Source organism: Doryrhamphus excisus, chromosome 4 (genome assembly GCF_030265055.1).
Source record: "Doryrhamphus excisus isolate RoL2022-K1 chromosome 4, RoL_Dexc_1.0, whole genome shotgun sequence".
NCBI classification, from domain to species: domain Eukaryota; kingdom Metazoa; phylum Chordata; class Actinopteri; order Syngnathiformes; family Syngnathidae; genus Doryrhamphus; species Doryrhamphus excisus.
The window spans coordinates 1,557,145-2,113,497 of NC_080469.1; the positions used below are offsets into that span (position 1 = coordinate 1,557,145).

Below are 556,353 nucleotides of genomic sequence, written 5' to 3' on the forward strand. Positions count from 1 at the left end.
AATTGGACTAAAAACAGTTGGAAAACATGTTTTTTCTTGATTAACCGATTAATGTTTAACCTGCACTAACACAAAAAAACAGCCAAAAACCGCATAGGTCATCACTGTTACTCATGATAATGGGCTTGGCGAGCTACTACAGGCTGTATGTTCAGGATTTCTCCCACACAATTGAAGGCACCAATCTGACACGGAACCCAAGACAAGCCATTGGAAAAAGAAGAAGTGGACCATCACATAAACCAATTGTGTGGACAGGGACGCATCAACGCGTGTGGTTGAACCACCCATCCTTGTGTCCCCAGGCTTATCACAACCATTTTTTTTCTCCAGACAGATGCTTCAAATCAAGACCTCTGGGCCGTCCTTTATCAATGACAAAGATAGCGAGCCGGCGTATGATGGCTCTCAAACACTGACTGTTGCTGAACACCATTACCTTTTTCCATCCAGGAAGGTTGTCACATAAGAAAATCTGATATTAATTACTGTGCCCCCACGTCTTGATATGAAAGTTTAATGTTAGTGCGGCCCGCGCAAGTTTGATATGGATGCTGTATGGTATCATGTACCCAGAAAAAATTATTACGTTTGATTCATGTTCATGTTAAAGGTTAAATAACTGTTAATAGTTATCCTCCCTATCCGTGTGGAAGTGGTAAGTTTTTGGCTATTTAAGTTTCAAGGAAATAATTTGAAGGCTACCGTTTAAGTCGCTAGCTCTCTAGTTTGCGAGTTAGCATGTGTCTCAAAACCCTGCAGTTGCGCAATATGTTGTAAATAAAAAAAAGTATAAATGTGACTATAGTCGTGTTTTGTCATGTCTACAGGGCTCTAATAATGCTTTGTTCATTTTAATCTGAAAAAAAAACATGTAATGTTCCTCTGGTACTCGTTCCTGATCCTATCCATCATGGTCACTCCCAATGAGAACCTCAGAATCCGCATCTCTGCTACCTCCAGTTCTGCTTCCTGTCTTTTCCTCAGTGGCACTGTCTGTGGACCAAACAACATGGCTGGTCTCACCACAGTTTTATAGCCTCAAAGGATTGCAGAAGAATAATTTGATAAAGTGCAAACCTTTCCTGACACAAACACATCTAGCCTTAAAAAAACACACACACTCTAATCCTGCAAGTTGTGACTCAAGAAGTGTGTACATGGGTACAATGCCGCTGGTAAAGAAGATGACATTTTAGATCCGTTGTCAACTAATCCATCAGGGTAAGGACACTACATGATCGGTGAACTTGGAACTTTGAGGGAGTTTGAGGGAGGCTTTAGAAATGCCACAAGTAATGAAAGATTCCACATAAAGCGACATATAGTATCGCGTCTTGTACTTGGACAATCACATCGCCGGGGATCAAATGCAGTGCCTGGCAACCCCGAAAGATATGCTGATCTTACAACTGTGAACACTACAAACATCATAGAGGCAGGAGGTGTTCAGGGCATGGTAAAATGGCAGGAGACCTCAGGGAAGACCCAGGACACTTTGGAAAAACTGTCTCTCAACTGGCCTGGGAACGCCTCAGCATCAACCAGTAGTGGGCTTCCCTGCTTAGGCAGAAGAAAATGGATGGATGGAACCTTCTAGTTTTAATACTTGACACCTGAGAACATCTACATTGGTAGAAATGTATCGTACTTTAGTTCTATATACACAGTCAAAGGGATGTGTGGTTGTGTGTGTGCTTTATTTGCAGATAACGAATTAACAAAATTAAAAAAAAAAATCAATCTCAATAATTAAAGACAGTCATTATTGCTCTTCAAATATACTGCGCCTTTTGTTGAAGCAGATTGAATTAAACTAAATTAGCTGCTTGAAAACGGGGATTTAATCAACCGGATCTTCTTATTCAAATTTATACGCAAACATCTTAATTAAAATAACCTTATCTTGAGAAACGATGACCACTTCTCCCACTAATGCTCTGCTTGCGGAAATTCAATATTGCAATTGGGGGGTGTGTGTAAAATGCTGCGTAAATTGATTCATTTATGAGTAGCATGATCAAAATCCTGTTATTGCAAACAATACAAATTCAATGTATAAACAAACAGTTTCCCGTATAATCCCATATAATATAAATACCGTATGATTGAGTCCAAGTTCACTTTTGGTTTGTTTTGAAGGAACCTGATCTCGATAATAGACGCTCGTGAAGTAAACACTGATGTAAATCTCAGCGACAGTGAAGATGAACTGCTGCTCTCTTAAAGTAAGACGGCTGTAGTTTTAGAGAACGATAGCATGTGCGTGGGAGATGATTCATACAATTTAATCAGTTTGCAGCATGACGCAAAAGTGCTCGACAGAATTAAACGGGCGATACTCAACACATAACACATAACGCTCTTTTCTACTGGCGTGGCTTAGATGAGCTGAACCTTAAAATGCGATGATGAAACACTGATTCAAGTCGGTAAGGAACGATTTAAGGTGATGACAGTGAACTGTACAATCACATAAGTTATATTCAATGCTGCCTCGTCTGCTTGGACTGGTGAGATTTAGCTCAGGAATAAAATTGCAAAGTTCATTGGGTGTTTTTTTTTCTCATTTTAGTGCCATCCATCCACTTTCTATGCTGCTTACCCTGACGGGGGTCGCGGTTATGCTGGAGCCTATCCTAGCTGCCGCCCATCTTGGACAATAAGGTGAATTAATGTCAGATACGCTGTGTCGAGCTGTCATGGAGAACCAGAGTGGACAACTGGAAGACATTGTACAAAATGGGCTTTAATTTTGTAGACCGCAGTCTGGCGCAGCATTGCGCACCCACGCCTCTGTCCCTCCCACTGGCGCAAGGTCTGTGGGGTCAGGATTCTTGTTTGGTAAGAGAATCAAATATTTATTTCATTCAAAGACAAATTGATTTCTAACCTTAAGTAGTTTAAAAACTCTGTCTGTTAAAATAAACTTAACCAAAATGGACTGATTGATGCTTTTTTGAAAAATTAGAAATTAAAAAAAAACGTCTTTGGGGCTCATATAGTTTTTGTGTACCATGTGTGTACCATTTGTGTACTCGCAAGACAAGGTCTGAAAGTACAGTAAACCTCGGATATATCGGATTCAATTGTTCCCACTGGTTTTGTCCGATATAAGCGAAATCCGGTATATGCGTATACCGGAAAATGTCCGTTTTACGCATATATGGGATTTATATCCGGTATATGCGTAAATGGGATTTTATCCATTATAAAAAGGCACTTCCTTGACTATGTTTCCAATGTACCTGGACGCGCAGGCAACGCTGCAAACGCTGCAAATGACGTCGTATAGCGGCCTGTCACGATTTGGCGAATCGGAGCGCCACGATGCGGCCATCCGATATATGCGAGGGAAATTTCATGGAAATGCATTGGAACGGGACTGGAGATTTTGTCCGAAATAGGCGAAATCCGTTATAAAAAATCCGATATATGCAATGAATTTTTATTGGAAATGCATTACAGAAAAATCGGTTTATTTTTTATCTGTCCGTTGTGAGCGAATTTCCGATATATCCGAGGTTTACTGTAGTGACTGTACATTACTTTTTATGGCATCATTGAGATATATGAAAAAAAAACATTTCAGGCAAATGATCATACACAAAATCAGCTGGCGAGCCAGTTATTATTTCCTTCACTGTAAATGAGGCGACCATGGTAATGTTCCCCTCCCCACAGGAGATGTGAAAGCTGGATGGTGACTCAGACCAGCAAGAGAATAATAAAAAAAATATATTTTTTTTTTATGAAAATACAACACTAACGATGCAAACATTGCAGAAAATACTGTATAATATTTTTTTATGACTTGCTGTTTATCCAGTTTCCTTTAGTTCATTTCATGTTCAACCGCTACTGTACTCCCAGAACGCAATAAGGCACCCCCCGTAAATGTATTCCTTTCCCCAGTGGGCCAGACACCGAGAGCCCAATATAAAGGATCTGCAGCCAGTTCTTATCAATTGTAGATCAAGGTTTGCCTTATCAGTGAGCTTTGCCGTCCAACTTAGATTCACGACTATTCAATACTATCAGTCTATTTCTTTTTACAGCGTAGACCTCATAGTGGCAAACCTTAGAAAATATCGTCGGCCTAGACTTTAGACTTACTATACGTTGAATTGAAGGGAACGAACAAAGCTATGAACTGTTACAAAATGTTGAAAAGGTCGAAAGCATATTTCCAGAGAGGAGAGATTGCCAATCAGGATCCGCGTCTGTGACATCAGAAGGTCTGCCACGTTTTTCAGAAGTCTAATTAAAACTACGGATAGGTTTAATGAAACCTGCTAAATTAGAAGAAGTGATCAGTGAAAGCTGTACTTCTGTCCATGTTTCCGCTGAAGCACCATTAATTGCAGCAGGCTTTGATTATTCACAAGGGTTAATAATTAGGATGGAGTCATGGGTGTTTTATGCCGGGTAATTACATACATCTCTACCCAGCACCATTTAGCTGGGGAGCAGCAATCTTTAGTACCTTTAGTTACTGTACATCACGTCGACGCTCTTTTAAACCATGCTCATTTAAAATTGATTTAGAAACAGTCACCGCACAGATTGCTTTTGGTTGACATCAATCTTCCATAATTTCATAGATTCTTGTGTTGTTTGTGCCGCACGGCTATTGTAATGTTCTGTTGACAGAACATTGGGCGTAGCGGTCCACAGTGAAGACTACAAAACAGGCCATTTCTCTATGAAGACATTAGTGTCTCCCCTAGGTTTACAGCATTTTCATTAAAGATAAATGAATAAATAAATAAGTCTAATAATGCAATAATGCATGCTATCATGGCGTCACTTCAGGTTGGATGCTTTTCACCTCCAGGTTTTGCCTCTTTGGCTTACTTAGTGGATACTTAGCTCTCCATTTCATTACAAAGAGTCAACAAGACAAAGTGGACATCGTTAAGTGTTGTTGACGCTATTGTTGTTGACAGAACTAGCATAAGTATGCGTATGAATGCGGCGATAAAAGAGGTTTCGGTAGTGTTTTAAATCATCAAAATAGGGCAGGATACTGCAACTATTACATGTTATCATTAGTGTACGTCTTAATGCACGATCACAGCATGTATATCAAACCAGGCAAAGTTTTTTTTTTTGAGAGATTCATAGTCGAAATAGGTTGACAACCCGTTTTTTTTTGTGTTGCAGTAAATATATCGCAAATTCGATCACAACGGACAGATAAAAAAGAACCGATTTTTCTGTAATGCATTTCCAATAAAAATTCATTGCATATATCGGATTTTTTATAACGGATTTCGCCTATTTCGGACAAAATCTCCAGTCCCGTTCCAATGCATTTCCATGAAATTTCCCTCGCATATATCGGATGGCCGCATCGTGGCGCTCCGATTCGCCGAATCGTGACAGGCCGCTATACGACGTCATTTGCAGCGTTTGCAGCGTTGCCTGCGCGTCCAGGTACATTGGAAACATAGTCAAGGAAGTGCCTTTTTATAACGGATAAAATCCCATTTACGCATATACCGGATATAAAGCCGATATATGCGTAAAATGGACATTTTCCGGTATACGCATATAACGGATTTTGCTTATATCGGACAAAACCAGTGGGAACAATTGAATCCGATATATCCGAGGTTTACTGTATAATGCACAGAAAAGGGAAAGAAATCCATGTTCATGTTATGTTTCACATAAGGATTGGGAATGATGGGCAAAATAAATAAAAAATGTGCCTCATAAACCCATTAAATTAACAGTTTTGCAATGTTCTCCGTTCATTGTCTACTGGTGGTTGAAAACTGATAAATAAATGAGTCATTAAAAAAAATTGTAGACATAGCAACGGCACGTCGCAGTGGCACCACCACCACCCACTTCAGAAAATCCTAGAGGAAACCTTGATTTAACACCATGAAAATATTAGCTATATTGTAATTATTTCATGAGGAACTAATGTATCTCATTTTAAAGCGCAATGGCCCTGACACTATCCACACAAATGGCCTCGCATGGTAAATAAACGTTGCTATCGATCACATAGGCAATGAACAAATCTCATTTTTTATATTATTTAAGAACAATTTAAGTTATTTTTTTTAATTAATATTAATGGAAGTGAAAAGCATATATTTGACGAGCACCTTTGTTTTGTTTTTGCCCGGATCACCAGGTCAAATGTCATAGTGAGTTTGACGAAAGCCATGTGGAAGTGTTGACACTTTACTTGCAGTTGGTGGATGAAGAAGCTCATGACAATGGTTAATCGGCCAAAGCGGAAGCGGAACCTCACAAGGCCTTGGAGAACACACTATTGGCCAGCTCTTGGAAGTTCTGGGAATTTCAAAGACTTTGCTCACTCCACTGAGCAGCGAAAGCCCGCAATAATTGTTGCAGGCCATGCAGACTTTGTTGTTTTTTTGTAAAGAGCGATGATCTTTACATCAAGTATGGTTTTCAGTACTTGTCCTTCTCTCTAGCACTTGATAAGGAGGTCACGGAAGGGGTGTCATTAGTGTTGTTTTGCAGCGGTCGAGGACTTTGGGAGGGAATCCGTGTTCAACAGGGGCCTTGTTGCACTTCAGGGCATCAATGGCCTTCTCCAGCCAGCTCTTCAAGGGAGGGCTCTGTGTCAAGACGGGAGGATCAGGGCAGCTGGTGAGCGCTCTGGCTGAGACAGTGTTGCAACCAGAGTAGACCCACGGGTCAAGTTTCTTGCTCTTTTCATTGATGGTGTTGTCCCTCCGCAGCCTGGAGAGGGGTAGGAATTGAAATCCTGTGGTACAGAATAAGGAAGACAATCCATGGTGACTTTACGTGTATTCACCATCGGGATTTATTCTTCCTCTGAGAACAATAACAACACTTCAGATCTCATAAGATGACTACATCAACAGTCGGCCATTTGTTTCCAGCATTATTGGTTAAACAAACATATGAACAGCTAAACATTTGTGATGACATTGTCTTTAAATGTCAATCTAGTAACAATTTCCACAGCTAATGTACACTTTTCACATATCTTTAGTTCAATACTATCAGTAACACATTTCACATATTGCAATTAGCCTGCTTAATGCTATTCACCATACACTGAGGCCTGCTAGCATTAGCCGTTAGCTATTATACATGTGTTCAAATGCTCTACAAAACATTTCATTGCTACTTATAGCTACTTTCTACACTCTTTACAGCCGTTTGTATAAATTATTTCTACTTTGTACTAACCTGTGGTACAGAATGAGGAAGACAATCCACGATGACTTGATGTGTATTTACCATCAGGATTTATTCTTCCTCTGTTGTTTTAGTACCTACTCTATACCACCATTGCTGCTTAGCAGCCCCTAGTGGACGTTGCGGTATTACACCCAAACGCCAACAATGAAGATTTGATTATTTTAGACGCAAACATATTAAAAAATAGTAGGGTGTCTGTTTTTACAACTGAATTTTATACATCAGACATGAATTATTACTTTTACTTGCTTTGAACATATTTATGCATTTTTAACCATGTTAACTTATTGTATCTTTTTATGTACCTTTTTATGCTTCACAACAATGCGTCTTTACAGGTTCAGGTCTTGTATTTGACATAAATGCTCAGCATTCACCAAATCCTCGATGATGGTCGCTCTCTACAGGTTTGATACCAAACGTGATCAAACGTGATCACACAATGTGATGTGGATGTTTTGGAAAAGGGGGCGGGTGCCGCTGGGGCTCAGCCTTCAGGTTAATTATAAGGTAAAATATGGACCTTTGACATTTAATTATAAATATTATACATTTTCTGTACCGTTTATCCTCACTGGGGTTTGCGGGCATTCTGGAGCCAATCACAGGGCACATATAGACAAACAACCATTCACACTCATATTCATACCTATGGACAATTTGGAGTGGCTAATTAACCTAGCATGTTTTTGGAATGTGGGAGGAAACCGGAGTATGCATGCAAACTGGGGTGGGATCAGGGTGGAATCGAACATGCAAATGGAAATTTGAGTCAATATGAGTTTAGCCTTGGTTGCTAATTGAGTAACAGTAATAGATAATAATAATAACGCTGTTAATATGTGTCAACAAAACATGGAAAAGACTCCATGAATGCCATGAGGTGCACAACTTAAGGTGAGAAAACGTCAAAAATATACAATAGCGTCGATCCCGCCCAGGACGACATTCAAGCCAGAACCACCACTGACTAGTTGTCGGCACAATCCTTGCCATGTCTCTGCGCTGTGTCTGCAAGTTGGTGGCCATCTTGTGTTTAGTAAAAAAGTAAACACAGTGATATCAGATATGAGACACTTTAAATGTACTGTACTTGTAAATAGCCTGCCAAAAAAAAAAAAAAAAAAAAATGATATATGTGCGACATCGGAATTGGGCACTTAGACTCGAAGTATAAATCCAGCCTGTGTGCCCATATTGATTGGGAATCAATCCTTTTGCATACAGTCAGTATAAGAGTATATGGATGGAAGGAATCATGACATGTATTTAAGTCAACTTGTGTAAGCAGTATAAGATATAAAATATTATTATATAAATAATCCATGTAGTCATTGCTTTGCTTATGTAAAATGGTCGACCTTTTCAGTATTTCACCGCCAACAACAAAAAAGGAAACAGTAGGGATATTAATAAAAGATATGAATAAAGTAATCAGTTCATATCTTTTGTGAAGTAGAATAAGTTTGATTACTCGTTATGAGATGTGGTATACATGTATATTAAAGATTTTTGTATTTCAGCAATGTGTTTTCATGCGGAAAATGTTGATTTTTTTTTAGGCTTACTTTATTTTTTCTGTGTACTTACTCTTAAGCGGCACAGCTCTATGTTCTCTCTAAATATTGTAGACCCAAGTCAGGAATGGATCATCAGTACCATCAATTATTGTCAAGATCCTGTATAATGCAGTATACTGAAAATAATGGGTGCAGAGAAAGGATACACTGATTTTTTTCTGCATTTCTTGTTCTAAATATAACTTTTTTTTAATACATTTTGATAATTCTGGTCTATTTTTAAGAGGTCTACTGCAGTGATTCTTAACCATAGGCCAGCGGGCCAAATTTGGGCCTCAAGCGCCACCTATAGGGCCGCAAAAAACGTTGAGTTTTGCACTGCGGACTGTCGGACTGCGTAGTACAGGGGTGGGCAAACTTTTTGACTCGCGGGCCGCATTGATATAACAAAATTTCCGTGGGGGGGGCAGACTATATATTTGACACGTAACAGTCCACCTGGTTTTATTGTATCTGTAAAATTGTCATGCAATCTGCTATTATTATTTATTATTTTATATTTATATTTAAATATTTTAAAAATAATAAAATATTATAATTAAAATAAAATTAAAATAATAATTATTATATTATTATTATGTAAAATATGCAAATATAACAATATTATTATATATGTTGAGTTTAAATGAAATACTTTGGAAAGATTGGGCGGGCCGTATTCAAACACTTGGCGGGCCGGATGTGGCCCCCGGGCCGTAGTTTGCCCACCCCTGGCGTAGTAGGTTATGAACTGAAGACATCATAAATATAGGCTAGCCGCTATGCTACTGTATGTTATCCGTGAGACGCTCAGTTACAGTGCAGCTTCCGACCAGATGGTGGCGGTAATGTCTCATTCAGTTGTTTAACAAGCTCACGGAAGATCAATAGAAGACATTCAACTACAACTAGCAATGGAGTTTTTAAAATGAAAAAATCAAAACAAAAGTGGTGCCAAAACACAAAATTTTTACGTGAATACGATCCTGACTTCATCAAGAACGGATTTTTATCACTAACTTTTTAGCGCGTGGTTAGCGTGCAGGCCTCACAGCTTGGAGACCCGAGTTCGATTCCACCCTCGGCTGACTGTGTGTGGAGTTTGCATGTACTCCGGTTTCCTCCCACATTCCAAAAACATGCTAGGTTAATTAGCCACTCCAAATTGTCCATAGGTATGAATGTGAGTGTGAATGGTTGTTTGTCCATATGTGCCCTGTGATTGGCTCCAGAATGCCCGCAACCCCAGTGAGGATAAGCGGTACAGAAAATGTATAATATTTATAATGAAATGTATAAGGTCCATATTTTACCTTATAATTAACCTGAAGGCTAGAATGTGAGTGTGAATGGTTGTTTGTCTATATGTGCCCTGTGATTGGCTGGCCACCAGTCCTTGCCCGAAGACAGTTGTGATTGGCTCCAGCACCAACACAACCCTCGTGAGGATAAGCAATACAAAATGAATGATTTTTATTAATATTAATAATTATTTAATTAATTCATATTCTACCGCTTATCCTCACGAGTGTTGTATTAATTTATTATTAATAAACCTGACTTTACATTTTTTTCTCGCTTGATTTGTTCCATGAATTATTCGCAAAAGTTAAGATAAAATTGATAAAAATCTTTGTGATGATCACTTTTGATCATGTCATTATTCATTAAACTTTATTCAGGTTTTAGCTCGTTAGCTTGTTAAACTGTGAGTGGATTTGATTTATTATTGAAAACAAATTAATGAGAGAAATTAAATCCATACAGTGTTAATATTTAATGGATCCCGGGATACTCTGCACTGAAAAAACTGGACCTGAACGTCAAAAAGGTTAAGAACCCTGAACGACCGTATGTACCGTAAGTTGGACGTTAGACTTAAGTCAACATCTAAGTCACTCAAGAGGCATTGCATGGGGGGGGGGGGGGGGGGGGGGGGGATTATTGGGAGGAGGAGAGCACTTTTAGTTATCACTGTCGGAGCAATTCCTTTCACATGTTCGAAGATACCATCTTGGTCCTTTAGAACCCTCGTGAAGTTTGAAGTTTGAGTCCAAAGCTGCAAAGTCTGAGCATTTGTCAATGCGTTATTTCACTTCAATTTTCTTATTCTTGGGAGATATAAGGGAAAAAAGGGATATCCTTCATCAGTGTAGCAATTAGGAAATACATTTTTTCATTTTTTACAATATTTAAAACTTGATGGGACGGCATCGTAAACCTTGTAACACGAGGACTGCCTGTAGCGTTGAAAGAATTCAATGACATTATGCATAAAATCAACCACTTGGACACTACTTTATCAAACTATACAATAATATTATTGGCAAACCAGCACATATGTTCACATAAATAGACCAGTCTGCTAGGAACGGTATTGATTATGCAGTATTCCAGACAACTGCCAAGTCATAAATCTGACTTCCAACTAGGAAAAGTGCATGGAGTAGGACTTGGAAAAAATAAGTTTGGCTAGTCGTCACCTCATCTACCGATTTCATTGCAAACTCTTTTTACATTATTGCATTAATAATTTTACATTAATAATGTAAAAAAAAAGTCCTATTGATACATATTTGTATCTTTGTATATACGTATATGCCTTTTGAGTATTAAGTTGATGTGTGATGAATTTACTGCCGTTAGTAAAGTGTTAGAAAAATGACACAGTGAATCAGACTGTGATGTTGCTATATTGGGGTATATCAGGGGTCTCAAACACGCGGCCCGCAGGACACTACTTTGAGGCCCCCGCCTTGATATGAAAGTTTAACGTTAGTGCGGCCCGCGCAAGTTTGATATGGATGCTGTATGGTATCATGTACCCAGAAAAAATGATTACGTTTGATTCATGTTCATGTTAAAGGTTAAATAACTGTTAATAGTTATCCTCCCTATCCGTGTGGAAGTGGTAAGTTTTTGGCTATTTAAGTTGAAAGGAAATAACTTGAAGGCTACCGTTTAGGTCGCTAGCTCTCTAGTTTGCGAGTTAGCATGCGTCTCAAGACCCTGCAGTTGCGCAATATGTTGTAAATAAAAAGAGTATAAATGTGACTATAGTCGTGTTTTGTCATGTCTACAGGGCTCTAATAATGCTTTGTTCATTTTAATCTGAAAAAAATCATTTGTCTACCCACCAACTATATGTGCTTTCTTAACTTTTTATTATTTGCCGTTTTATTATTATTATTATTATATTTATTTATTACTGATTGATTGATTTTCTTTATTCTTGATTTGTTTATTTATTTTTCATCTTATTTTGTGTAGAAAAATAAAAATTAAGATATTTGAGAACAGTGGAATGTTTTATCAGAGCTTTTATTGTAGAAAATCGGAACCAAAGCACTGAAAAAGTTTGTATATTTTTCTGTTTTTAATAAATGCGTTTTTTTTTTGTGTTTTTTTTGGAAAACCTGATGCAACCCAGCCTTGCCCAGACCCTAGCTCCAGTGGCCCCCAGGTAAATTGAGTTTGAGACCCCTGCTTTAAGGTGATGCAATGATGCTTTCATTTTATGCACATGGTGTTGACTAATAGAAGACTAAGTCAAAAATCTCCTCATACGATATTTTGAGTTTCTCCCCGATAACAATGCTTCTCGCTCGATCTCTAAGGGTAATCCCAGACACCCAACGGTGAAAACTCGTTTTTGTAGCTTGCACCGTTTTCGGTCACTCCCCGATGCTCATGACCATAGGTGAGAATCACATCATATATTGTGTTGCACTCTTAACATGTTAGGGCATTTATGACTTATACACAACATTTCTGTTAAATAGATTGAGAAAAAAGGACATTTTAAATGTGAGTTACAGCGAATTTAAATGATCTGATCTCACATTAAAGGCAGTTGGTACACTGCGGCACATCACCAATCCTACTCTCTGGTATATATATTTAACAGGGCATGGAGAAGTACCTAATTAGGAGTGAATAGTATCAAAAGAAGGAATGAATACACTTTAGCTAATGATTATCATTCAAGTATGCACACTGAATAATCCCACTGCAAAAGGTTTCCTGTCTGGGGGGGGTATTTTATTTAGGAGGTTACTAATTAAAATCCATACAAAATCCATACCCTTAATGAGTTTTTGGTTAACATGATTACTAAAGATAAGATTAGTAAATTGAAGTCCATTTAATGAAGTGTAAAATTTACAACTGTTTTTTTTTTGTAGCTTTAAATTAACTTTTTTTTTTTTCCTTCTGCCGAGTGGCCTTCAGGGACGCTGCAGTCATAAGAAAACCAGAAAACTAACAGACATTTGCCAAACCATGACATGTTTGTGTTTGGTTTATATTGATTTGGTCTGTTTGGAGCGGATTACTCAGTTAATCCAAACAACAAGCTTCAGATTAATCGACTGAGAAAATATTTTTTAGTTAAAGACCTAGTTCACAATATAAACTATTTCCTCTCCTGTCGCTGCAGTGAAGAACATTCAACTGGGATTTCTACTTATTGGGTCATTCATTGCAAGGGCTGCATGGTGGAATAGTGGTTAGCATGTCAGCCACACGTGTCAGGAAATTGGAAAAATGTAGGTTTGATTCCAAAATGGAACGTTTTTTCCAAAAACATGCATGTTTGTTTTCTTCCAGGTTTGGTCCAGTACATGCACAGATCCAGAGGTGTGGACTCTGGATGTGACTTGAGTCAAAAAGAGGAGAGCTGACGTCATCGCAGCACCACAATGAATGGGTTGGACAGATGCAATGCCTTATGGGAAACCTTAATAATGTAAAAAAAAAAATCCTATTGATACATATTTGTATCTTTGTATATATATGCCTTTTGAGTATTAAGTTGAAGTGTGATGAATTTACTGCCGTTTAATAAAGTGTTCTTTGAAAAATGACACCGTGAATCAGACTGTGATGTTGCTATATTGGTGTATCTCAGTGGTCTCAAACACAGAGGCCTCAATTTGAGGCCCCCGCCTTGATATGAAAGTTTAATGTTAGTGCGGCCCGCTCAAGTTTGATATGGATGCTGTATGGTATCATGTACCCAGAAAAAATTATTACGTTTGATTCATGTTCATGTTAAAGGTTAAATAACTGTTAATAGTTATCCTCCCTATCCGTGTGGAAGTGGTAAGTTTTTGGATATTTAAGTTGAAAGGAAATAACTTGAAAGCTACCGTTTAGGTCGCTAGCGCTCTCGTCTAGTCATGTCTACAGGGCTCTAATAATGCTTTGTTCATTTTAATTTGAAAAAAATCATTTGTCTACACACCAACTATATGTGCTTTCTTAAGTTTTTATTATTTGCCGTGGTTACTGCCAAAGAAAGCTATTGTTTCCTCAGTGACGCACAAGCGGAACAGTTTTACACAATTCTGAAGTAGTTGATCAGATCAAGATCAGAATCTACATAAATTATCCATGCCACTTTATAAGCCATAAGGCTTAAAGTTTTAAGAACAATTTAGCGGCTTATACACTGAAGTTTGCAGACTTGATACTAGCAAAACACTGACTTTGTCACATCTCAACACAGAGTGTCAACTTTTGGTACAGAGCTCAGATGGATTCAAGTCTGGAAACTTGAAATGTAGTGAAATAAAGTGCCAGAAATTTGTAAAAAAAACAAACAAAATTAACAGTAACAAAGTGGAAATAAAATATAAATTATTGGCAATGTCAAATCCTTCACTTTAAGATGACATTAACTTTCTAACTTAATTCCACGATGTTGTGGCTGGACTGTTAAATTTAATTAAACAAGCAGTGAAAACACGTTTTATAAAGACATGTTTACACGTATCTAAAGTCATTTTGTCCTTCAAAAAAAATTGACTTCTGCTTTAGACAACACCTCCTCAATTCACTTTGTATTGGAGATGAATGCTGAAGAGGAAAGCCAATTAAACCAAGAGTCAATAACCTTGGATTATGAATGTATTACTGTATTATTGTATAATTAATGTTTTAAGCAGACAATCGACAGCATCGTATAGCTGAATTGCTCATGAGCTTGCTCTCCCATTGTGATAAGAGACAAACAACGACAAAGTGAGTAAATATCCTAATATTTTGATACATCATCAATATATAGTATTATTACACAATGGAAGACAAACTTGTAAAAATCGCACTTTTTTATCGAGGTGGCGAAACAACAACGCAAATAGGGAGGTGGCGGGCGAACCAGATACAAAAATACAAAAAAAAAAATACAAATAGAAAATACAAATTTGTCTCCAATGTGGCAGTTTAATTACACCAAATTATTTTTTTGAATATAAATTATATAAAAAAAATATATATATATAAAATATATATAAAAATATATTTATAAAATTATATTTATAAAACTCAGCTATATAAATATATAAATAAAATATAAAATTACACAGGTGGCGGGCAAACCAGATACAAAAATACAAAAAAAAAATACAAATAGAAAATACAAATTTGTCTCCAATGTGGCAGTTTAAATACACCAAATTATTTTTTTTAAATATAAATTATATAAAAAAAAAATATATATATAAAATATAAAATATATATAAAAATATATTTATAAAATTATATTTATAAAACTCAGCTATATAAATATATAAATAAAATATAAAATTACACAGGTGGCGGGCGAACCAGATACAAAAATACAAAAAAAAAAATACAAATAGAAAATACAAATTTGTCTCCAATGTGGCAGTTTAATTACACCAAATTATTTTTTATGAATATAAATTATATATATTTAAAAAAAATATATATATATAAAATATAAAATATATAAAATTATATATAAAAAAAATATATATAAAACTATATTCATGAAACTCAGCTACGTATATATATGAATGTGGTACCAGCCCAGAAACCTATACAGACTTTGCTGGATCCACTTCCACCGCTTTCCCAGAAACCAGGTATCCCAGCAAGGTGAGCGGACGTTGAATTCGGCAGCACTTTTTCCACATTGAGTGTCAGTTTTGCTTGACGGTTTTCCAAAAACATGCATGCTAGGTTAATTGGTGACTCCAAAATATGTTTTTTTTGCAACCCTTCCTCTCGCCAGAAATCTGCTTGTGTAGGCTCCAGAATGACCTCGACGCTCGTGAGGAGAAGCAACACTAAAGATGGATGAATGGCATCGTTCCAAACCACAAGTGACAACGCATTTTTTTTTTCTTCCAGGTTTGGTCCAGTACATGCACAGATCCAGAGGTGTGAACTCTGGACGTGACTTGAGTCAAAAAGAGGAGAGCTGACGTCATCGCAGCACCTCAATGAATGGGTTGGTCAGATGCAATGCCTTATGGGAAACCTTAATAATGTAAAAAAAAAAAGTCCTATTGATACATATATGTATCTTTGTATATATATGCCTTTTGAGTATTAAGTTGATGTGTGATGAATTTACTGCCGTTAGTAAAGTGTTCTTTGAAAAATGACACCGTGAATCAGACTGTGATGTTGCTATATTGGTGTATATCAGGGGTCTCAACATAAAATATAAAAAATTATATATAAAATTACATGTCATTTATGTCATCAAACGCTGGAAGGTAGCCTCAGCATTATGCGGTCCCAAAGGTATATTCTTAAATTAAAACAGGCCCAGCTGGGTGGTCATGGCAGTCTTTGGCTCGCCTCATGCATGGACACTTGCCAGTATCCACACTGCAAGTCCAGAGACCTAAAATTGGTAGCACCCTGCAAGGAGTCCGGTATCTTGTGGACAAGGTGCTTGGGATACGCATCATGCGGTGTCTTGGCATTAAAGCCCCTGTAATCCGTCCTTAATGTGTCCTTAATGTGTTCCGTCCTTTTTGAGGAATCAGCACCATAGAGGAGGCCCACAGTGATGTTGATGGTTCAATCACCCATTCGCTCTTGATCTGTTCTTCAATTATTTGTTGTTTTTGGCAGGGCGGCCCTCCGTTTTGCTGGCACCTCATCAGTTGTCCTGATTTTATGGGTAATGACCTTGGTGGTGCCAGTGGTCCAAACGGCCTCTTCTGCAGCAGCGGTTGCACAAATTCTTTTTTCCAGGAGGACTAAGGAGCAATGACATGATAATATATGCACATATGTACATATCTATATATTAAATCAAATCAACTTTATTTGTATAGCACTTTTCCTGCAAAGACATGTAACACAAAGTGCTTTACAGCCCCCAGTGTGGAGGACCCCCTTATGGAAAAAAAAATATTGCAGTATATTGGCAAATATAATGCTATGTATTAGGAAATATATTTCCATATATGGGATCTTATGTTTATATTTTCCAATATATTGCAATATATGCATAGATCATATATGTGTATATATTGATACATATACAAAATATCTTGCGATCAAGACCAAAAAAGGACTATATTTTTACATATATAAAATTGCATATCATTTGGGATATATAAACGCATATATTATATATTTGGATTTAATATATTTCAATATATTGAAAGCGGCAATCATTTGTATATTCTGCAATATTTTGACATATATTACATGAATATATAATATATTGTATAATATATGTACAAAAATATATGATTCCATGTATTTAGAATATATAATGTATTGGAAAGTATAATGGAAAAATAATATATTATAATATAATACAATATATTTGAAGTAATATATTGATAAATACATTTTCTTTTCGGGGGTTGATATGGTAAAAGCAGATCAGATAAATAAGAAGGTGCAGACAGACAGAAGACATTTAAAAACCAGTAAGAAAATCTTAAAATCTGTAAATATGTATATGTATATGTAAATAAAACCTGAAAACAGAATGTTTTCTTCCAGCTGAGTTTTATAAATAGTGACATGCTTACGGACGCCACTAAACCCTACAAATGGACTTACAGGTGTATGGCCATTACAAACTGTGCCCTACCTCAAGAAGTATTGTTAAATATCCAGCACTCTAACCAAATATATTGCTCTTATTTTTTAATCCAATTTGCCAACCTTTTAAACTGCTAAAAAAAATAAAAAAAACTACATAAAAGAGCTTTTACAGTATCAATGTTCCACCATTTGAGCAGATGGTAAATCAGTTCAGAGAAATACTGTTCACAGTTGCAGTAAAGATGGACGACATTAGACGATAAACAAACAGAAGGAAAAAAAAAAGCCTACTTTACAATTTGGAAAAGCAAAATGAGACCACTGTGGGAAGCCACGACAAACAAAATGAAAGGGGAAGTAAGAGTCTGCACAATGTGCCGTGATTAATGACCAAATGACTACATGAAGTGAAATAATTTACCTCCAGCCCAACAACATGGACGCTGTAAACAAGCCTGTCATTATTATTCTTTCCAGCACCATGCAGCCGTGCTCATGTTCTATTCAGGAGCTTTTGCTAAACATACAAAGCTGGGAAAAAATAACATTCATCCATTTTCAATGCCGCTTATCCTCACTAGGGTCATTGGGGGTATGTATGCTGGAGCCTATCCCAGCTGAATTAATTGGTTAATTGGTGACTCCAAATTGTCCATAGGTATGAATGTGAGTGTGAATGGTTGTTTGTCTAAAGTATGTGCCCTGTGATTGGCTGGCCACCAGTCCAGGGTGTACCCCGTCTCTCGCCCAAAGACAGCTGGGATAGGCTCCAGCACCTCCCCGCGACCCTCATGAGGATGGGGAAGTGGTAGAAAATGAATGAATGAAAAAATATACCTATTTATATATATGTATATATACGTATATATGTATATACATATATACGTATATTTACATTTATTTATATTTAAATATAAATAAATATTTTATTTAAATTTTAAATAAATAAAATTTTTAAAATATTTTATTTAAATTTATTTATATTTTTTATATGTATATATACGTATATATGTATATACATATATACGTATATTTACATATGTATATGTGGTATCCACAACTCATATTTTATATTTCATAACGCATTTATTTCTAGTCTTCTCACATTATTATCTGAAAACTAAAGAAAATAAAAATAAAAAATTAAATAAATAAAAAATTAAAAATAAAAATATATATTTTCAGAAAGACAGGAAGTGAACAAATGTAACAGTTACTGATTGTAAAAGTACCAGATGGAGGGGGTAGGATTTAATAAGCTTTGCTTCTTCCTACTCCTTTTGGACATGTGGAACTGGGAACTGATTATGGGATGCACTCAATTGTAATCTGATGCATGTTCAAATGAAATAAAACCATTACCATTACCAAAACCTGAATAAAAAAGCAGGTTTGCCCAACTTTGCTGGGCCCCTCCAGCCACATCCACTGCATCGACACCCTCTTCTGTGCTCTCTGCGTCCCAATGAGGAGACAGAATTCCGGTACTAATTTGTCAGCTTGACACACGGAGGAGGGGGCTCTGGTATTTAAAGCAAGCATCGGTCGATATCGATGAGATGCTTTTTCACTGATCTCGGTTTATACCGATTGGTGGCCGAATACACCAATCTACATGAAGGTCCAGCCTACCACAGGAGGGACAAGCTTGTCCCAGAACAGGTTGCCTAGCCTGCTCCCTAAAATGTTCCAACACGGGAGGAATATTTGTTTTGACGAGCAACTGTTATCTGTCACTGCTACCTGCCAACTGCTTACTAGTTCATATACCTGGAAATTACAAATATATACGTCGCTGATGGCTGACGACTGACGACTAATCATTATTTTTACATTTTTCCCTCTGGCTGCAGAGTTGCATAAGAGGATGATGGAGCTGGCGGGAACAGTTAAAAAAGAACAAAATAGCGCTTGAACCACGGATGCCGAAAATCACAGACAGAAAGGTGTTGTCCTCCTTGTTTGCCTTTACTTCCAACAATATTTCTTTTATGTCGTAAAAAAAAAAATCACGAGCCACACGCCCAGTACGCTTCAAGATAAATAACTCAAATAAAACAATTATACGTATATAATTGCGGCTGTTAATAATAAACAGCTGCAAAGGGATTGTTGACCTATGAACCGTGTAAGCATAGTTTTGCATCAATTACTGTGGAAAATGGACCTGTGTTCAGTCACGCATGCAATTATGCAATACTTTTTGGTATGGACCAAAGTTGATACCGTCCATACCGACGTATCCCAATAAAGACATTTCATTTTAGTATTGACAGTTCCATTATTTACTGTCAATGTGTGCGTTGGTCTATACATGAATACACTCACATATCTTTCACATATGCATGTTGCATTCAGGTGGTGCGTTCAAAGGATGCATCAAGCAATCACAGCCTACGACAGATCCCAGCCTATGCTCCAATCTCTTGTAGATTGTTCATTTTTACGTTAGCTTCTGTGCCAGCTGCGCATCAACAAGATGCCAAAAATGTCCCATGGACAGGTCGAGTCCATGTCCGTCTCCCATTTCCTTTATAATAAACGGCCATTAGAGTTTACCACCTTGTCTCTGCCGCTACGATTTGACACATTTGACGGCCACATCCGTCAGACAGATTACAATATCATTCGCCGCTTTGTATTGCACAGCAGCAAGAGTATAGAGTCAGTTAAGCAGTACAAAATACACTATATAGAAAAATAAACAATATAAACAACCCAAGTATTAACAAAATCAACACTTTTTCCAGAGTTATATACAATACAGTATGTAGATAATATGAAACGAGATGAGATATATGACCAGTCTATACACTGACATCATGTTAGTGAGTTAATATGAGGCATTATGGAAATACTTTACATAGAACTTATTAGCATATTGCATTTAAAGCCCTTAATATTGCACATCATTAAACATTGATAACCTCTCTCTCTCGACGTTGCGGCAAGTGTAAAAATGTCCTCTTCTGTTCTGATTTAATAACAAATAGATTATGAGAATGTCATTTTAAATGTGGCTAGCACCGGCAAATACAAAATAAATAACAAAATAGCACCCTCACCTCAAAAATGTACTTTTTTGTACAGTAACCTCTTTTTTGATAGATGTGAAAATCACCACCTCCAAGTCCGAGTCCTTGGTTTTCCCCTGGAAGAGAGTGGAAGTGCCATTCAATATAAAAAGAACTTTTCACTCAAAGTATTAAAAAGGCTTAATCGTACCTCATTAGAGTCCAGTTTCAGTCTGAAAAAAACAAAATCATATTCTGCAGATTAGTAGAGAATTACACAGCTGAAAACGGTCATCAAGCAGTAGAAACAAAGTTTGGGGTGAACGAGAAACTTGCGAGGGACTGGCAAAAAAATGGCGGGTGCTCAAACTGCAATGAGGAAAATAAAAAAAAAGCTAATAGTGGTCTAAAAGCTAGATGGCCGCAGCTTGAGGAACAAGTTCATAAATGGGTGCTTGAACAACGTGCTGCCAGGAGAGGCTTGTCAACAGTGCAGTTACTTCTCCATGCCCTGGTAGTTTCCAAGGCAATGAATATAAATGACTTAGCGCGGGGAGTGTGGGGGGGGGGGGTTCTTGGTGTTACCACTTTTCAATCAGAAAGGCCGGAATAAGAACTGAAAGTGATGCTGAGCCTGACGATAACAACGTAGGAGAGGAAGCACGGCGCCATCTACTTCCGGGGTTGGCAGAGATGCTCAGAAGTGACACCAAAGATGAAGAATTCAGTTGATTCGGAGTGAGATTGAGAGTTTGGTGAATCGGTTATGTTATGTTTAGGCTATAGTTATGTGAAAAAACATGTTATTTACCTTTTTAGTCTTTTGTTCCTGGTATTCCTCTACTTTTTCTTCTGCAACTCTTGTCTTATTTTATTTTTATTGTTTGTCTGCTAACTCCTCCTACACTCCTACATTTCTCAACCTATTAAAACCAATCCAACAGCAAAATGTTCAGCTCATCCAGGACACATAAGCTATCTATCAGCACAAAAAAATCGCATATTTGCTGTTTGATATTTTGTGTGACAACTTTCCCGATGAAAATGAATTTATTGGACACCCCTACTGGTGGAAACTCATTTCCATTTTCCATTAATGTATCAAATTCTATACAGGGTGACAGGAGGTATCGTGATTGTTTCCCAACACAGTGGTTGCTGGTTCAATCCTTCACCTCAATTCAGCAATAGGAATTCTGGAAGCAAGGAATCACGAGGAAAATGGCATGGAGACGTTCCGATAAAAGAAGACCGGCCAGTGGTGGTTCTGGCTTGACTGATGGTCAAAATGTATTTGATCTTATGTAATGTGGTATACATAAAGTGATGCTAAAGCTACATATCTTAAGAGAATCACGATATGATATAAAATTTTAATTCATAAGAAAAAAAAAACCCAAACAACAAAAAAACAAAAACAAACGAAAAAAAAAAATTCATAAGAGCTACAAACCTTAACACTTGTCTCAAATTGTAAAGCATATTTATTAAATTATTATTAAATTAGGGTGATTACCTGGTGATAGCTGGGTCGATTCTCATTTTAACTTTTTTTTTGTCCGCTAACTATTCCGACATTTCCTAACTACTACAAACCATTGCAACATCGAAATCTTAAGACTACCTTAAAAAAAATCCCAAATGTTCCATAATTGAATATTTTCTGTGACATTTTCCAATTTAAAATGAATGGACTATTTCAGGCTGCACGGCGGTCGAGTGGTTAGCACGCAGACCTCACAGCTAGGAGACCAGGGTTCAATCCCACCCTCGGCCATCTCTGTGTGGAGTTTGCATGTTCTCCCCGTGCATGCGTGGGTTTTCTCCGGGTACTCCGGTTTCCTCCCACATTCCGAAAACACGCTAGGTTAATTGCCCCTCGGTGGAAATTCATTTCACATTGAACACATTTTGCTTTTTAATAATTAATTTCAATGTGTATGTCTATTCTGTGCGAGGCGGCATGGTTCAGGTCGGAGAGTGGTCTTATGCCACGATGATGGTTGTTGGTTCGATCCTCAGTCGGTGAATAGATTTCATTCTACATTTCCGTTCAGCTTCAAAATTCACACACAATTTCAACTAAATGGCTAAAAAGTCACATCATAAGAAGCCTTTCTCAATTCATACTGTATGTTAAACTGTATGTTGCCTCTCCTGATGTCTAAGGTTAACATGGACTCTTATAGATAAGCTTGTACACTTTGACAAAATATCCCTTATTTTCCTGTATTATGGATGTGTGAATTTCACGGCAAATGACAGGCCGTTATTGATTGGACTTCAGTTACAAGAAAATATTCTGAATATATTTCCCAGCACGTCCATCAACATTTGACTTGTATTGTATTTTTGACATCTAATTCATTAACTCTCGGTAACAACTGTCAAAGCCAACCACTCGTTTCATCCACCAAGATACGTGCAGGCTTTGAGATGATTATTTGTCATGTGCGGTTTCATATGTCTCCGGGAGCCTTGCGATGTGATTGTTTGTTCCTTTGTGTACGCCGGCAGGAAAGGTAAAAGCCATCTAATAAATGCTGAGCCTAATCATGTGTGAAGGATTCACAAATAAGATGATTGTAGAAATGAAAAGATTTACTTGTGACGTGTGGTGTTTGCATCGACGATAAGCAGAAGACACAAGCATGCATAGTAGGATATGAAACCAAGTACGGCCATGGATTAACACTTGAAAATACATATTTGTATATGTTTTAAATTACAGTTTGGAAAGTATTATTATTGGACAGGGGACTTTGATCAAATGCAATACTGGGGATCCAGTATCCCAGCTGACTTGGCTATATACTATGTCAGTAGACTGTATACTGCTTCTAGTACAACCCCTGGCAAAAATGATGGAATCACCAGTCTTGGAGGATGTTCAAAAGCAGATTACAGAAATGCCACAAAACTAAAGAAATCAAGAAAAAAAAGTTGTGATAGTCAAAAACAAATTCTTTTTTAGATCAAGCAGTAGGAAAAAATGATGGAATCATGAAAAACAAACAAACAAAAAATGGAAATTTACAGGGTGATTCCATATTTTTTTCCTCTGAATTGAGTGATTCCATATTTTTTCCTACTGCTTGATCTAAAAAAAGAATTTGTTTTTGGCTATCCCAACTTTTTTCTTGATTTCTTTAGTTTTGTGGCATTTCTGTAATCTGCTTTTTTCCTACAAAATTAGTGATTCCATCATTTTTGCCAGGGGTTGTACATCTAATAATAAGAAATGGAATAATAAGAAATGGAATAATAAGAAATGGATCACAATAGAAGAAGCTGTAAGATTACAGAAATGCCACAAAACTAAAGAAATCAAGAAAAAAAGTTGTGATAGTCAAAAACAAATTCTTTTTTAGATCAAGCAGTAGGAAAAAATTATGGAATCATGAAAAACAAACAAACAAAAAATGGAAATGGAAATTTACAGGGTGATTCCATATTTTTTTCCTCTGAATTGAGTGATTCCATATTTTTTCCTACTGCTTGATCTAAAAAAAGAATTTGTTTTTGGCTATCCCAACTTTTTTCTTGATTTCTTTAGTTTTGTGGCATTTCTGTAATCTGCTTTTTCCCTACAAAATTAGTGATTCCATCATTTTTGCCAGGGGTTGTACTTCTAATAATAAGAAATGGAATAATAAGAAATGGATCACAATAGAAGAAGCTGTAAGATTACAGAAATGCCACAAAACTAAAGAAATCAAGAAAAAAAGTTGTGATAGTCAAAAACAAATTCTTTTTTAGATCAAGCAGTAGGAAAAAAAATATGGAATCATGAAAAACAAACAAACAAAAAACGGAAATGGAAATTTACAGGATGATTCCTTGATTTTTTCCTCTGAATTGAGTGATTCCATATTTTTTCCTACTATTTGATCTAAAAAAAGAATTTGTTTTTGACTATCACAACTTTTTTTCTTTATTTTTTTTAGTGTTTCTTCTAAGACTTTAGTTTTGTGGCATTTCTGTAATCTGCTTTTTTTTCTACAAAATTAAACAACTGAATTAACATCCTCCAAAACTGATGATTCCATCATTTTTGCCAGGGGTTGTACATCTAAGTGTATGTTAGATGTTTTTGTCTAATCAAATTTCAGCTTCTTCCATTGTAATTGATTGACAGCCCTAATTTTTCCATTTCTTATTATTGCACCTTCATTGAGTCTACTCGCTCAGTGCATTCTCAGTCGAATATTCTCATAGAAGGCCTTCTTGACACTCACACACACAGACTCAATCAGAGTTGTGCAACACTTAGACACGACTCATGGAAAAATATTAGGAGACAATAGAGGCATTGTTCTCACTTACACAATATTAGCTCTCACTTCTACACAGACTTTTCATTTTCGAGAGCATCGCGCACTCACACGCGTGCTTTAATTTGGCCACAATAAAAGGCCACTCCACAACATGTTTAAATGTTTGTTGGCCCTAATATGTTTGTCTGCCCGTTCCATAATCCCACTTCCATCTACTGAATTGATGGAATTTTGAATGCACAGAGATACTGTGACGAGAACCTTAGGCACATTGTTGTGTCCTTCATTTGCTAGCATCACCTTATAATAATGCATGGCGCCATGTTGCAATGATCTGTACACAAGATGCTGAAAACATCCCAGCACTTGCATTGCCATTGTTTTTACCTCAGAATCCATCCCCAATACCTTTCAACTGCACATTGTGGAGTGACCTTTTATTGTGGCCAAGTGGATAGTCCAGCTTTACGCATGTTCACAAAACAGTTCTATAGTTTTGTCTTACTGGTCAGGAATCCGCAACTGAAGAAATATCTCCTGGAAACCATTGCCCCGTGCTAACACGGTGAAATCTTCGACAAATAGCAGCGTGGGAATTGAGCAGGCCTATAGCTCTATAAGCCTATAGCATACCAAAATAAGGAAGTCTCTGAAAACCGAGCGTTCAGAGCCATCCCAAACTTTTTTCAGGGCTCCCCTCCAAATCGGCAAACCTCATTATCTGAAACTTTGGCATCGTTTGGCACTTTTTTGGCATCGTAATAATACAACAATAATACAATGTGTGGCCAACATGCTAACCACTCGGCCACTCTGCGGCCTAAATTAAACTAAACCACATGAAATTAAATGAAGCTGCTTGAGATGGGCCAATACACATTTTAATAGCTCAATATTTAATTTTTAATTCAATAACCGAGGTATCACTATCCTGAAACGGTCAATAGCCAGTTTCCTGATTGTCTTGTTAATAGTCTCATAAGCTTAACAACACACAGCATTTTTTTTAATTATGACTAGAGAAGAAAATTAACATTCTTGGGAGCTCACCTGTTTTATGATGACCTCATGGAATAAGACCAAAATACATTTCAAGGAAAATAGCAAGCCTGCGTACAAGCCCACGTACGTTATGAGACAAGTTTACCAAGTAACTTTAAATACAAAACGAAATAGAGGCCAGAAAATCTAATAAATTGGAGGCAGTGTGACCAACGCAACACAAGCTGTTATACAAGCTGTACTTCCCCAAAGAAAGGCAAGGGAATTGCTACAATTAAAGTGTAATCGTAACTATAAAATAATCATTATGATTAAAATGTTGGAATCATTAAGGGATCTCAGACGAATTAACATGTGACATTAGTGTATTTGAACAAGAATTATTAGTATTTCTTGTGTTGCCCCTCCACCACCTTGGAGGGGTTGTATGCCTTGAAAATCCTGTGGTACAGAATGAGGAAGACAATCCACGATGACTTGACGTATATTCTCCCTCTGAGAACAATAATAAGAAATGGAAAAATTAGGGCTGTCAATCGATTACAATGGAAGAAGCTGAAATCTGATTAAACAAAAACATCTAACATACACTTAGATGTACAACCCCTGGCAAAAATGATGGAATCACCAGTCTTGGAGGATGTTCATTCAATTTTGTAGAAAAAAAGCAGATTACAAAAATACCACAAAACTAAAGAAATCAAGAAAAAAAGTTGTGATAGTCAAAAACAAATTCTTTTTTAGATCAAGCAGCAGGAAAAAATTATGGAATCATGAAAAACAAACAAACAAAAAACGGAAATGGAAATTTACAGGGTGATTCCATAATTTTTTCCTCTGAATTGAGTGATTCCATATTTTTTTTCCTACTACTTGATCTAAAAATAGAATTTGTTTTGGACTATCACAACTTTTTTTCTTGATTTCTTTTAGTGTTTCCTAAACCAGAAAGTTGCTGTTTTAAATGACTTCATGACTGTTTGTTTTTCATGATTCCATATTTTTTTTCCTACTGCTTGATCTAAAAAAGAATTTGTTTTTGACTATCACAAAATTAAACAACTGAATGAACATCCTCCAAGACTGGTGATTCCATCATTTCATCATCAGACTTGACGTATATTCTCCCTCTGAGAACAATAACAACACTTCAGATCTCATAAGATGACTACATCAACAGTCGGCCATTTGTTTCCAGCATTATTGGTTAAACAAACATTTGAACAGCTAAACATTTGTGATGATAAGACATTGTCTTTACATGTCAATCTAGTAACAATTTCCACGGCCGATGTATACTTTTCACATATCTTTAGTACAATACTATCAGTAACACATTTCACATATTTCAATTAGCCTGCTTAATGCTATTCACCATACATTAAGGCCTGCTAGCATTAGCCGTTAGCCATTTCACATGTGCTCAAATGCTCTACAAAACATTTATAACAAACCACTTTGCAGTCAGCTGTTTACTTTAGCAACTTTCTACACTCTTTACAGTCGTTTGTGTAAATTATTTCTACTTTAAACTAACCTGTGGTACAGAATAAGGAAGACAATCCACGATGACTTGACGTATATTCACCATCAGGATTTATTCTTCCTCTGTCGTTTTGTCACCTACTCTATACCACTATTGCTGCTAGCACCGCCTAGTGGACGTTGCGGTATTACACCCAAACGCCAACAATGGAGATTTGGTTATTTTAGACACAAACATATAAAAAAATAGTAGGGTGTCTTTTTTTCTTTAACTTAATTAAAGAAAAAAATTAAATTAAATAAAAAAAAACTTAATTTAATTTTATATATCAGACATGAATTATTACTACTCTTACATGCTCTAACCATATTTATACATTTTAAACTGTTATACAACTTGCATTGTATTTTAATAATTAATATTAGTACTTAATTTTCTACTTTATTTTGTTGGTTCCATCCATGAAAACAATAATGCCTCGTCTCTTTATTACATTGGAGCAAATTAAATGATCTGCTGCATCACATTTGGTGAACCTTTTTCAAATCCAGGTTCACTAGTAAAAATAACATATGCGTTTAATATTCTTGCGATAAAAACAAAAGGCATACTTTCATCATGCAGAGTATTTACAACAAACAAACAAACCGGGTAGTTATTATGATGAAAGTAATATGCAACAAAAAGCTGTTCATCCACCCGCTTACGAGACAAACTTTTCCCGTGTTCTGACCCAGCTTAGTTTCTGTCCCTCAGCCTCTGAAAATGACAAAAGGTATGGAAGAGACTTCCGCATAGAAATCTCCAGTGATGAATTTTCCATGAAAGAGAGGGATATATTGTGATAGATGAGCGGGCCCCTTGAACCATTTCTCAGATGTCTCCGGCGCCAGGGCTGTGCTGCGCTAAGCACGATGCTTTTTACAAAACACATACAGTTGGTAGACTTGTACCAAAGTCAACATTTAGGTCACCTTTGTCAGGCATCAAGGGTGTGAAGAAATTTCATAAAAGCTGATTATGGGTTATGGCAGTTAATTGGCTCCAGATTTGATTACAAAAAGTGAATTTAAGTTCTATATTTTCATAGTTACGGTATAGAAACGCTGATACGACGACAAATACAACTATTTGTGATGCAAATGTGTTGTGCTTTTGAGCGCATATTTTATCGCTTTTTACTTAATTCACCCCAGAAAGTAGCTGGAACTACTTTCCTCAGCACCGAAATCTGACCAGAACTCGGCTCAGGATATTTAGTGGGCAGTGAGTCGCAGTTGACGGACTTCGCTGCTTATGGGGGTGTCATACAACTTCCTGTCAAAAAATCAGAACTATCCCTTTAACATACAGCCATATGTGTTGGATCCTCAATCCGATCCGGAAGTGGAGACTATATAGTCTGAAGTTATTTATTATTATTTTTTTATTAATTAATTAATTAATTTATTTTTTAAATCAATTAAAATTAATTTATTTATTTTTTAAATTAATTAATTAATTTATTTTTTTATTTTATTTATTTTTTCATTATTATTATTTTTTTCTGAAGTCTGAAGTTTTTTACGAAAAGAGGTTACTTCCAAACGTCTCGCAATGGTAAGTAGCTTTAGCATTTTAGCGCTACATTTTCTAAAGCATCGGTAACGTGTTTTGTGGAACTAGCATTGTGTAAAAAACTCGGGTAGCTTTTAGCTATTAGCTATTAGAAACCCTGTCTCTATGCTATAATGCTATAATGCTACACAGACAAAACACTTTTGCTCCATGACTTACACAAAATAAACACAGTTTGGACACCGATAAACTGTTACTTACTGCTTGCTCATATGACTCTTCCACACGACCGAACGTTGGAAAAGTGTGGGGTTTGTCGGCTAGTCCAGTTGCATACTGGCCCATGTTAACAAAACAGTCCAGTATGAAATACTGGTAGGGAATCAGGAACTCAAACCACTTGTGCCTGACAGTGGCGTCTTTAGGAATTGTAAACAAATGTGGCGTTCACTTTCGAGGCATTGCTAAAAAAGTAAACAAGCAAAGCAAAGAGTTTATACATGAGGAAGTCCACCCCTCTGTGATGTCACAAAGGAACAGTTTTACCACGCCTTTTGAAACGGAGCGTTTTGAGCCATCCCAAACTTTTTTCAGGGCTCACTTCCAAATGCGCAAACCTCATTATGTGAAACTTTGGCATCGTTTAACACGGGAATACAACATTCTAACCACATTTATAGGTCAGAAAAGTGGAAAAAGCATAATAGGTCCTCTTTTAGAGTATTGTTACTTTACAGTGCTTCCCAAATATTGGGGCAGGCATCCTACTCTTTGATTCGTGATTTACTAAAAGCCTTGTCCTATCGTTGTAGACCTCCTTACCGATGGATTTCTTCAGCTTCTCCTGCTCCTCTACTAGAAGAGAAAATACTTGATACTTGGAAGATCATGTATCAGACTTAAAAGGTAAAAATGCACTTAACACAATTGTCGATTATTGTTTCGGAGTAGTGTGTGGAGTTCCCTAAGCATATAATGAAACCCGATATCACCAGAGGTACCCAGATGGAGGTGATGAAGGAAGATATTCACTTAAGGAAAATGACACGTTTGAACTGACATCCTTACCTGAGGGTAAAAACACAGCAAGTAGAAAATGGATTTATGCATTCAAAGAAAATGAAAGAGAAAGGATGAAAGACAGAAAAGGCCAGATATGGCACCAGGACATCCTAGGCCGCAGGTCTATGATCGACTTTGTCGTCGTATCATCAGACTTTTGTCCACATGTTCTGGACACACGGGTTAAAATGTATATCATATTTGATATTTCTTCCAATAGCAAACATTCATTCATATTACATTCATATCCGGATTTGAAAGTACTTTAGACACAGGCGGTAACCTTCCAGAATCTGCATCGATTCCAGCTGTATTTCCTTCAATTTCCAAAATTCTTCCGAAGCTCCGGAGTACTTCCGGAACACTGCCGAACCCCATTTTCTAATTTTGTCGGTATAGGAGTTGATAAATGAATAAATGAATTAACCCTCTGGGGAGCTACTTAAAAAAGTGGTGGGGGGCTACTGGTAGCTCATGAGCTACTGGTTGGAGACCCCTGACTTACCGTGTATGAGCGGTTTTCCAGAAATACATTACTTAGTAAATCATGCAGTTTTAATTATATTAATAGTCCAAAAATGTGCACATTTAAGCACTTTTTTATTTATTTTGCCCAAGTCCGTGATTCTCAAATAGTGGGGCGACCCCCCTAGGGGTGTGGGTAACTGTCAGGGGGGAGCGAGAGGATTTCATTTCAATGCAGACCTACCAACATGTACACATTTATAGTACTCAACATGCAAATTTTGTTGAAATTTTGTTGAAATAGATTCAGTCTGTACAGTACAAATAAGCATAAAAATGGCTGAATGAACTAAAATATAAATATAAGGCATTCAGAGGACGCATTCAAAGATGTTCCGATATGTAGTACTCTACACTGGTCACCAGGTGTCACTGATGTTACTGTTTGGTGTGACACACAAGCACCAGACTTGATTGCTGGAACAACCATCCTTTATTGCAGGTTTGAATAATCTCACAATAATCATTAACACAATAAAAACTTCATCCATTGTCTTTGAGTTTGAGTCCAGCCACGCTACTGAGGAAACCCATTTCAGCAATCTCGTTCTTTTTGGTCATGACCCAAAGCTCATGACCATAGGTGAAGGTGGCAACATAGATCCATCTGTAAATTGAGAGCTTTGTCGTTCGGCTCGGCTCTCTTTTCACCACAACGGTGCGGTACAGGGACTCCATTACTGCAGACGCTACGCCGATCCATCCGTCGAACCTCACACTCCAACCTTCCCTCGAAATACTCGAACTCCTCCATCTGGGACAAGACCTTGCTCCTTACCCTCAGGATGCAATCCACCCTTTTCCGACAGAGAACCACGGGACCCGGGATTTGGAGGTGCTGTGTCTCATCCCAGAAGCTTCACACTGAGCCGTAATCACCCCAAGTCAACGTTGAAGGTCACAGCCTGATGAGGTCATGAGGACCACATCGTCTGCAAATAGCAGAGAAGACATGAACATAATCGGTGGCAAAGGGCGAACTTGATGGAGGCCAACTCCTCAGTGAGAAAAGTAGCTACTGGCTGCTCGTTGGCTAATTTACATATAATATGCATATGACGGGCGGCACGGCGGTCGAGTGGTTAGCGCGCAGACCTCACAGCTAGGAAACCAGGGTTCAATTCCCACCCTCGGCACATCTCTGTGTGGAGTTTGCATGTTCTCCCCGTGCATGCGTGGGTTTTCTCCGGGTACTCCGGTTTCCTCCCACATTCCAAAAACATGCTAGGTTAATTAGCCACTCCAAATTGTCCATAGGTATGAATGTGAGTGTGAATGGTTGTTTGTCTATGTGTGCCCTGTGATTGGCTGGCGACCAGTCCAGGGTGTACCCCGCCTCTCGCCCGAAGACAGCTGGGATAGGCTCCAGCACCCCCGCGACCCTCGTGAGGAAAAGCGGTAGAAAATGAATGAATGAATGAATGAATGCATATGACGGTGTAACAGATGTAAATAAAATAACACATAAAAGTGAATAAAAACACCTTATGTTTAGAACCACAAACAAACTGGACGTTTGGTTTGTCAATTTAAAACTGACCATCACTTTATCAAAATAAATATTTTTAATATTTTATCTTGGCCAGTGCCTGTCAAAGTCCAGACAGCGTAATAATTACATCCAGCCGCCACCCTTTATCTTGTAGTTGGGACTACTTGTTTAATTTGCCACACAACTTTTTTTTTTTTTTTTCCATCGCACGTTCTGACACACTGACAGGTAAGTCACCGAGTCCGCATGAGACGTGAATGTAATGAATAGCAGTTTAATGATGATGAAGAAACATTTACGCTTTGGATGCCCGTGACATCCGCCCTGGCGGCTTTGCGCCTCAGACATGCATGATTTATGGATACATAGAGCTCCGCTATGATCTCACTGCGCCGTGGAAGCTTCTGACTGCTGTGAGGCGGGGGGGGGGGGGGGGGGGGGGGGGGGGTCCTCTTGGTTGCACGGAAACTGCAGAAAAATACGTGCTTTCACTGTTAAGTCCGGCAGGAAAAAGTCACTACATTTATTGCTAGTTGATTTTGAGAATTTATGTTGTCAAGATTTGGAGTCGCAACATTAATGCTGAGTCTCTAAAAAGTTCACAAATCTGTCTAAATCTGTGTGAGTGAGCAACCAGAAGAAGAAAAAAAAAACAATTTAACAGAGATCCCCAACATTTTTTTTTGGTACATTTTGTGGGCCTCTTGGTAGCAGAGAAACTGCAGAAAAATACATGCTTTCACTGTTAAGTCCCCAAAACTCTAAAAATTTCACAAATCTGTCTAAATGTACCAGAAGAAGAGCAATCAGAAGAAGAAAAAAAAACAATTTAACATTTTTTTTGGTGCATATTGTCAATGGTATATCCTCTTTGCAGTTTGAATGACATCTTTATTGTTTTCATTTAATCTTCCTGTAATTGTTAGTTCCAAGTAAGGCACTTTTACTACTCGATGCAGTTACACAGTTACGCCACAGGGGGCGTTGCGGCTTGGTTGTTTGGGAAGGCAGCACAGCACAGCAGTGGAGAAGAAAAAGTAAACTCCTGCTGTGGAAGTTTCTGACTGCCGTGGGGCGGGCTGGTCCTCTTGGTAGCACAGAAACTGCAGAAAAATACGTGCTTTCACTGTTAAGTCCGGCAGGAAAAAGTCACTACATTTATTGCTAGTTGATTTTGAGAATTTATGTTGTCAAGATTTGGAGTCGCAACATTAATGCTGAGTCTCTAAAAAGTTCACAAATCTGTCTAAATCTGTGTGAGTGAGCAACCAGAAGAAGAAAAAAAAAACAATTTAACAGAGATCCCCAACATTTTTTTTTTGGTACATTTTGTGGGCCTCTTGGTAGCAGAGAAACTGCAGAAAAATACATGCTTTCACTGTTAAGTCCCCAAAACTCGAAAAATTTCACAAATCTGTCTAAATGTACCAGAAGAAGAACAACCAGAAGAAGAAAAAAAAACAATTTAACATTTTTTTTGGTACATATTGTCAATGGTATATCCTCTTAGCAGTTTGAATGACATCTTTATTGTTTTCATTTAATTTTCCTGTAATTGTTAGTTCCAAGTAAGGCACTTTTACTACTCGATGCAGTTACACAGTTACGCCACAGGGGGCGTTGCGGCGTGGTTGGTTGGGAAGGCAGCACAGCACAGCAGTGAAGAAGAAAAAGTAAACTCCTGCTGTGTTGGAAAGACGACCAACTGTTCCCGTTCTTTCCTGTGTTTCAAGTTGGTAAAAAATAAGTTTTTTGAAGTGAACCATGATTTGTAATATAGTATGTAGAGTGACTTTTGATACATAGTAAGTGATGTTTGGAGTTGTTTATGTGAAGAACAGCCTTGATGTAAATTAGCTAATGCTAACAGGCCTATTAACGGTGAGAAACGAAGCCTAGCTTGCTAACGGCCTTGACTAGCACCCATTCAATTGCTTTAAAATGCTTATTTTACACTAATGTTGATTAAAAAATTCAATAAAAAGGTTTAGTCACGGGTAAAATAATAATAATAATAATACATTTTATTTGTATAGCGCTTTTCAGAGTACTCAAAGACGCTTTACAGTCGAGAAAAAAATTAATAAAAATACAGTTGAGTAAAAACAGAGTAAATGATGCATTAAAATACAATATCCAAACATTCATTCAGTCAGGTATAAAAAGTTAGACATTAAAAAAGGATTTAAAGAGGTGGGTTTTTAGTTGTTTTTTGAAACTGGGAAGGTCAGGGCAAGCACGGAGCGAATGGGGCAAATAGTTCCAGAAAGTGGGGGCAGCAATGGAGAAGGCTCTGTCTCCCCAGGTTCGGAGCTTGGTCTTACAGGGGAGTGCCAGGAGTTTGGAGTCTGAGGAGCGAAGGGGACGCGGGGGATTGTGTGGATGAAGGAGGTCTGTGAGGTATGGGGGGGGGGGGGGGGGGGGGCAGATTGTGGAGATCTTTGTAAATGGATACGTTGGGGGGGACGGGAAGCCAATGGAGGTTTTTAAGGACCAAGGTAATGTGTTGACGGGCGCGGGTGGAGGTGAGGAGGCGGGCAGTGGAGTTTTGAATATATTGTAGTTTGTTGAGGGTTTTGGATGTAGTACCGTAGAGAATACTGTTGCAGTAGTCCATTCTGGTTGTGATAAATGCGTGGATCAGGGTTATGATGAGAATGAAAGTGATGGACGGAGTCCGGCTATGTTCTTAAGATGCAAAAATGCTGTCCGGGTTAATTTTTTGACGTGAGGTCATTTCAATTAATTTGGTAGAATATGCTGTAAACCTGGAAAAAGTTGTGAGTCAGATATATATATATATTGTATATTGGTACAGTATGATGCTTGCACTATGTTTTATGTTGTTGTTGATTGTTTGGAATTGGTGAAGGACCAAAATGGAGAATGTACATTATTTATTTTTATATATTATATTATATTTTGATATGACTATTTCCTGGAAAATAACAGAGCACGCCTGAATAAATAATAAATGGTTATGGTTGTATATCTGTGCAGTGAAGAAGAAAAATAAACTCCTGCTGTGTTGGAAAGAAGACCAACTGTTCCTGTTCTTTCCTGTGTTTCAGGTTGAGAACATCTGACAGCTCGGAGTAAACAATAACTGTGTATTTCCCTGAGCTTAGTTTAGGGAGGTAATTAATATCGGTACAGATTAAAAATGCTATGTCTCTTGTAGATATGATGATATATGACGATCACAGAGGGAAACAATGACGCTTTGCCATGAGACGGATGGCTACGGATTTGCCTACCAGACACAACTATTGCCCTCTATTCAGTTTATGACAAGCATCCTGACCTGGATGGATAGCAATTTGCTCAGAAATCATACAGTTTGCTGTAATGTGATGGCTACTTTATTACCTTTCAGAGTCCAACCGCTTCGTCATTAACTAACGGTAGACACTGTTTGTCAGTTGTCCTCCACATTCATGAGCGCTCGCCATCAATTTAGATCAGGGGTCTCAAACACGTGGCCCGCGGGCCAATTGTGGCCCGCAGGACACTACTTTGAGGCCCCCGCCTTGATATGAAAGTTTGATGTCAGTGCGGCCCGCGCAAGTTTGATATGGATGCTGTATGGTATCATGTACCCAGAAAAAATGATTACGTTTCATTAATGTTCATGTTAAAGGTTAAATAACTGTTAATAGTTATCCTCCCTATCCGTGTGGAAGTGGTAAGTTTTTGGCTATTTAAGTTGAAAGGAAATAACTTGAAGGCTACCGTTTAGGTCGCTAGCGCTCTAGTTTGCGAGTTAGCATGTGTCTCAAGACCCTGCAGTTGCGCAATATGTTGTAAATAAAAAGAGTATAAATGTGACTATAGTCGTGTTTTGTCATGTCTACAGGGCTCTAATAATGCTTTGTTCATTTTAATCTGAAAAAAATCATTTGTCTACCCACCAACTATATGTGGTTTCTTAAGTTTTTATTATTTGCGTTTTATTATTATTATTATATTTATTTATTACTGATTGATTTTATTTATTCTTGATTTGTTTATTTATTTTTTCATCTTATTTTGTGTAGAAAAATAAAAATTAAGATATTTGAGAACAGTGGAATGTTTTATCAGAGCTTTTCTTGTACAAAATCGAAACCAAAGCAAAGTTTATTCATTTTTCCGTTTTAAATAAATGCGTTTTTTGGGGGTTTTTTTTGGAAAACCTGATGAGGCCCAGTCTCGCCCAGACCCAAGCTCCAGTGGCCCCCAAGTAAATTGAGTTTGAGACCGCTGATTTTGATCAAAGCAAAAGAAACAATCAATGAACATTGACTCATATTACCTTGAATGGGTACTAGCAATGTGAATACAGAGAACATTTAGCAATTTCTGTCAAATAATGAGCCACTTGGACGCAATTAATTCTGGAATACATTCTGCCGTGGAGACTGGTGAGTGTGCAAAGCACTTTCTCCGCTCCGGTAGAACATGCATGCATGAGAGAACCAGTTTTTAATCGCATCATCTTAGTATGTTAATCACATCTTTAAAAAGCCAAATCTAATTTAGGTGTGAGTTTAAATGCACACAAAATATTTCATCGAAGGATGGGAGCGCTACATCACCAAAACACATTTATAATGTTAAAATAAACCAATATTTCTGAGAAAGATTTCCCTTTGTTGCAAAAAATACATACAGTGTTATATTGCAGCAATATTGCATCTACATTCTAAAGCAATAGAAAAAGATGATTGAGTTAAAGAGGAAAAACAACCTTTTTAAAGGAATATAAAAGTAGAGATGATATTACTAAACATCCTAATAAAATATAACACCACCAACCTTCAGGACCGGAGTTTAATTTATAACAGTTTCAGAAAAAAAAATCAAAAAATGCAAATTGACCCAACATATTTCTGTTCTGTTTTTTATGCTTTATTGCACGGAGCTCAATAAAGGTGCTAGTGTAGCTCCGGTGGTGCGAAGGCGGCCACTGTTTACTGGAATACGAAGGGAACTATTCGCAAATATCATAAGTATGAGCAGCGTTTATGTCATGAATATAGAGCAGGCCTTGAGGCTCCACATTTAATATTTCTGGGAGTAGGTAGGGACCATGAAAAAAAAACATTACTGTGTTTTGTACAACAGTAATCCGGCGAGGACGCTATATGACACAGATTATTATCTTTATAGGTTTACTGCGTTAATATTGGATCTTGATTCGGAAAATACACCTCCCTGGGTAGCGTTTGCATTTTATGGACATTTCTAACAGCTTTTATAACATAAGGAATAAAGGAAATCATTGCATTGAATAAGTGAGGTAATATTTAATAATTGCTGGAAACATTGCTGTTTGGTGTTCCCAAATGTATGTGAGGCTCCGTCATGAATAATGCAAATAAAAACATTTTTGTCCCGTTCATCCTAATTACATTTAAGCATGCAAGACTTACATTATTACATTGTTTGAATATTCCCTTTGGAAAAAAAAAACAACATTTCTAAGAGTAAAAGCAAAAACCATGTGAATCCTAGTGAATCCACGAGACTAAAACCTTACAAAAAAAAAACAAGATTACACAGTTTAGATCACCTAATCCAATTTTGATTTTGAGCCGGATCAAGTTTTCAGTTTGGGATTTTCAGAACTTTTTAGTAGAAATAGAATCACTTTAATCCAAAAAAAATCTGTATTTGTAATCTGTAAATGTGACCATGTCGTAAAGTTTAGTAGAAGCAGAAATACACAAAAATGTGATGAATAATTTTAGTTTATTGGATGAGTACAAGACCATAATTTTGGGAAATATTGGGCCAAATGTGGCCCGCAGGACACTAGTTTGAGGCCCCCGCCTTGATATGAAAGTTTAATGTTAGTGCGGCCCGCGCAAGTTTGATATGGATGCTGTATGGTATCATGTACCCAGAAAAAATTATTACGTTTGATTCATGTTCATGTTAAAGGTTAAATAACTGTTAATAGTTATCCTCCCTATCCGTGTGGAAGTGGTAAGTTTTTGGCTATTTAAGTTGAAAGGAAATTTAATGGAATTTAAATGTGACTATAGTCGTGTTTTGTCATGTCTACAGGGCTCTAATAATGCTTTGTTCATTTTAATCTGAAAAAAATAATTTGTCTACCCAACAAATATATGTGCTTTCTTAAGTTTTTATTATTTGCCCTTTTATTATTATTATTATATTTATTTATTACTGATTGATTTATTTTCTTTATTCTTGATTTGTTTATTTATTTTTCATCTTATTTTGTGCAGAAAAATAAAAAGTAAGATATTTGAGAACAGTGGAATGTTTTATCAGAGCTTTTATTGTAGAAAATCGGAAACAAAACACTGAAAAAGTTTGTATATTTTTCTGTTTTTTTTTTGGGGGGGGGGGGGGACCTGATGCGGCCCAGTCTCACGCAGACCCTTCAGAAAAAAAAACAACATTTCTAAGAGTAAAAGCAAAAACCATGTGAATCCTAGTGAATCCACGAGACTAAAACCTTACAAAAAAAAAAAACCATTTAAGATTTGCTGGCTGCTAACCAAATCATTGCTTTTTCGCTTGTAATGGCGTAGTGTCTCCATCCTCCCGAGATGAGGTGCCAATGATATGCTAATGCTCTCTTCATGTGCCTTTCACTCATGCACCAGTGTACCTTTGCTGAGAAACTAATCTAAGTTTTATTGGCCTGCCGGAGAGAATTTATTCATAACTATTATATTACAGAGGTTGGCAGGTGTACACTGCATATCGGGTGTATTCTGTCACTGATTGTGTGTGTAGACGTTATAAACTCGGGAGAAACATAACCAAGGGAGAGGATCCTTGGTTGTCGTTATGAAGCGGGGACATAGAACATCAAGCAAGTCATTTAAAAACAATACAAGGTTCAAAACATTGACTTGTCACGAGTAAAGGCGTCACCAAATGAAGTGCATGGGGGGGGGGTTCATTCGATATTTCAGTGCTTGTATGCAACTTATTATCTTATTTCCACACGTATTACTGACTTCTATGAGAAGCTATTAGGCTGCATCTACAGGTGTAATAATACTATCCATAACTACAACTATAACTCGCTACATCACGGTTCAAAAATCACACTTCCCCACAAGTTTGTGACTTGTGGAGGTTTCAAATGTCATACTTTAACATTCCGTTCAGACTAAGCCATGAAAGAGATGTACTAGATGTGGAAACCGAATGCTAACTGGCTGCTTAAGTTCTTTACAGTGCATTTAAAGTATGTCATAATAAAACTAAATAAAAGAAAATGTACATTTTCACAATATTATGTGCTTGTACTCATCCAATAAACTAAAATTATTCATCACATTTTTGTGTATTTCTGCTTCTACTAAACTTTATGACTTGGTTCACATTTACAGATTACAAATACAGATTTTTTTGGATTAAAGTGATTCTAATTCTACTAAAAAGTTCTGAAAATCCCAAACTGAAAACTTGATCCGGCTCAAAATCAAGATTGGATTATTATGTCCATAGGTATGAATGTGAGTGTGAATGGTTGTTTGTCTATATGTGTGCCCTGTGATTGGCTGGCCACCAGTCCGGGGTGTACCCCGCCTCTCGCCCCGAGACAGCTGGGATAGGCTCCAGCATACCATGAAACATCGTGAAAATGAATGAATGAATAAAAACTTATTTCTGTCTGCGATTAAATGTGATTAATTCCGAGTTAACTATGGACAATGCACTGTGATTGGCTGGCCACCAGTCAGAGACAGCTGGGATGGGCTCCAGCGGCCCCCTCGACCCTTGTGAGAAAAAGTGGTAGAAAATGATGAATGAATATATATATATATATATAATTAAATAATACAAGTACATATATAAAGTACACATACATATATAGCTGAATAATAAACATAGCTTTATACGGATAATTTAGATGGGTGAACAGATACAGGTAGTGATGTACTCGCTCATCCCTAGAAATGGTATTTATAAAATTAAATGAGATGTGACAGAGGTGAAGGGAGACATTTAATAAAATCAAAAAACGGTCAGATATGCGAATATCAACAACTGTGCATTTAGAAGGGGTGAGCCATGCAGCAGCAGCATATGGAAATTAATGTGAGTCGTGAATCAGCGAAGAAGTATTGAAGAAAACCAAAACCAAAACCAAAAAAAAGATTGGATTAGGTGATCTAAACTGTGTAATCGTTTTCTTTTGAAAAAAACATTTTCAGAATTTGATCCAATCTGTTATCCAAAAAATGATTTAAAAAAAATCAGGCAGATGACACATATTTCCCATTTCCCAAGTCTAATCCTACCTTTGATTTTACCTGAATGGTGGACTGTTCTACTTTCAACACATTTCTGGTCAAAAATTGGAGAAGAAATACGACCCGGCAATAAACCATCCATCATGAGGTCTTCTCAGACCTACAATAGGGGCTGTGCCCCTCTACCGGCAAAGGCTACTTACTCTTTTATATGTTGGACTTCGTACTTGTGTATTCATCACCAAGGCAACTGGACAGCATGTGATTCATGGAGTTCTACTACTACAGGATGCTGTTCTTGGGCAGGTGGGCTTTCATTCTTTGCTGCCGTAACCCTTTTCTTTCATTGCCCTCACAAAAATACTTCATACCTCTTTTTCTGGTGTTGCTATGCTCATAAAAGGGCTTATATCGGGATTTTCTTGCAGGTGGCCTAATAATCATGCCTGGTGATGTCCAACAGATAAAGTGGTGTGAAAAAGTATTTGCCTCGTTCCTGGGTTTGGCACTGTTACGATCCAGGGTCGTTAGATTGTGTTTATTGTTGTGTATAGTGGTGGGTGATGGCCCTAATGGGGTGCAGGTGTGTTTGGTTTGTTTGTTTTTTTGGAGGACCTTGGCTCCCTGGATTGGCTGCAGCATGGGAGGGTAACCACCTCCCATAAGGAACAGGAACCGAATGACTACATTACCACTCTCAGGGGTCTCTAACCAGTAGCTACCAGTAGCCCCCCACCACTTTTCAAGTAGCACTCTAGAGCAAGGGTCTCAAACACGCGGTCCGCGGGCCAAATGAGGCCCGCAGGACACTACTTTGAGGCCCCCGCCTTGATATGAAAGTTTAATGTCAGTGCGGCCCGCGCAAGTTTGATATGGATGCTGTATGGTATCATGTACCCAGAAAAAATTATTACGTTTGATTCATGTTCATGTTAAAGGTTAAATAACTGTTAATAGTTATCCTCCCTATCCGTGTGGAAGTGGTAAGTTTTTGGCTATTTAAGTTGAAAGGAAATAACTTGAAGGCTACCGTTTAGGTGGCTAGCTCTCTAGTTTGCGAGTTAGCATGTGTCTCAAGACCCTGCAGTTGCGCAATGTGTTGTAAATAAAAAGAGTATAAATGTGACTATAGTCGTGTTTTGTCATGTCTACAGGTCTCTAATAATGCTTTGTTCATTTTAATCTGAAAAAAATCATTTGTCTACCCACCAACTATATGTGCTTTCTTAAGTTTTTATTATTATTATTATATTTATTTATTACTGATTGATTGATTTTCTTTATTCTTGATTTGTTTATTTATTTTTCATCTTATTTTGTGCAGAAAAATAAAAATTAAGATATTTGAGAACAGTGGAATGTTTTATCAGAGCTTTTATTGTAGAAAATCGGAACCAAAGCACTGAAAAAGTTTGTATATTTTTTTAAATAAATGCGTTTTTTTTGGGGGGGGGGGAAACCTGATGCGGCCCAATCTCACCCAGACAAAAATTCAATTTTTGAATTGGGACAGTCTTTGGGCATCACAATGACATCATGCATGCTCTAAATGTAAACCTGAAGTACGCAGACCCCAAAATGGCACACAGGCCGCTCCTGAAATAAATCACACAACCAAATATTTTGCTATTGTTTTTTTAAGACAATGTGAAAACCTTTTAAATTGTGTGATCATTTAAAACAATGAACATAAAAAAACATACAGATCTATGAAGAAGGGCGGCACGGCGGACTAGTGGTTAGCGCGCAGACCTCACAGCTAGGAGACCAGGGTTCAATTCCCACCCTCGGCCATCTCTGTGTGGAGTTTGCATGTTCTCCCCGTGCATGCGTGGGTTTTCTCCGGGTACTCCGGTTTCCTCCCACATTCCAAAAACATGCTAGGTTAATTGGTGACTCCAAATTGTCCATAGGTATGAATGTGAGTGTGAATGGTTGTTTGTCTATATGTGCCCTGTGATTGGCTGGCAACCAGTCCAGGGTGTACCCCGCCTCTCGCCCGAAGACAGCTGGGATGGGCTCCAGCACCCTTGTGAGGAAAAGCGGTAGAAAATGAATGAATGAATCTATGAAGAAACAATAAAACACCAATACTGGCCTCTGTGATAGGTACAGGCCTCAGCTCACCCACGACCCTGACCAAGATAAGCGGTCAGGAAAATGAACGATTGACTAAAACGCTCCTCCTTTCAAGCGCCAACCAGAAATGAACGTAATTTTCAGTCCTCATGTAGATCTGCTGATTGTGATGTTAAAGGTGCACTTTGGGACAATGCTTGAAATGATTCACCTCTTGTCGCTTTTTTATTTAGAATCGTAGAGAATAATCAGCACAAGGATCTCCCGCCATGCAAATAAAGTGAAGTGGCCAACCCGTGCATGGTGCGTGCTAAAAAAGCCGTTTAGGACTGGTTCAATTCCACTTGACAGGAGAGGGATTTGAACTGATTAAAGCGCTGATTCATTATTTGAAGCATGGTCACAAACAAAGTAGTCGATATTTTTCCAAAACAATACCAAACGGGATGGTGGGATGGAGGAAGGTCTATTGAGGAAGATGGAGTGAGCAATTGCGTCGAAGGTCGCACTCAGATGGAGGAGGATCAGGACACAAGAGCGTGTATCACCATACATCGAATATTACTCCCCTCTCAATATGTTGCAGTATGGACCTTGCAATCTTAAACATGTTTCATTATATTACATTTTTTTAAGAAAACGGGCACGATTGTGCATCAGTCACTGACTGTGTTTTTTATGTTGGTTTGTTTCGGGTGGTGGCAGGCGATATGAAGTCATTTGGAAAACTTATTGTAGTACTGAACGCGGTACTTTTGAGAAAATACCGTCAGTAAGACAAATTATTGTTGTATTTATGTGTTTATGTTTATTGCCATGTTTGCATGAATATCACACTTCACACAGCTTATATATATGGAATAATGATAAAAAAAATATATATATATATATATATAGGGCTGCACGGCGGCCGTGTGGTTAGCGCGCAGACCTCACAGCTAGTAGGCCAATCACAGGGCACATAGTATAGACAAACAACCATTCACACTCTCATTCATACCAATGGACAATTTGGAGTGACTGAGTTCGATTTGGGGCGGCACAGTGGTCGAGTGGTTAGCGCGCAGACCTCACAGCTAGGAGACCCAGGCTCAATTCCAAACTCGGCCATCTCTGTGTGGAGTTTAATGTTTTCTCCGGGTACTCCGGTTTCCTCCCACATTCCAAAAACATGCTAGGTTAATTAGCCACTCCAAATTGTCCATAGGTATGAATGTGAGTGTGAATGGTTGTTTGTCTATACTATGTGCCCTGTGATTGGCTGGCCACCAGTCCGGGGTGTACCCCGCCTCTCGCCCGGAGACAGCTGGGATAGGCTCCAGCATCGTGAAAATGAATGAATGAATAAATACTTATTTCTGCCTGCGATTAAATGTGATTAATTCTGAGTTAACTATGTACAATGCCCTGTGATTGGCTGCCCACCAGTCCGAGGTGTACCCCGCCTCTCGCCCCGAGACAGCTGGGATAGGCTCCAGCATGCCATCAACCATCGTGAAAATGAATGAATTAATAAAAACTGATTTCTGTCTGCGATTAAATGTGATTAATTCTGAGTTAACTATGGACAATGCGCCTGTGATTGGCTGGCCACCAGTCAGAGACAGCTGGGATGGGCTCCAGCGGCCCCCTCGACCCTTGTGAGGAAAAGTGGTAGAAAATGAATGAATTAATATATATATGTAATTAAATAATAAAGTACATATATAAAGTACACATACATATATAGCTGAATAATAAACATAGCTTTATACGGATAGTTTAGATGGGTGAACAGATACAGGTAGTGATGCACTCGCTCATCCCTAGAAATGGTATTGATGAAATTAAATATTGTGGAGTTTTGACAGAGGTGAAGGGAGACATTTAATAAAATCAAAAAACGGTCAGATATGCGAATATCAACAGCTGTGCATTTAGAAGGGGTGAGCCATGCAGCAGCAGCATATGGAAATTAATGTGAGTCGTGAATCAGTAAAGAAGTATTGAAGAAAACCAAAACTGTCAAATCGTAATAAAAAAATCTGTTGTCAGACTGAGATTACCGTTGTCCAAGTGTATGTTGAAGTCACTTAGTCATCGAACACTCGGCGACTCCATTAGGAGTGGACAGGTGGGTGAGTAAAACTGTGAGGTCGTGAATGAAATTATTGTGTGGCTTAGGAGGGCAGTAAAATGTGGCAATGATGGTGGGAGTGGGGGCCAGACATCTTCCAAGCCACGTATTCAAATGAACTGAAGTCCATGGCAGAAATGGGCTGAACTTTATATACATAAAATATAGGAACATTTGCATAATAGGTCCCCTTTAACACTTCCATTGTTGAAAACATTCTGTTTCAAAACATTTTTTTCATACCTGCCTCATACATTTGCACATTACTGTATTTTTTTATATTATATAACTAGGACTGAACTCTGATTTCATCACTTCTTCGAGCGAGTTTGCTGCAAAAAGTAAGTGTGAAAAACACACGATGTCTGGAAGAAGATCACATGGAAGCTTAATAAACTTAAGGTGATTATTCTCCAAGTGCAATGTAATGGGTAGTCAAATATAACTGTTTAAATCAGGGGTCTAAATCTCAATTTACTTGGGGGCCACTGGAGCTCGGGTCTGGGTAAGACTGGGCCGCATCAGGTTTTCCAAAAAAAACGTATTTATTAAAAAAAAAATGTTTTTTTAAACTTCACTTTGGTTCCAATTTTTTACGAGAAAAGCTCTGATAAAACATTCCACTGTTCTCAAATATCTTACTTTTTATTTTTCTACACAAAATAAGATGAAAAATAAATAAACAAATCAAGAATAAAGAAAATCAATCAATCAGTAATAAATAAATACATATAATAATAATAATAAAAACTTAAGAAAGCACATATAGTTGGTGGGTAGACAAATGATTTTTTTTCATATTAAAATGAACAAAGCATTATTAGAGCCCTGTAGACATGACAAAACACGACTATAGTCACATTTATACTCTTTTTATTTACAACATATTGCGCAACTGCAGGGTCTTGAGACACATGCTAACTCGCAAACTAGAGAGCTAGCGACAGAAACGTTAGCCTTCAAGTTATTTCCTTTCAACTTAAATAGCCAAAAACTTACCACTTCCACACGGATAGGGAGGATAACTATTAACAGTTATTTAACCTTTAACATGAACATGAATCAAACGTAATAATTTTTTCTGGGTACATGATACCATACAGCATCCATATCAAACTTGCGCGGGCCGCACTGACATTAAACTTTCATATCAAGGCGGGGGGCCTCAAACTGGTGTCCTGCGGGCCACATTTGGCCCGCGGTCCGCATGTTTGAGACCACTGTTTTAAATCCTTAAAGCCTTTTTTTTTGTTTAGCCCGTACAGTGTTTTACCTCAGTTTGCTGCTTTTTGGGTGGAGGTCGCATATGGACAAAGGCACACATTTGGCCCGCGGGCCGCGTATTTGAGACCCCTGGTTTAAATCAATATAATTTCATAACAGAGGAAATCGCTTCATAGGGTTATTAAAACGGCCCCAAAGACCTTTGGCCGCCCTGCCCCATCTCTGAAGTGCACAGATCCCACTAAAGAAAACTAAGAACATTGCTAAGCACCGTGTCTGAGCTGCTGCTGCCGGGCATACGAGGCAGGAAAACAAAAACTAACAGCTTAAGAGACATTCCAGATGACTGAATTTCGGTGAAGGCGGATTCAGTATTAATAAATATAATTTTTTTTAGGTTAGACCCTAAAAAAACAGTTTGACTTTCTAAAATCCAATTTTTGCCATTATTAGAGCCGTGTACACGTGAAATAATAACATCTATAGTCATCTTTGCACTCCTATTATTGTTTGTTTACACCATGCGGGATCACTGCAGGGACACATAGCCGCCGCTTTAAACATAGCATGCTACCGAGCTAATTTGTTAGCCTGCAAAGGAAGTTTTTCAAACGGAGTGGGGGGGGGGGGGGGGGGGGGGGGTGGTCAAAGTAAGAAGCCAAAAACAATACTCCCACACAGGAGTCACTATGTCATGTTGGACATACCATGGATTATTACATACCTAAACGGTAGCCTCCAAGTTATTTCCTTTAAACTTAAATAGCCAAAAACTTACCACTTCCACACGGATAGGGAGGATAACTATTAACAGTTATTTAACCTTTAACATGAACATTAATCAAACGTAATATTTTTTTCTGGGTACATGATACCATACAGCATCCATATCAAACTTTGATTAAGTTCCAGAACCAGGTAAACTGATATCATGTAATAATACTAACAAATATAAATAATATCAACCAAAAATGAAACAACTGAATTTGTTTATTTTCTCACTGAAAATGTAGTTCTTTATAATATTTCTGCATTTTGTTTGAATAATTTAACAATTTCAAATACAGATTTAATATATCACTACGCTGGTTTACCATCAGCTTTCTCATCACTTATATGAATATGAAAAATAAGACTGGTGAAGTTTTTCAGCCAGAAGGTCTATCGTGGGCAGCGTCTTTGAAAAGTGAAATTTTGAGGTCACGAGCCAGATTCACATAAATATGGATTGCCAAACTGAATTAATACTTTTCCATCTTTACAAGCCAAGCATGAGAACTCCACCTGGTGGTCGATGAGCACTTCAGAACCTGGGGAACAAATGTTACTTATACTTCCATTGTTGACATGCATCTTATCCATTGGATTCAAATAATGGATGTATTTTAAGGACCCTCTAAGGCAGGGATCTCAAACACGTGGCCCGCGGGCCAAATGTGCCCTGCAGGACACTAGTTTGAGGCCCCCGCCTTGATATGAAAGTTTAATGTTAGTGCGGCCCGCGCAAGTTTGATATGGATGCTGTATGGTATCATGTACCCAGAAAAAATTATTACGTTTGATTCATGTTCATGTTAAAGGTTAAATAACTGTTAATAGTTATCCTCCCTATCCGTGTGGAAGTGGTAAGTTTTTGGCTATTTAAGTTGAAAGGAAATAACTTGAAGGCTACCGTTTAGGTCGCTAGCTCTCTAGTTTGCGAGTTAGCATGTGTCTCAAGACCCTGCAGTTGCGCAATATGTTGTAAATAAAAAGAGTATAAATGTGACTATAGTCGTGTTTTGTCATGTCTACAGGGCTCTAATAATGCTTTGTTCATTTTAATCTGAAAAAAAATCATTTGTCTACCCACCAACTATATGTGGTTTCTTAAGTTTTTATTATTTGCCCTTTTATTATTATTATATTTATTTATTACTGATTGATTGATTTTTTTTTATTCTTGATTTGTTTATTTATTTTTCATCTTATTTTGTGCAGAAAAATAAAAAGTAAGATATTTGAGAACAGTGGAATGTTTTATCAGAGCTTTTATTGTAGAAAATCGGAACCAAAGCACTGAAAAAGTTTGTATATTTTTCTGCTTTTAATAAATGCGTTTTTTTTTTTCCATTGTTGACATGCATCTTACCCATTGGATTAAAATAATGGATTATTATACCGGATATCCAAAGCACTTTACTTTGAAACCCATCATTCATTTCATAGTTCCACACTGGTGGAGTTGAACTACAGTACGTTGTTGGTCGTTGGGTATACTGACAGAAAGATGACCGCTAATTTGCGGCAACAGCCGAACATTCATTCACGTTTATTTATCAGTGGGGGTCGAACTGGAGGCCAGGTGGGTGAAGTGTCTTGCTTCAGTACGCAACAGCAGCGAGTAGAATGTGTTTGAACTGCCAACCCTTTGATTACCGGATGACCCGCTGTACGTCCTGATTCACTGTCCCCAAGATCGATGACTTAAAGATGTTTTCATACTTGTAGTATACTTTTTTCCGGTTCAAACTGCAAAAAGCCTGCTTGACAATGACCAATGACCAATGACCAATGACCAATGACCAATGAATACAACGACCTGGATGAATGACAATATTAGCAGGTATCTTACTGTACCAAAAATTAACTGAACTGTAACCTGAAAACCGAGGCATTGACCCAGTTGTGAGTATAGAACATGGTTCTTTTGACACCTGGAGAGGATCAAACGTAGGCTATTTCAAACCACAATTGACCAAATCAATCAACCTGGTCTTGAACGATTGGGCGGAACCTTGATTGCTGTGTTCACAATTGACCTAAGAACCTGCACCAATGGGACGAACCAACCAGAGTCAATTAAAACAAACTAAATGGTGCTAGAGTGTGAAAGCACCTGAAGACCGTTGGTACTCGCCATGATTCCACTGAGATCACAGAAGTCTAAGCATTTCCAGAACCCAACTAACCAGCTGCTCTGGAAGAAATCACTAAAAATGTTCCATCTTAATGGTTAAGTGTGATGTAATCGTTCTGTGGTTTACCGTACAGAAGCAATCCGCAGCCCCCAGAGCCTAGAACTAAACACTACCGCAAAGTACACATCGGTTCCAAAATCGGATCTCCGGATTCAGTATTATCCGTCATGTCGATCAAATGAATAATTAGCGTGGTCCGCACAACCCAACTGTTCATGACATCAGATGGCTTTCATACAGGCAGCCTGGTGGTCAGCCCAGCTGGAAGGTTCAGATCAACCGAGGAACACACAGCTGGGGGTCCGGCAAAATAAACCATCCATATCACAGCAGGGTTACCATAGTATCGTACTGTTCTCGATCTGAGCACAGGCGCATGTCAACTAACAGACATGTGTGGATTTTGGATCATAGTGAGCAGTTTTGCTGAATTCCATGCCCAGATATGTGATTTAGGTATTAGGTCATTTTCATAAATTTTGATTAGTTTCTCCCAGAGATAACAAAGAAGGGATAAAAATGCCATGCATTGACTACATGCCAATTTTTTTTTTTTTTTGCCAGGTGTACAAAGTCAGCCCTGTGGTCTCAGAGATAAAACCATTGTGGGTTTTTGTCACATCACTCTAAGCCCGTCAAAGGCTCCCTTTGGTTTTTTTGGCTTGGTTTTCCAAATGTGATATCCTCCCCTGTTATAGGCTTAGCTCCCCTCAAGGCTGGCATCGTGTAAAGCGCTCATTTGTATTTGCTTCCAGTCAAACATCTGGGAGTGTAAATACACTTAATCCCCATTATCACTGCAGTCTCTCCACTACGTTTTTTATTCTAGGCATAAATGCCAAATCAAGAAAGGGTACTCGCCAAAGCCACTATTTGAACAAAAACACGAGTCGGTGACATATTCATGAGTCCCGTCTAAAAATGTTTTCTCTGTCTAGAAAAAAAACAGATGAACTTAAAATGGAAAAAAAAAACAAGACATTGTCAGCCGTGCCCAAGCTTTTATTTAAGTTATTCAAAGCCAGATAAGAGAAGGGAATTTATGCTTTGTGGGGCAGAAACACTCTATTATCCTATTATCAAACACACTGCTGTTGGAACGGGATAAACAAAGTGTTGGGTATCCATTAGGAATAGATTTTGGTGCTCAGCCAATGTTTGATTATTCAACTTCGGTGGGAGTTTGTGTTCTACTGAGTCTAATTCTTGTCTTGTTCTTTTGCCAATTATTCTTTTGATTATGTACAGCACTCTAAAAGTGAGTATAATTTAATAAAAAAATGTAGATTCTCATCTTTTACCAGAAAAAAATGTTTGGATCTACCTTTTCCGGTTCTGTAGAAATCAGCGATAGAACATAGGTAAGTTTAAAATATCTCAAAAATATCGAAAATTATCTAAACACAAAAAATGAAAGAAAAGCAGCTTTTTTTGAAAAGATATATTTCAATAATAACTTTCACTTTGACACCAATTTAGCTATATATATTAGCCATACATATTGAGCCAAAATATGTAAACAGCAATGCCACAACATAAACAACACACCAAAATTTTGTTTGAAATTAAATAAATAGGCTGCACGATGACACAGTGGTTAGCGTGCAGGCCTCACAGCTAGGAGACCTGAGTTCGATTCCTTCCTCGACCATCTCTGTGTGGAGTTTGCATCTCCGGGTACTCCGGTTTCCTCCCACATTCCAAAAACATGCTAGGTTAATTAGCCACTCCAAATTGTCCATAGGTATGAATGTGAGTGTGAATGGTTGTTTGTCTATATGTGCCCTGTGATTGGCTGGCCACCAGTCCAGGGTGTACCCCGCCTCTCGCCCAAAGACAGCTGGGATAGGCTCCAGCACCCCCGCGACCCTCGTGAGGAAAAGCGGTAGAAAATGAATGAATGAATGAATGAATGAATGAACGAATGAATGAATTAGCCATACATATTGAACCAAAATATGTAAACAGCAATGCCACAACATAAACAACACACCAAAATTTTGTTTTAAATTAAATAAATAGGCTGCACGATGACACAGTGGTTAGCGCGCAGGCCTCACAGCTAGGAGACCTGAGTTCGATTCCTTCCTCGACCATCTCTGTGTGGAGTTTGCATGTTCTCCCCGTGCATGCGTGGCTTTTCTTCGGGTACTCCGGTTTCCTCCCACATTCCAAAAACATGCTAGGTTAATTAGCCACTCCAAATTGTCCATAGGTATGAATGTGAGTGTGAATGGTTGTTTGTCTATATGTGCCCTGTGATTGGCTGGCCACCAGTCCAGGGTGTACCCCGCCTCTCGTTATTGGTATCGGATCGGAAACTAAAAAAATTTGGATATGAACACCCCAAATGTGAAGCATTGGTACATTCTTAATTGGAATAATTTCATAATAAATCGATTAAAGGATTTTTGGAATATTACATTTATTTCCTCTGCTCACTCGGAAACAATGTATATGACATATTTGCACGCTGTCTCTATATGCATAATCAGAAGTATGAATTATTTGCAAGGTTAAATTGCTACTTGAGGGAACGCTTGCTTGGTTAAGTGTTTTTGTCTATTGTTGATATGGCAACCATGACAGCAAATCAAAGATGGCTCATCGACTGGCCTCCTTACTAGTACTAGTGTACCTTGAGAAACCGTCAGGTGTGCCGTGAGGAATTATCCAATATCACTTTTTATAATTAAAATTCATTAATCATCATTTACAAATATTATGTCAATAGCCATGAATATATGGACCCAAATATTCCAATTGCATTTGGTATATTTGCTCAAACGGAAAGAATTGAACAGGGATGGAATATTCCTTTAACCAATCCGATTGAGGTATCTTGTACCCGCTCAAAACGGAAATTTGTCAGACTGCGTTCTTCTTCTTCTTCTGTTGTTTATTGGCGGTTGGCAAGCAGCTTTGGTGTGCATTAGCGCCATCTGTGGAACAGAATCTAAACCCTTCTATACGCCATTCACAAGTCCAGTTTTACAGTAAACCGCGGATATATCGGATTCAATTGTTCCCACTGGTTTTGTCCGATACAAGCGAAATCCGTTATATGCGTATACCGGAAAATATAAATATATATGGGATTTATATCCGGTATATGCGTAAATGGGATTTTATCCGTTATAAAAAGGCACTTCCTTGACTATGTTTCCAATGTACCTGGACGCGCAGGCAACGCTGCAAACGCTGCAAATGACGTCGTATAGCGGCCATGTCACGATTCGGCGAATCGGAGCGCGACGATGCGGCCATCCGATATACGTATGCGAGGGAAATTTCATGGAAATGCATTGGAACGGGACTGGAGATTTTGTCCGAAATAGGCGAAATCCGTTATAAAAAATCCGATATATGCAATGAATTTTTATTGGAAATGCATTACAGAAAAATCGGTTCTTTTTTTATCTGTCCGTTGTGAGCGAATTTCCGATATATCCGAGTCCCATATCCCATTATATATTCATTGGGATTGACACTTTTATTTGGGAATGAGGTGTATACAAAGGTTACATTCTTTCCGTTTGAGCAAATAACCCGAATGGAATTGGAATATTTGGGTCCATGTAAACGTGGCTACTGTGTCAAGGAGACATTTCCGTTGTCCGTTTAAAAAAGGCCAAGCAAGGCCTCCGGATCCCGTTTCAGTCAGTCTTGCGTATGCAACCATGGTCAAGCATATATTTTGCTGCTTTGAGTGGAAGCTGCAGTGTTGCTAGCATCAATATCACTTTGATACACATCCTCTCAACACGACTCTCCTCTCAAGTAGGAAAGACGATTCAGACTAAATCACTTAAAGGATCATCAATCAAGAGCCGGGGGCCCGAGGCCTGGTTCTCTTCTTGCACATTGCATTGTTGTGCTGGAAAGTTGAGAAAGCATTAGCCTTCTTGTAGCGTATGGCACCACTGCGTACATGCAGTATTCCTCCCAGGCTGGAGACCACAAGTATTTTAAGACACAATGTCTTCCCCGTATCCATTGTCATTTTGGGGGTCCCGGAGACATTAGTTTCATGTTAATTTGAAAGACTAGAGTAGAAAACAATATCCATGTGCGTAAAAACCAAAGCATAATCATCGCCCTGGAGGCCCATTGTCTCCTCAAACCTTGCCAACTGATACTACAGTAAACCTGGGATATATCGGATTCAATTGTTCCCACTGGTTTTGTCCGATATAAGCGAAATCTGTTATATGCGTATACCGGAAAATGTCCGTTTTACGCATATATCGGATTTATATCCGGTATATGCGTAAATAGGGCGGCACGGTGGTCTAGGGGTTAGCGCGCAGACCTCACAGCTAGGAGACCAGGGTTCAATTCCACCCTCGGGCATCTCTGTGTGGAGTTTGCATGTTCTCCCCGTGCATGCGTGGGTTTTCTCCGGGTACTCCGGTTTCCTCCCACATTCCAAAAACATGCTAGGTTAATTGGCGACTCCAAATTGTCCATAGGTATGAATGTGAGTGTGAATGGTTGTTTGTCTATATGTGCCCTGTGATTGGCTGGCGACCAGTCTAGGGTGTACCCCGCCTTACGCCCGAAGACAGCTGGGATAGGCTCCAGCACCCCCCGCGACCCTCGTGAGGAAAAAGCAATGAATATGCGTAAATCGGATTTTACGATAAATCGTCGTATAGCGGCCTGTCACGATTCGACGAATCGGAGCACCACGATGCGGCCATCCGATATTCATTCATTTTCTACCGCTTTTCCTCACGAGGGTCGCGGGGGTGCTGGAGCCTATCCCAGCTGTCTTCGGGCGTAAGGCGGGGTACACCCTGGACTGGTCGCCAATCACAGGGCACACATAGACAAACAACCATTCACACTCACATTCATACCTATGGACAATTTGGAGTCGCCAATTAACCTAGCATGTTTTTGGAATGTGGGAGGAAACCGGAGTACCCGGAGAAAACCCACACATGCACGGGGAGAACATGCAAACTCCACACAGAGATGGCCGAGGGTGGAATTGAACCCTGGTCTCCTAGCTGTGAGGTCTGTGCGCTAACCCCTAGTCCACCGTGCCGCCCGCCATCCGATATATGCGAGGGAAATTTCATGGAAATGCATTGGAACGGGACTGGAGATTTTGTCCGAAATAGGCGAAATCCGTTATAAAAAAATCCGATATATGCAATGAATTTTTATTGGAAATGCATTACAGAAAAATCGGTTCTTTTTTATCTGTCCGTTGTGAGCGAATTTCCGATATATCCGAGTCCGATATATCCGAGGTTTACTGTATAACTATAAGAAGGCAAGAAATGGTTCAGAATAAAATAGCGGAAAGATATATTGCATTGGCATGGGGTAATGTTTTGCATAATAAACACAATTCCCAACCATAAATTGACAAAGAGTAATCCCACCAAGAAAGAAAAAATACAGACTTTTGGGCAGTGGTGTTTTTTTTTTTTTTTTTTTTTCTTTTTCACGAAGCCATGTGAGCCTTGGAATTACTGCACAGCAATGAAAGGGAAATTAGGCTCCTTTCTGCATGAGGACTATATTCAATCACTGACCTTTGCAGCTCAAAATGGTCGGGTTATACAAAGCTCATTCAAATGAAGCTGTAATGGAGAGCTATGCATAAATGATGGATGACATCTCCGAAGGAATCACATTGCCATAGGAAGCTATACTTTTGTTCATGCGGCTTCCAATTCAACTGCTAAGAGTCAAGGAACTCGAGTCCAATCCTTACGGCAGAAAGAAGAAAAATAAAATTTCAATATTTTGGGATATTCTGAAACCCTTTACAATGACTTTTGTTGGGTAACTTCTCTAAAGGGGAAAGAACATTCATAGATCTCAGCTTGCTTACGGCAAAGAAATGTATCACGGTCTGGTGGAAAAAAGACAGATGTTATCTCGCCTTCTGCTTGAAAGCGTAGAAAACATATTTTTGAAAAAATTTGGACACCATTTGTTGTATATGTCAAGGCTGTGAATATAAATCCTGAAGATGAAGAGGATGTGTAGCCATGGAGCTCCATGTAAAACATCTGAGATGTCTAGGCCTAACCTTCCTTTACAAGTACTGTATACACATTTTTACAGTACGTGGGATTTGAACTTTGAAAGAATTTGTATTAAGTGAAGCTTTCTTTTAATATTCTTGCATGAAAAAACTGAAAACGAACTGAAAAGAAATTATCGAAAAAAAAATCTTGAACATTGTCATGCCTCACACTCACCTAGCACAATCAGACTTGCTTGTGCAGAATTACTGTTGCGACGACACATCATCAGAAGGTAAAACAAACCTGTCTCACGACGGTCTAAACCCAGCTCACGTTCCCGATTAGTGGGTGAACAATCCAACGCACATTGTGCACAATCCAAAATGAACATTGTCATGCCTCACACTCACCTAGCACAATCAGACTTGCTTGTGCAGAATTACTGTTGCGACGACACATCATCAGTAGGGTAAAACTAACCTGTCTCACGACGGTCTAAACCCAGCTCACGTTCCCGATTAGTGGGTGAACAATCCAACGCACACTGTGCACAAGCTTGTTTGTGCACAATCCGACATGAACATTGTCATGCCTCACACTTACCTAGCACAATCAGACTTGCTTTACAAATTTTTTTTTGAGTCATAAGACTCAAAAAAAAAAAAACTCAAAAAACTCATGACTCAAAAAAAATTACTACGCATAATTGATGGGTTGTTCTCACTCACATTACCTCTCACACAGCCTTGGCTTTCACTTTTTGGGCACACATGCTTATGTTTCACTTTCTGGAAGGGTAATTTCACAGTCAGTGCTTTGCTATTGTAAGATGTCATTTATTGATTTCGGTGATTTTGATTCTCTGATCGGTGGAGGGGATCGGACGAAATTGATACTGTGCTTTTTCACTGATATCGGTCGAGACTGATCGATCGGAGCACCTCTAGCTAATAGTGTAATACTACATAAGAAAGTTGAAAAAAAAGCAAAATCCCTCAGACTGTCATCCCATGAGCAACGACATAGTGTACAATAGTTCCCTGAATTTATTTTTTTCCCCTTCCTCCTCGTCCACCAGCTCTCACACAGACTTGGCTTTCACTTTTTGGTGCACACAGGCTTATGTTTCACTTTCTGGAAGGGGTACAGCAACTGCTATTTACTCTAGACACTTTCCTCGATCTTTCTCATTAATGATAAAAGCCCAGCACTGTAACCAAATAAATTGCTCTTATTTTTTCATATATTTTGAAAAACATTCTAAATTGTTTGATAATTGATTATTACTCAGATAGCAAATTTTGGTGAAATCACCAAAAAGAATGACAAAAAAAATTAATTTAATAAATAAAATATTTTTTTAAATAAATAAAAGCCCAGGACTGTAACCAAATAAATTGCTCTTATTTTTTCATATGTTTTGAAAAACATTCTAAATTGTTTGATAATTGATTATTACTCAGATAGCAACAAGGGTCAAATCACCCTAATCGGTGGAGGGGATCGGACGAAATTGATACTGTGCTTTTTCACTGATATCGGTCGAGATCTCTAGCTAATAGTGTAATACTACATAAGAAAATCCCTCCGACTGTCATCCCATGAGCAACGACATAGTGTACAATAGTTCCCTGAATTTATTCTTTCCCCTTCCTCCTCGTCCACCAGCTCTCACAGACTTGGCTTTCACTTTTTGTGCACACAGGCTTATGTTTCACTTTCTGGAGTGTCTGCTTTTTCACTGATATCGGTCGAGACCTCTAGCTAATAGTGTAATACTACATAAGAAAATTCCTCCGACTGTCATCCCATGAGCAACGACATAGTGTACAATAGTTCCCTGAATTTAGTTTTTCCCCCTTCTTCCTCGTCCACCAGCTCTCACAGACTTAGCTTTCACTTTTTGGGCACACAGGCTTATGTTTCACTTTCTGGAGTGTCTGCTTTTTCACTGATATCGGTCGAGACCTCTAGCTAATAGTGTAATACTACATAAGAAAATTCCTCCGACTGTCATCCCATGAGCAACGACATAGTGTACAATAGTTCCCTGAATTTATTTTTTCCCCTTCTTCCTCGTCCACCAGCTCTCACAGACTTGGCTTTCACTTTTTGGGCACACAGGCTTATGTTTCACTTTCTGGAGTGTCTGCTTTTTCACTGATATCGGTCGAGATCTCTAACTAATAGTGTAATACTACATAAGAAAATTCCTCCGACTGTCATCCCACGAGCAACGACATGGTGTACAATAGTTCCCTGAATTTATTTTTTCCCCTTCCTGTTTGTCCACCAGCTCTCACAGAAATTTTTCCTCCCAGAAATTCCTCCTCGCCTGCCTCTGTATGTTTTTGTCCATTCACATGTGCCACCTGTGTACTCCATGCAGACCCTTTATCTTGTCCGTCGAGTCTGATCGCATCTTTAGAAATGTGTCTTCAATTGTGAGATGTTCCGTGTAAAAGACGACAGATGTGCTGGAGTTGCATTTGCATTTTTTTTTTCCAGTGTTTACAATTTGTGTATCACAGTGTGAAACGTGTTTAGTGAATAGGGATATGATTCATGTGCAGCCAAAAAAAGCGGATGAGTTTGGAAAAAATGTACCAAAGGTATCTATAAGTACCCCAATAGTGTTCATGGTTTGGCCAAATGTAGCCTCAATGGAGTACAAGCCAGTCCCAGGAAGGGCATCCGATGTAAAATTTTGCCAACACAAATATGCAAATCACCAACACGACTTCCATACAGGATCAGCCACATGTCTAAAAGGACCCTCGTGGTGAGGAAGATGAGGAGGGCAAAGGTGGGAACTGAAGAAGAGTGTTGTGGGATTTTTAGTCAGGAGTTAAGACAGGCTCTGGATGGTCAGGAGGTGCTTCCAGATGACTGGACAACTCCAGCCAATGTGATCAGGGAGACGGGTAGGAGAGTACTTGGTGTGTGTGGGACAGCATCAGGGATCATCTCTGAGCCCCTTCTTGTTTGCTATGGTGACGGACAGGCTGACAGATGAGGTTAGACAAGAATCTCCAAGGACTATGATGTTTGCAGATGACATTGTGATTTGGATTGAGAGTAGGTAGAGATGCTAGAAGAGTGGAGGTTTGCCTTGGAAAGGAGGAGTAGAAGAGCGAGGTTACGGGGAGAAGAGATATAGAAGGTGGAGAATTTGAAGTACTGGGGTCAACAGTTCAGAACAATGGAGGTGAAGAAGCGAGCAGAACAGGAGGTAGCTGTGAGGTCTTTTTCTCAGTGGCACTGTCTCTAGACCAGGGGTCTCAAACACGCGTCCCGTGTTTTGGAAGGTCTTTTTATTTACAACATATTGCGCAACTGCAGGGTCTTGAGACACATACCAACTCGCAAACTAGAGAGCTAGCGACCTAAACGGTAGCCTTCAAGTTATTTCCTTTCAACTTAAATAGCCCAAAACTTACCACTTCCACACGGATAGGGAGGATAACTATTAACAGTTATTTAACCTTTAACATGAACATGAATCAAACGTAATAATTTTTTCTGGGTACATGATACCATACAGCATCCATATCAAACTTGCGCGGGCCGCGCTAACATTAAACTTTCATATCAAGGCGGGGGCCTCAAACTAGTGTCATGCGGGCCACATTTGGCCCGCGGGTCGTGTGTTTGAGACCCCTGGTCTAGAAACAGTGCCACTGAGGAAAAGACGGAGAGGAGGATGCTGAGGTTCTCATTGGGAGTGACCAGGATGGATAGGATCAGGAATGAATCCATCAGAGCGACAAAGTGCTATACAAATAAAGTGTATTATTATTATTAATAATATGCAACCTGGGATCATGATCATAATTCCAGGTGGACTGTTACGTGTAAAATGTATAGTATGCCCCCCCCCCCCCCCCCCCTCGTCAATTTTGTTAAATCAATGCGGCCCGCGAGTCAAAAAGTTTGCCCACCCCTGCCCTAGACTGATTCCCCCGTGGAAACTGCACCCATGCCAACCGACTCTGAGAATACTATGTCCCGCTTGAAGCACCACAGCCAGCATTTTCACAGCTAAACTGCGAACTAACCTGTCATAGTCTACCCCTTACACGTTCCAAATATGATATCTGCCAATTGTAATTCAATGTAGGCTACCACACAGCTATGGAAGGTCATTGAAGATTTGACATGTATTATTGAACATCTTGGGTCGGAGCCCGTCTGCCTTAATGTATCGTCTCTGCAGAATGCCTACCAAATATAGAAAGCAGACTACGATTCTTTACATCTGAGGGGGAATACCAGGATGTACGCTACGCTTTGCAATGTTGGTAGTTTTAATAACAAAAATTAGATTATTGAGACGACTCGCTTTTCATCATCACTCATAATTTTGCAACCACAACAACAATTAATTAACATTCATTCATTTTCTGGAGCCTATCCCAGCTGTCTTTGGGGCGAGAGGCGGGGTACATCCCGAACTGGTGGCCAGCCAATCACAGGGCACATATAGACAAACAACCATTCACACTCACATTCATACCTATGGACAATTTGGAGTCGTTAATTAACCTAGCATGTTTTTGGAATGTGGGAGAGGAGAACATGCAAACTCCACACAGAGATGGCCGAGCGTGGAATTGAACCTCGCTGTGAGGTCTGCGCGCTAACCACTACACCACTACGTTTGATTAATGTTCATGTTAAAGGTTAAATAACTGTTAATAGTTATCCTCCCTATCCGTGTGGAAGTGGTAAGTTTTTGGCTATTTAAGTTGAAAGGAAATAACTTGAAGGCTACCGTTTAGGTCGCTAGCTCTCTAGTTTGCGAGTTAGCATGTGTCTCAAGACCCTGCAGTTGCGCAATATGTTGTAAATAAAAAGAGTATAAATGTGACTATAGTCGTGTTTTGTCATGTCTACAGGGCTCTAATAATGCTTTGTTCATTTTTATCTGAAAAAATATTTTGTGTACCCACCAACTATATGTGGTTTTTATTATTTGCCGTTTTATTATTATTATTATATTTATTTATTACTGATTGATTGATTTTCTTTATTCTTGATTTGTTTATTTATTTTTCATCTTATTTTGTGCAGAAAAATAAAAATTAAGATATTTGAGAACAGTGGAATGTTTTATCAGAGCTTTTATTGTAGAAAATCGGAACCAAAGCACTGAAAAAGTTTGTATATTTTTCTGTTTTTAATAAATGCGTTATCTTTTTTTTTTTTTTTTGGAAAACCTGATGCGGCCCAGCCTTGCCCAGACCCTAGCTCCAGTGGGCCCCAAATTGAGTAAATTGAGTTTGAGACCCCTGCTTTTGACCATTTGGGTTGAAATGGAGAGACAGGATTAGAGGGTAAAGCGAGGGAGAAAACAGAATAGATGGTTTGAGTGGTTGGTGGAAGAATGGCAAAATAACTACATGGTAGTTGTTATGATAGCATCAATAATGTTGATGGAGGTGTGCTTTTAACAGAAAAAGTGTGCTTTTTTTCCCAACAAAAATTGTTATACCGTGGAAGCAGGAGGGTCGACTGCAGTTTAGAGAGTGAGAGATTCCAAAGACTGAAAAGGTCATCCAGATAGACATGTAAGATAAAGATACTGAATGTAAGGGTTCTATAGACATTAAAACATTCCACTGTTCTCAAATATCTTACTTTTTATTTTTCTACACAAAATAAGATGAAAAATAAATAAACAAATCAAGAATAAAGAAAATCAATCAGTAATAAATAAATATAATAATAATAATAAAACGGCAAATAATAAAAACCTAAGAAACCACATATAATTGGTGGGTAGACAAATGATTTTTTTCAGATTAAAATGAACAAAGCATTATTAGAGCCCTGTAGACATGACAAAACACGACTATAGTCACATTTATACTCTTTTTATTTACAACATATTGCGCAACTGCAGGGTCTTGAGACACATGCTAACTCGCAAACTAGAGAGCTAGCGACCTAAACGGTAGCCTCCAAGTTATTTCCTTTCAACTTAAATAGCCAAAAAACTTACCACTTCCACACGGATAGGGAGGATAACTATTAACAGTTATTTAACCTTTAACATGAACATGAATCAAACGTAATAATTTTTTCTGGGTACATGATACCATACAGCATCCATATCAAACTTGCGCGGGCCGCACTAACATTAAATTTTCACATCAAGGCGGGGGCCTCAAACTAGTGTCCTGCGCGCCACATTTGGCCCGCGGGCCGCGTGTTTGAGACCCCTGCTCTAAATAAAATACAGTATATTGGCTTGTATGGTTTGGTAATAAGCAATCTCAGGAAACATCTCTGACACTACAAAGTGAATTAATTTGCATATTTTTCACTAACGTAATGACATAAACACTTAACTATTTACATTCATGAAAAAAAAAAAAGTCAATGAGTTCATAATTCAACTATATTGTGGTTAAAGTGGCTTGGAATATGTAAAAGGTAATGCGCCCAACACTGATATAGATCCTCCTTGATGGCACCTCCTCTCCTCCTCTCCTCCTCCCTCACTCCGCTGTTGGTAAGCATGATGGGTGCTCGGGATGCCGGAGCCGAGGGGAGGAACTCCGAGCGCTTGCCTTCATCGCTTGTGGTCACGGCGATAGAGAAGCGAAGATGCGTCTTCTCTTCCGTCCGGTAACGCAACCCTCAAGCTCCTTTATCTTCTCCCGAAGCCACAAACTCCTCCATTCCCGGCTTTCCGGAGAGGACTTCCAGGGTTCCCGATGGTCCACCGCGGAGGAGCCAGTCAAAGTACAAAGCAAAGCTCCTCCAACCGGGGACCGCTACACCGCGGCGGTATGGGTGCGCTGAGGAAAGGGCGTCACTTTACCACGGCTGGTCTCCTACTTCTTATTTGTTGCGCATCTGTCGCCTCCAAAGGTAAGAAAGATGCGTGGTTATGCGTGATGAATTATTATGTACAAACATGCTTCGGATAATGATGCGTTCACGGCACATTTGATTTGTGCAGTTTGTGTCCATCGCCGCCTTTTACTTGGGTGTCACAGTTTAAGCTTTGGAGTTGAGACACTGCCAAGTTTGTCTCCTCCACATCCCCGCACTCAATTCCACGCTAATTGTCAATTTTAACGGTGTCCTTATACATCATTAATAAGTCCATCATGCTGTGCAACAGGCATGCCCACATTTTTTCAGGGGGAATTCACAGAATCAATGTTTTTTTTTTTTTTTTTTTTAATCCATCCAGTGTTATTCCTTGAGGAAACTAGGATGTATGGTTTGTCCATATGTAGTACCCAAGTTCTTGTTGTTTTACATCTGCAATTTTACTCAAAAACTACATTTGAGTATTGTGGCCATTATTATTATTATTATTATTATTATTATTATTATTATTATTTATCTTTATTTACCCAGGCAAGCAATTTAAGAACAAATTCTTATTTACAAATGCAGTCTGAACAAAGAACAAAAGCACTTTGACCAGGGGGTCTCAAACATGCGGCCCGCGGGCCAATATTCCACTTCCTAGGCACATTTATTAGAGCGCTCTAGACATGAAATAACACCCCTATATTAACCTTAAAACTTGTATTACAGAATATAGTAGACATAATTAGAGAATGATGTTTTAAATCAGGGGTCTCAAAGTCAATTTACTTGGGGGCCACTGGAGCTCGGGTCTGGGTGAGACTGGGCCGCATCAGGTTTTCCAAAAAAAAAAAAAAAAATTAAAAAACTTTGCTTTGGTTCCGATTTTCTACAAGAAAAGCTCTGATGAAACATTCCACTGTTCTCAAATATCTTAATTTTTATTTTTCTACACAAAATAAGATGAAAAATAAATAAACAAATCAAGAATAAAGAAAATCAATCAATCAGTAATAAATAAATAAATATAATAATAATAATAAAAGGGCAAATAATAAAAACTTAAGAAACCACATATAGTTGGTGGGTAGACAAATTATTTTTTTTCATATTAAAATGAACAAAGCATTATTAGAGCCCTGTAGACATGACAAAACACGACTATAGTCACATTTATACTCTTTTTATTTACAACATATTGCGCAACTGCAGGGTCTTGAGACACATGCTAACTCGCAAACTAGAGAGCTAGCGACAGAAACGTTAGCCTTCAAGTTATTTCCTTTCAACTTAAATAGCCAAAAACTTACCACTTCCACACGGATAGGGAGGATAACTATTAACAGTTATTTAACCTTTAACATGAACATGAATCAAACGTAATAATTTTTTCTGGGTACATGATACCATACAGCATCCATATCAAACTTACGCGGGGCCGCGCTAACATTAAACTTTCATATCAAGGCGGGGGGCCTCAAACTGGTGTCCTGCGTGCCACATTTGGCCCGCGGTCCGCATGTTTGAGACCACTGTTTTAAATCCTTAAAGCCTTTTTTTTGTTTAGCCCGTACAGTGTTTTACCTGTAAAAGCACAAAGAGACCAATCATGGTGGTTCACATGTTTCTTTCATGGCAGCAGTCAGATTGAGCTAACATTTTCTGACACACGCTCTTTGTTTGCCTGGTGGGAGTCTGCACATATGTGTTGTATGTTTGTGTGTACACGCTTTGGGGCAGAACTCCACTGTACTCAGAGGGCTTATGTCCCGGGACCACCAGTGGATGGTGGATAATGTTCCATCAAAATGTCTATTTTTGACAGGCTAGCTCACAATAGCCACGTTTATATGAGGAGTTTTTGTCTTTCCGAATGGAATCTTTCTGAATGACCTTTCCGAAAATAATGGTATAAATGGAAAGGAATATTCCAATGGCGTGTCTACATGCGCCGCTATAATCAACCAGAATAGTCAACAGGGCATGCCCAGTAAAGCGTAAACACCAATATCATGTGATACCGACTTCCTGGAGTATTTCTTCCACTTGTTGGAATAACTCCGTATTGCCAGTTTTTCCTTCGTTCCAGTCTTGGAATTTAGTTTGAATCAAAAACAAACTTTCCTTAGCAGTCCAGTGCCGATTCTGTTCCACAGATGGCGCTAATGCACACCAAAGCTGCTTGCCAACCGCCAATAAACAAGAGAAGAAGAAGAAGAACGCAGTGTGACAACTTTCCGTTTTGAGCGGGTACAAGATACCTCAATCGGATTGGGGAAAGGAATATTCCACAATCTGGGAATCCCATTATATATTCATTGGGATTGGCACTTTTCTTTGGGAATGAGGTGTATACAAAGGTTACATTCTTTCCGTTGGAGCAAATAACCTGAATGGAATTGGAATATTTGGGTCCATGTAAACGTGGCTAGTGAGGATCTCCAAGTTGGAACGAACTTGTCAAAGCATTGTTATGTCAGATGCCTTCTTTAAGGAGAATTTGGATGGAAGATCAGCTTGATTGCGGAACCACCAGACAGTCCAACGAAAGCTGTGGTCGCCGGCACGTGGTGGGAGGCGGCGGGTGGCTGTGGCTGGTTGCATGGGTGGGCGACATGTTTGCATCCATTCACACCAGCTTCTTTTCCTCCTCGGAACTACTTTGATATCCCCAAATTCCCTTCACATCTGAAGGAGATTCCTACAATTCCAATGCTCTTTTTCACGGAAATCATCCGATACCGATGGGAGCCCCCCTGGTACAGATATTAGAGACTATGTTTCTGTTTCTGCAGGGGGGTGCTGGAGCCTATCCCAGCTGTCTTCTCCACCCTGGACTGGTGTCCAGCCAATCACAGGGCACATATAGACAAACAACCATTCACACTCACATTCATACCTATGGACAATTTGGAGTGGCTAATTAACCTAACATGTTTTTGGAATGTGGGAGGAAACCGGAGTACCCGGAGAAAACCCACGCATGCACGGGGAGAACATGCAAACTCCAAACAGAAATGGCCGGGGATGGAATTGAAACCGTGGTGTCTTAGCTGTGAGGTCTGTGCGCTAACCACACGACCACCGTGCAGCCTGCGTTTAGGTACTTTTGTACTTTTACTTTTATCGAATACGTGATGACGTGTTGACAAAGAGACAATATGGCGGCACAATCAACCGGAGCACCACGTTCGTGTTTTGTTATTTCTTGAATTCATAAGTGTCATAATAATTTTAATAATTTAATATAATAATTTTTCAGCCAAAATGGAGACAAAAAAGTTATACTAAGTTCCAGCGTTGTGGTCAAGAAGGTTGTTGCCAAATTGTGTTGTTGTCAACACATCATCACAGCTTCAATTAAGGTAAAAGAAACCTTAAATATCTCCTTAATTTGTCCTTTAGATGCATTTAGAAATGTTTTTGTATGTAAAGCTAGAATTGTAAAAGTATAAAAGCATGTTAATTTTTTTTTTTTTAGACTTGTGGCGTAACTGTGTTAGTTAGGAAAGAACTACAGAGGCAAACATTGATGACTTCATCGACTTCAATTTTCCCCACTCAGAACGTTCTGCTGCATGTGTATTATTTTGAACCGGATATTTATTTTGTATCTTTTTCAGGAAAAATATTTTTCATGGGTTAATTCTGCATATACAGTAAACCTCGGATATATCGGATTCAATTGTTCCCACTGGTTTTGTCCGATATAAGCGAAATCCGTTATATGCGTATACCGGAAAATGTCCGTTTGACGCATATATCGGATTTATATCCGGTATATGCGTAAATGGGATTTTATCCGTTATAAAAAGGCACTTCCTTGACTATGTTTCCAATGTACCTGGACGCGCAGGCAACGCTGCAAACGCTGCAAATGACGTCGTATAGCGGCCTGTCACCATTCGGCGAATCGGAGCGCCACAATGCGGCCATCCGATATATGCCAGGGAAATTTCATGGAAATGCATTGGAACAGGACTGGAGATTTTGTCCGAAATAGGCGAAATCCGTTATAAAAAATCCGATATATGCAATGAATTTTTATTGGAAATGCATTACAGAAAAATCGGTTCTTTTTTATCTGTCCGTTGTGAGCGAATTTCCGATATATCCGAGTCCGATATATCCGAGGTTTACTGTAGTACATTTAAACATCAGGATCCGTATTGGCAGCTTAAAACCCAGACATTCCTACGTACTTCCGACACACTGCACATAAAAAAATTCAGGAACTGCTGAACGTTGTCTTTGATGGTAGTCGAGGTACATTAGCCACGTTTACATGGACCCAAATATTTCAATTCCATTCGGTTTATTTGCTCAATCGGAAAGAATGTAACCTTTGTATACACCTCATTCCCAAAGAAAAGTGCCAATCCCAATGAATATATAATGGGATTCCCAGGGGTGGAATATTCCTTTAACCAATCCGATTGAGGTATCTTGTACCCGCTCAAACGGAAAGTTGTCAGATTGCGTTCTTCTTCTTCTTCTGTTGTTTATTGGCGCCAAATGACGTCGTATAGCGGCCTGTCACGATTCGGCGAATCAGAGCGCCACGATGCGGCCATCCGATATATGCCAGGGAAATTTCATGGAAATGCATTGGAACGGGACTGGAGATTTTGTCCGAAATAGGCGAAATCCGTTATAAAAAAATCCGATATATGCAATGAATTTTTATTGGAAATGCATTACAGAAAAATCGGTTCTTTTTTATGAGCGAATTTCCGATATATCCGAGTCCGATATATCCGAGGTTTACTGTACTTTCCACAGACTCTTTCTGTAATTTCACAATGTCTCTTGCTAAGTAGTGGAAGCAGATTTAGTTTTCACTAACAGCACAACACATGTCATTTGTGATTTCTGAAAAAAAAAAGTGTTCTGCCGCTACCCTTCGATGCACTTAAAATCTTCTTATTGAACCTCAAACGTTCATGCAAGAATCATCGTGACATTTTGGGCACCCCTACAAACTCCTTGTTCAAAACCAAACCACCTCTTGTGTTGCTATTTGTCTGCCTGTCACAGCCGTCTGAAAGGCCACGAATCTAACAACAGGTGACAACGCACACATTGACTCGATGAACCGCGCGGCAGCTCGGCTGTTACGGGAGTCACAAAGCTCGCCTGCACTCAGGAGAGATTTAAACTCTCAAGGAATCGATGGTAATGTTTGCACGCCGGCGGGTTGACAATGAGATTGCCGCAATGGGTCATGAATGGGGCTTCTCCTGTGTAACTTAGGGAAGCATTGCAAACGGCAGCACAGGAACGTCTTGTGCAAATTTACAGTCAACCCACTGAAGATATTTGCTATTTTTGTTACGTAGCAACTACAGTAATCCCTCGTTTATCGCTATGAATTGATTATAAGTAGAACTGCAAAGTAGGTTTCCTTAATTCCTTAATTTCCATGGAATATTTTTGTAGTTAGAACATAGAAAACCTGCTTATAACTTTCTGAATACGGTTTCAAACACCCCTATAGTCGCCTTTACTCAAGATAGTAGACATAATAAGCAATACTTCACTGATAATGTTTTTTTATGTTTCCGTTACAAAAGCACTGGCTTCAACAGTCAATACGGCGTCATAACTTGCATCAAAAATAGATATTTCTATGGGGTTAGATGTTTTTTTATACCTAGCATATAGGTTTGCATGTTTTTTGGTTAAAATAAAAAATTTACGCAAATATTTGGCTGCATCTTGTAGTGTTATTGGCTTGTCTTGTTAGTACAACTGTTTATTATTATATGCATAAAACAATTCTAATTGCATTTAAATGATGAATGGACGGGATAAATGGACGCTGGATCTCGGGTCTGGGTGAGACTGGGCCGCATCAGGTTTTACAAAAAAAAAACAAAAAAAAAACGCATTTATTAAAAACAAAAAAAATAAAAAAACTTTTTTTTATTTATTAGAGCGCTCTAGACATGAAATAACACCCCTATAATAACCTTAAAACTTGTATTACAGAATATAGTAGACATAATTAGAATGATGTTTTAAATCAGGGGTCTCAAACTCAATTTACTTGGGGGCCACTGGAGCTAGGGTCTGGGTGAGACTGGGCCGCATCAGGTTTTCAAAAAAAAAAAAAAAAAAAAATTAAAAAACTTCGCTTTGGTTCCAATTTTCTACAATAAAAGCTCTGATAAAACATTCCACTGTTCTCAAATATCTTACTTTTTATTTTTCTACACAAAATAAGATGAAAAATAAATAAACAAATCAAGAATAAAGAAAATCAATCAGTAATAAATAAATATAATAATAATAAAAGGGCAAATAATAAAAACTTAAGAAAGCACATATAGTCGGTGGGTAGACAAATGATTTTTTTCAGATTAAAATGAACAAAGCATTATTAGAGCCCTGTAGACATGACAAAACACGACTATAGTCACATTTATACTCTTTTTATTTACAACATATTGCGCAACTGCAGGGTCTTGAGACACATGCTAACTCGCAAACTAGAGAGCTAGCGACCTAAACGGTAGCCTTCAAGTTATTTCCTTTCAACTTAAATAGCCAAAAACTTACCACTTCCACACGGATAGGGAGGATAACTATTAACAGTTATTTAACCTTTAACATGAACATGAATCAAACGTAATCATTTTTTCTGGGTACATGATACCATACGGCATCCATATCAAACTTGCGCGGGCCGCACTGACATTAAACTTTCATATCAAGGCGGGGGCCTCAAACTGGTGTCCTGCGGGCCACATTTGGCCCGCGGGCCGCGTGTTTGAGACCCCTGATAAATCGACAAATGGATTTGGTTAGCGTACTTTTTGGTTTCGGCTACTCTGGAATGGATTCATGACACACACAAGATGTTCCACTTTAATTGGTTAGTTCATACTTTGTTTGCTTTAGTGGAGGTTTGTATTTGGGTACGGGGAAAGAAAAAGATGGGATTAGCTCATATTTATTTTCAGGATTATTGAAGTTTCTAGTAATTGGCAGTCATGCATTGCAAACGAGAGAAAACATTTGCCTTGTGCAATTAGTGGATTTTTTTTTTTTTTTTTTTTTTTTAGTTTGCATTGACATCACAGCAGAAATGTTCCATTTTAGTACCACAGCAAGTCGATTGTATTCAGAACACACATTCCAAATGTGTACTGTATTATTTTTCTTTCGCTGGAAAAAAAATGATGCTTAAAATTGTTGCATTATTTCTGGGAAAAAATAATTTTTTTTTCAGTTTTGCTGAGTCCAGCTTCTTTGAACACAGACGTCATTTATCGGTTATTCCCCATCACAGGCAGTCAGTAGCGTCGGCGTTGACTGAATCGACGACGTGCAGCTGCCACGGGTGACAATGTGTGCAGTTCAGCGCCCGGATTTACATTTAAATGAAACCAATGGCTATACATACATTCAGAAATGATATACTGTAATAATAATGATGGTAATAATGATAAGTAAAGTCCACTTTCATATTGGAACTAGTTCTCTATGAGTTATGCCTTTTTTCTGGTTTGGGGCTGTACCCTTTACATCTCAATGAGTGGATTAATCATTTTCCTCTCTATAAGTCCTAATGTAGTCTTCACTCACCCCTGGAGCTCATTTGGGTCGTCTGGCTGCGTGGCTCAATGGTACATGCATTATTATTATACAGCTATTCTATTCTCACTCATATCTGTAAATCTTTACAGCAAAAGGACAGTAGATATGGTATTAAAATATGTCATATTCCAGCAGCACGCTGGATACCAATGCTCTTTTTAAGAAATATATATGTAAAACGCTTACATGATTCTTTTGCTGCATGCTCATTACACTGACGACTGCTGTTTCCTAATGGGACTGACGCAGTCTTTAAGATGGCATTTAGTAGAGTTAATTACACGGCCAACTTTCTCTTGGATAGACAATGATGGAGTGGAGCAAGGCACTTTTAATCTGTACCATGTTCTTTTCATTTCTTCACAACTGGAAGCTAGGCATTTGAAATTTGGACGAGGACCAAATTGTTTACATTTACAAATATCCGCTTGATGCATTTTGCTGGCGAGAAAAACTCGGCATGGTAAGTGGAAAATGGGAAATTCTTGCATATATATATATATATATATATATATTTTTTTTTTTTTATTTTATTTTATACCTAGCATATATGTTTGCATGTTTTTTGGTTAAAATTAAAAATTTACGCACATATTTGGCACGTATGTTGTAGTGTTATTGGCTTGTATTGTTAGTACAGTAAACCTCGGATATATCGGACTCGGATATATATCGGAAATTCGCTCACAACGGACAGATAAAAAAGAACCGATTTTTCTGTAATGCATTTCCAATAAAAATTCATTGCATATATCGGAATTTTTATAACGGATTTCGCCTATTTCGGACAAAATCTCCAGTCCCGTTCCAATGCATTTCCATGAAATTTCCCTCGCATATATCGGATGGCCGCATCGTGGCGCTCCCGATTCGCCGAATCGTGACAGGCCGCTATACGACGTCATTTGCAGCGTTTGCAGCGTTGCCTGCGCGTCCAGGTACATTGGAAACATAGTCAAGGAAGTGCCTTTTTATAACGGATAAAATCCCATTTACGCATATACCGGATATAAATCCGATATATGCGTAAAACGGACATTTTCCGGTATACGCATATAACGGATTTTGCGTATATCGGACAAAACCAGTGGGAACAATTGAATCCGATATATCCCAGGTTTACTGTACAACTGTTTATTTTTATATGCATAAAACAATTCGAATTGCATTTAAATGATGAATGGAGGGGATAAATGGACAATTAAGGTTACTTTGACCTTCACCGAAGACATGATGATGTGTTGACAAAGATGTGATGTGGCAGCGAGATCAACACAGACAGCATGTTTGTGTTTTGCCATGAGTTTGTCACGGCTCGTCATGCAGGTGTTGCGATGCGACCCCAGGTTGCAGAGATGAGGAGAATGGTGCAGGAAAAAGCTTAGCCTTATTTTTAAAGTTCAGCGAATGCAGCACTGGCATGCGACACGCAATGAATAACAAACAAACAATGAACCAACAAAAGGCAACGCACACGGCTGAACTAAATAAGAAAATCAAATTAGAAACAGGTGCGCGTAGAAGGGAAAGTAAAAGTAACGGGACACAGGGCAGACCAACACAGGAAGAACAACAAAATAAAAGCATGCAAACAGGAACTAAGGCAAACTACGTGAAACACAAAAACTGTCACACAGGAGGCGAAGCGGATTGTGACAGAGTTGTTTCATGAATTGAGAATTCTTTTTTTTTTTTTTTATCAAACATGTTGGCACTTGCAGCATTCAAAAAAAAAAAACGCATTTATTAAAAACAAAAAAATTTAAAAAACTTCGCTTTGGTTTCAATTTTCTACAATAAAAGCTCTGATAAAACATTCAACTGTTCTCAAATATCTTAATTTTTTATTTTTCTACACAAAATAAGATGAAAAATAAATAAACAAATCAAGAATAAAGAAAAATCAATCAATCAGTAATAAATAAAGAAATATATTAATAATAATAAAACGGCAAATAATTAAAAAAAAACATGGTGGTTCGTTTTTCGGCAAAGTTCACTGCCGAACCACTGCCAGTTTTTAAGCAGGTAACAATTAAAATTAAATTACTTTTACCTTAAATTAAGTTGTGATTATTGCCAAAGGTACGATGTGGCAGAGAGATCAACAAAAGACACCACCTTCTTGTTTTGCCATGAGTTATTTCTTGAATTGTGTTTCTCACGTTCTGGCACTTGTAACTTTCCTTGGCTCCTAATACTTTATTTCTTATGGGAAAAATGTATTTGGTTAGGGTACGTTTCGGTTCCGGTAGGAACTTCCGGAACGGATTAATGACGATAACAAATTTTGAAATGTAAAAAATAAGTTGGCATTTTCACAAATGGTCGAAACATAACGAAAACATAATAGTAGTATAATTATCGTTTAATATTAGTGTTTGTTTCGTATTGAGTTTATCTGCCCAAGACCTAACTGATTACTCAATTAAATCATATAAAATAATTAATACTTGCAGCCATAAAAACCTGATATACAGTTTTTGATATGCCAACCCACATATGGTTCCTGGCGATTGTGTACCTACTCTTATGGCCTTGGGGTAGCTGTTCGAACATGCCGTCCCTTCATCGGTGGTGCACCGGCGCGCCCGCTGAGACACAATGGTGCTTCAGGACAAGTTGTGATGAATGGCGTTCCCGGCGCCCATTCCAGCATGCTGTGTCCTTCCCTATGTGGAGGGACTCATGGCCTTGCCGCTGGGTGGATGTGAATCATTGGCCTGTCCCCGTGACCAAAGGGTGACAAAAAAAGGGCTGCAGCAAATAAACAATAACCTGCAATTTTATGACATACTTTAATACTAACGAGGTCCAATATAAGAGTGACATCAAAGACCCCCAAGACCCCAAAGGTGTTTGACGGGGTCGAGCACCAGGTCAGTTGTTTATATTGGACATCTACAATCACTAGTTATTTTCTTAAGACAAAAAAAATGTTTGCTATGAAGTCAAACCTCGGTTACCACTTTTTTGCCAACATTTTCCAGTGGGAACAATTGAATCCGATATATCCCAGGTTTACTGTAACTGTTTTTTTTATACTTTGATTGCTTTGTTTCTTGTTTTTAATATTTTAATATCTATTTTACTATTTTATTTCTTAAATGATCTTTTAGTTTTGGATTCTTACTTTTTAATTTTACTAGTCTGTGCCGCATTTTGGAAACTCTGTTTATAAAATAAAATACTATATAAATAAAGTGGATTGGATTGGACCACAATTCTCAAAAAAAAAATGTTAACACAACACCTTATACATATAGTTATACAATTTTAATTTACATTCTATGTCCTGTATATACAGGCAAATGATAAATTAACATAATTAATGAACATTAATGAACATTTATTGGTTGGGACCAATAACCGTGCAGTTGACATGCCGGGAGGCAGGCGGGAATAAATTAAAACAGACCGTTTTGGAAATCCATGGAAATACAGATGGAATAGGTGCAGATTCCGGAAGCTCCAGAAAGCTTTCTGTGATAGTTATTGTGTGTAGCTGCTCTATAGGAGTCCACACTTCATTCATTCATTTTCTACCGCTTTTCCTCATGAGGGTGCTGGAGCCTATCCCAGCTGTCTTTGGGCGAGAGGCGGGGTACACCCTGGACTGGTGGCCAGCCAATCACAGGGCACATATAGACAAACAACCATTCACACTCACATTCATACCTATGGACAATTTGGAGTGGCTAATTAACCTAGCATGTTTTTGGAATGTGGGAGGAAACCGGAGTACCCGGAGAAAACCCATATGCAAACTCCACACAGAGATGGTCGAGGGTGGAATTGAACCTTAGTCTCCTAGCTGTGAGGTCTGCGTGCTAACCACTCGACCACCGTGCCGCCCCACTTCAGTACAAACGGCCGAAAATTTGGATAATCGGTCCTCTTGATGTTATTGTTGCCAAAGATGACAGCCGACTACACAAATACTTTTGTTATGTATTTATTTCTTGTATTCAATAGCGTTTCTGTTGATCAAAATGCGTCACTTGCAGCTTTCTTTGGTTCCATTATGCAGCGGCGATGAAAAGAAAAGCATATATTTAAAGGGAGAAACATTCAAGAAAAAAAACGGAATAACACAAAGGTGGTGTCTTTGTCGAGCTCGCTGCCACGTAGCGTCTTTGGCAGCAATCACGTCTTCAGATTCAGCTGCTTGTGTAAGGCATCTCTAATGGCAGCCACTGGGTCTTTGTCTGCCTTTTCAGAGATCCCCGAGGTGACTAAGTTGTTTCTCATTGTGCAAGTTTGTAAATCAATATATGCTTCTCTGAGAGATTTGTTTTCTTTCGTTGAGTCTTTTCCATGCCCCCGGTGAGAGATTTGACCGTGTCGGGGAGTGTTGTGGGATGCTAGCGCGGCATCACACAGCATTTGAAATTCTTTGTGCAGAGTTTCAACGAATGACAGTCTGGCGTGAAAAGCTCAAGAGTTTTTTTTTTCTTTATTGAGCCGAGAATGGGAGAAAAGTTGCTAGTTGCAGAGGTGCTGGGCAATGGTGAGTTCACTGACCAACTTTGCTCGGTGGACGCAGTGGCGGCGGCAGGGTTAAAAAAAAATGGAGTCTTATCAAATGGTCACTTTGTTCACTAAATGATTCATTTTAGCGGTATGTATTTGGTAAGCACGGCTTTTTGACATTTGATTGACAGAAGTTGCTCATCCTTGCATTACATATTCATCAAACAAGTATTCTGCGTGTTTGTTGAACAATTTAGACAGGGGTCTCAAACACGCGGCCCGTGGGCCAAATGTGGCACGCAGGACACTAGTTTGAGGCCCCCGCCTTGATATGAAAGTTTAATGTTAGTTTGATATGGATGCTGTATGGTATCATGTACCCAGAAAAAATGATTACGTTTGATTCATGTTCATGTTAAAGGTTAAATAACTGTTAATAGTTATCCTCCCTATCCGTGTGGAAGTGGTAAGTTTTTGGCTTTTTAAGTTGAAAGGAAATAACTTGGAGGCTACCGTTTAGGTCGCTAGCGATCTAGTTTGCGAGTTAGCATGTGTCTCGAGACCCTGCAGTTGCGCAATATGTTGTAAATAAAAAGAGTATAAATGTGACTATAGTCGTGTTTTGTCATGTCTACAGGGCTCTAATAATGCTTTGTTCATTTTAATATGAAAAAAATCATTTGTCTACCCACCAACTATATGTGGTTTCTTAATTTTTAATTATTTGTTTTATTATTATTATTATATTTATTTATTAGTGATTGATTGATTTTCTTTATTCTTGATTTGTTTATTTATTTTTCATCTTATTTGGTGTAGAAAAATAAAAAGTAAGATATTTGAGAACAGTGGAATGTTTTATCAGAGCTTTTATTGTAGAAAATCAGAACCAAAGCAAAGTTTATTCATTTTTCTGTTTTTAATAAATGCGTTTTTTTTTTTTTTTTTTGGAAAAAACAGATTTTCGTCAAAGGCACCTTCTTGTTCGCCTTTTTTTTTATTTTATGGCCTATTTTGAATCTGTTCTGTCCGTAGAACGGGCCATGCCATGCCTCTTTTATAACACTACTCACTGCTATCATCAACTTGGATTGACAAATGAACAGAACCACCCGTCACCACAACAGAGACATCAGACATGGTTTACCGCATGTGCCTTCGGAGAAGACAGATTGCGGACGGGGAAATGAGGCAACCGTCATGTTTTTGGGTCGAAAATGATGATGAAAACTCATAATGTCCTCAGCATTTAGTATATATTTGAATTTACTTTTTGTTTGGTCTTGGTGGGCAGCTTCTGTAACTCATCAGTTCCTCATCTGCCTGAGGCATACTCCCACTGCTTACTTTTTATGCTCGAGAATTTCACTGCTGAAAGTCCTTTTTGGCTTTTGATACAATCTCATAGTTCTCCAGGGTCAACACCCGAGTGGATTGCGTTTCCTTCTATGGAAACTGATGTTTACTCATCTCAACCTTGTGGGCAAAGCTGCCTCTTTACTGATTTGCTACGGCTTGTGCCTACACAACCTCCAAGGAAAACGCTTCTTTTGTTTTTTTTTTTTAAGTTTCTAAACTAATATGCCTTAGAATTTACAACAATGTGGTGTGCATTTCTACAGTGTTGGCTTAATTCAATGTTTCCGTCATTTATGGCATAAAAAAAACATCCAACATCAATTTTCTATGCCACGTTTTGAAAAAAAATCAAAATCAATGTTTACTTAATAACATACCAAAAATATAAAACCTTTTAAATCAAGCGATGTCAATGGCGGAACACGGCTTGTTCAAAAGTTCAACAAATCAAAAGATGGAATCTCAATTTACGTGGGGGCCACTGGAGCTCGGGTCTGGGTGAGACTGGGCCGCATCAGGTTTTCCAAAAAAAAAAACCCCAAAAAAACGCATTTATTAAAAACAAAAAAATTTAAAAAACTTCGCTTTGGTTCCAATTTTCTACAAGAAAAGCTCTGATAAAACATTCCACTGTTGTCAAATATCTTACTTTTTATTTTTCTACACAAAATAAGATGAAAAATAAATAAACAAATCAATCAATCAGTAATAAATAAATATAATAATAATAATAAAACGGCAAATAATAAAAACTTAAGAAAGCACATATAGTTGGTGGGTAGACAAATGATTTTTTTCATATTAAAATGAACAAAGCATTATTAGAGCCCTGTAGACATGACAAAACACGACTATAGTCACATTTATACTCTTTTTATTTACAACATATTGCGCAACTGCACTGTCTTAAGACACATGCTAACTCGCAAACTAGAGAGCTAGCCACCTGAACAGTAGCCTTCAAGTTATTTCCTTTCAACTTAAATAGCCAAAAACTTACCACTTCCACACGGATAGGGAGGATAACTATTAACAGTTATTTAACCTTTAACATGAACATGAATCAAACGTAATAATTTTTTCTGGGTACATGATACCATACAGCATCCGTATCAAACTTGCGCGGGCCGCACTAACATTAAACTTTCATATCAAGGCGGGGGCCTCAAACTAGTGTCCTGCGGGCCACATTTGGCCCGCGGGCCGCATGTTTGAGACCCCCGCCTTAAGATGAAATATGCATTGTGAGCACCATAAACGACCTCAACAAACGACTGAGTTCGGCTGTACCAATGTCAATAGTCGGGGGAAATTTTGGGGGTTTTGAGACCCCCCCAAAAGAGGGAAATATTGACAAATTAATCTTCCTGCACTCCAACGGCACAAAAGAAGAGGTTAACATAACTTTTTGTTTTCTCCCTCAAACTGCAGATGTGTCTTTGAACAGATTCTCGCTACTCCACAACGATATTTACCTACATGTCGTACATGCATGGCATGAAAATGAAAATACTTCATATCCAAAAATATATTAATATATAATATAACTATTAACAGTTATTTAACCTTTAACATGAACATGAATCAAACGTAATAATTTTTTCTGGGTACATGATACCATACAGCATCCGTATCAAACTTGCGCGGGCCGCACTAATATTAAACTTTCATATCAAGGCGGGGCCTCAAACTAGTGTCCTGCGGGCCTCATTTGGCCTGTGTGCCGCGTGTTTGAGACCCCTGCGATAGAACATCAATATGTTGGGAAAGTCATAAAATGAAAACTTGGTTGAATTATGAGCTGTATGATCTCAGAGGTGTTGGACTTTAGAGGTTGTGCTTCGTGTGATTGAAATCTTATGCCCAGTGACTTGTCTACACGACAAGACCCTTTTTTTTTTTTTTTTGGTCTTTAATATTTGCAGTTTAATATTGTGTCCTGACCAAAAGGGAGACATATTGAGTGAAAGCTTTCCTCACGATACCCCCGTCTACTCAGGGCATGTGAAATCCATATTCAGGCTTCAGGCCAACCATCCCCTGCGAAGTAACAACAAGTCACCTCCCAACACTGAAAAGCTTTTAACATCACTCACTTTTCGGATCAGGGGTACTCGACAAGCAGTCAGCACGGGAAGTTGCTGCAAGGTGGAGCAGGAGAAGCACTTTTACGTGATGTATGTTTCAGTATGGTTGATAGGCATTTGCACTAAACAAGCGGTTTAGATTTAGAATTCAGTACGATCAATGCCGGATAGTATTTTTAGAGCCTTCAACCGATCAAACAGTGTAACTCTGGTGGTTATTCACAAAAAAATGCAACAAATAAAAACTAAAAGAAATAAATAAAAACATCGATGGTGCTCAGTGGATGCCTCCTGTATGTGCAGATTGAGCGGAATAAATTGAAGTCATTCATCAGCACCGTGCGTTCTTGAGTAATGTGTAGCCCTCAGGGTTGTATGGGAAGGAGAATTGTAATTCAAAACTAAAAAAACAAAAAAAAATGTTCAAAAAGCATTTCTGTTGCATTTTATTGATATCTGGAAATATTTGTGTCTAGCTGCAGAAGAAGAGGCCAAAAGAAGTAAAGGAAGACAGACATAATAACTCAAATGGATTACATTAAATTAAAGCATAACACGTTTAATCCATGTCATTCCTTATAATCCTCAGGGACTGCTACTGCTTAAATTACTATGTGAAGCACTGCTTTACTGTTTGCGGTATTTAAAATGTGTCTGTAATCAGTTTATCATATATGACCGTACAAGCAAAATGTACAGCATATACTGCATGTACCACTGTTAAAAAGCCCACCATTTGTACACGCTTATGTTGTTGTTTTTTTTTATCGAGTGTTAAATTTTGCACTTCCTTCGGAGGTTCTTGAAATCACCACAGTGAGATTGCAGAAGCGAAGCTTTTATTTAATTTCAGATTCCATCTGTTCATGGCTCATCTTACATTATTAATCATTAGAGGTGAGCGCCTATACATTTTACATGCATTTGGATTGTGCATTGCGCTTGATAGATTCTGTGTTTATGAACAATTGAAATTAAAGCGAGGGGGCTCTGGAACTTAACACTGTAACTGCAATTTTTGTTCACTTTAATTGCAAATGTTGATCCAAAATCAGGGGAAAAACATGGAAATTTAACTCTTTTTGGGAGTGGCTTAAAGCGAGGTGGTTCTGGAACTTAATCAAATATTATAACACTGTAACTGCAATTTCTGGTCACTTTTATTGCAAAAGTTGATCCAAAATCAGTGGAAAAATATGGAAATGTAACTCTTTTTGGGAGTGGCTTAAAGCGAGGTGGTTCTGGAACTTAATCAAATATAATAACGCTGTAACTGCAATTTTTGTTCACTTTTATTGCAAATGTTGATCCAAAATCAGGGGAAAACATGGAAATGTAACTCTTTTTGGGAGTGGCTTAAAACGAGGTGGTTCTGGAACTTAATCAAATATAATAACGCTGTAACTGCAATTTTTGGTCACTTTAATTGCAAATGTTGATCCAAAATCAGGGGAAAACATGGAAATTTAGCTCTTATTGGGAGTGGCTTAAAGCGAGGTGGTTCTGGAACTTCATCAAATATTATAACACAGTAACTGCAGTTTTTGCTCACTTTAATTGTAAATGTTGATCCAAAATCAGGGGGAAAATATGGAAATTTAACTCTTTTTGGGAGTGGCTTAAAGCGAGGTGGTTCTGGAAGTTAATCAAATATAATAACACTGTAACTGCAATTTCTGGTCACTTTTATTGCAAATGTTGATCCAAAATCAGGGGAAAACATGGAAATTTAACTCTTTTTGGGAGTGGCTTAAAGCGAGGTGGTTCTGGAAGTTAATTAAATATAATAACACTGTAACTGCAGTTTTTTGTCACTTTTATTGCAAATGTTGATCCAAAATCAGGGGAAAACATGGAAATTTAACTCTTTTTGGGGGTGGCTTTAAAGCGAGGTGGTTCTGGAACTTAATCAAATATAATAACACTGTAACTGCAATTTTTGCTCACTTTTATTGCAAATGTTGATCCAAAATCAGGGGGAAAACATGGAAATTTAACTCTTTTTGGGAGTGGCTTAAAGCGAGGTGGTTCTGGAACTTCATCAAATATAATAACACTGTAACTGCAATTTTTGGTCACTTTTATTGCAAATGTTGATCCAAAATCAGGGGAAAACCTGGAAATGTAACTCTTTTTGGGAGTGGCTTAAAGCGAGGTGGTTCTGGAACTTACTCAAATATAATAACGCTGTAACTGCAATTTTTGGTCACTTTAATTGCAAATGTTGATCCAAAATCAAGGGAAAACATGGAAATGTAACGCTTTTAGGGAGTGGCTTAAAGCGAGGTGGTTCTGGAACTTAATCAAATATTATAACACTGTAACTGCAGTTTTTGGTCACTTTAATTGCAAAAGTTGATCCAAAATCAGTGGAAAAATATGGAAATGTAACTCTTTTTGGGAGTGGCTTAAAGCGAGGTGGTTCTGGAACTTAATCAAATATAATAACGCTGTAACTGCAATTTTTACTCACTTTTATTGCAAATGTTGATCCAAAATCAGGGGGAAAACATGGAAATTTAACTCTTTTTGGGAGTGGCTTAAAGCGAGGTGGTTCTGGAAGTTAATTAAATATAATAACACTGTAACTGCAGTTTTTTGTCACTTTTATTGCAAATGTTGATCCAAAATCAGGGGAAAAATATTGAAATTTAACTCTTTTTGTGGTTCTGGAACTGAATCAAATATTATAACACAGTAACTGCAATTTTTGCTCACTTTAATTGTAAATGTTGATCCAAAATCAGGGGGAAAATATGGAAATTTAACTCTTTTTGGGAGTGGCTTAAAGCGAGGTGGTTCTGGAAGTTAATCAAATATAATAACACTGTAACTGCAATTTCTGGTCACTTTTATTGCAAATGTTGATCCAAAATCAGGGGAAAACATGGAAATGTAACTCTTTCTGGGAGTGGCTTAAAGCGAGGTGGTTCTGGAACTTAATCAAATATAATAACGCTGTAACTGCAATTTTTGTTCACTTTAATTGCAAATGTTGATCCAAAATCAGGGGAAAAGATTGAAATGTAACTCTTTTTGGGAGTGGCTTAAAGCGAGGTGGTTCTGGAAGTTAATCAAATATTATAACACTGTAACTTTAATTTTTGCTCACTTTTATTGCAAATGTTGATCCAAAATCAGAAGAAAACATGGAAATTTTACTCTTTTTGGGAGTGGCTTAAAGCGAGGTGGTTCTGGAACTTAATCAAATATAATAACGCTGTAACTGCAATTTCTGGTCACTTTAATTGTAAATGTTGATCCAAAATCAGGGGAAAACATGGAAATGTAACTCTTTTTGGGAGTGGCTTAAAGCGAGGTGGTTGTGGAACTTAATCAAATATAATAACACGGTAACTGCAATTTTTGGTCACTTTAATTGCAAATGTTGATCCAAAATCAGGGGAAAACATGGAAATTTAACTCTTTTTGGGAGTGGCTTAAAGCGAGGTGGTTCTGGAACTTAATCAAATATAATAACGCTGTAACTGCAATTTTTGGGCACTTTAATTGCAAATGTTGATCCAAAATCAGGGGAAAACATGGAAATTTAACTCTTTTTGGGAGTGGCTTAAAGCGAGGTGGTTCTGGAACTTAATCAAATATAATAACGCTGTAACTGCAATTTTTACTCACTTTTATTGCAAATGTTGATCCAAAATCAGGGGAAAAATATGGAAATGTAACTCTTTTTGGGAGTGGCTTAAAGCGAGGTGGTTCTGGAACTTAATCAAATATAATAACGCTGTAACTGCAATTTTTGGTCACTTTAATTGCAAATGTTGATCCAAAATCAAGGGAAAACATGGAAATGTAACTCTTTTTGGGAGTGGCTTAAAGCGAGGTGGTTCTGGAACTTCATCAAATATAATAACACTGTAACTGCAATTTTTGGTCACTTTAATTGCAAATGTTGATCCAAAATCAGGGGAAAACATGGAAATGTAACTCTTTGTGGGAGTGGCTTAAAGCGAGGTGGTTCTGGAACTTAATCAAATATAATAACGCTGTAACTGCAATTTTTGGCCACTTTTATTGCAAATGTTGATCCAAAATCAGGGGAAAAGATGGAAATGTAACTCTTTTTGGGAGTGGCTTAAAGCGAGGTGGTTCTGGAACTTAATCAAATATAATAACGCTGTATCTGCAATTTTTGGTCACTTTTATTGCAAATGTTGATCCAAAATCAGGGGAAAACATGGAAATTTTACTCTTTTTGGGAGTGGCTTAAAGCGAGGTGGTTCTGGAAGTTAATTAAATATAATAACACTGTAACTGCAGTTTTTTGTCACTTTTATTGCAAATGTTGATCCAAAATCAGGGGAAAACATGGAAATTTAACTCTTTTTGGGGGTGGCTTTAAAGCGAGGTGGTTCTGGAACTGAATCAAATATTATAACACTGTAACTGCAATTTTTGCTCACTTTAATTGCAAATGTTGATCCAAAATCAGAGGAAAACATGGAAATTTAACTCTTTTTGTGAGTGGCTTAAAGCGAGTTGGTTCTGGAACTTAATCAAATATAATAACACTGTAACTGCAATTTCTGGTCACTTTTATTGTAAATGTTGATCCAAAATCAGGGGAAAACGTGGAAATTTTACTCTTTTTGGGAGTGGCTTAAAGCGAGGTGGTTCTGGAACTTAATCAAATATAATAACACTGTAACTGCAATGTTTGGTCACTTTTATTGCAAATGTTGATCCAAAATCAGGGGAAAAATATTGAAATTTAACTCTTTTTGGGAGTGGCTTAAAGCGAGGTGGTTCTGGAACTTAATCAAATATAATAACGCTGTAACTGCAATTTTTGGTCACTTTAATTGCAAATGTTGATCCAAAATCAGGGGAAAACATGGAAATTTAACTCTTTTTGGGAGTGGCTTAAAGCGAGGTGGTTCTGGAACTTAATATAATAACACTGTAACTGCAATTTTTGGTCACTTTTATTGCAAATGTTGATCCAAAATCAGGAGAAAACATGGAAATGTAACTTTTTTTTACGAGTGGCTCTTTCAAAAGTCATGTTTGTCATAATCAAGCCTTGGAAATGTACCAAAACATGCTCATAGGGGCCGGGCAAGATCTTATATGTCAGCCACAGCCCAGACAGGAAGCTACTACAGTTTTGCGAGAATGTCTTGTGCGGTTCTCTTTTTGCAGACGGATACTTGAGTAGTAATTGCCTTTTAGCGCCTCTGTAGTTGGAAGCCATAGTGACTGTAAATATGATCAAATGAGATTCTGATGGTGGCCTTGGAGGCGGATGGCGTAAAAAGCAATAAGGAGGAATGATATCACAGGACACAGCAAAATGCAGTGATTACATTTATTTCCACTTGCTTATTACAGGAGGTGAAAATGAGCACTACCCCCCCCCCACCCCCTAGCCCCCTCCCATACATGACATATTAGGAAAACAGTGTCCTTTGATAGAGGTCTTGGATCATTATGACTGAATTAATTTGCATGAAAAAAATCACTTTTTGGCTTATAAATGCAATTTCTAAATCAAACATCTTACTGTATGCCGGCAAAGGACGGGTTTTCAGCTTTTACTGCAAATTGCCCCTTTTTTCTGTCATCACATCTGACAGCCGGATGGATACTTGTCATGTATTCCCTCCTGCAGCTGAAATAGCCTGTTTTCATCTCCGTCTGGACCACGACTTCAAAGACCCAAGGTAAAGCTATACTCAGCATGCTGTGTAGTATAAAATGAATATGGAGTATTTGTGTGTGTGTTCAAGGGGAATTCTATTAAGGCATCATCTTTTGGCTGGAAAATATTTTTTTGGATAAGTATTTTCAATGCCATGCATGTACGACATGTAGGTAAATATCATTGTGGAGTACCGAGAATCTGTTCAAAGGCACATCTGCAGTTTGAGGGAGAAAAAAAAAGTTATGTTAACCTCTTCTTTTGTGCCGTTGGAGTGCAGTAAGATTAATTTCTCAATATTTCCCTCTTTTGGGGGTCTCAAAACCCCCCAAATTTCCCCGACTATTGACATTGGTACAGCTGAACTCAGTCGTTTCTTGAGGTCGTTTATGGTGCTCACAATGCATATTTCATACTAAGGCAGGGGGTCTCAAACATGCGGCCCGCGGGCCAAATGTGGCCCGCAGGACACTACTTTGAGGCCCCCGCCTTGATATGAAAGTTTAATGTTAGTGCGGCCCGCGCAAGTTTGATATGGATGCTGTATGGTATCATGTACCCAGAAAAAATTCATACGTTTGATTCATGTTCATGTTAAAGGTTAAATAACTGTTAATAGTTATCCTCCCTATCCGTGTGGAAGTGGTAAGTTTTTGGCTATTTAAGTTGAAAGGAAATAACTCGAAGGCTACCGTTTAGGTCGCTAGCTCTCTAGTTTGCGAGTTAGCATGTGTCTCAAGACCCTGCAGTTGCGCAATATGTTGTAAATAAAAAGAGTATAAATGTGACTATAGTCGTGTTTTGTCATGTCTACAGGGCTCTAATAATGCTTTGTTCATTTTCATCTGAAAAAAATCATTTGTCTACCCACCAACTATATGTGCTTTCTTAAGTTTTTATTATTTGCCGTTTTATTATTATTATTATATTTATTTATTTATTACTGATTGATTGATTTGTTTATTTATTTTTCATCTATTCTTGTAGAAAATTGGAACCAAGGCAAAGTAAAAAATTTTTATTTTTTTTTAATAAATGCGTTTTTTTTGTTTTTTTTGGAAAACCTGATGCGGCCCAGTCTCACCCAGACCCGAGCTCCAGTGGCCCCCAAGTAAATTGAGTTTGAGACCCCTGTCCTAAGGAAATATTGTGAGCAATGTTGCAGCTTCCATTGTCACAACCCAGAGGATTTTTGAGCCTGTGTGTTGGCAATCATCCCTTACGTAGATCATCTGCTGATGATCAGCATGATATCATCTGGAGGAACTCTTTAGTGATGATGAGGTTCCTTTGTTGAGACAGGTTATCGACTTGGCACGTCACATGATAGGGAAGGGTGCTCATCTCGCCTCTTCCTCGTCGGCAGCTTCCTCGATGGATGCCATCTTCTCTCACACCGGCTCCTTCCTCAAATGCGACTTTATGGATGGTTCGTTTCAGCTGTTAATGGTACTTTGAGGGTAGATACACCCAAGGGACACAATCATACGCATGTCCCTCGCCGCTTTGCGGTTCAAACATTGCATGCTCGTTATTGTGGTCTTTCAAAAATTAATGAATGAGCATAAAAATTACAAAATGAACTAAAATTACTGAGTAAGGGATTGAAGTCTACACTGGTCACTTGGTGTCACTAGTAACCCACACACTTACGATAATAATAATCATCATCATAATCATACTAATAACACAGTTATTACTTTTGTGGCCATGCTCCCAACTAAAACTCGATTCTTAATCACACGTGCAGAAGACTAATCGATTCATCAAAAGACAAAAGTATGCGTCTTATTTATGTTTTAAATGGCTTATTTCTCTGTTTACACTCATGCTACCAAATTAAGTCGATACAAAGGTGACTATAGGGGTGTTATTCTATGTCTAGAGGGCTCTAAAAAGTGTTTGTAGGAAGTTGTCAACACATTTTCTATGCTCCAACAATGGAAATATTTGATTTATTTATAGGAATCCTACTTCACGGAAATTAATTTATTGTGGTCGGGTCTGAAACCAATGAACTGCAATAAACGAGGGACAAGCTAATACCTAATTTTTGCATATTTCAGTGCCACTTAATTATTACTTTATTTTCAAAATTTTAGTTTTTTGTTCTGATTACGGGCGGCACGGTGGTCTAGGGGTTAGCGCACAGACCTCACAGCTAGGAGACCAGGGTTCAATTCCACCCTCGGGCATCTCTGTGTGGAGTTTGCATGTTCTCCCCGTGAATGCGTGGGTTTTCTCCGGGTACTCCGGTTTCCTCCCACATTCCAAAAACATGCTAGGTTAATTGGCCACTCCAAATTGTCCATAGGTATGAATGTGAGTGTGAATGGTTGTTTGTCTATATGTGCCCTGTGATTGGCTGGCAACCAGTCCAGGGTGTACCCCGCCTTACGCCCGAAGACAGCTGGGATAGGCTCCAGCACCCCCGCGACCCTCGTGAGGAAAAAGCGGTAGAAAATGAATGAATGAATGAATGAATGTTCTGATTACAACCCTTTATGTCAGCACCTATGCTATTTCGAAACCAAGTTTCGGAACGCATCTCTTGGCGTAATGGATTGAATGGATTGAATTTCACAGTGGAGCGTGAGAATGATTCATTCATTTCAAGTTCCGGCGTCATGATATGGAAGTTAATCAAGCATCTTCGTTTATCGTAGACCATCATTCCCAGATGTTCCCTGCGTCGTCTCTTTTAGCCACCGTTGACGTTGTCACGCACATCATGAGCTCGAGTGGCGGTGGCGGTGTCCTCACTGGCAGACATGATGGATCCCCTTCCATTATCAGTGTACGCTTCTGTCACCCTGTGGGACTCAGCCAGTATGACATTTATTAATTGACTGCAGGTTAATAAATCAGCTGACATGCCGATGCTGCACAACTGAGCTCTAAACTGGTATACATTTGGACTTTTTTTTTTAAAGTGCATAGTTGTGGACTTGAGCAGCTACACAAAAACCAGCACAGAAAGACTTCTAGCCTCTTTTTGCAATGTTTCCATGGACTTCCTGCTTCGGACCCAAACGGTCTGTTTAATTTACTCCACTCCTGGCCCTCCTCGAGGTACGCCCACTGCGCTGTGATTGGTCACACTCCCGAGTGCTCCCGAGGACTTCTGGATACTGGTAATCTGCAGGCCATATAAGGAAATCCGGATCATAATTGATGTCGGTGTTAGAAAAAACTCTCTAAGAGCCCCCAAAAACGTCTTTCAGGGCTCATCTTTCAAGTGCAAGCATTTTGATCAACAGAAACGCAATTGAATTCAAGAAATACTACATAACAAAACATAAAGTTTTTGTGTTGTCTGCTGTCGTCCTTGGCAACAATAACATCAAGAGGACCTATTATCCAATTTTTTGGCCCTTTTATTGAAGTGTGGACTCCTATAGAGCGGCTACACACAATAACTGTCACAGAAAGCTTTCTAGAGCTTCCAGAATCTGCACCTATTCCAGCTGTAACAAACAATACAACATCGGAACAACATTTATGTCTTTAAGTCGCTGAATTATTATGTCTTAGCCATTTTTGTCATATTTCAATTATATGAGAAAGTATGATGCCTTCAGAGGCCTGACACATGTAATCACTTCTCTACTCTGATTTTTTCAGCTATTGGATTGCCATGATTTCCTGATATAAATAAAATAAAACATTAATGTTTAAAACAACAGTAGTACAATAATACCTCACCACTTTGTGCTTAGATTTTTGCGGCAGTTTTTCAACACTATGCTAATTACTAAATGACGCTGTTTCATGTGCGGAATAGAACAAGGATGGATGAACTGATGCTGTTTTCAGCTTGGATAGGAATGTATAATACATAATTTAAAGAGGAACTGCACTTTTTTGGAATCTGCATTTTAACGAAAGACAACAAGTTAATATGAGCTAGCTAACAAGGCACATCATTGGGCGGTACCTATGTAGACAATGAGGCCCTTTGACCAAAAAACCTCGAACATCGTTTGATGTATATGCTGTCATCATGCATTAACACGTATACTGATAATGTATGATGTATGTATGTATGTATGTTTTACATACACAGTACGATAGATACCCAGGCGACTCCTCTGCAAAAAGTACAGAAAACAGAAAGATAGATATGAGCTGAAAATACAATGACTTGGATGAATGAGATGATTCATAGGCATAATAGATAGATACAGTAAACCTGGGATATATCGGATTCAATTGTTCCCACTGGTTTTGTCCGATATAAGCGAAATCCGTTATATGTGTATACCGGAAAATGTCCGTTTTACGCATATATGGGATTTATATCCGGTATATGCGTAAATGGGATTTTATCCGTTATAAAAAGGCACTTCCTTGACTATGTTTCCAATGTACCTGGACGCGCAGGCAACGCTGCAAACGCTGCAAATGACGTCGTATAGCGGCCTGTCACGATTCGGCGAATCGGAGCGCCACGATGCGGCCATCCGATATATGCGAGGGAAATTTCATGGAAATGCATTGGAACGGGACTGGAGATTTTGTCCGAAATAGGCGAAATCCGTTATAAAAAAATCCGATATATGCAATGAATTTTTATTGGAAATGCATTACAGAAAAATCGGTTCTTTTTTATCTGTCCGTTGTGAGCAAATTTCCGATATATCCGAGGTTTACTGTAGATAGATAATATATATATCTATCTAATAGAAGTAATGACAGCTGTTGAGGCAGCAGTGGTGTTCAAGATTCCGCAGTAAATAATGATGGTGATTGCTGGGTTTGCTTGAGAGATGAGGAAGAGAACCACAAGTGGATCAGACATTTTGATGAGCTGGTACCATGGAGACAGGGAGCTCACAGATTAAATTCTGACCGGGTGATGTCATAATATATAGATTATTTGAGTATATTTGTGCTTATTACATTTGGTCATACTCATACATATTTTTATCATTTACAGTATGTCTTTATCTGTAAATATTTTCAAGGTACAACCTTTTGAAATAGTGATGTCATAACCGGAAAAAAAGTCACAGATAGTCTTGTGGTTGACTCGTTTTATGGGCTCAGTTATTGCTCAGTGTATGTGAGTATGAAATATGGGCATGCCCTATGATTGACTGGCAACCGGTCTATCAAAAAATAGGTTAAAAGAGTGTCTCTAAATTTTTTTCACTACAAGTCACATACACGCTGACTCAAATCTTGGTGATTTTGGAAGAAAAAATAAGTCTTATTTCCCGGGGAGGTGAACCAATTAATCAGTGACAGGATTTAGTGGATCTTGGATTTAATCAGAGCTGATGGCTACACTTCCTTGAGCTATCTGCTATCTGCTTTTGAACACACACCAAGCCGCCGTGGTTGTCCTAGTGAGAGTGAGTGGGATCTACAGTATCTTGTTTTGGCTCACTGTGGTTTCTTGGGTTTGGCCGACTGCCTCAGTCAACAATTGACTTTTCGTATGCTGGAGCTGTGCTTGCAATTTATTGAGCTTGCCTCCATCAAGGCAAATAAGGCAAACGTGATGCTCGACTGGGAGGACATTGTGTCGGAGTTGCTTTGCTCAAGGGCACTTTGGCAGTAGTCATGGAGAAGACCAAGATAAATAAGATCCTTCGTCGTTATTTGGTTCGTTTTTGTCAGACACATTTGTCCTTGAGTAGCGCTCCAATGTCAACTATGTAACCATTTAAATGCGACTGTAGACTGGAGTTCTTTTGTCTTTCCGAATGGAACCTTTTCCGAATGACTTTTCCAAAAACATGGTATCCATGGAAAGGAATATTCCAATCTTTTCTCTACATGCGGCGCTATAATCAAACAGAATAGTCAATGGGGCATGCGCAGTAAAACGTAAACATCAACATCACCTGATACCGACTTCCCCGATTTGTTGGAATAACTCCGTATTACAAGTTTTTTGTTCGTCCAGTCCGAAAAAACAAACTTTCGGGCGGATACAAGATACCTCAATCGGATTGGGGAAAGGAATATTCCACCCATGTGAATCCGATTATATGTTCATTCGGATTGGCACTTATCTTTCGGAATGAGGTGTATACAAAGGTTACATTCTTTCCGTTTGAGCAAATAAACCGAATGGAATTGGAATATTTGGGTCCATGTATACGTGGTTTATGTACTTCAACTACCATCAAAGACAACGTTCAGCAGTTCCTGAATGTTTTTGATCAAAACAGCAATGTGCAGTGTGTCGGAAGTACGTAGGAATGTCAGGATTTTTAGCTGACAATACCGATCCCCATGTCTAAATGTACTTTGGGTCACCAAAGTTTTTTCTTGTGGGAAGTACTTTTGCAAAATGAACATGGCCAAGAAGTACTCTAGAGAGTAGAGACATGTAAAAAAAAAAAAAAAAAAAAACACTGGTTAAGTTGGGACACTCTTATGCCAAGGTAGCTCCTTTTTTGTCTTGCTACAAGAGCCATCTTCCAGGTCTTTGAAGCTAACTTTACCAATCAGAATGCTCTTTTCTTTTTTCCATTTTTGCTCAATATTTGTTCCAGTTTGTGGCTAAAGAGTTACCGTGCTTCAATCACACTACGGTGTGGGCCGAGGGTCAAACAGGAGGAGCGCACGTTAATAGCCCGTCAAAAAAATTAACAGCCGTTAAAGGAAACGTCCGTTAACGCATCATTAACGGATTAACTTTGACAGCCCAATATATCTATATCTATGTATATACAGTAAACCTCAGATATATCGGATTCAATTGTTCCCACTGGTTTTGTCCGATATAAGCGAAATCCGTTATATGCGTATACCGGAAAATGTCCGTTTTACGCATATATGGGATTTATATCCGGTATATGCGTAAATGGGATTTTATCCGTTATAAAAAGGCACTTCCTTGACTATGTTTCCAATGTACCTGGACGCGCAGGCAACGCTGCAAACGCTGCAAATGACGTCGTATAGCGGCCTGTCACGATTCGGCGAATTGGAGCGCCACGATGCGGCCATCCGATATATGCCAGGGAAATTTCATGGAAATGCATTGGAACGGGACTGGAGATTTTGTCCGAAATAGGCGAAATCCGTTATAAAAAATCCGATACATGCAATGAATTTTTATTGGAAATGCATTACAGAAAAATCGGTTCTTTTTTATCTGTCCGTTGTGAGCGAATTTCCGATATATCCGAGTCCGATATATCCGAGGTTTACTGTAGATAGATAATATATATATATCTATCTAATAGAAGTAATGACAGCTGTTGAGGCAGCAGTGGTGTTCAAGATTCTGCTGTAAATAATGATGGTGATTGCTGGGTTTGCTTGAGAGATGAGGAAGAGAACCACAAGTGGATCAGACATTTTGATGAGCTGGTACCATGGAGACAGGGAGCTCACAGATTAAATTCTGACCCGGTGATGTCATAATATGTACATTGGAAATGCATTACAGAAAAATCGATTCTTTTTTATCTGTCCGTTGTGAGCGAATTTCCGATATATCCGAGTCCGATATATCCGAGGTTTACTGTATATATATGAACAGATTTTTCATGCAATGCATTTCACTTTTACTCATTGTTTTCTCCACAAGCTTGCACACATCGGAGAGTCTGCTCTATTTTTTTTTTTTACAAGTGGAATTTCATTTTGCAGCTTTGTGCTGTGAAATAGTAGATACAAGGCAGCACACGAAATTGGACCGCAACCAGGAACGGAAAGAGCTTTTCATTAGTCTAATATTACTCTTGTGTATTGGCTGCTTTATTATTCTTTCAGTTCCAGAGAGAGCGATAGAGGCAACACTGTAGCAAGCTTATTATTAAATAATTTTAAAAGACTCTCTGGTCCAGTGACGGTAAATGCGTGTTCAGTTGTTGGCTGTTTAAAGTGCTTTTATTTAAAAACATTTTTATGCGGTGTATCTGGAATGTATTCACAGCACTTCCCCTTTTCCGTATTTTATGTGATAGCCTTATTCGTTATTATTATTATTATTGTCAAGTTCTGTTTACCTACATGACACACATTATATGATAATAGGAGGTTATATAAAGTAAATGTATGTTGTATAATCATTCCACCATTGAGCACATGCAGACTTCTAAAAGGGACTGTATATTTGTTTTAATGTGTAGTATTTTGCCCAGGGAACTAAAGTGTGGTAATATTCTTTATAGATTGTGCCTACTTTACTATGTCCATTGAGACTTAATTAAAATAGATTCATTCTACTTCCCAGCAGCTTTGGTGCTTGTGAATCTAGAAACGTTAAAACATAGTCCGATATTAAGTGTATTATGAACAAAAATTGCAGCATTTATTTATTAGCTTATGATAAATTAGCCGCAATCTGAACATGTTTTGTAAACAACATTAAAGGATACCGATTATGCTCATTTCCGGCCTTTTGTATTGAGTTGTGGTAAACTAACAAACTTTATAGGTTAGAAAAAACGGAAAAAGTATAATAAAATTTTTTGGCAGAGACTATATATCCAACAATCGTTAATCAAGGTTAACGCAGGTTGTAAATAACACCTCAACCAAAAGTGATTTGACTTTGTCGATAGTTCCAAATGACATCTTCAAATCAGAAGAAATAATTTTTTTTACCATCCTTTGACACAGCAAAGCTTTGTGACCTTTACTTTCAGAGCAACCTTGAGGTAATTTTTTTACACCGCAACTTTACCGTCTAAGCCCTTAAACTGCAGAATTCATCACTTTTTTTTTACAGTTAGGCATATATAGGATGTACAGGAGGTACGGAAGTATTCACCTCTCTTGGATGTGTCAGCGTTTTATTGCTTATGGGGTTGCACTAACGATTATTTTCTTTTTTCGATTCGGCCTTTGACTAGTGGTTCTCAACTGGTTTGGCTGACAGAGCCACAATCGTTCGATGTTCTTCCCCTCAGACAAGAACTTGAGGTGCATTCACGGACATCAAGTTTTTTTTTTTTCTGCAGAGAAAAAGACTCTGCAACCCACTTTTGGGTCATGGACATATATTTGGTCATATTTTTTTTTTTGTGTAAAACAAAAAGGTAATAGGCTTGTGTTTATGCATGAGTAACGAAATTAAAAATTATTCATATTTAAGAGGCTGAAATCAGAGGATATGTAAATGTTTTAATCTGAAAAAAAGATTATTGAAATACCAAAAATTATTGCCATTACCAAGTTGATAGTTGATGAGTGCTATTGTTGCCCTATAAGAGGGTAAATTCCAAAGTCCCCTGACTGCCAGGGGACCCAAAAATAGGTACAGTAAATTGATTGGTGATTATGATTATTTCATTTGATGTCATTTTGTGGCTTGATGAGAGAGATCCTTGGCTGTGGAACTGTAGCAATTTCATTTCAAAGGAGAAGGAAAATAAACTTGAATAAATTGAAATACATTTTTCACATTTGGAAACACTGATTTTGCCAAATAATTCTCAGGAATGGTATTTAGTGATTTAGACAGATCCAAATGGGTTGATATAGCAGAAGAAATTAACCCTTTGGGTTTAATTAACATTTTGTCGATTAGCATAATATTTTCCACAGAGGTGTCACCCCTACTTGGCTCTCTTTTTTAAAAAAGAAAATCTTCAAAGCAATATTGGCTTGAAGATATCCCAAGTCTCCCAGTTTAGCTGTGCAGATGCGGACCCTGCAGACCAACATCACAGAAAATGAAGTCAAGCATAATGAGAAGCAGAGGCTATCAGAAGAATCTGCACTGGGAGATTATTTCTCCAGTGGCACTGCCTCAACACCATGCACTCCACTTTTAATCCTTCGGTCGTACAGTGTTGGGGGGGTAACAGCGTCACTAACGGCGTTGATGTTTTCTAGTAGCGGATAATCTGCCGGACCTCTTTAACGGGGGGCAGCTGTGTTGCATCTGCGTTGCTATGGTAGTTGACACACAACACAATGTCGTTAGAATGTTGTATTTTCGTGTTAAATGATGACAAACTTTCAGATAATGAGGTTTGTGCATTTTGGAAGTGAGCCCTGAAAGAACTTTGGAAACGCTTGGTTTCAGAGAGTTTTTTTCTGGTTAGAGTGCCGGTCTTCCTTATATGGGCGTATGTTGTAGGCCACGTACTGTTTACGGTGTTAGCATTGTCACCCAGGAACTGTTTCTTTGAGTGTAAGGGAAAGCTAAATTTATTTACAATTCACAACGAGGCAAACATCAGGCACGAGTGGTTGGAGTTCCTGATTCCGGACCAGCAAAAGAAAAATATTTTAATCTGTCAACTGCATTTTACACCGGACTGTTTTATGAACATGGGCCAGCATGCAGCTGGATTAGCCGACAAACTGTTGCCAAAGCCAAATACCTTTCCAACGCAGGCCACGTACTGTTTACGGTGTTAGCATTGTCACCCAGGAACTGTTTCTTTGGGTGTAAGGGAAAGCTAAATTTATTTACAATTCATAACGAGGCAAACATCAGGCACGAGTGGTTGGAGTTCCTGATTCCAGACCAGCAAAAGAAAAATATTTTAGTCAAAAATATTTTTACACCGGACTGTTTTATGAACATGGGCCACCATGCAGCTGGATTAGCCGACAAACTGTTGCCAAAGCCAAATACCTTTCCAACGCAGGCCACGTACTGTTTACGGTGTTAGCATTGTCACCCAGGAACTGTTTCTTTGGGTGTAAGGGAAAGCTAAATTTATTTACAATTCATAACGAGGCAAACATCAGGCACGAGTGGTTGGAGTTCCTGATTCCAGACCAGCAAAAGAAAAATATTTTAGTCAAAAATATTTTTACACCGGACTGTTTTATGAACATGGGCCACCATGCAGCTGGATTAGCCGACAAACTGTTGCCAAAGCCAAATACCTTTCCAACGCAGGCCACGTACTGTTTACGGTGTTAGCATTGTCACCCAGGAACTGTTTCTTTGGGTGTAAGGGAAAGCTAAATTTATTTACAATTCATAACGAGGCAAACATCAGGCACGAGTGGTTGGAGTTCCTGATTCCAGACCAGCAAAAGAAAAATATTTTAGTCAAAAATATTTTTACACCGGACTGTTTTATGAACATGGGCCACCATGCAGCTGGATTAGCCGACAAACTGTTGCCAAAGCCAAATACCTTTCCAACGCAGGCCACGTACTGTTTACGGTGTTAGCATTGTCACCCAGGAACTGTTTCTTTGAGTGTAAGGGAAAGCTACATTTATTTACAATTCATAACGAGGCAAACATCAGGCATGAGTGGTTGGAGTTCCTGATTTCTGACCAGCAAAAGAAAAATATTTTAGTCAAAAATATTTTTACACCGTACTGTTTTATGAACATGGGCCAGCATGCAGCTGGATTAGCCGACAAACTGTTGCTAAAGCCCAATACCTTTCCGACGCTACTCGGTTATGTCGAAGAGTCAGAACAGCAAGCAGTAAAGTGCCTTAATTGTATTTATTTTGTGTAAGTAATGGAACAAAAGCGCTTCTCTGTATAGAATGTATACAACTCCGATAAAGTTCGGCAGCTATCCAGAAGTCCTCCTGAGTACTCGGGAGTGTGACCGACCACAGCAGAGTGAGCATTCCTGGAAGCGGGCCATGGGTGGACCTGAGTCGTGGGCGGACAGGGGTTGAAGTTGGGTGTTCAGAGTTGGATTTTAGCTTGGTGTGGGCATGCATGTTGCATGTTCTCCCCGTGCATGCGTTGGTTTTCTCCGGGTACTCCGGTTTCCTCCCACATTCCAAAAACATGCTAGGTTAATTAGCCACTCCAAATTGTCCATAGGTATGAATGTGAGTGTGAATGGTTGTTTGTCTATATGTGACCTGTGATTGGCTGGTGACCAGTCCAGGGTGTACCCCGCCTCTCGGCTGAAGACAGCTGGGATAGGCTCCAGCATGCAGTAATTTGCACTGTTGTGGCTGAAATATATGATTTAATTTCTGGGGGAAGAATGCTTTTGTCCACAGCCAATGTTACTGAATATTATTGATTAATTAATTGCATATTTGTTCTGTATATGGCAACATTTTTTTTTTTGCATATGATGGTTTAGTGTCAGTGAACCTCCACCGTTTAAGTGGACCAATCAGAGCCGCTAATCGAATTCTTCCCCTATATTTATTGGCCAATATGAGCAGTTTCTACTCAAGTTTTTTTTGTATAGCAATTTATTATGTGGGGCGGCACGGCGGTCTAGTGGTTAGCGCACAGACCTCACAGCTAGGAGACCAGGGTTCAATTCCCACCCTCGGGCCATCTCTGTGTGGAGTTTGCATGTTCTCCCCGTGCATGTGTGGGTTTTCTCCGGGTACTCCGGTTTCCTCCCACATTCCAAAAACATGCTAGGTTAATTAGCCACTCCAAATTGTCCATAGGTATGAATGTGAGTGTGAATGGTTGTTTGTCTATATGTGCCCTGTGATTGGCTGGCGACCAGTCCAGGGTGTACCCCGCCTCTCGCCCGAAGACAGCTGGGATAGGCTCCAGCACCCCCGCGACCCTTGTGAGGAAAAAGCGGTAGAAAATGAATGAATGAATGAATTTATTATGTTTCTGCAAGTGAAAATAATAAAAAAAAAACTTCCACCCAATGTTTGCATCTGATAGACTTCCCACTGACAACCAGCAAAGAAATAGAGCTATTATGGTGGTTGAGTAGGATCAATCCATATCCAGCTTTTTTTGATGTCTCTATTTGAAGCAGCCAAGGGTGATTTTTTTTTTTATGCCTGTGGTTTTAGAAGCCTGTTTCAAATTCTGCTGTTCTATCAAATTGACCAGTCAATTTTTTTTTCCCAGCTATACTTTCTCATTACCAGTGCATTTAGGTCAGGGGTGGGCAAACTGCGGCCCGGGGGCCACATGCGGCCCACCAAGCATTTGAATCCGGCCCTCCAGTTACTTTCGGAGTATTTCAACTTTTAACATGATGTCTTATTCAGTAAAAAAAATAATTAATTTCATTGTTTGAGGGAAATGAGAACATATAGGTGATAGTATATCATTTTTACAAATAAAATTAGACTAATATTTCAAGGCGGACTGTTGAATTATAAGCGTAAAATAGTGTGTGTGTTAAATATTTGTTCTGCCCCCCCACCCCCGCACAATTTTGTTAACTCAACGTGGCCCACTAGTCAAAAAGTTTGCCCACCCCTGATTTAGGTGATGGAAAAAGGAAGGAAAGGCAAAGCTGCATGTCATTCACAAGATTGATTAACTTGGTGTTTAAAAAAATCTGGACTGTTGTTGTAAATTTAAGCTTATTTTATGGACGGAATTAATGTGAAATTATAACACATTGCAAGTCAGCATCACAGGATATTTTTTGCAGTTTGGTGCCTGCACTACAAGACTATGAACACATGGGTTCCGTGGGATGCTGTCGCTTGGATGGACGTTGTATTTCTGCTGAGAAAGCATCTTCCTCTAACACAGAGGTAGGGAACCTATGGCTCGGGAGCCAGGTAGGGCTCTTTTGATGACTGTATCTGGCTCTCAAGCATTTCTTACCACAATAAAAATGCATTTTTGCTAACATTTTAAAGTAAACCATCACAGAAATCACTGTTAAAAATAATCAACAACTTTCTTATGCATTTTAATGCGTCCATCTATTTTCTACTGCAATACGGCCAACCATATCCATCTTTCTTGATGATATTTTCCAGGTCAAACACCAAAACTCGATTATTACTGGGTAATGCGGTAGTGTACCTCGGTCATTGAGATGTCATCATGTAAATGCAAACTTTCCTCCTTTAGTCAAATAGTCGCCTAGCTAAAGCTTCAGAACCAAGCCTTCTGACAAAGATGGCCAAAAGAATGAAATATGTGTACGGAGTATGGTGCAAAACTATGCAGCAGCAGAAGTTGTATTAATGGCAACAAGTGTTTGATTTATTATTAGACACTGCGCTGCTCACGAAAGTGTGCTGGCCACACCCCATTGGCGTGGGGTAGTGTGTCTGGTCTACGTAATTAGAGCCCATTATATCTAAAACTGTTGGTCTTACATAAAAATGCACACATTTTATTGCATTCAATGTTTAAAAAAATGTATATGGCTCTCACAGATACACATTTTAAAATATCTGGTCCTCATGGCTCTCTTAGCCAAAAAGGTTCCCGACCCCTGCTCTAACACGTAAAATCATCTTTGTGCCGTGCTCTCAACCAAACCGTGTTGTTCCATTTAGTTTGCAGGATCGGTCAGCCCCAATCTCTGAAGCAATAGCAGTTATTTGTATTCGTTTGTTTGTCACCGTCCCATTTTCTGGCACACTGAACCAGAACCGAAGCAATACAGCCCACTGCCAAATGCCACTGAATGTTTTATTTTACTGTTGTATTAGGCCATACTTTTTTCAGATCAGTGATCTATATCAGGGATTTCTGCTTTACCATATTTCAAATTTCAGAGCAAGACCACATTATGAAAATTATGGTTTTGAAATATTATTATTATAAATTATTTAAAAAAACTCTAAATAGGTAGCAAACTTGTCCTGACTGAGCATTTAGATTCATTCATTCATTTTCTACCGCTTTTCCTCACGAGGGTCGCGGGGGGGTGCTGGAGCCTACCCCGTAAGGCGGGGTACACCCTAGACTGGTGGCCAGCCAATCACAGGGCACATATAGACAAACAACCATTCACACTCACATTCATACCTATGGACAATTTGGAGTGGCTAATTAACCTAGCATGTTTTTGGAATGTGGGAGGAAACCGGAGTACCCGGAGAAAACCCACGCATGCACGGGGAGAACATGCAAACTCCACACAGAGATGCCCGAGGGTGGAATTGAACCCTGGTCTAACCCTAGACCACCGTGCCGCCCCTGAATATTTAGATGTTAATATTAATTGGTTAAAAAAATAGATGAGGAATAAGAAGAGATAGGAAGAATAGGACTCAATAGATGAATAAATATTTTTCAGTGTCGCACTGGGACCTCATTAGTAATCTATTACGGTAAATATTTTGCATCAGGAAGGGCAAAACCTTTGTAAAAACAAAGTTAAAATCACTCATGTAATTGACTTGTTGTGGCGGTCCATGAAAGTGGGGAAAATAAGGTGTTGAACCCGCCTTGCTCGGTCGGATGCATCTCATGGAGCTCAATGGAGCTCTGTGATGAAGGTGAAGTGTATCGTGACGAGCCGGGGTTTGGAGGTTTGGTGAATGTGTGAGCGCTGTCGAATAAATGCTGTCGGTGTACATTAATCCCTCATATAGTAATGTTGGTTATTAGCCACGTTTACATGAGGAGTTTTTCTCTTTCCGAATGAGCTTTCCGGAAGCAATGGTATAAATGGAAAGGAATATTCCAATGGCGTGTCTCCATGCGCCGCTATAATCAACCAGAATAGTCAATTATCTATATTAGGGGTCACCAAAGTTTTTTCTTGTGAGAAGTACTTTTGCAAAATGAACATGACCAAGAAGTACTCTAGAGAGTAGAGACATGTAAAAATGTAAAAAAAAAAAAAAAAAAAACACTGGTTAAGTTGGGACACTCTTATGCCAAGGTAGCTCCTTTTTTGTCTTGCTACAAGAGCCATCTTCCAGGTCTTTGAAGCTAACTTTACCAATCAGAATGCTCTTTTCTTTTTCCGTTTTTGAGCAAATAACCCCAATGGAATTGGAATATTTGGATATTTGGGTCCATGTAAACGTGGCTATTGATTCCAGGGAATTTCTGCAAATTTATAATTACAGTATTTTTGTAGTTTGAGTGTGTTTAAATTGCAGAAAACCTCTTAATTCCCGACTCCTTGATTGTATGAATGCGAGTGTGAATGATTGTCTGTGCACTGCGATTGGTTACTGGGATAGGCTCCAGTATACCCGCGACCCTCGTGAGGATAATTTTGACTAATAATTGTATATTTGAAAATGAAATTTCAATGCAGACAGGATTTGCAAGAGATTCTCATAAGAAATGTGTTATTATACCAGTGAGTTGAGAGATGAATTATTGATAAGAACTCAGTGGTGACCTGCCACTGAGAAAGGTGCAAATGTTCAATGCTGCAAATCCGTGACAGAACTCATTACAAGGCTGAGGCAGCTGCAACAATGTGTCCCTCAGTTGCCGTTGTCGCTCTACTCCAGGAATTGCTCTTCAAATGTTATTGGGTGCCAGATGGTGGAGCCACGGTGTGACAACAGGTGTCAAAAGTAAGAGCAGCTACAAAACCGTCATCTGTAGTGCAAATTGCTTCACAAAAAGCTGAACTCCAATGTCTAATCGCACTTGGAGATGTGATTTCCTCGGGGAGTTAAGGTGCTTGTACAAGTAACTTGGTGTTCATATAACTCAGGGGGAGATCTCCGTCGGAGTATTACCCTGAATGATGCGTTCAAAAGGGTTTTTTTTTGTTAAATTATTTTATTTTATTCATGTTTTTATCCGGTTTTAGAACAGCACATCTTTTTAAAGCTAACAACCCATGTCGTGAACAAAATGCTGATGTGTATGAGTGTACATCAGTGGTCTCAAACACGCGGCCCGCGGGCCAAATGTGGCCCGCAGGACACTAGTTTGAGTCCCCCGCCTTGATATGAAAGTTTAATGTTTGATATGGATGCTGTATGGTGTCATGTACCCAGAAAAAATTATTACGTTTGATTCATGTTCATGGTTAAATAACTGTTAATAGTTATCCTCACTATCCGTGTGGAAGTGGTAAGTTTTTGTTTTTTTTTAAGTTTAAAGGAAATAACTTGGAGGCTACCGTTTAGGTCGCTAGCTCTCTAGTTTGCGAGTTAGCATGTGTCTCAAGACCCTGCAGTTGCGCAATATGTTGTAAATAAAAAGAGTATAAATGTGACTATAGTCGTGTTTTGTCATGTCTACAGGGCTCTAATAATGTTTTGTTCATTTTAATCTGAAAAAAATAATTTGTCTACCCACCAACTATATGTGCTTTCTTAATTTTTAATTATTTGCTGTTTTATTATTATTATTATTACATTTATTTATTACTGATTGATTGATTTTCTTTATTCTTGATCTTATTTTGTGTAGAAAAATAAAAAGTAAGATATTTGAGAACAGTGGAATGTTTTATCAGAGCTTTTCTTGTAGAAAATTGGAACCAAAGCAAAGTTTTTTAAATTTTTTTGTTTTTTTTTTGGAAAACCTGATGCGGCCCAGTCTCACCCAGACCCTAGCTCCAGTGGCCCCCAAGTAAATTGAGTTTGAGACCCCTGATTTAAAACATCATTCTCTAATTATGTCTGCTATATTCTGTAATACAAGTTTTAAGGTTATTATAGGGGTGTTATTTCATGTCTAGAGGGCTCTAATAAATGTGCCTAGGAAGTGGAATGTTGGCCCGCTGGCCGCATGTTTGAGACCCCTGGTCAAAGTGCTTTTGTTCTTTGTTCAGACTGCATTTGTAAATAAGAATTTGTTCTTAAATTGCTTGCCTGGGTAAATAAAGATAAATAATAATAATAATAATAATGGCCACAATACTCAAATGTAGTTTTTGAGTCAATTTTCCAGATGTAAAACTTGGGTACTACATATGGACAAACCATACATCCTGGTTTCCTCAGGGAAAAACACTGGATGGATTAAAAAAAAACAAAAAACATTGATTCTGTGAATTCCCCCAGAAAAAATGTGGGCATGCCTGTTGCACAGCATGATGGACTTATTAATGATGTATAAGGACATTTTTCTGTTCTTAATAAATGCATTTTTTGGGGGGAAAACCCAGTCTCGCCCAGACCCTAGCTCCAGTGGCCCCCAAGTAAATTGAGTTTGAGACCCCTTGGTGTACATATAAAGCCCCCTTAACATTTCTGACATTTTGGCAACATTTTTGTCACCGTAATAATAATAAACTTTCTGACTGTGTCTTGCTAATAACTCAACTTTAAAGACAATTCTTGATTCTTGGACTGTATCGGTTTCTCCTTGTGTTTGTTGTGCTTTTTTTTTTTATACATGCTAGAAGAACATAATAATAAGGAAATCATTTGTGGATATTAATATTTAGGAGGAGTTCCCCAAATCCCAGAAGTGTCTCGACAAGCTATCCATTCCAAGACAGACTTGCTCTGTTGTGGATTTGTTACAAGTAATTGAACTTGATAACAAGTCATCACCGTGTACTTTGACGTGACTTTAGGTGAACTTGACATAAACGGAGTTGCTTTGGGATTTTCCCAGTTGCATTCATCGTCCGTTTGTCCCAGAAGAGATGCTATAATAAAGAATGAGACAGGAACAGTATTTGACGTTCATCTATGTCACCGTAATAAGCTCTGAATCAGAATTTCAGCCTCTGTGCAGACGGTCGGCCTCGGTTGTAACATCATTTTTCATGAAAGCCACGGCCTCCCGGGATCTTTCCCCGCTGAAAAAGATGTCAGCGGAGATGAAAAGGCGCGGCGCACAGACGCAAAGTTGTTAACTATAAACAGGAATCGGGGTCTTGCATTAGCTACTGTGGGTTAACCTTTTTCAAACCGCCGGACGTGTGTCGCTATGGTAACTGCTACGCTGAGCTTGAACTTCAATATATGCATGCCCGTAAAGCCGTACAGGAAGAATGTCAGCCGAAAGTCTCAACGGGAAGCATTTTCGAAACGAAGATTATCAAAGCATAAGCACTTAAAATGAGCGAATGCCAGAAATTATCATTTTATAAAATAATACAGTAATGAGACAAATGCTTTTCAATCACCATGACAACATACACCATTGTTTCTTTTTTTACTCGCACTATGATGACCGTCCAACCCCGTGACCACTTGGCCACCCGGAAACAAAGGAAAGGCCAAGTTGCACAGGCAATTAAACGGCCATGCTTGAATTATTTCCTAAGTGACTCAGGTGATGTATGGAAAAAAAAACCCAACTTTCTCTTTGTCCTCTCGAATAAACTGCAGTCATCACTGAATAATTTAGCGTTTTTTTTTTTTTCCTGGTTCTTAGGACCATATTGATTTTTAAATTCATTCATTCCTTCACTTTCTTATTCGCTTATCCTCACAAAAGTTGTGGGCGGTGCTGGAGCCTATCCCAGCTGTCTTCGGACGAGAGGCGGGGTACACCCTAGACCAGGGGTGGGCAAACTTTTTGACTCGCGGGCCGCATTGATTTAACAAAACGGGGGGGGGGGGGGCAGACTATATATTTTACACGTAACAGTCCACCTGGTATTATTGTATCTGTAAAAGTGTCATGCAATCTGCTATTATTATTTATTATTTTATATTTATATTGAAATATTTTATATTGAAATATTTTTATATTTAAATATTTTATATTTAAATATTTTAAAATTTATTATTATTATTTTTTTTTTTTTTTTTTCATTATTATTATCATCATTATGCTTGTGTCCCTTTTTTCAGGAGCACTTTGTAAACAACAGACCACATCAAATAACAAAATTGATAAAACCATCAAAAGGTTGGCTCAAGCCATGATGCCAGTTCGTATGTTGAGTTTAAATGAAATACTTTGGAAAGAACGGACGGGCCGTATTCAAACACTTGGCGGGCCGGATGTGGCCCCCGGGCCGTAGTTTGCCCACCCCTGCCCTAAACTGATCACCAGCCAATCACAGGGCACATATAGACAAACAACCATTCACACTCACATTCATACCTATGGACAATTTGGAGTCGCTAATTAACCTAGCATGTTTTTGGAATGTCGCAAATTAACCTAGCATGTTTTTGGAATGTCACGCAGGTGCTGGAGCCTATCCCCGCTGTCTTCGGACGAGAGGCGGGGTACACCCTGGACTGGTGGCCAGCCAATCACAGGGCACATATAGACAAACAACCATTCACACTCACATTCATACCTATGGACAATTTGGAGTCGCCAATTAACCTAGCATGTTTTTGGAATGTGGGAGGAAACCGGAGTACCCGGAGCATGCAAACTCCACACAGAGATGGCCGAGGGTGGAATTGAACCCTGGTCTCCTAGCTGTGAGGTCTGCGCGCTAACCACTCGACCGCCGTGCAGCCCCCATTTGAAACAATAATATCAAAAGTGAATTTATAAAAACTAAGGATGTACAATTTTCTTCCTGGAAATTACACTTAAAACACTTAAAATGAAAAAAAAAAGTACCTTAAATGATGTGATGTCTGTGAACACAACAACTCATTATGCTCACAATAAAAGTTGTGATCAAAATAAATATTCTACTATTATTACAGACACTAGTTTTGTCCTTAGATAGATAGAAATATTTTTTTTTTTCAATTGTGCTTGTACTTGTGTGTATCTTTTAGCTTGATTGACATATTCAGTTCATTTGGAGCTGTTAATACATATGAATATATTTATATATATCCTGTACTGTCGTTTATCTTTTGCTTCGTTAAATAGAGTAAAAATGATCATATTTCCGACATAGTTGCTAATGATTAATTTGTTAAAAACTGTGATTAATCAGATTTTTTTTTATCATTTGATAGCCCTAATTTATATGCAATTGCTTTCACTAAGAGTATATTTCAGTTCGGGTTGTAACAGATTAATTTCCATGAGATTTAAACGCCACATCCTGGACATCCTACTGTAGGATCTGAAAAAAAAAATACTTACGTTAGCAAATTTCGCTGTTATCTATGACGAGATTTAAGAAGAGATATCAAAATATAAACGCAAAAGTGCGGCATCAGCTGCCTTTATTGTGGGCCGAGTGAAAAGCAGGCTGCTCACCGCTCAGCCAACACAGATGCTCAGCGTAATTAGATGTGCTTTGTTTCTTGCTTTTTGCATAAAATCTCAACACAAAATGATTTTATCCACTTGTCTTAGGTTCATGCGGGGCTTATAAAAGCAGGAAAAAAAAAAAAAGAGCTGGCGTGTGGGAAAGCTGCGTGATTAAGTCCCATTAAGTCCTCAAGCGAATTAGCTATGTTGTGGCTGCATTGCCTTTGACTCGGTTCACTTTTAATGAGCAATTCTCTATGTAATTTTCACTTGACATGTTCTTATCTAACTTAGTCAAAGGTGCAGAATGAAGTGTTAGGAGGAGCTTGTCTAATTAGCCAGCCACTCACAAAGGTCTGGCAGGCATTAGCGTGAAAGCAAAGCAATGCAATGCAAGGTGCTGATTGTGGTAGTAAACACCTAACACAGCGTTTCCGCATTACCACTCAGCAGGTAGCTGCTGTGTGTGGAGATCCGAGTTGACCTGCGCATCGCTAATACTGATGGATGAAATATTGCACACATGCAAATTTACCTGAGCTATTATTCATTCACTAATATCATAAAACATTTTATTCAGTATTAGGATTAAAAACGTGATGATGTCGCATTTATTCGGTTACATACTCGGGTTTCAAAGTGTCATATCCATCCATTTTCGATGCAGCTTATCCTCAATAGAGTCGCGGATATGCTGGAGCCTATCCCAGCTGTCTTTAGGCGAGAAAAATTGGACCCTGGCACATTTTTAAGCTTAATTAAGGCAAAGAAAATACATATTTGCTTCAATATGATTTTTTTAAAATTAATAATAGGCCATAGTCAAGCACAAAACATTCATTCATTCATTCATTTTCTACCGCTTTTTCCTCACGAGAGTCGCGGATATGCTGGAGCCTATCCCAGCTGTCTTTAGGCGAGAAAAAGTGGACTCTGGCACATTTTTAAGCTTAATTAATGCAAAGAAAATACATATTTGCTTCAATATGATTAAAAAAAACTAATAATAGACATTCATTCATTCATTTTCTACCACTTTTTCCTCACAAGAGTGGCGGATATGCTGGAGCCTATCCCAGCTGTCTTTAGGCGAGAAAAATTGGACCCTGGCACATTTTTATGCTTAATTAAGACAAAGAAAATACATATTTGCTTCAATATGATTTTTAAAAAAAACTAATAATAGGCCATAGTCAAGCACAAAACATTCATTCATTAATTCATTCATTTTCTACCGCTTTTTCCTCACGAGAGTCGCTGATATGCTGGAGCCTATCCCAGCTGTCTTTAGGCGAGAAAAATTGGACCCTGGCACATTTTTATGCTTAATTAAGGCAAAGAAAATACATATTTGCTTCAATATGATTTTTAAAAAACTAATAATAGGCCATAATCAAACACAAAACATTCATTCATTCATTTTCTACCACTTTTTCCTCACAAGAGTCGCGGATATGCTGGAGCCTATCCCAGCTGTCTTTAGGCGAGAAAAAGTGGACTCTGGCACATTTTTAAGCTTAATTAAGACAAAGAAAATACATATTTGCTTCAATATGATTTTTTTAAAACTAATAATAGGCCATAGTCAAACACAAAACAGTGATCTATTAATTCACTGAGAGCTCACTTAGCTCTCATTTTCCAGGCACACAAGCTTAAGTTTCACTTTCTAGAGGGGTGCAGACACTCAGTATATATTTATTCTGGGATCTTTCGTCATTCTTCCTCATTGATACTCAGAGACCAACATTGTTCTTATTTTTTAATACAATTAAAAAAAAACGCGGCTACACGGTGGATGAGTGGGTGGCGCCCAGGTCTCACAGCTAGGAGACCGGAGTTCGATTCCACCCTTGGCCATCTCTGTGTGGAGTTTGCATGTTCTCCCCGTGCATGCGTGGGTTTTCTCCGGGTACTCTGGTTTTCTCCCACATTCCAAAAACATGCTAGGTTAATTAGCCACTCCAAATTGTCCATAGGTATGAATGTGAGTGTGAATGGTTGTTTGTCTATATGTGCCCTGTGATTGGCTGGCCACCATGCAGTCCGAAGTCAGCTTAGATAGGCCTAGTTCAACCCTAGTTAGGATAAGTGGCATAGAAAATGAATGGATGGATAGTTTGTGATGGGAGTAAATTCATTCATCTAATGTACAAATTATGACATTACCAGGCTCAGAAGTAATCTGATCCTTGTGTCCACCATACCCAATAATCTAATCAAAAGGTCTGATCCACTTAGGATTCTCTTCTTCATTTAACAAATTACAAAAAAAAAAAAAAATTACTAAATCAAAGACATGATATGGCAGCAAGATCAACACAGACACCAATTTCACACAAACTGTTCCAATTCCAAGCTCTGTTCGGCAAAACAACCATACACAAAAACTGTTTTTTTCCTCTGATATTAACAGAAAAACACGCTAACCAATGGGGTACACGCAAAACCAACGTTGTACTATATATTATACCTATAACATAAATATAGTATATCTGCTAACAACGACACGGGAGACAGAAAGTACAGTAAACCTGGGATATATCGGATTCAATTGTTCCCACTGGTTTTGTCCGATATAAGCGAAATCCGTTATATGCGTATACCGGAAAATGTCCGTTTTACGCATATATGGGATTTATATCCGGTATATGCGTAAATGGGATTTTATCCGTTATAAAAAGGCACTTCCTTGACTATGTTTCCAATGTACCTGGACGCGCAGGCAACGCTGCAAACGCTGCAAATGACGTCGTATAGCGGCCTGTCACCATTCGGCGAATCGGAGCGCCACGATGCGGCCATCCGATATATGCGAGGGAAATTTCATGGAAATGCATTGGAACGGGACTGGAGATTTTGTCCGAAATAGGCGAAATCCGTTATAAAAAAATCCGATATATGCAATGAATTTTTATTGGAAATGCATTACAGAAAAATCGGTTCTTTTTTATCTGTCCGTTGTGAGCGAATTTCCGATATATCCGAGTCCGATATATCCGAGGTTTACTGTAACAAGAAAGTCAACATCATTGCATTTAACAACGTCTTCTTTAAACACTCCCAGGGACGTTTCAAAGTCAATTGAGTGTCTTCTGCAGAGTTCGGCCATTCTTGCTCCCAGCTCAATCTCCAAGGCTATTTTTATCCATCCGACTGACAGATCAAGTAGCACTGATCAGCACACCTGCTTCTCTGTGCTGAGGGGGAGAGGGAGCAAAAACTGGAGCTCATACATCAATGTGTCACCGGCCAGGACTGTCCAGCGGACACTTGGGACCAAACTCCCCGCACTTGGTCCTGACCGGAGTCCAGCCGAAAATCTTGCCAGCGTAGCGGGCAATTCTGAATGCCACTTCAAAAAAAAAATGTAGTCAATTAGGAGTGCTGGCTGGAGTAAACGTACAGCAGGCTTTGAATAATACATATTATGTTTTTTTATTACCTTTTCAGAAGAGCATGGTGATGGCGGTGGAGGTATTGTCGGGCAAAGCTTGGAATCGACACTTAAAAAAATGCCCTCAATACATATTTAATTTCATGTTAGTTTTTCCAATTGCACTTCCAAAAAATAAGTTTATAATACAGAACAGAATACTGTAAAAAAGTGTAGTAGCTATGGATTTTCCATTGCCTTGTGACCGTTCAGGGTACTGGGTCCTACCCGGCTGACATAGTTGAGTCAAGGCAACTTGCCTTTGACTCGGACAAACATTAAAAGTTGCTTCCCGACAGCCAATAAACAGCAGGAGAGGAAACTGAATTGCTTTCAACTCTACTGTATGTCAGCCAAATATAGAACAATATTAATATTAAGCCAGGAGGATGAAAACACTCTGGGGTGCTAACATAAGATGCTAGTAACTATTGTATTTGTTTTCTCAAGAAAGACGTTGTAATCAAGCCAGATTTTATTGAACGAGCCTTGCACGGTGGTTGAGTGGTTAGACACGAGTTCGATTCCCCGCTCGGGCATCTCTGTGTGGAGTTTGCATGTTCTCCCCGTGCATGCGTGGGTTTTTTTTTCCGGGTACTCCGGTTTCCTCCCACATTCCAAAAACATGCTAGGTTAATTAGCCACTCCAAATTGTCCTTAGGTATGGTATGGTGTGAGTGTGAATGGTTGTTTGTCTATATGTGCCCTGTGATTGGCTGGCCACCAGTCCAGGGTGTACACTGCCTCTCGCCCAAAGACAGCTGGGATAGGCTCCAGCATGAAAATAAATGTCGGATACTCGTTATTAATCAGTATTCATTACAAATAATGCATGAACATGAAAAGAGTACATCACATTATTATCCGTAATTGTGTATTCACTCGTCATGCTCTGTGATTGGTCGGTCATACACAGTGACCGCCCCTTCCAGGATGCAGGCAGCAGCCAAAGAGGAGCTGTGGTGCCTAATTTACATCCACGCCGCAATTGGAACATGTATCTGGAAGAGATACATTGGATTTACATCATTTCTAATGGGAAAACTTGTTAGATTTTGGTAATGGTAATGGTAATGGTAATGGTAATGGTTTCATTTCATTTAAACATGCATCAGATTACAATTGAATACATCCCATAATCAGTTCCCAGTTCCACATGTCCAAAAGGAGTAGGAAGAAGCACAGCTTATTAAATCCTACCCCTCCATCTGGTACTTTTATAATCAGTAACTGTTACATTTGTTCACTTCCTGCTTTCCTAATATAGTTTAATTTTTTTTGGGTGTATTTTTCAATTTTAATTTTAATTAATTAATTCATTCATTCATTTTCTACCGCTTTTTCCTAATTTTAATTTTAATTTTAATTTTAATTTTAATTTTAATTTTAATTTTAATTTTAATTTTAATTTTAATTTTAATTTTAATTTTAATTTTAATTTTAATTTTAATTTTAATTTTAATTTTTTTTTTGTCACGTAGCGAAGTACTCGGTGATATGAGCATCCAATGCCATAATGGGTACCATAGTGCGTGTCAATATAGTGATATATATAGCACATCATGACTGGTTCAAGACTCTTCATCCTTGTATTTAGCAAACATCAACTGCTTGTATTGTTTCTTGAATTGGCTCATCGTTGTGCATTGTTTGACAATCAGTAACTGTTATATTTGCTCACTTCCTGCTTTCATAATACAGTTTAAGATTTTTTGGTTTTTTTTTCATGTTTAGTTGTTTGTCGGCCCTTTTGGAATTGGATTAATGGTGATAACCGAGGTTCCACTGTATAGTAATAGATTGTTTTGGTTTCAATTTTGGTTTTCCACAAATGACAGTGTCAACATTGTCAGTCAGCCAGTCCAATCGAGTCAAAAAGGTTGGGGACCACCGGTTTATACCACGTAGGCTAGCAGTACCAGAAAACACTGTATATAAAATAATATAACACTATGTATATAATATAACACTATATGTAAAATGACCATAAAGGGCATTCCCTTCAGGGCATGCCCTTTATTGTCACTATATGTAAAATGACCATAAAGGGCATTCCCTTCAGGGCACGCCCTTTATTGTCACTATATGTAAAATTACAATAAAGGGCATTCCTGATATTCCCTGATACTGATATGTCTGTAACAAATCTTTAGATAACCTTTTAAGCAAATTGTCCCCATTGAAGGATGGGAACAAATGGACGATCTCTGAGTTTCTGACGTGCTTGGCAGAAAGAAAAAAATTCCCCTAATTGGAAAACAAAGCAGCGAAGCAGCTGAGTTGTCCGACCATCAGCGAAGCTGTCATACCACAACTAAGTACTGAGCGTAGCGACGGACAGAGCAGGGCAAAATATAACAACACGGCTTTTAAACCGTTGATACCAAGGACATAACAGCGCAAGCACAACATATGCTGTCTGGGACGACACTTTCGCCACTCTCCCGTTTATTTACCTCAACCAGTGTTACCAGTCTATTTGAGCAATTCATTGCTGAGAATTTGGGCCAGAGACCTGGTGGGGAACCTGCTTATTAAAATTGTGGCCATCTGTGCCACTAAGTGATCTGCGCCGGAAACACGATTGGGTTTATGCATGTGCGGAACGTGTCAACATCTGGCCGACCCGCTTTTTGGCAGTCGCATATTAGGCAAGCTCATTTGTTATTATTAATGTTATTAAATTACAACAATCTTTTTTTCTTATATCACGTAAGGAGATCAATTCTAAACCCTCTCTTGTTGGTTCAGGAGGAACTTTTGTTGTGTGCGGAGCTGTGTCAGACAATGAAAATAAAGCGTATTCCCTTCAGGGCATGCCCTTTATTGTCACTATATGTGAAATGACAATAAAGGGCATTCCCTTCAGGGCATGCCTTTTGTTGTCACTATATTTAAAATGACAATAAAGGGCATTCCCTTCAGGGCACGCCCTTTATTGTCACTATATGTAAAATTACAATAAAGGGCATTCCCTCCAGGGCACGCCCTTTATTGTCACTATATGTAAAATTACAATAAAGGGCATTCCCTTCAGGGCACGCCCTTTATTGTCACTATATGTAAAATTACAATAAAGGGCATTCCCTCCAGGGCACGCCCTTTATTGTCACTATATGTAAAATGACAATAAAGGGCATTCCCTTCAGGGCACGCCCTTTATTGTAACTATATGTAAAATTACAATAAAGGGCATTCCCTTCAGGGCACGCCCTTTATTGTCACTATATGTGAAATGAAAATAAAGGGCATTCCCTTCAGGGCACGCCCTTTATTGTCACTATATGTGAAATGAAAATAAAGGGCATTCCCTTCAGGGCACGCCCTTTATTGTCACTATATGTAAAATTAAAATAAAGGGCATTCCCTTCAGGGCACGCCCTTTATTGTCACTACATGTAAAATGACAATAAAGGGCATTCCCTTCAGGGCACGCCCTTTATTGTCACTACATGTAAAATGACAATAAAGGGCATTCCCTTCAGGGCACGCCCTTTATTGTCACTACATGTAAAATGACAATAAAGGGCATTCCCTTCAGGGCACGCCCTTTATTGTCACTATATGTAAAATGACAACAAAGGGCATTCCCTTCAGGGCACGCCCTTTATTGTCACTATATGTAAAATTACAATAAAGGGCATTCCCTTCAGGGCACGCCATTTATTGTCACTATATGTAAAATGACGATAAAGGTCATTCCCTTCAGGGCACGCCCTTTATTGTCACTATATGTAAAATGACGATAAAGGGCATTCCCTTCAGGGCACGCCCTTTATTGTCACTACATGTAAAATGACAATAAAGGGCATTCCCTTCAGGGCACGCCCTTTATTGTCACTATATGTGAAATGAAAATAAAGGGCATTCCCTTCAGGGCACGCCCTTTATTGTCACTATATGTAAAATGACAATAAAGGGCATTCCCTTCAGGGCACGCCCTTTATTGTCACTACATGTAAAATGACAGTAAAGGGCATTCCCTTCAGGGCACGCCCTTTATTGTCACTATATGTAAAATTAAAATAAAGGGCATTCCCTTCAGGGCACGCCCTTTATTGTCACTATATGTAAAATTAAAATAAAGGGCATTCCCTTCAGGGCACGCCCTTTATTGTCACTATATGTAAAATTAAAATAAAGGGCATTCCCTTCAGGGCACGCCCTTTATTGTCACTACATGTAAAATGACAATAAAGGGCATTCCCTTCAGGGCACGCCCTTTATTGTCACTATATGTAAAATGACAATAAAGGGCATTCCCATATAGTGACAATAAAGGGCATTGACGCAGCTCTGCACACAACAAAAGTTCCTCCTGCACGAAAAAGTGCTGCATTCCAAAATGTTGCCCTCACTTGCAAGTCCAGCGGGTTGTGACCGGGACTTTATAGTTGCCGGGGCTTCAGTCTATCACGGTGCTGTTTCACAGTGGAGATCACTAAAAGCAATCTTCAGCTTTTCAGTGTGTAAAGCCTTATACATTCTATTCCCATAGTTTATACTTTATTCTCAATGGTTTACTGTTGCAGCAACACACCATCAGCAGAGTAAAACTCACCCGTCTCCAGAAGGGCTTCTTTTAGAAGGCTTTTGTGGCCAATTCAGCCATGAGATAAGGTCAAACACTTTTCATCTGACATGATACTACTCAAACAAAAGCCACAATATAGAGTTCTCCTGGGTCAAGGTTCCACTGTTGTTACTGTTCATGTCTTCTTAGATGTACTGGTATAATAAACCCTGATCACCAAAAAAGGGAGCATAAAGTTGGACACGTAGCAATGACCTCGTAAAATTCATTTTATAGTTGAATAAATCCCATTCAATTGAAATATCAACATGTTCTTCTGAGCTTTATGTTAGGCAATGGATTCGCAAAAACTCCATCAACTGGTCTTTCACTTTTTAGACAATTGCCCATGTAATTTATCAATTTAATATATTGATATTAATGTAATTCGTGGGTCTCATGTTCTCGTGCAACGTTTTGGAACTCTGGTTTAAGTTAGTGTTGAGTCGGCAGATTAACACAGCACAATCACGAAACCAGGAAGTTCAAAACGTTCACAATACTTTGACATACTGTGACAAAATAAAGTGATTTTAGCGCTAAATTAAACAACTACACTCACGATATAATTCTTGACACAATATATTAATATCACAATAAATTAATAAAAATGTAATTTTGATGTAAAACAACCTTTTTTGTGTTGTTTATATATATATATATTTGAGGTGTCACAAAAGCAAAGGATTTGTGAAAGTTATGCCTCAAATGTATCTTCACAAAAAGCAGTTGGAAACTGATAGTTGGAAACTGATATTTCCCTGAAACGTACTCAACATCTACTGCTGGTTACAAAAAAACGGGAGGAAAAAAATTAGAAATAAATGTTTTTTTCTGATGAAAGTTGAGAGTATATATCTTATATCTTATATAGTAATATATCTTTTGATAGGTTCCATGTTTATATAGCAATAGAAAACATTCATTCATTCATTTTCTACCGCTTTTCCTCACAAGGGTCGCGGGGGTGCTGGAGCCTATCCCAGCTGCCTTCGGGCGAGAGGCGGGGTACACCCTGGACTGGTGGCCAGCCAATTACAGGGCACATATAGACAAACAACCATTCACACTCACATTCATACCTATGGACAATTTGGAGTGGCTAATTAACCTAGCATGTTTTTGGAATGTGGGAGGAAACCGGAGTACCCTGAGAAAACCCACGCATGCATGGGGAGAACATGCAAACTCCACACAGAGATGGCCGAGGGTGGGATTGAACCCTGGTCTCCGCAATAGAAAACATTCATTCATTCATTTTCTACCGCTTTTTCCTCACGAGGGTCGCGGGGGGGGGGGGGGGTGCTGGAGCCTATCCCAGCTGCCTTCGGGCAAGAGGCGGGGTACACCCTGGACTGGTCGCCAGCCAATCACAGGGCACATATAGACAAACAACCATTCACACTCACATTCATACCTATGGACAATTTGGAGTGGCTAATTAACCTAGCATGTTTTTGGAATGTGGGAGGAAACCGGAGTACCCGGAGAAACACGGGGAGAACATGCAACTTCCACACAGAGATGGCCGAGGGTGGAATTGAACCCTGGTCTCCGCAATAGAAAACATTAATTCATTCATTCATTCATTTTCTACCGCTTTTTCCTCACGAGGGTCGCGGGGGGGGGGGGGGGGGGTGCTGGAGCCTATCCCAGCTGCCTTTGGGCGAGAGGCGGGGTACACCCTGGACTGGTGGCCAGCCAATCACAGGGCACATATAGACAAACAACCATTCACACTCACATTCATACCTATGGACAATTTGGAGTGGCCAATTAGCCTAGCATGTTTTTTGGAATGTGGGAGGAAACCGGAGTACCCGGAGAAAACCCACGCATGCACGGGGAGAACATACAAACTCCACACAGAGATGCCCGAGCGGGGAATTGAACCATGGTCTCCGCAATAGAAAACAATATTCTTGAAAATCAGTCAAAATTGTCTGGGGTCTAACATAACAAAGTCAACAACCGAATGAACCAGTGAAGAAGAACAAGCCAAGACCCCACAGACTTACAACTCTGAAGTTGGCCACATCTTCAGAAACATGCCACAAATCCCCCGAACTCCCGATGAAAAAAAGAAAAGAGGTTGCCGCAGGAACAGCTGGATCAGAAGCGTCAAGGCAGAAATGTCAGAGCGTGGCCTCATCTGGCCACAGAATGTGTGAAATGGAGGACATTCATCAGCGGCCTATGCACCCAAGACGGCCAAAGGGCTTAAGTCAAGTAAGTCAATGAGTGCTAGAGCGTCCATGGACTCCATGAGCTGGTACCAAGAGATCTGGGAGAAGGAGGGGGGGGGGGGGGGGGGGGGGTTATCCTCCAGACTAACCTTGGACAATATTTTAAGATGGAAAGGCACACAAGGCAACCCCATGGATGAAAGTAAGGAGTTATAACAACATACACCAGGGGTCTCAAACAGGCGGGTCTCAAAACCCCCCAAAATTTCCCCGACTATTGACATTGGTACAGCTGAACTCAGTCGTTTCTTGAGGTCGTTTATGGTGCTCACAATGCATATTTCATACTAAGGCAGGGGTCTCAAACATGCGGCCCGCGGGCCAAATGTGGCCCGCATGACACTAGTTTGAGGCCCCCACCTTGATATGAAATTTTAATGTCAGTGCGGCCTGCGCAAGTTTGATATGGATGCTGTATGGTATCATGTACCCAGAAAAAATTATTACGTTTGATTCATGTTCATGTTAAAGGTTAAATAACTGTTAATAGTTATCCTCCCTATCCGTGTGGAAGTGGTAAGTTTTTGGCTATTTAAGTTGAAAGGAAATAACTTGAAGGCTACCGTTTAGGTCGCTAGCTCTCTAGTTTGCGAGTTAGCATGTGTCTCGAGACCCTGCAGTTGCGCAATATGTTGTAAATAAAAAGAGTATAAATGTGACTATAGTCGTGTTTTGTCATGTCTACAGGGCTCTAATAATGCTTTGTTCATTTTAATGTGAAAAAAATCATTTGTCTACCCACCAACTATATGTGGTTTCTTAAGTTTTTATTATTATTATTATATTTATTTAAGAGAATTTTGTATAAGAGTTAGTGTTTGTTTGAGAGCACCTTGCATTAAGCGTTAAGCGGCCACGACTACAAACACAAGCAAAGATTTCCGATTTTGTTGCCTTTTTACCGCATTGAGGATTTTGGCTCACAGAGACCGTTTGATAAATGCCTTGATCCATCTGTGACCATTTCAGAGCACTCCAGCAAAATCAATAGTGTTTTTCTGCGGCTGCCCGATGCAATGATACCCATGAATGCTTTATTTACCTCTTTGTGCGTGGAAATCCGACACATAATGTATTAACTTGCATGCCAAAAACACTACAACTATTCCTCAAAACAGTATCTAATCACCTCTAAATGTCACATTGACTCTTTCACATTCATTTCCATTTCTCATCAATAATACGGAAGGATTGAGCTCAGTGGAGACGAAAAAAAAAAAGGAAAATGTGCATTCCTGTGCCCCAATGAGGGGCCCACAGAGGCCCGGAGGCAAGGATGGTCTCCATCTTCCTCTGCTTGTTTCTTCAAGTTAATGAGGCAGATGTCAGTCAGGCCAAATGAGCTGCACCTCGGTGCCTCGTGTTCCGAACTAAATCATGGCCCACCTTCGTAATTGGCACCTGATGTGTCGGATGGGCTCGGTGCTGACATTCATTACACTTAATAATGCACTCCAGGCTCCTTGTGCTGCTTTATAACCAACCGTCTAATGCCATTAGACTTCAAAGCTGTTGTGTCGAGGTTTTGACACAAGTCCTTTGTGGTTGTGGCGCACGCAAGCAGAAGCTATCTGTCCTGCCCACTTGCCAAGTGGGTTGAGCCATGTTCGGCTGAAGAGTGATTTTTCTCTCGCTTGTGTAGAAAGGCAGCGTTTTTGAGAAGAATGTCTGAGCTAGTGGGTAGCGTCGAGACAGTCTTATCTGGTGGAACCTTGCTGTCATCAGGTGTGCTGTTAGTGAGCCATGTTGGCTTCTACTGCCAGTCAAAGCCCAGCGGACCGATGCCCCTGCCAGGACGCTGTTGCACGTGGCAAATCCCAAACACTGCTGGCATAAGAGGGCCGGTCTGTCCTCTCCAATCAGGATGGAGGTTGCCAGTATTGCTGCATGTGCGGGAAGCATGTCTATGGAGAGTAAAGCTCCTTCAGCACTTCTCTTCTGAATGAATAATAAAAAAAAAAAAAAAAAAAGAAATCCCAGCCGTCTCAAGATTATGGTACTTGCACACTTTCTGGGTAAAGTATGCAGATGGATTATGTGCTAATCATAACAATTATTGTCAAATGTGTATATTGACAGTTACTATGGTGCCCATTATGTCATCGTATGGTCATATCACCTTGTACTTCGGTGATATGAAAAAAAAAAATTCTAAAAAAAAAAATAAAAAACTTCAACTATATTAGGAAAGCAGGAAGTGAACAAATGTAACAGTCACTGATTGTAAAAGTACCAAATGGAGGGGTAGGATTTAATAAGCTTTGCTTCTTCCTACTCCTTTTGGACATGTACGTGGCAAAAAAAATAAAAAAAAAAAACTCAAAAAACCTTAAACTATATTAAGAAAGCAGGAAGTGAACAAATGTAACAGTTACTGATTGTAAAAGTACCAGATCGAAGGGTAGGATTTAATAAGTTTTGCTTCTTCCTACTCCTTTTGGACATGTACGTGACAAAAAATAAAAAAAAACTCAAAAAACCTTAAACTATATTAAGAAAGCAGGAAGTGAACAAATGTAACAGTTACGTACTGATTGTAAAAGTACCAAATGGAGGGGTAGGATTTAATAAGCTTTACTTCTTCCTACTCCTTTTGGACATGTACGTGACAAAAAAAAAAAAAAAAAAAAAACTTAAACTATATTAAGAAAGCAGGAAGTGAACAAATGTAACAGTTACTGATTGTAAAAGTACCAGATAAAAGGGTAGGATTTAATAAGCTTTGCTTCTTCCTACTCCTTTTGGACATGTACGTGACAAAAAATACAAAAAAAACCCTTCAAAAAACCTTAAACTATATTAAGAAAGCAGGAAGTGAACAAATGTAACAGTTACTGATTGTAAAAGTACCAGATGGAAGGGTAGGATTTAATAAGCTTTGCTTCTTCCTACTCCTTTTGGACATGTACGTGACAAAAAAAAAAAACCCCAAAAAACAAAAAAACCTTAAACTATATTAAGAAAGCAGGAAGTGAACAAATGTAACAGTTACTGATTGTAAAAGTACCAGATGGAGGGGTAGGATTTAATAAGCTTTGCTTCTTCCTACTCCTTTTGGACATGTACGTGACAAAAAAAACCTTAAACTATATTAAGAAAGCAGGAAGTGAACAAATGTAACAGTTACTGATTGTAAAAGTACCAGATGGAGGGGTAGGATTTAATAAGCTCTGCTTCTTCCTACTCTTTTTGGACACTGAATTAGACATTTGCAAAGATTCTTTGGGCAAGAATGATGTGTTTATTGGATGAGTTCAGGGTCAGACTGCAACATCTGCTTTTGGTACGATGAAAAACTAGCCATTGTTTCCATGACAACAAGGCCACTTATTTTCAATGTGTTTAAAATGTTGTTTTTTTTTTTCTCATGAGGATGAAGACAATATTGCTGTTAATGCTAAGCAGAGCCTTACAGGTCATAAAAAAATGGATAGTGAGAATAGATTATTCCTGCTTCTTCCTTCCTTCCTTCCTTCCTTCCTTCCTTCCTTCCTTCCGAGGAATGAAATCTTAAAGCAATAAAACCACCATTTGATTAGCAATTCATCGAATTTATATTCTGTGAAAACTTGTTACCAGGCCGAAAATTGTCTGGCCGATTATTGTGGCTGTTATTTGGAATTTTGACGTAAATTGATATTAGTCACTTATTATTATTATTATTTTGGCTCAGATACTTCCATCTCCAGCATTGCTCCACTCAAGGCGCCATCTGATTGGTTAAGCAAGTGACTTCAGCGTCGTCTTAGAACAAACAAGGTAAACGCAGGAAACTTTCTGGAAATTGTAATTAACATCCCAGTGCTCTCACAACTATCGCTAACGTTACAGTGAGCAGCAGAATAACATAAACATTAGCGCCGGTTCTGCTAGCTCGTAGCACCATCACGACTTGTCAGTGAATTACTTGAAAGAAGCCTGCTGATAATGTCGCCAGTCAGACAGTCCATAATAGGTCTGTTTACTCTGTAAACTTGTCTCGTAACGTACGCGGTGCATTTGACAAGACAGCGCTGTGTATGAGGCACGAGGGGTAAAATGACCGCTTTATTCATTGAAATGTGATTTTAGTCTTATGACATGAAGTCATCATAAAACAGGCTTGGTACTTACAATATAATAATTTTGTTAATTTACAGATGACATTAGAGAGTAACCAATCGACTGCCTCATTGACTGGCCACAACATTAGGCACACCTGCACAGTAGCTGCATCAAACATATTCATATATTCTACGTATATTCAAATATTACAAGAAAGTTTGTTATATTAATTTCCGACTGCTCTATTCTTATTTGGCTGGTGAGATAAAGTTGCTGGGAAAACTTTACTTGAAGTACTGAACGCGTTTTTATTTGACAGATTACTTCCCTGTTTGCCATCATTTTGCCATTGTTGCATGAATCGCCACGATCATAAAAAATAATTACATAATAAAGTCTTACAGATTACTTACACACATATAGAGAATTCATAATAAATATAGTAATTTCTGATCAATCCATGTTAATTTCAGACTTAAAATAATGTTCTGATGTAAGCCCCACACATTTATAGTTAAACCTGTAAAGTAATCGTACTCACTGATCTTTTTTTGCAGTACATTTAGCGAGTGAATGCATATCACCAGAACTTAAAAGATACTAAAGCGCCGAAGAACTGGAGTCTGAGGCGGAGTGTCGAATTTGGGAGAAAAATTTATTTTTCTTGCAAACATTAACGTGCACTCTTTGCTACGTAAAGGCATGAAAGCGCCGTTTCTCAACCACAATAGGAAGCCGAAAACTCCCCATCCCTTGCACCCACCCCTCCGGGTGGCAACCCCTCCAACTATCGATCATTCCGGGGTGAATTATGTAACCTACCGGTAACCTACCACTACCAAAGCCCCCCCAGAATTCACCCATAGTCAAAATCATCCGTGTGCAATTCTTGCGGCAGGGGAGAAGGGGTCGGGAGCCTACCCCGGCAAGGGGGCTCCGCCAGTGTCAAGGGTTGGGTGTCGTCCACCAGCGCAACCTTCAGCCGGTCCCCCGAGACAGTCATCACGTCGGGGTCAAAACTGGAGTCTGAGGCGGAGTGTCGAATTTGGGAGAAAACTTAATTTTTCTTGCAAACGTAAGACATGAAAGCGCCGTCTCTCAACCACAACAGGAAGCCGAAAACCCCCGTCCCTTGCGCCCACCCCTCCGGGCGGCAACCCCTTCCTTATTGATCGTCCCGGGGTGAATTATGTCCCGGTAACCTACCACTACAATATGTTATTTAGGAATAGTGGCCATTAAAAATCATATCAGTCGATCTCTAGTGAAAACATATCTACTAGAGTAGTAAAAATTAATGTATAAATACAGTAAACCTGGGATATATCGGATTCAATTGTTCCCACTGGTTTTGTTCAATATAAGCGAAATCCGTTATATGCGTATACCGGAAAATGTCCGTTTTACGCATATATGGGATTTATATCCGGTATATGCGTAAATGGGATTTTATCCGTTATAAAAAGGCACTTCCTTGACTATGTTTCCAATGTACCTGGACGCGCAGGCAACGCTGCAAACGCTGCAAATGACGTCGTATAGCGGCCTGTCACGATTCGGCGAATCGGGAGCGCCACGATGCGGCCATCCGATATATGCGAGGGAAATTTCACGGAACTGCATTGGAACGGGACTGGAGATTTTGTCCGAAATAGGCGAAATCCGTTATAAAAAAAATCCGATATATGCAATGAATTTTTATTGGAAATGCATTACAGAAAAATCGCTTCTTTTTTATCTGTCCGTTGTGAGCGAATTTCCGATATATCCGAGTCCGATATATCCGAGGTTTACTGTACGTACATTGACCCACAATATTTGATTAAACAGTTAGAAATACTTGACCGAAGTTCACTCACACAGACATACAGAAGCTGATTTTACTGTCCACTGTGGAACGAAACTGATTCTCCAACGATACTGTATATTTTTTTAACCCCCTTGTTAATATTCTGCTTATGATCTTTCAAAATGTACACGTTCTAGATGGGATTGGATGAGATGAGTGCCCTGAATAGGCGCACGCTATACGCCCAGTGTCCAACTTGGCAACATGCATCACTTTCAAGTCCAAAGTGAATGTGGGTCACACAGCGCTCTGCTTGTGGTCTCTGTGGTCATGCTTTGCATAAATAACAGCGCATCAGTAACAACTTCAAACAGGGTCCGTGGTGGGCCTGAGACCAGATTCATTGTGCCAAATGCTGGTGCGGAGTTTCTTCCTTAGTTGTGACCACCAAAGCATGAAGCCGGAGGGAGCGTGGGGGGGGTTTGAAGTCGAAGACAGACCTCTTTCATAGTTGAAATGAAATAAAGAACAGTACAGTTCTTACTATCATGGAGTTAATATTTATAAGATGTTATAATACCATTAAAAGTTTCTACAGCATCAGTAGTTGAAGAGGCTAAAGTGCGGTCCGGGGGGGACATTTGCACCCCACGAATGTCTTTTATTAAAGCAGGATTGGTCTGGCAGTAGACTACAAGAAGGTAGTATTAAGTTAATATTAAGTACTATTAAGTTAATATTTTTTTTTACATATTTTTCCTCGCTATTTTGCACTTTTGTCCACATTTTTGTGCACATTTTTTTTGCACTACCTGGAGAGTACAATGAACACCCTGAAAGTTATCTTTTCAACCTCGCTATTGTTTTCCTGTTTTTCAAACAAGGCAAACAAGACAACGAAAAAAAAACATAACAACAGCAATAATTTTAACAAAAATAAAGTAAAAAAATAAAAGTAAAAATATTGAGAGAAAAACAAACATTTCGGAATAGCGCTATAATACAATGACGAATAAAATCAAGTTGAAATTGACAACGAATATAAAAGTTATAATTTTTTTAAATGTTTTTTTTTGGAAAAACAGCAGAAATGGAAAAGGAATGTCAAAAAGTCAAATTATTAAGAGAAAAAAAAGTCATTCTAATGGGAAAGAAGTTACATTTTTTTAATAAATACATGCTTTTTCACCTAAATTACAAAGGTGAGATGCATTTTTTATATATACATAACTTTTTTTAGATCTATATGAAAACATATATAAATAATATATAAACATAAATATAAACAAATATAAACATAAATAACATAAATAAACATAAATAACATTCATTCATTCATTTTCTACCGCTTTTTCCTAAATAAAATAAAATAAATTAAAATTAAAATTAAAATTAAAATTAAAATTAAAATTAAAATTAAAATTAAAATTAAAATTAAAATTAAAATTAAAATTAAAATTAAAATTAAAATTAAAATTAAAAAAATAATAAAAATAAAAATAAAAATAAATACAAAAATCAAATATAAAAATTATATAATTATATATCATAACATCATTCATTCATTCATTTTCTACCGCTTTTTCCTAAATAAAAATAAAAATAAAAATAAAAATAAAAATAAAAATAAAAATAAAAATAAAAATGAAAATGAAAATGAAAATGAAAATGAAAATGAAAATGAAAATGAAAATGAAAATGAAAATGAAAATGAAAATGAAAATGAAAATGAAAATAAAAATAAAAATAAAAATAAAAAATATATAAATATATAAATTATATATCATCACTTTTTTGCATGTCTATGTGCTTTACAAAATATCAAAGTGACCCTTGCATCCTTTCATCTTTTGTGACCCTGAGTGGAACAAGTTTGGACACTCTTCTCAGCAAAAATGCATTATCCGTAATGGATACTCGTTTATAACGGGTATCCGGCTCATCCCGAGAGAATATACAGAAGAGAAGAGAAACACATTTGGAATGTATTTTTGAACCAGTCCGAAAACATGCACCATTTCAACTCACATAAGAATATCCAATAAGCTCATGCTTCAGTGTGCAATCGCCTTTTAAGAGATGATGAAGCTGCCAGTGATGAGGTTACATCGAGTGAATGGGCGCCAATCTTGGCTCTTTTTCTGCTGATATATAGCAAAACCTTTGACAAAGATGTGCACAATTACTTGAGGGGAAACTATTAAGGCCCATCTTGAGATCTTTGGAGCTGTCATTTCGGAGCGATATTATCCGCCTCCGAAACTAAACTCGACGAAAAGGACATCATACACTTTGGATTATGGTTGGGTATTATATATTATTCAAATCACACAAGATTGGCCCACAAGTCTTTTTGTTTTTTTACAGAATTAGGTACATGCAAGTTGAACGCCATTGTAATTTGAACACTTATGCAATTAAAACTTTGAAATTAAATCACCAATATACAATAAGATCCACATGCAAATTAATCCTACACGCAGTTGCGTATTCATTGAGCCAAGTGAAAATTGACCATGACCGTGATTGGTGGATCATCAGGAAGTGTTGTCTTGGTGTGGAAAATATTACCTTCAAGTACTTGTTGGCTTAATTTAGCACTGAAAAGAAGCAGCACCCAAAACCGGCGTCTTCATCGATAAGAAAGGCTTGTCAACCAGTCTGATGAATTCTATTTGATCTAGATCTATTCTATGCGTTTTAGAATAAGCAGCAATCACTGCTCACTGGTCTTATATTTTACAGTGTGCAAAGAGCTCTGAGTGTCAGTCACTGACATTCAAAAACACACAATATTTGTGTGTGTGTGTGTGTGTTATATCACAGTCATCCCAACACATTATCAGTGAATGTTATGGTGGGCAATATGTCACTTTCTTGGCTGTTAATGGCTGTGTTTGTTTGAATCTGGTTCCCGGAATGTGTTCTCATTCTGACATCCCACCCAATATGGCAGCAACTAATGAAATGAAAAAAAATGTTGACAAACATTTTGTTTTATGGTAATTTAGGGGACAATAAACATTTCAATAAAGTGTGTTTGAGTTTTTGCCTTTTTGGCTCTGTCGCTGGTCGGGTTGCATTTTGGAGGGGTTTATGCAGCTTTCAGACTGGCATTGCACGGTGATACTGCGGTGATGCACAATCAGAGGTGCAGCTCAATTCCTGTTTGCCTAATACCTGATCTTAGGTGACCGCTTGTATTGGGGGTTTTCCGCTTCCTGCTGTGGTTGAGAGACGGCGCTTTCATGTCTTACGTAGCAATGAGTGCAAGTTAATGTTTGCAAGAAAAAAATTTAAAAATAAAAATAAGTTTTCTCCCAAATTTTGAAAAAAAATAATATATTTTTCTTGCAAACATTAACTTTGAAAAAAAAATTTTTTTTCGAATTTGCAAGAAAAATAAAGTTTTCACCCAAATTCGAAAAAAAAAATTTCTTGCAAACATTAACTTTGAAAAAAATTTTTTTTTCGAATTTGCAAGAAAAATAAAGTTTTCTCCCAAATTAAAAAAAAAATAAAAAAATTTCTAGCAAACATTAACTTGCACTCTTTGCTACGTAAGACATGAAAGTGCGTTCAAGGGACAGCGGTTTTCCACTTCCTGTTGTGGTTGAGAGACGGCGCTTTCATGTCTTACGTAGCAAAGAGTGCAAGTTAATGTTTGCAAGAAAAAAAAATTTTTTGACTTTGCAAGAAATATAAAGTTTTCTCCCAAATTCGAAAAAATACATATTTTTCTTGCAAACATTAACTTTGAAAAAAAAATTTTTTTTTGAATTTGCAAGAAAAATAAAGTTTTCTCCCAAATTCGAAAAAAAAATATTTTTCTTGCAAACATTAACTTTTAAAATATTTTTTTTTCGAATTTGGGAGAAAACTTTATTTTTCTTGCAAATTCGAAAAAAACATTTTCGAAAAAAATTTGAAAAAAAAAATATTTTTCTTGCAAACATTAACTTTGAAAATATTTTTTTTCAAATTTGCAAGAAAAATAAAGTTTTTTCCCAAATTCGAAAAAAAAAAATTCTAGCAAACATTAACTTGCACTCTTTGCTACGTAAGACATGAAAGTGCCGTCAAGGGACAGGGGTTTTCCGCTTCCTGTTGTGGGTTGAGAGACGGCGCTTTCATGTCTTACGTAGCAAAGAGTGCAAGTTAATGTTTGCAAGAAAAATTTTTTTTTGAATTTGCAAGAAAAATAAAGTTTTCTCCTGTTTGCCTAATACCTTATCTTAGGTGACCGCTTGTATTTAATAATTGAATAAATGTATGACACAATAAACACTTCCTGTCTTTTACCCATCCATCCATTTTCTTTGCCGCTTATCCTCACTAGGGTTGGGGATATCCCAGCTGTCTTTGTGCGAGAGGCAGGGTACACCCTGGACTAGTCGCCAGCCAATAAAACAGCCAAACGTCATTGATTGACACTGATGCCGGGAATAGCAATATAGTTTGGATTGCAACGTGTGCAAAGTAACCCCAAAATGGAGCGTAGGAAAGTTGCAAGTGCATTTATTTAAATAAGGTGCCTGCAACTGAAGTCAGGCAAGTCAACCACGCGACCATTTGACAGCCACCCATAAATGTCCCTTTCCTAATTAGCATGAATCACTAACCTGTCATACGTGCCAATTATTAGTAATTACATACTATTGGCTGCTCCGGAGGGGACGTAGGTCAGGCCTGGACATTGTTCACGGGAGTCAGCATGGCGACAGCAATGAAATGAAAATTTCTCGACGTTTATGACGAGAAGCACTTAGAATTAACAACCCTAGCAATAACCACCACCAATGGCAGTGCCACTGACAGTAGCATGAACAGTGAGGCATGTAATTAGGGCTCATCTTTGAATAGGAAGTGACAATATGCAATAATATGCTTACAATTGCATTTTATTTGGAAAAGGTGGAATATGTTGGACTTTTGGTCCAAATAATTAGAAAATACAATTGAAATATATATATATTGTAGTGGTAGGTTACCGGGACATAATTCACCCCAGAACGATCGATAGGGGAGGGGTTGCGCAAGGGGCAAGGGACAGGGGTTTTCCGCTTCCTGTTGTGGTTGAGAGACGGCGCTTTCATGTCTTACGTAGCAAAGAGTGCAAGTTAATGTTTGCAAGAAAAAAAAAATCGAATTTGCAAGAAAAATAAAGTTTTCTCCCAAATTCAAAAAAAAATTTTTTTTTCGAATTTGCAAGAAAAATAAAGTTTTCTCCCAAATCCGAAAAAAAATATTTTTCTTGCAAACATTAACTTTTAATTTTTTTTTGAATTTTCAAGAAAAATAAAGTTTTCTCCCAAATTCGAAAAAAAATTATTTTTTAGAAAAAATTTTTTTTTTCGAATTTGCAAGAAAAAAAGTTTTCTCCCAAATTCGAAAAAAAAATATTTTTCTAGCAAACATTAACTTTGAAATGTTTTTTTTCGAATTTGCAAGAAAAATAAAGTTTTCTCCCAAATTTGAAAAAAAAATTCTTGCAAACATTAACTTTGAATTTTTTTTCGAATTTGCAAGAAAAATAAAGTTTTCTCCCAAATTTGAAAAATAAAATTTGAATTTGCAAGAAAAATAAAGTTTTCTCCCAAATTCGAAAAAAATATTTTTCTAGCAAACATTAACTTTGAAATATTTTTTTTCGAATTTGCAAGAAAAATAAAGTTTTCTCCCAAATTCGAAAACAAAAATTCTTGCAAACATTAACTTTGAATTTTTTTTTCGAATTTGCAAGAAAAATAAAGTTTTCTCCCAAATTCGAAAAAAAAATCAAATTTGCAAGAAAAATAAAGTTTTCTCCCAAATTCGAAAAAAAAAATTTTTTTCTTGCAAACATTAACTTGCACTCTTTGCTACGTAAGACATGAAAGCGCCGTCTCTCAACCACAACAGGAAGCGGAAAACCCCCGTCCCTTGCGCCCACCCCTCCGGATGGCAACCCCTCCCCTATGGATCGTTCCGGGGTGAATTATGTCCCGGTAACCTACCAATACAATATATATATATAAAGCACCATGTTAATGTTATCAAAACAGAACAATAACTGAACCAACTCAGGTCCACAGATCTGCCATTATAGCCACAGGATGGTTGTTTTTCAATTATGATTTAAAAAATTATGATTATGATTGTCAGTGTAGTCCTTCAAACAACTTCTGAGTAAGAAGCCATCTTTATCAGTGGTGCTATCCGGCCATTTTTTAAAATGTAAATTTTAGATTAATTGAAGTGACAAGTTTTCCTCTGTTTTTCCCGCTCCTCACCTTGCCCTCCCGACTTCTTTCAGGGCTCTCTTCCAAATCTACAAACATCGTTCAACATGACAATACAATATTTTAATTACATTTATAGGAAAAAAAAGCACAATAGTTCATCTTTAAGCTTTTGTTGTCAGAGTGCTGTCATTCTGTTTTTGGAACAATTTCGGAACTTTTTGTCCGAATCTCCTGGTTTTCGATAATCAAACTATTGTCAACTGACCCATAGAGAAAAAAAGATTACATATGATTGACAGCTGTTATTAGTAAGACATTTCAATCAGTGTTTCTTAAGAGGCTCCAACACCAGACTTGTGTATCACCAAGGCAACCATATGATTGGCATCATAATTCCATCAGAAATCATTAATCTGAGATGGCGTTTTATTGTAAACATTCTTTGTATTGGGTATCGTTTAAATATTGTGTATTATATCTGCCAAATGTAATTCATGACGTGCTTTAAAACACTGCAGAACCTCCGTGACCTTAATGAAGCGTAGCATTAAGGCTTCATGCTCATATCTGAGAAGCTTTTATTTGGCAGCATAAGGCAAAAAAAAAAAATGTCATAAATTCTAAACATGTTTTTCCATTCAATGAAATGTTGCTACTAATGTTTGAGCGAGGAAGAGAACTGTCAGTCATCTCGCTCTCTGTGTAAGGCCTCGCCAACATTATTTTTCTCTTGAGCAATGTGGTCATTCAGCTTGGGCAGAGTACAATAGCAAAGAGAAAATTGTAGGCTGCTGTTGCCAGGTGACAGTATTTTTCATTTTAGTGCTCACTTTTGCCTCAGTCCACCTCCATTTTCTATTGTGAAAAAGTAATAGGAATGGTACGTAGCTTATTTGTACGGGGGGTATGCATGTGTGAAGTCAAAAAATCCACTATATTCTAAATGTACTTATTTCCCTTAAATCAAATTGATGTTATTTTTCTCATTTCTTTTTGCATTCTCTGTAGCAGTCAACCAAAATAAAACTTTTTTCCTGGTTTTTCAGACTGCCTTTCAATCGGAGCAACAGCCTATGAGCACACATTTTAAAAGGTTTTCTTGTATTGAAAAAAGAAAAGTATTATATTTGGTCCCAAAGCTGGAACCTTATCATCCATGTGGAAGATCGAGGAGAGCCGAGAATGAATGCTGCACACCTCTGGAAAGAGAAACTTAAGCTTGTGTGCCTGGAAAGTAAAAGTTAAGCTGGTGTGTCTAATCTTTTTTTTTTTCCATGACTGTATGTTATGTCTCTGGTCCGGAACAACACTCCGATGCATTCATGGACACTCAGAACTATCACAATGATGTCTTATTATGCGGGTATATATGGTCTAAATCAGGGGTCTCAAACTCAATTTACCTGGGGGCCACTGGAGCTAGGGTCTGGGCGAGGCTGGGCCTTAAAAAACGCATATATTAAAAACAAAAAAATATACAAACTTTTTCAGTGCTTTGGTTCCGATTTTCTACAAGAAAAGCTCTGATAAAACATTCCACTGTTCTCAAATATCTTAATTTTTATTTTTCTGCACAAAATAAGATGAAAAATAAATAAACAAATCAAGAAAAAAATCAGTAATAAATGAATATAATAATAATAATAAAACAGCAAATAATAAAAACTTAAGAAAGCACATATAGTTGGTGGGTAGACAAATGATTTTTTTCAGATTAAAATGAACAAAGCATTATTAGAGCCCTGTAGACATGACAAAACACGACTATAGTCACATTTATACTCTTTTTATTTACAACATATTGCGCAACTGCAGGGTCTTGAGACACATGCTAACTCGCAAACTAGAGAGCTAGCGACCTAAACGGTAGCCTTCGAGTTATTTCCTTTCAACTTAAATAGCCAAAAACTTACCACTTCCACACGGATAGGGAGGATAACTATTAACAGTTATTTAACCTTTAACATGAACATTAATCAAACGTAATAATTTTTTCTGGGTACATGATACCATACAGCATCCATATCAAACTTGCGCGGGCCGCACTAACATTAAACTTTCATATCAAGGCGGGGGCCTCAAACTAGTGTCCTGCGGGCCACTTTTGTCCCGCGGACCGCATCTTTGAGACCCCTGGTCTAAATAAACAGAAAGTGGATATTCTTAGCACTCACTTTGCAGCTCTAAATGCAGAAGTAGAAGACAAGAAGACATATGTGCTTTTCTTTTAGTCAGTTAATGCTCATTTTTTTGGGGAGCACTCATTGTCGCACACACTTTGTCAGAAGCACCACCGGTGCCGTGGAGCTCAGGAGAACCGGGACATGATGGCGCTGCGTCCAACTCGCCTGCCACAGGAGGAGCACTCATTGTCGCACACACTTTGTCAGAAGCACCACCGGTGCCGTGGAGCTCAGGAGACTCACAAAGGAACACTTTTGCAACGCCCTCTGAAACCAAACTTTTGAGTCATCCCGGATGTCTTTTCACTTCCAAATGCTCAAACTTCATTATCTGAAACTTTTGGCATTGTTTAACATGAGAATACAACATTCCAACTACATTTATAAGTCAAAAAAATTAAAAAAAAAGCACAATAGGTCCACTTTAATTTGGAGCTGCTACGACATACAAATACAGTATATTATCACCGTGTACTGTCTTTTATCTTTCTTTCAATAAAATACAGTAAAAATGGTGATTAATTATACTTGAAAACTAATCTGACAACAAAAAATATGACATTTCTGTCAAAATTGAGAGTCTTTGTCATGTTTAGTTTCCACACACATTTAGCAGTGAACTTAAAATGTGCTTAACTTCTTATTAAACACACAAATAAAGAAAAATGCCCTCAATTAACGGCTATGTCGAAAAAAGGAAAAAAAACAAAGAAAATCTAAAGACGATTTGAAACTCATTTGCATTTGCACAATTGATTTATTGCTACCTCCGTGTCCAACGTGTCAGTCATTCCCTCTTTTGGGTTTTAATTAAATCCCTGACTGAGCTTAGTTGGAAATGTGTTATTTCAAGGTGCTGTCAATAAGACCAAAGTGTCCAAGGACAGTGACCAATAGGAGGAAAAGGTGTACAGCTAAGCAGATTCTCCCCCACTATGTAAACCTGTAAAACTGTGCACTTTCATTCAAAATACAGACATTGGGTGGAGCAGCCCCGAAATGCGGGCGATCCCCGTCAAATCCGGCTCTGGCTTCCTGAGGCTGCAATAAGTCCAGTATTACTACAGAATTAATAATTAGTATTATTACAGATAATGCACTTTTGAGTACTTCCCATTATCAATAATTGGGTATTCACTCTTCATGTAATGCAGGGGTCGGGAACCTTTTTGGCTAAGAGAGCCATGAAGGCCAGATATTTTAAAATGTGTATCTGTGAGAGCCATATACATTTTGAATGCAATAAAATGTGTGCATTTTTATGTAAGACCAACAGTTTTAGATATAATGGGCTCTAATTACGTAGACCAGGCACACTACCCCACGCCAATGGGGTGTGGCCAGCATACTTTCGTGAGCAGCGCAGTGTCTAATAATAAATCAAATACTTGCTGCCATTAATGCAACTTCTGCTGCTGCATAGTTTTGAACCGTATTCAGTATATTTCATTCTTTTGGCCATCTTCACCAGAAGGCTTGGTTCTGCAGCTTTAGCTATTTGACTAAAGGAGGAAAGTTTACATTTACATGTTTTTTTGACATCTCAATGACCGAGGTAGACTACAGCATTACCCAGTAATAATCAAGTTTTGGTGTTTGACCTGGAAAATATCATCAGGAAAGATAGATATGGTTGGCCGTATTGCAGTAGAAAATAGATGGACGAATTAAAATGCATAAGAAAGTTGTTGATTTTGAATATTATTTTTAACAGTCATTTCTGTGATGGTTTACTTTAAAATGTTGGTTTAAAATGGTAAGAAATGCTTGAGAGCCAGATACAGTCATCAAAAGAGCCCTACCTGGCTCCCGAGCCATAGGTTCCCTACCTCTGATGTAATGTATTAAAATGTATTTTTGTCTTATTCCATGAAATCATCATAACAACGGGCATTAGCAGGTGTGCTACCTGCATTGTAAGAATTTTGTCAATTTTCAGTTGGCAGTACACATCCGCATTGACTGAGCACAACATTAGGTACACCTGCACAGTAGTAAGTACAAAAGCTGCACCAAATATTCTGCCTGTATGGATACCATACTACATTATATACATTTTTTGCACCTCTCTCAATAAACTTCTTATGTAATGTATGCGGTGCATTTCGCAAGTCAGAGCTGTATAGGGCTTGTTATGTCACTGCTTGTTTTTTCACTTGTTTGCTTCTAATTTGGCTGGATTATTGTAGTACTGAATGTGTACTGTGCTTTTGAGAAAAATACAACGAAAAAGGCTGCCATGTTATTTCCCTGTTTGCTATTATTGCATGTTTGTATGATTAGCAACTTTACACAGATCAGTCATAAAAATGGATAGTAAAGTCTTACAGATCACTTATATACAGTTCACATATACGTAAATGAATAATAAACAACAAATATAGCAACTTCTGATCAATCCATGTCAATTTCAGACTTATAATTATGTACCGATGTTAGACCCACATAATTTTGTGTGTGTACGTCCATATCGGACTTTCTGATATGTGCATTACTCTATTCGACCTTTGACGGGTTGAATAGATGATGGGTACCACAGCATTATTAATATATACTACTTTTTAGTTACTTTCTGTTGTCAAATTTGTCACACCGTTATGCTAAAATATAACATAATTAAAAGACATGATTCATCCCTGATCTATATCATTGCTATACAGCCCTGATCAAAATCTTAAGACCAGTTGAAAAATAGCGAGAATTTCCTTTTTTCATATTTGGACGTTACCACACAGACGAAGACTCTCAGATATGACAGATACCTGCTGCAACATCTGCACGTAACCATCCACCGTTTGACGACCCTGCACAACATGAAGCTTCGGCGTTCTACTGAATGAAAAAGCACCACTTCCACACATCTCCGGAGGGTTTTCCTTGTCATGTTAGTAACGTTGGAATCCATTTGGAGCGTCGAGGTTCAATATTTTTCCTCATTAGACAATAAAACTTTTTTCCACCTTTCAATGTCCCATGTTTGATGCTCCCTGGTAAAGACTAAAGGTGCAGTTTTATGGCGTTGAAGGAGTCAAGGTCTTTGGATTTGTTATTTGTTTTTGACCGTCTGATGGGTGTTAATTTGCAGTCAGCACCAGTAAGGGCTTAATTTGGGTTAAGGACCGCCCTGTGTCTTGACGGACAGCCAATGGGATCATCCGGCTCAGCACAGGTGTAATAGTTTTAGGTCTACCAGGTCTTGACTTTTTTGTTCGGTAAAGCTCGGGATAGAATGACTGTCTAACCTCAGCAGTAACGGCACGCTGCGAGAGGCCCGACTTATGCAGCTCGACGATCCGACCACGTTCGGGAAGAAAGGGAGGAGGGCATGACCGTGTGAATGCCTGACAGAAAATGAGAATTTTGAGCAGATGTTGGCTTTTGTAGGCTGTGGTCTGAAACTTTTGATCAGGTGAAAAACAACTTTCAGTTTATTTGTTTATTTTGTAATGTTTTTTGTCTCACTCCCCCCTCTTGCTTTTCCATATTGTAGCTTTTAAAATGGATATTCTAGCAATTTTTTATACTTTTTTTTTTTTATACAACTGGATTTATATTTTGATCAGGCATGTATATTTCATTGTTTCGTCCTTATTTTCTGGATAATATTATAAATGTATGACATTTCTTTAGTCATTCCATTGCACCATTCACTCATCTTAAATGAACAGAAATCCTTCAGTGATGATTAGGAATCAGTCACCTATCTGATGGCTGACAATTTGAACCATTGAGACTGTTTAAATAGAAAATACACGCTGCAGCATCTGTCAGGCTCTGTAAAAAAAAAGAAGGACGAGGTGATTGAGGTCATTGATCAACAATAGCTTTATTGAACAAAACAGCTCGCTGTCGGCCACAACTATCAACAAGAACGTCACCTATCACTGTCCTTGATCTCGCCCACACACGAATGTAAAGCCCCTCGTCACACTTTCACTCAACACAACTCTTACCGTCACATACTGTAATGTCAGGGTTGCTACTCGGGATGAGCCGGAAAATTAATTTTTTCCCCGGATACGGTGTAATATGGTGTAATTGGGAATTTCAAAACGACTCTGCGTTTGTCACTAGGACTTCACATTATTAGGCGTTCTTAGGATTGCCTCTATTTTTTCATTTTTTTTTCTGTTTAGTCTCTATGTTTGCAGTATATTTTCTAGGGATGAAAAAAAAATAAGGCATCAAAGAGACGAATGTTTTTACACACAATTTGTACACTTTTTTGTACACATTCAGTTCATTTGAAGCTGTTAATACATGTTATACCTGTTTATACTGTATATTGTCCTGTCATTGATCCTTCTGCTCATCAAATACAGTATTTCAGACACAGTTGCATGAGGTGACCAATCATGATTAATTAATCTGACTAATTAATCACGATTAATAATGATTAATTAATCTAATTAATTAATCTAGCTGATGAGTCTGGTTAATTAATTAGATTAATTAATCTGATTAATTAATCTAATTAATCAGATTAATTAATCTAATTAAATTTACTATTTTCACATGGTTATGGCTTCAAATCACTATAGTGGCTGGACCAGGCTGCACGGTGGTTGAGTGGTTAGCGCACATGGCTCACAGCAAGGACACCCGAGTTCAATTCCACCATCGGCCATCTCTGTGCAGAGTTTGCATGTTCTCCTCCCACATTCCAAAAACATGCTAGGTTATCATCTGACATCATGTGGCATCATCTGAAACTCAGCAATGCCCACATTCATTCATTTTTCCCTCAGAAGAAAATAAATAACTGAGGTCTATAACATCGCTACTATACAATCATACATAATTATATGTAATAACAAATTCTCGGGCACCATGTCAACTTTGGGCAGATAAATTTGATTTGATACTCACAATGTCTGTCTGTGCCACTGACCCCAATTTAAAAATGGCGTGTACCAGACACCCCTGCCTCACCATGTCCCTCAATATACCTCAGGACCAGCGAGTCCTCAAATCACGAAGCAAGAGTGAGTCATACAGTTAGCACTTGGAAGATGGGGAGACGAGGTATGGTATCCCATGGTTTCATTTAATGTGAAAATATGTAAGCTACGGGTTACATATTATGTTACATATTGGAATACTTCACATTACAAATTCACAGTTCCACATCTCCGAAAAGTAGGCGGAAGGAAAGTTAATTTCATCCTTTCTTATATAGAAAAAAAACAATGTATATGTTATTTTTCTTTTGTTGTTGTCCTCTGATTATTTTCCAATACAATCCTTTGTGGAGTTTCTACTTCCAGGTCTTTCAGTCCTGCAGTTTTTTGTGTTGCATTGGAAATATCATTGGGGGTTGAAAAATTGGGTTCCCAATTCCGAGACTTCTTGTTGAGGAGGCCCTTTCAAGGTGGTATAGTGATATCAAAAGTTATCGTTATTGACATGATCCTACCAACTCATTGTTTGTGGGTTGGACAGATAAGTGTGGGTTTATTATACCTGTGTCAGGCTATCACTGTTTGTAATTTTCAGTAGGCAGGAATCAGACAGGTAGCTCTGATAGTTATTGACTTAGTTGGTCAGCCTGTCTTAGGGATGTTAACTTTCTGGAGGTCATATCAATCAATGTGCAACTTTATCTTTTATGGTTATACAGTCGTACGTTTTGATTTGATGATTTAAAATGCAAACACCAGTCAGCACAGATTTATTGTGTAAAATCCGACATATGCCAAAAGATAAACAATGTAGAATTTAATGATCACTTCTTATTCCTCTTGACTTAATTTTTTTTAGTGTTGAATCTCTGGCTGTTCTTCCTTTATATTATTATTTTCATTAGATGCTGTATTGTGATTAGTGTTTTGAAAGGCAACTGTATTATCATTTTAGTGGTAGTACTTGCAACAGTTAATTGATGATTAATCGATGATTCATCAATTAATTAATGAATTAATCAATTGGATTCCAGGCTATCAAATGTTTTTTAATTTTTTATAAATATGTGTGGGAACGCACGGTGGACAAGTGGTTAGCGAGCACAGCTAGGAGACTCCAAATCGAACTCAGTCACTCCAAATTGTCCATATAGGTATGAATGTGAGTGTGAATGGTTGTTTGTCTATATGTGCCCTGTGATTGGCTGGCCACCAGTCCAGGGTGGACCCCGCCTCTCGCACAAAGACAGCTGGGATGCCAAATGTGGCCCGCAGGACACTAGTTTGAGGCCCCCGCCTTGATATGAAAGTTTAATGTTAAGTTAAGTTTGATATGGATGCTGTATGGTATCATGTACCCAGAAAAAATGATTACGTTTGATTAATGTTCATGTTAAAGGTTAAATAACTGTTAATAGTTATCCTCCCTATCCGTGTGGAAGTGGTAAGTTTTTTGCTATTTAAGTTTAAAGGAAATAACTTGAAGGCTACCGTTTAGGTCGCTAGCTCTCTAGTTTGCGAGTTAGCATGTGTCTCAAGACCCTGCAGTTGCGCAATATGTTGTAAATAAAAAGAGTATAAATGTGACTATAGTCGTGTTTTGTCATGTCTACAGGGCTCTAATAATGCTTTGTTCATTTTAATCTGAAAAAAATCATTTGTCTACCCACCAACTATATGTGCTTTCTTAAGTTTTTATTATTTGCCGTTTTATTATTATTATTATATTTATTTATTTATTACTGATTGATTGATTTTCTTCATTCTTCTTTTGTTTAATTTATTTTTCATCTTATTTTGTGCAGAAAAATAAAAATTAAGATATTTGAGAACAGTGGAATGTTTTATCAGAGCTTTTCTTGTAGAAAATTGGAACCACATTTTTTTGTTTTTAATAAATGCGTTGGTTTTTTTTGGAAAACCTGATGCGGCCCAGCCTTGCCCAGACCCTAGCTCCAGTAGCCCCCAGGTAAATTGAGTTTGAGACCATGGGTTGTTGGTTATCTTGGTGAACCAAGGCGATAAACAACAAAAAAACACAGGATAATGAGTGTGTGCCAACGAGGTACACAGATGTTTTTTTTCAAATGCGACATCGGCCTCTTTTGCGATAAATCCGATGTGTATCCGATGCGACTGCAGCCTGGATGCTTGGGTCTTATATTTGACCTACCGTTATCTAAAGGTGTGTTTTCAACTTATTCACAAATATAATTGTTATTTTCCTCCAAAAATGATTTTAAATATCCGTTTCAGTGAATGTTCCACTACGCCTGGCTCCGACATCCACCCACACGCTCTTCAGAACAGATGTCTCAGCAAGTTCCCCACAAACTGCCATAGTCACAAGTCATACGTTCTTGCTTCTTAATCTCCAAGTTGAATAATTTGGTACAAAAATGTTGATTCTGCTTGCACAAAAGTTGCAAGTTTTTGGGTTTTTTTTTTTTTTTGGTAATGTGAACTATTACAGGCTGCATGACGACCGAGTGGTTAGCACGCATGCCTCACAGTTAGGAAACCCGAGTTCAATTCCACTCTCGGCCATCTCTGTGTGGAGTTTGCATGTTCTCCCCGTGCATGCGTGGGTTTTCTACGGGTACTCCGGTTTCCTCCCACATTCCAAAAACATGCTAGGTTAAATTGTCCATAGGTATGAATGTGAGTGTGAATGGTTGTTTGTCTATATGTGCCTTGTGAGGATAAGCGGTAGAAAATGAATGAATGAATGAATGAAGAATTCCATAAAAAGATCATATTTTTACAAAATGCGTATTTTCCGAGATGAGTCCAGACTCTCTTTGGCTATTTTGGAGCTCAGCACCAGGTGTTGGTGCTCGCTGGGGTTTCCAGATCAAAAGTTAAAAGTTCATGTGTTGAGTTGTTGAGACGATGACAGCAGCTCAACGGAGGCTGAAAGAAGGAGGAAGAAGGAGTAGAGGAGAAAGCAAGAACACTCAGCGGTATGGGTTTGTTCAGGTCGTACTGGGAAAGTGGGGTGCGGGAGGCAGACGCAGGTGGACCCGAATGAACTGAATTCAAGGGTAGCGACAGGTGAAGGTAGGAAACCAAATAATGAGACATGAGATGAGTGACAATACATCAGAGTAACACAGTCAACCTTCAGCATCGGTCAGTGCTTCCCAAAGAGCGGCTGAACTCTAAGGGGAGGCAGGGAGTACTTTCAATGTTACTGCAGACCTGCCAACATGTACACATTTAGTGTACTCATCATGAAATTTTACTCTTGAATATGCTCTCCATTTTGTTTCATTTTCCTGATTTCAGTTTGGATGTCAGTCTGTACATTACAGATAACTAAATAGATGTTAGTAGTTTCTCAAAAGTATTTCAAATCCAAAGTGTATCTTTTGTTATACCAGGCATTAGATTTGATCAATAAACTTAAGAAATATTTTTTTCCCATTACTGTATTTTCTCAAAAGCAACTTTTTGTAATGTCGCTGGGGAGCCTTTATTGTTCTGTTAAAGCCTTTGTTGTTCTGCATTTTGTGACACATTTCAGATTAATCCACTAGGAAAATAATCTTTAGTTGCAGCCCGAAATTAACCCACCCAAAATGTAATTGTGAAGTTAATTTCTTTAACATTTGGCATTTTAAAGCCATTCTTGTTCTGCATTTTGTGACACATTTCAGATTAATTCGCTGAGAAAATAATCTTTAGTTGCAGCCCGAAATTAATCCACCCAAAATGCAATTGTGAAGTTAATTTATTTAACATTTGGCATTTTAAAGCCATTCTTGTTCTGCATTTTGTGACACATTTCAGATTAATCCACTCGGAAAATAATCTTTAGTTGCAGCCTGAAATTAATCCACCCAAAAATGCAATTGTGAAGTTAATTTCTTTAACATTTGGCATTTTAAAGCCTTCATTGTTTTGCATTTTGTGACACATTTCAGATTAATCCACTAAGAAAATAATCTTTAGTTGCAGTCCCAAATTAATCCACCCAAAAAATGCAATTGTGAAGTTAATTTCTTTAACATTTGGCATTTTAAAGCCTTCATTGTTTTGCATTTTGTGACACATTTCAGATTAATCCACTAAGAAAATAATCTTTAATTGCAGCCTGAAATTAATCCACCCAAAAATGTAATTGTGAAGTTAATTTCTTTAATATTTAGCATTTTAAAGCCTTTATTGTTCTGCATTTTGTGACACATTTCAGATTAATCCACTAGGAAAATAATCTTTAGTTGCAGTCCAAAATTAATCCACCCAAAAATGTAATTGTGAAGGTAATTTCTTTAACATTTGACATTTTAAAGCCTTTATTGTTCTGCTTTTTGTGACACATTTCAGATTAATCCACTAAGAAAATAATCTTTAGTTGCAGCCCCAAATTAATCTACCCAAACATGTAATTGTGAAGTTAATTTCTTTAACATTTAGCATTTTAAAGCCTTTATTGTTCTGCATTTTGTGACACATTTCAGATTAATCCACTAAGAAAATAATCTTTAGTTGTAGCCCGAAATTAATCCACCCAAAAATGCAATTGTGAAGTTAATGTCTTTAACATTTGGCATTTTAAAGCCTTTATTGTTCTGCATTTTGTGACACATTTCAGATTAATCCACTATGAAAAATAATCTTTAGTTGCAGCCTGAAATTAATCCACCCAAAAATGCAATTATGAAGTTAATTTCTTTAACATTTACCATTTTAAAGCCTTTATTGTTCTGCTTTTTGTGACACATTTCAGATTAATCCACTGAGAAAATAATCTTTAGTTGCAGCCCGAAATGAACCCACCCAAAAATGTAATTGTGAAGTTAATTTCTTTAACATTCGGCATTTTAAAGCCTTTATTGTTCTGCATTTTGTGACACATTGCAGATTAATCCACTAAGAAAATAATCTTTAATTGCAGCCTGAAATTAATCCACCCAAAAATGTAATTGTGAAGTTAATTTCTTTAATATTTAGCATTTTAAAGCCTTTATTGTTCTGCATTTTGTGACACATTTCAGATTAATCCACTAAGAAAATAATCTTTAGTTGCAGTCCGAAATTAATCCACCCAAAAATGTAATTGTGAAGTTAATTTCTTTAACATTTAGCATTTTAAAGCCTTTATTGTTCTGCTTTTTGTGACACATTTCAGATTAATCCACTGGGAAAATAATCTTTAGTTGCAGCCTGAAATTAATCCACCCAAAAATGTAATTGTGAAGGTAATTTCTTTAACATTTGACATTTTAAAGCCTTTATTGTTCTGCATTTTGTGACACATTTCAGATTAATCCACTAAGAAAATAATCTTTAGTTGCAGCCCAAAATTAACTCACCCAAAAATGTAATTGTGAAGTTAATTTCTTTAACATTTGGCAATTTCAACATTTTGGACACATAGCAGTGAAAGCACATTGAAAGCATTGAGAGCAAAGTCATTATTTCTGGTTACTAGTGACTTTCCCAATAAAGTAATTTAATTAGTAACTAAGTAACTTAGTACACCTTGATATGGGTATTTAGTGACCAGGGAAGTTATCACTGTATTACTTTGCTGAAAAACTTTCAAGTATCTTAGCTTAACAGATAGAAGGATAGAAGGAGCTTGTATTTGATGTTGACATTTGGAGTTCTGATGTCCGTGAATGCACCTCGGTGCATTGGTGGAGAATGAGAAAATGTGGTTCGGGTGTAGCGAGGACACAGCGGGGGTGTGCTAGTTGGAGATATAGTCATCCCTCGTTTATCACGATTAATTGGTTCTTCATTTATAAATGGAACATTTTTGGAACCCTTCAGTCCTTGCAGATAAATCAGCCGATCTCACAAGATTGCATTACATAAATACAATTACAAGTTATTTTTCTACAAATAGAGGGCAGTTAACCGTAAAATCAAATAGATTTAAGAAACTCACACAACAATTTTTTTTTAATAACGTCTGCTAATTAAAAACAAACAAACAAGAAAACGATGTCAGCTATTACTACCAACGCTCACACAAGACAAGGTTCAAATGAATAAAGGTGACGTTAATCGAGATACAATCTATTCCATGATTGAGATGGGTTTTGTTGTAATATGTTAAACAGTATCATCAGTATTTTCTGCAAGAACATTGGCTCACAGACTTAAGTCTAATAAAAGGCAAATTGATTTAGCCGTGCTGTGAGGATTAGGGCAGCTGACGCCTCATGTTTATACATGAGAACAAAATGTAATGCTGATGAGAATGCGGTTACTTGCAAGACCTTCAGAATCCATTATAACAACAGACATTAATTAATAAATCATTTTGCAGTCACCTGCAGTCATGGCATTAATGACCTTTTAAAAAAAAAAAAAGTCATCAGACGAAACTGAAGAGAAGTAGTGTGAAATTGCATTTTCGTTTGGGTTTTCTTTGCAATAATGTGATTTTAATTTGTATTTTATTGTATTGTATCCACAACAAGACATCATGAATGGTTTTGATATGATCAAAATAATAATTACAATAGGTTGTGTTTTTAAAAATGGCTTTTCTATAGTCTTAGCCTATGAGTGATTAATAATACAATATTAAACATATTAATAAATCCTTGAAATGCATATTTTCATGAAACTTCTCATTACTGAAAACATCTGTGTGGCTTTGCGGGTAAAATGTTGTGTATGTTATTTGGCTGGACACACAAGCACCATACTTGACGGCCAGAACAACATGCTTTTATTGCAGTTTTGAATTATCTTACAATAGGAACAATAATAACATGGCGCCGGTTGTTTCTGTAATCCATGCCAAGCTAAAATTAAACTCTGAACCACCGATGTCGCTTCCTACGTCCAACATGATGAGGTAAAAAAAAAAAAAAAATCCCATTATGTGTGGAAGTGGTACATTTAATGTCAATAAATTTGACATTAACTGGTTAGCTCGTTAGCTAGTGGCCATCTCAAATTTCTGCAGTATAAGAATTAAATGATAGGAGTGTGAAGGTTACTTTTAGGGGTGCTATTGTCATGTCTGTAGGGCTCTAATCAGTTAAAAAAAAATGCTTTCATAAACAGGTTTTCTATGCTTTGCCTGTTTGTGTCTTTCGGATTTGTCCTTACGGAGTTGCCAAAGAATCTAAAAAAATCTTAATTGTTTGCAGTCAGGTGTAGAACCAATTAACTACTATAAAGGTCACTTCCTGTAAATGCGCCACTTGCATGTATCAATAAAGAAGTGGAGTCTCGCCACGCAAGTTGAAAAAAAATTGTGTTTAAATAGCGTTAGATGTGTTCCCTTGTAGTTTAGTGGTAATGATGACAGCACTGCAATATAACTTTATTACTTTCTCTCACGGGTTTGATTCCGGCTATTGCAGACACCCCTCCCGAACAGGGCTTGGGGATGTTTTTCCTTCCAAGTTATTGAAGCCTTTCGTTCCTTCATCATTATTGTTGTTTTCAGCATCCTAGTCTACGAAATATTGAGGGTTGTCTGCTTTCCTAGAGCCGTTGTTGATAGCATTGTTTATCATGTACTAATATGTCCATGTCTAATATTTTACTCGCAGGTTCTTTTCTGCATACCGGTAAATTGCTACTTAGCTTGTTTTTTATACCTATTTCCTGCTTCTGTAGTTTTTTTTTGTACATTCTAGTGTTACCCACATATATCGAAGTCCTTTTGACTGGCTTATCGACTTTGACATAAGTTTGGGATCACTTGCAAATTGGCTGCTAATCCAAGTTAACTACTCCCTTCAGAGGGACTAACAAGGACAGAAAAACGATTCAGAAGCAATTAAAATGAATGAGATCATTTTCAAAGAAGGATGTACATTTTTGCATAGAGGCCTACTATCAACAACTGTCAGTCCTCTGCATCAATCTCCTGGTATGGCTGCTAATCCAAGTTCATCATTTCATAAGGCTAATAGATTATTAGAAAACCCATCTAAAAATCGAAACTAAAACTAAAATCTCTTACCATGCAGTTAACTGCTGCCTTCAGAGAGCAGCACAAACTGGGTCTAACAAGGACACAAAAACGATTCACAAGAAATTAAAATGAATGAGATAATTTTCAAAGAAGGATGTACATTTTTGCATAGAGGCCTGCTATCAACAACTGTCAGTCCTCTGCATCAATCTCCTGGTATGGCTGCTAATCCAAGTCCATCATTTCATAAGGCTATTAAATTATTAGAAAACCTGTGTAAAAATCTAAACCTAAAACTAAAATCTCTTACCATGCAGTTAACTACTCCCTTCAGAGAGAAGCACAAACTGGGTCTAACAAGGACACAAAAACGATTCACAAGCAATTAAAATTAATCAGATAATTTTCAAAGAAGGATGTACATTTTTGCACAGAGGCCGACTGTCGACAACTGTCAGTCCTCTGCATCAATCTCCTGGTATGGCTGCTAATCCAAGTTCATCATTTTATACGACTAATCAGGGCTCTACGTTAAAAACCAAAATGACTTGCCCATAGGGAATCCTTAAGGTGAGAACTACTTGCCCGAACTTGCCCCATGTAAAATGAAAAGACTGCCATAATGATATCATATATCAATATATGCTGATAATTCATCAGATAATAGTACTGATGCATTGTATTTGGAGGAATGTCTGAAAAATTGTGGAGATGTATGTTAACATGGCAAGCCATGCTACCTTACACATGATAGTCGTAGTAAGCAGTGATATTTATAAGTTGTGCACCACAATGAAACATTTGACACATTTGTGTACTAGTAAAGTGTTTTTAATCCAGAAAAAAAAATGCTCAATGGTGAAACAATAATTTGTGAAGCAAAGGTGAGAAAAATACACAAAGAAATGGAAGCGCTAGATTTTGTAGCTTGTGCAAAATCAGCACTTGGTATTGGATCTAATGGGTGGTGTTTCATTGTGACCACTTCAAATTGTCACAGCAATGTGATTCACTCACCTGTGCCATCATTTGATTTGCTAACCGCTAATAAAATACTTGTTTAGGAGGCACTGCTTCATCACTTTTTGCTGTTTTCCTTCACAAGTTGTTGAATAATTAGACGATGTTAGCAGGGACGCCATGATGGATGTTTTCGTAGTCAAAGCATCGCTGATTGGTTGATCGCGAACAAGAACGGGTGTGGGTAAAACGCGGATTGTGGATTACGGACCGCGGTCTAAAAAAACGATTCTGATTGGTCCATTTCAAGATTTGCAAGGATTGCTTTGCAAATTACCACCGGAATTACGCAGTCCGTGTTTTACCAACACCCAACAAGAACCGCTTTAAAAAAAACTCTTGGCAGTATGGCATGCCTGACGGGAATATTAATGATTGGATTTACTTGCCCCAATTTTGTTTTAACTTGCCCCGGGCCATCGGTACATCGTTATTGTCGAGCCCTGCTAATAGATTATTAGAAAAGCCGTCTAAAAATCTAAACTAAAACTAAAATCTCTTACCATGCAGTTAACTACCCCCTTCAGAAAGCAACACAAACTGGGTCTAACAAGGACACAAAAACGATGCACAACTGTGCAAGAAGACAAAAATCTGAGACTGTGTAGTTTAAGACAAAAATGCCTCACAGCTGCACTAAATAGTAGCCGTCAAACACCAGTGTCAGTATCAACAGCGAAGCGGCGACTTCAGGATTCTGGACTTCATAGCAGGACTGCCAAGAAAAAGCCATATCTCAGACTGGCCGAAAAAATTTCCAAGTGCTCCCAAATTTTTCAGTGGTAATGTATGCAATTGCCAACATAAACTAAAACGAAGCATTGCTTGCATATTTATTCATGACTTTCACCAGAGATATCACGATGGGCGGTTTGCCGATTTGAGCACAAGGAATTCTGTCATCAGGGAAGAAAAAAAAACACATAGATGGAATAACCTGGTCATTCATTCTACTAGTTTTCAGTTAGTGAGCTAACTTTGCTGAACCTAGCCCGGATCAATTGCAGCAAACCCAACCGATTTGCAGAGTTAAATTCCGGTGATGACTTTCTTTTTCTGTACAAAGGTAGCCATTTTATCTGGAGACTAAGCAGAAACTTGCCTGCACTGACATGAGCATCTGCTTCTCCTCCCGATTCTCACTCTTCTCTTATCCCTTTCTGGGAAGTGCAACAGCTTGTCAATATCTGTCAGAGGCTGTCTCTGTCAATCGGATCCATAAGGCTGCTGGGGCCTTTGCTGTAGCGAGACCGTCTCACAGAAACAACCTATAACTGACAAAGCTCCAGATCTCTGCTCTGTAATCGCTGGGGGATCCCGCCTCTGAAACTGCAGCATCGCCACAACAGAGCGTGTAATTGCTTCCCGTTATTGCTCAACCTGTTAAAATTGATCACACTCCATGTAAGAAGCTTTAACTACAGCGTAGATTCAGGGAGTTAGAACATTGCTTGCCAATATCATGCAACACGGCTCTGTATCTGGAAACATTGTGTCACCCTGCTTGTAAAGCGACGGTCGTCCAGGACTGCAAACGCCTCGTTAACGAGCTTTGAAATGGATTCAGTTGTGACGACTGCCGTTGGTCAAGGATGTTAAACAGTGTACACACGCGCTTCTGGAATATAGATATCTGATTTCATTTTTATATTGGCTTTGTCATTCATGAAAGCAGCTTTGTTCATTCATTTATTCAAGGGTCGCAAGGGTGCTGGAGCCTATCCCAGCTGTCATTGGGCGATCATCAATTTTCTATACCGCTTATCCTCTTTAGGGTTGGGGGGTGCTGGAGCCTATCCCAGCTGTCTTCGGGCGAGCCAGCCAATCACAGGGCACATATAGACAAACAACCATTCACACTCACATTCATACCTATGGACAATTTGGAGTGGCTAATTAACCTAGCATGTTTTTGGAATGTGGGAGGAAACCGGAGTACCCGGAGAAAACCCACGCATGCACGGGGAGAACATGCAAACTCCACACAGAGATGGCCGAGGGTGGAATTGAACCCTGGTCTCCTAGCTGTGAGGTCTGCGCGCTAACCACTCTACCGCCGTGCAGGTATTATTTTTGTGTTTTAGGCTAACTCATTCATTAATTCATTCATTTTCTACCGCTTTTCCTCACGAGGGTCGCGGGGGGTGCTGGAGCCTATCCCAGCTGTCTTTGGGCGAGAGGCGGGGTACACCCTGGTGGCCAGCCAATCACAGGGCACATATAGACAAACAACCATTCACACTCACATTCATACCTATGGACAATTTGGAGTGGCTAATTAACCTAGCATGTTTTTGGAATGTGGGAGGAAACCGGAGTACCCGGAGAAAACCCACGCATGCACGGGGGCGACACAGAGATGGCCGAAGGTGGAATTGAACCCAGGTCCCCTAGCTGTGAGGTCTGCGCACTAACCACTTATCCACCATGCAGGTATTATCTTTGTGTTTTAGGCAAACTGACTTTGGAAAAGAGTGATGGACATTTTTGTGAAAAACTTCCCTATTTTGGACGTCCGGTCTGGTGTGTTGTGTTGTAAACCTTTCTGATTTGCTGTGCATCCCAGTAGCTGCTGGGCTTCACTCAGCTGTCTGTGCTGTGCAAAGCCTTTTGCATGCACTTTTTGCTTTGCCACAAGCTCTACCTCAGTGTCAAGGATTAGTCTGACACCTCCTGACTGGCCGCCTTTCAAATAAGATGGACTCCTGCTGAAACGCTGTGAGGGCGCTCACGATTTAAAGCCAATACTCATACTGCTGATGCTCTTCATCCTTGTACTCTGCCTATTGGTTTACTCCAGCAAAAATCCATGAGCGATCCCTAGTGAATTTGTGAATGTGAGCGGAAGAATGTGTGGTTTGAAAGGATTTTGGCTGTTGAGAAGCTCTATGAAATAATAATGGCCAGCACCATCAAAGATAGTGGCGAGGTGAGGAGGTTGGTGCTGTCAACTCAGATTTTCAGGAAGTTTCCCCACTGTCTGTTTTAGTCTGGTGCTCAAACTCATGGCACTCGTCACCACTCTGGTGTTCTTCTACATTTGTATGAACACATTGGAACCTTGGTTAGCATCGTTAAATCATTCCGGAGGATCTGACTGAACCAAAGAGTACCGTAACCGAAATTCTTAACCAACAAATATGGGTGACATTTGGGTGACTTTGAAGATACTAAGCAGTGTCTTCAAAGATCAAGTGCTCCATATTTAGAGTTTATTTTTCACTTAGCATCCTGATTTTCAAATACAAAATTTTCATGAATCCATCCATCCATTTTCTACCGCTTTTCCTCACGAGGGTCGCGGGGGGTGCTGGAGCCTATCCCAGCTGTCTTCGGACGAGAGACTGGGTCCACCCTGGACTGGTGGCCAGCCAATCACAGGGCACATATAGACAAACAACCATTCACACTCACATTCATACCTATGGACAATTTGGAGTCACCAATTAACCTAGCATGTTTTTGGAATGCCAGAATGCCGGAATGCCGGAACACCCCCCCAAAAAACCACAGAGATGCACAAGCAGAGAATCGAACCCACATCTCCTAGCTGTGTGGCCTGTGTGCTAACCACTCTGCACGGTGCGGCCAGATGTATCGGTATTGGGTTGATATTTTTCAGTTATCTATGTTTTTTTTAAAAAATCTTTTTCTTTCATTCTGTTGTATTCATAATGTATATATTTTGTATCTGGACCAATTAATTGATTAATCAACAATTAATCGACTATCCAACTAATCAACAACAAGTTTGGCAGTCCATTATTTATTTTCATGCACAGGCAGAACATGCAAACTCTACACAGAGATGGCCGAGGGTGGGATTGAACCCCTGGTCCCCTGGCTGTGTGGCCTGTGTGCTAACCACTCTGCACGGTGCGGCCAGATGTATCGGTATTGGGTTGATATTTTTCAGTTATCTATGTTTTTTTTTAATCTTTTTCTTTCATTCTGTTGTATTCATAATGTATATATTTTGTATCTGGACCAATTAATTGATTAATCAACAATTAATCAACTATCCAAGTAATCAACAACAAGTTTGGCAGTCCATTATTTATTTTTATGCACAGGCAGAACATGCAAACTCCACACAGAGATGGCCGAGGGTGGGATTGAACCCCTGGTCTCCTAGCTGTGAGGTCTGTGCGCTAACCACTCAACCACCGTGCAGCCAGTAGCGTTTTAAATGATAATTTTTTTTTTTTTAAAGTGCGGTTCACCTTTACAGAGACTCCTTGCATTTCCGACTAAAATTACTACATTGAATCCAGCTTTTATTCTAAACATAAAACATATATAAACATATTGTGAAACGCTTGAAGCATCCGTTTATTGTTTGTAATCTGTCACAGAGTCCTGCATCATGAACAAAAAGAGCCCCAACATGTCCAAGTCCGCACATGCTGCCCTTTTCTTCACATAGAACAACAACAACAACTGGTGATGTACCGTGTACTGTCACTTTCAAAGGTACTGGATAATTGGAACACGGTAGCAAACTACGCCCCATAAACCCGCATTGTGTCCCATTGGATGGCGGATACTCATAAATATCATTCTTAATGAAGAAAGTGACTGCGCCGTCAATAAGTCACTAATTTCCTCATTAGACTGATTAATTTTAACAGCGGCTCTGATGCTCCTCCAGTTCCAGATTTCCACCTGACTTCACATGCGGCTGATGAATGCGTTGTGTTTAAATCTGCATACGGGGACGCCGGCGACATGTCGACTCGTTGACGACGACTGAGAGTCAGGGGAGCATGTCGAAACAAAACATTCAAATCATCAGTCATTTATCATGTCAGGGCAACATGACCTGAGCTTGTACTTGCTTGGGTAATGAAGTGTAGTACCGCTGGACTTTTATGCGATAACTCGCTGAAGACTATACTCGTCACAGAATGTCGGCGTTGGAAAATGATTGAAAAACTGATCAGATTCGAAAGTTTTTTGTCTTTCCCGGTATTTATGTAGTGTTCACAATAAGTAGGAGATATTGAAAAGAATACAGTAAACCTCGGATATATCGGATTCAATTGTTCCCACTGGTTTTGTCCGATATAAGCGAAATCCGTTATATGCGTATACCGGAAAATGTCCGTTTTACGCATATATCGGATTTATATCCGGTATATGCGTAAATGGGATTTTATCCGTTATAAAAAGGCACTTCCTTGACTATGTTTCCAATGTACCTGGACGCGCAGGCAACGCTGCAAACGCTGCAAATGACGTCGTATAGCGGCCTGTCACGATTCGGCGAATCGGAGCGCCACGATGCGGCCATCCGATATATGCGAGGGAAATTTAATGGAAATGCATTGGAACGGGACTGGAGATTTTGTCCGAAATAGGCGAAATCCGTTATAAAAAAATCCGATATATGCAATGAATTTTTATTGGAAATGCATTACAGAAAAATCGGTTCTTTTTTATCTGTCCGTTGTGAGCGAATTTCCGATATATCCGAGTCCGATATATCCGAGGTTTACTGTATATGCATAAAAAAAAAACTGCTACTGCTAAACTGCTATAAAATTATACAGTAAACTTCGGATATATCGGATTCAATTGTTCCCACTGGTTTTGTCCAATATAAGCGAAATCCGTTATATGCGTATACCGGAAAATGTCCGTTTTACGCATATATCGGATTTATATCCGGTATATGCGTATATATCGGATTTTATCCGTTATAAAAAGGCACTTCCTTGACTATGTTTCCAATGTACCTGGACGCGCAGGCAACGCTGCAAACGCTGCAAATGACGTCGTATAGCGGCCTGTCACGATTCGGCGAATCGGGAGCGCCACGATGCGGCCATCCGATATATGCGAGGGAAATTTCATGGAAATGCATTGGAACGGGACTGGAGATTTTGTCCGAAATAGGCGAAATCCGTTATAAAAAATCCGATATATGCAATGAATTTTTATTGGAAATGCATTACAGAAAAATCGGTTCTTTTTTATCTGTCCGTTGTGAGCGAATTTCCGATATATCCGAGTCCGATATATCCGAGGTTTACTGTACTTGTATTTTTGTATTATTTTTTATGTGGCATTTGCTGGTGATTTAACCCCTGTGAAAAGCTGCTTTTTGTATAAGCCAAAATCAGAACCGTGGGTTAGATACTCTGCATTCAGACTCCACTGCCACAATTTGAGTAATCATACCCCTCTTGATTCCCCCTCCACTTGGTTTGCTGCGATTGTATTCTTCTGCAAATTGCTCTGAGTGGACCGGTTTTGCACTAATGGAATGGATTTGTACTCTGTGTACAATTACCTCTGAAATGGAATTTTTTTTTTTTTTTTTAATGAATGGGGAATTCAAAACAGCAATCATTTTTACATTTGTTGACAGTCACTGTTGACACTGCGCAAGTAAAACAATATGCACATGAGGAGGTTATTGTGAATGATGCTGTTTTCAATCGATGAACTTAATTGTTTGCTTGCAGGTGCAACAGGGGACGCTCACCCGGGAGCCCAACCCCCAGTGCAGGGCACCCTGCCACACTTCATCCAGGAGCCAGAGGACGCCTACATCGTCAAGAGCAATCCCATTAAACTGCGCTGTCGAGCCACACCAGCCTTGCAGATCTTCTTTAAATGCAACGGAGAATGGGTTCACCAGAATGAGCACTTTTCCCACGAGTATAAAGACATCACCACTGGTAAGATGAAGCCGTGTGACCTCATTACTCGCCATATTTCCACAGATTGGCATAACCTGAGTTATATGCGGCGTAGACATGCTCAAATTAATCATGGAAATACTGACATTTTCGGTCGCGACAAATTCAATATCATACCTGATCATAAAAATGAGACACACAGGCAACGAGTTTTGCATACTAACCAGAAAAGAACTGGTTAATGAGTCAAATAAATGTCAATCTTAGCAATTCTTGTACTACTGTAAATTATATTTATGGTTTCCCCAAATGGATTGGGCTTTAAATGGTTTTGCAGACGTACTGTCAGATGTACAGTAGTCTCTCGTTTATTGTGGCTACATGATCCAAACAAGACCGTGATAAGTGAATTTCCAGCATCAATTTAGAGCACCTGTATAGTCACCTTTCACTCATATTACCCAATACAATAGCCATAGTAGGGCTGTCAATCGATTAGAATATTTAATCATGAATTACATTTTGTCCAGAGTTAACTCATAGTTAATCACAGATAGAAATAAGCTATTATATTGTTATAAATAGGTATGTAATCTCTTTGTGGTAAACAATTTGATACAATTGTTACATTTGTTGATGTAGAGATTAATCTTAATTAATCTTAATTATGAACTAAAGAAGCCAATTCTATAAAAGTGGCCAAAATGTGTAATCCCCAAGCATGATGTAAGGCAGGGGTCCCCATCCACCGGGCAAAAAAACACTAAAAAAAAATAATTTGCAAATAACTACATTAAAGTTTATATAAAGATACCAATTTCGGAAATATGGGCCATTATTTATTTCAAAAAGTTTCACCTCATATTTGGTCCCACATGCTGATGCTAGGTGGGAATGCATAAAAGTGAGATTTGATGACGTTATTGAGTGCTAATGTGCATATTTGTGTGGCGCACCAATGTGTGAAAAACACATGCTGGTTCTAGTGGTGGTTCATTTAGTGATTTTAATTTGATGTTGTTGCAGGAAGCACAAATCAAAGGAAATACAGCTGGATTAGGTGCAGATTCTGGAAGATCTAGATTGTTTTTTGTGCGGGTTATTGTGTGTAGCCGCTCTATAGGAGACCACAACTCAATACAAAGGGGTGGGTGGAATGATTTAAAACCAACCGTTTGGCAGGAAGCACAAATCAAAGGAAATACAGCTGGATTAGGTGCAGATTCTGGAAGATCTATATTGTTTTTTTGTGCGGGTTATTGTGTGTAGCCGCTCTATAGGAGACCACAACTCAATACAAAGGGGTGGGTGGAATGATGTAAAACCGGCCGTTTGGCAGGAAGCACAAATCAAAGGAAATACAGCTGGATTAGGTGCAGATTCTGGAATATATCTATTGTTTTTTTGTGCGGGTTATTGTGTGTAGCCGCTCTATAGGAGACCACAACTCAATACAAAGGGGTGGGTGGAATGATTTAAAACCAGTCGTTTGGCAGGGAAGCACAAATCAAAGGAAATAGAACTGGATTAGGTGCAGATTCTGGAAGATCTATATTGTTTTTTGTGCAGGTTATTGTGTGTAGCCGCTTTATAGAAGACCACAACTCAATACAAAGGGGTGGGTGGAATGATTTAAAACCGACCGTTTGGCAGGAAGCACAAATCTAAGGAAATACAGCTGGATTAGGTGCAGATTCTGGAAGATCTATATTTTTTTTTGTGCGCGTTATTGTGTGTAGCCGCTCTATAGGAGACAACAACTCAATACAAAGGGGTGGGTGGAATGATTTAAAACCGACCGTTTGGCAGGAAGCACAAATCAAAGGAAATACAGCTGGATTAGGTGCAGATTCTGGAAGATCTAAATTAAAAATATATAGTATGTTTTTTATTTTAGAGCTAACATAAGATGTCCGGTTCAAAAAAGGTTCACCAAGTCCATTAGAGTGTGTGGTGCAATGGGCATATTATTAAAGTTTGAGTGACTTCGATCCGATTCGCTCTGGAGAAAGACCACCTACACGTCTAAGCTGTGATGCTCCTCAACTCTAAACATTTATAATTTGTCAAGGTTGTTGGATCACCTTCTTGTGATCATCATGCACCGCCCCGGTGGATTAACAATTAGAGCGGCCAGAGGATGTCCTCGCTGTAGCCCATCTGGCAACAATGGCATCGGCGCACCTTATCAGTTGTGAACACAAGACCAGATAAGCACGCTCTTAACTGCAACACTCGGTTCTGACTCAGGTATAGTCAGCAACATTGTGTATTGAATTGCTTCAGCTAATCAGGGGTGGAGATCAGACACGGATTGGAATGTTATTGATGAGAGCATGCGCCCTCAATGCCACGAGGAACACCGGATAGCATCTCTTATTTACCAACCAGACTGATGAATCACCAAGCGCTGAAAAGCTGACAATGTCCCCCAGCCAATTACAGTACGGTCGTGAGTACCAATGCATATTCCTCAATACACAACTCAAATCTAATCATAAACTTTAGCTTTTCCTGTATGGCCTTGCGGTGACAACTTCAACATTGTTGTCAATCCGTCGCACGGAGAAGCCATGTTCTGTTCTTTGTTGACTTCTGGCACAGATTGAACCGGCTAATCTACAGATACCCCAATGTTCTAATTTTGTTATTTTTTTGTCTGGGTTATGTATAGCAATTGATTTATTTCATCTAAAATGAGACCTCTTGAGAAAATGAGATTTATTTCTAATCTTTCACGAGGGTTGTGGGTATGCTGGAGCCTATCACAGCTGTCTTTGGGCGAGAGGCGGGGTACACCCTGGACTGGTCGCCAGCCAATCACAGGGCACATATAGACAAACAACCATTCACACTCACATTCATACCTATGGACAATTTGGAGTCGCTAATTAACCTAGCATGTTTTTTTGGAATGTGGGATGAAACCGGAGTACCCGGAGAAAACCCACGCATGCACGGGGAGAACATTCAAACTCCACACAGAGATGGCCGAGGGTGGAATTGAACCCCGGTCTCCTAGCTGTGAGGTCTGCACGCTAACCACATGACCACCGTGCAGCCCGACTTTTTGACATTCCTTGTAAAATTACAGGTACTTTTTCCATTTCTGCTGTTTTTATCAAATTTTCCAAAAATTATAACTTTATTCTTTGCCAATTTCAACGTTATTTTTCGTCATGATTTTATGACGCTATTCTGAAATGTTTCTCATTTCATTTAGAATACCATTTAGAATCGAACCCAGGCATTTCCGATCTCCTGACTGCGTGTTAATTGGAAAAAAAATACACAGAAACATCAGGAAACGGGAGGCGCATGCAGTACTAACTTCATCCTGAAGGAGTGGGGGGTGCTTGTCACTGCCGTCCTTCCATTGTTTGTGTTTGTTTTTTTGACTCCAATGCTAGCTGGACAGCCTTAAGTCAAATGTAAGATAACCAATCTATTCATTTTTTATTTCCTATTAATGAGTATTGTATTTAATTGTATTTACGTTTAATCAAGTCATGAACCTCATTGCACGTCACTAAAAATACTGCATACCGCGTTGCGGGTGATGTCCTACGTTGGTTAAAGAAGAAGAAGAAGAAGCACAAAGGACATATTCCAGATTCCGTGATGCCTTCCTCAACTTCTTTATATGCACTTCTATATGTGCAATTCAAGGGGGGGAGAATCAGACTCATTCCTCACTGCTCTTCACGTGATTGCTGAACACTGCAATCAGGGTCTCTTGCAGATCACAGATCAGCATGATAGTGTTTGTGGGGGAGTCGGGCTCCACGATAGAAAGCTTCCAGGAGGATGTGTAGCTAAATAGAAATCTGATACAGGATTCTGCAATCAGGCTGACAAGAGTGAAGAAATGAAACGTAAACGGGCCACACTGAAACCTGAATTACGCTGCAGCGTAGCAACAACGCTGTCCCATACAACAAACCGTAACGCTAAACACAGACTTGTGTGGAAGTGGTTTGGGGAGCTCTAATCAAGTCGATGTGCAAGGTACTGTATGTCGGCGATCGGTGCCCTTCAAAAACCAGCATCACAACAAATCTGTTTAACCACCGTACCGCAATTATTGTAGAGCATGAAAATGTAAATCTCCACCCCCCCCCCCCCCCACACACACACACACTGCTGTCTCATTTTTTTTCTGTATGATGCCTTTGTCCTTCCATCCATGATTCATTCATTCATTTTCTACCGCTTATCCTCACGATATTGGGCAATATATTGGGCAATGTGTGTCTAAAGGTGAATATAGGGGTGTTATTTCATGTCTAGAGTGCTCTAATGATGCTAACAACTGTATTTACAAGGTCGTAGACGACAGTTTCTAACACCGAAAATTCATTCATTCATTCAGTCATTTTCTACCGCTTATCCTCACGAGGGTCGCGGGGGTGCTGGAGCCCTGGAGCCCTGGACTGGTGGCCAGCCAATCACAGGGCACATATAGACAAACAACCATTCACACTCACATTCATACCTATGGACAATTTGGAGTGGCTAATTAACCTAGCATGTTTTTGGAATGTGGGAGGAAACCGGAGTGGAACCGAGGGTGGAATTGAACCCTGGTCTTCTCGCTGTGAGGTCTGCATGCTAACCACTTTTCCACCGTGCAGCCCTCCTTCCATGATATGAAGTGTGATATTTTTTTTCTTAATTTACGATGATGTTTGTGTTGTTCTAAATCGGTAAGTGAGTGGATGGTGTAACCTCGAAGACTTGGATACAAAGTGACCCTCCACCAAGCTGTCAGAGCTGAGGCTATGGAGATGTTCTGACAGCAGGTTTGGTCGATGAATGGGAGGTCTGAAAGATTTAGTATATTCCTGCATAGTGCCTCAATATTAATGAAAATCATGAATATGTGCAGTGTGTCTTCTGAACAAGTCATATCCACACAGGAAATAATGCACAGGTCGGCCAATCCCAGTCTTTACGGTTAGCGTCACCACAACGGGAGCTTAAGATTTTTTTTTTGAAAGAGGAGCAAACAGGGGTTGCATATGCCGGCTCCTCAGCGCGGGAGCATAATCCGGGCTTGAGAGACAGTTCAAGGTCAGAAGCTGTTGGCAGCAAATGTGTGGAAAGGCAGTGGCGAGCAAACCTTAACAGAATAAGGCAAAAGACTATTCAGCTTTACAAATGTGGCAGCTACACCATCTCATATCAAGAAAGATTTCCTGTTCAACGGTGCTAAATGTCACCCACGAAGAAAGTGGCTTACCAGAAAATATGCAATGCAGATAACATTTAGCAGGAGGTAGGTGAGGATGACGAGGATGAGGTATTACCATGCATTATTTTACTTAAGGACATCAGCGCAGTTGTGGGAAGTTTAAGTCGAGACACCCGATAGATCAGGGGTCTCAAACTCAATTTACCCGGGGGCCACTGGAGCTAGGGTCTGGGCAAGGCTGGGCCGCATCAGGTTTTCCAAAAAAAAAAAAAAAAAACACATTTATTAAAAACAGAAAAATATACAAACTTTTTCAGTGCTTTGGTTCCGATTTTCTACAATAAAAGCTCTGATAAAACATTCCACTGTTCTCAAATATCTTAATTTTTATTTTTCTGCACAAAATAAGATGAAAAATAAATAAACAAATCAAGAATAAAGAAAATCAATCAATCAGTAATAAATAAATATAATAATAATAAAACGGCAAATAATAAAAACTTAAACCACATATAGTTGGTGGGTAGACAAATGATTTTTTTCATATTAAAATGAACAAAGCATTATTAGAGCCCTGTAGACATGACAAAACACGACTATAGTCACATTTATACTCTTTTTATTTACAACATATTGCGCAACTGCAGGGTCTTGAGACACATGCTAACTCGCAAACTAGAGAGCTAGCCACCTAAACGCTAGCCTTCAAGTTATTTCCTTTCAACTTAAATAGCCAAAAAACTTACCACTTCCACACGGATAGGGAGGATAACTATTAACAGTTATTTAACCTTTAACATGAACATGAATCAAACGTAATAATTTTTTCTGGGTACATGATACCATACAGCATCCATATCAAACAAGACGAGGGCCTCAAACTAGTGTCCTGCGGGCCACACAGTTCCACATGTCCAAAAGGAGCAGGAAGAAGCAAAGCTTATTAAATCCTACCCCTCCATCTGGTACTTTTACAATCAGTAACTGTTACATTTGTTCACTTCCTGCTTTCCTAATATGTTTTTTTTTTTTTTAAACTTATTTGTCCCGTACCGAAGTACTTGGTGATATGAGCATCCAATGCCATAATGGGTACCATAGTAAGTGTCAATATAGTGATATATATAGCACATCATGACTGGTTCAAGACTCTTTAACAAAAATTTTGTAAATTTTGTAATTTATAAATCTTCTGAAATTACAATTACATTTCCAGCGCAGTCACATGTGAAATGATTAGGTCTTTGAAATACTCAACAAGGCATTATTGCTTATTGATTATGGGTTTGGTCTAGTCCTTTCTCTGTATGTGTCTTCAGTTACAGTAAACCTCGGATATATCGGACTCGGATATATCGGAAATTCGCTCACAACGGACAGATAAAAAAGAACCGATTTTTCTGTAATGCATTTCCAATAAAAATTCATTGCATATATCGGATTTTTTATAACGGATTTCGCCTATTTCGGACAAAATCTCCAGTCCCGTTCCAATGCATTTCCATGAAATTTCCCTCGCATATATCGGATGGCCGCATCGTGGCGCTCCGATTCGCCGAATCGTGACAGGCCGCTATACGACGTCATTTGCAGCGTTTGCAGCGTTGCCTGCGCGTCCAGGTACATTGGAAACATAGTCAAGGAAGTGCCTTTTTATAACGGATAAAATCCCATTTACGCATATACCGGATATAAATCCCATATATGCGTAAAACGGACATTTTCCGGTATACGCATATAACGGATTTCGCTTATATCGGACAAAACCAGTGGGAACAATTGAATCCGATATATCCCAGGTTTACTGTATTTCCATGTAAAAAAAAAAAGCATGTTAATTTACATACAAACTGTAAATGCACATATGATTGGTTTGTCCCTATGTGACTAGGAGTACTCCAGCTCTCACTGTTTTTTTTTTTTTTTTGGGATGGAAGGACTTTTAAAAATACGATCAATGTCAATCACGATACACCATCAAAGTATACATTTGTTGCTGCCTGCATACCCTTATGCTTTACCCTAACATATGTACAAGTACAGTGTTAAAACCACACTTTTGCAGAATGACAGGTGTACAAGCATGTGGTATGGCCCGCCGTGCAAACTAGACTTTTTCCACTTGTCTCTGCAGCTCTGTGTGAATAGGGATTTCATTGTCGTTTTAAAATCTTCCATATACAACATGTGTGGGACGTAGGCGGCAGGACACCGACTGCCATTGCTGACTAAGTGTACGGTGGCATATGCCCGGGAAAGCAAGGGAAACAATTTTTCATTGCTTGTCTTTGCACTTTCCCTAATGGTGATGACCACCTTCAACTTGGGAGTTTGAGGATATCTGCATTCCCCGTGCTCTGTCGAGGGAATAATTGTCTTTTGTTAATTGTCCTTGTTTGGTCTAAAAAAACCTAGACTTTTGCCGTGCACATTCTTCTTGTTGTGACTTTAATTAATTGAGTCAGTTCAGCTTTCCTTGGAGGAATGGCGCTATTTAGCACTAGCGCAAACATACTGTATACCAGGGGTGCTCACACTTTTTCAGCATGCGAGCTACTTTTAAAATGACCGAGTCAAAATGATCTACCCACTACAAAAATGCAAAACATATATTATTATTATTTGTACGTACAATGTATGTTGATGTACCTTACATAACCAAATGAGACAATATTGCAAAACACACATAATTAACTATTAACATTTTTTGTAATTACCTGAGTTTACTTTGATGACTTGCACTGAATTGAACCAGCCAGGGATGCATAGTCCGGACAGTAGCTGCTGATAGCCAGCCTCAAGCACACTTCCAAATGTTTATCAGTTATGGATAATTCTGTATCATAATATCCGTATAATATTCCATATCCGTATGGAAGTGATATGTTTTTGCCTTTTTACTTGGTCCAGCTCCTTCACTCATTTTAGTGACCATAAACTTTAGCGAGGGCTTAAAATCTGACGCAATTCGCCGACTAGCTTAGCACTTTGCATCGTTGTTTACGCATGAGCGGTGACCTAAAGGTCAAAATTCAGTTGTCATCTGACTGGTTGTCCTGTATGTCAATCAAGTAACGGGGATGGATGATAGGCTGACATCGTAAGTTCTGCTGCACTTAGAGACGTCGTTTGATTTGATTGGTCGCCCGAAGGGCAACATTCAGTTGTCATCTGAATGGCTGCCCTGTATGTCAATCAAGTGAGGGCATTGATGCTGGGATATTTTTTTAATGTCATGCCACGATCGACCAGCGATCGACCAGCGATTGACCAGTACCACCTCCGCGATCGACCGGTAGCTCGCGATCGACTTAATGAGCACCCCTGCTGTATACAATAGGGATGTTCCTATCAGGGTTTTAACACACACACACACAACAAAAGTTCCTCCTGCACTAAAAGTGCTACATAGTGTCTGCATGCTCCCATTTTTACTACGTCCTCTGAAACCTAGCGTTTCCAGTTTCTACCCCAAACTTCTTTCGAGGCTCACTTCCAAATGTGAGAAACCTCATTATATGAAACGTTAGCATGGTTTAACAACATTGTAACGACCTTTATAGGTCAGAAAAGTGGAAAAAGTTCCCTTTTTAAAATGACGCAGCTGCAAATTTAAGACCGTAGCCTTTAAAAGCCAAAATCTTTTTCTCTGCTATTTGCACCGTCATGATCTCTTGATGGCAAAGACATCGATTGGTTAGCTGAGCTGCACAAGCAAGACGTCTGGCAACGTGCCGTTGCTTCAGAGGTTGGACGCAGTAAGACAAGTCACTTGAAACTTCTTCAAATATCCTGAGGGTTATGGAACACAAAAGTCAAAAGTGACAGACCCCCCCAAAAAAATGTCACCGGTCCTGAGCCGGAAGATCCGATTAGCTGTCCGTCAAGACACGTAATGATCCTTGGCCCAAATTAAAGCTGTTGCTGGGGCAGATTGCAATCCAAATAGCCTGAAGATGGTATCTCCCAACAAGGGTCTCTTTCATCCATCCGGCCATTTTCTATCCCGCTTGGGGGATGCTGCAGCCTATCTCAGCTGACTTTGGGGGAGAGGCGGGGCATATGCCGAACAACACAACACGTCAAAACAAGCGATGCACAATGTAAACTACCTACTACACCATGAGTGTATACAAATATACAGTATATCCCTGCAAAATATCCATGACAATATACACCCATATAGTTCTGCCTCAAGGCATGCTGGGTATCTTGTGGTACTCACTCTCCCAATAGTATCATAGTATATTTTACAGATTTGAAGATTAAAAAAAATCATATTTATAGGCTATGATATATGTCAAAAAAGACAATATTATCAGGAAACATAAATGCATAGTTACATTTTATTGTAAACATTTAATAAAATTACAAAAATAAACAATTAATAAAAAAATTATGGACAGCCTCTTGGCCAGATCTTTTAACCCGGGGGTCTCAAACACACGGCCCGCGGGCCAAATGTGGCCCGCAGGACACTAGTTTGAGGCCCCCGCCTTGATATGAAAGTTTAATGTTAGTGCGGCCCGCGCAAGTTTGATATGGATGCTGTATGGTATCATGTACCCAGAAAAAATTATTACGTTTGATTCATGTTCATGTTAAAGGTTAAATAACTGTTAATAGCTATCCTCCCTATCCGTGTGGAAGTGGTAAGTTTTTGGCTTTTTAAGTTTAAAGGAAATAACTTGGAGGCTACCGTTTAGGTCACTTTTATTGTAGAAAATTGGAACCAAATTTTTTGTTTTTAATAAATGTGTTTTTTTTTTGGGGGGGGGCTCACCCAGACCCGAGCTCCAGTGGCCCCCAAGTAAATTGAGTTTGAGACCCCTGTTTTAACCCAATGTGGCCGTGAGTCAAAAAGTGAAGAAATAGTGGTTTGGTCCGCCGTATATCAGAAAAGAGTCAAACGTTGTTTTCCAAAGTCGAAGCTGATGTGTGCGAATATTTTGTTTTTTTCCAAAAATACAAAAGATAATCATCTGATTTCATGAACGACTCATTTAAAAACTATTCGCACATGAGAGGCTGAAATGAAAGAATATTTTTGATTTAAAATTTAAAAAAATAAATAATGGACTGCCAAACTTGTAGTTGATTAGCTGGATAGTCGATTAATTGTTGATTAATCAATTAATTGGTCCAGATACAAAATATATACATTATGAATACAACAGAATGAAAGAAAAAGATAAAAAAAAAAACATATATAACTGAAAAATATCAACCCAATACCGATACTACCCCTTTTGATAATATTCATATTTAGATTGATACATTTGGCCGCACCGTGCCGAGTGGTTAGCACACAGGCCACACAGCTAGGAGATGTGGGTTCGATTCTCTGCTCGGGCATTTCTGTGGTTTTTGCATGTTCTTGTGAGTGTGTGTGTGTGTGGGGGGGGGGGGATTCCAAAAACATGCTAGGTTAATTAGCCACTCCAAATTGTCCATAGGTATGAATGTGAGTGTGAATGGTTGTTTGTCTTTTATGTGCCCTGTGATTGGCTAGCGACCAGTACAGGGTGTACCCCGCCTCTCGCCCGAAGTCGGCTGGGATAGGCTCCATCATAGTGAGGGTAAGTGGTATAAAAATGGATGGATGGATGGATGGTACACCCACTTCTACTGTATGTGATATTATCACTCAGCAGTAACCCACGGAGCAGAATACCCTGACCTTCCTGTTTATGAATGTTATCACTGAGGAACCGCTTTTGCCTTCGTAGCCCATATCTGCGAGGGAGCTGTTGGTATGGGGGTGTGTATCTATAGTGTGTATATGCTGCCATGTGGGACGCATGTTGATGAAGAATTATTGTGCACTATGCACCCAGCGCTGCCATCTGGCATGATTGTAATGTGTTTGTACAGTACTGTCATTACAGCGCCTGTATGCAAAAGTACATAACGAGTTGTGCATGTAACAGGAAGTGAATATATTGCACATGGAGTATTTTTGGAGCATACATTTTTATGCGGGGAACATGTTGGAATAATGCGTATTTGTGTGGTCATGTTAGGGATTGACGACAGCACAGAAGATTGGATTGGACAAACGAGTGGCATCACCTAAACCGCACTTTTAGCTACTTCTAGCACAGGGGTGGGCAAACTTTTTGACTCGCGGGCCGCATTGATTTAACAAAATTGACGGGGGGGGGGGGGGGGGGGGGGCATACTATACATTTTACACGTAACAGTCCACCTGGAATTATTGTATCTATAAAAATGTCATGCAATCTGATATATGTCCCCTTTTCAAGGAGCTTTTTGTAAACAACAGACCACATCAAATAACAAAATTGATCAAACAGCTACTTCAACCTTCAAAAAGTTGGCTCAAGTCATGATCCCAGGTTGCATATTATTAATAATAATAATACACTTTATTTGTATAGCACTTTTCAAAATACTCAAAGACGCTTTACAGAAAAATGGACTTGAATAAAAGCAAGTAAACAGAGTAAAAGATACATTAAAATACAACATTCATTCGTTTATACGCAGTTAAAACATGGGTAAAAGCGGTGCACAGCAGTCAAGTCGCGGGGGGTGCTGGACTACACCCTGGACTGGTCGCCAGCCAATCACAGGGCACATATAGACAAACAACCATTCACACTCACATTCATACCTATGGACAATTTGGAGTCGCCAATTAACCTAGCATGTTTTTGGAATGTGGGAGGAAACCGGAGTACCCGGAGAAAACCCACGCATGCACGGGGAGAACATGCAAACTCCACACAGAGATGGCCGAGGGTGGAATTGAACCCTGGTCTCCTAGCTGTGAGGTCTGCGCGCTAACCACACGACCCTGTGCCACCAGTATAAAAAGTTAGACATTAAAAACATATTTAAAGAGGTGGGTTTTTAGTTGTTTTTTGAAACTGGGAAGGTCAGGGCAAACACGCAGCGAATGGGGCAAAGAGTTCCAGTAGGGTGGGGGCAGCAATGGAGAAGGCCCTGTCACCCCATTAAGTTTAAATGAAATACTTTGGAAAGAACGGGCGGGCCGTATTCTAACACTTGGCGGGCCGGATGTGGCCCCCGGGCCGTAGTTTGCCCACCCCTGTTCTAGCACCTCCGCTCGCTTTTCCAGGAGTGCGCGTATATAACATAATGACCTCTAAAGCCTCAATTGGTGTTATCATTGCTATAGGGTTGCTTTGCGAGGCAGTTAATGGCGTTGTTAACCTAATAAACACCTCACACCATCATACACTACCTTACCTCCATTATGCACTCCTTGCGGGGAATGGATGGGAAGTAACGTATCTTCAAGCCAGAGATGATTTTATTTAGTTTTGCCACGGCTGAGGATAGGCTAGGGAAGTGTTTTTCAACCTTTTTTGAGCCACGGCATGTTTTTTTTACATTGGAAAACATCACTAAGTCTATAGGAGGAACGAGCTAGAACCGATATTGCATTGTTATATGAATTTTTTTCCTCCCAATTTTCTATGATTTATTTTCGTAAAATTCTCATTTAATTCTTGTAAAAATGCAACTTTTTTCCCCCTTCATATTACAACTTTTTCTCCCAATATTGCTACTTTTTTTTTACTCTTAAAAGTATTTTTTTTTAAGAATTCTGCTAGATTTTTATCTTTAAAAAAATCATAATTTTTCCCCCATTAACATTGCTAAGTTATTCTCCTAATTCAAATACTTTTTTTTTTAAATAATTACATATATTTTTTCTCCCAATATTCTCACATGTTTAGCAAATGATTATTATTAATAAATTATTATTATTAAATTAAAAGTAAATTTCTATTAAAATTAGAAGTATTTTGCCATCATATGACTTCATTATTTTTTTCACATAATATAATGAATATTCTGACAAAAATAACATTATCGGTCAGTACGCAAGAAGTCAATCCAGTAAGGAAACTGTATCTATAAACAGTAAACAAAAGAAGGGTTCATAACAATGAACGAATGAATGAATTAATATTTTTTGTTTTTATTTTTTAAATTGTTTTATAATTTTTTATTTTTATTTTTTTTTATTGTGCTTGTGTCCCTTTTTTCAGGAGCACTTTGTAACAGACCACATCAAATAACAATATTGATAAAACAGCTACTTCAACCATCAAAAGGTTGGCTCAAGCCATGATGCCAGGTTGTACGATAAATTTAAATGAAATACTTTAAAAAAAACAGGCGGGCCATATTCAATCACTTGGCGGGCCGGATGTGGCCCCCGGGCCATAGTTTGCCCACCCCTGGTTTACATTCAAAAGCTGCTTGCCAACCGCCAATAAACAACAGAAGAAGAAGAACGCAGTCTGACAACTTTCCGTTTTGAGCGGCTACAAGATACCGCAATCGGATTAGGGAAAGGAATATTCCGATTAATCCGATTATATATTCATTCGGATTGGCACTATTCTTTCGGAATGAGGCGTATACAAAGGTTACATTCTTTTCCGTTTGAGCAAATAAACCAAATGCAATTGGAATATTTGAGTCCACGTATGCGTGAATGTTAATTATAAAAAGTGATATTGGATAATTCCTCACGGCACACCTGACAATTTCTGGTTGAAAATCACTGGGCTAGGGTACAGAACCGTATCACAGTATCATTTTTATACTTTAACCAGAACCTTAAATGGTAGTATCTTAGTAGATTCATAAGGTGTGCACCATCAGTCACGGTATTGTGCCTTTTTACACAAACCTCCAACCTTGATGCCTCCTACGAAGCAGCAATCGTTCAAAAGATTGTGTCCATGAAAATTTTAAATCGCGGAGGCCTTCAGTTCTTATTTCCTCAAGGTTCTCTCTATATTCAAAACGTTCTGGCAGATTTGAAGAGTTTTGGTTAAAAAAAAAAAAAATTATTTGTATTTTTTTTTTTTGTATTTTTTTTTTTATATAATAAGTTTTTTCTGCAGAAAATTCATCTCATTGGTATTAATTCATAAATACGTGAAAATACAGGTTAAAGTGATCAGATTTGAATGACATTTCATGTACAGATTGATATTAAATTATTTTCATTGGAAGTTTGAAAGGCAAAAGTTGGACTTAACATGGAAAGCACGGAAATGATGCTGGTCTATGCTGCAGTTTGCTGGTCAGTGCTGGTTTAGCTGGTGGACCATGCTGGTGTATGCTGGATTTGCAGGTGGACCACGCTGGTGGTCTATGCTGGTTCATGCTGATGGACCAGCATAGCATAGCATAGCATAATTTCCATGTTGGTGTATGCTGGTGGACCAGCACGAAAACGCAATATTTGCCGCAGGAAAACACAACATATGCTGGTATACTGGTCTATGGCGCTCATGCTGGTAGCTGGTCTCTGCTGTTTTTTTCAGCAGCGTTTCAAGCAGCTATTTGGGCAGTTATTGTTTATTCAATTTTTGAATAAACACTCTACTCTCTCTACTCTTGAACACTCTACTCTCTACTCTCTACTCTCTACACTCTACTCTCTACTCTCTACTCTCTACTCTCTACACTCTACTCTCTACTCTCTACTCTCTACTCTCTACACTCTACTCTCTACTCTCTACACTCTACACTCTACTCTCTACTCTCTACACTCTACACTCTACACTCTACTCTCCACACTCTACACTCTACTCTCTACTCTCTACTCTCTACACTCTACTCTCTACTCTCTACACTCTACACTCTACACTCTACTCTCTACACTCTACTCTCTACTCTCTACTCTCTACACTCTACTCTCTACACTCTACTCTCTACTCTCTACTCTCTACACTCTACACTCTACTCTCTACTCTCTACACTCTACTCTCTACTCTCTACTCTCTACACTCTACTCTCTACTCTCTACTCTCTACACTCTACACTCTACTCTCTACTCTCTACACTCTACACTCTACTCTCTACACTCTACACTCTACTCTCTACTCTCTACTCTCTACACTCTACTCTCTACACTCTACTCTCTACTCTCTACACTCTACACTCTACACTCTACTCTCTACTCTCTACACTCTACTCTCTACTCTGTACAATCTACTCTCTACTCTCTACACTCTACTCTCTACTCTCTACTCTCTACACTCTACACTCTACTCTCTACTCTCTACTCTCTACTCTCTACACTCTACTCTCTACTCTCTACTCTCTACACTCTACTCTCTACACTCTACACTCTACTCTCTACTCTCTACTCTGTACACTCCACACTCCACACTCCACACTCTACTCTCTACTCTCTACACTCTACACTCTACACTCTACACTCTACACTCTACACTCTTATTTTGCTGTTGCTTTTGCCCGCCTCCCCCCACAGCGATAAAGCAACTGTATGACTGAAGGGCGCTGTCAGGAGATGAATGGAAGGGGAAGGAATGATCTGCTCCGTTTTTCAGTGAAGCAAATCCATGATAGTAATCTGCAAGTGAAACTGCTCTTCTGTGGGGAATTGATGCTGTGAATTGGATGATGCTGGTTCTCCGAGATGGAAAGGAGCCTTCTCAGTTTCTTTTACCACAGATATCAGGATATTCAACTCACTGGGTGTCAGTCCAGGCTCCCCGCAGAACAATACGGCGTACTGGTCTGGTAGAAAATCTGTAAATATTCTTACAATGTACATTAACCTAATGGCACAGCATCAGTACGTATACTTGGACCTGATCACGGGTGGACGAAGGATCAACCCCGCATCCTTCATTTCCTGCAAATGTAATAACTACTACAAATTATGTTGTCTTTTTTTAATTTAAAATAAATTATAATTTAATAATTAAAGATTCCTTTAATGTATTCAAATGTACACAGTATATATAAAATAATGAATGTTTTCTTGTTCTTGTTTTCTTGTGTTAGTAATACTATAATATATTAATATTATAATGTAGTACTATTAACCTTAACATGGATGAGTGAAGGTCCAAAATTTATTATGGGATAACTCATATTTTTAAGATTAAAAAAGTCATTATTAGTACCTTTTCCGTGTAGTTATGATTTTTTGTTGTTGTTGTTGTTGTTGTTGTGACAGTACAACTTAGTCTTCCATTATTACTTTCTCCTTGACTAACTTTGATTCTGTATTTTAAAATTCCGACTTCATGCTCTCATTTGTAGAACTTCATTCTAGGAAAATTCCACTTTTTTTTCTTGTTATATTAATTTTTTTCCTCCCAATTTTCTATGATTTATTTTCGTAAAATTCTCATTTAATTCTTGTAAAAATGCAACTTTTTTGCCCTTCATATTAGAACTTTTTCTCCCAATATTGCTACTTTTTTTAAACTCTTAAAAGTATTTTTTTTTCAGAATTCTGCTAGATTTTTATCTTTAAAAAAAATCATAATTTTTTTCCCCATTAACATTGCTAATTTATTCTCCTAATTTCTCATTCATATTAGAACTTTTTCTCCCAATATTGCTACTTTTTTTTTTACTCTTAAAAGTAAAAAAACATTTTTTAGATTTAAAAAAAAACATAATTTTTCCCCATTAACATTGCTAATTTATTCTCCTAATTCGAATACTTTTTTTAAAATAATTACATTTTTTTTCTCCCAATATTCTCACATGTTTAGGAAATGATTATTATAATTATTAAATTATTATTATTAAATGTATTATTTATTATTATTAAATTTAAAGTAAAATTCTAGTAAAATTAGAAGTATTTTGCCATCATAGGACTTCATTAGTTTTTTCACATGATATAATGAATATTCTGATAAAAATACCATTATTAGTCAATATGCAATTACGCAGGAAACTGTATCTATAAACAGTATGACACCATTCCAAGTCATGTGACGTGAGTCCTCACCTCTGGTACAGTAAATACTAAGTAAAAATATTTCCTGATATTTTGACTCTGCTGTATAGTGTTGTGTTTGTCCTTGGGGTTCCCCTGCTTCATGTTTTGAAATCTTAAAATTGGATCTATTCACGTAGACAAAGCCGTGGATTGGACTGCACTGAGCTCCAGTCCATATTAGGCACAAGGCCTAATGAGGTTAAGAGATTAAAGTTGCAGCTTCCTGGAGGGAATAAAAAATGGGAGGTTTTATCAAATATTATATATATATTTGGCATGCGGTCTGGCTGTAGGCAGAATAACTAATTTGCACATTCATTTCAAACAAAAAGCCTCTATAGCGGAACTGCTCCAGCGACTCTGCAACACTGCAACGCGCTAGAAACAATACCTGCATAATGCCTTTGTCAACATGAGCCTTATTGGCGAGCGGCTGCATCCGTAATGAGAGTCGTTTGGAGAGGAAGTTGCTAATGTGCTACGGCTGATTTTCATGTGCATTGTCTTCGGTTTAACTTTCATTTTAACCCTCGGGGCTCCGTTCATGCAGCAGCGATTTTGTTCGTTTGTTATTCGGCTGTTAAGAACGATTTGTGCGTGCAAAAATAACACACAAGCGACATGTGGAATGCAAGGAGCGGGTATCGACATAAAACGTACACACTAATGTACATGCAGTACTTATAGGTTATCACATGGTCGAGGTCGAGGGCTGATACTGGGCCTGATACCAGACTAACCATGTGATGATCTTATTATCACATACTACAGTATTAAACCGCCCATGAATGATACGGGAAAAGGCCCAAATGATACCGTGTCAAAGCCCAGTGCGGTGATACTGATGAAATATAGAGTTTAATCATGTCCAGTATCAGCCCCCGTAGCTGTCCACTCAGAGCCCGTGAAACAACCAATCAGAGAACAGCGCACGAGTGCTTCTCCAGTCACCAAAAAAACCCCAAACTTGATTAATGGAACTTTAATTGTCAGACATTGATAAGATAAGACTGTTGATAAAATATTATTGTTGAAATATTTTTAAAATAATTATTGTGTTTAAACTGTTTAGATATAATACATGTAATAAACGGAACATTTTCTGGAAACAAAATGGTCTTTTGATTAAATAGTACGTGATAATAAGCTCGTGATTAAATAGTATGTGATAATAATCACAAATCAAAAAGACCATTTGGTTTCCAGAAAATTTCCAGTTTATTACATATATTATATCTAAACAATGTAAACACAATAATTGCAAAAATATTTCAACAATAATTAATTAATATTTATATTAATTATATATTATATATATATTATATTATTATATTATATTATTATATTAATTATATTATATATATATATATATATATATATTAATTTATATTTATATTTATATTAATTTATAATAATAATTAAAAAAAAATAAAAAAAATACAAATTTCCCCACTGAGGGACGAATAAAGGCATATCTTAATCTTAATCTTATCAACAGTCTTATCTTATCAATGTCTGACAATTAAAGTTCCATTAATCGAGTTTGGGTTTTTTGGTGACTGGAGAAGCACTCGTGCGCTGTTCTCTGATTGGTTGTTTCACGGGCACGATACCAGAGCAGCGCTCTCTGAGTGGACAGCTACGGGGGGCTGATACTGGACATGGTTAAACTCTATATTTTATCAGTATCACTGCCCTGGGCTTTGACACAGTATCATTTCGGCCTTTTCCCGTATCATTCATGGGCGGTTTCTAGGGTACAGGGACAATTAATACTGCAGTATGTGATCATATGAAGAGCTTGCAACCAAAAGGTGCTAAATCCAATTTTCACTAAGTTGCATGTTTTTTATGAGTTTAATAGACCTCTGTCATGTGTATCCAAATCACATAATTTGGTCTTGAAATCATTTTTTAAAAATATGAAAAAAAGTGATATGAAATGTATGCTTTCAACCAAAAGGCGCTATTTCCATTTCAGATTTCAACCAAAAAGAGCTAAATCCCTTTCTTTATTCTTTATTCTGATTGGCCCAAGTTTCCCATCTATTGATAATCTGACCAATCAGAGAGAAGAATACAATTGGCACTGCACATACAGAAAGTCAGTATCAGTGCGCATCCTGTTTTGTTTGTGTACATGAAGTACACGTATGATAGTTACAGTATGTTATGCAATTCAGGAGAACACAAATTGTGTTTTTACAGTATTCTGTAACATGGAAGTTTTTTTTTACGCCATAAAAGGCATGTCTCTACCTTGACACCTCCAACTTTCATGAGAAACATTATTTTACTTGTACTAAAAAACATACAATGTAAAGAGTTTATAATGAGATGATTTTTGTCACTGTCACCTTCATGGTGCAGTCAAATAAATTTTTATTAATTTAATTAATAATAATTATTTTGTATTGTATGTTGAGAATGGCTTCTGTGTTGTAATTATTTTATTAGCATAGCACATTAAAGCACCTTACATTCTTTTACAACAATGCCATTGAAGAAGTTAAAGGTGACTTCAAATTTATTTCAGCCAAAAGGCGCTAAATCCATCATTTCAGCCAAAAAGCGCTAAATCCATCATTTCAGCCAAAAGGCGCTAAATCCATAATTTCAGCCAAAAGGCGCTAAATCCATAATTTCAGCCAAAAGGCGCTAAATCCATCATTTCAGCCAAAAGGCGCCAAATCCATCATTTCAGCCAAAAGGCGCCAAATCCATCATTTCAGCCAAAAGGCGCCAAATCCATCATTTCAGCCAAAAGGCGTTAAATCCATCATTTCAGCCAAAAGGCGCCAAATCCATCATTTCAGCCAAAAGGCGCTAAATCCATCATTTCAGCCAAAAAGCGCTAAATCCATCATTTCAGCCAAAAGGCGCTAAATCCATCATTTCAGCCAAAAGGCGCTAAATCCATAATTTCAGCCAAAAAGCGCTAAATCCATAATTTCAGCCAAAAGGCGCTAAATCCATCATTTCAGCCAAAAAGCGCTAAATCCATAATTTCAGCCAAAAGGCGCTAAATCCATCATTTCAGCCAAAAGGCGCTAAATCCATCATTTCAGCCAAAAGGCGCTAAATCCATCATTTCAGCCAAAAGGCGCCAAATCCATCATTTCAGCCAAAAGGCGCCAAATCCATAATTTCAGCCAAAAGGCGCCAAATCCATCATTTCAGCCAAAAGGCGCCAAATCCATCATTTCAGCCAAAAGGCGCCAAATCCATAATTTCAGCCAAAAGGCGCCAAATCCATCATTTCAGCCAAAAGGCGCCAAATCCATCATTTCAGCCAAAAGGCGCCAAATCCATCATTTCAGCCAAAAGGCGCCAAATCCATCATTTCAGCCAAAAGGCGCCAAATCCATCATTTCAGCCAAAAGGCGCTAAATCCATCATTTCAGCCAAAAGGCGCTAAATCCATCATTTCAGCCAAAAGGCGCTAAATCCATCATTTCAGCCAAAAGGCGCCAAATCCATCATTTCAGCCAAAAGGCGCCAAATCCATCATTTCAGCCAAAAGGCGCCAAATCCATCATTTCAGCCAAAAGGCGCTAAATCCATCATTTCAGCCAAAAGGCGCTAAATCCATCATTTCAGCCAAAAGGCGCTAAATCCATCATTTCAGCCAAAAGGCGCTAAATCCATCATTTCAGCCAAAAGGCGCTAAATCCGAAAAAAAAAAAAAAAAAAAAATATATATAAAATACATGGTGTGTGCAGGATTTTTATAGCATGCATTTTTATGACCTATATTGATAGCTCTTTCATTTGCAATATAGACTTGATGACCAAATAGATTGATATGTGCGTAGTTAAAAATCATTGATTTTCTCGAAATCACTCAAAATGGATTTAGCGCCTTTTGGTTGCAAGCTCTTCATATATTATATTACACTAATTTATAACCTGCAAGTGGGCAAAATAACCAATGTAGGGCAAATGAGATGGGGTTTCGACCAATAAATGGAGTACTTGTAGAGATCATAAGCACAAAATCGTTTTTCCCACAAATTACTGGGTTAACCTCAGATTAGAGTAAGGTGCGACTAGTATCTCGGCCTCCAGCCAGTCGCTGGGGATCTGAGAAGACAAAAATTAAACAAGAAGAATTGCAGGGAAACAACACAGAAGCGAGTACTTAACAGAAATGCACTTTATTTAATATTTTAGCTTTCTTGCCATGGCGATTTTTACATTTTTTTTTGGTGAAGATTTGAAATTGTGAAGAAGCAGATGAAGAGGTTCACTAATGAGCCCCATTAATAGCGTTCCGACAATAAACAAACAGGTATGACAGCCGACTCAGAGGCAGCGCTCTCCTCTCCGTCTGTCAGGCAACCACCTGTCAACACTCATTTCAACTCAATGAGCGCGTTGCCGCGTCGCGACGCTTGCTGCCTTGCTCGACCGCAAATCCGTCAGTCATATTTTTTTTTTTTTTACTCCAAGTAGAAGCTGAGGCTTTTTTTAAATGCATCATTATGGAAACGGTATTTATTTATTATTACGTTCTCCTCCCACACATGCTATCATTTGCCAAACATGTTTGGAAAAAATTATGAATTATTGTGTCTGACACTCTACTGACTGAAAAGTACCAGCCAGGGCTGCTTTGTTTACAGTAGATAAAAATAAAACACAATGAATATCCACTTTATTTATATAGCACATTTTATAAACAGTTTCCAAAGTGCTGCACAGACTAGTAAAATAAAAAGTAATAATCCAAAACTAAAAGATCATTTAAGAAATAAAATAGTAAAATAGATATTAAAATATTAAAAACAAGAAACAAAGCAATAAAAGTATAAAAAATAAAAACAATTAAAATAACAAGAAAGAACTAAAAGACACAGGACTATACGACTAACTCCGAGTTAAAAGCCAGAGAATAAAAGTGACTTAAAAAAAAAAGTGACTTAGAGCTTAAAGGTTCGGTGTCCCCTGGTCTTCAGTCTCGTCTTGGGCACCACAAGTTGGAGCTGGTCCTCGGACCTCAGTGACCGCGCTGGAGAGTAAATTTGGATGAGATCCGAGATGTATTTGGGGGGCCAGCCCATTCAACGCCTAAAAAAGGAGGAGGAGAAACAAAGGAGGAGGAGAACAAAAAAACCCACAAAACTTTGTGTTTGTTTTCAGGACTGAAGGTACGAGAGGTGATGATCAACGTGTCCCGTCAGCAGGTAGAGGATTTCCACGGCCCAGAGGACTATTGGTGCCTTTGTGTGGCTTGGAGTCACCTGGGTACGTCCAAGAGTCGCAAGGCTACTGTTCGCATCGCATGTGAGTAGCTCAACAATTAAACATCTGGATTAGAAAAAAAAGTTTGTAGTGAAAGGCGAGTTAATTCCATTTTCACAGCGCCGATTCACAACTTGTTATCCCGAGGCACCTTCCATCTGGAACAGGTCTGGAATGTCAATGAAAAACACCTAAATAACCATCTGTGAAGAATAATCATATCAGATGTAATGGGTGTTGTTGTCTCCATAAACACCTACACCTACTAGAGAGAGAAAATACTTCGAGAGTAAAGTAGTAACATACGGCATGGATGGGAATGACAAATGTCAATGCACACAACAGCTGTATAGTTAGCTGCAAATGTTACATATTATCAACAAGACTGTTGCTTATTGTTATTTCTTATTAATAAATATAATAGGATAGATAGCGTCGGTGTTTGTAGCTCTGGAAAGTTAATCTAAAATTGTACATGGGTCATAAATTTTCTCCCTGTGTTGACTGTCCTCCTATTACTCTGATACATATTTAAATTAATTTAAATATAAATAAATAATTTTAATTTACTTAAATATAAATAATTAATTTAAATTAATTTAAATATAAATAAATAATTTAAATTTACTTAAATATAAATAAATAATTTAAATTAATTTAAAATAATTTAAATATAAATAAATAATTTAAATTTACTTAAATATAAATAATTAATTTAAATTAATTTAAATTAATTTAAATATAAATAAATAATTTAAATTTACTTAAATATAAATAATTAATTTAAATTAATTTAAATTAATTTAAATATAAATAAATATTTAAATTTATTTAAATATAAATAAATAATTTAAATTTATTTAAATATAAATGAATAAATAAAGGGACTTATTATGCTCAGTTTTCGACTGTTTGTATTTGTAAAAAAAAAATCATCCAATCCAAGTTAACTCCAACAACGGCCAATGACATTGACTGTGTCGAGGTGCTGAAACCCAAGAAGCCTGTTGAAACATCACGATGCACCTTCTGACCAGACTTCAGGCAGCAGTCGTTCGTGATGTTCGTAGTACTTTTTTAAAGGGGAACGGCACTTTTTTTTTTTTTACTTTGCATTTGAGAATCCTTATGTGAAACATGAACACGTATGTATTTCCATTTTCTGTGCATTATAACTAGGGATCGACCGATGTGTTTTTTTGGGGGGCCGATGCCGATAACGATTTTTTTCCATCACCCTCCTGCTATTGATCCCTCAATTTACATGAAAAAATGACCATGATAAAAGTAAAAAAAAAAGTAAAAAGTAAAAAGTGTTGCCGGAGCAACACAAAGCTGCCCCGGCGGATGCCTGTCTGTAAATCATGCGGTGGAAAAATACATCGGCGAACCCACGCGTGTATCAGCCGACACCGATACAACAAAAAAACGCAAATATCGGCCCGATGTATCGGTCGATCCTTAATTATAACACAAGAAAACTAGTTAATTTCAGTTAGCTTACAATGCTATCATTGGGATACACTTATTTCGACCAGAATCGGAATCGCCTTAATTGTCATTTATTGTCATTGTATTGAATACAACGAAATTTGAGTGCAGCTCCACGGGTGCATTTTGTAGAAAGTAAAAATAAGAATAAGGAAAAGGATAAAAAATAAAACAAGGAATAACAATATAAATTTTTGAGTAGCAGGTGCTGTTCAAAATAAGTTTAAATATATGTACATCAAAAACAATATACAGTAACAAGATGTAGAATTGCAGTAAATTTTAGTAAACAAAATGTAGTATTGCACATATTGTACCTGAGTTTCACTTGAATGAATGAGTCTTATTGCACATAAGTCCAGTATTGCACAATTTGAAGCTTATTGTACATATCAGTGAGGTGTGTGTTTTAGTACTGCAAAAATAAGTAATGTTCATTTATGATTTATGATTCATGAAGCCCTCTTTAAAAAATTATTGATTTTATAAATTATTATTATTATTTGACATACATGCTGTGATCATGCATTAACATGTACATCGAATTCTGCTGATTGGTGCTTTAGCGTTATGGGGGGGGGGGGGGCTCTGGGGTTGGGAACCACTCCTCTAAACCACACATTGTCTGGCACAGGGCAGTGATGGCTTTCAAGGTCACGGTGCGCAAAGGCCTTTTAGAGGCGGACTGGATGGAAGCCAAGATGACCAGAACACTTGACACCTGACAGTTGCCTCTTATCTCCCCACACAGACCTGAGAAAAAACTTTGAGCAGGACCCCCAGGGGAAGGAAGTGCCAATCAATGGGATGATCGTTCTGCATTGTCGCCCTCCAGAGGGAGTGCCTGTGGCGGAGGTATGGCAGACACTCCTCTTTCCCTTTCTCCATGAAAGACGAGAAGGAAACATTCCCTCAGAAGTGTTGCGTTATTCCTCGAGATGAAACTTTAAAACCCGGACAGTCAATAATTGTGTCTTTTCTGCTTTGTGTGACCTTTAAGTGATTGATACTTGGGTTTGATACCGGTAACAAGACGTGTTTCCTCCAAAGAGCCAGAAAGTTCATTTAAATCGTGTATGGCAGGTCTGAGAACCTTGTGAGATTCCATTGTTAAAAATATTTGAAAGTCAGGCTGACACAATGATGATGATATAAGGTGGAAATTGGTCTTTCAAAAACAATATTCATATATTTGTGCTGCAGCTCCATGTGATAAGTTATATTGATAAACCTTATCATTTTTTTTTCTGTACTCAAGAAGACTCGCCACACTCATTAGCAGGAATTGTTTTGTTTTTGTTTGTTTTTTTTCACACATATTAGCGCATTATTTTATTCATAGCACCACTCCTAATTGTTGCTATTTTCAGAGTGAAATCTAAGAATGTCATAGGCTAGTTTTGGTAATTATATTTCATCGTTTCATGCTTAACATGCTGTCATCCCTTTTGTAAAAACTCTCGATTTCCACTGAATTGGTGCCGTTTGCATCACAACATCTTGCAAGATTAAAACATGTCGAGAAATGTCTTGTGTGAAAAGGGCAGACTGAAATCTGTCCGACTGAATCTGGTACATTAAATGCTTTATACACGCTATAAACCTTGCAATCCTACCAGAGTCACTCGGTAAGAAACTACAGTAAACCTCGAATATATCGGATTCAATTGTTCCCACTGGTTTTGTCCGATATAAGCGAAATCCGTTATATGCGTATACCGGAAAATGTCCGTTTTACGCATATATGGGATTTAAATCCGGTATATGCGTAAATGGGATTTTATCCGTTATAAAAAGGCACTTCCTTGACTATGTTTCCAATGTACCTGGACGCGCAGGCAACGCTGCAAACGCTGCAAATGACGTCGTATAGCGGCCTGTCACGATTCGGCGAATCGGAGCGCCACGATGCGGCCATCCGATATATGCGAGGGAAATTTCATGGAAATGCATTGGAACGGGACTGGAGATTTTGTCCGAAATAGGCGAAATTCGTTATAAAAAAATCCGATATATGCAATGAATTTTTATTGGAAATGCATTATGGAATTTCCGTTATATCCGAGTCCGATATATCCGAGGTATCCCTTAAACTTCAACAGTTGCGGCTGTGTTAAAGGAGACCTATTGTGTTCATTTTTTTGGCCCTTTGTAGATCTTCCAGAATCTGCACCTATTCCAGCTGTATTTCTTTGGATTTGTGTTTCACGCGAAACGATCTGTTTTAACGTATTCCACCCAAGCCCCGCCTCCTGGCAAGCCCACCCCGCTGTGGTCGGTCACACTTCCAAGCGCTTCGGAGGACTTCCAGTGTTCGGCAACAGTTTGTCGGCTAGTCCAGCCGCTTCCTGGCCCATGTTTACGAAACAGTGCTAAATGCAGATTAAAATCTGGTCGGGAATCGGGCACTCCAACCACTTGTGCCTGATGCCTTCGTAGGAATTGTAAACAAATATAGCTTCCCCTAGGGCAGAGAGTCTATCTGGCCTACAGCGCACGCCCATATAAGGAAGCCTGACCATGTGTGACATCACACACCTCCAGTTTTACAACGCCCTCCGAAACCAAGCGTTTTGACTCATCCCAAACTTCGTTCAGGGTTCACTTCCAGAGGCCTGCCAGAGGAGGAGCACTCATTGTTGCGCACACTTTGTCAGAAGCACCATCGGTGACGTGGAGCTCAGGGGAATCACAAAGGAACAGTTTTGGAAGGTCCTCTGAAACCAAACTTTTGGGTCATCCCAGATGTCTTTTCACTTCCAAATATGCAAACATCATTATCTGAAATGCGACCCTTGTTTGCTACTTTGAATAACTGTGGAGGTTTGATGGCATGACCATTCTGATCAAAGCCATTGGTAGTCCCACCAAAGGTAACGTACTGTATGTTAATCCCAGTGGATCTGCCCTGACATCCATTCATTCATTCATTTTCTACCGCTATCCCAGCTGTCTTCGGGCATAAGGCGGGGTACACCCTAGACTGGTCGCCAGCCAATCACAGGGCACACATAGACAAACAACCATTCACACTCACATTCATACCTATGGACAATTTGGAGTCGCTAATTAACCTAGCATGTTTTTGGAATGTGGGAGGAAACCGGAGTACCCGGAGAAAACCCACGCATGCACGGGGAGAACATGCAAACTCCACACAGAGATGCCCGAGGGTGGGATTGAACCCTGGTCTCCTAGCTGTGAGGTCTGTGCGCTAACCCCTAGACCACCATGCCGCCCCCCCTGACATCCAAACAATACAAAATTCTCCAAATCCCAGACCTCTTCTGTGTTTTGTAGCAGTCACCTTGCAGCACAAATGTGACCTGACACTACGACACGCGTCACCATATCAATATTTTATAAAACCAGTTGTGCTGACATGGAATGAATATTGCTGAGAATATTGACCTGTACATTATTTATTCCCGTTTCTTGTGGCTGGACTCATTTGTGTTAGCAAAGGACTACTAGATATGAAGCTGTGTGTTGGTATGATTCTACTAATTATATCCTCAAGGTGGATTCGGTATCACTGAGATGGCATCAGTACATTTCAATGTTTAATAATTTCTACTGTGAACGTGTCTGACCTCCACCTAAAAGTGTACCCTGGACACAAAATAGATATTTTTATGGACGTTTCAATTACATGTTGTTACTGTTGGTGCTTAAATGTAACCCCTGCAAAAAAAAAAAAATGGAGCTCGATTGTATTGATTTCTTAGTACCTATTGTTTCTGATTGAGGTATGCAGGGCCTTTCAGAGAGAAAAAAAAATGTTTTCCCGTGAATTTTGATAGCACAAATATTAACCTATAATCATCCCTTGCCGCTTTGTGCTTTGAATTTTGCTGCTTCACTCTATCACGTTTTTTAAAAATATATTAATACATTCAATGATGGTGTTCTGTGGATGAATACAGGCAATAATTAGTTATACATCGTGCACACGCTGAAAGTTGAAAAATGTTTAGCTTTTCATGGCTGTTGCCCAGACGAGGACCAATCAGTAGGAGTTTCATTGATCGACCAATGAGCAGACAGGTTGCTAATCATCCCGCTATCCTCGCCATGTCAAAGAATATAGCGATATAAAGATTTGGCGCAATATGTTGTAAATAAAAAGAGTATAAATGTGACTATAGTCGTGTTTTGTCATGTCTACAGGGCTCTAATAATGCTTTGTTCATTTTAATATGAAAAAAATCATTTGTCTACCCACCAACTATATGTGCTTTCTTAAGTTTTTATTATTTGCCATTTTATTATTATTATTATATTTATTTATTACTGATTGATTGGTTTTCTTTATTCTTTTTCATCTTATTTTGTGTAGAAAAATAAAAAGTAAGATATTTGAGAACAGTGGAATGTTTTATCAGAGCTTTTCTTGTAGAAAATCGGAACCAAAGCACAGAAAAAGTTTGTATATTTTTCTGTTTTTAATAAATACGTTTTTTTTTTTGTATATTTTTCTGTTTTTAATAAATACGTTTCTTTTTTTTGGAAAACCTGATGCGGCCCAGCCTTGCCCAGATCCTAGCTCCAGTGGCCCCCAGGTAAATTGAGTTTGAGATTAAAAGAAACATACTGTATTAGCTGTAGAAGATCCTAAAAAGGTTTTCTATGTTTTATCTACTCAAATATTCAATTTATGGATAAGGAAGTCTTTGCGGAAATTCACGTATCATGGTTGGTTCTGGAACCAATTAACTGTGATAAATGATACATTATATCCCAAAAAAATGGAGCATTTTTCTGTGAAAAGTAAAAAGGATTTTTGAATCTGAAACCAGTGTTTTTACTTTAAGAACATCATTTCATGGTGAACGCATAGAACCCTGAAAAATAAGACTCCTTTGAGATTTTCCGAGTTGAACCTTGAAACGAGGAGCCAACCAGGAAGCCAATTTCAACAATTTCAGTGAAACGCTTTTATCTGAGATGAATCCTTTTTTTTTTCTGTCGCACGCTGATAGAAGGCATTATGCTTCTTTTTGACGATTCACCTTTTAAATACCTCACCTACATGGCCTCACTTTTGTTACTTTCGTTATCCTGGTGCAGTTTGCATGTGTTATTTCGGCATAGACTAGACATCTTATCAAAGAGACGATGAGTATTTGGATTAAACAAAAGCCTTGACCCCCCTTGCCAGAAGCCGGGGATTCTTGTTTTAGTTTGCGTTGATAAGAGAGACTAGCTTGGAATAGTAATGCTCACAAAGGAGGAGAAGTGGTATTTGGGAAGCAAAAAAAAAGGGGGGGGCAGATGAGCAATGCAAATCGGCTTTGTGTTTCCCTCAATATGTTTCTGATGAACCTTCCGAGAATGAAAGCTCGGTGTTTATTTGAGTCCGCCGTGATGATTTGAAAGCATCTGCAAGTGTTTATGAAGTCAGTGACTATCTGTACGTGTCTTTGTCGATTGGTTTCGGAGAATCCGACTAGTGGATTAGCTCCGACTCCTCAGCCTTGCTGCCCAGCAGGTATCGCTGGCATTCAGTGGCCCTGATGCCTGATGGAGAGGTGTGATACATGGAAATGTGTCAGCAATTAACATTCGCCACAGGCGGTTCAGAGTTTCCACCAAAGGAGAAGCAGTCACGCTGAATTGTAACACTTAGTAGTCATGTTTTTTTTTTTTTTTTAACGTTCATTTTAACAGAGATTTATCCTCGGTTTGACATCAAAAAGGTTTAGGTTTGGTGTCTCAGTCTCAGATGGCTGATCTTGATGTGCACACTCATACATATCTCTAATGGCTTCTGTGTCACCTACAGTTAGGTCAATAAATATTTGCACAAACAAAGTTTTTCTAATTTGCTTGCTGGAAAGTGTTACTCATGCAGACTCCGGGTAGACACAGAGGAAAAAACAACCAGACCATAGTCCGATCCGTTTTTTTTGGCTCATCCAATGAGGAGTCAGGATACAAGCAAGGAAGGTCCTCAGTGCTAATGTGACATTTTCTCAAAATGTGACCATAATAAATTTTTTTCTGTGCATGGATTATTAGGGGGCGGCACGGCGGTCTAGTGGTTAGCGCGCAGACCTCACAGCTAGGAGACCAGGGTTCAATTCCCACCCTCGGCCATCTCTGTGTGGAGTTTGCATGTTCTCCCCGTGCATGCGTGGGTTTTCTCCGGGTACTCCGGTTTCCTCCCACATTCCAAAAACATGCTAGGTTAATTAGCGACTCCAAATTGTCCACAGGTATGAATGTGAGTGTGAATGGTTGTTTGTCTATATGTGCCCTGTGATTGGCTGGCCACCAGTCCCAGGGTGTATCACGCATCTCGCCCAAAGACAGCTGGGATAGGCTCCAGCACCCCCTGCGACCCTCGTGAGGAAAAGCGGTAGAAAATGAATGAATGAATGGATTATTAGGTAATGTCCTGTCATGTCCCCAACATCAAATGAGCATCTATGTGAGTGTGTGCCCCCCCCACGGGCATTCATAGCTGTTAGTCTTCAATAATATGTAAAACTCATGTCAAGAGTTGAATCAGTTATTGATTTCATATCCTCATTTATATGCATTTAGTCTCCGCCATCTCTGTGTGGAGTTTGCATGTTCTCCCCGTGCATGCGTGGGTTTTTTCCGGGTACTCCGGTTTCCTCCCACATTCCAAAAACATGCTAGGTTAATTAGCGACTCCAAATTGTCCATAGGTATGAATGTGAGTGTGAATGGTCGTTTGTCTATATGTGTCCTGTGATTGGCTGGCCACCAGTCCAGGGTGTACCCCGCCTACTGAAACAGGGAAAGACGCTGAAAGGTACAAATCAGCAAGAAAGCATGTGATCTGAGAAAGCAGTGCAGTTGGACTGCAAAAAAAACTGCAAAATTTTCATCTAGCTTAAATCGAGGACCGGAGGCCAGAGTACTTGTTCTCAAAAACATCAAGAATCTGGAAAAATACTAAAGATTATTCCAACGTGGCATAAACAGCTCCAACATCATCAGTATGCCACAAGTCTGCAATGCTTTTATGCTCATTTTTCAGCTCTTTGTATTGAGTTGTGGACTCCTATAGAGCAGCTACACACAATAACCAGCACAGAAAGCTTTCTAGTTCTTCAGAATCGGCACCTATTCGGCTGTATTTCTTTGGATTTCGTGGTTCCGGCGAAAACGGTCCGTTTTAATGTATTCCGGCCTCCAGGCACGCCCACTCTCCTGTGGGTGGTCACACTGCCGAGGGTGGTTGGTGCCGCTAACTGTTGATAAACAGTAAGTGTTGATAATAAACGCCAATTTCCGGTTTGTTCAGCCAATTTCATATTGATAATCGGTGATTTATCTTTATAAACTGTCGGCTTTTAACATACAGCCATATGTGTTGGATCCCGAATCCGATTCGAAAGTGGGGACTATACAGTCCGACGTTTCTCAAGAGGTTTGCTTTAAAAAGAAAATATATATCTATATAAAACATATCCTGAGTTTAATTTTAAAATATTAGCAAGACTTTTCCTGTTTAAATTTATCTTGGATGTACAGGCTATTACTTCTCTTTAGCCTTTATTGCCATTTTTGGGTAGGACAACAGCGAGGTGCATTATGGAACACTTCGTAATACTGATTACCCTAGTTATACCGCTTGTAAGTACTGCTTTGGAAGTCCAAAAAAACTAGCAAGCTTCTTTGTTAGCCCTGACCGCACTTGACTGGATGATTCTAGCCTGCTTCCAATCATTTTGACAACACATCTCGTCATTACATCTCATCTCCAGGTGGAATGGCTGAAGAATGAAGAGCTTGTGAGTTCCTCAACTGACGACAACATCGACACCAGGGCAGACCACAACCTCATCATAAATGAGGCTCGTCTCTCCGACTCGGGCAACTACACCTGCCTGGCGAGCAACATCGTGGCCAAGAGACGCAGTGGAAGCGCCACCGTGATGGTCTTCGGTAACTTGTCTTGGACTTGGTCTTTAACTTTAACTAACTCTTTAACTAAAGTCGGTGCCTACTCCATTTGATGCTTCTTTTCCCCACTAGCCACGTTTACATGGACCAAAATATTCCTATTCCATTCGGTTTATTTGCTGAAACAGAAAGAATGTAACCTTTGTATACACCTCATTCCCAAAGAAAAGTGCCAATCCCAATGAATATACAGTAAACCTCGGATATATCGGACTCGGATATATCGGAAATTCGCTCATAAAAAAGAACCGATTTTTCTGTAATGCATTTCCAATAAAAATTCATTGCATATATCTGATTTTTTATAACGGATTTCGCCTATTTCGGACAAAATCTCCAGTCCCGTTCCAATGCATTTCCATGAAATTTCCCTGGCATATATCGGATGGCCGCATCGTGGCGTTCCGATTCGCCGAATCGTGACAGGCCGCTATACGACGTCATTTGCAGCGTTTGCAGCGTTGCCTGCGCGTCCAGGTACATTGGAAACATAGTCAAGGAAGTGCCTTTTTATAACGGATAAAATCCCATTTACGCATATACCGGATATAAATCCCATATATGCGTAAAACGGACATTTTCCGGTATACGCATATAACAGATTTCGCTTATATCGGACAAAACCAGTGGGAACAATTGAATCCGATATATCAGAGGTTTATTGTATATTCGGATTCCCAGGGGTGGAATATTCCTTTCCCCAATCCGATTGAGGTATCTTGTACGCTCAATCGGAAAGTTGTCAGGGTCAATTTTTTTAACGCATGCTCAGCTGTGACGTAACAAGCCTCACAGCTAGGAGACCAGGGTTCAAATCCACCCTCGGCCATCTCTGTGTGGAGTTTGCATGTTCTCCCCGTGCATGCGTGGGTTTTCTCCGGGTACTCCGGTTTCCTCCCACATTCCAAAAACATGCTAGGTTAATTGGCCACTCCAAATTGTCCATAGGTATGAATGTGAGTGTGAATGGTTGTTTGTCTATATGTGCCCTGTGATTGGCTGGCCACCAGTCCAGGGTGTACCCCTGCCTCTCGCCCGAAGACAGCTGGGATAGGCTGATGTTGTTTACGTTTTACTGGGCATGCCCCATTGACTATTCTGCTTGATTATAGCGATGCATGTAGACAGGAAATTGGAATATTCCTTTCCATGTATACACTGTTTTCTGGTACGTCATTCGGAAAGATTCCATTCAGAAAGAGGAAAATCTCATGTAAACGTGGCTACTTTTACCTTTATTTCTCCATTGTTGAACAGTCCTGGAGGTATGGAGAATAATTAGGTGTCTGCATCGTGGCTGTTCTTCTCTCTAACACTGTTTATCTTTCTACAGTTGATGGCGGCTGGTCCCTGTGGACAGAGTGGTCACCCTGCAATGTGCCATGTGGGCGAGGTGTACAGAAGAGATCTCGGACCTGTACTAACCCGGCACCGCTGAACGGTGGCGCTTTCTGCGAGGGCATGTCTGTACAGAAGATATCCTGCAGCTCACCCTGTCCAAGTCAGTGACCTTTATGAATTCATGATGTGCTGTATACTGGAGTAGGAGATTCAAGAGTGTGAAATAGTTCATATTTGTGTGGAAAAAGTGCAATCGAGCATTTGTGACAACTTTCGATAAGTCTATTACAGCATTGTGGAGGAATTTTGGCCTACGCCATCTTTGCACAATTGTTGTAATTTAGCCACATTTGAGGTTTTTCAGTCAAGAACTGCATTTTTAATGTCATACCACAACATCTCAATAGGATTCAGGTCAGGTCTTTAACTCCAAAGTCTTCATTTTGTTTTTCTTATGGTGGAGTCATGAGCACTGACCTTAACTGAGGCTTGTGAGTGAGGCTTGCAGGTCTTTGGATGTTGTTTTTGGGGGTCTTCTGTGACCTCTTGGATGAATTATTGCTGTGATCTTGGGGTAATTGTGGTTAGCCGGGCCATTGCCGGGAAGTTTTCACCACTGCTCCATGTTTATCATCATTTTTGATAATGCCTCTCACTGTGGTTTGCTGGAGTCCCAAAACCCTAAACTAAACCAAACTAAATTAAATTAAATTAAATTAAATTAAATTAAATTAAATTAAATTAAATTAAATTAAATTAAATTAAATTAAATTAAATTAAATTAATAAAATAAAATAAAATAGGAAAGCAGGAAGTGAACAAATGTAACAGTTACTGATTGTAAAAGTACCAGATGGAGGGGTAGGATTTAATAAGCTGTGCTTCTTCCTACTCCTTTCGGACATGTGGAACTGGGAACTGATTATGGGATGCACTCAATTGGAATCTGATGCATGTTCAAATGAAATCAAACCATTACCATTACCATTACCAGTGATTTCAGTTAAGTTATTCAGAGAGGGTCACGTAAGTTTGGATATTTTATCTCCCTTAAAAATGAAAATTTTAATTTCTAAACTTTTGTGTTCAGTTTTATTATCATTAAATGATATTTAAATTAGTCTGATGTCCTGAAACATTTAAGGCAATCAAGAAAGGGACAAACACTTTTTCACACAACTGGATATATATATAGTGTATACAATGTACACCCTGACTCAGAGTCCATCTGTTCATTGATCATCTTAAATTATTATTATTTGTAATGTTATAATTTTAAATTGTTTAAAAGTTAAATGTAAATATCTGTGTGAGGCATATTGAAGTACGTTGGAGAATGTTCTGGAGCTGAATCTAACCTAATCATGCAAATCGGAGGAGAATGTCAACATAAAGCTACCAGGATTGGAGGGGAAGCCGGAGACTGACAAGTCCATCTTATGCATTCTGCTGTGCATGTATTCATTTTCTATTGGATGAGCTGAAGCCTATCCTCATGGTATTGAATCGATCTGGACTGGACGGTTCAGGTCTTCCTCGAAGATTTGTGCCACTCAAAAAACTAGATCGGAGGGCTCTCGTCTGAGGAGATGCAAAACCCCAAAAACCCAAGCGTTTATTCTCTTAGGTAGCGGCATCGTCGAACCAGATGAATATTGAATATTTGTGACACAGAAGACAGATGGTTTGAAAGAGGAGTGAGGGTCATGTCGAAAACCATCTGTTAACTGGGGGGGGGGGGGCTGCGGCACCATCTTTCCTCTGCATACGATATTGTCATTTCATCCTTTCATAAGAGAGTCAAGGAAGCCTCTAATACAGGGGTGGGCAAACTACGGCCCGGGGGCCACATCCGGCCCGCCAAGTGTTTGAATACGGCCCGTCCGTTCTTTTCCAAAGTATTTCATTTAAACTCAACATACGAACTGGCATCATGGCTTGAGCCAACCTTTTGATGGTTTTATCAATTTTGTTATTTGATGTGGTCTGTTGTTTACAAAGTGCTCCTGAAAAAAGGGACACAAGCATAATGATGATAATAATAATAATAATAATAATAAATTTTTAAATATTTAAATATAAAATATTTAAATATAAAATATTTAAATAAAAATATTTAAATATAAAATATTTAAATACAAATATTTAAATACAAAATATTTAAATAAAAATATAAAATAATAAATAATAATAGCAGATTGCATGACACTTTTACAGATACAATAATACCAGGTGGACTGTTACGTGTAAAATATATAGTCTGCCCCCTCCCCCGTTTTGTTAAATCAATGCGGCCCGCGAGTCAAAACGTTTGCCCACCCCTGCTCTAATAAGTAAACATGACATCGACACTTTTGGTTTTAAGGTGCATCCGTAACCATTCTTACATCTTAATAGTTGTTGACCAAACCCCAGCTTCAAAACTTCAACTGTCTTCAGTATACACTATACCAGGGGGCTATACTGTCAATAGACAATACATTAGACAGTATATACGTATATGTGTATTAATAAAGTCTCTCTTAAATGTTTCAGATCATCAAACAAATTGAAATATTAGTCAATTTTTCTCTTGCTGGTCAAGAATCTGAAACTCCAACCACTTGTTCCTGATGTTTGCCTCTTTAGACAAGTTCAAACATGGAACAAATATTTCCTGGAATCTATTAGCATTAACTTCGAGAGCAGGGGGAAAACAAATCTACAGCTTCTACCCGGCAACGCCCATATAAGGAAGCCTGGCTCACTGTGATGTCACTGTGAGATGGTGTTAAAAAAAACTCTCTGAAACCGAGTGTTCAGATCCCAAACGAATGTGCACACCTCATTATCTGCAACTTTGGTATAATTTAACACAAGAATACAACATTGTATAAACATGTAAAGGTCAGAAAATGACACAATTTGATCATTGATTACTTGATCCAAAGAACCAGGAAGAAAAACTAAAGGAAGAAAAATGTTTTTACAAGGCATTTCATCTAAGTGCATACCCCACAATGTTAGACTTCTAAAAACCCCTGGTCAATAATATTGGCAAAGCGCTATTGAGTTCTGTTAGCACCTTTGTTGTTTGTGCTTCCTGTTGTATGTGACGTAACGCTGATGTCTTTTGTTAGTGTTAAGCACGAAGCGATTGACTTACTCTCTGGAGTCTTTAACAAATGCATGCATAGTGCTGTTGATGACAAATGTTATCATACAGTGCATTTTGTTATTTTATGTACTGCGTCAGCATATCTTACCAGTGTACCATCATACTATTGTTATTTCACTGCATTCATGTATTACAAGGTTATCAGGGCTCTACATTAAAAACAAAAATGACTTGCCCATGGGGGATCCTTAAGGTGAGAACTACTTGCCCGAACTTGCCCCATGTAAAATTGTAAAATTGTAAAGTTGTTGAAGAATTATACGATGTTGGCAGGGACGCCATGATAGATGTTTTCGTAGTCAAACCATCGCTGATTGGTTGATCGCGAACAAGAACGGGTGTGGGTAAAACGCGGACTGCGGACTATGGACCACAGTCGAAATAAATGATTCCGATTGGTCCATTTCAACATTTGCAAGGATTGGTTTGCAAATTACCACCGGAATTACGCAGTCCGTGTTTTACCAACACCCAACAAGAACCGCTTTAAAAAAAAACTCTTGGCAGTACGGCATGCTAAAGTGAACTTGCCCGACGGGAATATTAATGATTGGATTTACTTGCCCCAATTTTGTTTTTAACTTCCCCCGGTCCATCGGTACATCGTTATTATCGTAAAAAAAATATTTTCAGCTTTTAATGTCGATGGTGTGCTCTGCCTGATTTCATTCAGCAAGTAATGATGGAAACTTTATACAGTAAACCTCGGATATATCGGATTCAATTGTTCCCACTGGTTTTGTCTTATTATTGAGCGTACAAGATACCTCAATCGGATTGGGGAAAGGAATATTCCACCCCTGGGAATCCGATTATACAGTAAACCTCGGATATATCGGATTCAATTGTTCCCACTGGTTTTGTCCGATATAAGCGAAATCCGTTATATGCGTATACCGGAAAATGTCCGTTTGACGCATATATCGGATTTATATCCGGTATATGCGTAAATGGGATTGTATCCGTTATAAAAAGGCACTTCCTTGACTATGTTTCCAATGTACCTGGACGCGCAGGCAACGCTGCAAACGCTGCAAATGACGTCGTATAGCGGCCTGTCACGATTCGGCGAATCGGAGCGCCACGATGCGGCCATCCGATATATGCGAGGGAAATTTCATGGAAATGCATTGGAACGGGACTGGAGATTTTGTCCGAAATGGGCGAAATCCGTTATAAAAAATCCGATATATGCAATGAATTTTTATTGGAAATGCATTACAGAAAAATCGGTTCTTTTTTATCTGTCCGTTGTGAGCGAATTTCCGATATATCCGAGTCCGATATATCCGAGGTTTACTGTATATATTGTGTCGGCTAAGCTCCAATTGTAGAAAGAAAATTTAAATTTCCGTAGGTCTCATTCTCTTATGTGTCAATGGCCTTGTGTCGCAGTTGATGGAGGCTGGGATGAGTGGAGCCAATGGACTGTATGTGGGACGCAGTGCGAGAGACAGCGTAAACGGGGGTGCAACTCTCCGGCGCCCAAACACAGAGGCAAGATGTGCGAAGGAAGCGCAGAGTCCACTGAGAACTGTTCAGATGGACAGTGTACGCAGGGTAAGTCCTCTTTGACATGATGAGCATGATGATATCTCTCACATCATCTCTTCAGTCATGATCATAATCATCATCGTCTTATATAATCAGGGCAAAATTTCACGTCCGCTTTAGAAACTGTTGGGGACCAGGGTAAATTGGTAAATTTTGAAAGCAGTTTTTATTTTACTTTTCAATTTCAGTAAGTTGATTCCGAACCTTGGTTTCCATAGTTTCCCACTGTAAGATTTGAGTTGTAAAAATGGCCTCTTACTAGCCAGGCTAGTACACCAGGCCTCCCTGACCCTTTTACCCTTTTACCAGTGAAAGGCCAACCATAATTCCCCAATGAGAGGGTGAGGCAATTTATCTAAAAGATACCATATTTACACTTTCAACACCCTTCCTTTCGGTTACAATGGAATGGCCTTTATTGTCATTATACAAGATGTACAACGAGATTGGATTTTTTTTTTTTTTTTTTTTTGGAAAAGCCTTTTAATAGTACCACGCTTAAGTTCCAATTTCTGTATACATTTTAACCACTATATTACATTTAACTACATTTACCCAGAAACTACCCAGTTAACTCCCCCCTCCTCTAGGTGACACTTGGGAGAGTCCAATTAAGGTGATCATATGCCTCTGGCCTGCACTCGCATGACCAATCACCTCAAAGAAAGGAGAAACCGATGAGAAATTAGTAACAAAACCAAAGACTTCTATATGGAAAACTAACTAAAGTTGCAATTAAACAACTTAAATAGCAAACAAATATAATTAAAGTTCTAACCAGAATATATGACATATGACTGTGTGTAGGTGGGGCATACGTACACCTGATCAGTGAGGGAGGATTGGCAGCTCCCTCACACCCACCGTCTGGGTCGCTGTAAGATAGTCAGGAGGCGGGGTACACCCTTGGAGTGGTGGCCAGCCAATCACAGGGCACATATAAACAAACAACCATTCACACTCACATTCATACCTATGGACAATTTGGAGTCGGCAATTAACCTAGCATGTTTTTGGATGAGAGAGCGTAATATAAAAAATATATATAACAAACAACACATTACAAATCACATATGTGTGTTAGTAGTAGAATTTTTTGGGGAATTAAAAAGAAGAGTTTGACATGTAAATTTTCCATCACAAACAATAATACTCTGAAATTACAGCAGTTTCTCACCAAGAAACAAGCTAACAGCTAAAGGCTAAAAATAAGCAATTAGCTAAAAATGTCATCCAATACTTCTCTACAAGAGAGGTGAAATATGATATCAGGGAAGAAGTACATTTGAAACACTTCTATGCTAGGACGACGTTATGCTAGCCATAGCATTTCAGTATGTGGAATCAAACTATGGAATGGATTGAGTAAGGAAATCAAACAATGCACAACGATGAGCCAATTCAAGAAACAATACAAGCAGTTGATGTTTGCTAAATACAAGGATGAAGAGTCTTGAACCAGTCATGATGTGCTATATATATCACTATATTGACACTTACTATGGTACCTACTTCAGTATGTGACATAAATTTAATTTAATTTAATTTAATTTAATTTAATTTAATTTAATTTAATTTAATTTAATTTAATTTAATTTAATTTAATTTAATTTAATTTAATTTAATTTAATTTAATTTAATTTAATTTAATTTAATTTAATTTATAATATATATATATAATATAACAGATATTGTATGCATGGAATAAACATCCGTGAACTTTTGATTACATGAATAACACAGAGAAATTAAAAAGGCACAAAGAAATCAGACATAAAATGTCTGCCAACGGCAAGTAAACAATAAAAATCTTTCACTTATCACAGTTCTTTTAAATTAAATTAAATTAAATTAAATTAAATTAAATTAAATTACATTTAATTTAATTTAATTTAATTTAATTTAATTTAATTTAATTTAATTTAATTTAATTTAATTTAATTTAATTTAATTTAATTTAATTTAATTTAATTTAATTTAATTTAATTTAATTTTTGTAAAAGAGTCTTGAACCAGTCATGATGTGCTATATATATCACTATATTGACACTTACTATGGTACCCATTATGTCATTGGATGCTCATATCACCTCCTACTAAAAGAAAATGTAAAAATTTAAAATAAAAAAAAACACATTAGGAAAGCAGGAAGTGAACAAATGTAACAGTTACTGATTGCAAAAGTACCAGATGGAGGGGTAGGCTTTAATAAGCTTTGCTTCTTCCTACTCCTTTCGGACATGTGGAACTGGGAACTGATTATGGGATGCACTCAATTGTAATCTGATGCATGTTCAAATGAAATAAAACCATAAAAAAATTACAACCATTGAAAAAAATTTTATTAAATAAAATTATTAAAAAACTTAAATTAAAAATAACTTAAATTATATTGGGAAAGCAGGAAGTGAACAAATGTAACAGTTACTGATTGCAAAAGTACCAGATGGAGGGGTAGGATTTAATAAGCTTTGCTTCTTCCTACTCCTTTCGGACATGTGGAACTGGGAACTGATTATGTGATGCATTCAATTGTAATCTGATGCATGTTTAAATGAAATAAAACCATTACCATTACCATTACCAAGATGTTGTGTTTGGGTTGCAAAGTGATGAGCACTGCCATCACAGAGCAAGAAGGTTCAAGTCTGATACGGTGACTGCATCCCATCCCAGAGATACTTGAGGTGGAACTTCCAAGTCGCATGATGCAACCTGTTTTATTCAGAGAATCATGGCCTCAGATTTGGAGATGCTGATTCTCACCCAAGACTCAGCTTCCAATACCCTGGACCCTGTATGACTTGGTGGTGTAAATGTGAAATGGAAATATTTCTGCTGAATTGAGTAGTACACGGCGTTACCATCGATGGAACGTCTGTGTGGATCTGGCGAGAAGGACGCCGCTCGAAGAGACTGCATCACAACAAATAATTGTTAGCAATCTGTTCCACCTCGCCAAAATCAACTGGACGCTCCAGGCTGAACCAGATGGACATTCCACGTCCGTGGAATTAAGCCACCATGATATTGATTCTGATACTCGGAGCTCATCGTGCTTGATATTGATATTGATATCTATATAAATAAACAGTCGATCTAGCTGTGTCACTATGCCAGAAAAGTCGTTCCTACAGTAAAATAGGGATTGTGGATAACGGGCTAATTCCGAAATAAGTGCAATTTTCCTTTATGTACACATAACTAGCATATAATGCAGATTTTATAATTATATGGGATGGTTTTTCCTCCCTCTTCTTCTGCATTTATAATCCTCACCAGTTGAAAAAGACAGAATCACTCATGAAAGTAGTGTCAGAGTAACTTTGCTGCACTTCATACGTATATAGACTTGGAACCTTAATCATCACTTTCCCGCCTCTTCATCTTATTCTATCTCTCTGTCTTTGCAGATCAAAAGCTGCTAGATGACGTTAAACCTCAAAGTGAGTCGCATGTGGATTGTTTTTTTTTTTTTTCCAACTTTCCCGGTAGCATTAATCGAGACACAGGCTAGTGCGAGAACAGTCGTCGGTATTTACTCGATGATTGGGAAAAAGAAGCCATTAATTCACATCATTTATTTCACCTATATCCGAGCATGAATCCATGTCATGTTGGAATGGTGGCTTAATATACGTAAACTGGGATGTGAGCATTCCGGCAGGAAGCTATGCATTAGCTATGGTTACCTTTCCAGTCGGATATTTTGTATATAAAGTAGTTAATGTATACAGTGGGTCCTGGCATATTCACGTATTGCTGCTCGAAATGTAATATTTTTATTGGCCATAATTGGGGCTGTTTTTGGTAAAAAAAAAAAAACAAACAAAAAAAAAAAAAACAGAGAGTAGTCAGTATCAAACTTTAACAAAGTTATTTGCTAATGCTAGTATTGAAACAGATGCTTACACACAAATACACATGCAAAATAATATATAACCCACAAGGCCTGCCGGGAAGCCGAATACATGAAGTTACCCAGCATACCTTGTGGGTTAGTTTGATACCAACATTGTGGTTATATATGTTAAGCTAATTACTGCAAATAGACATAGACTTGATTATAGCGTTAAAAATAAACAGGGTGTCTCAATCTACTGTATGGACAGAGTGGTTCTCAACTGGTTGGCCTGCAGGAAACGCCATCACATCACCCTTAAAATGACAAGCGCAGACCCAAGATTTTTCGACTCAATTAAGCTAGTGCAAAATAACACACAACTATTTCAGGAACAATTGTTTTGTATTTATTCCCAAACTCGAAATTCCTTCTGTAAAGGATTTTGGAATGGCCTTTATTATTATTATACAATATGTACAATGAGCTTCTCCTTTCAGTGCAATAGTTAAGTTAAAAAGGTATACAAAAAGTAAAGTAAAAAAAAAAAGACAAGTTTAACAATATATATACAAGTTAATAACTCTAAATTCCTTCTGTAAAGGATTTTGGATTGGCCTTTATTATTATACAATATATACAACGAGCTTCTCCTTTCAGTGCAATAGTTAAGTTAAAAAGGTATACAAAAAGTAAAGTTAAAAAAAAAGACAGTTTAACAAGATATATACAAGTTATCCAGGATATACACATAATATTGCACAGGAGCAGATATGTATTGCAGACACCAGAATATATATTAATTTTAGTGCAATGATGAATGGGTCTGTATACAGATGAGTAAGAGTCACATATGAGTGTATTGTATTGAGTGTATATTTAAATAAATGTGTAATATTTTAGGAGTCCACTTGCTCTGATTCAACTCTTCAGATAAACAAACACTACAATTCACAAAAATTTCATTGTACAAATTAAACTGTTCCATTGATTAACTCAGTAGTTAATAATAACATGATGGGGGGGGGGGGGGGGGGGGGGTTCCACCTGGGTACAATTGAAGTTAGAACCGCCACATTGATAAACATGGACATCGCCACTGTGGGTCAAGAGTAGCTCAATGTGGGCTTCCAACCATACATAAAGACTACATTCTCTCACAGTATATTGGGGGCGTGGGGGGTCTCAAAAGGCGACATGGTCCATTTTGTTGTCCAGGAAGCAAACATTAGCCATGATGATTGGTTAGCCATTAGCCTCAGCTGGATCCCTTCGCTTCCTCTCGAACCGCCTGCAGTGCTTAGGGTTAGTGCCTGCAGATCGTAGCTGAGTGGACCGCCGGGCGATCTGTAGCCTCTGTAGTTGACCTGGCATCCTCAGTCCATAAAGAGCTGCTGCCAACGTATGTGTTTTGGTGAGAAACAAGCCGATGGGTCCAGTTGGGTCTCCATTTTACCCCGCCAGAATAACAGCACAAGATTATTTTTGGATTAACTTTTTCTCAATATTACCCATGGAAAATTGGTCACACAATTTTGGATGGTTGAGAATCACTGGTATAGACTTTTTTTGCGTTTCCAGGTTTTATCATGGTGCAAAATCAAATTGCTCCATCTTACCACTTGCATATTTCATTTTTCATTCTGTGGCTCCTACATACTGAAATTGTATTTTATTTGTAATTTGTTTTGTGGTATCTTTTAAGTTCTAATCCCTGTGTATGTATTTTAGGTATGGACGACGGTACCAATGACATAGCTTTATACTCAGGTTTGGGAGCCGGCATTGTTACCGTGGCTATCCTGGTAGTGGCTATCATGCTGTACAGGAAAAATCAAAGCGAATACGGCGTGGACGTCATTGATTCCTCTGCACTCGCCGGGGGATTCCAATCTTTCAACTTCAAGGCTGCCAGTCAAGGTAAGAAGACGTTGTAAGATATACGTAGGGGTGCAGTAGTACGCCGTTCCTGTTCCCGGGCTACACAAACATATATTCCTCGGGGCTTATTATCTCACCGCAAAGCCTCTTAGTCACTGCGGCAGCCTCCATTGACTACTCACTAATGGTGTCGCTACTCGATAACGTTCAAGCGAGGTACAGTGAGGTGCTGTTAGTGATACGCTAAATCCTGGTGCCCCGACACGTTAAATCTTCAAAACATTAGAAGGACAAATATGATCATCCAGTGTTTAACGTCAACCATATGGTGTTGGGTGGTCCTGCTTGGAAAACCCAACTGACCACCTCCAGTTGTCCCTGTCTCTCCCAAATCACTGACTACATACGAGCTGAACTGGAGGTATCAGAGATGAGGATGGTGAGGTTCTCATTGGGAGTGACCACGATGGATAGGATCAGGAAGGAGTACATACATGAGACGGACATTACATTGTTAGAGGCCTTGGAGATGAAGTCCGAGAGGCCAGACTGAGATAATTTGGACATGTCCAGATGAGAGATGGTAGAAAGATGCTGCGTTTAGAGCTCCCGTTTAGAGCTGCGTTTACATCCATAAACCTACTTCTCATGTACTCCTTCCTGATCCTATCCATCATGGTCACTCCCAATGAAAACCTCACCGTCCTCATCTCCGAGGCCTCTAACATGTAATGTCCCTTTCATGTACTCCTTCCTGATCCTATCCATCATGGTCACTCCCAATGAAAACCTCACCATCCTCATCTCTGCTAAATCCAGTTCAGCTCGTATGTAATAAGTGATTTTCTACAAAGTAGAAATATTTTTGTGAAGCAGAGAAAACCTGCTTACGATCTTCTAAATACAGTTTTTGGCATTACCATTACCAGAGCCCACTCGACATTAAATAAAACCCATACAGACAACTTTACTCTTGATTTACCGAATATAGTAGTCATAATACGAGCACAACATTGGACATTTAAGAAAGAAACAAGACATGATGGTAATGGTAATGTCAAAAACTGTATTCAGAAGATCGTAAGCAGGTTTTCTCTGCTTCACAAAAATATTTCTACTTTGTAGAAAATCACTTACTACATACGAGCTGAACTGGAAGTAGCAGAGATAAGGATGGTGAGGTTCTCATTGGGAGTGACCATGATGGATAGGATCGGGAAGGAGTACATACATGAGACGGACATTACATGGTTAGAGGCCTTGGAGATGAAGTCCGAGAGGCCAGACTGAGATAATTCGGACATGTCCAGAGGAGAGATGGTAGAAAGATGCTGCGTTTAGAGCTCCCGTTTAGAGCTGCGTTTACATCCATAAACCTACTTCTCATGTACTCCTTCCTGATCCTATCCATCATGGTCACTCCCAATGAAAACCTCACCGTCCTCATCTCCGAGGCCTCTAACATGTAATGTCCCTTTCATGTACTCCTTCCTGATCCTATCCATCATGGTCACTCCCAATGAAAACCTCACCATCCTCATCTCTGCTTCCTCCAGTTCAGCTCGTATGTAATAAGTGATTTTCTACAAAGTAGAAATATTTTTATGAAGCAGAGAAAACCTGCTTACGATCTTCTAAATACAGTTTTTGACATTACCATTACCAGAGCCCACTTGACATTAAATAAAACCCATACAGACAACTTTACTCTTGATTTACCGAATATAGTAGTCATAATACGAGCACAACATTGGACATTTAAGAAAGAAACAAGACATGATGGTAATGGTAATGTCAAAAACTGTATTCAGAAGATCGTAGGCAGGTTTTCTCTGCTTCACAAAAATATTTCTACTTTGTAGAAAATCACTTACTACATACGAGCTGAACTGATCCTATCCATCATGGTCACTCCCAATGAAAATCTCACCATCCTCATCTACATTCGAGCTGAACTGGAGGTAGCAGAGATGAGTATGGTGAGGTTCTCATTGGGAGTGACCATGATGGATAGGATCAGGAAGGAGTACATGAGAAGTAGGTTTATGGATGTAAACGCAGCTCTAAACGGGAGCTCTAAACGCAGCATCTTTCTACCAATATATTCACTATCTGTGCAAATTATCTCAGTCTGGCCTCTCGGACTTCATCTCCAAGGCCTCTAACATGTAATGTCCCTCTCATGTACTCCTTCCTGATCCTATCCATCATGGTCACTCCCATTGAAAACCTCACCATCCTCATCTGTGCTACCTCCAGTTCAGCTCAAATGTAATAAGTGATTTTCTACAAAGTAGAAATATTTTTGTGAAGCAGAGAAAACCTGCTTACGATCTTCTAAATAATGTCCCTCTCATGTACTCCTTCCTGATCCTATCCATCATGGTCACTCCCAATGAAAACCTCACAATCCTCATCTCTGCTACCTCCAGTTCAGCTCGTATGTAATAAGTGATTTTCTACGAAGTAGAAATATTGTTGTGAAGCAGAGAAAACCTGCTTACGATCTTCTAAATAATGTCCCTCTCATGTACTACTTCCTGATCCTATCCATCATGGTCACTCCCAATGAAAACCTAATGAAAATAGTGTGAGAGAGACAGATGCGGAAGACAGGGTTGGTTGGAGGAGATTGATTTGCTGTGGCGACCCCTGAAGGGAAAAGCCCAAAGAGAAAGAACAAAATGCCGAGTTTGATGCCGGAGCTTGTGGGGACGGTACCCTGTAATGTTCACGAGGGCAATTATTACAGGTATTCCAATGTACGGAATTGGCAAGGCAAAGAGAAGAGAACGAATAAATGTGTATCTCGGGGTTCTATTGACAAAACCAACCACCGCCAAACTGAGACCAGTATTTAAATAGACACCAATTCAAGCCAGTCAAGTGTCAATTTTACAAAAGGATCTTGATCATTCCACTGACGAGCAATTATCCCTGAAAAGTACATTGATATATTGTATTTTTCTTGAGCGTGCGCCTCCAGTTCTGCACTGACATGCAGCATCATCAAAGATCTCTGCAACGGACCCAACTTCGTGATTGACGGCATTTATCTGCAGTCTCCTTATCCGGATTTATACTTCCATAATCAGTGAACCGACCCGTCTTTCTTGTTTTGACACATCGGCTCCTGTGTTATTGTGAAATGGGAGGTAATGAATTTCAGAGAATTCATGTACCACGCCAAGCCATCCTCTACAGACCGTGCATTCGGGCACAAGGCAACCAATCTCTTCCATGGGATCGCACCGGGCCAAACCACTGATGGATAAATGTGCGCCGTACGAGGCGGTGAATTTCAGTTGTATTTTTTGTTTTGACTAGCAAAAACGGCCACTTTGACACTATGACACTTTCATTGTATACGTTACATTAACGCTCAGTTTGGACTCTTAGGAAAAACAATCAGACTGCAATTCCGGAATAACAAACAAAAACAGACTGTGTACATATATTTATACTGTTATTCTGTATATTTTGTATTTTCATATTTTGTATTTCATATTTTGTATCCTCATTCTTTTTTAATAGATGTGTATGCACCTACTACACCAAAACGAATTCCTAGTATGTGTTTGATCATACATGGCAATAAACCTTTTCTGATTCTGATTCTGATTCTGATTCTGAAAAACGTTTTGAACGAGCGACAAACATAGCACAGACGCAACGGGCAATCCATTTGTGAAATACCCCACTATATGACCCAGGCTCCCCCAAAGGCCCCGAGGAGTCGGTCTCCCGCCCACCCGGGACTCATGCAATTGCTAAGATGTGAGGGGTAGAAGAAAGGTTGGTGTGGGAGGTGATGTGAGCCAAGTCCACATTCAGCAGGTCATCAATCCTATTTAAATAGGCCAGCTCTCCCCTTAGCCTGCCTGCTGTGCCCTCCACTGGCCACAATCACTCCTTTTCCATTTTCTCCATCAGTCGAGTGGAATGTGGAACGCTTCCCTGCTTTCTCTTATTAAAACCAAGTTTGCTCTGGAGGGAGTTATTAATGCATTTCATAATAGCTTCATTCTGACATCGGTGTTTAACTTCTGTTTGGAAAAACATCCTAAAATGGGGACGCTAAAATACTAATAACGTCCTTAAAAGCTTTCGGATGGAAAACTATTGGAGCCAATATAAGGTAGAGTGCTGAATGAGTCTTTGGGACGTAAACTTGTCTCCCCACATTACTTCTCCCAGTGAGTGATTTTTAATCAGAGGTCCAATTCCAAAACCTATCCCTCAAGGTATTCAACCTCAGGTACATTTCATTTACTTTTCTGATACTCTTCGTCTCAGCGCTGCCATTCCATTTTCAACACCCCGTTCTTAAAGATGCACACTCAAGCGATAATCTGATCGCTCTGCACTTGACCAAGGGGGGGGGGGATTCAGCAGTGATTGAATGTCAGCTGCAGAGGGCGAGCCCTGGCCATAGGCGGTTTATGCAAATGGTGCCGTCGTCCATGGGGGGGGGGGGGACTTTTTTTTGTTTTTTTTCTTTTGTGGGGGTTACATTCCACGCACACCAGAAAAAGGTCCAAATCTGCAAGTCATTGATTCCTACCCTCCTAATAATCCTGTCCTGTCATTTATCTTTCTGTTAATTAAATACATAAAAAATTGCATATTTCAGATATAGTTGTCAATGTGATTAATTGTGATTAATACAATTAAAGATGATTAATCTGATTACAATTTTTTTTTTTTTCATTTTTTTTATTGGTGCTGTTATTGTTGCTGCACGGCGGTCGAGTGGTTAGCGCGCAGATCTCACACCTAGGAGACCCGAGCTCAATCCCACACTCTGTGGAGTTTGCATGCGTGGGTTTTCTCCGGGTACTCCGGTTTCCTCCCACATTCCAAAAACATGCTAGGTTAATTAGCCAAATCCAAATTGTCCATAGGTATGAATGTGAGTGTGAATGGTTGTTTGTCTATATGTGCCCTGTGATTGGCTGGCGACCAGTCCAGGGTGTACGCTGTCTCTCGCTCGAAGACAGCTGGGATAGGCTCCAGCCTAAATGAATGAATGAATGATTACATGACTGATTACATCATGGTGTGTTCAAGCGCCGCCACAAAAAGTGCCAAATCTGAACACTTGACGAAATAACATAAGTGAATATTATCGAATCAGGAAAGCATAAAGTAATAAAGTAATTTCTAACATAACTTGCTCCAGACCTATAGGGAATGATGTGTATTCTGTGGAAAAAGAAAAGAAAAGAACATTTCAAAAATGATTTTTCACCAAAAATTTGCAAATTTGTGGGGCTTTGAATGTTAAATCACAATATAAAAGTACATCAAATGTAAAAATAAGCAGCGATGTCCAGCGATGAAAATGAATGAATGAATGAAATCATAATACAGCGGAACCTTGGTTAGCATCATTAATCCATTCCTGAAGGTCCAACTCTAACCAAAACATACTCTAACCAAAAAATTTTTTTTCAATAAGAAATTATGTAAATCCAATTCATTTATTTCAGAAATCCAAGAATTTTAACACATAGCAGGTTTAATATTAATAAAAGCAATACATTTATAAGACATTTTTGGGGGGCGTGAAACACAAAATAATGGAGTTTTGAAGCACAAGTGAAAGCCCACTCTAAATAGAATTAATCACAAAAGAGTTAGTAATTAATGATCCCCCTAAAAATAAAACAACATTAGCCTCCCACCTTCCACTGCTTGCCAGGCAACAGCTGGGCAGCAAGGACTCCGTGACTGTGCAGTTATTTTGGCAGGGGGGGCAGGGGCGGCACACGTCGGGAGTCTGCCAGATCGATGAGGTGCACTTCTGACTCGGTTTGGCAGCGTTGTCACATTTAATTACTACAGATGAAGGCCCCGCTCGACAGGCTTTCGGGTTCACACTGGGAGCTGCGGGTCTCCCCTCATTTACAAAGCATTCACACGAACCCCTCCTGGACCTCCTGCTGTCTCTCCCCTGTCCTTCAGGAGGGCGGCTGGGAGTCCACAGGATTTGACTCCCAACTTGCAATTTCACTATTTTAAGAATGCATCATGCTGGTTGAATATGGCTTATTATTAGTCACATTTTAGGTTACAGGTTTATAAAATATATCATTACGTCTTTGGTATTGAATGAGTTGAGTATTTTTCAAAACATAAAAATGGCAAAATGAACTAAAATAGAAATATAAGGCATCGCAATGATATGTAGTATTCTACACTGGTCACTCGGTGTCAGTAATGGTACTGTGAAATTTGGTGAGACACACAAGCACCAGACTTGATCGCCAGAACAACAGGCTTTTATTGCAGGTTTGAATTATCTCACAGTAGGCACAATCATCCCAAATAAAAATCGGGCTACTTTTGCCGCTAAAACTCAATAATAATAATAATAATAATAATAATAATAATAATAATACAGTAAACCTCGGATATATCGGATTCAATTGTTCCCACTGGTTTTGTCCGATATAAGCGAAATCCGTTATATGCGTATACCGGAAAATGTCCGTTTTACGCATATATTGGATTTATATTTATATTTATATATGCGTAAATCGGATTTTATCCGTTATAAAAAGGAATCGGAGCGCCACGATGCGGCCATCCGATATATGCGAGGGAAATTTAATGGAAATGCATTGGAACGGGATTGGAGATTTTGTCCGAAATAGGCGAAATCCGTTATAAAAAATCCGATATATGCAATGAATTTTTATTGGAAATGCATTACAGAAAAATCGGTTCTTTTTTATCTGTCCGTTGTGAGCCAATTTCCGATATATCCGAGTCCGATATATCCGAGGTTTACTGACATTTTATTTCAAAGCGCCTTTCAGGACACCCAAGGTCGCTGTACAGAAGATATAAAAACACAAATATAAAATACAAGATAAAAGACAACAAACAATGAATAAGAACATACAATAAATGGGAGTAGAGGGAGTAAGCTAGTTTGAACAGATGAGTTTTGAGTTTGGATTTGAAGACGGGAAGGGTGGCAATGAGTTCCGGAGTTTGGGAGCATCAACTCTGATGTTACTTCCTGTCCGCCTTATTTTATTATGTCTACTCCATTGGGTAATAAGAGTGTAAAGTTGACTATAGGGGTGCTATTTCATGTCTGTACAGCTTTAATTATGTTACAAATTGTGTTTAGAAAGTCTTAAAGAGATTTTTTTTTTTTTTTTTTTAAAGGGTTAACTGTTCATCAAATGCATTCAGGATAAACATACTGGAGTTGTCGCTGAATAGCCCAATTTATAAATTATTTTTGTATAAAAATTAAGCTATGATCATAATTTTCAGTTCACATCCTTCAACTAAAATTCCATTCCTTTCTTAGCATCAACATCGACCAAACACGTGAACACAAAAGATAGCCGACTGCATTGCGAGCACTCCTTCGGTTACATTTGATAGGCAGTTCCTTTCATAAGAGAAATCAAAGCATCCACAATGACCGAATAAAAACATGCTCCTCCGCTATAGAAAATTCCGTTAATATAGATTTTTATGTATAAACGACTGCATCATTTTGTGTATCTTCCATCTCCGCAGGCAACCCCCTGCTGCTCAACTCATCAATACCACCCGATTTAACGATGGGCCGCACCTACAGCACTCCCCTGTGCTTCCAGGATGCTGCAGACAAAGAGCTATTCGACCCCTTGCCAGACATCAAGGTCAAAGTGCAAAGCTCATTTATGGTCTCACTTGGCGTGGCGGAGCGGGCGGAGTTCCATGCCAAAGCCCCCGTTGAGACTCTCCCACACGACCTGAGCCGGGCTTACTGCAGCTCAATGGACAGATGCAAGCCAGGTCTGCTCACCTTCAATGGACCTTTGAGAACCTGTAAAGAGCAACTGAGGACCACTGGTGTTTTTGGTTACCCTGGAGGACGGCTGGTGGTACCCAATACTGGTAAGTCGTGGGAAAGGTGTGTTAATGACAGTAACAAAATTAATTAATTACATTTATATGATATTACATTTGCAGGAGGTGCGTTCACAGACACAATTAATTATTAAACGTGGTTATTCTTATCACTTACTTTGTAACTCTTAATGCGCAAGTACAAGTTGCTGCATTTAAGTGTACTTGGAAATCCCAGAAAATACACTCAAAAGGAATAACTTGATGTATTTGAACACAACCCCCTTTTGCTCAAAAAGAGACTAGTTTTGGCAGTGTGCTATCGTTTAGCTTGATTTACATTTTAAGTTCATTCGGAGCTATTCATACATAAATTACAGTAATCCCTCGTTTATCACGGTGAAATGACTCCAGACACGACCATGATAAGTGAATTCAGGCAAAGTAGGATTTCTTACATGGAAATTGAATATCTTTGTACTTGAGCGGAGAAAGCCTGTTTATGACCTACTAAATTTAGTTTTTAACATTATTAGAGCCATCGAGACAGTAAAAACCCTATCAGCCATTTTTCTTATATTACGCAAAATAGACATAATAAGAGAAAAAATACTTGCTTCTGTGTGTTGCAATAAATCTGTTCCTGTGCTTTGTTTTACTTTTTACAAGGGATGCTGGAACAGTATATACTCGATGTACAGTAAACCTCGGATATATCGGAAATTCGCTCACAACGGACAGATAAAAAGGAACCGATTTTTCTGTAATGCATTTCCAATAAAAATTCATTGCATATATCGGATTTTTTATAACGGATTTCGCCTATTTCGGACAAAATCTCCAGTCCCGTTCCAATGCATTTCCATGAAATTTCCATCGCATATATCGAATGGCCGCATCGTGGCGCTCCGATTCGCCGAATCGTGACAGGCCGCTATACGACGTAATTTGCAGCGTTTGCAGCGTTGCCTGCGCGTCCAGGTACATTGGAAACATAGTCAAGGAAGTGCCTTTTTATAACGGATAAAATCCCATTTACGCATATACCGGATATAAACCCCATATATGCGTAAAACGGACATTTTCCGGTATACGCATATAACGGATTTCGCTTATATCGGACAAAACCAGTGGGAACAATTGAATCCGATATATCCGAGGTTTACTGTATCACTAATGTTTAGGTGTCGGTTCGAACTGTGAAACAATAAATAACACTTGACTGACACATAATGTAAAAAAATCACGCAATTAACCTTTGGATATACAATCAATCTCATCACAAACTGTTGCCAAGGTCCTAATGTGCTCGTTTCCAAGGCGATCTGCATTCTTTCAGGCAGTGCTTGGTTGACGCTGTCATTATCTGCTCTAATGTAGCCATGTAATGACGTTCATGGGGTTTTGTTGCAGCTTCTTCTCCAAAGCTTCTCCATTTTCCCAACAGTGCTTCTTAACACATCGGTAGAGGTGAAATCTACCTTCATCAATGGCCTCTCAAGCTGAGTGCTGGGGGGGTCAACTACTGTCAAGTGCAGCATTCATGCAGCCTGCCTGCGGGGTTCGCTCTTCATTTGAGCAAAGAGCACGCCATATTCACCAGAAATAAAGTACTCCATAAATACAGAACCAATAGAGAAGCACTTTTTCTTCATTTGTGTAGTTTCGGTTGAAGTTTGCGGGTACTTTTTTGTTCCCGGGGAGGTCTTTCAGCAGCTTAGTAACAAAAGAAATGAATAAATTAAAATGTTTTTGACAAAAATGAATGGTTTTGAAACTTTCGAAAGGTTATCCACTCTAGAGAGAGTACTGAGGATGATAAATAATGTTAAGTATTGGGAACACATTGGGAATAAATGCAAACGTAATAACTGCCCACAAACGTAATAAACCACAAATGTAACTCACATCTGCAGCTTTGAATGTAATAATCCCGCAAATGTAATAAATTTCCCACAAACGTAATAAAATTTGCCTATTGCAAACGTAATTCTGAATTTTCTGCAAATGTAATAACTATTACATTTGCAGGAAATTATTACATATATGTGGGAAAGTGAAAATCTGTAAATGTAATAACTTCCCACAAATGTAATATGAGACAAAATAATGATCTTTATGGTTGTTGTTGTTGTTGTTTGTTCTTTCTTCTTTTAATGAGGGAGAAGGTGTAGATGTCATTTTGAGGATTTTTAACAAGCGAATTATTTTTTTCTTCTTTTTTGTGGAAAAAATATTATTCAAAGAGTATCATTTGAATACATTAAAGGAATCTTTAATTATTGAATTGTAATTTATTTTAAATTAAAAAAAGAAACAATTGTGATAATTGCAATTGTTTTAATAAAATAATGATAATTATTATTATTATTAATTCATTCATTTTCGACCGCTTTTTCCTCACGAGGGTCGCGGGGGGTGCTGGAGCCTATCCCAGCTGTCTTTGGGCGAGAGGCGGGGGAAAACACCCTGGACTGGTGGCCAGCCAATCACAGGGCACATATAGACAAACAACCATTCACACTCACATTCATACCTATGGACAATTTGGAGTGGCTAATTAACCTAGCATGTTTTTGGAATGTGGGAGGAAACCGGAGTACCCGGAGAAAACCCACGCATGCATGGGGAGGACATGCAATTATTATTATTATTATTATTATTATTATTATTATTATTATTATTATTATTATTATTATTATTATTATTATTATTATTATTATTATTATTATTATTATTATTATTATTTTGATTATTTCTTCCCCATATACACACAAAATCACACATACAATAATATACTGTAACTAAAACGCACACAAACAGAGCGAATTTTAACAGTACAATGCAATCTATTCTTGATTTAATTCATGAAATTCATTAATGAATTCAGCATTACGTTTGCAGTAGGCTAATTTTATTATGTTTGTGGGAAATGTATTACATTTATTACATCAAAGTTGCAGATTTGTATTACGTTTGCGGGTGTAACACACCAGCTTCGTGTTTTGCTATGAGTTTGTTTGAATTGTTTGAATTTAACAATGTTTCTTGCCTTTCAATGTTTCACCAAAATGCTAACACTCGCAACTTTATCCGTCTTTTGCCACCATGACCAAAAAAAAAAGAATCCAATCAATATATGAATTCAAGTTGAATTGAAAAAATAACTCATGGCAAAACACAAAGGTGGTGTCTGTGTGGCTCTTGCTGCCATATTGTGTCTTTGGTGCCAATCACTGAATCTTCAATGAAGGTAAAAGTGATCTTAAAAATTCATCATCAGTATGTATTTGCATTTTGAATTGTTTTGAAACTATAACATGTTTTGAGTTAACATTTGTGGCTCAATTGGATTTACGTTATTTCTTATGGGGAATCATTGATTTAGTTCGAGTAAGTTCAAGCCAGACCTTCTGGAACGGATTGACGCAAACCAAGGTTCCGCTGGATTTTGTTCTGGATAAAGACGTTTATTTTGTATGATCATTATTGTGTTCAAACTAAAAAGAAAAGAAAAATGTTATTTATTGAGCATTTTCATTCATTTTTACCAGAAGTAGAATAAGTTTTGATGTATTCCTTGGTATGTGTTTTTAAATATTTCACTTTGGCTTATTGCCAAAGTACAATAAGCTATATAGGCTTATGTCGCCTTATACTGCCAGCCTGCAGGGTTGTTGCTGTTGACATAACTACGCATGTTTTCCAGGAGTCAGCCTTCTGGTGCCGCATGGAGCTGTGGCTGAAAATATGTCCTGGGAGATGTACATGGTGATCAGTCCAGGAGAGGCAAGGTGAGGCTAACCAAATATCTTAATCTACCATCTGTTGGTCTGTCACAGTCTATTGGGTCACCCATCTCACATAACTTTTCATTCTTTGTTCGGCACCGGTGGCAGAGCTAGAAATAAGACCGTTGCTCACACAAGGGTGGCACAGAAACTGACATCTTACTGGCAAGTTCTTCTGTGGCTCCTGCTGTGCTCCATGGTCATTTATTTATTTATCCGGGCAGTGACTGTCACGTGGAATTGCATCACCAAGACCCGCATAATAAGATTTTTCATGAAAAAAAACAATATCAGAAGGTTACAGATTTCATTTACGAACTGCATTAAAATATCAAAGACAAAAACCGTCACGGAATCTGAGGCAGTTCACCATATTCTTAGTTTGCTAACGGATCAGAGCCAATCACACAGAGACTGTGCTCTGAATTGACGTTGGTTTTGCTGAGGTTTTAGCCGACATCTGTCACACGATGTAGATAATATTCATTCGTTCAATCCCAGTCATTTTTCCTAAGACAACCAGTACTGACCATTTTAGAGATATTGACTGATCTTTCAAGGCACACAGAATATTGTGTTTTATGGCTGTACAAAAATCATCTTTTATCAGAAAAAAGGTTTTTCCGTTCTTTAGTAACCAGCAGTAGAACATAGGTAAGTTTCAGGAAAATATCAGTTCCTGACTACAAAAGTGACTTTCAAGTCAAACATGACTTTCACATATTTTTCACCATTATTTTTATTTTGAAGCCATAAACTGGAGTGTGTTTAAGATATTGTCACAAAGAAAAAAAAAATCTAATGTTTCAAGAATAATTTCAAAACAAACAAAAATGGCACCTGCCAAACACAAAGTCATAACAGTCAATATCGGGTGGTCGATGCATAGCGGGGATGCTGATCCGGGTGTTGTTCCTGCCGGGTGTTTTTCCGTGCTATACATTGGTCACATGATCGATGTGGACTCATGCCGCTCACTGGACTAGCGACCCTGGCCTTTTTTTTTTTTTTTTTTTTTTTAGGTCTTTAGGCCTCCAAAACCAATCCTAATGAATTGAACTGTGACAACATGACAACTACTGCACCTCAACTACTTGAGTCGAAAATAATAAGTCGAAAATATATCCACAAGTAGAATTTGCATATATTTCTACCTCAAAGTCTCGATTGGCTGTCAGTATATTTTTTGCTTTGTGATGGCTCAAATATTTCAACAACTATACCGACATAAGAAAACACAAAAAATGGGTTGTTTTACATCCAAATAACAACTATAGTAACAATTTTACTATGTGTTTGCATTACCTTCTGCACGCTACGCTCCTCCACACTCCACTTCGTCCCCTCTAAGCTGCTATTAAATGCACTTATGTCACCTAGTGGACGTTTTTATGGCTTAAAACAGCTTAAAAATGGCTTTAAAAATCTAAAATGAAGTGCGTTCATTAGGTTAGAGTTGAGACATCAGCTCTTTTTGCCACTCATGCCAAAAAACAATACAATAAATACATTGTTGGATCAGGTGTTTGTTTTTATAGAAATGTATAAGTACATCCTTGGTATTCAATGAGTTAAGATGAAGATATGCCTTTATTCGTCCCTCAGTGGGGACATTTGTATTGCACAGCAGCAAGAGTACAGAGTCAGTTAAGCAGTACAAAATACACAATATTAAAAAATAAACAATATAAGCAACCCACGTATTAACAAAATCAACAGTTTTTCCCAGAGTTATATACAATACAGTATGTAGATACAGTAAACCTCGGATATATCGGAAATTCGCTCACAACGGACAGATAAAAAAGAACCGATTTTTCTGTAATGCATTTCCAATAAAAATTCATTGCATATATCGGATTTTTTATAACGGATTTCGCCTATTTCGGACAAAATCTCCAGTCCCGTTCCAATGCATTTCCATGAAATTTCCCTCGCGTATATCGAATGGCCGCATCGTGGCGCTCCCGATTCGCCGAATCGTGACAGGCCGCTATACGACGTCATTTGCAGCGTTTGCAGCGTTGCCTGCGCGTCCAGGTACATTGGAAACATAGTCAAGGAAGTGCCTTTTTATAACGGATAAAATCCCATTTACGCATATACCGGATATAAATCCGATATATGCGTAAAACGGACATTTTCCGGTATACGCATATAACGGATTTCGCTTATATCGGACAAAACCAGTGGGAACAATTGAATCCGATATATCCCAGGTTTACTGTAATATGAAACGAGATGAGATATATGACCAGTCTATACACTGAGATCATGTTAGAGAGTTAATATGAGGCATTATGGATATACTTCACATAGAACTTAGTATATTGCATTTAGAGCCCTTAATATTGCACAGTTAACTATCATATACATTATTATTATTATTAACAATATAACCTGAATCCCTTGCTGCCAGTGCCGGAGCTTTTCAGGCTTAAGATGGATAAAGACTACGGGATAAGAACCCAGTCCGAACAACAACAGCTGTATTAATAATGGTGGTAATAAATTCATTATAAAAACAGTGTTGATGTCGTACCTCAGTGGGGACATTACACTCAATGTATCGTAAAAATAAAAATACTATAATACAATAAAAATACTATAATACAATAAAAATACTATAAAAACCTGCTCTGTGTAAAAATTATTGGCTTTCTGAAATGGATGAATTGGATTTACATTATTTCTTATTGAAAAAAATTATTTGGTTAGAGTATGTTTTGGTTAGAGTTGGACCTTTAGGAATGGATTAATGATGCTAACCAAGGTTCCGCTGTATTATGATTTCATTCATTCATTCATTCATTCATTCATTTTCTACCGTTTTTTCCTCACGAGGGTCGCGGGGGGTGCTGGAGCCTATCCCAGCTGTCTTTGGGCGAGAGGCGGGGTACACCCTGGACTGGTGGCCAGCCAATCACAGGGCACATATAGACAAACAACCATTCACACTCACATTCATACCTATGGACAATTTGGAGTGGCCAATTTCTTTTTGTACAGCCGGGGTCTCAAACGTGTGGCCCGCGGGCCAAATGTGGCCCGCAGGACACTAGTTTAGTTTGGAGTGGCCAATTTGGAGTGGCCAATTAACTTAGCATGTTAGCATGCTAACACCCCTATAGTCACCTTTACCCTCATATTACCCAACATAGTCAATATATATATATATATATATATATATATATATATATATATTGCTAACTGCCGACATATCATGAATCGATAAATGAGAAATTGATATAGATGGGGGGGGAAACATTCCAAAGGTAGAAGTGTTTGACCTTCAGGAGCCATCCTCGTATCTCAGTGTGTTCATTGCCAGCCCGCGTTGCTGCATGACAGATGGGGCCCAGCAAGCGGCGCAGCCCCCCCCCCCCCCCCCCGCCCCCCTTCTTATGCGCCCGAAAGGAGCCTGAATATGTGTATTTATTTGCAGAAGCCTTTCACAGGTGGTGCTGTACATATTTGATACCCAAGGCGGCTATGCAGAGAAACTTAAGTTCACGGGCTCGTGACCCCGGAAGAGAACATTACGTCTTCCATTTATCCCACTGAAGCAAAATCAAACCTTCAATCTCCTTCTCATCCCACCCGCTCTGCCCGAGAGTCAATATGTAGTTACAGTGTGTGTACACCACTCCATCGACAATGTGGCGCTCGGGGAAGAGAGAGAGCCACAACCTTGGAAACGTGTTTAAAACGGAATGCCATGATGAATAGATTGTGCTGCTCTGATGGACATACAAGACCAGGGGTGGGCAAACTACGGCCCGGGGGCCACATCCGGCCCGCCAAGTGTTTCAATATGGCCCACCTGTTTTTTTCCAAATATTTCATTTGAACTCAACATAAAACCTGGCATCGTGGCTTGGGCCAATTTTTTGATGGTTGAGGTAGCTGCTTTATCAATTTCGTTATTTGATGTGGTCTGTTACAAAATGCTCCTGTAAAAAGGGACACAAGCACATAATAATAATAATAATAATAATAATAATAATGTTGTCAATAATGATAATAATACTACTATTATATTAATATTGTTGTTAATAATATTAATATAATAATGGTAGTAATATATTATTATAACAAAATAATAATAATAATAATATAATAACATTACTATAACTAATAATAATAATAATTCTAATAAAAAAATAATAATAATAATACATTGAGAAACACACTTTACATCAAATAAATGATTTCAAAGTGCACATGTATCAGATTGCATGACACTTTTACATGTAAAATATGTGTAAAAATATAGGTGTAAAAATGGACTGTTACGTGTAAAATACTACATAATCCCCCCCCCGTCAATTTTGTTAAATTAATGCGGCCCGCGAGTCAAAAAGTTTGCCCACCCCTGTACAAGACGGAATAAAAGGCATCACCGTCCGTCAAGGCCTTTGCTTGGCCGTACACGCGTTATTATTCTGATCACAGCTTGGTAATGACCCTTGAATGGACTGGGTGCTTCTCCGGGTAAGAGAGTTGCGCTCTTTTTTATTTTTGGTTAGTCAGGAGGTGCTCCAGTTTCTCAACAATGTGTTCACGGTCCTCCATTTTAAGCAAAGTCAAAAAGGACACAGACCTATAGTACAGTTCATCTATACGTCAGGGGTGTTCTAACTTAGCTCTAAAGGTTGGCAGCATCCACTTTTAAAATCAGTCACCGGTGCACAGCAATGTCGTTAAAATATACGGGACACGAAGGAATAAAGCTATTCTCGTTTTTCGTCCTTCCTTGTGGCTTTTGAGGCGCCTTGTCGCTTCCTTTTCACCTTTGGAACAACATATTGTAGGGAAAGAATAACAGACCGATACAAACGGACGTCGTGTTGCGATGGTTGTGTTTTTGAACGCAGCTCCATAATTATTAATACTGTACAACAGGGGTCTCAAACTCAATTTACTTGGGGGCAACTGGAGCTAGGGTCTGGGTGAGACTTAGTCGCATCAGATTTTCCAAAAAAAAAAGAAAAAACGCATTTATTAAAAACAAAAAAATTTAAAAAACTTCGCTTTGGTTCCAATTTTCTACAAGAAAAGCTCTGATAAAACATTCCACTGTTCTCAAATATCTTACTTTTTATTTTTCCACACAAAATAAGATGAAAAATAAATAAACAAATCAAGAATAAATAAAATCAATCAATCAGTAATAAATAAATATAATAATAATAATAAAACAGCAAATAATAAAAACTTAAGAAAGCACATATAGTTGGTGGGTAGACAAATGATTTTTTTCAGATTAAAATGAACAAAGCATTATTAGAGCCCTGTAGACATGACAAAACACGACTATAGTCACATTTATACTCTTTTTATTTACAACATATTGCGCAACTGCAGGGTCTTGAGACACATGCTAACTCGCAAACTAGAGAGCTTAGCGACCTAAACGGTAGCCTTCGAGTTATTTCCTTTCAACTTAAATAGCCAAAAACTTACCACTTCCACACGGATAGGGAGGATAACTATTAACAGTTATTTAACCTTTAACATGAACATTAATTAAAAACGTAATAATTTTTTCTGGGTACATGATACCATACAGCATCCATATCAAACTTGCGCGGGCCGCACTAACATTAAACTTTCATATCAAGGCGGGGGCCTCAAACTAGTGTCCTGCGAGCCACATTTGGCCCGCGGGCCGCATGTTTGAGACCCCGGCTGTACAAAAAGAGATTGGCCACTCCAAATTGTCCATAGGTATGAATGTGAGTGTGAATGGTTGTTTGTTTATATATACCCTGTGATTGGCTGGTGCGCCTCTCGCCCAAAGACAGCTGGGATAGACTCCAGCACCCTCCGCGACCCTCATGAGGATAAGCGGTAGAAAATGAATGAAAGTACTTTGAGAATAATGACTAATAATTAATTAATTAACAAATAATAATAATGAATAATAATTTAATAATACTTTTACAGGTAGGTATTAAGTTCAGACTGTCAGTATGTTCCATCACAATTTTTTTATTATTTATTTTTTATTTTCCTTGTCACTTTGTGTGCAGAAAAACATTGATCTGCCGTGATCCGACTAGCTGTGAATTACTGTCTACATTCCAGCACGCCAAACGTACAGAAAATGGCTCCTATCTCCGCCCACCTCACCTATTAAGTCTGATTTTCAAGATGAGAAGGTGCTGTTTTGCTCAGGTCAAACATATTCCTTTGCAGGCAAGGTTTTATGAGTACATTGTATTATAAGATAAATCTTTTAAACCACTGCAGCAGAAACAGTGTTCAGTTCTGGCGAGGAAAGAAACAGGAAAGTGTTGAGTGCAGCATGTATTTTTTGAATTGTGCTTTGCATTATGTATTTATAGTAGAAAAAAAGTAAAAAAATGACTAAAATTGATGTCTAGGACTCATTGGTATGACACAGCTCCTTCTGATTTAAGCCTTCATGGTCCGCATAGTTTCCATCACAATGTCTGCATGGACCCATTTGTCATGGTGGTATTACAGAGCAGCGACCCTTCCAGGTCCCACAATAAATAATGGACAGCTAAAAAATAAATAAATAAAAGTATACTTCCAAAGATAAAAAGCATTTTGCCTTTGCCATCAGAGTCAAGATTTTATGACGGAAACGTTGTTGAACTGCCTGTTTGAGTTTTGATGCACTTGGCTATAAATGACCAACTCTTTTATTTTTGGTCTCTTTTGGTCTCCTGCTTCTTATTGTTGTATTTTGATGCTGTTATATTCTGATACAACTCCGGTTTCCTCCCACATTCCAAAAACATGCTAGGTTAGCCACTCCAAATTGTCCATAGGTATGAATGTGAATATATATATATATATATATATATATATATATATATATATATATATATATATATGTTGACTATGTTGGGTAATATGAGGGTAAAGGTGACTATAGGGGTGTTAGCATGCTAACATGCTAGGTTAATTGACCACTCCAAATTGTCCATAGGTATGAATGTGAGTGTGAATGGTTGTTTGTCTATATGTGCCCTGTGATTGGCTGGCCACCAGTCCAGGGTGGACCCCGCCTCTCGCCCAAAGACAGTTGGGATAGGCTCCAGCACCCCCCGCGACCCTCGTGAGGAAGAAACGGTAGAAAATGAATGAATGAATGAATGAAATCATAATACAGCGGAACCTTGGTTAGCATCATTAATCCATTCCTGAAGGTCCAACTCTAACCAAAACATACTCTAACCAAATAATTTTTTTCAATAAGAAATAATGTAAATCCAATTCATCCATTTCAGAAAGCCAAGAATTTTAACACAGAGCAGGTTTTTATAGTATTTTTATTGTATTATAGTATTTTTATTTTTATAGCGACTCCAAATTGTCCATAGGTATGAATGTGAGTGTGAATGGTCGTTTGTCTATATGTGCCCTGTGATTGGCTGGCCACCAGTCCAGGGTGTACCCCGCCTCTCGCCCGAAGACAGCTGGGATAGGCTCCAGCACTCCCTTGTGAGGAAAAGCGGTAGAAAATGAATGAATGAATGAATATTCTGATACAATGGTTACAGTATGCTTAGTGATTGTAATGGACTTCTATAATAATTTCTCCATATCACCAAAATTATTTCCGCAATTACCAAATAATATGTTGGTTTTATTTAAGTTTGTGTTTTTTATCAAGCCACCTTTTCAATTTCTTCATGATTGCTTTCATTAACTTCTGTATGTATCATTCATTCATGTATCATTCATTCATTTTCTACCGCTTGTCCTCACTTGAAGGTGTCAGCAAATAGCGACAGCAGAGCTCTTGCCGTGAACGTCCTTACTGAGCAAAAAATATAATTAAACACATAACACTTTATTCTATACCAATTTGCAATGCAACGCCAGTTGCCAGCAGGCAACAACAAACAGTAACAACATATAACACAATGCCAAACTCTGTCCAGCTAATGATAAGATCCAATTAGCGCATATTGACTCATATTGATCGCATTACGAAATATATATATATATATACTGCTGTTTTGACGCTACTGGTGCAGCGGCGTTGAGAGAGGTCTCTCGGAGTATCAAAAGCAAACATAAGAACAAGAATGGTATCTAAGAAGCTCTTCTCCTATTCCATGTGGAAGTGGTAAATTTTTGACTCCTTATTTTGTTTTGTTTTTTCCACTCCCTTTGAGATTGTTTGTTAAGTTTTGGATAGATAAATTAGAGGCTAACTAGTTAGCCTTCTAGCATGCTATGCAACCACGGTCATCTCTTGTGTTCCTGCAGTGATCCCATAGCTTGTGCATTAGCAATGCAGTGTAAACAAACAATAATAGTCATGTAAATGTCACTATAGGGGTGCTATTTCATGTGTAAGTGACTCTAATAATGATTTAAAAACATATCTAAGATATTTTAAACATGATTTCTATGCTGCAAAAAATATTCAAAAATGCTTTAAAAACGACAAAAAATATTTTGGTTATTAATATTGAATCCTACTTTGGTTCCACACCAATTTTTGGCTCCTTATTTTCTTTTTCTTTTTCCACTCCCTTTGAAATTGTTTGTTAAGTTTTGGATAGATAAATTAGAGGCTAACTAGTTAGCCTGCTAGCATGCTATGCAACCATGGTCATCTCTTGTGTTCCTGCAGTGATCCCATAGCTTGTGCATTAGCAATGCAGTGTAAACAAACAATAATAGTCATGTAAATGTCACTATAGGGGTGCTATTTCATGTGTAAGTGACTCTAATAATGATTAAAAAAAAACATATCTAAGATATTTTAAACATGATTTCTATGCTGTAAAAAATATTCAAAAATGTTATAAAAACGACAACAAATATTTTGGTTATTAATATTGAATCCTACATTGGTTCCAGACCAATTTTTGGCTCCTGGCGGAGTTGAGAGAGGTCTGTCGGAGTATCAAAAGCAAACATAAGAACAAGAAGGGAATCTGAGTGAGATTTATTTTCTTCTTTCAAATGAAAAATGGCTGCTCAGAAAAAAAAAATATATATATGCTGCAAAAAGCCAAAGTAGCAAGTCAGTTTGTGGTACGGGCATGCTTTTATTTTAATTGGATGAGACTGACAATAAAGAAAAGTACATTATAAAATACGCCTTACCATCCTTTTGAGCAAAATACCGCAGAAAGGAATTTGAGTTACTTCGAGTTCTCAGGTTTTGAAATACTGGGAGACACCCATTAGATATATTGTTCTCACTCACACAAGTGTAACTTTCACAAATACACAAACTTAACTTTCACTTTCACGCTGGTGTATGCTGGTTTATGCTTATGGACCAGCATAGACCAGCATGGAAATTATGGATAGCATCCTTCTGGAAGATCTACAAAACTTTCGTTCGTCTGGAGACTAGCATGGATTTTAGCTATCATTTAATCTATAGGTTATCGTAACAACAGGAAAGACTAGGGGGCGGGAGCAGGGGGTGCTGGAGCCTATCCCAGCTGTCTTCGGGGTCGTGAGAGGCGGGGTACACCCCGGACTGGTGGCCAGCCAATCACAGGGCACATATAGACAAACAACCATTCACACTCACATTCATGCCTATGGACAATTTGGAGTCGCTATAAAAATAAAAATACTATAATACAATAAAAATACTATAATACAATAAAAATACTATAAAAACCTGCTCTGTGTTAAAATTCTTGGCTTTCTGAAATGGATGAATTGGATTTACATTATTTCTTATTGAAAAAAATTATTTGGTTAGAGTATGTTTTGGTTAGAGTTGGACCTTCAGGAATGGATTCATGATGCTAACCAAGGTTCCGCTGTATTATGATTTCATTCATTCATTCATTCATTTTCTACCGTTTTTTCCTCACGAGGGTCGCGGGGGCGCTGGAGCCTATCCCAGCTGTCTTCGGGGTAGTGAGAGGCGGGGTACACCCTGGACTGGTGGCCAGCCAATCACAGGGCACATATAGACAAACAACCATTCACACTCACATTCATACCTATGGACAATTTGGATTCGCTATAAAAATAAAAATATTATAATACAATAAAAATACTATAAAAACCTGCTCAGTGTTAAAATTCTTGGCTTTCTGAAATGGATGAATTGGATTTACATTATTTCTTATTGAAAAAAAATATTTGGTTAGAGTATGTTTTGGTTAGAGTTGGACCTTCAGGAATGGATTAATAATGCTAACCAAGGTTCCGCTGTATTGTGATTTCATTCATTCATTCATTCATTTTCTACCGTTTTTTCCTCACGAGGGTCGCGGGGGTGCTGGAGCCTATCCCAGCTGTCTTCTCCACCCTGGACTCGTGGCCAGCCAATCACAGGGCACATATAGACAAACAACCATTCACACTCACATTCATACCTATGGACAATTTGGTGTCGCTAATTAACCTAGCATGTTTTTGGAATGTGGGAGGAAACCGGAGTACCCGGAGAAAACCCACGCATGCACGGGGAGAACATGCAAACTCCACGCAGAGATGGCCGAGGATGGGATGGAACTCGGGTCTCGGGTTTCCTCTTTCGACCCAGTCTACCTCTTTACATGCCACCCAGGTCCACCGGTCACTTTCAATAATGCAGCTCAACTAAGGGCTTAGAAGGTTCATGTATAAAGCTTTCATGGTGATGACAAATAGACTTGAGAACATGGCCAGCCAACCTCACACACCGGACTGCAGCAGACCTGCTTCTCACAAGGCAGGTGTTGCATTCACTGCCAGACGAGGCTCTGCACTGTCAGCTGATGGATCGCAAACTCTCTTGCTGTTGACATAACCAAGAAAATGACTTTGAGCTAAGAGTTCATAGGGAGGATTATGAAGTGGCGGTGCTCAAAGGCTTGAGAGTAACTCAGGCAATCAGAAATGGCTTTTTTTTTTTTTGCTGAGTAGCTTATATGCTTACATAACATGTTCTTCGTGAAATATGAAATTGTTCTTTTCATTGTACAAGGAAAACTGAAAGTAGGAGGAAAGGTTTGTGGTGCATTTGGAAATAAATATATATTGCATACTGTATATATATTTTAGTTGGGGAAAATATCAAATAATATCGTCTTCTTCTCAGCCGTAGCAATCCTTCATTCTATTACGGTATATCAAAAATTAATAAATTATTGCTGTTTCGTGGATGATTATCGCCCATTATTGGTTAAATATGAAATATTGAAAGACATGACAAAGAAGCTCTTCTCCTATTCCATGTGGAAGTGGTAAATTTTTGACTCCTTATTTTGTTTTGTTTTTTTCCACTCCCTTTGAGATTGTTTGTTAAGTTTTGGATAGATAAATTAGAGGCTAACCAGTTAGCCTGCTAGCATGCTATGCAACCATGGTCATCTCTTGTGTTCCTGCAGTGATCCCATAGCTTTTGCATTAGCAATGCAGTGTAAACAAACAACAATAGTCATGTAAATGTCACTATAGGGGTGCTATTTCATGTGGAAGTGACTCTAATAATGATTAAAAAACATAAATGCTAGAAAAACAAGAAAAAATATTTTGGTTATTAATATTGAATCCTACTTTGGTTCCACACCAATTTTTGGCTCCTTATTTTCTTTTTCTTTTTCCACTCCCTTTGAAATTGTTTGTTAAGTTTTGGATAGATAAATTAAAGGCTAACTAGTTAGCCTGCTAGCATGCTATGCAACCATGCTCATCTCTTGTGTTCCTGCAGTGATCCCATAGCTTGTGCATTAGCAATGCAGTGTAAACAAACAACAATAGTCATGTAAATGTCACTATAGGGGTGCTATTTCATGTGTAAGTGACTCTAATAATGATTAAAAAACATATCTAAGATATTTTAAACATGATTGCTATGCTGTAAAAAAATATTCAAAAATGCTTTAAAAACGACAAAAAATATTTTGGTTATTAATATTGAATCCTACTTTGGTTCCAGACCAATTTTTGGCTCCTTATTTTCTTTTTCTTTTTCCACTCCCTTTGAAATTGTTAAGTTTTGGATAGATAAATTAGAGGCTAACTAGTTAGCCTGCTAGCATGCTATGCAACCATGGTCATCTCTTGTGTTCCTGCAGTGATCCCATAGCTTGTGCATTAGCAATGCAGTGTAAACAAACAATAATAGTCGTGTAAATGTCACTATAGGGGTGCTATTTCGTGTGTGACTCTAATAATGATTAAAAAACATATCTAAGATTTTTTTAAAAAGGTTTCTATTCTGTAAAAAATATTCAAAAATGCTAGAAAAACAAGAAAACATATTTTGGTTATTAATATTGAATCCTACTTTGGTTCCACACCAATTTTTGGCTCCGTATTTTGTTTTTCTTTTTCCACTCCCTTTGAAATTTTTTGTTAAGTTTTGGATAGATAAATTAGAGGCTAACTAGTTAGCCTGCTAGCATGCTATGCAACCATGGTCATCTCTTGTGTTCCTGCAGTGATCCCATAGCTTGTGCATTAGCAATGCAGTGTAAACAAGCAATAATAGTCATGTAAATGTCACTATAGGGGTGCTATTTCATGTGTAAGTGACTCTAATAATGATTAAAAAACATATCTAAGATATTTTAAACATGATTGCTATGCTGTAAAAAATATTCAAAAATGCTATAAAAACAAGAAAAAATATTTTGGTTATTAATATTGAATCCTACTTTGGTTCCACACCAATTTTTGGCTCCGTATTTTGTTTTTCTTTTTCCACTCCCTTTGAAATTTTTTGTTAAGTTTTGGATAGATAAATTAGAGGCTAACTAGTTAGCCTGCTAGCATGCTATGCAACCATGGTCATCTCTTGTGTTCCTGCAGTTATCCCATAGCTTGTGCATTAGCAATGCAGTGTAAACAAACAATAATAGTCATGTAAATGTCACTATAGGGATGCTATTTCATGTGTAAGTGACTCTAATAATGATTAAAAAACATATCTAAGATTTTTAAAAAAGGTTTCTATTCTGTAAAAAATATTCAAAAATACTTTAAAAATGACAAAAAATATTTTGGTTATTAATATTGAATCCTACTCTGGTTCCACACAAATTTTTGGCTCCTTATTTTCTTTTTCTTTTTCCACTCCCTTTGAAATTGTTTGTTAAGTTTTGGATAGATAAATTAGAGGCTAACTAGTTAGCCTGCTAGCATGCTATGCAACCATGGTCATCTCTTGTGTTCCTGCAGTGATCCCATAGCTTGTGCATTAGCAATGCAGTGTAAACAAACAATAATAGTCATGTAAATGTCACTATAGGGGTGCTATTTCATGTGTAAGTGACTCTAATAATGGTTAAAAAACATATCTAAGATATTTTAAACATGATTGCTATGCTGTAAAAAATATTCAAAAATGCTAGAAAAACAAGAAAAAATATTTTGGTTATTAATATTGAATCCTACTTTGGTTCCACACCAATTTTTGGCTCCGTATTTTGTTTTTCTTTTTCCACTCCCTTTGAAATTGTTTGTTAAGTTTTGGATAGATAAATTAAAGGCTAACTAGTTAGCCTGCTAGCATGCTATGCAACCATGGTCATCTCTTGTGTTCCTGCAGTGATCCCATAGCTTGTGCATTAGCAATGCAGTGTAAACAAACAATAATAGTCATGTAAATGTCACTATAGGGGTGCTATTTCATGTGTAAGTGACTCTAATAATGATTAAAAAACATATCTAAGATATTTTAAACATGATTTGTATGCTGTAAAAAATATTCAAAAATGCTTTAAAAACGACAAAAAATATTTTGGTTATTAATATTGAATCCTACTTTGGTTCCAGACCAATTTTTGGCTCCTAATTTTGTTTTTGTTTTTCCACTCCCTTTGAAATTGTTTGTTAATTTTCGGATAGATAAATTAGAGGCTAACTAGTTAGCCTGCTAGCATGCTATGCAACCATGCTCATCTCTTGTGTTCCTGCAGTGATCCCATAGCTTGTGCATTAGCAATGCAGTGTAAACAAACAATAATAGTCATGTAAATGTCACTATAGGGGTGCTATTTCATGTGCAAGTGACTCTAATAATGATTAAAAAACATATCTAAGATATTTTAAACATGATTTCCATGCTGTAAAAAATATTCAAAAATGATATAAAAACGACAAAAAATATTTTGGTTATTAATATTGAATCCTACTTCGGTTCCAGACCAATTAACTGCAATATTTAGTATACTATATACTGTATCCTAAAATATTCAATATTGCCAGCACTTCTATCCAGCACAGCGAGATTCAGCCTGCACAGATCATGTGATCACAACAGCGTCTGCCAGAGTGTTTAACAAGCAGCAGGAGTCATGTCGGCTATGTGGCGGTAATTTTGGTTAAAGTTTAAAAAGACGTCCCTGCTGAGTGCACAACATGTCATGCACAAGTTTACTGTGGTGGCACAGAACCAGGAAAATGTAATATGACCCGTCTCATCACACATTTGAGCAGTGAGGACCACCACCACGAAGACCGCTGCTCCCTCAATCATCCGACGCAGTTTGAAACTCAAGCATGAGAAACTCCCACAGGAGAGTAAAAAGTCAATGCCTATAACAGAAAACAGACAGTAATGTCATGTTTACCTTTAATTGAGCACCATAAACCTTGCCACGTTGTCGATAAAAATGACCCAAGATGCTAATTAAGTTTGACTAATTTCACTTGAAAGCCTTTTCTAATCTTTCACATGATCCATGCTGATCGTGGATCGATATCGGTATTGATCAATATTCAAGGCTGCAATATTGGTACGGTATCCGAGGTGAAAAACATGTCAGGCACACCCTTAGTTGTGATGATATGTAGTATTCCACACTGGTCAGGTGTCAGTAATGTACATTACAAGTACTGTAATGTTCAGTGAGACACACAAGCGCTAGTATTGATCTCCATAACAACAGGCTTTTATTGCGGGCAAACTTTGGACACCCGACGCCACTTCCTGTTTGTGCCGCCGGTACACATTTACAGCAACACACACCAGCATGAGTCACATGTATGTCTTAAATGGCTCATATATGTTGACTATGTTGGGTAATATGAGGGTAAAGGTGACTATAGGGGTGTTACATTTCATGCCTAGAGAGCTCCAATAATGTTAAAAAATGTATTCAGAAGAACGTAAAAATATTTTCTATGCTCCGGCTATGATCATTTTTAGTTTATAATAAAGAATGCAAGGTGAACGAGTGGTTAGCGCGAGGGGACCCGTGTTCGATTCCACCCTCGGGCATCTCTGTGTGGTGTTTGCATGTTCTCCCCGTGCATGTGTGGGTTTTCTCCGGGTACTCCGGTTTCCTCCCACATTCCAAAAACATGCTAGAATAGTCAATGGGGCATGCCCAGTAAAGCGTAAACACCAATATCATGTGATACCGACTTAACAGTAACACAGTAACAGTAACAGGTGGACGTAACAGTCCACCTGGTATTATTGTATCTGTAAAATTGTCATGCAATTTGCTATTATTATTTATTATTTTATATTTAAATATTGTAAAAATAAAAAAATATTATAATAATTAAAATAAAATTAAAATAATAATTATTATATTATTATTATGTAAAATATGCAAATATAACAATATTATTATATATAATTAATATAATAATTAACATTAATATAATAAATATAATAATCATAATAGTTATAATAATAATATAATAATTATTATTTTAATTTTTATTATTATTATGTGCTTGTGTCTCTTTTTTCAGGAGCACTTTGTAAACAACAGACCATGTCAAACAACGAAATTGATACAACCATCAAAAGGTTGGCTCAGGCCATGATGCCAGGTTGTATGTTGAGTTTAAATTAAATACTTTGGAAAGATTGGGCGGGCCGTATTCAAACACTTGGCGGGCCGGATGTGGCCCCCGGGCCGTAGTTTGCCCACCCCTGGTTTAGATTCTGTTCCACAGATGGCGCTAATGCACACCAAAGCTGCTTGCCAACCGCCAATAAACAAGAGAAGAAGAAGAAGAAGTGTGACAACTTTGCGTTTGAGCCTCAATCGGATTGGGGAAAGGAGTATTCCACCCATGGGAATCCCATTATATATTCATTGGGATTGGCACTTTTCTTTGGGAATGAGGTGTATACAAAGGTTACATTCTTTCCGATTGAGGAAGTAACCCGAATGGAATTGGAATATTTGGGTCCATGTAAACGTGGATATTGTCTTTGCACTGCTGAAGCACAAACAACAGCAGCCTAATGAGGAGTTATGCAAACAGGTGGGCTGAAAACAAGACATGCCTTTAGGCAGGACTCCTTGCCCTGCGTGTACGCTCGCGCTCTAGCGTTGAAACTTCTGGATTTGCTTCCCAGCACAGGTCAAAGTCGTAGCGATTTGCTGGCGAGCTGCAGTGTGTTCATTAAAAGAGGCTTAGAACAAACAAGAGTCGACAGTGAACATAGCTTGGAGTGAAGGAAAAGCGGCAAAAGGGAGTCCAAACAGGAGGGAATAGTTCTTTAGCATAACTTTCAAAGATGGAATCAGACACAGATGAGGTAAGAATACAAATTCTGTTGGAATCATCGACGTTCATGACACATAGATGTCAGATTTTTTTTATCAGGGCTTGTATAACTCAATCTACTTTTTACTTAAAAACTAAAAACACCACTCAAAGGGTGTTAAATGAGGTTGGCTGCCATTCGTTCAAATGGCCATCTATTGTGATCCCAAGAAATGTATTTTCCTTCACAATTGTGACACAATTGATTTTATTTTTCCATTATATTTTCCCAATACATTATATATTATAAATACATGGAATAATATATTTTTGTACATATATTATACAATATATTATATATTCATGTAATATATATGGCAATATATTACATAATATATATATATATTGAAATATATTAAATCCAAATATATAATATATGAGTTTATATATCCCAAATGATATGCAATATTTTTTATTACCCAACATAGTCAACATATACAGTAAACCTCGGATATACGTATCGGATTCAATTGTTCCCACTGGTTTTGTCCGATATAAGCGAGATCCGTTATATGCGTATACCGGAAAATGTCCGTTTTACGCATATATCGGATTTATATCCGGTATATGAGTAAATGGGATTTTATCCGTTATAAAAAGGCACTTCCTTGACTATGTTTCCAATGTACCTGGACGCGCAGGCAACGCTGCAAACGCTGCAAATGACGTCGTATAGCGGCCTGTCACGATTCGGCGAATCGGAGCGCCACGATGCGGCCATCCGATATATGCCAGGGAAATTTCATGGAAATGCATTGGAACGGGACTGGAGATTTTGTCCGAAATAGGCGAAATCCGTTATAAAAAATCCGATATATGCAATGAATTTTTATTGGAAATGCATTACAGAAAAATCTGTTCTTTTTTATCTGTCCGTTGTGAGCGAATTTCCGATATATCCGAGTCCGATATATCCGAGGTTTACTGTGTATATATATATATGTTAGCACCTAGCATGTTTTTGGAATGTGGGAGGAAACCGGAAAAAAACCCACGCATGCACGGGGAGAACATGCAAACTCCACACAGAGATGGCCGAGAGTGGAATTGAACCTTGGTCTCCTAGCTGTAAGGTCTGCGCGCTAACCACTATACCACCGTGCGAAGGATTACTACACTCATATTTACTGATGTTTGTTAAATTCTAGTTTGTTTCATGTTTGGGTCAAATGTTCATCTCAAAATTAAAATTGAAAGAATAGTGGTCTTCCACAGAAAACAGGGAAGGAAAAGAAAAAATGTTCTTCAAATAATGATTTCCTGTGATGGTGGGGTGGTGTGTGTACCTTCCAGCTGTGTGTATTGTCATTAGGGCACCAAAGAACTCCAACTGAAACTTTCACTGTAACTTTTTCACTGTCATGCGGTTCTTTTAAATAACAGCAAAACACTCTTTTTAATAGAAGAATAGAAGTTACCACCTATGTAATACACAGTGGCAAAAGTCATGGGATTACTCCGTTATAAAAAACGTAATTAGATACCAGGGAAGGTAATTATTCTGTTTTGACATGTTGTTCAACTGTTTACTAATAGTTGCGAACAATGCAGTTGTAACAATGTTACATAATAATGCGGCATAGGTCACTATTGGTAAAAATAACAACATTGTAAGGTTGGAAATAGTAATTAATTCGATTACCCGTGACTGGAAAACAATAACGGCGTGAGTCATGTGGTTATTTTTAACGCCGTTACTCCCAACACGGATAATAAACAGGTACAAAAACCATAAAGAAGTCTAATGACAATGATTTCTTCCCTTATGAAAAGAACATATATTTATCAATATATTACTTTAAATATATTGTATTATATTATAATATATTAGATTATTTATTTTTCCTGCTTTCCTAATATAGTTTTATTTTATTTTATTTTATTTTATTTTATTTTATTTTATTTTATTTTATTTTATTTTATTTTATTTTATTTTATTTTATTTGTAGAGAAGTCTTGTAGAGAAGTATTGGATGACATTTTTAGCTAATTGGTTATTTTTAGCCTTATGCATTATTTTAGCTGTTTGAAGATGAACTATATCAGCAAGTTGAAGTATTAGTGATTTTAGAAATAAGGAGTTAGTATGTTCTCTGTAGGCGGCATTATGAATTATCCTTACTGGCCTTTTTTGCAGTACATTTAGCGAGTGAAGATTGCTTTTATAGTTATTAGCTCATATTTCCACACAATAAGTAAGATATGGTAGAAGCAGAGAGCAATAAAGAGTGTGGAGTGATTTCTGATTGAGAACAAAGTTTGCTAATATTTAAATATTTGTAATATGAGGTTTCATGCTCATATTTTTATCCATTGTGATCCCTAGAAATGTATTTTCCTTCACAATTGTGACTCAATTGATTTTATTTTCCATTATATTTTCCCAATACATTATATATTAAAATACATGGAATATTATATTTTTGTACATATATTATACAATATATTATATATTCATGTAATATATATGGCAATATATTACAGAATATACAAATGATGCCGCTTTCAATATATTGAAATATATTAAATCCAAATATATAATATATGAGTTTATATATCCCAAATTATATGCAATTTTATATATGTAAAAATATAGTCCTTTTTTTGGTCTTGATCGCAAGATATTTTTTATATGTATCAATATATACACATATATGATCTATGCATATATTGTAATATATTGGAAAATATAAACATAAGATCCCATATATGGAAATATATGTCCTAATACATTGCATTATATTTGCTAATATACTGCAATATTTTTTTTTTCCATAAGGGTTATAGCATTGATGTACTTTCCAATCTGATACTGAGTAAAATTCACACTGGTATCATGAGTACTGATCTGATATCGATATATTGTGCAAATACCGAGTGTGGAAAAAAATGCCACCATTTCAACAGACTGCGTTTAAGTGCATCCACGCGGAAAAAAATAGCAAAGTATCGATATTTTGATTTGAGAATCGATTTATCAGTGTTAATATTTCATGATTTGTACATGCAAATGACTTTTCCTTTTATTTGTAATCCCGTTTAGTGTCAATACACTGCAAGGCTATGAAATCCTCCTGAGCCCAGAGGTGACGTACGGTCCTCCCGGTCGGGACCTATCCTGTCCAGTGGTCATGACCATGGCTCACTGCGCTGAGGTGGACTCTGAGAATTGGAACATCCAGCTCAAGAGGAGGACCCGGGACAGTAAATGGGAGGTGAGAGGCACACGGCTGTGAAGTAAAGTTCAAAAGTTTAGAGCTTTGCTTTGCTCTGACATGATTCTTCTTTAGTGTCTGTTTCTATTCTGTGTTTGGCAGTGAAAACTGTCTCAACACTTTAATGTTGCCATTATTTCTTATGGTGCAAAGCCTGGTGCGCTACAAGAGGTATGCGATAAAGCCATGGATGAAACAGTCAAAATGTCTGATTACAGCAGGAACATCTCTATCTTGATGCAATATTATTGCACATCAATAGATCTGTGACAAATGGTAATGGTAATGGTTTTATTTCATTTGAAATATGCATCAGATTACAATTGAACGCATCGCATAATCAGTTCCCAGCTCCACATGTCCAAAAGGAGTAGGAAGAAGCAAAACAAAAAAATCCTACCCCTCCATCTGGTACTTTTACAATCAGTAACTGTTACATTTGTTCACTTCCTGCTTTCCTAATATAGTTTTTATTTTATTTTATTTTATTTTATTTTATTTTATTTTATTTTATTTTATTTTATTTTATTTTATTTTATTTTATTTTATTTTATTTTATTTTATTTTATTTTATTTTATTTTATTTTATTTTATTTTATTTTATTTTATTTTATTTTAGTTTATTTTAGTTTATTTTAGTTTATTTTATTTGTAGAGAAGTCAGAGAAGTATTGGATGACATTTTCAGCTAATTGGTTATTTTAGCTTCCTGCTTTCCTAATATAGTTTTATTTAATTTTATTTAATTTCATTTCATTTCATTTCATTTCATTTCATTTCATTTTATTTTATTTTATTTTATTTTATTTTATTTTATTTTATTTTATTTTATTTTATTTTATTTTATTTTATTTTATTTTATTTTATTTTATTTTATTTTATTTTATTTGTAGAGACGTCTTGTAGAGAAGTATTGGATGACATTTTTAGCTAATTGGTTATTTTAGCTAATGGTTTTATTTCATTTGAAATATGCATCAGATTACAATTGAATGCATCCCATAATCAGTTCCCAGTTCCACATGTCCAAAAGGAGTAGGAAGAAGCAAAGCTTATTAAATCCTACCCCTCCATCTGGTACTTTTACAATCAGTAACTGTTACATTTGTTCACTTCCTGCTCTCCTAATATAGTTTTATTTCATTTTATTTTATTTTATTTTATTTTATTTGTAGAGAAGTCTTGTAGAGAAGTATTGGATGACATTTTCAGCTAATTGGTTATTTTATTTTATTTTATTTTATTTTATTTTATTTTATTTTATTTTATTTTATTTTATTTTATTTTATTTTATTTTATTTTATTTTATTTGTAGCTAATTGGTTATTTTTAGCCTTATGCATTATTTTAGCTGTTTGAAGATGAACTATATCAGCAAGTTGAAGTATTTGTGATTTTACAAATAAGGATGTATGTTCTCTGTAGGCGGCATGATGAATTATCCTTACTGACCTTTTTTTTGCAGTACATTTAGCGAGTGAAGATTACTTTTATAGTTATTAGCCCATATTTCCACACAATAAGTAAGATATGGTAGAATCAGAGAGCAATAAAGAGTGTGGAGTGATTTCTGATTGAGAACAAAGTTTGCTAATATTTAAATATTTGTAATTTTCATCTATTGTGATCCCCAGAAATTTATTTTCCTCCACAAATTGTGACTCAATTGATTTTTATTTTTTTTATTTTTTTGGTCAGGATCTTTGAATCATCTGCCTCTGGGTTTCCGCTTAAAATATATCTAACTTGGTTTAATAGTTTTTTTTATTAGTTCAATAATATCCTTGTCCCTACATGCTCGCATCAATGTGCAACCAGGCAAACTCTGCTCGAAAAAAAAAACAAAAACCAAATGAAGCAACAGCTGCTGATGTTTTCACACCTCTCGACCATAATGATATCTGTTTGGGTTTATCTCGGACAATGAAGCCCATCTGTTTTTGCAGCCTATGCAACTCTGGTAACTCAATTGGGGACATTGCACGACTTTTTAGAATACGGCAATATTACACAAGACCCACACAGTCTTCTGTCTATGTGGCATATTTGTTCAATTACGCCAATGACATAACTTGCTGTCAAACAATTAAGATCTGTAATCAATTTAATCACAAAGTTGCTGCAGATTAATTTAATCAAAATTAACTATAATACATTTTTGAATTTATATAATCAGGTTTGGGGCTGCGCGGTGGTCGAGTGGTTAGCACGCAGACCTCACAGCTAGGAGACCAGTGTTCAATTCCACCCTCGGGCCATCTCTGTGTGGAGTTTGCATGTTCTCCCCGTGCATGCGTGGGTTTTCTCCGGGTACTCCGGTTTCCTCCCACATTCCGAAAAACATGCTAGGTTAATTAGCGACTCCAAATTGTCCATAGGTAGGACATCCTCGTCTCTCAGACTGGAGCCGTCCTACTTAGTCTTGAACATAAAACTAAACGAGAGCCGTCCTACCTTGTCTCTCAAATTAGAGCTGTCCTACCTAGTTTCGAACATGAGACTAAACAAGGGCCGTTCTACCTTGTCTCTCAGACTGGAGATGTCCTACCTAGTCTCGAACATGAGACTAAACGAGAGTCGTCCTTCCATGTCTCTCAAATTACAACTGTCCTACCTAGTCTCGAACATGAGACTAAACGAGAGCCGTCCTACCTAGTCTCGAACATGAGACTAAATGAGATCCGTCCTACCTCATCTCTCAGACTGGAGTTGTCCTACCTAGTCTCGAACATGACACTAAACGAGAGTCGTCCTTCCTTGTCTCTCAAATTACAACTGTCCTACCTAGTCTCGAACATGAGAATAAACGAGAGCCGTTCTACCTTGTCTCTCAGACTGGAGCTGTCCTAACTAGTCTTGAACATGAGACTAAACAAGGGCCGTTCTACCTTGTCTCTCAGACTGGAGATGTCCTACCTAGTCTCAAACATGAGACTAAATGAGATCCGTCCTACCTCAGCTCTCAGACTGGAGTCGTCCTACCTAGTCTCGCACATGAGACTAAACGAGAGTCGTCCTTCCTTGTCTCTCAAATTACAACTGTCCTACCTAGTCTCGAACATGAGACTAAACGAGAGCCGTCCTACCTAGTCTTGAACATGAGACTAAATGAGATCCGTCCTACCTCATCTCTCAGACTGGAGTCGTCCTACCTAGTCTCGAACATGAGACTAAACGAGAGTCGTCCTTCCTTGTCTCTCAAATTACAACTGTCCTACCTAGTCTCGAACATGAGACTAAACGAGAGCCGTTCTACCTTGTCTCTCAGACTGGAGCTGTCCTAACTAGTCTTGAACATGAGACTAAACAAGGGGCGTTCTACCTTGTCTCTCAGACTGGAGATGTCCTACCTAGTCTCAAACATGAGACTAAATGAGATCCGTCCTACCTCATCTCTCAGACTGGAGTCGTCCTACCTAGTCTCGAACATGAGACTAAACGAGAGTCGGCCTTCCTTGTCTCTCAAATTACAACTGTCCTACCTAGTCTTGAATATGAGACTAAACGAGAGCCGTCCTACCTAGTCTCGAACATGAGACTAAACGAGAGTCGTCCTTCCTTGTCTCTCAAATTACAAATGTCCTAGCTAGTCTCGAACATGAGAATAAACGAGAGCCGTTCTACCTTGTCTCTCAGACTGGAGCTGTCCTACCTAGTCTCGAACATGAGACTAAAGGAGAGCCGTCCTACCTAGTCTCGAACATGAGACTAAACGAGAGTCGTCCTTCCTTGTCTCTGAGACAAATGGCGGCACGGCGGGCTAGTGGTCAGCGCGCAGACCTCACAGCTAGGAGACCAGGGTTCAATTCCACCCTCGGCCATCTCTGTGTGGAGTTTGCATGTTCTCCCCGTGCATGCGTGGGTTTTCTCCGGGTACTCCGGTTTCCTCCCACATTCCAAAAACATGCTAGGTTAATTAGCGACTCCAAATTGTCCATAGGTAGGACATCCTCGTCTCTCAGACTGGAGCCGTCCTACTTAGTCTTGAACATAAAACTAAACGAGAGTCGTTCTACCTTGTCTCTCAAATTAGAGCTGTCGTACCTAGTTTCGAACATGAGAATAAACGAGAGCCGTTCTACCTTGTCTCTCAGACTGGAGATGTCCTACCTAATCTCAAACATGAGACTAAATGAGATCCGTCCTACCTCATCTCTCAGACTGGAGTCGTCCTACCTAGTCTCGAACATGAGACTAAACGAGAGTCGTCCTTCCTTGTCTCTCAAATTACAACTGTCCTACCTAGTCTCGAACATGAGACTAAACGAGAGCCGTTCTACCTTGTCTCTCAGACTGGAGCTGTCCTAACTAGTCTTGAACATGAGACTAAACAAGGGGCGTTCTACCTTGTCTCTCAGACTGGAGATGTCCTACCTAGTCTCAAACATGAGACTAAATGAGATCCGTCCTACCTCATCTCTCAGACTGGAGTCGTCCTACCTAGTCTCGCACATGAGACTAAACGAGAGTCGTCCTTCCTTGTCTCTCAAATTACAACTGTCCTACCTAGTCTCGAACATGAGACTAAACGAGAGCCGTCCTACCTAGTCTCGAACATGAGACTAAATGAGATCCGTCCTACCTCATCTCTCAGACTGGAGTCGTCCTACCTAGTCTCGAACATGAGACAAAACGAGAGTCGTCCTTCCTTGTCTCTCAAATTACAACTGTCCTACCTAGTCTCGAACATGAGAATAAACGAGAGCCGTTCTACCTTGTCTCTCAGACTGGAGCTGTCCTAACTAGTCTTGAACATGAGACTAAACGAGAGCCGTCCTACCTAGTCTCGAACATGAGACTAAACGAGAGTCGTCCTTCCTTGTCTCTCAAATTACAACTGTCCTACCTAGTCTCGAACATGAGAATAAACGAGAGCCGTTCTACCTTGTCTCTCAGACTGGAGCTGTCCTACCTAGTCTCGAACATGAGACTAAACGAGAGCCGTCCTACCTAGTCTCGAACATGAGACTAAACGAGAGTCGTCCTTCCTTGTCTCTCAGACTGGAGCTGTCCTACCTAGTCTCGAACATGAGAATAAACGAGAGCCGTTCTACCTTGTCTCTCAGACTGGAGCTGTCCTACCTAGTCTCGAACATGAGACTAAACGAGAGCCGTCCTACCAAGTCTCGAACATGAGACTAAACGAGAGTCGTCCTTCCTTGTCTCTCAAATTACAACTGTCCTACCTAGTCTCGAACATGAGAATAAACGAGAGCCGTTCTACCTTGTCTCTCAGACTGGAGCTGTCCTACCTAGTCTCGAACATGAGACTAAACGAGAGCCGTCCTACCTAGTCTCGAACATGAGACTAAACGAGAGTCGTCCTTCCTTGTCTCTCAAATTACAACTGTCCTACCTAGTCTCGAACATGAGAATAAACGAGAGCCGTTCTACCTTGTCTCTCAGACTGGAGCTGTCCTACCTAGTCTCGAACATGAGACTAAATGAGAGCCGTCCTACCTAGTCTCGAACATGAGACTAAACGAGAGTCGTCCTTCCTTGTCTCTCAGACTGGAGCTGTCCTACCTAGTCTCGAACATGAGAATAAACGAGAGCCGTTCTACCTTGTCTCTCAGACTGGAGCTGTCCTAACTAGTCTTGAACATGAGACTAAACGAGAACAGTCCTACCTAGTCTCTGAGACAAATGGCGGCACGGCGGGCTAGTGGTTAGCGCGCAGACCTCACAGCTAGGAGACCAGGGTTCAATTCCACCCTCGGCCATCTCTGTGTGGAGTTTGCATGTTCTCCCCGTGCATGCGTGGGTTTTCTCCGGGTATTCCGGTTTCCTCCCACATTCCAAAAAACATGCTAGGTTAATTGGGTATGAATGTGAGTGTGAATGGTTGTTTGTCTATATGTGCCCTGTGATTCGCTGGCGACCAAAGACCGCTGGGATAGGCTCCAGTATACACACGATCCTAAATTAAATGACATACATACAAGCATATAAAGAAGTTAACCTCAGTATAATAAAACTAAAATAAATCAAACTACCCCAGATGTATCAAGGCTTTTTTTAATGTCAGTCGGATTTATGGATTATTCTTTATAACATCATAGCACAGCAAAATTCTTAGCTACTGTTTTTTTTTTTATAGCTACTGCTGGAAACAAGCCACTGTGTATAATCTTTATTCAAAAAAATACAGAGGCTACAAGTCCTTGTAAGCCACGGGAGCTTACTCAAGTGCTCACTATTCAGTGCGGCGTGCATTCAGGTTTACGTTCTGGAGAGTGACGCGCATTCAGATTAGATCCGCAAAGTCTTGCTCTTCTTGCTGTTTCTCTTCATTTTTCCATTATAGTCAGTTTGATTTACTTTGAAAGCACTTTCACTTGACATACTGTATATTGTAATTTATATCATTGTAACTACCAATCATTATTCTTTAGTTATATATATATATTAGTTGTATAGTGTAATAAATGATCATTGATAAATGATCTTTTTGCGTTGACTATGGCCCATTATTGGTAAAAAAAAATATATTGAAATACAAGTCGTATGTAGTATTCTGGTCACTAGGTGTCAGTAATGGCACAAAACATTGATGGGACTAATGGTATTATTCATTCATTCATTTTCTACCGCTTATCCTCACGAGGGTCAAGGGGGTGCTGGAGCCTATCCCAGCTGTCTTGGGGCGAGAGGCGGGGTACACCCTGGACTGGTGGCCAGCCAATCACAGGGCACATATAGACAAACAACCATTCACACTCACATTCATACCTATGGACAATTTGGAGTCGCTAATTAACCTAGCATGTTTTTGGAATGTGGGAGGAAACCGGAGTACCCGGAGAAAACCCACGCATGCACGGGGGAGAACATGCAAACTCCACACAGAGATGGCCGAGGGTGGAATTGAACCCTGGTCTCCTAGCTGTGAGGTCTGTGCGCTAACCACTCGACCACCGTGCAGCCCTAATGGTATTAGATTACCGTAATTTCCGTTGTATAACCCGCTACTGTTTTCTCACACTTTTTTTTTTTTTTTTTTTTTCAAAATTGCTGGTGCTTGAACTTTATTTGGCTCCATTGTGGGTTATTTTTGTAGCTGTGATCAAAAGACAACCAGAGACTTTTGGCGTGTTAGTTTTCAGATCGACAGAGTCAACCAAGGATGACATAATAGTTTAATAGGCTACTAACAAGAATGCTTTGTGATAAAAAAAAATACAAATATGAATATAAACATACTAATTAGAATATGATTTGCATATGAAACTGTCAGAAAAAAGCTTAATCTTGTAGCAGAGAAACAAAATGAGATGTACAGATGTAGTACACTCTTCTGGTGAATATACAGGATGTAACAACAATTCATTGAGCTCCACATCATGGCTGGGCCAGCACCAACAGAACCCACCGCTGTTCAGTAAGAACACAAAATGCTGAAAAATACATATTTTCACCTAATTACAAAACTCCCCAACGACACCAGAAAAAGTTCTTACAAGTTCAAACAATGCACAACGATGAGCCAATTCAAGAAACAATACAAGCAGTTGATGTTTGCTAAATACAAGGATGAAGAGTCTTGAACCAGTCATGATGTGCTATATATATCACTATATTGACACTTACTATGGTACCCATTATGGCATTGGATGCTCATATCACCGAATACTTCGGTATGTGATTAAAAAAAAAACATAAACTATATTATGAAAGCAGGAAGTGAACAAATGTAACAGTTACTGATTGTAAAAGTACCAGATGGAGGGGTAGGATTTATAATAAGCTTTGCTTCTTCCTACTCCTTTCGGACATGTGGAACTGGGAACTGATTATGTGATGCACTCAATTGGAATCTGATGCATGTTCAAATGAAATAAAACCAAAAAAAAAAACATAAAATATGTCATCAAGGGGGGTTGGAATATCACCAGAGCTAGAGAATCGCTAAGTTCCTGGCACAAATTGGCCACCATGTTTTTGTCTATAGATTACCACCGCTAATGTGTGACAGTCAGTGTTGGTTGGGCACGCTACTTTAAAAAAGTAATTTGTTATAGTTACCTTTTACTTCTCAAAAAAAAAGTAACTGAGTTACTGAGTTAATCCACTACAAAAGTAACTAGTTACCAGTAAAAGTAACTACAGTAAACCTCGGATATATCGGACTCGGATATATCGGAAATTCACTCACAACGGACAGATAAAAAAGAACCGATTTTTCTGTAATGCATTTCCAATAAAAATTCATTGCATATATCGGATTTTTTATAATGGATTTCGCCTATTTCGGACAAAATCTCCAGTCCCGTTCCAATGCATTTCCATGAAATTTCCCTCGCATATATCGGATGGCCGCATCGTGGCGCTCCGATTCGCCGAATCGTGACAGGCCGCTATACGACGTCATTTGCAGCGTTTGCAGCGTTGCCTGCGCGTCCAGGTACATTGGAAACATAGTCAAGGAAGTGCCTTTTTATTACGGATAAAATCCGATTTACGCATATACCGGATATAAATCCCATATATGCGTAAAACGGACATTTTCCGGTATACGCATATAACGGATTTCGCTTATATCGGACAAAATCAGTGGGAATCCGATATATCCGAGGTTTACTGTATTGCCCCTGTGGGTTTCAGTTGCTCACACAAGACACAAGTAGTACAGTACAGTACAGTATTTTTGGACTATAAGTCGCTCTGGAATATAAGTCGCACAAAGCCAAAAATGCATAATTAGGTTTAAAAAAACATACATAAGTCACACTGTAGTATAAGTCGCATTTTTTGCGGGTAATTTTTTATTTTATGACCAAAACAGACATTACGTCCTTTTGGAAGGCAAGTTCTAACAATAATAAAATAATATAGAACAGTCTGAATAGGTGTAAGATATGCTAACATAATGCTTATTCAGCTACACAAAAACATAAACATGAACAGAAAAGATGACCAGCGTTTATGGAACATAAACACTTTTTTTCATTTATAAGTCGCTCTGGAGTACAAGTCGCAGGAACAGCCAACCTATAAAAAAAAAAGTGTGACTTTAGTCCGGAAAATACGGTAATTACATTTGAACAATGACGTAGTCTACAATCAACTTCCTAACGACTCCTATTACTAATAAAAGGAATGATAATATATTCGTATGGCCAATCCAGAAGAAGGTAACACAGCTTTTTGAGTAAAATAAAGAATTACAGAGCCTAATGAGCATGGCTGTAATGTCAGTCAATAAGGGTAGTAGTGAGACAATTACAGTAAAGGGCATAGGAAATATGACAACAGAAATATTGATTTGTGCATCAGGAAAGATCCGTCACAATGAATTTTGATGTCAGGCAATCAGTTGGAAAAAGCCGAGGATTGTTTATGGGATGGCGGCAATTCTCCATTTGGCTGCTATGTAGTGCAGCAACATGGAGTCTATGCAAGCAGTGCAACTCCTCTCTGATGTTTTTCTTCTTCTTCTTAGCTTCCGTTCATTAAAAAAAAATAGTCAGTGAATTTTCAGCCAGGTTTCCATCAGACGACTCGAGAACAAGGCGAGAACTGTACTAACCACCAGTGTTTTACTGAATGAATGGATGAATGATAAAATGTAAACCACCATTATTAATATTATTATTACAGACCATTCTCTTTAATTCAACCATTTTCCATTTTCATTGAAAACAGCCCAGCAGGTGCTATTACTGGCGTTATTGTCTATATTCTCTCTTCGTCATCTACTACATCCCCTCTCAAATCAAGTACTGCCAGTGACATAAATAATGTATTATGACACAACTGCAATTGGTGCAGCGGACCGTAGAAAATATGTTCTGGCACAGCAAAGCATATATATATATATATATATATATATATATATATATATATACAGTACATGTACTACACTCCTATACTGTCAAACAGTAAAGGTAAAAAAAAAAACTCAATGGGTTTCGTTGTAATGTTGGTCCACGAAATAATGGACTCAGGTGTCAGGTGGTGGATTTGTGCCTTCAGATGAGTGGACAGCAGACCTCACAGTTAGGAGACCCGAGTTCAATCCCACCCTCCGCCATCTCTGTGTGGAGTTTGCATGTTCTCCCCGTGCATGCGTGGGTTTTCTCCGGGTACTCCGGTTTCCTCCCACATTCCAAAAACATGCTAGGTTAATTAGCGACTCCAAATTGTCCATAGGTATGAATGTATGTATGTGTGTTTGTGTAAAATTAAATCGTAATACAGCGGAACCTTGGTTAGCATCATTAATCCATTCCTGAAGGTCCAACTCTAACCAAAACATACTCTAACCAAAAAAAAATTTTCAATAGTAAATAATGTAAATCCAATTCATCCATTTCAGAAAGCCAAGAATTTTAACACAGAGCAGGTTTTTATAGTATTTTTATTGTATTATAGTATTTTTATTTTTATAGCGACTCCAAATTGTCCATAGGTATGAATGTGAGTGTGAATGGTTGTTTGTCTATATGTGCCCTGTGATTGGCTGGCCACCAGTCCAGGGTGTACCCCGCCTCTCGCCTGAAGATAGCTGGGATAGGTTCCAGCACCCCCCGCGACCCTCGTGAGGAAAAAGCGGTAGAAAATGAATGAATGAATGAATGAATGAAATCATAATACAGCGGAACCTTGGTTAGCATCATTAATCCATTCCTGAAGGTCCAACTCTAACCAAAACATACTCTAACCAAATATTATTTTTTCAATAAGAAATAATGTAAATCCAATTCATCCATTTCAGAAAGCCAAGAATTTTAACACAGAGCAGGTTTTTATAGTATTTTTATTGTATTATAGTATTTTTATTGTATTATAGTATTTTTATTTTTATAGCGACTCCAAATTGTCCATAGGTATGAATGTGAGTGTGAATGGTTGTTTGTCTATATGTGCCCTGTGATTGGCTGGCAACCAGTCCAGGGTGTACCCCGCCTCTCACCCAATGACAGCTGGGGTAGGCTCCAGCACCCCCACAACAGTATCACTCGGATTCTGTGAACATCCAGCAGCAACACAACATTTTGGCATGACTACTATTTTGATGAAAAATATACTGAACCAGGGCTGCACAGCGGCCGGGTGGTTAGCACACAGGCTTCACAGCTTGGAGACTAGGGTTCAATTCCACCCTCGGCCATCTCTGTGTGGAGTTTGCATGTTCTCCCCGTGCATGCGTGGGTTTTCTCCGGGTACTCCGGTTTCCTCCCACATTCCAAAAACATGCTAGGTTAATTAGCCACTCCAAATTGTCCATAGGTATGAATGTGAGTGTGAATGGTTGTTTGTCTATATGTGCCCTGTGATTGGCTGGCAACCAGTCCAGGGTGGAACCCGCCTCTCGCCCGAAGACAGCTGGGATAGGCTCCAGCACCCTCGCGACCCTCGTGAGGATAAGCAGTAGAAAATTAGTGAATGAATGAAAAAATAATACTCCTCAGGCTATGCTTTTATGCACCTATTAAATGGTATAATAATACCCATTATAACATAACATTATCCACGTGGACGAGCCTCTAAATATACAATATGTCCATCCGTCCATCCATCCATCCATCCATCCATCCATACAATATGTAATACAATTTATTTCAGGAATCAAAAGTGTTCTTGTGATATTTTAGTTTGGTATTCATTTTCTTTGTGGACAAGAAAACAAATCTTGTCATGTAAAGAAATGAGGAGGAAATCTCGGTAGAAACAATTCCTTCTGTCCAGTTGAATATAATGAAGTGCTTAGAATGCTGTTGTCTCATAAATAAAACACACCGTGTTGCTCATACTCGACTATTTTGTGTTCTGCTGTGTACTGCGTCTTTTTAGAGAATGCTTTTTTTTGTTCCCAGGAGATCGGGTCACACACTGCGTAGAATTCATTTTATAATTCACACTTATTATTTACCTACACTATTGTTGTACAGTGGTTGGTGGACAAGAATTCAATCCATAATTCATTCACGTTGTCCGTGCAGCTCTTGGCATGAATATTTGATGCTGTATGTGCTTCTTTGAATTTAACACAATCTCAATTTAAGAGGTTTTATAAAAGCAAAGCTCGTGGAAGACAAATTAAATTATGTTCTCTAAGTGCTTGCTTTATTTATGAAACCTGAGTGGAGCAATATTTTTCTGTCCAACTTAGGTTCACATACAGGAATTCCTTTGCAAAATTGCAACTTTTTGTTAAATATTTGGCTGCAAGGCATGGTTAGCGCGTAGGCCCCACAGCAAGAAGACTCGAGTTCGATTCCTGAATTCAAATTTGCATGTTCTTCCCGTTTTCTCCCGGTACTCCGGTTTCCTCCCACATTCCAAAAACATGCTAGGTTAATTAGCGACTCCAAATTGTCCATAGGTATGAATGTGAGTGTGAATGGTTGTTTGTCTATATGTGCCCTGTGATTGGCTGGCCACCAGTCCAGGGTGTACCCCGCCTCTCGCCCGAAGACAGCTGGGATAAGCTCCAGCACCCCCCGCGACCCTCGAGAGGAAAAAGCAGTAGAAAATGAATGAATGAATGAATGAAATCATAATACAGCGGAACCTTGGTTAGCATCCTGAAGGTCCAACTCTAACCAAAACATACTCTAACCAAATAATTTTTTTCAATAAGAAATAATGTAAATCCAATTCATCCATTTCAGAAAGCCAAGAATTTTATCACAGAGCAGGTTTTTATAGTATTTTTATTGTATTATAGTATTTTTATTTTGATAGCGACTCCAAATTGTCCATGGGTATGAATGTGAGTGTGAATGGTTGTTTGTCTATATGTGCCCTGTGATTGGCTGGCCACCAGTCCAGGGTGTACCCCGCCTCTCACCCGAAGACGGCTGGGATAGGCTCCAGCACCCCCGCGACCCTCGAGAGGAAAAAGCAGTAGAAAATGAATGAATGAATGAATGAAATCATAATACAGCAGAACCTTGGTTAGCATCCTGAAGGTCCAACTCTAACCAAAACATACTCTAACCAAATATTTTTTTTCAATAAAAATAATGTAAATCCAATTCATCCATTTCAGAAAGCCAAGAATTTTATCACAGAGCAGGTTTTTATAGTATTTTTATTGTATTATAGTATTTTTATTTTGATAGCGACTCCAAATTGTCCATAGGTATGAATGTGAGTGTGAATGGTTGTTTGTCTATATGTGCCCTGTGATTGGCTGGCCACCAGTCCAGGGTGTACACCGCCTCATGCCCGAAGACAGCTGGGATAGGCTCCAGCACCCCCGCGACCCTCGAGAGGAAAAAGCAGTAGAAAATGAATGAATGAATGAATGAATGAATGAAATCATAATACAGCAGAACCTTGGTTAGCATCATTAATCCATTCCTGAAGGTCCAACTCTAACCAAAACATACTCTAACCAAATAATTTTTTTTCAATAAGAAATAATATAAATCCAATTCATCCATTTCAGAAAGCCAAGAATTTTAACACAGAGCAGGTTTTTATAGTATTTTTATTGTATTATAGTATTTTTATTGTATTATAGTATTTTTATTTTGATAGCGACTCCAAATTGTCCATGGGTATGAATGTGAGTGTGAATGGTTGTTTGTCTATATGTGCCCTGTGATTGGCTGGCCACCAGTCCAGGGTGTACACCGCCTCATGCCCGAAGACAGCTGGGATAGGCTCCAGCACCTCGTGAGAAAAAGTGGTAGAAAATGAATAAATGAATGAAGATCTCATTCACTATAAATCAGTAGTTAATTTAAGCTGTATGATAATACAGTTAAAATGTAAAGCATACCTATACGCTGTTAAAAATCCAACATCTTTTATATGTTTATAAAAGTTAATGTTTACGCTTCACTGATAATGATTTTCCGCCAAGGTTTGTTTGGGTACGGAAACACTAGCTTTTCGCACGTTTTAATAAATGAGGGATTACTGGCTAGCAACTGGAAAGTGAAAGCCAAGTCTTTGTGGAAGTGAGAGTCAAGTCGGTGTTAGTGAGAACAATGTTCATCTATTGTGTGGCTCACAGTATTTTTCCATTAGTCATACTTTAAGTGTTGCACAACTCTGATTATGCAAAATAAGTGTGTGTGTGCATATCAATTACTTGTGTTTTTTGCATTCACTGGGAGCCCCCAAGAAAAGCAAGGATCAGATCGGGGGGGTTTTTACTTGTCAATTGTCCCAAAGTGCTAATAAAGAGATATTCTAGTAGTTTATAGTAGTTTCAAATACCTTACTTTGAATGATATATTGGTGCAGTTTTAAGCCCAAAAAATGGCCACAAGGCGGCAGAATTGTATTTATTAATTTATTAAGCGCACAGCCTGCACAGTTCAGTTGCAAATGTGAAAATTGTAAATAGTTCATGGTGCTATATTTGTAAAAAAAAAAAAATGTTATTTTCATGTAAAACAACCATTTTTATGTTATTTATGTTGTTAAAGTTATGCATTGGCTGGCAACCAGTCCAGGGTGTACCCCGTTTCTCGCCTTAAGTCAGCTGGGATAGGCTCCAGCATATTATTGCCACCCTTGAGTGAGGATCAGCGGCACAGAAAATGAATGGACAGACATTGAAAGTTGAAAGAAAACTGATATTTAGCAACAAATTATAATAATAATAATAACCTATGTATGTTCTACTGCTGATTACTAAAGAAGGGAAAAGGTAGAAACAAACTTTTTCTGAAAGATGAGAGTCTAATCTTTCTTTTGGATATACTATACAGCCCACAAGTACACAATATTCAGTGTGCCTTGAAAAATCAGTCCAAATAATAAAACAATGGCTGCTTTGGAAAAATAGCTGGGATTGAATGAGTTGAGAATTAATGTGTTACACTGTTTGGCACTAGTGCCAGGTGTTGAGGAACCCAGAGCAGATACCAAGGCAAATGTAGTAAAAAAAAAAAGTATTTCGTAATAAACAAAGGGCGCTCACAGAGGAGGAAAAACAAAGTACACCAAAAAATGCCAGTGACGGAAGGTCACTGGGAAGTTAAAAGTACAAACAAAAGAGTACAAAGTAGCAAATAAGAATCTACAAAGTAGCAGTACTACTTACAGACAGTAGGCAATGAAAATACGAGTTACAAGGCTGAGCGACAAAAGGTCAGGACGAGGCATGACAAGGTGCACATGTGCAGACCAGGAGAACAAGGCAGGAGTCTGCTGTAGGACAGTAAAGAGACAACAGGGGGCAGCAGACCAAAACAAGTGCAGATCTTGCCAAAATGATCAATGAGTAGAAATGAGCTGAAAATGCAATACAAAATATGAGTATCGAAATACTCATTTATATATATATATGTATATATATAAATATTACACAGAAGCAGAACTTTTATGTACAGTAGAATATCCTTAACTTTTTCAATATCCTGAACTTTCTGATATTCAGACACGATTATAAGAGGTTAAAACCTACAATTCACTCTCGTGTTGTGTGTTCCAGGAGGTGATGTTGGTGGAGGACGAGTCCACGTCGTGTTACTGCCTAATGGACTCAACCAGCTGCCACCTGCTGCTTGACCAGCCTGGTTCATACACCCTGGTGGGAGAGCCCCTGACACAGGCCGCCATCAAGAGACTGAAGCTGGCTGTGTTTGGGAACATGGAGGCCACTTCCATGAACTACAGCCTGCGGGTGTACTGTGTGGATGATACACCACTTGCTTTTCAGGTGGGGGAACACGACACACAGCAATAAAAATGGACATATTGCTAAAAAGGTATATTCATAATAGATATTTGTCACATTTGTATTTTTTTAAAATGAAGTAATTTCTAACATAATTCCACCCTCGGGCATCTCTGTGTGGAGTTTGCATGTTCTCCCCGTGCATGCGTGGGTTTTCTCCGGGTACTCCAGTTTCCTCCCACATTCCAAAAACATGCTAGGTTAATTGGCGACTACAAATTGTATGAAAGGTATGAATGTAGGTATGAATCTTAAAGAACCAAATCATAGAATGAGAACCAGATCGTTTATTCCTGACAACAATACCTAATACAGACGTCCAGGCTTATCTGCAGTCCCTGTATGCCTACAAGTAAGCGGGTCTTATTACAGCGCAGCTGCAAAAAAAACACCCTTCCTTTCCCTTTATGAAAGTATGAATGTGAGTGTGAATGGTTGTTTGTCTATATGTGCCCTGTGATTGGCTGGCCACCAGTCCAGGGTGTACCCCGCCTCTCGCCCGAAGATAGCTGGGATAGGCTCCAGCACCCCCCGCAACCCTCGAGAGGAAAAAGCAGTAGAAAATGAATGAATGAATGAATGAAATCATAATACAGCGGAACCTTGGTTAGCATCATTAATCCATTCCTGAAGGTCCAACTCTAACCAAAACATACTCTAACCAAATATTTTTTTTCAATAAGAAATAATGTAAATCCAATTCATCCATTTCAGAAAGCCAAGAATTTTAACACAGAGCAGGTTTTTATAGTATTTTTATTGTATTATAGTATTTTTATTTTTATAGCGACTCCAAATTGTCCATAGGTATGAATGTGAGTGTGAATGGTTGTTTGTCTATATGTGCCCTGTGATTGGCTGGCCACCATTCCAGGGTGTACCCCGCCTCTCGGATTGTTATCTTGTATTTGATAAATACAGTAAACCTGGGATATATCGGATTCAATTGTTCCCACTGGTTTTGTCCGATATAAGCGAAATCCGTTATATGCGTATACCGGAAAATGTCCGTTTTACGCATATATGGGATTTATATCCGGTATATGCGTAAATGGGATTTTATCCGTTATAAAAAGGCGCTTCCTTGACTATGTTTCCAATGTACCTGGACGCGCAGGCAACGCTGCAAACGCTGCAAATGACGTCGTATAGCGGCCTGTCACGATTCGGCGAATCGGAGCGCCACGATGCGGCCATCCGATATATGCGAGGGAAATTTCATGGAAATGCATTGGAACGGGACTGGAGATTTTGTCCGAAATAGGCGAAATCCGTTATAAAAAATCCGATATATGCAATGAATTTTTATTGGAAATGCATTACAGAAAAATCGGTTCTTTTTTATCTGTCCGTTGTGAGCGAATTTCCGATATATCCGAGTCCGATATATCCGAGGTTTACTGTAACTGCAACTGGCGAAACCCATCGGCAGGGAGGTGATGAGCAGCTGAATTAGGAGTGTGAATTAGGAGTCCCTCAGGGTTTTGATCGGCTGTCAGATTTGAAGAGAATTTTAGGGGTATCACAGCCACTCAGTGGAGAAAAGGTGTCCAGTTTTGAGTACTTTTACTAGTACCGGATCTTGCTGGTATTGCTAGTACTGCTAGGTTGAGCATGTGTCACATGCGACACATAAAAAATTATGGTAATACAGTAAACCTCGGATATATCGGACTCGGATATATCGGAAATTCACTCACAACGGACAGATAAAAAAGAACCGATTTTTCTGTAATGCATTTCCAATAAAAATTCATTGCATATATCGGATTTTTTTATAACGGATTTCGCCTATTTCAGGCAAAATCTCCAGTTCCGTTCCAATGCATTTCCATGAAATTTCCCTCGCATATATCGGATGGCCGCATCGTGGCGCTCCGATTCGCCGAATCGTGACAGGCCGCTATACGACATCATTTGCAGCGTTTGCAGCGTTGCCTGCGCGTCCAGGTACATTGGAAACATAGTCAAGGAAGTGCCTTTTTATAACGGATAAAATCCCATTTACGCATATACCGGATATAAATCCGATATATGCGTAAAACGGACATTTTCCGGTATACGCATATAACGGATTTCGCTTATATCGGACAAAACCAGTGGGAACAATTGAATCCGATATATCCGAGGTTTACTGTACATTTGAGAATTCAGACCTTTGCAGAGTCTTTGCCAAAATAAATACAAAAATGATGTCTTTCTAACATGGTAGTATTTCAACTCATAAAAGTGTTATTTTTTAATGAGTTCCTCACGCAGCCTGGATGGTGTGTCTTTGAAAACCAAATTTCAAGGTAACAACATTTCTTCAATAGACTGCATCCTAAAAATCAAAATCCCTCAAAATGTCAAGCGTCATGTTTTAGCGGTCTCAGCCCAAGAAAACATATTTCACATATGTATATATATATATATTTTGTGTTGAATCGGGCTTACCGCAGAAGCAGAAAGCAGGGTGTGATTACTGAAGCTTGGAAAACACAACAGAGATGTGGCGCTTGACAGACAAGAACCCCGAGGGATGCGCACACACGTCTGGCATCTCTCTTGGAAGGAATAAACCAGATTCAGAATCCATTTTAAAGCCAGCTGCTGCTGATGGCTGTTACACGACAGGAAGGGGTCGCGAGGAAAAAGCGAGTCCCTTGGCTGAGTTTCCGATTTAGTCAACGCTCTCAAGGGAGCAGAGGGGACTTGATTTCTTAGATGTTCACTTATGGGATCTCGGTGCTTAAAAACCCTCTGGCTTGCTGGAAAAAAAAAAAAAAGATAACAAGACAAACACGATAAAAACGGAACTATTGATTAACATTTGCTTGGCACTGATTTATAATACAGTGACCTTTTCCTCAGTGTATTAAAACAGAAATCGTGTATTATTACTGCAAACAATCACACGTAGAAAGCACATGTGGAGGTCTCTGTTGCTCCAAGTCCACAACCCAGACTTCCTTATATGGGCATGCCCTGTTGAGTAATGGCTATCAAATATTTTTTTTCCAATGTGAGGCAAAGCTAATGTTATTGAGCTGAGGTATGCGACTAGTCGAAGTGTTTGAAGTCGCTGATTCCTTGCCAGCAAGAGAAAAATATGTGCATCTGTCAATGGCACTTCACTGCAGGGAGAAGTGCAGCATCTGGAAGATCTAGAAAGCTTTCTGTTTGGATTATCATGTGTAGCTGCTCTATAGTAGTTCAGAACACGATAAAAAAGGCGCGAAAATTTCGTAGTTAGAGCATAGAAAACCTATTTATTTAAACCAGGGGTCTCAAACTGAATTTACTTGGGGGCCACTGGAGCTAGGGTCTGGGTGAGACTGGGCCACATCAGGTTTTCCCAAAAAAAAAAAAAAAAACGCATTTATTAAAAACAGAAAATTTTTTCAGTGCTTTGGTTCCGATTTTCTACAATAAAAGCTCTGATAAAACATTCCACTGTTCTCAAATATCTTACTTTTTATTTTTCTACACAAAATAAAATGAAAAATAAATAAACAAATCAAGAATAAAGAAAATCAATCAATCAGTAATAAATAAATATAATAATAATAATAAAACGGCAAATAATAAAAACTTAAGAAAGCACATATAGTTGGTGGGTAGACAAATGATTTTTTTCAGATTAAAATGAACAAAGCATTATTAGAGCCCTGTAGACATGACAAAACACGACTATAGTCACATTTATACTCTTTTTATTTACAACATATTGCGCAACTGCAGGGTCTTGAGACGCATGCTAACTCGCAAACTAGAGAGCTAGCGACCTAAACGGTAGCCTTCAAGTTATTTCCTTTCAACTTAAATAGCCAAAAACTTACCACTTCCACACGGATAGGGAGGATAACTATTAACAGTTATTTAACCTTTAACATGAACATTAATCAAAAGTAATAATTTTTTCTGGGTACATATTTCTAGTCTTCGCACATTAACAGAAAACCTAAATGAAAAGCAGGTTTGCCCACCTCTGTTGGGCCCTTCCAGTCACATCTGCTGCCTTCTGAACCGCAGAAGAAGGGAGTCTCTTCTGTATCCAGAGAGGAAATAAAATGCCGGCACTCATGCCCTTAAATCCGTACTGGGCGGTACTCATCCCCAAATTTTGCCCACACTTGCAAGTACAGCGGGTAGGGACTGGGTCTCTATAGCCGCTGCCTGACCACTTCGTGAGCCTCAAACTCACCACAACCGCAAATTCCCCACTCTTCTAAGGCATGTTTTTGGAATGTGGGAGGAAACCGGAGTACCCACGCATGAACGGGGAGAACATGAAAACTCCACACAGAAATGGCCAATGGTGGAATTGAACCCCGGTCTCCTGGCTGTGAGGTCTGCGTGCTAACCACATGTAAATTTACTCCCATGACAAACTTTGGGTCATACAGATGATTATTCTAATTGACACTATTCCGCTACCACTAACCGTTTTCAAGGTACAGTAAACCTCGGATATATCGGAAATTCGCTCACAACGGACAGATAAAAAAGAACCGATTTTTCTGTAATGCATTTCCAATAAAAATTCAACGGATTTCGCCTACTTCGGACAAAATCCCCAGTCCCGTTCCAATGCATTTCCATGAAATTTCCCTCGCATATATCGGATGGCCGCATCGTGGCGCTCCGATTCGCCGAATCGTGACAGGCCGCTATACGACGTCATTTGCAGCGTTTGCAGCGTTGCCTGCGCGTCCAGGTACATTGGAAACATAGTCAAGGAAGTGCCTTTTTATAACGGATAAAATCCCATTTACGCATATACCGGATATAAATCCGATATATGCGTAAAACGGACATTTTCCGGTATACGCATATAACGGATTTCGCTTATATCGGACAAAACCAGTAGGGAACAATTGAATCCGATATATCCGAGGTTTACTGTATATGTTGACTATGTTGGGTAATATGAGGGTAAAGATGACTATAGGGGTGTTAGCATGCTAACATGCTAGGTTTATTTTCCGGTATACGCATATAACGGATTTCGCTTATATCGGACAAAACCAGTGGGAACAATTGAATCCGATATATCCGAGGTTTACTGTATGTGATTTCTCACAAAGCTGATCAGCATCATGCTAAAGTGGCTTAGTTTCCTATACATGTTGAGGTTGTTATCCTACATTGCTCTGGCCAAAAATGACAGAAATGAGTCATGTTCATTCAAAAATCCGGACATATACTGCAGTATGGTACACATGAAATACATCCTACGTTCCAGTTTGCCTGCTGTCACTGTCCCTGAATGTGTTTCATCCGATGTTTGTCAGTGGTTGTATATTTTTCACACCTACCAAAATGACAGCCGGCAATGTGCCCCAAAGCGCACTCTTCAATCCAAACAAATGCGGCCCCTTACACGGTTATCCCCACAATATTCATGTCAATCTGTGCCATCAGTTACGCTTGTGTTTGCATTGACTGAGATGCTGGAGGATATCCAGGCCACTGGGACGCAACCGCAGTGGTGACAAATGATGCCGTGTCATCGTCGCAAATTCAATTTCATCCTTTCAACAACATGAAATACGAGCTTGAATCTGCCATGTCGAGGATTCGTGTGACGCTAATGGAGAGTGCAATCTAGAGGATTTGTTAAGTGATTCAGTGTTAAATGATGTCAGTATTAGAGATGTCAATTTTGGAAGAACAGGTGGTACAGTAAACCTCGGATATATCGGAAATTCGCTCACAACGGACAGATAAAAAATTCTATATACATAATCAGGTTTGGGGCTGCACGGTGGTCGTGTGGTTAGCACGGAGACCTCACAGTGAGGTGACCCGGGTTCAATTCCACCCTGTGTGGAGTTTGCATGTTTTGCATGTTCATGCATGCATGCGTGGGTCCGGGTACTCCGGTTTCCTCCCACATTCCAAAAACATGCTAGGTTAATTAGCGACTCCAAATTGTCCATAGGTATGAATGTGAGTGTGAATGGTTGTTTGTCTATATGTGCCCTGTGATTGGCTGGCAACCAATCCAGGGTGTACCCCGCCTCTCACCCGAAGACAGCTGGGATAGGCTCCAGGTTATTGTGGTATTTCAAGCTGGAAGAGCATCGGTGAGAAGACAACTTCCTTCTGGAGAATGTGTATAATAATATGTCGGTCAACTGTTCCGAGGTCAGATCCCAGAGGCAGCAGAGAAGCCCAGACCTCTCTCCCTGGTTGCTTTGTCCAGCTCCTCCTGGAGGATGCCAAGGTGTTTCCAGGCCAACGTCTTCTGGTTTTTCTTCTTGGCCTCTGCCAGTCCTTGCCTGAATACCTTATCAGGGAGGCGTCCAGGACCTCATCTGGGTTTCTCCCGGATGAGAGTTCTCCTCACTATGCCACCCTATGGAAGAAACTCATTTCAGCCGACTTGTCCTTTCGGTTACTACCAAAAAGAATGTATAGTAGATTGACTGGTCAATTGAGAGCTTTGTTTTTCGTCAGAATCTCCATCACTGTAATCACCGCATCAATTTGCTGGCTGATCTCGGAATCCATCCCTCCCTCACTCAGAAGCAAGAACCCAAGAAGAATCTCAATCCTGACCCAAAGATAGCATAACCGCTTTTTTCCAGGAGATAACCATGAACCCAGACTTGAAGGTGCTGATTACTATCCCTGTTGTTTCCTACTTGGCTGCAAACCAATCCAGTGAGAGACAAAGATCACGGCCCGATGAAGCCAGCAGGACCACATCATCAGCTAAAAGTAGAGACCAAAATCCTGCATCTCCCAAACCGGATGTCCTCAATGTCCAAGCTGTCTACAAAACTAATGGACTGAGTCAGTGACCTTGGTGGAGTCCAGCCCTTACTGGAAACAAGTCCAACTTACTGGCAGCAATGCTGCCCAAACTGTGGCACCAGTCATACAGGGAACAGACCCAATCAGGCAGTCCGATAACCCATCATGCTATTTAGCATCATCCATACTGAGGTGTTTGGTTCTGCAGAAGCCTGTCAATACTCATTGAACTGCCCTTTGTGCATGCATGACATACCACTTCTTGGAAAGACCGTAATCAGATGAATCATGATGATGCATTAATCAATTTTGACAGCCCTAATTAGCTTAGCTTTGTACAAACAAAGAACACAAATGTTTATCACCCATAGCTCAGAAGCAAGACATTCTTAGCGGGTTTAAGAGTTCACCTCTTCAATGGGCGGTCATCCCCAAAGTTATACCTCGTGTACAATTGCTGAGTTATTGACCATCACCGACATCATATTGTTGTCCTCAAGCACCTCAATTTTGAAATCCTTTAATACCTAAAATGCCCCCACAGCATTAATAACGGTTATAAAGAGCCTTCGGTCCATGTCTGAAACTTCTTTTTCAAAATGTGAAAGAACAAGAAACTTTAATACAGCGTCATGATCAGTTCAATGTAAACCTTAGTTGGTCTTCTGGAGCCTCTAAAACTGAACATATTGTGACATTAGTGACCAACCCCTAATTTGTTCACATTTCCAAACATTTTTCTAAGGAGGCAATGATTTCTCATCAAAGGTCTTTAAGCGTAGCATTTTAACATTAAATTACAGAAGTGTTTTAATTATGATTCGATTCATATAACGATTCATGGTTGCTGATACTATTCAAGGACAATTCATCCAAAATGATTCAGTCACTTTAAATCGATTCAGTGGTTATTTAGCCCAAAATTCAACCGGTCTGACTGTGAAATAAATACCTGGATACCGGACAGTGCAGGTGAGGATTCCTAGATTCCCATTTTTTTTTTTTTTTGTAATGGAATCAGGTAGAATTTAATTATGGATATAAAACAAACAAGTAAAAACAAATACATGACATGCATTCACATACACAGTACAGTAAACCTCGGATATATCGGACTCGGATATATCGGAAATTCGCTCACAACGGACAGATAAAAAAGAACCGATTTTTCTGTAATGCATTTCCAATAAAAATTCATTGCATATATCAGATTTTTTATAACGGATTTCGCCTATTTCGGACAAAATCTCCAGTCCCGTTCCAATGCATTTCCATGAAATTTCCCTCGCATATATCGGATGGCCGCATCGTGGCGCTCCGATTCGCCGAATGGTGACAGGCCGCTATACGACGTCATTTGCAGCGTTTGCAGCGTTGCCTGCGCGTCCAGGTACATTGGAAACATAGTCAAGGAAGTGCCTTTTTATAACGGATAAAATCCCATTTACGCATATACCGGATATAAATCCCATATATGCGTAAAACGGACATTTTCCGGTATACGCATATAACGGATTTCGCTTATATTGGACAAAACCAGTGGGAACAATTGAATCCGATATATCCGAGGTTTACTGTAGTATGCAAAAAATAAAAATAAAAATGGTGGCCCAATGTGCTTCGGGATTTTGTTTGTTTTTATTTTATATTTGCAGTTGTTTTTTTCCTACCTTTTAATCATATTTTCTCGTTTTTTGCAGAAAACTACTACTGTATATTTTACCCATCATTACCGACACACTCACATTTTAATAGATAATAAATAATGTTATTATTTATCATACTATTACATGCAAATGTTGTAAAATTACAACTTTTTTTTCGTTAAATTACAACTTTTTTCTGAATATTTGTACTTTTATTCTAGTAAAATTACTTCAGGTTTTGCTGTTCATTTTTCATTCATTCATTCATTCATTTTCTATCACTTTTCCTCACGAGGGTTGCGTGGGGTGCTGGAGCCTATCCCAGCTGTCGAGAGACAGGGTACACCCTGGACTGGTCGCCAGCCAATCACAGGGCACATATAGACAAACAACCATTCACACTCACATTCATACCTATGGACAATTTGTAGTCGCTAATTAACCTAGCATGTTTTTGGAATGTGGGAGGAAACCGGAGTACCCGGAGAAAACCCACGCATGCACGGGGAGAACATGCAAACTCCACACAGAGATGGTTATTTATAAATATTTTTCTTAAAACATATTTATAACAGCCGTGGGACGCAAATATCCCTCGGGCCACACATTGGACACCCCTTGCTCTCACGCATCCCTTTGTCCTCCACAGGGAGTCGTGGCCACAGAGAAGAGCAGAGGGGGTCAGCTCCTCGAAGAGCCAAAGATGTTGCCTTTCCGAGCAAACACCTTCAGCCTCCAGGTGTCCATCCAGGATGTTCCTCAGTTCCTGTGGAGCATCAAACCCTTTACCACTTGTCAGGTAATTGTTTATGCAAGCGAAAACGTGTGATGACAAAATATTGCGAATTTGTGTGTAAATTATTTATTAGGTTTATCTGTGGTGCTTCTACCAGGTTCATTCCTCAGTCAAAAACTGTGAGAATTCACCTTTTTTTTTTTTTACACAATTCATTATTTAATGTTTGTTTTACTCGAGTGCGGGTATGTTATCTAATAACATAAAACAGTACTCTCTAGTGGGTACTTGTGTTCAGTCTTCAATCCAATAGGTACAAGTCTCAGTATGTCTAAATCCGATAAGGCACATTGACATTTTAAGGAGTCTGACTTTAATACACCTGGATCACAACCTGCAACAATCGGTAATGCAATCAGTGTCAATAAAGTTACGGAAAAAAAGTAGCTGTGTGATGACACAGATTATATCCAGTAAATCTCTTATTTCATTCATTTATTCGTTTTTTACCGCCAGCCAATCCCAGGGCACATATAGACAAACAACCATTCACACTCACATTTATACCTATGGACAATTTGGAGTCGCTAATTAACCTAGCATGTTTTGTTTTTTTTGGAATGTGGGAAAGTACCCAGAAAAAAACCCATGCATGGGGAGAACATGCAAACTCCACACAGAGATGTCCAAGGGTGGAATTGAACCCTGGTCTCCTAGCTGTGAGATCTGCACGCTAACCACTCGACCACCGTGCCGCCTAATCTCTTATTTATCGCAGTTAATTGCATCTAGACCTCACTGTGATAAATGAATTACCGCAAAGTAGGATTCCTTATTTACACAATATTTATACGTATTTACTATATTGTTATTTATTATATTTGTATTAATATTTTCGGAGTTGGCGACTCCAAAAATGTCCATAGGTATGAATGTGAGTATGAATGGTTGTTTTTCTATGTATATGTGCCCTGTGATTGACTGGCCATCAGTCCAGGGTGTACCCCGCCCCTCCCCCGAAGAAAGCTGGGATAGGCTCCAGCACCCCCCGCGACCCTCGTGAGGAAAAGGCGGTAGAAAATGAATGAATGAATAATATTTTCGGAGTAAACTTAAATAGCCAAAAACTTACCACTTCCACACGGATAGGGAGGATAACTATTAACAGTTATTTAACCTTTAACATGAACATTAATCAAACGTAATAAACTTTTGGTTTTGTTTGTTTCTCATAGTGGGCTGCACGGTGGACAGGTGGTTAGCACGCAGGCCACACAGCTTAGAGACCCGAGTTTGATTCCCCCCTCGGGCATCTCTGTATGGAGTTTACACTGGTTTTCTCCGGGTACTCCGGTTTCCTCCCACATTCCAAAAACATGCTAGGTTAATTAGCCACTCCAAATTGTCCATAGGTATGAATGTGAGTGTGAATGGTTGTTTGTCTATATGTGCCCTGTGATTGGCTGGACTCCAGTCTAGGGTGTACCCCTCCTCTCGCCCCAAGACAGCTGGGATAGGCTCCAGCACCCCTGCGACCCTCGTGAGGATAAGTGGTAGAAAATGAACGAATGAATGAATGAAATCATAATACAGCGGAACCTTGGTTAGCATCATTAATCCATTTCTGAAGGTCCAACTCTAACCAAAACATACTCTAACCAAATAATTTTTTTCAATAACAAATAATGTAAATCCAATTTTAACACAGAGCAGGTTTTTATAGTATTGTATTGTATTATAATATTTTTATTTTTATAGCGAATCCAAATTGTCCATAGGTATGAATGTGAGTGTGAATGGTTGTTTGTACCCCGAAGACAGCTGGGATAGGCCCCAGCACCCCCTGCTCCAGCCCCCTAGTCTTTCCTGTTGTTACGATAACCTATAGATTAAACTGTTGTCTACGACCTTGTAAATACAGTTGTTAGCATCATTAGAGCACTCTAGACTTGAAATAACACCCCTATATTCACCTTTAGTCACACATTGCCCAATATATTTGACATAAATAAGCCTCATGTGAATGTGAGTGTGAATGGTTGTTTGTCTATATGTGCCCTGTGATTGGCTGGCGACCAGTCCAGGATGTACCCCGCCCTACGCCCGAAGACAGCTGGGATAGGCTCCAGCACCCCCTGCGACCCTCGTGAGGAAAAAGCGGCAGAAAATGAATGAATGAATGAAGTTAGAAACTGTTGTCTCCGACCTTGTAAATACAGTTGTTAGCATCATTAGAGCACTCTAGACATGAAATAACACCCCTATATTCACCTTTAGATACACATTGCCCAATATATTTGACATAAATAAGCCTCATGTGTTGCTGGAAATGTGTTTCGCCTATTGTGAGATCATTCAAACCTGAAATTAATGCCTGTTGTTCTGGCAATCGAGTCTGGTGCTACAGTAACATTCCTTTCATGTACTCCTTTTTGGATATGTGGAATTGTGAATTGTAGCATGAAGTGAAATGAAAGTGAAATGAAACCGTTTGCGGAGCTTCCGAGTTGTATCCCAAAATAAAATCCAATGAAAGCTCCGGGCTTCAAAGCCCGAGAGCCTTGGGAGGGAACGCCTCACTCCGGTGGAGGCTGGAGCAGGTGTAGAATAATAGCGGAGCATCATGGCATACTTCAAGTCAGCTTTTAGTGCTGAAAAGGCATCCAAGCATTTCCTCTACGCCACCCCCCCCCCCCTTTCCCTGCCTCACCTTGATTATTTTCTGCTGCTGTGTGCAGTGTGAAGCGGCCAAGATCAAAAACCGTGAGGGTCAGGTGTTCAGCAGGGACACGGGTCAACACTTTTAATACCGTCTCTTCTATAATCACTGACAGGTCACATATTAATATGCAGAATTGGCAGCTATAGATTTCTGGAGAGGTCAAAAAACATTTCTGCAGATATGCTGGTTCTCCAGAAATTAAATATAGATGAAGTGAAGTCTTACAGCAGCCATTAAAACGGAGCTACGTTGAAAGCGTATGTCAACATACAGTCTAGTGTACTATGAATATGATTATTTTTATCTTATTTTAACAATGCGGGTTCCACGGTGACCAAGAGTACAGTCATTCATGGCAACATTTTGCCTCGGTTTATGTACATCACGGGTCTCAAACTCGTGGCCCGCGGCCCAAATGCCAAATTTTTATTTTTTATTTTTTATTTTTTATTTTTTATTTTTTATTTTTTATTTTTTATTTTTTATTTTTTATTTTTTATTTTTTATTTTTTATTTTTTATTTTTTATTTTTTATTTTTTATTTCATTCATTTTCTACCGCTTATCCTCACGAGGGTCGCGGGGGTGCTGGAGCCTATCCCAGCTGTCTTCGGGCGAGAGGCGGGGTACACCCTGGACTGGTCGCCAGCCAATCACAGGGCACATATAGACAAACAACCATTCACACTCACATTCATACCTATGGACAATTTGGAGTCGCTAATTAACCTAGCATGTTTTTGGAATGTGGGAGGAAACCGGAGTACCCGGAGAAAACCCACACATGCACGGGGAGAACATGCAAACTCCACACAGAGATGGCCGAGGGTGGAATTGAACCCTGGTTTTTATTTTTTATTTTTTATTTTTTATTTTTTATTTTTTATTTTTTATTTTTTATTTTTTATTTTTTATTTTTTATTTTTTATTTTTTATTTTTTATTTTTTATTTTTTATTTTTTATTCATTTTTTTATTTTTTTTATTTTTTTTATTATTATTATTTTATTTATTTATTATTTATTATTACACGGGAGCCAGGCAACGACATTTTGTTGGCAATGTCACTGCTGTGTTATTGTGCAATGACAATAAAGAAAGTCTATGTCATATTATTGTTATATTATTATCTATATTTTCAAGAGAAATAACACACAAATACTCTGACGTTCACATTGCAGCTGAAATGCAAGTTCCACCATCAACTTTTAGTAGTTATATTCACCCACAAAGGTAAATAGTGTACAATAAACAGTACAAGTCATCATATTACATATTAGTAAAAGCTGTATTATTGAAATCGGCATAATAATTATCCTAATGTTCCCAATACTGTGTTTGATGTGCATATGACTCCCTATACTGTATGACGCTGGCGTCCCTCCACAGGAATTCTCCTTCCCCCAAGTGTGGTGCAGCAACCAGCAGCCCCTGCACTGTGCCTTCTCTCTGGAGAGATACAGCCCCGCCACCACCCAGCTCTCCTGCAAAATCAGCGTGAGCCAGGTCAAAGGGCATGATCAAATTCTGCAGGTTTACACAGCTGTTTGTGAGGTGAGCCATTATGGGGGGTTCGGGGGGGGGGGGGGGGTGTTGACAATACAGTGAATGCTGGATCACAATATGCAAAGATTTACTTGACTTTATGTAAACGTCCGTCCTGCTCTGGGAAAGAGCTGTGCATGCAATTTGTATTAATGGAGTGAGGACAACACTGTATTGCAAGGGTGTCCAAAGTCTGGCCTGGGGACCATTTGCGACTGAAAAAAGATGTACCAATAAAAGGTCTTAACTTTACAAGAATATTGTTATAATATTCTGAGGAAGAATAACTTCAATTTAGTGGCAGAAAGTTGAAATACTAAAGAAAAAAATGTTTTTTTCACATTTTTTATTAAAAGGAAAAAAATTTAATTAACAAAATTATGTTGAAAAAGTTAATATGAATATTATGGGAATAAAATCATAATTACGAGAAGTTTTTTTAGAAGAATGTTTAAATAGTTAATAATGTATATATAACAATTACATATTATATATATATATATATATATATATATATATATATATATATATATTATAAATATAAAATAAATAATTTAAGAAAAACAGCAAGAAAGAGCTGTAATTTTAAGAGAATAAAGTCAAAACAAGAATAAACTCGTAAATTACTAAAAAATAATACATAATTTTAGTAACGTAGAGTTGAACTATTAAATAAAAACATATGTTATTTTTCATAAGTCATAATAAAAACAAAAAAAACATACAAAATAAATGTGTAATTTGCAGGGGGAAAGTTATAATATTGTGGGAATTATGTCAAAATATTATGGGAATAAATTCAAAATATTACAAATAAATATTAAAATTTTCGGTACGTGGCCATCGGTGGAAAAAGTTTTTTTTTTAATCTGGAAAATTATGTTACTGAAAATATGAATATTATGGCAATAAAATCATAATTATTATATATTATTAAGAATGTTTAAATAGTTAATAATGTATATATAATTATTACATATTATAAATATATATATAAATATAAATATTTATAAATATATATAGTATATATAATATATATAAAATAAATAATTTTAAAAAAACAGCAGGAATGGAAGAAAGAGCTGTAATTTTAAGAGAATAAAGTCAAAACAAGAATAAACTCGTAAATGAGTTTTTAAAAAAATACATAATTTTAGTAATGTAGAGTTGAACTATTAAAAAAATGTTATTTTTCATAAGTCAAAAAACAAAACAAAATAAATTTTTAATTTGGGGGGGAGTTATAATATTGTGGGAATTATGTCAAAATATTATGGGAATAAATTCAAAATATTACAAATAAATATTACATTTTTCAGTACGTGGCCGTCGGTGGAAAAAGTTCCCCTGCTCTGTCGTCTAATGTTATTTTCAAGTTCCCAAAGTCTAGCAGTTCCCTGCATCTGCTACCATTTGTTTATCTGTGGAGTCATTTGCTCGGTTTCCATTTCCATCCACCCCAGGAGCTCAGGAGCTGCCCACGGTAAGAAAGTAAGAAAGGTCTTCTGTCAGCAGCTGAGCAGCTCCACTGGAGCAGCTCGGAGTTGGAAATCCTCACTCAAGAGTAGCTTGACAGCAGCTGTTTAGGCAGAGGAGAGTGATAGCCATTGTTTGCTCACAAGTGTTTTTTTTTCACATCCAGTCACTTGCATGCTTGTCCTGCCCCGAGGCTGACTGCACTACCAAACTTTCATCATCCCGGGTGGACCATTATTTTGGCACATGTGACCACAAAACATGTTTTATTACACCCGCTGCGTCAACATGGCGCTGTTGGAGCTTGATAGGAAATGCTGCTTTATCTCCAATATCCAAATAATCGTGTTACCCTTTTGGAAAACATTCAAATATGTAAAATAATTTATATATAATAATAATAATTATTATTATATTAATATTAAAAAATTAACAAATGAAAAATAAAAAAATAAAAAATAAAAAATAAATAAATAAAAATAACAATAAATAAATAAATAAATAAATAAATAAATAAAAAATAATAAATAAAAAAGTAAAAATAAAAAATAAATAAATAAAAACAATATAAAATAATAAAAATAATTAAAAAATAATAAAAATAATAAAAATAATTTGTCAAGTAGTTTCTGAATTGGTGTGAAAAGAAGTGGAATGGCCTCTGAGATATATTTTTAATAGAAAATACTTGTTTTGGTGTCATTAAAAATATGACTACATTATCATTATCGCCACTTCACACTTCCATTTTTGATGGTTCATTCTATCATGGTTTTTTAACACATTCATTAATTAATCATGCCGTTTCAGTCCAAAAATATATACATATTTAAGCAAATCAGAATAAAATAAGCATTTTAAATCATACAAAAATTACAAAATTAACTATAATACAAAAATAATAAGGCATTCAGAGGCGCATTAACATGTGATATGTAGTATTCTACACTGGTCGTGATGTGTCAGAAATGTTACTGTAATTGTGGGTGAGAAACATTAATATTCATATTTAAAAAAATAAAAAATAAAAAAATAAAAAAATAAAAAAATAAAAAAATAAAAAATAAAAAATAAAAAATAAAAAATAAAAAATAAAAAATAAAAAATAAAAAATAAAAAATAAAAAATAAAAAAATAAAAAAATAAAAAAATAAAAATAATAAAAATTTATATCTAGCTTTGTAGTGGCCGTCTTTCAATGGCCACAATGAAGTGACATCTTTACTATCATTATTACTTACTAACCAACACTTCTGTTCTCCCAGACTCAAAAGGAGTTGGTTCCAATTTTCATGCAGACAGACTGCACCATCACAACCCAGACAGGACCCAAGGCCTTCAAAGTCCCATCATCCATCCGCCAGAGGATTTGTGCCACCTTTGACACTGCCAATGCCACAGGCAAGGACTGGCAACTATTAGCCCATAAGCTCCACTTGGATCGGTGAGCCACCTGCCTCCCTTTTTGCATATGATGTTCACCCTGTGTGACGTCACACTTTCTGCTCTGCTGTCCTGTGTTGTGGAGCATATAGAAGACCTCAACGTTAGGCACAATAATTATAAAACGTCCGTTTTGAAGATGGACGCTCGGTTCAGCCAATGGATTTCTGTTGCAGCATCTTGGCTTTTGGTGGCTACAATCTCCTGTTAAACGTACGGTTCATGGCGGTCCGCTATCTCGGCTCCCTTAGGAATTCCAAATTATCTACCGGTAGATAAGATTTTCTCTCCACAGTGGTGGTGGTTGTGGCTTTGAGGTCTAATGTGACCAATGGCTGCAGCCTTTGAAGTTGCTTGTTTGTTTCTTCTCTTGGAGAGTGGCGGTGAGTCGTAGGGAAACAGTGACCCCTACTGGACAAGTGTTACATGACATGCAAATACATTGACTTGGCAACCTGCATCATTTTCTACCCAAGCTCATTGTTTGAGATGCAAATGTTATTGCATTTTTTTATTATCATAAAGTGTAAACCAGAGGCTCATAGTGAGAATAATATAATTATAATATGATCAAATTTATATGAAACATATATTTTTTAATAAAATAAAATATTAATATTAATATAATATATCAAAATATAAAAAAAACAGAAAAAAATGTGCGATTATAAATTAATTTGTATTTTATTGAGTGTAGTAAATATTTAATTTCCCACCAACAAGCAAGAATTCTTACACCCGCCGACCGTTTGAAATAATAATAATAACTAGAAAATTCCCGCGGAAATTTTGATGGACTGGCCACCTGTGCTGTGAACCTCGGGCCCGGTGTGCCAACGGCTACTGCGGTAGCACCTAGCAAGAAAGCCTCAAGTACGGAAAAAGTTGATGCAGTCCCATAGTGTCCCCACATCATGCCAAGTGTGTAATTGCCTTTAAACTTGAGTAAATTAGCTTAAATGCTAACATGCTAACAATCATTATGCTAGCACCTAGCAAGAGGGCCTCAAGTTTAGAAAGTGCCAAGGTTGTCCTATAACCTCCCTACATCATGCCATGTGTGTATTTGCCTTTAAATATGAGTAAATTAGCTTAAATGCTAACATGCTAACAGTTATCATGCTAGCACCTAGCAAGAGAGCCTCAAGTTTAGAAACTACCAAGGTTGTCCTATAGCCTCCCCACATCATGTCATGTGTGTATTTGCCTTTAAACGTGAGTAAATTAGCTTAAATGCTAACATGCTACAATCATTATGCTAGCACCTAGCAAGAGAGCCTCAAGTTTAGAAAGTGCCAAGGTTGTCCTATAACCTCCCTACACCATGCCATATGTGTATTTGCCTGAAGACATGAGTATATTAGCTTAAATGCTAACATGCTAACGGCTACCATGCTAGCACCTAGCAAGAGAGCATCAAGTTGAGAAAGTGCCAAGGTTGTCCTATAACCTCCCTATATCATGCCATGTGTGTATTTGCCTTTAGAAATGAGTAAATTAGCTTAAATGCTAACAATCGAACGGCTAACATGCTAGCACCTAGCAAGACAGCCTCAAGTTTAGAAACTGCCAAGGATGTCCTATAACGTCCCTGCATCATGCATGTGTGTATTTGCCTTTAAACATGAGCAAATTAGCTTAAATGCTAACATGCTAACAGTCATCATGCTAGCACCTAGCAAGAGAGTCCCAAGTTTAGAAAGTTCCAAGGTTGTCCTATAACCTCCCCACATCATGCCATGTGTGTATTTGCCTTTAAACGTGAGTAAATTAGCTTATATGCTAACACGCTAACAGTCATTATGCTAGCACATAGCAAGAGAGCCTCAAGTTTAGAAAGTGCCAAGGATGTCCTATAACGTCCCTGCATCATGCATGTGTGTATTTGCCTTTAAACATGAGCAAATTAGCTTAAATGCTAACATGCTAACAGTCATCATGCTAGCACCTAGCCAGACAGCCTCAAGTTTAGAAACTGCCAAGGTTGTCCTATAACCTCCCTACATCATGCCATGTGTGTATTTGCCTTTAGACATGAGTAAATTAGCTTAAATGCTAACATGCTAACGGCTAACATGCTAGCACCGAGCAAGACAGCCTCAAATTTAGAATCTGCCAAGGATGTCCTATAACGTCCCTGCATCATGTCATGTGTGTATTTGCCTTTAAACGTGAGTAAATTAGCTTAAATGCTAACATGCTAACAATCATTATGCTAGCACCTAGCAAGAGAGCCTCAAGTTTAGAAAGTGCCAAGGTTGTCCTATAACCTCCCTACACCATGCCATATGTGTATTTGCCTTTAGACATGAGTAAATTAGCTTAAATGCTAACATGCTAACGGCTACCATGCTAGCACCTAGCAAGAGAGCCTCAAGTTTAGAAACTGCTAAGGTTGTCCAATAACCTCCCTACATCATGTCATGTGTGCAATTGCCTTTAAACGTGAGTAAATTAGCTTAAATGCTAACATGCTAACGGGTCCATGCTAGCACCTAGCAAGAGAGCCTCAAGTTTAGAAACTGCCAAGGTTGTCCTAGAACCTCCCTGCATTATGCCATGGGTGTATTTGTCTTTAAACATGAGTAAATTAGCTTAAATGCTAACATGCTAGCAATTAGCATTTAGCCACAGAGAGAGTTCAGAAGTTTATCTAAAAAATGAGCCATCAACCACGTTTCTACGTGGCCGTATGGCTGAGCTACAAGGCTGTGAAAAGTCTGTAAATTCTCGTTTTCTCTGGAATGCGGCTGTTCTAAAAATAGAATGGTGTACCTAATCTAGTGGCCGATTTTTTTTTCTATCGCAAATAGCGTCGCCATGGTTACACGAAACGTTCCAAAAAATAAATACCGCTGTAGTCCCGAGCGTCACGAGTCCGACGGTGTAACATGTGTGGGGGTCCTTCTTGCGGTTTTGGCCGCATTACGCGCACAAAAAGTGGAAGATTAAGATATAAGAATAATAAAAATTGGTAAACACCACAAGGAATAACAATATGGGCTGGCTCAGTAGCCAGCCCATAGACTGCTACTGCAAGTAGCAGTCTATGGGCTGGCTACTGAGCCAGTCCATAATTATGATAATTAATCAAAATTTATAAAGCGCTTAATAGGCATTTTAAAAATAATACTAGAAAATTCCCGCGGAAATTTTGATGGACTGGCCACCTGTGCTGTGAACCTCGGGCCCGGTGCGCCAACGGCTACCGCGGTAGCACCTAGCAAGAAAGCCTCAAGTACGGAAAAAGTTGATGCAGTCCCATAGTGTCCCCACATCATGCCAAGTGTGTAATTGCCTTTAAACTTGAGTAAATTAGCTTAAATGCTAACATGCTAACAATCATTATGCTAGCACCTAGCAAGAGAGCCTCAAGTTTAGAAAGTGCCAAGGTTGTCCTATAACCTCCCTACATCATGCCATGTGTGTATTTGCCTTTAAACGTGAGTAAATTAGCTTAAATGCTAACATGCTAACAGTTATCATGCTAGCATCTAGCAAGAGAGCCTCAAGTTTAGAAAGTGCCAAGGTTGTCCTATAACCTCCCTACATCATGCCATGTGTGTATTTGCCTTTAGACATGAGTAAATTAGCTTAAATGCTAACATGCTAGCACCTAGCAAGACAGCCTTAAGTTTAGAAACTGCCAAGGATGTCCTATGACGTCCCTGCATCATGCATGTGTGTATTTGCCTTTAAACGTGAGCAAATTAGCTTAAATGCTAACATGCTAACAGTCATCATGCTAGCACCTAGCAAGAGAGTCCCAAGTTTAGAAAGTGCCAAGGTTGTCCTATCACCTCCCTACATCATGCCATGTGTGTATTTGCCTTTAAATGTGAGTAAATTAGCTTATATGCTAACATGCTAACAATCATTATGCTAGCACCTAGCAAGAGAGCCTCAAGTTTAGAAAGTGCCAAGGTTGTCCTATAACCTCCCTACATCATGCCATGTGTGTATTTGCCTTTAGACATGAGTAAATTAGCTTAAATGCTAACATGCTAACGGCTACCATGCTAGCACCTAGCAAGAGAGCATCAAGTTGAGAAAGTGCCAAGGTTGTCCTATAACCTCCCCACATCATGTCATGTGTGTATTTGCCTTTAAACGTGAGTAAATTAGCTTAAATGCTAACATGCTAACAATCATTATGCTAGCACCTAGCAAGAGAGCCTCAAGTTTAGAAAGTGCCAAGGTTGTCCTATAACCTCCCTACACCATGCCATATGTGTATTTGCCTTTAAACATAAGCAAATTAGCTTAAATGCTAACATGCTAACGGCTAACATGCTAGCACCTAGCAAGAGAGCCTCAAGTTTAGAAACTGCCAAGGTTGTCCTATGACCTCCCTACATCATGCCATGTGTGTATTTGCCTTTAGACATGAGTAAATTAGCTTAAATGCTAACATGCTAACGGCTAACATGCTAGCACCTAGCAAGACAGCCTCAAGTGTAGAAACTGCCAAGGATGTCCTATAACGTCCCTGCATCATGTCATGTGTGTATTTGCCTTTAAACGTGAGTAAATTAGCTTAAATGCTAACATGCTAACAATCATTATGCTAGCACCTAGCAAGATAGCCTCAAGTTTAGAAAGTGCCAAGGTTGTCCTATAACCTCCCGACATCATGCCATGTGTGTATTTGCCTTTAGACATGAGTAAATTAGCTTAAATGCTAACATGCTAACGGCTAACATGCTAGCACCTAGCAAGACGGCCTCAAGTTTAGAAACTGCCAAGGTTGTCCTATAACCTCCCTACATCATGCCATGTGTGTATTTGCCTTTAGACCTGAGTAAATTAGCTTAAATGTTAACATGCTAACAGTTATCATGCTAGCACCTAGCAAGAGAGCCTCAAGTTTAGAAAGTGCCAAGGTTGTCCTATAACCTCCCTACATCATGCCATGTGTGTATTTGCCTTTAGACATGAGTAAATTAGCTTAAATGCTAACATGCTAACAGTCATCATGCTAGCACCTAGCAAGAGGGTCCCAAGTTTAGAAAGTGCCAAGGTTGTCCTATAACCTCCCGACATCATGCCATGTGTGTATTTGCCTTTAGACATGAGTAAATTAGCTTAAATGCTAACATGCTAACGGATAACATGCTAGCACCTAGCAAGACAGCCTCAAGTTTAGAAACTGCCAAGGTTGTCCTTTAACCTCCCCACATCATGTCATGTGTGTATTTGCCTTTTAACGTGAGTAAATTAGCTTGAATGCTAACATGCTAACAATCATTATGCTAGCACCTAGCAAGAGAGCCTCAAGTTTAGAAAGTGCCAAGGTTGTCCTATAACCTCCCTACATCATGCCATGTGTGTATTTGCCTTTAGATGTGAGTAAATTAGCTTAAATGCTAACATGCTAACATGCTAGCAATTAGCATTTAGCCACAGAGAGACTTCAGAAGTTTATCTCAAAAATTAGCCATCAATCACGTTTCTACGTGGCCGTATGGCTGAGCTACAAGGCTGTGAAAAGTCTGTAAATTCTCATTCTTTTCACTGGCATGAGCTGTTCTAAAAATAGCCCAAATGTCCCTAATTTTTTGAACCATTGATTTTTGCGTTTTTCAAACGCGAATAGCGTCGCCATGGTTACACAAAACGTTCCAAAAAATAAATACCGCTGTAGTCCCGAGTGCCACGTTTCCGGCGGTGTAACATGTGTGGGGATCCTTCCTGCGGTTTTGGCCGCATTACGCGCACAAAAGTGGGAAGATTAAGATATAAGAATAACTAGAAAATTCCCGCGGAAATTTTGATGGACTGGCCACCTGTGCTGTGAACCTCGGGCCCGTTGGGCCAACGGCTACCGAGGTAGCACCTAGCAAGAAAGCCTCAAGTACGGAAAAAGTTGATGCAGTCCCATAGTGTCCCCACATCATGCCAAGTGTGTAATTGCCTTTAAACTTGAGTAAATTAGCTTAAATGCTAACATGCTAACAATCATTATGCTAGCACCTAGCAAGAGAGCCTCAAGTTTAGAAAGTGCCAAGGTTGTCCTATAACCTCCCTACATCATGCCATGTGTGTATTTGCCTTTAAACGTGAGTAAATTGGCTTAAATGCTAACATGCTAACGGCTACCGTGCTAACACATAGCAAAACAGCCTCAGGTCCTGAAAAGTTTGGGGCAGTCCTACAGTGTCCCCACATCATGCCATGTGTGTATTTTCCTCTAGACATGAGTAAATTAGCTAAAATGCTAACATGCTAACAGTCATCATGCTAGCACCTAGGAAGAGAGTCTCAAGTATAGAAAGTGCCAAGGTTGTCCTATAACCTCCCTACATCATGCCATGTGTGTATTTGCCTTTAGACATGAGTAAATTAGCTTAAATGCTAACATGCTAGCACCTAGCAAGACAGCCTTATGTTTAGAAACTGCCAAGGATGTCCTATGACGTCCCTGCATCATGCATGTGTGTATTTGCCTTTAAACGTGAGCAAATTAGCTTAAATGCTAACATGCTAACAGTCATCATGCTAGCACCTAGCAAGAAAGTCCCAAGTTTAGAAAGTGCCAAGGTTGTCCTATCACCTCCCTACATCATGCCATGTGTGTATTTGCCTTTAAACATGAGTAAATTAGCTTAAATGCTAACATGCTAACAATCATTATGCTAGCACCTAGCAAGAGAGCCTCAAGTTTAGAAAGTGCCAAGTTTGTCCTATAACCTCCCTACATCATGCCATATGTGTATTTGCCTTTAGACATGAGTAAATTAGCTTAAATGCTAACATGCTAACGGCTAACATGCTAGCACCTAGCATGACAGCCTCAAGTTTAGAAACTGCCATGGATGTCCTATGACGTCCCTGCATCATGCATGTGTGTATTTGCCTTTAAACATGAGCAAATTAGCTTAAATGCTAACATGCTAACAGTCATCATGCTAGCACCTAGCAAGAGAGCCTCAAGTTTAGAAAGTGCCAAGGTTGTCCTATAACCTCCCTACATCATGCCATGTGTGTATTTGCCTTTAGACGTGAGTAAATTAGCTTAAATGCTAACATGCTAACGGCTAACATGCTAGCACTTAGCAAGACAGCCTCAAGTTTAGAAACTACCAAGGTTGTCCTATAACCTCCCCACATCATGTCATGTGTGTATTTGCCTTTAAACGTGAGTAAATTAGCTCAAATGCTAACATGCTAACAATCATTATGCTAGCACCTAGCAAGAGAGCCTCAAGTTTAGAAAGTGCCAAGGTTGTCCTATAACCTCCCTACATCATGCCATGTGTGTATTTGCCTTTAGACGTGAGTAAATTAGCTTAAATGCTAACATGCTAACGGCTACCATGCTAGCACCTAGCAAGAGGGCCTCAAGTTTAGAAAGTGCCAAGGTTGTCCTGTAACATCCCTACACCATGCCATGTGTGTATTTGCCTGTAGACATGAGTAAATTAGCCTAACTGCTAACATGCTAACGGCTACCATGCTAGCACCTAGCAAGAGGGCCTCAAGTTTAGAAACTGCCAAGGTTGTCCTATAACCTCCCCACATCATGCCATGTTTGTATTTGCCTTTAAACGTGAGCAAATTAGCTTAAATGCTAACATGCTAACAGTCATTATGCTAGCACCTAGCAAGAGAGCCTCAAGGTCAGAAAGTGCCAAGGATGTCCTATAACGTCCCCGCATCATGCATGTGTGTATTTGCCTTTAAACATGAGCAAAGTAGCTTAAATGCTAACATGCTAACAGTTGTCATGCTAGCACCTAGCAAGAGAGCCTCACGTTTAGAAAGTGCCAAGGATGTCCTATAACCTCCCTACATCATGCCATATGTGTAGTTGCCTGAAGACATGAGTAAATTAGCTTAAATTATAACATGCTAACGGCTACCATGCTCGCACCTAGCAAGAAAGCATCAAGTTGAGAAAGTGCCAAGGTTGTCCTATAACCTCCCTACATCATGCCATATGTGTATTTGCCTGAAGACATGAGTAAATTAGCTTAAATGCTAACATGCTAACGGCTACCATGCTAGCACCTAGCAAGAGAGCATCAAGTTGAGAAAGTGCCAAGGTTGTCCTATAACCTCCCTACATCATGCCATGTGTGTATTTGCCTTTAGACATGAGTAAATTAGCTTAGATGCTAACATGCTAACGGCTACCATGTTAGCACCTAGCAAGAGGGTTTCAAGTTTAGAAAGTGCCAAGGTTGTCCTATAACCTCCCTATATCATGCCATGTGTGTATTTGCCTTTAAACGTGAGTAAATTAGCTTAAATGCTAACATGCTAACAGTTATCATGCTAGCACCTAGCAAGAGAGCCTCAAGTTTAGAAAGTGCCAAGGTTGTCCTATAACCTCCCTACATCATGCCATGTGTGTATTTGCCTTTAGACATGAGTAAATTAGCTTAAATGCTAACATGCTAACGGCTAACATGCTAGCACCTAGCAAGAGAGCCTCAAGTTTAGAAACTGCCAAGGTTGTCCTATGACCTCCCTGCATCATGCCATGTGTGTATTTGCCTTTAGACATGAGTAAATTAGCTTCAATGCTAACATGCTAACATGCTAGCAATTAGCATTTAGCCACAGAGAGAGTTTAGAAGTTTATCTAAAAAATGAGCCATCAATCACGTTTCTACGTGGCCGTATGGCTGAGCTACAAGGCTGTGAAAAGTCTGTAAATTTTCGTTTCTTTCACTGGCATGAGCTGTTCTAAAAATAGAACTGGGGTGTCCCTAATATAGTGGCCGATTTTTTTTTCTATCGCGAATACCGTCGCCATGGTTACACGAAACGTTCCAAAAAATAAATACCGCTGTAGTCCCGAGCGTCACGATTCCGGCGGTGTACCATGTGTGGGGGTCCTTCATGTGGTTTCGGCCGCATTACGCGCGCAAAAAGTGGAAGATTAAGATATAAGAATAAAAATAATTATAACTAAACAGCAATAACAATATGGGCTGGCTCAGTAGCCAGCCCATAGACTGCTACTTGCAGTAGCAGTCTATGGGCTGGCTACTGGGCCAGTCCATAACTAGAAAATTCCCGCGGAAATTTTGATGGACTGGCCACCTGTGCTGTGAACCTCGGGCCCGGTGGGCCAACGGCTACCGCGGTAGCACCTAGCAAGAAAGCCTCAAGTACGGAAAAAGTTGATGCAGTCCCATAGTGTCCCCACATCATGCCAAGTGTGTAATTGCCTTTAAACTTGAGTAAATTAGCTTAAATGCTAACATGCTAACAATCATTATGCTAGCACCTAGCAAGAGAGCCTCAAGTTTAGAAAGTGCCAAGGTTGTCCTATAACCTCCCTACATCATGCCATGTGTGTATTTGCCTTTAAATGTGAGTAAATTAGCTTAAATGCTAACATGCTAACAGTTATCATGCTAGCACCTAGCAAGAGAGCCTCAAGTTTAGAAAGTGCCAAGGTTGTCCTATAACCTCCCTATATCATGCCATGTGTGTATTTGCCTTTAGACATGAGTAAATTAGCTTAAATGCTAACATGCTAGCACCTAGCAAGACAGCCTTAAGTTTAGAAACTGCCAAGGATGTCCTATGACGTCCCTGCATCAAGCATGTGTGTATTTGCCTTTAAACGTGAGCAAATTAGCTTAAATGCTAACATGCTAACAGTCATCATGCTAGCACCTAGCAAGAGAGTCCCAAGTTTAGAAAGTGCCAAGGTTGTCCTATCACCTCCCTACATCATGCCATGTGTGTATTTGCCTTTAAACATGAGTAAATTAGCTTAAATGCTAACATGCTAACAATCATTATGCTAGCACCTAGCAAGAGAGCCTCAAGTTTAGAAAGTGCCAAGGTTGTCCTATAACCTCCCTACATCATGCCATGTGTGTATTTGCCTTTAGACATGATTAAATTAGCTTAAATGCTAACATGCTAACGGCTACCATGCTAGCACCTAGCAAGAGAGCATAAAGTTGAGAAAGTGCCAAGGTTGTCCTACAACCTCCCTATATCATGCCATGTGTGTATTTGCCTTTAAACGTGAGTAAATTAGCTTATATGCTAACACGCTAACAGTCATTATGCTAGCACCTAGCAAGAGAGCCTCAAGTTTAGAAAGTGCCAAGGATGTCCTATAACGTCCCTGCATCATGCATGTGTGTATTTGCCTTTAAACATGAGCAAATTAGCTTAAATGCTAACATGCTAACAGTCATCATGCTAGCACCTAGCAAGAGACCCTCAAGTTTAGAAAGTGCCAAGGTTGTCCTATAACCTCCCTACATCATGTCATGTGTGTATTTGCCTTTAGACATGAGTAAATTAGCTTAAATGCTAACATGCTAACGGCTAACATGCTAGCACCTAGCAAGAGAGTTTCAAGTTTACAAAGTGCCAAGGTTGTCCTTCAACCTCCCTATATCAAGCCATGTGTGTATTTGCCTTTAAACGTGGGTAAATTAGCTTAAATGCTAACATGCTAACAGTTATCATGCTAGCACCTAGCAAGAGACCCTCAAGTTTAAAAAGTGCCAAGGTTGTCCTATAACCTCCCTATATCATGCCATGTGTGTATTTGCCTTTAGAAATGAGTAAATTAGCTTAAGTGCTAACATGCAAACGGCTAACATGCTAGCACCTAGCAAGACAGCCTCAAGTTTAGAAACTGCCAAGGATGTCCTATAACGTCCCTGCATCATGCATGTGTGTATTTGCCTTTAAGCATGAGCAAATTAGCTTAAATGCTAACATGCTAACAGTCATCATGCTAGCACCTAGCAAGAGAGTCCCAAGTTTAGAAAGTGCCAAGGTTGTCCTATAACATCCCTACATCATGCCATGTGTGTATTTGCCTTTAGACATGAGTAAATTACCTTAAATGCTAACATGCTAACGGCTAACATGCTAGCACCTAGCAAGACAGCCTTAAGTTTAGAAACTACCAAGGTTGTCCTATAACCTCCCCACATCATGCCATGTGTGTATTTGCCTTTAAACGTGAGTAAATTAGCTTTTATGCTAACACGCTAACAGTCATTATGCTAGCACCTAGCAAGAGAGCCTCAAGTTTAGAAAGAGCCAAAGATGTTCTATAACGTCCCTGCATCATGCATGTGTGTATTTTCCTTTAAACATGAGCAAATTAGCTTAAATGCTAACATGCTAACAGTCATCATGCTAGCACCTAGCAAGACAGCCTCAAGTTTAGAAACTGCCAAGGTTGTCCTATAACCTCCCTACATCATGCCATGTGTGTATTTGCCTTTAGACATGAGTAAAATAGCTTAAATGCTAACATGCTAACGGCTAACATGCTAGCACCGAGCAAGACAGCCTCAAGTTTAGAAACTGCCAAGGATGTCCTATAACGTCCCTGCATCATGTCATGTGTGTATTTGCCTTTAAACGTGAGTGAATTAGCTTAAATGCTAACATGCTAACAATCATTATGCTAGCACCTAGCACGAGAGCCTCAAGTTTAGAAAGTGCCAAGGTTGTCCTATAACCTCCCTACACCATGCCATATGTGTATTTGCCTTTAGACATGAGTAAATTAGCTTAAATGCTAACATGCTAACGGCTACCATGCTAGCACCTAGCAAGAGAGCCTCAAGTTTAGAAACTGCTAAGGTTGTCCTATAACCTCCCTACATCATGTCATGTGTGCAATTGCCTTTAAACGTGAGTAAATTAGCTTAAATGCTAACATGCTAACGGGTCCATGCTAGCACCTAGCAAGAGAGCCTCAAGTTTAGAAACTGCCAAGGTTGTCCTAGAACCTCCCTGCATCATGCCATGGGTGTATTTGCCTTTAAACATGAGTAAATTAGCTTAAATGCTAACATGCTAACATGCTAGCAATTAGCATTTAGCCACAGAGAGAGTTCAGAAGTTTATCTAAAAAATGAGCCATCAACCACGTTTCTACGTGGCCGTATGGCTGAGCTACAAGGCTGTGAATAGTCTGTAAATTCTCGTTTTCTCTGGAATGCGGCTGTTCTAAAAATAGAATGGTGTACCTAATCTAGTGGCCGTTTTTTTTTCTATCGCAAATAGCGTCGCCATGGTTACACGAAACGTTCCAAAAAATAAATACCGCTGTAGTCCCGAGCGTCACGATTCCGACGGTGTAACATGTGTGGGGGTCCTTCTTGCGGTTTTGGCCGCATTACGCGCACAAAAAGTGGAAGATTAAGATATAAGAATAACTAGAAAATTCCCGCGGAAATTTTGATGGACTGGCCACCTGTGCTGTGAACCTCGGGCCCGGTGCGCCAACGGCTACCGCGGTAGCACCTAGCAAGAAAGCCTCAAGTACGGAAAAGGTTGATGCAGTCCCATCGTGTCCCCACATCATGCCAAGTGTGTATTTGCCTTTAAACTTGAGTAAATTAGCTAAAATGCTAACATGATAACGGCTACCGTGCTAACACGTAGCAAAACAGCCTCAGGTCCTGAAAAGTTTGGGGCAGTCCTACAGTGTCCCCACATCATGCCATGTGTGTATTTTCCTTTAGACATGAGTAAATTAGGTAAAATGCTAACATGCTAACAGTCATCATGCTAGCACCTAGCAAGAGGGCCTCAAGTTTAGAAAGTACCAAGGTTGTCCTATAACCTCCCCACATCATGACATGTGCTTAGTAGCCTTTAGGAATGAGTAAATTAGCTTAAATGCTAACATGCTAACAGTCATCATGCTAGCACTTAGCAAGAGAGCCTTTCGTTAAAAAAGTGCCTGGGTTGTCCTGTAACCTCCCTAAATCATGCCATGTGTGTATTATCCTTTAGACATGAGTAAATTAGCTTAAATGCTAACATGCTAACGGCTACCATGCTAGCACCTAGCAAGAGAGCATCAAGTTGAGAAAGTGCCAAGGTTGTCCTATAACCTCCCCACATCATGTCATGTGTGTATTTGCCTTTAAACGTGAGTAAATTAGCTTAAATGCTAACATGCTAACAATCATTATGCTAGCAACTAGCAAGAGCGCCTCAAGTTTAGAAAGTGCCATGGTTGTCCTATAACCTCCCTACACCATGCCATATGTGTTTTTGCCTGAAGACATGAGTAAATTAGCTTAAATGCTAACATGCTAACGGCTACCATGCTAGCACCTAGCAAGAGAGCATCAAGTTGAGAAAGTGCCAAGGTTGTCCTATAACCTCCCTACATCATGCCATGTGTGTATTTGCCTTTAGACATGAGTAAATTAGCTTAAATGCTAACATGCTAACGGCTACCATGCTAGCACCTAGCAAGAGGGTTTCAACTTTAGAAAGTGCCAAGGTTGTCCTATATCATGCCATGTGTGTATTTGCCTTTAAACGTGGGTAAATTAGCTTAAATGCTAACATGCTAACAATCATTATGCTAGTACCTAGCAAGAGAGCATCAAGTTTAGAAAGTGCCAAGGTTGTCCTATAACCTCCCTACATCATGCCATGTGTGTATTTACCTTTAGACATGAGTAAATTAGCTTAAATGCTAACATGCTAACGGCTACCATGTTAGCACCTAGCAAGAGGGTTTCAAGTTTAGAAAGTGCCAAGGTTGTCCTATAACCTCCCTATATCATGCCATGTGTGTATTTGCCTTTAAACGTGAGTAAATTAGCTTAAATGCTAACATGCTAACGGCTACCATGCTAGCTAGTTTCAAGTTTAGAAACTGCCAAGGTTGTCCTATAACCTCCCTACATCATGCCATGTGTGTATTTGCCTTTAAACGTGAGTAAATTAGCTTAAATGCTAACATGCTAACAGTCATTATGCTACCACCTAGCAAGAGAGCCTCACGTTTAGAAAGTGCCAAGGATGTCCTATAACGTCCCCGCATCATGCATGTGTGTATTTGCCTTTAAACATGAGCAAAGTAGCTTAAATGCTAACATGCTAACAGTCATCATGCTAGCACCTAGCAAGAGAGTCCCAAGTTTAGAAAGTGCCAAGGTTGTCCTATAACCTCCCTATATCATGCCATGTGTGTATTTGCCTTTAGAAATGAGTAAATTAGCTTAAATGCTAACATGCGAACGGCTAACATGCTAGCACCTAGCAAGACAGCCTCAAGTTTAGAAACTGCCAAGGATGTCCTAAAACGTCCCTGCATCATGCATGTGTGTATTTGCCTTTAAACATGCAAATTAGCTTAAATGCTAAGATGCTAACAGTCATCATGCTAGCACCTAGCAAGAGAGTCCCAAGTTTAGAAAGTGCCAAGGTTGTCCTATAACATCCCTACATCATGCCATGTGTGTATTTGCCTTTAAACGTGAGTAAATTAGCTTATATGCTAACACGCTAACAGTCATTATGCTAGCACCTAGCAAGAGAGCCTCAAGTTTAGAAAGTGCCAAGGATGTCCTATAACGTCCCTGCATCATGCATGTGTGTATTTGCCTTTAAACATGAGCAAATTAGCTTAAATGCTAACATGCTAACAGTCATCATGCTAGCACCTAGCAAGACAGCCTCAAGTTGAGAAAGTGCCAAGGTTGCCCTATAACCTCCCCACATCATGTCATGTGTATATTTGCCTTTAAACATGAGTAAATTAGCTTAAATGCTAACATGCTAACAATCATTATGCTAGCACCTAGCAAAAGAGCCTCAAGTTTAGAAAGTGCCAAGGTTGTCCTATAACCTCCCTACACCATGCCATATGTGTATTTGCTGAAGACATGAGTAAATTAGCTTAAATGCTAACATGCTAACGGCTACCATGCTAGCACCTAGCAAGAGAGCATCAAGTTGAGAAAGTGCCAAGGTTGTCCTATAACCTCCCTACATCATACCATGTGTGTATTTGCCTTTAGACATGAGTAAATTAGCTTAAATGCTAACATGCTAACATGCTAGCAATTAGCATTTAGCCACAGAGAGAGTTCAGACGTTTATCTAAAAAATGAGCCATCAATCACGTTTCTACGTGGCCGTATGGCTGAGCTACAAGGCCGTGAAAAGTCTGTAAATTCTCGTTTCTTTCACTGGCATGAGCTGTTCTAAAAATAGAACAGGGGTGTCCCTAATATAGTGGCCGATTTTTTTTTCTATCGCGAATACCGTCGCCATGGTTACACAAAACGTTCCAAAAAATAAATACCGCTGTAGTCCCGAGCGTCACGATTCCGACGGTGTAACATGTGTGGGGGTCCTTCTTGCGGTTTTGGCCGCATTACGCGCGCAAAAATGGGAAGATTAAGATATAAGAATAAAAACTAGAAAATTCCCGCGGAAATTTTGATGGACTGGCCACCTGTGCTGTGAACCTCGGGCCCGGTGCGCCAACGGCTACCGCGGTAGTACCTAGCTAGAAAGCCTCAAGTACGGAAAAGTTTGATGCAGTCCCATAGTGTCCCCACATCATGCCAAGTGTGTAATTGCCTTTAAACTTGAGTAAATTAGTTTAAATGCTAACATGCTAACAATACTTATGCTAGCACCTAGCAAGAGAGCCTCAAGTTTAGAAAGTGCCAAGGTTGTCCTATAACCTCCCTACATCATGCCATGTGTGTATTTGCCTTTAGACATGAGTAAATTAGCTTAAATGCTAACATGCTAACATGCTAGCACCTAGCAAGACAGCCTTAAGTTTAGAAACTGCCAAGGATGTCCCATGACGTCCCTGCATCATGCATGTGTGTATTTGCCTTTAAACGTGAGCAAATTAGCTTAAATGTTAACATGCTAACAGTCATCATGCTAGCACCTAGCAAGAGAGTCCCAAGTTTAGAAAGTGCCAATGTTGTCCTATCACCTCCCTACGTCATGCCATGTGTGTATTTGCCTTTAAACGTGAGTAAATTAGCCTAAATGCTAACATGCTAACAATCATTATGCTAGCACCTAGCAAGAGAGCCTCAAGTTTAGAAAGTGCCAAGGTTGTCCTATAACCTCCCTACACCATGCCATATGTGTATTTTGCCTGAAGACATGAGTAAATTAGCTTAAATGCTAACATGCTAACGGCTACCAAGCTAGCACCTAGCAAGAGAGCATCAAGTTGAGAAAGTGCCAAGGTTGTCCTATAACCTCCCTACACCATGCCATATGTGTATTTTGCCTGAAGACATGAGTAAATTAGTTTAAATGCTAACATGCTAACGGCTACCATGCTAGCACCTAGCAAGAGAGCATCAAGTTGAGAAAGTGCCAAGGTTGTCCTATAACCTCCCTACATCATGCCATGTGTGTATTTGCCTTTAGACATGAGTAAATTAGCTTAAATGCTAACATGCTAACGGCTACCATGCTAGCACCTAGCAAGAGAGCATCAAGTTTAGAAAGTGCCAAGGTTGTCCTATAACCTCCCTACATCATGCCATGTGTGTATTTGCCTTTAAACGTGAGTAAATTAGCTTAGATGCTAACATGCTAACAGTTATCATGCTAGCACCTAGCAAGAGAGCCTCAAGTTTAGAAAGCGCCAAGGTTGTCCTATAACCTCCCGATATCATGCCATGTGTGTATTTGCCTTTAGACATGAGTAAATTGGCTTAATTGCTAACATGCTAACGGCTACCATGCTAGCACCTAGCAAGAGAGCATCAAGTTTAGAAAGTGCCAAGGTTGTCCTATAACCTCCCTACACCATGCCATATGTGTATTTGCCTGAAGACATGAGTAAATTAGCTTAAATGCTAACATGCTAACGGCTACCATGCTAGCACCTAGCAAGAGAGCATCAAGTTGAGAAAGTGCCAAGGTTGTCCTATAACCTCCCTACATCATGCCATGTGTGTATTTGCCTTTAGACATGAGTAAATTAGCTTAAATGCTAACATGCTAACATGCTAGCAATTAGCATTTAGCCACAGAGAGAGTTCAGACGTTTATCTCAAAAATGAGCCATCAATCACGTTTCTACGTGGCCGTATGGCTGAGCTACAAGGCTGTGAAAAGTCTGTAAATTCTCGTTTCCTATGTGCTGTTCTAAAAATAGAACAAGAAATTCCCTAATCAAGTGGCCCATTTTTTAACGTTTTCGTTAATAGCGTCACCATGGTTACACAAAACTTTCCAAAAATTAAATACCGCTGTAGTCCCGAGCGCCACGTTTCCGGCGGTGTAACATGTGTTGGGGTCCTTCTTGCGGTTTTGGCCGCATTACGCGCGCAAAAAGTGGAAGATTAAGATATAAGAATAAAAAAAATAATAATAACTAAACAGCAATAACAATATGGGCTGGCTCAGTAGCCAGCCCATAGACTGCTACTGCAAGTAGCAGTCTATGGGCTGGCTACTGGGCCAGTCCATAATAATTATAACTAAACAGCAATAACAATATGGGCTGGCTCAGTAGCCAGCCCATAGACTGCTACTGCAAGTAGCAGTCTATGGGCTGGCTACTGGGCCAGTCCATAACTAGAAAATTCCCGCGGAAATTTTGATGGACTGGCCACCTGTGCTGTGAACCTCGGGCCCGGTGGGCCAACGGCTACCGCGGTAGCACCTAGCAAGAAAGCCTCAAGTACGGAAAAAGTTGATGCAGTCCCATAGTGTCCCCACATCATGCCAAGTGTGTAATTGCCTTTAAACTTGAGTAAATTAGCTTAAATGCTAACATGCTAACAATCATTATGCTAGCACCTAGCAAGAGAGCCTCAAGTTTAGAAAGTGCCAAGGTTGTCCTATAACCTCCCTATATCATGCCATGTGTGTATTTGCCTTTAGACATGAGTAAATTAGCTTAAATGCTAACATGCTAGCACCTAGCAAGACAGCCTTAAGTTTAGAAACTGCCAAGGATGTCCTATGACGTCCCTGCATCATGCATGTGTGTATTTGCCTTTAAACGTGAGCAAATTAGCTTAAATGCTAACATGCTAACAGTCATCATGCTGGCACCTAGCAAGAGAGCCTCAAGTTTAGAAAGTGCCAAGGTTGTCCTATAACCTCCCTACATCATGCCATGTGTGTATTTGCCTTTAGACATGAGTAAATTAGCTTAAATGCTAACGTGCTAACGGCTACCATGCTAGCACCTAGCAAGAGGGCCTCAAGTTTAGAAAGTGCCAAGGTTGTCCTATAACCTCCCTACATCATGTCATTTGTGCATTTGCCTGTAGACATGAGTAAAGTAGCTTAAATGCTAACATGCTAACGGCTACCATGCTAGCACCTAGCAAGAGGGCCTTAAGTTTAGAAACTGCCAAGGTTGTCCTATAACCTCCCCACATCATGCCATGTGTGTATTTGCCTTTAAACGTGAGTAAATTAGCTTATATGCTAACACGCTAACAGTCATTATGCTAGCACCTAGCAAGAGAGCCTCAAGTTTAGAAAGTGCCAAGGATGTCCTATAACGTCCCTGCATCATGCATGTGTGTATTTGCCTTTAAACATGAGTAAATTAGCTTAAATGCTAACATGCTAACAGTCATCATGCTAGCACCTAGCAAGAGAGTCCCAAGTTTAGAAAGTGCCAAGGGTGTCCTATAACCTCCCTACATCATGCCATGTGTGTATTTGCCTTTAGACATGAGTAAATTAGCTTAAATGCTAACATGCTAACGGCTAACATGCTAGCACCTAGCAAGAGAGTTTCAAGTTTACAAAGTGCCAAGGTTGTCCTTCAACCTCCCTATATCATGCCATGTGTGTATATGCCTTTAAACGTGAGTAAATTAGCTTAAATGCTAACATGCTAACAGTCATCATGCTAGCACCTAGCAAGACAGCCTCAAGTTTAGAAACTGCCAAGGTTGTCCTATAACCTCCCTACATCATGCCATGTGTGTATTTGCCTTTAGACATGAGTAAATTAGCTTAAATGCTAACATGCTAACGGCTAACATGCTAGCACCGAGCAAGACAGCCTCAAGTTTAGAAACTGCCAAGGATGTCCTATAACGTCCCTGCATCATGTCATGTGTGTATTTGCCTTTAGACATGAGTAAATTAGCTTCAATGCTAACATGCTAACATGCTAGCAATTAGCATTTAGCCACAGAGAGAGTTCAGAAGTTTATCTAAAAAATGAGCCATCAATCACGTTTCTACGTGGCCGTATGGCTGAGCTACAAGGCTGTGAAAAGTCTGTAAATTTTCGTTTCTTTCACTGGCATGAGCTGTTCTAAAAATAGAACTGGGGTGTCCCTAATATAGTGGCCGATTTTTTTTTCTATCGCGAATACCGTCGCCATGGTTACACGAAACGTTCCAAAAAATAAATACCGCTGTAGTCCCGAGCGTCACGATTCCGGCGGTGTACCATGTGTGGGGGTCCTTCATGTGGTTTCGGCCGCATTACGCGCGCAAAAAGTGGAAGATTAAGATATAAGAATAAAAACTAGAAAATTCCCGCGGAAATTTTGATGGACTGGCCACCTGTGCTGTGAACCTCGGGCCCATTGTGCCAACGGCTACCGCGGTAGCACCTAGCAAGAAAGCCTCAAGTACGGAAAAGGTTGATGCAGTCCCATAGTGTCCCCACATCATGCCAAGTGTGTATTTGCCTTGAAACGTGAGTAAATTAGCTAAAATGCTAACATGCTAACATGATAACGGCTACCGTGCTAACACGTAGCAAAAACGCCTCAGGTCCTGAAAAGTTTGGGGCAGTCCTACAGTGTCCCCACATCATGCTGTGTGTATTTTCCTTTAGACATGAGTAAATTAGGTAAAATGCTAACATGCTAACAGTCATCATGCTAGCAACTAGCAAGAGAGCATCAAGTTTAGAAAGTGCCAAAGTTGTCCTATAACCTCCCTACATCATGCCATGTGTGTATTTGCCTTTAAATGTAATTAAATTAGCTTGAATGCTAACATGCTAACAGTTATCATGCTAGCACCTAGCAAGAGACCCTCAAGTTTAGAAAGTGCCAAGGTTGTCCTATAACCTCCCTACATCATGCCATGTGTGTATTTGCCTTTAGACATGAGTAAATTAGCTTAAATGCTAACATGCTAACGGCTAACATGCTAGCACCTAGCAAGACAGCCTCAATTTTAGAAACTGCCAAGGATGTCCTATAACGTCCCTGCATCATGCATATGTGTATTTGCCTTTAAACATGAGCAAATTAGCTTAAATGCTAACATGCTAACAGTCATCATGCTAGAACCTAGCAAGAGAGTCCCAAGTTTAGAAAGTGCCAAGGTTGTCCTATAACATCCCTACATCATGCCATGTGTGTATTTGCCTTTAGACATGAGTAAATTAGCTTAAATGCTAACATGCTAACGGCTAACATGCTAGCACCTAGCAAGACAGCCTCAAGTTTAGAAACTACCAAGGTTGTCCTATAACCTCCCCACATCATGTCATGTGTATATTTGCCTTTAATTGTGAGTAAATTAGCTCAAATGCTAACATGCTAACAATCATTATGCTAGCACCTAGCAAGACAGCCTCAAGTTTAGAAAGTGCCAAGGTTGTCCTATAACCTCCCTACACCATGCCATATGTGTATTTGCCTGAAGACATGAGTAAATTAGCTTAAATGCTAACATGCTAACGGCTACCATGCTAGCACCTAGCAAGGGAGCATCAAGTTGAGAAAGTGCCAAGGTTGTCCTATAACCTCCTTACATCATGCCATGTGTGTATTTGCCTTTAGACATGAGTAAATTAGCTTAAATGCTAACATGCTAACGGCTACCATGTTAGCACCTAGCAAGAGGGTTTCAAGTTTAGAAAGTGCCAAGGTTGTCCTATAACCTCCCTATATCATGCCATGTGTGTATTTGCCTTCAAATGTGCGTAAATTAGCTTAAATGCTAACATGCTAACAGTCGTCATGCTAGCACCTAGCAAGAGAGCCTCAAGTTTAGAAAGTGCCAAGGTTGTCCTATAACCTCCCTACACCATGCCATATGTGTTTTTGCCTGAAGACATAAGTAAATTAGCTAAAATGCTAACATGCTAACGGCTACCATGCTAGCACCTAGCAAGAGAGCATCAAGTTGAGAAAGTGCCAAGGTTGTCCTATAACCTCCCTACATCATGCCATGTGTGTATTTGCCTTTAGACATGAGTAAATTAGCTTAAATGCTAACATGCTAGCAAGACAGCCTTAAGTTTAGAAACTGCCAAGGATGTCCTATGACGTCCCTGCATCATGCATGTGTGTATTTGCCTTTAAACGTGAGCAAATTAGCTTAAATGCTAACATGCTAACAGTCATCATGCTAGCACCTAGCAAGAGAGTCCCAAGTTTAGAAAGTGCGAAGGTTGTCCTATCACCTCCCTACATCATGCCATGTGTGTATTTGCCTTTAAACGTGAGTAAATTAGCTTAAATGCTAACATGCTAACAATTATTATGCTAGCACCTAGCAAGAGAGCCTCAAGTTTAGAAAGTGCCAAGGTTGTCCTATAACCTCCCTACATCATGCCATGTGTGTATTTGCCTTTAGACATGAGTAAATTTGCTTAAATGCTAACATGCTAACGGTTACCATGCTAGCACCTAGCAAGAGAGCATCAAGTTGAGAAAGTGCCAAGGTTGTCCTAAAACCTCCCCACATCATGTCATGTGTGTATTTGCCTTTAAACGTGAGTAAATTAGCTTAAATGCTAACATGCTAACAATCATTATACTAGCACCTAGCAAGAGAGCCTCAAGTTTAGAAAGTGCCAAGGTTGTCCTATAACCTCCCTACACCATGCCATATGTGTATTTGCCTGAAGACATGAGTAAATTAGCTTAAATGCTAAGATGCTAACGGCTACCATGCTAGCACCTAGCAAGAGAGCATCAAGTTTAGAAAGTGCCAAGGTTGTCCTATAACATCCCTACATCATGCCATGTGTGTATTTGCCTTTAGACATGAGTAAATTAGCTTAAATGCAAACATGCTAACGGCTACCATGCTAGCACCTAGCAAGAGGGTTTCAAGTTTACAAAGTGCCAAGGTTGTCCTATAACCTCCCTACATCATGCCATGTGTGTATTTGCCTTTAAACGTGAGTAAATTAGCTTAGATGCTAACATGCTAACAGTCATCATGCTAGCACCTAGCAAGAGAGCCTCAAGTTTAGAAAGCGCCAAGGTTGTCTTATAACCTCCCGACATCATGCCATGTGTGTATTTGCCTTTAGACATGAGTAAATTAGCTTAAATGCTAACATGCTAACGGCTACCATGCTAGCACCTAGCAAGAGGGTTTCAAGTTCAGAAAGTGCCAAGGTTGTCCTATAACCTCCCTATATCATGCCATGTGTGTATTTGCCTTTAAATGTGAGTAAATTAGCTTAAATGCTAACGTGCTAACGGCTACCATGCTAGCACCTAGCAAGAGGGCCTGAAGTTTAGAAAGTGCCAAGGTTGTCCTATAACCTCCCTACATCATGCCATGTGTGTATTTGCCTTTAGACATGAGTAAATTAGCTAAAATGCTAACATGCTAACAGTCATCATGCTAGCACCTAGCAAGAGAACCTCAAGTTTAGAAAGTGCCAAGGTTGTCCTATAACCTCCCTACATCATGCCATGTGTGTATTTGCCTTTAGACGTGAGTAAATTAGCTTAAATGCTAACATGCTAATGGCTACCATGCTAGCACCTAGCAAGAGAACCTCAAGTTTAGAAACTGCCAAGGTTGTCCTATAACCTCCCTGCATCATGCCATGTGTATATTTGCCTTTAGACATGAGTAAATTAGCTTAAATGCTAACATGCTAACGGCTACCATGCTAGCACCTAGCAAGAGAGCCTCAAGTTTAGAAACTGCTAAGGTTGTCCTATAACCTCCCTACATCATGCCATGTGTGCAATTGCCTTTAAACGTGAGTAAATTAGCTTAAATGCTAACATGCTAACGGGTCCATGCTAGCACCTAGCAAGAGAGCCTCAAGTTTAGAAACTGCCAAGGTTGTCCTAGAACCTCCCTGCATAATGCCATGGGTGTATTTGCCTTTAAACATGAGCAAATTAGCTTAAATGCTAACATGCTAACATGCTAGCAATTAGCATTTAGCCACAGAGAGAGTTCAGAAGTTTATCTAAAAAATGAGCCATCAACCACGTTTCTACGTGGCCGTATGGCTGAGCTACAAGGCTGTGAAAAGTCTGTAAATTCTCGTTTTCTCTGGAATGCGGCTGTTCTAAAAATAGAATGGTGTACCTAATCTAGTGGCCGATTTTTTTTTCTATCGCAAATAGCGTCGCCATGGTTACACGAAACGTTCCAAAAAATAAATACCGCTGTAGTCCCGAGCGTCACGATTCCGACGGTGTAACATGTGTGGGGGTCCTTCTTGCGGTTTTGGCCGCATTACGCGCACAAAAAGTGGAAGATTAAGATATAAGAATAACTAGAAAATTCCCGCGGAAATTTTGATGGACTGGCCACCTGTGCTGTGAACCTCGGGCCCGGTGGGCCAACGGCTACCGCGGTAGCACCTAGCAAGAAAGCCTCAAGTACGGAAAAAGTTGATGCAGTCCCATAGTGTCCCCACATCATGCCAAGTGTGTAATTGCCTTTAAACTTGAGTAAATTAGCTTAAATGCTAACATGCTAACAATCATTATGCTAGCACCTAGCAAGAGAGCCTCAAGTTTAGAAAGTGCCAAGGTTGTCCTATAACCTCCCTACATCATGCCATGTGTGTATTTGCCTTTAGACATGAGTAAATTAGCTTAAATGCTAACATGCTAACATGCTAGCACCTAGCAAGACAGCCTTAAGTTTAAAAACTGCCAAGGATGTCCTATGACGTCCCTGCATCATGCATGTGTGTATTTGCCTTTAAACGTGAGCAAATTAGCTTAAATGCTAACATGCTAACAGTCATCATGCTAGCACCTAGCAAGAGAGTCCCAAGTTTAGAAAGTGCCAAGGTTGTCCTATAACCTCCCTACATCATGCGTTGTGTGTATTTGCCTTTAGACATGAGTAAATTAGCTTAAATGCTAACATGCTAACGGCTACCACGCTAGCACCTAGCAAGAGAGCATCAAGTTGAGAAAGTGCCAAGGTTGTCCTATAACCTCCCCACATCATGTCATGTGTGTATTTGCCTTTAAACGTGAGTAAATTAGCTTAAATGCTAACATGCTTACAATCATTATGCTAGCACCTAGCAAGAGAGCCTCAAGTTTAGAAAGTGCCAAGGTTGTCCTATAACCTCCCTACACCATGCCATATGTGTATTTGACTGAAGACATGAGTAAATTAGCTTAAATGCTAACATGCTAACGGCTACCATGCTAACACCTAGCAAAACAACCTCAGGTCCTGAAAAGTTTGGGGCAATCCTACAGTGTCCCCACATCATGCCAAGTGTGTATTTGCCTTTAAATGTGATTAAATTAGCTAACATGCCAACGGCTACCATGCTAACACCTAGCAAAACAGCCTCAGGTCCTGAAAGGTTTGGGGCAGTCCTACAGTGTCCCCACATCATGCCAAGTGTGTATTTGCCTTTAAACTTTAGAAAATTAGCGAAAATGCTAACATGCTAACGGCTACCATGCTAACACCTAGCAAAACAGCCTCAGGTCCTGAAAAGTTTGGGGCAGTCCTACAGTGTCCCCACATCATGCCATGTGTGTATTTGCCCTTAGACATAAGTAAATTAGCTAAAATGCTAACATGCTAACAGTCATCATGCTAGCACCTAGCAAGAGAGCCTCAAGTTTAGAAAGTGCCAAGGTTGTCCTATAACCTCCCTACATCATGCCATGTGTGTATTTGCCTTTAGACATGAGTAAATTAGCTTAAATGCTAACATGCTAGCACCTAGCGAGACAGCCTTAAGTTTAGAAACTGCCAAGGATGTCCTATGACGTCCCTGCATCATGCATGTGTGTATTTGCCTTTAAACGTGAGCAAATTAGCTTAAATGCTAACATGCTAACAGTCATCATGCTAGCACCTAGCAAGAGAGTCCCAAGTTTAGAAAGTGCCAAGGTTGTCCTATCACCTCCCTACATCATGCCATGTGTGTATTTGCCTTTAAACGTGAGCAAATTAGCTTAAATGCTAACATGCTAACAGTCATCATGCTAGCACCTAGCAAGAGGGTTTCAAGTTTACAAAGTGCCAAGGTTGTCCTATAACCTCCCTACATCATGTCATGTGTATATTTTCCTTTAGACATGAGTAAATTAGCTTAAATGCTAACATGCTAACGGCTACCATGCTAGCACCTAGCAAGAGGACCTGAAGTTTAGAAAGTGCCAAGGTTGTCCTATAACCTCCCGACATCATGCCATGTGTGTATTTGCCTTTAAATGTGAGTAAATTAGCTTAAATGCTAACATGCTAACAGTCATCATGCTAGCACCTAGCAAGAGAGCCTCAAGTTTAGAAAGTGCCAAGGTTGTCCTATAACCTCCCTATATCATGCCATGTGTGTATTTGCCTTCAAATGTGAGTAAATTAGCTTAAATGCTAACATGCTAACAGTCGTCATGCTAGCACCTAGCAAGAGAGCCTCAAGTTTAGAAAGTGCCAAGGTTGTCCTATAACCTTCCTACATCATGCCATATGTGTATTTGCCTTTAGACATGAGTAAATTAGCTTAAATGCTAACGTGCTAACGGCTACCATGCTAGCACCTAGCATGAGGGCCTCAAGTTTAGAAAGTGCCAAGGTTGTCCTATAACCTCCCTACATCATGTCATGTGTGCATTTGCCTGTCGACATGAGTAAATTAGCTTAAATGCTAACATGCTAACGGCTACCATGCTAGCACCTAGCAAGTGGGCCTTAAGTTTAGAAACTGCCAAGGTTGTCCTATAACCTCCCCACATCATGTCATGTGTGTATTTGCCTTTAAACGTGAGTAAATTAGCTTAAATGCTAACATGCTAACAGCCATTATGCTAGCACCTAGCAAGAGAGCCTCAAGTTTAGAAAGTGCCAAGGATGTCCTATAACGTCCCTGCATCATGCATGTGTGTATTTGCCTTTAAACATGAGCAAATTAGCTTAAATGCTAACATGCTAACAGTCATCATGCTAGCACCTAACAAGAGAGTCCCAAGTTTATAAAGTGCCAAGGGTGTCCTATAACCTCCCTACATCATGCCATGTGTGTATTTGCCTTTAGACATGAGTAAATTAGCTTAAATGCTAACATGCTAACGGCTAACATGCTAGCACCTAGCAAGAGAGTTTCAAGTTTACAAAGTGCCAAGGTTGTCCTTCAACCTCCCTATATCATGCCATGTGTGTATATGCCTTTGAACGTGAGTAAATTAGCTTAAATGCTAACATGCTAACAGTTATCATGCTAGCACCTAGCAAGAGACCCTCAAGTTTAGAAAGTGCCAAGGTTGTCCTATAACCTCCCTACATCATGCCATGTGTGTATTTGCCTTTAGACATGAGTAAATTAGCTTAAATGTTAACATGCTAACGGCTAACATGCTAGCACCTAGCAAGAGAGCCTCAAGTTTAGAAACTGCCAAGGATGTCCTATAACGTCCCTGCATCATGCATGTGTGTATTTGCCTTTAAACATGAGCAAATTAGCTTAAATGCTAACATGCTAACAGTCATCATGCTAGCACCTAGCAAGAGAGTCCCAAGTTTAGAAAGTGCCAAGGTTGTCCTATAACATCCCTACATCATGCCATGTGTGTATTTGCCTTCAGACATGAGTAAATTAGCTTAAATGCTAACATGCTAACGGCTAACATGCTAGCACCTAGCAAGACAGCCTCAAGTTTAGAAGCTACCAAGGTTGTCCTATAACCTCCCCACATCATGTCATGTGTATATTTGCCTTTAAACGTGAGTAAATTAGCTTAAATGCTAACAAGCTAACAATCATTATGCTAGCACCTAGCAAGCCAGCCTCAAGTTTAGAAAGTGCCAAGGTTGTCCTATAACCTCCCTACACCATACCATATGTGTATTTGCCTGAAGACATGAGTAAATTAGCTTAAATACTAACATGCTAACGGCTACCATGCTAGCACCTAGCAAGAGAGCATAAAGTTGAGAAAGTGCCAAGGTTGTCCTATAACCTCCTTACATCATGCCATGTGTGTATTTGCCTTTAGACATGAGTAAATTAGCTTAAATGCTAACATGCTAACGGCTACCATGTTAGCACCTAGCAAGAGGGTTTCAAGTTTAGAAAGTGCCAAGGTTGTCCTATAACCTCCCTATATCATGCCATGTGTGTATTTGCCTTTAAACGTGAGTAAATTAGCTTAAAGGCTAACATGCTAACAGTTATCATGCTAGCACCTAGCAAGAGAGCCTCAAGTTTAGAAAGTGCCAAGGTTGTCCTATAACCTCCCTACATCATGCCATGTGTGTATTTGCCTTTAGACATGAGTAAATTAGCTTAAATGCTAACATGCTAACATGCTAGCAATTAGCATTTAGCCACAGAGAGAGTTCAGACGTTTATCTCAAAAATGAGCCATCAATCACGTTTCTACGTGGCCGTATGGCTGAGCTACAAGGCTGTGAAAAGTCTGTAAATTCTCGTTTTCTATGTGCTGTTCTAAAAATAGAACAGCGATTCCCTAATCAAGTGGCCCATTTTTTAACGTTTTCGTTAATAGCGTCGCCATGGTTACACAAAACTTTCCAAAAATTAAATACCGCTGTAGTCCCGAGCGCCACGTTTCCGGCGGTGTAACATGTGTGGGGGTCCTTCTTGCGGTTTTGGCCGCATTACGCGCGCAAAAAGTGGAAGATTAAGATATAAGAATAAAAAAAATAATAATAACTAAACAGCAATAACAATATGGGCTGGCTCAGTAGCCAGCCCATAGACTGCTACTGCAAGTAGCAGTCTATGGGCTGGCTACTGGGCCAGTCCATAATAAAAATTGGTAAACACCACAAGGAATAACAATATGGGCTGGCTCAGTAGCCAGCCCATAGACTGCTACTGCAAGTAGCAGTCTATGGGCTGGCTACTGAGCCAGTCCATAATAATTATAACTAAACAGCAATAACAATATGGGCTGGCTCAGTAGCCAGCCCATAGACTGCTACTTGCAGTAGCAGTCTATGGGCTGGCTACTGGGCCAGTCCATAACTAGAAAATTCCCGCGGAAATTTTGATGGACTGGCCACCTGTGCTGTGAACCTCGGGCCCGGTGCGCCAACGGCTACCGCGGTAGCACCTAGCAAGAAAGCCTCAAGTACGGAAAAAGTTGATGCAGTCCCATAGTGTCCCCACATCATGCCAAGTGTGTAATTGCCTTTAAACTTGAGTAAATTAGCTTAAATGCTAACATGCTAACAATCATTATGCTAGCACCTAGCAAGAGAGCCTCAAGTTTAGAAAGTGCCAAGGTTGTCCTATAACCTCCCTACATCATGCCATGTGTGTATTTGCCTTTAAACATGAGTAAATTAGCTTAAATGCTAACATGCTAACAGTTATCATGCTAGCACCTAGCAAGAGAGCCTCAAGTTTAGAAACTGCCAAGGTTGTCCTATAACCTCCCTACATCATGCCATTTGTGTATTTGCCTTTAGACATGAGTAAATTAGCTTAATTGCTAACATGCTAGCACCTAGCAAGACAGCCTTAAGTTTAGAAACTGCCAAGGATGTCCTATGACGTCCCTGCATCATGCATGTGTGTATTTGCCTTTAAACGTGAATAAATTAGCTTAAATGCTAACATGCTAACAATCATTATGCTAGCACCTAGCAAGAGAGCCTCAAGTTTAAAAAGTGCCAAGGTTGTCCTATAACCTCCCTACATCATGCCATGTGTGTATTTGCCTTTAGACATGAGTAAATTAGCTTAAATGCTAACGTGCTAACGGCTACCATGCTAGCACCTAGCAAGAGGGCCTCAAGTTTAGAAAGTGCCAAGGTTGTCCTATAACCTCCCTACATCATGCCATGTGTGCATTTGCCTGTAGACATGAGTAAAGTAGCTTAAATGCTAACATGATAACGGCTACCATGCTAGCACCTAGCAAGAGGGCCTTAAGTTTAGAAACTGCCAAGGTTGTCCTATAACCTCCCCACATCATGCCATGTGTGTATTTGTCTTTAAACGTGAGTAAATTAGCTTATATGCTAACACGCTAACAGTCATTATGCTAGCACCTAGCAAGAGAGCCTCAAGTTTAGAAAGTGCCAAGGATGTCCTATAACGTCCCTGCATCATGCATGTGTGTATTTGCCTTTAAACATGAGCAAATTAGCTTAAATGCTAACATGCTAACAGTCATCATGCTAGCACCTAGCAAGAGAGTCCCAAGTTTAGAAAGTGCCAAGGGTGTCCTATAACCTCCCTACATCATGCCATGTGTGTATTTGCCTTTAGACATGAGTAAATTAGCTTAAATGCTAACATGCTAACGGCTAACATGCTAGCACCTAGCAAGAGAGTTTCAAGTTTACAAAGTGCCAAGGTTGTCCTTCAACCTCCCTATATCATGCCATGTGTGTATATGCCTTTTAAACGTGAGTAAATTAGCTTAAATGCTAACATGCTAACAGTTATCATGCTAGCACCTAGCAACAGACCCTCAAGTTTAGAAAGTGCCAAGGTTGTCCTATAACCTCCCTACATCATGCCACGTGTGTATTTGCCTTTAGACATGAGTAAATTAGCTTAAATGTTAACATGCTAACGGCTAACATGCTAGCACCTAGCAAGAGAGCCTCAAGTTTAGAAACTGCCAAGGATGTCCTATAACGTCCCTGCATCATGCATATGTGTATTTGCCTTTAAACATGAGCAAATTAGCTTAAATGCTAACATGCTAACAGTCATCATGCTAGCACCTAGCAAGAGAGTCCCAAGTTTAGAAAGTGCCAAGGTTGTCCTATAACATCCCTACATCATGCCATGTGTGTTTTTGCCTTTAGACATTAGTAAATTAGCTTAAATGCTAACATGTTAACGGCTAACATGCTAGCACCTAGCAAGACAGCCTCAAGTTTAGAAACTACCAAGGTTGTCCTATAACCTCCCCAAATCATGTCATGTGTATATTTGCCTTTAAACGTGAGTAAATTAGCTTAAATGCTAACATGCTAACAATCATTATGCTAGCACCTAGCAAGACAGCCTCAAGTTTAGAAAGTGCCAAGGTTGTCCTATAACCTCCCTACACCATGCCATATGTGTATTTGCCTGAAGACATGAGTAAATTAGCTTAAATGCTAACATGCTAACGGCTACCATGTTAGCACCTAGCAAGAGGGTTTCAAGTTTAGAAAGTGCCAAGGTTGTCCTATAACCTCCCTATATCATGCCATGTGTGTATTTGCCTTTAAACGTGAGTAAATTAGCTTAAAGGCTAACATGCTAACAGTTATCATGCTAGCACCTAGCAAGAGAGCCTCAACTTTAGAAACTGCCAAGGTTGTCCTATGACCTCCCTACATCATGCCATGTGTGTATTTGCCTTTAGACATGAGTAAATTAGCTTAAATGCTAACATGCTAACATGCTAACATGCTAGCAATTAGCATTTAGCCACAGAGAGAGTTCAGACGTTTATCTCAAAAATGAGCCATCAATCACGTTTCTACGTGGCCGTATGGCTGAGCTAAAAGGCTGTGAAAAGTCTGTAAATTCTCGTTTTTCTATGTGCTGTTCTAAAAATAGAACAGCGATTCCCTAATCAAGTGGCCCATTTTTTAACGTTTTCGTTAATAGCGTCGCCATGGTTACACAAAACTTTCCAAAAATTAAATACCGCTGTAGTCCCGAGCGCCACGTTTCCGGCGGTGTAACATGTGTGGGGGTCCTTCTTGCGGTTTTGGCCGCATTACGCGCGCAAAAAGTGGAAGATTAAGATATACGGAATAATAACTAAACAGCAATAACAATATGGGCTGGCTCAGTAGCCAGCCCATAGACTGCTACTTGCAGTAGCAGTCTATGGGCTGGCTACTGGGCCAGTCCATAATAATAATAGCTAAACAACAATAACAATATGGGCTGGCTCAGTAGCCAGCCCATAGACTGCTACTGCAAGTAGCAGTCTATGGGCTGGCTACTGGGCCAGTCCATAATAAATAACTAAATAGTTGGGGTTTCCTTCAATAAAAATGCTGAAATTACCAGCATTTCTTTCAACTGAAAAGTATGCCTTTTAAGTGAAATGTATCCCGGTGCAGCCTCATCGGAAACAGCATCTTGTAAAAATCTGCTGCATCTGCGGTTCAGAAGCCAGCAGATGTGACTGGAGGGGCCCAACACAGGTGGGCAAACCTGCTTTTCATTCAGGTTTTCAGTTAATGTGAGAAGACTAGAAATAAATGCAGATCGATATCGGCTGATTTCACTCATGGATTATCGGGATCGGTATCGACAGAATAAAACCCTGACTGTAACATCCGTACAAGTAAGTGTACAAAAACTGTTGTGGACTTAATAATAAAACAGCAAATAATGAAAACTTAAGAAACCACATATAGTTGGTGGGTAGACAAATTATTTTTTTCAGATTAAAATGAACAAAGCATTATTAGAGCCCTGTAGACATGACAAAACACGACTATAGTCACATTTATACTCTTTTTATTTACAACATATTGCGCAACTGCAGGGTCTTGAGACACATGCTAACTCGCAAACTAGAGAGCTAGCGACCTAAACGGTAGCCTTCAAGTTATTTCCTTTCAACTTAAATAGCCAAAAACTTACCACTTCCACACGGGTAGGGAGGATAACTATTAACAGTTATTTAACCTTTAACATGAACATGAATCAAACGTAATAATTTTTTTCTGGGTACATGATAACATACAGCATCCATATCATATAACATTAAACTTTCATATCAAGGCGGGGGCCTCAAACTAGTGTCCTGCGGGCCACATTTGGCCCGCGGGCCGCGTGTTTTGAGACCCCTGGTGTCTCGGATAAGCGGTAGAAAGCGGTAGAAAATGAATGAATGAATGAATTCATGTACAACACTTTAGTCCATAGAGTCTAACTAACACTAGTAAGTATAATAATACTAGTAATACTAATTCTAAGTAATACTAGCAGTGACACTAGCTCCCGATATCTATTATTGTATTTCATTCACGACTCTTTCTGTGCACGTCAACAGAAACCTGGGTTATTTTGCAAAGCAGCCGAGTCCATCAGCGGTCATCCTGAGCCTGTGGGAAGCTCGCCACCAGAACGCGGCTGACCTTGACTCTCTTGCCAGTGCCCTCGAGGAAATTGGCAAGATCCATTCCAAAAGTTCCCCCAAGGATCAGGATGAGCCTGAGACGGACTCGAATCAAATACAGAAAAGCAGCCCGAGAGGAACATGCACATTTCCAAATCAGGAAAGGAGTCCGCATCTCGACATCCAGGCTGAGGGAGAACCATGAAGATATCTGTGTGACCTCTAATTGTTACGGTTTGGTTCAAGGTCAACGCAATCTCAACAGGTAGAGATGTTTTTTTCCTCAAGTTTAACTTTTTTGTTTTTACAAATGACATTATTTTGTTAAGTAGTTTCTGAATTGGTGTGAAAAGAAGTGGAATGGCCTCTGTGATATATTTTTTAATAGAAAATACTTGTTTTGGTGTCATTAAAAAATATGACTACATTATTATCATTATCGCCACTTCACACTTCCATTTTCGATGGTTCATTCTATCATGTTTTTTTCAACAAATTAATTAATTAATCATGCAGTTTCAGTGCAAAAAATATACATATTTAAGCAAATCAGAATAAAACAAGCATTTTAAATCATGCAAAAATGGCAAAATTAACAATAATACAAAAACTGGTCGTGATGTGTCAGAAACGTTACTGTAATTGTAGGTGAGAAACACAAACACTAGACTTGATCACCAAAACAACAGACATTTATTGAATGAATTATCTCAGTCATATCGCAGTCATAATAATCCCAAGGGGGTTATAGTTCAGACCAGAACACATATACAGTAATACCTTATTTACAGTATGTGTATTACGTCTACTATGGCTTTAAAGGTGACTATGGGGGTGCTATTTCATGTCTAGAGGTTGTTTACTATGAATATACTGTATTCCATTTATGAATATGGAATTCTACTTCACGGAAATTCATTTATTGCAGTAGCGTCTGAAATCAATTAATCACGATAAACGAGGGACTACTGTATATTAATCTCTTGAAATTCCCAAAAAATCTAGTTTTATTATAAGGTGAAGACAATATTGTATATTGTATGATTGAATGACATACATCATTTATATCATATAATATAATTATTATTATATAAGAGTGAGATTTCATGATGTGTCATTGCTGATCAAAGGTTCCTCCACCATCGAGATGGCAAACATGGCAGAAGGTGTAAAGTTTAATTTCTCTCGTGCTGTAGGGAGTGCATCACCGCCTCCGTCAATCAATTACACCATTAAGAGCTGTCACGTTGACAGCATCAGCACCTCTTAATAAAATTATATTAATCTGATATTTATGTACTGGGCTAGAGGTAAATCCTGGACTAAAAATACACACGTAAAAGTAAAAGTTCACAAAAGTATCTAGTGTTAGTTTTTATCATGAATATTAATTTGTAATGCATTTAATTGAATCAATCGCGTTAAAACCCATATTATTATTCTAAGATCTGTCGTGATGCTGCAATAAAAAGATGAACGTTTGGATTTATCGTTGCACGCTAAAACAGATACCACATTAGACGCCTAATGTGTCATAACAACAAATTGACACTTCAGTATATTAGCAGGAGAAATATGAAATGGAATGCTTTTCTACGCTTACATGTCTTGTGGGTTTTTGGCTTTTTACTTCCATTTATGGGACAATATTGAAAATACAGTAAACTTCGCATATATCGGACTCGGATATATCGGAAATTCGCTCACAACGGACAGATAAAAAAGAACCGATTTTTCTGTAATGCATTTCCAATAAAAATTCATTGCATATATCGGATTTTTTATAACGGATTTTGCCTATTTCGGACAAAATCTCCAGTCCCGTTCCAATGCATTTCCATGAAATTTCCCTGGCATATATCGGATGGCCGCATCGTGGCGCTCCGATTCGCCGAATCGTGACAGGCCGCTATACGACGTCATTTGCAGCGTTTGCAGCGTTGCCTGCGCGTCCAGGTACATTGGAAACATAGTCAAGGAAGTGCCTTTTTATAACGGATAAAATCCCATTTACGCATATACCGGATATAAATCCCATATATGCGTAAAACGGACATTTTCCGGTATACGCATATAACGGATTTCGCTTATATCGGACAAAACCAGTGGGAACAATTGAATCCGATATATCCCAGGTTTACTGTATTGTCCCTTGCCGAAGCATCTGAGTGGTCAATTGCATCTTTTGGAAATTTGAACAAATTTGAACAAGTTCACTCCTCGAGTGTTGTAGCAAAAGCCTTCAAAACAACAAGCAATCATAATAAATATGAATAAAATATATATATATATAAGAAACAGGCAGCACGGTGGTCGAGTGGTTAGCGCGCAGGCCTCACAGCTAGAAGATCCGAGTTCAATTCCACCTTCGGCCATCTCTGTGTGGAGTTTGCATGTTCTCCCCGTGCATGCGTGGGTTTTTTTTCTGAGTACTCCGGTTTCTTCCCACATTCCAAAAAACATTTCTGGTGCTATATGAACATAATCATAAGTCACAAATTTGATGAAGTTGAGTATATAACATTTTAAGCATTAAGAAAATGATGGTGATCATGCAACACATTAGCCACGTTTACATGGACCCAAATATTCCAATTCCATTCGGGTTATTTGATCAAACGGAAAGAATGTAACCTTTGTATACACCTCATTCCCAAAGAAAAGTGCCAATCCCAATGAATATATAATGGGATTCCCAGGGTTGGAATATTCCTTTAACCAATCCGATTGAGGTATCTTGTACCCGCTCAAACGGAAAGTTGTCACACTGCGTTCTTCTTCTTCTTCTGTTGTTTATTGGCGGTTGGCAAGCAGCTTTGGTGTGCATTAGCGCCATCTGTGGAACAGAATCTAAACCCTTCTATACGCCATTCACAAGTCCACTTTTATTCAAAAAAGAAAATACATATCTATATAAAACATGTGCCTGGCTTAATTATAAAATATTAGCAAGATTGAACTTTATCTTTTCTTGTTCCCGGGTGCGTTCTTTCAGCCAATGCTGAGATATGACGTAACACGCAGATCCAGACGTTCTTCAGTTTTAAAAATGGAGGCCAGCAATCGGCACTGGACTGATACGGAAAGTTTGTTTTTGATTCAAACTAAATTCCAAGACTGAACGAAGGAAAAACTGGCAATACAAAGTTATTCCAATAAGTGAAAAAAAAAAGTCCAGGAAGTCGGTATCACGTGATGTTGGTGTTTACGCTTTACTGGGCATGCCCCATTGACTATTCTAGCATGTTTTTGGAATGTGGGAGGAAACCGGAGTACATGGAGAAAGTCCACACACGCACGGGGAGAACATGCAAACACCACACGGAGATGCCCGAGGGGGGAATCGAACACAGGTCTCATCGCGCTAACCACTCGTTCACCGTGCATTCTTTATTATAAACTAAAAATGATCATAGCCGGAGCATAGAAAATATTTTTATGTTCTTCTGAATACATTTTTAACATTATTATTATGATTATAGCGCCGCATGTAGACACGCCATTGGAATATTCCTTTTCCATGTATACCATTGCTTTCGGAAAAGTCATTCGGAAAGATTCCATTCAGAAAGAGAAAAAACTCCTCATGTAAACGTGGCTACTGTTTTTTTTTTCATTTATCCAAAGATCCATCCACTCATCCATCTTTGATCCATCTACTCCAGTTTATCGTTCTCAGGGTCACAGAAGCTGGAGCCTATACCATCAGGCTACAACCCTGGACTGGTCGGCAGGCAATCACAGCAACAACATACGGCAGCACCACGAGCGACCATTGGTCCAAAGAGGCGGTTTAAAAAAAAAAAATTATTGTACTCTTTGATATTTTAGTTGACTATTTTGAACAATATTGTATGATCAGTTACTTACGATTGCAGGTAATGTCATGACTGAATGGTCTCCGATGTGGTACATGTGATTGGTTTTCGGGGGAGAACTTGCATAGTTTTTCAGTTTCCTCTACATATATGCATTACCAAACCCCCCCCCCAAATGTCGACTTTTACACAATTTCTACACGATGTGAAACCTTTGGTTGACTCTTTAACTGTGACACAATGGAAGACGTAAACCAGGGATGGGCAAACTACGGCCCCATCCGGGGGCCACATCCGGCCCGCCAAGTGTTTGAATGCGGCCCGTCCGTTCTTTCCAAAGTATTTCATTTAAACTCAACATACAAGCTGGCATCATGGCTTGAGTCGACCTTTTGATGGTTGAAGTAGCTGTTTTGTCAATTTGGTTATTTGATGTGGTCTGTTTTTTACAAAGTGCACCTGAATGAAGGGACACAAGCACATAATAACAATAATAATAAGAAGAAGAAGAACAATAACAAGAGGACCCAAGGACAGTTAATTTATAATGCACTTTACATCAAATAAATGATGTCAAAGTGCACATATAGCAGATTGTATGACACTTTAACAGATACAGTAATTCCAGGTGGACTGTTACGTGTAATTTTGTTCAAATTCAATTTTGTTAAATTCAATTTTGTTAAACGGCCCGTCCGTTCTTTCCAAAGTATTTCATTTAAACTCAACATACAAGCTGGCATCATGGCTTGAGTCGACCTTTTGATGGTTGAAGTAGCTGTTTTGTCAATTTGGTTATTTGATGTGGTCTGTTTTTTACAAAGTGCACCTGAATGAAGGGACACAAGCACATAATAATAATAAGAAGAAGAACAATAACAAGAGGACCCAAGGACAGTTAATTTATAATGCACTTTACATCAAATAAATGATGTCAAAGTGCACATATAGCAGATTGTATGACACTTTAACAGATACAGTAATTCCAGGTGGACTGTTACGTGTAATTTTGTTCAAATTCAATTTTGTTAAATCAATGCGGCCCGCGACTCAAAAAGTTTGCCCACCCCTGACGTAAACGGATAAATACTATGCTTTTGCAATGCCTGTTGATGGTTTATGTTTGCATCGAGAGCATCGACACTGACTTAGTACATATTTGATGTTTCGAACACGCAACCGATGTGTTTTTCACTGTGTGTACTGCTTTGGTGCAAGAGGGACATTCTTTTCGGGAGATAATAAAGGTTAGCGTTGTGTTTATGATTTGATTTCTAGCTGAGTTGGTTCTTTTCATGTTTTTGATTTTGTTTTGCTCCACGCATGGCCTTTGGCGTCACATCACTATTATTGTGCCTTGTTTAACTGCTGTCAATGGTGAATCTTGTAAGGTGCAAATGGGGACGTAAAAAAAAAAAAAAAAAAAAAAAAGAAATCATGCTATTGAACGTTAAAAGATATATATTTAAAATGATAATATTGAATAGGCTGCAGAGCTTTTCTAGTGCTGACATACATTATATGTGTGGTAACGCCAGGGGCAGCTTTGTGGTATATTGTATATATAATTATGGACATTTTGGATGTTTTCTGTACAGTAGGATTTGCAAATGTATATGCAGCCTTTTGGAAATAAATGTACAGTTGAAAGTTATCAGCATCATTGTGTGTTTGACTTTGTATTTACTTATAAAGTGCACCTATTGTGATCATTTTCGGCCCTTTGCATTGAGTTGTGGACTCCTATAGAGCGGATACACACAATAACCAGCACAGGAAGTTTTCTAGATCTTCCAGAATCTGCACCTATTCCAGCTGTAGTGTATTTAGTGGTGGGTGGACGGATGCAAATAACGATAATATCAATCCGACGTTGGTATCAATATGGATACCAAATGTAAAAAAATCAATACTTAGGCTTCAGTTGGTTTCCTGTCCAAATTCATTCAAGATGCAACCTGGTATCCGTATCGATATCATATGCATTTACTTGGTATCGGGTCGATACCAAATCTAGCGTTATTGCACACTGTATTTCCTTGGATTTCCAAAATGGTCTGTTTTAATTTATTCCACCCCCTGCCGGCCCACTCTGCTGGAATTTGTCACACTCAGTTTGTACAGCTAACAGCTTGGACCCAGGCATGCCCATAAATGAAAGTTGTTAGAAAAAAGGTTTTATAAAAAAAACTCTGAAAGCTAGCATTCCTAGACATCTCAAATTTTGAGAATAAACGGGAATAAATGAGAATAAAAATATCATTATAAAAATAACATTGACCAGGAAATTAAATAGTTGTGTGAATTGTGCAGAAATGAAAAAAAAATTACCACACGTAAATCTAAATATTAAGAGAAAAAACAAAACAAAAATAAGGGTTTAGGAAAAGGTTTTTAATTATGGCAATAAAATTTTTATATTATATTAGGAAATTGAAGTCATACATACGTATATTATGAAAACATTCACTTATTTTGGGCTGCACGGCGCCGAGTGGTTAGCACGTCTCACAGCTAGGAGACCCAAGTTTAATTCCATCCTCGGCCATCTCTGTGTGGAGTTTGCATGTTCTCCCCGTGCATCCGTGTTTTTTTTTCCGGGTACTCCGGTTTCCTCCCACATTCCAAAAACATGCTAGGTTAATTAGCGACTCCAAATTGTCCATATGTATGAATTATGAGTGTGAATGGTTGTTTGTCTATATGTGCCCTGTGATTGGCTGGCCACCAGTCCAGGGTGTACCCCGCCTCTCGCCTGAAAACAGCTGGGATAGGCTCCAGCACGTAAGGATAAACGGTAGAAAATGAATGAATGAAAAAGAAAGCTGGAAAATTTTTGAAAAAAAGCAAAAATTGGGAAAAATAAAATAAAAATCTAAGCTGAGATCCAGTTTTTCTTAAAATACGTACACCTTCTTCACATATTTACATGTTGGTTCATTAAATATCATATTGTCCCTTGTTCATTTTTCAGTATTTGGCCACCCCTACCTTACTTATACGCGGGGCGTCCATACTTCTTCAAAGTGGTCACTTTTGATTTTTGAAAGTAGGACCCCAAAGCATCCCAAATATGGCAGGTGGTTTTACAAGCTTTAATAAAGAACTAAGGGCTCACTAAAAAGCGTGGAAAAGAACAACAAAACTTTAAGTCGTGAGGAAACTGACACAATACAAACAAAAGACTGAATAGTTGCAAGGATAACAGCAAATTGGCACAAACTTACTCGGTAGCTATAGTTTGAAAAAGAAAGGACATACAACTTTCAATGTATTAATATTTAAATTTTTGGCTATTTTGATATTTTTTGTAGTATTACAACTTGTAAAACAACTTTTTTTCTCTTGGATAACAACGGTTTTTCCACCAGTTGAAGGGGAGCATATTAAGAAATTCAAGTGAGACAAATGGGGGGGAACAGAGGGAGTAAAATATGTCCTATCTTGCATGTCCTATCTTAGAGGTTTTTTTACGTTATCTTTGAAAAACATATGTGCCACTAGAGCAGGGGTCTCAAACTCAATTTACTTGGGGGGCCACTGGAGCTCGGTTCTGGGTGAGACTGGGTCGCATCAGGTTTTACAAAAAAAAAAAACGCATTTATTAAAAACAAAAAAAATTAAAAAAAAAATATTTTTCTACACAAAATAAGATGAAAAATAAATAAACAAATCAAAAGAAAATCAATCAATCAGTAATAAATAAATATAATAATAATAATAAAAGGGCAAATAATAAAAACTTAAGAAACCACATATAGTTGGTGAGTAGACAAATGATTTTTTTCAGATTAAAATGAACAAAGCATTATTAGAGCCCTGTAGACATGACAAAACACGACTATAGTCACATTTATACTCTTTTTATTTACAACATATTGCGCAACTGCAGGGTCTTGAGACACATGCTAACTCGCAAACGAGACAGCTAGCGACCTAAACGGTAGCCTTCAAGTTATTTCCTTTCAACTTAAATAGCCAAAAAACTTACCACTTCCACACGGATAGGGAGGATAACTATTAACAGTTATTTAACCTTTAACATGAACATGAATCAAACGTAATAATTTTTTCTGGGTACATGATACCATACAGCATCCGTATCAAACTTGCGCGGGCCGCACTAACATTGAACTTTGATATCAAGGCGGGGGGCCTCAAACTAGTGCCGCGTGTTTGAGACCCCTGCACTAGAGTGTAACTGGTGCAGAAATGCAAAGCCCCAGAACGTAGTACTGTTGACTTTGTTAGTTTACCTCCTGACAAAATGCGAACAGTCTATGTACTGTACATACGTTTCCAAAGATACTGTCACGACCCCCCCCCCCCCCTTTCCTATGTGGTTGCATATCTTTAAGCTGCAGACAACTGGGTGTTAAGATAAAGTTAAAAGACGGGTAACAATATTTTCCAAAGGCTGACTTATGACAAGGGTATCGTCATGCCGGTTATTTGTCAGCATGTTGACATTTCAACATGTATGTACAGTAACAATATTAAGCAGTACTACTTTAAATAAATAAAAATAATCATATAACCATAGCTCTTTCAATGTCCAATCCAATCCACTTGCTTATACAGAGAACGCCTACATCCAGTCCCAAGTTTTCCCTGCGATATGGCCGGAAACTTTCTTACCGGGAAACGCGAGGATGCATGTTCACCCAAAGATGTCTGCTGCACACAACCTCCCTGAAGGCGAGCATCAAAGTCGCCCTGACAGCTTCTGCTCTAAGCAGCAGCTCATAGAAAGTCCTTTAGTGGACTGCGTGGGATGCACTCCTGGCTGCGTTAAACAATTGAGTGAAAGAAGATTTCACGGTTTAATGTTTAATGTGGGCTGAAATGATGACATATTTACCGTTTTTTTTTTTTTTTTTTTTTTTACATTTTTCACCAGGGAAAAACAATCCAGACTAGAGAAGAAGGAGGACGTTCTATCACTTAGTGAACATGCCCTCACAAAAATTACGAACAGAATACATTGTTTTCCTATTGTTATGGTGCATTTATTGTTGTTGCTATAGACTACTGGTGAAAAGTTTTACAACACCGCAATTTTTCCAGTTATTTATTGAAATTCAAGTCCAATGAATTGGTTGAAATGGTACATTACCCAAAACCAAAACTGAAAAATAATGTACATTTCAGGATTATACAAAAAAGCCTGTTTCCCCTTACGTGCAGTAATGAACTGTCTCATTTTATCTCTTTTTATATCTTTATAATGCATAGAAAAGAGAACAATTTATGTGTTTACTTCTCACATAAGGTTGGATGATGGATTTTCTTATCCTCATGAGGGTCGCGGGCATGCTGGGGCCTATCCCAGCTGTCTCTGGGTGAGAGGCGGGGTACATCCCGGACAGCCAATCACAGGGCACATATAGACAAACAACCATTCACACTCACATTCATACCTATGGACAATTTGGAGTAGCCAATTAACCTAGCATGTTTTTGGAATGTGGGAGGAAACCGGAGTACCCGGAGAAAACCTGTGTAAACTCCATACCGAGATGCCTGAGGGGGGGAATCAAACTCGGGTCTCCTAGCTGTGTGGCCTGCGTGCTAACCACCTGTTCACCGTGCAGCCCATTATGAGAAACAAACAAAACCAAAAGTTTATTAATTCATTAATTCATTCATGTTAATGGCTAAATAACTGTTAATAGTTATCCTCCCTATCCGTGTGGAAGTGGTAAGTTTTTGGCTATTTAAGTTGAAAGGAAATAACTTGAAGGCTACCGTTTAGGTCGCTAGCTCTCTAGTTTGCGAGTTAGCATGTGTCTCAAGACCCTGCAGTTGCGCAATATGTTGTAAATAAAAAGAGTATAAATGTCACTATAGTCGTTTTTTGTCATGTCTACAGGGCTCTAATAATGCTTTGTTCATTTTAATCTGAAAAAAAATCATTTGTCTACCCACCAACTATATGTGGTTTCTTAAGTTTTTATTATTTGCCGTTTTATTATTATTATTATATTTATTTATTACTGATTGATTGATTTTATTTATTCTTGATATGTTTATTCATTTTTCATCTTATTTTGTGCAGAAAAATAAAAAGTAAGATATTTGAGAACAGTGGAATGTTTTATCAGAGCTTTTATTGTAGAAAATCGGAACCAAAGCACTGAAAAAGTTTGTATATTTTTCTGTTTTTGATAAATGCGTTTTTTTTTTGTTTTTTTTTTGGAATACCTGATGCGGTCCATCCTTGCCCAGACTTCATGACTGTGCTGTTCAGAATATTCGCTGGGTGACTTAATTTTTTAAAACCGTTTTATAAAGTTGCCAGCAGTACAACCAAAACTTACGTTAACCTGGCGTCAACAAATTAAATATATTTAAAAATTAAACACGTCAATCTCACAAGTTATTACACTTTGGTCCCGCCCTGATGACGTCACTGGTGGCTTTTCCGCCACCTGTGACTGACTTCGCTACAGTGCTGCAGAATCCACCCTTTAAACAGCAAGGAAAGTCGTGCCAAGAGTGAGAAGTAAGGCCTCTTCGTGTCTGCCGGGCACTTTACCACGCTCCCCGAAGAATGACCAGAATCCTGCATGTCATAGTAAGTTTTTTTTTTTTTTTTTGCAGTTTGTTGTAGGTATAATATTACATCTCAGATTTATGTGTTTTATATATAGGCCATTAGTACACTTCGCGCGGTGTAGCTGCTAGCAAAACTAGCTGGTAAAGGTAAATTAATTTAGTTAATTTAAGTTTGTTGTATCATTTATGGCAAATGAGGCGATGTGTTTATTTCCCGATGTATTTAACATACAGTTGGTTAGTAGTTTGACATGTTAGCCGCGGGGGTTTCCGTCGAGTTTGCGTCTCCCTTTGGCAAAAGTCTCCTGGACATGTCAAATTCCTCACTGTCGTAAGAAAGTAAACTCGGTACTATATGTTCCCCTAAAGCACCCGACTATGGAAGTTGAATAGCTTTTGGTGCTGCTAAATAAGACTGTGTGTATTCTTTTTGGTAACTTTATTGATTTTCTATGGCAATTGAGAGATTCCATTTAGCACGTGAGTTGCGGCAGCAGTCAACTTGTGGGCGATCGGCAGAAGATGAAGGAGTCGTTCAAATTATTCTTCTTATTATTTTTACTGAATGGGACACAGGTACTTGTCTCTGTCGACTCGTTCACTTACTCTGCAACCGCTAGCTAAAAAGCAGATCCGGTAACATGTCAGGGTGTGATTAAATGAATCGAGTTTCCCATCACAATTTTCTAGAACTTGCTCTCATTTTTAAGTGCACCTGTTAAGTAAGCAGAGTGCCGTGTGCAAAGGAGGCGGACCGACACATCATTACTCTTTTTGATATTTTGATTTTTTTTAAATGGTGGCGTGACTGCAGCTGTAACGCTGTTATTTTGAAATGTATACCTTTATTTTGAATTATAGCAAACGGAAACTTCATCACTTCCTTAAGTTAAGGACAGTTACGGTTTTCAGGGACACATTAAAAAAACTACAACCGTCAACTAAAAAGTTACGTTTGTGCTTCAGAAACTCATTAGTAGGATATACCCTGTTTTAATCTTAAATTGTATTACATTACTTATCTAAAGTAAAACAAAAACAATTTGATAATGAGCTAAATCAATTAGCCACCAACACCGACTGATCCACAAACGCCCTGATTTGAATATACATTACCTATTTATATATAGAGACTGGCACCAATTAACCCATCAAATGCCTGTGATCTATCTGTGGTGGTGGTGGTTTGCATTATTGGCCATGTCACATGGCAAAAAGTGAGTAAAATAGCCACACACACAATGCAAACAAGTAGACGAACAACACAATGTCCATGTCAGTCAAAATGTTGGCAAGTGTCCTCATCATATCAAATATATCATTCCTTGAACGTGTATTCTCTTTTTTCCCCCAAAGGTCCCTTTAGTTTTGACTGGCTTGCTCGCATCCGTTGCCACATTTCCCCAAGCTGGCTCTGACTTGAGGTACGCCAGGACACGGCGGGGAGTTGTCTGCGGAGACGAGGAGTACTTGAACAACAACATCTGTTGCTTAAAGTGCTCAGCTGGTGAGGCACATGGAGACCACTGACATTCTAGGTGTTTCCGCAGTTTGGCACCTCCAATGGGGGCCGTGATTGCTTACTGTTATGGGTGTCGCTAGACGAGACCATGCATGAGAATGAGATGAGATTTTAATATTAATTATGAGAAAAGTATTAATTAATTAAAGAAAATGACTGGACAAACATTTATTTAGAGAGGACTAGGGTTGGGCGATACGGACCTTAGCATATATTGTATCACAATATTTTGTGGATGTATCACAATATGACGATATAAAATTTAAATTCTGTAAAATCCTACCTGTTTGGGGGGTGAAAGACAAGGAAAACACGCATGTGTTACAGGTGGCACCAGACCTAAAGGAATCTGAACCAGTATCAAAGGTTACACAGGCTAAGTAGCACCGTGTTGCCAATAAAAATGACTATAAATAGAGTGAGGGAGAGAAGTTCAAACTGCAATGGAATGAGGAACATATCCTATACGGAGGATTGCGAAATCATCCTGTTCATTTGGTAACGGTAATGCTTTCATTTTATTTGCAACATGCATCATGTTGCAGTGGAATGCAACAGGAGTAGGAAGAAGCAACGCTTATTAAATCGTACCCCTCCATCTGGTACTTCTACAATCTGTAGCTGTGACATTTGTTCACTTCCTGCCTTCCTGGTTTGATTTTTATTTTTACACATACATATGTATAAGGTGATTTAACAATATAGTGACATAAGGGTAACAATGATTATGATTTTTTTATTGCGAGAACTTTTCTGAATGGGAAATCTTGTCATTGTTTTGATCTGATCGAGATCTGACGTCTCGGGACATTTATACTTACTGTGAGCTTGCTTACGGTTTTGTTTCAACATTCATCAAATGGTGATTTCTTTCAGGTACCTACGTAAAGTCAGACTGTACCAAGTCGCATGAAAATGGGTCATGCGAGGTGTGTGCCGATAAGACGTATACGGAGCATGCCAATGGCCTCAACCAATGTTTAAAATGCACAGCGTGTCGCTCAGGTAATTCTTCTTCTTCTAAAATACTGACTATAAATATCATTTGAAAAAGTCTGTTTTTGTAATATTTGTATTTTTCTAACAGATCAGGAAATTGTGACACATTGCAATCGCACTCAGGACACAAAATGTCAGTGCACAAATGGAGGATTCTGTGATCCCAAAGAAGCATGTGAGGTGTGCAAGATTTGTTCAAGGTGACAGTAGCTACGAGATTCCCAACTGATTCACGAGATAAGAGAATAGTCATTCATTGACTTTGTGCATCCACTTTTATCTTTGTCTGGACCTTAATCTAGCTGTGGAAACGACGAAATTGTTGTGAGGAACTGCACTGCAACCACCAACACAGAGTGCAAAAAGATCGAACTGCAGGACGGCTCAGGTATTGTGGAAAATAACAAAAAATATAACTTTTTTTTTTTCCAAAATGTTGTCCAAATCTTCCTATTCCTGCCATCACTTTTGTTCAACTAGTCCAGTGGATTGATAGTTACAACTGAGTAATTGGAATTTTGATTCTCTGTCCCCATTCAAACTCTCTTGCTAGCTTGACTTTGACCTTCTCTACCTTTTTGGATTAACATTTTCAATAAGAGTGACTGTTGTAATTAATAGATTAGATTCGGCTCCATAATCCTCCCCCCTCTATTTTCAGTATGCCTCACACACTCATTAGACACAATGGAGGTACTCGCCACTATTGAATGAAAATGTAACATGATACTTGAACGGATGGAATCTGTGCAAGTTATATAAAAGTATCACTTTTGCTAAAATAATTTTCATTTTTTCATTTTGCTTTAAATGTCTAAAATTATCTATTTAGAAAGATATGAATGTTAATGTAATAACATTTATTTAAAACTAGGGCTGTCAATTGATTAAAATGTAATTGTGATTAATCCCATTTTGTCCGTAGTTAACCCATAATTAGTCGCATTTAATCACAGACAAAAAAATGTTTTTTATCAAATAAGTAGAGATGTCAGAAAATATCAGTTTTGGAAATATGGGCCAATATTTTTATTAAAAAAATAATATACAGTTAGAAATCCCCCAGTTTGTTAATGTTTAATGCGAGCGTAGATTTGTCCTACATTGTTTGATGGTATTTGAACGCACCTTTTTGGTCTCGCACCTTCCGCATGAATAATCTGACATTTCTGTAGAATTTGATTTGTCGTGTTGCATGCAAGTTTGACTAATTTGCACTTCTCATTATTCTCCAATAACTTGCCTTGCGTCTCATCTATTTTGGAGCCAACAGCAGATTTTCCCTTGACGGATATCTAGAAGTTTTGCATAGATTGCATACGTAATAGGTCGAAAATAAATCTTTCCTAATGTTTCACAAAACTGACTAAGGGAGTGTTACAAAATAGTTTGTTTGGCATGTATAAAAAATCATTGTCAAATATTGTAATACGGTGCTAATGTTTTTCTTTTTTTTTTGTCCCTCCTCACAACCAGCAAATGCTGTCTATATCATCCTGGCTGGAATTCCCATTTTGTTGGTGGTGGTTTTGGCAATTTGTTGGAATAGGTTGAAATGCAGAGCAGCAGGTAAGGTGAACGCTAATCAAGTTTGTCAGTCAAATGTGCCTAATTAATATTGTTTCTTATTGATGAAACAAGTTGAGCTCTTTTTATTGATTTATTTTTGTAAGAAAATAAAACATTTATTTATACAATTGTTTCTTGCAAAAGAATGGTGAAGGTTGCTGGTTTATTTAGCGGGTACATTCTTCTGTCCTCAGATTGCCTTGGAAACGGGGTGAAAACTGAAGTGAGTCTCAGATTTTGCTTTATTTTGGGAATAATTACCATTTAATGATGAGATTAACACATAACAGATTTGGTACATTGCTACCAAATTATACTAGCAAAATAAAGTAAGGGATTTTAAGTGTGTTTTTAATTTGTCCCTCATAAATGACAGCATGTGCGGGAGACGAGGACGGAGCAAACCCAAAGCGTGCGACGCCCCAGTCGGATCCTCTCTCAGTCGCTGGTGAGAATTCAAAACCCAGCCGCTACGGAGGATGAGTGTCAAGGCTTGTGTGAAAGCATCAACAGCTCTGCCAGTAACTCCCAGCAAAATGTAACCGTGCCGCCTACAATGAGGGTGAGAGCAACAACCTCTGCCCCCGCTTCACCTTTTGCTTCTTGCAAGCCTCTCTTTTTGCTTCTCACCTCTTCATGCCTGAATATCAGATACAGCTTTTAAAACCGTATTCATTTAAGACTCTCTACCTATGAGAGTTTTATTTGGACAATAACACTCATTAATGTGGTAATTTAGTCGGGTCAGGTCCTGACTATTAAGCATAGTCCGCAAATTGGGCAATTCATTCATTTTCTACCGCTTTTCCTCACGAGGGTCGCGGGGGGTGCTGGAGCCTATCCCAACTGTCTTCGGGTGAGAGGCGGGGTACACCCTGGACTGGTCGCCAGCCAATCACAGGGCACATATAGACAAACAACCATTCACACTCACATTCATACCTATGGACAATTTGGAGTCGCTAATTAACCTAGCATGTTTTTGGAATGTGGGAGGAAACCGGAGTACCCGGAGAAAACCTGTGTAAACTCCATACAGGGATGCCTGAGGGGGGGAATCAAACTCGGGTCTCCTAGCTGTGTGGCCTGCGTGCTAACCACCTGCGCACCGTGCAGCCCATTATGAGAAACAAACAAAACCAAAAGTTTATTACGTTTAATGTTCATGTTAAAGGTTACAGAACTGTTAATAGTTATCCTCCCTATCCGTGTGGAAGTGGTAAGATTTTGGCTATTTAAGTTTAAACGAAATAACTTGAAGGCTACCGTTTAGGTCGCTAGCTCTCTAGTTTGCGAGTTAGCATGTGTCTCAAGACCCTGCAGTTGCGCAATATGTTGTAAATAAAAAAAAAGTATAAATGTGACTATAGTCGTGTTTTGTCATGTCTACAGGGCTCTAATAATGCTTTGTAAATTTTAATCTGAAAAAAATAATTTGAGAATAATAATAATTTGAGAACATGCAAACTCCACACAGAGATGGCCGAGGGTGGAATTCTAACTGTGAGGTCTGCGCGTTAACCACTAGATCACCGTGCCGCCTGACTTGATTACATTTTTCTTTTAATATTTTGACTATATTCTTGTAAAATTAATGCAATTTTTGTAGTTTTTCTTTTTTTTTTAGTTTTTTTAATGAGTCACTTTGGACACCCCTGCTTTAATGCATGCACCGTTAGAGCTGTGTACTTTCTCACTTGAACTTCATTGTAAAATTCAGCAGCGGGTATAATCATACACCGGCCCTGACTCACTGTTACGTTAAGCCGTTCCCCGTGCGACCTGTTAAAGGTTCCTACCCTTCTCTCTTTAAATGCAGGCGTGTTTCTTACCTCTGGCACTTGAACCTGCCTTTGACGTCACGGTGATTGCAGATAAGAGACATATTTTATGGCAATAATTTCCTTTTGAAAACAAGGTTACACTGTGCTTGTAATACAGATCTCTTTGTAGAGATGTGGTTCAGTAGTAAGAGTTATACCATGGGGTGCATTTATCTTACAGTAAAGTCTCGTTATATCGATAGTACTGCGTATTACGATACTATTTTCATTTCCCGGCAAATTTCTAGTCTTTTCTGATATAATTAGTTCCGGTTAGTACGATACCCGGTTATTACGATAATCCGGTTACTACGATGCCCTTTTCATCTCCCGCCAGCCAATTTGGTCTGCTTATATCGATACAAAAGCAGCTTAAAGCTGAATCAATATTTGCTTAAGGGTTTCAATACCACCATTAGCGAAATCTGTAAACGGCGTATTGTTTGATTTTCGGCTTTTCCACCGATGGACGATAATTAGAGGATTCCAGGTAATTAACATGAGGTAAGTATTAAACAATCTTTTGAAGTAAAGGAGTACATATTTGTATAATTTAGAGGGAAGATTCAGTGAATAGACTTAGTGTTTTCAGACGTGTTCAATATTCTTGGCACTAGCTTTACTGATAAATTATGAAAGTAAACTTACGGTATTGCTTGATCAAAGATGCAATCTCTTGTTGTTTGAAATAAATCAATACACTTGTATCTTAAAGATGAATATGATAAGTAAATCTACAATACTAGTAAACATCAAAAGAGATGAAAGCAGGTATAAATTGGAGTTGTGAAGCGAGGTTTTTTTTAAAGTATTGCAGAATAAGTAATGTAAACGTTGCAGTTTTTGTTTTCCATACATGTATTTAATTGTGTTGTATTCAGATATCTTTTTATCGCTTGCAATAATCAATGTTTTTCATATGTACATGCTGTCGTTTGTGGTTTCTCTCGCGTGTATAGAACAACGTCGAGTGCATTATTGAATATTTACTCAGAGTCACTATTGCTAGAGTGCGTTATGAAAATAATAAATGTTGACTTTTAATGCAGTTCGGCGCAGGATCGGATATATCGATAGTCCGGTTATATCGATATTTTTTCCGACTCCCGAGAATATCGATATAACGAGACTTTACTGTATTTGTTTTTTTGACTGTTACTATGCAGTAAAAGTTTCCGTTTCAACCTGCTTGCTTGCCTCAACTAAAGCTTTTTAATGACTGAAGCAGTATTAAATATGGCATTTCTTGTAATTCAGTGTCTTATGTTTTTAGGAAGCGGAGCCATTTCCAAAAATGATCCCTAAAAATGGTATGTCTTTACATTTATTTCATTTTTATCTTTTGGTATGTTACTTGGTCATTGTTTGCACAGTTGTTGACACGCAACACGTTTTTATAGTATCACAGTTTTACATCCATCCATCTATTTTCTATACCACTAATGACATAAAATAAATATGACTGTACTCCTATCATAAAATTCATCACAGGTTTTAATTTGAAGTCATAATAATTCACCAACAAATAGCCAAGATACCTAAATGCAACTGTCTGTCTTTGCTTGCAGGTGTTGAGTCTCTCCGAATGTGTTTCCAGTATTTCGAGAAAGTAGACTTCGATTACCACAGGAAGTTCTTCCGACAGCTTGGCATGAACGACAACGTGATCAAAAGCAATGACCAACTCGGTTACAATGACAAGATTCACGAGTTGCTGAACATTTGGTTGCAGAAAGAGGGCAAAGAAGCGAGCTTAAATGACCTACTGAATGCATTACTGGAATGTCAGCAGAGGCATTCAGCTGAGACGATCAAGGAGAACGCCTTGGAGGACGGTCATTACATTTTAGAGAAGTCATCACAGCCCTAATTGGAGAAACTTCTTCGTGACTTCGATGCGTGGTGTCTGACAACAAAATCCTGATGACGCTTCATCAGGCTTATTTTTGATATTTATTCTGTACAGCAGTGGTCGCCAGCAACCAGGTTACTGGTCAGTGGGCAGAGCTAAACTGAGTAGCAAAACATAAGCAGACGCTTTATGATTTTGTATTAATTTATTTATTTTTTTGGCAAATAACTACATCTAATGAAATGTAATTGTACAGGTTGTCCTAAAGTTCCAAAAGAGTTCCATTCATGGAACTTATACGTAAATAAACTTCTGGAGTGCATATAGACCACCGTAATAAGATTAAATACAATAGACCCAGGTTCAATTCCACGCTCGGCCATCTCTGTGTGGAGTTTGCATGCGTGGGTTTTCTCCGGGTACTCCGGTTTCCTCCCACATTCCAAAAACATGCTAGGTTTATTAGCCACTCCAAATTGTCCATAGGTATGAATGTGAGTGTGAATGGTTGTTTGTCTATATGTGCCCTGTGATTGGCTGGCGACCAGTCCAGGGTGTACCCCGCCTTACGCCCGAAGACAGCTGGGATAGGCTCCAGCACCCCCCGCGACCCTCGTGAGGAAAAAGCGGTAGAAAATGAATGAATGAATGTACAGGTTGTCCTGAAGTTCCAAAAGAGTTCCATTCATGGAACTCATACGTAAATAAACTTCTGGGGGGCATATACACCACCGTAATAAGATTAAATACAATAGACCCAGGTTCAATTCCACCCTCGGCCATCTCTGTGTGGAGTTTGCATGTTCTCCCCCAAAAACATGCTAGGTTAATTAGCCACTCCAAATTGTCCATAGGTATGAATGTGAGTGTGAATGGTTGTTTGTCTGTATGTGCCCTGTGATTGGCTGGCAAACCAGTCCATGGTGTACCCCAACCTCACCCCTTCAGCGTTCCATTATCTTTGCACCTGTCATGCACACATACACGCCATAGAAGCCATGTCCGTTAGCTGAAAAAGTTGGAAACCGCTACTGTACAGTATTGCTGCGGAACTGCGGTATGTCGCCATTTTTGATATGTGCCATCGCGCCGAGCAGCAGAACAAACAAAAATGCACTTAAGAGCTGCAACTTGAGTTTTTGCTGTTTAGCATTTCAGTTACATCAGCCTTATGTGAAATATGAGTATTATGTTGAATGTTTTATTGAGGACTGTGATTGCCTTTTTAGACATTGCTGACAAACTTTCAAATGTGTATGTATTACTATTTATTATGAGATGACCAAAGAAACATTTGAATTGTCTCGAGTGAATTGTAATTTTTTTGGGGTCAGTGTTTAAATGTTCAATGTTACTTCACTGTCTCTCAATATTTATGCATTCCTATTTACTCTCATCATCACAGTGGAATCCTTATCACTTATTGCTAATATTTATTCAGCACTACTGTAGATTAGGGAAGTCTGCTGATGTTTACTGAATGTTTGTTTGTGTGCCAAAGCACAATAACATGTTTTTTATTTTACATGGAATGTTTTCTTTATTTTGGAGTCAGTGCAAGGGTGTGCCTGTCATCATTTTTATTGACATATACTGTATAAGGCAGTGTGCCCAAATAGACTGACAAAGTTGCTATGCTCAAAGTGTTTGCATCAATTGGCTCATCCAATAAAAAGCTCCTTTCGTTGCTAAACTGGTCCTGTGGTATTTCTTGCAGGGCTAACACATTCACCAAACTAATGTCATGTGATCCACGTATGAAGTTGTTCTTTTTCCATTGTACTTTAGAGCAATGTGACACATATTTTTCCTCTACATTCATAAATAAACATGTCCATCATAATCATAGTACATAGTTTTTTTTTTAACGTGTGATATGTAGCATATGCAAAAGTCAGACAAACACATTCCCACATCTTCAGTATATTATGACAATTTACCCAATAAATGAATGGGAATTTTATTGGCACCCCCTACCGGTGAAATATATATATATTTTTTTTCAATTATGTAATTAGACGGGAAGGCACTTTGGCTTGGAGGTATGGAAGTGTCTAGGACAGGGGTGGGCAAACTTTTTGACTTGCGGGCCGCATTGATTTAACAAAACGGGGGGGGCAGACTATATATTTTACACGTAACAGTCCACCTGGTATTATTGTATCTGTAAAAGTGTCATGCAATCTGCTATTATTATTTATTATTTTATATTTATATTTAAATATTTTATATTTAAATATTTTTATTTAAATATTTTATATTTAAATATTTTTATTTAAATATTTTATATTTAAATATTTTTATTTAAATATTTTATATTTAAATATTTTTAATGTATTATTATTATTATTATTATTTTCAGGAGCACTTTGTAAACAACAGACCACATCAAATAACAAATAACACATCAAATAACAAAATTGATAAAGGTTGGCTCAAGCCATGATGCCAGTTCGTATGTTGAGTTTAAATGAAATACTTTGGAAAGAACGGACGGGCCGTATTCAAACACTTGGCGGGCCGGATGTGGCCCCCGGGCCGTAGTTTGCCCACCCCTGGTCTAGGAGAGGTAGCGGTAGAGTTCCTGACCGGGTTGTTCAGTAGGATCTTAGGTGGTGAGAAGATGCCTCAGGGATGGAGGAGAATTGTGTTGGTGCCCATTTTTAAGAACAAGGGTGATGTGCAGAGCTGTCAGCATTTGTGAGCAGCAGCATGGTTTCATGCCAAATAAAGAGTACGACAGATGCAGTATTTGCTATAAGAATGTTCATAGAGAAGTACAGAGAAGGTCATTTGGAGATGTGGAGAAAGCCTATGGCAGGGTGCCTGGAGAGGAACTGCGGTATTGTATGAGGAAGTCTGGAGTGACAGAGAAGTATGTTCAAGTGGTGCAGGACGTATGTAAGACAGCGGTAAGATGTGCTGTAGGTGCGACAGAAGAGTTCAAGGTGGAGGTGGGGACTGCAGCAGGGATCAACTCTGAGCCCCTTCTTGTTTGCTATGGTGATGGAGAGGCTGACAGATGAAGGTTAGACAAGAATCTCCAAGGACTATGATGTTTGCAGATGACGTTGGGATTTGGAGTGAGAGTAGGGAACATGTGGAGGAGATGCTAGAAGAGTGGAGGTTTGGCCTGGAAAGGAGGGGAATGAAGCAAGACGGAGTACATGTGTGTGAATGAGAGGGACCCACATGGAAGAGTGAGGTTACAGGGAGAAGAGATACAGAAGGTGGAGAATTATAATTACTGGGGTCATCAGTCCAGAACAATTGAGATTGTGAAAAGGAGGTGAAGAAGCGTGTTCAGGCAGGATGGAACGGCTAAAATGAAAGGAAATGTATACAAAACTGTGATGAGACCAGCCATGTTGTTTGGCCTACAAACAGTGCCACTGAGGAAAAGACAGGAAGCAGAACTGGAGGTAGCAGAGCTTCCCAACATTCCGTTACCCAGCATGCCTTTTGAGTTGTAAATTAGTTACAGAGTGTATTTCACCCAAATGGATCAAACCAAAAAATCCTTCATAAATATGAAGAATACTATTCTTATGAAAAACAACGCGCTGCAATGTGATTTCAGCAATAAGGAAACCTGTTGAGAAACGGATCACAGCGGATATGTGAATGTATAATTTAGTAGGCTCGTAGACACCTAAATGGATATGCCTGGATTTAGTCTGCCCGGTAAAGCAATATACTCTGCTTTCTTGCGACTCCTAAAGGTATTAACTTGTATGATGAAAAACTGCAGTAGTATCTTACTCATCAAAGTCACAGGAAGAGTAAGCGAGGAAATGTTTTATCACTAGAAATCACAATTAATTAAGAGGCAAAGCTTGTACAAATTAATTAACCCCAGGCCGTATTTACACTACACGGTCCAAGTGACAATGACGATGATTTGTTTTGCTGCCAAAAAAGAAGTACGAAAACAACAAACTTCTCCGATGTTGGATCCATATTTGCAATAAAGGTGTTATAATAAATAATAGATTCAGCTCCATAACTCTCCCTTTTTCACTTAACACACATTTTCTGTAGCTCGAGTGTGTCCAAACTTTTTCCACCGAGGCCACATACTAAAACAATGAAAGAATGCAAAGGCCAATCCAGGACAGGCCAGGAGTGCAATGGTGGCATTTGAAGGTCTGATCAGGGTTAAGGTACCCTGGAGCAAAAAAACTACATTGTTTAAAAAAAAAAAAAAAAAAGCCCAAATTTTTATATTTATGTCTTTATGTTTCACTGATAATGTCTTCTGCATCAAGCGTTGAAATTTTTGCTCTTAGCGCAACGGTCCTTGAAGGCACCATAGTTATTTCAGTATGCTGAATGAGCCAATTCAAGAAACAATACAAGCAGTTGATGTTTGACAAAAATTAAAAAAAAAATAAAATTAAAAAAATAATACAAATATAAAAAATATAAAAAAATAATACAAATATAAAAAATATAAAAATATATAAAAATATAAAATATATTTAAAAATATGAAAAATAAAAGAAAATGATATCAGAAAGCAGGAAGTGAACTGATTATGGGATGTATTCAATTTTAATCTGATGAAGGATGAAGAGTCTTGAACCAGTCATGATGTGCTATATATATCACTATATTGACACTTACTATGGTACCCATTATGGCATTGGATGCTCATATCACCGAGTACTTCGGAACATGATTAAAAAAAAAATTAAAATTAAGATTAAAATTAAAATTAAAATTAAAATTAAAATTAAAATTAAAATTAAAATTAAAATTAAAATTAAAATTAAAATTAAAATTAAAATTAAAATTAAAATTAAAATTAAAATTAAAATTAAAAAATACACCAAAAAAAACTTGAAAAGCAGGAAGTGAACAAATGTAACAGTTACTGATTGTGAAAGTACCAGATGGAGGGGTAGGATTTAATAAGCTTTGCTTCTTCCTACTCCTTTCGGACATGTGGAACTGGGAACTGATTATGGGATGCATTCAATTGTAATCTGATGCATGTTCAAATGAAATAAAACCATTACCATTACCATAGTTACTGTGAGATACCGAGTGAAACTTCTTTATAACTTTATAACTCCATCAGTGTGCGTCACCATTCATTAGTGCTGAGTACCTACAGATTTTGTACTTTAAAATGTGTTTAACATGTGTGAGGCATATTGCAGTGGAATCTTATCCCATCATTCAAACACTTATTGAAATGCAAACATGCAAACTCCAACAGAGATGTTCCGACGGAGATTCAAACTCTCTGTCTACTGACTGTGAGGCAGACATGCTTACCACTTGGCGGCTATGCAGCCAAGTGATTTGAAATGTTCAAGTTGTTAAACCGGTCCTGAGGTATTTCTCGCAGGGCTAACACATTCACCAAACTCTAATGGAATGTCATCCGCTTATGAAGTTGGTATTTTTCCATTGTACTTTTTTTTTTTTTGCTATGGTGACGGACAGGCTGACAGATGAAGGTTAGACAAGAATCTCCAAGGACAAGATGTGTGCAGATGACATTGGGATTTGGAGTGAGAGTAGGGAACATGTGGAGGAGATGCTAGAAGAGTGGAGGTTTGGCCTGGAAAGGAGGGGAATGAAGATTAGCCGCAGCAAGAATATCCAAGTATATGTGTGTGAATGAGAGGGACCCAAGTGGAAGAGTGAGGTTACAGGGAGAAGAGATACAGAAGGTGGAGAATTACAAGAGAATAAAAAAAAGAAAATTCACACCTCGGCTAAGAGGAGGTGTTGTGACTGTTTCCTGTGAATAAAGCAAAGAATGTTGACGGACACTTTGAAATCAATAGTTGGTGCAGCTAAGATTTTTGCAATCAAACGCATATATAAATGGCCATTTAGCACTATTGTAGCCACGTTGGGTCTATCACACATTTTCTCAGTGAATATAGCCTGATTTTGATGAAGGCCACAATAATCAGCCTATTCAAATGTATGTTTGGCAAACAGGTGATTTTCCACAAGTAATGTGTGGAGAAGTTACACAAACTGCCTCTAGATGGCGCCACAGAAGTTTGAACGAACTTGAGTTATTCTTTAAAGTCACTTTTCCTTTAAATATTAACTTCTGTTCTGTACAATATAACGGACTAACTCATTATATATGTCTTTTAAAAGTACCTATACAAAACATTACACTGCCATTAATTTCCTTATGAATGCAATACTTGTTTAGTTTGCTAATATGTAGCATACCTACAGGACCCTATTTTGTATTATTGTATTATTATGTGTACAAATGTCCTTGAAATGTGATGTATATTGTATATACAGGGGGCTAAAGGCGCTTAGCTCAAAAATAAGAGATAGTCCAACAGAGAAGAAGAGTTACAGAGTTGTAGTGTAACTGTTCTAACACAATGTAACGATATATATATGACCCGAAGGGATGTTATATGTCGTGTATATGTTGCTATGATAAGATGTGTTCCGGAGTTGGGGGTGAAAAATGGAACGGACAGGAAGTGACGTATGAACAACACATAAAAAAGACGGATATTTCTAAAAATCAACATGGAAGAAATGAAATGTCACCATGCTAGTATCCTTCCGATACTGCTACTACTACTACTATCACCGGAATCGATACTTTCTGTGCTGTTTGTGTGGACACCAGTACCTTAATTAACAGACTTGTTAATTTCGCTGACGGTACAGACTTTTTAAAGTCACCTTTGAGGGAGTTTTGTGACTATTTATATTTTTGTCACCTAACTCCGCCATAACACGTCCTATATCTCCTGACCACCAGGTAGTGACGTTGCTGATAAGGAAAAATAAATATCCCACAAGTCTTTGCTTTACAAATACGGAAATGGTTACGATGGTTTAACGAAGTAAAGGTAGCGTTTGTCCCCAACGGCGTATTGTCTGTATTAATATTAGCGTTTATAACAATGTACATATTTGTATTTTATGTAAACTCGATAAAACTCGAATAAACGGGTTATAAATAGTTTAATTCGGCATATGTGAAACTGTCTCACTAAGTTGTGTCATTGTGGGACGCTAGCAAATGTCAAGTTGAACTTCCGTGTTGTTCAGCTCACTGCCATCGATTCAGCAGGTTGGCGCTTCATCCGCAAACGATCCGTCCTTTTCTGATTGTCTCCCACTCCGCTACTCGAATGCTACACATCACGTAAACGTATTACCCGTGGGTGTAAACCAACGCATTAGCAAGGTAAGTCATGAGTGCTGGCAATGATTCATATACTGTATAAGTTGAGTCGTGGACAGTTGTAGTGTAGTTTGCTCTCGGTTCAAAGTGGACAAGGTAAGACTCATTCAAAGTTACATCTTCGTCAAATAGCACAGTTTGGGTGATGACGTAATTGTCTTAAAAAATACACGCTAAGTAATAGGCTTTTTAAATTTAAATAAAGTTGTTGTTTTACAATAATTCATTTGGGATACCTTATATTATTAGAAGAGGTAATAAAGTTTGAACCCACACCCATTTCTGCTCAAAGGAAATTTATAGAACGTAATATATATGTCTCATTGGCTTGAGATTTGAGATTTTATGTTCAATGTACATGTAGCCAAAGAACAAAAAAATATATATTGAATGGCTTATTTATTTTTGCTATATGTTGCAGGTTTTCTATGGAAATTTTAAGGCAAATAGTCGAATGTGACATAGGGTATATGTCACAGCAACACTGTATTTGTCGCTTGTTTTTATATGTATAATTATACACGTATCATTTATTCAATAAATTTAGTAAGAGCAGTTGAATTGTAAGATTTGATACATAAAGTATTCAAATTGCTAAAGGGGTTTTAAAAGTTGTGAGTGGAGTTTTAAAATAGAAAAAGAAGAAATGGGAGTGAAACAAACAGATTGTAGTGGAAGCGCCAATTTAACTGAAAACACGGCTAAATAACCGGATATCCTGGCGCATCTGTTTATTGTTCACAACCGTAGTCTGCACGCAGCCAATGAGTGAACCTCGACGACAGTTTTGTCTTTTTTTGTCTGTACGGTCCACCACCTTTCTCTTTTGTGTGGTCCATTTTTTTTGTCACACCCTGTATCTCTCTGCAACTCTTAACGTCCTAAAATGGCGGTTGGTGCCCACAATGCACTGCACAATGATGTGTAAGGATGGCAAGATTTCATCTTGTGCGCGTGATCGAAGATGGCTGCATAAACAAACCGGACAATAATTTGGGTGGGTGAATGCAAGCCAAGGAAACTCACTCACTCACTCACTCACTCACTCACTCACTCACTCACTCACTCACTCACTCACTCACTCACTCACTCACTCACTCACTCACTCACTCACTCACTCACTCACTCACTCACTCACTCACTCACTCACTCACTCACTCACTCACTCACTCACTCACTCACTCACTCACTCACTCACTCACTCACTCACTCACTCACTCACTCACTCACTCACTCACTCACTCACTCACTCACTCACTCACTCACTCACTCACTCACTCACTCACTCACTCACTCACTCACTCACTCACTCACTCACTCACTCACTCACTCACGTTTTAATCTTGCGAGATCTAAAAAAAAAGTACATGCAGTAATACTAACAACTTGCATTATTCCTGGTTTGTCTCTGTGTGCAGGTCTCTTCAGGATGAGGTCCACGGTCTACTTCTACACGTGTCACCTATTGTGCATGGGCCTGGGTCTGGCCTGTGTGGTGTGTGTGTTCTGGTGGAACAGCCAGTGGCGTGGCGGTTTCGCCTGGGATGGCTCTGCACGCCAGTTCAACTGGCACCCGGTCCTGATGGTCACCGGTATGCTGGTGCTGTATGGAAATGGTGAGTTTTGATCATAGCTGCTTTCACTTCCGCTTCTCACTTCTCTTCTTCGCTTTGACATGTGACGATTTTGTTCACACATCACCGGCGTCAAAAAGGCACATCTTTTTGTGGATGCATCATCACATAATTACCTAGAGCTCCATTTGTATACAGCAGGGGTCTCAAACATGCGGCCCGCGGGCCAAATGTGGCCCGCAGGACACTAGTTTGAGGCCCCCGCCTTGATATGAAAGTTTAATGTTAGTGCGGCCCGCGCAAGTTTGATATGGATGCTGTATGGTATCATGTACCCAGAAAAAATTATTACGTTTGATTCATGTTCATGTTAAAGGTTAAATAACTGTTAATAGTTATCCTCCCTATCCGTGTGGAAGTGGTAAGTTTTTGGCTATTTAAGCTCAAAGGAAATAACTTGAAGGCTACCGTTTAGGTCGCTAGCTCTCTAGTTTGCGAGTTAGCATGTGTCTCAAGACCCTGCAGTTGCGCAATATGTTGTAAATAAAAAGAGTATAAATGTGACTATAGTCGTGTTTTGTCATGTCTACAGGGCTCTAATAATGCTTTGTTCATTTTAATATGAAAAAAATCATTTGTCTACCCACCAACTATATGTGGTTTCTTAAGTTTTTATTATTTGCCGTTTTATTATTATTATTATTATATTTATTTATTTAATACTGATTGATTGATTTTTTTTATTCTTCATTTGTTTATTTATTTTTCATCTTATTTTGTGTAGAAAAATAAAAAGTAAGATATTTGAGAACAGTGGAATGTTTTATCAGAGCTTTTATTGTAGAAAATTGGAACCAAAGCAAAGTTTTTAAATTTTTTTTGTTTTTAATAAATGCGTTTTTTTTTTTTTTTTGGAAAACCTGATGCGGCCCAGTCTCACCCAGACCCGAGCTCCAGTGGCCCCCAAGTAAATTGAGTTTGAGACCCCTTTTATACAGGTTGTTGTTAACCTCTAAATCTTTACAAAAGGAACTTTTTAAAGGCCAGCATGCGTTTATTTCATTTTATTTTATTCTCTTCTTGCGACCTGATAGCTTTGCTCGTTAACAAATTGCTGATTATTGTTCTGTGTTTTTCTAATATTTCACAATCATAATAAGTATTTAATGTATGTATGATGCGTACAATCGGTATGGTTGGTATTCAAGGCTTTAATATAGGTATCAGATAGGAAGTGAAAAAGCTGTTTTAGGACACCTAATTCTTTTGTATGAGAATTGTATTCATTGGAGATTTACCTGTCGGCATAGTGTCGTTTCACTCGAAAAAAAAACAGTTTTATATTTTACATTTCTTTCCTCACTGTAGAAGAAATTACCTGAACTGTGGCTTATAAGAACTGTTATAATATTAAAAGAAAAGTCATTTAATGAACTCATTAAATTGTGCCATTCTGAAACAGCAAGCCAAGGCCCCACAATACAATTGTTGACATTGTATAATAATAATTGTATGACATACTGTATATACTTGTGATGCCAATTGCATGTCTATAAGTGCTCTAGAGCCAATTCAACGCAGGAAACTGTTAAGGCAATCATGTCATCATCGTGTACTACCCATGATATTCACCATTCTGTGTATTTCTTCTAACCCTGGCAGGCTACCATGACTGTTGATTGAAAATAGCGGTCTTTCTTGCAGGAGCTGTGTTGTATCGCGTCCCCCTGACTTGGGGCCGTAATAAACGTCCTTGGAAACTGCTCCATGCTGCAGTGATGCTCCTTGCCATGCTACTTTCAGTTATCGGACTTTGTGCTGTCTTTGGCAATCACAATGCTTCAAACATCCCCAACCTCTACTCCCTGCACAGCTGGATTGGAATCATCACAGTCGTTCTCTTTGCCATGCAGGTACAACTTTATGCGTAGTGGGAATGGCTCAATACAGTGGGAACTTTTACAGTTGGTGTCATTAAGGTGTTCCAGAAGAGCTGACTCAAATTGACTCGTACTCCAACCAAATCTATTTTTCTCATAAGAAATAATGTCAATGGAAGTAATCTGTTGTAGACATCTGCAACATTTGCAGCCGTGAAAAGTAAAGACTTCTGGCGTTAATGTGTTAGTTAGCAAAGTACCGCAGATTCAGAGGCTGAAGATGTTTTTTTAAAAAAAAAAAGAAACAAAAAAAAGAATGTGATTGCTGCCCTTCAATAATAAGTGCATTTATTATTATGAACCTCCAGATAATATAGATAGACTTCCTTTATTGTCATTGCACAAAAACACAGTAGTGAAATTGCCAACGAAATGTCGTTGCCTGGCTCCCATATAACAGACACAAAAGAAGATAAGTAATAATAAATAATAACACTAATAATAATGTGGAGAATAAATAGACACCAAATATGAACAACATAATGTAAAGTGCAGCGTGAACAGTAAATTGCCCAAATAATTTAAATAATTAAAATAAATAATAATAATGTAAGTAAGATAGAGGGGCTTATTTGGCATTCAGCAGTCTGATGGCCAGGGGGAAGTATATATATATAATAAGTATATATATATATATATATAATAAGTAATATATTTGATTATATACAAATGTCTATATTATATTTACAATAGTGATTTTAGTAAGACATACAGTACTTGAATGCTTGTTGTGCACTTGAATGCAGCTTATCACAGATGAGATGTCTCACTTCTCTGGCCTGCAACGCTCTGACAATGACTGTGCTATGTATAAATTGATAAAAGTGACAATATGCAACACAAAAAATAAATGAAAATACAGAAACGCAAAAAAAAAAGATGTTTTAGACGGGGGCGGGCGGAGCTGGAGTGCAATGACATCCGCTTCCAACGCAAAAGTAGTTACATACATTTATGAGGTAAAACGAAAAACACACTAAATAGGATGTACGTCAACCAAAGTTCCACTGTATTCCTCATGTTAGATATGACTACAGTTTAAACATGATCATTGTCCAATGAATAACAAGTACAGTAATAACTCGTCAATTTGCACTTCAAATTTTGCGGCTTCATTCCATCACAGTTTTATTTAGTTAGTAAATTATGCTTTTTTGTAATCCCTAACATGACACGGGTTACTGTTTTTAAAACTAAAACTCATGTCTACAACAGCACACACAAGCATGAATCATATTCATGTCTTAAATGTCTTATTTTTGTGCATTAAGCTGACTAGGGGTGTTATTTTATGTCTAGAGGGCTCTAATAATATGTTTTCTATGCGCTTGGGAAAACCTGCTGTCAGTAAAGAATTCACTTATCACAGTCTGAAACCAATTAACCTTGATAAATGTAAAAGTAAAGGGATTACTTTACTGTATCTACATTTTTTTTCATTAAACTCATTCTTTTTATTCTATTATTATTTTATTTTTATTAATATTAATTATATTTTTATTATTTTATTCTATTTTTATTTGTATTTTTATTTATTTATTATTTGATTCTATTATTATTATTTTATTTTTATTTTATTTTATTTATGTATTTTTATTTTTATTTTTATTTTATTTTATTTTATTTTATTTTATTTTATTTTATTTTATTTTATTTTATTTTATTTTATTTTTATTTTTATTTTTATTTTTATTTTTATTTTTATTTTTATTCTATTATTATCAACAACAATATGCACATTTCCCCTCTTCTTTTAGTCAATAATTGTTCACCGTATTATGTGTCTTATATTATTTTGTGTCCGTCCAGTGGGCTACAGGGATAACTGGCTTCCTCCTGCCCTGTTCTCCTGGTTCATTACGCAAACTCCTGAAACCCCAACATGTGTGGGTGGGAGGCAGTTTCGTATCACTGGGCATCGCCACCTGTATCTCCGGCATCAACGAGAAACTCTTCTTTGTCCTGTGAGTACCGTTTTTTTCTTTATTGCCCCTCAGATTTTGTCAACAGATAATAATGATGATGATTGTAATGGTTATAAATTCCCATATTTTCAATAGGAAAGGAAATACTAATGGATCTCAGCCATATTCTAATCTCCCACCTGAGGCCCTGTTGGGAAATTCATTAGGAGTTTTGATCGTAGCCTTTGGCATGGTTGTCCTCAAGATTTTGTCTAATCCAGAATGGCAGAGACCGGAAAATCAGCCTGCAGATGTGGCTTACGCGGTAAGAAATGGTTGGAAATTCAAATATACGTGGTATTAGTATCATTTCGAATACCCTTATGCTGCATGTCCACAGGAAGTGCTTCAAGAAGAAAATCAATGAGTGGCATAACAACCCAGCACTGGTAAAGCCATATTGGACAGTTTGGCAATCTAAACCCAGCGTTCCAGAAACTCCAGATGTTCCAGATTTACAAATTTAATTTTGATTGTATTTAAGTCGCCTTTTTTGGACAAAGAATAAAATATGAACCCTCAACGTCGTCAAGAATGGCGTTAATGCTATAGTCCGAGATCCTCCGTATGAAAGACGTGCTTTTGTTTTTAAGAACCGACTGCAGAAAAGCTGGTCAAAGATCCTCTATATGACTAAGTGTTCTGTTTTTAAGAAACTACTGGAAAAATGCTAGTCAAAGATCCTTGCACTAGTATGTTAATACTAAAGATCCTCTTTTTGACAGGAGGGGCCGACAGTAAAAAACACTGGTCAAAGATCCTCAATGTGACAAGAATACTCTGCTGTTTTTAAAAAACATACTACAACAAGGCTAGTCAAAGATCCTTTGTAAGAGTGCTCTGCTACCGACTGCAAAAATGCTATTCAAAGATCCTCTATATGACTAAGTGTTCTGTTTTTAAGAACCTACTGGAAAAATGCTAGTCAAAGATCCTTGCACTATGTTAATACTAAAGATCCTCTTTATGACAGGAGCATGGTTGTTTTTAAGGGCCGACAGTAAAAAAAAAACACTGGTCGAAGATCCTCAATTTGACAAGAATACTCTGCTGTTTTTAAAGAACATACTGCAACAAGGCTAGTCAAAAATCCTTTGTAAGCGTGTTCTGCTACCGACTGCAAAAATGCTATTCAAAGATCCTCTATATGACTAAGTGTTCTGTTTTTAAGAACCCACTGGAAAAATGCTAGTCAAAGATCCTTGCACTATGTTAATGCTAATATCCTCTTTATGACAGGAGCTTGGTTGTTTTTAAGGGCCGACAGTAAAAAAAAAAACACTGGTCAAAGATCCTCAATGTGACAAGAATACTCTGCTGTTTTTAAAGAACATACTGCAACAAGGCTAGTCAAAGATCCTTTGTAAGAGTGTTCTGCTACCGACTGCAAGAATGCTATTCAAAGATCCTCTATGTGACTAAGTGTTCTGTTTTTAAGAACCTACTGGAAAAATTCTCGTCAAAGATCCTTGCACTATGTTAATGCTAAAGATCCTCTTTATGACAGGAGCTTGGTTGTTTTTAAGGGCCGGTAGTAAAAAAATAGTGGTCAAAGATCCTCAATGTGACAAGAATACTCTGCTGTTTTTAAAGAACATACTGCAACAAGGCTAGTCAAAGATCCTTTGTAAGAGTGCTCTGCTACCGACTGCAAAAATGCTATTCAAAGATCCTCTATGTGACTAAGTGTTCTGTTTTTAAGAACCTACTGGAAAAATTCTAGTCAAAGATCCTTGCACTATGTTAATACTAAAGTTCCTCTTTATGACAGGAGCTTGGTTGTTTTTAAGGGCCGGTAGTAAAAAAATAGTGGTCAAAGATCCTCAATGTGACAAGAATACTCTGCTGTTTTTAAAGAGCATACTGCAAGAAGGCTAGTCAAAGATCCTTCGTAAGAGTGCTCTGCTACCGACTGCAGAAATGCTATTCAAAGATCCTCTATATGACAAAAGCGCTCTTCCGTTTTTAGAGAACAACTGCAATAAAAAAAAAAACTTGGACTGCTTATATTTGGCCACAATTTATTTTGTTTGTGTGTCGGAAATTCCGACTTTTCCAAGCATCCTTTACAGGAACATCATTTCACTTTCACTGGATTTCCTGTGCGCCCAGAATTAACTCTTGTAAAGTGTCCTGCCTTACACAAGGTGGCAGCAGTGTCAGGTGGTGATTAGTTCAAACACAGCCACTGCCTGAGGTAGTTGGGGTCAAAGGTTATAGTAGTCATTAAAGAAAGTTTAGTTGCACAGAAGAACAATAACATGAGTTTTATTAAACCGGGGGTGTCCAAACATTTTTCATGAAGGGCCTCATATTGACAGACATACTTCAAGAAAAATACTTGACTTTATTCTCATGATATTTAGACTTTATTTTTTATCACATTATAACTTTTGATTCGGCATAATTTTCCCCAAATTTCTTCATTTAGTTTTTCATAATATCAAGACATTTAAAAAACATTTTGTCTCTTCATATTTCAACTCTATACTCCTAAAATGCTGTTATTTTTCCTCATATTACAGCCTTATTTGCAAAAAACAAAAAAATGCAACCTTTCTTTGAATTAGAATTTAACTTATTCATTAATAATTATATATTAATTAATATTAAATTGAATTAATATATTAATTTAATTTATTCTGGTAAAATTACAGCTGTTTTTCATCTTCTAATTTTGACTTTATTTCCATAATATCTTGAGTTTATTCTTGTTACATTCAGATTTTATGCAATCTAATTTTCAAAAAATTATAACTAAATTAGATTTGTTGGTTTCTAATAAGGCATTACGATTTTAAAAATGTGTTTTGTCCTAAAAAAAATATTTTTCCTCACAAAATTACATTATTATTGTAATACTACGACTTTTTCCTTATTAAAGTAGATATTTTGTTAATATTTTGATGTTATTTTTGTCCATATTTAGTTTTAAGATCTGCAATTATCCAAAATGTATTGCAATGATGAATACAGGCTTGGTTTGAGTTTCTATTGGCTGGGGTGTGTTCAAGTTTTTCGTACATGTTTGTTACAAGAAGACTCTGGCAATTATTAAATCGAGATACTTTTATTTTTAGTAAATTACGTGAAAAATAATAATAATTATGAACTCATACCAGTAATTTTGTACAATAACGGAGCAGAAAGTTTAGTTAGTTCTTTTCTGTTCCGATTGTACAAGTCTTTGAATGCGACATTACCGTACTAATTCATATAGACACGCAGATTATTCGCAACAGCAACTATTGCAATTTTGTGTTCTTCAGTCAACGACCACGTTCATATATGAACACGTTTTTCATATAGTTATTGTGCTATTTGATAGAATAAAAGTTTCGAATTTAAACATTAGCTCAACATTGTAGCTTTTTAGAACTTTCCTGACAGCACTTGAAAGCACCATCGATGCTTTCATGGAACAGCTGGCTTCTTGTAAGATCATCTCCGTTCGTGTTACCACGTCGCGGCATCCAGTGAGGTCATTGTAAAGGTGGGCGGTGAGGGACCTGGTCCAAAACCAAGGGAGGAAACGTGTTTTGAACCACGGAGAAGAAGCTGCTGACTGCTTTGTTCACGCCGGGCTTCCCTCCAACCGCAGCCTCATCGACGTGTCCAGCGACAACTAAAGTAAGTTTTAAGACACGAACATATTGTTGTATTCCGTATAGTACACGTTCTTAAATAGTATGTTTTTGCTTTTCAACAACAAAGTGAGTTTTTTTTTGGGTGTTGTAGTGACGCTACTTTCTCTTCAAATTACAGTTGCGGAACATCTGAACATTGTCGTTTATTGTTGCTACGTTGTATGGATTTACTGATATAAATATTATATTATTATATTATTCACGTTGTTGAGCATCCTTATTAGCTTGGAACTTGACAGGATCTGCCATATTATCTTTTGATGCGTTGTTGAACAAACTAATGGATGTATCTATAAATTCAGGAGACTTGATGAAGAGATATAATAAAGGTTTTAGCAAGAACTGTATCAAAACAGGCAATTGCAGGACTGCGATCTATTTGTGGTGATGGTAGAGCTGTGCATTATGAACGACTCGTTTGAATTTTTTTTTTTTCTGAATCAGGCCAAACTGGTATTTGTCTCTGTTACCTCATTCACTCACCCTGCTTAGCTTACTGCTAGCTAAACAAAAAAAAGTTGAATCATGAGTGCTATTTGAACTTTATGTATGTAGACTCAGAAGGGCAAGCAGTAAGTAACAGTTTATCAGTGTCCTAGTGTGTTTATTTTGTGTGAGTCATAGAGCAAAAGCGCTTGTCTGTGTAGCATTATAGCGTAGCATTATAGCATGCAGGAAGTGGGGTTGCTAATCGCCATTTCCCACCACAATTAGTGGCTCTACCCGAGTTTTTTTTACACACTGATAGTCCTGCAAAACACATTACACGTCACCGATGCTGTAGAAAACCTAATGCTAAAATGCTAAAGCTACGTACCATTGAAGTAACCACTTTTCTTGAGAAACTTCGGACTGTATTGCCTTCTGTCTGGAATACAGCGGAATAGGTGCAGATTCTGGAGGAACGAGGATGCTTTCTGTGTTGGTTATTGTGTATAACTGCTCTATAGGAGTCCACAACTCAATACAAAAGGCCAGAAATGAGCCAATAAATACATTTCCTTATTAGTTGTATAAAAAAAAAAACACTTTGGACACCGTTGCTGTGTAGTATATCCATTGTCCACGCAAAATACCTCAAAATCTTACGTGGAGCATTGTTGTTTTTGTGAGTATTGTGTTGTTTCCGAATTTCTACTTCAAGAAGATGTTTTTTTTTTTCAGAAAAAATAGGAAACACCGCTGTGCTAAACAGTAATAAAACTCATTTTAAATGAGCTGTTTCCCCGTTACGACTCTCCCATTTTCACTTTGGCAGGAAGTGATAAAGCCTCATTATCGGTGTTTGCACGTATTATCCATATCTCTTTGCAGTTCACATCGAGCAGCAGGGCTGTCAGTGCAGCAACACTCCCAGCTTGAGATTGCTTTTTTTTTTTTTCACCAGAGTGCAAACTTGGGTCAACCTTTTATATTTTTGTATACATTCAAATTACATGGTGCAATGTTCTCATTTTGTGTACGTTCAAATTACATGGTGCAATATTCTCTTCTTCTGGAACATCACTAATCTTACCCAGTTCTTTGCTTGGCTCCTAAAAGGGTTTAAAGTGACTAAAAAGTACACAATTTAAGGATTTTGTCCATATGTAATTTCTCATGCTTTCAAATTCTAAAGAGTCAGACTAATACCTTTATGACTACAATGGTCTCTGAAGGTACCAACCTTAGGACCAGGTGACTTTTGTATGGACTGTATTTGCATTCAAGTACACATACTATACAGTAAATCATATGAGCTGAATTAAGATCTTGTGTGGAGTTCATTTTACCATATGATTAAGGGGGGGGGGACATACTGGACTATTGTCCCAGGATAGTCTGGAAGTATAACCTCCTCTTCTCCTCCCAGATCTCCTCGTAACAGCACACAGAACCTCCATCCATCCGTTTTCTATAACGCTTATCCTCATTAGGGTCGTGGGGTATGCTCTGGGCGGACTGGTGGCCAGCCAATCACAGGGCACATATAGACAAACAACCATTCACACTCACATTCATACCTATGGACAATTTGGAGACGGCAATTAACCTAGCATGTTTTTGGAATATGTGCCCAGTCCAGTGTGTATCCCTTTAGTTGTGGATGACCATTTCCTTGGTCTTCTCCAATGTTCATGACCAATGAAGTCAATGGACAATAGTCGTTATTCTCTTTACAGCTTGCTTTTTTTAGGCACAGGGATGATAATAGACCTCTTCCACAATTAAGGAGGGAACATCATCAACATCATGCTATCATGCCCAGATGCCTTTCTGGAGAGATGAGTGAAAAAAAGCATGCTTGTGAATGGTGATTCCTGCAGAGCCTGGTCCAGACACAATCCATAGCTGTTTCCTATTCTCGTGAGAAGTCTCTCACGTCAAATCGACATTTGTCACGTTGTTACACCTCTTCTTCACAGCTATTTTCCTCTCTACGATGCACTTCTTAATTTACTTAAATATTAGATGTATTATTCGGGTACATAGTAATATATTTTTTAGTTTAATATACTCTGTGATAGTGTCTATGGCAGGGGTCTCAAACTCAATTTACCTGCGGGCCACTGGAGCTAGGGTCTGGGCAAGGCTGGGCCGCATCAGGTTTTCCAAAAAAAAAAAAAAAAAAAACGCATTTATTAAAAACAGAAAAATATACAAACTTTTTCAGTGCTTTGGTTCTGATTTTCTACAATAAAAGCTCTGATAAAACATTCCACTGTTCTCAAATATCTTAATTTTTATTTTTCTACACAAAATAAGATGAAAATAAATAAACAAATCAAGAATAGAGAAAATCAATCAATCAGTAATAAATAAATAAATATAATAATAATAATAAAACGGCAAATAATAAAAACTTAAGAAAGCACATATAGTTGGTGGGTAGACAAATGATTTTTTTTCAGATTAAAATGAACAAAGCATTATTAGAGCCCTGTAGACATGACAAAACACGACTATAGTCACATTTATACTTTTTTTTATTTACAACATATTGCGCAACTGCAGGGTCTTGAGACACATGCTAACTCGCAAACTAGAGAGCTAGCGACCTAAACGGTAGCCTTCAAGTTATTTCCTTTCAACTTAAATAGCCAAAAACTTACCACTTCCACACGGATAGGGAGGATAACTATTGACAGTTATTTAACCTTTAACATGAACATGAATCAAACGTAATAATTTTTTCTGGGTACATGATACCATACAGCATCCATATCAAACTTGCGCGGGCCGCACTAACATTAAACTTTCATATCAAGGCGGGGGCCTCAAACTAGTGTCCTGCGGGCCACAGGTCTATGGCCTCCTCTAAAAGCCTTCTTTGAGAAGCTGTTAGGCTGAGTTATTAGACCTTTATTACAGTGGACCAGGCCTTCAGACATCTCATCCCTTCAAATACTAATTTCACTCAATCGATTATGAATTAAGGGAAATACTGTGTTATGCAAACATCAAATTAATGCATTTCTCTTCATTTTCAGGTGTGACCAAAATGCTGGCCGCTCACTACCTCTCCTGCTGCAGTCTACTCGTGCTACTAAAGATAGTCCTTGCCCAGTACGAGCACCTCGGCTACCCACCGGGCTACCCAGAACCACATGAGGAGGAGCACTACTCCGCTCCCCAGCTGGCACCTGACACTCCCAGAATTCAGCTCCGACTGGCTGGAGAAAAAAGGAAGCACAACGAGGGTCGCGTGGAGGTTTTCTACAACGGCCAGTGGGGTACTGTCTGTGACGATGACTTTACGATCCACGCTGCGCAGGTGGTGTGTCGCGAGCTGGGATACGTGGAAGCCGTATCGTGGTCACCATCGTCGAAATATGGAAAAGGAGAAGGTATTTATAAGCATTTAATAACTGTGGGAAGCATATTTTGGACAGTGTTGCAAACGTCACAGCCTTTTGCCATTCGCTGATAGACATGGAACGGAACGCCTGCAAAAAGAAAGCGTCTATTGTACCTTGATTTGTTTTTCCGTCAGTTTGACAACTACAGCCCCCCCCCCCCCATGATGGCACTGTTTAATCTCGTCTTTTGTTACCAACAGGACCCATCTGGTTCGACAATCTCCACTGCACCGGCAAAGAAAAGACTTTGTCATTGTGTCCCTCCAACGGGATTGGTGTTTCCGACTGCAAGCACAGTGAAGATGTCGGCGTCATGTGCAGCGACAAGAGAATCCCTGGATTTAAATTTGTCAACACCCTGCCCAACCATGTGGAGGTACAGCATATACTTATTATTTAAAACTATATTACTTATAGATATTTATACAGTAAACCTGGGATATATCGGATTCAATTGTTCCCACTGGTTTTGTCCGATATAAGCGAAATCCGTTATATGCGTATACCGGAAAATGTCCGTTTTACGCATATATGGGATTTATATCCGGTATATGCGTAAATGGGATTTTATCCGTTATAAAAAGGCACTTCCTTGACTATGTTTCCAATGTACCTGGACGCGCAGGCAACGTTGCAAACGCTGCAAATGACGTCGTATAGCGGCCTGTCACGATTCGGCGAATCGGAGCGCCACAATGCGGCCATCCGATATATGCGAGGGAAATTTCATGGAAATGCATTGGAACGGGACTGGAGATTTTGTCCGAAATAGGTGAAATCCGTTATAAAAATTCCGATATATGCAATGAATTTTTATTGGAAATGCATTACAGAAAAATTGGTTCTTTTTTATCTGTCCGTTGTGAGCGAATTTCCGATATATCCGAGTCCGATATATCCGAGGTTTACTGTATATGTATTACATTATTAGCAACACCAGGGTACACCCTGGACAGCCAATCACAGGGCACATATAGACAAACAACCATTCACACTCACATTCATACCTATGGACAATTTGGAGTGGCCAATTAACCTAGCATGTTTTTGGAATGTGGGAGTACCCGGAGAAAACCCACGCATGCAAACTCCACACAGAGATGGCCGAGGGTGGAATTGAATCCTGGTTTCCTAGCTGTGAGGTCTGCGCGCTAACAACTCGACCGCCGTGCAGCCGAGCGGAGGAAATATTAGACTTTTTTTTTATAATCAAGCAGAGCAGGTCATAACTCATAAATAAGTGAACTGATCTGAAAGTGGAAAATCCAAGCTGTGGTCATCGTGTCTCGGCTTCAGAGCGTTCTGCTCTCTGTTCGGCCAACAGCACACCTTCGACTGTCTGATTTAATAACGCTCCTTCCCGCATAATAGCCCGCGGTGTGAGTGTGTCAGCGAAAGTGACGTTTAACTGGTAATTGTTAGGTGTTGCACTTGCAACTGCCAGAGTTGTCTGGCCCTGTTGATTTCTGGGCTGGCCAATAAGGCATGAAACTAATTACCCCCCCAGTCTTGGAGCGTTATCTCTTTGTTCACTGTGCAGGCCTCATGAAGCCACATTCCAATGTTATGAGAAAACTGCAGGGCTGAGCTAACTGAGCCCGGGATCCAATCCCGTGTTAAAGGCAACTATAGCGTTTGAACTTTTGTTCCTTTTGTGACTACCGGATCTGCTGCAGCTGGACGATTCGTCCGTTGCATCGTGGGACCAAATGCTTCTAACAGAGATACAAAGGTTGATTCTCTCAAGATGATTGCTTCCCAAGAGGTTTTCCATTATAAAACACATGAATTCCAGTGCCCCGCAGCATGGCCTTATCATCTGGAAACGGTATCCCAGTGACACACCCAGTGGACCAGCTGCAAGGATGACATATAGTTAGAGGTTTGGTGCCACTGGATGATTAGTATGCTCTTGAGGAACCACAATCTTACGTGTTGGTGACCTCATTCAGCTGACCAGTCAACCCCAAAGGAAGTACCCAGAGTGTGAGCTCGGGGGGAGGTCTCGCATGTACGTGTTGATGACCTTTGACATCTGCGGTCAGTCCCCTTGTCTAAGAGCTTCACCATCAAAATGAGATGTTCACAACATTTCTCTTGACCATCAAAATACTTTGAGGTCTGAACTGAATTCATGTGCGTAGTACATTCCGTTCTATTTCTAGACATCTTCAACATCTACAAATTCCAGGGTTTATTTTTCTCATTGTGATCCTCACTGCAACGGACAAACAGCTTAGACCAGGGGTCTCAAACACGCGGCCCGCGGGCCAAATGCGGCCCACAGGACACTAGTTTGAGGCCCCCGCGTTGATATGAAAGTTTAATGTTCGTTTCATATGTTTCATATGGACGCTGTGTGGTATCATGTACCCAGAAAAAATTATTACGTTTGATTCATGTTCATGTTAAAGGTTAAATAACTGTTAATAGTTATCCTCCCCATCCGTGTGGAAGTGGTAAGTTTTTGGCTATTTAAGTTTAAAGGAAATAACTTGAAGGCTACCGTTTAGGTCGCTAGCTCTCTAGTTTGCGAGTTAGCATGTGTCTCAAGACCCTGCAGTTGCGCAATATGTTGTAAATAAAAAGAGTATAAATGTGACTACAGTCGTGTTTTGTCATGTCTACAGGGCTCTAATAATGCTTTGTTCATTTTAATCGGAAAAAAATAATTTGTCTACCCACCAACTATATGTGCTTTCTTAAGTTTTTATTATTTGCCTTTTTATTATTATTATTATGTTTATTTATTTATTACTGATTGATTGATTTTCTTTATTCTTGATTTGTTTATTATTATTTTTCATCTTATTTTTTGTAGAAAAATAAAAAGTAAAATATTTGAGAACAGTGTGGTAAGTTTTTGGCAATTTAAGTTTAAAGGAAATACCTAAACGGTAGCCTTCAAGTTGTTAGCTAACATTAAACTTTCATATCAAGGCGGGGGCCTCAAACTAGTCTCCTGCGGGCCACATTTGGCCCACGGGCCGCGTGTTTGAGACCCCTGCCCTAGTTATTTGAATCGGGTGATAAGCATGTGGAGGACTTGTTTTGGAGGAGCAGATAATCATAGCAAATCAGTGCGACATTTATGTGTACCTTAGCAGAAATACATATGTATGTTTGCGTACAATTATAACTAATATTAGTCAAATCAAAAGGAATAGTGGACACAAAACATGTTACAAAATGTACAAAACACATTTTCCTAACACTATAAATGTAAAAAACAAAATGATGCCCATTCTGGTGATTAAACGCAACAATAACAACATTAAGTAATAATGGATTGTATTAACGGCTTCCAGTGATTTATTTTAAACGGCCATGATGCCCATTTGCTTTTTGTTCAGGTTCTGACAAAAACGTTGCAGGTATGGAACATGAACACGACAATGGGCTTTGGGGAGTCACAGGACCGTCGCATTTGAGTCTTTTATTTTCTTAACACTGCAGCTTTTCTCATCTTCCCCCTCGTTTCTCTCCCACACACACACACACACACACACACACTCATAAGTGGATTGTATGGAGTCACCTCATGCTGAGTATAGAAGTCACATTTTCCTATCTTGGGTAATTTTCCCCTCCTGCAGACGGATATTCAAATCTTCCATTTTCACGTGTCCTGGTTGAGACATAAATGACTTTGTCAGCTGTTCATCGTTGCTTTGTCATACGTGATGGATAACTGATTAATCATTGTGTTATTAGATTAAAAATTACTACAACACATTATTGCTAGTGTAGATATAGTGTATATTCTAGGGATGCAACTTAAGTTTTGTGCAATATTAACAAGCGACAATACACCTCACACTTATTTGGTGTTGGTGGAGGTAAGCATTGTTTATGCACAACAAGCACCGGCATTGACAAAAATAGATGAATATTACAACATGTCATTGCAAAATATGGCAACATGGCTCTGGATAGTACTGCCAGCCGTGTTTATATATTGTTTTATCGTTATTGACCGTATAAAAAGACACATTTTCCACTTAGTCATTCTTTCTGTGTTGCACTTCACAGTTTGTCATGGTTTTGGGAAACATCTGTTTTTCCACTTTGGGAAAATGTGCTTTTTAATACATTTCAAAAGGTCAGACATCACACTGGGACCCAGCGGTCACTGTTACCTTAGCATAGCGGGAATAGCGCTTCTCTTCCCCCCCATTCCAAGAACCCTATTGAGGAACTGATAATATAAGTATTTATATATCTCGACGGTAGAGACCGAACTTCAAATTCAAGAATCAAATTGCATGCTGCGTATGACAAATTCTTACACGTTGGCAGGTTTTGCACTAATACTGAAAATCCTCCCTGCCAACCACAGTTCACCCTCCCACCCCAAGGGGGCCTCAGCCACTATTTCAGAAGCACTGCTTTAGAACATTAGTTCTGATAATTAGTACTATCTAGATCAGGGGTGCTCATTAAGTCGATCGCGAGCTACCGGTCGATCGCGGAGGTGGTACTGGTCGATCGCTGGTCGATCGCGGCGTGACATTAAAAAAATATCATCCTAGCATCAATGCCGTCACTTGATTGATATACAGGGCAGCCATTCAGATGACAACTGAATGTTGCCCTTCGGGCGACCAATCAAATCAAACAACGTCTCTAAGTGCAGCAGAACTTACGATGTCAGCCTATCATCCATCCCCGTTACTTGATTGACATACAGGACAACCAATCAGATGACAACTGAATTTTGACCTTTAGGTCACCGCTCATGCGTAAACAACGATGCAAAGTGCTAAGCTAGTCGGCGAATTGCGTCAGATTTTAAGCCCTCGCTAAAGTTTATGGTCACTAAAATGAGTGAAGGAGCTGGACCAAGTAAAAAGGCAAAAACTGGACCAAGTAAAAAGGCAAAAAACATATCACTTCCATACGGATATGGAATATTATACGGATATTATGATACGGATATTATCCATGACTGATAAACATTTGGAAGTGTGCTTGAGGCTGGCTATCAGCAGCTACTGTCCGGACTATGCATCCCTGGCTGGTTCAATTCAGTGCAAGTCATCAAAGTAAACTCAGGTAATTACAAAAAATGTTAATAGTTAATTATGTGTGTTTTGCAATATTGGTTCATTTGGTTATGTAAGGTACATCAACATACATTGTACGTACAAATAATCCTCAATAAATAGATGTTTTGCATTTTTGTAGTGGGTAGATCATTTTGACTCGGTCATTTTAAAAGTAGCTCGCATGCTGAAAAAGTGTGAGCACCCCTGATCTAGATTAAAACCGGATCCTAATATTATAATCTCATAATGTTTTGCAAGAAAGTTAAAAACCCGTATGAACACAAATGGACATAATTAGAATCCAGTAAAGTATTTGTGACGCCTGTTTGAGGTTTTCCCTCAAATAGCATGCAGCGACACGGCATGTGAGGTGATTTCTGCTGCTTGAGAGACTTGTTGAAGGCCCTCTATTAGAAACATGTGTTCTCAAGCTGCATGCGCTCTGTTTTTGCTGGCAAACGTTACTCTACTGCAGAAGAGGTATGTCATGTACCGAAAGCTCAGCACGGGGAAAACTGTGGAATACTTTGCAGTCAAGACGCTGGACTCCTGTGTCGCAGTGGCATGTAACGTGTAAGACAATGTGCATCTAATATTACTGATACATATAGACATAAATATACTGTAGCTAATCTGTTCCTCGGTATTGAATCCATGTAAACTGACCATTAACGCTTAAGTGACGAATTAAGTGACATTTGTCATTCATGATGTACGGTAATTCTTTGTTTATTGCAGTTAATTACCTTCAAATTATTAATTATTAGAGCTCTGTAGACATTCTAGGTCAGGGGTGGGCAAACTACGGCCCGGGGGCCACATCCGGCCCGCCAAGTGTTTGAATACGGCCCGCCCGTTCTTTCCAAAGCATTTCATTTAAAGTCAACATACAAGCTGGCATCATGGCTTGAGCCGACATTTTCATGGTTTGGCTGTTTTATCAATTTCGTTATTTGATGCGGTCTGTTGTTTACAAAGTGCTCCTGAAAAAAGGGACACGAGCACATAATGATAATAATAATAACAAATAATAATATAAAATAATAATAAATAATAAAAAAATTATTCGTATTATTATAAATTTATAACGCACTTTACATCAAATAAATGATCTGAAAGTGCACATATAGCAGATTGCATGACACTTTTACAGATACAATAATTTCGTTATTTGATGCGGTCTGTTGTTTACGAAGTGCTCTTGAAAAAAGGGACACAAGCACATAATAATAATAATAGTAATAATAACATAAAATAATAATAACAAATAATATAAAATAATACTAAATTTATTCTTCTTATTATAAATTTATAATGGCCTTTACATAATAATAATAATAATATCAAATAATAATAAATAATATCAAATAATAATAAATTTATTCTTATTATTATAAATTTATAATGCACTTTACATCAAATAAATGATCTCAAAGTGCACATATAGCAGATTGCATGACACTTTTACAGATACAATAATTTCGTTATTTGATGTGGTCTGTTATTTACAAAGTGCTCCTGAAAAAAGGGACACAAGCATATAATTATAATAATACAAATAATAATAATAACAAATAATAATAATAACAAATAATAATAAATTTATTATTATAAATTTATAACTTACTTTACATCAAATAAATGATCTCAAAGTGCCCAGATTGCATAACACTTTTACAGATACAATAATTCCAGGCGGGCCGTTAGTTGTAAAATATCGAGTCTGGCCCCCCGTAAATTTTGTTAAATCAATGCGGCCCGCCAGTCAAAAAGTTTGCCCACCCCTGTTCTAGGTCTACTGGTCTTCTCCCAGCTTTGTATGCTTTAACACCTCAGCAGAAATGTATACAGTACGGATTAGATGCCTGAGCCACTTCAACTTCTCCTCTACTTTGAGCTCCTCCCAGATGACCAAGCTTCTCAGTCTCTCCATCCAACCTATGGAGGAAACCTATTTCGATCGCTTGTATCTTCGATCTTGTGTTTTTTTTTTTAGTCAGGAGCCAAATCTTGTGTTGATGGATGAGGGTAGTAATGTAGAGAGGTTTGCCTTCTGGCCCTAGCTCTGTCTTCTACGATCCGCCCGTCGGTCTCACGTTCCAACTACTTGAAGTCCTCCACCTGAAGCAAGACCTCACTCCCAACCCAACGGGAATCTCCCCTTGTTGAGAACCATGGCCTCAGATTATGAGGTGCTGAGTCTAATCCTGCCCCAGTAAACGCTGAAGGACCAGGTCCCACAAATATCAGAGATGAGATTCTAAGCCCCCCCAACCTTGATCCCTTCATCGCCTTTTTCTCCATAAAAATGATGACCAGAATCGGTGACATTGATGGAAGCCAACGTTCATTGGGAACAGGTTTGACTTACTGCTGGTCAAGCGAACCAGGCTCCTTCTCCTGTTGTACAGGGTTGTACAAATGTAGTAGCTTACCACCACTCCTGGACTACCACCCACAGGACACAGCGAGGGACATGGTTGAATGTTTCTTCCAAGTCCAAAAAACACATGTGACCTGGTTGGACAAAACTCCCATGTCCCCATCAGTACTTTTACGAGGGCGTAGAGGTAGTCTATTTTTTCCACATTGTACTCCCTGTAGCTGAGGTTCATACATTTCAGTCTTAGCCTTCTCAAGCATTCTGGAATAGACCTTACCAGGTAGGCTGAGGAGTTGTGTTGAGACTTTCACGAACGAACCGGTTCTTTTGAACAGCTCACTAATATGAACGATGGGAACCGCCCTCCCCCCTACCCCCCAAACTAAAATTCATTGTAGCCTGCTTTGTTTTTTTAATGTTTATACATGTTCAAGTCATGGTTTACTCACACACACACACATACACAGAATTCATACAATGGGTAATACAAAACGGTTATAATCGGTTATAATTATAATATAATTCCTTAAAAGGTTATAATCAGTATTTCAGAATAATTCAAACTCATACTGGTGGGATATCTAAATTAATTCCTCCCAGTGATTATTTCCAAGATAAAACGAGTTAAGGCCAGGCTGGCTTCTTAAAACGTAATAAAAATAAAAATGAGCCAAATGAGCCAGTTTTTTGAACGGCTCTTTGAAAGGAACGGCTCACCAAGATCCGGCCCAAAAATCCCATCTCTACTGAGGAGTGTAATCCTCCTGTACTCGGAACATGACATACATGAGTAAAACTAATTCTCTAAGTCAGGGGTCTCAAACACGCGGCCCGCGGACCGAATGTGGCCCGCAGGACACTAGTTTGAGGCCCCCGCCTTGATATGAAAGTTTAATGTTAGTGCGGCCCGCGCAAGTTTGATATGGATGCTGTATGGTATCATGTACCCAGAAAAAATTATTACGTTTGATTCATGTTCATGTTAAAGGTTAAATAACTGTTAATAGTTATCCTCCCTATCCGTGTGGAAGTGGTAAGTTTTTGGCTATTTAGGTTGAAAGGAAATAACTTGAAGGCTACCGTTTAGGTCGCTAGCTCTCTAGTTTGCGAGTTAGCATGTGTCTCAAGACCCTGCAGTTGCGCAATATGTTGTAAATAAAAAGAGTATAAATGTGACTATAGTCGTGTTTTGTCATGTCTACAGGGCTCTAATAATGCTTTGTTCATTTTAATCTGAAAAAAATCATTTGTCTACCCACCAACTATATGTGGTTTCTTAAGTTTTTATTATTTGCCATTTTATTATTATTATATTTATTTATTACTGATTGATTGATTTTCTTTATTCTTGATTTGTTTTTTTATTTTTCATCTTATTTTGTGCAGAAAAATAAAAATTAAGATATTTGAAAACAGTGGAATGTTTTATCAGAGCTTTTATTGTAGAAAATCAGAACCAAAGCACTGAAAAAGTTTGTATATTTTTTTGTTTTTAATAAATGCGTTTTTTTTTTTTGGAAAACCTGATGCGGCCCAGCCTTGCCCAGACCCTAGCTCCAGTGGCCCCCAAGTAAATTGAGTTTGAGACCCCTGCTCTTAAGTCTTAAGAGCTGAGTTTCACGTTGACCGTCTGGACTCTGAACTTTTAGCTCTGAACTTAGCAATCTTGACTCATTCCGAAGGTCCTGGGTTTCAGCCCAGTTTGTGGCTAGCTGAACCCGATCTGGTGATTAATCATAATTAATCCATTTGAAAACAGATTAATCTCATTAAACATGTTAATTGTGTGTTTACTACCCAGTCGCATTTGCTTTGACATCTTACGCCGTTTTCAAGCTCGCTGCAGTGCGTTACATAAGAGTCTACAGATGACATGACTGAGTTATTAAAATCTTTGTACAATTCAAAACACGCACAGCTACCTTGTGTTGCAAAAGATCGGGGGGGCCCCTTCATGCTGTATATGTCGGCTCTCAATGGCTTTTCCATCTGCGCTAGTTTCCCCCCAAAGCAAGAAACAGGAAAGGCATGGCTCCCCGGAGAGGGCTGGAACAAGACACACATGTTTGTAATCTGTTGTTTCAACAGTTAAATTGCTCTTTTTTAAGTGCAAGTCCACGTGAGAAGCATTTGGTATCTAGATAGGAAAGAAATTAAGATTTATTAAATAGATGAAGGGAAAATGGAATGTTTACACACTGGCTAGCTAAAGGGTAAGTGAAACGTTGATAATAGTTGTTGGTTTTTCCGTACTTTTTGCAATAAGTTGCCTTATTTGCAGACAACGTGGTGTTTGGCAGTGATATTGTTTACCTCTGAGGCTGTGGTTGAATTCCCTTTGTTTTGTCATTTTCACTTGAATGTTAAGCAAGGATGTCCGTTACGCAAGCAAATGTCTGGCACAGAGTTACGTATGATGTGTTTACTGAATCCAGGCACAAGGCCACCATCACCGCATACTCTCTTTACACCGCGTTAGATTCTCTGCGCTATATTCTTGAGCCTGAAAATAGGAAATAGCAGACCAGTATACTCGTGATTTGTGTTTCTCAATCTCCTGGCATTGTTTGTTATCATATTCATAACTTCTAAATATCAAACTGGGAAACTATCCCATCTTGTTAGGGGAACTGGGCAGGGGTGTCTAAAGTGCAACCCTTGGCCTTTTATATTCAAGCTAATTACAGTAAACCTCGGATATATCGGACTCGGATATATCGGAAATTCGCTCACAACGGACAGATAAAAAAGAACCAATTTTTCTGTAATGCATTTCCAATAAAAATTCATTGCATATATCGGATTTTTTTATAACGGATTTCGCCTATTTCGGACAAAATCTCCAGTCCCGTTCCAATGCATTTCCATGAAATTTCCCTCGCATATATCGGATGGCCGCATCGTGGCGCTCCGATTCGCCGAATCGTGACAGGCCGCTATACGACGTCATTTGCAGCGTTTGCAGCGTTGCCTGCGCGTCCAGGTACATTGGAAACATAGTCAAGGAAGTGCCTTTTTATAACGGATAAAATCCGATTCACGGATATAGATATACCGGATATAAATCCCATATATGCGTAAAACGGACATTTTCCGGTATACGCATATAACGGATTTCGCTTATATCGGACAAAACCAGTGGGAACAATTGAATCCGATATATCCGAGGTTTACTGTATATGTATTTTTTGCTTAAATTGAACATACGTATTTAAGTATAAAATTGATAAATGATGAAAACTACACATATTGGGCATTCAGAAGACACATTCAAAGATGATATAACATATTATACACTAGATATCAGTAAAGTTACTGTAATGTTTGGTGAGACACACAAGCACCAGAACAGGCTTTTATCGTAGACCAACACCAGGATAAAACTCTGGACCCCTGAAGTCACTTCCTGTGTGCCGCCAGCCACAGAAAAATATATTAAAAACAGAAGAATATACAAACTTTTTCAGTGCTTTGGTTCCGATTTTCTACAATAAAAGCTCTGATAAAACATTCCACTGTTCTCAAATATCTTAATTTTTATTTTTCTGCACAAAATAAGATGAAAAATAAATAAACAAATCAAGAATAAAGAAAATCAATCAATCAGTAATAAATAAATATAATAATAATAATAATAAAACGGCAAATAATAAAAACTTAAGAAAGCACATATAGTTGGTGGGTAGACAAATGATTTTTTTCATATTAAAATGAACAAAGCATTATTAGAGCCCTGTAGACATGACAAAACACGACTATAGTCACATTTATACTCTTTTTATTTACAACATATTGCGCAACTGCAGGGGCTTGAGACACATGCTAACTCGCAAACTAGAGAGCTAGCGACCTAAACGGTAGCCTTCGAGTTATTTCCTTTCAACTTAAAAAGCCAAAAACTTACCACTTCCACACGGATAGGGAGGATAACTATTAACAGTTATTTAACCTTTAACATGAACATGAATCAAACGTAATAATTTTTTCTGGGTACATGATACCATACAGCATCCATATCAAACTTGCGCGGGCCGCACTAACATTAAATTTTCATATCAAGGCGGGGGCCTCAAACTAGTGGACCACGTGTTTGAGACCACTGGACTAGAGGCAAAGTATATGGTCCATTATAAATTATTACTGACTCAGGGTGAATGAGATGTGTTTTCTGAGAAAAAAAATGCCATATTGTATAATAATTTGACCAAAAATCCGTAACAATGACAAATCGCAAATGTGCATGGTTCCACTGTAATGGCTCACATTTTAAACAGTAGAGTCCAATCCTTACATTTTTCTCCTGTCATGGATGCCTTCAGTGGACATTCTGGACTGCACACATGTTGAGCTGAACCCAATGTATTTCCATCATCCAGGTTGAACGTCTTCATCTACGTTTTCTCTTTCATGTAGCTGAAGAATGTAGCCGTGATCTATGGGCAACAGCGAAAGGTTAAAATCTTGCAAAATCATCTTTAAAATTGATGTGCAGGAACTTTCTATCTGTGTGCTCTTTAGTGTTTTTATTATAGTTATAGTCAGAATTTTGGTTTTCAAACTAATAGATAATTTACTCCTTAGACTTCACTGTCAAATTTCAAAATTGTGATGGTTTGCTGTAAGGTCATTTTATTCCTGACCCTGTAACCCAGGGGTGGGCAAACTACGGCCCGGGGGCCACATCCGGCCCGCCAAGTGTTTGAATACGGCCCGCTCAATCTTTCCAAAGTATTTCATTTAAACTCATACAACATACAACCTGGCATCATGGCCTGAGCCAACCTTTTGATGGTTGTTTCAATTTCGTTGTTTGACATGGTCTGTTGTTTACAAAGTGCTCCTGAAAAAAGAGACACAAGCACATAATAATAATAAAAATTAAAATAATAATAATTATATAATTATTATAACTATTATGATTATTATATTTATTATATTAATGCTAATTATTATATTAATTATATATAATAATATTGTTATATTTGCATATTTTACGTAATAATAATATAATAATTATTATTTTAATTTTATTTTAATTCTCATAATATTTTATTATTTTTAAAATATTTAAATATGAATATAAAATAATAAATAATAATAGCAGATTGCATGACAATTTTACAGATACAATAATACCAGGTGGACTTAATGGGGGACATCTATTTTTATTTGGCTTGCATATAAACCAAGCTACAGTGACAATGCTATTGTAGCAGCTAACACAAACTATTTTTTCTGGCGTAGTGACACAGCGCTTCACAGTACTACTTAGAAGTAACGGGACAACTAGTGGCGGGCGTATCGGTCCAAATATTTATAATATCGAACCCCAACGCTGGTCCCATGATGTGCATTGTTAGCTCCCTTATGCTAACTGTTTTTCTCTCTTTAAAGCACACAGAATGTTCACACACTTTTTTGTGTGTTTTTTTTTATTTGTATTTATTGACACGTCAGTATACGTTTTAATAATCTTACTGGGATGTTATTCCATGTGTGAGTTTTTAAAGGCCAAAAAGTTTGAATGAATAGTTGCAAAAATTGAAGTGGTAATAGGATGTTTGATTGCGTTTTGTAACACAAGAGGTTAAATGTGAAATAAGCATCGTATAAATGAGTTGTTTTTCTTTCCTCTCGGTCATTCATTGTATTCCCTGCAGAACCTCGATATCCAAGTTGAGGATGTGCGCATTCGAGCCATTTTGTCATCGCTACGCAAACGGATCCCTGTGACGGAGGGCTACGTGGAGGTGAAGGATGGCGGCAAATGGAAGCAGATCTGTAATACAGAGTGGAGCCAATTTAACAGCAGAGTCATCTGCGGCATGTTTGGCTTCCCTTGGGAGAGGAAGTTCAATACCAGAGTCTACAAGTAGGTATTTCTATGCTCACTACTTTGTCTGCTGCATGGTTTTAAAATAGATGATGGAGGAACACCACAAGACAACAATGCGACAACAAAAACAAAGCGAAAACGAAAACTGAAACATATAAGCAATTCAGCCCATAGGAAATAATATAAATCTAATATTCCAGTCACCCAAAGTATAAAAAATAGATATTTTATAAAGAATAATTATAGTTTTACATGCAGAAAACATTCATTAATTCATTCATTTTCTACCGCTTATCCTCACGAGGGTCGCGGGGGTTGCTGGAGCCTATCCCAGCTGTCTTCAGGCGAGCCAGCCAATCACAGGGCACATAGTATAGACAAACAACCATTCACACTCACATTCATACCTATGGACAATTTGGAGTCGCTAATTAACCTAGCATGTTTTTGGAATGTGGGAGAAAACTTACGCATGCACGGGGAGAACACAGAGATGTCCGAGGGTGGAATTGAACCCTGGTCTTCGAGCTGTCAGGCCTGCGTGCTAACCACTTGAGACACTGTGCAGAAAACAATAATGCCAAATTATAAAATGGGGAATTAATTGGATAAATTAACATTGAAAATTATGATTAATTTAACATCAAGTTTGCATGAAATTAAAGATTCAACGTACACAAGGGTAAAATATAACTATTTATATTATAACGATATAATATTTTTATTTTTATAATATTTTTTATATTTTTATAACTCTATAGTATTTTTTTCTTGCCTTATTGTAGGATGACAGTGATTGTGTACAAGAACTAAGGCAAAATTTTGGCAAAAAATTGGTTTGAAAAGCAAATCATACAAAAATTAGGGCTCGAAAACGATTTTGGTATTCAAGCAGTCATTTTTTTATTATTAAAAAAATTAATATATCCTCTTGTTTCACCCTCTCAAATATGAATGTGTTTTAATTTTCTCCGTCATCCATATAGTATTTTAAGCAAAACAAGATCAGTTATTACATCACATCAAATATGTATTTCATTCATTGATTCATTCATTTTCTACCGCTTTTCCTCACGAGGGGGTGCTGGAGCCTATCCCAGCTGTCTTCAGGCGAGAGGCGGGGTTACACCCTGGACTGGTCGCCAGCCAATCAAATATGTATTTCATTTTAATGAAATATTTTCAGCTATCATACATCATTACAGAATCACAAAATTAAAATCAACTTTAATATGGTATAAATACTTCATTAGAATGAAATTACCACATATTTCAATTAAACAGTAGTTGTTTTTGGACAGAACCTGCTTCAATTGTTTAATTAGAATCAACTGCACGGTGCACGAGTGGTTAGCATGTTGGCCACATGATCAGGAAATTGTATTGCATGTAAAACTGTAATTATTTTATTCAAATGTTTTTCAAGCTAATATTGTTCGGTGTCTGGAACACTCCGTTACGCTACATTGGAAACAACATGATGCAAACATTGAAAACCAACCCAACCTTTTTATTAGCGTGTGAAGGACTAGCGATGTTTAACGTATTGCATTCATATGACATACATCTACAGGTTAATCGTAGTTAATCATAGTCTACTATGAAATTATGCACACAAGTTAGCAATTTTGTGTTTGCAGAGGCTGAAATTTTCCTTTGCTTCAGCACGGCATGGCGGCTAATCAAACTTTCCATCGACGTGTCATCAATGCTCCACTCCCACTTTGACTCCTCAAGAAATGTGTGGTGTCTTTCATTTAAAACAGGCTGTGATGTTTTATTACAATCTGAATGCGTCTGGATTTTGATGCAATTATTGAAGCTGAGATATGCATCATCATGTTTGGATATAGTTTATGCTGTACTCCAAAGTGTTTATCTTGTATATTAATGACATCTGAAAGGCCACAAAAGACTTCCACAGTGGTAATGGTAATGGCAATGGTAATGGTAATGGTAATGGCAATGGTAATGGTAATGGTAATGGTAATGGTTTAATTTCATTTGAACATGCATCAGATTCCAATTGAGTGCATCCCATAATCAGTTCCCAGTTCCACATGTCCAAAAGGAGTAGGAAGAAGCAAAGCTTATTAAATCCTACCCCTCCATCTGGTACTTTTACAATCACTAACTCTTACATTTGTTCACTTCCTGCTTTCATAATATAGATTTTATTTCATTTAATTTGATTATATTTAATTTTATTTAATTTTATTTAATTTTATTTAATTTTATTTAATTTTATTTTATTTTATTTTATTTTATTTTATTTTATTTTATTTTATTTTATTTTATTTTATTTTATTTTATTTTCCCAGTTCCACATGTCCAAAAGGAGTAGGAAGAAGCAAAGCTTATTAAATCCTACCCCTCCATCTGATTTCTGATTCTGATTCTGATTGACAGGTTGCATGAAAACAAATTTCTAGGTGTCAGATGACAACATTCATTCATTCATTCATTTTCTACCGCTTTTTCCTCACGAGGGTCGCGGGGGGTGCTGGAGCCTATCCCAGCTGTCTTCGGGCGAGAGGCGGGGTACACCCTGGACTGGTCGCCAGCCAATCACAGGGCACATATAGACAAACAACCATTCACACTCACATTCATACCTATGGACAATTTGGAGTCGCCAATTAACCTAGCATGTTTTTGGAATGTGGGAGGAAACCGGAGTACCCGGAGAAAACCCACGCATGCACGGGGAGAACATGCAAACTCCACACAGAGATGTGCCGAGGGTGGGAATTGAACCCTGGTCTCCTAGCTGTGAGGTCTGCGCGCTAACCACTCGACCGCCGTGCCGCCCTAAGATGACAACATGACATTTGAAAAATACAGAGAAAATGCACAATTTGTAGATTTATAATTTTACTTTACATTCAAAAATTTACATTCCAAATGTATATAAATGATAAATTAAAAGGGATAAATCCTCCAAAGTAGTAATGGTTTATTCCTTATTATGATATTACACATGCTTTGGTTGAGTTACGGTAATATCTCTTCATTTCATTTTTCATTGATCTCTCCATCTGTGCAGGATGTTTGCTCGCAGGAGAAAGCCCACATACTGGGAGTACTCTGTAAACTGCACTGGCACAGAGGCCCATTTGTCCAGCTGCAAACTGGGACAGGTTGAATCCTTGAAGTCCAATGGGACCTGCGAGGGCAGGTTGCCGGTGGTGGTGAGCTGCGTCCCTGGCAGAGCCTTTGCCCCATCGGCTGCAGTTGGATTCAAGAAGGCCTTCAGACAAGAGGTACGTTCTCACCGGACGCATTCGGCATTCACGTTTGATGCTGTCGACTTTGTTCGCTGGATGGGAGGGGCTCATGTTTCCTGAGCTTTGTGGCCGTTGTTTAACAAGGCATGAAGCATTTAAAAGACACATTCATGAAATAAAATACAATAAAATACAATAAAATTAAATAAAATTAAATAAAATTAAATAACATTTAATAAAATTTAATACAATTTAATGAAATTTAAATTAAATTAAATTAAATTAAATTAAATTAAATTAAATTAAATTAAATTAAATTAAATTAAATTAAATTAAATTAAATTAAATTAAATTAAATTAAATTAAATTAAATTAAATTAAATTAAATTAAATTAAATTAAATTAAATTAAATTAAATTCAGTTCAATTCAGTTCAATTCAATTCAATTCCACCCTCCCACATTCCAAAAACATGCTAGGTTAATTGGCCACTCCAAATTGTCCATAGGTATGAATGTGAGTGTGAATGGTTGTTTGTCTATATGTGCCCTGTGATTGGCTGGCCACCAGTCCAGGGTGTGTACCCCGCCTCTCGCCCAAAGACAGCTGGGATAGGCTCCAGCACCCCCCGCGACCCTCGTGAGGAAAAAGCGGTAGAAAATGAATGAATGAATGAATAAATAAAATTAAATAAAATTAAATAAAATTAAATTAAGTTCAATTCAGTTCAATTCAGTTCAATTCAGTTCAATTCAATTCAATTCAATTCAATTCCACCCTCCCACATTCCAAAAACATGCTAGGTTAATTGGCTACTCCAAATTGTCCATAGGTATGAATGTGAGTGTGAATGGTTGTTTGTCTATATGTGTCCTGTGATTGGCTGGCCACCAGTCCAGGGTGTACCCCGCCTCTCGCCCAAAGACAACTAGGATAGGCTCCAGCACCCCCCGTGACCCTCGTGAGGAAAAAGCGGTAGAAAATAAATAAAATAAAATAAAATAAAATAAAATAAAATAAAATAAAATAAAATAAAATAAAATAAAATAAAATAAAATAAAACTAAACTAAACTAAACTAAACTAAACTAAACTAAACTAAACTAAATTAAATTAAATTAAATTAAATTAAATTAAATTAAATTAAATTAAATTAAATTAAATTAAAGAAAGCAGGAAGTGAACAAATGTAACAGTTACTGATTGTAAAAGTACCAGATGGAGGGGTAGGATTTAATAAGCTTTGCTTGGGTTGGGTCTAGAACCGATCAACCGGTTCAACTATACTTCCATTGTTACAATAGCATATAGCAACAGAGGAATCCAAATACAAATAAGCACAAATGTAACCGAATGTCAACTACAGTACGTAAACATGTTCAACCTGAGCGTTCAACTAAGGTGAGAATGGAGAGTAGAAAAGTTGGGACTGTGGCAACATGTGGTCGATGAGACCGGAGTGGACAGTAGACCAGTTTCAACAGTTTACATTTCACAAATTCAGATGTTTGGGTAAATCCGTGTAAACTGTGCTTCACATTCATGTACTTTTAAAATAAAAACACTTAAGATTTCCTAAACAGTTTATTGGGAGCTCAATAGTCCCGGCACACAGTCCGTTCTACTTTATAAACTGTTTGTATTTTGCCGTTTTTCCGAAATTCTTTTTTGGTCCGCTCCAGCAACCGTTGGTGCGTCTACGTGGCGGGGCCATCGTAGGCGAGGGCCGCGTGGAAGTGTTGAAAAACGGAGAGTGGGGCACCATTTGCGATGACAACTGGAACCTGCTGTCGGCCACCGTGGTGTGCCGTGAGCTGGGCTTCGGCACAGCCAAGGAAGCGCTGTCCGGAGGTCGCCTCGGACAAGGTAAGTCATGTGATGTCACTTAAATGCAGTGAATGGGAAAATCATACTGGAATACCGCCGTATATGAGTGTGGATTCCCACATACGTGCCATTTTTCATTCACTTCCTCACAAAGTCACATAACGTCGGATTCTCTTTTATAATATTTATTTCTAGGTCCAAAAGACGTTGGATTTGACTGTAAAGTGCAGTATAATCACTATGCATCATTGGGATTGGGATTACGCCTCTTTTTTTCAATAGATGTGGGAGCGTGTACTCTATGACATATATAATCTGGTGACCTCACAAACCAGTAGGTGGGGAAAAAAACACAGGCAGCAAGTAACCAGTTCTGTAATTACGGCCTACACTGGATGGACTTCCTGTCCAAACTGCAATGCGGTTTTTACGACTGACTGCATGAATAGTTTTACATAGTCTTTGCTTCAGGTTTTACAACAGGGCGGTTGGCCTCTGGAAAAACTGAACTGTGCTCCTGATCCCCGTCTGAAATCGCTCACTCAGCAGACGTGTGTGTACTGAGCCGACCTGTAATATACTGTAATATATAAAGGAAAACTACTTTAGCGGTATCTAATACTCTTATGCAGTAGACCCCCCCCCCTTTCTGTTGAGGTTACATTCAGGGACCACCAGCGAATGGTGGAAAAAAACACAAGTACAGTAACTGAAACGCCCATATAGTTTTGACTCACTCCCTTTTCTCCTCCAAACCTTGGTTAACGTCATTAAGACGTTACAAAACTCTAACCAAAACATAGTCTAATGCAGGGATGTCCAAACTCCATACTGAAAAATGAAAGGGTGCATGGGCCACTGTGATATTTTATAAAGCAACACATGAAGATATGCTAACACGCTATTTGGATTTCACGAAAAACTGCATCTCAGTTTTGTGATAAAAAAAATAGCGTATTATTAGTATGAAATTTTTCTTATTTTTTTTCCACATTTTTGCTGTTTTTATTTTCAACTTCCTTAATGAATAATAAGAATGAATATAAAGACATTACCCAACCTAATTTTCCCCAAATTACTACTTTATCTTGTTTTGTTTTTTTCGTAATATTTTGACTTTTAAAATGACATTTTTCCTCATAAATGTTAATATTTCCTCACAATATTATACAAGATTATTCACATAAAATTGCAACCTTTTTTATCGAAGTAAAATTGTATGTGTTTTTCAATATGTTTGTAATATAAACTATTTTTTTTGTATTTTTTCATATATTTATATATATTTACATATATTTCTTTCATATTTTTTGTGAATGCTATTATTATTATTATTGTTGTGGAGCTGGACTGGGTTTTTTTTCATGTCCTTAATTAAATAAATATATTTTTTTAAAAGAACACTATTTTCTTTTAATATTTTCATTTTATTCTCATAAAATTACAGCTGTTTTTTTATTTTAATTTTTTTTTTACATTTTCCAAATATTTCAACTTTCTTCTTGTAAATGTTCTTCTCAGAATCATTATTTTATTGCCATAATATTTTTCCTTTATTCTCAAAACATTATAATTCTTTTTGCAGCGTCATTTTGCTTTCTTTGTTGTTTTACGACTTTCAAGAAAATGTCATTTTTCAATATTTCATCTTTATACTATAAAATGACTTTTTTCTCTTTTTTATTTTATTCTTGGAAAATTACAGCTGATTTTTCTGTTTTTGCTGGGGTTTTTTTCTTTTAGTTTTTTTTGTTAAATTATCTTTTGAGAATGTGCTGTGGGCCAATATGCTGTGGGCAAATGCCCCCAGGCAACCCCCCCTTGCTCTAACCGGATGAGTTATAAGAAATAATGCAAGTATGAAATGTATTGGTACTCACCATTAATAAATGATAATTTAAGATGATCAATAGAACAGATGGAATCGTAGTCACGTCGGAGCCTTTGGTGGGTCGTTAAGCTAGCGCTAGAGCCTGGCAGACTAGAGAAGCTGCGTCTACATAATCCACACTAATCTGTTTTATTTCCAGTAACTAACAATTTTTTATGATTTTTTTTAATGTTTTTTTTTTAGAAAAAAATAGTAAAATAATTTTTGAACCTAAAATCGGTGAATACAAAATTTTTTAATTACAAAATGTATTTTAGAGAGGGTCGTGAATGCTGAATTACAAAATTGCAAGTATCCACTGACGTCTCTGACCCAGTCCAGTCCCAGTCCAACCACTTCCATGTGATGGAGTTGGTCTTATGTTTTTGAAGGTATGGGCCCCGTGCATATGAATGAAGTGGATTGTTCTGGATTCGAGAAGTCCATCACTGAGTGTTCCTTCAACAAGGAGTCTGTGGGCTGCAGCCACGAGGAGGATGCAGCCGTCAGATGTAACGTCCCCGCTATGGGCTTCCAGGAAAGGGTGAGCTTTAGATTTGACAATTTGTAATTAATGTACACAGAAACGTACATAAGTATGATTCTATCCATATAGTCACCTTAGATTTATCTTTAGTAATTCTATTCAACTCCTTTCTGCCTGACTGAAATATCCAAACTGCCATGAATATGAGCCTTAATAAACGATGTTCCGCATGTTGTCATATCTGTAGCTGCGTTTGAGCGGAGGTCGCAGTCCCTTCGATGGTCGTGTGGAAGTGCTGGTGGAGAAGAACGGCACTCTGGTGTGGGGGACTGTGTGCGGCGAGGGCTGGGGAACCATGGAGGCCATGGTGGTCTGCAGACAGCTGGGCCTGGGCTTTGCCAGCAATGCTTTCCAGGTATGGGGAATGGAGCCCAAATATAGACTCAAGATTAGTAAAGATTAGTATTGATACTACAGTAAACCTCGGATATATCGGACTCGGATATATCGGAAATTCGCTCACAACGGACAGATAAAAAAGAACCGATTTTTCTGTAATGCATTTCCAATAAAAATTCATTGCATATATCGGATTTTTTATAACGGATTTCGCCTATTTGGGACAAAATCTCCAGTCCCGTTCCAATGCATTTCCATGAAATTTCCCTCGCATATATCGGATGGCCGCATCGTGGCGCTCCCGATTCGCCGAATCGTGACAGGCCGCTATACGACGTCATTTGCAGCGTTTGCAGCGTTGCCTGCGCGTCCAGGTACATTGGAAACATAGTCAAGGAAGTGCCTTTTTATAACGGATAAAATCCCATTTACGCATATACCGGATATAAATCCCATATATGCGTAAAACGGACATTTTCCGGTATACGCATATAACGGATTTCGCTTATATCGGACAAAACCAGTGGGAACAATTGAATCCGATATATCCCAGGTTTACTGTATATTACTATAGATCAGTGCTTCTCAAATAGTGGGGCAGGTCCCCCTTGGGGGGGGTTGCGGGGGACAGTCAGGGGGGGAGGCTTTCATTTCAATGCAGACCTACCAACATGTACAAATTTATAGTACTCAACATGCTTGAATATGTTTGTATGTCCTTGGGGGGGGGGCACATATTGGACAAACAACCATTCACACTCACATTCATACCTATGGACTATTTTGAGTCGCTAATTAACCTAGCATGTTTTTGGAATGTGGGAGGAAACCGGAGTACCCGGAGAAAACCCATGCAAACTTTGCCGAGGGTGGAATTGAACGCGGGTCTCCTAGCTGTGAGCTCTGCGCGCTAACCACTAGACCACCGTGCAGCCTACTGTTTTCCCAAATATATATTCACTCACTCTCACTCATTTTCTACCGCTTTTTTCCTCACAAGGGTCGTGGGGGGTGCTGGAGCCTATCCCAGCTGTCTTTGGGCGAGAGGCGGGGTACACCCTGGACTGGTGGCCAGCCAATCACAGGGCACATATAGACCAACAACCATTCACACTCACATTCACACCATTCAAACCCATGCAAACTCCACACAGAGATTGCAGAGGGTGGAATTGAACTCGGGTCTCCTAGCTGTGAGGTCTGCGCGCTAACCACTAGACCACCGTGCAGCCTACCGTTTCCCCAAATGTATATTCATTCATAAATTCTAAACACAAATATTTTGTGATGATATGTATTATTCTATACTGATCACCCGGGGTCAGCAATATTACTGTAATGTTGGGTGAGACACACAAGCACCAGACTTGATCACCGGCATAATAATCCCTAACACAGGCTATTGTTGCGAGCGTAAACCACACCACTCAGTTACGCTAGGGAACACATTTATAGCAACACACTGTCATATTTCTGTCATAAATGGCTTATTATTATTATTATAAGTCTATATTCATGAGTAAGAATTAAACAGTCAGTCCAATAAAAAGCAAGAAAACGTATAAACACTGAATATAATTTTAAAGTATTAAGGAAGGAATTAAATCAGATGTAAAAATAAACTGGAGGAGTTTTTAAATGTTGTTTAGTGTTTACAACAATGGAGTGATTTCTGGTGCAGAAATACCAGAGCGCCCTCCAGTGGCCAGAATACGTATATATATATAATTACTGAATGAGATGTGTTTTCTGATTGGCTGTTTGTTTTGGGTTTTTTTATTACCAGGAAACGTGGTACTGGCAAGGCGAGGTGAGTGCGGACAGCGTCGTGATGAGTGGCGTTCGCTGCTCCGGTACTGAGATGTCTCTGTCCCACTGCCTGCACCACGGAGCCCACCTCAGCTGCCCTCAAGGTGGACGCAATGCTGCTGGAGTCTCGTGCTCTGAGAGTAAGACGGCCATATTGGTTTTGGTCTTGATATTGGTCTTGATTTGAAATTCTTCAAGCAGATGGTGAATATTTAAAAAAAAAAAAAAAAGAATAATACTACCCAGACCTGGGTTCAATTCCACTCTCGGGCATCTCTGTGTGGAGTTTGCATGTTCTTCCCGTTAAATAAAATAAAATAAAATAAAATAAAGTTTAATTTAATTTAATTTAATTTAATTTAATTTAATTTAATTTAATTTAATTTAATTTAATTTAATTTAATTTAATTTAATTTAATTTAATTTAATTCAGTTCAATTCAATTCAATTCAATTCAATTCAATTCCACCCTCCCACATTCCAAAAACATGCTAGGTTAATTAGCCACTCCAAATTGTCCATAGGTATGAATGTGAGTGTGAATGGTTGTTTGTCTATATGTGCCCTGTGATTGGCTGGCCACCAGTCCAGGGTGCCAAGACAGCTGGGATAGGCTCCAGCACTCCCGTGACCCTCGTGAGGATAAGTGGAAGAAAATGAATGAATGAATGTTTTTTTTTCCATGGAAAACATCTCAGTAGGGCTGCACGGCGTTCGAGTGGTTAGCGCGCAGACCTCACAGCTAGGAGACCCGGGTTCGATTCCACCCTGGGCCATCTATGTGTGGAGTTTGCATGTTCTCCGCGTGCATGCGCGGGTTTTCTCCGGGTACTCCGGTTTCCTCCCACATTCCAAAAAACATGCTAGGTTAATTAGCCACTCGCAAACTAGAGAGCTAGCGACCTAAACGGTAGCCTTCAAGTTATTTCCTTTAAACTCAAATATAAAAAAAAATTACCACTTCCACACGATTAGGGAGGATAACTATTAACAGTTATTTAACCTTTAACATGAACATTAATCAAACGTAATAATTAAACATAATAACGTAATAACATTAAACTTTCATATCAAGGCGGGGGCCTCAAACTAGTGTCCCGCAAGCCACATTTGGCCCGTGGGGCCGCGTGTTTTGAGACCACTGGCGTAGACATTTGGCCACAATGATGGCATCTTCTGAACATTTCACACAGGTTCTCCTCGTGAGGATAAGCGGTAGAAACTTGAATGAATAAATGAATAATACTACCCAATACTTCCTCCCGCCAGCGGCTCCAGACCTGGTGCTCAACCCTCAGGTGGTGGAGCAGACCACCTACATGGAGGACAGACCCATGTTCATGCTGCAGTGCGCGTACGAGGAGAACTGCCTGTCCTCCTCCTCCAAACAGATGCCGGCCAACTCCTACCGTCGGCTGCTGCGCTTCTCTTCGCAGATCCATAACAACGGGCAGTCCGACTTCCGCCCCAAAGTCGGCCGACACGCTTGGGTGTGGCATGACTGTCACAGGTCAGCTCCTCAGGACACATGGCTGTAAATCACGTTGGCGTCATGTTGGTCTCCTGGTGTCCAATCTGAGGTTCCTGTGTTGTTCATTAGGCATTACCACAGCATGGAGGTGTTTACCATCTACGACCTGTTCAGTCTGAATGGGACTAAAGTGGCAGAAGGACACAAAGCCAGTTTTTGTCTGGAGGACTCAGAGTGCGATGAAGGTGACCGTCTCTTCTTAGTCGGATTCATACTTCATACATTTACATTTTAATATGTGACGGATGTATTGCTCTCTGGTTTTATCATATCTTACGTATTGTGTGGGAATATGGGCTAATAACTATAAAAGCAATCTTCACTCGCTAAATGTACTGCAAAAAAAGGTCAGTAAGGATAATTCATAATGCCGCCTACAGAGAACATACTAACTCCAAAAATTAAATTTAATTAAATGATTGCTGAAATCTATTCACCAACCGAGAATTGAACCAGCAACATTCTTGTTTTCAATAAGAAAAATTTCACAGAAAAGATTGAATTAAGAACGTTTTTAGAATTGCAATATTACAGAGATGGAAAATTGAAGACGTTTTTCGTAAGTATTTTAATTTTAGAAGATACAAAATATTAGAATTCCAAATGTTGGAAAGCAAAAATGCACCATATAAATTTCCCATTAAAGAATTGTCACAGAAAATTAAATTTAATGTAATTAAATATTAAATATTAAATATTAAATATTAAATATTAAATATTAAATATTAAATATTAAATATTAAATATTAAATATTAAATGTAATTTTAATTTAATTTAATTTTCTGTGACATTTAATTTAATTTTTGGAGTTAGTATGTTCTCTGTAGGCGGCATTATGAATTATCCTTACTGACCTTTTTTGTAGTACTTTAATTTAATGTAATTTAAAAATATTAAATATTAAATATTAAATATTAAATATTAAATATTAAATATTAAATATTAAATATTAATTTTCTGTGACATTTAATTTAATTTAATTTAATTTTTGGAGTTAGTATGTTCTCTGTAGGCGGCATTATGAATTATCCTTACTGACCTTTTTTGCAGTACTTTAATTTAATTTAATTTAAAAAAACTATATTGTGAAAGCAGGAAGTGAACAAATGTAACAGTTACTGATTGTAAAAGTACCAGATGGAGGGGTAGGATTTAATAAGCTTTGCTTCTTCCTACTCCTTTTGGACATGTGGAACTGGGAACTGATTATGGGATGCATTCTTGTCTCCTCGCAGGCATCGAAAAGCGCTACGAATGTGATAACTTCGGCGAACAAGGCATCACGGTCGGCTGCTGGGATACGTACAGACACGACATCGACTGCCAGTGGATCGACATCACTGACATCAAACCTGGAGATTACATGTTCCAAGTAATCATCAAAACAATAATGTTTTGTTGTTCTTTCTCTGAGTAACACATGAACACATCATGTCCTTACACTGCTTCTTATTTTGCTTTACTTTGTTTGTTACTTTGTTGTTTTCATAGATTATAATCAATCCAAACTATGAGGTGCCGGAGTCCGACTACAGCAACAACATCATGAAGTGTCGATGTCGATATGACGGTCATCGTGTGTGGATGTACAGCTGCCACAACGGTAAGTCCAACACCAAAAGATGTCGTTGTGGTCCTCGTGTTAAAATCTTCCATGGTTACCAATAAAGGCATATCTTAATCTTAATCTTAAGACCATAAATTACGTTAAGAAATTAAGTTGAGACATAAAACATTCAACACATTTTTACCGACAAGTTCTATTCCTAAACAATGATGAACATCAAGTTGGAACGTATACATGTTGGAATATCCTAGAAGATTGATGAAATCTATTCACCAACCGAGAATTGAACCAGCAACATTCTTGGTTTCAATAAGAAAAATGTCACAGAAAAGATTGAATTAAGAAATTGGTCGAGAAATATGGCAGGACTTCAGCAGACAAAAAAAATGAAGCGGAATAATTATGGTTGCTGGTTCGATTCTCAGTAATTGCAACACGTTGGGATATTTCAACATTCATTCTACATATTTTTTATTTTTGAATGGCTGAAGAAAAACAAAATGAAGACTTTGGAGTGGCCTGGTCAAAGTCCTGACCTGTAAGAGACTCATTGCAAGTTATCGCAAATGCTTGATTGCAGTTGTTGCTGTTAAGGATGGCCCAACCAGTTATTAAGTTTAGGGGGCAATCACTTTTTCACACCAGACTCGGATTGGTTTGAATTGGTTGAGAAATATGGCAGGACTTCAGCAGACAAAAAAACGAAGCGGAATAATTATGGTTGCTGGTTCGATCCTCGGTAATTGCAACACGTTTGTAGGGATATTTCAACATTCATTCTATATATTTTTTTTATTTTTTATTTTTGAATGGCTGAAGAAAAACAAAATAAAGACTTTGGAGTGGCCTGGTCAAAGTCCTGACCTGTAAGAGACTCATTGCAAGTTATCGCAAACGTTTGATTGCAGTTGTTGCCGTTAAGGATGGCCCAAGCAGTTATTAAGTTTAGGGGGCAATCACTTTTTCACACCAGACTCGGATTGGTTTGAATTGGTTGAGAAATATGGCAGGACTTCAGCAGACAAAACAATGAAGCGGAATAATTATGGTTGCTGGTTCGATCCTCGGTAATTGCAACACGTTTGTAGGGATATTTCAACATTCATTCTATATTTTTATTTTTTTTTATTTTTGAATGGCTGAAGAAAAACAAAATGAAGACTTTGGAGTGGCCTGGTCAAAGTCCTGACACTTGATTGCAGTTGTTGCTGTTAAGGATGGCCCAACTAGTTATTAAGTTTAGGGGGCAATCACTTTTTCACACCAGACTCGGATTGGTTTGAATTGGTTGAGAAATATGGCAGACAAAAAAATGAAACAGAATAATTATGGTTGCTGGTTCGATCCTCAGTAATGGCAACACGTTTGTAGGGATATTTCAACATTCATTCTATATTTTTTTATTTTTTTTATTTTTGAATGGTTGCTGGTAACAGTACGTCTGGTAACAGTACGATGTTGTCCTGCTAGGTGGATCGTTAAGCACCGAGACGGAGCAGACGTCTCCGGGCCTCCTCAACAATCAGGTCACCCACAGGTAAAAAACTCATCAGTCATCAATCATTCACCCGCCAACAAGGAGAGCCTCCGAAAGCCCACGGTCACGACACATCTCCACCTGCCGACGGCGGCCTTGCAGTCCCACAAAAAAAAAAAAAAAAAAACAAGCTCCAGCTGTATGGTTACTATCAACCTACAAGAGGGCACGTCAATGGCTGTCATGTGTTGAACATCTTCATGAAACCGTGCGGTGCCGAAGAACACGATCCTGTTTGGTTCTAGTTGAAAGCTTTCCCGTATAATTTAATGTCATGGTGAGAAAAAAAATGGACTCCGTTTCAGTAACTTGCTGTCTAATCAGGTTTTGCACCATTGCTTGTTTTGTGAATTCCATGTTATTGTACTTTACCATGGTGCTATCTACCTGGCCCTCTGTTTTCTGAGGGTGCAGTACATGTTGTACATGTACATGCCCTACGTATACGAACAGTATACTTGAACTGAGCATAGGAATTGTGTGTTTATGTGTGTTAAAATATAATAAAGTTGCAAACAAAACAGATAAACGTGATCTTGTTTCCAATGAAATGATGCAAGGGCCACATTGATATTTTATAAAGCAACACATATAGATATACTAAGAAGTTATACATATATCAATATAAACCTGCATCTCAGCTTTGCAAAACAAGTGATTTTTTTTTTTTTTTTACAATTTTAAATTTTTGTTTTTATTTTACAAATATTTCACCTTTCTTCTTAAATAATATTTGTAAATTTTGTTTTTGTAATATTATTTATTTATTCCCATAATATTAATTAGATGCCAAAAAAGTAACATTATTTTCCTCCTAATATTATGACTTTATTCTCATGAAATTAAAATATTTTGCTCATTAGATCACAACTTTTTTCTCTGATTATTTTGAAATATTTTTGCAAAAAAAAAAAAAAAGTTTTCTTGTTAAACAATATTTATCAAATATGCAGTGGTACATCAAGAGCACAAATGATTTTGGAGTAGTTGTTGTTTACATGTTTTAAAAATATATATATATTTACCATGAACGCCCCATTCGACATTAATTAGTTTTGGGGTAAATAATATATATATAATATAATAAGATTTATTTTCGTAGAAAGGGCTTTCTATGGATTGAAATTAATTTTCACAAAAACATCTTCAACATCTCGGCGGATGCATATAACGCAACAGTGGCCCTTTAAAATGATACAAGACTGACCTCTTGTGGCCAAACACTACTACTGCACTTAGAATACGCTTGACTACCCCACTGCTACACTTATACAGACCAAAGAAATAGAAAGACGTAGATAGCTCACATCCGGACACAACACACCGCCGCCATCTTGTGTAGCACAACTTGTATATGCATATATATGTAGTTTACAGACAAATTACATAATCTCAGAAACCATCTGTGGAGTTGGAAACTTTTCTTCTCAAGCTACGTGTACACGCGTGATGATTAAATGTACAATTACATAGAGTAAAAACGTCGAAAGTCGCAAAAGGTAGTGCTACACAAGATGGAAGATTGGCGGCGACAGAAACGTACGGCTCATAAGTTTTCTACGTAATGTAGTTCTGTGATACAGACCTGGCCAAAAATGTCCAACGGTTCCAGACAGCCCTCCGTGAAGCCATCTTCACCACCAGCAATGTTGTCAATAGCCTCCTGGAAATACTCTATCAAGCATGCTACTATCTAGCAAAGCTACTCATTACTCATTATTGAGTCCGACTGAGATTTTTTTATTTCCGGTTTGGAGAGTTTGTTGAAATTTTTTTAGTAAGAAATGGACTGGCATTTTCGCCACGAATTTAAAATTAGCGAAAATGTTGATAAAAATCAAATCCAAATAATTCTCTAATTTCGATTTGTATATTATAGAAGTGTTGACCGGCTATAATTAACGAGAATTTAAAAAAAAAAAAAAATTATATACTCGGAAAATATAATTACGTGTGTTCATGAACACACCAATTCCAAGAAGAAAGTGTTCAGATTGGCTTAGCAACATCAACTGAGGACATCTTCTGGTCACATTAGGTATTACACTCAATTGAACAGCGTTCTAAATGAAATGATGTGAAACACGAATGTGTGCTTTCTGACCTTTACCGGTCAGTATTTGAATTGCACCTTGTGTATGGATTACAAAGAAAAAAACCGAACTGAACATTACTGATTTTTTACTGAACTCTCTTGCACTGAAAAAAACATATTTTCTGAGGACACAGAGCAAAATAAATGTAATTATTTTTTTAATAAGTTACACATTTTGCTGCTTTGAGCAGCTCAAGCCGGGGCTGCAGAAAGCAGGAAGTGTATTTTCTATTGAGGTGGAAGTCAGACCTGGTGTCTCCTTCCAGTGCGTTCAGACTTTCAGTTCCATCTGCTTCAGTCCAGCCACTGTGGGCTGTGATCATGTATTATTTACCGACTGTGTGAATGTTTGGCACAAAATAGGTACAGCTGCAAACATTTTCACACGTTCATATGGTAAGAATCAAGATTCCAGCACTGCCTTTAACTCTCTTGGCGTGGAGTTCACGAACGCATCACCGGTTGACTCAGTTTCAGTCCCATCTTCTTATGTCCTCCAAGTTCTTAATGTAGAGCAAAGGTTTTTTTTTTCCACATCTCCAGAGAGAAGAAAAAATGCAATTTGGGCCCAATTTGGCTATTTTCACTTATGGTTAAAATATTAATGGCTGCATGTTGAGTTATTTTTAACATTTGGAACAGTACATTACATTTTACAGTGTTGACTCCCTTTCTGATTTCTTATTTGATACATGATTGTCACACTTAAATGTTTCAGATCATCAACCAAAATTTAGATATCAGTTAATAAGAACACAACTGAACACAAAATACAGTTTTTTTTTTAAATGAAACCTGTCATTATTAAGGAAGAAATATGTCAACCTAAATGGACCTGTGTGGAAAAATGACCCCAAGAGGTCACAAAAGACCCCACAACAACAACTGCAGGCCTCACTTAGACCTCAGTTAAGGTTGGTGTTCATGACTCCACCATAAGAAAGACACTGGGCAAAAACGGTTCTAAGACGAAAACCGTTGAACAAAAAATAACAAATTTTGCCAGAAAAATTTTTGATGTTATCCCAAAACCTTTGAGAAAATCTGTCATAACGGTCATTTACACTCATTTTGTAACAATAGTAAAATATGGTGGTGGTAGTGTGATGGTCTCAGGCTGTTTTGCTGCTTTAGCACCCGGAGAATCAAATTGAATGGAAAATAAATTCTGAAAAATAATGAATTTGAAAAATCCTCAAGAAGAATGTCCGGTCATCTGGTCATGACCTCAAGCTGAAACCAACTTGGGTTCTTCAGCAGGACAATGACCCCAAAACACACCAGCAAGTCCACCTCTGAATGGCTGAAGAAAGACTAACACTTTGGAGTGGTCTGGTTAGTTTTAATGTAAGATCACCATACTGTATGTCTGTTCTGTGCTATTTGTATTTGCATATACATTTCAGTATCCTTTCTGTTATTACCAAATAGCATTACTTTAGCTTTGCTTAGGTTCAGGGGCAATCTAGTCAATTCATCTTTGACTTTTTTTTTAGTTCCTGTGGACTTTCTCCATCACAAAATGCAATACAGTAAACCTATCGGACTCGGATATATCGGAAATTTGCTCACAACGGACAGATAAAAAAGAACCAATTTTTCTGTAATGCATTTCCAATAAAAAATCATTGCATATATCGGATTTTTTATAACGGATTTCGCCTATTTCGGACAAAATCTCCAGTCCCGTTCCAATGCATTTCCATGAAATTTCCCTGGCATATATCGGATGGCCGCATCGTGGCGCTCCGATTCGCCGAATCGTGACAGGCCGCTATACGACGTCATTTGCAGCGTTTGCAGCGTTGCCTGTGCGTCCAGGTACATTGGAAACATAGTCAAGGAAGTGCCTTTTTATAACGGATAAAATCCCATTTACGCATATACCGGATATAAATCCCATATATGCGTAAAACGGACATTTTCCAGTATACGTATATAACGGATTTCGCTTATATCGGACAAAACCGGTGGGAACAATTGAATCCGATATATCCGAGGTTTACTGTAGTATCAAATAACATTATCTTTGGGTATTTCGTGACTTTACAGATGTAAATATCAAGAGGTATGGCATTGTACAGTGTTGGAGCCTGCATACTTCTTTCTGGTTCTAGGGTTTGTCAAAAGATCGGCGTGTTGGGAGCGTAGGTTTCTGAACCGAGCATACCAAGTACAACTAGGTCAACCAAATAGGAAGGTGCCAACCCATTGAATATTTTGTAGGCAAGAAACAGATGAACTGGGAGTCAGTGCAGATTGCAGTAATGAAGGTGAGACCGGGACAAATGCATGGACTAAGGTCTAAATAGTCATAAATAGTGGACAGAATAGGTCGTATTGTTGTGATGTTGCGAAGCTAAAAACTGCTCAACTTAAAACCTCCTTACGAACCAACAGAGCAAAATTTTAATGTTTGCAATTTTTGTACTTTTGATCGGGAGTGTATTACCAGCGGTCTATACAAGTGGTACATATGCCTCCGATACCTAACGTTGTAAAAAAAAATTACAGAGAAAATTGAGAAGAACACCCACAAGGAGTAAATTAAACTTTATTTAATGGAGAATGGAATGTCCATATACAACGTCACAGAAATAATTCACAGAATTCACTGGAAAGTTTGTTTTTCCAGAAGCGTGAAAACAGAACAAGCCATACTAGGAATGCATGCAAACATAACGACTTTACCAAATGTCAATTATAGTGGTTGGTTGCATCATACTCTGGGGCGTTTTTTTTTTGTGTGCATTGCAGATACGAGTAGCGGTATGAAGGCAGACGACTCTTGTCAAAATTCTTCAAATTCATCCCACATCAACATCGTGACGTTTGAAGCTGGACACAAATGGGTGTTCCAACAGGACAGCCATCCCAAACACATCCAAACTTGTTTTGGAACGGATAAAGCAGGCTAAATTTTACGTTCCTAAATCCCAGACCTCAATCCTTTGAGGTCATTTGACCAAGAACAAGAGTGGTATTATTAAATCTAAACTTGTACACCCAAAAAAGTCTTGATGTATTTGTACAACATTTCCATCCTATAGAAAGAACAGTTCAAATAATTTAAGGGCCCAAAATTGCTTTCAAGTACATTCCCTCCCATGAGTTCATTAGCAAACCGCTGACTGAAACGGTGCATTCAAGACAATCCTCTCAATTGGAAATTCTACTCTTTTACTCTGCTTTTTAATGCTTGACTTGATAAAAAATAATACTGCAAGATAAGTAATATTAATCATCCTTCAATCAATCTTGGACAGTTGAAACTTCAAAGGCAATAAACCAGGGGTCTCAAACACGCGGCCCAGAAAAAATTATTACGTTTGATTAATGTTCATGTTAAAGGTTAAATAACTGTTAATAGTTATCCTCCCTATCCGTGTGGAAGTGGTAAGTTTTGGGCTATTTAAGTTGAAAGGAAATAACTTGAAGGCTACCGTTTAGGTGGCTAGCTCTCGAGTTTGCGAGTTAGCATGTGTCTCAAGACCCTGCAGTTGCGCAATATGTTGTAAATAAAAAGAGTATAAATGTGACTATAGTCGTGTTTTGTCATGTCTACAGGGCTCTAATAATGCTTTGGTAATTTTAATCTGAAAAAAATCATTTGTCTACCCACCAACTATATGTGCTTTCTTAAGTTTTTATTATTTGCCCTTTTATTATTATTATTATATTTATTTATTACTGATTGATTGATTTTCTTTATTCTTGATTTATTTATTTTTCATCTTATTTTGTGTAGAAAAATAAAAAGTAAGATATTTGAGAACAGTGGAATGTTTTATCAGAGCTTTTCTTGTAGAAAATTGGAACCAAAGCGAAGTTTTTAAAAAAATTTTGTTTTTAATAAATGCGTTTTTGGCCCCCAAGTAAATTGAGTTTGAGACCCCTGCAATAAACTAATGATGCTTATTGAGTCGCACAACATTAGTCACCAAACGTTACGCAAGGCACAGCATACAGATTTACTTGGATTTACAGTACTAACAACTTCATGCACTGTACGGAGAGCAAAAAAAACTTTTCAATCAAGACGTGAAAAAAGATGAATATCAACTAGTGTGTGACTGAAATGTCCGAGTCTGACAACAATCAGCATTTATTTGTGGAGATTTCAAAACAAAAGTATGAAAACGGTTAACCAGAGCAATGATCGCATTGACTGGCTTTATTCTTCAAATTGGACTGTAGAGGGGAAAACTTCATGATTGCACATTTCTGGTCAAGGCCAGACTGAAGCTAATTAGTAGTGACTTGAAAAGATGAAGTGCAGACTGTGAAAACAAAGTCAAAGAGCGTAACAAGAGCAATCCGAGACAGATAAAAGACAAATATGAACTGCGATATCATACAAAAGTTATGACATTTTATGCCTGGCGAGTGATACGTGTCACTATTACACGTACACTGTACAATTTGAAGTAATATAGATTGTAGAAACGCAGTAGAGTCCGGGCATTTGGGAGCGGCATCGGCACGGGTCTGACGCTGAAACTTCGCCCAACAAGCGGCTTCTATGAACAAATGAACAGAAGGTGACATCACGGAAAAATATTTCGATATTATCAAATATTTTGATGCTCTGTGCTCTGACCTTAACCAGCCTCAAAGAGCTGATGATGCAGATATTAAAGCTGCAAATAACGATAATGTTGTTTGTATTTATCGAGTAAATGGTTGGGCCCTAGACCGTGGTTGTCCAAACATTTTCCATCCAGGGTTAGTACATACTCAAAAATGAAAAAATGCAATGGCCACTTTGATATTTTGTAAAGATATGCTAAAAAAGTCTTCTCCAGGTTCTCCGGTTTTCCTCCCATATTTATATAATTGTTAATTGGCAACTGTGAGATAAGAGTGTGAATGGTTGTTTGTCTATATGTGCCCTGTGATTGGCTGGCCACCAGTCCAGGGTGTACCCCGCCTCCCGCCTCTGAAGTCGGCTGGGATAGGCTCCAGCATACCCCTACAAAAATGGATGGATGGATGACAGATGGAATTGCATCTCATCTTAGTGATATAAAAAAAAAAAAAACATTGAAAAAACATATTATTAGTATGAATGTCGGTCTTTTCTCCTTTGGCCCCATTTTTAATATATATTTTATACATGCAAACATTTAAACTTTCCTCTAAAGAAATGTTGTTTTTGTAATTTTATGACTTTATTCCAATATTTAGACTTTGTGAAGCAAGAATTAAGTATTTAATTTTTTTTTTATATTAAAATGCCATTATGTTTCCTCATATAAAGGATTTATTCTTGTAGAATTTACCATTTTAATCATTAGAATGACTTTTTAATCTTAATATTTTGACTTTATTTTCTTTATTCTTGACAGATGTTTTGTCCATTTCTGCTGGGTTTATTTTGTAACTATTATTGCCATAATATTTTTACTTGTTTCATGTAACATAACCACTATATTTATTTTTGTTTGGTTTCTCATATTACGTATTTTTAAAGTATTTTTTCTTTAATGTTTCAACTTTGTTATTATGACGTTATTTTTCCTCATAATATGACATTAGATTAGAATTTTTTTTATTTTTGCTGTCATGTTTTTTATTTATTTTTTTGGGTTGTTAAAATATATTTTTAGAATGTGGCACGGGCCAGGAGAAAAACTGCTACAGACTGCACATGGCCACCGAGCTACACTTTAGACACCCCCCGCCTGAAGTTAATACATCAAATGGTCCGCAACATATCAGAAAGCAAGCAACAATGGCCATGATTTTGTTTTGTCATGTTTTGCCTAAAACTAGAGGCTTAAATTACAGGATATTTACATTTTTTTAATTAAAAAATAATTAATCACATGACAAAATAGTTCAATTTATTCATCAATTAATTGTTGCAACTGTAGTTGATATAGCTTTCACATTGACATGTGTCTCTGGTAGCATGTATTGTACACGCCAAGGACATATTAATAGAGTTCATATGATGGGATTACATCCATTAACATGGTGAAGACTTCCTTCCGAATCACCCTGAATATTAAACGAGACCAGGAATCCATTCAGTCTAAAACAGGGACTGGCTAGACCAGGGGTGGGCAAACTTTTTGACTTTACAAAACGGGGGGGGGGGGGGGCAGACTATATATTTTACACGTAACAGTCCACCTGGTATTATTGTATCTATCTATTATTATTTATTATTTTATATTTATATTTAAATATTTTATATTTAAATATTTTTATTTAAATATTTTTATTTAAATATTTTTATTTAAATATTTTCATTTAAATATTTTATTTTTAAATATTTTATATTTAAATATTTTTATTTAAATATTTCATATTTAAATATTTTTATTTAAATATTTTATTTTTAAATATTTTATATTTAAATATTTTAAAATTTATTTTTATTATTATTATTATTATTATCATCATTATGCTTGTGTCCCTTTTTTCAGGAGCACTTTGTAAACAACAGACCACATCAAATAACAAAATTGATGAAACCATCAAAAGGTTAGCTCAAGCCATGATGCCAGTTCGTATGTTGAGTTTAAATGAAATACTTTGGAAAGAACGGACGGGCCGTATTCAAACACTTGGCGGGCCGGATGTGGCCCCCGGGCCGTAGTTTGCCCACCCCTGGGCTTGACAGTCTACAAGGTCGTTAATGTGCCAATCAACCCTTCGTTATCTAAGCACGCCTCTGTTGTGTGTACTCCTGTCTTGTTTGAAGAAAATGTAACGTGTGCCAAACAGCTGTGTGGTGGCGAAGGCCTGTTTTAATATTTGCAAAAATCTCTGTCCTCTCTGAAAGATGTCTTTCAATTATTGGCAGAGCAACAGCAGTCTTAGGTCAGGAAACAATAGACTTCCAACAAATCTGCGAGAATAACTTAGTAATGTATTACAGGTGGTGCTCGCTTCATGGCATTCTGTTATATTTCATTGTCATGAATGCGCTCTTATGAATTCGTAAAAAAATATAATATTGGTCCGTAAACCACGAGGTTGCAGTCTGACATGTTTAGTTCAGGAGGGGGTGGACTACTGTTTTGTGATGAGATTCCGCCACAATTGAGGAGTCCGTCAGGGAAATCCTTCACCATATAAACATTAATTGTCCTCATGATGACAGCATTTCATTCACATTATGTCCAATACTGTGAGATTACATGTAGATACTGTTTTTATTGGCCGAATCTGCAATTCCGTAAACACGGAGTAACATAACGTCTCCAATCTGAGTATACAGTTGACCTTAAATTGTTAAATGAAACCAGTAAAAAAAAATAAATACAAAATAGCTTCCAGTTTGTAAACTGTGTCAAAAAAGTCTGTTAAGACCTGAGATTTATTGAGATCTATCAGTCTGGAAAAGGTTATAAAGACGTTTCTAAAGCTTTGGGACTCCAGCAAACAGTGGTGAACCTTCCCAGGAGTGGTTTGTCAACAAAAAATGACCGCAAAAAGACTCATCTCAGAGGTTATAAAAGACCCCACAACAACATACAAACAACTGCAGGCCTCACTCACTTGCCTCAGTTAAGGTCAGTGTTCATGACTCCACCGTAAGAAAGACACTGGGCAAAAACGGCCTGCATGGCAGAGTTCCGAGATAAAAAAAAAAACACTGCTAAACAACATTAAAAAAACATTAATTTTGCCAGAAAAAAACATATTGATGATCCCCAAGACCTTTGGGAACATCACAGTAAAATATGGTGGTGGTAGTGTAATGGTATGGGGCTGTTTTGCTGCTTCAAGACCAGAAAAAATAAAAAATGAAACCAGTATGAAATGTCTGGCAATGTACGCAACTTTAAACCGGGTCAGATGCAAAAGTGGGTTAGAAATTGGCTTGAGCTTTTTTTTACATGTTTTTGATGTGTGCCTCTGATATTTTTGTCCATTCATCCAGAAGAACACTTTTGAGGTCAGAAGTCACTGATGAAAGGGTCTGGCTCACAATCTCTGTTCTGTTAAGTAGGTCACTTTAAAAGGTGTTTGACACGGTTGAAGTTCGGGGCTTGTCAAGTTCTTCCACAAAAAAAAAAAAAAAAAAAAAAAAAACTTTACGGATCTTGCTCTGATTCATGCTGGAACTGAAATGAGTCTTCTCCAAAATGTCCCCACAAAAAAAAAACAAAATTGTCCAAATTGTTTCAGGGAGATGGATTCTTTGAGAAGTAAGTGGTGCACTCAAACCCCCGATTGAGTAATTCCAAAGACTTCCACATGTGCATCATCCTAAACGAGCCTTTGCTCGCAGTGGTTTACCAACTCTCTGACCATGGCAAGACTCCAACATGCTTTTTTCTCCGCTACAATAAAAATCCACAAACTACATTCTTCTTTGAGACATGTTTAGGAATAATGTAATCCATGCATGTGTCTGTTAATAGTTTATCCATCGGCGGGGATTTGTGGTTTCAATGCGGGTTGCCTAATAAAATGGCAGTAGGTTGTTTTTTTTAGCATTCATTTGAAATTTGGTCAAACCTGGTAACGTCACAGTGGAACCTCGGGTTATTGTGATAAATCCATAGAATAAAGGGGTCCATAGAATACAAGGTAAATTATTGTAAATTGAAAATTTACACCAAATATTTGCCTCCGTTTGCATGCATGTTCTGGTTAGCGCACAATATGACATGACTATTCGTGCCGATACACATGCGTGAGTCGAACTGTGTTGTTAATGTATTTTTATCCTTGTTAGCATCTTTATAGTTTGCTAACAGAATAACAACTGCAACCAGAAGCTAGCTATGTTGCTGGTCTATAATTGCGGTTGACTGAAAAATGTGAACGCAAACCATGTTTTTGTAGTTTTACAATTATAGTTTTACATGCACAAAACTATTCTAAAAGCATATAAATGTTGAATCTTTGGGAACAATCGCAAAGATAAAAGTCATCTTAATTTTTTTTCCCTCATTTTCATTCATTCATATGTATTTATATACATTTTGAATAGTTTTCTTCATGTCAAAGTATAATTGTATAACTATAAACAATGTTTTATATTTACATTTTTGGCTTTCTGGAAACAATTAATCCTATTTACATTATTTGTTATGGATTTGGATAGCGTCCATTTTGGTTAGAGTTGTACCGTCTGAATGAAGAAAGTGATAAGCGACTGAGTGGCAGCCATGTGAATGTCACGAGGTAGAAAGAATTATCCTTTAATGCTTTATGGAAGCTAACTATATGATTCCAAAAACAGTTAACTGGGAGTACAACCCGATGAGAAGACTTAGGCTTGAATGTATACGGCTATAGGCTACTGGGTGCTCTGTTCTGGAGGGTAATACTTCTCAGACTAGGATTATCTTAACCTGACATGCCAGATGGTTTGTTTCACAAAGGAACTCTGTGTCCCAAATCCATTATATGAGTTATATGAAATTCCACATTCGATAGAAATCGCTTGGAAAATGCCAGGACATATGTATGTATGTCTGTGTGATTTTATAGTTGATTTTTATAGTCTCAGGAAATATGTAGAATTAACTGGTATTATTAGTTGATATGATTAGTGATTTCCACCCCCTCTTAAAACATAACTGGGATTAACTGGGAGTTCTATCGGTCTGGAAAAGGTTACAAATCCATTACTAAAGCTTTGGGATTCCAGTGAACCACAGTGAGAGAAATGATCCACAAATTCCAAAATCAGGGAACAGCGGTGAACTTTCCCAGGAGTGGCCGGCCAACCAAAAATACTCCAAAAAACACAGTGTTGACTCATCCAAGAGGTCACAAAAGACCCCACAAGAACATCAAAAAAAAAACATGTGTCACTTGCCTCAGTTAAGGTCAGTGTTCATGACCCCACTATAAGAAAGACACTGGGCAAAAATGGCCTACAAGGTAGAGTTCCAAGACAAGAACCACTGCTGAATGAACACAACATAAAGGCTCATCTCAATTTTGCCAGAAAAAAAGATCCCTAAGATCTTTGGGAAAATACTCTGTGGTCTGATGAGATAAAAGCTGAACTTTTTGGAAGGTGTGCCATTACTTAAATATTGTGGTTGTAGTGTGTAGGTTGCTTTGCTGCTTCAGGACCTGAAAGACTGTGATAAATAGAACCATGAATTCTACTGCCTACCAAAAAAAACCTGAAGGAGAATGTCCAATCATCCGTTCATAACCTCAACCTGAAACCAACTTGGGTTCTGGGCCAGGACAATGATCCAAATAACATGAGAAAGTCCACCTCTGAATGACTGAAGAAAAACCAAATGAAGACTTTGGAGTGGCTAAGTCAAAGTCCTAACCTGAATCGTATTGAGATGCATGACCTTAAAAGGCGCTTCGTGCTTGAAAAGCCTCCAATTTGGGAATTAGAAAAATTCAGCAAAGATGATTGGGCCAAAATTCCTCCACAGCGCTGTAAGAGATTTACCGCAAGCAAACACAATCGCTAGATTGCAGTTGTTGCCGTTAATGGCGGCCCAACCACTTATTAGGCTTAGAGGGCAATCATCTTTTCACACAGGGCCATGGAGATTTGGATTTTTTTTTCTTGGTAGGGATGTCACAAGATTAAAAAACATTCTCAGTCACAAAAAAAATGTCTTGTGCACACTAAGCATGGGATGATAATTAATTAATTAATAATACATAAATTTAATTATGAAATTATGATTTTAGCAATTTTAGCAATCATTTTGATGGCCTCAATATATTAAACTGTACAAAATGGGGTTCACTCTGCATTGGTTTCAGAGTGTAGCCTTGAGAAGAACAATGGAAGGTAATGTAGTACAGTAAACCTCGGATATATCAGATTCAATTGTTCCCACTGGTTTTGTCCGAAATAAGCGAAATCCGTTATATGCGTATACTGGAAAATGTCCTTTTTACGCATATATCGGATTTATATCCGGTATATGCGTAAATGGGATTTTATCCGTTATAAAAAGGCACTTCCTTGACTATGTTTCCAATGTACCTGGACGCGCAGGCAACGCTGCAAACGCTGCAAATGACGTCGTATAGCGGCCTGTCACGATTCGGCGAATCGGAGCGCCACAATGCGGCCATCCGATATATGCGAGGGAAATTTCATGGAAATGCATTGGAACGGGACTGGAGATTTTGTCCGAAATAGGCGAAATCCGTTATAAAAAATCCGATATATGCAATGAATTTTTATTGGAAATGCATTACAGAAAAATCGGTTCTTTTTTATCTGTCCGTTGTGAGCGAATTTCCGATATATCCGAGTCTGATATATCCGAGGTTTACTGTAGAAATAAAATTTGTATATTGCAATACATTGTCATATATGTTTTTTAAAATATTTTTTCATTGTACTTTTCTTAAAAAGTAATGTCAAAGTGTCGTGTTGCAGATCATCTCATGTTGAGTTCACGCCTCATGAACATTTTTATTCTTGAAAATGCTACCAAAGACGTATTTATGTTGTTGTTTTTTTTGCAACTGAACACATGGTTCAATTGCAATGCTCTTATATTTGTAAAAAATAATTTAAAAAAAAGGTTATTTTCATGGAAAACAACTATTTTTTTGTGTTATGTTTTTTTGGTATACAGCCCTAGGACACACTATTCTGTGCGCCTTGACAAATCGGTCAAATTCATCAATAATGGCCGATAGGCATTGAGTCAATTTAAGCCATTTTTATTCTTGAAAATGCTACCAAAGACATATTTATATGTTGTTTTTTTTGCAACTGAACACATAGGTCAATTGCAATGCTCTTATATTTGTAAAAAATAACTTAAAAAAAGATTATTTTCATGGAAAACTAATTTTTTTTTGTGTGTTATGTTTTTTTGGTATACACAATGTCTATATAGCCCTAGGACACACTATTCTGTGTGCCTTGACAAATCGGTCAAATTAATAATAATAATGGCCGGCAGAGTCAATTTAAGCCAAAGTATGTAAAAGTAAAATATGCAAATGTTTTTAACTAATAGGCTGTATTCAACCACAAAACTCCACAATTAATATATTTTTGAAAATCCATGAGTGAAGTGTGAAGTGACTACTATAATTAATTCTATTACAATATTACCATCTGTGAATTGTAATAGATAAATTGTTTTTTTTTTACTGAGTTGCATTCTGTGACATTTAATACTTAACTTTAACATACTGACGGCCTTTAACACCGCTTGGTGCTCGAGACCTAATAAAAAGTCAGGTACTAAAAAAAAAAATGAAATAAAAACTGATACTGTGTGCTTTACCATTGGACAATCCTTTGACGATTGATTCATCATTATTTTTTATAACACTTTACTGCCAATACTGTCTCTTTTAATAGTGATAAAAGCCATATTTGTGGACGTTCTGTTAAATGTACAAAATACTTACCTTGGCAGCTTCTATCTATCTGGCCAGGCTTCTCTCTTCAAATATCGTGATCTCAATCTTAAATCAAATGAGTCAAGAAATGTACTTGAAGCTCTACTGAAATAAAAGCACCAGCAAATTAAAAAATGTTCCATAAACATTGTTCAGAGTTACTCCTTTTCAAAATATATCCTCAAACTATATTTGACAAAAATGTTGCCGTGACAGCCGATGACGGAGGTTGCTAGGCGACGAGCTGGCAACCCTACTGTTGATGTTGAAAATGTGCGTTCAGGTGATACATTCCCGTCAATCTCCACGCTGTGCCACGTGCCAAACACAGCACAGCAGCTCCACAGTTGGGAGAAATAATCCCGCACACTGTCAGCTCAATAAACTCAGAAGGGAGTTACAAAACTCAGCTGCGAACAATTTCAGTCATATTTTGTTATCCCCAATTTTCTATTGCCGCTCGGCTCCATTTAATTAGGATGTTGCATCAGCCTGAACTTTCCCCAACACACACGTTGGTAAAGCCGGTGATTTAATGCAGCTGCTATGAACTACATACAAACTTTATTGTTCTTTTCACATGGTGCTCTACATCAGGCTGGATTTCCTGTAAAGTGCCTGCACTCGGGCTTGTTACATTCATCAAAAAGCCAAATGGAAAAACAAGATGAGGATTGCTACAGCTACTACAACTTTTGGAGGATTATAATGTTGGTCAGACAATGAATGCTAAATGCAAGCGGTACCTATTTCTGAGTTTATATTTTCTGATATAGGATGGGAAAATACTGTTGCGTTTTAAAATACCCAATTCTGTTGCTATAGTTATTTGAGCTGTCACAAAAGCCAACAAATTGTGTCAAATTGTGTGTTTTTCTCCCATTTCTAATCAGGAACTGATATTTTCCTGAAATGTACCTCAGTTCTACTGCTGATTACTAAAGACCGGCGAATGGTAGACACAAACGGGGTTTTCATTTGGTAGGTTTCATGTCATCATCGTATCGGTACTCATGATCAGTATTGTCATCGGCAGCATAAAACTCTAATCGGAGCATCCATATCATTTACATGGCCTGGCTCTTTTAACCCACTTTAGACGCAAGAAATTACATGCTAATCAGTGATGTTAAGTGGAGGTCGCAAAAATAGTGGTACAGTAAACCTCGGATATATCGGAAATTCGCTCACAACGGACAGATAAAAAAGAACCAATTTTTCTGTAATGCATTTCCAATAAAAATTCATTGCATATATCGAATTTTTTTAAAACGGATTTCGCCTATTTCGGACAAAATCTCCAGTCCCGTTCCAATGCATTTCCATGAAATTTCCCTTGCATATATCGGATGGCCGCATCGTGGCGCTCCGATTCGCCGAATCGTGACAGGCCGCTATACGACGTCATTTGCAGCGTTTGCAGCGTTGCCTGCGCGTCCAGGTACATTGGAAACATAGTCAAGGAAGTGCCTTTTTATAACGGATAAAATCCCATTTACGCATATACCGGATATAAATCCCATATATGCGTAAAACGGACATTTTCCGGTATACGCATATAACGGATTTCGCTTATATCGGACAAAACCAGTGGGAACAATTGAATCCGATATATCCGAGGTTTACTGTACTTGCTAAACTATCTCCATACAAAAGCATGAAAAGTATTATTTTTTTATAGTAGGTTGATTGTAACAAAGCCAGACTATCAACAATAAAGGCAGAAAAAAAACACTACATTCATTAATTTTCTACCGCTTATCCACACGAGGGTTGCGGGGTTGCTGGAGCCTACCCCAGCTGTACACCCTGGTACACGACTGGTCGCCAGCCAATCACAGGGCACATATAGACAAACAACCATTCACACTCACATTCATACCTATGGACAATTTGGAGTCGGCAATTAACCTAGCATGTTTTTCGGAATGTGGTAGGAAACCGGAGTACCCGCAAAAAAAAAAACATGCATGCAGGGGGAGAGCATGCAAATCCACAGAGTGTGGAATCAAACTCGGGCCTCCTAGCTGTGAGGCCTGCGCGCTAACCACTAATTTGTATTTGAGTGAAATAAGTATTGGATTCTTTACCGACCATAAACAGCTTGGGAGAATATGGTGCGTTCAACCAGAAATGCTGAGATAACCCCAAGAACACCCAATGTCAAACATTCTGGAAAGGAGATTACAAAAAGACTTCACTGTACTGAGGAGCCAATAACCGGGGTGATGTACTGCAGGATCTTGGCCTCGGCCAGAACACTGAAGATTAGTCATGGATGGGCCTTCCAGTATGATAATGACCTATATAATACAAACCAAGGCAACAAAGAAGTGGCTCCAGAAGAAACACATTAATATCTTTCAGTGGCCACGCTATAGTCTCTCAGAACTTTAACCTTTGCACTACAAACTTGTAATACCAGTACAACTTTTTTCTACTAATTATTTTAAATGTCTTATTATTGTATTGAGCCATACTTGCTCCCCTCCTTTGGGTTATGATTTACTTGTAAAAGTTTGCTTCCCAAGGAATTCCAGTTAATCTTCCATTGCAGCTATTATGCTCCTCTGAGCTATGCATCTGTTTGTTCGGTTCTGGCCAGTCATTTTTAAGTGGTTAAACATGGTTCAAGACAATTTTGTCAGAGGGGAAAACGGGAAGAAACAAGAAACAGGGCCTTTTTTTTTTTTTTTTTCGAAATGATATCCAACACTCAGAACAGGATACGACTCGAAGGCCTCTCTCGATGGGGTCGGTAAGCAGGAGACCTCTGGGTGTGTAGATCTTGTCGTTCTGCTCCTGTACGTATTTTGCAATCTTTCTCAAAACCTGAAATGAAACAGAAAGTGTTATTTAAACAATGTAAAATGTAAAATGTACACTCATGGCCTATTTCTCACAAATGTTGACAAATCTGTGTCAGGTGTGACATGTCAAAAACCTGATTAAACAGCACAAGTGTGCCTTAAGATGGCCACAATAAAAGGCTACTCCAAACCAGTCAGCATCTGCTATAACCACCATTTTCCTCAAATACTATATGCACTGATCCAGAGCATCCCAATCTGGTGTTTCCAGGGATTGTGTACAGATCCTTGCAAATACGGAGCGATGCATTATCATGCTGAAGTTAATGGTCGTGGAGGAACGGCCCAACAATGGATCTCAGGACCTCAAACCATAACCACACCACAAAATATTAAAAAAAATACTTTAAACTTTTCTGCCTGAGGTTATTGTCAGTGCTGAACTTTCAAAAAATTTTGTTTACTGATAACGAGTAATCAATTAATTGTCCATGCAGGCATCACCCACCTTCTCGTAGTGTGTCTCCATACACAAGAAGATGGTATAAGCTGTGAGGCAGGCCAAACATCCTTCAATATAAGACTGGCTCCCAAGCTTCTCTGCCTCGGCATACAGGTTATTCAGGGTCCGCACCATCTCCTCAAATTGCTGTTTGTCGATCTTCAATACGTCAGAAAAGAAAACAGCAAGAGAAAATGTTAAGACATAAAAAAAATATTGGCGATAATACTAACTTTTGCTATATTAAAGGGAAAGATGGGCCATCTGCCAGTATTGGAAAACTCCTCCTGGAACAGTTAGGCTGCACTTGAACATTGTTCTCTGAATGTCATCACTTCATACAGGGGTCTCAAACTCAATTTACTTGGGGGCCACTGGAGCTCGGGTCTGGGTGAGACTGGGCCGAATCAGGTTTTCCAAAAAAAAAAAAAAAAAACGCATTTATTAAAAACAAAAAACTTTTAAAAACTTTGCTTTGGTTCCAATTTTCTACAATAAAAGCTCTGATAAAACATTCCACTGTTCTCAAATATCTTACTTTTTATTTTTCTACACAAAATAAGATGAAAAATAAATGAATCAAGAATAAAGAAAAGCAATCAGTAATTAAGAAATAAATATAATAATAATAATAATAAAACGGCAAATAATAAAAACTTAAACCACATATAGTTGGTGGGTAGACAAATGATTTTTTTCAGATTAAAATGAACAAAGCATTATTAGAGCCCTGTAGACATGACAAAGCACGACTATAGTCACATTTATACTTTTTTTATTTACAACATATTGCGCAACTGCAGGGTCTTGAGACACATGCTAACTCGCAAACTAGAGAGCTAGCGACCTAAACGGTAGCCTTCAAGTTATTTCCTTTCAACTTAAATAGCCAAAAACTTACCACTTCCACACGGATAGGGAGGATAACTATTAACAGTAATTTAACCTTTAACATGAACATTAATCAAACGTAATAATTTTTTCTGGGTACATGATACCATACAGCAGGGGTCTCAAACTCAATTTACTTGGGGGCCACTGGAGCTAGGGTCTGGGTGAGACTGGGTCGCATCAGGTTTTCCAAAAAAAAAAAAAAAAAATGCATTTATTAAAAACTGAAAAATGAATAAACTTTGCTTTGGTTCCGATTTTCTACAAGAAAAGCTCTGATAAAACATTCCACTGTTCTCAAATAACCAAAAACTTACCACTTCCACACGGATAGGGAGGATAACTATTAACAGTTATTTAACCTTTAACATGAACATTAATTAAAAACGTAATAATTTTTTCTGGGTACATGATACCATACAGCATCCATATCAAACTTGCGCGGGGCGCACTAACATTAAACTTTCATATCAAGGCGGGGGCATCAAACTCGTGTCCTGCGGGCCACATTTGGCACACGGGCCGCGTGTTTGAGACCCCTGACTTAATATGTCCAACACACACGTTAACAAACCAGAAATCTTGAACTCTGTCACATACATTCTTTCACAAAGATAAATACGTATCTGAGTTGCTCTGTTGAAATTGAGACATGGCTAGCTGATATTTACATGGGCTGCTTGACAGCGATGTCAATATCAGACCAATGCGCAAGCTGTCCAGATGATCTCATGTGATACTCGGCAAAGAAAGAGCCTCCAGAACAGACAAGCAAGCAGCCGAGGGCGTCTCGCTCCTCTGACAACTTTCCCAAGTTCTGCTCCCGTGTGATCAAGGAATGTGGCAACGGGCTCCAAACATCAGTGGTCTCAGGCACATTTGGTACGCAGCATCCAAATGCTTTGTTCTTCATCTAATTTTCCAACTCCGAGGCAGTGATTCAAAGCACATTTCTTTGCCAGAGCATCTGTCCATTACATTTGGCCCTAATATTTAGCATTCCAGCATGATTATTGCGAAGAGGAGGATTTTGCTGATATGAACAATTGGGAAAAATAAAAAGGCAACTTTGAAAACAAAAAAATCACAAGTGTTCTGATTTCATATTAATTTACAATCTTGAAGTTTTTGTTTTATTCCAGTTTTGGCTCTCTGTAGTGCTACATATCACAATGATCTGTACTTCCCCCACACATTGTGAGCTACTTAGCTATTTACAAAATAATAAGAACAGCCGGTAGCTACTTGGTATCCACAATGCCCATTTTGGACAAAAACATGAACAATTTCAACAAAACATTTCAACAAAAGAGATTCAGTAAAGTTTACAAATTAATTAGCATTTCAATGAGTGAAATAAGTATTGAAAATCAAGGAATATGTGACTTTGCGCTTGGTGGTGAAACCTGCGTTGGCAAACCAGGTGTTGGACACATCCTTGGAGGGATTTTGGTACACTCCTCTTCACAGATACGTTCCAAGTACTGAGGATTTGGAGGTGGTTGCTTGGCAACTCATGTCTTTCTGGTGTTGCGATTAAATAATACCACCGCTGCAAGACAAAAAGATAAAAGGCAGAAATCTTACCCTGGTCTCCAACTCAGAGGGGAACTTAGTTTGGAACTGGCATACAGTGCCATTGGTATAATCCCTCTGTATAAAGACTTTGGAAGAAATTGCCGCTTGTTGTCTCATGTCCTGCAAACTGTGAGTCTGTGAAAACAAGACATTTAACTGTCAAACATCAGTATAATTATGGAATAAAACTATTTGTAGGAACACAAGTTATTTCCCCCTATAATCTTTTCCATTTTTGCAAGGATAACAAATTTCCTATTGCATTCCATCAACAAAACAGCTTCTTTAAAGTAAATAAAGTGTAGCAAAGTGTTGAGCCAGGATATAACAAAACATAGCAACACAGTCATACTGAGTCCTAATATTATATACGTAGATACCGTGAATTTAAGCAAAACAGCTGAAATTGTTAATATGGCTGTACGTTGGACTGACTCGGCCAATTCAGATAGCATCAACCGAATGTGAACATACACTACATAGACGCAAGTAAAGTAAACCTCGGATATATCGGATTCAATTGTTCCCACTGGTTTTGTCCGATATAAGCGAAATCCGTTATATGCGTATACCAGAAAATGTCCGTTTTACGCATATATGGGATTTATATCCGGTATATGCGTAAATGGGATTTTATCCGTTATAAAAAGGCACTTCCTTGACTATGTTTCCAATGTACCTGGACGCGCAGGCAACGCTGCAAACGCTGCAAATGACGTCGTATAGCGGCCTGTCACGATTCGCCGAATCGGAGCGCCACGATGCGGCCATCCGATATATGCAAGGGAAATTTCATGGAAATGCATTGGAACGGGACTGGAGATTTTGTCCGAAATAGGCGAAATCCGTTATAAAAAATCCGATATATGCAATGAATTTTTATTGGAAATGCATTACAGAAAAATCGGTTCTTTTTTATCTGTCCGTTGTGAGCGAATTTCCGATATATCAGAGTCAGATATAAGGAAATATCCCGGATTCCAATTTTTTGCACCTACCATATTTTCAGGACTTGAAGTCACATCTGTTAAAAAATGCATTATGAAAATCGCATTTAGCAGTATATATGATGGAGGTATCAAACAAGCCTTTTTTAGTTTATTTTTGTCAGTCTCAGCTCTTAATATTAAATTCACAAGAGAAGAAGACAAATCCTTAGGGAGGGGACAATGCTTACAAGAACAAGTAGACAACCTAAAGCCACAGAAGGTGAAATTAGTTTATTTTTTTTAAACAATAAATAACTAATTATCATTTTTGAAGTCAGAGGTCACAAACGATGGGTCACCTCAGACGCAGCCCAGCCCTGCATTATTATCTGTTTGTCAACATAATGACATATTAGACTACAATGCCATGTAAATTAGCACATTAGCTAATGCTTAGAAGCACCAAAATATGGCAAAATACTGCAAGTATTACATGTTATCATTAAAATAACTGTTACTATATTGTGACAGCATTAATATAAAACCTTGCTGGACATTTCTGACGTGTTTTAATAGTCGTCTTTGTAGGCGGCTTAGGTGTGTCCCATTACATGCAATAATGAGCTGTTTATTTGTTTTCATTTTTTCTTCTTTAGAACGCACAGAAAAGAGAACTACATGCGTTCATGTCTGTTCAAGTGTTTAAATACGGTTGAAAAATATGAGATGTCACACATTTCAAGAAGCTCTGTTTGATCCAAACTGAGTTTTGTAAGTTATTGCGATTGTGCAAATTGTTTTTCACACCACAGCTACATTACAGTCCTGTGGGAAACACCGCATGCCAATGAAGTCTACGTCTGTTGTATTTTGACATCCCACTGTCACTTCATTCAATACAGTTTAACTATTGTTGTCCACTGTTGTCACTGACAAACCAAAGAAATACTTAAATTTAATTGTGAATACAAAAATGACGTTTGTGCTACATACTTACCACCGGGATGGTTACAACTGTCTTCATCGAGAGCATTCTGCCACTTATTTTTTATATCTATATATGACGTTTTTCATCTTATGTGTATGAATTTGTCTCCTTGTTGGTGTAAACTGTGCCTGTTTTGTTTGAGGGTGCAATTCATCTCTGTTATTTATATCATTATGATGACCAAAGTCGGCCATGGACCAACTAGCCAATCATTTTAAATGTACAGAGCAATTATGGTACTAAACCATGTCGACATTGCTAAATTATTATATACAAAGGAATAATTCGAGATTATTGGTAAAGACGTGGTGACTGTCTCTAAAACATTAATAGTTCTCTTTGTCGCATATCCGAATTATATTAAACGAAAGCATTGGATATATCAAACCAACCACCGTAAGACAAATTCATTAAAAAGAAACACTTCGCCTACCTCTGCCATGTTGACAAGCTTTCTGTTTGCTGCTGTTTTTCCGATGGTTGTGCTGTGGTCCGTACGATAATGCTTTCCGTGCCGGAACTTTTACATTTCATAAAAGGTTCCGAGTGTAGAGATCCAGCTCCGTGAGTGACAACGTAACACATTCACGTCTCTAAAGTAATAGTATAACTCTAATTCTAATTAATTCTATAATAAAATCTACAGAATTCTTGAAAGACGCTTCAATATGTTTTTTTCTTAGAAAAAATAAATTTTAGCACTTTTAACTTGTGCCATGCAGCGGGGTCTCCCATCAATGCTGATACTACATGCTGTGTACCACAGCAGCTGCAAGGTTTCTCCATTGTTGTGGTTTACCGGTACTGTTGTGCGGTTATGTTGTCTCTGTGTTTGCACTGAATCACCCATTAATTAATACGCAGCACAAGTAAGCGGTGTTTGCGTCACGCTAGGCGGAAGAATACAATGTGTGCCCTGCTTTGCAAGCCACACATAGTTTATAAGTGATTGTTTTTACAACATCACCATGGAAGTGGAACATCTTGAAAAGTTCAAACAAAATAAATGATCAGAACAATTCCTAATAAATATGGAAATATTTCACAAAGTCAGTATCAATGGATTAGCCCCGTGGAAAAAGCAACATACTTTGTCCTTACCTTAAATTAACTTTCCTTTCCCCAGCTTGCCCAAGCAGCACCAGACTCGACAAAATGAAGAATTCACTCACGGGTACTTAAGGAAGACTCGATGTTTACTGACTCACAGGTCCAACAGTTTTTTGCCATGTGCTTTGTGATGAGTGACTCCAGTACCCGGTTCACTCAGTGAGTGACTCATAAGAAGAATCGTGTTTCCCATCACTAGTCTGGCTCCTGATGTCGTAAGATGCCGTTTGAGCTACCGTTTTTGTTTTTTTCAGAATCTTTAGTTTTGTGTATATTTCTTGAAAAATAAAATCCTTTTTGAGATTTCCTGCCTGGACTTTTGCGTTTTCTCCAATTGGATGCCGATGTGCCACATTTAACATACTTTAAAACTCAACTATGCTTTAACTGTCAGGATCCCTCCAGATCCCATCACTCAACTCCCTTCATCTACCTTTCTTTCCTTTATTGTTGCGCACTGATGTATATATTCCTTATAAGGCCTTGATGTGGAATCATGACCGCATCATTTGTGATGGCAAATCACAATATGTGAAACATAACCAAGTATTTCTCTTTTCTGCATGTTTTACTGAGAGGGAAAACAGCTAGCATGTGGGAGCTAACAATGGATCTAACTGGACACACCTACAGTATCTCGTCTATAAAGTCCTTCCCCCCAAAAAAACGTCCAAAAACTGCCAACACTGTTTCTATTTACATAACTGACCTGTATATAAAAGAAGCTACAGAATGTCATTGTTATTGTAGAAGCTAACACAAAGCACTATTTTTCTGGCGTAGTGACACAGCGCATCATGCCACTACCAAGACGTAGTGAGTCCACTGCAAAACATGTATCACATTAGCATGTCTTTCTCTTTTCTGCATGTTTTACTGAGAGGGAAAACAGCTAGCATGTGGGAGCTAACAATGGATCTAACTCAGGGGTGGGCAAACTTTTTGACTCGCATTGATATAACAAAATTTCCGGGGGGGGGGGGGGGGGGCAGACTATATATTTTACACGTAACAGTCCACCTGGTATTATTGTATCTGTAAAATTGTCATGCAATCTGCTATTATTATTTATTATTTTATATTTATATTTAAATATTTTAAAAATAATAAAATATTATAATAATTAAAATAATATTAAAATAATAATTATTATATTATTATTATGTAAAATATGCAAATATAACAATATTATTATATATAAATAATATAATAATTAGCATTAATATAATAAATATAATAATCATAATAGTTATAATAATATAATAATTATTATATTAATTTTTATTATTATTATGTGCTTGTGTCTCTTTTTTCAGGAGCACTTTGTAAACAACAGACCATGTCAAACAACAAAATTGATACAACCATCAAAAGGTTGGCTCAGGCCATGATGCCAGGTTGTATGTTGAGTTTAAATTAAATACTTTTGAAAGATTGGGCGGGCCGTATTCAAACACTTGGCGGGCCGGATGTGGCCCCCGGGCCGTAGTTTGCCCACCCTTGATCTAACTGGACACACCTACAGTATCTCGTCTATAAAGTCCTTCCCCCAAAAAAACGTCCAAAAACTGCCAACACTGTTTCTATTTACATAACTGACCTGTATATAAAAGAAGCTACAGAATGTCATTGTTATTGTAGAAGCTAACACGAAGCACTATTTTTCTGGCGTAGTGACACAGCGCATCATGCCACTAGTTATTAGCTGTTGTTTACATGACTTGTATCCAGTATAGAGAGCCTCCATGTACGCGGTATAGGCTTTTGCGCACAAGGAATGTGTTCATATCTGTTGCATGAATCACAAAGACCCGGGCCAGTATTCATTTGGCAATTAGTGGATTTGAACAAATGTTGACTCTCACTATTCCTCCACTTGACGGCATCTTTTATAGGCTGGTGTGGGAGAGACCGCTAATGAGCACCATTTGGGTCCGTCATTTACAACACATGGTGGTTAATAGCCTACGACAATGGTTTTACTGCTGCGCCGGCCGGCCACTCTTGCTGAACTTTCATGGAAATTCTTCACATGCTCCGTGTACAGTAGGACACTGCCTCATTTTGCAGCCGGATCATTCAATAAAAGAAATCATAGTTGTTCCACTGTTTCGCTGAAGACTACGTGTGAATGATTGTGATTGTATGGCAGGGATGGGCAAACTACGGCCCGGGGGCCACATCCGGCCCGCCAAGTGTTTGAATGCGGCCCGTCCGTTCTTTCCAAAGTATTTCATTTAAACTCAACATACAAGCTGGCATCATGGCTTGAGTCGACCTTTTGATGGTTGAAGTAGCTGTTTTGTCAATTTGGTTATTTGATGTGGTCTGTTTTTTACAAAGTGCACCTGAATGAAGGGACACAAGCACATAATAATAATAATAAGAAGAAGAAGAACAATAACAAGAGGACCCAAGGACAGTTAATTTATAATGCACTTTACATCAAATAAATGATGTCAAAGTGCACATATAGCAGATTGTATGACACTTTAACAGATACAGTAATTCCAGGTGGACTGTTACGTGTAATTTTGTTCAAATTCAATTTTGTTAAATCAATGCGGCCCGCGACTCAAAAAGTTTGCCCACCCCTGTTGTATGGTTTCTTTATTTTAAACATGCTTAACAAGTTACATTAAGGAATATCATGTGGTTAAAGTCGCATGATTCATTAAGTCCAAATAGGAGTAATAAAAAGCAGAGTTGATTTAATTCAACCCCTTTTCCATATCTATTACTGATAATTCATTCACACCATAACATTTGCATGTTGACACTTACAATATTTTGTTTGCTCACATTTTGTCATGAAAAAAGGAAGGTGTTGAAAAAATATGTGTTGGAATTTTTTTTGTTTAGTTTATCTTGTGCAGTGTTAAGGAAAAGTTTCACCCTAACCTTTGCTTTTTTTTTTTTTCCAAAAAACGAATTAATTAATAAACGACCACTGTTTCATGATTGACTATTATGTAGTATTCTGGTCACTAGGCGTCAATAATGTCTGGAGTTTGCATGTTCTCCCCGTGCATGCGTGGGTTTTCTCCGGGTACTCCGGTTTCCTCCCACATTCCAAAAAAACATGCTAGGTTAATTAGCGACTCCAAATTGTCCATAGGTATGAATGTGAGTGTGAATGGTTGTTTGTCTCTATGTGCCCTGTGATTGGCTGGCGATGAGGAAAAAGCGGTAGAAAATGAATGAATGAATGAAAGTTCTCCACTCATTCCGTGTGGAAGTGGTAAGTTTATATAAGCCCTCTTTTATATCCTAGCAGTGATACAGTATTCATGAGTTGCGGATACCAGCATTTTGTTCATGATCTGGCAAAACAAGCATTTTGGCTTTGATTGACTTCAAATAAGCTATGAAAATAAATGTTACAAAAATTATTATCTCTTGGACATTTTATTTTGTAGAAGTAGTTCTCACAAAAAAAACAAAAAACATGGTGATCCCTGAATATAGTCAGTAGTAAACATTTACATTGTGTTGGATGTGGTCAGTATTGGTATCGGTATCGGCCGATTTCACTCATGGATTATTAGGATCGGTATCGGCAGCATAAAATCCTTATCGGAACATTCCTATATTACTTTGTAAAAATTTTGACTGAATCGCACAATTCTAGGATGACCTTATTTTGATTGACTGCATTTTGTTGCCCTGTACAAGTGACATGAGCAATAACAATAAAGTTGAATCTAATCTAATCTAATCTAATCTAATCTAATCTAATCTAATCTAATCTAATTAACAAAAACCATAAGGAATGACCTAGCAATGAAATACTCATATAAACATTTAAAGTTTACTTCAAGTTGCTTTAGTGGTTAATACAAGGTGCTTCAATACATTTAAAGTATGTCTCCACTGTATGAATCAAACATTCTTATACATTAATGCACTTAATGTCATTAATGTCACTTTGCACTTCAAAAATTTTATGCTTAATTAAGCAATTTCAAGTGTAAAAATGGTTAAATGAAGTTAAATATTCAGAAGTTTAATATTCAGAAGATGCATTCAAAGACAATGAGTTGATATGTAGTAGATTCTACACCGGTCAATAGGTGTCAGTAATGCTACTGTAATGTTGGGTGAGACACACAAGCACCAGAATTGATCACTCGAGAAAGAGGGGCCTTTGCCTGGCCTTTGTCGTCAATTGTATGCTCGCGTTGGGTTTCAGTTGGTTCTCTTCTTTTTCATTTATATACTAAGTGTGACCTTCATGTGTTCAAAACTAATATTTATATTTGGCACAATTTATTTAAATGAATTTAAATGAATCATGTATTACTATTGCAGGCCATTTTCTTTTAATGGGTCTACTATATTGGGTAATATGAGTGTAATGGTTACTATGGGGGGATTATTTAATCTCTAGAGGGCTCTAATAATGTTAAACACCATATTTAGCGGGGTGGTACATAGATTTTATATGCTCCAATTAACAATATATTTGATTTATAAATAATTGATTCACTGATCAGTCGCGTGTGGAACCAATTAACCTTAATAAACAACGGATTACTGTATTAAAAAATACTATCTAAGACACAAAGATGATTCCAAAAACAACACAGGAAGCCGTGGTCAAATGCTTACTTATATTGTGGAATGTCACCAGTATTTTCGGGAAAATTTTGGAAATTTGATCCTCCATTGTCCATGAAATCCCCAGTTTTATGAGACTTCCCGGCAAGCGTCAGAGTATTAAGAAAAGTACAAAAGTTTTGCTTTTTGCATCTTTTGTGGCACGAGTTCAAAATGCCGCCCGCATGGCAGCGGAGTCCCCCTAATTTAACGGCCCCCGGAAAAACAATGAAAACCAGGACAATATGTGAAAACAAGGACATTCTGGGAATACAGGACATTTGGTCACAAAACAATTCATGAGTAATTTCTGGGTAAAGATTAAAGGAGACCTATTATGCTCATTTTCTGCCCTTTGTATTGAGTTGTGGACTCTTATAGAGCAGCTAAACATGATAGCTCACACAGAAAGCTTTCTAGATCTTCCAGAATCTGCACCTATTCCAGCTATATTTCCTTGGCTTTCCAAAACAGCTTCCGGGCTGTGGGTGGGTGCCCACTCCAATGTGATTGTTCACACTGCCAAGCGCTCCTGATGACTTCAAGACTACTGCCGAAACCCACTTTCTAATTTGGTTGGTATAGAAGTCGTTAAAAATAAATGAATAAACCCTTTGGAGAGCTACATGAAAAGTGGTTAGCAGCTACCGGTAGCTCATGAGCTACTGGTTAGAGTCCTCTGACTTGCCGTCAATGAACTCAAAGAGTGGTAATATAGTAGTCTGCATTTATAGAGTGCAGAAAATTTGTTTTTTTTTAGCAATTTTTTTACCAATTTTTTCAAAAATACTTGGGTAGAAACACAAAAAACATGTGGTGGAAAAGGCTATTAGCAACTCCAGACAAAACGGTGGGTTCCCACTCCAATGTGATTGTTCACACTGCCAAGCGCTCCTGATGACTTCAAGACTACTGCCGAAACCCACTTTCTAATTTTGTTGGAATAGGAGTCGTTAAAAATAAATGAATAAACCCTTTGAAGAGCTACTTGAAAAGTGGTTAGCAGCTACTGGTAGCTCATTAGCTACTGGTTAGAGACCTCTGACTTGCCGTCAATGAACTCAAAGAGTGGTAATATAGTAGTCTGCATTTATTGAGTGCAGAAAATTTGGTTTTTTTTTTACCAATTTTTTATCAATTTTTTCAAAAATACTTGGGTAGAAACACAAAAAAACATGTGGTGGAAAAGGCTATTAGCAACTCCAGACAAAACGGTGGGTGCCCACTCCAATGTGATTGTTCACACTGCCAAGCGCTCCTGATGACTTCAAGACTACTGCCGAAACCCACTTTCTAATTTTGTTGGAATAGGAGTCGTTAAAAATAAATGAATAAACCCTTTGGAGAGCTATTGAAAAGTGGTTAGCAGCTACTGGTAGCTCATTAGCTACTGGTTAGAGACCTCTGACTTTCCGTCAATGAACTCAAAGAGTGGTAATATAGTAGTCTGCATTTATAGAGTGCAGAAAATTTGTTTTTTTTTAGCAATTTTTTTACCAATTTTTTCAAAAATACTTGGGTAGAAACACAAAAAAACATGTGGTGGAAAAGGCTATTAGCAACTCCAGACAAAACGGTGGGTGCCCACTCCAATGTGATTGTTCACACTGCCAAGCGCTCCTGATGACTTCAAGACGACTGCCGAAACCCACTTTCTAATTTGGTTGGAATAGGAGTCGTTAAAAATAAATGAATAAACCCTTTGGAGAGCTACATGAAAAGTGGTTAGCAGCTACCGGTAGCTCATGAGCTACTGGTTAGAGTCCTCTGACTTGCCGTCAATGAACTCAAAGAGTGGTAATATAGTAGTCTGCATTTATTGAGTGCAGAAAATTATTTTTTTTTTTTACCAATTTTTTACCATTTTTTTCAAAAATACTTGGGTAGAAACAAAAAAAACATGTGGTGGAAAAGGCTATTAGCAACTCCAGACATCGGTGAACTTGTAATTTGCATGCATGTGGGTATGCGTATGCACACTCTGTAATGCTACACAGACAACCACCCTATGTTCACAAAACAGTCCCATATTTTGCTTTTGCTGGTCAGGAATCTGCAATTCCAACCACTTCTGCCTCACGTTTGCCTCGCAAGTTCAAACCTGAACAAATATTTCCTGCAAGCCATTAGCGCCAGCACTGAAACGTTGGCATAGTTTAACACGCTAACATTCTAACAACTTGGTCAGAAAAGTGGAAAAAGCATTATAGGTCCACTTTAAGCAACAATTTAGTGGTAATTATCAATTAAGTCAGAATAAACAATACAATACACAATAACAATAATTAATTTCAATTGTGTAATTGTAATTGTACAATAATTTAATTTCTGTTACTATTTTTTGCACCTAAATTAACCACACATACACTGTTTACACTGAAAATGTAAACAAAAAAAAGTACATTAATAATAAATAATCAAAGTATTTATCCTGTTCAGGACTATATGGACCATTTCAAGTCCCCAAATCACTAAACATGCATGTTTCCAGATAGTGGGAGTTAACTGAAACACCCTAAGAAAACCCACACAGGTCCCCTTTGAAGACAAGTATTATCTGGTCAATATCATTTTTTAAAATAAAGTTCAAAAAGATTAAAAGCACATGTAGACAGATTGTTATTCTGTTCCTAATCATTTTGAAGAAATCCAGGTCACATTATCCAATCCTTTTAGGCCCTCGTCTGAAGATGTCAACAGAGATGAGACACATGGTGTTTTTTTAATCAGCAGTTTATGATCAGCAGATTCACATCCATAATGCTGAATATGGACTACATGAGTTTATTAACTGCTTTTGTGTTTCTTTATTTAGACCCCCCGGGGGTTCCCTGAGATGGACAAGAGCTACAAGAATCTATAAGCTACTAGATTGGTTGTGCCTTTGTGCTACGTGCTGCCATGTTGCGTATTCTTCACTACTGTCCCAAAGCCACACCCTAGTATATTTGAAGAGCTTGCAACCAAAAGGCGCTAAATCCAATTTTTACGAAGTTGCATGTTTTTCACGAGTTTAATAGACCTCTGTCATGTGTATCCAAATCACATATTTTGGTCTTGAAATCATTTTTTAAAATCTGAAAAAAAGGGATATGAAATTTATGCTTTCAACCATAAGGCGCTATTTCCATTTCAGATTTCAACCAAAAGGCGCTAAATCCAATTTTCACTAAGTTGCATGTTTTTCATGAGTTTAATAGACCTCTGTCATGTGTATCCAAATCACATATTTTGGTCTTGAAATCATTTTTAAAAAATATGAAAAAAAGTGATATGAAATGTATGCTTTCAACCAAAAGGCGCTATTTCCATTTCAGATTTCAACCAAAAGGAGCTAAATCCCTTTCTTTATTCTTTATTCTGATTGGCCCAAGTTTCCCATCTATTGATAATCTGACCAATCAGAGAGAAGAATACAATTGGCACTGCACATACAGAAAGCCAGTATCAGTGCGCATCCTGTTTTGTTTGTGTACATTTTGATCGAATACGAAGTCGCAAAAATACTGCAATTTATACAATCCTAGTGCAGTTTTACCACGAATATAACAAATAACCCAAGGAAAAGACAGAAGAATGAAGGAGAATGGAAGAAAAACAAGGCTAAAAGGAGATCAAATAGCGGTGAAGGTGAGTTGAAATTTTGTGTTTGATTCAGTCCCATATGTGCCATTTGGTGTTAGGGAATTTTAGGGAATTGATGTGCGTGTGGCTGTATGTTGATGTGAACATGGAAATAAGAGATATTCTTGGATGTTTAATTTTCTATTGTTGAAATTAATGAAATTTAAAATTTGATCAGTAACAGTGTACTAGTGGTAGGTTATAAGATTTGGTTTCTGTAATGTGTGAAGGTGAACGAGTGCATGTGTGTGTGTGTGTGTGGGTGGGGGGGGTGTATTGTATGTTGTAATTATTTTATTAGCATAGCACATTAAAGCACCTTACATTCTTTTACAACAATGCCATTGAAGAAGTTAAAGGTGACTTCAAATTTATTTCAGCCAAAAGGCGCTAAATCCATCATTTCAGCCAAAAGGCGCTAAATCCATCATTTCAGCCAAAAGGCGCTAAATCCATCATTTCAACCAAAAGGCGCTAAATACATCATTTCAACCAAAAGGCGCTAAATCCGAAAAAAAAATTAATTAAAAAAATATATAAAATACATGGTGTGTGCAGGATTTTTATAGCATGCATTTTTATGACCTATATTGATAGCTCTTTCATTTGCAATATAGACCTGATGACCAAATAGATTGATATGTGCGTAATAAAAAATCATTGATTTTCTCGAAATCAGTCAAAATGGATTTAGCGCCTTTTGTGGTTGCAAGCTCTTCATTTCTGGAAGTGGCATTCATTCATTGATATTTTTGTCAAAGCTGCATAGTAATGGAACGCTACTCTACGTAAGTCATCTGTATTTTCATGCATGAATGCTTTATTACGTTTGTGTGCGCCACTTCGTAGTCCTCCATGCCACCCGGAATTACTTCTGTAATGACATAATGTTAGTAACGTGACTCACTTGCATCTGATGTGGTCAAGAGTATGCATGTGGAAATTTGAACAGTTACATTCTTTAAGGAGGGCCTTAAAAGGGAAATAAAAGCGTTTATAAATGTTTATTAGCTGTTTAATATCCTGTTTAGAGTGTCTTTCATCAGTTTGACGCGGTAAAGTTGAGCCTCAGTTGAGTCATGCTACTTATAGCGGGTACCGGTTCCTTTCTTCCATTATCGTATGATATTACTGTGTGATATTTTTGAAAATAATTATACAGTGTCATGCAGGTTTACGGTCAATAAAAATATTTTGTAGGCTGCAGTAAACTATTCAAACAGTCAAAAATCCTATTAATCACATCACGCCACGGTCCTCATACTGGACATGTTTTGACATGGATTGGGGAGTTGGATTACATCATATTTCACTCAGTAGATTGAGGGGCATTAATCATCCCCTTTAAATCGGGACACTTTTACAGCATTGTGTCTGAGAGTGCTTATGACCCGCATAACTCCACCGCTCCACTTAAGACGTGAATTCAAATGTCCGACTTAACAAGCAAAAATCTTTGCAGCTGGACATTCCTTCGCAGTTGCAATGACTAAAATATTCCTTCGCTTACCCAGCAGGTTTCTGGCTATGTGCCATTTGCCCCCTCACACACAAACACACACACACTGCTGTGTGTTTGAATACAATTTAATACAAGTTACATTTTGGAGCATGGATCTCCCTGAATAAAGTCAAAGGTGTTGCAAAATCAAGGAAAAATGACCAATTACGATGCATAAAAACACACTGCTAATGTAGTTGACGTCAACCATATTCATGCAAACCTACCAACATGTGTAAATTTGTCATACTCAGCATGCAATTTGACTCTTGAATAAGCTTGTATGCTTCATTGCTCTGACTTCCGAGGTTTAGTATACATAGTACAGATGTATACATCTATATTATCGGTTTCTCAATTGTATGGCGCAAATTGTGTGACGCGAAAATACTAGTTAACCAATGGGTTGTATATGAGCAGCTACCTTTTGAGTGTTAAGCTGCAGTATGATGATTTTAGTCTTCTTTCTAAGATGAGACCGGGAGTCTGACTGTTGACCTCCTGTGATTTCCAATGGGTTGACAAGCTAAATTATTTATTTAGGTTTATTTGCTCAAACGGAAAAATGTAACCTTTGTATACGCCTCATTCCCAAAGAAAAGTGCCAATCCCAATGAATATATAATCGGATTAACAGGGGTGGAATATTCCTTTTCCCCAATCCGACTGAGGTATCTTGTAGCCGCTCAATCGGAAAGTTGTCAGGGTGCGTTTTTCTTCTTCTGTTGTTTATTGCCGGTTGTCCAGCAGCTTTGGTGTGCATTAGCGCCATCTGTGGAACAGAATCTAAACCCTTCTATACAAAATAAAATATATATCTATATAAAACATGTACCGAGTTGAATTATAAAATATTAGCAAGCTTGAATTTGATCCTTTCCTGGTTAAATTTATCATATCGCATGCTCAGATATGACGTAACACGCAGATCCAGACGTTATTTAGTTTTAAAAATGGAGGCCAGCAATCGGCACTGGACTGATACGGAAAGTTTGTTTTTAATCCAAACTAAATTTCAAGACCGGACAAATGAAAAACTGGCAATACGGAATTATTCCAACAAGTGAAAGAAAAAGTCGAGGAAGTCGGTATCACGTGATGTTGGTGTTTACGTTTTACTGGGCATGCCCCATTGGCTATTCTGGTTGATTATAGCGACGCATGTAGATAAGAGATTAGAATATTCCTTTCCATGGGTACCATTGTTTCCGGAAAAGTTATTCGGAAAGAGAAAAACTCCTCATGTAAACACGGCAATGTAATATCGGTCCTAGCTCGTTCCTCCTATAGACTTAGTGATGTTTTCCAATGTAAAAAAAAATGTGCCGTGGCTCAAAAAAGGTTGAAAAACACCGCTCTAACCTGTATTAACATTTATGTCACGGGGTGACAAAATACTACGGTATACAGTATGTTGCTGTTTATAAATTCTTATGTAATAAAGTCCCCCCCTAAAGTTTGCGTCTATAGATCTTTGCAGGTGAAAGAGCACCTCAGTGGCCAGTGAGAGGGAGAAAGGTCTCATTGATGGGCCAATGGTTATGGAAATGCCATGTACAATGACCCTGAGAGCAGCCTCCAAACAAATCTATGGGATCTGCTCATGGGGAGCTACATAGAGGGCAGGAGAGCAGGGGGGCAAAGGAGGGGGAGCTGTATCCATGTGAAACCAGCCCAAACAAAGACTCCCTGTTTCTGGGGCCAGACAACCCCCAACTCTCCAAGCAAGATAAATAAATAAATACAAATGGAAAAAGAAACCATATACGCCCACTGAAAAGGCCCATAAGAGAGTGACTGACAGACAATTGAAAAGACAAATTGTTATATTGTCTTTGGGTGGGGGTGGTCGAAGAGTCGATGCGCAAAGGTAATTACAAGAAGATGTGAACCAGGGGCGCAGGGGTCAGGCTGCATGTCTGACCCCAAGTTTTAGGCCAACACTTGAGAATAAAGAAGTTCTGAATTGGGCCAATGTCTCTCTTAGGCCTTTTCTAACTCCTGCATTGGTCACCCAATGAAAAGAAAATGTTGAAAAATCCCTTTCTTTATCATTTTCAATACCCTGTCTCATGGAAAAAAAAAAAAAAAAAAAAAAAAACTCAAGCTGTTTTTTTTTTCTCAGTGAGCTGAAAAAACGCTGACTATGCATTTGTTCTGCAGCTACTCACCCATGTTTGATTTAATTGCATTTCCACCCCTCTGTGAAACAGCTTACAGCTACATTGCCCGGGCAGTGCTGGACGCCCGAGGGGACGGTACTGTTACTTTGACAGTCAGGCAAGGAGACAAGCTTGACCTGACCCACTCTCTGGACTGGCTTTCCCATGGCGCAGAGGCAGCTGGGAATGGGATTTCTGGGAATAGCTCCAGTTGTCCCCTCGCATTACTCTTGATTTATCAAGTTCTCCAGATATACTGTAAAATACATATACTAATCCCTCATTTATCACTCGGCCGTGATAAGTGAATTTCCACAAAGTTGGATCTGTTCTTTAGAAAGGGAATATTTGTATAGATAGCATAGAAAACATGTTTAAAGCCTTCTAAATATATTTTAACATCATTAGAGCCCTCCAGACATGAAATAACAACCTACAGCCATCTTTACGATCATATTATCCAATATAGTAGACATATTAAGAGAAATTCAACACATAAATAAAACTCAGACTAGAGCATAGAAAACATGTTTAAAGCCTTCTAAATATATTTTAACATCATTAGAGCCCTCCAAACATGAAATAACAACCTACAGCCATCTTTACAATCATATCATCCAATATTGTAGACATATTAAGAGAAATTTAAGACATAAATAAAACTCAGACTAGAGCATAGAAAACATGTTTACAGCCTTCTAAATATATTTTAACATCATTAGAGCCCTCCAGACATGAAATAACAACCTACAGCCATCTTTACGATCATATTATCCAATATAGTAGACATATTAAGAGAAATTTAACACATAAATAAAACTCAGACTAGAGCATAGAAAACATGTTTAAAGCCTTCTAAATATATTTTAACATCATTAGAGCCCTCCAGACATGAAATAACAACCCACAGCCGTCTTTACGATCATATTATCCAATATAGTAGACATATTAAGAGAAATTTAACACATAAATAAAATTAAGACTAGAGCATAGAAAACATGTTTAAAGCCTTCTAAATATATTTTAACATCATTAGAGCCCTCCAAACATGAAATAACAACCTACAGCCATCTTTATAATCATATTATCCAATATAGTCGACATATTAAGAGAAATTTAAGACATAAATAAAACTCAGACTAGAGCATAGAAAACATGTTTAAAGCCTTCTAAATATATTTTAACATCATTAGAGCCCTCCAGACATGAAATAACAACCCACAGCCATCTTTACGATCATATTATCCAATATAGTAGACATAAATAGAAGACATAAATAAAACTCAGACTAGAGCATAGAAAACATGTTTAAAGCCTTCTAAATATATTTTAACATCATTAGAGCCCTCCAGACATGAAATAACAACCTACAGCCATCTTTACGATCATATTATCCAATATAGTAGACATATTGAGAGAAATTTAACACATAAATAAAACTCAGACTAGAGCATAGAAAACATGTTTAAAGCCTTCTAAATATATTTTAACATCATTAGAGCCCTCCAGACATGAAATAACAACCTACAGCCATCTTTACGATCATATTATCCAATATAGTAGACATATTAAGAGAAATTTAACACATAAATAAAACTCAGACTAGAGCATAGAAAACATGTTTACAGCCTTCTAAATATATTTTAACATCATTAGAGCCCTCCAGACATGAAATAACAACCTACAGTCATCTTTACGATCATATTATCCAATATAGTCGACATATTAAGAGAAATTTAAGACATAAATAAAACTCAGACTAGAGCATAGAAAACATGTTTAAAGCCTTCTAAATATATTTTAACATCATTAGAGCCCTCCAGACATGAAATAACAACCTACAGCCGTCTTTACGATCATATTATCCAATATAGTAGACATATTAAGAGAAATTTAACACATAAATAAAATTCAGACTAGAGCATAGAAAACATGTTTAAAGCCTTCTAAATATATTTTAACATCATTAGAGCCCTCCAGACATGAAATAACAACCTACAGCCGTCTTTACGATCATATTATCCAATATAGTAGACATATTAAGAGAAATTTAAGACATAAATAAAACTCAGACTAGAGCATACAAAACATGTTTAAAGCCTTCTAAATATATTTTAACATCATTAGAGCCCTCCAGACATGAAATAACAACCTATAGCCGTCTTTACGATCATATTATCCAATATAGTAGACACATGAAGAGAAATTTAACACATAAATAAAACTCAGACTAGAGCATAGAAAACATGTTTAAAGCCTTCTAAATATATTTTAACATCATTAGAGCCCTCCAGAAATGAAAGAACAACCTACAGCCATCTTTACGATCATATTATCCAATATAGTAGACATAAATAGAAAACGTAAATAAGACTCAGACTAGAGCATAGAAAACTAGTAGACATAATAAGAGAAAATAAGCAATTTAAAACATAAATAACACTTGTGCTCATGTGTGTTGCTATAAATGTGTTCCAGTGGGGCAGACAGGAAGTGATGTTAAGGGTTCAGCATTGAGTTTAACTTGGTTTAACAGGCATTATGATGCATGTTGTGCGAGCATTCCAACCTGCAATAAAAGCCTGTTGTTTTGGCGATCAAGTTTGGTACTTTGACTTACTTTGGACTAAAAACACTGTGCATCAAAAATGAATTGACTTCATTGTAAACCAAGCTTATTGTATTGGAACTACTTCTGTAGTTGTAATAATCTGGCCCATAAGTAATGTCAAGTCATTTTCTAACGCAGGAATATTTTCAGGACCACTTCTAATTCCCTGTCCGAGCCCATCGTGGTGTTGTGGTTAGCGTTCTGGACTTGAGTTCGAACCTCCAGTAGTAAGCATCATTGGTATTCGCCAGGAAGGGTTTCCGGAATATAAAGGGCTCAAGCCAAAAATCAGTATGTGGATCAAAAAGTTCCCCATAATCAGGAAAAGCCGAAAGAAACAAACTCCCAATTCCCCGTGCTTTTCACACTGTGTTTCCTGTAGGAACCCACCACACTCTTTTTTTTGTACTGAAGAAAGCTGATTGGTGGAACGCACTTGTAGTCACATTCACCGTCATCAATTATTATTATTAATATTCAAAAATTAAACTATGGTCTAAGTCAGGGGTGGGCAAACTTTTTGAGTCGCGGGCCGCATTGATTTAACAAAATTGAATTTGAACAAAATTACACGTAACAGTCCACCTGGAATGACTGTATCTGTTAAAGTGTCATACAATCTGCTATATGTGCACTTTGACATCATTTATTTGATGTAAAGTGCATTATAAATTAACTGTCCTTGGGTCCTCTTGTTATTGTTCTTCTTCTTATTATTATTATTATTATTATTATGTGTTTGTGTCCCTTCATTCAGGTGCATCAAATAACCAAATTGACAAAACAGCTACTTCAACCATCAAAAGGTCGACTCAAGCCATGATGCCAGCTTGTATGTTGAGTTTAAATGAAATACTTTGGAAAGAACGGACGGGCCGCATTCAAACACTTGGCGGGCCGGATGTGGCCCCCGGGCCGTAGTTTGCCCATCCCTGGTCTAAGTCAAAGTCACCTCCTCTTTTACTTGTATTTCTACCCATGATTCACAGGAAAGAATAGTTTATATACAGTTTGATACAAATATTACTGCCTGATCACAAGATCTCCAAGACAGACTCAAACCAGAATAAATCAACAAAGCCATTTTGCTGGAACTCTGCCTTGAAATCACATATTTTGAATTCATGAGAATTTTTACAGACACAATCACGACAAAAAAGTCCTGGAATTTTGGCGTCTATTTCCTGCATGCATTCAAAGACCTGCTAGCTGGAGTGAGCGAGGCCAGTGCTCGGTAGCTTGCTCAAGACCCGTCAGGGAGCCAGAGACATTTTTCTAACACTTCCAGCTGGTCCCTGCATAGTGATTGTGGTTTTGATAAAAATGTGTTCCTTACAAAAAAAAAAAAACATAGCGTTCATATTATCATCACACACACACACACACTTTCCACATAGAATGTAACACAAATTTTATGAAATACAGTGGTTAGCAAGCTGTTGTAAACAAACCAAAGCCATTTTTCCCATAGAAAACAATATGAATCGATTCCAGACACTCAAAAATCTGAACAAAAAAACTTGTGCAAAAAATATTTATAGTTTTTTGCATGCACAAAATATGGCAAAATGCAGTGGAATATGTTCCATGTGTTCTGACTAGACCAGGGGTGGGCAAACTTTTTGACTCGCGGGCCGCATTGATTTAACAAAACAGGGGGCAGACTATATATTTTACACGTAACAGTCCACCTGGTATTATTGTATCTGTAAAAGTGTCATGCAATCTGCTATTATTATTTATTATTTTATATTTATATTTAAATATTTTATATTTAAATATTTTATATTTAAATATTTTAAAATTTATTATTATTATTATAATATTATTATAATTATTATAATAATATTATAATATAATTATTATTATATTATTATATATTATAATTATTATAATTATTAATATTATTATAATTATTATATATTATCATCATTATGCTTGTGTCCCTTTTTTCAGGAGCACTTTGTAAACAACAGACCACATCAAATAACAAAATTGATAAAACCATCAAAAGGTTGGCTCAAGCCATGATGCCAGTTCGTATGTTGAGTTTAAATGAAATACTTTGGAAAAGAACGGACGGGCCGTATTCAAACACTTGGCGGGCCGGATGTGGCCCCCGGGCCGTAGTTTGCCCACCCCTGGACTAGACGCTAACTGAATAGAGCGTAACAATTCAAAACAATTAAAATGCATATAAATGAAGGGCTAAATAAACATTTAAGGTTACTTTAACCTTCAGTGAAGGTCGTGATTGTTGCCAAAGACACGATGCGGCAGCGGGATCAACATAGACACTAACTTATTTCTTGAATTCAGTCATTTTATTCCTCACTTTAAGCTTTTTTTTTTTGATCGCAGCTGCAAAAATAACCCAAAATGGAGACAGAGAATTTATATGCATTTTGATAAAGAAGGTGAAAACTCATTATCGATTCATTAACTTCATTAAATGAGGTTCACGGGCGTGCTGGAGCCTATCCCAGCTGTTTTCGGGGGAGAGGTGATGTGCACCCTGGACTGGTGGTGGTCAGCCAGCCAATCACAGGGCACATATAGACAAACAACCATTCACACTCACATTCATACCTATGGACAATTTGGAGTCGCTAATTAACCTAGCATGTTTTTGGAATGTGGGAGCAAAACCGGATGCATCCACGGGGAGAACATGCAAACTCCACATTAGACATGGCCGAGAGTGGAATCTAACTCGGGTCTCCTAGCTGTGAGGCCTGCATGCTAAATTTTAAATTTTTTCGGTTTAAATTTCTGTTGTGGGGCGGCACGGTGGTCTAGGGGTTAGCGCGCAGACCTCACAGCTAGGAGACCAGGGTTCAATCCCACCCTCGGGCATCTCTGTGTGGAGTTTGCATGTTCTCCCCGTGCATGCGTGGGTTTTCTCCGGGTACTCCGGTTTCCTCCCACATTCCAAAAACATGCTAGGTTAATTGGCGACTCCAAATTGTCCATAGGTATGAATGTGAGTGTGAATGGTTGTTTGTCTATATGTGCCCTGTGATTGGCTGGCTGACCACCACCAGTCCAGGATGTACACCGCCTCTCGCCCAAAGACAAACCTCGAACCTCGTGAGAATAAGCAGTGGAAAATTAATGAATCGATTAATGAATTTGATTGCTTTTCACCTTTTTTATCAAAATGCGTATACATTTTCTGTCTCCATTTTGGGTTATTTTTGCAGCTGCGATAAAAAAAAAAAGCTTAAGGTGAGGAATAAAATGACTGAATTCAAAAAATAAGTTAGTGTCTACGTTGATCCCGCTGCCGCATCGTGTCTTTGGTAACAATCACAACCTTCACTGAAGGTTAAAGTAATGTGAATGTGAATGGTTGTTTGTCTATATGTGCCCTGTGATTGGCTGGCGACCAGTCTAGGGTGTACCCCGCCTTACGCCCAAAGACAGCTGGGATAGGCTCCAGCACCCCCCGCGACCCTCGTGAGGAAAAAGCGGTAGAAAATGAATGAATGAATGAATTTCTGTTGTTAAAAACTGCAGATTGAGTTTTACTTCTACCGGGCACTGAGATATTATCTTTGATGTCAGGGTGATAATCCATGGAAGTTACATGACTCAAAATCAGTCCGGATATCTCAATGTGGCCTGAGGTGATCATATTTAAATGAAGATGATGGTTGTGTCTTGTTTACTTTATTTGCCAAGAATGACACAATCAAGTCCACTAGTATCTTTTTCCATGACAGCTGCTTAGGATTTGTCAAAACAGGGTAAAGCCATGTGCCATGTGCCATGTCAATGCTCCAAACAGTGCCAAAATAAGTCATTTCAAGAGTTTTGCACTCCTCGCTCCTCTCTCGGTGTTGCTTGACATAAAGCAGGTGTGCTTGTTATTTTTACATTTTGCATTGCTTAGAACTGAGCTTTTTTTCAGTGATGATGTCATGCTCTGGAAGAGATCCAGTATTTCGCTGGTGCTTAGTGATGACAGAATCTCGGTTCTGCCTATGCCAGAATGCCCTTTCATGGCAATATACGTGCATTTCTTATGACTTCTTGCAGATATAAATGATTGGCCATTCACAGACGACCCCTTTAAAGAGAATAAATATTTAGTCTCTTTCGATGTAGTCTTTGTCACAGGCTGTTAAAGTAACATTTTGAAATGGAACATGATGATATAGGTGACATCTATTGACGCTTATCATGATTGTAGTCCTCACTCTGTTCTACTTTGGTTGCTAACTAAGTGCACGCTTATCTACTCTGTGCTTTTCATGCCCGGACAGGCCTTTTACATTTGAGTAAATCCAGGTCTGGTCCAAAGGTGAAAACTCCCTTCTTCTGTCATGGGACATTTTTTTTTACATTGCTTTACCAAGCCGGTTGTTAGATTAAAGCTTATAAAGTAATACGCAGCTACAAACACAGCCAATTATGAACCCCCCCCCCGCCGTTGAAATGTGTTCCTGCAGTAGTTTGGGAAAATCAGTTGGCCTCGGTATCGACTCACATCACGACTTTGGCATGCAAACTCCTTGTTCGCAGATGATTTGATTGACATGCGGTCTCAGCTCGGATTATTTATTCACATTTTCAGGTGGCATCTTCTAATTTGATTATAGTTTCAAAATGATTTACAGGTATTTTTGACATGTTTACTTTTCTGTACCCCCAAGCAAATTATAGTTACATTCTGATTACGGCATCATTTTTCAGCATCCGCATGCACTCTTTGGCTGTTCAAAGCCTTTGCGAAAAATTCCCCGGAACGCCACCTTATTATATCCATGTCAATGGAGAAAGCGGCAACGGAACGTTCCTTCTGTCTGATATCGAATCATAGACTCCCCACCTCACAGCCTGTAACATATTAAGTGTAGGAGCATTGGAAAGTAGTGGTGGGTGGATCGATCCAAATATCGATAATATCGATCCCAATGTACAAAGATCAATACTTAGGCTTCAGTTGGTTTCCTGTTTCATTCAAGATGCAACCTGGCTGTGTGTCTCTGCTGTCTGTCACAAAGCAGAGAAAGAACCCTTTTCCTCCCCCTCCCCCCTCCTTCTCTTGTGTTTGATTTCCTGTCACGTGACTCAGCAGCGACAGGCAACCAAAGACAGCCCACCACGACCGGCCAGCCACGGCAGCGAGACCGTGGCAACTTGTATAGTGTAAGAAAACTTGTAAATTGTGCTATTAAAGTATTTTATAATTACTTATAAAGTCTGGATTTGAAGTGATTAATAATCTAAAAGGCAAATCAGAAAAAAAAATCTTAAAAATTATTTCAAATTTAGACTGATTCATGTTGATGATGCATCCACGTTTTCCCTCATTTTCAAAATATCGGTATTGATATCAGCGATAGTGGCCCTGTATTTACTTGGTATCGGAAGGATACAAAATCTTGTGGTATCGCACATTACTATTGGAAAGTCTGACTTGACTCGACATGACTTGACTCGACATGACTTGACATGACTCGACATGATTCGATTTGACTTGACATGACTCGAGTGTATTTACGTGGTATCGGAAGGATACAAAATCTAGTAGTATCACACATTACTATTGGAAAGCCTGACATCTGACTTGACTCGACATGACTTGACATGACTCCACATGACTCGACATGACTCGACATGACTCGACATGACTCGACATGACTCGACATGATTCGATTTGACTTGACATGACTTGACATGACTCAACATGATTCGACATGACTTGACATGACTCGAGTGTATTTACATGGTATCGGAAGGATACAAAATCTAGTAGTATCACACATTACTATTGGAAAGCCTGACGTCTGACTTGACTCGACATGACTTGACATGATTCGACATGACTTGACATGACTCGACATGACTTGACATGACTTGACATGACTTGACATGACTTGACATGACTTGACTTGACTCGACATGATTCGATTTGACATGACTTGACATGACTCGAGTGTATTTACGTGGTATCGGAAGGATACAAAATCTAGTAGTATCACACATTACTATTGGAAAGCTTGACATCTGATTTGACTCGACATGACTTGACATGACTCCACATGACTCCACATGACTCGACATGACTCGACATGATTCGATTTGACTTGACATGACTTGACATGACTCGAAATGACTCGACATGACTCGACATGATTCGACATGACTCCACATGACTCCACATGACTTGACATGACTCGACATGACTCGACATGACTCGACATGACTCGACATGATTTGATATGACTTGACATGACTTGACATGACTTGACATGACTTGACATGACTTGACATGATTCGACATGACTCGACATGACTCGACATGACTCTGCAAGACTGACATGACTCGACTTGACTCGGCCTGACGTCTGACTTGACTCGACATGACTTGACATGACTCGACATGACTTGACATGACTTGACATGACTTGACATGACTTGACATGACTTGACTTGACTCGACATGATTCGATTTGACATGACTTGACATGACTCGAGTGTATTTACGTGGTATCGGAAGGATACAAAATCTAGTAGTATCACACATTACTATTGGAAAGCTTGACGTCTGATTTGACTCGACATGACTTGACATGACTCCACATGACTCGACATGACTCGACATGATTCGATTTGACTTGACATGACTTGACATGACTCGACATGACTCGACATGATTCGACATGACTCCACATGACTCCACATGACTTGACATGACTCGACATGACTCGACATGACTCGACATGACTCGACATGACTCGACATGATTTGATATGACTTGACATGACTTGACATGACTTGACATGACTTGACATGATTCGACATGACTCGACATGACTCGACATGACTCTGCAAGACTGACATGACTCGACTTGACTCGACATGACTCGACATGACTTGACATGACTCGACATGATTCGACATGACTCGACATGACTGCAAGACAAGTCTTGCCTTTACTTGAGACTTGAATTTGACTTTCCCATCTTTCCTTTTCGACTTGAGATTAAAGACTCGACACTTGAGAATTAAAAAACGCTGACCCCCTCCAATAGTAAGCGTATCATTTTTCTAACGCTATAACTCACCAAACAAGCAGCATTTATACTCAACCAGCAGCACAGATAGCTAATTGTTAAAACTACGTTGGCATCAGTAGGTAAATATGGTAGCTTTGAGTAGCTTGACAGTAGAAAAGTGCAATACAAGTAAAAATCTATTAACCATGTCGCCCAATATCGCCATTAAGTCACCTTATTGGACCTTCACAACAATTTGTTTTTACAAACTTTGAATTGTGACAAAAATAGACACTAATTTTGTCAATCTGTTCAGCAAATTTCCCCACTGAGGGACAAATCTTATCTTAACCACTGCTTAAACATATTACTGTATTACACAATTCCATATACCGTATTACATGTTTCTGTAACATAATAATCATCTGTAATCATAATGCTTTTAACATGCTGTATGTTTTCTCCTGTTTAAAAGAAATCAAGGTAAGTGTGGTAGATTTGGTTAAACAACTACAAAACGCATTGATTCAATAAAAAAAATCATCTATAAAGGTCTGTGTTTGCCATGCACACACTGAGAATCAAATTAAAGGCTTTACTTTGCCAGTGCTCTGTAATCCAATGCAACCGAGTCCGCATTTAAATAGAGGTATAGTATTTCACACCTTCCGTCTTATCAGAAAACTCGACAAAGCTAAGAGGAGATGGACACACAACAGGTTTTTAGCAAATATGCAAAAGTGTTTACTGTCTCAGCCTTGCGTCCACACACACACACGCTTGGAAAACGCCCAAATCCCCAAACGGCTTCAAAGCGTCTTTGTATGGACAACAAACTTTGGTGAAAAGATGATGTCACAATCCCCACTTCACTTCTTGGATGATGACTTCCACCAGATGCTCCACTGACCGTAAGTAGAACTCAGACACGAGCGAAATAACCGTTATACACCTACAAACACAGTAATTAATCCCAATGTAGGCTTCTTTCTTTATAAATTGATCATTTTGTAATGGTACTGGTTTTATTTCATTTGAACATGCATCAGATTGCAATTGAATGCATCACATAATCAGTTCCCGGTTCCACATGTCCAAAAGGAGTAGGAAGAAGCAAAGCTTATTAAATCCTACCCCTCCATCTGGTACTTTTACAACCAGTAACTGTTACAATTGTTCACTTCCTGCTTTCTTAATATAGTTTAAGTTTTTTAAATTAATTAATTAATTTTATTTTTGTCACATACCAAAGTACATACGAGGTAAAAATAAAAAAAATTTGATCATTGAGCCTTCAAGACATGAAACAACACCTCGTATTGCACTTGTGTTATCTAATCAGACAAATAAATATAACTTGTGCTCGTGTGTGTTGCTATAAATGTGTTCCGGTGCTAGGGAAGATGGGGGGGCGGACAGGAAATTAATGAGTTTTTGCTTGGCGTGGGTTTACGGCCACAACAGTAGCCCGTGTTAGGCATTATTGGGCCTTTTGTGAGCTCATTCAAACCTGCAATAAAATCCTGTTGTTGTGGCTATCAGGTCTGGTGCTTGTGTGTCTCACCCAACATTACAGTAACATTACTGACACCAAAGTGACCTGTGTAGAATACTACATATTATCATAACATCTTTGAATGCGTCTTCTGAATGCCTTATATTAGAAATTTAGCTATTTAGCCATTCTAATTTTGGCAAACAACACGCACAATTTGTTTGTGTTTACATATTTTGTGCAAATAATAAGCCATATTCAACCATTCAATAATATATTTTTGAAAAACCGTCATAGAGCGAAGCCGTGAAATTCAAACTACAAAGTAGTGAGATGTTACTGTAAATACGTTTTCTCTATACAACGGGGACCAGCAGTGAATGGCGGAAAAAAATGCAAGTAAATGATATGGCCATAAAAATGTAATCATAAATAATAATAATGTCTAAGGACATATTGAACCCTCCCTTCTCTTATCAATTGCCATTAATCACTCATGACATAATCAGGTTAAAGCCCCAACTATGCCTCAAACACTTATTAAACCCATTTAAAGGGGACCTATTATGCTTTTTCCACTTTTCTGACCCATAAATGTAGTTAGAATGTTGTATTCTGATGTTAAACCATGCCAATGTTTCAGATAATGAGGTTTGCACATTTGGAAGTGAGGTTTGAGGGCGCTAACTTGCTTTTTGCATTCTAATCTCAACCTCTTCCTGCTCTGCCATTGCAAGTCACACCCCAGGTAACAGACATGCATTAATTATGTTTGTTGTCAGGTAATAATGTTAGCTATAATGAATGTATAGCGACCAAATTGTTGGTCGCTAGTGTTGGGTGATGATGAAACGTAAACAAGCCGATGCGGATATACTATAAGATGATCATATTTACTCAGCAGACCGCTCAGTCGAGGAAAAAAATAATAATAATAAACACTGAACAATCCCCTCCCGAACAAAACATGCTAATGTCCATATCGCCTTATTGGATCTTCACAACAATTTTTACAAAGTTTTTTTTTTCTAACTTTGAATTGAATCTGTTCTACTATTAGTATTTTTTGGTCAAAATATGTAATTTGGAGTCAAAGAGGAACAGCACCATTAACTTAGTGCCATTAAAATTATCAAAAATTAGCTATACTAGCAACACAACAGTTCCTCCTTTTCCCGCCATCAACATTGGGGTGCATTCACAAACAGCGTAATATCAAAATAGCTCAGCTACACTAACTTCATTTTGTGGATTGTATTTAATATTGGTGTATTTATTACTTAATTGTCATTTTACTTATATTCACTTATAAGTATTTAAATTACTGTTACGAAATGACATGTTTTTTTAAGTACTAGTTCATCAACGTTTCAAAATATAAACGGTACACAACCTTAACTATATCTACTGTATGAGACACCATTCATTTACAATTCTGAGATCTATTTAAGCATTTCTATTGGGGATTTTGGTTTAATTGTAGTTTTACTTATATTGACTTATAAGTATTTAAATTACTGTTACGAAATGACGTGTTTTTTGAAGTACCAGTTCAACAACGTTTCAAAATATAAACGGTACCCAACCTTAACTCTATCTACTGTATGAGACACCATCCATTTACAATTGTGAGATCTATTTAAGCATTTCTACTGGCACATTTTGGTTTGACAAAGGAACTCCGCAGCAGGGGAGTAAAATGAAGGGTAGGAAAGCCTCCCGGGGAGTTTTTACACTCTGGGCAATTAAGCTCTTTGACTGACAGCACAGTGCCAAAAGGCTGAGAGGCGCGCTCTGATTGGCTGATCCGTACTTTACAACCTCTTCTTTTGCTCTTGTGTCCACCACTTGAGGGCCAGACTCCCCGGAGAAGCACGACGCGTAGGGGAATCTTACCTCAACTTTCATTGCATTTCTTCATGAAGTAAGGCGCCCCTGGAGTTTCCACACCGCTTCCAAGAAGTTCAAATAAGCGTTTAGGATGATCCGCTTCGCTGTGACAGTGGCGTTCCTGGCAGTCTGCAGAGCGTCCGAGTACGAGTATCTGAGCTGGAAGTCGGACTCGTACAACGGAGGGCGCAGCTACGGCAAGCCCCCACAGTGCGTGGACATCCCGGATGACCTGCGGCTGTGCCACAATGTAGGCTACGGCCAGATGTTGTTACCCAATCTGTTGGAGCATGAAACCATGGCGGAGGTGAAGCAGCAAGCTAGCAGCTGGGTGCCCCTGGTGCATAAGAACTGTCACCCGGGCACGCAAGTCTTCCTCTGCTCGCTCTTTGCGCCGGTCTGCTTGGAGCGACCCATCTACCCTTGCAGATGGCTGTGCGAAGCCGTGCGAGACGGCTGCACCCCCATCATGGAGGCGTTTGGCTTCCCCTGGCCGGAGATGCTCACCTGCGACAAGTATCCCCAAGACGACGTGTGCATCGCCATGTCTCAACTTAATGCCACCGAGGCCACCAAACAGACAGGTAAGCTCCATTTTCACTAAAAGAGCCCACAATCACACCTTCATTTTGTTGCTTTCCAATGTTTTGTTATTTAAATCACCACAATGCATCCAAACAAATCCTAATGAGAGGTCATTCCAACCATGATCTTTCTTTATTCTTGATTTATTATTACAACAATCTTTAACAATATCAACCAACTATGAGTTAAAACCCACAAATTATAACAGAAAAGTTAACACTAAAAGCCATCAATTGAATGCACCATAGGATTGGGGAAGTTAGAGAATGAACAAGTCATGCCTGTTAACATTTACATCAGAATCAGAAAAGGGCTTATTGCCAGGTACAGTAAACCTAAACGGTAGCCTTCAAGTTATTTCCTGTAAACTTAAAAAGCCAAAAACTTACCACTTCCACACGGATAGGGAGGATAACTATTAACAGTTATTTAACCTTTAACATGAACATTAATCAAACGTAATAATTTTTTTCTGGGTACATGATACCATACAGCATCCATATCAAACTTGCGCGGGCCCGCACTAACATTAAACTTTCATATCAAGGCGGGGGCCTCAAACTAGTGTCCTGCGGGCCACATTTGGCCCACGGGCCGCATGTTTGAGACCCCGGATATAGAGCAAATCGATTTGGTTAGCGTACTTTTCGGTTTAACTCGACTACTCTGGAATGGATTCATGACGATTTACGCATATACCGGATATAAATCCGATATATGCGTAAAACGGACATTTTCCGGTATACGTATATAACGGATTTCGCTTATATCGGACAAAACCAGTGGGAACAATTGAATCCGATATATCCGAGGTTTACTGTATGATCAAACACATACTAGGAATTTGTTTTGGTATAGTAGGTGCATACACATCTATTAAAAAAGAGTGAAAATACAAAATATATAAAATAAACAGTATAAATATATGTACACAGTGTGTTGTTATTCCAGAAGTGCAGTCTGATTGTTTACAATTGCATTGTAAGTACAATTATACAGAATAATAAAGGAAATTAGGGATATTTTTCAGATAAAAGTAATAAATGAGAAATATGAGGATTTTTTTAAATAAGGGGAAATGATGGACGGGTGCTGGCATAAAGACCTTCCTCTATATTATGGTGTAATTGTGTTAATTTGCTGGTCTGCTTTTATTTTGAAGACTACAGCAACAGGATGTGTTACACCAATGTTGCCCGAGTGTTACTGACAGGACAGGAAGCTGAAGAGATTTGTTTATTTTTCATGAAAGTTAAAGTATGGGGAAAAAAAATACACAAAATTACTAAAACAATACGACAAAATATGGTTAAAATTGGACGCCTGGCAAGTATCGAAAGAGTCATTATTGCATGAGTAGAAATTGTACTGTGAGCACCGACTCCTAGCACGCATTAAAAGTCAAAGTAACTACCCTGCTGTAAAAACAGCCACCACTTTTGCCACCCTGTAAAATGTGACACCCGTGCAGATAAATTAGCTCGGGACTGTTTTTTCAGGGGTGAAGGCGTGTTTGCAAATGCAAATCCCAACACAAACAAAGGGAATACAACCTTTTGGGAAAGAACGTTCTGCTTTGGAATGCCTACCCACATCTACAATGGGTGTATTTTCCTCTTATGTGTATTAAAGAAGCTTTGACACCGGGGTTGCAACTAACAATTATTTCATAATCGATTAATCTGAATTGCTGTTTCAATTAATCGAGTAATCAATTAGGCCCTAAACAGACCCTGTTGTTGACATTGATGAGACGTTCTAGTAGATAAGATTACCTTCACGCGGCACAGAGTCAGGCATGCAATGTCCAGCATGATATATAGTGAAAAGAAATTCTCCTCTATTCCATGTGGAAGTGGTACATTTTTGCTGTCTATCCTTCTTTTTTTAATCCTTTTATCCTTCTTATCCTTTTTATCCTTCTTCACAGCTCAGTTTGAAAACCTTTTGTAGGTTTAGAACAAATAAATTAGAGGCTAACTAGTTAGCTTGGTACTAAATTATGTGTAAAGCGGCGGCTGTTTCTTGTGTCCCTGAAGTAATCTCGTAGTCTGCGGATTACAGTTGAGCAATGTGTATCAAACAAAGAATAATGAAAAAGTAAAGGTGAATATTGGGGTGTTATATCGTGTCTAGAGGGCTCTAATAATGGTAAAACTAATTTCTAGAAAGTAATAAAAAAGTTTTTTATTCTTAAGTACATAAATATTATATTTATTATTATTAATATGAAATCCTACTTTGCGGAAATTCACTTATCACGGTCAGGTCTGGAACCCATTAACCACAATACGTGAGGGATGACTGTAATGCATCAAAAAAATCGGGGTGTTTCACTCCATGCGAGGATATGGCAACCCCCCCCCCCCCCTCCATGATCTATCACTAATGGCTCTAAAGCTGCCCATTCTTCAAACCTGCAGAGGCTCATTGTATGCCGCTGACTCACACACCTCACATGGAATCAATGGAGAAGATGGACGGGGGTTCTGCTCTAAGCTTGAGGCACACTGAAAAATACCAGAGGGTAAAACAAGTAAATTTTGAGGGGAAAGTAGGTTTCTTGTCGGTTATGAGACATGGAAAATTGTGTTTGCCAACCTACTATGTTGCATCCGCACATATTTTATAGAGGAAAAACTCATCAAAACATTTATTACATGGCTTCATAGTCTAAATCAGTGTATCCCAATTACAGCATTGTAAGCTAGCTCAAATTAACTAGTTTTCTCGTGTTATAATGCACAGAAAAGGGAGAGAAATATATATTCATGTTTCACATCCGGATTGTGAATGATGGACAAAATTCCAAAAAGTGCAGTTCCCTTTAAGTTCATGATCATTTATATGAAGATTTTTTTTTCATTTTTCAACCCTTTGTATTGTGGACCCATAGAGCAGCTACACACAATAACCTGCACAGAAAGCTTTCTAGATCTTTCAGAATCTGCACCTATTCCTGTATTTCCTTGGATTTCCAAGTCCACCCCTGGCCCACCTACTCCCCTGTGATTGGTCCAACTCAGCTTGTACAGCTAACATCTTGTGCCGGGCATGCCCATATAAGGAAGTCCGGCTCACTGGCACTGTGTGCCATGGTGAGATAGAGTTAAAAAAAAAACAAAAAAAACCTCTGAAACCAAACATTCAAAGCCATTCCAAACTTCTTTGGTGAATACCTATGCATTTTATATTTAAATGTTTTTAATACAGTAAACCTCGGATATATCGGACTCGGATATATCGGAAATTCGCTCACAACGGACAGATAAAAAAGAACCGATTTTTCTGTAATGCATTTCCAATAAAAATTCATTGCATATATCGGATTTTTTATAACGGATTTCACCTATTTCGGACAAAATCTCCAGTCCCGTTCCAATGCATTTCCATGAAATTTCCCTCGCATATATCGGATGGCCGCATCGTGGCGCTCCGATTCGCCGAATGGTGACAGGCCGCTATACGACGTCATTTGCAGCGTTTGCAGCGTTGCCTGCGCGTCCAGGTACATTGGAAACATAGTCAAGGAAGTGCCTTTTCATAACGGATAAAATCCGATTTACGCATATACCGGATATAAATCCAATATATGCGTAAAACGGACATTTTCCGGTATACGCATATAACGGATTTCGCTTATATCGGACAAAACCAGTGGGAACAATTGAATCCGATATATCCGAGGTTTACTGTAATATGAGGCATATTTAGGGCTTAAACCTGGATTGTATTGCAAAAGAGAAGGGAAGGGTACTGGAGCGGAATATAATCTAATTCCAAACGTCACTCTTATTGAAAAAACTGATCTGAGGAGAAATGTTTATGGTTGTTACGTACAGATTATTGCCATCCGCTGGTGGTCTCGGAATGTAAACAATGACGATCTACTGTACATTATTGGTCGTAAATAAACGCTAATTTTCGAAACTATCGAGTGAAAGTGGATAATGATGTAATTATAGTGGTTGGGAATCATTGGTCCCAAGTCGGTTCTCCACCTGGGATGGGAATGTACAGCCATTTCATTCATTTTCACCAGAACATAGAGGTGGGGGGGGGGGGGGATTTCCATCATCACATCATCAACTCACTTTGACTTCTGTCTGAAGCTTAACGGCCCCACTTGGAGACTTTTTTTCACACAACACGCAAGCCATAAATGGGACGACTGTGGATCCTCCGGCAATTACACAGCGCTCACTGTATCTGAAGGGAGGACACGGGCCGAGTGTGTGTGTGTGTGTGTCGAGGGGGTGGGTGTTATTGACTGACACGTTGGTATGGATAGAGGGCTATTTTTCTTAAAAGAAAAAAGCCTCTCATTTCAAAGTTGATGGGGACCACACAGAAATCCTCACTCTGCGTACGTCACCTGTTATTTGTTTTCAGTTGTCGTACAAAGTACGATACAGTAGTACACTAATACACAAACACTTATAAATTAACTTAAATTAATGGAATGGATCGTCACAGTTTTCCTGCATGATCATTAGCGGAGGTGAACTAACAGCGCTTACCACTCCCCCGTTGCCGCATACAAGTCAGCGATAATTGATTTAAAAGGATAAACTGTCTCAAATAAGCCAAGGGGCAGTGAGAGACTGTAAACAGTGTGTGTTTTCACAAGCACTTTACACCCGGGTGTCACTTTGGCGAACTTTTGTTAAACACATGTAATGGACAACTGGTGCAGGAGAGTTAACTATTTGTTTACTCCCTTTTTACTCACCGGGATCGTGAAATGGAATGAGTTTAAAGTAGTTTAAAGCAATTCAAATTAAACACCTAGTCAGAAATTCTTCAATCTGAGTTATTAGTAAGTAGTCACATTTACATGGACCCAAATATTCCAATTCCATTCGGATTATTTGCTCAAATGGAAAAAATGTAACCTTTGTATACACCTCATTCCCAAAAAAAAGTGCAAATCCCAATGAATATATAATGGGATTCCCAGGTTGTGGAATATTCCTTTTCCCCAATCCGATTCAGGTATCTTGTACCCGCTCAAACGGAAAGTTGTCAGACTGCGTTCTTCTTCTTCTTCTGTTGTTTATTGGCGGTTGGCAAGCAGCTTTGGTGTGCATTAGCGCCATCTGCGGAACAGAATCTAAACCCTTCTATACGCCATTCACAAGTCCACTTTTATTCAAAAAGAAAATATATATCTATATAAAACATGTGCCGAGCTTCATTATAAAATATTAGCAAGATTTAATTTGATCTTCGTTATCTGCGTTCTTTCAGCGCATGCTTAGAAATGACGTAACACGCAGCTCGAGACGGTCTTCAGTTTTAAAAACGGAGGCGAGCAATCGGCACTGGACTGCTAAGGAAAGTTTGTTTTTGATTCAAACTAAATTCCAAGACCGGACGAAGGAAAAACTGGCAATACGGAGTTATTCCAACAAGTCAAAGAAAAACTCCAGGAAGTCGGTATCATGTGATGTTGGTGTTTACGTTTTACTGCGAATGCCCCATTGACTATTCTGGTTGATTATAGTGCCGCATGTAGACACGCCATTGGAATATTCCTTTTCCATGTATACTATTGCTTTCGGAAAGGTCATTCGGAAAGATTCCATTCGGAAAGAGAAAAACTGTTTTAATAGCAGGAATAGCTTAGATTCCAGCTGACAATAAACGTGGGAGACATTCCTCTGAGGTCAGTTCATGAGGGTGAACCCATCTTCAAAGACCAGTGTGTAATACGCTAGATATTATCTGAACATGAAGCCAAAAAAAAGGTGTGTTGAGATCGTGTAGATCATATCAATTGGATTCCAAGTCCAAATGTTTGAGTTACTGTTCCTTTTCAGAGTAATGTTCTCTGTTTTTTTTTTTAAAGGAACAAACCAAGAAAGAAACACATTAAAGTGATGTGGAACTATGTTATTTTAGATTTCATTTTTGGTAGCATTGCAATATGTTCCTTATTTTGCCAACGCTCTGTGTTTTCATTCTATCCGGCTTCACTCTATCTGATAGGGGTGGGCAAACTACGGCCCGGGGGCCACATCCGGCCCGCCAAGTGTTTCAATATGGCCCGTCTGTTTTTTCCAAAGTATTTCATTTAAACTCAACACATAACTTTTTGATGGTTGAGGTAGCTGCTTTATCAATTTCGTTATTTGATGTGGTCTGTTGTTTACAAAATACTCCTGGAAAAAGGAGCACAAGCACAATAATAGTAATAATAATAATAATAATAACAATAATAATAATGTTGTCAATAATGATAATAATACTACTATTATATTAATATTGTTGTTAATAATATTAATATAATAATGGTAGTAATATTATTATTAACAAAATAATAATAATAATATAATAACATTACTATAACTAATAATAATAATAATAATTCTAATAAAAATAACAATAATAATAATAATACATTTATAACACACTTTACACCAAATAAATGATTTCAAAGTGCACATATAGCAGATTGCATGACACTTTTACATGTAAAATATGTGTAAAAATATAGGTGTAAAAATGGACTGTTACGTGTAAAATACTACATAATCCCCCCCGTCAATTTTGTTAAATTAATGCGGCCCGCGAGTCAAAAAGTTTGCCCACCCCTGCTCTATCACATAAAAAAAAAATGCTGTTTTGTGGTTGCATACGAGCCATTATTAATCTAAAAATGTGCATAATTAATCAGAAATAGTTGTTCATTAATTGAATATGTGATTAATTCATTCAATCCCAGAAATTTTTCAAAAGCTGTCCCTCTCAGTACTGGCTATTTTTGTTGATTTTCACAGATTTTTTTAATGCACTTTCTAAGGGCAAACACTTGCTACCCACAGTAACATTTGGTGTTGGTTGGCTGTGTTGCCTGTGCAGCTACTGGCGATCTTGTGCAAGTTGAAGGTCGCATGGATTCCAATCGGTATCAGCAGATTCTTGCCAACAATGTTCAAGAATCAGTGACAAAGTTGAAGTTGCGCCGGGGGCTGGATACTTCCAACAAGACAATGACCCTAAACTGCTCAAATTCTACAAAGGAATTCATGCAGAGGAATAAGTACAACATTCCGAAATGGCCATCTCAGTTCTCAGACCTAAATATTATTGAAAGTTCATGCTCAGAAACCATCAAACCCGACTCAACTGGAGAAGAATGGTCAAAAATACCTTCAAACAGAATCCAGACGCTCATTGGAAGCTATAGGAAGCATTTATTTCTGCAAAATCACCCTGAATATGTTCCCTTGCAAATGTAATTGTTTTGCTGTGATGCATCGTGTATTATAAACGTCGTTCTACCTTTTCTCCACAGGTTACTCCCCCATCTGCCCTCCCTGTGACAACGAAATGAAAACAGATGCAATGCTCGAGCACATGTGTGCCAGCGAGTTTGGTAAGAACGATTGCTGCATGAGACTCACATTCTCAATATCTTTTAATATATTCACGCTTTTCTCATAGATTCTGATATACAGGGTATATCGTAAAAATACCCTTGACGTGTTTACATGAAAGAGGAAGTGCACTTTTTTGGGGAATTTTGCTCATCATTCAGAATCCTGATGTGAAACATTAACACATATTTTTTTTAGGTTTAGTTAAAAAACATCCAAAGCACAACAAACCAAACAAAATCAATACAAATAAAAATACATATGTATATATAAACGTACACAACCACAACCAGATTCCAACCTCATCCCAAAAAATATATATATTTCCTTGTCTACACAGAATTGTCCATCATTCACAATCCGGATATGAAACATGAACATATATTTCTCTCCCTTTTCTGTGCATTATAACACGAGAAAACTAGTTAATTTGAGCTAGCTTACAATGCTGTAATTGGGATACACCGATTTCGACCATTAAGCCGTGTAATAAATGGTTTTGCTGGGTTCGTGTTGATGAGATTTTTCTCTATAAAATCAATTAGTTGTTAGTCGTTTTTTCTATTTTCATTTTTTTTATGGGAGTCCTGAAGAATGGATCGACTCGTATGACTTTTTAGATTACACTTCCAAAGTCTGACTTCTGAGCCGTAGAGCGAATTTGTAGGTTTATCGCTAATTAGATTGCTCTGCAAATCAGGAAGCATTCTGTGAATAATCGGGAATAAAGACATGGATTTACACATTCATGTCATTAAGGGGTTTGTCTGGACAAATGAAATGAAAACCAGACCGAGCACAACATAAACAAACAATTGAGACGAGGACGTGGCATGGAAGCGTTTGATTTCACTCTTTGAAATCGCCTCTACAAACGTGGATGTTTTATTCACCAGCTGCACCAAAATATCTGGCAATCCGACATCCAGGTTCCCCGCTGAGCAAACACGCATATTAAAAACAGACTTTCTTCAGAGTCTCATCCAGGTTTAAAGTTACGTTTGTTTAATGTTTTGCCTTGTTGTTTAGACTGTGGTGATGAGTCTGGCTTTTCTGGCGTCTTGTGTCGTTTTCCAAGAGGATGATGGCGGAGTATGTCCTTGTTTCGAATTGTATGAAGACAGATTCTGCTTTTGGTTCCTTGATAAAAGTTGACATGTGAGGTTACACAAGATGGATTTTGCCTCAGAGACATGTGGATGAGGCGTTGCAGTCCTGGCATTGACGATTTGAACCACACGGAGCAGACCTCCGATGAATGAGTACAAAGTTATGAATAACAGTGTTACATTTTTCCAGTAACTAATTTTAATTACTACTTCCAACAATACAATGCACAGAAAGTGAAATGTGGCACGTTATTATGCACTCTAGGGCTGCAACTAACGATTATTTAACGAGTCATTTCTAAGCCACTTCCACAATGTCTATTTAAGAAATAAAACGCTTGATTATGTAAATAATTAAACCATTATCATGTATTATTATTTATTATCTCTTTAAACAAGCAAAAATATGTTTTTTTTTTCGATTACTGGATTAATCGACAAAATTTCATTAATCATGATTAATTAAGTGGAAACTGGTTAATTAATAATTTTAATCATTAAAATATCTGTTTCATTCGTTAATTCATTTTCTGCCGCTTATCCTCACAAGGGTTGCGGGGGTGCTGGAGCCTATCCCAGCTGTCTCGGGGCGAGAGGCGGGGTACACCCTGGACTGGTGGCCAGCCAATCACAGGGCACATACTATAGACAAACAACCATTCACACTCACATTCATACCTATGGACAATTTGGAGTCGTCAATTAACCTAGCATGTTTTTGGAATGTGGGAGGGTGGAATTGAATTGAATTGAATTGAATTGAATTGAATTGAATTGAATTGAATTGAATTGAATTTAATTTAATTTAATTTAATTTTATTTAATTTTATTTAATTTTATTTAATTTTATTTAATTTTATTTAATTTTATTTAATTTTATATTTGCTTTATTTAAATATTATTAAGATTTACTTTTAAAGTATATTTATACATATTAAGCAAAACACACATTTTTAAATGAGGTTTGGTGGCATTTTTTAGACTTAAAAAAATAAATTACATCAAAATTTATTTCTATTATTTAAAATAATATTTTTAATATTTTTAAAAAATATATTAATATTTTTATGATTGTGTTCTATTAGATCACCATATTGTTTTATGTGGCCTGTAAAAGCCTGTAAATAATGTACATAAAAAAGACATGTTTGTTTAATTATTTTTCCGTAATTTTATTTATTTATTTATTTTATTTTTTTCCGTAATTTTAAAATATTTTTAAGTGTATTATTATTATTTATATTTACTGGGTGAATATATTATATAAAACAAAGAGTAATGTAAATTACTTGCATGCAATGTGAGCTTCCTTTGTTGTTGTCAAACACAATTTTAATGGATTTAGTCAACATTTTAACTTATTTCAATATAAGTTTGTCGTAATAATACAGGTGATCATCATGAGGTAATTATACTATATAACATTACAGAAAAGAGGCAAAAATGTCCACGCTGATGCGTGTCAATATGGTGTTTTACCTTAGACACAAATATAATAGGTTTGCTTTCATGGACTGATGATACAATTTGTAATTAAAAACAATTAATTGAATACCAAAATACCTGATGTTTAATTGGATAATTGATTAATGGGCACTTAAAAATACACACACTTATTTTTTTTATGCCACTTGACAGCAGTGATGGTGAACAGTAGGTTTTTGGAAACCACATTTACAAGCTGAATTCAGTGACAGGCTTGTCTATTTCGTTATGAAAGTAAATGTTCTAAAGACTACTTGTTCTTTTCTGTAGAAAAAAAAATGGCACGGAGAAGCACGGTAAAGTTTCAGGAATGAATCACTGACTTTGTGCAGAAACCTTTATTAAATATCCACTTTCTGGCATTGTCCACTGAAAACCTTACTTACTGGAATTTGTTGAAAAGTCTGTTCTTATTTAGAGGTTCACGTTGAATTTTATCTCCTCGGTGCCTTTCGACCGCACATAAATACTTTCTGCTTAATGCGCGAGCACGATTCCATGCGGTTTGACCCCAGTAAAAGCGAACACACTAAGGCCCTGTGAACACGGAAACATTGTCAATGAATTTGCTCCTGTCTTTTTACCATTTCAGTTCTGCGTCCACACAGCGTTTGTTCGTTTTTTTGGAGGTGTTTTTTTTTAACCACCTCCTGGAGTGGATACATCTTGAAACAGTTTGTGGACAACAAATTTGCTACTTTTGTGAAACAATGTTGTGACTACCCTAGGACTCTGAACACGGGACATAAATTAGTGATATTATTTGGACTACTGGCAGCAATCTCCTGATATTTTACCCAAAACACGAAGTCGAAGTCAAATCAGTTTTTGATTGAAGGTGTTTGAGGAAAGATGGTAATACAGCAGAACCTTGGTTAGCATCATTCATTCATTCCAAAAAGTCCAAGTCTATCTGAAATTAACGTTCAACGAATCCGAAAATCATGTGAATCCAATTAATCCGTTCCAGAAAACTACAAATGCAGAAAATATTTCAAAATGCATATACAATGGAACCTTGGTTAACATCTGTCTTGGTTAGCGTTTCGGTTAACGTCAAAGATTTAGCTCAAACTTTTGCTGTGGTTTGTATATATTTTCCAGTTAGCATACAATATGGCGCATATCTTGTTTTGTATTGTTATTGTGTGAGTCCAACTGTGTTACTAATTTGTGTTTATCTCAAAATGTTCTGTTAACATCCTAGCTTCCTAAAAAAAAGTCAGGTCAACTGTCAAAAATGTTTAAACAAGACACATGTTTTTATCGTTTTATGCTTAAATGCATAAACAATATTTAATTCGAGAAACAACTTATTGTAAAACCGGAAGGTGTCAGTGTGGATCTCACTTTCAAATTGTGTTTTTGGGAATAGTCAAAAAAGTAACCATGAAAGTTAATTCATCCATTTCATTCAGTTTTTGTAAATAATTTCTATATATATTTCTATAAAAATGTGTTTCGTGTTAAGATACCTCATAACTGTGTTAGCAAGCAAATAACTACAGAGTCACCCGAGAGAGATTACTTCCTGTTTCCGTGTATTATTAAGCTGCTAACAAGAATGGTTTGTAGTAAAAATACAGAAAGAACTCAGTTGACACTGACACAGTGTATTTATAACACAAATAAATAATTGCTATATTGTACGCTAACTGGAAAATGTCCGCATAACGAGGAAAAATGTTGGCGTAAATGTCCATTTCGAATGAAAAACATACGCTAACCGAGGTTCCACTGTGCTTGCACTGAAGTCAGTTGATCGGAAAAATCATCTGCTTAATAATCCAAAACTCTGCAATGTCTCTGGGATCCTGATGAATCATCTTCTCTCCAACATAAATCCTATTTGCAGCACTCACCTCCGAACAGATTTACAACTTGTCCCGGTCCACACTTTGTTCCCACCATAATTTATCTCTCCACGCCGAAGGTTTTATGGAACATAATTGCCCCCCAAAACTCGCACCACCCGTCAATTAAACATCTCCTCTGCTTTGGACAGCTCACTTTGTTGTCATTGCCAAATGACCCTTTGCATTTGCTGATAAAGTCAACAACAGGGCAGTTCCGCACTGCAGGAGTGATCACTTAAGCCACTTAGATGGACGGTCTTGTTGTTCTTGTGAACGGGAGGGACAGCACACACCCTTCTGTTGGCTTTATGATCGCCTGTAGCATAAGGTCTTTGCCGTCCGAGCAGGGAAACAAACCCGTGTCCGGCAGCTGCAGGCGGTAATAACAGCAAGCCTCCAGTGATGTGATATCTGTTGGTTGTTTGTTCAATTTCATGCTGAAACTGAGCCAAAAAAATAGTATCAGTGAAGGATAAAGATATAAGCATGTCAAAATTGTGGACTTTATATCAGTGGTACATTGATTCTCAATTATTTTTTGGCATGGTCCTGTAGGCCACTGTCCGTCCATCTGTCCATCCATCAATCCATCCATCCATCAATCCATCCATCCATCAATGCATCCATCCATCCGTCCGTCAATCCATCCATCCATCAATCCATCCGTCAATCCATCCGTCCATCCATCAATCCATCCATCCATTTTCTTTGCGCTTATGCTCACTTGGTATGCTGGAGCCTACCATCAATCCATCCATCAATCCATCCATCCATCAATCCATCCATCAATCAATCCATCCATCCATCCATCCATCCATCAATCCATTCATCCATCCATCAATCCATCCATCCATCCATTTTCTTTGCGCTTATGCTCACTTGGTATGCTGGAGCCTACCATCAATCCATCCATCAATCCATCCATCCATCGGTCAATCCATCCATCAATCCATTCATCCATCCATCCATCCATCCATTCATCCATCCATCCATCAATCATCCATCCATCCATCCATCCATCCATCAGTCCATCCATCAATCCATCCGTCCGTCCATCAATCCATCCATCCAGCCATCCATCCATCCATCCATCAATCATCCATCCATCCATCAATCCATTCATCCATCAATCCATCCATCCGTCCATCAATCCATCCATCCATCCAGCCATCCATCCATCCATCCATCCATCCATCCATCAATCATCCATCCATCCATCAATCCATTCATCCATCAATCCATCGATCCGTCCATCCGTCCATCCATCCATCAATCCATCCATCCATCCATCAATCCATCCATACGTCCGTCCGTCCATCCATCCGTCCATTTTCTTTGCGCTTATCCTCCCTTGGTATGCTGGAGCCTATCCCAGCTGTCTTTGGGCGAAAGGCAGGGTACACCCCCGCGTCGGCTAATGTATACGTTCTAATGTTAGCATCAAGCTAGCGCAAACATATTTTGTTTATGTTTAATACAATAGAGAAAGGATTTGTACCCTACGTATGTACGTCATAAGTGACATGCTTTATTTCCGTACATTCAGTTTTATAGTACTTCAACTAAAGACTCTGAAATGGAACTCAACTAGAGAACTAGGCACTAAAAAAAAATCACTAAATAATGAACGGCCAATTGGTTAAAATTTTTAGGTTAATTTAAAACAAAAACTGAAATAATCAGAATGTGGTGGTCATGACTTTTATGCAGCGTGGGATCAATTTCTGATCAGTAACTGTTGTGAATGTCAGACATAAATTGTCATTTTGATTGATTTTATGTGGGTGCTGTTGAAACAGAAAAACAACAGAAACATTCAAAGTAAATTTGTGAGCAAAGTGTAAACAACTCAATCGGGTGCGTTGCTGTGCTAAACGAGCTTTTTATTCACTCAAGAGATTAAACCATCAAACTGCTGCAGCGCTAAGAAAGTTGAGATGTCAAAAGTATTAACAGGGCAAAGTATTTCTCAGGAAGAAGTTGTTCAAGACCTGGTTTTATGACTCGCTAATGAATGTTTTCATTTCACTGAACACTAAGACGTTGTATGGAGATTGTTTCAGGGACCTGAGACGGGATAAGAGTTCTAATCCCTACCATGTGCACTCTTAATACAGGGGCCTTTACTTTTTTAATATAATATTTGTATTAACGATGAAAGATGTGATACATGGTGAGTTGAGGGTTTAGGTCCTGCAACCAAAATTGACAGTTTTTATTGAACATACATACTTTACAATAATACTATTTTAAGTATATGTAAGCTTGTCACGATAACAAGTTTTGCTTTGTTTTATTTATTATTCAATAACATTCATTATGATCAAGATTATCATTGAAATATAATTGTGTCATGTCACATTTGAGCCACTCGATGGAACACAAGCGCAGCGCGACGCATACGATGCTAAATACCACTTTAAAAACTATTAATACTCACAGTGTTAAAAAAAATTACACACAGCAATACAATAGGCGAATAAAAACAGCCAAGACACTATCAACGTATAATGCAGAATATTAAACAACTATGTGAGCGCTAACCGTGTACTTTCCGGGTATTTACAAAAACAGTGTCGCAAAGTACTCTGGGAAACAGGAAGTCCTCCAAGCAATACTCGATTGTCTCGGTTTAAAAAAAAACGGGGTTCATATTTGAGCCGTGTAAAAAAATTTATTGCATGAATTTTTATGTCTGTAGTGGTTAATAGGAATGGGCGATACCGCAAGTTTTGCATGTACAGTATTCATGTAAATACATAATTTAACCGGAGTATATAATTTCTTTGCTCGCAGCATTCAAGACCAAGATCAAGGAGGTCAAGAGAGAGAACATGGACCGCAAGATCATCTTTCAGAAGAGGAAGAAGATTTTGAAAGCCGGCGGCCTGAAAAAGAAGGACACGAAGAAGCTGGTCATGTACTTGAAGAACGGCGCAGACTGCCCCTGCCAGCAACTGGACAACCTGGGGAACCAGTACCTCATCATGGGCCGTAAAGTGGACAAACAGTTCCTTCTCACGGGCATCCACAAGTGGGACAAATCCAGCAAAGAGTTCAAAAAGGCCGTCAAGAAACTGAAGACCCACAAGTGCCCTGCTTTTGAGAACGTCTTCAAATAAGATGACCTCTGTTTTTTTTTTTTTTTTTTGGTCATGTCTTCTCCTGCATATGAACTTGCACAAGCATTAAACTCCGATACTTTGTTTTTTTTTTTTTATGTCTTGTTTATACCTATACATTTTTATGTTTACAGATATAATTTTAAGCGTCCCTTTTACAATTAATGAATGTTTGATGACAAATTGAAAAGTTACAGTAAGATGACTTGTTTTCCAACTTCCATAACATACAGTATACAGTATTTAGATACTATCACACTTAAATAGTACATTTCAGCTCATTTTGCTTGCAACCGCCGCTGCTTACTTGTATTGCTATTCACATACAGTACATATAATTAAAAATACACCAAGTGCTCAAAAGGTTTTAAGTGACCAGAATATTGCTTATATGGTACTACAATTCATACACAACTGTATAATGATTAGTCTGTAATACATACATTAACAATATGTACTGTATTCATACAAATGGTCCAAAAAATTGTCCTTTGATTTTGCATTTGTGTTAATCGTTTTGATGTTAAGTTGAACACACGTAATTCGCCGTGTTTTCTCGCTGATGTTTTAATGCGATTTCGTGTCAGGATTTGAACGTGGGTTTCTGACTATTATGTGTACATACAAATTTTACATAAATATGGAAAACTTGTGTTGCGTTTTATTCAATTTTTTTTTACTGGTACTAGTGATGTTAATACATTGAAAAAATTACAGATTCATTCATTTTTTACTGCTTATCCTGACTCCTATCCCAGCAGTCTCATCAGGTAGTGAGAGGCGGCGTACACCCTGGACAGGTTGCCAGCCCACACTCACATTCATACCTATGGACAATTTGGAGTCGCTAATTAACCTAGCATGTTTTTGGAATGTGGGAGAAAACCCACGCATGCACGGGGAGAACATGCAAACTCCACACAGAGATGGCTGAGGGTGGAATTGAACCCTGGTCTCCTAGCTGTGAGGTCTACATGCTAGCCACTCTTCCACCGTGCAGCCCAATTTACATATTAATTTCATTCATTCATTCGTTCATTTTCTACCGCTTTTTCCTCACGAGGGTCGCGGGGGGTGCTGGAGCCTATCCCAGCTGTCTTCGGGGGAGAGGCGGGGTACACCCTGGACTGGTGGCCAGCCAGCCAATCACAGGGCACATATAGACAAACAACCATTCACACTCACATTCATACCTATGGACAATTTGGAGTGGCTAATTAACCTAGCATGTTTTTGGAATGTGGGAGGAAACCGGAGTACCCGGAGAAAACCCACGCATGCACGGGGAGAACATGCAAACTCCACACAGAGATGGCCGAGGGTGGAATTGAACCATGGTCTCCTAGCTGTGAGGTCTGTGCGCTAACCACTAGACCACCGTGCAGCCTTATATTATATTATGGCAACAAAAATAAAAATAAATAAAAATAAAAATAAAAATAAAAATAAAAATAAAAATGAAAATAAAAATAAAAATAAAAATAAAAATAAAAATAAAAATAAAAATAAAAATAAAAATAAATAAAAATCGGAATTGAACCCTGGTCTCCTAGCTGTGAGGTCACTTGCACCTGACCTTGTTAAATAAATATCATAAAAGTTCTTTACTTTGAAAGTCATTTGAATACAACTTTGAAATCCGGTCAAGTTCATTGAGGGAAAGTAATGAGTCAATTCATTGTCGGTTCCTCCGGAATTCTGGGACCGCAGTCAATATCGGAATGTGCGTCATATCAGTGTGTTAACTACTCTTTGCCTCTCACAAGTGTAGGTCACAGTGTGTGATTAATGACTCTGAGAGCCGTTAAAAAGCCAAGACGTAGGAATAACCTGAATGGAAAATAATACAGTGAAAGAATCGTTTTCTATTTTACACACAAAAGAACCTGAAGTGGACTTCACATGTGCCGTCATCCATATGGTTTTGAATACCGGCCATTAGTTTTAAGAGGATTAAGTCATTTTATCTGTGCTATTCCAGTAACTTTCTTTTTTTCAGTCCTGGATTGGATCCCTACCATGACTCCCGCTGTGCATATTTCTGACTGTATAATAGCGAGGGTGATAAAACGCTTTACTTGGCATGGACGTCCGACAAGTCAACTGACGGCATCGCCACAGACGATTAGTAACAAAAGATCTGTCATGAATACAGGGGTCTCAAACATGCGGCCCGCGGGCCAAATGTGGCCCGCAGGACACTACTTTGAGGCCCCCGCCTTGATATGAAAGTTTAATGTTAGTACGGCCCGCGTCAAGTTTGATATGGATGCTGTATGGTATCATGTACCCAGAAAAAATGATTACGTTTGATTCATGTTCATGTTAAAGGTTAAATAACTGTTAATAGTTATCCTCCCTATCCGTGTGGAAGTGGTAAGTTTTTTGGCTATTTAAGTTTAAAGGAAATAACTTGAAGGAGGGCAGAAGATCTAAACCAGGGGTCTCAAACACGCGGCCCGCGGACCAAATGTGGCCCGGAGGACACTAGTTTGAGACCCCCGCCTTGATATGAAAGTTTAATGTTAGTGCGGGCCCGCGCAAGTTTGATATGGATGCTGTATGGTATCATGTACCCAGAAAAAATTATTACGTTTGATTCATGTTCATGTTAAAGGTTAAATAACTGTTAATAGTTATCCTCCCTATCCGTGTGGAAGTGGTAAGTTTTTGGCTATTTAAGTTGAAAGGAAATAACTTGAAGGCTACCGTTTAGGTCGCTAGCTCTCTAGTTTGCGAGTTAGCATGTGTCTCAAGACCCTGCAGTTGCGCAATATGTTGTAAATAAAAAGAGTATAAATGTGACTATAGTCGTGTTTTGTCATGTCTACAGGGCTCTAATAATGCTTTGTTCATTTTAATCTGAAAAAAATCATTTGTCTAAGTTTTTATTTTTGCCGTTTTATTATTATTATTATTATATTTATTTATTACTGAGTGATTAATTTTCTTTTTCGTACTAAGACTGCTGCCCCCTCGACCCAGACCCGGATAAATGTAGGTAAATGGATGGATGGATGGATGGACAGATAGAACCAGATGAATGACGCTAACCAAGGTTGCAGTAATTTGGATGCAGTAGTGTAGTTGAATACATAAAACACCTTCATAATACTATATGGAGCATACCAACTCTTGGGTGTTAGTACTCTACATAGAGAAAAGGTATTGGGAAAATACAGATTTGGTGTTTATGACCATTTTTTGAACTTTAGTGGGGTCAGAGTTCACTCATATTTTGGACGACTCTGGTCTAGTTCATTGCAAAGGTGTTTTGGGCTTGAGATCAGAATCGTGAAACTCTTCCGTAACATCCGACCGACTTTATATGGATCCTGGTTTTTTTACGCTGGGACGCAGTCATGCTGGAACAAAAAAAAAAAAAAAGGGCCTTCCCTAAACTTTTCCACAAAGTTAAAGACCTACAATTTTCAAAAACATCACGGTAAGATGGTAAGAATTAAAATTCAAGGGGGAAGAAAAAGGTGCTGAGTCATATTATGGCTTATAAATGAATGTAATAAAGATGATGAAGTGATTTTGAATGAGAGTGTCTGGTGTGGGAATAATACTTGTGTCTTTGAGCAATCATAACTCTAAGACAGACAGGGGTCTCAAACTCAATTTACCTGGGGGGCCACTGGAGCTAGGGTCTGGGTCAGGTTTAAAAAAAAAAAAACGCATTTATTAAAAACGAAATTTTTTTAAAAACTTCGCTTTGGTTCAAATTTTCTACAAGAAAAGCTCTGATAAAACAAATATCTTAATTTTTTTATTTTTCTACACAAAATAAAATGAAAAATAAATAAACAAATCAAGAATAAAGAAAATCAATCAATCAGTAGTAAATAAATAAATATAATAATAATAATAAAATGGCAAATAATTAAAAATTAAGAAACCACATATAGTTGGTGGGTAGACAAATTATTTTTTTTCAGATTAAAATGAACAAAGCATTATTAGAGCCCTGTAGACATGACAAAACACGACTATAGTCACATTTAAAAAAAAGGTTTAAAAAAAACGCATTTATTAAAAACAGAAAAAATTAAAAAAATTAAAAACTTCTGCTATACCCTACACTTTTTGAGTGCTTCGGTTCCGGTTTTCTCAAATATTTTAATTTTTATTTACTACACAAAATAAGATGAAAAAAAAGAAAATCAATCAATCAGTAATAAATAAATATAATAATAACAATAAAACAACAAATAATAAAAACTTAACAAACCACATATAGTTGGTGGGTAGACAAATTATTTTTTTTTTCAGATTAAAATTAACAGTATTAACAGTTATTTAACCTTTAACATGAACATTAATGAAACTTAACCATTTTACCCAATTAGCAAGTTAGCATCGTTAGCATCTAGGACACAGCCTTAAGCTGTCATTTCAAGGGTACATGATACCATACAGCATCCATAGCAAAGTCTAACATTAAACTTTCATATCAATGTAGGGGGGCCTCAAACTAGCGTCCCAGGTGCCGCATTTGGCCCGCGGGCCGCAAGTTTGAGACCCTTTCCTCTAAGACATCCATCAAAATGACGAATCCGCTACAACAAAAATGTACTTGATGGAATTCTGCTATTTAAAATGTATGACTGCATGCGCGTACTACATAAATTATTCTCCACCCAACAAAAAGGAAATACTTCAAAGCTCATAAAAAAAAAATCACCTGAGGCTGGTTTGCACCCTGTGATGAGATGATCAGGTATGTACATGATAATTTACTATCATTTCTTCAAAAACATGCCTGACGATACTTTTCATTTGTACTGATGAAAACCTCTTCTGTCTGTTTATATAAAACAAGTAGCGCTTCCAGATGAGAGGAGAATGCAGGACATGTGGCCCGCAGGACACTAGTTTGAGACCCCCGCCTTGATATGAAAGTTTAATGTTAGTGCAGCCCCGCGTCAAGTTTGATATGGATGCTGTATGGTATCATGTACCCAGAAAAAATTATTACGTTTGATTCATGTTCATGTTAAAGGTTAAATAACTGTTAATAGTTATCCTCCCTATCCGTGTGGAAGTGGTAAGTTGAGATGGCCGAGGGTGGAATTGAACGCCGGTCTCTTAGCTGTGAGGTCTACACGCTAACCACTCGACCACCGTGCAGCCCAATTTACATATTAATTTCATTCATTCATTCATTTTCTACCGCTTTTTCCTCACGAAGGTCGCGGGGGGTGCTGGAGCCTATCCCAGCTGTCTTCGGGCGAGAGGCGGGGTTCACCCTGGACTGGTGGCCAGGTGGGATTGAACCCTGGTCTCCTAGCTGTGAGGTCTGCGCGCTAACCCCTAGACCACCGTGCCGCCCCTTGATGTTGACATTCTCTTCCTATTTCGATCAACACTTACAGTAAGAGTGACTGTTTTAATTATTGGATTAGCTTCTGCTGTGGACTGTATGGACGTTTGTTGTTCCAGCTGAGGAATAAAGTCACTGACAACATAATCTGCCCGAAATTATTTCCTGAATTTTAACTGATTCATAATCTAAAAGGCAAATAATTTTTTTAAAATAATTTAATAATAATTTATTATTAATTATTAATTATTATTAATAATTATTAATTTTTAACAATAATTTTATTTAATAATTCATTCAGAATTAGATTGAGTTGTGCGAAGTTGCTTCAGGTTGATATGGGATCATTTATCATTTTCAAGATGCTAACACTCCATTTGGCTTATTTCGTAGCAAAGAAGCACTACACTATTGAATTCGAGAAGTAACTCATGGCAAAACCGGAAGGTGGTCTTCATGTTGATCTTTGGCACGATCACGTTTTCCGACAAAGTAAACGTGAATTTAAGTGTTTATTTATCACTTTCATTCATCGTTTATATGTATTTCTATGCATTTTTAATCGTTTTCTCTTTCCTTTAAAACGCTAATTATAAAATGATAAAAATTTGTTTATGTTTGTGGCTCGTTGCAATGGATTAATCCCTGTGGGCACCACTCTCTTTTCTCTTTTCCATTTCAAAGGCCGCGCCACAAGATACTCGACTCTTTCATGTCGACGCAAGAGAGGGAAACCCCGCATAAAATCACGACTCGATACTTAAAGGCGTACATAAATCTTAATTATGGAAAAGCCCTGCACACATCACAGTAAGTGGAATCAGTGAATTGTAGGTTATATGAGGGTTTTTTTTTTTTTTTTAATGTGGAAACAGTTTCATGTTTGTCAAGAGTTAAGTCGGCCTTGTGAGGATGACTGAAGGAACGGAACAAAACACACCTTTTCATTTTCTGATTTTTATGGCACCGTATCAGTCAGTATTGTTTCGCAGTACTCTTCGTGACAGACCACGACAGGTACTGCATTTTTATTTGGATTCTTCTACTGTTCACCGCACTTCTGTCTGCTTCTTTGTTGTCTGTGATTCATCTTATATACTCAGCTTTGTTCATTTATGAAGATGTTTTTCAAAAATATTATTATACATTTTATTTTTTATTATACCTTTTCTCCATTGTAGGATTTTTCCCCCCATTTTTATTGTTTTTATTTTACAAATATTATATTTGTATATATATTTGCAAATATAAAAAAACATGTATATGTTTTTTTTGCTTGTAATATGATGACTTTTCCCCATAACATTTCGATTTTTAATTAATATTATAATTTTGTATTACTTATTATTATACGTTTTATTTTTTATTATACCTTTTCTCCATTGTAGGATTCCCCCCCCCCATTTTTATTGTTTTTATTTTACAAATATTATATTTGTATAAATATTTTGCAAATATAAAAAACATGTATATGTTTTTTTTTTGCTTGTAATATGATGACTTTTTCCCATAACATTTCGATTTTTAATTAATATTATAATTTCGTATTACTTATTATTATACGTTTTATTTTTTATTATACCTTTTCTCCATTGTAGGATTCCCCCCCCCCATTTTTATTGTTTTTATTTTACAAATATTATATTTGTATATATATTTGCAAATATAAAAAAACATGTATATGTTTTTTTTGCTTGTAATATGATGACTTTTTCCCATAACATTTCGATTTTTAATTAATATTATAATTTCGTATTACTTATTATTATATGTTTTATTTTTTATTATACCTTTTCTCCATTGTAGGATCCCCACCCCCCCCAATTTTTACTGTTTTTATTTTACAAATATTATATTTGTATATATATTTGCAAATATAAAAAAACATGTATATGTTTTTTTTGCTTGTAATATGATGACTTTTTCCCATAACATTTCGATTTTTAATTAATATTATAATTTCGTATTACTTATTATTATACATTTTATTTTTTATTATACATTTTCTCCATTGTAGGATTCCCCCCCCCCCATTTTTATTGTTTTTATTTTACAAATATTATATTTGTATATATATTTGCAAATATAAAAAAACATGTATATGTTTTTTTTGCTTGTAATATGATGACTTTTTCCCATAACATTTCGATTTTTAATTAATATTATAATTTCGTATTACTTATTATTATACATTTTATTTTTTATTATACATTTTCTCCATTGTAGGATTCCCCCCCCCCGCATTTTTATTGTTTTTATTTTACAAATATTATATTTGTATATATATTTGCAAATATAAAAAAACATGTATATGTTTTTTTTGCTTGTAATATGATGACTTTTTCCCATAACGTTTCGATTTTACTGTCATAATATTATAATTTCGTATTACTTATTATATTACGTTTTATTTTTTATTATACATTTTCTCCATTGTAGGATCCCCCCCCCTCCCATTTCTATTGATTTTATTTTACAAATATTATATTTGGAAAAAAAAACATATGCATGTATATGTTCAAAAAACATATACATGTTTTTTTTCTTGTAATATGATGACTTTTTCCCATAACATTTAGATTTTACTGTCATAATATTATAATTTTGTAATATTATTCAATCCAATCCACTTTATTTATACAGCACATTTTATATACAGAGTTTCCAAAGTGCTGCACAAAAAAATGAATGCATAAAATAAAATAAAAATAAAATACAATAAATAAAAGTAAAAATTGAATTTAATCCAAAACTAAAAGATCAAATGAGAAATAAAATAGTAAAATAGATATTAAAATATTACAAACAAGAAGCAAAGCAATAAAAGTATAAAAAATAAAAACAATTAAAATAAAAAGAAAGAATTATAACATTTTCATAGGACAATAATATTTTCTTCTACAGTTCAACTTTCATTTTAATTAATTAGATTTGTATTTTTATTTTAAGAGTTGTTTTTTTCATAATATTATGATTTTATTCTTGTAAAATTAGGACTTTATTTTCGTCATATTTCACCTTTGTTCTCTTAAAATTGCTGCTGCGTTTTTCTATTTTTGCTGAATTTTTTATTTTTTATTTTCTGTAAGCTGTAGGCGACAAATGAAACTTTGGACACCCCTAATGTAAGAAATTAAATGTTACGTGACAAGCTTTCGATTTGGAACAATGCAGAAAGAAATGATGCATCGTCAAATATGTTTTCAAAATAAAATGTACTCAACAAAATGAAGTTCAGTTTTCAAAAGTGAAAGAAAAAGTCGACACAGCTGACCTGAAGTGGCTGACACAGGATAAAGGTTCATCTAACAAACATGGCAGTCTGGTCCACGGCTGCAGGCATCTCATAAGTTGAGATCCCGTTGCCTATTTATTTACTCTGATATCCAATCCAAACACAGGGCTTCTTTGTCCTCGCTGTGCTCCCCAGTGGGGTGCCAAGTCTAACATGCCGGGCTGGCAGGCCTCCATCTTCACCAGTAAGCTCCCTCCGACTCTCGCTGCAGCCTGCACGGAGATGCGATGCCCTCATAGATGTGCTTTGTCAGCACTTTTTCTTAGATTGGTCCTAAATCAGTCCCTCCAGAATGTTGTTTTGAGTTGTGTGCTTGCATGCCAGATGTCGTTTTAGGAGTTTGTGAAAGTTGTAATATAGTTGCCTTTATTTTTATTTTTATTTTTATTTTTATTTTTATTTATTTAGTTATTTAGTTAGTTATTTTTATTTTTATTTTTATTTTTATTTTTATTTTTATTTTTATTTTTATTTTTATTTTTATTTTTATTTTTATTTTTATTTATTTATTTTTATTTTTATTTTTATTTTTATTTTTATTTTTATTTTTATTGGTATTTATTTATTTATTTATTTATTTTTTTATTTTTATTTTTATTTTTATTTTTATTTTTATTTTTATTTTTATTTTTATTTTTATTTATTTTCATTTATTTATTTTTATTTTTATTTTTATTTTTATTTTTATTTTTATTTTTATTTTTATTTTTATTTTTATTTTTATTTTTATTTTTATTTTTATTTTTATTTTTATTTTTATTTTTATTTTTATTTTTTTTTATTTTTATTTTTATTTTTTTTATTTAGTTATTTATTTATTTTATTTTTATTTTTATTTTTATTTTTATTTTTATTTTTATTTTTATTTTTATTTTTATTTATTTATATTTTTATTTTTATTTTTATTTTTATTTTTATTTTTATTTTTATTTTTATTTTTATTTTTATTTTTATTTTTATTTTTATTTTTATTTTTATTTTTATTTTTATTTTTATTTTTATTTTTATTTTTATTTTTATTTATTTTATTTTTATTTATTTATATTTTTATTTATTTATATTTATATTTATATTTATATTTATATTTATATTTATATTTATATTTATATTTATATTTATATTTATATTTATATTTATATTTATATTTATATTTATATTTATATTCGCTCCAGCGGCCCCCAAGTAAATTGAGTTTGAGACCCCTGCTCTATGTAGTCTGTTGTTGAAGGGTCTGCGTCAATTGCACGCTACAACCACAGGGTGGTGCTGTTGTGCCAAAAAACTAAAAAAAAAGTTTTTACACTCCTCAACCACTTCTTTTACTTTATCTTCATGTACATGAAAAAAATGTATGTTACATGACAAAATAACATCTTATAAAGTTTTCAAAAAAGTACTTTGCAGTTATGATGGAAAAAGTTCAAATTGTTATTATTTATTCATCATTGGGAATAAGCTTAGATGAGCCCGGGGTCCAAATCTCTGTGTGGTTGATCGTTTGTTTAACTATGGGCTATCGATCTGTTTAGTGCATGCATCTGTGCTGACCCCCCCCCCCATCCTGTCAACTGTATCCTCCCCAGAGAACCATGCAGACGCACTCCAACAAGCCGTTCTGCTGACTGAACGTGTTTATCAGCAGCTGCAGGGTCCACGAATACAAGGACTGTTTCAGCAAGGACATCTGAATGTCCATAATGTCCATCAATCCATTTTCTATGCTGCTTATCCTTAGTAGAGTCGCAGGGGGTATGCTGGAGCCTATCCCAGCTGTCTTCAGGTGAGAGGCGGGGTACACCCTGGACTGGTGGCCAGCCAGCCAATCACAGGGCACATATAGACAAACAACCATTCACACTCACATTCATACCTATGGACAATTTGGAGTGGCTAATTAACCTAGCATGTTTTTTGGAATGTGGGAGGAAACCGGAATACCCGGAGAAAACCTACGCATGCATGGGGAGAACATGCAAACTCGAGGGTGGAATCGAACTCGGGTCTCCTAGCTGTGATGCCCGCGCGCGAATCACTCGTCGTGCAGCCCTAATATCAAACATCAATATATCAAATAAGATATATCGCAGCAGTGATGGCTGAGGGTGGGATTGAACTCGGGTCTCCTCGCTGTGAGGTCTGTGCGCTAGCCACTTGACCACCGTGCAGCCTTATATTATATTATGGCAACTAAAAATAAAAATAAAAATAAAAATAAAAATAAAAATAAAAATAAAAATAAAAATAAAAATAAAAATAAAAATAAAAATAAAAATAAAAATAAAAATAAAAATAAAAAAAAAAATAAAAATAAAAAAAATTAAAATTAAAATTAAAATTAAAATTAAAATTAAAATTAAAATTAAAATTAAAATTAAAATTAAAATTAAAATTAAACTATATTACAAACTTTCACAAACTCCTAAAACGACATCTGGCATCTGGCAAAAATAAAAATAAAAATAAAAATAAAAATAAAAATAAAAATAAAAATAAAAATAAAAATAAAAATAAAAATAAAAATAAAAATAAAAATAAAAATAAAAATAAAGAAAATAAAAATAAAAATAAAAATAAAAATAAAAATAAAAATAAAAATAAAAATAAAAATAAAAATAAAAATAAAAATAAAAATAAAAATAAAAATAAAAATAAAAATAAAAATAAAAATGAGGTCTGTGCGCTAACCACTCGACCACCGTGCCACCCCACAAAAATAATATGAACATCTAATATGAATTAATGGATAGTTATTGCAAATAATCCACCCCCCCCCCCCAAAAAAAAAATCCAAAGTTCAATAAAGAAATGATGGCTTCTGCCATCTTTGTGACAGAAGGACAGCTGCCGAGATGGTGCCTCATTCAACTGTTCCTTTCAAGGACAGTCAATCTGACGGCCGTGGTGTTGGCTCGGTTGCTACGGGCAACCGAGGAAAGATTGACTGATGACGGCGCTTCGTGTGGCAGCTCAAAATGAAAACGAGTCAGAAGCCGAAACAGGCGTGCGTGCTTGCAGGCCGACATGGTGGCTCCGCACAAACAATTTGGGCCGGTTGGGAAGAGATAAACTGCAACTGCCTGCTCTGATCAGACGTAAAACAACCCCATTCTGGCACGAATGCTGGGACTCCGAGGTGAGAATTCATTGTCAATGAAGAAATGATTCCTGCTGGTTTTCCCCGGGGGGAGACCAGTGGAATTATATTCTTCCCACAGGCAGGGATTTCAACCATAAATCACAACCTTTAGGAATGTCCTATATCTTGCTGCTCTTGGGGTCCTGCCTTTTTTTTTCTTAGCCTTACTCGCTAAGTGCAGCAGATTTTTCACAAGCATTTTTGCAAAGTGCTTTGCAAATTTAATCATGCAGCCTTGCTTTGAAGAAGGGATTTTTAAAAAATTATGTAAAACTAAAACAAAAAAAACGGTGAAGCGAGAGGCGGGGTAGACCCTAAACTGGTGGCCAGCCAATCACAGGGCACATATAGACAAACAACCATTCACACTCACATTCATACCTATGGACAATTTGGAGTGGCTAATTAACCTAGCATGTTTTTGGAATGTGGGAGGAAACCGGAGTACCCGGAGAAAACCCACGCATGCACGGGGAGAACATGCAAACTCCACACAGAGATGGCCGAGGGTGGAATTGAACCCTGGTCTCCTAGCTGTGAGGTCTGTGCGCTAACCACTTGAACACCGTGCAGCCTTATATTATATCATGACAACAAAATAAAAATAAAAATAAAAATAAAAATAAAAATAAAAATAAAAATAAAAATAAAAATAAAAATAAAAATAAAAATAAAAATAAAAATAAAAATAAAAATAAAAATAAAAATAAAAATAAAAATAAAAATAAAAATAAAAAAAAAAAAAATAAAAATCTGTGCACTAACCACTCGACAGCCGTGCCGCCAACTTTTTAGCATTTTGCCAAAAATATTTTTAATTACGGTCAAGTGGTTAGATGATGAGTGTGAATGGTTGTTTGTCAATATGTGCCCTGTGATTGGCTGGTGACCAGCTGGGATAGGCTCCAGCACCCCCCGCGACCCTCGTGAGGAAAAGCGGTAGAAAATGAATGAATGAATAATTAACCTAGTTGTTTTTGGAATGTGGGAGGAAACCGGAGTACCCGGAGAAAACCCACGCATGCACGGGGAGAACATGCAAACTCCACACAGAGATGGCAGAGGGTGGAATTGAACCCTGGTCTCCTAGCTGTGAGGTCTGCGCGCTAACCACTGGATCGCCGTGCCTCCAAATTTTTGCGAAATTTTTTTTTGCCAAAAATATTTTTAATTACCGTCGAGTGGTTAGTGCTGATTATGAGTGTGAATGGTTGTTTGTCTATATATGCCCTGTGATTGGCTGACAGCTGGGATAGGCTCCAGCACCCCCGCGACCCTCGTGAGGAAAACGCAGTAGAAAATGAATGAATGAATGCTAAAAAGTCACATAGCGGCCACCAAGTTTCCTGTTGCACACAGCTAGCTTTTAGCAATAAATTAAAGATATTTTCTCTGGCCTTTGCTACACTAGTTTTTCTCCCTCCCCCCCCCCCCCATGTGAATCAGGACTGACCTGGTATTCTGACCTAGATGAAATCATCAGGAGAGAGAGAGAGAGACCGACTAAGAAGAAGATTTGACAAATGATCATAATGGATACAATTTGCACATACATGTTGCACTGCAGCTATACGGCCTTCCACGCCTCATTGTGTGGATGAGCGTTCAAACGTAGACCCAACACACATTATGGCAGTTTTGACTGATTCAGTTGAGCATCAGCTGTGGTTGTTACATTTTCCTTCACACTGCAGATGATACCAACGCACTGAATAAACGGTGACTTATTTGCAGAAAAAAAAAAACCTGTCAGTTGGCGCTTAGCATGACCAGACGATGAACTTTAATTAGTGGATTTATTATTTGGTTTTATTCTAAACTTAAGAAAAGGTTGTTAAATGTAGTGGGGAAGAAGGACAAAATAAGAAGACAACAAGTTGTTGTTCTTCTCAACAACTCAAGGTCTTCAGGGGTCTCAAACTCAATTTACTTGGGGGCCACTGGAGCTAGGGTCTGGGTGAGACTGGGCCGCATCAGGTTTTCCAAAAAAAAAAAAAAAAAAAAGACGCATTTATTAAAAACAAAATTTTTTAAAAAACTCTGATAAAACATTCCACTGTTCTCAAATATCTTATTTTTTATTTTTCTACACAAAATAAGATGAAAAATAAATAAACAAATCAAGAATAAAGAAAATCAATTAATCAGTAATAAATAAATAAATATAATAATAATAATAATAAAACGGCAAATAATAAAAACTTAAGAAACCACATATAGTTGGTGGGTGGACAAATTATTTTTTTCAGATTAAAATGAACAAAGCATTATTAGAGCCCTGTAGACATGACAAAACACGACTATAGTCACATTTATACTCTTTTTATTTACAACATATTGCGCAACTGCAGGGTCTTGAGACACATGCTAACTCGCAAACTAGACAGCTAGCGACCTAAACGGTAGCCTTCAAGTTATTTCCTTTCAACTTAAATAGCCAAAAACTTACCACTTCCACACGGATAGGGAGGATAACTATTAACAGTTATTTAACCTTTAACATGAACATGAATCAAACGTAATATTTTTTTCTGGGTACATGATACCATACAGCATCCATATCAAAAATATTAAACTTTCATATCAAGGCGGGGGGCCTCAAACTAGTGTCCTACGGGCCACATTTGTTATTTTATTTTAAAAAATCACTTGAATGTCAATCCTATAAAGTGTTTTTTTTTGTCCCTGGTTTATTAATCACACACCCAATTGCACTGTATTTATATTATTATATTATTATCCCTTTTTGCCCTTCTCAATATTACTTTTGAATTATTTATTGACTTGGTTCTTATGTGTCCGTGTGTATGTACAGTAAGAGGCAAGGGAGCTACACTAACCGAGAGTGGGGATGGGTTGGTGTGGATCCATTTTCCAGGCAGCTGAAATTGTGTACACCACTCATAATATTCTTATGATATTTCTCAAAATGACCAACAGGGGGCGGATTTTTAAAAAGGCGTAAACTGTACACTGTAAATATGTATAGTAAATGGGACAAGGATGACTTAGGAAGTCATGCTTACTGTTGATTACTGTATCCTGATTAAACTGCATTAGAATCTACTACACAGTGTATTTATTGCCAAAATCCACTTTATTCTAAAAAAATGAGAATAATAATAAAATACATTGTCATACAGTGCAGTGAATACTATTACCTTGGGCGACTTGTAATGAGAAGAATTAAAGTAATTATTTAATAATTATCTAAGAAAGGATACTTTTTTAGCACGACACAGGGATCCAGGCAGCAACGCAGGGACCGTCTATAAATGTTTTCTTCTTCTCTGTATTATCGTTCAATGTTGTAAATCCCGCAGTAAGAAAAGTAGCTATTGGCTTAATGACTTGAATGGAATTTGCATATGAGATGTAGGAAACAGATTAAAAAATGGATTAAAACACCTTGATTGGGTTTAAAATTACAATAATAATAATGGTTATTATGTTTAATTCCTGTATTTGGCACAAGTTTAAACGATATAAGCTGTCACTCCCTGCACTTGCTGGAAATGTGTTGATAAAGGCTCTCGACCAATAGGATTGCAGGTGGGCGGGGCATAGACGAAGATTGTACTATAATGAAGTACCGCTGCCAGAAGTAAAAAGCATCTCCCGCTCTCTCTGTCGCCATCCAGGCTGCTCCCGGTTCATGGATTATACACTTTCCCTCCAAGTGCAACATCAGCTGGCGGTGTTCCCGACACACTTCTACCGGGGCTACAGTGTGGAGTTACAGGTACGGCTACACTTTTCTTCCCTCCTTTATTCCGCGTGGAGCAGTGAACGTTTACCACAACATGTCTACCGTGTTGCATGCTGCAATATTCTTCCTATGGCGGGAATGAGGCGGCGCGTGCTTGTTTGTGGTGCACGTGTGTGTCTTAAAGTGACAGGAACCAGCCGGTGCATGTTGACCTCATAGCGCATAAACAGGTCCTGCGTGCGGCTGCTGTGACCTGAGGGTCGCCCCCCACTCTATATATTTTAATGAATGGCTTTTTTAATGTAGTCGTAAAAGGTCGTTCACACCATACATTAAAAAATGCATTCAACTTTTACCGTGATTGCATATTTAGATCAAACATTATTGAACACCACCCCCCCTGCTCCTCGGAGACCACGTGATTGTCTCAAGGTGACATTTAAGGTTGATGAGACAATGATGTTGCTTCCCCACCTTTGCATGGTTGGTGGTGATAAGAAGTGCAGTTTAGCCCAAAATAACTCACATTGGGGGTTAAAGTGATTAAAAAAAATATTTGGTGGATAGGATTTATTTGAAAAAGTATCAAAATACATTAAGGAATATTACTACAGAAGCATACATACTTTAAAACTTCACTCTTTCTCAATACACGTATGTCCAAGTTGATTAGAACGTTGCTGACTATAATATAAATGATTATTTACAAGTGGAGCCCGGCATATAGTACCTGCTAATTGGCAAGAAACACATCTCATTCACTCCAACTCGGTAAAAAATACCTTATATTGTACTGTGCTGATACAGGTAAAAATGCACAGCATACATGTACTACTGTTAACCCCCCCCCCCCCCCCCCCCCCACTTTCACATGTACGTATATGACTTAATATTTAACTGATATTTGTTACTCGTTGAGAGTTCGCACTTTATGTATGTATGCATGTATGTATGTATGTATGTATGTATGTATGCATGTATGTATGCATGTATGTATGTATGTATGCATGTATGCATGTATGTATGCATGTATGCATGTATGCATGTATGTATGTATGCATGCATGTACTATGCGCGTATGCATGTACTATGCATGTATGTATGTATGTATGTATGTATGTATGTATGTATGTATGTATGTATGTATGTATGTATGTATGTATGTATGCATATACTATGTATGCATGTACTATGTATGTATGTATGTATGTATGTATGTATGTATGTATGTATGTATGTATGTATGTATGTATGTATGTATGTATGTATGTATGTATGTATGTATGTATGCTTGTATGCGTGTACTATGTATGTATGTATGCATGTACTATGTATGTATGTATGCATGTATGTACTATGTATGCATGTATGTATGTACTATGTATGCATGTATGTATGTATGTATGCATGCATGCATGTATGTATGCATGCATGTATGTATGCATGCATGTATGTATGCATGCATGTATGTATGCATGCATGTATGCATGTATGCATGTACTATGTATGTATGTATGTATGTATGTATGTATGCATGTATGCTTGTATGCGTGTACTATGTATGTATGTATGCATGTACTATGTATGTATGCATGTATGCATGCATGCATGTATGTATGTATGTATGCATGCATGTATGTATGCATGCATGCATGTATGTTTGTACTATGTATGTATGTATGTATGTATGTATGTATGTATGTATGTATGTATGAATGTATGTATGTATGTACTATGTATGCATGTATGTTTGTACTATGTATGTATGTTTGTACTATGTATGTATGTATGTATGTATGTACTATGTATGCATGTATGTATGTATGTATGCATGCATGTATGTATGTATGTATGTATGTATGTATGTATGTATGTATGTACTATGTATGCATGCATGTATGTACTATGTATGCATGTATGTATGTATGTATGTATGTATGTATGTATGTATGTATGTATGTATGTATGTACTAGCCTTGAGTTCTACAAATGTAACCGTTGAATCCAATCACATCAAATCGAATCACATCGTTGTACACTTTATCAAATCATATCGAATTCTTCTGTTTTTAAAATATTATTTTTGAATCATATCTTAACCCATGTACCCTATCTAGAGGCATATCGAATCACCTAACACAAATAGATTTATATCCCTACCCTCTTGACAGGAAATAACACCCCTATAGTCTCCTTGAACATGCGTGTTGGCCACGCAGTCAGGAGATGGGGAAGACCTGTGTTCGATTCTCCGAGTTGGCATGTCCTCCTCGTGCATGCGTGGGTTAATTGGCCACTCCAAATTGTCCATAGGTATGAATGTGAGTGTGAATGGTTGTTTGTCTATATGTGCCCCTCCATTGTCATGGATGTCGGGGGTTCAGAGTTGAGTGTTAGCTTAGCATGGGTTACGGCCGCAACAGTAGCCGTAGATGATAGCGTGTTGTGAGATAATTCAAACCGGCAATATAAGCCTGTTCTTATAGCAATAAAATCTGGTGCTTGTGTGTCTTAACGAACGTTACAGTAACACCAGTGTGGAATACTACATATGGGTTTTCTAAATGTATTATATGTGTATTTTAGTTCACTTAACACATTTTATGGTACAAAAATGCTTTAAAAGAATAGGCTTTTAAACCATGATTTTTTAAAAATTGTAAAAAAAAATTGTGTAGTAAAGCCACAAAATGTGAAGTTTATAATGGTATAAGTTTCCATGAGGTATTACTCTGCTTACTGCCTAAAGAGTGCCATACAGCAGGCAAGGTAGTATTATATGGGCTGTGTGGGGGTGTTTGTGACGGATGGGGCCCCCCATCCATGACAGGAAAAGTGAGTGGCTTGGCAGCATGTTGGTCTGCTGTTGCGCCTCAGATGACATCCTGTATTGTGCATCAGACAGCGTCATGAGCCAAACTCGGCGAGTGGCTGAACAGACAATAGACAAGGTGATGGCGATCATCAATTTCATTCTTTCCACATCAAGTCCTCAGCATCGCCTTTTCTGCACACTGCCGTTAGTGATGGCCGCTGAGCACCACCACAGCCTGCTTCTGTACGATGACGTCAGGTGGACACTGGAGCGTTTCTGAGAGTAGTAATAATATAAAAATAAGTTGATAGCCATCTAAACCACAAACTAGATGACAATTTGATGACAGGACTTCTTTCTGAGACGCATATTCAAACATCTGAAAGACCTATATGTGGGACCGCAAGGCTCGTGGAGAAGATGAGTGCTTTCCAGGTCAAATTATATAATATATTATTTGTCAAAACATATAAAATATAAGCTGTAAGCATTCAATAGACAGCAGTCATGACACAACGTATTGGGGAATTGCCTTAAATTAGCTTAAAATTTAGCCAGGAATGTGTGACATGATAGAGTGCGAAACATTTCCCTCTCATTATGTGTGGAAGTGGTACGTACGTATTATGTTGTACAGAGCTCTCATCTGTATTTTGAGACATATGTTTACTACGAGGATATGCGGGTTTTATATGCTGTAACTACGTAAATATTCCCACATACCTACATTTATTGATATAGTCTATATTTAGACTATATTATATAGTATTATATTTATAGTCTAAATGTAATCTAAAATGTAATCTAATCTAAGTGATAATTTTTTTTTAATAATTTTCCGAGATTAAAGACAAATTATTATGAGAAAAAATATTTTTTGTAACATTGTGTTGAAATATTTAACAAAAAATACAGTGTTTTTTTTAAGAGAAACAAAGTTGGAATTTTTTGGGTAAATTAGTTTGGGGGAAAGTTACCGTATTTTCCGGACTATAAGTCACACTTTTTTTCATAGGTTGGCTGTTCCTGCGACTTATACTCCAGAGCGACTTATAAATTTAAAAACTGCTTTCCAGGTCAAGTTGGAACTTTTTACCTGCGTGAAGTTAAAACCCCCCAACTCACATAAAACTCTGGTAAAATAGTCGCAATAACTGTAATAACTCAAAAATGAAAGCATCGCAAATGATCATTGTAATAGCACCAAACAGCAGATACAAAGCAGAGATGATTGTGACTACAGTAAACCTCGGATATATCGGACTCGGATATATCGGAAATTCGCTCACAACGGACAGATAAAAAAGAACCAATTTTTCTGTAATGCATTTCCAATAAAAATTCATTGCATATATCGGATTTTTTTATAATGGATTTCGCCTATTTCGGACAAAATCTCCAGTCCCGTTCCAATGCATTTCCATGAAATTTCCCTCGCATATATCGGATGACCGCATCCGATTCGCCGAATCGTGACAGGCCGCTATACGACGTCATTTGCAGCGTTTGCAGCGTTGCCTGCGCGTCCAGGTACATTGGAAACATAGTCAAGGAAGTGCCTTTTTATAACGGATAAAATCCCATTTACGCATATACCGGATATAAATCCGATATATGCGTAAAACGGACATTTTCCGGTATAGGCATATAACGGATTTCGCTTATATCGTACAAAACCAGTGGGAACAATTGAATCCGATATATCCGAGGTTTACTGTATTTTGTTTTTGTTTTGATAAAATGGCTTCTGGTTGAACTTAGTTTGACCTTTGTAATAAGCTTAATAACTAAAAAAAAAAAACTAATATGCACAAAACACAAATTTTCAAAATAGTATCACTTAAATCTTTAATAACTCCAAAAGTACGACAGCATAAACAATCATTTTAATTTCCCCCAAAAGCACAAACGTAGCTCTTCCTGTTTTATTTGGAAGAATGGGAGTCGATCGATCCTTGACCCAAATGAAGGTTGTTCTGATGGCTTTAAATTGACTTCATTAAGGACTGACGCTTCAAACAATAGGAGATGGTGCTTTTTCTTCCAATTGAACAAATGAGCTTGAGGTTGTGCAGGGGCGTTAAATGGCAGCTGGTTATATGGAAATGTTGCAATGCCGAAGCCTCTCGTCTTGGTGTGTGGTAGCGACTGAGTTCTTCAACTGTAGGGACTTCAACAAAAAATGTCCATCGCAGTCAAAGTTGATTTGTGTGAATGTATTTCATGAATGACGAAGGAAATTGCCTTCGGAAAAATGATTGTTTGCTTTTTCATCTTCCAATTATTGTCTACCCCAGCCTGAGTTCTTGTTTTGAAAATCTGGGCCAACTGAATTGGTAATTGAATAGCCCCACTGTAAAGTACACAGTGCTGTTTTGTAGACACCAATGAAAGGCTGGTTTGTGCAAAGTCATCCTGCCTCATCATCATTCCGCCCGCCATTGCAATATTGCAACATTTTTACTCTTATCTAATAGAGCCGCTGGGGTCATTTATTGGATGTCTTGACTGCACTGATAATAAAGCTTTCATGCATGCATATATTTTATTGGGCAGTCTGAAATCCAAAATTCTGTTTCACTCGTGGGCGGCACGGTGGTCTAGGGGTTAGCGCGCAGACCTCACAGCTAGGAGACAAGGGTTCAATCCCACCCTCGGCATGCGTGGGTTTTCTCCGGGTACTCCGGTTTCCTCCCACATTCCAAAAACATGCTAGGTTAATTGGCGACTCCAAATTGTCCATAGGTATGAATGTGAGTGTGAATGGTTGTTTGTCTATATGTGCCCTGTGATTGGCTGGCCACCAGTCCAGGGTGTACCCCGCCTTACGCCCGAAGACAGCTGGGACCCTCGTGAGGAAAAAGCGGTAGAAAATGAATGAATGAATGAATGTTTCACTCGTACAATTCTATAACATTTTTAATATATTATTCCTCTACTTCTTTCTTTTTTTTAAATTAAGATTTACATGAAATGATGTTGGCGGCACGGCGGTCTGGTGGTTAGTGCGCAGACCTCACAGCTAGGAGACCAGGGTTCGGTCCCCGCCCTCGGCCATCTCTGTGTGGAGTTTGCATGTTCTCCCCGTGCATGCGTGGGTTTTCTCCGGGTACTCCGGTTTCCTCCCACATTCCAAAAACATGCTAGGTTAATTAGCCACTCCAAATTGTCCATAGGTATGAATGTGAGTGTGAATGGTTGTTTGTCTATATGTGCCCTGTGATTGGCTGGCGACCAGTCCAGGGTGTACCCCGCCTTACGCCCGAAGACAGCTGGGATAGGCTCCAGCACCCCTGCGACCCTTGTGAGGAAAAAGCGGTAGAAAATGAATGAATGAATGAATGTTTCACTCGTACAATTCTATAACATTTTTTTTAAATTAAGGTTTACATGAAATGATGTCGCTTTTATGGCACAAACCCAAAAGCGCCGTTTTTTGCACTGAGCCGAAACTCTCTACCGTGGCTGCAGTTTCATGTGTCATGTGTAATTATGCAAATTAGATGATGCTGTCAGTGCAGTTTTGCGGGAAACAATAGAATAATGAAACATTTCATGGGCTCCAGGTTTATTTGCGTCATGTAAAGGCTACTGTGTGCATCACCAACTCCTTTTTGCAGAATTTTGCACAAGCGGGCCTCGTCCTGGTTCAGTGGATTTCCTAGAGGATACCGGTGTCTAAAGTGCAGCCCCGGGAGCCATTTGCGGCCTGCAACAGTTTTTTTTTAATTTGCCCAAAGCATTCTAAAGTGATTTACTGTATATATATTGTTATTATAATCTGCAATAGAAGTTGTAATTTTTGGAAAATTAGGTTATGATGTCACAAGTCAAAATATTATATATTCTGAGAATAAGAAGAAAGTTGAAATATTATATTATTTAAACATATAAACATAAAATATAAGCTGTAAACATCCTGGTCAATAGACAGCAGTCATGACACAACATAATTATTATGGGTAAAAAAAAAGTTTTTGTAACATTGTATTAAACATATACAGTAAACCTCGGATATATCGGACTCGGATATATCGGAAATTCGCTCACAACGGACAGATAAAAAAGAACCAATTTTTCTGTAATGCATTTCCAATAAAAATTCATTGCATATATCGGATTTTTTATAACGGATTTCGCCTATTTCGGACAAAATCTCCAGTCCCGTTCCAATGCATTTCCATGAAATTTCCCTGGCATATATCGGATGGCCGCATCGTGGCGCTCCGATTCGCCGAATCGTGACAGGCCGCTATACGACGTCATTTGCAGCGTTTGCAGCGTTGCCTGCGCGTCCAGGTACATTGGAAACATAGTCAAGGAAGTGCCTTTTTATAACGGATAAAATCCCATTTACGCATATACCGGATATAAATCCCATATATGCGGAAAACCGACATTTTCCGGTATACGCATATGACGGATTTCGCTTATATCGGACAAAACCAGTGGGAACAATTGAATCCGATATATCCGAGGTTTACTGTATTAAACAAAAAATACAGTGTTTTTTAAGAGAAACAGGGTTGGAATTTTTTGGTACCTAATGATGCATTTTTGGCTTTGTGCGACTTATACTCCGGAGCGACTTATAGTCCAGAAAATACAGTATATTCAAGGAATAAAGTCAAAATATTAGGCAATATAGTCACAATTTTATGAAAAGAAAAATTTGAAAGATTATTTAAGAACAAAACAAAATACAATATAACAAAATAAATTAAAAAAAACAGTAAAAATGGGTAATAATCATAGCAAAAATAGACTTTTTCAGCTATGTCACAAAGCTAATATAGTGTTTTTTTATACATGTGTTGGTTTCTCAAAAATTATTTTGGGACTTTTTATAGGACATTTTGTTGGGACCACATATGTACATGTTTGATGGACCAAATATATAACTTAAAAAAAAGACTGGGTTGCACATCAGTGAACCTTTCTCAGGCTTCGTATTCGCTCTGCTTGGAAGCGACACAATACGTTGAAGCCGTCAGCTTTGTTGTCATCAGTAATTGTGTCGTTGGCTAAAACTGAATCTCCTGCCTTTGTTGCTTTGTTCCAACTGTCCACCAGCGGTGACATCTCTCATTATACTTTCATAGGTCAACTGAGACGAGTCACAGGATTTTTATGAATAGTATGAATGAAAAGGGCGCCGTAACTGGAGCTGGCGACATGCATCTTTGTTTTGAAAACAGTTAAACAAAGAACAACACGGACAGCGATGCGTGTTAAATGAGATGCATGCCCACATTAACGTCAACAAATGTTATTGTGACATTTGCTGGTAACGTTTATTCTTCTATGGTAACTGTTGCACTTTGAGATCATTAATTTGATGTAATGTGCGTTATAAATTAATTTTAATTTTAATTTTAATTTTAATTTTAATTTTAATTTTAATTTTAATTTTAATTTTAATTTTAATTTTAATTTTAATTTTTACAAAAAATCTGCAGCTTTGTACAGTACAATACCTGTACAGTACTTACCACACGATAATCGACAATGCGCCTTTTGTACATTAAATTAAATTAAATTAAATTAAATTAAATTAAATTAAATTAAATTAAATTAAATTAAATTAAATTAAAAACCTTAAACTGTATTATGGAAAGCAGGAAGTGAACAAATGTAACAGTTACTGATTGTAAAAGTACCAGATGGAGGGGTAGGATTTAATAAGCTTTGCTTCTTCCTACTCCTTTTGGATTAATTTAATTTAATTTTAATTTTTACAAAAAATCTGCAGCTTTGTACAGTACAATACCTGTACAGTACTTACCACACGATAATCGACAATGCGCCTTTTGTACATTAACTAAATGAATGATTAAATTAAATTAAATTAAATTAAATTAAATTAAATTAAATTAAATTAAATTAAATTAAATTAAATTAAATTAAATTAAATTAAATTAAATTAAATTAAATTAAATTAAATTAAATTAAATTAAATTAAAAACCTTAAACTGTATTATGGAAAGCAGGAAGTGAACAAATGTAACAGTTACTGATTGTAAAAGTACCAGATGGAGGGTTAGGATTTAATAAGCTTTGCTTCTTCCTACTCCTTTTGGATTAATTCAATTTAATTTAATTTAATTAGGGTAATTAAAAGAGATAAATCGATGAATCAGTTATTGAGTAAATATCCACATTTAAACACACATTACTGCCTCTATAAGCACTTTCACATGGAGCAAGTTCACCATGCTAACCTAACCCAAACAGTTTAGTATTTATATTATTCCCTGTACTCCAACACCCATTGTTGACTCTCAATCCAGCAGAGTGCTGTGACAGTGTGAATGGCTTTAGCAATTAGTGATTGGTTGAACCCCCGAGAGGCATTGTGCTAAATGAATGCTTGCCGTAGCTCAGGCTGGAGGGGGTAAGGGCATTAAAGAGGAGTCAAATAGCCTTTCTCATTTCTTACTGGCGGTGGGAAGGCTTAATCTACAGGTACATGATAAAATACACTTAAATCTCAGTTAGCGTCCGACCTGATTAGCGTGTTTTTTGATTACAATTTTCCAGTCAGCATACTGAAGCGAGCCTGAAATTTTGCTGATATACAGTTGCCGTGACTGTCGCTTGGCGCTTGGTCGGGTCTGGAACCAATTAGTGTGACTACTGTGTATATTAGTCTCACAATTTAGTGGTATTTATGAATGAGCTGTCATCAGAGCAATCTTTTATTTAGGAGTTACTGTTTACACCAGGGGTCTCAAACACGCGGCCCGCGGGCCAAGTGTGGCTCGCAGGACACTAGTCTGAGGCCCCCGCCTTGATATGAAAGTTCAAGCGCAAGTTTGATATGGATGCCGTATGGTATCATGTACCCAGAAAAAATTATTACGTTTGATTCATGTTCATGTTAAAGGTTAAATAACTGTTAATAGTTATCCTCCCTATCCGTGTGGAAGTGGTAAGTTTTTGGCTGTTTAAGTTGAAAGGAAATAACTTGAAGTCTACCGTTTAGGTCGCTAGCTCTCTCGTTTGCGAGTTAGCATGTGTCTCAAGACCCTGCAGTTGCGCAATATGTTGTAAATAAAAAGAGTATAAATGTGACTATAGTCGTGTTTTGTCATGTCTACAGGATATTTGAGAACAATGGAATGTTTTATCAGAGCTTTTATTGTAGAAAATTGGAACCAAAGCACTGAAAAAGTTTGTATATTTTTCCGTTTTTAATAAATGCGTTTTTTTTTTTTTTTGGAAAACCTGATGCGGCCCAGCCTTGCCCAGACCCTAGCTCCAGTGGCCCCCAGGTAAATTGAGTTTGAGACCCCTGCTGTAGATATTTGTATAAGGCCTGACTATACGTCATAGTACCAGCCAAACTATGAAAAAGGTGGTACTTATACTCTGGGAAATGCAGTACAGCGCCTGTAGTAACAATCCAGCGATGTTGGAAAGCTTTAATATTTTCCTAATAGGAGAGATTTTGAGGCTGTGCCCATATTGAACAATATTAACCTCATCAGGCTGACCGGTGTGATTATTTTAGTATTACGTGTTCTCAACATTTACTGAAACTGCCTCATGGCTTCATACTAAAATCCAGGCACTCTGCCCAGAGTTAATGTTTTCACTCAGCAGATTTGTAGACAGGGCAAGGGGTCACACGGCAAGGGAACAGGCCACTTAGCAACAAACACAAAGCAACTGTTCATTGTTATGACCTCAAGGCATGGCATAGAATTTGGCTTGCCTTTGTCATCCCACAGCATCGGACCGATGAAGAGAAGGATGAGTTCACGAGGCTCTTTGGATGTGAATCACTTTCTCGCTAATTGAGGCTCGGTAGAAGCCGCCATTGAAATAGCGACTGCGTTCAAATGATAGCTTTTCGACATTGGGCGACATTTTTGTAGACCAGGAGGGGTGTGGCCTGCGCACTTTACAATTTTTGTGAGTGTTACAGTCTGCCGTAGAGTGGCGCACCCACGCCTCCGTCCCTCCCACCGGCGCAACCGGCAAAGATGGAGGAGAGAAGGTCTAACGCAACCGACAGCAGTGCAATAACCATCAGACGGCATCTGCGGGAAAAGGGTTCCAAAACCAAATTCAAAGACCTCGTCTCCTTCAAAGCCATAAAACCGGACGTTTAGACTTTGCCAGGGAGGATCAAACCTTAACTTTGATGGTCTCGATCAGGGGTCTCAAACTCAATTTACTTGGGGGCCACTGGAGCTCGGGTCTGGGTGAGACTGGGCCGCATCAGGTTTTCCCAAAAAAAAAACGCATTTATTAAAAACAAATTTTTTTTTAAAACTTCGCTTTGGTTCCAGTTTTCTACAAAAAAAAGCTCTGATAAAACATTCCACTGTTCTCAAATGTCTTACTTTTTATTTTTCTACACAAAATAAGATGAAAAATAAATAAACAAATCAAGAATAAAGAAAATCAATCAATCAGTAATAAATAAATAAATATAATAATAATAATAAAACGGCAAATAATAAAAACTTAAGAAACCACATATAGTTGGTGGGTAGACAAATGATTTTTTTCAGATTAAAATGAACAAAGCATTATTAGAGCCCTGTAAACATGACAAAACACGACTATAGTCACATTTATACTCTTTTTATTTACAACATATTGCGCAACTGCAGGGTCTTGAGACACATGCTAACTCGCAAACTAGAGAGCTAGCAACCTAAACGGTAGCCTTCAAGTTATTTCCTTTCAACTTAAATAGCCAAAAACTTACCACTTCCACACGGACAGGGAGGATAACTATTAACAGTTATTTAACCTTTAACATGAACATGAATCAAACGTAATAATTTTTTCTGGGTACATGATACCATACAGCATCCATATCAAACTTGCGCGGGCCGCACTAACATTAAACTTTCATATCAAGGCGGGGGCCTCAAACTAGTGTCCCGCGGGCCACCACTGTGGGTGACACAGAGAGTGAATGTAACCTTTAAATGCATGGAAATGACATGCCATTGTGTAAATAAGACAAATAATGCAATATGGGTTTTGAAAAGGACAAGGTATACTCTTGTTGTATTGGAAAGATTCCCATAATGCAATACTGCTGGGATATAGCAATATATGAGAGAAAAAAAATAACAATTAACTTGATATTTTGTGGCGTGGGGAGCGGGAGTGTCCCTAAATATAATGGTCACAGGTCTCTAAATCAATAGCGCCTCAATTAAATTACATGTCCGCCTCCTTGGTGATCAGTTCATTAGGCTAATGGATTTTACTACATGCACAAGGGTTGAATTTCTAAACGAGATACCAGGAAAATTAATAATTTTCACCCGGCATAATTGGATACATGGAGTCATGGCAATTGTAAACCAACAGGGGGTTCATTACACAATTTAATCATCAATACCAAATCAGACCAGGAGCTGGTAACATCATTAAAGTCACCACGGTCGACATCAAACGGTTAGCTCATTCCTCAAGATGGCGTTTCACCTTGGTCAAGGACAAATCCCAGGACAGAGAAACCATTACGGGAACAGAGCGGCAATATTAAAAGTTGGCAATCAAATTAGCGGGATGCCAGTTTGCGTGTCACAACTAGTCATCAATCTTTTGAGTGGGTTTTTAATAACTCTGATGAGCCCAAGGTAAACGGACTAAGGTAAATTGTGTAGAGACGAAGGTTGGTCACAGCAGAAAAGGTCCAGAAGTTCGGTTCGGGTTAGATTCATGGAGCTTCATGGAGCTCTGCTTTTGTTGTGAAACAAAACCAATGACTTTGGTACCGAGGATACATTTTAACAAAGGTTTTCCTTTCACTATCTGTTATAAAACCAACCATTCCCATGATGACATGTTCTGTTCACATTCACGTTGCAAAAATTTTCCATGCAGATTTGTATGCAGTGTTTCCCAGAGGTCAATTTGGACTACAGTAAACCTGGGATATATCGGATTCAATTGTTCCCACTGGTTTTGTCCGATATAAGCGAAATCCGTTATATGCATATACCGGAAAATGTCAGTTTCCGATATATGCGTAAATGGGATTTTATCCGTTATAAAAAGGCACTTCCTTGACTATGTTTCCAATGTACCTGGACTGGGCAATGAAAAGAGACGTAAGGTAATGAGAATTTAACTTTATTGGACTCTGAGCATAACAAATTGTTAATTAAGCTAGGCCCTGTTACGCCCAATAGTGAGGTTAAGATCTCATTCACTGCTGTGCTAGTATTATTGACGTCACTCACTTTTATATTTGTCCTAAATCTGGAGCCAGGAGAAAGACAATAGCCAGTGACATCAACAAGATTAGCATAACGATGCGGCCATCCGATATATGCCAGGGAAATTTCATGGAAATGCATTGGAACGGGACTGGAGATTTTGTCCGAAATAGGCGAAATCCGTTATAAAAAATCCGATATATGCAATGAATTTTTATTGGAAATGCATTACAGAAAAATCGGTTCTTTTTTATCTGTCCGTTGTGAGCGAATTTCCGATATATCCGAGGTTTACTGTATAAAAAAATAAAATTAATGCAGACACATACATACCACAACTGAGTCGGTCACGCACCTATTCATCAATATAATCATATATGAGACGATCAACAATAAATACTAGAGCCCAACTCATATGGGATTTTTGGGTTCGATGCCAAAACTGATATTGCGGGCAGAAAAAACCCAATATCCGATATATTGATCGGTATCCAATATCCAAAGATAAATGAAACAAAACAATTGATACAAACATGATTTACACTGTACATGAATATTCATTCATTTTCTATACCGCATGCTGGAGCCTATCCCAGCTGTCCTCGAACGAGAGGCTGGGTACACCCTGGACTGGTGGCCAGCCAATCACAGGGCACATATAGACAAACAACCATTCACACTCACATTCATACCAATTTGGAGTGGCCAATTAACCTAGTAACTTCGAACTTGGAACCTCGGTTAGCATAGAAAATGCTAACCGAGGTTGTTGTGTTTTGTTTGTTTTTAATTAATCTAGTAAAAAAAGTAAACCTGGGATATATCGGATTCAATTGTTCCCACTGGTTTTGTCCGATATAAGCAAAATCCGTTATATGCGTATACCGGAAAATGTCGGTTTTACGCATATATCGGATTTATATCCGGTATATGCGTGAATCGGATTTTATCCGTTATAAAAAGGCACTTCCTTGACTATGTTTCCAATGTACCTGGACGCGCAGGCAACGCTGCAAACGCTGCAAATGACATCGTATAGCGGCCTGTCACGATTCGGCGAATCGGAGCGCCACGATGCGGCCATCCGATATATGCGAGGGAAATTTCATGGAAATGCATTGGAACGGGACTGGAGATTTTGTCCGAAATAGGCGAAATCCGTTATAAAAATTCCGATATATGCAATGAATTTTTATTGGAAATGCATTACAGAAAAATTGGTTATTTTTTTTATCTGTCCGTTGTGAGCGAATTTCCGATATATCCGAGTCCGATATATCCGAGGTTTACTGTACATACAGACCTCTAACCATGTTGCTGTTTGATATCTTTCACCAGATGAAGTCTACAGAAGTGGACCAAGGGCTATTCACAGACAGCTACTGCAGAGTGTGCAGTGCTCAGCTCATCTCCGAGTCTCAGCGGGTTGCTCACTATGAGGTGAGGAAGACTCTTGCTCGTCTTAAGTCAATGAAAAGTTGACATTTTTTGTGTTTTTTCGCCCTCTCGGTGCTTCACTTACCAATACACTTAATTAACCCTCTGGTTCAATTTATACATTATTATTTTGGGATCGACTGATATGGTTTTTTTTCGGGCCGATGCCGATACGGATTTTTTTTCCATCATCCTTAGCCGATGGCCGATACTGCTTTTGCTCCCTCAATTTACATGAAAAAATTTCAATGATAACAAATATTATCCGTCTCAAGTTTAAACAAATATTCACTGAAATGTAAACACTGAACACAGTAGGATTCGGCTTTCTTCACCTATGGTCCCCCCACCACCCATCCCTCTTTGACTGAACTTTTTTGGGACGTCTGGGATCCGTCCTTGAGTGGGGGGTACTGTAACGCCCGGAGTAGGCTCCCGCTTACAGTTTGCTTAAGTTACTTTCTTGGTCTTTAGATTCTGTTTGGTCATTCTTATTTTGTATGGAACCTCCTGCTTGGCCTTGTCTTCCTTCGTTGCCCTAATCCCAATCATGGAATGATTTGAGACAGAAGGTAAGGGTGGATGTTGTGATGTTTTTGGGACCGATGATGATAATATCTGTTTTGTCACGGTTAAGTTTGAGGAAATTGTGTTCCATCCAGGTTTTGATGTCAGTTAAGCAGTTGGTGAGGGTGGTGTAGATGTTGGAGTTGATGGAAGTGGTGGAGATGTAAAGCTGGATATCATCGGCGTAGCTGTGGAAACTGAGGCCATGACGACGGATGATATTGCCAAGTGGGAGGATGTAGAGCAGGGGTCTCAAACTCAATTTACTTGGGGGCCACTGGAGCTAGGGTCTGGGTGAGACTGGGCCGCATCAGGTTTTCCAAAAAAAAAAAAAACCCCAAAAAACGCATTTATTAAAAACAGAAAAATGAATAAACTTTTCTTTGGTTCCGTTTTTCTACAATAAAACATTAAAAAATAAAACATAAAAAAAAAAGATAAAACATTAAAAAAATAAATAACAAATCAAGAATAAAGAAAATCAATCAGTAATAAATAAATATAATAATAATAATAATAAAACGGCAAATAATAAAAACTTAAGAAAGCACATATAGTTGGTGGGTAGACAAATGATTTTTTTCACATTAAAATGAACAAATCATTATTAGAACCCTGTAGACATGACAAAACACGACTATAGTCACATTTATACTCTTTTTATTTACAACATATTGCGCAACTGCAGGGTCTTGAGACACATGCTAACTCGCAAACTAGAGAGCTAGCGACCTAAACGGTAGCCTTCAAGTTAATTTCCTTTCAACTTAAATAGCCCAAAACTTACCACTTCCACACGGATAGGGAGGATAACTATTAACAGTTATTTAACCTTTAACATGAACATGAATCAAACGTAATAATTTTTTCTGGGTACATGATACCATACAGCATCCATATCAAACTTGCGTTAAACTTTCATATCAAGGCGGGGGCCTCAAAGTAGTGTCCTGCGGGCCACATTTGGCCCGCGGGTTGCGTGTTTGAGACCCCTTATATAGAGGATGAAGAGGAGAGGACCAAGTGTTTGGTTGTGTTGGAACAAAAACCCGTGTTTACAATCCTATATTGGAAACGGAATTGGAATTATTTGGATGAAGAATGGGAATAAACATGTGCTAAAGATTGTGCTCTCTTCCACACATGGATCAAACCCTGTTGTTTATTATTTCAACCTCATGCGGTTTATCTTCTCATGTCACAATACAGTTGCTGTGTCTTCTGTTAGTGGAGTCTATTCCCTGGGGTTTGTTTGTTCTTGTTATCTCCTCCTTCAGCAAATGTGCAAACTATTCAATCCACCACTGATCTGCAATGATGCCGAGTGAGGCAACCAGGTGGTTTCCTTCATTTCACGTCACTGCTGTCAAGTTAGTTTGTTTACATCTGTTGCCTCTCACTCAGCTGTCAGCTCGAGGCAAAAGAGTGGGAATGGTGTGGGATACGGACAGTGATGTGAGGAAGATATGCGGAAGGCCATGCAATTATTCATTCATTCATTTTCTACCGCTTTTCCTCACGAGGGTCGCGGGGGGTGCTGGAGCCTATCCCAGCTGTCATCGGGCGAGAGGCGGGGTACACCCTGGACTGGTCGCCAGCCAATCACAGGGCACATATAGACAAACAACCATTCACACTCACATTCATACCTATGGACAATTTGGAGTGGCTAATTAACCTAGCATGTTTTTGGAATGTGGGAGGAAACCGGAGTACCCGGAGAAAACCCACGCATGCACGGGGAGAACGTGTAAACTCCACACAGAGATTGAACCCTGGTCTCCTAGCTGTGAGGTCTGCGCACTAACCACCAGACCGCCGTGCTGCCCTGCCATGCAATTATGGAAGAAAATATTAAACTATGAACCATTGAAATATTTGATCATCATTAATGTAGCTGCTGAAATGTAAAAAAATGGATGAGCGAGAAAAAAAGGAAACATAGATTTGATGATTTAAGCTTGTCAGCTTCCCGCTCTTCACAGTTGGCTAAACTCTGAGTCAGCTTTTTATTGCAAATGTTGTTTCCTATGGGGTGATGTGCTCACTTCTATTTAAAGTAGTATAGAATGCACACTGAATTGCTTTGTTCTCTAAGACAGGAAGGGAATGTAATATTCCAAATCAAATATTCATTTTGTTATTGTGTGACGGATGCTGAACACATGACCCCGGACTTCTGCCTCCTGGCGATGAAGGAATTTTGGATTGTCTTTTTGATGCATTATGACATGATGGGGCCATGTTGTTGATGAGACAAAAAGTGGATACAAATTTTTTTTTTTTAAGTTTTTGCATTTCTGTTTTTGATGTGGTTGGTAACATGCAGCGGGGACTTTCTGTATTAGTGCAGACCTGCCAACATGTATGCATTTTTTTGTACTTGTAACTCATTTTGAATGCATTTGTATGCGTTGCGATATAAAAAGTTTAAAAACTGTTAAAATAGTCCATCATAGTCCATCACTCTCTCTACTGTCTTTGACAGTGTATAACAGGGGTGCTCATTAAGTCGATCGCGAGCTACCGGTCGATCGCGGAGGTGGTACTGGTCGATCGCTGGTCGATCGCGGCGTGACATTAAAAAAATATCATCCCAGCATCAATGCCGTCACTTGATTGACATACAGGGCAGCCATTCAGATGACAACTGAATGTTGCCCTTCGGGTGACCAATCAAATCAAACAACGTCTCTAAGTGCAGCAGAACTTACGATGTCAGCCTATCATCCATCCCCGTTACTTGATTGACATACAGGACAACCAGTCAGATGACAACTGAATTTTGACCTTTAGGGCACCGCTCATGCGTAAACAACGATGCAAAGTGCTAAACTAGTCGGCGAATTGCGAGATTTTAAAGCCCTCGCTAAAGTTTATGGTCACTAAAATGAGTGAAGGAGCTGGACCAAGTAAAAAGGCAAAAACTGGACCAAGTAAAAAGGCAAAAAACATATCACTTCCATACGGATATGGAATATTATACGGATATTATGATACGGATATTATCCATGACTGATAAACATTTGGAAGTGTGCTTGAGGCTGGCTATCAGCAGCTACTGTCCGGACTATGCATCCCTGGCTGGTTCAATTCAGTGCAAGTCATCAAAGTAAACTCAGGTAATTACAAAAAATGTTAATAGTTAATTATGTGTGTTTTGCAATATTGGCTCATTTGGTTATGTAAGGTACATCAACATACATTGTACGTACAAATAATCCTCAATACATTTGAAAATAAATAGATGTTTTGCATTTTTGTAGTGGGTAGATCATTTTGACTCGGTCATTTTAAAAGTAGCTCGCATGCTGAAAAAGTGTGAGCACCCCTGGTGTATAATATATAATATTCACAATGTATAATATATGGGTGTAATTAAGGGATGGGTGTCAACAAAAAAATTACAATACAATGCAAACTCCTTGTAGAGTACACAGGCACTGCTTATCGGGGTATATATCGTATATATATATATCGATATTCATCGTAAATATGCAGATACAATAAAATTATCGCTGTGGTTAATATACAAGTCAGTTATGTTAAGGGAACACTTGGTGTTTTTTGGAGTTTTTTTGTTAGGGTTTAAGCGTCAAAATACGTACCTCCCCATGATGTGCATTGTTAGCTTGCTCCAAATAACACATTTTCTCTCGCTAGAACGCACAGAAAAGGGAATGACGTGTTAAAATTCCCATAAAAGTGCAGTTTTCCTTGAAGTGAATGTTCATGCAGGTGCGTATTACGGCTCATTCATGCCACCTAGTTGTTTCTGGAGTGTGACCAGTCACAGCGGAGTGGGCGTTACCGGAAGGCGGGCCATGAGTGGAATAAATTAAAACAGGCTGTTTTAGCGGGAAGCACAAATCCAAGGAACTACAGCTGGAATAGGTGCAGATTCTGGAAGATCTAGAAAGTTTCCCGTGCGGGTTATTGTGTGTAGCTGCTCTACAGGAGAGCACAACTCAATGCAAAGGTTTATATTGAGTTTGTATTGAAATGATTAGTAGCAGTTGTGAAGTAAAGGAGATGTCATGAGATTAGAACATGGCTATAAATTAGGCGCACCACTGTGTAAGCCACAGTGCAGTTGTAGTGTCATAGCCCAAATCCCAGCTCGATAACCCATTCCAGGCTTAAACATTTCATTGCTCAACATTTGTGGGGGGAATGACGTGTTAAAATCCCCCCAAAAATTGCAGTTTTCCTTGAAGTGAATGTTCATGCAGGTGCATGTTATGGCTCATTCATGGAGTGTGACCAGTCACAGCAGAGTGGGCGTTACCGGAAGGCGGGCCATGAGTGGAATAAATTAAAACAGGCTGTTTCAGCGGGAAGCACAAATCCAAGGAACTACAGCTGGAATAGGTGCAGATTCTGGAAGATCTAGAAAGTTTCCCGTGCGGGTTATTGTGTGTAGCTGCTCTACAGGAGAGCACAACTCAATGCAAAGGTTTATATTGAGTTTGGCTCCTGCCAAACCAAGAGCTCAGCACAGTATTGAAATGATTAGTAGCAGTTGTGAAGTAAAGGATATGTCATGAGATTAGAACATGGCCATAAATTAGGTGCACCACTGTGTAAGCCACAGTGCAGTTGCGGTGTCATAGCCCAAATCCCACCTCGATAAAACATTCCAGGCTTAAACATTTCATCACCCAACATTTGTGGGGGGGAATGACATGTTAAAATCCCCCCAAAAATTGCAGTTTTCCTTGAAGTGAATGTTCATGCAGGTGCGTATTATGGCTCATTCATGCCACCTAGTTGTTTCCATATGAAAAGTGTACAATTATGTATAACAGTACTTACTGAGACAGACCTACTGAATGCACCTTTCAGCAACTTGAAGGCATCATTTTCACTGCTTTTGATAAACTGAGATTTTGAGATTTCATAGACCTTCACCATGCATGCGTCCTCTGAAAAACGCTTTCCAGTACGGGCTATGTCTTCAACAACAATAATAATAAAGCTAGCTTTCACTGCCCTGTCGTTTTGTGGTTGTGGCTTTCACTGTTGAGACTCCGTGCTGCGATCACAGTTTGCCTTTTAATTCTTGCACATTTTGTTGTTTTTCTGTAAGGCTCATTTTGGCCTGCTGAGATCTGTGTTTGGTGTCAAAATGCTCTGAAGTCTTTGACAAAAGCCTTATAACACAGAAGGCATGCAATTGTTTTATCCTTGAAACACATATATGTAACTTACCTTCTCATCTTTCTTGAAATAACCTTCCATCTGTATGACTTTTGCTCTTTTGGGATCTTTTCATCTCTCAGTTCCACTTGTTTGATGTGCGTTGATGTGGGTACGCTGCAATCTAGTGGGCGAAATGGGAAATATAGGGTCATTGCACCTTTTCATCTTATTTACCTATGATGTTTTTTCCACTTTTCTGACCTATAAATGGAGTAAGAATGTTGTATTCTCGTGTTAAACCGATGCCAAAGTTTCAGATAATGAGTTTTGTGCATTTGGAAGTGAGCCCTAAAAGACGTTTGGGATGACTCAAAACGTTCGGTTTCAAAAGGCGTGGTAAAAGTGTCCCTTTGTGATGTCACAGATAGCCAGCAAAACTCTCTTTCCTCTGTTTACTTGCTAGCAATGGCTCGTACGGGAGATCCGTACAAGCCATACTACAGTACATACTACATCAAGGGTCACCAACGCTGTGCTCGCGGGCGCATGTGGACCACTTAAGGCGCCCGCGAGGCATCTTCGAAAAATAGCACTGTTCACAAATTATCATTGTTATTTTGTGCTTTACATTTTGAATCAGAATTGCTTACGTTAATGTATTTTTTTTAATCGTCTTATAACATCAAAAATTAAAACAAAAATATTTTATAACGAACTCTTAGCTCAAGTCAAAGTTCATTCGTGCGTACGCGTCCGCTCACCGTGCAGCGGTGATGAGGAGTTAGCTTACTCGTGCAGTTTAGCCCCCAAAAACATGGCAGAAAAGCGAAAAAGGACTTACATTTTCCACAGTGATTGGGAGGAAGAATTTTTCTTTACGTATTTTGAAGAAAAATGTATGTGTCTTTCAAATATGTGAGCACATGAATAAATGTTTCTTGTTAAAAAAAATATGTTTTTGTTACCATTATCGTGGAAAATACAGTAAACCTCAGATATATCGGACTCGGATATATCGGAAATTCGCTCACAACGGACAGATAAAAAAGAACCAATTTTTCTGTAATGCATTTCCAATAAAAATTCATTGCATATATCGGATTTTTTATAACGGATTTCGCTTATTTCGGACAAAAAAATCTCCAGTCCCGTTCCAATGCATTTCCATGAAATTTCCCTGGCATATATCGGATGGCCGCATCGTGGCGCTCCGATTCGCCGAATCGTGACAGGCCGCTATACGACGTCATTTGCAGCGTTTGCAGCGTTGCCTGCGCGTCCAGGTACATTGGAAACATAGTCAAGGAAGTGCCTTTTTATAACGGATAAAATCCCATTTACGCATATACCGGATATAAATCCCATATATGCGTAAAACGGACATTTTCCCGTATACGCATATAACAGATTTCGCTTATATCGGACAAAACCAGTGGGAACAATTGAATCCGATATATCCGAGGTTTACTGTAATTAACATTGATTTGTGAGCTGTCGCTTCACATAGTGTTACTACTACTATTCCTTTTGTTCTGATTACTAAAAAGCGATCCGTGCAGTTTTGTCATTTTGTAAGTTCACTACAAACAAGTCATGTAGCCCTTCATACTACCCGTGCTCACAAAGTAGCCCTCGTCCTCAAAAAGTTTGGTGACCCCTGTACTACATACTACAGTACAGCCGTACTGATTCGTGATAGTGGTGGTAAAAAGTACTGAGTACAACTGCGCCTGTCTTTCTATTTTCAAAGCTACTCTGTGTGATAATAACATTTGCCCTATTATTACGCTGTGTGTCCACTTTCTCTTACTAACTGCGTTTCATTAACTCGGAGGGCAATGCAAAGTGAGAAAAATCTGTCGATGGGTTTGAGCTGTTCCACAGTTCAGAAAGAGAGGCGCTATTTCAACGACAGTACTTTCAAAGTGGGACATTATAGTACATCATCGTATACAATGTAATGACTTCCTTTGCACAAAATGAGCTCTGTTCTCATACGGTCGTTATCTCAGGATGGTGCCTTTTTGACTTTGAGGTAGGATAGGAAAGAACATTGTTGGTATGTGTGTATACAGTATATTAGGGCTGTCAATCGATTAAAATGAATTTAAAAAAAAATAGATTAAATGATTAATCGTTTGCTATAAATGTGAGTGTGAATGGTTGTTTGTCTATATGTGCCCTGTGATTGGCTGGCCACCAGTCCAGGGTGTACCCCGCCTCTCGCCCAAAGACAGCTGGGATAGGCTCCAGCACCCCCCGCGACCCTTGTGAGGAAAAGCGGTAGAAAATGAATGAATGAATGATTAATCGTTTGCTCATGTGATTAATCACATGTTGTCCAGAGTTAACTCACATTTTATGGCATTTAATCACAGCTTAAGATACGATTGAACAACGATATATAAAAAAAACATACAATTTCGATACAATTTGATGCAGTGTACAAACAATACAATTTAATTTAATACGATTCAATGGTATTAATGGATCAATGTTGATGTGGATTTTAATCTTTCATTATATAATAAAGATTTTATAAAATCTATTTTATATTTATTTTTATTTTTTATATAATCTATATAATTTTTTATTTGATAGATTCTATAAAAGTGACATTTTTACAGTATTTTCAAATGTGAAAAAGGCACAATTCTCCACTTTTCTTACGTATAAATGTAGTTAGATTGTTGTGTTCTTGTGTTAAATGATGCCAAAGTTTCACATAATGAGATTTGCACATTTAGAAGTGAGCCCTGATAGTTTGGAAGTTTGGGATGGCTTAAAATACTCGTTTTCAGAAGGCGTTGCAAAATTATTCTTCTGCGATGTCACAGAAGAGCGGGCTTCCTAATGTGACAAAGTGTGTGCGACAATGAGTGCTCCTCCTCGGGCAGCCGAGGTTGGAGAAGCACCAGCAGTGCCTCTTAAAACTTTTCAATTAGCTCGCCGAAAGACTTAATTCATTTATGATCTACTCCAATACCCACTAAAGTAGAAAGTGTTGTTTGCAGTAAGTCAGGAAGTAGATTGGGAGTGTGACCAGTCACAGCAGAGTGGGCGTGCCGGAAAGCGGGTGATGAGTTGAATACATTAAAACAGGCTGTTTTGGCAGGAAGCACAAATCCAAGAAACTACAGCTGGAATATGTGCAGATTCTGGAAGATCTAGAAAGTTTCCTGTGCGGGTTATTGTGTGTAGCTGCTCTACAGGAGAGCACAACTCAATGCAAAGGTTTATATTGAGTTTGGCTCCTGCCAAACCAAGAGCTCAGCACAGTATTGAAATGATTAGTAGCAGTTGTGAAGTAAAGATGTCATGAGATTAGAACAGGGGTGGGCAAACTACGGCCCGGGGGCCACATGCGGCCCGCCAAGTGTTTCAATATGGCCCGCCTGTTTTTTCCAAAGTATTTCATTTAAACTCAACACATAACATGGCATCGTGGCTTGGACCAACTTTTTGATGGTTGAGGTAGCTGCTTTATCAATTTCGTTATTTGATGTGGTCTGTTGTTTACAAAATGCTCCTGGAAAAAGTAACACAAGCACAAAAATAAAAATAAAAATAAAAATGATGACAATAATAATAATAATAAGAATGTTGTTAATAATAATAATATTACTATTATTATATTCATATTGTTGTTAATAATATTAATATAATAATAGTCGTAATATTATTATTGTTATTATTATTAACAATAATAATAATAATAATAATATAATGATAATAGCATTACTATAACTAATAATAACAAATCTAATATAATAATATATATATAAAATAGTAATAATAAAGACAATAATAATAATAAAAATAATAATACATTTAATTTCCAACACACTTTGCATCAAATAAATGATTTCAAAGTGCACATATAGCAGATTGCATGACACTTTTACATGTAAAATATGCGTAAAAATAGGACTGTTGCATGTAAAATACTATATAGTCTGCCCCCCCCCTGTCAATTTTGTTAAATCAATGCGGCCCGCGAGTCAAAAAGTTTGCCCACCCCTGGATTAGAACATGGCCATAAATTAGGTGCACCACTGTGTAAGCCACAGTGCAGTTGTAGTGTCATAGCCCAAATCCCAGGTCAATGCTCTGCTTTAAATGATAAACCTAATGTGTATGTCTATCTACATTATGTTCTATCTTATTTAGCTTTTCAGCATCCGGCTTGATAGCCTTTAGCATACCCCCGCTACCCTAGTGAGGATAAGCGGTATAGAAAATGGATGGATGACATCCGGCTTTGGCAGTGAGAGTGTGACAGCTATTGACGACCTAATCAGCATTTTCCGTGACCACTCAGTTTGACCATTACAGTTATTGATTAGGGGAGGCGAGGATTAGTCAATCACAGCAGCTCACTACTAGTATTCGGGCTTAGTTAACACACATCACATTGTCAGCATGGACAAAGCAACATCTCTCGGGTAATGAGGTTAATTAAATCACATTCTAAATTTAACTCCAATGCACACATTTGTTCCGACTAAATACAAGCAATGTTTAGCACATTTGCAAAAAACAATTAATAGTACCTGCTAAATAAGGCAGAATGTGTCGTACATGTGGCTGCACGGTGGCCCAGTGGTTAGCATGTTGGTTATTTTATCAACCCACAAATGTTGGGTGATGAAATGTTTAAGCTTGTAATGGGTTATCTAGCTGGGATTTGGGCTATGACACTACAACTGCACTGTGGCTTACACAGTGGTGCACCTAATTTATGCTTATTTTATCAACCAACAAATGTTGGGTGATGAAATGTTTAAGCTTGTAATGGGTTATCTAGCTGGGATTTGGGCTATGACACTACAACTGCACTGTGGCTTACACAGTGGTGCACCTTATTTATGCTTATTTTATCAACCAACAAATGTTGGGTGATGAAATGTTTAAGCTTGTAATGTGTTATCTAGCTGGGATTTGGGCTATGACACTACAACTGCACTGTGGCTTACACAGTGGTGCACCTAATTTATGGCCACGTTCTAATCTCATGGCATCTCCTTTACTTCACAGCTGCTACTAATCATTTCAATACTGTGCTGGGCTCTCGGTTTGGCAGGAGCCAAACTCAATATAAACCTTTGCATTGAGTTGAGCTCTCCTGTAGAGTAGCTACACACAATAACCCGCACAGTCAGAGAATCGGAAATACAGTAAACCTCGGATATATTCAATTGTTCCCACTGGTTTTGTACGATATAAGCGAAATCCGTTATATGCGTATACCGGAAAATGTCCGTTTTACGCATATATCGGATTTATATCCGGTATATGCGTAAATGGGATTTTATCCGTTATAAAAAGGCACTTCCTTGACTATGTTTCCAATGTACCTGGACGCGCAGGCAACGCTGCAAACGCTGCAAATGACGTCGTATAGCGGCCTGTCACGATTCGGCGAATCGGAGCGCCACGATGCGGCCATCCGATATATGCGAGGGAAATTTCATGGAAATGCATTGGAACGGGACTGGAGATTTTGTCCGAAATAGGCGAAATCCGTTATAAAAAATCCGATATATGCAATGAATTTTTATTGGAAATGCATTACAGAAAAATCGGTTCTTTTTTATCTGTCCGTTGTGAGCGAATTTCCGATATATCCGAGTCCGATATATCCGAGGTTTACTGTATTTGGGTTTGAATCTCTAGGCATCTCTGTGTGGAGTTTGCATGTTCTCCCCGTGCATGAGTGGGTTTTCTCCGGGTATTCCGGTTTCCTCCCACATTCCAAAAACACGCTAGGTTAATTGGCAACTCTATTTGTCTGTGTGTGAACGGTTGTTTGTCTATACTAGCAAGGGTGTCAACTGAAGTCAGCTGGGATAGGCTCCAGCATACCCTAATGAGGACAGATGAGATCATCTCAACAGAAACAGGGTGACAGAGTAGCTTTTTAGGACAGTACTGATGTGATCCACAATGAGAGAATACCAATTTAAAAAGCCTAGTACTACAAGTTTTGTACTTGAAGTGCAAGAAGTATGCAGGGTTCGAGATGAGAGAATCTTCTCAGATGAAGATGGGACTTGAATTATTTGAGGCTTGCAGGACTCAGTGAACCTTGGAAGTGGGTACCACGGATGTACCAAGGCTGCATCACTGGATGTAACGAAGGAATGGATGTGGTTTTCTGTTGCAGAATGTTTGGGTCAAAGGTTTTTGTGATTGGCTTGGCAAGCGGAAGAAAGGTGAGGGTGGGTTTTTTTAAGGGGATGATTTTGGAGCCATATGAGAGCGGTAAGGTCAGCGGTAGAGAAGGTATGGTAGTCTGGAGTAGTGAAAACAATTTGTCTTTTTACAGTTTGAAGCAGTGTGCCCCCTAACCAGACCTGGAGCGCTTCCTCCGACCAGACACTTTTGGGTCAATGTACAATAAATCTCTTTTCAGTCACCATTGTTCACTGACAACACAAGTTTATTGCTGCGTCAGAAATCGGGATTTCCGAGTTCCGGGATAGCAGGATAGTTTTCCTGGCTCATTGTTCCAGATAAAGGTGACTATAGGCGTGCTATTTCATGTCTAGAGGGCTCCAATAATTCATTAATTCATTCATTTTCTATCACTTTTTCGTCACGAGGGTCGCGGGGGGTGCTGGAGCCTATCCCAGCTGTCTTCGGGCGTAAGGCGGGGTACACCCTCGACTGGTCGCCAGCCAATCACAGGGCACATATAGACAAACAACCATTCACACTCACATTCATACCTATGGACAATTTGGAGTCGCTAATTAACCTAGCATGTTTTTGGAATGTGGGAGGAAACCGGAGTACCCGGAGAAAACCCACGCATGCACGGGGAGAACATGCAAACTCCACACAGAGATGCCCGAGGGTGGAATTGAACCCTGGTCTCCTTGCCTAATGTTAGTGCGGCCCGCGCAAGTTTGATATGGATGCTGTATGGTATCGTGTACCCAGAAAAAAATAATACATTTGATTAATGTTCATGTTAAAGGTTAAATAACTGTTAATAGTTATCCTCCCTATCCGTGTGGAAGTGGTAAGTTTTTGGCTATTTAAGTTTAAAGGAAATAACTTGGAGGCTACCGTTTAGGTCGCTGGCTCTCTAGTTTTTGTCATTATTGACCCTTCCTCATCCCCAATGATGAATCTTTTTATTGCTATATTTTATATGTTCTTTATGTGTTCTGTGTACAGTAGGAATGATGAGTTCCATTTTACACTAAAACTGGACTTACATGATCATGATTAGAACGGAACCTAAACGTAGCCTGAGGACCTCGTGTATACGACGTCTAAAACATGGGTCTCAATTGGATTTTTTTTTAAAAAAAAACAATGGCTGTCTAAACAAAGGCGTTCGCTTGTGTGTATCTGCAAGACTCGGTCACAAGTAATGGAACACAGCCGCTCAAAATAATGACACTGATTAAGTGAACACTTCATGGGCAAAGTATGTTGTTTTTGCAGATAAGCTACATAAGCACAGTCAGAACACAATTTAGGCAGAGTCACTGCAGCCCACATTGGTCACAGATGCAGTCTCTTGCAAGTGAAACCTGTCATATGCAGAAAAAAAAATTATTTCTATGATCTGCTATTTATGATTTCCCATGGATGGATCATTAGCCCTGTGAGGTCTCCTAATAGCTGCTTATAGATTTGGTATGAATGATGACGTCAACACTCTACCATCATTTTCATTGGTTTGGGAATTAATGAGCTGGAAAAATTTGCCTTTTCTGTTGCTGTCACAAATTATCATCATCATATGTGCTTATAATTGAAGAGTTTGAAAACGTAAAGAACCTTTACTGGAGAATGGAAAGCATAATCAACAGCAAAGCTAACCTGGGTATAAGTTTTTTTTAATATTTTTTTTTTTATGAAACAAAATAATAAACACTTCTTTCATTGCTTTGTCGCTTTCTCTCACCTCTTCAATCTCCTTGCTTCCTTCTTCGTCCTCTGCGTGGGTGACGTACGCATGTTGGTGACGTAAGCGATTCCTGGAAAAAAACAGAACAAAAACATTGAATATTTTTTTTGTAATCGAGGTACTCAAATTATTTGAATAATCTTAACCGCCATTGTAGTTATTTAACTCTTTTTAATGATCTGTGTGAAGTTGGTGATTAAAACATCAAGATGGAGGATGAGAAGAAAATAAACAATATAAACAACCCAAGTATTAACAAATCAACAATTTTACCCAGAGTTATATGCAAATACAGTATGCAGATCATATGAAATGAGATGAAATATATGACCAGTCTATACACTATGAGATCTTGCTAGTGAGTTAATATGAGGCATTATGGAAATACTTCACTTAGAACTTAATATATTGCACTTAGAGCGGGGGTCTCAAACACATGGATGCTGTATGGTATCATGTACCCAGAAAAAAATATTACGTTTGATTAATGTTCATGTTAAAGGTTAAATAACTGTTAATAGTTATCCTCCCTATCCGTGTGGAAGTGGTAAGTTTTTGGCTATTTAAGTTGAAAGGAAATAACTTGAAGGCTACCGTTTAGGTCGCTAGCTCTCTAGTTTGCGAGTTAGCATGTGTCTCAAGACCCTGCAGTTGAGCAATATGTTGTAAATAAAAAGAGTATAAATGTGACTATAGTCGTGTTTTGTCATGTCTACAGGGCTCTAATAATGCTTTGTTCATTTTAATCTGAAAAAAATCATTTGTCTACCCACCAACTATATGTGGTTTCTTAAGTTTTTATTATTTGCTGTTTTATTATTATTATTATATTTATTTATTACTGATTGATTGATTTTCTTTATTCTTGATTTGTTTATTTATTTTTCATCTTATATTGTGAAGAAAAATAAAAAGTAAGATATTTAAGAACAGTGGAATGTTTTATCAGAGATTTTCTTGTAGAATATTGGAACCAAAGCGAAGTTTTTTTAATTTTTTTGTTTTTAATAAATGCGATTTTTTTTTTTTGGGGGGGAAAACCTGATGCGGCCCAGCCTTGCCCAGACCCTAGCTCCAGTGGCCCCTAGGTAAATTGAGTTTGAGACCCCTGACTTAGAGCCTTAATATTGCACGTGGAGTTTAATCAAGTGATGGCAAACGGAAATAATCTGTCAGCCTTGTTCACTGTATTTTTCTCTAACGTACTGCGTTCAGTACTACGAGCAAAGGTTTCCAATTGACTCACCAGCAAAATTAGAATTAAGCTGAGGAAAAAAATGAATAAAACACAGACATTGACTGTTAAAAAAAATCCTAAAACAAGAGTCAGTGACCAATGCGACACAAGCGACTCTGCAACTTTAAATATCACCCAGACTGAAATGGAGTGAAATAGAGAATGTCAGCTGGATAATAAATACATAAATAGTCACCCAATGACGATTTCCCTTCATCGTGATTACGGATAATGATAAGCTGTACTCGTTTCATGCTCGTACTTTGCAAAAAATGCATTATTCGTAACGGATACTCATCAAAAAAAAGAGTATCCGGCTCATCCCTAATAAATAAATGTATCAACATTACTCAAAGGCAGTTTTTGGTATGTGGCAAATTGGAGGCAGTTATCATTTTTGAATGAGGTATGCGTCTTCAGGTTGGTTTTATTTCACGTTTAAATTACGACCTCCTCCTCATAAATAAACTCATTTACATTTATACAGTCCTATCAGCAAATTAGCTTCCATTTGGCTCGCCATTCAATGCCTGTGATTGACACGCCTTACGGTGGTACATGCAGCAGTGGGTTAGTGTTGCACTGTTAGCACAAATACATGAAGAAAACAGCGCGAGTAAGCAGACACAGTTGTCCACATTTGTTGTTAACTACTTTGGTCAGCACATGTTAGGCGGAAAAACTTCAAATAAATGTGTCGATGATGACTAAGGTTGGGTATCGTTGACATAATTGGTTTTCGACTGGTTTGGCTCGTTAAGCGGTCAACTGAAATTGCGGGAATTTCTCAAGTCAGACTTGATGTGTGATTCTTGTGGACGAGGCTCTAAATCAGGGGTCTCAAACTTAAATTACCTGGGGGCCACTGGAGCTAGGGTCTGGGCAAGGCTGGGCCGCATCAGGTTTTCCAAAAAAAAAAAAAAAACGCATTTATTAAAAACAGAAAAATATACAAACTTTTTCAGTGCTTTGGTTCCGATTTTTTTTAAAACATTCCACTGTTCTCAAATATCTTAATTTTTATTTTTCTGCACAAAATAAGATGAAAAATAAATGAATAAAATCAATCAATCAGTAATAAATAAATATAATAATAATAATAAAAGGGCAAATAATAAAAACTTAAGAAACCACATATAGTTGGTGGGTAGACAAATTATTTTTTTCAGATAAAAATGAACAAAGCATTATTAGAGCCCTGTAGACATGACAAAACACGACTATAGTCACATTTATACTCTTTTTATTTACAACATATTGCGCAACTGCAGGGTCTTGAGACACATGCTAACTCGCAAACTAGAGAGCTAGCGACCTAAACGGTAGCCTTCAAGTTATTTCCTTTCAACTTAAATAGCCAAAAACTTACCACTTCCACACGGATAGGGAGGATAACTATTAACAGTTATTTAACCTTTAACATGAACATTAATCAAATGTAATAATTTTTTCTGGGTACATGATACCATACAGCATCCATATCAAACTTTCATATCAAGGCGGGGGCCTCAAACTAGTGTCCTGCGGGCCACATTTGGCCCGCGGGCCGCGTGTTTGAGACCCCTGCTCTAAATATTCATTCATTCATTTGTTTTCTACCTCTTATTCTAACGAGGGTCGCGGGGGTGCTGGAGCCTATCCCAGCGGACAAACAAGGACCAGGAATCTGAACTTGTTTAGAGATGGAGGTTCTTGGACTTTCCCATTGTTCCGAGTATTGGTCGACCTAGCAAATGCTGTCAAATAAGCCTTTTTTTCCTCTGCCTTCTCGATGTCCTCGTTCCCCAAATTCAAACAGATCTAGGTCAGACTTATCAGGAAACTGCATCCTTACCCTCATCTATTCAGTCCTTGGGAACGTCTGCAAATGAAAGTTCCCTAATTTGTACGTTGGAATGACAATATGAAAACTCTAATTCTTACTAATTCTTTCTCTCGATTTCCCCTCCCTTCAGTCTGTAGGACATCTTGACAAACAAGTCGGCAATCAGTCTTTCTTGTAAATCAGATTCATTTTCAGATAAACTAATCTGGCCTCTCAATTATTTCCCCTGACATGGCTCCAATATCAGACCCTCGGCGATCAATGCCAAGCTTGTAAGAAGACACATGCTGCCGAGCTCTAATTATCGCTTCAGTCCCATTTCAGGCAGCAAGTGGAAGTAAGAACATTTATTGGAGTGATCCCTTCTTTAATGAGGCCACTCCCTTGCAGATCACAACATGCAAATCTCCCAATTATGTAATCAAAAGCAGCAAACAAAACAATGAATGTAAAGATGCGGACATTTTTCACATAAGAAATAATGTCAATCCAATTAACCCATCCCAGGCATCAAATAATGTTTAATATTAGGGCTGCACGACGAGTGATTCGCATCACAGCAAGAGACCCGAGTTCGATTCCACCCTCGAGTTTGCATGTTTCCTCCCACATTCCAAAAAACATGCTAGGTTAATTGGCCACTCGCAAACTAGAGAGCCAGCGACCTAAACGGTAGCCTTCAAGTTATTTCCTTTAAACTTAAATAGCCAAAAACTTACCACTTCCACACGGATAGGGAGGATAACTATTAACAGTTATTTAACCTTTAACATGAACATGAATCAAACGTAATCATTTTTTCTGGGTACATGATACCATACAGCATCCATATCAAACTTGCGCGGGGCCGCACTAACATTAAACTTTCATATCAAGGCGGGGGCCTCAAACTAGTGTCCTGCGGGCCACATTTGGCCCGCGGGCCGCGTGTTTGAGACCACTGGTGTAGACATTTGGCCACAATGATGGCATCTTCTTAACATTTCACACAGATTCTCCTTTGTGGTTGCTCAAGGGCATTTGTGCAATACTCAATGCCACAATTGCCATGTATAGAATAACTGAAGTCAGCGCGCAGACCTCACAGCTAGGAGACCAGGGTTCAATTCCACCCTCGGCCATCTCTGTGTGGAGTTTGCATGTTCTCCCCGTGCATGCGTGGGATTTCTCCGGGTACTCCGGTTTCCTCAAAAAACATCCAAAAAACATGCTAGGTTAATTAGCGACTCCAAATTGTCCATAGGTATGAATGTGAGTGTGAATGGTTGTTTGTCTATGTGCCCTGTGATTGGCTGGTTACCAGTCCAGGGTGTACCCCGCCTCTGGCCCGAAGACAGCTGGGATAGGCTCCAGCACCACCCGTGACCCTTGTGAGGATAAGTGGTAGAAAATGAATGAATGAGTTTTCCAACAAGGGCTGCACGGTGGACGTGTGGTTAGCACGCAGACCTCACAGCTAGGAGACCCCAGGTTCAATCCCACCCTCGGCCATCTCTGTGTGGAGTTTTTGCGTTTTCTCTGGGTACTCCGGTTTTCCTCCCAAAATTCCTCCCAAAATTTCTCCCAAAAAATTCCAAAAACATGCTAGGTTAATTGGCAACTCCAAATTGTCCATAGGTATGAATGTGAGTGTGAATGGTTGTTTGTCTATATGTGCCCTGTGATTGACTGGCCACCAGTTCAGGGTGTACTCTCGCCCCAAGACAGCTGGGATAGGCTCCAGCATACCCCCACGACCCTCGTGAGGAAAAGCGGTGAATGAAAAAGAAAGCTGAAAAATTTTGAAAAACAGCAAAAATGGGGAAAATATAAAATAAAAAACTGATAAAATTTTTCACCTACATCACAAAGCTGTACAAAGTTCTGAAAACCGGTACTGGGCGGTGGCCTGGTGGTTGGCGACCCCTGCGATACGTTCAACACCCTGAGCATACATAGCGCAGGAATTCTTGGAAATATTTTTTTGATGTTGTGTTGTGTCTTTTGGTCTATCAAAAATAAATAATCACTCTGTACTATATTTCAACTAAATATTTATCAACCCAGTGACTGACTGGTAACCAGTCTAGGGTTCAGTCTGCATGTCTGCCACCGTCTCGTTTTATTCTATAAATGCATACAAGTACATTTGATTTATTTATTTATTCAAAGCTTTGGAGGATGGTGGCTGCATTGTTTCCAACAAAGTCGCTTCCATGGTATTGTTTTACCTTTTAAGAACATTTACTAAATTCTATTACACACCTGATTAAAAAGCCTTTGTTGAGCCGGGAGCAAGAAGGCATGACTGTTCCATTTTAACACACCAACTAATTGTGTGTCCTCTGGTGTAATATAACACCGATTGGCAAGGTGAAATGAAGCTTGGCGTTACAAACACAAGTATAAAAGCTATGCAAGGTTTACAGTGTAGAACACACCGTGTAAATCATTAAAGACGGACATCTTGTATTATCATAACATGTTTTCTTGTCTTTCTTCCAGAGTCGGAAACATGCCAATAAAGTTCGGCTGTATTACATGCTACATCCTGTGGATGGAGGCTGTCCTGCCAAGAAGCTCAGAACAGATAATGTGAGTTATTTATGAAATATACATCAAGTCCATCGTATCCACGCTTGGTCTCATGTCAGTTTCCAGATTCACGTGAAGACTTTTTATGTTCATGGACTATCATGGATAGCTGACATGCTATAGAGCAGGGGTGCTCATTAAGTCGATCGCGAGCTACCGGTCGATCGCGGAGGTGGTACTGGTCGATCGCGGCGTGACATATTAAAAAAATATCATCCCAGCATCAATGCCGTCACTTGATTGATATACAGGGCAGCCATTCAGATGACAACTGAATGTTGCCCTTCGGGCGACCAATCAAATCAAACAACGTCTCTAAGTGCAGCAGAACTTACGATGTCAGCCTATCATCCATCCCCGTTACTTGATTGACATACAGGACAACCAGTCAGATGACAACTGAATTTTGACCTTTAGGTCACCGCTCATGCGTAAACAACGATGCAAAGTGCTAAGCTAGTCGGCGAATTGCGAGATTTTAAAGCCCTCGCTAAAGTTTATGGTCACTAAAATGAGTGAAGGAGCTGGACCAAGTAAAAAGGCAAAAACTGGACCAAGTAAAAAGGCAAAAAACATATCACTTCCATACGGATATGGAATATTATACGGATATTGTGATACGGATATTATCCATGACTGATAAACATTTGGAAGTGTGCTTGAGGCTGGCTATCAGCAGCTACTGTCCGGACTATGCATCCCTGGCTGGTTCAATTCAGTGCAAGTCATCAAAGTAAACTCAGGTAATTACAAAAAATGTTAATAGTTAATTATGTGTGTTTTGCAATATTGGCTCATTTGGTTATGTAAGGTACATCAACATACATTGTACGTACAAATAATCCTCAATACATTTGAAAATAAATAGATGTTTTGCATTTTTGTAGTGGGTAGATCATTTTGACTCGGTCATTTTAAAAGTAGCTCGCATGCTGAAAAAGTGTGAGCACCCCTGCTATAGAGGTTGTCGACTTCCTGCACAGTCAGTTGCTACAGAGCTCCAAACTTGATGTGACCTTGAGATTAGCCCAAGTACAGTACACGGAGAGCTCCATGGAATGGCTTTCCATGGCCGAGCAGCTACATCCAAGCCATACATCACTAAGTGCAATGCAAAGCGCCGGATGCAGTGGTGTAAAACACGGCGCTATGCCGGACTACGGAGCAGTGGAGACATGTTCTCTGGAGTGATGAATCACGCCTTTCCAATCTGGCAATCTGATGGACGAGTGTGGGTTTGGAGTTTGCCAGGAGAACGGTACATTTGGGACTGCATTGTGCTGAGTGTGAAATTTGGTGGAAGAGGAATTATGGTGTGGGGTTTTTTGTCAGGAGTTGGGCTTGGGCTCTTAGTTCCAATGAAAGGAACTTTGGATGCTTCAGGATAACAAAACACTTTGGACAATTCCATGCTCTCACAATCTTGTGGGAACACTTTGGAGCAGGCCCTTTCCTGACCTGAACCCGATAGAACAACTTCGGGATGTATTGGAGCGGAAACTCAGAGCCAGGCGTTTTCCACCAACATTGGTGTGTGACCTCACCAATGTGCTTTTGGAAGAATGGTGAAAAATTCCGATAAACACACCCCTCAACCTTATGGACAGCCGTAATAGCTGCAAAAGATGGACCGACATCATATTGAACCCAATGGGTTCCCAATGGGATGGCACTTAAGTTCATATGTGAGTCACGGCAGGTTTTGGTTATGTAATGTATATTAGCCGTATAGATAATCGGCATATCGGTCATCGTCAAAAAAGCTAATATCGGACATCCCTATAGTATAAATGTTGTGACTGACGGATGGATAGATTGGCACAAACCAACTTAGTCGTCCTATTCCTGCAACATGGTATGTAATTCTACCAAGAATTCTATTAGTAGTAGAAACCATTACTGCTATTTAAATTTGATCAATTTTGGGTATGATATCTTTCCCAAAGGGGAGTTGAATGTTTGCTGAGATCAACAGAGAGTAATTCTCTTCTGCTGTGGCGGCTTTTGCATTTTTCCGAGCTAACTATTTGCAGTAATGATTGGTGGCATGTCATCCATTATGTATTTGGATCATGTAAACGAGGCACAAATGTTAATGTGAAATGTTTTAGGTCAAACACGGGATAATAAATTCATGCAAAAGGGTGAACTCAGATTAAACTGAAATAAACAGCTAGTATTGTTGACTTAACCGTACTTAATATACTTCATTCATTCATTTTATACCGCTTATTTTCACGAGGGTCGCGGGGTTGCTGGAGCCTATCCCAGCTGTCTTCAGGCGAGAGGCAGGGTACACCCTGGACTGGTTGCCAGCCAATCACAGGGCACATATAGACAAACAACCATTCACACTCACATTCATACCTATGGACAATTTGGAGTCGCCAATTAACCTAGCATGTTTTTGGAATGTGGGAGGAAACCGGAGTACCCGGAGAAAACCCACGCATGCACGGGGAGAACATGCAAACTCCACACAGAGATGGCCGAGGGTGGAATTGAAGCCTGGTCTCCTAGCTGTGAGGTCTGCATGCTAACCACTCGACCGCCGTGCAACCTAGCACTAAATTCTATCACATAAAAAGGCTTAAGTTTAATACTCGGTCAATGATGACATTTTTGGTTTTGTTTTATTCATGTTTCCAAAATATTTTTCCTCTAGAAAGGACTTCAATAAAAGGGGACAGATTATGCTTTTTCCACTTTTCTGATAGCCTATAAACCAGGGGTCTCAAACTCAATTTACCTGGGGGCCACTGGAGAAAAGAAAATCAATCAATCAGTAATAAATAAATATAATAATAATAATAAAACGGCAAATAATAAAAACTTAAGAAAGCACATATAGTTGGTGGGTAGACAAATTATTTTTTTCAGATTAAAATGAACAAAGCATTATTAGAGTAGACATTAGTAGACATGACAAAACACGACTATAGTCACATTTATACTCTTTTTATTTACAACATATTGCGCAACTGCAGGGTCTTGAGACACACACTAACTCGCAAACTAGAGAGCTAGCGACCTAAACGGTAGCCTTCAAGTTATTTCAACTTAAATAGCCAAAAACTTACCACTTCCACACGGATAGGGAGGATAACTATTAACAGTTATTTAACCTTTAACAATCAAACGTAATAATTTTTTCTGGGTACATGATACCATACAGCATCCATATCAAACTTGCGCGGGCCGCACTAACATTAAACTTTCATATCAAGGCGGGGGCCTCAAACTAGTGTCCTGTGGGCCACATTTGGCCCGCGGGCCGTGTGTTTGAGACCCCTGCTATAAACGCTACAATGTTGTATTCTTGTGTTAACTGATGCAAAAGAGTAGGATAGTACAAAATAATCAGCCATATTTTTTTTATCGTACTTTTAAAATAATTAATGTGTCTGGTAGTTTCAGACCACCAAACTAACAGGAGGGTTTGGATCGGTATGGGGTCCACTATGTCTTAAAAATAAGCATTTTTATGTGCGTATGAATTTTCATCATTTTATCGTAGTCGTGGAACATAACTCACACCAAAGTCTACTCCATATGTAGTTATTAACGGAATATGTTTAGTTTCCTGTCTCAATTCGGGCCCTTGTTAAAAAGTCACATTTCTGGATGGGAGGGGGAGACCCCCCCCCCTGTAAGACGACACAGATGTGATGCGACCAGGCTGTGCATATAAGGTGGCATTGTCTAAAAATACGCACAGCCGCACTGCCTCCAGAGACGGAAACAGTGTGTACATTCTGGCATGGCCCAGCGTCTGGACCTGTTTCACTTGATTACATGTGACAACTGTACACGCTGCCGGTCATTCTAGTTGCTGTGATGACCTGCTCTCATCCAGTCTGTGTGGTGATTTTGGTCATTTTGGAGTGGTTACAGAATTTTACTGTATTGGTGAATTCTATATTCTATATATTAGTAGTTGATGCAGTCCCATAATGTCCCCACATCATGCCATGTGTCTATTTGCCTTTAGACATGAGTAAATTAGATAAAATGCTAACATGCTAACAGTCATCATGCTAGCACCTAGCAAGACAGCGTCAAGTCCCAAAAGTGTCGAGGCAGTCCGATAGTGTCCCCACATCATACCATGTGTATATTTGCCTTTAGACATGAGTAAATTATTTAAAATGCTAAAATGCTAACAGTCATCATGCTAGCACCTAGCAAGAGAGCCTCAAGTTTAGAAAGTGCCAAGGCCGTCCTATGACATCCCCACATCATGCCATGTGTGTATTTGACTGTAGACATGAGTAAATTAGATAAAATGCTAACATGCTAACAGTCATCATGCTAGCACCTAGCAAGACAGCCTCAAGTCCCAAAAGTGTCCAGGCAGTCCGATAGTGTCCCGACATCATACCATGTGTATATTTGCCTTTAGACATGCGTAAATTATTTAAAATGCTAAAATGCTAACAGTCATCATGCTAGCACCTAGCAAGACAGCCTCAGGTCCCGAAAAGTTGATGCAGTCCCATAATGTCCCCACATCATGCCATGTGTCTATTTGCCTTTAGACATGAGTAAATTAGATAAAATGCTAACATGCTAACAGTCATCATGCTAGCACCTAGCAAGACAGCGTCAAGTCCCAAAAGTGTCCAGGCAGTCCGATAGTGTCCCCGACATCATACCATGTGTATATTTGCCTTTAGACATGAGTAAATTATTTAAAATGCTAAAATGCTAACAGTCATCATGCTAGCACCTAGCAAGAGAGCCTCAAGTTTAGAAAGTGCCAAGGCCGTCCTATGACATCCCCACATCATGCCATGTGTGTATTTGACTGTAGACATGAGTAAATTAGATAAAATGCTAACATGCTAACAGTCATCATGCTAGCACCTAGCAAGACAGCCTCAAGTCCCAAAAGTGTCCAGGCAGTCCGATAGTGTCCCGACATCATACCATGTGTATATTTGCCTTTAGACATGCGTAAATTATTTAAAATGCTAAAATGCTAACAGTCATCATGCTAGCACCTAGCAAGACAGCCTCAGGTCCCGAAAAGTTGATGCAGTCCCATAATGTCCCCACATCATGCCATGTGTCTATTTGCCTTTAGACATGAGTAAATTAGATAAAATGCTAACATGCTAACAGTCATCATGCTAGCACCTAGCAAGACAGCGTCAAGTCCCAAAAGTGTCCAGGCAGTCCGATAGTGTCCCCGACATCATACCATGTGTATATTTGCCTTTAGACATGAGTAAATTATTTAAAATGCTAAAATGCTAACAGTCATCATGCTAGCACCGAGCAAGAGAGCCTCAAGTTTAGAAAGTGCCAAGGTCGTCCTATAACATCCCCACATCATGCCATTTGTGTATTTGACTAATGAGTAAATTAGCTTAAATGCTAACATGCTAACTTAGCAGCTGTCTATGGGGCTTGCATTACTGAGCAAGCCCATAATGAAGAAATACCCGACTTGATGTTGTTGCAATAATAATCTGGAGGACAGTCAACAGGGACATTGTCTTTTGTTCAGATTGTCTATTTACAATCTTCAGTCATTGGTTTCTGTGTCGGCACATTTGAGCACTTTTACCCAATAAACTCAGAGGGATTAATTTATTACCAACCTCCCGTCATTCTTTCTTGAAAGCAAAGAGGCCAACCCCCCCCCCCCCCCCCCCCCCCCCCACATTGTCTCGTATTGTTAGTCATTGCGTGTTTTAGTACTTCATCAACCAAAAATAAACATATGCATTGTAAACGGTCATCTGTGCAGAATGATGAGGTCGGTCGACTCAGTGTTTGCCTTTCAGTTCATTCATTTGCCCCTTTGCATTAAATCAAGCCTCCGGCCTCGTCAGTGTACCCTGGTAGGGAGATGGAGCAGCCTTACTGGGATGGCACAGGTGTTCCACGCTGCCTTGACAGAACAAGAAGTGACTACAGTCGTATGCTTCATTGCCCTAACCTCTCCTTGAGCACTTTCGAACAGATTGCACACTTGACAGACTCACATTTGAATTACTGTAGATACTCTCATTCCATGTCTAAATTGCAATATTTTCTATGTTTCTATGTTCTATGTTTGGAGAAAATTTAGGGTATGTAATACACACAATTTATGCATATCCTCTAAATTTCTTGTGCAATGGTTTTCAAAAGAGATTGTACGTCAACGTAACAAAAAATGCAGAATGCACTAGGAAAGAGGAGTACATCCCATAAAGGCTTGTTGGCAAACTTTCACAAATGTGCCTAAAGGATGGAATGATGAAGAACAAGACACCCACAGATGTGGTCAACAGGACCATAAGTCTCCCGATGACCAGGAACTGGAAATCCCCGTCCCTTTTTCTCATGTCCAAGATAACCTTGACTGTGTAAGCTCGCTAGTCTTTGCTGAGTTTCAAAGGCAGAGGATTATTAGCTGGACGTCTAAATTCTGAGCTAGTCAGGGAATTTGAGACTGCCTCCAAGTCCTTGCTGGCCCACACTGTCGGGACATTGGACTCGGGATGGTAGCCTGAAGTGGCCGACACAGCTTGATAAGGGTCTTTTAGACAAGGGATGCCGTTAAGAAGGTCTGCAGACTCGAGGGCGGGTAGATGCTGGGTCGGGGAGTGTCAGCTTGAAGAACCCATGGCTGCTTGGCTTCATGGGCTCATGGGAGAACCTCCGTCCAGAGAGCTGGAGGGCAGTAAACTTGGTTGGTTAATGGTGTCCATCACTCTGTTTTCTGAGTGGTTTCCCACGAGACAGCACTGATTATTGGGGTCACAGGTATGATTATGTTGTGGTCTGGTATTCTGGGAACCTGGTTTGTAAGGTTAGGGTAAATTGAATCTGGCCAGGAAGAGTACCCACTGTGCCTGGGGCTGAACGGAGGTGGTCGATCCAAACGATAAAGAAATGGGAAGAACTTTCCATTCAATGCCTCCACTCCCACAGGGCCAAAACGACAACATCATACTAATTCGACGGGGATTACGGAAAGCCACAGCTCAAATCTTGGCTGTATTGGACAGCACGAGATCTTGAAAGGAATTGGAAAGAATGCAAATATCACAGAGATGAACAGAAACAAAAGGATTTCATCCACAGAGACACAATGGAACTCGGTCTGTCCTTCTCCGTGCTTCTCTATCAGGACTTTCAGTGAGAACACTGCATCTGTGGCGCTCTTTCATTACATGAAACTGTACTTTTGCACACAAATTGTTGACACTTTCACGTTTAGTTTGTGTGTCTGTGTGTATGAAGTAGTGACCACACACTCGTACACATGCCATCCTTTGCATGCACACAAATAGACTACTGTGTCTACTTCTCAGAGGCAAGCCTTTTTGTCCTTTCTTTGGAGGGATATCCTTGTAGTCGACTGTCCCATTTCTTGTACGCATGCCGCAAGGGAGATACTATATACGTGAGTGGACGGCCACAACAAAAAGGCAAGTTATTTGCCATGCATAAAGGCAGGTCAAGATCCACCCAGTCCAGACAGACTACGTTAGACCGCATTTGTCGACAGAGAGCTGAAGCACTGCAGGTTTTCTTTCCAACCAGTTTCTCCAGCAGGTGATTTCATTGACAGGTCCGTCCCTCAAACCAAAGGAGGGTTAATCGTTCAAATCCCCTGCTTTAGCGACCGACTGGAAAGAAAACAGGGCTGACACATTATTGTTATGTTGCAATATTTGTATCTACCCACAGCTCATACTGTATATCAGGGGTGCTCATTAAGTCGATCGCGAGCTACCGGTCGATCGCGGAGGTGGTACTGGTCGATCGCTGGTCGATCGCGGCGTGACATTAAAAAAATATCATCCTAGCATCAATGCCGTCACTTGATTGATATACAGGGCAGCCATTCAGATGACAACTGAATGTTGCCCTTCGGGCGACCAATCAAATCAAACAACGTCTCTAAGTGCAGCAGAACTTACGATGTCAGCCTATCATCCATCCCCGTTACTTGATTGACATACAGGACAACCAATCAGATGACAACTGAATTTTGACCTTTAGGTCACCGCTCATGCGTAAACAACGATGCAAAGTGCTAAGCTAGTCGGCGAATTGCGAGATTTTAAAGCCCTCGCTAAAGTTTATGGTCACTAAAATGAGTGAAGGAGCTGGACCAAGTAAAAAGGCAAAAACTGGACCAAGTAAAAAGGCAAAAAACATATCACTTCCATACGGATATGGAATATTATACGGATATTATGATACGGATATTATCCATGACTGATAAACATTTGGAAGTGTGCTTGAGGCTGGCTATCAGCAGCTACTGTCCGGACTATGCATCCCTGGCTGGTTCAATTCAGTGCAAGTCATCAAAGTAAACTCAGGTAATTACAAAAATGTTAATAGTTAATTATGTGTGTTTTGCAATATTGGCTCATTTGGTTATGTAAGGTACATCGACATACATTGTACGTACAAATAATCCTCAATACATTTGAAAATAAATAGATGTTTTGCATTTTTGTAGTGGGTAGATCATTTTGACTCGGTCATTTTAAAAGTAGCTCGCATGCTGAAAAAGTGTGAGCACCCCTGCTGTATATATATGAAATAATTATAATATATATAAATAACTAAAAAATAAAGTGTCATGGATCACTTACACGCATACACATGTAGCTGAATAATAAACTATACATATAGCAACTTTTGGTTGCACTTCCGGTTTATGTCCAGCCCGGTCCGGTTTATGTCCGATAATTTATACACATACAGATCATTTAGATGGGTGAACAGATAGATACAGATAGTGGTGTACTCGCTCATCCCTAATTATTAATCTTTGTATTGCTGGAATAAATGTGATGCCTTGTCTATTGTAAAATTTCATGATTTTTAAAAATTATTTCTTAGAAGTAATAATAGATGTTCTAATGTTGCTGTGGCTGTTTTGTCACTGGAGTGGTACAGTATGCATTGGCTGGTGTGTTGAGTGCTAATAAAGGACAGTGACAAGGACAGAAGGAAGGGCAAAGTGTGTTTGTGTGTGTCAGAAAGTCACAGTGCGGCAGCATGTCTCTGTTACCACACATTGTGGAGGAGGAGGTGTTTGTACAGTAAGGGAAATAATTATTTGATTCCCTTACAAATACTTTGATTTTATGGCAGATTTATTTCAATAGAAAGAGACAACATTTACCAGGAAAAAAAAAACTTTAAACAAAAGCTTATACATTAATGACTATTTCTGTTATAGTTTTTTTACATAGATCTGTCCATTTTTTTTCTACATTTACTTACTACTAAGGTACTAAATTATTTAAAATGCTAAAATGCTAACAGTCATCATGCTAGCACCTAGCAAGAGAGCCTCAAGTTTAGAAAGTGCCAAGGCCGTCCTGTGACATCCCCACATCATGCCATGTGTGTATTTGACTGTAGACATGAGTAAATTAGATAAAATGCTAACATGCTAACAGTCATCATGCTAGCACCTAGCAAGACAGCCTCAAGTCCCAAAAGTGTCCAGGCAGTCCGATCGTGTCCCGACATCATACCATGTGTATATTTGCCTTTAGACATGAGTAAATTATTTAAAATGCTAAAATGCTAACAGTCATCATGCTAGCACCTAGCAAGACAGCCTCAGGTCCCGAAAAGTTGATGCAGTCCCATAATGTCCCCACATCATGCCATGTGTCTATTTGCCTTTAGACATGAGTAAATTAGATAAAATGCTGACATGCTAACAGTCATCATGCTAGCACCTAGCAAGACAGCCTCAAGTTTAGAAAGTGCCAAGGTCGTCCTATAACATCCCCACATCATGCCATGTGTCTATTTGCCTTTAGACATGAGTAAATTAGATAAAATGCTAACATGCTAACAGTCATCATGCTAGCACCTAGCAAGACAGCCTCAAGTCCCAAAAGTGTCCAGGCAGTCCGATAGTGTCCCGACATCATACCATGTGTATATTTGCCTTTAGACATGCGTAAATTATTTAAAATGCTAAAATGCTAACAGTCATCATGCTAGCACCTAGCATGACAGCCTCGGGTCCCGAAAAGTCGATGCAGTCCCATAATGTCCCCACATCATGCCATGTGTCTATTTGCCTTTAGACATGAGTAAATTATTTAAAATGCTAAAATGCTAACAGCCATCAGAAAAAAAAACTTTAAACAAAAGCTTATACATTAATGACTATTTCTGTTATAGTTTTTTTTTACATAGATCTGTCCATTTTTTTTCTACATTTACTTACTACTAAGGTACTAAATTATTTAAAATGCTAAAATGCTAACAGTCATCATGCTAGCACCTAGCAAGAGAGCCTCAAGTTTAGAAAGTGCCAAGGCCGTCCTATGACATCCCCACATCATGCCATGTGTGTATTTGACTGTAGACATGAGTAAATTAGATAAAATGCTAACATGCTAACAGTCATCATGCTAGCACCTAGCAAGACAGCCTCAAGTCCCAAAAGTGTCCAGGCAGTCCGATCGTGTCCCGACATCATACCATGTGTATATTTGCCTTTAGACATGAGTAAATTATTTAAAATGCTAAAATGCTAACAGTCATCATGCTAGCACCTAGCAAGACAGCCTCAGGTCCCGAAAAGTTGATGCAGTCCCATAATGTCCCCACATCATGCCATGTGTCTATTTGCCTTTAGACATGAGTAAATTAGATAAAATGCTAACATGCTAACAGTCATCATGCTAGCACCTAGCAAGACAGCCTCAAGTCCCAAAAGTGTCCAGGCAGTCCGATAGTGTCCCCACATCATACCATGTGTATATTTGCCTTTAGACATGAGTAAATTATTTAAAATGCTAAAATGCTAACAGCCATCAGAAAAAAAAAACTTTAAACAAAAGCTTATACATTAATGACTATTTCTGTTATAGTTTTTTTTTACATAGATCTGTCCATTTTTTTTCTACATTTACTTACTACTAAGGTACTTATAAAATTGCACTTCTGGTTGGATGCTAACTGCATTTTGTTGCCCTGTACCAGTGACATGAGTAATAACAATAAAGTTGAATCTAATCTAATCTAATCTAATTTCATTGAGTTCAAAATGGACCCCCTCTGCCCGCCTCTCGCCTGAAGACAGCTGGGATAGGCTCCAGCACCCCCCTGCGACCCTCGTGAGGAAAAGCGGTAGAAAATGAAGGAATGAATGAACATATACAGCATAATACATATTATGCTCATTATTGAAAATTAATTGTCAAATTAAATTGTCAATTAATGTCAAATTACTAAACTGTATTAATGATTCTGAAATGGATATACTCAACATTTATATAGGTTGTTTCTTCATTTTCTACCGCTTTTCCTCACGAGGGTCGCGGGGGGTGCTGGAGCCTATCCCAGCTGTCTTTGGGCGAGAGGCGGGGTACACTCTGGACTGGTCGCCAGCCAATCACAGGGCACATATAGACAAACAACCATTCACACTCACATTCATACCTATGGACAATTTGGAGTGGCCAATTAACCTAGCATGTTTTTGGAAGGAAACCGGAGTACCCGTAGAAAACCCACGCATGCACGGAGAGAACATGCAAACTCCACACAGAGATGGCCGAGGGTGGAATTGAACCCTGATCTCCTAGCTGTGAGAGTCTGTGCGCTAACCACACGACCGCCGTGCCACCCTTCTTTGCATATATTATTGAAAAATGTATCAATTGAAAACACATACACAGAAGTGTGAGAATATACAGTATGTTCTAGATTAGGCCCGAGTGACGTTTAATTAAATAAGATTTGACCTTCAATGTGACCTGTTTTTATTTTTTTTTTCATTTGTCATGTAAGCCAACACATTTGTGAGCTCATTAAGCACATCAGTGATGCGGTGGAGCAGTGGGAAGAGCTTCCCAGCACTTACGGATCACACACAATTGTGCCTTGCTCAAGTACCAAGAATTAATACACAAGGAAGCGGTGCACATTCACTTAGTTTACTTAAACTAGTTTCCGTTTTGGATGCTCTTGTTTTGTATTTGACTTCCTGTTTTGCCTTGTCTTCCTTGGTTGTGCTTATCAGCCACACCTGTCTAATTTCTCCTGTCTATTTAGTTCAGGTGTGTATTTCTCCCAAGGTGGGATCATTATCATTAGTCCGTCTACCTTCCTGAGTTGTTTTATCCTGTTGTTGTTGCTATTATTGCAAGCAATAAATATTTTTACCTGCATTTGGTCCTGTTCTCTGCATCCTGGTGTCGCACCGCAAAGCTCTCAAGCGCCACCCGTGACACAAAGTCCCTTTAAAAGTTTTACCAAAGAAACTTAACTGCGAGTCAAACACTTCCGAAAGCTGGGAACACAGATGGAAAAATCCAATGCTTTTCTTTTTTTTATAGTTTCTATCATTAAAATAATAATTAGTTAAGTTACCAGCCTCATTAGTGTTGTGTCATTGACCCCCTCCTTCTGATATTGCTGGGTACCTAATGGTGTGGAAAACACTGGCTATCAGCCTGAAGGGCTAATTATAAATAGACATCATCCTGGTAAAGCTTTTTTCCAAATACACACTTCTGTGTGGTATACAGAAAAGCTGCTACTTCAGGCAGTAAGTACACTTTAATATACGCATGAAACAACGCAATTAAGCAGATGAATATTCATTCATTTTCTACCGCTTATCCTCACGAGGGTCACCGGGATGCTGGAGCCTATCCCAGCTGTCTTCGGGTGAGAGGCGGGGTACACCCTGGACTGGTCCAGCTGGTCGCCAGCTACCAAACAGGGGGACCCCTGACGCCTGACACCCAACAAAAAGCCCAGTGATAATCATCTATTCATGGCTGTTTTTTATACTAATACAGGTTGCTTATTTAAAAGGGAAAAAGAAGGGAAATATTCACATTTTTGTCAAACACTTCTTAGTCTCGTTTATTTATTTTTCAAATAAAAATTGCTATACCGATGCTATACTGCATCAGAAATGCTGCTTAATACAGTTAAAAAGCCGACATTTTGAGAAATGCTGCAAATGTTGGACAGACAGTATGAATTGCCTGTGAGAACATATGTCACCAAAGCTACTTCCACAACGTTACCACAGTTAAAGATGGCATATTTAGTTTGAGGCCCCCGCCTTGATATGAAAGTTTAATGTTATTGCGGCCCGCGCAAGTTTGATATGGATGCTGTATGGTATCATGTACCCAGAAAAAATTATTACGTTTGATTCATGTTCATGTTAAAGGTTAAATAACTGTTAATAGTTATCCTCCCTATCTGTGTGGAAGTGGTAAGTTTTGGGCAATTTAAGTTTAAAGGAAATAACTTGACGGCTACGGTTTAGGTCGCTAGCGCTCTAGTTTGTGAGTTAGCATGTGTCTCAAGACCCTGCAGTTGCGCAATATGTTGTAAATAAAAAGAGTATAAATGTGACTATAGTCGTGTTTTGTCATGTCTACAGGGCTCTAATAATGCTTTGTTCATTTTAATATGAAAAAAATAATTTGTCTACCCACCAACTATATGTGGTTTCTTAAGTTTTTATTATTTGCTGTTTTATTATTATTATATTTATTTATTACTGATTGATTGATTTTCTTTATTCTTGATTTGTTTATATATTTTTCATCTTATTTTGTGCAGAAAAATAAAAATTAAGATATTTGAGAACAGAGCTTTCCTTGTAGAAAATCGAAACCAAAGCAAAGTTTATTAATTTTTTCGTTTTTAATAAATGCGTTTTTTTTTACTTGGAGGCTCCGGTGGCCCCCAAGTAAATTGACTTTGAGACCCCTTTATAAAATAAAACAACAGAGACAAGACATGAGAGACTGCGTATATTTAATCTTGTATCGGCTTACTGAAATAATCTGTTGTAGTATTGTCGTGACTCATGTTGTTGTATCTCTGTAGGGGAACGACGAGGGTGACGTGGACAAGAATAAATGTTGCACGCTGTGTAACATGTCCTTCACATCAGCAGTGGTTGCACAGTCACACTACCAGGGTAAAATCCACGCCAAGCGGCTAAAACTGCTACTGGGGGAGCAGCCTGGCATTACAAGCAAAGGTACAGCCCCTTTTTTTGGAAAGCAGTATGTAAATAATGTATGTGTCAGAGTTGCATGTATCGAAGTGAAGAAAAGAAATAAGATGCGTTTCCACTGGAAACTCTTTAATTGTTTATTTTCCTGTGTTTTAAAGCTTCATCAAAAAAATAATAAAATTCTTTAAGTCGACAGTAACCGGGGGTGGCCAACCAGCCAGATTTATTGTAAATTCCTGGTCGATGTTGGCATGGACTGAGCTGAAGTGAAGATTTGGAGCTTTGAAATGCGATAAAGAAGCCAGAGTGGCTTGCTTTAGCGCTCAACAAAAAAATCGGAGCTCTCACGCCACCTTGGTTTTCTGCCATTCGAGGATGATCCCTAACAAAAACCCTGATTACTTCAACTATTGAATATTCTGAAGCCTGAATGCAAACACTATTTATATTGGTACTCACATTTCCAATGATGAATTCAAGGAAAGGTATGCATCTGTTGCCCCTCCGCAACCTGTGGTACAGAATAAGGAAGACAATCCACGATGACTTGACATATATTCACCCTTAGGATTTATTCTTCCTTCAAAAATAACAACAATTCAGATATCATAAGATGATTACATCAACTATTTGTTTCCAGACACATTTCACATATTTCAATTAGCCTGCTTCATGATATTAACAGTACATTAAGGCCTGCTAGCATTAGCCATTTCGCTTATGTTCAAATGCTCTACAACACATTTTGTAACAAACATTTTGCAGTCAGCTGTTTACTTTAGCAACTTTCTAAACTCTTTACAGCCGTTAAAATATAAATTATAAATTATCTCTACTTTGTACTAACCTGTGGTACAGAATAAGGAAGACAATCCACGATGACTTGACGTATATTTACCATCAGGATTTATTCTTCCTCTGTCGTTTTATCACCTACTCTATACCGCCATTGCTGCTAGCACCCCCTAGTGGAACTTGCGGTATTACACCCAAACGCCAACAATGGAGATTTGGTTATTTTAGAAACAAATATATTTAAAAAAAAATAGTAGGGTGTCTTTTTTTCTTTTCTTTTAAATTTTATAAACTATATATATTATATAGTTATATAATATATACATATATATTATATAAACTATAAATTATTATATGTATGACATGAACTATTACTACTCTTAAATGCTTTAAACATATTTATGCATTTTAAACAGTTTTATTTAAACCAAGTTACCTTATCTTTTATGTACCTTGCACATCAAACAATATTACTCAGACTTATTTCAGTTTCTCAACTGTTCTTCTGCAATCCCGTGAAACGATAACACAAAGCATAAACTGCACCGACAAAAGCCATGTCATATTTACATAACTAACATCGGCAGACCATCACAATCTTTTTGGTGATGCTCCGTTGTTTCGCTGTGAAACAACCTCGCCAAGCGTTTTTTCTCCTTGTTCATCCTTAACAGCCATGAAGGTGCTGCTGTTAATGCCTCAATAAACACTAATGAGACAACGCTGCCTCTCTGTTGGCGTGGAAAAGCCTCAATAAAAAATATTGGATGCTTTTATTACACCGGGACAGATGGGTTACACCTTCCTTTTGTGGTACACCGTGACCGTTAAAATTCAGCGATATAGATTTGAGTGTGAAATTGCTAGTGTAAGCAGATGTTTGGAACACAGAATGAAAAAGTGAAATATTTTTAATGTCATTTTAACAAGCGTTAATATCTGTATTATCGCACTGTACACAGCTTGGGTGAGCTAAAAGATAAACCCGCTGTGCCCTTTTACACAGGCATCTAAAACACCGTATGCTCACTGACCCATATACACAAGCACAGTGTGTGTGTGTGTGTGTGTGTGTTTTAATCAACTTCTGGTGTTGTGATGCTTTTGCAGTTTTAAATGATGTTTTATTTTACACACTAGACCTAGCGGGAAGTCTTTGTATTATTTGTATTTTTATATATATATGATACAATATGCGATATTCTTCTCTTTGTGGCACAATTCTATATTCTGGCCCATTTCCAATGGTTCTGGGCTCCAGGCACAGCAGCTCCCACGAATGTCATTTCCTTTAACATCTACAGCTTAGCTCAGGGAAATATTTCCCCCATATTGATTTAAAGCGAAGTGATTCAGAGAATTGGACACCAAAAAATGTTCCCATAGCATTTTTTCCTCATACTTTTGAAACTGTGAAATGTGTTGGTTTAATTTATTATCATATCAGCTGTGGAATTATGAAAAAAGGTAACTGTCCCATCAAGAAAATCAATCAATCAGTAATAAATAAATATAATAATAATAATAAAATATAGTTGGTGGGTAGACAAATTATTTTTTTTCAGATTAAAATGAACAAAGCATTATTAGAGCCCTGTAGACATGACAAAACACGACTATAGTCACATTTATACTCTTTTTATTTACACTATCACTATCACTTTGTAAACTTTTTTCCAAAAAAAAACGCATTTATTAAAAACAAAAAAATGTAAAAAACTTTGCTTTGGTTCCAATTTTCTACAAGAAAATCTCTGATAAAACATTCCACTGTTCTCAAATATCTTACTTTTTATTTTTCTACACAAAATAAAATGAAAAAAAAAATCAAGAATAAAAAAAATCAATCAATCAGTAATAAATAAATAAATATAATAATAATAATAAAATGGCAAATAATAAAAACTTAAGAAACCACATATAGTTGGTGGGTAGACAAATGATTTTTTTCAGATTAAAATGAACAAAGCATTATTAGAGCCCTGTAGACATGACAAAACACGACTATAGTCACATTTATACTCTTTTTATTTACAACATATTGCGCAACTGCAGGGTCTTGAGACACATGCTAACTCGCAAGCTAGAGAGCTAGCGACCTAAACGGTAGCCTTCAAGTTATTTCCTTTCAACTTAAATAGCCAAAAACTTACCACTTCCACACGGATAGGGAGGATAACTATTAACAATTATTTAACCTTTAACATGAACATGAATCAAACGTAATCATTTTTTCTGGGTACATGATACCATACAGCATCCATATCAAACTTGCGCGGGCCGCACTAACATTAAACTTTCATATCAAGGCGGGGGCCTCAAACTAGTGTCCTGCGGGCCACAGTTGGCCCGCGGGCCGCGTGTTTGAGACCTCTGCTCTAAATATTAATTCATTCATTTATTTTCTACCGCTTATTCTCACGAGGGTCGCGGGGTGCTGGAGCCTATCCCAGCTGTCTTCGGGCAAGAGGCGCCAGCCAATCCCAGGGCACATATAGACAAACAACCATTCACACTCACATTCATACCTATGGACAATTTGGAGTCGCTAATTAACCTAGCATGTTTTTGGAATGTGGGAGGAAACCGGAGTACCCGGAGAAAACCCACGCATGCACGGGGAGAACGCTAGCCACTCGGACACCGTGCAGCCATAATAATACACTAGTATATTATTTATAAGTCCAGTTTTTTTTAAAGAAATAATATGCAGTATCTGAATTAATTACTTAATTGTAAAATATTAAGATTATTTTTTTTTAATTTTCCAGTTTGAATAATTATTTATATTATTTTTTAATTATTTTTTTATTGTTTTAATATTGATGATTGTGGCAAAAAAAAGTAAAGAAAAACCAAAAATCTAAAAAAATTAGCATATCACGCGGGCCGCGTGTTTGAGACCCCTGGTGTAGAGTTTCCTGTCTGGATATAAATAGTAAGATGACTATTAAGCTGGAAGCTTTGGTTCTTCGAACGGCAATGACAACAAATTACTCAGCGCAGTTTCCTTTGAGCAAGGCATTCTGTGCATAACAAGCCTCGGGCTTAATGTTGCTAACTGGCTGGCTTCTGACCCCTTTGCACAGGCGACGTTAAATCAACTCTGACATCTTACATCAAGCCGTTACTCAAAGCGGTCAGTCTTATCGCCAAAAGTCCTTGATTCAAATCCTACATAATAGCACGTCATGGAAACTAAACTGTCCGCAGCTCAGCTATGACTCACTTTAGGCTCAACTTGAAGAAAAAAAAAATCCAATAATTTGCTGTGACTTGAAGGCGTCGCTGACGGCCATTGGACTTGTAATTCCATGAGACGTCAGTAGAACTTGGCTGGGTTGAAGTCGTTACGCTAATAGCGATGTTTTGCTGAACAGAACTACTTCGCTTTAACGAATGTAACCAGCCGTGAACAGGGACAGGCAGAACGGGCACTTTATTCCATTTGTCGAGTACAATTTAGATATTTTTTCTCTTTTTTTTTGCATTGAACGGAGATAAAATCCTGTGTTTCACATGACTGCACTAGCAGTGCAACGGACATTGTTGCATTGTACCCGATCGGGGCTCATTAAAGCCCCCGAGAGTTCGATGCCTGCTGCATATTGCTGGCTGGCTTGCATTTTAAAACACCAAACTTGTGTTTTATAGGCCGCGTCACTATTACCGCACTTTGTTTGCATTTAATGGCTGGCATCAGTCACTTTTAAAAAGAAGTATTTCTCGGCGCTGTGTGCATCGATCTAGAGAGGAGTTGCATGCCTCATCACATTTTTTAGGAAAGTAAAAATGTATTATTAAGTATTTGATACTGACTTATAGGAAATATTGCATAATGATTATAGCATCCGAGATATCTAACGTTACCACTTTAGACTCACAAAGTTTGTTTATTCAACATATAACATATAACATATACCAGGGGTGCTCATTAAGTCGATCGCGAGCTACCGGTCGATCTCGGAGGTGGTACTGGTCGATCGCGGCGTGACATTAAAAAAATATCATCCTAGCATCAATGCCGTCACTTGATTGATATACAGGGCAGCCATTCAGATGACAACTGAATGTTGCCCTTCGGGCGACCAATCAAATCAAACAACGTCTCTAAGTGCAGCAGAACTTACGATGTCAGCCTATCATCCATCCCCGTTACTTGATTGACATACAGGACAACCAGTCAGATGACAACTGAATTTTGACGTTTAGGTCACCGCTCATGCGTAAACAACGATGCAAAGTGCTAAGCTAGTCGGCGAATTGCGAGATTTTAAGCCCTCGCTAACGTTTATGGTCACTAAAATGAGTGAAGGAGCTGGACCAAGTAAAAAGGCAAAAACTGGACCAAGTAAAAAGGCAAAAAACATATCACTTCCATACGGATATGGAATATTATACGGATATTATGATACGGATATTATCCATGACTGATAAACATTTGGAAGTGTGCTTGAGGCTGGCTATCAGCAGCTACTGTCCGGACTATGCATCCCTGGCTGGTTCAATTCAGTGCAAGTCATCAAAGTAAACTCAGGTAATTACAAAAAATGTTAATAGTTAATTATGTGTGTTTTGCAATATTGGCTCATTTGGTTATGTAAGGTACATCAACATACATTGTACGTACAAATAATCCTCAATACATTTGAAAATAAATAGATGTTTTGCATTTTTGTAGTGGGTAGATCATTTTGACTCGGTCATTTTAAAAGTAGCTCGCATGCTGAAAAAGTGTGAGCACCCCTGACATATACAGTATATGACGCCATCCATGTGCCCTACTTTCCAGGTATGACCAAACATTCATTCATTCATTCATTTTCTACCGCTGGTGGCCAGCCAATCACAGGGCACATATAGACAAACAACCATTCACACTCACATTCATACCTATATGGACAATTTGGAGTCGCTAATTAACCTAGCATGTTTTTGGAATGTGGGAGGAAACCCGAGTACCCGGAGAAGCTGTGAGGTCTGCACGCTAACCACTCGACCGCCGTGCAGCCCTATCACCAAACAACCTACGGTGATTCAAACGTGTTCCAATAATAACGGTTGGTGGTCCGAGCAGTTCAAGCAGAAGCTGTAGTAATTCTACACTTGATCAAATTTATTTAAGATTTGTCAGATCAAAACTCGATTGCCGTGTAAGCCTTAATAACATGATAATTACTACTTCCTGAAACTTCACTCTAAGCATTATGGGAACTGTAGTTTTAGCCATAAATTAGCTGCATCCCCGTACAAAAAAAAGTAAGCATTTTGGTTGAGAAGTCGTAGCAGAAGTAGGTAGTATTTTGATAGTAATTTGATAGTTGTAGCACGTAATCAGTTCCTCCATATCATAAATATTTCCCACAATTCATGAAAGTTGCATCCAAATTCATTCCGAAAGTTATTTTGACTACAGAAAAAAAACCAAAAATATAACCTCAGCGTTGCGCTTGTGCTTGGCGGAGGTAATAATGTCATTGTTATTGTATTTTAATATTAGGTTATGTGCATTTTTTGTCTCAATAAAATAGTCTAAATAAAAAACGGTTGGTGGTCCGAGCAGTTCAAGCAGAAGCTGTAGTAATTCTACACTTGATCAAATTTACTTAAGATTTGTCAGATCAAAACTTGATTGCTGTGTAAGCCTTAATAACATGATAATTACTACTTCCTGAAACTTCACTCTAAGCATTATGGGAACTGTAGTTTTAGCCATAAATTAGCTGCATCCCCGTACAAAAAAAAGTAAGCATTTTGGTTGAGAAGTCGTAGCAGAAGTAGATAGTAGCAATTTTATGGAAACGTTTAAATTTTGGGAACATTTTGAATGTAGCACGTAATCAGTTCCTCCATATCATACATATTTCCCACAATTCATGAAAGTTTCATCTAAATTCATTCCGAAAGTTATTTTGACTACAGAAAAAAAAACAAAAATATAACCTCTGCGCTGCACTTGTGCTTGGCGGAGGTAATAATGTCATTGTTATTGTATTTTAATATTAGGTTACGTGCATTTTTTTTCTCAATAAAATAGTCTAAATAAAAAACGGTTGGTGGTCCGAGCAGTTCGAGCAGAAGCTGTAGTAATTCTACACTTGATCAAATTTACTTAAGATTTGTCAGATCAAAACTCGATTGCTGTGTAAGCCTTAATAACATGATAATTACTACTTCCTGAAACTTCACTCTAAGCATTATGGGAACTGTAGTTTTAGCCATAAATTAGCTGCATCCCCGTACAAAAAAAATTAAGCATTTTGGTTGAGAAGTCGTAGCAGAAGTAGGTAGTATTTTGATAGTAATTTGATAGTTGTAGCACGTAATCAGTTCCTCCATATCATACATATTTCCCACAATTCATGAAAGTTTCATCCAAATTCATTCCGAAAATTATTTTGACTACAGAAAAAAAAACAAAAATATAACCTCTACGCTGCGCTTGTGCTTGGCGGAGGTAATAATGTCATTGTTATTGTATTTTAATATTAGGTTACGTGCATTTTTTTTCTCAATAAAATAGTCTAAATAAAAAACGGTTGGTGGTCCGAGCAGTTCAAGCAGAAGCTGTAGTAATTCTACACTTGATCAAATTTACTTAAGATTTGTCAGATCAAAACTCGATTGCCGTGTAAGCCTTAATAACATGATAATTACTACTTCCTGAAACTTCACTCTAAGCATCATGGGAACTGTAGTCTTAGCCATAAATTAGCTGCATCCCCGTACAAAAAAAAAGTAGCAGCTTATACACCGGTAATTACAGTAAGCATTTTGGTTGAGAAGTAGTAGTAGTAGAAGTAGGTAATAGCAATTTTATGGAAATTCATGTTTCATCCAAAATTCATGAAAGTTTCATCCAAATTCATTCCGAAAGTTATTTTGACCACAGACAAACAAACAAAAATATAACCTATGCGCTGCGCTTCTGCTTGGCGGAGGTAATAATGTCATTGTTATTGTATTTTAATATTAGGTTATGTGCATTTTTTTTCCTCAATAAAATTATCTAAATAAAAAACGGTTGGTGGTCCGAGCAGTTCGAGCAGAAGCTGTAGTAATTCTACACTTGATCAAATTTACTTAAGATTTGTCAGATCAAAACTCCATTGCCGTGTAAGCCTTAATAACATCATAATTAATACTTCCTGAAACTTCACTCTAAGCATTATGGGAACTGTAAGCCTTAATAACATGATAATTGCTATATCATACATATTTCCCACAATTCATGAAAGTTTCATCCAAATTCATTCCAAAAGTTATTTTGACTACAGAAAAAAAAACAAAAATATAACCTCTGCGCTGCGCTTGTGCTTGGCGGAGGTAATAATGTCATTGTTATTGTATTTTAATATTAGGTTATGTGCATTTTCGTCTCAATAAAATAGTCTAAATTAAAATAATAATAATAATAATAACCAATAGTGAGCAAAATGTTCCTCCTATAAACAAGTAAGAATAATCCAATTAAATCCAATTCAACTTTGGAATGCTGCAAATTTCTATGTGGCACAAATGTCCATAGAAAAACGAAGTAAAGAATATCGAATGACCGACGTTTTGTGGTGTTTCCCTCAGAGGTATCCCCCAACATTATAAGGAGCTCTCCAGACACATCTCCCGTAACCTCCCCACGACAGCGACGTGACTCGGATCGCTACTGCCAACTATGCAACGCTTGGTTCAACAACCCCGGCATGGCTCAACAACATTATGATGGCAAAAAGCACAAGAAAAACGCAGCCCGAGCAGACCTTCTGGAGCAGATGGGAAAGACTCTGGATATGGGTGAGATGAAAGGTATGGAAACTTCATCAATATTATGTAGAATGACTAACAGTTGGGGGGGGTGGAATTGGATAAATGGTTGGAAAAAAACGGGAGGTAGCAGAGATGAGGATGCTGTGGTTCTCATTGGGAGTGACCAGTACCCAGAAAAAATTATTACGTTTGATTAATGTTCATGTTAAAGGTTAAATAACTGTTAATAGTTATCCTCCCTATCCGTGTGGAAGTGGTAAGTTTTTGGCTATTTAAGTTGAAAGGAAACAACTTGAAGGCTACCGTTTAGGTCGCTAGCTCTCTAGTTTGCGAGTTAGGTTTTTCTTTACTTTTTTTTTGCCACAATCATCAATATTAAAACAATAAAAAATAATTAAAAAAAATAATATAAATAATTATTCAAACAGGAAAATTTTAAAAAATTAATCTTTTACAATTAAACTTGGGACATGTTTTATTCAGATACTGTATATTATTTCTTTTTTAAGAAAAACCGGACTTATAAATAATATACTAGTGTATTATTATGGCTGCACGGTGTCCGAGTGGCTAGCGTTCTCCCCGTGCATGCGTGGGTTTTCTCCGGGTACTCCGGTTTCCTCCCACATTCCAAAAACATGCTAGGTTAATTAGCCACTCCAAATTGTCCATAGGTATGAATGTGAGTGTGAATGGTTGTTTGTCTATATGTGCCCTGGGATTGGCTGGCGCCTCTTGCCCGAAGACAGCTGGGATAGGCTCCAGCACCCCGCGACCCTCGTGAGAATAAGCGGTAGAAAATAAATGAATGAATTAATATTTAGAGCAGAGGTCTCAAACACGCGGCCCGCGGGCCAAATGTGGCCCGCAGGACACTAGTTTGAGGCCCCCGCCTTGATATGAAAGTTTAATGTTAGTGCGGCCCGCGCAAGTTTGATATGGATGCTGTATGGTATCATGTACCCAGAAAAAATTATTACGTTTGATTCATGTTCATGTTAAAGGTTAAATAACTGTTAATAGTTATCCTCCCTATCCGTGTGGAAGTGGTAAGTTTTTGGCTTTTTAAGTTTAAAGGAAATAACTTGAAGGCTACCGTTTAGGTCGCTAGCTCTCTAGTTGGCGAGTTAGCATGTGTCTCAAGACCCTGCAGTTGCGCAATATGTTGTAAATAAAAAGAGTATAAATGTGACTATAGTCGTGTTTTGTCATGTCTACAGGGCTCTAATAATGCTTTGTTCATTTTAATATGAAAAAAATAATTTGTCTACCCACCAACTATATGTGGTTTCTTAAGTTTTTATTATTTGCCGTTTTATTATTATTATTATATTTATTTATTACTGATTGATTGATTTTCTTTATTTTTGATTTGTTTATTTATTTTTCATCTTATTTTGTGCAGAAAAATAAAAAGTAAGATATTTGAGAGCAGTGGAATGTTTTATCAGAGCTTTTATTGTAGAAAATCGAAACCAAAGCAAAGTTTATTAATTTTTCTGTTTTTAATAAATGCGTTTTTTGGTTGTTTTTTTTTTCTTTTTTTTGGGAAAACCTGATGCGGCCCAGTCTCGCCCAGACCCTAGCTCCAGTGTCCCCCAAGTAAATTGAGTTTGAGACCCCTGTTCTAGAAGATGTCTCACTCTGTAAACTTTTTAACTTTTGCATTTTTAACAATATTTATTAGGACTTTTAGCTATTTATTACTTTCATTTGAACTAACTTATGAAACGTATGAATTATTAACGTCTTGGACTGGACTAGTATTTAACAGGTTGTTAGTACACATGGATTTCTAAACTGATTCTTCATTTTCAAAGTGGGCTTCAGATGTTTGAAAGCTTTAAAGAAGTTGTTTTTATTTTCCTTTCATTCCTTATCACGATTTTGGCATTTCGAGACTTAGCCTTTTGTCAAAGGCTTCCTTTTCTGTGAGCTATGCCCTTGATGCTACGGTGTTTGCATGTGTTTAGTATTTATGGGTACATATTATCTCCATTCAGCAGTGAAGCTAATTAATTCTGTAGTGACTATCAATTAGTAATGAAGTGGCAAATCATCCCATCTGGCATTCACCAGTCTCGTGTATTGGACCGAATTAAGAGTGCTGTGGGAGGCAGACCTCTTTTGAAGCAGGCAAAGAAGTGATGGAGGTGGAGGAGGAGGAGGTGGTGGTAGCTGCTGCCTGTGCACTCTTCCATGCTACCTCTGCTCATTTCCTGTTTGGTACTTTGATCTCCTTTTTATGTTTTTTTTTTTTTCTGGACTACCTGATGCTGTTCTTCTTTCTTTCTGACCCTCAGCATCATCCTGCAGACTGTGAAGACGTGCATGTGATGTAATATTCAGTAGTTCTACCGCAAGGTTCAAGCTCAACAAAGTCAATTCTTTTTTTTATGCTTGTTTTACCAGAACACTAACAAAATGTTGGTGTCCACAATTGATATTTTGTATTTCATAATGCATTTATTTTTTCTTCTCACATGATTAACTAAAAACCTGAATGAAAAGCAAGTTTTCCTTGCATCTGCTGGGCCCCTCCAGCTGCATCCGCTGCCTTCAGATGCAGCTGACTCCCTATTCTGTGCCTTCGGCATCCCAGAGAGGAGACAAAATGCTGGCACTCGTCCGTCAGCTTGGAATCAAATCAGTGTGCACAATGCGCATTACAAGTGCTGCGCAAACGCTCACTCGTCACGGTCATTGGACGGCCCAACTGGGGAAGTGCCAAGACTGAACCCACACCCACACCCACCACATGCGTGGTCACATAGTTGATCGATCAGAGCACCCCTATTGACTATGTATAAAAGATCCCAGTAGATGTGCGCTTCATGGGTGCGCTGGGGAAGTGCCAGGACTGAACCCACACCCACACCCACCACATGCGTGGTCACATAGTTGATCGATCAGAGCACCCCTATTGACTATGTATAAAAGATCCCAGTAGATGTGCGCTTCATGGGTGCGCTGGGGAAGTGCCAAGACTGAACCCACACCCACCACATGCGTGGTCACATAGTTGATCGATCAGAGCACCCCTATTGACTATGTATAAAAGATCCCAGTCGATGTGCGCTTCATGGGTGCGCTGGGGAAGTGCCAGGACTGAACCCACACCCACCACATGCTTCATGGGTGTGCTTCATGGGTGCGCTTCATGGTGGCTTAGCTTCCATTCTTACCTCTTACTGCAGTACTGTACTAATTCTTACTAATAGTGTGATTAATCACAATTAAGGTTTGTATTAATTTGTATACCAATGTACTATTGTAAAATATTTTCCTCTTACTGCAGTACTATACTAATTCTTACTAATAGTGTGATTAATCACGATTAATGTTTGTATTAATTCAACAACTATGTTCAAGTCATCATTTCTAGTGCTGGTTTTGCTGAAAATAGACATCTTTTTCTATGAATCAGGTAAATTAGAACATAATAATATAAAACGTGTACTACAGCGGGGGGGGGGGGGGTGTTGATTTTAAATATATGGTCAATACAATTCAATATTTATATTAAATATTGTTCGGACTTCTTCCATTATCTTTGAAGATGTTCATTTTTAAATGTATTTTCCAAAGAATGATTTATCACGTTTTGTTACCTTTTATAAGCATAAATCATGAGAAGGTGAAAACGCAAATATATGTAAATGAAGTGACTTTATTGTGTATTTGTGTACTTCCAGGTCTGAAAAGGAGCTATACTTGCGACGTGTGCAGCGTGACATTGAACTCGGTGGCGCAGTACCATGCACATCTGCAGGGCTCAAAGCACCAAAACAAGTGAGACGATCACGCCACCGCGGGCTGCGGCAGCATGTTTAAGAATTGATGCTGATGCATGTAATGCTAAATGCTACTTCTCATTTTGGCATGAAAAAAAAACTGTTGTTCTCCTTGCTTTCATCCGTGTCCTTGAAACCCCCTTGAAGCTCCTTAAGAAGGTCTGTCCATTTTAAATACAGTGCATTTCACACTGCATGCATAAATTATGATAATATTGTGGAAAGAGGCAATGCTGAGACTGAAATTTTAGATGTGCTCATTTTGCTTGGGGCATCCTGCTCATTTTAATTCAGGCGTATTGCATTTCTGTTTGGCAAATGAATGTTTTTCCAATTTTCCTTGTGGAAATTCGAATTTTGCACCGTAAAAACATATAAAAAACGAACATTATTTTGTGTTCTTGCACAAGGTGCCTGCACAATTGGGTGTTAACAGATGCATACATTATCTGCCTATCTCTCAGTCACGCACACACACATTTCTTTAGAATGTATTTGCATTTCGCATAGTATTTAAAATGATATTAAGGTGATTTTAATTAAAATACTTCAATGGTTATTAATTATATAAATGAACCTTGGTTAGCATCATTAATCGTTTTGACAGTTTTTTTAATTATAGTTTTACATACAACACACAAAAAAATCCAAAATGCATATACAGTAAACCTCAGATATATCGGACTCGGATATATCGGAAATTCGCTCACAACGGACAGATAAAAAAGAACCAATTTTTCTGTAATGCATTTCCAATAAAAATTCATTGCATATATCGGATTTTTTATAACGGATTTCGCCTATTTCGGACAAAATCTCCAGTCCCGTTCCAATGCATTTCCATGAAATTTCCCTGGCATATATCGGATGGCCGCATCGTGGCGCTCCGATTCGCCGAATCGTGACAGGCCGCTATACGACGTCATTTGCAGCGTTTGCAGCGTTGCCTGCGCGTCCAGGTACATTGGAAACATAGTCAAGGAAGTGCCTTTTTATAACGGATAAAATCCCATTTACGCATATACCGGATATAAATCCCATATATGCGTAAAACCGACATTTTCCGGTATACGCATATAACGGATTTCGCTTATATCGGACAAAACCAGTGGGAACAATTGAATCCGATATATCCGAGGTTTACTGTATGTAAATACATATAAATTATCAATGAAATGAACCTTTAAGGTTTCTTTTACTTTCATTGAAGACGTGATTATTGACAAAGACACGATGTGGAAGCAAGATCAACATGGACACCTACTTCCTGTTTCTCACATTCTTCACTTGCAACTTTCTTTAGCTCCATTTTGGGTTATTTTGCAGCCGTGATCAAAGGAATAGCAGAGACTTGTGGCGTAACTGTTTTTGTTATTCTTCGCAAAGAAGTACTGATGACATCATAGACGGGCGACAGAGCTGACTCCCGGTTCCGCTTTCCATGTATTAGCATATTAATAAGGACATATTGTGATAAAAAAAAATACATAAAGAACACCGTAGGAGTTACACAGTTTATTCATAATACGACATGTTTGCCACATTGTACTGTAACCAAAAATGTACGCAAACCAAAGCAAAATTTTGGCGTACATTTGTACGCCATACATATGTTTTCATTCATTCATTCATTTTCTACCGCTTATCTTTATGAGGGTCGCGGGGGTGCTGGAGCCTATCCCAGCGGTCTTCGAACAAGAGGCGGGATACCACCAGCCAATCACAGGGCACATATAGACAAACAACCATTCACACTCACATTCATACCTATGGACAATTTGGAGTCGCTAATTAACCTAGCATGTTTTTTGGAATGTGGGAGGAAACCGGAGTACCCGGAGAAAACCCATGTCCGTGGAATTGAACCCTGGTCTCCTAGCTGTGAAATCAGCGCGCTAACCACACGACCGCCGTACAGCTGACACACGGTTTTTGATTGTCAAATTTTAATTGATTCACCCTTCAAAAGCCAATAGTTGGCACCGGCGGGGCCCCAACAGGGCCATTAATTTAAGATTGTACATATTAATAATATTAATAATAATATTAATATATATAATATTTCAATCCTCAAGTGTTCAACAAACAGTTTGTTGTGGTTTAATAGATGTTACATGATGCTTGTCCAGGAATTTATTGTTCCTGGGAGGCATTTTATTGTTGCACACATCCTTGGGGATGCTGGCATCAAACGACGTGACGTGCCGTTTAACAGCGCCGTGGCGTAATCACACATGCATGCATTGCTTGTTTGAGCCGTGGGGTTTCAATGCGCATCTGCTCTTGCTGTCTCTCTCTAACACACACACATACGTATACGTACATACATACATACATACATGTCGACATGCACAGACCTTTAGCAGGCGCTCGGAGCCAATTCAAACCACACGCAAAACACCCCCAAGCTAACACTTGCTTCACAACCAGCCTCATTTCGCCCCAAGTCCCCTGGTCTTTGTAGGTCATTTGATTGTTTCATGTGAACACATATGCTATAGCAGTGGTCTCAAACACGCGGCCCCCGCCTTGATATGAAAGTTTAATGTCAGTGCGGCCCGCGCAAGTTTGATATGGATGCTGTATGGTATCATGTACCCAGAAAAAATTATTACGTTTGATTCATGTTCATGTTAAAGGTTAAATAACTGTTAATAGTTATCCTCCCTATCCGTGTGGAAGTGGTAAGTTTTTGGCTATTTAAGTTGAAAGGAAATAACTTGAAGGCTACCGTTTAGGTCGCTAGCTCTCTAGTTTGCGAGTTAGCATGTGTCTCAAGACCCTGCAGTTGCGCAATATGTTATTATTATTATTATTATTATATGTATTTATTTATTACTGATTGATTGATTTTCTTTATTCTTGATTTGTTTATTTATTTTTCATCTTATTTTGTGTAGAAAAATAAAAAGTAAGATATTTGAGAACAGTGGAATGTTTTATCAGAGCTTTTATTGTAGAAAATTGAAACCAAAGCGTTTTTAAAAATTTTTTGTTTTTAATAAATGCGTTTTTTTGGGGGGCGGGGTTTGGAAAACCTGATGCGGCCCAGTCTCACCCAGACCCGAGCTCTATTCTATTTCCTAGCTGAAATACGTGAGTCACATAATAGTTTCTTGTAATAGTTTCTTATAATGACAGGAGTGATGTGTTTTAACAAGGATACAAAAACGCTTACAGTACAGCAGAACAAAGAGCCGTAACCAATCAGACGAGTGAAATACGTGAGTCACATAATAATTTCTTGTGCCCAATCTCGTAGGTTAATTATTAGAATTCAAAATACAAAGATTTAAACTTTTTTGAGTTTTTAAACAAGAGAGATAAAGTGTATGGTGAGAGTTTTTACAGCCTTAAAACACATATAATAATTGTTAAAAACGAAAAAAGTTGATTACTTTTTGATTTCACTTATTGTGGGCTATTTTGGGAAGCTATCCTCTGTGACAAACGAGGGAAGTCTGTATTACGTTGTTAAAAAAACGATGTTTTTAATATGAACTTTATGCTACTAAAACATGTTATTTTTTCTCATAACTTGATGATTATTCTCTTTTTTGTTAGATTACAACTATTTTGTTTTAATAGTTTGACTTCATTATTGTAAATTAATGCTGTTTCCATTTTTTGTTAAGTTATATTTATTTTTTTATTTGTTATTTGTTATTTTTTATTTCTTTTTTTATTTTTAATTTTTTATTTTTTAATTTTTTTTTTTATTTTTTATTTAATTTAAAAAAAAATTAATTTATTTTTATTTTTATTTTTATTTTTATTTTTATTTTTATTTTTATTTTTATTTTTATTTTTATTTTTATTTTTATTTTTATTTTTATTTTTATTTTTATTTTTATTTTTATTTTTATTTTTATTTATTTTTTTTTTATTTTTTTTTTTTCATTTTTTTTTTATTTATTTATTTATTTTTTTATTTAATTAGATTTAAAGAATGTGCTGCAGCCCAATAAAAAGCAGCCATGTGCCACAAAAGCCCCCGCCGGCCATACTTTGAACACCCCTGGTCTAGTCTAATAATTCCAAATGTCACTTTTATTGCAAATGTTGATCGGGGATGATCAGAGCGGAACGTCCTCATCAAAATAGCAGGATTGTTTTGGCGAAGGAATGTCTTCCTCATTCAGCATTCTCTTTCTCCCCAACAGTCTGAAGAATCAGATATGTCTCCAGTGAGCATGGCGGACATGGACACACGGACAAAGCAACCGGATTGATGTCAGACAAGCTGCGGTCAGCTTGCCCCGCTTTTTTTTTTCCCTCTCTCTCTCTGCTTTTGCTCTGTGAGCTGTCTTGATTTTTCTCTCTTCTGTCTTTCACCATCATGATTGGCCTGACCCGGCCTGGAAAACGAAGGAAAGTGTTTTTTTTTTTTTTTGTCTTTCCTACTGTAGCACTGCATCAACTATGTGACCTGAGAGGGAGAACGAGGGAGAGAGAGAACACTTTACAGTACAAAGCAGTGGAAAGATTATCTTTGCACGGGCGAACCACTGCGGTTCCATACTATGTTCCTTTTCTTGGCACTTAAACCGGGTTCAAATAAATGGCAATGGAATGAATATCATGTCTGCGTTACAAAGGTGCATCCATGACTTGAAAATAAACCATTCATGTTTTTATTCTTTAAATATATATATATATTTATTTGGAATTGAATAAATGTGTATGTTTATTTGCATTAAATGGCAATAACGACATTGGTTGGACTATTTGTGTGAATGGTCTTCACATGGTCTTTTGTGTCCATCGATAAAGTTTTAGATCTTTGAATTCGGCTCATGAAAAATCGGCTATTATATATATTATTTTTGAGTATACAGTAATCCCTACTTCATCTCGATTAATTTGAGATGAGTCAATATCTGCGAGTAGGATTCCTTATAGCATTAAAAACTGTTATTACATTATTAGAGCTCTCTAGACATACAATAACAACCCTATAGTCACATTGACCCAATATAGAAGACATAATACCAGTAAATAAGCCATTTAAGACATAATTAATGTGATAAATCTGTTCTGATGCTATGGGAGTTGAGTGGGGGGGCAACAGGAAGTATAAAAAAAACCTGTATTACATTATTAGAGCTCTCTAGACATACAATAACAACCCTATAGTCACATTGACCCAATATAGAAGACATAATACCAATAAATAAGCCATTTAAGACATAATAAATGTGATAAATCTGTTCTGGTGCTATGGGAGTTGAGTGGGGGGGGGGGCAACAGGAAGTATAAAAAAAACCTGTTATTACATTATTAGAGCTCTCTAGACATACAATAACAACCCTATAGTCACATTGACCCAATATACAAGACATAATACCAATAAATAAGCAATTTAAGACATAATTAAGACATAATTAATGTGATAAATCTGTTCTGGTGCTACGAGAGCTGGGGGGGGGGGGGCAACAGGAAGTATAAAAAAACCTGTTATTACATTATTAGAGCCCTCTAGACATACAATAACAACCCTATAGTCACATTGACCCAATATACAAGACATAATACCAATAAATAAGCCATTTAAGACATAATTAATGTGATAAATCTGTTCTGGTGCTACGGGAGTTGAGTGGGGGGGCAACATGAAGTATAAAAAAAACTTATTACATTATTAGAGCTCTCTAGACATACAATAACAACCCTATAGTCACATTGACCCAATATACAAGACATAATACCAATAAATAAGCCATTTAAGACATAATTAAGACTGATAAATGTGATAAATCTGTTCTGGTGCTACGGGAGTTGAGTGGGGGGGCAACAGGAAGTATAAAAAAAACCTGTTATTACATTATTAGAGCCCTCTAGACATACAATAACAACCCTATAGTCACATTGACCCAATATAGAAGACATAATATCAATAAATAAGCCATTTAAGACATAATTAATGTGATAAATCTGTTCTGGTGCTACGGGACCTGAGTGGGGGGGGGCAACAGGAAGTATAAAAAAACCTGTTATTACATTATTAGAGCCCTCTAGACATACAATAACAACCCTATAGTCACATTGACCCAATATAGAAGACATAAAACCAGTAAATAAGTCATTTAAGACTTAATTAAGACTGATAAATCTGTTCTGCTGCTACGGGAGCTGAGTGGGGGGGGGGCAACAGGAAGTATAAAAAAAACCTGTTATTACATTATTAGAGCCCTCTAGACATACAATAACAACCCTATAGTCACATTGACCTAAATATAGAAGACATAATATCAATAAATAAGCCATTTAAGACATAATTAAGACTAATTAAGACATACTTGATTGGAGTAAATTTAAAAATAAATAAATAGATAAATTAATAAATATAAATTAAAATAAATAAATATAAATTAAAATAAATTAATTAATTAAAATATAAAAATATATTATAAAAAATATAAAAAATATATTATATAATTATATGATATTTATAAAAATAAATTAAAATAGATGGACACAGGGCAGGACACAAAAGGGTCTGTACATAAAAGTCTAGTCTAGACTGACTGTCATTACAAAACAATGCTTTTGTGTGTGCTGCAATACCGCATCCATGATAGTACAAGACTACAAAAGCATATCCACACCTTATCGGCCAGACGGCTTCATCCATCCGGCTTCTAATCACACTCCCAATTCTGCAGTGCAAATAACTCATCCAGCCTCCTAACCCAGATCGCTTACTGCGATGGAAAGTATCACGAAAACACGCAGTGAAATTGAAACACACCGCTTTTCCTACAGTACTTAAATTTGTCCTCTACATTTATTATTTATAGTAGTTTTTATAAAGTGCAAATACCCCCAGGTTTTTATCAGAGGGTTATAAATTGAGTATTTCATATGTACTTCACTGTCACAAGCTTCTCTCGCTGGAAGACCCAAGGCAATAAATAAGACAAACACTCTAATAGGAGTAGCCCTTTGATTTATTAATGCGCAAACAAAATGTAGTAAAAAAAAATGCCTTCAATTATTAACTGTAACCAAAATGCAACAGGGAAGATGTTGCTTTCTCTCTTTCTAGCTTGATTTATTTATTGCAATAGCCGCTCCAGGGTATTACTGTAATCTTTTTTTGCAGGTGCATTACAGCCACATTGCAGCAACAATGGTGGAAAAGATGTGGTGCACCCAAAGGAAGAAGATCCACGGAGAAAGCGTGCTTCATTTTTAGTGTGTCTCCTACTGTTTTTTAGAAGTGGACTATATATGTTAGATTTTTTGTACATTTGTTTGTTTGTTTTTTGGCTTTTTCCTGATGATTGAGTTGCCACAGCTGATCCGCATTCAGATTTTGGTAATGGTTATATTTCATTTGAACATGCATCAGATTACAATTGAATGCATCACATAATCAGTTCCCAGTTCCACATGTCCAAAAGGAGTAGGAAGAAGCAAAGCTTATTAAATCCTACCCCTCCATCTGGTACTTTTACAATCAGTAACTGTTACATTTGTTCACTTCCTGCTTTCCTAATATAGTTTATTATTTTCATTCATTCAGTTATTTTCTACCGCTTATCCTCACAAGGTTTGCGGGGGTGCTGGAGCCTATCCCGGCGGGGTACACCCTGGACTGGTGGCCAGCCAATCACAGGGCACATATAGACAAACAACCATTCACACTCACATTCATACCTATATGGACAATTTGGAGTCGCTAATTAACCTAGCATGTTTTTGGAATGTGGGAGGAAACCGGAATACCCGGAGAAAAATGATAAAACGAGGAGAACATGCAAACTCCACACAGAGATGGCCTAGGGTGGAATTGAACCCTGGTCTCTTAGTTGTGAGGTATGAACGCTAACCACTCGACCGCCGTGCAGCCAGTTATTCTTATTTTTTTATACATTATTATTATTATTATTTATATATTATTATTATTTATATATTATTTATATATTAATATATTATTTATATATTATTATTATTATTTATATATTATTATATATTTTTTTGTATTTTTATTTCTTTTTTGTCACGTACCGAAATGAAAGTAAAAATTTGTGAACGTTATTCTGCTATTCTGTACATGATGTGTTGCAGTCCTTCCACTATATGACTTGTATGATGCCCAATTCAGGTTCCAAGTCCAGTCTGTTTATGCAGTTGTTAAAAAAATGCAACTAGTAAATGTGTGTAATATGAAGGCAATGCATTAGGGAATTACAAAAAAAAAAAAAATTCTGATGACAAGAAGCTCTTTCGCCTACATCTGCAAGTACTTTTCCCCAACTCTTGGCCTGGATCACATTTTTTAAAAATCTAAATTGCTAAATTGATCCATGTCACACATGAGCAACAATATCGAAAAAAAGAGACACAAATTTGATAAGAGGTATATGTTTCTTTCCCAAACGGAAAAAAAGGTATCCTCTTTGTGTGTGAAGAGGACGAGCTTAAATCAAGTATTGTCTATCTCATTTCTAGTGCTGTGCCAAAAAGTGGTGTTAACAAGCTGGGGCTGAATCACTGCTCCTTAGGAGACGAGTAATTGCTGCTCTACGGCGTCATATTGATTTGTATGCCACAGAGGCTGTTCTTTACACCAGCTGATAGAGACCTGTTTGTTACAAAGTCATTGAATTACATTGCCATTAAAGAATATTTGCATAAAATCATTTTTTGTTATGTTTGCAAGTCAAGAGGTTCAATTTCTTTGGTCATATGTGACCTTTTTCATTCATCGGGTGGAGCCTATCCCAGCTGTCTTCGGGCGAGAGGCAGGGTAAACTCTAGACTGGTGGCCAGCCAATCACAGGGCACATATAGACAAACAACCATTCACACTCACATTCATACCTATATGGACAATTTGGAGTCGCTAATTAACCTAGCATGTTTTTTGGAATGTGGGAGGAAACCGGAGTACCCGAAGAAGCTGTGAGGTGTGCGCGCTAACCACTTGACCGCCGTGCAGCCCTATGACCAAACAAACCTACGCTAATTCAAACGTGTTACAATAATAAAGGTTGGTGGTCCGAGCAGTTCAAGCAGAAGCTGTAGTAATTCTACACTTGATCCAACTTACTTAAGATTTGTCAGATCAAAACTCGATTGCCGTGGGAGGAAACCGGAGTACCCGGAGAAAACCCACGCATGCACGGGGAGACCATGCAAACTCCACACAGACATGGTCGAGGGTGGAATTGAACTTGGGTCTCCAAGCTGTGTGGCCTGTGCGCTAACCACTTGGTCATCCGTGCAGCCAAAATAAGGTCATTCAATTTGTACCGCTTATCTTCACGAGGGTCGCGGGGGTGCTGGAGCCTATCCCAGCCGTCTTCGGGCGAGAGGCAGGGTAAACCCAAGACTGGTGGCCAGCCAATCACAGGGCACATATAGACAAACAACCATTCACACTCACATTCATACCTATGGACAATTTGGAGTGGCTAATTAACCTAGCATGTTTTTGGAATGTGGGAGGAAACCGGAGTACCCGGAGAAAACCCACGCATGCACGGGGAGAACATGCAAACTCCACACAGAGATGGCCGAGGGTGGAATTGAACTCGGGTCTCCTAGCTGTGAGGTCTGCGCGCGAACCACACGACCGCTGTGAAGCCCCGGTTTATATTCATTTACAAATTATTTGAGGATGTTTTTAATAAGCAACCAGCAATTACTTGGAAAAAATGTCAATAATTTGCAAGTACAGTCTAAGCCAGGGGTGGGCAAACTAAGGCCCGGGGGCCACATGCGGACCACCAAGTGCTGAATCCGGCCCGCCAGTTGCTTTGGAAGTATTTCAACTTTTATCATACAAATTGGCAACAAGTCGGATGTCTTATTCAGTAAAAAATAAGACATGTCTTATTCAGTAAAAAATAACACATGTCTTCATTCATTCATTCATTTTCTACCGCTTTTCCTCACGAGGGTCGCGGGGGTGCTGGAGCCTATCCCAGCTGTCTTTGGGCGAGAGGCGGGGTACACCCTGGACTGGTGGCCAGCCAATCACAGGGCACATATAGACAAACAACCATTCACACTCACATTCATACCTATGGACAATTTGGAGTCGCTAATTAACCTAGCATGTTTTTGGAATGTGGGAGGAAACCGGAGTACTCGGAGAAAACCCACGCATGCACGGGGAGAACATGCAAACTCCACACAGAGATGCCCGAGGGTGGAATTGAACCCTGGTACCCTAGCTGTGAGGTCTGCGCGCTAACCACACGACCGCCGTGAAGCCCCGGTTTATATTCATGTTTTTAATAAGCAACCAGCGATTACTTGGAAAAAATGTCAATAATTTGCAAGTACAGTCTAAGCCAGGGGTGGGCAAACTAAGGCCCGGGGGCCACATGCGGACCACCAAGTGCTGAATCCGGCCCGCCAGTTGCTTTGGAAGTATTTCAACTTTTATCATACAAATTGGCAACAAGTCGGATGTCTTATTCAGTAAAAAATAAGACATGTCTTATTCAGTAAAAAATAAGACATGTCTTCATTCATTCATTCATTTTCTACCGCTTTTCCTCACGAGGGTCGCGGGGGTGCTGGAGCCTATTCCAGCTGTCTTTCGGGCGAGAGGCGGGGTACACCCTGGACTGGTGGCCAGCCAATCACAGGGCACATATAGACAAACAACCATTCACACTCACATTCATACCTATGGACAATTTGGAGTCGCTAATTAACCTAGCATGTTTTTGGAATGTGGGAGGAAACCGGAGTACCCGGAGAAAACCCACGCATGCACGGGGAGAACATGCAAACTCCACACAGAGATGCCCGAGGGTGGAATTGAACCCTGGTACCCTAGCTGTGAGGTCTGCGCGCTAACCACTAGACCGCCGTGCCGCCCAAGACATGTCTTATTCAGTAAAAAATAAGACATTCACCGCATTCTTGGGGAAATGTTGGTTGGCCAGCCTCTCCTGGGAAGGTTTACCACTGTTCCATGTTTTAGCTATTTGTGGATAATGGCTCTCACTGTGGTTTGCTGGAGTCCCAATGCTTTAGAAATGGCTTTATTACCTTTTCTACACTATTCTTATGATTGAAAATGCTTAATTTCTACCAAGAATATTTAGTTTTAGTTAAGTTTTGACTAATTATATTCAACCACAAAACTGATCATTTATTTATTAAGGGTTTTTGTTGGAACAGTCTTGATAAGTCATCATGCTTTATTGATATATGGATTCATGAACCCTGACTGTAAAAAGCCAAAATTCCACTTTTGGGTGGCTGTGGTTTCCTCCCATTAAGCAAGAAATCAATGAACTTGCATTAATACATATTTTTTTTTTGGAATGTGCGAGGAAACTCACGCATGCACGAGGTGGAATTGAACCCTAGTCTCCTAGCTGTGAGGTCTGCGCGCTAACCACTCGAGCACCGTGCAGAACAGCCCCGGCACATAACAGTACAGTTTATTAATATTAATATTGAAGAATTCCCAAGCGAAACAAAAAAAATTATGACTACCAAACAGAACTGAACCATGCGGACATAAAGCTTGATTTTATTGAAATATAAAAAGAGAAGAAAAAGTTGCAAACTCAGCAACTTAATAATATGTGAGTCAAGAGCCCATGCAGCACCCGTTAACCAAATGTACAACTTTACTGCCTTAAAAAAAATGACATAGATAAGACCGCATAAAAACGGGAAAGGAATCAGCAATTCTAAATATATTTCCCGACTTATCTCTCCATCGTTTGCTTTTGGCTGGAAGAAGCTTTGCCGCCACCTGATTATGCTGTGTTGCATTTCACCAGGCTGGGACTTTGGAGATTGCCCTGTGGAACAATAATGAAAAGAAGAGAAAAGATGCCGCTGCTCATCACACAAAATTGATGGCTGCATTTATATGGAAATACTACACGCAGTATCCCGGAGGTGATATCTGAACACAGATGACCCTGAGAAAAGGCGAGTTTGATTTAGCTGCAGATAGATAAACACCACCCGGGGGGGAGGATTGACTCCTTGCTGAGAAACTATTGCAGTGATGTATCAGTCATGATGGGATTTCACACTGACCAAAAGATATATTCCTGTGTTTCCCCAAAGGGTAAATTCATCAATAAATGGCAACTTTTTATTCTTTCATCGATACAGTCGTCCCTCCTTTACTACTATTAATTGCGTGCAGACCCGACTGTGATAAGTGAATTTCCGCTAAATAAAATTCTTTGTGTTTAAATCAAATATTTTCATAGTTAGAGCATAGAAAACCGTCTAAATTTTGCTTAAAATTATTGGACGGTGATCGAGTGGTTAGCACGCAGACCTCACTAGCTAGGAGACCAGGGTTCAATTCCACCCTCTGCCATCTCTGTGTGGAGTTTGCATGTTCTCCGGTTTCCTCCCACATTCCAAAAAACATGCTAGGTTAAATTAGCCACTCCAAATTGTCCATAGGTATGAATGTGAGTGTGAATGGTTGTTTGTCTATATGTGCCCTGTGATTGGCTGGCCACCAGTCCAGGGTGTACCCCGCCTCTCGCCCCCCGAAGACAGCTGGGATAGGCTCCAGCACCCCCCGCGACCCTGGTGAGGAAAAGTGGTAGAAAATGAATGAATAAATGAATGAATGAATTATTGGAGCCCTCTAGACATGAAATAGCACCCCTATAGTCACCTTTACACTCAAACTGCCCAATTGTTACCATATCTAACTTATCAGTTAGAATAGTTAGAGTAATCCATAATGTCGTAGCAACACAATCGTTAAAACCAAAAACTCTAATCAAAAACTAAAATCAAACTCAGCCCCGGGGGCCAAATCTGGCCCGAGCTGCAATTTCATTCGGCCCTTGAGGTTGTTTTTAAAATAAAATTGACTTGGCGCGCCTTCCGGACTTTATCAAATACAGTGCTTACAGCGTTCTGTGTAATGAAGTGTAAAGTACATAAAATACATAAAATATAAGGTAACATGGTTTAAAAAACTGTTTAAAATGCATAAATATTAATTTTCGAGCATTTAAGAGTAGTAATAGTTCATGTCATACATATAAAATTGAGTTGTAAAAGAAAAAAAGACACACTACTTATGTTTGTTTCTAAAATAACCAAACCTCCATTGTTGGCGTTTGGGTGTAATACCGCAATGTCCACTAGGGGGTGCTAGCAGCAATGGTGGTATAGAGTAGGTGCTAAAACGACAGAGGAAGAATAAATCCTGATGGTAAATATACGTCAAATCATCGTGGATTGTCTTCCTTATTCTGTACCACAGGTGAGTACAAAGTAGAGATAATTTATAATTTATATTTTAACGGCTGTAAAGAGTTTAGAAAGTTGCTAGAGTAAACAGCTGACTGCAAAATGTTTGTTACAAAATGTGTTGTAGAGCATTTGAACATAAGCGAAATAGCTAATGCTAGCAAGCCTTAATGTACAGTTAATAGCATGAAGCAAGCTAGTTGAAATATGTGAAATGTGTCTGGAAACAAATGGGTCATTGTTGATGTAATCATCTCATGATATCTGAAGTGTTGGTATTTTTTAGAAGAATAAATCCTGGTGGTGAATATTATTATTATTCTGTACCACAGGATTTTTAATGCAGACCCCTTTCCAGGTTGTGGAGGGGCAACCGAAGCAACTCATCTGTTATAAACAACTCCTCTTGCATTTTGATTTTAAAAGTGGAAAAAGTATTGTGCACAAAATTAACAACCATTTAAATGTACATGACTAAAAAATGGCAGCCTTTTAACTAATACGCCCTGTCTGTACAAAATAACACCTTAAACTAGGCCATTTTTTTCCACTCAACAACAAATTCGACACCTAATTTGTTCCATTTTTGGCTCATGTCAGCAACCTGTACAGTTGGAATACTATAGCTGCTTGCCAGTTATTCAGTAATTCTTTTCATAAAAGAATAATAATCCACTATTTGGTTATTGTGATCCCTTCTCATTCAAGTTTGTAGGACTTTGCACCAAAGACCAACAAAACAGACTGATATAATATGAGGAACCAGTCGCCCAAAGAGAGTCGGGATAGGCTCCAGCACACCTCGGCATAGAAAATGGAACTACTGTGAGTATGACTTAAGTTGCATCAACTCCCTTGAACAATCCAATATTGTATATCAGGTTTTATTGTGTGCTTTGCTGGATAACTTTTCCTTATTCCTACTTGAAATTAATAACATCCACTTGATACAATTGCTGTATAACGATCGGGAAAATAACAAGATTAGAACACATCTTTTTTTCCTGGAAAGTAATTGGTATGAGTCTACGGAGCACCTGCGTTGTCCCTAAAGCTGAGTGACAGCTGTTATATGGAACAGTACCCTTCGTAATCAGACCCGGGAGAAATGCTCCATGAGGCATTCATTTCCCTTGGTGGTGCAGGTCATTCGAGAGCTTTTCACTAGGACTTTTATTTCAAGCCGTGCACGTTGATTGACAAGCTGGCCCAGGATGCTTTCATATCAATATTAATAATCAAAACAATTATATGTGAGTAAGTTAAACACATGAGGATAGCTGAGAAAGGACTAGGATTACTGCTTTTCGGAACTGAATTGTGCAAGTGTAAACACTGATGTCATAGAATATAACATTGGTGCATGTTTGAAATAAACTAAAACCAGTCAGTACTTACATGATATAAAGCAGCGGTCTCAAACTCGCGGCCCACGAGCCAAATGCGGCCCGCGAAACGCTAGTTTCGACCTTGATACCAAAGTTTAATGTTGAAATGACAGCTTAAAGCTGTGTGCACACCGGACACAATTAATATGATTTTGCCCCGCCCATACTGTTTTACCCTACCCTGTTAGCTCATATCACCTCCTACTTTGGTACGGGACAAAAAAATTAAAAAAAATTAAAAATAAAAAAAAACCTTAAACCATATTACGAAAGCAGGAAGTGAACAAATGTAACAGTTACTGATTGTACAAGTACCAGACAGAGGGGTAGCATTTAATAAGCTGTGCTTCTTCCTACTCCTTTTGGACATGTGGAACTGGGAACTGATTATGGGATGCATTCAATTGGAATCTGATGCATGTTCATTTTGTGTTGAAAATACATGAACTCATTCGCTACCAAAGACATATTTATGTTTTTTCAATCCCAAAGATGTATTTATATATTTTTTGTGTTTTTTTTATTGCGCTAGGCGTAAAGCAGGGGTCTCAAACTAGCGTCTCGCGGGCCGCATTTAGCCCGCGGGCCGCGAGTTTGAGGCCCCCACCTTGATACCAAAGTTTAATGTTGAAATGACATCTTAAAGCTGTGTGCACACCGGACACAATTAACATGATTTTGCCCCGCCCATACTGTTACCCTACCCTGTTACCCTGCCCTGTTTTGCTTTGGATTAGCAATGAAGCTAAAGGCTTATGACGCTTATGGGTACAAATAAATGCAGGAAATGATTTGGAATAAAAGGGAAAATACACGTCAAGATAAAGCATCTCATCAAAACATGTTGTTAAAGTTACGACGCTGCTCCCAGATGGAACTGAGTACGATGCTAACTCGCTAATTGGGTCAAATTATTAAGTTTCATTCATGGTCATGTTAAAGGTTAAATAACTGTTAATACTGTACATTTGAATCTGAAAAAAATTATTTCTGTATGTGGTTTCTTATGTTTTTCTTATTTGCTGTTTTATTATTATTTTACTTATTTATTACTGATTGATTGATTTATTGTCTTTATTCTTAATTTGTTTATTTATTTTTTTATCTTATTTTGTGTATAGAAAAATAAAAATGAAGATATTTGAGAACAGTGGAATGTTTTATCAGATATTTTGGTGTGGAAAACCGGAACCAAAGTACTGAAAAAGTGTAGCAAAAGCATTGAAGATAGTTTTTTTATAGATTTTTTTTACAGTTTTCAATAAATGCGTATTGGGTTTATTTTGAAAATTCTCCACCTTTTGTAAACCCGTGTTCAATTCCACACTCGGCTATCTCTGTGTGGACTTTGCATGTTCTCCCCGTGCATGCGTGGGTTTTCTCCAAGTGGACCTTGACCAGATATTCTACCCCATATATGCAGTACAAATATGTGGCATCTCTCTAGGCATTTAAATATTCGACATTCATGGAAACCTTCTACTGGTGTCACATCCAACTTGGCTCCATCAGTCCTATGTGCCTCCTGGTTCTTGTCATTCCAGGAGGCCCTAGTGGGAATTTGCCGCTCGCCGTCATCCACTTCCTTTTTCCCCACTCTCTCAAGCCTCAAGGCCCCTTTAGATATTCTCTTTCCACATTAATTCAAACTCCATAATGTATATGAATGCTGCTGTATTGCTGCAATATTCACTGTGGAATAGTGTTGTGTCAAAAGAAAACACTGCATTCACATTTCCTGCATGTATGCCACATATGTCACACATGTCTAGCTTGTTCTTGGGTGAATGTTCCACATACAGTAACATTGCACAAGTTACAATTGCAACATGTTAATTAACCTATACGTTTAAATGAGAAATGGCTTCAAGCTACTACATCTGTGTCCTTATAGGACGCCCCTTTTAGTGCATTAATGCTTCCTGTGACTTGGAGGTACGTCCTGCTCAGCCTAATAGGGTTGGACAGCATCACCACAAGAGGTCAATGAACACCATGTCCTTTGAATAAAACTAGAGGACAAACAAGACTGTTCCTCGGAGATGCTTCATAAACAGGCATGATGACCTGATGGCATCTCACAGGCCCGGAATGATCTTCTACATCATGCACCTCACATGGCGTAGACCAGGGGTCTCAAACTCAGTTTACCTGGGGGCCACTGGCCAACATTATTAGAGCCCTGTAGACATGACAAAACACGACTATAGTCACATTTATACTCTTTTTATTTACAACATATTGCGCAACTGCAGGGTCTTGAGACACATGCTAACTCGCAAACTAGACAGCTAGCGACCTAAACGGTAGCCTCCAAGTTATTTCCTTTCAACTTAAATAGCCAAAAACTTACCACTTCCACACGGATAGGGAGGATAACTATTAACAGTTATTTAACCTTTAACATGAACATGAATCAAACGTAATAATTTTTTCTGGGTACATGATACCATACAGCATCCATATCAAACTTGCGCGGGCCGCACTAACATTAAACTTTCATATCAAGGCGGGGGTCTCAAACTAGTGTCCTGCGGGCCACATTTGACCCGCGGGCCGCGTGTTTGAGACCCCTGGCGTAGACATTTGGCCACAATGATGGCATCTTCTGAAAGAGGTGTACTTCACCTCTTGCCCGAAGATAAGATAGCTGGGATAGGCTCCAGCATGCCCGCGACCCTCGTGAGGATAAGCGGTAGAAAATGAATGAATAACTGAAGTCTGGAAATATTGTGTTTTTTCAAAAACTATATTGAAGAATGAATCATACTGTTTCATGGTTAAATACCGCCTATTATTAGTAAAAAAAAAAAATTAAAGTATGTTGAATCTAATTTTGGCCATTTTTTAAACTTCCGATGTCACTTCCTGTCCACCCGACACTCAGCTCCCTGAGCGCACCAACACTTTTACAGCAACACACACAGGCACAAGTTAAATTTATGTCTTAAATGGTTTATATTGTCTTATTTTGTCTCCTATATTGAATAACACAAACATAAAGGTGACTATATGTTATTTTAAAAAAAAGATCATAAACAGCTTTTCTATGCTATTCATTTAAATGGGGAAGATTTATTTGACTTGTGAGTAATTTGAGTCACGACATGACACAAATTAAACTGGTGAGTTAGCACCACTAATACGTATGTATCATTACACCCTTATGCAGTATTACACTAAATTGTATCATATTGCCAAAACTGGCCACACTGTAAAATTCCTAGATGACCGCCTTAAATGACCTTGTGTATTTTTAGACAGCGAGGATAAAAAGACTTTCTCCTCCTCTGATGGTTTAAGAAAACAAGGATGAATCTGTAGGCATAACAACACATTTTTCTGATGTTTGTTGCGTTCAAGCGCAGATGTGTGGTGGCTGAGGCAGTGTAATTATGGCTTTGCTGCGGTCCCTGACAGTCTGTGTTTATGTGCTGCTGCTGCTGCTGATGCTCGCACTGATGCTGAGATCTCTGATTGGGCCGCGCACACCCCGCAGCGCCTTCTCCCCCACAATTACGGGACTGACAAAAGGGGGCTGCTGGCATCCAAACAGCAATTAAAGGGAAATGGACATGTCAAATTCCACCACCATATTTCCGTGTGTCAAGATAATTACGGGCATCTTGGTGGCAGCAGTCAGCTCAGGCGGAGAAAAAAAACACAGGGGATGAATGTAAAAAAGACAGAAAGAAGTAAAGCATGGTAGAGATTTTCTACCAAACTAGAAAATTCATAAGAATAATCTCACTCTGCAGCCAAGTAGTTGGAAAACCATTTCCCACAACTCAAATATTTAATAAGATGAGAATATGACCAAATAAGACCCAAGCAAATTAGCAAAAAATGTAATTCAGGGGTCTCAAACACGTGGCCCGCGGGCCAAATATGGCCCGCAGGACACTAGTTTGAGGCTCCCGCCTTGATATGAAAGTTTAATGTTAGTGCGGCCCGCGCAAGTTTGATATGGATGCTGTATGGTATCATGTACCCAGAAAAAATTATTACGTTTGATTCATGTTCATGTTAAAGGTTAAATAACTGTTAATAGTTATCCTCCCTATCCGTGTGGAAGTGGTAAGTTTTTGGCTATTTAAGTTTAAAGGAAATAACTTGAAGGCTACCGTTTAGGTCGCTAGCTCTCTAGTTTGCGAGTTAGCATGTGTCTCAAGACCATGCAGTTGCGCAATATGTTGTAAATAAAAAGAGTATAAATGTGACTATAGTCGTGTTTTGTCATGTCTACAGGGCTCTAATAATGCTTTGTTCATTTTAATGTGAAAAAAATAATTTGTCTACCCACCAACTATATGTGGTTTCTTAAGTTTTTATTATTTGCCGTTTTATTATTATTATTATATTTATTTATTACTGATTGATTGATTTTCTTTATTCTTGATTTGTTTATTTATTTTTCATCTTATTTTGTGTAGGAAAATAAAAATTAAGATATTTGAGAACAGTGGAATGTTTTATCAGAGCTTTTATTGTAGAAAATCGGAACCAAAGCACTGAAAAAGTTTGGTTATTTTTCTGTTTTTAATAAATGGTGGCCCCCAGGTAAATTGAGTTTGAGACCCCGGATGTAAATCATTCAGTCTATCAAATAGAGTGCTTGTTCATGCACTACTTCCTCCTATCCGCAGGGGGCAACAGTGAGGCCACAATGACGCTGGCATTTACATAAATATTAGTATAACAAACACGTTACAATCGAAATGTGGCCGAATAACGTTCCCCTACACAGATTACAACACAAGACAAGAATGAGAAATAAAGTTTTAAACTAAAGACATTTGTTATGCCGTACACACGACTACCTCTAACATAGAGACCGCGAATAAAAGGGAAGTAGGAAGTAGTGGCCAAAAGGTGTTGCACTAATTAGGAGCAGTAGTGGGTACACGGTGACGTACTTAGCGTTCCACATCAACATGACAACACAAACACATCCGGTATTACTTCAATTAAACAGAAATTTGTGTAATTATAACATGAACATGTATAAAATATTTACAATAACATTATAACCCTGTTACACTTGGTATACATTATGTACATTTCTGAATTTATAGGGACAAGTGATGATTTTTGTAAACTCGTTCTTTATCACAGATATGCTTACACAATCTCCCCATCGTCTTCTTACGTAATGTACCTTTTTTGGGAACTTTGTGAAATAGAAATTGAGTCATATATAAATGTTCTTTTGAGGGGATTGTTTCCCCATCTCCCAATGACATCAAACAATGACTCATCGGCTATGCTTGTTTGGGGATTCCGCCATTGCTTCTAGCAAACCCGTGACAAATTGAGGAATTAACAGGACAAACAATAACTATACGGTGTGAACAAATGACGATAAAAACGGACAAAAAAATTGACTTGTTTTTATTACTTTTTATGCCATTGATTTTTTTTTAATTGTTCCGCTAAGAAGGTAATGTCTGCTCATATCCAGCGCTATTTCAATACATGCGGGTTCTCTCTCACTTCCTGTCCGTCCCCCCTTTCCTTCCCAACCCCGGAACATAGCTCTTAATGGCAACACATGCGCAAATACAACACATAACACATATACACTATAGAGTCACAACTTGATACGTCACAATTTGCACGTAATACTTCTGTCCACTAGATGGTGCCAACACCCAAGTACATACCGTTTGACTGCTGTACACACATTTATGTTAGTATGTTTTAAAACTAGAGCTGTGGAATGATTAAAATTTATAATCAAATTAATCATTGTTTTCAAATTAATCAATCATGATTAATCACAATTTAAAAAAATATATATTTTCACTGTATTTTATTAACAGGACATGATAAATATATATTTTTTTATATTTTACTAACAGATAGTATTTTGTATAGCTTGTTTTACATGAATTATTTGAAGAAATAGTTCAATTGTAATATTTGAAACCCTATTATGCAGCCATCCCTTTTTTATACCACTAACCTAAATTGTTAAATGGGTTTAAATGGAGTTTTAATGGTAAAATGAGCTAGCTTTCCTGATACAAATAAGAGTAATTAGATATAAGATACTTCAGGGCCCTAACCTCAACCATATTGGGAGAGCCTCTGCACTTTTTGCGTTTCATTTCTTCAATTACTTTACTCATATAAGTGTACGTTTAACCAATGCTTAATGTTACTGTTCTAACACCAGATGGCACCCTTCTCTTTGCAGTGAAACTGGCAACATTTGTTGAGTCCAAATGCCAATTACCTTAAGCTGGTAATCAATTACTTCAATCACCTTTAAGATTGCCACATGCTGTGTCTTTACAATGTCATTTTGTAAAACAAAAAGGGGATTTATTTACATTATTGTGATTGTACTTCACTATCATATTATCAACTGTTAATATCTGTTATTTAATAGTTAATAACTGTTATTTGAATTTATGGCGCTTAATTGTTTCCAGCCCTTTCCACAAAGGATTCCTTCTTTGTAAATTTTTGTATAGCTAAAGCATAGAAAACCTTTTTCCGACCTTCTAACTGCATTTTTAACATTAATAGAGCCCTCTTGACATAAAATAGCACCCCTATAGTCACTTTTACAATTGTACTACCTGTTATAGCAGACAAAATGAGAGTAGATAAACTATTTAGGAAATAAATAGAGTTGTTGGTGTTACTATAAATGTGTTCTCTAAGGTTGTGATTCCGAAATGATAGGTCGGAACTCGTGTTGGGCATCGAGTCTCGAGCGCTGATGGGAAACGGGACTAACACTGAAATTCTCATGGGATCGTTCACAATTTTTTACATTTTAATTCCTAGGTTTGATGAAGAAGCCGGCAAGCACCAACAAAGTTTAGCTTACATCATGAAAAATAGCAGTTAGCAATCTTTTTGCGAAACAATTTCATGCAAAGGAGGGTCAACATGATTAAACAAGGCGACATCCACCCCAGCATGTGTTATTCATGTCTGCATGGATCTCCATTATGCTCTCAGTGTGTAGCGGAAGCTGACAGTGCACTGACGGCTTGTGATTGCTTTGGGTCGGTCACAGCTACTCAGTGAGAACACAAACTGCAGGTTAATACGTGCTTTCACTTTTAAGTCCCCAAATATCTTCTTCAGCCAGGTGAGGTGCTAATTGTTTGTTCCCTGAGGTGTGCCAAACTCGCTCCACCTCTGCTTTGTGCCAACATTCCAAAAGCAGGCAAGTTTGGAAACCATTTGAAGGATTCCGAGTCTTCTGTGTGTTCAACTCAGACCTGTCAGCCTTGAAGAAAAATCAAAGGATGCAGGAGGGAAACTGGGATGAATTATTAAAAAGAAAAGCTCAGTGTTGCACCTTTTCTATTTATATTGTTATTTTTGCTGTATTTTATGCTTTTTTTTGTTCAATTTAATTGGATGGATGGATAGAAATAAAATAAAATAAAATAAAATAAAATAAAATTAAATTAAATTAAATTAAATTAAATTAAATTAAATTAAATTAAATTAAATTAAATTAAATTAAATTAAATTAAATTAAAATTAATAATGTGGAGAATAAATAGATGAAATCAAATATGAACAACAATGTACAGCGTAAACAGTAAATTGCACAAATAATTTAAATAATTTTGAATAAATAATAATAATTTAAAATTTTGCGTGTGGGCTTATTTGGCATTCAGCAGTCTGATGGCCAGTGGGAAGTAGCTGTCTTAATAAAAAAAATTAAAAAAAACAATAATTAAAAAACAGGTAACTTTTGATTTAGCTTGTTTGCTTTCTACGTAGCGAGAGGACAATGGTAATTAAAGAGAAAAAGTGGAATGTAACATAGCATTACTGACACCTCGTAACCAGTAGGGATGTCCATATCCATATTTTGGTAAACAATATTAATAATGATAATAGGCTCGCTGTAGATTGCTTGATATGCACATCACATTATATTTAAATGGAGCATTGTTTTTTTTTTAAATGGAATAGGTGACTCCCATTACATGTATTATTTGCTTGTTTTAGCTGTTTGTATATCTTTCGAATACACAGGTTTTCCCCCAAATGCGTACCTGGAGAGTAGCAAAGCGTACAAACACATTCAAGGGTCAAAATACGCACATGTTGTGCAGGTCTGTGAACCGCGTCCTACGTAATAAATGGTTAATTATCACGCACATAATAGTGGATTGTGGAGGATGAGGACCGCAGGCAAAGCATCCATGCGTTCATTTTCTACCACTTATCCTGTTCAGGATTGCTGATCCCTGCTGACTGTGGGTGAAAGGCAGATTACACCCTGGAACTGGTCGCCAGTCAATCACAGGGCACATACTGTACACAGACAGACAACCATTCACACTCACACCGAGCAAAGACTTCAACGTTTCTCAGTTTTGGTCACATTTCAGTCATTGAGTTTGAAAAAAAAAAAAAAAAAAAAAAAGAGGCACACCACAGCCTTTTGCACACAGCACTTTGAACCACAACTTGTACTGACCTCCAGCATTGTGACATAACTACTGCATGAGTGAATATAATTCATAAGATTAGTCTTTCTAACACTTTGCCGCCCCAGCATGATCTCATTCTTTGTTGTAAAAGTCCTTAATGCTTATATTACGGCACTTTCTGGCGAGGATTTGAGTGTATTACGGCAATCTAATCCTTTTAACTGGTTGAATTAAAGAACAGTACACTAAAAAAAAACTATGCAATAATTAGCTTTGCAACTGAATGTATACATAAGAAACTATATGTGTCAACAAATTGTGCCTCTTGGTGAAGGATTCTGCTGTTTACTATAAGGCGTGGCTCATCTGCTGTGGCCGGCTGACAGATGATCTGCTTATAGGATTTACTGGAAGGTGCCAGGCTGCCTGGATAAATGTGCGGTGTGCTCTGCTACTCTCTCCCGAGGTCACTCCGACTTGACCCCCAAGGTTAATCTGAACAAGTTTCAAACCAGTTCTGTGCCATGTAGTCCAAATTCAACATAGGAACTTTATGCTTTTTTTGGGGGTGTACAGTGGAACACTGTTTCTTTTTTTTCTCCGTAATATTTAGACTTTATCTTCGTAAAATTACACCAGTTTTTGCTATTTTTGCCGGCTTTACAAAACATCAAAGTATTTCAACCCCTGGCAACTTAATTAATTAATTATTATTTATATATATTTTATATATTCCATCCATCCATCCCTTTTTTTAATCGGGAATAAAATAAATGACTACCAATTTATGATGAATGAAGAAGGAGATGTGTTTTCTGGGGTATAACTTTTTAAATGTGTATTTTAAATATCTTAATACTTCACTGAAATAATAATCGGTGAAGCAATGGTACATGTATGTTGTATATTTCACCTGTATTATCACGTATTTATAAATGATTACAGAATATTTAAAATATATATAAATATATAATATATATAAATACATTTTATTTAAAATATTTAAAATATATAAATATTTAAAATAAAATGTATTTATATATATACACAATATTTTAAATATTTATTAAGTTTGATTCATGTTCATGTTAAAGGTTAAATAACTGTTAATAGTTATCCTCCCTATCCGTGTGGAAGTGGTACGTTTTTGGCTTTTTAAGTTGAAAGGAAATAACTTGAAGGCTACCGTTTAGGTCGCTAGCTCTCTAGTTTGCGAGTTAGCATGTGTCTCAAGACCCTGCAGTTGCGCAATATGTTGTAAATAAAAAGAGTATAAATGTGACTATAGTCGTGTTTTGTCATGTCTACAGGGCTCTAATAATGCTTTGTTCATTTTAATCTGAAAAAAATCATTTGTCTACCCACCAACTATATGTGGTTTCTTAAGTTTTTATTATTTGCCGTTTTATTATTATTATATTTATTTATTTATTACTGATTGATTGATTTTCTTTTTTCTTGATTTGTTTATTTATTTTTCATCTTATTTTGTGTAGAAAAATAAAAAATAAGATATTTGAGAACAGTGGAATGTTTTATCAGAGCTTTTATTGTAGAAAATCGGAACCAAAGCAAAGTTTATATATTTTTCTGTTTTTAATAAATGCGTTTTTTTTTGTTTTTTTTTTTTGGAAAACCTGATGCGGCCCAGCCTCGCCCAGACCCTAGCTCCAGTGGCCCCCAAATAAATTGAGTTTGAGACCCCTGACGTATACAAAACAAACAAACAAGCACCGTAAGGGTTTTCCTTTTTTGTCTGTATGGCCTACTTGTTTTCAGTACTTTGCAGTACACAAAGGCCATGACATTATCTGTCTGCAACATTTTACCAATGGAGAACTTTGATCCCCGCGACCTTTGTGAGGATAAGCGGTAGAAATTGAATGAATAAATGATCTTTGATCTGTATTCTAATAACAGTCGCCTGCATTATCAGAAGTATTCTTGTGGGACACCTACATACGTTATCATCCTTGACATAATGCACTATGCCTAGAAATGAAGTGTCACCGCCATCACAGTCAATAGCCAACCGCCGGCTCTGTGATGTAATAATGCCTTTATTGTTGTTGCCGATAAACTTCCATGATATCCTATCAAGGATAAATTCATGATACTGGATTACATCCTATTCATAATACCATAACATAAATGAAAGTAGATCACCAGGAAATCCCCTACATCATTACGTTACTTAGTCAGTGAGAGTATTTGGATATTCCATAGAAAAAACATCTAATTCACCATAAGTTGTTTATTTATAAATATGTACTAATACAACTGTAAAAAAAATCTGTATATTTTTACATGTTTATGTCTTTATGCTTGACTGATAATGTTTTATTTTTTGTACTTTGATTTCAGGGTGATTGGGTGCTGTGACCTGCTAACAACTCTGACTCTGTTTATCATCTTATATTACCATTCATTAGTGGTGAGTACTACTACATTTTATATTTTAAATGTGTTAAGTGGGGCGGCACGGCGGTCGAGTGGTTAGCGTGCAGACCTCACAGCTAAAAGACCAGGGTTCAATTTGCATGTTCTCCCCGTGCATGCGTGGGTTTTCTCCGGGTACTCCGGTTTCCTCCCACATTCCAAAAACATGCTAGGTTTTATGCTAGCCACTCCAAATTGTCCATAGGTATGAATGTGAGTGTGAATGGTTGTTTGTCTATATGTACACTGTGATTGGCTGGCCACCAGTCCAGGGTGTACCTCTCACCCAAAGACAGCTGGGATAGGCTCCAGCCCTCCCGCAACCCTCGTGAGGAAAAGCGGTGAACAATGGTAATTAAAGAGAGAATAGGAAAAAATAGGCATTTTTATGGGGCGTATCTTGTAGAAATCCTCCCCTCTGAAGACTCTAGTGGGTTTCAAATAGAGGATAAGGGAATCTTAAAGAACCAAATCATAGAATGAGAACCAGATTGTTTATTCCTGACAACAATACCTAATACAGACATCCGGGCTTATCTGCAGTCCCTGTATACCTACAAGTAAGCGGGTCTTATTACAGCGCAGCTGCAAAAAAAGCACCCTTCCTTTCCCTGCCCAGCTTTTTTATACACTCAAGATTGTATAAGAAGCTGGAGTCGTGGACCAATCAGCTTTCGCCACAACCTTTGCTTGAACCGCTTCTTTCGTAATTTCGTTTCTTCGCAGGGGCATGAAGGCGTCTGGAACATTCTGCTTTTCCTTTGTTGCTGTCATATGCGTACCTGATGTTTCCACCTTAACTGTCAGTTGTCACGTTAGTATTTTTTTGTGTTGGTGTGTGTATAAGTATCTTTTGTCTGTATTTGTGAGACTATGTGTTTGTTTTAGCTTTTATCTTTAGCTAGCAAAACACTGTGCTGGTACTATATGATGTGTTTGCATAACATTTCTGATTGTGTAAACCTATAGATCTCTCAGAGTTACTGTATTTGTGGAAAAAAATAGTAAAAAAAATTCCTTATGGTGCATTTTTGCACCTGTGTATTGTGTATAACCTACTTGGCAGAAGTATTAATACCGGACTTTGAAGTGAGACACAAAGCGAGTCCACCCAGCGTGTGTTTGCATGCTGACACAACACAATCTGCTTTAAAATATGACAAAAACCTATTCAAATTGCAAAGGTAGGATGCACATGATTTATAAATAGTGTAAGGTTTACAGTGTATCAGCTGCACACATGTGCGTATGTGTAGGCGTGTGTGCAGACTGGACAGGACAAAGGGAGCGAGCGGGGCAGAACAATGGTAAGGCCTTGCGGTGGAACTGAAGCGAGACAGTAAGTCTGCAGGCCTTACGGTCGCTGAGTCCCAGGAGGAACCGCTAGCGCCACACAGGAAAGGTTTTTCTGAAGCACACTCACACACACACACAAACACACACTTGCACAACATACAAAACCCACATTGATACAGACAATAGCGAACAATAGAGGCCCCCATCCTGGCCAAACCCTGGACATGTCTCTGTTATAACTCCAGGGACCCATCCCACACAAAACGCTGAACACGCCGTCCTGGCAGAGACACGCCAGACGAGGGCAAAGATCCTCCGAAAATTCACCGGAGGTCTGACGGATTCAGACTTGCTCGCTTCATTCCGACGTTTAGTACCGGATAAGGCCGGTTTGTGTCATATATCACCGCTTCTAGTGCGTCAGCAGTGGAAATAAGACGCAGGGCAGCCATTATGGTCACCAGTTGTTTATTATGGTGGATGATTATCTGTTGGCAACTTTTGAGCAAGCATTCTTGGTCATGGTCATAGTTTATTTGTTTTGGACATGCTTAGTGAAGAACATCACATGTTCACACTTCCACAATTGTCCAAAAAGGAGTAGGAAGAAGCAGAGTTTATTTAATTATACCCCTTTTTCCTGGTTCTTTAACATATTGTGAAATGATCATAGGGATATGTTATTACATATTACACTAATTTGCTTTGTCAGTAACAACAGATGATGTTTTTTTTTCCTGATTGCTTAAAGCAGGGGTCTCAAACACACGGCCCGCGGGCCAAATGTGTTCCGCAGGACACTAGTTTGAGGCCCCCGCCTTGATATGAAAATTTAAGCGCAAGTTTGATATGGATGCTGTATGGTATCATGTACCCGGAAAAAAATTATTACGTTTGATTCTTGTTCATGTTAAAGGTTAAATAACTGTTAATAGCTTTGTCAGTAACAACAGATGATGTTTTTTTTCCTGTTAGCTTAAAGTGAGACCAGTTCAAAAATTGCAAGAATTGACATTTTAGACAGTTGGATCTTCAAGAGGTTCTAAGTAGAGCTTCAAAATAAAAATAATAAAAAAAAAGAAATGGGAGTGAGACAATGCATTTTTGAGTAAGCAAAACAACCATTAAACAACCCCCTGCAAATTTCCCCACTGAGGGACGAATAAAGGCATATCTTATGTTTATTGTTGATAAATCCCAAACTATGGTGAAGAATGCAGCCATTTTCATTACTTACAACAATAAACAACAATAAACAGCTGATAAATTTGTATGGTTGGATTTTTCCATTTTCTAATGCAAATGCATTACTCTTTCAAAAATACTCCTAACTCCTTAATTAAGTCACAAGAATAATAACTAACTAGAAATACATTTCTCATCACTGAAATCCGACCAAAACTGCACTGTCGCTTTAAGAGAAACAAACTAAAACTCACGATGCTGAAGCAAATAACATCATTCTTTCAACTTAATATTAAGTTTGTTTGTTTAATGTAATTGTTTCAGATGCTGTAAACTAGAGCTTCCCAAAATTTCTCAAACTTACCACTTCAGATATTTGACCTAATTATGTTAATTGACTTGAAATAGGCTGCACGGCGGACGAGTAGTTAGCATGCAGGCCGCACAGCTAGGAGACCCGAGTTCAATCCCATCCTCGGCCATTTCTGTGTGGAGTTTGCATGTTCTCCCCGTGCATGCGTGGGTTTTCTCCGGGTACTCCGGTTTCCTCCCACATTCCAAAAACATGCTAGGTTAATTAGCGACTTTGAATCAATTTCAAATCATCTGCTGCGGTGTCCTAACACTGTGAGGCATTAAAGTGCACTCGGAATTTTGAGTGTTTGGCACTAATTGGTTTTTCATTTTTATTCACGCACCCCCATGGGAATTGATGTACCCCACTTTGGCAACCACTGCTGTAAACCAGTGTGTTGATTTTGTTTTTCTTGTGTTTTATTTTATTTTATTTTATTTTATTTTATTTTATTTTATTTTATTTTATTTTATTTTATTTTATTTTATTTTATTTTATTTTATTTTATTTTATTTTATTTTATTTTATTTTAGATTACATTCTATTTTACTATTATATTATATTATATTATATTATATTAGATTACATTAGATTTTATTATTATATTATATTACATTACATTAGATTACATTAGATTTTATTGTTATATTATATTATATTACATTACATTATATTAGATTTTATTATGATATTATATTAGATTACATTAGGTTAGATTACATTAGATTTTATTATTATATATTTTTAGATTTTTATTTTTAGATATTATAGATTTTTATAATTATATATTTTATTATTATATTATATTATTATATTTATATAAATATATTATTATATCTATATCATATTATTATTATATTATATATTACATTACATTGCATTACATTACATTATAGAGGGTGCAGACAGAACATGTAGAAAAACATTTCCAGACAACAAATACACCCAATTCCAGGAATCTATCTTTCATTATCTTCCTGACTCTAGTGTATTCCCGTCATGAGCTCATCCGGACGTAGGAAAAAAAAAAAAAACCTGTGAGCGAGACAGCACGGCGCGGTTGTTCAAGTGCCCCTTCTTTCCTGCACTCATCCTCACAAAACATAGAATTTCTTCCTGTATGTATGCAGCTTGCATCACCGCAGCCCTCTGACCTTCGCTCTGCGATGAGCAGCCTGCCAGCTGCTTCTGACACGTGCGGGATAAAATAGGGCGCTACTTTTGCTTTGGTGATCAAACACTCTACAGCGAGGTCAACTTTGTCGGTTTGAGCTGAGGAGGAGGGTGCTGGATGGTAACCATGGTAACTCAATGTGGCTTAGCATGTAGGGATGACCACTGTTATACTTGCCTTTGCCATCAAGAGATCATATGACAGTGTGAATACATGACAAAAAATTAAACCACATTTTTGTGAAGATTATGGCTTTTAAAGGCGATGTAATTGAACCTTATTTCACTTTAATGGTTGTTTTGCTTACTCAAAAATGCACTGTTTCACTCCCATTTCTTTTTTTTTTTTTTGCATTTTGAAGCTCTACTTAGAACTTCTTTAAGATCCAACAGTCTAAAATGTCCATTCTTGCAATTTTCCAACTGGTCTCACAATGTTGATGACGAGTGTATACTTTAAGCCAGGGGTCTCAAATTCAATTTACTTGGGGGCCACTGGAGCTCGGGTCTGGGTGAGACTGGGCGCATCAGGTTTTCCAAAAAAAAACCAAAAAAAACGGATTTATTAAAAACAAAAAAATTTGAAAAACTTCGCTTTGGTTCCAATTTTCTACAATAAAAGCTCAGATAAAAAATTCCACTGTTCTCAAATATCTTACTTTTTATTTTTCTACACAAAATAAGATGAAAAATAAATAAACAAATCAAGAATAAAGAAGATCAATCAATTAGTAATAAATAAATAAATATAATAATAATAACAAAACGGCAAATAATAAAAACTTAAGAAACCACATATAGTTGGTGGGTAGACAAATGATTTTTTTCAGATTAAAATGAACAAAGCATTATTAGAGCCCTGTAGACATGACAAAACACGACTATAGTCACATTTATACTCTTTTTATTTACAACATATTGCGCAACTGCAGGGTCTTGAGACACATGCTAACTCGCAAACTAGAGAGCGAGCGACCTAAACGGTAGCCTTCAAGTTATTTCCTTTCAACTTAAATAGCCAAAAACTTACCACTTCCACACGGATAGGGAGGATAACTATTAACAGTTATTTAACCTTTAACATGAACATTAATCAAACGTAATAATTTTTTTCTGGGTACATGATACCATACAGCATCCATATCAAACTTGCGCTTAAACTTTCATATCAAGGCGGGGGCCTCAAAGTAGTGTCCGGCGGGCCACATTTGGCCCGCGGGCTGCGTGTTTGAGACCCCTGCTTTAAGCTATCAGGAAAAAAACATCATCTGTTGTTACTGACAAAGCAAATTAGTGTAATATGTAATAACATATCCCTATGATCATTTCACAATATGTTAAAGAACCAGGAAAAATGAACCCCCGTTCTTGTTTTTAAATGAAGAAACTAAATGCAGTTTGCTTTTATGACAGAATCTTCCGGTGACAATGCTGACTAATCCTAAACCAGTGTACCTAACGCTTGTTTCCTCATGAGAGATCTCGGTTTGAACCGGTCTACACTGGAATCGAGTCGTCTTGTCTACCACTCCCTGCGCTGTAGTCACTGATATAGCGTCTGCCTGCGTCACCCTCTTACTCTGCTCTCTTTCTTCTGCTCTTACAAGGTACTCTAACGAGGAAAACAGTTTAACCTTTGAAAGAATGTGGTCATGTCTTGTTTGGGCTGCTCAGACAGGCAACGTCCCATTTTGAAAAAAAAAATTTTTTTTTTACAGGAAAGAACATTTCTAGTCCTGATGTCTTATATTATTTAATTCATATCAATTTTTTTCACTGAAGGAAATATAAATAAATAATTGTACCAATCGTCTAACCAAATATAGACTTGCCATTTTGCGATTATAATTTCGTGGCTTCGCTTAATCATGTTTCAAACATATATTAATCAATAAATCATTCTGTTTCGTGGTTGAATGCGGCCTATTATCAGTCAATATATATGAATATTTAAGCAAAATGTATTTTTTTTTTTTTGCCTACATTTTTAGGTCCTTTGTATTGAGTTGTGGACACCTATAGAGCAGCTAAACACAATAACCAGAACTGAAAGCTTTCTAGATCTTCCAGAATCTACACCTATTCCAGCTCTATTTCTTTGGATTTTGTGCTTCTTCCACCCACCCAGCCAACAGTGCATGCCCATATAAAGAAGCCCGCCTATGTGTGACATCACAAACGTCCAGTTTTACAACGCCCTCTGAAACCGAGCATTTTGAGCCATCCCGAACTTCATCCAGGGCTAACTTCCAAATGCGCAAACCTCATTATCTGGAACTTAAGCATTGTCAGGTGTCAGTAATGTTAGTTTAATGTTTGTTTTGGTGAGACACACAAGCACCAGACTTGATCGCCAGAACAACAAACCTTATAGAAGATTTCTATTACAGCGGAACTTTGGTTAGTGTATGCCCCGGTTAACATTTTTTTTCACTTAACGTTGAAAATTTATGGCTGCGTTCTCCGGTTAGTGTACAATCTGGCACACACCTTTTTGTGTTAATAATACACTGTGTGAGTCCACGTTTATTCTTAATGGTTTTTTTTTTTTATCAGAAAATATCCTTAGCTTGTTAGCTTGCTAACAAAATGGCAAGAACAGGAAGTGAGCAATGATAAGTTGTTCCCAAAGACACAATGTGAAAGCGAAATGAACCACCACCACCATCTGGATTTCTTAGTATAGTTTTTCTCATTTTTTAAAATTAAAACGCTACCACTTTAGCTTCTGTCTTCCTCAACTTTGGTCCAGGTTTGGAAGACTGTCTGCCACTGTGTCTGTTGACATGAAAGCATTCGCCGTTTCTAAGGCTGATGAAAGGCAGGAAGAGGGTGGGAGAGGACAGGACCTTGTCCAGTACAGCAATACCGCCTAGACAATTGCTTTGAATATTTACCTTTCTTTTCCTGAACAATTGGATAGCACTGCAAGGGTTGTGCGGGGGAGCATAAAAAAGCCGGCTGGTGTGACATGCACGAGCCAAACAAATGACACAGCTGAGTGATAACACTGCAAAAATAGTCTACAGGGTTTCAACTATTGTGTGGGTGAAACACATTCATAGATAAGTTCATATACTAACTTTCATACCTGTTAACTCTCCTGTTTTCTTAGGAAATATCCGTACTTCTCTAACATTGCCCTTTTAATTTTTTTTCGTAAAGTTCCTCTATGTTTCAATTTATCAAAAAAAGAATTAGCATAAAAATGGAGGTACCTACAGAACCATGATTATCCCTGTTAATAATTATTGGACAGGCCTCATTTGTATATGGATGGAAATCCAGGCTAACCAGGCATTTGCCTGGGGCCGAGGCTTTTAGAGATCTATCTCTCAGGGGCCCCCCGCTAGTGAAAGTATTTTGCTAGCTAAAGAATAAAGCTAAAAAAACAAACACATAGTCTTCACAAATACAGACAAAAGATACTTATACACGCACCCGAAAAAGGTACGCATATGACAGCTTGCTTTGCAACAAAGGAAAAGCAGAATGTTCCAGACGCCTTGATGCCCCTGCAAAGGAAAAGATGCCCTGATGCCCCAGCGAACAAACAAAAGCAAGGGCAGTGGCGAAAGCTGATTGGTCCAGGACTCCAGCCTTTTATACAATCTTGAGTGTATAAAAGGCCGGGCAGGGAAAGGAATGTTGATTTTTTTGCAGCTGCACTGTAATAAGACCCGCTTACTTGTAGGCATACAGGGACTGCAGATAAGCCCGGATGTCTGTATTAGGTATTGTTGTCAGGAATAAACAATTATACAATCTTGAGTGTATAAAAGGCCGGTCAGGGAAAGGAAGGTTGCTTTTTTGCAGCTGCGCTGTAATAAGACATGCTTACTTATAGGCATACAGGGACTGCAGATAAGCCCGGTTGTCTGTATTAGGTATTGTTGTCAGGAATAAACAATTATACAATCTTGAGTGTATAAAAGGCCGGGCAGGGAAAGGAAGGTTAGTTTTTTTGCAGCTGCGTTGTAATAAGACATGCTTACTTGTAGGCACACAGGGACTGCAGATAAGCCCGGATGTCTGTATTAGGTATTGTTGTCAGGAATAAACAATTATACAATCTTGAGTGTATAAAAGGCCGGGCAGGGAAAGGAAGGTTGCTTTTTTGCAGCTGCGCTGTAATAAGACCCGCTTACTTGTAGGCATACAGGGACTAGGGATAAGCCCGGATGTCTATATTAGGTATTGTTGTCAGGAATAAACAATTATACAATCTTGAGTGTACAAAAGGCCGGGCAGGGAAAGGAAGGTTGCTTTTTTGCAGCTGCGCTGTAATAAGACACGCTTACTTGTAGGCATACAGGGACTGCAGAGAAGCCCGGATGTCTGTATTAGGTATTGTTGTCAGGAATAAACAATTATACAATCTTGAGTGTATAAAAGGCCGGGCAGGGAAAGGAAGGTTGCTTTTTTGCAGCTGCGCTGTAATAAGACCCGCTTACTTGTAGGCATACAGGGACTGCAGATAAGCCCAGATGTCTGTATTAGGTATTGTTGTCAGGAATAAACAATTATACAATCTTGAGTGTATGAAAGGCCGGGCAGGGAAAGGAAGGTTGATTTTTTTGCAGCTGCGCTGTAATAAGACCCGCTTACTTGTAGGCATACAGGGACTGCAGATAAGCCCGGATGTCTGTATTAGGTATTGTTGTCAGGAATAAACAATTATACAATCTTGAGTGTATGAAAGGCCGGGCAGGGAAAGGAAGGTTGATTTTTTTGCAGCTGCGCTGTAATAAGACCCGCTTACTTGTAGGCATACAGGGACTGCAGATAAGCCCGGACGTCTGTTTTAGGTATTGTTGTCAGGAATAAACAATCTGGTTCTCAATACTATGATTTGGTTCTTTAAGATTCCCTATTCGAGAGTCCTCAGGGGAAGGATTTCTACACTAGGTCCCCGGCGTCCCAGAAATTCCATCCATCCATTTTCTATACCGCTTATCCACGTGACGGTCGCGGGCATGCTGGAGCCTATGTGCCAGAAATTGTGTGCAAAAACAATTTTTTTCTGGGGGCCCATGAATATCTTGCTTTTAGCCCCCAAGGACCCTCGCCCCACCACTGTGCACAGGTGGTTTAGAGGTGCTATTTTTTGTAGATTCGGGGCTTTTCATTTTATGTCGTTTGTTCTTTTGCCAAATGGCCCCCCGGGCCGCACTTTGGACACGTTTACCCTGCCTTCTGTCGATGTCACTTGTACTGTACATAACTCATCCGTGACTGAAAAGAGCACACTCCCGAGGGCGAGCATACTGTATCTCCCAGCACATGTGAGAGGCACACCAGTGGCGTCATGCTTAACAGCAACAAGGAACTGGTTTGAGCCGGCGGTGGGACTGTCAAAGCAAGCAGATTAGGAGGCAACCGCTCAAACGACCTGTCTGCTGCAAGCAAGCCTGCTGACGAAAAGCTGTAAAACTCAGCAAAAAAAAAAAAATGTTCTAAATATTAAAAAAAAAAAACTTGCAGCAATGGATCAGTCATTATGATTCTGTTGAGAAGGGATCACAACAGCAAAACACGGACATGTCCAAAGCCTGTAATGCTACTTTAACAGGCTCTTATCTGGAGAGGAGAGATGATTAAATAGACTCCAGCACAAACATCACCGTGCGGAGGAATCACCCCCCCCGCCCTCCCTCCCCAGCCTGAGCTGAACTGGTTCTCGCCGGTCTGATGTGGCGCACGGCTGTATGAGGGAAACCCAGGGAGGCGTGATCACATCCTTGTGTGAGTAATACTGCCCCTTTTCAAAGAGCATGTATCATCAGAACAAAGAGCAAACAAAAGAATGCAAGCTAGAAATGTGCTAAGCGTATGCTTTATTAGGAAGAATTTAGGCCGGGTTATGACTCATAACTACGATCATATATTGATCAACTTGATGAGTTCTGTTTATATTACATTTCTGGATATGTTCAAATATATTTCCGCTTATGTCCAAACTTTTTGATATACAGTACTATATATATTTTTAGATTTATATTACTATGTACAGTATATTCAATATAATAAAATATATATTATATTCATTTTTATTTTATTTTATGAAGTACTTAGGTGACAAATGATATATCTGATTAATAATGATTTTTTTTTAATTTTTAGAATATGCAAAGGGCCAATAAAAAACAATATATGGATATGTTCAAATGTATTTCCACTTATGTCCAAACTTTTTGATATACAGCACTATATATATTTTAGATTTATATTACTATGTACAGTATATTCAATATAATAAAATATGTATTATATTATTTTTTATTTTATTTTATGAAGTACTTAGGTGACAAATGATACATCTCATTAATAATGTATATATTTTTTTATTTTTAGAATATGCGAAAGGCCAATAAAAAACAAGCTGCCACCCGGAATCGCCTGCTGAGTGCATGCACTTTGGACTCAAAAATATATATATTTTTTTTTTTTTACTATATATTTATATTTTAGATTTTATATTACTATGTACAGTATAGTCAATATAATAAAATATGTATTATATTAATTTTTAATTTATTTTATGAAGTACTTGGATGACAAATGATATATATCTCATTAATAATGTATTTTTTTTATTTTTAGAATATGCGAAGAGCCAATAAAAAATGAGCTGCCACCCGGAATCGCCATGCACTTTGGACTTACATAAATAATAAAATCATAGTGATGTCATATTTTTATATGTATATTGCGTGATGATTATCATTTCCTTAAGATCATTATTTTGTCATATTATATATTTTTTTATGTAAAGGTAGTCTTCTTACATAAAAATAGATACATTATGTAGTGACGGGTTTTCACTGTGGTGCCTTCAAGGTCACTTTTACTTGTTGGCTGTATGGGGTCCAGTTATTGTTTTAGTTTATATTTACATTACCTTTATGGATGTAAATATATTACATAAAAACATGATTAAAGCACATAAGCACACATTTGACTTGTGTATACAAAGCAATTTATTAAAAATGACAAGGGAAAAAAACATCATTCATGGAAATCATTGTGCAGTGTTGACATGACAGTGACATTTCAGAGCCACTATATTAATATGAAAATGTATTCATAGTGACAAGTGTTCATTTGGAAAAAAAACAAGGCATGTGTTTCAGGACAGGCATCCACGAAGGTTCTTCTGGCACTAAAAAAAGTCAAATGTTGCAGCTTTTTCCAACCAGCACCATCACAGAGGTGTGGATCCTTTTGTTGTGTCGTACTGAATCACAGTGGAGAATTCGTGGTGTCCTTCATATCTCCAGTTAGCTTATTTAGTTCCATCCGCTCGTAGCGGGACTCCCGGTCGCCTTGGGCGGGAGCAGGTGGCCTCGCGGGCGGGCTCTTGCAAGCATCCCATCCCGGGGAGCGAGCGAGCGAACGAGCGCGTCTCGGGCTCCAAAGTCGAGCCGAAAAAGAGAAGACACAGGCGGCTAAAGCCATCAGCGCAGTTTGAGCAGGTGTCGGAGCATGCCTGCGATCTGGAGGAACTTGTCCTTCTTCCGCTGTTTCAGAGCCATGAGCGCCCGGGCCGTCTCCTCCGGGTCGTGGGAGTAGGAGAAGATGCTCCTGACGCGCTCCTCCGCCTTCATGTCGCCCGTTTTCTGGAAGAGTCTAGTCAGGGCGTCTTGGCTCACGTTGTCGAAAATGTTCGCCACGGCCTTCTTGCGGTGCGCTGTGTCGAACTTGTTGCCGTGGACGGTGGGGCTCACCCGCCGGCAGTCTGAAGACACATACGCGGACATGTCGGCTCTTGGGGGGTCTGCGTTTGCTTCGACGAGACCGGAGCGGCTAGCTGAGGAGGCGAGAGTGAGTGACAAGAGAGCCGAGGCTGCGTGCTTTTATGCTGCAGCTGTGTGATGACGTCATCAGTCGGGAAGCAGAGAGAGCTGACGCTTGCTTCCGTTAGGAGCGTAGTCTAGCTGCTATTCTTCAAACTACGGCGTAAAATTGCCTCATCCTTTGTCTGAAATGCAATGAATAATCCTATTTTAGGTTAGCATAATAGTCAATTATATATTATAATACAAGAAGTTGATGTTTGGTAAATACAAGGATGAAGAGTCTTGAACCAGTCATGATGTGCTATACATATCACTATATTGACACTTACTATGGTACCCATTATGGCATTGGATGCTCATATCACAGAGTACTTTGGTACATGACAAAAATAAAATGAAAAAAAAGAAAAAAAAATTAATTAAAAAAATATATATTAGGAAAGCAGGAAGTGAACAAATGCAACAATTACTGATTGTACAAGTACCAAAGTAATAAGTAATCTTGTTGCCACATTGTGTCTATGGCAGGGGTCTCAAACTCAATTTACTTGGGGGGCCACTGGAGCTAGGGTCTGGGTGAGACTGGGCCACATCAGGTTTTCCAAAAACCTGCCTCTCGCCCAATGTCAGTTGGGATAGGCTCCAGCATACCTCTTCGCTAGTGAGGACAAGCAGCATAGAAAAAGAATGTATAGATAAATAGCGTGCAATTCACGCATACACTTTACTGTTGACTTTTATTCAAATGGGGGTATTTGAAGTGGCGTTCAAGACCAACGCTGGTTGGCTGATGCTACCTGATAACATCATCAGGCGTTGCCCTGTCAAGCCGAGTGACAACTGAAGGTTGTAAACAGCAAGGGTGTAAAACCTGTGACGCTTTTTTTTTAATGTACTCAGCTTTACCGACATATATCCTGAGCGCCTTATAAGGACAAAACGTCGATGAGTGACTCAGGAAGTGTCCATTTTCCTGAGTGAAGGTCATGCACTGTATGCCCGGCATGTGGCACTCACTTGTCTGCCCAGTAAGAACAATGAACCAGGAATCCTGGTTGGGTTTGAAGTGAAATAAGATCCAGATCCTCCAGGCAGCTGCGGTTTCCAGGTCTGGGTGAACAATGTGTCGCCACAGGATATCTGTCTGTCTACAGCTGGCATTGCTGGAGACACGGAATGTCACTGCACCTATGCAAAAAAAAAAACAAAAAAAAACTGTTGGCTGCTTGGGATGGTGTATTTATGACCCTCAGGCAAAGCAACGCACAATAAGACTTGAGCGGGAAGACGGAAGCCAGAGCCTTGAGCTGTTGACCCTATTCTCCTGTGCACACCAAACATTCTTGCTTTATCTTAACAAAAGCAGCACTAAATTTAAACAGGGGGACTGAAGGACTGTGTCATTTCTCCGCTGGGAGGGAGATTCCCGAGAGACATAAATATGATAAAAGCGCTTCCAGAGATTTTTTTGTTGATACTGTACAAGCAACGCAGCCAAATTGCCTAAAATAGAGTCCGCAGATAAGTTTGGAAGTCCTACATTTAGTCATTTAGTTGATTCATTCTAATGTGACATTTCTACATTGGAATTGTATCAATGTATTAAAACCATAGCAGATTTTGAAGGCTGTAGATCAGGGGTCTGAAACACGCGTGGCCCGCAGGACACTAGTTTGAGGCCCCCGCCTTGATTGATATGAAAGTTCAATGTTAGTGCGGCCCGCGCAAGTTTGATATGGATGCTGTATGGTATCATGTACCCAGAAAAAATTATTACGTTTGATTCATGTTCATGTTAAAGGTTAAATAACTGTTAATAGTTATCCTCCCTATCCGTGTGGAAGTGGTAAGTTTTTTGGCTATTTAAGTTGAAAGGAAATAACTTGAAGGCTACCGTTTAGGTCGCTAGCTCTCTAGTTTGCGAGTTAGCATGTGTCTCAAGACCCTGCAGTTGCGCAATATGTTGTAAATAAAAAGAGTATAAATGTGACTATAGTCGTGTTTTGTCATGTCTACAGGGCTCTAATAATGCTTTGTTCATTTTAATATGAAAAAAATAATTTGTCTACCCACCAACTATATGTGCTTTCTTAAGTTTTTATTATTTACTGTTTTAAAAATTATTATTATTATATTTATTTATTACTGATGGATTGATTTTCTTTATTCTTGATTTGTTTATTTATTTTCCATCTTATTTTGTGTAGAAAAATAAAAATTAAGATATTTGAGAACAGTGGAATGTTTTATCAGAGCTTTTATTGTAGAAAATCGGAACCAAAGCACTGAAAAAGTTTGTATATTTTTCTGTTTTTAATGAATGCGTTTTTGTTTTTTTGAAAACCTGATGCGGCCCAGCCTTGCCCAGACCCTAGCTCCAGTGGCCCCCAGGTAAATTGAGTTTGAGACCCCTGCTCTATAGCATCACTTTATGGACACTACATTATGGAATGTATATGATATAGACTAACTGCTGATCATTCGTGTAAATGCGGATTTAAGTCAAACACAATTTTCGGGGAGCTTAAGCTTGTGAAGTTTGTTTCATTGAAGTATCATTTTATTGTTTGCTAATATTGTTTTGCTCTTATATTCGCGTGTAAGCGTTTAATGGTCCATGCTGTACTGTTAGAGTGTGTGTAAGCATTCGGGTTGATGAGCTGTGGTTGCTTTGTGTTGCGTGAGTAAATACGGAACACCACCACAGGCAATTTGAAGTTTGTCCTGTGCAAGTCAACCTTGCCACAGTTTGCTGACTCTCATTGCAGTTAAGTGCTATGCTGACATTATGTAATGAATTGCAATATATTTCTAAAAATTAAAAAAGATTCTAATGATAACAACAGTATGAATCCGTTTATTATCAAGAACTGGTTGACTTGACCCTGTTAGAAAGGTAACATAAACCTCCCACAAGCACGGTGTAACCCAAATGTTATGTTACCTCTTGTACAGACTTGGCTGTGTCACATTTTTACGAGGCGGCCTCAAAGCAGCTACATAACAGTGGAGGTATATTGCTTTCATATCCACGAAACGCCCACTGATGACTTCTTCATGACCATCCTCGGCCTTGTCTGATCTGGCCCTTTTCCTCCACCATAAACAATAGGCTGACTGACGACTGGCTCCAGAGCTGTCGTCTGGCCAGATCCAATCACTTCATGTGCTTTCTTTGTGTAGCCGGCCGGTACCATTTGAACATCACAGGAGGGTCAGTATTTAACGGTACACAACTTAATGCAGAAACAGAAATGGTAGGGTAAAGGTGTCCATCATTTATTCACTGAGGGCCACATAATGATAAATAAAAGGATGCAAATGCAACACATGTTGATGTGCAAATAAGTTCTTCTAATTTTTTATTTTGTATTTTTTATTTTATATTTTTTATTTTTTATTTTTTATTTTTTATTTTTTATTTTTTATTTTTTATTTTTTATTTTTTATTTTTTATTTTTTATTTTTTATTTTTTATTTTTATTTTTATTTTTTATTTTTTATTTTTAACACATGTTGATGTGCAAATAAGTTCTTCTAATTTTTTATTTTTATTTTTATTTTTATTTTTATTTTTATTTTTATTTTTATTTTTATTTTTATTTTTATTTTTATTTTTATTTTTATTTTTATTTTTATTTTTATTTTTATTTTTATTTTTATTTTTATTTTTTATTTATTTTATTTTTATTTTTCATTTTTAACACATGTTGATGTGCAAATAAGTTATATTTATTTCAAGAAAAAAAACGACATCTCAACTTGAAAAATTGTATTATTACTATGAACTGTGGTTTTTGCGTTTTTTCCCCCCTTAAATTTTCCCAAAATGACAACTTGACTTTGTTCTGTTTATTTCTCATAATAATACGACTTACTTGAAAAAAAAAACATACTTAGTATGTTTTGACCCTACGCCACTAAAATGACGTTATTTTTCTTCATAACATCACAGGTTTATTCTCGTAAAATATCAATATTTTTTCTTTATGACTTTATTCTCGTAAAAATACAACTGTTATTTTTTATTTATTGACATTTTATTTTTACTTTATTTATTATGATTATTACGTTATTTTATTTTACTTTATTGACATATTTTTTGGACTTTATTCTCACAACTATCAACACAATTCTCCTAATGTTACAACTTTTTTCATTGTTTTATTTGTTTTTCATATTATGAAATATTTTTTTCTTTCATATTTTAACTTTTTTTTTAACTAGTTTTAACTAGTTCTATGCGAAGTATTTCCATAATGCCTCATATTAACTCTCTAACAGGATCTCAGTGTATAAACTGGTCATATATCTCATCTCGTTTCATATTATTATACATACTGTATTTGTATATAACTCTGGGAAAAATTGTTGATTTTGTTAATACTTGGGTTGTTTATATTGTTTATTCTTCTATATTGTGTATTTTGTACTGCTTAACTGACTCTGTACTCTTAATCTTTATCCTACAAAAATGATGTTAGTGTTCTGTCATTAGATGACAACAATATTCTTGTAAAAAAATGACAACCATTTCTGTTAAGATGTCAACTTTTTTTCTAAATATTTTGAATATATATCTTGTAAAATATTTCTTTTTTTGAAAACCGTATTTCACGTATTTTATAGTAGTTCAGTTGTCACTGTTATTTAACATCAATATAAATATCCATTGCAGTGGAAAACAAATCTCACCATGAAGACCACACAACAACAGCTTGCGTTTCAGCCTCCAGATTTATTGTGACATTTATTTTTGTGATTTAGCCCGTTAGCCACATTTGAAAAGAACATAAAAAGCAGAAGTGCTCCAAGGGACTGTTTTTGCTTTGCGTGTCAAAACGAGGCTAAAAATGCACTGCAGTATTTGTTTGGTATTGTTGTGTTGTGGTGACCATGGCAAACCCTCGCTGTCTGTCTGTCTGTCCTGTGCAACCCCGGCCCTCCACCGTGTCGCCATGGAAACTGTATGCATGCCATCTGAGCTGGTCAGCGCTGAGCTGTCAGAAGCAGCGTGTCGAAGCGTTACCTCACCTGCGTCTGAAGTCTCGCTCAGCTAGCTCTGCTAATGATAAACCGAGACAGTCATCAAATATTTTATAGTATTTGGGCCCTGCACCGACCTTTAAGCCTTGACTTGCATTCTGTGACGCTTTCGTAACCTAGCGCTTTGTTGTTATATCATCATATTTATCACACATGATACAATTACTGGAATGAGATGTTTGCTAAATTTTGCTAAAAGTTGTAAACATGTGAAAGCAGTAATACTGTATTTAGTTTCCAAATCATAGCTTAAAAGGATTTACATTGTACTTGTAATAATAACTATGAGACACATCGGAAGAAGTGCTTATTATCCATCATTTATTCCCACCTTGACAAAACCTTGGTTAACACCATAAAGTTCGACTCAAACCAAAACAGACTCTAACCAAAGCCAATTTTCCCATAGAAAATAATGTAAAGCAAACAAATCAGACACCCACAAATATTAACACAAAACTCATTTAATAGACAATAATTATGGTTAGGGCGGCACGGCGGAAAAGGGGATAGTGCGCAGACCTCACAGCTCGGAGGCCAGGGTTCAATTCCACCCTCAGTCATCTCTGTGTGGTGTTGTGTGCATGTTCTCCCCTTGCATGCGTGGGTTTTCTCCGGGTACTCCGGTTTCCTCCCACATTCCAAAAACATGCTAGGTTAATTGGGGAATGTGAGTGTGAATGGTTGTTTGTCTATATGTGCCCTGTGATTGGCTGGCCACCAGTCCAGGGTGTACCCCGCCTCTCCCCGCGACCCTCGTGAGGAAAATGGATGGATGGATAATTATAGTTTTACATGATCCACAAATAATGACAAATTAATTAAACATTAATTAAAACAGGGGTCTCAAACACGTGGCCCGCGGGCCAAATGTGGCCCGCAGGACGCTAGTTTAGGTCCCCGCCTTGATATGAAATTTTAATGTTAGTGCAGCCCGCGCAAGTTTGATATGGATGCTGTATGGTATCATGTACCCAGAAAAAATTATTACGTTTGATTAATGTTCACGTTAAAGGTTAAATAACTGTTAATACTGTTAATTTTAATCTGAAAAAAATATTTGTCTACCCACAAACTATATGTTGTTTCTTAAGTTTTTATTATTTGCCGTTTTATTATTATTATTATATTTATATTTATTTATTACTGATTGATTTTCTTTATTCTTGATTTGTTTATTTATTTTTCATCTTATTTTGTGTCGAAAAATAATTTATCAGAGCTTTTCTTGTAGAAACTTCGGAACCAAAGCAAAGTTTAATCATTTTTCTGTTTTTAATAAATGCGTTTTTTTTGTTGTTTTTTTTTTGTGGAAAACCTGATGCGGCCCAGTCTCACCCAGACCCTAGCTCCAGTGGCCCCCAAGTAAATTGAGTTTGAGACCCCTGAATTAAAACATCACTTTTATCTGGTGTTGTTGAAAAAGATGAAAAAGACACATTTATCTGTTAGCTATAAAATTCATAAAATTCTTGCACCCTTGTCGAGGTAAGGTCTTTGTCTTTTGTGTGGTCCATCTGTCCGTCATGTATCTGTCACTACAACTCTGATATAAACAAACACTGTTGTCTTGAAATGGTGCCTGCGGACCACAATGCATTGCACGATCATGGGCAAGTATTAATATTTCATCTTGGGACGCCACCCAAGATAGTGTATAAACAAACCGGACGGTAGTTTGGATGCTAAAAAAGCAAGTGAACATAAACTGAGGCGGTTGTTAACTGAGGTACCATTGGATTTTGTTTGTTTACAGAAGCTTACTAATAGACCCTCCATATAGATGCATGGGTTTAATAGTTGTTCTTCTTATTGTGTGTGTGTGTGTGTGTGTGTGTGTGTGTGTGTGTGTGTGTGTGTGTGTGTGTGTAGCAATGGCTGCCACTCACCTCTTCCCCCACTCTAGACTATTACACCGAACCGTGGGAGGTCCATGCTATAAGCGTGTGGAAGTGGTTAGATGTTTTCAAGCATGATGAATACATGGAATGTGTCACATCAATGAAGGACATGAAAGAACTGGCTTCTAAAACCACCCGTGCTGGGTGGGGTCTTGTCAACATCATCGAGTGTGTGTGGGGGGAGTGACGGGGGGGGGGGGTGTACTGTAGCCACAAAACGATCATGTACAGTACTGACCCTAATATGATCCACCTGACCCAAAGAGGCCTGCTGATTGTGGATACGTTGCATGGACACATGAACAGTAGGTTTTGGCCTCGGTCCCATGCGGTGCAGCCAGGCGGGGAACTGAGTGGTAACCGGATTGAACCAGTTCAGCGTGATATTCCCTGCACTGCGTGGTTGTCATTTAATCTGCATGCACACGAGGGCGGTCCCTCCTGGGTGGTGGTGGTGGTGGTGGATAGAGTGATCAAGGTCCAAGCCGACAGGAAACATGAACTCTGCTTTGCGTGGATCTTACTGTGTGGGATATCGTGGGTTTAACAAAAGGGTTGTACCCTCGGGATAAAAAACGAGATATTGGGATCAGTTTTTCTACGTGAGTGATGACGCAGCAAGAAGTTTGCTGACTCAGCATGTCCGTGGTGTGGAATTTAGTTTTCCCAAGTTTGGCCTTTTGGATTGTAAATACTCAGTTTGCAATGAAAACTGTGGTTATGCATGTTTTTTTTCATATATTTCACATATTGTATTCATACAAATATTCATACTTTACACTTTATTTTCTTCTAAGGGTGTCATAAAATAGTTGATTATGCCGACATCAAAATGTTGTGATGAAAATTGCACCATTCTGACGACATTGTGGGTGGACCCTGCAGCTGCTGAGCACAAATTTTTTTACATTTTTTTTACAATTTAAAAAAAAAAAATTCTTTATTTTTCTTATAATTTTTTTTTGACAAAAATGTATTTTTGTAATAATTTGTGCTAATAAAGATTTCAAAATGAGGACCTATACTTAACATAAATCCATTTTCTGTACCGCTTATCTTCATGAGGGTATGTATGACGGTATGTATATGGAGGGTCTATTAGTAAGCTCCTGTAAGTAAACAAAATACCTCAGTTAACAACCGCCCCGGTTCATGTTCACCTGCTTTTTTAGCATCCAAACTGGTGGCCAGCCAATCACAGGGCACATATAGACAAACAACCATTCACACTCACATTCATACCTATGGACAATTTGGAGTCGCCAATTAGCCTAGCATGTTTTTGGAATGTGGGAGGCCGAGGGTGGGATCGAACTCGGGTCTCCGAGCTGTGAGGTCTGCGCGCGAACCACTTGTCCGCCGTGCAGCCCTGACCTTATTTATAAGGTAAAACAATGCAACTTATGACAGTAATTGCTAAAAAAATAATACATATTTAATTGTTAATATTTTATGATATTATATTATATATAATATTATAAGATTGAAATATATTTCACTTCGAAAATGTGCAATAAAAATGAGGGAACTGGAAGTGAATATGAGTTGGTTTAGCTTAACCTAGCATGTTTTTGGAATGTACGGGGAGAACATGCAAACTCCACACAGAGATGCCCGAGGTTGGAATCAAACCAAGGTCTTCCGACTGTGTGGCTTACATGCTGACCCACTTGGACACCTGTCATGTTTATCGATGTGTTTTAGCGTGTTTCTTTGAAGTGGACTAGCTCAAACATTTGACTATTAGTTGACTATGGACTGAACAAAATTGAATAAATCCTTAGTCAATTTTTTTTTTTTTAATGACGATTATGGGAATTAATCATACTGAAATTAATCACCGGGTGTTTTCTATTTTCAGTAATCATTTTGTAGTTGGGACCAAATTAGCTGCAAATTGTCACAACTGGGATAGGCTCCAGCATACCCTGCGACCCCTGATGAGGATAAGCAGCATAGAAAATAAATGGATGTTAGTCTTGCAAGATACATTATTCACATTGTTCCACAGAGACTCTCTGTTGCCCAGATGTCCTTCACTTCCTGTGCTACTATTACATAAGCAGCCATTTGCCCAGCAGACACACTGGGCGTTTGCTGCATGCAACATATTCCAGTAAGGCCGTAAGGTCAGATGGAGCCAGAGGCCATGCATTCTTCTCAACAAACCACAAACACACATGTGGAGTCATTAGAGCCAATGATGCCCCTAAGAGTCATTTAGGGCGTACTCGCGCCAGGACTTTTTAAGCCGGCGAGTTACTTTTAAAATGAGTCTCAAATCTCCACCTCCTATTATAAACATAAAGCAAAAAATATGCTATATTTATGAGTAGTTACTGTATGTAAATTGTAAATTCAGGTGCACACTATCTCTATCTCTATCTCTATCTCTATCTCTATCTCTATCTCTATCTCTATCTCTCCTCTGGACATGTCCCAACCATCTCAGTCTGGCCTCTCTGACTTGATCTCCAAGGCCTCTAACATGTAATGTCCCTCTCATGTACTCCTTCCTGATCCTATCCATCATGGTCACTCCCAATGAGAGTGACCAGCGTCCTCATCTCTGCTACCTCCAGTTCTGCTTCCTGTCTTTTCCTCAGTGGCACTGTCTGTAGGCCAAACAACATGGCTGGTCTCATCACAGTATATATGGTAATGGTAATGGTAATGGTAATGGTAATGGTAATGGTAATGGTAATGGTTTAATTTCATTTGAACATGCATCAGATTACAATTGAATGCATCCCATAATCAGTTCCCAGTTCCACATGTCCAAAAGGAGTAGGAAGAAGCAAAGCTTATTAAATCCTACCCCTCCATCTGGTACTTTTACAATCAGTAACTGTTACATTTGTTCACTTCCTGCTTTCCTAATATAGTTTTTTTTTTTTTCAATTGAGTGCATCCCATAATCAGTTCCCAGTTCCACATGTCCAAAAGGAGTAGGAAGAAGCAAAGCTTATTAAATCCTACCCCTCCATCTGGTACTTTTACAATCAGTAACTGTTACATTTGTTCACTTCCTGCTTTCCTAATATAGTTTTTTTTTTTTCAATTGAGTGCATCCCATAATCAGTTCCCAGTTCCACATGTCCAAAAGGAGTAGGAAGAAGCAAAGCTTATTAAATCCTACCCCTCCATCTGGTACGTTTACAATCAGTAACTGTTACATTTGTTCACTTCCTGCTTTCATAATATAGTTTAATTTTTTTTTTTTTTTCAAATTTTTATTATTTTGTCCCGTACCGAAGTTTTTTTTGTAAATAATTAATGATGTAAATAAAAGAATGTTAGTTGTCAATTGTTTGATGGCTCTACTCCACATTCTGAACTCCACCATAGAAATGGGTGTTTTCCACACTTTTGTTTGTGCAACTATTTAAAAACTTTTTTAATATGTAATATCTTGGACACCACCTTTGTGTTTTGGGCATGAATTATTTATTGAATTATTATTGTTACTTATTACTTTGGTACTTGTACAATCATTAACTGTTACATTTGTTCACTTCCTGCTTTCCTAATATATTTTTTTTTAATTAAAAAAAATTTTTTTTTTTTAATTTTTAAATTTTTTGTTTTTGTCATGTACCGAAGTAGGAGGTGATATGAGCATCCAATGACATAATGGGTACCATAGTAACCGTCAATATAGTGATATATATACTATAGCACATCATGACTGGTTCAAGACTCTTCATCCATATATACTGCATATAATCTAATAGGTAAACTACTTCAATAATACTAATGATCACTGTTTCATGTTCACAGTTTTAACTTTTACAGGTAATAACATTTGTTGATTTAATTCAATAATTCACGACGAATAAAAATAATTACACAATAATAATCCCTAATTTTTTTGTACATATCCTGAGGAACATGTCATTATATTTACAATTATAGATTTACATGCAGACAACAAGTAAATACAAGTAAATACATACATATTATAAATGAAAGGTATAAATGAACATTTAAGGTTACTTTTACTTTCATTGAAGAAGTGACTGTCCCCAAAGACACCATGTGGCAATGACATTTACCAACATGTACTTCCTGTTTTGACAAGAGGTGTTTCTTGAATTCAATTGTACTTCTCACCTTTAAATACTCCAACGCAAAATGAAACAAAAGAAGTGGCAGCATTTTGATAACGAAGGTGAGAAACGTTATTTAATTCAATAAATAATTCATGCCCAAAACACAAAGGTGGTGTCCTGATCTTGTTGCCACATTGTGTCTATGGGAACCTAAAATGTTCATTTAGCCCTTTTATTTGTCATTTATATGTATTTTGAATTGTTTTAGGGCGGCACGGTGGTCTAGGGGTTACCGCGCAGACCTCACAGCTAGGAGACCAGGGTTCAATTCCACCCTCGGGCATCTCTGTGTGGAGTTTGCATGTTCTCCCCGTGCATGCGTGGGTTTTCTCCGGGTACTCTGGTTTCCTCCCACATTCCAAAAACATGCTCGGTTAATTAGCGACTCCAAATTGTCCATAGGTATGAATGTGAGTGTGAATGGTTGTTTGTCTATATGTGCCCTGTGATTGGCTGGCGACCAGTCTAGGGTGTACCCCGCCTTACGCCCGAAGACAGCTGGGATAGGCTCCAGCACCCCCGCGACCCTCGTGAGGAAAAGCGGTAGAAAATGAATGAATGAATGAATGAATTAATTGTTTTATAGATGTACAACTACTAAACTATATAAATGTGTTTTTATACTAACACCGATGTACAAAAATGAAAGTGATTATGCAGCCGAAGTCAAGATATAACATATTTAAAAAGTTTCGAGGGATGGGCAAAATTTAAAAAATAATAGTTATATTATTCATTCATTCATTCATTTTCTACCGCTTTTTTTCCTCGCGGGGGATGCTGGAGCCTATCCCAGCTGTCTATGGGCGAGAGGCGGGGTACACCCTGGACTGGTGGCCAGCCAATCACAGGGCACATATAGACAAACAACCATTCACACTCACATTCATACCTATGGACTAATTTGGAGTCGCTAATTAACCTAGCATGTTTTTGGAATGTGGGAGGAAACCGGAGTACCCGGAGAAAACCCACGCATGCACGGGGAGAACATGCAAACTCCACACAGAGATGGCCGAGGGTGGAATTGAATTGAATTGAACCCTGGTCTCCTAGCTGTGAGGTCTGCGTGCTAACCACTAGACCGCCGTGCCGCCCCTAATTTAATTATTTACATTCATTCATTCATTCATTCATTTTCTACCGCTTTTCCTCACGAGGGTCGCGGGGGGTGCTGGAGCCTATCCCAGCTGTCTTCGGGCGTAAGGCGGGGTACACCCTGGACTGGTCGCCAGCCAATCACAGGGCACATATAGACAAACAACCATTCACACTCACATTCATACCTATGGACAATTTGGAGTCGCTAATTAACCTAGCATGTTTTTGGAATGTGGGAGGAAACCGGAGTACCCGGAGAAAACCCACGCATGCACGGGGAGAACATGCAAACTCCACACAGAGATAGCCAAGGGTGGAATTGAACCCTGGTCTCCTAGCTGTGAGGTCTGCGCGCTAACCACTAGACCGCCGTGCCGCCCCTAATTTAATTATTTACAAATAAAAATTAAATTTAAAAAACAGTATTTTTAAGAGTGTGGCCACTACGGAAAAGGCGGATCCCCAGCAAAGCACCAGGACACGTTCTAAGGATTATGTTGACGACTGGACGATGTCATTGAAGAGAATGGAAGTCTGGGTCTCCCAGTTTCGAAGAGGAAGAAAGATAGATGGATGAATGGATGCAATAAAGAATTAAATTTAAAATTTCAAATGTTATCATTCCATTCCATTCCATTCTGGGTCGTGGTGCATGTCTCAGTAGGGAAACCCAGACTTCCCGGTCGCCGGCAACCCCCTCCGAGGCATTCCCATGCCAGCTAATCCCTCCGGTGTGTCCTCGGTCTGCCCCGGCATGCCCAGAACACGTCACCAGGGAGGGGTCCGAGCCACCTCAAACTGGATCCTCTTGATGAGAAAGAGGAGCGGTTCTACCCTAATCCTCTCCTGGATGACTGAGTCCACTCATTTCAACCGCATGTATTTGCAATCTCGTTCTTTCGGTCACAATCCAAATCCAAATCCAAATTGACCCTTTTCCGACTGAGGACCATGGCCTCATATTTGGACGAACTGAGTCTCATCCCGGGCGGCACGGCGGTCTAGTGGTTAGTGCGCAGACCTCACAGCTAGGAGACCAGGGTTCAATTCCACCCTCGGCCATCTCTGTGTGGAGTTTGCATGTTCTCCCCGTGCATGCGTGGGTTTTCTCCGGGTACTCCGGTTTCCTCCCACATTCCAAAAACATGCTAGGTTAATTAGCCACTCCAAATTGTCCATAGGTATGAATGTGAGTGTGAATGGTTGTTTGTCTATATGTGCCCTGTGATTGGCTGGCTGGCGACCAGTCCAGGGTGTACCCCGCCTCTCGCCCGAGGACAGCTGGGATAGGCTCCAGCACCCCCCGCGACCCTCGTGAGGGTAAGCGGTAGAAAATGAATGAATGAATTAATTAATATTTATAGAGCCCTCTAGACATGAAATAACACCCCTACAGTCATCTTTCCATTCATATTACCCATTCTAGTTGATTCTGTTGCTGTCGCCTTTTGCCAGGTCTCACAGCTAGTAGACCCGGGATCAATTCCCCGCTCGGGCATTTCTGTGTGGAGTTCACATGTTCTCCCCGTGCATGCGTGGGTTTTCTCCGGGTACTCCGGTTTCCTCCCACATTCCAAAAAAACATGCTAGGTTAATTAGCGACTCCAAATTGTCCATAGGTATGAATGTGAGTGTGAATGGTTGTTTGTCTATATGTGCCCTGTGATTGGCTGGCTGGCCACCAGTCCAGGGTGTACCCCGCCTCTCGCCCGAGGACAGCTGGGATAGGCTCCAGCACCCCCCGCGACCCTCGTGAGGAAAAAGCGGTAGAAAATGAATGAATGAATGAATGAGTCTCATCCCAGAAAGATTCACACCATCCCAGTAAATGCTGACGGTCTCAGGTTATCATCGAAATGATAAAATTCCTCTTTCGGTTCTACAAAGATAGGGGAAGCAACGGGTAAACATTGGCTAATGAACTCTGATAACAATAACATCACTGACTACAATAACAGGGCTGCCTTTATGAGTGCGTCTTAGGTGAGGAGAACTGGTTCAATGAACTGTGCACCTTATCCAATACCTTCAGGCTGTAAAAACATTTACAATAGCCGTCTTACATAAGATTTCTGTTAATTGCAGTCAATCTACAGCAGGGGTCTCAAACTCAATTTACTTGGGGGCCACTGGAGCTAGGGTCTGGGTGAGACTGGGCCGCATCAGGTTTTCCAAAAAAACCCCAAAAAAACACATTTATTAAAAACAAAATTTTTTTAAAAAACTTCGCTTTGGTTCCGATTTTCTACAATAAAAGCTCTGATAAAACATTCCACTGTTCTCAAATATCTTAATTTTTATTTTTCTGCACAAAATAAGATGAAAAATAAATAAACAAATCAAGAATAAAGAAAATCAATCAATCAGTAATAAATAAATATAATAATATTAACAAAAACTTAAGAAACCACATATAGTCGGTGGGTAGACAAATGATTTTTTTCAGATTAAAATGAACAAAGCATTATTAGAGCCCTGTAGACATGACAAAACACGACTATAGTCACATTTATACTCTTTTTATTTACAACATATTGCGCAACTGCACTATCTTGAGGCACATGCTAACTCGCAAACTAGAGAGCTAGCGACCTAAACGGTAGCCTTCAAGTTATTTCCTTTCAACTTAAATAGCCAAAAACTTACCACTTCCACACGGATAGGGAGGATAACTATTAACAGTTATTTAACCTTTAACATGAACATGAATCAAACATAATAATTTTTTCTGGGTACACGATACCATACAGCATCCATATCAAACTTGCGCGGGCCGCACTAACATTAAACTTTCATATCAAGGCGGGGGCCTCAAACTAGCGTCCTTGTTATTTACAACATATTGCGCAACTGCAGGGTCTTGAGACACATGCTAACTCGCAAACTAGAGAGCTAGCGACCTCAACGGTAGCCTTCAAGTTATTTCCTTTCAACTTAAATAGCCAAAAACTTACCACTTCCACACGGATAGGGAGGATAACTATTAACAGTTATTTAACCTTTAACATGAACATGAATCAAACGTAATAATTTTTTCTGGGTACATGATACCATACAGCATCCATATCAAACTTGCGCGGGCCGCACTAACATTAAACTTTCATTAAACAAGGCGGGGGCCTCAAACTCGTGTCCTGCGGGCCACATTTGGCCCGCGGGCCGCATGTTTGAGACCCGGTAGAAAATAACCCCCCCCCTTTGGTTTCATCCACATCACATGGTAGATGTTTCATTACGCCTGTAGAGGAGCGCCTGGGATAGGCTCCAGCATACTCCTGCAACCTGAGGGATTTTATTTTATTAACAATATTTTATTTCATATTTTCTGAATGATGTATTGCTCATTGTATTCTATTGATACACCAACATGAGATATTGATACTGTTGCTGTCCCGGTTCTTAGTAACGCAGTACAGCAAGTTTGACTTTTTGAATATAAATCCTTGTATTGCAACACTGTCAATTCAAATTTACCATAAAATATGTTTTTATATTTTAATATCTGCCTGCACCAGTCATTAAATGCTGTTGGGTGCTTCCAGACAGTAATAATATCAGCGTTTTACACAATTGTCCTAAGAGGAAGTCTAGCAGCTGGTCTTTGAGGACATTCTATGAGCTCAGAACGGTTTAACAGTGCTTAGTGTGGAGGCTCCGAGGTGGAACTGAGAATACCAGCGAGTGTCAGATTGAGGCTGGTTCAAACCGGTCTGCTGGTTACAAGAGAAATGAGCCTGAGCGGCAGACAAGACAAAGAAACAAGCTCCCGTCAGGGTTTTGTTGCCATACAGTACATACAGACACGGAAATATGACTTTTGTGAATAAAACATATAGTAATTGTAATATTGTAATGTGAATCTTTACTATAAGACTTTTACTATAAGAATATAAGACTACAAGGCTGACAAGAAGAGGGGAGCGAGTGTTGAGGAGGAAAACACTAAATTTAGGTCAACAGTCACCCGAGCGCATTGCAAGATTGAGATCAGACGTGAGCAGCAAATAAGAGGCATGTTTTTCATCATCCAGTTTGCTGCAGCAGCACGTGTCTACGCCAACAACATCATGTGTGCTGCATACACCGCAAGGGCGGATTGATCTTCTTTTACATTCTCTACATGAACAAAACAGCACAAGAGGAATAAAACCAAACAACACATCAGTGGGGAAATACCTGTAGTGGACATTTCATCAATATATATATATATATATATATATATTGATGAAAATTGATGTGTGTGTGTATATATATATATATATATATATATATATATATATATATATATATATATATAATATACAGTAAAACTGTTTTTTAAATTTCTGCTGTTCATTTCTGTTTCATCTTCTCATAATTATGCCTTTATTGACATAATATTTGGACTTTATTCTCATAACTATCAACACAATTCTTCAATTGTTTTATTTGTTAATATATATATATATATATATATTATATTAACAAATAAAACAATGAAAAAGTATAAGTATATATATATATTAACAAATAAAACAATGAAAAAGGTTACATTACAACATTAGGAGAATTGTGTTGATAGTTATGAGAATAAAGTCCAAATATTATGTCAATAAAGGCATAATTATGAGAAGATGAAACAGAAATGAACAGCAGAAATTTAAAAAACAGTTTTACTGTATATTATACATAATGTATATATATATTTTTTTAATTAGCATTTCACTATATGTATACACACACACACACACACACACACACACATATATATATATATATTGATCAAATGTCCACTACAGGTATTTCCCCATTGATGTGTTGTTTGGTTTTATTAATCTCATATGTGTGTATATATGTGTATATATATGTATATCTGCGACCCTCGTGAAGATAAGCGGTAAAAATATATATTAAAAAAATAATATAATATAATATAATATAATATAATATAATATAATATAATATAATATAATATAATATAATATAATATAATATAATATAATATAATATAATATAATATAACTGTATCTGTACATGACAGTTCCAAGCTCCCCCTCCAGACAACTGCCAGTCCAGTTTGCCTTTGGTGTGTAATAATTGACTTTTCTTGAATCTGCAGGCCCATCAATGTATGACTTTTTGTTGGTTTTATGCTTCTATACCGCATAGCCATATAATGTCAGATAAATGTGTATTTTTCTTCTGAATAAATATGGATATCTATTTGTCTTAATAATGTTTTTTTTATTGTCAGCTATACAAAAAATATTCATTCAGGTCTCAGGTATTTCTACTATATACTTATATAATATCTGTCACGCTCCACCTGAACTATGATTCGGTAGCTTGGGTGGTATAGTCATGCTCCTTGTTTGTATTGCTTACTAATTCTGTTGTCCCTTTTAGATTTCTCCACTCCCACTTTGGGAGGAGCCACAGGACGTGCCACAGCTGTTCCTCATTACATTTCCCCCATTTATACCCACCTGTGGCGACTGGAGGGTACTCGGCTATTGTTCTGGTCTCCACGCCACATGCTCACGCGTCGGACCTTCTGGCTACTTCTACTATCCCGGGTGCCCTCCAGTCGACGTGGACTGCTCCTGCTGCACGCCCTGTGGCCCCCTCGATCCCTGTACTTTGATTTCCTGGTTTTTACCCGCGGCATCTTTTCGTTCCTTTTACATGCCGTTGTCCTTGGTTACCCCCTCGTCGTCACGTAAGCCAATTAAAAAAACTTGAAGTGCAACTGAACACGGTGTCCTCTGCATCCTGGGATCCGAACCCGGTTCCTATCGCCTACTCGTCACAGAATAGCCGAGTCAGGTATGGATCCCGCAGAGGACGACGGGGTGCGACAAGCCCTCAGAGCCCACGGCCAGCGAATAAGCCATCACGAGCAAACCCTTAACGAGCTAACCACACTCGTTAGGGAGCTACACGCGCAGCTGTCAAGCAGGCCCGCTACCTCCACGCCAGATCCTCTTCCACATGCCGCCGGAAGCGCAGCTGGCGCGCTGCCTCCCAACTACTTCCCCCGGGAGCCCAGTATCCCCCACCCCATGAGGTACGAAGGGGATTTCGGACAATGCCGGTTGTTCATCCACCAGTGCTCCCTCATTTTTGCACAACAGCCTCACACATATGCCACGGAAGCAGCCAAGGTGGCGTACATGCTCAGCTTGCTAGCGGGACGTGCGGCAAGCTGGGCGATGTCGGTGTGTGAGGTGAAACCAGAGCTGTGCGCCAGCCTACCTCTGTTCATCGCGGAACTCCGGAGCGTATTCGACCACCCGGTGAGAGAGAGAGAGGCAGGCAGCCGCCTCCTCGTGATTCGGCAGGACGGCGCGTCAGTGGCCGACCACTCAATCTCCTTCCGTATCCTGGCGGCAGAGAGCGGCTGGAACGACAAGGCGCTGCGAAGTGCGTACCGGGCGAGCCTCAGCCAACGTGTGCAGGACGAGTTGGCCGCTCGGGATGAGACGCAGACGCTGGAGGAGCTAATCTCGCTATCCATCAGCCTTGACAACCGGCTGCGGGAGCGCAGCGCGCAGCGAAGGGCGGAGCCTCTCATACCAACACGCCGGCTCCAACCTCCACCTCCCGGGGCTCTTCCGGCTCCGCTCCTTCCTCCCTCCTCCAGCGGCGGGGCGCCGTCTGGCGACGTCGGGGGCGTCGTCCCCATGCAGCTGGGAGCCAGCCGCCTTTCGTCGGCGGAGAGGAGTCGCCGTCTACGCCTGCGGCTGTGTCTGTACTGCGGGAGCCCCACACATATGATTTCCCGCTGCCCGGTACGCCCACCACGTCAACGCTCATCCTCCACCGGGGATATTCCCCAGCTGCTGGCACTCCCCGCTCCTACCACACCGGCGACGTCATCCTCCCTGGTGGGTCGACTTCAGGTCGAAGGTACGATATCCTGGGCGGGGGGAGTTTCTCCCATCACTGCATTAATTGACTCCGGGGCAGATGAGAACTTCATCGATAGCGGACTGGTCAGTTCTCTTAAAATTCCCACAGTCGAACTCGTCCACCACAAGAATGTCCGCTCGCTTGATGGGCGCCACCTGGCTTGTATTACGCATCAGACATGCACCTTATCCTTACTACTGTCGGGTAACCACCAAGAGGTCACTAAATTTTTTCTTATGCCCTCTCGCTCAGCGCCGTTAGTACTTGGGCTCCCCTGGCTTCGCCAGCACGGTCCTAACTTTGATTGGAAGACGTTAACTATTTCCAACTGGAGCGCATATTGTCACAGCCGTTGTCTTCGCGCCGCCTTACCCCCCGCGCCCCCTGTCGGCTTAACCACCATTGACCGCCCAGACCTGTCCCTGGTTCCGGGGGAGTATCATTCCATTAGTGACGTGTTCCGCAAAGACCGGGCCATGACCCTTCCGCCTCACCGTCCCTATGACTGCGCCATTGATTTGCTTCCCGGGTCACCACTCCCCGCATCACGCTTGTACAATATCTCTCAGCCCGAACACCGTGCTCTCGAGGAGTACATCTCCACCTCCCTCGCTGCCGGTCACATCCGACCATCATCTTCCCCCCTCGCGGCAGGGTTCTTCTTTGTCAAAAAGAAAGACGGCTCCCTACGCCCCTGCATCGACTTTCGTGCTCTTAATAAAATCACGGTCAGGAATAAATATCCCCTTCCCCTTCTCAATTCTGCTTTTACTTCCCTGCACGAGGCCGCCGTGTTTACTAAGCTCGATCTACGTAGCGCCTATCACCTGGTGCGTGTCCGGGAGGGCGATGAGTGGAAAACAGCCTTTAATACGCCGCTCGGGCATTTCGAATACCTCGTGATGCCCTTCGGCCTTACTAACGCCCCTGCCGTCTTCCAATGCCTGATAAATGATATCTTGCGGGACATGATTGGTCGTTTCGTGTTCGTTTACCTGGACGATATTTTAATTTTTTCCCCCTCCGTTTCGGTACACCGCCAGCAGGTCCGATTAGTCCTCCAGAGACTCCTGGAGAACAGACTATTTGTCAAACCCCAGAAGTGTACGTTTCATGCTTCCTCTGTGTCTTTCCTGGGGTTTATAGTGGAGAAGGGCCAACTCAGACCCGACCCTGCCAAGGTTCAGGCAGTGGTTGACTGGCCTACTCCTACGTCAAGGAAGCTGTTGCAGAGGTTCCTGGGGTTCGCCAACTTTTACCGTCGTTTTATTCGGAACTTCAGTAAGGTGGCAGAACCCTTGAATAAGCTTACTTCATCCAAGGTACCCTTTTTGTGGTCTCCGGAGGCTACAAGGGCCTTCCAGCGCCTCAAATCCCTGTTTACGTCCGCTCCCGTACTGGTACATCCTAACCCCTCTCTCCCTTTTTTTGTTGAGGTCGACGCTTCCGACTCTGGGGTCGGGGCCGTGCTCTCCCAGCGCTCCACCACCGATCAGAAACTGCACCCCTGTGCCTTCCTCTCCCGTCGTCTATCTCCGGCCGAGAGTAATTATGACATTGGGAATCGGGAGCTCCTGGCGGTGGTACTGGCCTTACAAGAATGGAGGCATTGGCTGGAGGGCGCCACTCACCCCTTTACCATCTACACGGACCATCGGAATCTGGCCTACATCCGCTCTGCCCACCGCCTGAACCCCCGGCAGGCAAGGTGGGCCCTCTTCCTTACCAGGTTTGACTTCTGCATCACCTTTCGCCCGGGGTCACTCAATGGGAAGCCGGACGCCCTGTCCAGGATGTTTGCGCCCGCAGTTGAGGACTCCCTCCCAGAGACCATCCTGCCACAGTCCCGAATCATAGGGGCCCTGCGATGGGAGGTAGAGAGGCGCGTGGCAGAGGCGGCCAAGGACTCACCCACCCCAGCTGGATGCCCCCCCAACCGCTTGTTCGTCCCGGTGGCACTCCGTCCCGAGGTGCTGGTGTGGGCTCACGCCTCTAAAATCGCCTGCCACCCCGGGGCTCGACGGACCGCCTTCCTCCTGGCTCAGCGGTTCTGGTGGCCTACCCTTCATGCTGACACCAGGAGCTTTGTCGCAGCCTGCTCCGTCTGCGCCAGGAATAAATCTTCTCATCAGCCTCCTGCTGGATTGCTACGACCCCTTCCAGTCCCGTCCCGGCCCTGGACCCATATCGCTTTGGACTTTGTTACCGGATTGCCCCCATCTAGTGGCTTTACCGTTATTCTGACCATTGTGGACAGATTTTCTAAATTGACACACTTCGTCCCCCTCCGCAAGCTCCCCTCCTCAATGGAGACGGCCAAACTCTTGGTCCTGCATGTGGTCCGCCTGCACGGGATCCCACAGGACATAGTGTCTGACAGGGGCCCTCAATTTTCTTCAGCCACTTGGAGGGCTTTCTGTAAGTCCCTGGGGGCCCGACCCAGCCTGTCATCAGGCTACCACCCGCAGTCCAACGGACAATCCGAGCGGGCTAACCAGGACTTGGGGGCAGCCTTGAGATGTGTTTGTCACCAGCGTCCGTCTTCCTGGTCCACCTACCTCCCTTGGGTAGAGTACGCCCACAATACCCTGGTCTGCTCCGCGACAGGCCTCTCGCCATTCCATGTTGTTCATGGCTTTCAACCCCCCATCTTTTCCTCCCAGGAACCCGAGTGCACAGTCCCCTCCTTGGCTGCCTTCCTCCGTCGGGCTCACCGGGTTTGGCGCAACACCAGGGTCGCCCTCTCGCGTACCGCCAGGCGCAACCAGAGGCTGGCCAACCGCCACCGCAAACCAGCCCCGAACTACAAACCTGGCCAGAAGGTATGGCTGGCATCCCGCAACATCTCCCTGGCAGGCGAATCTAGGAAACTGTCCCCTCGATTCATTGGGCCATACGAGATTAAACACATGATCAATCCTGTGACCGCACACCTTATACTTCCAGCATCTATCAAACGCCACCCCGTATTCCATGTGTCCCAACTCAAGCCGGTGGCTTCATCCGCCCTGAATCCCCCCCCTGCATCACCACCTCCCGCACGGCAGGTTGACGGCCACCCTGCGTTCACAGTAAGGTCCATCCTGGATGCAAGACGCCGAGGCAGGGGAACGCAGTTTCTGATCGACTGGGAGGGCTACGGTCCCGAGGACCGATCATGGATCCCGAGATCACTTATTATTGACAAAACCCTCATATCCGATTTCTATCGCAGGTTCCCCAACAAGCCTGGAGGTCCGCCAGGTGGCGTCCATTGATGGAGGGGGGGAATACTGTCACGCTCCACCTGAACTATGATTCGGTAGCTTGGGTGGTATAGTCATGCTCCTTGTTTGTATTGCTTACTAATTCTGTTGTCCCTTTTAGATTTCTCCACTCCCACTTTGGGAGGAGCCACAGGACGTGCCACAGCTGTTCCTCATTACATTTCCCCCATTTATACCCACCTGTGGCGACTGGAGGGTACTCGGCTATTGTTCTGGTCTCCACGCCACATGCTCACGCGTCGGACCTTCTGGCTACTTCTACTATCCCGGGTGCCCTCCAGTCGACGTGGACTGCTCCTGCTGCACGCCCTGTGGCCCCCTCGATCCCTGTACTTTGATTTCCTGGTTTTTACCCGCGGCATCTTTTCGTTCCTTTTACATGCCGTTGTCCTTGGTTACCCCCTCGTCGTCACGTAAGCCAATTAAAAAAACTTGAAGTGCAACTGAACACGGTGTCCTCTGCATCCTGGGATCCGAACCCGGTTCCTATCGCCTACTCGTCACAAATATCATGTTTTTTCGTCATGACTTTATTCTCGTAAAAATACAAAAAAAAATGCAAATAAAACAATATTTGGACTTTATTCTCATAATTATCAACACAATTCTCCTAATGTTACAACTTTTCACTGTTTTATTTGTTAATATAATATAACCAGAGGGCTGCACGGTGGTCGAGTGGTTAGCGCGCAGACCTCACAGCTAGGAGACCTGGGTTCATTTCCACCAATTCCACCCTCGGCTATCTCTGTGTGGAGTTTGCATGTTCTCCCCGTTCTATCAGTTTTCTCCAGGTATTCCGGTTTCCTCCCACATTCCAAAAACATGCTAGGTTAATTAGCGACTCCAAATTGTCCATAGGTATGAATGTGAGTGTGAATGGTTGTTTGTCTATATGTGCCCTGTGATTGGCTGGCCACCAGTCCAGGGTGTACTCTCGCCCGAAGACAGCTGGGATAGGCTCCAGCACTTTTTTGAGTTCTGCTAACTTATTCCGGTTTACGGTGTGTGCACAAAAGCAAGCTAGCTTAGTGTCCTCATGATTAGATTAATAAATATTACTGCATATGTACTGTGTACTGGGAATTGACCAGGCTGAATATGGACTCCAACTTGCCAACTACAATAATGGCATTAAGGACGTTAGCCATGACCTGCTGAATTTCCACATCATTGATTGTTAAGGTCAGACCAGCGGTGGAAAAGATTGCATTCTCTCTGGCAGGACAATCCAACAGCAAAATCTTTATCTTGTTGTACTTTCATATACTGTATTGGTATTTCTAATCAATAAAGTCACATTGGCTCATATAAATTCAGGTCATTTGAACCAGCTGAGCTTGAAAAAAAAAAAAAAAGCCTGCAGGATGAGCAGGCAAAGTTCAGCCTCTACTCTGCACAGCATCACAGCACTAGTGGGTACTTTTAAACTAGATTCTCCTCGCCTTCATTGTTGGAACGCTGTGTAGTCTGAAAACGGCGAAACACTGCCTCTTAGTGGTGGTATTCTGTAATTGCAGTAATGCAATATAGCTGGTTGTACCAAAACAACTACTCCCATAGATTTTAATATATATTGTTTAAAGACATAATTTCATAACTTATTTCAAATGTCATGTATTTTAATGTATTTTCAAAAATAAAAAAAATTAAAAATAAAAAATAAAAATAAAAAATAATTAATATTATTATTAAATATATTTTAAAAATAAAAAAAATATTATATTATATTTGTGAGCAAAATCCAACCCAATCAACTTTATTGATATAGCACATTTTATAAACAGAGTTTCCAAAGTGCTGCACAGACTAGTAAAATTAAAAAGTAAAAATAAAATACAATAAATAAAGGTACAAATTTAATTTAATCCAAAACTAAAAGATCAAATAAGAAATAAAATAGTAAAAAATGTATTTCATTTTGAATATGTCTGACTAAACTACAAAGACAACTACACAATTTGCCGAAAAGGAAAATCTAGATTCTCCTTTCCTTCATTGTTGGAACGCGGTGTAGTCTGAAAACGGTGAGACACTGCCCCTTAGTGGTAGTATTCTGTAATTGCAGTAAAGCAATATAGCTGGTTGTCTTGTACCAAAACAACTACTCCCATAGATTTTAATATATATATTGTTTAAAGACATAATTTCATAATTTATTTCAAATGTAATGTATTTTAATGTATTTTCAAAAATAAAATTAAAAATTAAAAATTAAAAATTAAAAATTAAAAATTAAAAATTAAAAATTAAATTATTATTATTATTATAATGTCTATGTCAGTGTCTATGTCTATGTCTATGTCTATGTCTATGTCTATGTCTATGTCAATGTCTATGTCTATGTCTATGTCTATGTCTATATGTCTATGTCTATGTCTATTTTTGGTCAACAACTGCAATCAAGCGTTAACTTGCAATGAGTCTCTTACAGCGCTGTGAAGGTATTTTGCACACTCAGCTTTGCAGAATTGTTGTCATTCAGCCACACTGGAAGGTTTTCCATCATGAACATGTCTATGTCAATGTCAATGTCTATGTCTATGTCTATGTCTATGTCTATATCAATGTCAATGTCTATGTCTATGTCTATTTTTGGTCAACAACTGCAATCAAGCGTTAACTTGCAATGAGTCTCTTACAGCACTGTGAAGGTATTTTGCGCACTCAGCTTTGCAGAATTGTTGTCATTCAGCCACACTGGAAGGTTTTCCATCATGAACATGTCTATGTCAATGTCAATGTCAATGTCAATGTCAATGTCTATGTCTATGTCTATGTCTATGTCAATGTCAATGTCAATGTCAATGTCTATGTCTATGTCTATGTCTATGTCTATGTCTATGTCTATGTCTATGTCTATGTCTATGTCTATGTCTATGTCTATGTCTATGTCAATGTCTATGTCTATGTCTATGTCTATGTCTATGTCTATGTCTATGTCTATGTCTATGTCTATGTCAATGTCTATGTCTATGTCTATGTCTATGTCTATGTCTATGTCTATGTCTATGTCTATGTCTATGTCTATGTCTATGTCAATGTCTATGTCTATGTCTATGTCTATGTCTATGTCTATTTTTGGTCAACAACTGCAATCAAGCGTTAACTTGCAATGAGTCTCTTACAGCACTGTGAAGGTATTTTGCGCACTCAGCTTTGCAGAATTGTTGTCATTCAGCCACACTGGAAGGTTTTCCATCATGAACATGTCTATGTCAATGTCAATGTCTATGTCTATGTCAATGTCTATGTCTATGTCTATGTCTATGTCTATGTCTATGTCTATGTCGATGTCGATGTCTATTTTTGGTCAACAACTGCAATCAAGCGTTAACTTGCAATGAGTCTCTTACAGCGCTGTGAAGGTATTTTGCGCACTCAGCTTTGCAGAATTGTTGTCATTCAGCCACACTGGAAGGTTTTCCATCATGAACATGTCTATGTCTATGTCTATGTCTATGTCTATGTCTATGTCTATGTCAATGTCAATGTCAATGTCAATGTCAATGTCAATGTCAATGTCTATGTCTATGTCTATGTCTATGTCTATGTCTATGTCTATGTCTATGTCTATGTCTATGTCTATGTCAATGTCAATGTCAATGTCAATGTCAATGTCAATGTCTATGTCTATGTCTATGTCTATGTCTATGTCTATGTCTATGTCTATGTCTATGTCTATGTCTATGTCTATGTCTATGCCTATGTCAATGTCAATGTCAATGTCAATGTCTATGTCTATGTCTATGTCTATGTCTATGTCACGCCACAGCATCCGAACAGGATTCAGGTCAGGACTTTGACCAGGCCCAGTTCCACACGACTGGGCATATATTTTTTAAACCCAGATCCAAACTTGAACCATCATGTAACGAGGCTGCAGTGCTAACCACATGTACAATCTTCTTGCAAATATGTAGAAATCTGACGAAGCATGCACTGATAACAGACAGACTCACGAGTACCTGCATGTACTTACCACCCCCAGGCTTCATAAACACTCATTGTTTTTTACCATTGGTGATCTGAACAGCCATGTTGCATCATGTTTGGGCATAGTGTGATCTCTCCATCACAGACTGGTTTTTGCTGAGTTAGAAATGGGTCTTCGACAAGTACCCATGAGTCCACAAAACTCAAGTCGTCGTCCAGCACCTGTCACCTGTCTGTGAAACTTGAGTCTCTGCCAAACCATCAGTCAGTGACAATGAGGTCTTCGTCAAGTAGTGAAACTCAAGTCTTTGTCAATTCATGAGTTAGAGAAAAAATTGAGTCTTGGTAGGGTACCCATAAGTCAGTGAAGCCCGAGTCTCTGTCAAGTACAAGTCAGTGATACTCAAAATTTTGTTGAGAACCACGAGTCAATGAAACTCAAGTCTTGAACTGTGAGTCACTAAAATTTGAGTCATCCAAGCACGTCCATCCAAGTGAAACTCGAGTCTTGGTCGAACATGTGTGAGTCAGTTAAACTTGAGTTTTCATCAACTCATACATCAGTGAAACTCGAGTCCTTGTTGAACACCCATGAGTCGATTCATGAGTTAGTGAAAATTGAGTCTTGGTTGGGTACCCATAAGTCAGTGAAGCCCGAGTCTCTGTCAAGTACAAGTCAGTGATACTCAAAATTTTGTTGAGAACCACGAGTCAATGAAACTCAAGTCTTGAACTGTGAGTTACTAAAATTTGAGTCATACAAACATGTCCATTCAAGTGAGTCGAGTCTTGGTCGAGCATGTGTGAGTCAGTTAAACTTGAGTTTTCGTCAACTCAGTGAAACTCGAGTCCTTGTCGAGCACCCATGAGTCAATTCATGAGTTAGTGAAAATTGAGT

General features: G+C 38.4%; 8 protein-coding genes and 2 long non-coding RNA genes across 32 annotated transcripts; 7 read left to right on the top strand and 3 right to left on the bottom strand.

The window, feature by feature from the left end:
* Positions 1-61,134: 61,134 nt before the first annotated feature.
* unc5db (unc-5 netrin receptor Db) lies at positions 61,135-291,287 on the top strand. 7 transcript variants are annotated; one of them, XR_009129570.1, is made up of 18 exons: positions 61,135-61,494; positions 148,063-148,278; positions 170,361-170,504; positions 172,705-172,808; positions 179,696-179,876; positions 181,228-181,395; positions 185,788-185,952; positions 189,360-189,392; positions 191,519-191,707; positions 199,214-199,576; positions 203,238-203,322; positions 222,833-223,004; positions 238,405-238,632; positions 247,690-247,839; positions 251,886-252,050; positions 254,783-254,961; positions 286,874-287,204; positions 287,456-291,287. XR_009129570.1 is itself a non-coding variant. In XM_058070184.1 (17 exons), exons 1-17 carry the CDS (start codon positions 61,338-61,340, stop codon positions 287,142-287,144), a joined length of 2,970 nt encoding a protein of 989 aa, XP_057926167.1. In that variant the 5' UTR covers positions 61,135-61,337; the 3' UTR covers positions 287,145-291,287. The 7 variants fall into 7 exon arrangements, 3 of the variants coding, with proteins under 3 accessions (XP_057926167.1, XP_057926168.1, XP_057926169.1); XR_009129572.1 differs by having other exon boundaries at positions 290,567-291,287; XR_009129571.1 differs by having other exon boundaries at positions 290,605-291,287.
* A 5,866-nt stretch (positions 291,288-297,153) lies between these two features.
* hdr (hematopoietic death receptor) lies at positions 297,154-305,452 on the top strand. 3 transcript variants are annotated; one of them, XM_058071791.1, is made up of 10 exons: positions 297,155-297,334; positions 298,672-298,822; positions 299,714-299,842; positions 299,925-300,036; positions 300,139-300,224; positions 301,313-301,405; positions 301,600-301,628; positions 301,782-301,853; positions 304,502-304,538; positions 304,797-305,452. In XM_058071791.1, exons 1-10 carry the CDS (start codon positions 297,311-297,313, stop codon positions 305,096-305,098), a joined length of 1,035 nt encoding a protein of 344 aa, XP_057927774.1. In that variant the 5' UTR covers positions 297,155-297,310; the 3' UTR covers positions 305,099-305,452. The 3 variants fall into 3 exon arrangements, with proteins under 3 accessions (XP_057927773.1, XP_057927774.1, XP_057927772.1); XM_058071789.1 differs by having other exon boundaries at positions 297,159-297,334; positions 301,782-301,967; XM_058071790.1 differs by lacking the exon at positions 301,313-301,405 and having other exon boundaries at positions 297,154-297,334; positions 301,782-301,967.
* A 6,096-nt stretch (positions 305,453-311,548) lies between these two features.
* LOC131128634 (lysosomal membrane ascorbate-dependent ferrireductase CYB561A3) lies at positions 311,549-319,746 on the top strand. 10 transcript variants are annotated; one of them, XM_058071672.1, is made up of 8 exons: positions 311,549-311,934; positions 312,159-312,275; positions 313,202-313,269; positions 313,691-313,888; positions 315,551-315,759; positions 317,596-317,750; positions 317,847-318,015; positions 318,091-319,746. In XM_058071672.1, exons 3-8 carry the CDS (start codon positions 313,203-313,205, stop codon positions 318,115-318,117), a joined length of 825 nt encoding a protein of 274 aa, XP_057927655.1. In that variant the 5' UTR covers positions 311,549-311,934; positions 312,159-312,275; position 313,202; the 3' UTR covers positions 318,118-319,746. The 10 variants fall into 10 exon arrangements, with proteins under 10 accessions (XP_057927655.1, XP_057927657.1, XP_057927658.1 ...); XM_058071674.1 differs by having other exon boundaries at positions 311,549-311,843; XM_058071675.1 differs by having other exon boundaries at positions 311,549-311,743.
* A 1,217-nt stretch (positions 319,747-320,963) lies between these two features.
* Positions 320,964-353,306, top strand: loxl2b (lysyl oxidase-like 2b). 2 transcript variants are annotated; one of them, XR_009129625.1, is made up of 15 exons: positions 320,964-321,380; positions 324,868-325,224; positions 325,437-325,612; positions 338,328-338,539; positions 341,550-341,766; positions 343,412-343,595; positions 345,819-345,970; positions 346,161-346,328; positions 348,099-348,261; positions 349,391-349,631; positions 349,722-349,837; positions 350,889-351,025; positions 351,145-351,256; positions 352,691-352,857; positions 352,919-353,306. XR_009129625.1 is itself a non-coding variant. In XM_058071146.1 (14 exons), exons 2-14 carry the CDS (start codon positions 324,879-324,881, stop codon positions 352,759-352,761), a joined length of 2,295 nt encoding a protein of 764 aa, XP_057927129.1. In that variant the 5' UTR covers positions 320,964-321,380; positions 324,868-324,878; the 3' UTR covers positions 352,762-353,306. The 2 variants fall into 2 exon arrangements, 1 of the variants encoding a protein (XP_057927129.1); XM_058071146.1 differs by having other exon boundaries at positions 352,691-353,306.
* A 3,996-nt stretch (positions 353,307-357,302) lies between these two features.
* On the bottom strand, positions 357,303-376,002 carry LOC131127934 (golgin subfamily A member 7-like). 2 transcript variants are annotated; one of them, XM_058070343.1, is made up of 6 exons: positions 375,979-376,002; positions 372,970-373,095; positions 370,498-370,650; positions 369,910-370,011; positions 367,189-367,245; positions 357,303-359,372 (listed from the first exon to the last, which is right to left on the bottom strand). In XM_058070343.1, exons 2-5 carry the CDS (start codon positions 373,075-373,077, stop codon positions 367,204-367,206), a joined length of 405 nt encoding a protein of 134 aa, XP_057926326.1. In that variant the 5' UTR covers positions 373,078-373,095; positions 375,979-376,002; the 3' UTR covers positions 357,303-359,372; positions 367,189-367,203. The 2 variants fall into 2 exon arrangements, with proteins under 2 accessions (XP_057926326.1, XP_057926325.1); XM_058070342.1 differs by lacking the exon at positions 375,979-376,002 and adding an exon at positions 375,311-375,464 and having other exon boundaries at positions 357,306-359,372.
* A 24,481-nt stretch (positions 376,003-400,483) lies between these two features.
* Positions 400,484-417,055, top strand: sfrp1a (secreted frizzled-related protein 1a). Its single transcript, XM_058070339.1, has 3 exons — positions 400,484-401,460; positions 408,762-408,842; positions 416,090-417,055. Exons 1-3 carry the CDS (start codon positions 400,968-400,970, stop codon positions 416,413-416,415), a joined length of 900 nt encoding a protein of 299 aa, XP_057926322.1. The 5' UTR covers positions 400,484-400,967; the 3' UTR covers positions 416,416-417,055.
* A 5,621-nt stretch (positions 417,056-422,676) lies between these two features.
* Positions 422,677-496,612, top strand: zmat4a (zinc finger, matrin-type 4a). 2 transcript variants are annotated; one of them, XM_058070341.1, is made up of 8 exons: positions 422,677-422,758; positions 431,814-431,914; positions 446,228-446,329; positions 465,509-465,598; positions 479,450-479,606; positions 487,959-488,180; positions 491,837-491,933; positions 496,099-496,612. In XM_058070341.1, exons 2-8 carry the CDS (start codon positions 431,828-431,830, stop codon positions 496,124-496,126), a joined length of 783 nt encoding a protein of 260 aa, XP_057926324.1. In that variant the 5' UTR covers positions 422,677-422,758; positions 431,814-431,827; the 3' UTR covers positions 496,127-496,612. The 2 variants fall into 2 exon arrangements, with proteins under 2 accessions (XP_057926324.1, XP_057926323.1); XM_058070340.1 differs by lacking the exon at positions 422,677-422,758 and having other exon boundaries at positions 431,778-431,914; positions 496,099-496,611.
* On the bottom strand, positions 434,657-480,509 carry LOC131127935 (uncharacterized). Of its 2 annotated transcripts, XR_009129584.1 has the most exons (5): positions 480,430-480,509; positions 480,042-480,162; positions 459,960-460,032; positions 452,105-452,216; positions 434,657-434,972 (listed from the first exon to the last, which is right to left on the bottom strand). It is a non-coding gene; the product is annotated as an uncharacterized LOC131127935 (long non-coding RNA). The 2 variants fall into 2 exon arrangements; XR_009129583.1 differs by lacking the exons at positions 434,657-434,972; positions 452,105-452,216; positions 459,960-460,032 and adding an exon at positions 479,367-479,964.
* An 8,486-nt stretch (positions 496,613-505,098) lies between the features above and the next one.
* Positions 505,099-527,535, top strand: LOC131128730 (uncharacterized). 2 transcript variants are annotated; one of them, XR_009129689.1, is made up of 4 exons: positions 505,099-505,163; positions 505,859-505,975; positions 517,320-517,389; positions 526,976-527,535. It is a non-coding gene; the product is annotated as an uncharacterized LOC131128730 (long non-coding RNA). The 2 variants fall into 2 exon arrangements; XR_009129690.1 differs by lacking the exon at positions 526,976-527,535 and adding an exon at positions 518,121-518,352.
* Positions 527,536-528,365: 830 nt separating this feature from the next.
* tcima (transcriptional and immune response regulator a) lies at positions 528,366-529,244 on the bottom strand. The gene has a single exon (XM_058071839.1). It carries the CDS (start codon positions 529,161-529,163, stop codon positions 528,861-528,863), a length of 303 nt encoding a protein of 100 aa, XP_057927822.1. The 5' UTR covers positions 529,164-529,244; the 3' UTR covers positions 528,366-528,860.
* Between the last annotated feature and the right edge of the window lie 27,109 nt (positions 529,245-556,353).

Coding starts and splice junctions, on each gene's coding strand:
- unc5db (XM_058070184.1), top strand. CDS start 61,338: ATGGTCCACCGCGGAGGAGCCAGTCAAAGTACAAAGCAAAGCTCCTCC. Junction 189,393..191,518: donor AGATGACGTTAAACCTCAAA/GTGAGTCGCATG, acceptor TATGTATTTTAG/GTATGGACGACGGTACCAAT. Junction 252,051..254,782: donor TTTACACAGCTGTTTGTGAG/GTGAGCCATTAT, acceptor CTGTTCTCCCAG/ACTCAAAAGGAGTTGGTTCC.
- hdr (XM_058071789.1), top strand. CDS start 297,311: ATGACCAGAATCCTGCATGTCATA. Junction 297,335..298,671: donor CCAGAATCCTGCATGTCATA/GTAAGTTTTTTT, acceptor TTTCCCCCAAAG/GTCCCTTTAGTTTTGACTGG. Junction 301,406..301,599: donor GTTGAAATGCAGAGCAGCAG/GTAAGGTGAACG, acceptor TTCTGTCCTCAG/ATTGCCTTGGAAACGGGGTG.
- LOC131128634 (XM_058071669.1), top strand. CDS start 313,203: ATGGCAAGATTTCATCTTGTGCGCGTGATCGAAGATGGCTGCATAAAC. Junction 313,889..315,550: donor GCTGGTGCTGTATGGAAATG/GTGAGTTTTGAT, acceptor TCTTTCTTGCAG/GAGCTGTGTTGTATCGCGTC. Junction 315,760..317,595: donor TCGTTCTCTTTGCCATGCAG/GTACAACTTTAT, acceptor GTGTCCGTCCAG/TGGGCTACAGGGATAACTGG.
- loxl2b (XM_058071146.1), top strand. CDS start 324,879: ATGCTGGCCGCTCACTACCTCTCCTGCTGCAGTCTACTCGTGCTACTA. Junction 325,225..325,436: donor GAAATATGGAAAAGGAGAAG/GTATTTATAAGC, acceptor TGTTACCAACAG/GACCCATCTGGTTCGACAAT. Junction 341,767..343,411: donor AGAAGGCCTTCAGACAAGAG/GTACGTTCTCAC, acceptor GGTCCGCTCCAG/CAACCGTTGGTGCGTCTACG.
- LOC131127934 (XM_058070342.1), bottom strand. Junction 370,651..372,969: donor CCTCTGAGTTGGAGACCAGG/GTAAGATTTCTG, acceptor GACGTATTGAAG/ATCGACAAACAGCAATTTGA. Junction 367,246..369,909: donor TCGAGAGAGGCCTTCGAGTC/GTATCCTGTTCT, acceptor ATTTGATTTAAG/ATTGAGATCACGATATTTGA.
- sfrp1a (XM_058070339.1), top strand. CDS start 400,968: ATGATCCGCTTCGCTGTGACAGTGGCGTTCCTGGCAGTCTGCAGAGCG. Junction 401,461..408,761: donor CGAGGCCACCAAACAGACAG/GTAAGCTCCATT, acceptor TTTTCTCCACAG/GTTACTCCCCCATCTGCCCT. Junction 408,843..416,089: donor CATGTGTGCCAGCGAGTTTG/GTAAGAACGATT, acceptor CTTTGCTCGCAG/CATTCAAGACCAAGATCAAG.
- zmat4a (XM_058070341.1), top strand. CDS start 431,828: ATGGATTATACACTTTCCCTCCAAGTGCAACATCAGCTGGCGGTGTTC. Junction 446,330..465,508: donor AGCGGGTTGCTCACTATGAG/GTGAGGAAGACT, acceptor TCTTTCTTCCAG/AGTCGGAAACATGCCAATAA. Junction 479,607..487,958: donor GCCTGGCATTACAAGCAAAG/GTACAGCCCCTT, acceptor TGTTTCCCTCAG/AGGTATCCCCCAACATTATA.
- tcima (XM_058071839.1), bottom strand. CDS start 529,163: ATGTCCGCGTATGTGTCTTCAGACTGCCGGCGGGTGAGCCCCACCGTC.